The sequence below is a fragment of the Hyperolius riggenbachi genome, chromosome 9, assembly GCF_040937935.1.
Source record: "Hyperolius riggenbachi isolate aHypRig1 chromosome 9, aHypRig1.pri, whole genome shotgun sequence".
Taxonomy (NCBI): Eukaryota; Metazoa; Chordata; class Amphibia; order Anura; family Hyperoliidae; genus Hyperolius; species Hyperolius riggenbachi.
The window spans coordinates 41,382,070-41,958,785 of NC_090654.1; the positions used below are offsets into that span (position 1 = coordinate 41,382,070).

Below are 576,716 nucleotides of genomic sequence, written 5' to 3' on the forward strand. Positions count from 1 at the left end.
CTGTGTGTGTCTCCTATATGATATATTTGACTGACATTTTTTATAGTAAAAACCAGCGATTTATACAGGAAAATAATGACTATTAACAAGGATAGCCAAACTTTTGCATCCCACTGTATAACTGAAAGGACACCTGATTTTCAACGTAATGTCCATGTTTTCCTATGGCTCAGCTCACGCTACACACATTTTAACTGAAAGCTTTTTTCACAATGCACTGCTATGGAAAGGTAAAACGCATCAGTTTTTCAGCTTATAGTGTGAAAAAGGCCTTAGGCTAAAGAGCTTTTAGTTACTCCGCCTATTTGAGAATCTGTCTGTACCTACTCCATACATCAAAGAGCCTAAACACCTGGAGAGCGACCACCAAGGGTGGACACCCAAACCCGAGCGGAAGCTAAATTCTTCCATATGCATTGAATGTAGTTGCCATCTATTAGCAACCCCAAAAAACGTGAGTACAACACTGAACCCCCATCCTGTAAGGTGTTTTTTTTTTTTTCAGTTTGCACTACTGGCTCCTGGTTTCTCCCTTTATCTTTTTCTGGTATTCTGAGAGCTCTAGGACAACCCACCAAGCCTGAAATGATATACGGTGTACCTTGTGAGGAGGGTAAAAGAGCAGATGCTCAGATCATTGAAGCTGTCCATATGCTTTAAAACTGTACCTGAGACGGGGTTGTTGAAAAAATTCATCCAGCCCCCTTGAGACCTTTGGCTCCCTCGCTGTCTTCCTGGGCCATTTCGTTCCGCCGCTAGGGTCCTCTGAAGTCTCTCTGGTCAGGGCCAGTCAGCACATGCAGAGTTTGACATCAGGTTCACCGCAATCGCGCTCCCGTCACCAGGAGTGTTCTGTGCCTGTGTAGTAGTACGCAGCACGCCCCCAGCGACAGCCACGCGATGGGCGAAGTGTGTATGCACTAGTACGCCCGGACACACTTCAGTGGAGTTGTTCTGAAGTTCCCTAGCTGCGGAACGAGATGGTCCAGGAGGATGGCAAGGGAGCCAAAGTCTCGAGGGGGCTGGTAGAAGCCCCAGGTATATATATGAAGGTTTCACCCACCGCCGTATCAGGTTCCCTTTAAGTAGTACTGACCATATAGACTAAGGTCCTGTTTCCACTACACGCAGATTTGATGCAGAAAAACTGACTCTAATGAATTCCTATGGGCCTGTTTCCACTAAACGCGATTATTCTGATGCAGATTTTCCCATAGGCATTCATTGGAGTCAGTTTTTCTGCATCCAATCTGCATCAAATCTGCGTGTAGTGGAAACAGGCCCTTATAGACTCCAATGAATACCTATGGGAAAATCTGCATGAGAAAAATCGCGTTTAGTGGAAACAGGCCCATAGGCATTCATTGGAGTCAGTTTTTCTGCATGCAGAAGAATGCAAAAAAAAAAAACCACCAACTGCCATTATTTATAAACACACCCACAATGTGGAAACAGCTGTTATTTCCCACAATGTTCACAGACAGGAAACTGTCAGGGCCATGGCAATGACATCACACTGTGGGAGGGGTTTTACCACGATATCAGCCATAAAGACAACCCTGATGCACTAATAGAGAAAAGGTACAGATTTCTCATGGGAAAAGGGGTATCGGCTACTGATTGGTATGAAGATCAATCTTCAGTCTCTCAGGTACTCCAGTGGTGAGATCTCTGCACTGTTATCTCTTCGCACCTGCTGCTCCCTACAAAAGAATATCCCTCTCCCTGCTGAAGTCTTTGTTTTATATTTTGAGGAGGAAGACCTCTCTAGTTGGGTGGTTGCAGAATCAGGAATTATGGTGCAGAGATCTTGCTGTCCGGGACAGAAGATCTATGGGGGCACCTGGCGCTTGCATATCATTGAACGGTTAGGACGAGGGCATCTCTAAGGGTGATATACTCAGTACAGCTGCCAACAGGAAGACTCACAAACACAGTCACATCAAAGTAGTAGCAAACGCCAATCCCAGTAAAGTGCAATCGGATATCTGCTTTCCATACACTGGATAACAGTAACTGCTTCTGACCCCTCTGTAGCCTCCCAGCCTGTACTGCACTCAAAGGTTTGGGGGAAATAAAGCTAGATGGGGAACTTACTCAGTGGAAATATCCAATCACTTTTATTCCCAAAATAAAAACAGCTTCCAATATTAAGTAGGTGTTACATCCACAGTTCCCAATCACCTTACGACCCACAATGCAATAAATGCTTCCCACTGAAGTCGTACTAGAATGGTGATATCCTTAGAGGTAGTTTCTTGGTCTCAACCCAACAGTTTCGGACTCTTGCCGTCATCAAGGGGTGCACCCTGATGAGGGCAAGAGGACGAAACCAGTCGGGTCAAGAAAGGGCAACTACCTCTAGGATAACTCACTATTCCAGTCTGTGCATGTCATTGCCCACGTCTATTAATAATTAACTGAAGACAGAAACTTCACCTTTCAATACAATTTGTCTGCGATCACAGAATCCGCTTATGGTCGTTTTCTGAGGCACCTTTTTATTAGTGTTCACATTTCCCATACGTGATACATACAATACAGATATCACATGGTAAGAACAGCTCCTGGCGGACATACATCACTTTATAATAAATTACCCTTATATTCATATACTGTATAGTCCATTATTCCACATCTCTTATAATAATAATCTGTTGTGAGTCTCAGAATGGCCCTGGTAGCTCTGCAGAAATCTGGAGGGGGGAGTCCACACCCCGACATCACCCCGGGGTGTAATATTTGCCTTCCCTGAATACATCACTTTAGGGAGCATCCCACCGTAGCATTACCACAGGAAGTGGCTACAGCTTTGGCTGAAGAGCTTGCACTTCTATATCTTTACTATAGCTTTTTAAGGATATTGATGCATTGGCTGGGGGAGGGAACAGGAAGTGCAGAATACTGTAGGGGAGAAGGGTCAGATATGGAAATAACGGAGGGGTTATCGTGTACCCCCAGAGAAAGGTCATGTCAGAGGATAAGTGACGTGTACCCCACAGGTACCAGGCCTGTATCATCTCCATGTCTGCAGCGGATCCAGTCTTCATCCACTGTGCCCAGCAGCTGCAAGATGTCACCTTTCCTAAAGCTCAGCTGAGTCTCACCAGAAGCAGCATGGTCACATAAAGCTCGAAGGGCCCTGTAGGCAGAAACAACTGTCACATGACTGCAGTCAAATCAGCTACATCCCATATGTGTACATGTCACATGACTGACCTCAAATCGGCTATGCCCCATACACGTCACATGACAAACCAAAAATGCTACGCCCCCATATCTCTACATGTCACATGACTGCCCTCAAATCAGATACACCCCTATATCTGTACTTGTCACATGACTGCACTCAAATAAGCTACACCCTCTATCTGTACATGTCACATGACTGCACTCAAATCAGCTACACCCCATATAGGTACATGTCACATGACTGCACTCAAATCTGCTACACCCCATATCTGTACATGTCACATGACTGCACTCAAATCCGCTACATCCTATATCTGCGCAGGTCACATGACTGCACTCATATCAGCTACGCCCCATATCTGCACATGGCTGCACTCATATCCGCTATGCCCCATATCTGTACATGTCACATGACTGCACTCAAATCTGTTACACCCCATATCTGTACATGTCACATGACTGCACTCAAATCAGCTACACCCCATATAGGTACATGTCACATAACTGTGCTCAAATCAGCCACGTACCCAAATCTGTGCATGTCACATGACTGCACTCAAATCTGCTACACCCCATATCTGTGCATGTCACATGACTGCACTCATATCAGCTACGCCCCATATCTGTGCATGTCACATGACTGCATTCATATCAGCTACGCCCCATATCTGTGCATGTCACATGACTGCATTCATATCAGCTACGCCCCATATCTGTGCATGTCACATGACTGCACCCAAATCTGCTACACCCCATATCTGTACATGTCACATGACTGTACTCAAATCAGCTAAACCCCCATATCTGTACATGTTACATGACTGCACTTAAAGTGCACCTGAGATCAGTAAAAAGCAAAAGATTATACATATACCTGGGGCTTCCTCTAGCCCCCTTGAGGCTAATCGGTCCCTCGCTATCCTCCTCCAACACCTAGATGCCCCGTTATCTTCGCCAGTTGGTGCAGGCAAAGTCTGGCCGTGCGCACCAGTAGTACTGCACAGAATGCTCCCAGCAACGGGGTGGGGGGGGCACGCAGCCAGACTGCCCATCTACCAGAGGATTTGAGGATGATGACAAAGACTGATTAAGCTGGAGGAAGCCCCAGGTATGTATACTTTTTTTTGCTTTTAACTGATCTTAGGGGCTCTTTAAAGGGGAAATGAAGAGAGAGGTATATGGAGGCTGCCATGTTTATTTCCTTTTAAGCAATACCAGTTGCCTGGCAGGCCTGCTGATCCTCTGCTTCTAATATTATTAGCCATAGCCCCTGAACAAGCATGCAGCAGATCAGGTGTTTCAGACTTTAAAGTCAGATCTGACAAGACTAGCTGCATACTTGTTTCTGGTGTTATTCAGATACTACTGCAGAGAAATAGACCAGCAAGGTTGCCAGGCAACTGGTATTGATTAAAAGGAAATAAATATGGCAGCCTCCGTATACCTCTTACTTCAGTTCCCCTTTAAATATGCTACACCGCACCCCATATCTGTACATGCCGCTTGACTGCACTCAAATCAGCTACCCCCCCATATCTGTGCATGTCACATGACTGCCCTCAAATCACCCTAAACCCCTCATCTGTGCATGTCAAGAAATGAGCTATGAGATGTTAATCGATTTAAGCTGATGAAAATATGTTAATTTGTGCCAATTGTATGCAGCTTGGAAGTGGACCAATCAAACTACTGCATGTGACCGGTCTGATTCCATTTGCATATTTTTTTGCATAAAATTAACACATTTTGCATTAGCTTGAAATGACTGACCATCTTTATGCATGTTTCAACTGGAGCCAACAAATCCACTCCGTTCCTCATCTATGTGTTTCATCAGGAGAACCCTCAATGTTCTATCACCAGGAGTTATAATTCACCCTGTGGTGCTGACAGAACAGATGTCTCCACATGACTGAACCCGGCAGCTCTTCTTACCTCTCAGGCTTGCCCTCGCTCCGCGGCTTCTCCACTTCCTCCGCAGCCGACGCTTCCCTCTCGGGGGTCGACGTTTTCCGCATGAGGTTCATAACATTGACGTTGGGAGGCAGCCAGCTGGACGGACGTCTGCAAAAAACATTACAGGAGTGAGGAGGAGCGAGAGACATGCTGGAGAGACGGATGTGGTGAAAGCTGCTGTGGCTGCAGAAAGTTCAATGTGTGTTGTAAGAAATGAAGGTCCACATGAGGCCTAATAAATGGAGGTCATTAACCCTATAATCATCTACATGGCTGAATTCTCAAAAAACAAACATACTGATCCCCACTCCTCCACCTTCTGCAGAGTGGAGCAGTCGAATATTTACCTGCTCCATTGCTGCTTCAGGTCTCCTCTGATCTTCCTGACAGCCAAACACTTTATGCTGCATACCCCTGGCTCCTGATGTATGTCATGTGATCGGGAGCTGGAGGTATGGAAGCACAGAGCATGCAGCTGCTGGGAAGAACAGAAGAGACTCGCTACATCGCTGGAGCAGATAAATATTACACTACCCACTACTCTGCTGTGCTATGCTGGAGGGAAAGGTGTGTGTGTGTTTTTACCAGCCACACGGGGGAGGATTTGGATCCAAGGAGGGGGCTGCACTCAAAGTGACAATGTTTTAACCAGAAAACCATATAAAGTGCATGGTAACCAATGCTCGGAGCCTTGCAAATAAAATAGACGAACTAGAGTTTATTCTGAATGACAAAGGCTATGACATTGTGGGAATAACCGAGACATGGATGGATGAAAGCCATGACTGGATAGCTAATTTAAAAGGATACAATGTGTTTAGGAGAGATAGAACAGGGAAAAAAGGTGGAGGGGTTTGTCTCTTTGTTAAGAATTCTCTTACAGCTGTCCTCAACGATGAGATGGAGGAAGATTGCGAAGATGTGGAGTCCGTTTGGGTAAATATTCATGGTGAAAATAAAAGTTGCCAATTGCTTATTGGGGTATGCTACAGACCACCTCATATTAATGAAGCTGCAGAACTGCGATTACTACAGCAGATTGAAAAAGCTGCAAGTAAAAATGAGGTCATAATTATGGGCGACTTCAACTTTCCAGACATTGACTGGAGTATTGAGGCTACCGATTCTGGTAAAAGCAGCAGATTTCTGGCAGCACTACAGGACAATTACTTGACTCAAATGGTAACTGAACCAACTAGGGGGAATGCGTTACTGGATCTGATCATTTCTAATAGACCAGATAATGTATCAAATGTGCAGGTTCAAGAACATTTGGGAAATAGAGATCACAACATGATAACGTTTGATCTGGTAATTAATAGGCCACGGGGCAGCGGGACCACTAAAACTATGAATTTTAGAAAAGCAAAGTTCAATCAAATTAGGCAGGCACTAAGTTTGGTGAACTGGGATAATGTACTACAAGGGGAGGGCACTGAAGGGAAATGGCAAGCTTTTAAACTTACACTCAATCAATATTGTAGTATGTATATCCCATATGGAAATAAAATATCTAGGAATAAAAAAAGGCCTATGGATGAATAGAAAGGTTAAAGATAAAATGAAGAGGAAAAAGAATGCCTATAAGGTCTTAAAACAGGAGGGGACCGAGGCTGCACTAAGCAATTATAAGGAGTGCAATAAAAATTGTAAAAAAGAAATTAGGCAGGCAAAGATTGAAGCTGAAAAACAAATCGCTAAGGATATCAAATCTAACCCAAAAAAGTTTCACAAGTACATTAACTCTAAAAAAAAAGAAAGGTTGACTGTATAGGACTCCTAAAGGATGAGGGTGGGAACGCAATGGTGGATGACCAAGGTAAGGCAGAGTTATTAAATGCTTTCTTTGCTTCTGTCTTCACAAAAGAAACAGCTCTGTTGCAAACTACAGAGGCGGAAGATTCTCAATCTTCTAACTGTATTATTAAATACTTAACGCAGGAAGAAGTGAAGGCAAGGCTAAATAAATTAAAAATAGACAAGGCACCTGGCCCGGATGGCATGCATCCTCGGGTCCTAAGGGAATTAAGTTCAGTTATAGATAAACCCCTTTATCTTATCTTTTGTGACTCTCTTGCAACTGGCAGAGTCCCAGTGGATTGGCTTACAGCCTACGTTTTCCCATTATTTAAGAAGGGCAAAAAATCAGATCCGGGAAATTATAGACCTGTAAGTTTAACATCAGTTGTATGCAAACTATTTGAGGAGTTACTAAGAGATACTATACATGACTTCATAGTAGAAAATAATCTTATTTCTCAGCATCAACATGGGTTTACTAAAGACAGGTCCTGTTTGACTAACATGCTCAGCTTTTATGAGGTAGTGAATGCTAATATGGATATTGGGAATGCTGTAGATGTGATATACTTGGACTTTGCAAAGGCCTTCGACACTGTTCCCCACAGAAGTCTGGTGCAAAAGTTGAGGATGCAAGGACTGGGGAAGAGTTTGTGTGCATGGATAGGGAACTGGCTAATGGACAGAAAACAAAGAGTTGTGGTCAATGGATCGTACTCAAAATGGGAGACTGTTAGCAGTGGGGTCCCACAGGGGTCTGTACTGGGTCCAGTGCTCTTCAATTTATTTATTAATGACCTAGTAGATGCAGTAGTGAGCAATGTTGCTATTTTTTGCAGATGATACAAAATTGTGCAGAATCATCAACTCTCAGGAAGATAGTGTCATATTGCAACAGGATCTGGATAGGATGGCTATATGGGCACATACATGGCAGATGAAATTCAATGTTGACAAATGTAAAGTCATGCATTTGGGAAGTACTAATGGTCTAGCACCATACAAAATAAATGGGAAACAGTTGGGGACATCAAACTTGGAGAAGGACTTAGGAGTACTCATTGACAACAAGTTAAATAATCGTACTCAATGCCAAGCCGCTGTAGCTAAAGCTAACAAAATTTTGGGATGCATTAAAAGGGAAATAAAAACTCGAGATGCTAGCATAATATTGCCCCTGTTTAACTCTCTAGTAAGGCCACATCTGGAATATGGAATTCAGTTCTGGGCACCACATTACAAAAAAGATATTGCAGTTTTAGAGCAGGTGCAGAGACGAGCAACAAAATTGATACGTGGGATGGAAGGTCTCACTTATCAAGAAAGGTTAGATAAACTGGGTTTATTTAGTGTAGAGAAAAGACGCCTTAGATGGGATCTAATTAACATGTATAAATACATCAGAGGGCAATATAATAGCTTGGCGGATGAGCTTTTTGTCCCTAGGTCTTCTCTAAGGACTAGAGGACATGATCTGCGCATGGAGGAAAAACGTTTTAGCCATTTATTTAGGAAAGGGTTCTTTACAGTAAGAGTGATTAAGATGTGGAATGCATTGCCACAGGAAGTCGTTATGGCAAACTCTATACCTGCATTTAAAGGGGGCTTAGATGCTTTCCTTGCGTTGAAAGACATCCATGGCTACAATTACTAGGTAATGACTAATGATGTTGATCCAGGGATTTTATCTGATTGCCATCTGGAGTCGGGAAGGAATTTTTCCCTTTAGGGGCTAATTGGACCATGCCTTGTAAGGGTTTTTTCGCCTTCCTCTGGATCAACAGGGATATGTGAGGGAGCAGGCTGGAGTTGTAGTTTGTACTGGTTGAACTTGATGGACGTATGTCTTTTTTCAACCAAAATAACTATGTAACGGTGTCATACTCTGGATGGGAAGGCAGTGTGCTGTCAGAGGTCTACCAATGACCCTCTCCGCTGCCCTGATGACTCTCTGAAGTGTGAGCCTGTCGCTGGTGGTGGCGCCAGTGTACCAGACCAGGATGGAGGAGCAGAGAATCGATTCAATGGTGGCGGAGTAGAAGCTGGTCAAGATCTCTGGGGCCATGCCGACAGACCCATCAGTTGTCACTAAAGTGACTAATTATCTGCTTACTGCAAAATACAAATGCCATTTCCCACACTGCTTTTCAAACTGTTAACATTCAGCACCACTGATCACACTTAACTATCTCACATTCTGTTTAACTGAGGCATTGCACAATGTTTTCTGTTTTCCTCCCATCTCTTGTAGGATATTTAAGATTTCTCCTCCCCATTCCCAGATGGAGTACCCCAAGGCTCTGTCCTTGGTCACCTCCTCTTATTTTTCTTCAGAGTTTTCATTAACTTAGGGAACATTGGTCCTGATTCACAAAGCTACAGTAAGATTGCCGTGGCAGGAAGGCCACAGCAATTTTACATTTACTACCGATGACAGCGTATTGCACGTTACCCGATTAGTGTGACCCACGGTAGGGTTTCTAGGGAAATGTGCATTGTACTATCCATTACTCTAGCAACGGAGCTTCGTGAATCAGAGCCTTGATCACCTACATGCTAATAACACGCAAATCTGCCCTTATTCTTGATCTCCCTTCCTAATATTCCTGTATCCCCTGCTTCCATAATGCCATCTCCACCTTCAGCACATCACCAAATCATCACCAAACCACATCCTTAAAGGGGCACTATGGCGAAAAATTGTAAAATTTTAAATATGTACAAACATAGACAAATATGAAATACGTTTTTTCCAGAGTAAAATGAGCCATAAATTACTTTTCTCCTATGTTGCTGTCACTTACAGTAGATAGTAGAAGTCTGACAGAAGTGACAGGTTTTGGACTAGTCCATTTCTTCATAGGGCATTCTCAGCAAGGCTTTTATTCTTTATAAAGATATTCCCTAAAAAGGATTTAAACAATGATGCTGACCAGCCTCCCTGCTCGCTGCACAGTTTTTTGGCAGTTGGACGGAGCAACTGCCATTCACTAAGTGTTTTTGAAAATAAACCTGTCGCTTCTGTCAGATTGCTACTACCTACTGTAAGTGACAGCAGCATGGGAAAAAAGATATTTATGGCTCATTTTACTCTGGAAAAAAACGTAGTTCTTATTTGTATATGTTTGCACATATATTACATTTTAAAATTTTTCGCCATAGTGCCCATTTAACCTCCTTGGCGGTAACCCCGTGTGTGACACGGGGTAAGCCGCCGGAGGGTGCCGCTCAGGCCCTGCTGGGCCGATTTTCATAATTTTTGCTTTGCTGGACGCAGCTAGCACTTTGCTAGCTGCGCCAGCACTCTGATCGCCGCCGGCCCCTGCCCGATCGCCGCTATCTGCTGCGGCGCGGGCCCCCCCCCCCCTCCAGACCCCAGCGCTGCCTGGCCAATCAGTGCCAGGCAGCGCCGAGGGGTGGCCCGGGACTCCCAATGACGTCCCGACGTCAGTGACGTCGGTGACGTCATCCCGCCCCGTCGCCATGGCGACGGGGGAAGCCCTCCAGGAAATCCCGTTCTATGAACGGGATTTCCTGATCGGAGATCGCCGAAGGCGATCGAAGCGGGCGGGGGGATGCCGCTCAGCAGCGGCTATCATGTAGCGAGCCCTCGGCTCGCTACATGATAAAAAAAAAAAAAATTTAAAAAAAAACTGCTGCGCTCCCTCCTGGCGGTATTTTTCATACCGCCAAGGAGGTTAAACTTAAAGGACCACTATCGCGAAAAAAGTAGGCAGTTAAAATCTGACAGAACCGACAGGTTTTGGGCCAGTCCATCTCTTCATGGGGAATTCTCTGGGGTTTCTTTGTTTTCAACAGCATTTCCTGAACAGCAGTTTCAAAGTCTAACTGACAAAAGAGTGTGCAAGTGATTAGGGAGGCCGGCTGGTATCTTGCTATTTTGGCAGTTAAACTGTTGTTCAGGAAATGCTGTTGAAAAACAAAGAAAACCCTGAGAATCGCCCGTGAATTAATGGACTGGCCCAAAACCTGTCAGTTCTGTCAGATTTTAACTGCCTATTTTTTTTTTTTGCGATAGTGGTCCTTTAACTCCTTCCCGACCGCCTAAAGCCGATAGGTGTCGGAAAGGTGGCAGCCCCAGGACCGCTTAAAGAGAAACTCAGACCAAGAATTGAACTTTATCCCAATCAGTAGCTGATACCCCCTTTTACATGAGAAATCTATTCCTTTTCACAAACAGACCATCAGGGGGCGCTGTATGACTGATATTGTGGTGAAACCCCTCCCACAAGAAACTCTAAGGACCGTGGTACTCCTGGCAGTTTCCTGTCTGTGAACCCTGTTGCATTGTGGGAAATAGCTGTTTCCAACTGCTAAAAAACATGCAGCAGCTACATCACCTGCCAACAGTAAAAATATCACCATGTAATAAATGGCAGTATGTAAATCAGGGAGAGGAAAGATTTTACAATGAGCAAACACTGACTAAATCATTTATACATAATAATTGTAAAAATGAAGCACTTTTTTATGACATTATTTTCACTGGAGTTCCTCTTTAACGCCGAATGGTGTCAAGAGCGGTGGGCGGAGATTAGCGGGGACCGCATCCCAGCTTGAATGACGGAGCTCATCAGTCTACCAGCGGCGATCACCACTAGCAGACTGTTAGACGGTGAAACGTCTATTACATTGTACAGTGTAGCGATCTACTGAAGCGCTGTACTAGGAGCAGCCGTGTCACTCGGCTGTCCTCTGGAGAGGCTCAGAGAGCGATCCCATCTCATAGGCTGGTGCCAATGAGAAAGGATTGCCCTGATTGACAAATCCATATCCTTCTCAGTTTAGGTTCCCTTTAAAGAGAACCCGAGGTGGGATTTACTTATGCTAGTGGGGCACAGAGGCTGGTTGTGCACACTAACACCAGCCTCTGTTGCCCCATGGTGTGCCTCCAAGACCCCCCTGCGCGCCGCTATACCCCCCGCAGTGCTGGCGACACGCAGCGTGTTGCCAGCACAATGTTTACCTCTCGCCTGTCTGTTAGCGCCGCTCCCCCGCCTCCTCCGTATCGGCGCTACTCGCCCGCGTCCCTTCCCTCCCGCTGATTGGGCGCGCAGGGGGGTCTTGGAGGCACACCATGGGGCAACAGAGGCTGGTGTTAGTGTGCACAACCAACCTCTGTGCCCCACTAACATAAGTAAATCCCACCTCGGGTTCTCTTTAAAGAGGAGCTGTTAGGTATAAGGTCTCAGAGAAAATAAACACATATATCAGTAGCTAAAGATTGGCTGTACTTACATTACATATGCATTTCACTGTCCATGTTTGTACTTCACATAATTTTTATATAGTATTTGCAGAGAATGATGCTCCTGACAGCTCATGGCAGGTTCCATGTTTGTCTGTCTCCTATGAAGCCAAATGTGTCGTCATGTCCTGCCTGCTTCCTGATGATTCCACTCTCACAAACGCTGGTAATGAATAACACTACTGTGCAGTGAATATTAATTAGCCATGTGGCTAGGAACAATAGCGGACTCCTGCAGTGTACTCTGCCCGAGATTTATTAGTGCTGTGAGCTAGACTGTTACATGCTGTTGAAACTTGAGCCTCACTAGCAGCCAAGGGAGGGCCCCAGAATGCTTTGCAGTATCTGTTATTCGGCTTGCGTCCTCCTTAGGAGCCTGGGAATACGGAGCCTTGCTGTCAGCAAACATCTAAAGTAAGAGAGATTTGTAACTGCAGTATTGCCTTTTTGGCTTCCTTCTAAACTGTTTAACACAGGAGAATAGAGGTTTAAATTAGCTTTTGCAGCCTGACAGTTACTCTTTAAAGAGGAACTGCAGTGCAAATAATGTAATAAAAAAGTGCTTCATTTTTACAATAATTATGTATAAATTATTTAGTCAGTGTTTGCCCATTGTAATAGCTTTTAAATCCCTGATTTATATTCTGACATTTATCACATGGGGACATTTTTACTGCTGGCAAGTGATGTAGCTGCTGCTTGCTGTTTTGGCAGTTGAAAACAGCTGTAAACAGCTATTTCCCACAATGCAACAGGGTTCACAGACAGGAAACTGCCAAGAGTACGTACTCATAATTTCTTTGTGGGAGGGGTTTCACCACAATATCAGCCATACAGAGCCCCCTGATGACCCGTTTGTGAAAAGGAATAGATTTCTCATGTAAAAGGGGGTATCAGCTACTGATTGGGATAAAGTGCAATTCTTGGTCGGAGTTTCTCTTTAAAGGAGCACAATCGTGTAAATATCCATCAACAAGTAAAGGGTTGTATAATAGTAAATACAGTAGGTAGAAAGTATATTTGTGATTGTTTAAATGTTTTGAGACATTCTATAAAGCAAGTCTGAAGGGGGGAAAAAGCCCTGATACTCACCTATGGATAGGGAAGGCTCTGGGTCCGATAGAGCCTTCTTGTTCCTCTTACGGTCCCCTCGTTCCACCCCCGATAGCAGTATTCCTCCGATGGGTCGAATACTGCTCTGTACCATCACGGAGGCCTCAGAAGACTTTGGGAGCCCAAATGCTCCTGAATACAGGTGGCTCTGTAATGAGCAAGCACAAGTACGCACTCACGCCTGCGCAGTACGGAGCCGCCCGTCTTCGGGAGCACACAGGCTACCAAAGCCTCCTGTGGTGGCGGATTCAAACAGGGTGACAGCAATGGAGCGAGGGGACCGTGAGAGGAACAGGAAGGCTCCACAGGACCCAGAGCCTTCTTCTATCACCCAAGCAGAATATGTTGGTTTTTTTTTCACTTCAGACTTGTAAATTTCACAGGCACCTGTAGCCTGCTGCTAAAACCAGCACTAGTGATGGAAGAAACTATCTGGTCTACAGGGGAGCATTGTCAGCTTTTCTTGTAGCGATTATATAGCTCCAGGACTGGCCAGCTAAAGGAAGACACAAGAACAATCCTGACAGGGACCCCATAGCAGTACATTCTCATTGCCTGGAGGTGGGACCTCTGTGTCCAATCACAGTGCAGAGTGCAGCCACGCGGTCTGTGAGCAGCGGATAGCACAGGGCAGGAGAATGAAGTGTTCCAGCAGAGCTGAGTGCCTCGCAATGCCCTCTGTACTGCACATCTGAGAGGAGGCACAGAGGTCCCATGAGCAGGCAATGAGAACGTGCTGCAGTACAAGCTACCGCCTCGTTTCTCTGTGCTCCTTCATCTGGCTGGCTGTACAGAAGGCACTTAAAGGACACCTGAACAGAGATATGGTGCCATGTGAATTTCCTTTTAAACAACACTGGTTGCCTGGCTGTCCTGCTGATCTCTCTGGCTTCAGTAATGTTTGCATTAAACACCTGAAACAAGCATGCGGCTAGTCCAGCCAGACTTCAGTCAGAGCACCTGATCTGCATGCTTGTTCAGGGTCTATGACTAAAGATGGCTATGCATCACTTCATGCTTCAGGTCGTTCGACCTTTCAACATGGCCACCGATCACCACTAAGGAAAGGAGTCATGCCGATGGAGAAGTGAGCTTGTAACACTGGGCACTGTGCGACACATACACTTTTGTGCATCGGTAGGCAGTTTCCGTCGGGATCCCGTGTTAAGTGATTGGGGAAGAGGACCGAGTGGTCCTCTACCCAATCGTAATGCCTGGAGTGAATGGACATGACCGCAAACAGTGGCCACGTCCATTCACAAAAACAGGAAACTGTCACAGTTTAACAAAATGTAAAAAAAAAAAAGTGATCACTTCCTATAACGGGAGAGTGTTCACTAGCGCCATCTTGTGGCCAAAAAGTATATTACACATACAGGCACATACATACTATGTACATACGCAATATTAATAAAATTAATAAATTACACTTCAAACCGCACTCCCCCCCCCCCCCCCAAAAAAAAAAACACTTGTAAAAAAAAAAAAAAAATCAGCTTAAAATAAATAAATAAATAGTTGCCTTAGGGACTCAGCTTTTTTAATCTATATTTTATGAGGGAAAATTAATTTTACATAGGGGCTTGTAATTATGGTCAGAGCAAAAAAAAACAACAGAAAAATAACACCTATATTTCAAAATAATATATTGTCGCCATACATTGTGATAGGGACATAATTTAAACGGTTTAATAATCGGGACAACTGGGCAAATAAAATGTGTTGGTTTTTTCCACATGAGAATGTTTAATTTTAAAACTACAATGGCTGAAAACTGAGAAATAATGATTTTTTTCCATTATTTTGGTATTTTTCGCATTAAAACGCATTTAGAATAAAAAAATTCTTAGCAAAAGGTACTACCCGCAGAAAGCCTAATTGGTGGCGAAAAAAACGAGGTATAGATCATTTTCTTGTGATAAGTAGTAATAAAGTTATTAGGGAATAAAAGGGAGGAGCACTGACAGGTGAAATTGCTCTGGTCTGTTAGGGTAAAAACTCTTGGGGGTGAACTGGTTAAGTTCCGCTAAGCCGAAACCTTTTATGTGCAGTGTCAACCCAGGCTAAGTGAAATTCACATCACTGAAAGCATGTTTTAAAGCAAACCTGAAACGAAAATAAACTTATAAAATAATAAATTGTAAAAATAAGACTCTACTAATGTTGTATTCATTATCCGTAATACATATACAATTCATTGTATCATAAGTTGTTGTTTTTGCTTCAGATTTGCTTTAAAAAGGTAAAAAGTACACAAATATACTTACTGTACATCCTTTGTACTATCATACAACCCAATAGCTGTGAATCATTTTTTCGTATTTTCAGAACATCTCACTCCTACCTGGATTTTACTGGTTTTCCTTCGGTCTCACACCCTTGAGTAGAATTTGCACCAAACAATTGACCAAACCAGTGGACCTTCTCCTTGAGAGTTTGTGTGGGAGTCGTAGTGTTTCCATTCTTTGTCTTTTTGCACAAGGCAGAGTCTTCTTCAACCGGTGTTGGATTTTCATCTCTTGAGATATTGGCTGCAGCAGGATCTCTGGAAGCTTCGATGTTGAAATTTAGAAGCTCATTGCCGTTATCAACCTTCTGAGAATCCAAAGGTAATTTATCAGGAACCCTTTGCTCTGTGAATTCTCTTTGTTTGGAATAAAATTGCTGGTCAGGGGGGCTCTGGTCTTGGGGATCAGAACTGCCCCAGCTTGGCAGCTTTTTGAAGGATGGGAACGCAAAAGACTCTTTTTTTGCAGGAATATACATACGAGAGGCCTGACTTAGATGTCCCCACCAGGTGGTGCTTGAGTCTTTGGTCTTGGAGATTGTGACCTGTGTTGGGGTCTGTGTTACACTAGTAATGGGGGAAGATACATCTTGGGAGGTGTTAGGGACAAATGAGTCCTTCGGGCTGTGGTTGGAGCAGGAGGCCTCGTCAAGCTGGGAATCACCACTGACACGGTGAACATTCTGAACACAGCTCTGCGATGGGCTCTGGTTTGACTTCTGAGTCTCTTTACCAACACTTCCTGAGAGATTATGTGCCAGCCAGTTACCTAGGTGAACTATATCCTGGAAGCTTGGAACACCCCAGTTATCAGACGCCTGTGGTGGTGGATGCTGAGGGACTAGTGGTTCTTGCAGTGGAAGGTGGTAATGCTCAAACAAAAGATCAGTGTGGAAAGTCAGCGCAGACAAAGGCTGTAAGATGAGCATCAGCTCCTCACACAGGTCAGGGCGGGAAGTAGCAGCCAATGGAAGGAACCCCGTGGGAGAGTAAAAGAGGGACAACTCCTCTGCTGTGAATAAATACATGGAATGAGTCTTGAAGAACAGGAATATGAGAACATTAGCGGAAAAGGTGCCGGATGGAACTTACCATAAATCTGATGCAGATGGTAGACCCAAATGTCCAGCTGTTTGGTGCTAGAAGACATAAAGGATATATCAAATCATGAAGACCCATGTCTTCACACCCACATATAGTAAACTATGCAAAAGCTACACCAGAGCCAAGCCAAAAGCAGAATATCTGGTGGGCCTACCATTATTTGTAATACTGTATTCTGCCGAGCAAGAATGGCATCTCTAACTGTGTAATCATGACCCAAGGAGTGGAGAATCACTAAAGACTGAGCACTGCACTGCTGCACAAGAATCTTGGCACCGGGTACAGATATGTTTGAACTATGGCTATCTGAGGCTTACTGAGGGGGATGACAATTGTTGATAGCAGTTGGTGGAACTGATAATGATTGTTGGTAGTATTAGGATGATGTCTAGTGGTACTAGGATGATGGATGGTGTTAATGAGATCTTCGCTGACAGCACTTGAAGAATGTTTGGTGGTAGTAAAATAACTGAAAGACTTGCATAAGGTATCTTCCTAGGATGTGGTCTTCTACTATCCCCTTCCCCCCACATACACCCACCCAGAGTCTGTACTCACTTCAACAGTCCAAAGATAAAAGCGTTGAACCTCCTCTGTGGGTCCCGGAGCTGCTGTAGATGACTGACCTTGTAGAAGAGGACATGAAGTGACTCAAGGCCTGTAAGAGAAAGGACCCTATAGTATCTGCCACAGTTGCCTCTTCTAGGTCACAGAGAAATGGCATGGTTATATACTCACCTGATTTTGTTGAGACCTCCACCAGGTTCCATGGACTCAGCCTCCTTCTGCCAATGATGACATCCTTCTGAAAGGACTTTAATCCATCTCCAATCAGGGAGTACAGCGAGGGGCAGAGATTGTTCAAGATGAGGTACCCCAACTTTGGACTCAGGCGACTGTCTCCTAACTGAGCCTGAGAAAGAAGAGGATTTATTTGTTCTGATATGTGACTTTGAGCCAACATTTTACACGCTGATGTGTCCCCACCCTGTGATGTTCTTCAATAGCCTCCTCTTTTTGGGACTGCACCTTCTACATGTCCATCCAGGCAAATCTCTAGTGATATGTGCACATTACTTCATGCCTGTTTTTGCTGTGTTAATAAATGCAGGAGTATCCAATCCATTTCCACTATAATTTTTACGTAGTCACCATTTTACCTATTTCTATGCAATCACTAAATGATTACATCTTTTAGATTAAGACAAAGACAAGACAAAGACAAACACTTATATTGCGTTTTTCTCCTGGCGGACTCAAAGCGCCAGAGCTGCAGCCACTAGGACGCGCTCTATAGGCAGTAGCAGTGTTAGGGAGACTTGCCTAAGATCTCCTACTGAATAGGTGCTGGCTTACTGAACAGGCAGAGCCAAGATTCGAACCCTGGTCTCCGGTGTCAGAGGCAGAGCCCTTAACCATTACACCATCCAGCCACTGCAGATCCCAGATTCAAATGAACTTCCTCACTTTTCCCGTAAAGATCACCTTAAATCATTTTCCTGCTAGCTTTATCTGTCATCATCAGATTTCTGCTGGCCTCTCCTATCATCTGACTCCTGTGTTCTTTTCACCAATGTCCTGCTGGCCTCACAAGCCAACCCCGCCATTGCCACATAACACCAATCCCTTTCTCACTACACTGGCTACCCATAAAATGGAGAATCCTTTTCAAAATTAGCATGCTAACATTCAAAACCCTACACAACCAAGGCTCCAGATACATGAAGGATTTATTGCAACTGCGTCACACTACCCACAACCTCAGATTAAAGCGGAATATAACCCTGCATTTCAACTTTGCTCTAAAACATTATTTACAGTATATTATATGCAACCAGCCTTTTTTTTTTTTACTAGACCAGCATTGGAAGGGTTACACAGGGCTTTAAAGTCCCTAGAGATTTCTGCAGACGAATCCGAACTTGAGTTAGATACTTTTTGTTTACAAATATGTGTTTATTGTGACTCATCTCTCTCACTGAGAAGGAGCTTGGAGGACAGCCAAAGAGATGTATCTATTAATAAACAGTTACACACTAACTAAATAGAATGTAACTATCTGAATGTCTGCACGGAACTTAAAGGGAACCTTAACTGAACGGGGGGTAAAGAGTTTTACTTACCTGGGGCTATTACCAGCCCCCTGCAGCAGTCCTGTGCCCTCGGCGCTGCTCTGGAATCCTCTGGTCCCCCGATGTCACTTAGTTTCGTTTTTGACGACTCACCAGTCGCCGGCCGCCATGCGTATTATTGGACGCATTCACCAATGCAATTAGCACTATTGCGGACCGCAACGCATACAAAAAGACGCGTTGCCGTATTCCGCACGCGTAGATATGCGGCAACGCGTATTTTTGTACGCGTTGCGGTCCGCAATAGCGCTAATTGCATTGGTGAATGCGTCCAATAATACGCATGGCGGCCGGCGACTGGTGAGTCGTCAAAAACGAAACTAAGTGACAGCGGGGGACCAGAGGATTCCAGAGCAGCGCCGAGGGCACAGGACTGCTGCAGGGGGCTGGTAATAGCCCCAGGTAAGTAAAACTCTTTACCCCCCGTTCAGTTAAGGTTCCCTTTAAAACCTCTGTGTTTAACCCTTCCAATGCTGGTCTAGTAAAAAAAAAATGCTTTTTGCATATAATATGCTGTAAATAATGTTTTAGAGCAAAGTTGAAATGCAGGGTTATATTCCGCTTTAAGAGGATCCAGTAACTTGACCAACCCCAGATTCCGATTAAAAACCTTTGGAGACAGATCTTTCTGTCATGCTGCCCTTACCCAGTGGAATGCCTTGCCAAACTTAATCAAGACGGCTCCAACCCCAGACATGTCAAAACTGAAAAGCCTCCTGTTTATTCTGGCATTTATGATCACATAACTATTTCCCAATACACATCACTATGTATTGATCTGAGACAAGCTTATGTGCTTTGGGTCCTACAGGAGAAAAATGCTTTACAAATGTTTAGTTGTTATCTTTTTTTTCTGTATTCTTATCACCAGCTTCCCGCTAGCCTCACCAGTTATTGCCCTCCTATTATCAGCTTCCTGTTGACCTCACTTCCTCCTAATGCATTCTGACCACCTGCTTTCTGCTGATCTCACCTGTCATCAGCTACCATCCCTATCCAATATTGTCCTCTTTTTTTTTACCACCTTTCCCCTCACCTTTTGCACTTGGTTTCGGCTGGCATTGAAATGGCTTATGATCTTGTCCACTGCGGAGCCAATGCTGACGAGGAGGCCTGGCAAAAGGGAAAAGACTTGATATGAAGTGAAGGTAAGCGGTAAACCATTATAAAATAATAGGGCAATAGGGCAACCCCCTTTGGTTATACTCTGGGGTGGTCTCCTTAAAGGTCCACAATCATGAAAAATTTGTGAACTGTAAAAATACACACACACACATACACCCACGTGTACACACACACGTACACACACACACACACACACGTACACACACACACGTACACACGTACACACACGTACACACACACACACACGTACACACACACACACACACACACACACACACACACGTACACACACGTACACACACACACACACACGTACACACACACACGTACACACACACACACACACACATAAATAAAACGTACATTTATCTTACGTTACTGTCACTTACAGTAGGTAGTAGAAATCTCACTGATTTTGGACTAGTCCATCTCCTCATAGGAGATTTTCAGTATTACTTTTATTCTTTACAAAAGCTTTCCCTGGGAAGGTTATTTTCTTTACAAAAGCTTTCCCTGGGAAGGATATATACAAATATCTCAGTCAACGTCCCTACTTTTTTGCACACTCTTTTGGCAGCTGGACTGAGCAAACTGAAGTTGAATGGAGTGGTTTTGTAAATAAAGAAATAACTGAGAATCCCCATGAGGAGATGAACTAGTCCAAAACCTGACAGATTTTTACTACCTACAGTAAGTGGCAGCAACATAGGAAAAATGTAATATATAGTGCATTTTACTCTAGGAGATATGTACATTTAAATGTATACATTTAATTTTACAATTTTTTGAAACAGTTGTCCTTTAACCACTTTTGGACCTGACGGCCCCTTTAAGACCAGAGCTGTCCTTTCCCTATTCTGTTATTGGATTCATTATGTAAATTCAGGAATAATCCAATTTACTTTTCTTTTCACGCGGTGCGCTCTCCTCATCCCCATCCGCCATCAACAGCTCAATGTCACCACCTGCAAGAGAGAAATGACAGCATGCAATTATTCCAACTCTCAGTGAGAGACCCTAGCCCCCTCTCTAATGTTAGAAGTAAAGGGCAGTGTTACGCTGTGTTGACTGAAAACACCCAATGATGTGACAAGACAGTAAAAAAACAATATCAGTTTCTTAGCAGCCTGTGATTGGATGTGTAAAGAAAGTGCAGTTTCTCCCATTCATTTCATTCTGGTGCACTGTCCCCATAATCCACCTCCACATTCAGCTCTGAATATACCATGCAGACTCTCCAGGGAGAGCAGAGAAGAGCTGTGGGGTAGGTGACACTGTCAAATGACACAAAGGAAGCCTCAACCGGGCAACAGAGCTGAAATATCAGATGCTCCTGTCGGTTATACACTAATCAGCCAAAACACTAAAACCACCCCTTGTGCCACTAAAGAAGCTTTGACCCATCAGGGCATGGACGCCACATGGCCTATGAAGGTATCGGACAACAGTTGTAAGCAGCAGATTCTTGAAGGCATGTAAGGTGGGACCTCCATGGATCAGACTTCCAGCACATCCCAGATGATCGGATTGAGATCTAGGGATTAAGAAGCCGAAAAACATGATTCTCCAGACCACCACCTTCCAATGGTCTATGATCGACTACCAAACATGCCCATGGCAGGTGCTTTCATCGGTGGGCAGGGTTCAGCATGGGAACTATGAATGGTTCCATAACCGGCAAGCTGCTATGCACTGTGTATCTTCACACCTTCCTATTATGGTTGCCAATACTGCCTTTCAGCAACTCTTCTGCGGGACAGGACCACTTGAGGTTGCCCTCACACAAGCTTTGGGCATCCATGACTCTATTAATGGCTCACCAATGGTCCTTCTTTGGACCAGTCTATGTAGGTACTAATCACTGCATACCAGAAGAGCTGCTGTTTTGGAGATGCTCTGACCCAGTTGTCTAGCCATTACACCAGGGCTTTTGCTGGCTTGCAATGTAAGTCCTGCTATAAAGGATGATGGTGGTAGGAGGACCATGCGTAAAGGTGCCCATACATTACTATATTAATGCTGGGAATACACTATGAGATTTTTCAGTCGATTTACTGTCAGATCCTATTTCCGATCGTTTTTCTTATCTTTTCTTATCAATTTCCATTCACTTCTATGAGAAATCGATCAGAAAAAAATAAGATCGGACATGTCAGAAATTATCTATCGAACCATCTATCTGCTGAAAAAACTTATAGTGTATTCCCAGCATAAGCATCTTTATTGGGTAATCAACTACAGTGTGGTTGAAGAAAAGTCAATCAACTAGTGGCCCACACACCACAAGGGAAATCCTATGCAATTCCCATTTCACTAATCGATCTGACAATGTTGTGCTTCCAAGCTCTGAAACTAAAAATTGATGCTGTGTCGATCAGAATCGAGGGAACAGTAGCCGTTTCCTTTACGATCCACCAATTTTTTGCATTCTGTCTGATCGAGTAAATTGGTCAGTTTGACCAGATATTGGCCAATTTCCATTGATCAAGCAGGATGGAACATAATCGATTCTCCCGATAAAGTGATTGAATCGAATGGTCGATCGTACAGGAAAATCAACTAATGTATGCACACCTTAAAGTGAACCTCCAGGCTAAATATCTACTCAGCAGCACTGAAACAGCTTGGTGCTTCTTTAACTGTTTCACAGCATCAGAACTTTGTTTTTTCTTACCCAAGCCTCATTTTTAGCTGCACAGAAGAAAACTGCCCGGGCATTTTTCCCCATGATGCTGTGCAAAGCATGATGGGATTTCTCATGTTGTTTTCCTTCTGCTGTTTGAAATGGGCATGTCCAACCTGAAGTCAGGTATGACCAGTTGGAATGAGGTGTGGCAATAGGTCAGCCATGCAGTGACGTATAAATAGGTCAACATATACAGGTCTCTCACAAAATCAGGTATCATCATATCCCGCAAATAACAAATAGGCACAATGTCCACAAAATTAGGCAGGCATTTCTTCCAAACAATATAATTAGGGAGCATGTCTCAGTAAACAGACAGCATCATTCCAGAAAATGATTAGTCCCCCTGCATTGTACACTCCTGCTGGTCGTCACCATGGCTGGGGTTGGATGACAGCACTTGTGACCCAGAACTCAGCCAGTGTTTATCACAGCTGCATGGCATGTCCCAGCCTCCAATCTCATGCCCTTGGCCATTGGGGCAATGGGGGAGATGCTATACAGTAGAGATGAAAGCTGACTGGAGATAAGAGTATCAGAACACAAGAGTGCAGTCATCTTACCTCAGTCGTAGTGACAGCAAGGAGAACATTAAAAAAAAACCAATGCATTTTAAAATGGGAGCAAGATACTGCCAATAGTAGAATATCGGTAATGGTACTGATATTCTACTATCACCTTGCATAATACGATACTCACACTAACCTCCCCCGTAACTTAGCCTAAAGCTGGGCATAGACGGTGCGTTTGCCTCTCATCAATCGAGCCGCTGATGGCTCGATTGATAATGTCTGACAGGTCCGATCACCGCGCGGATCGATTCCCCGCTCGATAACCGCGGGCGGACAATAGCGGAAATCGAGTGGAAGATAAGGAAGTGAGTGGGAATCAATCCAGGCGGCTGCAGGGACGCGGCGGGAGTCGATCCGGAGGCTAATCGAGCCGCCAGATCTAACCGTCTATGCCCAGCATTAGGCTCAACACACCATACAATCTTGGTTGTACATATTTACCAAATCTATGTAATAAAAGGACCAACAGATTGAAAAAACTTTGAAAGGATTGTTTTGATAGGCTCTTATACTATATGAAAGTGGTAAGACTGAACAACCAAGATTGTATGGTGTGTGGTGAGCTTACATTAATGAAGCTAAAGGCTGAATCTGCCTATATGATAGCTGAACATCAGTCCTCTCTCGCCATGTTTGCAGATATCCGGGTGTGCCAAACTCTGGGATCCAGCTACATAACGGCCAAACCCCCATTACTGCTGCTACCTTTGCGAGTCCCCATCGCTAGCTAGAGTTTGGCGATACTATAGTATACTCCAAATTACCCAGTTGAGTTGGCGCCGCCATAGCCACAAACTACATTGTAGCCTATGGTGGGGCCAAATTTACCACACGCACCTTGCGCCTAGTTTAACACCTCTCAGGGCTAGTTCACACTTGGCGCTCGAAGCGCCGCTAGCCTGCGATTTTAACAAAAAGTCTTGCAATTCTTGCACGCTTTGCGCTTGTGATTCCTGTTCACTAGAACGAGAATCACAGCACAATCGCCCCCAAAACGCTGCATACAGTGCATTTGCGATTAACCAAAATCGCAACCGCTGCAGTGTGAATGTATCTATAGGGATACATTGTAGCAGCGCTTTGCTGATCGCTGGCGATCAGCAAAGCGCAGAAGAATCGCCCCAATGTGAACCAGCCCCGACAGCATGCCCCAGGGGAACCAGAGCTATGGGGAGGAGGGGCATGTTACAACTTCCAGTTGCAACAGCTAATTTGCGCCCCCAATAATCCAGTGCCCTGGGTACACACCAAGCTGTGCTATACCTGAGATACACCTCACTGTGAGAGTATATAAGGTAGGGAATGGAGGAAGGAGGGAGATGTTTTGGGTGTGTGGGGAGCATATGTGACATGGGGGGGGGGAGTCTTATTTTGAGGCTCCAAATGAAACTTGTGACGCAGGAGCCACCCTATTGGCAGAAGAGAGGATGAAGGGACATGGCTGACACGTGATATAATAATCAGTGAGGCGGGCGCAGGAAGTCACACATATCGAGCCGGGGGATTTAGCGGAAGCAGCTATGCGACAGCCAGGTGGTGTCACGTGACGGGGGCGGAGCTGGCCGGGGGCCCTCCGTCACTTACCCGCCTTGCGCCCCTCTCGTCGCCACCAGATCTGGTCAGTCACGTGATCCGCGGCGTCTGCCACGTCACTTCCGGATAGTTTCTCAATCCTGGAGGGGGTAGGGCGCAAGTGACTGTGACTGTTGCCAAATACTGAGGTGGCGTCACCCAAATGCGGCGATAGGTGGAGGCGGGGACAGTGTGTTATGGTGGCAGTGGAGAACCAGTGACTGGGGAGGTTACAGTAAGGTAGCAGTGAGTGGGGAGGTGACAGGAGTGAGGCAGCAGTTAGTGGTGAGGCAGCAGTAAGAAGAGAGGTGACAGTTGGGAGGCACTTGTGGGTGAGGAGGTGAGGTACCTGTGAATGCATAAGTACTAATGAGGCAGCAGTGAGTGGGAGGTGACAGGTGTGAGGCAGCAGTGAGTGGGGAGGTGACAGGTGTGAGGCAGCAGTGAGTGGAGAGGTGGCAGTAAGTGGGAGGTGACGGGTGTGAGGCAGCAATGAGTGGGGAGGAGTCAGTGAGGTGTGAGGCAGCAGTGAGCGGGAGGTAGCAGTAAGGCTGCAGTGAGTGGGAGGTGACAGGTGCGAGGCAGCAGTGAGTGGAGAGGTGGCAGTGAGTGGGAGGTGACAGGTGTGAGGCAGCAATGAGTGGGAGGTGACAGTAAGGCTGCAGTGAGTGGGACGTGACAGGTGTGAGGCAGCAGTGAGTGGGAAGGAGTCCGTGAGGTGTGAGGCAGCAGTGAGTGGAGAGGTGGCAGTAAGTGGGAGGGGACAGGTGTGAGGCAGCAGTGAGTGGGAGGTGTCAGTAAGGCTGAAGTGAGTGGGAGGTGACAGGTGTGAGGCAGCAGTGAGTGGGAGGTGTCAGTAAGGCTGCAGTGAGTGGGAGGTGACAGGTGTGAGGCAGCAGTGAGTGGGACGTGACAGGTGTGAGGCAGCATTGAGTGGGGAGGAGTCAGTGAGTGGAGAGGTGACAGGCAGCAGTGAGTGGGAGGTGACAGGTGTGAGGCAGCAGTTAGTGGGGAGGTGACAGTAAGGCAGCAGTGAGTGGGAGGTGACAGGTGTGAGGCAGCAATGAGTGGGGAGGAGTCAGTGAGGTGTGAGGCACTGGTGGTAGAGTTAATGGGTGTGAAGCAGCAGGGGAGGCAACAGTGAAATGTGAGGCATGGATGCCAAAAGGTGTGAGACACTGAGGGAGTGGACAGTGCAGTGCAAAGCACCAGGAACCTGACAGTAATATCTGAGGCATCAATTGAGTGGACAGTGGGGTTTGAGGCAAAAGGATAGAGAAGAGTTATGCCTGAGACACCAAGGATGGGGTAGCCGGGTGTGAAAGGATAGTGTGAGGCATTCATGGAAGAGACTGAGGTGTCTGGCACCTGGGGAGGGCACAGTGAAGCATGAACATTAAGGGAGAGAGAGGCATGGTGTGAGGCTTTGAGAGAAGGACAAAGATATTTCTGAGATACCAGGAGAGGGGAAAGTGTGGTGAGAGGCACCAGGCATAGGGGACAGTGAGATATTAAGGGGAGGCTGCAATGACATGTGAGGTGGTAGAGAATGGAGAAGTATACAATACCAAGAGGAGGGTACTTAAATCTCTGAGGCGTAAGGGGGAGGGGAGACAGTGAGGTAACAGACAGAGTGAAGCATCAAGAAGATACAGTTGTAATGTACCAGGTAGAGCAGAGGTCCCCAACCCTGTCCTCAAGGCCCACCAACAGTACATGTTTTGCAGAAAACCACAAACATGCACAGGTTGGTTAATCAGTGCCTCAGCAGAGCTCTGTGGATTCTACAAAACCTGCACTGTTGGTGGGCCTTGAGGACAGGGTTGGAGAACACAGGTAGAGAGTAAAGGGAGGTGTGTTGTATCAAGGGGAGAAGATAGTGTAACATGAGTCATCATAGCCTCGGTGGTAATGAGCGGAGCAATTGACATGGTCTTGTCAGTATGGATACTCTACAGTTAGCTCTCTCTTATCAGCTATATATATTTTGGAGATCATGTCTGGTAGAAGATTTACAACCTGTGTTCGCCGTGTTGGCTGGTCCCATCTTTCGGCTCTGGATCCTTGGGAAGAGAGGAGACAGCAGGATAGCCACATCCGGAGTGTCCAACAGGGGGAGCAGTGCTCGCTGTGGGGGAGAATATGCCCCTACAGGGGACATGCGAACAGGAAGTTTTGGGTACCAGGTCTGCGGGGGCAGGGCAAAGCAACGGGGAACCTCTAGGGTGGAGCTACTCGGTGACAGAGCAGGGGGCGAGGTCAGATTAGTAGCGAGGCGGAAGAGAAGTGTGGGAGGTTGAGCACCAAATACTGGGGAAAAATTTGTTGTGCCAGGCAAGCAGGGCAGGAAGCACATGCATGTAGAAAAAAGCGAGGTGAGGAACATAGTTGTGGTAGAATCAAAACAAGAGAAGACACTATGAAGAGGGTATTCAGAAACAGTATATTCCCCACCCCAGCTCATTGTGAACACCTCTTTCCAACCCTTAGGGGTATGGAGTCTGTTCAGTGTTCACAATTTTATCAACTGGATACTCAGAAAAGATAACTTGTCCCCCCCACCAATATACACCGCCATCAGTGCTCAACCACAGCTGCTGTAGTCACCTCCACTATACACCCGATAGTAGCCCACTAAGGTGGCTGATTTTGCACTGAAATGTCAACAACCTTCCCACATTGCTCCACAATGAGTAATTCACTCACCACAATATTATATCCCCTATAGCTGATAATGCCTTTAGGCCTCTTTTCCACGTACAGTTGAACTGTGTGCTCAGCAAGCAGTTACCAGGCAGCAGCAAGGAGTTGAGAGAGTTTTAGGGCATTTCACTGCTTATCAACTGTCCGCGGAAAAGAGCCCTTAAAGGGAACCTAAACTGAGAAGGATGTGGATTTCTCCTTTTAAAATAATACCAGTTGCCTGACTCTCCTGCTGAACCTGTGTCTCTAATACTTTTAGCCACAGCCCCTCAACAAGCATGCAGATCAGGTGCACTGACTGAAGTCAGACTGGATTAGCTGCATGCTTGTTTCAGGCAGGGCTGTGGAGTCGGAGTCGGGGCAATTTTGGGCACTCGGAGTTGGAGTCGGAGTCGTTAATTTCATAAACTGAGGAGTAGGATGATTTTTGTACAAAATCCACAGCCCTGGTAAGTATTAGACTAAGGAGTCGAGGAGTCGGAGTCTGAGCCATTTTGGGTACCCGGAGTCGGAGTTGGAGTCTGAGTCGTGGTTTCAGAAACTGAGGAGTCGGAGTTGGAGTCGGAAGATTTTTCTACCGACTCCACAGCCCTGGTTTCAGGTGTGCGATTCAGCCACTACTGCAGCCAGAGATCATCAGGACTGACAAGCAACTGGTATTGTTTAAAAGGAAACATCCATATCCCTCTCAGTTTAGGTTCCCTTTAATACTACAGTTTGCTTATCATCTCATGCCACTATCTCCTGGCAATTAAAGAGGAATATGGAGGCTGCCATATTTATATCCTTTTAAAGTGGACCTGAACTCTTGCACAGGACAGAAGGAAAACAGAGAAATACACCCCGTATGTATTTAGAGAGTTTAGCCTGTCTAATTCTCCCTCATCTGTGACTAATCACCACTGTAATTTGATTTCTTACATGTATCAGCTCAGGAATCCCATCTGCCATGGCAGAGCAGCTAATTTGTAAACACAGGATGTTAACAAAATGTCTGCTTCCATGAATGCATGAAATAGGCACACTGCAGATTTATTTCAGAATTTGTATCAGCTGCAACAAATATATATTTTTTTCTTTAAAGGTTATTATGTGTTGCTTATCTTAGTAGGTTAATAATAGGTTATTATCTGTTGCTTATCTTTTAGAGCAAAGAGGGAGTTTTGAGTTCAGGTCCACTTTTAAACAATGCATATTGCCTGACTGTCCTGCTGATCCTCTGCCTCCTAATTACTTTTAGCCATAGACCCTGAACAAGCATGCAGATCAGATGTTTCTGACTGAAGTTTGGCTGGATTCGCTGCATGCTGGTTTCAGGCGTGTGATTCAGACACTACTGTTGCGAGAATGATCGTCAGGACTGCCAGGTAACTGGTATTGTTTAAAAAGAAATACATATGGCAGCCTCCATATACCTCTCACTGTGGGTGTCCTTTAAACTCACTCCATTTCACCACCTCTCACCCTGCTCTGCACAGTATGCTTCCTATATGAGTATTGGCCCGTGCACACCAAAAACCTCTAGCAGATCTGCAAAACGCTAGAGGTTTTTGAAGCAGATTGCAGAGCGATTCTAGGCATGTTTAGAGAGGTTTTCTACACATGCCTAGCCTTTTTTGGAGCGTTTTTGTGTAGCAGATTACATACATTGTTACAGTAAAGCTGTTACTGAACAGCTTCTGTAACAAAAACGCCTGGAAAACCGCTCTGATCTAGCGTTTTTCAGAGCGGTATTCCACTTTCCTATACTTTTACATTGAGGCAGAAACACCTCAGAAATCTAAAAAATGCTACAGCCCCCGAGTTTGCGTTTGTGGAAAAAACGAGCCGCTCTGGTGTGCACCAGCCGATTCACTTTCATTAGCCAAGCGGTTTTCCCCCTGCAGGCGTTTTCAAAAACGCTCCAGAACCGCTTTGGTGTGCACCAGCCTTAAGAGTAATATCTTAGGTGGTGGAAACACTCAGCCATGACTCCATCCCTACATATAATCATAATGGCAGTCACTGGAAATATCCTGTTATCTGGACCTCACCTTGTTCATGGGATGGATAATATGAAGCCTGTGCCTATTGTCCATCTAACCTTTCGATCTTCATGTTGATGTGTCCTCCATGTTGTCTCCTTACTCCTTTGCTTTGTCTAAAGGTCAGGAGAGCCTTCAGCATGTAATGAGCCACTTCCATTATATGACATAGTATTCAGGTATTTTGCAGGGCTGTGGAGTCGGAGCAATATTACCTGGAGTCGGAGTCGGTGGTTTCATAAACTAAGGAGTCAGAGTATTTTTGTAGCCATCCCATATCCCTGCAAGGACTGTGTAGTCCGAGTGGAGTAGTCGGAGCAATTTTGGGTACCTGGAGTCTGTGGTTTCATAAACTGAGGAGTCCAGAGTATTTTTGTACTCACTCCATAGGCATGTGATGCAAGGTCTGTGGAGGACGAGTCGGAGCAGTTTCAGGTACCTGGAGTCGGTGGTTTCATAAACAGTAATTGGAGTCAGATGATTTTTGATCCGACCCCACTGCCCTGGTATTTTGAACAATTCACATCACTAGTTATTCCTTGGTGAAACTTACAATCTAATAACCCTTTTACAGTCGGGGCCAATTATTTTTTAGCTGGGAATCCAAGTAACTATGTTTTTGGGATGTGGTAGCATGCAGAGGAAACCCAAGAAAACACGGGCAGATAAGGGGCTCAATTCACAAAGCACTGCCACATTCGGTAAAGCAGAGAACAACTGATTTTAGCTAACAATTTGTCAAATGTCAATTCACAGAGGTTGTTGCCGCATGGAAAACTCAGGGCTGGGACCCAGTACAGGGAGTGCAGAATTATTAGGCAAATGAGTATTTTGACCACAACATCCTCTTTATGCATGTTGTCTTACTCCAAGCTGTATAGGCTCGAAAGCCTACTACCAATTAAGCATATTAGGTGATGTGCATCTCTGTAATGAGAAGGGGTGTGGTCTAATGACATCAACACCCTATATCAGGTGTGCATAATTATTAGGCAACTTCCTTTCCTTTGGCAAAATGGGTCAAAAGAAGGACTTGACAGGCTCAGAATAGTCAAAAATAGTGAGATATCTTGCAGAGGGATGCAGCACTCTTAAAATTGCAAAGCTTCTGAAGCGTGATTATCGAACAATCAAGCATTTCATTCAAAATAGTCAACAGGGTCGCAAGAAGTGTGTGGAAAAACCAAGGCGCAAAATAACTGCCTATGAACTGAGAAAAGTCAACCGAGCAGCTGCCAAGATGCCACTTGCCACCAGTTTGGCCATATTTCAGAGCTTGCCAGATCACTGGAGTGCCCAAAAGCACAAGGTGTGCAATACTCGGGAAACCCTGTAGGAACGCCCCTGGCGGGCATTTTAACCCTCCTGGCGGTCTATTAAATTCCGCCAGGAGGCAGCGCAGCAGTCTTTTTAATTTTTTTAAATCATGTAGCGAGCCCAGGGCTCGCTACATGATAGCCGCTGTGCAGCGGCATCCCCCCGCCCGCTTCGATCGCCTACGGCGATCTCGGATCAGGAAATCCCATTCAAAGAACGGGATTTCCTGGAGGGCGGGATGACGTTGTAACGTCATTGGGAGTCCCGATCCACCCCTCAGTGCTACCTGGCACTGATTGGCCAGGTAGTGCATGGGGTCTGGGGGGCGGCGCGGCGGATAGCGGCGATCGAGTGCGGGGCGGTGGCGATCGGTGTGCTCACGCAGCTAGCGGGGTTACCGCCAGGAAGGTTAAAAAAGGAATTCCTCTTCCCTCTGTTTACCTCCGAGTTAACAACAAATCTTGTTGCTAAACTCGGGGGGGGCTATAGTGGGGGGGGGGGGGGCAGAGAGCGGCGGTGGGGGGACACAGAGCCATGTCATTAGCAGAGAACATGTCTCGGTGTCCTATCTGCCCCCCGAAGATCCACCTCGGGTTCTCCTTAAACTTTTCAGGAAAGTAACAAATTACTGTAAGTTTTTTTTTTTTTTTCTTCCATGTTCACATGTAAAACATAAATCCTCAATATTATTTTGTAGCAATAAAAAATGGTTGATATGATGCTAATAGTTTTGAGCTGGTACAAATTTTATATTAATGTTATGCAGATTTTACTTGTTCTTTACTTATCAGTATAATAAAGAGTCCGTATCCGTTCTGGCTTCTATTTGCCATGCACTGCAATAATCCAGCAAATACCAAATGAAAAAAACATACAATTCTTTAAAATACCAAATGAAATATCACATGAGGTAAAAATCTTTGTGAATTGTCATGAAGTTGTTTGATAATTTACTCAACCATTACTGCATACTCTGCAATGCAAAGTATTTTTTTACCGCATGAGGTAATTTACCTCATGAAGTTTTTTACCAAACAGGTCTTCGTGAATTGAGCCCGAGGTCCAGTCTGGAGTTTGTATATGGCACTGCAGCGCTACAAGAAAGACCGCTTAGCCACCTTAATGTCTAATATATGATACTAGGCCTAAGACCCGTTTAAAAACGGGAGCTTGGCTCTTGCTGCGTAAGCTGCACGGGCACGCTGCCCGCCCGGACACAGGAACAGGAGGATGACGCAGGGACACATGGGGTTTTATTATATAGGATAAGATCCTTAACCCTTCCAATACACCATCTTCAGAGAGCATCTTGTAAGGTATCTCCAAAGAGTCTCCTTCCCCTAATTTTGTCATCTCCAGAGAGAATCCTTCTTGTAATAAGCCATCTATACACAGCCTCCATCTTGAAGTTTAACATCTACAGAACTCTTGCTCTTTGTAATGTGCCTTCTCCAGACAGCTTCTATTTTGTAATGTGCCATTCCCAAAAAGTGATCTTTTTGTAATGCTCCATTGCCAGTGAGGCTCCATCTTGTAGAACATCTTCATTGAGCCTACATTCGTTAATGGTTTATCACTATGGAGCCTCAAACTTGTATTGCACCATCCCTGTAAGAGCATCCATTTTTGTAAAGAGTCGATCTGCAGAGAGCCCCCATCTTGTAAAGCGATGTCTCCAGAGGGTCTCAGTCCTGAATAGCACCATTTCTAGAGGGACCCTAATCTTGTAACTCACCATCTCAAGAGGACATCAGTCCCGTAATGCTTCATCTTCTGTGCCAGGTTTGTTGCCTGAGATTTCATCTCATGCTTCCATCTTTCACAACTTGTTAGCGATCTCCAAATCCGACAACCAGCACTGGTAAGTAGTGTGAAAATGCTATTTAATACCAGTTCATTGTCTATTGTTTTCCCACTGATAATCATAGGGGAGCCCAGTATTACCACAGAATGCAGATACAGAAAATGAACAATTTTGTATGCTTTATAGTTGGCAGAAAGATCTAGAACTGCCTGGTGTGATATACATTGTCACTGGTGGTCACTATATGTGTTCTAGATCTAGGGATTGTATACTACTTTGGCGACGGTCGCCAATGGAAGAGTTCTAGACTAGAATCGTCAAAGGAAATATTTGTATCCCTACAAACATATCAAGTGTCATTGGGGTGACACTGAGAACAAGATGGAGTTGTATGCTATAACCGAGTGTTTTCACCAGATAAGATATTGCAAATCGTACTTGTACTACAATTCCCCTCCCCCGTCAATTGTTAAAATAGGTATGCCTTACTCCCCATGGCCTTACCTTCTAGGCCTCTGCGGTCACCGCCATCTGCCATTCCTCGCCGCCGCACTCTTGTCTGGTTTTCTTTTTGTCCACTGCACACACCGTTCTTTAACACAAATGAATTGTGTTGTCCCATCCATCCGGTCACGGCTGACGATGTGTCTGTCAGACCAGAGGGACGGTAATCTTTTTGTGACCACAGTCTTTGAGGGGCTTCTTGTATTTCTGTGTCTGGTTTCTGGAGCCTCCTTGCCTGATCAGGTTCCTTATTGCTATTAAGAAATAGTCCGCTCAGATTGTCACTATCTTTCGTGGTCAAGTCTTGGAAATTTGTTTTGTCTTTAATAAAAGGACACGAGATGTTTGATTCCTCTGTTAGGTGATGGGCCTCTGTGGTGGCTGAAGCTTCTTCTTCATTTGAGCCCTGGTGCCCCTTAGCCAGGACGTAGTGGGCTTTTGTCTGCTGGTCACTTTGCTTATTGTTGGTGCTGCGGTATCTCAGTTCCTTAAATGTGGTCACCTCTTTTCCTTCATGCAGCGGCTGAGATTGTGGCATCAGTAGTCCCTGATAGAAAGCAGAGGTGGTCAGTTCATTCAGAGGCGGCTGCTCTGTGTCAGGAGAAAAAACAATAAGCCAATCACTTTTATCTTTCTTCAACGGCTGAGGCAACTGCACTCCACTCCTCCGCCTCTTCTGGGCCAGTTCATGGAAGGAGGTGATGGTCTTTTTTGGTGTTTGTGTTGCAGAAGCTTCTGGCATAGAGAGGCCTGGAAGAATATCTTCATCCACAGGCCACAGGGGAAAGTCTATTTGATTTACACTTGCAATGTTTTGACTTGTTTGGGGCTCTGGATCTGCAGCCTTATCTGCCTCTGTAGGAGGAAAGGACAATGATGGAAGATCAGGTTGTTGGGTGTTTTCAACAGCATTGCAGTTACTGTCTAAAATGGTGTCAGAACTCCAGTCAATGAACGGGACATCATCGGGCTCCACATTATTGTTGTTGACTGTAAGCTCTGAGCTGTTGGACTGTGATGACTCAGAATCCGTTATGGTGTTAGATGTTGAGGGATTCAAGGAGTCCAGAATAGAAGAATCTGGTTCATTGAAGTCTATGTCAAGGGGAATTATGTTAGGTTGTTGGTCAGGTGTATCCAGGTTGTCTTCTGCATATTCCCTGTAGTACATTGAGACAGGAGAATCATCCAAAGTAAAGTCTGAGGAGCTGCTGCTATCAGTGGAGGGAGACGATGGTGATAGGGGACTTAAAGGAAGGTCATCAGGTGAAAGATAGTCATCACACATAATTGCTTCCAAGTTCTCATTCGAACCATACTGTAATGACTTTTCGTGGCCAAAATGCTGATCGCAGCACTGGCAAGGTACAGATGGGTCATTGGAATTGGCATCTACTAGAATCGTATCAGAAGTGTCTTTCCATTGATGGAGACATCCACTTACATCTTTCAGGCCTGTGTCTTGACCTGTGGTACCTTCCTTCATCTCAGGCCGCTTGGACAAGTGTACCCCAAGAGACACATGCTGTAGGTGGACATAGTTGAGGTTGCTGATGAGGGCTTTTCTAGAGCTTAGCATCTTGCAATCTGTACTGAAGAATGACACTATTTAAATGTGGACTGGTCTCTAGGCTACTCAGAAAGGGGTCTTTGTCATGATGAAGGACCTGGCAAAAGCCTCTTCAAACAGACCAAAATCAGGACATCGGAGATAAAATGACCGATCTGTCCAGATAGTTTTGTCTTGTCCAGTAGCTTTGGTTTTCTGTAGATGGACCACCTGCAGAAAAGAAGACAAGGCAGGTCCAAGAGGAAATTATTTAGCCTATCTCACCAGCAGGAATTGCACACATAGTGTATATCACCCTAAACAACCATGGACAAGACACAAACTATGAACTTCTGACGAGAGACAAGATACAGTTAGATGCAAACACCAAGAACACATGACATCATGGTCTTCAAACATTTTGACACACAAATACGAATGGTGCTTTAAATTCTGTCATGGGGATGAAAACCAACAAAGCAACATAGTGAATCAGACATTAAATAACTGATATTACTGAGAAAACCGTACTTCCTCTGAGTTTGTCTTTTCTGTCTGTAGGTGGTTTAAAATAATTTTGCCACTAGCTGTAATTCTAACATTGCACAACACCTATTCCTGTTAAAGAAGAACTTATCGGCCTATAAACTGTTTATCCTGTCTCTGATATTCCCATCCACGCTATCCTGTAAGAGACTAGGCCAGGGGTGTAAAATAACAAAGTAGACCAAAATTAAACACTGAGAACAAGTTGTGGGCCAACCTCAATGTCTAATGGCCCCCTCCCTCCCCTATACAGTTCCCTGGTGTCTAGTGGCCCTCCTCCTTGTCCTATACAGTTCCCTGGTGTCTAATGCCTCCTCCTCCCTCCCCTATACAGTTCCCTGGTGTCTAGTGGTCCCCCCTCCCTCCCTCCCCTATACATTTGCCTGGTGTCTACTGACCCCCTCTCTCCTATACAATTTCATGGTGTCAAGTGACCCTACCTCACCTATACAGTTCCCTGGTGTCTGTGACCCCCAGCCTTCCCCATACAGTTATTTGGTGTCTAGTGCTTCCCTTCACTCTACCATATGGTTTACCTTGTGATGCAGGGCTTCACCTCAAATAGACCACTTGTGGGCTAAATTCGATGGCTCTGCGGGCCAGTTATGGCCCGTGGGCCGGCGCTTGACATGTGTAGACTATGCCAAGTTTTTCAGGTCCTTGACATCTCTGAAATTTTGGAGGTAAATTTTGTAATGGTTTATTCAGGCCGCCTCAGATGCTGTAATTACATCTGCTGTTTTGGTACTATTTTTGAAGATTCTGCATAATTGGCTGTACTTTAATTAATAATTTATGGGTTTTAGCTATTTCAAAATCTAAAGACTGTCTAATGCAAGAGCTGTTAGTTCTACTTTACCCATCCCCCAATTTTTCATGCTCTGTCTTCTCCTTCACCTTCTGAAAGCCTGGAACATACCATAAACAGGATGAATCTCTTTACTACAGTTGATGTGTCCCTCGAAGACCCAAAATAGGGTAGATCTCCCTCCCCAACACACAAATGATTGGCGGTTCTGTATTGTTTCATCACTTATGTCACCTTCTGCTTCCCATCCCAGTGAGATACAACCCCCCCCCCCGCCCTACAGCTAATGTAGGGTGCATACACACATCCAATTTTGATTGGCCAATCCCTGGCCATTACCAATTTTACCACCTCTATGTAGTATGAGGACCAACAGGTTTTGCATAGAATGAGGAGGTTGTGTAGTTAAAGGGAATCTGAAGTGAAAATAAACTTATAAGATAACGATTTGTATGTGTAGTACAGCTAAGAAATAGGACATTAGTAGCAAAGATATGAGTCTCATATTGTTTCCAGTACAGGAAGAGTTAAGAAACGTCAGTTGTTAAGTATGCAAAAGTGCCTCTCAGAGCTTTCCGACCCAACTTGGGTCCCTGTTTTCTGGAGCACTTATATATCAGAAACAGAGACAGATTTAGATAAGATTTTTCCTACAGGGAAGTTGAAAGTGTCATTAGCTCTGCTTGTTGTTGTAATGTTCTATTATCAGTTCTAAACATACAAATCATTATATAATACTTTTTTTTTCCACTTCAGTTTCACTTTCAAGGACAACTGAAGTGAGCGTTATATGTAAACTGCCATATTTAATTCTTTTTAAGAAATACTAGTTACTTGGCTACCCTGCTGATGCTCTGCCTCTAATACTTTTAGCCACAGACCCTGAACAAGCATGCAGCAGATTAGGTGTTTCTGACATGATTGTCAGATCTGACAAGATAAGCTGCATGCTTGTTTCTGGTGTGATTCAGACACTACTGCAGTCAAATAGTTCAGCAGAGCTGCCAGGTAACTAGTATTGTTTAATCCCTCTAAATTTAGTTCATCCCACTAAGTTTAGTTGTCATACTAAATGGAATTGGTAAAATTGGCCAATCAAAATTGGATGTGTGTGCCAGGCTTTGATTTCCATCTACCATGGAACGATGAGTGCTGTGCTCTGAACTGTAACCAGGCATCATTCCTATCACCTGCACATCCTGGTGCCTAGACCTACATACATGCTGTGCAGAGATCTGTTACACATCCTGGTGCCTAGAACAGCGAGCTGCCTTCCCCTGTTTACAGATCTGTGACCAACCTCATCTTTGTGCCCAGAACTGTGGAACCATCTAATCTGCATGCCCAGAAATGTGGTACACCTCATCCTTGTGCCCATAACAGTGATGAACCTGACCTCTGTGACCCGAGCAATGACCTGAACAATAACCGCCTCACTGTTAGCTCCAGAGAGTGACCCTGCTCACCACCGTCCATGGCATCCCTGATTACACCCATCATTTATTTCTGACATGAATGGGGTCATGAGGGGCCTCATTCAGCAGTACAGGCAAGAGAGCGGCCTTGTCAAGACCAGGGCTGGGGAGCAATTTTTGGGTACCTGGAGTCGGAGTCTGAGGTTTCATAAACTGAGGAGTTGGATGCTTTTTGTACCAACTTTACAGTGGAGTCGGAGCAAATTTGGGTACCTGGAGTCAGAGTTGGAGTCGGTGGTTTCATAAACTGAGGAATCGGAGTTGAATGATTTTTAAACCGACTCCACAGCCCTGGTCAAGACAGAGGACTATTCTGAAAAGTCCTCAGTAAGATGTGTTCTGTTCACCAATCTGACAGGTTTATATCTGGTACTGATCTGCATGTATCTCAGAAAATGATTAAAAGGAAGTGGGCCCAAGACAAAGTACTAGCCTTCGCTTCTCCGTACAGTCTTTTTGGTAAGTTGAAGTAGGAGAGCGGTCAGAGAAGGCGGCAGCTGGGCCCCTATGCCATCCACTAGTCCCCAGGCAGTTGCCTAGTTTGCCTTGTTAATGATCCTGTCCTGATATATCTCATTCTTCATGTAACACCCCTTCACATCTGACAGTCAGTATACAGTCAGTCACTGTCCTATAAACACTATAACCCTCATCACCTATAAAATGTCCCCTACACAGTTTAAAACACGGCGTAAAAACAAGGCACATACAACATCCAATGCAAGCATGACGGAAAACATATACCTCAGAGAACGTCACATGACATGCAACACGCCGTATGCCAACATACCACCGGACAGAATCACTAATGTCATATGACATAACATAGGATGTATACATGTTGCTTACAGGCTGGCATGTAAAATGCAATGTGAGGTGGATGTTTACATGTCACCTATAGAATTTCCCATGGAATGCTACACACAGGGTAGAAAATACATCGGATATAGAATTTCTTATAGCATATGAGATGTAAATAATACAATTAGGGAATAGTATGTAACATGCAAAGTGTAAACACATCACCTGTCTAATGTTATCAGGGACATTTTTCAAGGGATTGGGGGGTGCTTGGGGGTTAAATGAATGTCTCAGCCAATCAAGATGTTACATTTTTCTTTTAGTACTGATTTTGGCCATAGGTAGTATTCTTGCTGGGTTTGGAGGAGGCAGGGGGCAAACAACCCACCATTCCCTCCTTTGATGGGGGTGGGAGGCTAGTACCTCCTCCCCATATCCCACACCCAGGGATGTTACATGACATTAACACATAGGATGTATAAATATCATCTTTAGGCTGTCACATGATCTATGACACACAATGTGTCACCCATAGACTATCCTGACCCAGTGGCTTATAAGATGATGGCATCTATGCTGTACACACCCAGAATGCCAGTATGTGACCTGTAAACCTACACACATCACCGGCCAAGCAAGGATTATCAGTCCTATAGGATAGATGTGTGACTGCTGGGGTATAATGATGTCACCTATAGAACATCCTGACACTCATCATAACATGACATAAACAATACAGGATGCAGCAGTGCAGTGCTCATTAGGAAGCTGGCCGGTGAAGGGTTAATATTCCATCTCTGCAGAATGCTGAGGTGCCCGCTGTACAATTTGTAAAACCTCAAAATTGGGATGCAAACCTCCCCCCCCTTTTCCCCACACATCACCTTCACATCCAGGAGGGACTACAGCATCCAGAGAACCAGGAGGGTGGAGGCTGCTCTCTGCATCCAGGAGGGAGGAAAAGCAGAGAGGACCAGAGACTGACAACAGCATCCAAAAGGGAGGAGGCAGCAGAGACTGACAGCAACATCCAGGAGGAGGAGGAGGCGGCAGAGACACTGACACTGTATCTAGGAGGAGGAGGAGGCAGAGACTGACAGCTAGTGTTGTCCGGATCATGAACGATTCGGATCTTTGATCCGAATCTATTTTATGAGTCGATCATCCGAATCATCAAAATGAACGATTCGGATCGCAAAAGGGGCGGGGCCAGAAGCGACACGCCCCATCTCAGCGGGCAGCGGGCTCCTGGAAGCAGAGCTGAGATGGATCGCTCTGTTGGATGCGAGGCAGCCTTGCAGGGACAGCAGGTAGATGAGAGAGGGGACATCGGTGCCACTGCCAGATATGTGTAGAGCACACATACTGGCTATAATGTGCTGCCCAATACAGGCTGTCTGTTCCGTAGTTGTGCCCAGTGATCACATTGGAAGCTTTTGGCTCAGCACAGCTCAGTAACTTTGCAGGCACTGTGATTGCACTGCACTCGGCACTAAACAGCTGCACTTATCTTCTGGGAATGCTTTCCTTCACTGTGCGAAGTTTGCAGTCAAAGTATACAGATGAGCATATAGGTGAAATACATGTAAAGCATATGATTGCTGCATGTGGGTATTGTGTGCAAACATTTCTGCTCTCTGCTCGTCCCTCCTCCCTTCTCTGTCCACTCCCTGCCCTCTTTCCATCTTCTCCCCTTCTCTGTGTGTCCACCCCCCTCCCCTTCTCCTGTCCACAGCAGGGAAAGACCTGTCCTGCTAGTCATTTCACCCCAAATGCTTCGGTAGTAAAATGATCCGAGATTCGGATCAAAGATCCGGATCTTTTCAATGATCCGATTCGAATCATCCGGATCATTGAAAAGATCCGAACTTCCCATCTCTACTGACAGCAACATCCAGGAGGAGGAGGTGGCAGAGACACTGTCACTGTATCTAGGAGGAGGAGGCTGCAGAGACTGACAGCAACATCCAGGAGGAGGAGGAGGCGGCAGAGACACTGACACTGTATCTAGGAGGAGGAGGAGGCAGTGGAGACTGGCAGCAGCATCAAATAGGAGGAGGGTGATGAAGATCAGCAAAGAGGGGGCTGTGCATCCAGGAAGCAGGGATGAGATGGGGCATAGGCAAGGGTGGGGGTCTCTCCGCCATTACCATCCAGGGATTAGGTGACAGATGTGACTTTCTCAGATTTGCAAATTACTGTATGTATTTGCATTAAGCCACTCCCCAGCATGCACTGCAGAGCAATGAAATCTATACAGTCCTATGAAATAGTATCCCCCTTGCCCAACTATTATTATTATTAGTTCCAACATCTTCCATAGCGCTGCACAGAGTATAAAGTGTCTTGTCACTTAACTGTCCCTCAGAGGGGCTCACAATCTAAGGGCTGGTTCAGACGGACACTTGCGGAGCGTTTACCGCAATCGTTCGGAACGTCGCGGTAAACGCTCCCATTCAAGTGAATTGGAGCGTTTACACCGAGCTTTTGTGCGCGTTTGCACGAACGCGGCGTTCGTGTCCCGACTTTTGCGAGCGTTCGAGCTGCGCCTGGAAGCGACATGTAGCTTCCAGGGGGCGGCCAACCGCGACGGCTAATGTCCCCCTAGGGGAACAAAAAACGCGACCACATCAGAACGCGACGCGAAGGCTACTGAAAGCCTGACCGCGCAGCCGCCGCAACGCCCCCAGACGCGACGCCACGCAGACGTCCATCTGAACCAGCCCTAATCCCTACCATAGTCATATGTGTATGTATGTATCATGTAGTGTATGTATTGTAGGCTAGGGCCAATTTAGGGGGAAGCCAATTAACTTATCTGTATGTTTCTGGGATGTGGGAGAAACCGGAGTGCCCGGAGGAAACCCACGCAGACACGGGGGGGAGACCATACAAACTCTGGGTAGATAGTGTCCTGGCTGGGATTCGAACCGGGACCCAGCGCTGCAAGGCGAGAGTGCTAACCACTGCACCCCTGTGCTGCCCATGCTGGGGCCAACTATGCACTTGGCCCCAGAACTTTGGATGAGGTGTACATGCGAGTGTCACTTGGGAAGAGGAGTAGATGTCAGTGTCACTTGGGAAGAGGGGTACATGTGGGGGTCACTTTGGATGAGGGTTCATGTCAGTGTCACTTGGGAAGAGGGGTACATGCACTCTCCTACTCTATTCCCTGTCCTTTGGTCTGTCTCGCTCTTGATTTTCATCTCTTTTGATATGTATTATTCAGAGCAGGATCATCCACCAGGCAACCTAGGCAGGTGCCTGGGGCCTAGTGGGTGTCAAGGGGCTCGCCTGCCACCTTCTCTGACCTCTCTCCACTTCTGCTTACCAAAAGGACCCCAAATCTACTACCTAGCCTAGGGCCCCATTACATCTTAATCCATCTCTGGTCTTATTCCCTTAAAATGCGCTTTATTTTGATTTTGTTTAATTGCCTTTATGTGTGACACACATTGGTATGAAATCAAGGCAGACAGAAAATCTTTTACAAAACATGACAAAACAGAGCACACTATCAAAATTCAGTACAGTAGAAAAAATGCTGAATGACACGGCTGTGAAGGCATCCGGAGTCTAGTGAAAATCAAACTAAAACCATGTAAAATATATTAAACCATTGCATTTCTTCACCCCACAATTTTATTTCATGGCTCACCTTGTCTCGGATGGCTGTGGGCTTCAGTCCCCGGGTTTACCGCTCAGGATCCACCATGTCGTGATTGCGTCATCATTCAAATGAATGGATGAATTTATCTCTCGTCATTTAGTCAAGTGCTGCAGTCCATTGAGTTTTCCCGGACGCGACATGAAGCTTCTTGCGTCGGCGGCGTTCACGGTAACGGTCCATCCCCCTGGATTATATATATAACGAATTGACAGCAAACAATGTCAAATGCTTTTCACAGTAACCAGGGCCGGTTCTAGATGTTTTCCTGCCTGAGACCACGGTGCGACCCCCCCAAAAAAGCCCTCACTAGTGGTAGGTAGCCAGGTATAGGTGCCCCCTTGTATAGGAAGCCAGGTAAAAGTGCCTCCAGTATAGGTAGGATGTATAGGTTCCCCCTGTAAAGGAATAGGAAGCCAGGTATAGGTGCCCCCAGTATGGTAGCCAGGTATAGGTGCCCTCAATATAGGTAACCATGTATAGGTTCCCACAATATAGGAAGCCAGGTATAGGTGGCCAAGTATACAGTAGGTGCCCGCAGTATAGGAAGCTAGGTATAGGTGGCCCCAGTATAGGTAGCCAAGTATACAGTAGGTGCCCGCAGTATAGGAAGCTAGGTATAGGTGGCCCCAGTATAGGTAGCCAAGTATACAGTAGGTGCCCCCAGTATAGGAAGCTAGGTATAGGTGGCCCCAGTATAGGTAGCCAAGTATACAGTAGGTGCCCCCAGTATAGGAAGCTAGGTATAGGTGGCCCCAGTATAGGTAGCCAAGTATACAGTAGGTGCCCCCAGTATAGGAAGCTAGGTATAGGTGGCCCCAGTATAGGTAGCCAAGTATACAGTAGGTGCCCCCAGTATAGGAAGCTAGGTATAGGTGCCCCCAGTATCACGCGGCGCATATATATTCTTGTCTACTAGTGCACCTCTCTGCTTTCTGCACTGCTGGACGCCGCTGATCTGAGGTCTCACTGCTGCGCTGGGCATGCAGCGAGGGGGAATCCCGGGGCCGGGACAATGTGGTGGAGGAGGGCGCCGCCAGCTCGATTAGGTAAACGAGTGGTGGCCAGGGAGGTAGGGGGCCGGGCAGGATGCTGCCCCTTGGAAGACACGCTTGTCGTCGTTCAGGTGGCGCCATGGAAGGTCCTATACTGATGGTAACGAAAAAGCATGTGTAAACTGGCCTCAAAAGATGCCGACATAGAGGTGATAGGACTGTTTGCCCTCACTTTCCAACATTTTCACAGGCTGACAGGAGAAGCTCCACTTTGGGGTCATTTTTCTAGCTAAATATAGTTTTCTATACATGGTATACAGATGATTTTCTACTCATTTGAAGGGAACGATGAGATTTTGAACTTTGTTGTTGTTGTTGCTATATTTGAGTTCAAATTTGGATATCACATCAAGGTAATAATACTGAACATTTTATTTCTACTTCTCTTCTTCCAGCCTCTAGAAGTCTATCAGATCCCACGCCAAAGTTCCGTTCTGCTCCAGGCTACCGCTATCCGCTTTGTAATGATCGCGACTCGCGGCTTGGTCGTGGTCTTCTGCGCATGCGCGCCTCTCGTGATCACGCTCCCGTGGCTGGGAGCGCTGTACACTGGTGCAGTTCATAGAGATTTGAACTGCACAAACGCAGAGCACTCCTGGCCAAGGAGCCACGAGAGGTGCATGGTGCACCTGTACAGAAGACCACAACCCGACCTCAGGTCAGGATCATTACAGGGGGGACCGCGGCAGCCTGGAGCAGAGCGGAACTTCAGCGTGGGACCTGATAGACTTCTAGGGACTGGAAGAAGCCCCAGGTGGGTAAAATTTTTCTTTTTTTAGGTTGCATCATGTATCCTTTAACCACTTCCCCTCCACAGGTTATTTCTCCTTAAAGGATACCACAACTGACATGTGGCATAATGAGATAGACATGTGTATGTACAGTGCCTAGCACACAAATAACTATGCTGTGTTCCTTTTTTTCTTTCTCTGCCTGAAAGAGGTAAATATCAGGTATGTAAGTGGCTGACTCAGTCCTGACTCAGACAGGAAGTGACTACAGTGTGACCCTCACTGATAAGAAATTCCCCCTTTTTTATCTCTTTCTTGCTCTCAGAAGCCATTTTCTGCTAGGAAAGTGTTTTATAGTTGAAATTTCTTATCAGTGAAGGTCACACTGTAGTCACTTCCTGTCTGAGTCAGGACTGAGTCAGCCACTTACATACCTGATATTTACCTCTTTCAGGAAGAGAAAGAAAAAAAGGAACACAGCATAGTTATTTGTGTGCTAGGCACTGTACATACACATGTCTATCTCATTATGCCACATGTCAGTTGTGGTATCCTTTAAAAACCACAGCAATTTCCACACTTCACACTCCTCCCATTTATTCGCCAATTACTTTATCGCTACTTATCACACCTATATGATCAATACATTGTTTTCTCGCCACAAATTAGGTCTATTTCCTCATGTAATGGGCAGACTGAGGTTGGGGCGAGTGGACGTTCAGAGCTGTTCCTAGCCAACCAGGTGGCCATCACTCTGGGTAGAGCCTGTAAAAACTCTGGTCAGTATTATTCTGCTGTGAAATGTGAGTGTGCAATTTTAATATGATTAAATGTTACCTTATAGTTTTACGATATGTTGGCTCAATCGATTTAAAGTGATTGGGGTTAGGAGACCCCTACGAGTTGGGATGGTGATATCTGGATAAGGCAGAGGGGGCAGTCTTGATGACCCCAAAGACCTGTTGACCCTATCTGGAGGGTCAAGGGAAAGTGTGTTACCCCCTCCCCCCCCTTTTTTTCTTATTGGGTGATGTGGTGATTTTAATACGAGGGAGACATAGAATCTTCCACCACAAAGATCCGTTAGATTGACTCCTATGTTTGAAGCAAACCAATTTCAGTAGACTGTTTATTGGAACTCTTAGATCCCTTGGCCCATATGCAATTTACTTTTTCCTATGTGATATTTTCACACATAGTCATAAATGGCCTTTGAACCACCAGCTAGCAAGAAAATGCTCAAAATGATTTTGATAGCACTTTTTCACCAACTTTTGGGTACTTATTCAGTTGTAAATGCTTAAAGGGACCCTGAGCAGTACTTTAAATCAAACATTTAACTTACATGGGGCTTCCTGCAGCCCACCATAGGCCGCGAGGTTCACATAGACCCTTAGGTAAATATTTTTTTTTTAATTGTAATGGTTTTTTTTTTTTATTATTAAACATTTTATTTGGGTATTTTTGGGAGGGTGGGATGTAAATAGTAATTTTTGTAATGTAAATATATATATATATATATATATATATATATATATTTTTTTTTTATGTAGTTTTACTTTTTGGCCACAATATATCACCAGGCGTTATACGCTATACCAGGCGTTGCTCCCAATGCGCATAATAGTAAAGGTTTGCGCGCATTAACTTTCCCGTTCACGCGCTAACATATGGGTTAGCGCGAGAACGGGGAAAGTTAATGTGCACAAACCTTTACTTTTACGCGCATAAACCTGTTCACACGCTAACCTGCACGCTAGGCTTATCACGGCCGTGATAGCATTTATCACGGCTTTATGAGTCAAGCCCTAAGGGCGCTTTTGGTTTTTTTAACCATTTCAGCCCTCAGTCGTTTTCACTTTATGCATCCGAGCAATGTTCACCTCCCATTCATTAGCCTATAACTTTATCACTGCTTATCACAATGAACTGATCTATATCTTGTTTTTTTCCGCCACTAATTAGGCTTTCTTTGGGTGGTCCTTTGTCTGTAGACACTATCCGTGTCCTGCTGACGGGTTGCGTGTGTGGGCGGCCGTGCCCGGATTGGCCGCTGATCAGCTCTAATAGACAGTGTGTGCGTGATTGCGTGTATCCTGCTGGTTGACACGCCCCCTTGAGAAAGCCGGAAGTGAACCGGCGAAACATGTCGGGTCCACACGGCGTGCTGGTGTAACCCTCGTGGAGTGTGCCCGCCCTCTGCCATACTCCATTCCGCCTTGCCGCACTATCCGGACATCCTTGCTGGAACAGCATGCAGCTCGTCTCTGGACTTAGACGATTCCAGCCACAGCATCCAAGTTGACCAGCTTACAGCTGGACTTTAAGTGAGCTGCACAGCGAACTGGGAGCCATCATGTTATCACTCTAGATACCCTGAAACTGCATGGAACGGGTAGAGTATATTTGATTTACGTGGGCTCTATGTACTGCTCCGCTGCTGGCTGTTTGCTTGTGCTTTGCTGGCTTACTACTTGCTGTTTGAGGTCTGCAGACTGTGCTTTTCATATGTGGCTTTAAGCGGATGGACTACTCTCTCCTTGTTCATACATTATGGAACTTTCATTGCTTGTCCGAATGCCATTATTGAAGGAATCAATACCATCACCCGCATAGTTTTGTGGGCATCTCTGTATTGGCTTTGCACGCAATTTGAACACTATCCCTGTATGTATGGTGGTTTGGATGATTGAGTGGCAGATAGGATAGGGCCGGCTACCCTCCCCCCGGGTGTACACCCTTTTAGACTGGAATGTAGAAAAAAAAATTTATGTTGCAATATTTGAATAAAATTTATATATTTTTTATATGAAATTGTGTTTCAATTGGAGTGTACTCCTCCTCCTATTTACCCTCATATTTTTGTATTTGTTCCTACATTGGACGAGGCACTCCAGAGTATATTTCAATTTTTGAGTGGCCGGCATTTTAGTCCCACCAGGGTATATACCCAGTTTACAAGGGTTAATTGGGATCTTAGATCCTTGGGACTATTGCTGTGCCATTGTGTGGAGAGCTGTGTTGGTGGTGATTGCAATGCTTCGCTGGGATGCCCTGGTCTCGAGGGTCGAGAGGGACTGCCTAAGCACACAGGACGCCAGGGACGGCGAGCAGTTGATTAATAGCGGTTTCCGTAAGCTCACCAGACTCTATGAGAAAAAATCTAGAGTCTGGTGGAATATCCGTTATAACAAAATCTATCTCAAGGATCATTTTGCACCCCTGTGGCTTAGGTTTCAAGTGTTCCCCCATAGAAAAAACATCAGTGACGATTTCAAAAAAAGATGGGAAGGGAACTTTGAGAACTGCGCTGAAACCTGCCTTACACTTTTGAATGAACTTGATAGTGTTGATCTTGAATCCACTGAAAGTGAGATTGTACGCATCACTGAGACCCTCAAAGATCTCAGTTCCGATCCACTATACAAAAAACGTAATTCAGAATTGGAAACATATATAAGCAAATTCAATAAGGACCTTGTGGTCGCTCGTGATCAGAAGGTCCTTAGAGATAGAACTGCGTACAAGATTGGAGCGGCATATAGGTGGGGAATCAAACGCCCGACACCGGGCAGACCTAGGCCACAGGGGAATAAGGATCCTACCCGCCCTCCGGCAACCGAGGAGTCTGACTCCTCCGTCGGTGGGACTAGCGGAGCCGACTCACAAAGTTCAGGTTCTGCCAGAAATAGGGGGGGCCGCTACAATACGAGGTCTAAATCCAAGGAGAGAAAAGAAAAAAAGACGAGAAAAAAACGACAGTTAGACAAGAAGGGAGATAGCCAGTCATGCTCCTCTCCAGACGAGGAGGAGCTGAGTGGCTTGGGAGGCAGCCGAGGGGCAAGTGGTGGTTATGGGGCGTCCACGTCGTCCTCTGCTGCACCTTTTTTAGGCCAGGGCCACCTGGGGATTTGAACACGAATAGGCCAGTCGGGGGAGCTTCCTCCGAGGATCAGAACTGTCTTCAGGTAATTAATTTGACGGGTACACCGGTGCCTGGACCTGTGATGTCACTTCTGTCCAGGGGTTTGGGTTTTTGCCCGACCCATAACATGGACAGATTTGAAGTCATCACCGATCTTCAGATCTTCGGTAGAAGAATTCTTCTGCAATCATTGTTTAGCGATAAACCAAAAAGGCAGGAGTGGCTATCCCCGGGTGAGTTCTGGACAGAGGACGACTTGAGGGCCCTTAGAATATTAGAAGATTTGGAGGCCAATCCGGATAATCTTGATATACCCGATATGGTTGAATCGGAGGGCCCAGTTTGTGCCCCCCCAATTTTTCAGCCACAACTTGGTGACGTGGGACTTAGGAACAGATCCACTAAATTCCCCCCTTTTTCATTGAATTCAAGCTTGAAGACATTCATGAAGGTAGTGGAGGATGACTTATCACGCATAAGGATAGAGAATCCTTTAGATTTCAATCTGAATGAGCTGGAACAACAGGCATTGAGCGCACTAAAAGAACAGAAAGACTGGGTGATTAAACCCTCTGATAAAGGGGGAAATGTAGTCATTATGACTAACATGGACTACAAATGTATGTGTATGGAGATATTAGACAACCAACAGTGCTACAGTAGGGTCTCCATGTCGAGGGCTGCCAGATGTCAGGCAGACCTGTCCATCATTATCGATAATGCTGTTCGTCGAAATGTGATTAGTGATGATACGAGTCAATTTTTGAAAGTAATTAACCCTATTACACCCACATTTTATGCCCTACCCAAGGTGCACAAACGCATGGTCAACCCCCCAGGCCGCCCGATTGTATCTGGCAGGGGTTCCCTGACGGAAAGGGCGAGCATCTACTTGGACAAATTTCTTCAACCCCATGTGCAGTCTCTGCCGTCGTATGTTAGAGATACCCTGCACTTGTTACAGATTCTTAATGGATTACAGGTCCCAGCCAGTACATCTTTGGTGGCTCTCGATGTGGAGGCCCTCTATTCCAGCATCCCTCATGATTTAGGTATCCAGGCAGTGGGCACCTTTCTGAGTGAACTAAGCATTATGCATGCAGCACATAATGGGTTTTTGCTATCCTTGCTTGAATTCCTTTTAAATAACAATATCTTTGTATTTGAGGGGGTCCACTACCTCCAGGTGCAGGGCGCGGCGATGGGGACTACTTGTGCCCCGTCCTACGCAAACCTGTACCAGGGGGAGTGGGAGAGAGAAATGTTCTCGGATGAGTCCCTGTCGATGTACCTGTGCCACATTTTGGCATTGCACAGGTACATCGACGATATCTTACTATTTTGGACAGGTGGGCAGGAGTTGCTCACAAAATTCGTGCATCAGCTAAATGATAACGGACGCAACTTGCGTTTCACGTTCCAGGTGGACGACAGGGTTATCCCCTTTCTGGACTTAAAGATATCCCTGGATGGTGAGGGCCATGTGACCACCACCCTATATAGGAAAGAAACTTCCACTAACTCTCTGTTGAGAGCGGATAGCTTCCACCCTTCACATACTGTCAGAGGTGTTCCTACCGGGCAGTATCTGAGGGTGCGAAGGAACTGCTCTGAGGCAGCTTCCTTCGAGAAGGAGGCTAATGACTTACGTAAGAGGTTCCGGGATAGGGGGTACCGTGATGCCCACCTGAGACGCGCTTATCAACGCGCAGCTCATGCTGATCGCGAGGCTCTAATAGGAGTACAACAGAACTCCACGCGTGCACAGAACGAGATACGCTTTTGCACAAGATACTGTGTCCAAAGTGGTTTGATCATGGACGTCCTGAAACGTCACTGGTACATTTTACGCAATGACCAAAAATTAAGTTCTTTGGTTCCAGAGTTCCCTAAAGTTTCTTTTAGGAGGGCACCCTCCCTAAGGGACCTTCTAGTTAACAGCTACTTCACTGGATCAGGAGACACCACCAGACACTGTAGGGTTACGGGGACCTACAGGTGTGGTGGCTGTACAACTTGTTGTTTTATGCAGGTAGGGAGAGTTGTCGACCTGCCGGATGGTAGAACCTGGACGCTTCCTCATTTTGTTAACTGTGATACTACTTTGGTGGTGTACCTCTTGGTCTGTCCCTGCGGAGCTTTTTACGTGGGGAAGACCAAGAGGGAACTCAGGAGACGAATTAATGAACATATATCCAAAATAAAAAGCAAGGATCCAGTAGTTCTATCTCCGGTAGCTCGACACTTTAAGACGGTGCATGGGGGAAAGTATCATGACCTGAGGGTCATAGGCTTGGATCGTATACATACCAACATTCGGGGGGGTAACTTTGATAGATTGGTCCTCCAGCGTGAAGCACGTTGGTTCTTTGAACTAAATGCCACCACCCCCCCAGGGTTAAATGACTCTCAGAGCTATTCCTCCTTTTTGCCGCTGTGATTGACGGTTCCTCCCTTTCCCTGGCGTCCTGTGTGTGTACTGATGCGCCATCTACTTTTTGGCGGTGCGTCAGCAGTGCGTTGCCCCTGGCCTGGTAGATGTGGGCATGATCCGGCCTTGTGTTGTGGTTGCACCACACACTTTGTGGCTATTGACATTTTAATTTTTGCGTAATCTATATGGATAGTTTCCTATATGGGGCCCAGTTTTCAGATCTGTGGCTGCCATTTATGTATATTTTTCTTTATTTTCTCTTTTTTGGCCACTGTTCCACCTAAATAGTTTAAATACAGTTGGTTTTGGTCTTCGGTGTAATGGCCGCCGGACACCTCCGCCCCATGCCCCTCCTTTGTCTGTAGACACTATCCGTGTCCTGCTGACGGGTTGCGTGTGTGGGCGGCCGTGCCCGGATTGGCCGCTGATCAGCTCTAATAGACAGTGTGTGCGTGATTGCGTGTATCCTGCTGGTTGACACGCCCCCTTGAGAAAGCCGGAAGTGAACCGGCGAAACATGTCGGGTCCACACGGCGTGCTGGTGTAACCCTCGTAGAGTGTGCCCGCCCTCTGCCATACTCCATTCCGCCTTGCCGCACTATCCGGACATCCTTGCTGGAACAGCATGCAGCTCGTCTCTGGACTTAGACGATTCCAGCCACAGCATCCAAGTTGACCAGCTTACAGCAAATTATTGGACTGGACTTTAAGTGAGCTGCACAGCGAACTGGGAGCCATCATGTTATCACTCTAGATACCCTGAAACTGCATGGAACGGGTAGAGTATATTTGATTTACGTGGGCTCTATGTACTGCTCCGCTGCTGGCTGTTTGCTTGTGCTTTGCTGGCTTACTACTTGCTGTTTGAGGTCTGCAGACTGTGCTTTTCATATGTGGCTTTAAGCGGATGGACTACTCTCTCCTTGTTCATACATTATGGAACTTTCATTGCTTGTCCGAATGCCATTATTAAAGGAATCAATACCATCACCCGCATAGTTTTGTGGGCATCTCTGTATTGGCTTTGCACGCAATTTGAACACTATCCCTGTATGTATGGTGGTTTGGATGATTGAGTGGCAGATAGGATAGGGCCGGCTACCCTCCCCCCGGGTGTACACCCTTTTAGACTGGAATGTAGAAAAAAATTTTATGTTGCAATATTTGAATAAAATTTATATATTTTTTATATGAAATTGTGTTTCAATTGGAGTGTACTCCTCCTCCTATTTACCCTCATATTTTTGTATTTCTTTGGGTGGTACATTTTGCTAAGAGCTACCTTACTGTAAATGCATTTTAACAGTAAGAATAAGAAAGAAACGGAAAAAAATCATTATCTCAGTTTTCGGCCATTATAGTTTTAAAATAATACATACCTCCGTAATTAAAACCCACGTATTGTATTTGCCCATTTGTCCCGGTTATTACACCATTTAATATATGTCCCTATTACAATGTATGGCGACAATATTTTATTTGGAAATAAATAATATACCAGCTTCCCTGTCCCTGCTGAAGAGAAGCTACCCCCGAGCATGATGCTGCCACCACCATATTTGACAGTCGGGATGGTGTGTTCTGAGTGATGTGCAGTGTTAGTTTTCTGCCACACATAGCGTTTTGCATTTTGCAAAAAGTTCAATTTTGGTCTCATCCGACCAGAGCACCTTCTTCCACATGGTTGCTGTGTCCCCCACATGGCTTGTGGCAAACTGCAAACAGGACTTCTTATGCTTCTCTGTTAACAATGGCTTTCTTCGTGTCACTCTTCCATAAGAGCCAACTTTGTGCAGTGCACGACTAATAGTTGTCCTATGGACAGATTCCCCCAGCTGACCTGTAGATCTCTGCAGCTCGTCCAGAGTCACCATGGGCCTCTTGACTGCATTTCTGATCAGCGCTCTCCTTGTTCGGCCTGTGAGTTTAGGTGGATGGCCTTGTCTTGGTAGGTTTACAGTTGTGCCATACTCCTTCCATTTCTGAATGATCGCTTTAACAGTGCTCCGTGGGATGTTCAAGGCTTTGGAAATCTTTTTGTAGCCTAAGCCTGCTTTAAATTTCTCAATAACTTTATCCCTGATCTGTCTGGTGTGTTCTTTGGACTTCATGGTGTTGTTGCTCCCAATATTCTCTTAGACAACCTCTGAGGCTGTCACAGAGCAGCTGTATTTGTACTGACATAAGATTACACAGGTGCACTCTATTTAGTCCTTAGCACTCATCAGGCAATGTCTATGGGCAACTGAGTGCACTCAGACTAAAGGGGGCTGAATAATAACGCACACCCCACTTTGCAGTTATTGATTTGTAAAAAATGATTGGAATCATGTATGATTTTTGTTCCACTTCTCACGTGTACACCACTTTGTATTGGTCTTTCACGTGGAATTCCAATAAAATTGATTCATGTTTGTGGCAGTAATATGACAAAATGTGGAAAACTTCAAGGGGGCCGAATACTTTTGCAAGCCACTGTACATAGATATATGACTATGGTAGGGATTAGATTGTGAGCCCCTCTGTGGGATTATTAAGTGTCAAGACAATATATTATGTACGACTCTACGGAAGATGTCAGTGCTATATAAATCATAAATAATAATAATTGATTGCCTCTAAAACTAGCCACACACTCTCCATACAATTTTTTTTTATGAAAATATTTTTCTCAATTTTAGAATTACTAGGAGTTTTTCAGATTTCAGAATGAAAAACACTTTTGAGATTTCTGTACAACTAATTGTTTTTCTTGAATTGCCATAAAACGGAATCTTTATTCAATGTGTGTGGCCACCTTAGCTCTTATGAGGCACAGCAGGCGGGTAACACTGCAGGGGATCAGAAGTTGGATATTTCCACACTGAAGGACAGGCTAGAAAGGAAAGAACAACAGAAATGTGTATTTCAAAATGTTTGAAACCCACTTACCTTTCTGCTCACACTAGAGTGTTGCATTGCATCCCCAGTAAAAACAGGATAGCAACTGAGGGGAAAAGTCACTTTGGGGTTTATTCATTAAGCTGCACTGTTGCTGCAACGTAAAAATAAGCAGCGCGAGTTAAAAATCCCCCAGCACACACCACGTGCGGTAGTGCTTTGTAGCGTGCGCTCCTAAGTTACATGCCGTCACACAGGACCATTGCCCAATCCAGAACCGCCAGTATGCTAGTACCGCACTGCTATTGGCGCCGAAGGTGGTACAGAAAGGCCCTATGTTGTTGTGCTGCGTGATGAGCAGCAATTTGGCCCAATCAGTGTATTACATCTTAATACCTTACTACCTGCGCAGTAGCGTCCAGATGACGTTGGCCGGACCACGTGACCCCCGAGGTGGAGCGCAGAGGAGGACGCCCCGGAACCCAACCTAGCGAGGTTGGCTCCGCCAGGCGAAGGGGGCTGGGAGACGTAGGAGCTGTGGCGGGGGCACAGGACGGCTGACCCGGGCTGGAGGAAGCCCCGGGTAAGTGGTACTTTTTTTTTTTTTTTTTTGTGCGGATCATTCGTTTAAAGAGACTCTGAAGTCTCATAAAAGGTTTTTATTTTAAAAATCTCTTTAAGATCAATGCCCTAACTAAAACACTGCATCCCCGCAGCTGAACCCTAACTAAATCTCCCCAAACTCCCCAGCAAAAATCTACAACTTTCTTGGTCGTGGATTTTGCTGCCCAGGGAAGCAGAGCTTGGAGCTGCAGCTCTGCTTCCATGCGCGTCAATCCACATGCATCTCCGCCTCTTCCCGCCCCTCTCAGTGAAAGACAGAGGGGCGGGAAGAGGCGGCGATCCACGCTGGTGGACGCGTGTAGAGGCAGAGCTGTGACGCACACAGTTCCCGAGAAAACCGCGCGTGCGGCATTCAAGTCACAAGCGCACTTGCAAGTTTCATTGCAAGCAACCAGAGTGACTTTTTTTTGGTTTAAATACACTTTTTTTTCTCTTCCCCGTCTCTCATGTAGCTTCTAATTACAGCTCTTCTCACCTATGTGTGAAAGCAGTTCCCAAGCATCCCTGGAAAGGTTAAAGCTCATCCATCAGAGATTAGGTGGACAGAAGCTAATAAAAAGCCTCCTTCTCCAGACTGGTAGAAACCGATCACAGCAGGAGGTTCTCTCAGGATTACCTCAGCTGAAGGATCAAAGAGAATCCATATCCCAGCTGACCCCCATGTGGCCCTGAGTTACCCAATATTCATATGTTCTCCATATTTCCTTCATAATTCATGGCATAGCAAATCTCTATGCCCATCAAATCTGCACAGGTTGTGGGATTCCACAGGACGCTGCTTCTGAGAGGTTTACGGACCAATCGGACTCCCAGATCCTGCATAAGACTGTTTTAAAATAACCCTCTAATACCCCAGGGGTCTGATCCCCCAAGTTTGGTATCAACGTTCTTGATAAATTCTGACAAACCTAAAAATGTTACTAGATTTAACATAACCTGTATGGTTTGCAGATTAGCACACCTATCATGATTCAGGTATATTCCTGTGTCCATGAGAGGGGCGGCCTATATCTCCTGTTCCAAAGAGGTGTGTGATCCACGCCCCCTAACCCCTCCTTGCTGGAGTGGGGGCTATAACTACAGAGAGCCCAGAAAGCTCTGGGTCCTTTACCTTTAATCTGAAGTCGAATTAACATCAAATCGACCAGCCCGCAGGACACGGGCCAAAACCGCCATCTTGGACTTTACGCCAAAAACTTGCGATTGCCGCATGGACTACCAATAACGATATTTGTACTGTATATTAAGACATTCTATTTCTTTTCATCTCTACTCTCTATCAAACCAAACTGTTCTAAAGTAAGGTGAGTGTATGTAGTTTGCGAATAAAACTAACGATTTTTATCGTCCAGTCTTGTGCCTGTTCTGGTCATCTGATTGCTGCTATTACGAATCTGCCCTCTGAAGAGTCAGTCATACTACCGCATTGTTTTATTATGTGCTTATAAATTGTTGATTGGCTAGCTAGGTTGTAAATAACCGTTTCTTCCTTCTAGGATTAGCTAGTACCTGATTTCCTGTGTGAAATCAATAACTTTAGTTTCTCGATTGTATCCAATCGAGATTGCATCATATATGGACCCGGTAACCTTTCTTTAAAGAGACTCCGTAACAAAAATTGCATCCTGTTTTTTATCATCCTACAAGTTCCAAAAGTTATTCTAATGTGTTCTGGCTTACTGCAGCACTTTCTGCTATCACAGTCTCTGTAATAAATCAATGTATCTTTCCCCTGTCAGACTTGTCAGCCTGTGTCTGGAAGGCTGCCAAGTTCGTCAGTGTTGTGGTTCTGCTATGAACTCCCCCTTCCAAGCCCCTCTATGCACACTGCCTGTGTATTATTTAGATTAGGGCAGCTTCTCTCTTCTCTCTTATCTTTTACAAGCTGGATAAATCGTCCTCTGAGCTGGCTGGGCTTTCACATACTGAGGAATTACAGACAAGGGCAAAGATGTTTGCAGGAAGAAACAAGCAGCCTGAAACTTCAGTGTATGAGAACTGCAGGGGGAAAGAAACACACAAATGATCTCTTGAGATTCAAAAGGAAGGCTGTATACAGCCTGCTTGTGTATGGATGTATTTTCTATGTGTGGACATACTGTACATCAACCTACTTCCTGTTTTGGTGGCCATTTTGTTTGTTTATAAACAAACTTTTAAAAACTGTTTTTAACCACTTTTAATGCGGCGAGGAGCGGCGAAATGGTGACAGAGGGTAATAGGAGATGTCCCCTAACACACTGGTATGTTTACTTTTGTGCGATTTTAACAATACAGATTCTCTTTAACGTCACATTGCTCACAGTTTTTAAGTCGGAAGTGACCATTCCCCGAACGGTGACTGGAGCATGTCGAACGTGATTGGGCTGGCTACCGTATTATGATAGCGTTGGAGACTGTCTGCTCCATACAACTAGACAGTGCTGGCAGTGTATTTACCCGATTTCCAGCGCAAAATCGATATTTTTAGTTTACCGATTGTACATGTATGGGCACCTCCAACCAATCTTAACCGTTTCCTACGCACACAGTGAATTTGCCTCTAGCAGTCTCTAGTGCATGAGACCTGCATGGCAACAGTGGCCTAGTCATCCGGGATTGGTGGATAATTGTCCCATTACATATTATTGGCAGCTGCGCGCTCAATCCTTATTGTCAGTCTGTTCACCGTACTTCCTGCGTATGCTAACGGGAGCAGATTAGACGGGATTGGCACGCTCTGTCGCATTAACCTTTCTATCCCTCTGACAATCCAGCACCTGGCCTTCGTTGTCCGTCTGCACCCGTACTTCCTGCGTACGCTAACGGGAGCAGATCTCGACGGGATCGCAGGGCTGGATTGTCACAAGCTACAGCCCAAAGCTCTGCCTCTTCACAGAAGCGCTCCCCGCAATGTGCTCCGGGGGCTTTGGGGTGATTTAGTTAGTGTGCAGCCTCGGGGATGCAGTGTTTTAGTTAGGGAATTGATATTAAAGAGATTTTTAAAATAAAAACCTGAATTTTGAGAGACTTCAGTCTCTTTAAAGTGGATCAGAGATAAACTTTTACTCATAATTGTGTTCCTTTCATATAGTTTATAGGGCATTCCTCAAGCCAAATACTTTTGTTTTGTTTTAATATTCTAATTCCCTATAAACTAAACAAGCATCACCCACAGCTTTTCACAGTGCCTTGGCATCGTAGCAAGGGCTTATGGGAGCTCAGTCTGAGCATCTAAACTTTAGATAAGATATATAGACAAGTTACTTGTTATAGTTAGTTTTTCATCTTGGATCTGCTTTAAAGAGCCTCTGAAGTCTCTTAAAAATCCTTTTGTTAATCACAAAATATTGTTTAACATATTAGCCCTAAATAAACCGCAGCATTCCCGCCGCTGTACACCATCTCAATCCCCCCCCCCCCCCCCTAACTTGCCGGAAGGGCAATCCGGGCAGCGCTTGCGTGAGCTCTGCCTCTCAGCACGTCTGTCAGCCCGGATAGTCGCCTCTCCTCCGCCCCTCTCAGTCTTCCTTCACTGAGAGGGGCGGAGATCCGCCGCTGACAGACGCGTGAGGCAGGGCTGCAGCTCATAGCTCCGCCTCACATGGAAGAGTAAAGGGCAGCAAATTCCACGACCAAGAAACTTAAGGATATTGCAGGGGAGAGCGAATTTGGGGGGGGGGGGGGGGGGGGGGATTTAGATAGCTTACAGCTGCGGTGGTTTAGTTAGGGCTAATATGTTAAACAATATTTTGTGATAAAAAAAGGATTTTTAAGAGACTTCAGTGTCTCTTTAAAGTGAACCTTAAGCCAGGAAAAAAAAAATGAGTTTTACTCACCTGGGGCTTCTACCAGCCCTCTGCCCTCGCAGTCACTCATTAATCCTCTGGTCCCCCGCTGCCAGCTAGTTTCGTTTTTGGCGACAGGCCCGTCAGGACTGGCCACGCGTAGCTTTTTCCACATTCCCGACTGTAATTAGCGCTATTGCGGGCCGCAACGCGTACAAAAATACACATTGCCGCATTACGCACGCATAGATATGCGGCAACGCGTATTTTTGGAAAAAGCTACGCGTGGCCAGTCCTGACGGGCCTGTCGGCAAAAATGAAACTAGCTGGCAGCGGGAGACCAGAGGATTAGTTAGTGGCTGCGAGGGCACAGGACTGCTGCAGGGGGCTGGTAGAAGCCCCAGGTGAGTAAAACTCATCTTTTTTTTCTGGCTTAAGTGTCTCTTTAACCACTTGAGGACCCACCCTTTACCCCCCCCCTTAAGGACCAGCGCTGTTTGATGGGATCTGTGCTGGGTGGGCTCTGCAGCCCCCAGCACAGATCAGCGGGCACTCAGAGCGATCAGATCGCCCCCCTTTTTTTCCCCCTATGGGGATGATGTGCAGGGGGGGTCTGATCGCTCCTACGTGCAGGCTAGTTGCGGGGGGGGGGGCACCTCAAAGCCCCCCTCCGCGGCGACATTCCCTCCCCCTCCCTCTCCTACCTGTCCCCCCAGTGATCCGGGCTGCACAGGACGCTATCCGTCCTGTGCAGCCAGTGACAGGACGTCCTCTGTCACATGGCGGCGATCCCCGGCCGCTGATTGGCCGGGGATCGCCGATCTGCCTTACGGCGCTGCTGCGCAGCAGCGCCGTACAATGTAAACAAAGCGGATTATTTCCGCTTGTGTTTACATTTAGCCTGCGAGCCGCCATCGGCGGCCCGCAGGCTATTCACGGAGCCCCCCGCCGTGAATTGACAGGAAGCAGCCGCTCGCGCGAGCGGCTGCTTCCTGATTAATCAGCCTGCAGCTGGCGACGCAGTACTGCGTCGCTGGTCCTGCAGCTGCCACTTTGGCGACGCACGGTATAAGCGTGCGGTCGGCAAGTGGTTAAAGGGTCACTTAAGCCAACGTTAAAAAAGGAGTTTTACTCACCTGGGGCTTCTACCAGCCCCCTGCAGCTATCCGGTGTCCACGTAGATTCGCTCCAATGCTCCTGGCCCCACCGGCAACCGACAGGTTTCGGCGACAGGAGCCAACAGGCTTGGAACACTAGTGATTCTTCGCGTTCCTGGACGCAATCGCACCCTCTATACTGCTATTCAGTCCAGGAACGCGAAGAATCAATCAAGTTCTCGGCCTGTCGGCTCCTGTCCCAGAAACCAGAAGTGGCTGCTGGCGGGGCCAGGAGCATCGGAGAGAGTCTACGTGGGCACCGGACAGCTGCAGGGGGCTGGTAGAAGCCCCAGGTGAACTAATTTTTTTACATTGGCTTAAGTGTTCCTTTAAGTCATTTAAGGAGAGATAAATTGTGAGTTGTTAAATAAGGTGAGATAATTTAACAGAAAAGCTTTGCGAATTAGGCCCATGGACTGTTATGGCTGCGGTGTGATGCATACAGCACATACAAAGTACACTTCAACTGTTTGTGCAGGCGTTGTGGTACCGCACTACACGCCTCGCGTTATGTCAATGGATTCCAGCACGCTGCTAACCCCCCCATACAGAACATACCATTATAAGCAATGCCATTATCACCCCAGAGTGAATGTAGCCATATATTCAATATTCAATTCAGTGAACATTTAGGAAGTTTGACAAGTCCAGATGTTGGCAAATGAGTGCGGATGGGGCAGGGATGATTTGTCAGTAACAGTTAGGCTCCCTGCACACTGCAAATCCGTTTTCCGATTCCGATTCCGTTTCCGATTCCGATTCCGTTTCCGATTTTCCTTGAATACATTCAACAGAAAAACGGATCAAAAAACGCAGCATGCAGTTAAGATTAAAAATCTGAATCGGAATCGGATGTAAAAACAGATTAAAAAGCGGAATCGGAATCTGAAATGCATGCAGTGTGCAAGAGGCCTTAGTCTGCTTTTATAAAACAATGATTTATTGACAGAGTGTACAGCCAATCACTATTTACTTCCTTTATAACCCCACCCCACACCAATGGCCACATTCATTATTTGAGTCTATTAGTGATGGTTAATGAGATGAAAATTACAAGTTGATGCAGGATTACGCAATGGACCATGTTCCGCTTTGTCAGGATTTAATGGGTTCATTTTCAAACTGCATAAATAAATTTAAATCTCATGGATCATCCCTACTGACCACTGAATGGAAAAAGATGTCCCCACAATGAGAGTCCAGTTACACAGGGATGATTCAATGTTCCCCAACATGGTCCTCAAGGCCCACCAACAGTACGTCTTGTAGAAAACCACAAACATTCACTGGTGAGGTGTCTCAGCAGAGCTGATTAACTACCCAATTACCTCACCTGTGTATGCTTGTGGTTTTCTACAAAACATGTACTGTTGGTGGGCCTTGAGGACAGGGTTGGGGAACTCTGATTTAAAGGGGAACTGAAGTGAAAAAAAATATGATGTCCAGTTACCATATATGGTAGAGTATGAACAGATTTTATTTCTTTACGGTTTCTTGACTCCCAGAGCAAAATCTCGGTTTATAGTCAGGTCACAATGCCTGGTGTCTAGTGTTCTCCCACAGTGTGTTTCCCTGGTGTCTAGTGGCCGCTCAGCCTCCCTCCCTGCATCCCCTTGCAGCGTGTCCCTGGTGTCTAGTGGCCGCTCAGCCTCCCTCCCTGCATCATGTCCCTGGTGTCTGGTGCCCGCTCAGCCTCCCTCCCTGCATCCCCTTGCAGTGTTTCCCTGGTGTCTAGTGGCTGCTCACCCTCCCTCCCTGCATCCCCTTGCAGCGTGTCCCTGGTGTCTAGTGACCGCTTTGCCTCCCTCCCTGCATCCCCTTGCAGTGTTTCCATGGTGTGTAGCAGAGTGTACTGGCAGCGGAGGCAGTGGAAAAGTAACTTGCCTGATACGGGCTGGCCACAACTCCTCCTGGTCTTTCTTCTCGTAGGATTCGGCCTCCAGCATTTGCTTGGTAAACATTACTGTAGTGTTTAGTGACCAAACACTACAGGCCAAATCCTACCACATAGACAAGGATGAGTCACATGCAGCATGACTGGCCCAGGTTAGGTAAGATGTTTCCTGCGTTTGCACTGCCAATACACTCTGCAAGGGGACAGGAGTAGGAGGATTGTGCAGCCACTAGATAATCAAGATATGAAGGAGACATGAGGTAGAGGCCTGCATCGAGTCAGGTACCTACAGGTTACCTCAGGTCAGGTACCTACAGGTTACCTGAAATGCAGATCAGGTTCATGTACCAGTTTTGATTTTAATCAGGTTGCAGGTCGGGGTGTCTGGTGAAGGTACCCGATTCACCAGAAAGCGGGTTGGGTGCGGGTAGTGGGGGTCTGAAAAATTATACCTGCACAGGGCGTCAGGTACCCGCAGGTTACCCAAAATGCAAGTCGGGTTAGAGTACCCGTTTGATTCAATCGGGTTGCGGGTAGCGGTGCGGCTACCAGATTCACCAGAAAGCAGGTTGCAGGTCAGGTGCTGGTAGCGGGGCTAAAAAAAAAAAATCAGACCCGCACAGGCCTTTAACATGAGGTACACTGCAGGGGAGGACCATTAGAAAGCAGGTGCAGTGTATGGGGAAGAAGGATCACTAGACACCATCTGACGCTGTATGAGAAAGGGGAGTAAAAAGAGCAACCTGGGTCACCACCACAGGTTTATACTTGAGTCAAACTATTTATCTGCAGGGACTGAAATAAAAAAAAACCCAAGTACCTCACATTGGTTTATATTTGTGTATATAAGATAGTGGAGTTTGATTAGCTTTAGAAGCTTTCATTATCTCTCAGGGACGGTTAACTATTTCTGCTAAACTGGTCTGGTTGTCCTGGTAATTTTTTTTACCACATCACATCTGAGCTGGAAATAGCCACGTGGAAGAGGCTATATTCATCCTAACAACATAATGAATATGTTCTCATATTACCAAAATAAATTATATGTACAGTGGGTAGGTGCATAACATATGTCCTTATCATAGACCAGCAGGAGGCATTGCAGTAACTCAGTTCACAGGATATCGGCTTCTGGTATACCCCTGCTGTATCTAGTAATAAGCAAACACTTCCAGCTCTGGCGTTGTCCTCCTAGGTTCCTGACTGGGGCTGAGAAGTGTCAGTATCCTCTACAATAATTTTACAAACTAGTATCTTCCCTGCAGAAAGACAGCCACCATTGTGCGTAAAGCATCAGAAAATACGGCAGCTGAAGTCCTATGTCTGACAGTCAGTCTGATGCTCATTTTTGCCTCTTGTAAATTTTGCGAGCAAGACCCGAAAAAATCTCTTTGGGCAGCCCATTGGCATGCTGGGAGATGAGAGTCTGCAGCCTCTGGTAACTCTCTTCCTCGTATTGTCTGAAGACAGATTGAAGATCCAACTCCTCGTACAACTGCTTCACCCGCTGCACCTTCTCCACCTCGTCCTGCCCATAGTTCTCCTGTGTGTGTCACAGAACAGCAACAGTTAATTCTGCACTCAACTCCCGCCAACAATGCACACCTCACTTTACCACTCAGGAATGATGTGGTTATGAACCCACATTTAATATTGTAACTGAAGAATGATTTTATTACATGTGTAAAAAATTTATACTGTATTAATTTGCCAGCTTACCACAAGATGGCACTGGTTATTAACAAGTTTTACTGTTTATTTTCCTCACAACAGGTCGGTAGTCATGTCAACACTATGTAACATTTCTTTGGTGGCAGAGACAAACCTATAAATTCTTTGGTTTTAAGGTAAAAAAAAAAAAACATTTTTACTGTATATATATAACCATTCCTGTTTTGTGTGAGTAGGGATGTAAATCATGATGGCAAGCTGCCTCTTCATCAGAATACCCAGCATAACCTCCATAACCGGCCTTTGACAGGAGCGGTCACTCAGGGCGCCAGCTTCCAAGGGGGCGCCTATAGCTAGTTACCTATACTGAGGGCACCTAGGCCTGGCTACGTATGGGGGCGATGGAGACCTTCAACTGACTTCCTGTACTGGGGGCATCTATGCTTGCCAACCTATATTAAGGGCACCTATGCTTGCAACCTATATTGAGGGCACCTACACATGAGATCCTATACTGGGAGCACCTATACTTGGCTACCTACCTATACTGAGTGTGAGGGTGTTTTTTTTTGTTTTGGAGGGGGCGCACACTGCAGCTATAACGCGTGGTGCAAATTGTCGGTGCTGTGCTATCATTCTAAATGTTTGTTTTTGGGGAGGGGCAGCTAACTGTCCCACTGATTTTTCTTAATATTCTTGAAAGGTTCTAGCCTTCATTTTTAAGTACATTCAGGGTAATGCACTCTTTCCATCCATTCATGGTTATTAATAGTGTTTTTTCTATTATAAAATTATGTGATGTGTCACAGAGATCTGAGCATTTGGTGTGATGTGTCAAAAAGATTGGGAACCCCTGTCCTAGGAGATATCTAAAGAGAAAAAGTGAATTGCCTATAAACCTGTGTGTGCGCAAAGAGGATGAAGGGGGGCACAAAAATCAGGTTTCGCTCAGGGCGCTGTGAAACATAAGGCCGGCCCTGATAAACTCGAATCTGAAGTCAGCTGGCCATTAGCATCTGCTAACCAGCATGTGAACTACATCCCAATTGGCCAGCTAACTTCAATGAAGACTGAGGCGAAAAGAGACCATGCATAGGTCTGGAGAAATCACTTACTGGGGTGGTGGTTGTTTCCTGGTGATCAGCTTCATCAGCTGCGAACTCAGTCCAGTAAAATGTCATGACCAGAAGAAAGGTGGCGATCTTTGAACTGGATCTAGCTGGTCACAGTAGCTCAGTGCCCACGATCACAATATGATGCTGGGAGCACAGAGAGCGGTGGCAATGAGCTACTGCATATACATGGCCAACTAGATCCGGGCCAAAGGTCAGTGGCATTGCTCTCTTACCGGACCAGATTACCAGCTGACGGAGCAAATTGGAAGACAGCCACCACCATGGTAAGTGATTGCTCGGATATTAGGACCTATGGATGGCCTCTGCTTCAAACACTGCCATTCCAGCGCAAGAGACTTGGGCACAGCAGTGAGTAACTTCAGCACTGTCAGAAAACAGAGCTGAAGTTACTTATAACACACTAGAATTCAACCTCCTGCAATTGCTGAAAGCCGAATTATTTAATTCCCCACCATCTATGGCAGCCTGGAGGGGGAATAGTATTTAACATTGATGGGAATTTGTGCAGGAGCAGGATAAGCCATAGAGGCTGTATCCTGCACCCAATTCTCCTGAGCTGATTCTTCTCGTACGCCTCTGCTTCGCTAAGGCTTTTCACCCCGGTATTCCTCCGTTAGAGGTCATGCCGGGCATTATGGGATGGACGTTTGTGTGGTGTGTTCTGGTTACTTCCAGAAGACCTCTATTTTTTTGACCCCCTACAACTCACCTTGTATGCAAATTTGATGTAAACTAAAGTCACAACAGATTCTGATCAGTCCTGTGCAAAGCTGCATGGTGCCTGCAAGCAAGTTGGAAACCACAGCATCTCTCTCCCATATTTTGCATATCTAAAGGTGTCCTCTGCTGCAGAGTGACCTCTCTTCCACCTGCAAGTCCTGATTTTCCTCCAGAAATCATCTCCAGGCTCCCTATGCTCAATAGATTTATCCATTTGGCACTGCTATTGGCCTGAGGAAGCAGGCATAGACCCGCAAAATGCTTTGCCTGTGCTTGATAAAAATATTTTGTAAAATTACAAAGATTTCGTCAATGAGGTAAGAAACCTCGTCTCCTTTCCGATTTTAAGCTGTTTGTAGATGCTTTTATCACACCAGGACGCCTCTTTACCCATTGTGATCTCCAGGCCAAAAGGAGACGGCACACACACAACACACAACCCACAACCACACACACAACCCACAACCACACACACACACACACACACGTCATTTACTTCTAGGACCTTTCACAGATCCAGCTACACCCTACCTACTAATTTTGTTCTATGAATCTATGGAACCGCCCCATGCACTTACCTCCAGAAGCTTCTTCTGCTTAGGTGTGACCCTTTTTAGTGCCTCTACCACCAGCCAGCCACACTTGTTGTCTTGGATATCAGTCCCAATCTTACCCATCACAGCGGGATCTCCAAAACAATCCAAATAATCATCCTGCAGAAAAAAAAAAAACAGTTCAGCAGGTATACAGGCGGGGCATCTGCTTTCTCTCATTAGTCTGAGGACCTAACAGCAAGATTCATGATGCCGGACAACTACTTTTCAGCCAATTTTTTGCAATGCATCGATGGGTTAAATATTGGCATGTGCCTTTTGGCACAATGGATATTTATTAAACATCCTATTTATACTACTTAGTACACAAATCGGACATTTATAAAAATCTCACTTAAAGAGAATCTGAAGTCTCATTAAAATCAAGTTATTATATTAAAAATGTCTTTAACATGATTGCCCTAAGTAAACGTTGCATCCCCGTGGCTGAAATCTAACTAGACCCCCTCTAACTAGACCCCCTCTAACTAGACCCCCTCTAACTAGACCCCCCCCCTATCCCCCCCGCAAAATCCACGACTTTGCTAAAGTAGGGATTACTGTTAGATAAAGAGCTTCTCTTCTTAGCTAACCAAGCTGAAAAGCTCATGCACGCCATATTCCAGGTCTTCTCATCCTGTGTTCCCAGAATCCCTGATAATGAGCAGGTGACAACTCCCAACCAATGACACTTCCTTCCTGTGCCAAATCAGAAGCATCACCCAATACACCCCTTTCCCAGACACTCCATGAACCTCCTCCAAGAGTCACCTGAATCTGGAAGAACTCGCCCATTTCCAGAAGGATGGTCTTGGCATTCCGATGCTCTTCCTCACCATCTATGCCAGCCTGGAAGAAACACACATGGGACCAATCAGAAGTACGGAACACCCTCTTATTGCTCTACTTTCCCGAGCTCAGTGATGCACCACGAAGCCTCCCCAGCACATAGTAAGAGCATACACCACAGGAGTCATGCCACCAACTTTCTGGGACCATCACATAAGGACAGTAGGGTGGAAGTCTTATCACACATTGAGGCCATTTCCATACACACATCAGACATGACCACCATCTTCACCACACAACTTACCATGTACATGGCGGCAGCAACAGGCAGATAGAAGGAATAGAAAGCAGTCTTGTATTTCACAATAGCCTTATACCTGAAAGGAAAGTGGAAATTGTAAGATAAAACAGTCCAAGTCACCGAATCCCCTAACAATGCTATTCACTCTTTCCCCCTCTGAAGGTCACAAATGATCACAAGAACATCCTTCACCTTATCTCTGTGTATCTTTCCAAATCCACCTTTCCTGGCTCAGCAGTGATGAGGTCCAGAGCCTGACCCAACTCTGTCTGGTAGGACGTCTGCAAATGTAAAACAAAGATAGATAGAGAGCACATAAGAATGACACGTCTCCCCTCCCAGTTTCGTCTTATTAAGATTCTGCAAAGTGCCTCCCTAGTCAGTTGTCGGAGTACCTCCACAAAATACAGTAAGTCTTTCAGAAACGCCTGGGGCCGGGCTTTCCTCACCAGGCTGCAGAGAAGCAGCAGGCTAAAGAGAGCAGCAAAAGCTAGGCTGCAGAGAAGCAGCAGGCTAAAGAGAGCAGCGAAAGCTAGGCTGCAGAGAAGCAGCAGGCTAAAGAGAGCAGAGAAAGCTAGGCTGCAGAGAAGCAGCAGGCTAAAGGGAGCAGAGAAAGCTAGGCTGCAGAGAAGCAGCAGGCTAAAGAGAGCAGAGAAAGCTAGGCTGCAGAGAAGCAGCAGGCTAAAGGGAGCAGCGAAAGCTAGGCTGCAGAGAAGCAGCAGGCTAAAGAGAGCAGCGAAAGCTAGGCTGCAGAGAAGCAGCAGGCTAAAGAGAGCAGAGAAAGCTAGGCTGCAGAGAAGCAGCAGGCTAAAGAGAGCAGAGAAAGCTAGGCTGCAGAGAAGCAGCAGGCTAAAGAGAGCAGAGAAAGCTAGGCTGCAGAGAAGCAGCAGGCTAAAGAGAGCAGAGAAAGCTAGGCTGCAGAGAAGCAGCAGGCTAAAGAGAGCAGAGAAAGCTAGGCTGCAGAGAAGCAGCAGGCTAAAGAGAGCAGAGAAAGCTAGGCTGCAGAGAAGCAGCAGGCTAAAGAGAGCAGAGAAAGCTAGGCTGCAGAGAAGCAGCAGGCTAAAGAGAGCAGAGAAAGCTAGGCTGCAGAGAAGCAGCAGGCTAAAGAGAGCAGAGAAAGCTAGGCTGCAGAGAAGCAGCAAGCTAAAGAGAGCAGAGAAAGCTAGGCTGCAGAGAAGCAGCAGGCTAAAGAGAGCAGAGAAAGCTAGGCTGCAGAGAAGCAGCAGGCTAAAGAGAGCAGAGAAAGCTAGGCTGCAGAGAAGCAGCAGGCTAAAGAGAGCAGAGAAAGCTAGGCTGCAGAGAAGCAGCAGGCTAAAGAGAGCAGCGAAAGCTAGGCTGCAGAGAAGCAGCAGGCTAAAGAGAGCAGCGAAAGCTAGGCTGCAGAGAAGCAGCAGGCTAAAGAGAGCAGCGAAAGCTAGGCTGCAGAGAAGCAGCAGGCTAAAGAGAGCAGCGAAAGCTAGGCTGCAGAGAAGCAGCAGGCTAAAGAGAGCAGCGAAAGCTAGGCTGCAGAGAAGCAGCAGGCTAAAGAGAGCAGCGAAAGCTAGGCTGCAGAGAAGCAGCAGGCTAAAGAGAGCAGCGAAAGCTAGGCTGCAGAGAAGCAGCAGGCTAAAGAGAGCAGCGAAAGCTAGGCTGCAGAGAAGCAGCAGGCTAAAGAGAGCAGCGAAAGCTAGGCTGCAGAAGAGCAGCAGGCTAAAAAGAGCAGCAAAAGCTAGGCTGCAGAAGAGCAGCAGGCTAAAGAGAGCAGAGAAAGCTAGGCTGCAGAGGAGAAGCAGGCTAAAGCGAGCAGAGAAAGCTAGGCTGCAGAGGAGAAGCAGGCTAAAGCGAGCAGAGAAAGCTAGGCTGCAGAGGAGCAGCAGGCTAAAGAGCAGAGAAAGCTAGGCTGCAGAGGAGCAGCAGGCTAAAGCGAGCAGAGAAAGCTAGGCTGCAGAGAAGCAACAGGCTAAATGGAGCAGAGAAAGCTAGGCTGCAGAGAAGCAACAGACTAAAGAGAGCAGAGAAAGTTAGGCTGCAGAGGAGCAGCATGTGGAGACCCAGTCATACAGCAGGCTTTCAGTCCACTTTAAAAATACTAAAGAAAAAGCTTTTGTATGCAAAAAATGAAAAATGTAAAAATTCAATGGCTGATACAGGAACATTTCCTGGGGTTCCCCTTTACGCAACTTTGAATCAGGTCTACAGAAACAAACAAAAAAACAAACAAAAAAAAAACACAACAACCCCACAACGAGGTAGAAACACAGACGCACCTCCAGGAAGAGCTCCAACAGGTTCAGGTAGTATGGCTGCCCACGGCAGTATTTCTTCAGGACTCGGTATATGGAGGCTTCAAGCAGAAAGGAGTCATTGATAGCAGCAAGTCCAATGTTATCCTATGACAGAATACATGAATCAGAACCACTCAAATGCCAGTCATCTGTGCAGATCCTGAACTATCCCCCCCCCCCGTCCATAATATAGCTAAAGAAAGGAGGAGGTCACCTTTTTGTACCAGCAAGGCTGGCCCCGCCGGGTCACAGAGTGATCCATGATGTCATCAGCCACCAAGAAGAAGGCCTGAAGCTGTGAAGAGGGTTAAAGCAGTCAGCTGCATGCAGTCACTATAGATCAGTGATGGCTAACCTTGGCACTCCAGCTGTGGTACAACTACAAGTCCCATGAGGCATTGCAATACTCTGACAGCTGTAAGCATACCTCAGGGAGGCAGAGGCATGATGGGATTTGTAGTTTTGTCACAGCTGGAGTGCCAAGGTTAGCCATCACTGCTATAGATCATATACTGTATAAAGTAGTAACATGAGACTTACCAGCTCTATACACCAGCCTACTGCCAGCACCCTTTGGATATTGCCATCCTTCTGCAACTCTGGTCCTGCCAGCTCCCGGAACGATGCCAGAACAGTCATCCCCCGATTACACTTCCCCCCTGAAACATTATACTGCAGAACCTGTGGACAAGAAAAGGGGCAGAATTATCACAGAGAAACACTGTATGGAAGGGGGGGGGGGGGGGGGGGGGGCACTGTACAGTCCTGAGGACAGAGGAGGGCCATGGTGATCGGAGTGTAATATTGTGCACGCTTGTAGACAGAAGATATGTGGGGTGATCAGAGATTAACAGTACACCTCTGGGGGATACAGCAACTATTATGTAATAAAGAGGTGTTGTAGAACTCTGATGACTGGAACTGAGGAAGAATTGAAGAGCCTACAGTAGTAATGAATGCCAAACAAGAAAGTGCCAAAGCCGGTCTACTTAACATCAAGAAAACTTAAGTCATGTCATCAGCTCCAATGAACCATCTGCAAATTGATGGGGGAAAAATAAAAGCTATAACAAAGTTCATCTCCCTGGGATGGGAAATCTCTGCAGATAGTGACTGTAGCCTTGAGATTAAGAGACGCATGTTACTTGGAAAAAAAGCTACGGCAAGTTTAGAAAAGATGGAGGATAGGGATGTCAATTTACCAGCAGAGATCAGAACAGTTAAAGCTATGGTCTTACCATAGTAACATATGGCTGTGAAAATTGGACTATAAATAAGGCCATGTTTTTCAGCCGTGGGCGCGGAGAACATATGGTCACGGTGTCAGAGTCGACTAAATGAATGAGGAGGAAGAGAATAGAACGTACAGGCAGCAAAATAGGAGGGTGATCAGAACATAATCAGAGGCTAACGGAACACTACAGGAGGCATCATTACCGCTTTTAGGCGTGAGATGGCATCCCCAATCTCAGGGTGACCCCAATACTCTGCTGTCAGATCCTTTACAAGTGTCTCAAAGAAGGTGTTGAATTCTTGGCGCTCTGCGGAGACCTGTATGCTGCTCATTCTGACAACCTGCCCGAAAAAAAAAAATGTATTATTTACATTAGGAAAGACCACATACGGGCAAAGAATATAAAACAATGCAGGGTGTATGTCTGAACATTCCTAACATGTCTTAGGCTTTCACAATTATCTTCATAGCTAGAAAAATGATGCATACATCACAAATGTCATCAGCGCAGCACAGTGGCATAGTGGTTAACGCTCTCGCCTTGCAGCGCTGGGTCCCTGGTTCGAATCCCAGCCAGGTGAGCATCTGCAAGGAGTTTGTATGTTCTCCTAGTGTCTGCGTGGGTTTCTTTCAGGCACTCCGGTTTCCTCCCACACCCCAAAAACATACAGATAAAGTTAATTGGCTTCCCCCTAAATTGGCCCTAGACTACCATACATACACAATACATACATAGACATAGGACTATGGTATGGCCTAGATTGTAAGCCACTGAGGGACAGTTAGTGACAATATACTCTGTACAGCGCTGCGTAATATGTTGGCGCTATATAAATACATAAATGAGCGTTAATTTGATTTAGCATTTTAGAACTGAGAAGTAGCAAAAGCCAAACACTTATCACAACACCTTCAGAATTGTATCCTCTTTACAAGCAGTTATAGATTTCATACTCAAAACTTTTAATACAAGTCAAACTACCGTATATACTCGAGTATAAGCCGACCTCCTCATCTTTTACCACCCAAAACAGGAAAACAACATTGACCCGAGTATAAGCCGAGAATAGAATGCGACACTTACTGAGGACCTTTTAGGGCTCTCTGATCACTAACTGTCAGTCTCCATCCCCACAGCCCTGAGTGTCCCCAGCATGAGCTTACATACAGTAATTGGCCAGCAATACTTGCAGGCAGCTGTTACCCGCAGCTGTGTGTCCAGCACTACTTGCAGATGCATAGTTACGGTACTGTGCAGCTGTTTTCCCCCACTGTCCCCCTCCAAAGTAGTATGCAACGTTACTATATGTCCCCGGCATCTCCAGAGTCGTGCACAGCGGCGCAATCACTCACCGGTTCTCTCCGCCAGGATACATCTTCAGCTTCTCTGTCGTCTCTTCTCTAGAATGTCCTTCAGTGGCACTCGCAATGTGAGGCGCCACTAGAGGGTGACATAGAAAAGAGGATAGAGAAGCTGAAGATATATCCTTGTGGCGAGAACGAGTGAGTGATTGTGGCGCTGTGTACGACTCTGGAGATGCCGGGGACCCTCGGGGACATATAGTAACGTTGCATACTACTTTGGAGGGGGACATTGCGGGAAAACAGTACCAGAACTATGCATCCGCGCTGACTGCGGGACACAGCCGCGAGTATTGCTGGCCAATTACTGTATGTAAGCTCATGCCGGGGACACTCGGGGCAGTGAGGACGGAGATGGACAATGTACAGTATTGGTGTATACTACTTAGGCGGGGACAGTGTGGGAAAACAGCCGCGAGTACCGCTTTCACATGCCACTGCACATTAAGCAATAACCAGCACATGTCGAGGACAAATAAAGACTTGTTTATCGCTCCAGTGGTGGAGGCACATGCTGAGGACCTTCAGTGGAACCACTGATTAACCACCTAAGGACCAGGGGGTTTTCTAATGATCGGTGCTGCGCGGGCTCTACAGCCCGCAGCACCGATCAGGAATGTGGCCGGGCGATCAGACTTCCCCCCTTTTTTCCCCACTAGGGGGATGTCCTGCTGGGGGAAGGGGGTCTGATCGCCGCCGGCTCTGTTCGTTCGGCGGGGGGGCTCCTCAAAGCCCCCCTCCGCAGCCATTTCCGCCCTCCCTCCGCTTACCTCCCTCTCCCTCTTCACCCGTAATGCGCAGGACGGAAGTCCGTCCTGCACATCCTAGGATAGGCTTTAGCCTATCATATGCCGGCGATCCCCGGCCAATCAGAGGCCGGGGATCGCCGATCTACGTCACGGCGCTGCTGCGCAGCAGCACCGTGTGATGTCAACAGCGGGGATTTCTTCCCCGCCTGTTTACATTTCGCCGGCGAGCCGCGATCGGCGGCTCTCCGGCTGTTCACGGAGACAGCCTCCGTGAACTGGCATGGAAAGGCCTCCATGCTATACCACTAACGACCCGCCGACGCCTATCGGCGTTAGGCGGTCGTTAAGTGGTTAAAGCATGACTCATGTATAGGCCGAGACCCCCACTTTTGGGACACTTTTTTGGGACCAAAAACTCGGCTTATACACGAGTATATACGGTAACCAGAAACGAAGATCAACGTTCACAGGAGTCCGAGGAAAAAGTGACAGTTTAGAATATGGGGGGGGGAGGAGAATCGGGGAGAGAGGATGGAAAGCAGCATAAATGACAGAGCGATACATGGCACAGCTAAAGGATTTAAATGTGATCTCGCATTGCAGCAAGTGCCAGTGTGATGTCACATATTGCATCCCTACTGCTTCCTATGTTGCTACTGCTTCATCACAGCAAGCTCTCCCAGTTACACATACCTGAATCCATCTGCAAATGGATAACCAATTTCTTAACCGACAGGAGACAGCAGGTCAGACTTGGGAAGCACACATCAAGCTTTCTGACAGTCAGTACTGGTGCACCCCAGGGCTGTGTGCTTTCCCCACTGCTCTACTCACTTGTACACCAATGACTGCATCTCCACAGATCCATCTGTTAAGGTTCTGAAGTTTGCAGATGACAACAGTAGTTGGTCTCATACAAAAACAGGGACGAGCCTGCATACAGGCATGCGGTGGGACAGCTTTCCTCCTGGTGCAGCAGCAACAACTTGGAACTACCGTATTTTGCGCCGTATAAGACGCTCCGGCATATAAGACGCACCCAGGTTTAGAGGGCAAAAACCAGGGAAAAAAAATATAAACTAAACCTGGTGCGTCCATATTTCAGGAGCGTCTTGTACATGACCTCCCCCAAATGGTGCCCTCCTGTGTCCCCATGTCTCCCCCAGGTGTCCTCCTGTCACCCCCAGTTGTCCTCCTGTACCCCCATGTGTCAGTGCTGTACCCCCATGTGTCAGTGCTGTACCCCCAAGTGTCCTCCTGTCCCTCCCAAGTGTCCTCCTGTCCCCCCCAAGTGTCCTCCCAAGTGTCCTCCTGTCCCCCCAAGTATCCTGTCCCCCCAAGTGTCCTCCTGTCCCCCCCCAAGTGTCCTCCTGTACCCCCCAAGTGTCCTCCTGTACCCCCCAAGTGTCCCCCAGTGTCCTCCCAAATGTGCTCCTGTCCCCCCCCCCCCCCCCCCCCCCCCAAGTGTCCTCCTGTCCCCCCCAAGTGTCTTCCCAAAGTGCTCCTGGCCCCCCGAGTGTCCTCCCGAGTGCCCTCCTCACTGTGTATCCCACCGTGACTCCCCCCCCTGTTGCCGGGTCCCCCCCCTCTGTCGCCGGGTCCCCCCCTCTGTCGCCGGGTCCCCCCCTCTGTCGAAGCGGCAGCGTCAGAAGCTTACCTCCTCCATCTTGCCCGCGGCGACTGAAGGCCTCCGACACCTGTGGGCGGCTTCCTCTAGTGCCGGCTTGTAATGACGCGTCATTGATGACGCGTCATTACAAGCCGGCACTAGAGGAAGCCGCCCACAGGAGCCGGAGGTCTTCAATCGCCGCGGGCAAGATGGAGGAGGTAAGCTTCTGACGCTGCCGCTTCTCACAGAGGGGGACCCGGCGACACAGGGGGGGTGACCCGGCGACACAGGGGGAGGTGGAGACAAGCGGGGAGGACTCACAGAGGCAAGGCAGGGAATACCCGATGGCGTCGGGTCGGCGGTTTGTATCGGCGGGCGTCCGTAAGTCGGGGATTCCCTGCCTTTGCCGTATAAGACGCAGGGACTTTTTCTCCCCATTTTTTGGGGAGAAAAAGTGCGTATTATATGGCAGAAAATACAGTAAATGCTCTCAAAACCATGGAGATGATAGACTTTAGGAGATCTCCCCCCCAGAACCTCCCGTTAACCATTATTGGATCCACAATAACCCAGGTAGAGTCATTCAAGTTTCTTGGGTCCACAATCTCACACAACCTAAAATGGGACAACAACACTGCCACTATTGTCAAGAAAGCGCAGAAGATGTAACATCTACGGCAACTGAAAAAGTTTGGCCTACCTCAAAATTGAATGGTGCAGTTCTACACTGCAATCATAGAATCCACCATAACATCTATGACTGTATGGTTCAGCTCCTGCTCAACATTAGAAAAGGTGAGGCTGCAGCTCATCATCCGAACAGTGGAAAGGATAATTGGCTGTAGCTTACCTTCCCTGCAGGATCTTTACGCTAGCAGGTGCAGAAAGAGCAACCAAAATTGCCTCTGACCCCTCTCACCCTGCTCACGCCATCTTCCAGCGCTTGCCTTCAGGAGTAGGATTCCGGTCAATCGCTACCAAAACCTCCAGACACAGGAACAGCTTTTTTTCCTCAAGCGGTAGCCATACTTAATGCTGAACCACGTTAGAGCTGCTAGGACTGAAAGTAATCAGCACAGAACTGTAAATGAACACTTCTCACATTGCTTACCGCCACTATACTCACATACTGTCCTTGACTTGTAATATACACACACTGTCTGTCCTTGAATTGTTTTTGTTTGTGTTTGTTAAGCAACTGCCAAGACAAATTCCTTGTAGGTGCAAACTTACTTGGCGAAATAAAATGGATTCTGATTACATGCAATGTATTCTAAAATACAATCAACCCCAAATTATTTAAATTGCCAGCTTCCTACATGCCCTACATTTTGAGGTGAGAGGGGACCCTACGAGCTACCCATGTGCCAGTTTGCAGCCCCCGAGCTCTGCTGGTTCAAGACAGGCTCATATGCTATGGGAGCTGAGGGGCTGCAATCAAGAAACCTTGGCGTGCACACATGGGTGTCTCCAACAGCAATTGCTGCAGTCATCCATGTGTGCACATCAAGCTTTCTCTCCAGAAGTGCCCATTTGCCGTGGCATTATTCTCCTTGAGAAAGACACACTGTTGTCTCGTGTGGAATAGTTACATATGCAGCAATACACAGTGAACTCTTGATTGGAGTGCTGATCCTTTACTCTTCTGAAACAGTCAGGTGTTCATAAATGCCAGACTAAACGGGAGGCTTTTCAGTTTGGAATGGAGGCATGGAGGTGTCCCGATTGAGTGTGGCAGGGAGTTCTAAACTGTAGGGGCAGTTCAGGTCTGTTTTAACCACTTAAGTACCAATGGTCTCTGCCCCTTTAAGGACAAGAGACCGCTGGTACAGAAGTGGCAGAATCCTGATGAAGTTCCTGTGAGCCAGCCAGGAACCGCTTTCATTGGCTCCTGGCCGTTTCAATGTAAGCCAATAGGAGTTGCTTACATTGAAAGACAGGGCCAGGAGCCAATGAAATCGGCTTTTGATCCGGTAACAGGGCTCTGCCGTCAGAGACAGGCAGAGCAAGTGAGCTGCAACAGGAGAGATTCAGCTGCGAAGATCAGCGTGAGCGTCGAAAACTGCTGACGTGCGCAGCGGCAGGTAATTGAAATTTACGCCCTGGCATCCAGGTAACCATCAAAACAGGGCATAGATTTCAATTATCAAGGTCCGGAAGTCATTAAAGGATAACTGAAGTGAGAAGACTATGGAGGCTGTCATGTTTATTTCCTTTTGAACAATACCAGTTGCCTGGCAGCCCTGCTGGTTTGTTTAGCTTCAGAATTGTCTGAATACCAGAAACAAGCATGCAGCTAATCTGTCAATAATGTCAGAAACGCCTGATCTGCTGCATACTTGTTCGGGGTCTATGGCTGAAAGTATTAGAGGCAGAGGGTCAGCAGGGCTGCCAGGTAACTGGTATTGCTTAAAAGGAAATAAACATGGCAGCCTCCACATACCTCTCTCTTCTGTTGTCCTTTAAACAGAATTCTCCATTTTATCAGTTGCCAGTGGAGTGAGAGAAGGGTTAGTGTTATGTGGCAATGGCAAGGCCTACCCGTTCTCCTCGTTCCCCCACAGGCACCTCTGTTCGAATCTCCCACTGCAGGGGACCTCGGTAGTCTTTGAAATATATCAGGCGTCCAAAGACCAGCGGGAGCAGCCTGTCTTTGGAAGCCTGAATGCTTCTGAAATGTCCCCAACCTGGAAGAGAGCAGTCCACGACTAATTGGTCATGGATTGCAAACTGGGAAGCCTGTGGGATGGGGGGGGGGGGGGGGGGGGGGGACGCGGACACCGGGAGGAGAACGGGAAGGATCTATAGGACCCAGAGCCTTTTCTCTCCTTAGGCATGTATCTGTTTATTTTAAAAACCGCTCCAGACTAATGCTAATTGCAGGCGGGGAAGGTCCATTTGGAAGGCCTATATAGAGGTAAACTGAGAGTCCCCAATAAAAAATACACACATCTGTGGCAGGGGAAAAAAACAAAACTAGATTCCATGTGTGTGTTGAGGAATGATGGGGTCAGTCTCTGCATACAGAGTAACAGTTAGGGCCCTTTTCTACTTGCAATCGCTAGTGTTCACGCTGAACGCTAGCGATTGCTGAATCTCAATTACCGGCGATTCCCCGACGTTCGCCGCCGCGATTTTGCTATGCTATGCACTGCATAGCAAAATCGTGGCAAATATCGCTCCGCCGCGCGTTCCTGACAAAAACGAATCGCGGTAGTGGAAATGACCTACCGCGATTCCTATGTTAAAAAGCAAACCGTAGCGATTGTAAAATCGCTAGCGGTTTGCGTTTTTGCGATTCAGCCAGCGCTAACACGCTGGTGGAAAAGGGCCCTAAGGAGCGTTTAGCCAGCAGCACCAAGCTGCCTCTCAGTAGTTATAGAGGATGGGCTACTCTGTGTGACAGTGGCTGATGGGAGATGGATGGAGGAGTCCTAGAGACATAATGCACACATCTGTATGACTGGGAAGAACTGACAGAACGCACCGGAAGTCCCGCCTCCTCTGTCAAGAAGTGACGTCGGTCTCCCGTCACCGCAAGCCACGGGCTCCTCTGCGTGCCGTGCAGTGACGCTCCCCATGGTCGGCTGCGCGCTCTGTGCCGAGCAAACGCTCCCAGCGCAGGGCGGAGCCTCACCCCGCCGAGAAGCCACATCCGACGATGTCCCTGTCCCGAAGCACCGGGAGCTCCGCCCACAAAGCTCAGTACGTCGTGTTTTTACGTGCGCTCGATGCGCCTATTACCCGCTGAGACCACGCCCATCTTCATTTTCCGCTCATCTCAGCGTTGTGTAGGCGGTGCTAAAAGCTAGCAAAACCTCGTCCCGCTCTGAAACAAGAGACACGCCCCCTGCAGTGATAAATCCAGTGCTGGTGCTGCTGCTCTCCTGATGAGGAGGGTCCGCCCTAAGCTCCAGCTGTACCTATAGGAAAAAATACTTCAGCAGAAAATCCTTTCCCCTTTATTCTTTGTTACACCTGATACAAATCCTGTAATAAATCTGAGGGTGTGTCTACTTCCTACTTTCATGTAACATTAACATCCTGCGCTTTGCTGTTGAAAACAAAAGAAAACCCTAAGAATCCCCCATGAGGAGATGGACCTGTCTGTTTTGCCTACTTTTTTTTCCCCCAATAGTGCTCCTGTCTGTGAGAGTGCAGGAGTTGTAGCGTACTACATTCACAACATGCATATGTAATTAAAGGATGCCTGGATATTTGGGCACCCAGGAAAGCTGATCGTAAAATATTGGTGAATTCACTACTATTCTATTAAAGTGTAGAGGAGGACCGTGAAATATCAGTATTAAAGGGACCCTGAACAGACTTATTAAAATCTGAACTTACCTGGGGCTTCCTTCAGCCCCCCCCCCCCCCCCCATAGGCCGCGAAAGGTCCATTAGCGTCCTCTGGGTTTCCTTGTGCAGTCCAGCTGGCAGCCCCGTGAGTGCGGCGACTTCCAGCAAAGTTGTGCGCAACTGTGCATGGGCGACCCATCCGATCACGTGCCATCACCGTAAGCATCCTGTGCTGTTCAGTCTTTAAAGAACCGCGCAGGACGCGTACAGCAAGCGGGGCGTGATCGAGTCGTGTGCGCGGACGGGCCACACATGGAAGCCCCATGTAAGTTCAGATTTACTTTTAATATGTCTGCTCAGGATCCCTTTAAACACCAATACCTAAACCTACCCACCCTACACCTAACCAACACCCCTTAGTGTACAAACACCCCACCTGAAGCCTAACCAAATCCACGCCCCCCACCCCCCAACCTTAGACCCTCCTCCCCACCACCAATCACTGCAAAAATAAAACAAAATTTTTGGGGGCGCCAACAAATGCACACATTGAAATTGCTGCATTAAGTGATTTGTATGACCTTACCTACTCTCACACAGAACCCACCCCTGGTGGGCAACCAATAACACCTCCATGGGCAACTAATAACCCTGTATGCTGAGTTGATGCAAGGCGCTGCTGCGCATGCGCTATACAGTAAATGAAGGACATATGCAAGCACAAAAGAAAAATGTACGCTCCCTTGACGGGTATGCTAGAACGTCAGAACACCGAAGAGTACATTTGAAATCGGCGCCGGTAGACTTGGGCGCAGGATACAGCGGTATATGCCTGATCCTGCTTCTGCACAAGTCCGGGCCGGTTTAATTACCATTCCCCCTCCAGGCCGACATGGATAGTGGGGGAATGAAATAATTCGGCTTCCAGCGATTTCTGGAGGCCGAATTATTGTGTTTTTTAAGCAACCTCGGCTCTGTCTTCTGACGGACCCGACGTTGCTCACTGAGCGCTGCAATAGGAGTGATTCCTATTGTAGTCTATGGAGGCGCCGGCTGCGCCCAAATCTAGCAGCGCTGAAAAGCACTGCTCCGCGATGCAAGACACTCCTGCTTTCACTGTTGTACGGAGCTGTTAGTGCACAGCTGTTCCTCTGTTACTGTGCAGGCGCGCTGATGGCTTGTGCAGTGCAGTCACGCTTCTACACATACGGGAGCGCAGCCGCCAAGAGAAAGAGGGCCCCGGCAACCATTGGTACTGTATTACCTAGGCCTCTTTTTAACATTGAGTCTCAAGCAACTAGAAAACACTTATCCAGCATCAGCTGATCCCCATCGGAGCCCGATAACTGAGACGCTACTGTAATAAAATATTGGTGAGAATGTGAGAGGTGTAGAAATTTGAGTTTAGGTACCCACGTTTTTCTCATCATGTCACTTCAGGTACTCGCTAATCAGATGCAATCTCTCCCGAATGTGCTTTGAAGCCAACCACCCACTACTCCTATGTCTTAAATTAGCTCTCAAGATAGGTTAGGAAAACTAAAGTTTGCTTTCTTATAACAGAAAGAATTTGCGATCATTCAAATTGGAGTGAGCTCTGAGAGGTCTCCCAGTGCATCACTGCGGAATATATGCAAATTAACCATTGTTGCCCTTAGAAGCTAAACACACCTCCAGAACCGCTGGAATGCAGCTTGTTAATTTGTACAGAGCCATAATAATCCAACATGCATACAGGCTGTTTCAGATTGTTTGATCCTCAGTGTATGGCATGGATTAATTTGGCTCTATGGAGTAGGGTAGGTTAGCATAGTTGTACTTTTAACATGCTGAGGTTATTTACAAACTCCAAATACAGGTGTACAACCTGTACACCTGACTCATGCTACAAGCTTTTTCCATTTAGAAAAAAAAAAAAAGAAAAAAAATAATTTCCACGTACATTGCATTAACAACATTAGCCTATTTTTCAAGTTTTATACAGTTTTGCTTAAAGGAAATCTTAAGTCGAAGAAAAAAAAAGGAAATGAATTTTAACTTACCTGGGGCTTCTTGCATCTCCCTGGGGTTCTCCTGTGCCTACAACGCCAGTCCGAGTCCCTCCAGCCAGCTGTGGCAATCCCCGCTAATCTGGCCTGCCATGTGCCTCCTCACCACGCTCCCACAGCTGGTTTTGCACATGCTCAGTATGCAGAAATCACTACTGTGCATGCCAAGAGCGCTCATCAGGGTGCGCGCGGCTCAGGGATCACCGCTGCTGGCCGGAGGAACTTGGACTGGCGTTGTGGGCACAGGAGGACTCAAGGGGGCTGCAAGAAGCCCCAGGTAAATTGAAATAATTTTTTTTTCTCAGGAGTCATCAGGCAGAAAATGCTGCCGTCTGATATACTTACCCAGGGCTTCCTCCAGCCAACATGTCCCACGCCGCAGCTCCACTCTTAGCCTCTGGTCCAGGGTTCCCAGCGGTGCAGAGGCCGACTTTCTCTAGTGCACCTGCGCTAGCGCCGATGTCAACCAAGCTCACGTTGTCTGTAGTGTACTGCGCAGGCGCAGTAGTTTCTGCGTCTGTGCAGTACACCACGGGCTTGACTGACAGCGGTGCTCATGCAGGCACAGTAAGGACGACCTTGAGGTCGGCCTCTGCGAGCGGAGATGCTGCGTGGGACATGTCGACTGTAAGGGGCTGGAGGAAGCCCCAAGTATGTATATCAGACGGCAGCATTTTCTGCCTGATGACTCCTTTAGGCACTTGAGGTTAAATGGACTGAGAGGCTCTGTCTGAATGATAGAGAGGATGAGCTGAGTTGCGGGGTTAAATACTCACCTGTCCTGACATCTTCTCTCCAGGCAGGTGATCGCGCCCCCTCCCTTTCAGGATGGGCCCTAGCAATTTATTTTTTTTCCCAAATCACTGCCAGAGCTCTTGCCATGCCCACCCGCGTGGCCATGGCCCACTTCCAGCTCAGTAGCAGCGGCCTGATTGGTGGCTGCCAAGCTGGGATTGGGATGTAGCCACAGAGGCGGAGTTTTCCCAAGACGTTTGTCTTCGGAAACATTGCCACCACACTGCCGAGGAGGAGGGTGGAGTGTCTCCTGTGCCCAGAAGACATCAGAACCCCCCCCCCCCCCACCCCATTTGAGCTCATTCAGGCAGAGAGCCTGTAGATTCTGCTGGCATCATCTTCATCAGCGATCCGTATCTGGAAAAATCGTGGGAGCTAATATGGTTTAGGTTACCCAGCGACAAAGTCCATAGGGAACAGTTCTCCAATTACAGCACACTATAGCTTGAAGCTTTGAGTAAGAGCGTAGTTATTGTTACAACCTATCAGAAACCTAAAAGTTGGAGGATGCAGTCTTTAGACAACGAATCCCATGAGTGGAATCTCCCTATGAGGTTTCCTACTGGATCACCTGAACCATATTAGCGCCAAATTACACAAGTCAGAATTTTGCATTTCAGTTTAAGTGGATCGGAACAAATGGAATCAAATGTTAACTGATCCAATACTTGATACAATAAATGTTTGTGTATTTGTTCCTCCACTGATGTCTGGGTGCTAGTCTACTTTAGTGGACCCAGCAGGAAACCTCAAAGGAAACAGTTTTCCAATCACAGGGCCCTCTACAGCACAAAGCATTGTGACTGGTCAAATGATGTAGGCGTAGTTTACTACAACCTCTTAGGCCCAGTGCACATCAAAAACCTCTAGCAGATCCTCAAAACGCTAGAGGTTTTTGAAGCAGATTTCCCCCCTTCCTATAGTGCTCTCCTACATTCCACTGCCAACCCCACCATACGCCAACATTTATCCAGAGTGGCCTCTAATACCACTGGCACCTCCCTAAATACTAGGGTACCTTAAATCAGACCTCCGAAGTAAAATGCACATCTACAGGTCCTCTTCTAATAGGAAGTTATAATTACCTGCTGTGTCTCAACTTCCTTCTCTACCTTGAGAAAAGAAAACACGGTGCATACATGGCCTGGGGAGAGATTTTTTGGGGGTGGGAAGACTTAACAGGTAATTATACCTTCCGATCAGAAGAGGACCCATGGAATGGGCAATTTACACTAGAGGTCTGCTTTAAGTGAGAAAAAAAAAAAAAAAAAAAAAGGAAGAAGAAGAGTTGTGATATACTTACCTGGGGCTTCTTCCAGCCCCCTCAGTCTATCAAGTACCTTGCCATCCTCCTGATTCACTGTATATACTGCTGTGCCGCCAGATAAAGTCCCTGGCTGCGCACCTCCTGAATCATGTTCCCATCAAGGGGAGCATTCTTTGCATGCGCAGTTTCAAGTTTTACAAACAGCACAGGCTCAGAACGCTCCCTGCTATAGGAGCACGATCGAAGAGGCACACCAGCGACACATCAACGAGGACAGCAAGAGACCTGACAGATTGGGGGGCTGAAAGAAGCCCTAGGTAAGCAATATCAACTGTTCTTCTCTCACTTAAAGTTAACCTGAGATGAGGGGGGTAACAGAATTCATACTTACCTGGGGGTTCCTCCAGCCCCATGACCAACACTGCCTCCCTCGCCGTCCACCTGCTATCGGCCTTCAGTCGTACTCTTCTGTGCATGCACAGCCCGGCCGCGCACTGCACTCATATTGCCAGGAGCGTTCTACGCCTGTACAGGTAGTACTGCACAGGCACAAAACGCTCTGAGGAACATGAACGCGGCGGGCACATAAGAGCGGCTGGGCATGCACAGAGAGCCTGACTGACAGCAGATTACTGGAGCCTGATAGCAGGTGAACAGAGGCACCCAGGAGCATGGCAAGGGAGGCATTGGTGGTCAGGTCATGGGGCTGAAGGAAGACCCAGGTAAGTATTCTTTTACCACCCCATGTCTCAGATTAGCTTTAAGATTTACTTCAAATGCCACTACAGACCCCCATACACTCAATACATGAACATTATAACAGCAGCATCCCTAAATATCAATCAATACTAGCCCTCTGCATTGCCCCTTGTAATACTGGTACACAGTACAGCTGGACCCCTCATATGTGTCACTCCTGTATCTTATACCAGCCCTGTACCTTCTTCCCTCCCCAGCACACAATGATGCTGTATTTATACCACCGCTCTCACCTGCCGGTATCTCTGCCTCCACTATAACAGTAGTGTTGTCCGGATCATGAACGATTCGGATCTTTGATCCGAATCTATTTTATGAGTCGATCATCCGAATCATCAAAATGAACGATTCGGATCGCAAAAGGGGCGGGGCCAGAAGCGACACGCCCCATCTCAGCGGGCAGCGGGCTCCTGGAAGCAGAGCTGAGATGGATCGCTCTGTTGGATGCGAGGCAGCCTTGCAGGGACAGCAGGTAGATGAGAGAGGGGACATCGGTGCCACTGCCAGATATGTGTAGAGCACACATACTGGCTATAATGTGCTGCCCAATACAGGCTGTCTGTTCCGTAGTTGTGCCCAGTGATCACATTGGAAGCTTTTGGCTCAGCACAGCTCAGTAACTTTGCAGGCACTGTGATTGCACTGCACTCGGCACTAAACAGCTGCACTTATCTTCTGGGAATGCTTTCCTTCACTGTGCGAAGTTTGCAGTCAAAGTATACAGATGAGCATATAGGTGAAATACATGTAAAGCATATGATTGCTGCATGTGGGTATTGTGTGCAAACATTTCTGCTCTCTGCTCGTCCCTCCTCCCTTCTCTGTCCACTCCCTGCCCTCTTTCCATCTTCTCCCCTTCTCTGTGTGTCCACCCCCCTCCCCTTCTCCTGTCCACAGCAGGGAAAGACCTGTCCTGCTAGTCATTTCACCCCAAATGCTTCGGTAGTAAAATGATCCGAGATTCGGATCAAAGATCCGGATCTTTTCAATGATCCGATTCGAATCATCCGGATCATTGAAAAGATCCGAACTTCCCATCTCTATATAACAGCTGTAATTACCCGGCATCAATTATATACCCCGAGTACCTCTGCCCCTCCCCTTCCCCGCACTGCCTGTCGGGACATGAGTGCCTACAGCGCCCCCGCCCCGTCTGCTCTCTCACGGTGCGGACTACACTTCCCACCTGTCAGCACCGCCGCGTGTCGCCTCGACTCACCCGCGCTGATTGGCCAGCACCATCGTATGAGGATGGGCCAAGGCAGCCACGTCCAATCCTCTTCATCACCAGGTACGAAGACACGCCACCGACTCTTCCCACTGACTCACCCCTTCAGTGCTGGGCAGTATTGTACACAGTTGAAGCAGGCGTTCTGGGAAATTAAATGTTCATAACGAAAGCTTTAGTAATTTTGCAATTCAGCATTAGTAACAATGATATAACCTTTTAAATGTGCATCCATTAAATCATTTCCAAAACTGCTTCTAGCCTGGAAAAACTCTTCTTTTTATATCTTAGCAACAGTATTCTGTACATTCTGTATGCAGTACTGTTGATTTTTTGCAAACTCTTTATTCAATTACTATCTGCACAGGACAGGAGCCCTTGTTTTTCATTTTCATCACTTGTAAGTTGGACTAATTTTGACTGGCAGCAAAAACCTTGCCATCTGAAGGTGGCAGTTTCAGTTTAAAATAAATTACCGTATTTTCCGACTGGGCGTATAAGACGACCCCCCAACTTTTCCAGTTAACATATAGAGTTTGGGATATACTTGCCGTATAAGACTACCCCTCTTCCAATACACTACAAATTGAAATAAAAAATAAATCATATACTGGTGCTATGTATAAACAGATACTGATGCTGTACTGTATGTGGTACCCAGTATATAACAGTATATAGGAATTGACTGGTTGGATTGGTCAACTCTTCCTAAGGGGATTGGTCAGCTCTCCTTGTCTAGTTGTTTATCAAAGCGGTATGGAAGAATAGATCGCGCTGTGCCCATAAAACACGCCTCTTTCACCCGTCTGGCCCGGCCTTGTATCCTAATTACCTCCTTCTCTGCCTCTCAGATCTCACACATGTGCTCCTGCGCCGCTTCACTACAGTCCTCAGCAGCGAGATATGAGGGAGTATCACTCGGCATCAATGGCACCCGGCGTATAAGACAACCACTGACTTCTCAGAAAATTTTCAAGGGTTAAAAAGTAGTCTTATACGCCAGAATATACAGTAATTGAATAGAATTACTTAATTTTTTAAAATATGAATTATATATTATTTAGTCAGTGTTTGCCCATTGCCCATCCTCTCCCTGATCAACATTCTGAAATTTAACACTAGTGGTGACATGTTTAGTTCTGCCGGGCAATCTGTACGGAATGTTCATCACTAAGAGTTCTATGCACAGAGGGAGATACTGCTTGCTTTGCAGATGGAAAAAAAAAAACCCGTTATTTCCCACAGTGCAATGATGTTCCCAGACAGCAAGCTGTCAGGACCATGATCATGAAGTCACACCGTGGGAGGGATTTCACCGCAATATCAGCCACACAGACCCACCTGATGATCTGTTCGAGAAAAGGTAACAATTTCTCATTGGAAGTGGGGTGTTAGCTACTGATTGGGATGAAGTTCAATCCTGGGTTAAAATACAGTGACCAGATTTTTCTTGGCTCAACTTGGGACGGGACGGAGGGGGAGGGGGGGGGGGGGGTTGGGGGATGCTAGTGCGACATGCCCAAAAAATGGGCCTGTCTATGACCACGGTAGGAAAATGGGCATGTCCATGACATGGTGTGGGGCGGAGCGAACTGTAATGTGAAACTCTGAAGCAGTGGGCCAGAGTTTCCTCCCAAAACACAGATAGGCAAAGTGACCCTAAAGGTAACTAGGCAATGTTCCCCAAACACATAAGAAAGCAGTGTTCCCACAATGATGTGGTGAAATGGGAGATTTGCATCATGGATGTCAGTCCATGACATGACTATGTACTCTGTAAAGTGCTGTAGAAGATGCAAGTGCTACATAAATACATAATAATGATATGGCGGGACATTAGACTTTGACTATGGCCAGGATTAGATTGTGAGCTCTGCCAAGGACATGACTACCTTCTCTGTAAAGTGCTGCCTTAGATGCCAGGGCTATATAAATACATAATAATATCGTAGGCAGGGTCGGACTAGGCCACAGTAGTACAGTTTTTTCCCTCGGTGGGCCCCGATTCCAGGTCTCTGGTGCCCCCTCCCCTCCTTGTCTGACAGAGCTCCAATTGCTGCTTGCAGCACAAAAATTCTCTTCTCAGTGCTGTAATCACTCATGCTGAGAGCAGTGGCGTAGCTAAGGAGCTGTAGGCCTCGATGCAAATTTTACAATGGGGTCCCCCAAGCACTCTATACATAACAATTGATACGGCGCACCAAACCTGCCAATGGCAACTACAGTGTCAGAGGTGCAAGAAGGGGATGGGAAACAGCTTGTTAATGATCACCACTGTTCATAGTATCTATAGAAGTGATTATTATGAGCACAGGACCAATAGAGAGGTAATACTGTAGTTGAGGGAGGGCCCCGATGCGGTCGCAACCTCTGCGGTCGCAACCTCTGCAAAGTAGGACATTACTTTATATTGATGGAGGGGACTCTATGCAAAGTTTTGTTGGGCAGCAGTGTCTCTGAATTACAATGCTGCTAAGATCATGTACATTTGGCCCTGTCCATAATACATCATGACCACGCCCACCTTCCGGTGCATGGTCACGCAGTTTTTTCACCGAAATCATGGGATGTGTGGGCCCCAGGTTGAAATTTCTTTGGTGGGCCCCTAGTGTCCCAGTCCGACCCTGATCGTAGGACATTAGACTATGATGGGATTAGATTGTGTGTAAAACGCTGATGCTACAGTATTAGCATACCATTTAATAATCATGAGCCCCCAAAATGCCAAATGCAGAAACAATAACCCCAAAGTAGCAAATGCAGTTTCATCAAATAATAACTGCAGCAACCGTTACCTCTGACACATAAATTGCAATAACAGTTACCTCCAACAAATGATATGCAACTACCATTACCTCTGACACATGAAATGCAGCAGAAAACGATTACTTTGACTCCGCAAACAGTAAAGGAGGCAAACATTACCTCATACGACCACAGAGTCCCACGGCTGGGACACCCAGCAGCCAAAAGTGGGACATAACCTGGGACACATTGCAGCCTGGGACAGGGGACCCTGAAAGGGATCAGATACTTACCTAAGGAGAGGGGATGCTCTGGGTACTATAGAGCCTCTGGCACATGAAGCAAAAAGCAGGAGAGACCGGCACTGCAAGCAAGCTGTGTTTTAATCTTGATCCATGCAAACAATAGATATGCACATTGGCAACAGCAGCAAAAAATCTCTTGCACAATAAAAGCATGTGGTTGAATACAGGGTACCTGGAGGTGCGGTGGGTGCTGGGTGATCAAGCCTGACGGCCGTTTTCGAGCACGTCTGCACATCTATGGAGGCACCCATGTTGGCACCCTCCTCTCCCCCCAGAGTGGCACCCTTACCACCCACCCATGTTGGAACTGCGTTCTCGAACTTTCACGAACCGCAATAGACTTCAATGGGAAGGCGAACTTAAAAATTTTGAAAAATTTCTGCTGACTAGAAAAATGAAAGAAAACATGTTTTAAGGCGTCTAATACCTGGAGGAAGACATGGTTGAGTGAAATACACATCAAAAGTCCCAGAAAAAAATCTGGATTTAACACAAAGCAGTGTTTTAAGGTCAGAAATCTCATTGAATGTTCAATTGCAGGCCTACACTGCTTTACAACATCAGGAAGAGTAATCCCTCTCTCCCTCCTCCCTCCCTTCAGCATGTAGTGTTGGTGGTGGTATAGTGGTGAAGTGAGCTACCTACCACGCACTCAGACCTGGGTTCAATTCCCGGCAAAGGTATGTAAGCTGGCTTTTGACACACTACAAATCTTTAAGCAAGCTCATTTTTCTCTTGGATATGTCATAATGGTACATGCTAGGCTGGCTTCAACATGTAGTGTTGGTGGTGGTATAGTGGTGAAGTGAGCTACCTACCACGCACTCAGACATGGGTTTGATTCCCAGCCAAGGTATGTAAGCTGGCTTTTGACATACTACAAATCTTTAAGCAAGCTCATTTTTCTCTTGGATATATCATAATGGTACATGCTAGGCTGGCTTCAGCATGTAGTGTTGGTGGTGGTATAGTGGTGAAGTGAGCTCCCTACCACGCACTCAGACCTGGGTTCAATTCCCGGCCAAGGTATGTAAGCTGGCTTTTGACATACTACAATTCCCTGGAAGACAAGGGAGGAGGGAGGGAGAGAGGGATATAAGGAATAACAAGCTTACAAGAGCCTAACTAAACTCTCCCTAGCAGAGTCTGTCAGCAGCTGTCCCTTAACTAATTACTGTAGGCAGATGAGTGAGTAAAACGACAGAAGAACATTGCCTTTTATAAGGGGGGGGCTCCAGGAGTGAGTGTAGTTAGATTGGCGACAATGTGCCTGCTGACTGTGATGTAGAGGGTCAAAGTTCTGCTCAATGGAGCATTATGGGGGCGAATCGAACTTCCGGGAAAGTTCGCCGGCGAAGGCGAACCACCCGAAGTTCGCCGGCGAACCGTTCGGGACATCTCTAGCCCCCTCCCCATTATAGATAGCCAGATGTGCCCCAAGTAACTCAAGAGGGATCCGCGGTGGCGCCGACAGGAGAGAGATACAAACAGTCTCCACTCTGCATATGGCCGGGTGAGGAAGGGCACTTGGGGAGGGGGAAGGTACAGGCACCCTCAGGGCTCTTTGCCTAGAGGCTAGAGCCTCCGCTGTGGCCCGATCCTGATCCGAGGCTTTCCTCTTTTTTGGTAAAAGCAAGAAGTTTTAAATCAGGATGATACCATTTATTGGCTAACTAAAAATGAATAAAAATAGGCAAGCTTTTGGCCTTGCAGGCTTCGTCGGGCTTATATCCTGAATAAGCCCGACGAAGGCTGCAAGGCCGAAAGCTTGCTTATTTTTATTCATTTTTAGTTAGCCAATAAATGGTATCATCCTGATTTAAAACTTCTTGCTTTTACTGATGGCTAACACGGTACAATACCCTACTGCTACTTTTTTGGTAAGTATCTCTTCTTTGTTTTCAAGTTTTCTTGAACAAGTAATTGATTTGGTTTATTAGTCTCTAGCTGGACCAATATATATATTTTAAAATTCATTTACTTTGGTCTTGGGCTTATTTTCTCTTATGCTTCATAGCAGATCTTCTGGACCCTTTCACCAATAAAGTCTATTCATTTGAGGTTCTCAAGGAATGCTTACAGATGGACAATTCATGGTACTGATGGACCAATTATGTGGTTTAGAGGCACCAAAGTAAAATACAACTGTTAAAAGCAGTTTAATAATAGAGGAGGTAAAGGTAAACTTACTGTACTTCCTTTTAAGGATAAAACTCAATGTTAAGCATAAGAGCTTTTATTTTATTGGTCCAGATGAATTATACTCTCATAGATTGCAACGTGGTTTATGGGACTAGGTTCTGTAGTAGAGCTTACCGCACCGCAGTGCTAGAGGAATTGCGGCCAATTAGGCACAGCACACCGTATTTCTGGACCTGCCCTCTAATACAGCCTTATTGGGATGAAGTTCTTTTGCTGAATAAAAACCGTACCAATATTTCAGTGCCCAAGGATTGGGCTTGGATTTGCCGTTTGGCTCTCCCATTTCCTAAAACGAAGGCCCACACTCATTGTTTTATCAATCATTAGTTGACAGAGCCAAAAGGCCTTATCTTCAAACATTGGAAGGAAGTGTTACCTCTATTATATAGAACTTCTCCAGTTCTGTATAATGCTTGAAGAAGAATCTTACGTTTCGGAAGCTTGCAATAAATCATGTACAGCAGGTCAATAAAGGTATTACCTGAATCAATGTTTGATGGTTTGATGTTAGCATATCTGCTGCATGACTAACACTGGACCACACCTCTTAGTGGATTTCAGTATATCCATAAGATGAAATTTATTACAGCAAGACTACAGGATAATCCTGCCATTTTAATATAATGTAGGGAGGGTCTACTCTGGAGACCTCTGCATAGTTCATCAAGCTTCTGATTTTTGATTCCATAGGTGGGTTCATAGGGTACTATGGCCTCAATTCACTAAGATCATGCTGGAGATAATAAGGCAAGAGAAAACTTACCTCCACCAGTGAGAGAGTTATCTTAACTCTTCATTCCTTAAGTTACCTCCTCTGTAGTTAATTTACCTCCTCTGTAGTTAATTTACCTCCTCTGTAGTTAATTTACCTCCTCTGTAGTTAATTTACCTCCTCTGTAGTTATTTTCACATGCAGCTAATTAACAGCCTGTCTTTAACTCTGGAGTTATTTTAAGGATTGGAGAGTTAATTTAAAGACAGAAGAGTTAACTTTAGGCTTGCCTGAGGTAAAATGTTTCCTGAATACTACATGCCTTATCACCATGGTAACAACTCTAGAAGATTTATTAAAGACAGGAGATAATCTTAGTGAATTGAGGCCAAGATTTATGCTTTCGTATCTATGAGCGGACCAGAGATATCCTAACTTCTTTCTCTCCTCTATTCTCTTTCTATATACAGTAGTTATCCACAACTCAACTAACCAGCCGTCTCAACCAACTAGCACAAATCGCCAGCAGTACTCCCAGTGGTAAAGGCCAACTTCCTAGGCTGTTTGTGGGCTCTGCTGAGCTTAACCACTTCACCACTGAGGGGTTTTACCCCTTGAGCACCAGAGCAGTTTTCACCTTTCAGCGCTCCTTCCATTAATTTGTCTATAACTTTAACATTACTTATTATCGCAATCGACTATATCTTGTTTTTTTCGCCACCAATTTAGGTGGGACATTATGCCAAGAATTATTTTATTCTAAATGTGTTTTAATGGGAAAATAGGAAAACATGTGGGAAAAAATCATTATTTTTAAGTTTTCGGCCATTATAGTTTTTATGCTACTGTAATTAAAATCCATGAAATTTATTTGCCCATTTGTATGGGCTGTATTACAGCATTTAAATTATGTCCCTATATAAGGTTATCATTGGCACCAATATTTTATTTGGAAATAAATGTGCATTTTTTTCAGTTTTGCGTCCATCCCTAATTACAAGCCCATAGTTTATAAAGTAACAGTGTTATACCCTCTTGATATAAATATTTTGAGAGTTCAGTCCCTAAGGTAACTATTTATGTTTCTTTTTATTATTATTGTAATTTTTTTTTTATTACAAAAAAAAATGGTAACAATTGGGGAGTGTGGGAGTTAATGAGTTAATTTATAATGTAAAATAATGTATTTGTACATGAAAAATGCTTTTGGTTGTAGCTTTACTATTTGGCCACAAGATGGCTACAGTAATTTATTTTAAATGTGTCCTGCAAGCGTAGAAAGTACGCTTGCAGGAAGTTCAGGGAGGCTGGGAAACTTTTTTTTTTCCACAATGATCGCGCTGCTCTTCATCGAAGCAGCGGATCATTGCTGGGGGGCTGAGATCAACGAACGGGAATGGTTTTTCCCATTCATTGATTTCCGGGCGAGCAGGCGGCGGCGTGCACGAGCGCGGAAGCGCGCGCATGAGCGAGCGGGAGCGGGGACAGCGGCAGTAGTGGCCGGGGGTGTGTGTATCTACGCCCCTGGTGGTCAAAGGGTGTTTAAAGGGGCATAGATACACGCACCCATGGTGGTAAAGTTGTTAAACACCTGGTTCCACAGCTTCCCCAAGGTTATTATTCTTTCAATTACTGAATTTTAACATTTCATGGTATGTTTATATAGTGGGTTACCGAACTGTATTAGCTGGGCCTTTTTTTAACATTCAGTCTCAAGCAACCAGAGACCACACTTATCCGACATCAGCCGATCCCTGTCGGTGCTGGATAACAGAGACTCAGCTGTATATATACTGGTGTAATGATCTGCTCAGCTGCCTGTGCAGGCAAGCAGCTTTTTGACCATTGTTTAGGTTTGCATGCTGCAGGACTCTGGAAAGAAGAGCTTCTGTCAGTTTTGCAGCTTGTGCTTGCTGAGGAATTTGCATACGTTGTCATGCAAATTGCCTGGCCACATTCATTGGAGGCGTGTACTATAAGTACTATGTGTTTCCCACAATGCTTCGCTGGTCATAAAGATTTAGTCCTGTGTAACACTCCTGGAGGGGTGTCAGCCTTACTCTCTGTTTGAAGATCAGCTTAGAGTAATTCCTGGAAAACTGCACTAGGCAGGTGTCCTTAGTGCAGTTAGGATTGCTTATCTGTTTGTTTGTTCTGTTGCTATTGTCCTGTCCCAGTGGTGGTTGACAGGAAATGGTTCTGATCTCTGTTCTTGGAGTATAGCTGGTGCAGCGGTTGCTACCAGCTATCTCTTCTGATCTGTCTCACTTGGATCGCACTAGCATCTTGCGCTAGCACTGTGGATCCTTCTGTTCTGTCTCCTTGGATCGCGCTAGCCACTTTCACTAGTGCTGTGGATCCTTCTGTTCTGCTACTCTGTCTGCCTGGATCGCACTTGCCTAGCGCTAGTGCTGTGGATCCTTCTGTTCTGTCTTCCTGGATCGCGCTAGCCACTTTCGCTAGTGCTGTGGATCCTATCTCTCGCTTGTCCCTGTTTTCGTGTGTCTGTCTTGTCTGCTACGAACGCTTGCTGGAGGCTCGGTGAGGTAACCGTTAAGCAAGCGCTCGCGTCCTCTGTTACATGTTTGTCTGTCGATGGTTAGTTAGGCATGCTTGCCTCTATTGTGCTTATCACGTGGAGACCGCACATGAACGCGTGCACTGTTGCGAATGAGTGCGGTGTTCGCGTTCAGTTAGCGTTTGTTATTTTCCGTATCTCCTCATTGTATGATTTGCTGTGCCTTTGCTATCCTCGAATTCTGTTCTGATCTGCCTTGTGTCACTTTTGGCAATCGCCTTTCTTGCGGTTGCGTTTCTGTTTCGTATCTGTTGTTGTGTGTGCGCTGTCGCGGGGTGGCGACTAGATTGGCGCACACACATACAACCTGTCCCTTTGCTCGTTCTCATTCGCAATCTCTTCCCTTGCGATTGCGTTCTGCGCTTCGTACAATTCCTGTCTGGCATTTGTGGAGGTACAGAGGATTGGTTCCTCTGCACTCCTCAGCGCCATCTGCCGACAGGAATTTCCCTCTACTGGTGCGTAGCACCTTTTGCTGGGTTCCTGCAATTACACGCTTGTGGAGGATTTCCGCCGTGTCAGCGCACGCGTTGTGCGCTGATCACGGAGAAAGTTCCACAACCGTTACAACTGGTATATATATATACAGCATCTTCTCAAAAAAATTAGCATATTGTGATAAAGTTCATTATTTTCTGTAATGTAGAAACATTAGACTTTCATATATTTTAGATTCATTATACACAACTGAAGTAGTTCAAGCCTTTTATTGTTTTAATATTGATGATTTTGGCATACAGCTCATGAAAACCCAAATTTCCTATCTCAAAAAATTAGCATATTTCATCCGACCAATAAAAGAAAAGTGTTTTTAAAACAAAAAAAGTCAACCTTCAAATAATTATGTTCAGTTATGCACTCAATACTTGGTCAGGAATCCTTTTGCAGAAATGACTACTTCAATGCGGCGTGGCATGGAGGCAATCAGCCTGTGGCACTGCTCAGGTGTTATGGAGGCCCAGGATGCTTCGATAGCGGCCTTAAGCTCATCCAGAGTGTTGGGTCTTGCGTCTCTCAACTTTCTCTTCACAATATCCCACAGATTCTCTATGGGGTTCAGGTCAGGAGAGTTAGCAGGCCAATTGAGCACAGTAATACCATGGTCAGTAAACTATTTACCAGTGGTTTTGGCACTGTGAGCAGGTGCCAGGTCGTGCTGAAAAATGAAATCTTCATCTCCATAAAGCTTTTCAGCAGATGGAAGCATGAAGCCACTTTTGAACCAGAAACAGCGGCAGAAGCGCCTGACCTGGGCTACAGAGAAGCAGCACTGGACTGTCGCTCAGTGGTCCAAAGTACTTTTTTCGGATGAAAGCAACTTTTACATGTCATTCGGAAATCAAGGTGCCAGAGTCTGCAGGAAGACTGGGGAGAGGGAAATGCCAAAATGCCTGAAGTCCAGTGTCAAGTACCCACAGTCAGTGATGGTCTGGGGTGCCATGTCAGCTGCTGGTGTTGGTCCACTGTGTTTTATCAAGGACAGGGTCAATGTAGCTAGCTATCAGGAGATTTTAGAGCACTTCATGCTTCCATCTGCTGAAAAGCTTTATGGAGATGAAGATTTCATTTTTCAGCACGACCTGGCACCTGCTCACAGTGCCAAAACCACTGGTAAATAGTTTACTGACCATGGTATTACTGTGCTTAATTGGCCTGCCAACTCCCCTGACCTGAACCCCATAGAGAATCTGTGGGATATTGTGAAGAGAGAGTTGAGAGACACAAGACCCAACACTCTGGATGAGCGTAAGGCCGCTATCGAAGCATCCTGGGCCTCCATAACACCTGAGCAGTGCCACAGGCTGATTGCCTCCATGCCACGCCGCATTGAAGTAGTCATTTCTGCAAAAGGATTCCCGACCAAGTATTGAGTGCATAACTGAACATAATTATTTGAAGGTTGACTTTTTTTGTTTTAAAAACACTTTTCTTTTATTGGTCGGATGAAATATGCTAATTTTTTGAGATAGGAAATTTGGGGTTTCATGAGCTGTATGCCAAAATCATCAATATTAAAACAATAAAAGGCTTGAACTACTTCAGTTGTGTGTATTTGAATCTAAAATATATGAAAGTCTAATGTTTATCAGTACATTACAGAAAATAATGAACTTTATCACAATATGCAAATTTTTTGAGAAGATCCTGTATATAAGACGACCCCTGTAAAGTCAGGGGTCGTCTTATACGCCGGTTGTCATTGATGCTGGGTGATACGCCTTATCCTGTTACCGACTCTCAGGAGTAAGATTCCGGTCAATCGCTACAAAAACCTCCAGACACAGGAACAGCTTTTTTCCTCAAGCGGTAGCCATGCTTAATGCAGAACCCCGCTAGAGCTGCTAGGACTGGAAAGTAATCAGCCCAGAACAGTAAATGAACAATTCTCACATTGCTTACTGCCACTATACTCACATACTGTCCTTGACTTGTAATATACACACACTGTCTGTCCTTGCATTGTTTTTGTTTGTGTTTGTTAAGCAACTGCCAAGACAAATTCCTTGTAGGTGCAAACTTACTTGGCGAAAATAAATTGATTCTGATTCTGATTCTGATCTCGCTGCTGAGAACTGTAGTGCGGGCGCACATGTGCGAGATCTGAGAGACGGAGAGGGCCCTATTCCACTGTGAGCGTTTGCGATGCTGAATTGCAAAATCACAAATCGCTAGCAATTTTTAAATAATAATAATAATTTGTTAACAAGAACATAGGAATCGCGGTAGTTATTTTCCACTACCGCGATTAGATTTATACCAAAACACGATCGCACCTTGGAGCGATTTTTACAGCGATTTTGCTATGCAGTGCATTACATAGCAAAATCGCAATCGCAAACATGGAAAAAAAATGTGGGACTTGTTGAATCACAATCGTTAGCGTTTAGCGCAAGCACTAGCGATTTCTAGTGGAAAAGTGCCCAGAAGGAGGTAGTGTTTTATGGGCACAGTGCGATCCATCCATACCATCCTTCCATATCGCTCTGATAAACATGTAGACAAGGAGAGCTGACCAATGCGCTTAGGGAGAGTTGACCAATTTAACCACCTATATACTGCTATGTACTGGGTACCACATAAAGTACAGCACCAGTATCTGTTCATACATAGCACCAGTAAATGATGTTTTTCTAATTTTTATTTGATGTGCAGAAGAGGGGTAGTCTTATACTGCGAGTATATCCCAAACTCTATATTTTAACTGGAAAAGTTGGGGGGTCATCTCATACGCCCAGTCGTCTTATACGCCAGAATATACGGTATATATATATATATATATACTGTGTGTATATACAGTGGTGTGAAAAACTATTTGCCCCCTTCCTAATTTCTTATTCTTTTGCATGTTTGTCACACTTAAATGTTTCTGCTCATCAAAAACCGTTAACTATTAGTCAAAGATAACATAATTGAACACAAAATGCAGTTTTAAATGATGGCTTTTATTATTTAGTGAGAAAAAAACCTCAAAACCTACATGGCCCTGTGTGAAAAAGAAATTGCCCCCTGAACCTAATAACTGGTTGGGCCACCCTTAGCAGCAATAACTGCAATCAAGCGTTTGCGATAACTTGCAACGAGTCTTTTATAGCGCTCTGGAGGAATTTTGGCCCACTCATCTTTGCAGAATTGTTGTAATTCAGCGTTATTTGAGGGTTTTCTAGCATGAACCGCCTTTTTAAGGTCATGCCACAACAGCTCAATAGGATTCAGGTCAGGACTTTGACTAGGCCACTCCAAAGTCTTCATTTTGTTTTTCTTCAGCCATTCAGAGGTGGATTTGCTGGTGTGTTTTGGGTCATTGTCCTGCTGCAGCACCCAAGACCGCTTCAACTTGAGTTGACGAACAGATGGCCAGACATTCTCCTTTAGGATTTTTTGGTAGACAGTAGAATTCATGGTTCCATCTATCACAGCAAGCCTTGCAGGTCCTGGAGCAGCAAAACAACCCCAGACCATCACACTACCACCACCATATTTTACTGTTGGTATGATGTTCTTTTGCTGAATTGCTGTGTTACTTCTACGCCAGATGTAACGGGACACACACCTTCCAAAAAGTTCAACTTTTGTCTCGTCGGTCCACAAGGTATTTTCCCAAAAGTCTTGGCAATCATTGAGATGTTTTTTAGCAAAATTGAGACGAGTCTTAAAGGGACTCCGAGCAGTGCAGAAACTATGGAAAGATGCATATCATTTTAAAGCTCTCTTTCTCCTCTTCCCAATGATATATAAACCACTGCCCTACGCCTTTTAGTTTTCGCTATTTTCGCGATTGAAATTGCCGCGGCCGCAATTCAATCGCGAAAATAAAGAAAACTAAAAGGCGTAGAGCGACGATTTAGGTGTCGCCAGAAAGAGGAGAAAGAGAGCTTTAAAATGATATCCATCTTTCCATAGTTACTTGTATTACACAGGATGACACTTTCCCCAGTGTCAGCAGCTCCATTGAGCAGAAAAAGTCGGCCTATGTAATGTGTAGCCCAGTCTCTTTCTTATGGTGGAGTCGCGAACACTGACCTTAATTGAGGCAAGTGAGGCCTGCAGTTCTTTAGCTGTTGTCCTTGGGTCTTTTGTGACCTCTCGGATGAGTTTTCTCTGCGCTCTTGGGGTAATTTTGGTCGGCCGGCCACTCCTGGGAAGGTTCATCACTGTTCCATGTTTTTGCCATTTGTGGATAATGGCTCTCACTGTGGTTCGCTGGAGTCCCAAAGCTTTAGAAATGGCTTTATAACCTTTACCAGACTGATAGATCTCAGTTACAGTACTTTTGTTCTCATTTGTTCCTGAATTTCTTTGGATCTTGGCATGATGTCTAGCTTTTGAGGTGCTTTTGGTCTACTTCTCGGTGTCAGATAGCTCCTATTTAAGTGATTTCTTGATTGAAACAGGTGTGTCAGTAATCAGGCCTGGGGGTGACTACAGAAATTGAACTCAGGTGTGATAAACCACAGTTAAAGTGTACCTTAAGTGTCCCAAAAAAATTGAGTTTTACTCACCTGGGGCTTACCTCAGCCCCCTGCAGCTGATCGGTGCCCACGACGAGTCGCTCTGATGCTCCGGGTCCCGCTGGCGGCCACTTCCGGTTTCGCCGTCAGGACCCATCAGGCTGGGGAACGCGGCTGATACTACGCGTTCCCAGCCAAAATAGCACCCCTATGTGGCCATATGTCCGCATAGGCACCCGTATGCGGACATATGGCCGCATAGGGGTGCTATTTTGGCTGGGAACGCGTAGTATCAGCCGCGTTCCCCAGCCTGACGGGTCCTGACGGCGAAACCGGAAGTGGCCGCCAGCGGGACCCGGAGCATCAGAGCGACTCGTCGTGGGCACCGATCAGCTGCAGGGGGCTGAGGTAAGCCCCAGGTGAGTAAAACTCAATTTTTTTGGGACACTTAAGGTACACTTTAAGTTATTTTTTAACAAGGGGGGGCAATCACTTTTTCACACAGGGCCATGTAGATTTGGAGGTTTTTTTCTCACTAAATAATAAAAACCATCATTTAAAACTATATTTTGTGTTCAATTATGTTATCTTAGACTAATAGTTAACGGTTTTTGATGAGCAGAAACATTTAAGTGTGACAAACATGCAAAAGAATAAGAAATCAGGAAGGGGGCAAATAGTTTTTCACACCACTGTATATATATGTATATATATATATATATATATATATATATATATATATATATATATATATATATATATACTGTGTGTGTATGTATATATATATATATATATATATATATATATATATATATATATATATATTTTGCATTTGCTTTTTTTGAAGTTGCATTTGCGTTTCTAAGATGGTTGTAGCCTGAATTTGATACAAGAACAAACTTATCAGAAATTTTGTGGGTGAGGTTTAGCTAGGTAGTACTTGTTCTACTTTCTATTTATAATGCTGCGGATGCAATATAGTCAAAGAGTTTTTTTGAGCTCTGCTCCTGTTTGGTGGCTTGTATACATTCTGAACTAATGAATTGTGCAGAACCACATATTGATAGGCCTACTCTACACCATAAAAGGCCTTCATTGTATATCTAATGTGAGAACTGCTCTATTGCTAGTGTTGTCAGGTGGAGTTTGTAAATCAACGTGTATATTGATGGCAGTAGACCATAATGGAATAACTGTTGCCTGCTACGCCACAGGAAGTGACGTCAGTGGAGCGCAGGCTGGAACGAGGAAGAGGTGAGTGATCCCCGCCCGTTGCCCCTTACAATAGCTGCAGCCAGCGACGTAACTTTTTAAAGCTAGAGGGGAGCGGAGGATGGGGGACCCAGGCGAGGGAGGGGGGGGGGGTCCGACCCCCCTCCACGCCGCTAGGCCCAGTACCCCCTTCATGCCCGCTATCCCCTCCAGCTCGGGCGGCCCCCCACACCCACGGAAGGGCGGGTGCCGACCCCCCAGAGTGCCGCCTGAGGCAAAAGTTTCACCACGCCTCATGGGCGGGCCGGCCCTGGGAAATAGGAGCGTAACTACAGGGGAGCAGCTCCAGCAATTGCACTACACTAATAAATACAAAAAGATGTCGCCTTCAACCGCCTATTCTAAAATGGACCTAGTTATAAGTAGGCAAACAATGTACTATGTATAGAAAACAGCAACTTCTGCCTAAAAATGCCATGGCCACCAGCTTGAATGTGATATCGGATCCTGGTATAAACCTAATTAAATAAAATATACCCAGAGGCATTAAATAAAATAAGAATCTTCCTGTATTATTATAAATAATAAAGCTAGTTATTAAATTCAATAAAAGTGTCATGAAAACTAGCTGTGTCTGGCTTTCATTTACCACTCATACAGCACATAATGATTAAAATACTGCCATCTACTAGTCACAACAAATCAAATCGATGCTCTCAACATTTTATCCTGTACTGCCACCTTGTGTCTAAAACAAATATTATCCTTACAAATGATATTTTAATTACCGGATATAAAGCAGTTCAAATCATTAGGGGTTATGGTGTTTGTTTAATTCAAACATCCATTTGGTTTTTACTTTAGCAGTCTCTCTCACTTTGGTACATCCCCAATTGCCTGATTAACTGTGTTGCCATGTTTGGCTTTTCTGAATTTGGAAACCTAATTCTGAATTCTTTCAATCAGAACCTGCATGCAGACTCACCCTTGTTGCCGCCTCTTGCCGCTATGCTCCTCAATGCATTCCAGCTCTACAATACTTCCTCCATCAAAGCCAGATGGAGGAAGTATTGGAGTGATGTGAGAGCAGCGGGCAGAGACGGCAAGAAGGGTGAGTTAGCACCCCCTGCTTCTATCTGCATTCAGGGATTTTGATTAGATGAATTTTAATAAGGTTCCGAATTTGAAGATGCTGTACATGAAACCGCTACTGCCAAAAAACCTTTGAATCCCACAAAACACCATCTTGCTGTTGATGTACTTGAAAGTGTTCTGAAAAAGAATGCCCTCTATAGCCATTTTTAAAGGACTACTGTAGGGGGGTCGGGGGAAAATGAGTTGAACTTACCCGGGGCTTCTATTGGTCCCCCACAGACATCCTGTGCCCGCGCAGCCACTCACCGATGCTCCAGGCCTCGCCTCCGGTTCACTTCTGGAATTTCAGACTTTAAAGTCTGAAAACCACTGCGCCTGCATTGCCGTGTCCTTACTCCCGCTGATGACACCAGGGGCGTACTGCACAGGCACAGGCCATACCGGGCTTGTGCTATACACTCCTGGTGACGTCAGTGGGAGCGAGAACACGGCAACGCAGGCGCAGTGGTTTTCAGACTTTAAAGGGAACCAGAGCTAACCTAAAGAAAAGATTCTATACATACCTGAGGCTTCCTCCAGCCCCATACGTGGTGATCGATCCCACGCTGCCATCCACCGCTGCCCGCATCTAGGAGAACCGGCTCCTGTCAGTGACATCATCGGAGCCGCGCTACGCAGGAGAAGTGTGCCCTCTTCGTATCTCTCCATACACTGCTGCAGAGATACGCAAAGAGCGCACCTCTGCTACGCTAGACTGGTTCCGACTGGCGGCAGAGCGGGTCCCGGTTTCCTAGATGCGGGCAGCGGTGGATGGCGGCGTGGGAGCGATCGGTGCGTATGGGGCTGGAGGAAGCCCCAGGTATGTATAGAATCTTTTCTTTAGGTTAGCTCTGGTTCTCTTTAAAGTCGATTCCAGAAGTGAACCGAAGGCGGGGCCGGAGCATCGGTGAGTGGCTGCGAAGGCACAAGATGTCTGCGGGGGACCATTAGAAGCCCCGGGTAAGTTCAACTTATTTTCCCCCGACCCCCCTAGAGTATTCCTTTAATATTTGTGAGATGCTCAGCTAGCTTAAAGGGGCACTACAGCGAAAAACTGTAAAATTTAAAATATGTGCAAACATATACAAATAAGAAGTACATTTTTTCCAGAGTAAAATGAGCCATAAATTACTTTTCTCCTATAATGCTGTCACTTACAGTAGGCAGTAGAAATCTGTCAGAAGTGACAGGTTTTGGACTAGTCCAGCAAGGCTTTTATTCTTTATAAAGATATTCCCTAAAAAGGATTTAAACAATGATGCTGGCCAGCTTCCCTGCTCCCTACACAGTTTTCTGGCAGTTGGACAGAGCAACTGCCATTTACTAAGTGCTTTTGAAAATAAATAAATCCCTGAGAATCCCCTATGAAGAGATGGACTAGTCAAAAACCTGTCACTTCTGTCAGATTTCTACTACCTACTGTAAGTGACAGCAACATAGGAGAAAAGTCATTTATGCCTCATTTTACTCTGGAAAAAATGTACTTATTTGTTTATGTTTGCACATATTTTAACTTTTTCGGCATAGTGCCCCTTTAAATAGAAAAGTAAAACATTTGTTACATGTGTGGCCCCTGTTTGCTTTGTCCTCCTTCACAGCATCTGTGTAACACAAGAATAGGTTTTATTGATCAAATACTGCTCCCGTACACTTCCTATTAGGATGCATGGGCAGGAGTGAACAGGACTGAAAAGGGGGAAGCAGGCAGGGAAGGGTGCACAGTGGCGTACCTACAGTGCATGGGGCCCCCCAGCAAAACTTCTTTGATTGGCCCCCCAATGGTCACATCCCTTCCCTCCCCTTGGTGCCCTTCACAGCACTGGGGCTCATCTCACTAGTGTCATAAAACAAGTGTAGTCATCATGATCTTCACACCCATAACAAAGATAGTCACAAAAACACCTGATCTATTTAGTCCCCTCCCCTGTATCAGAGAAAGGGAAGGTTAGTTGTTGGGGGCCCCACACAGCTCTGGCCCCCCTGCGATTGACATACATATTAAAAAAGTTCAGCCCCTACGTTAACTATTCATGGGCTCGATTCACAAAAGGCTCAGTTAGCACGCCTAAAAGCTTTTATTGATTGCGCGTAAAGTTTAAGTGATGCGTGCGAAACGTCGCACCGGGTGCAATCAAAACGTTGCACCAGGTGCGCCGAAACTTCGCACTTTGCGATGTTTCGGGCGCACCCGGTGCAACGTTTTAAGCGCACCCAGTGCAACGTTTTAAGTGACCCGGTGCGACATTTTGATCGCACCTGGTGCGATGTTTCACCTACACTGCGCAGTGCTAAACTTTGTGCGCGAAACTTTGCGTGTCCTAAAGGGCTTTAGGCGTGCTAACTAAGTTAGCACCCTTTTGGGAATCAAGCCCCATGTATATTTTTTAAAGGGAAGGTTCAGGGAGTGGGAAAAAAAATAAAAACCCATATCCACTTACCTGGGGCTTCCTCCAGCCCATGGCAGGCAGGAGGTGCCCTCGCCACCGCTCCCCAGGCTCCCGGTGGTCTCCGGTGGCCGACCCGACCTGGCCAGGCCGGCTGCCAGGTCGGGCTCTTCTGCTCTCCAACGACGGGCTCTTCTGCGTTCCACGCGGGCGCGCTGACGTCATCGGACGTCCTCCGGGCTGTACTGCGCAGGCGCAGATTGGAGCGCAGAAGAGCCCGACCTGGCAGCTGGGCCTGGCCAGGTCGGGTCGGCCACCGGAGACGACCGGGAGCCTCCGGAGCGGCGGCGAGGGCACCTCCTGCCTGCCACGGGCTGGAGGAAGCCCCAGGTAAGTGGATATGGATTTTTATTTTTTTTCCCACTCCCTGAACCTTCCCTTTAAATGTCACTTTTATTTGTAAAAGTTTTATTTGATTTTATTTGGGTAACTATGGTAGGGGAGGTAGGTGCTTAATTACTGCTATATTATAAATATATTTTTCTTGATTGGGATGTTTTAAGGTGTAATTTTACTTTGTGGCCACTAGATGTCCGCCTCACTTTATTTTTATTTTTAACTTTTGACAGCATGCACGCGCGTTACAGGGTCATAAAACAAGTGTGGTCATCAAGATCGTCTTACACATAACACGTAAAGGGCTTGATTCACAGCAGGTATCACGTGATCTGCCACGCGCGGCGGTTTGAGCGCGTAAAACATTAGTCCGTGTGATGAACAAACGTTTGATCGCGAGCAAACATTCGTTTATCACGTGGAGTAATGCGTTACGCGCTCAAAACAGATCGCGTGATAACTGCTGTGATAGCAGTTATCACGCTTTTGTGAATCAAGCTCATAGTAACAGAAAACCTGGGGAAGGTTAGTAGTAGAGGGCCCCTCATAGCTCTGGGACCCCCCTGCGATCGCTGGGGCTGCTCCCCTCTAGTTATACCCCTGGGGGTAAGAATAGGAGGAGCCACGTTCAGCTGCTGGGGCACAACCCAACAACCTCCCTGCGTTTCGGTTGGATGCCTATTTCTTGCCGGGAATATTTAATTTAGCCTCTTCCAGATGCAGGTAATTGAAATCCACACCTTGCTCGGAGCCTCTTATTCCTGCCAGGATGTAGATTTCAGTCTCCTGTCGCTGCGTGTTCTTATAACAGCTGAGCTCCGTGCACTGTGGTCATTGGCTCCTGGCCCTGTGGTCACTGTGAGCCACCAATCACTTTGATCGCAGCTCTAAAATAAAATAAAAAAAAGGATCTGATCCTTAAAGCTGCAGGGACGGCCATACTATCCCAGAAAAAAAACACACATATATACTGTATAAGTAGATATATACTTGTTCTACTTACATTACATATGTATTGCACTATTCAGGTTTTGATTTCAGTGAATTTTATATAGTAAAAAAAGAGAAAACTGTTCCAGGCATTTTCCATCTTTACTGCCTCTGACTGAAGCCAATCTTGATGTAATTTCCGCCTTTACTCTTTTTTACTCTGTACTAAAAACTACACTGTAATATTTAGCTTGCTGTAACGATTGGTGTCAGCTCACAGAGAGAATCTGATTGTTGGCGATCTGCAGAATTGCCAAGAATACAGATATACCCGATTATGGATGATCTGCAGAATCATCAATAATGCGAGTATGAACTAACCTCTGGATACCTAAAGAGTGAGTGATTGGTGCAACAGTAACAATTAGGAATTCCTGAGGAGCAGGAGTTCCAGGAACACAAATGAGTCACAGACACTACTGCAGGCAAGGATCAATAGACAATAAGATCCTAATCTGCAAAGTAATGAGATCACCAGGTGGAATGAGATGATCAACTATGCTGCTACCGAGAGCCCCCAAGGCTAGGTGACCTCGGTTTAAGGCTGAACACACCAAGATGGGAATGGGTGATTCAGACCTTAATGCAGCGTAGTATTTCAGAGGAGCGGAAATACTGGAACCCCTCAGGCTAGATACTTAGACTGAGGGTAGAGTAGTCAGACAGGCAGGTTCAGCAACTCACGGACAGAGACAGTACAGAATCGAGAGACAGGATCAGTGTATAGTGCAATCGGCAATAGTTCGGCAATGAGATCAGAAAGGCAAGGTACAGAATCAGAAGACTAGAGCGTAGTCAGGCAAGCAAGAGGTCATAACAGATAAACAATGCAATTAGTACTTTAACCTATTTTGGTTCCTGGACAAAGTTTCTACGTCCAGGAACCATGTGCGCTACCGCGCACTCCCGCGGCCGATCGTGCGCGTGCACGCGCACTCCCGGCCGCGGATTCGGTAGCCAAGGAATCAATGTATCGGGCTATGGTGCCCGATCACTGATTCCTCTCCTCCGCTGAAAAAGCGACAGCTTCTCTCGGAAGCTGTGCTTTTTCTGGCTGTCTCCTTCCCGATGCGTCACTCTAAGCGCGTGCTACGCTTAGAGTGACGTCATGTAAACAAACTCATGGCCGCCATCTTGTGGCCAAAAAGTAATACTACACCTGAAAAATTTTTTTTAAAAAAATTAACACACAGTTACATTATAAATCTATTGTTTACCTCTCACCCTCCCAAAACTACCCAAATAAAATGTTTACTATAAAAAAAAAAACCATTACAATAAAAAAAAAACAAAAAACATGTAAATATTTACCTAAGGGTCTAAACTTTTTAAATATCAATGTAAAGATGAAATATTTCTATATTTTTTTTATTTTAAACTTGTAAATAGTGATAGATGCAAAATGGAAAAAATGCACCTTTATTTCCAAATAAAATATTGTCGCCATACATTGTGATAGGGACATAATTTTAACGGTGTAACAACCGGGACATATGGGCAAATACAATACGTGAGTTTTAATTATGGAGGCATGTATTATTTTAAAACTATAATAGCTGAAAACTGAGAAATAATGCATTTTTCCATTTTTTTCTTATTCTTCCTGTTAAAATGCATTTACAGTAAAGTGGCTCTTAGCAAAATGTACTCCCCAAAGAAAGCCTAATTGGTGGCGGAAAAAACAAGATATAGATCAGTGCATTGTGATAAGTAGTGATAAAGTTATAGGCTAATGAATGGGAGGTGAACATTTCTCACGTGAAAACGACGAAACGCGAATGGGTTAAGCTATCAAGAAACTGACTCAGTGTGGATTCCCAGCTCCTGCCGGTTCTGGCACACTGTTGGATCTAACTAAGGTCTGAGAGCTAGCACATATAGTATTCGCAACAGCAGACAGGGAATGACTGGCATACAGGTCCTATATGTACTGGAAGAGCTCCTCAGCTCCGCCCCAGTCATTCATCCAATCAGAAGAGCGGAAGGAGTCAGCTGACAGCCCTTCTACTAGCATAAAGGTCCTGTCGCTTGGCCTGCATGCGCGTAAGCCTCAACCTCTGAGTGACAGAGAGACTGTATGCAGTATCCGTGTTGGCAAGAAGATTAGTAGATGCCGGCTGAGTGGTGGGAACCGCTGCCATGTGGCGGCGGTGTCCCTGCTGCCCTGAGGCAAGATGTCACAAACTGACTGTGCGGTGGAAACCGCCGGCTGAGCCGCAGAAACCGCCGCCCTGCTACCGCTTGCGGCGGCGGTGTTATGATCGCTTCTGCAGCGTTTACTGCTGACTGCAGTGGTATTGCAAACCAAACAGTTCTAATGTCATTACATGCATTTGCTTGCATAGTTTGGTTTGCACTTAAACTAGTTGCTGATTCCATCTGCAGTCGCTCTGAAGTTAATGACAGTTTAATATGCTTTTGTGTAAACAAACATTGTCTGCTGCAGTGGAGGGGCAGTCCCTTTCCTGCAGGCTGCATATCATTGTCTGCCTTTTCCTGCTATCAGCCTGTGATTAATTACCATTCACTTGTGTGGGAGTCTGCAGGTCTGCTCCCATTGGATGACCTCAGTATAAAGAACTGCTTCCTGCAATGCCTCATGGGCTACCATAGTTTCAGACTCTATCTGTTACTCTGCTCGTGCCCCACCTCGTTCCTGGTCCGTGTGGACTGCGCTGACTCCTGCGAAGGGGTCAGCGAGTCCTCCTAGTTCTGCTCTTGTTCTAGAAGTTGCTACTTGCTTGTCTTGTGTCATATATTGGTTCATCGCCAATATATACGCATACTTGCGCATTTTGTTATTTTCCTTGTATTCGGGTTACGTTAATATATCAGTGTCGCTGATATATACGTACACGAACTGTTTATTTCCTGTGTTCAGTTAGTCAGTTTTCCAGCACGTTTTGGTAGTTTGCGCGTATCGTGAACACCCGTGCTGAGCTAGTTATCCTGTTCCTGGTCCTGTTTGTGGATTGCGTTCATCTCTGCGAAGAGATAACGAATCCTTCTGAATCCTGTTCCTGGTCCTGTTTGTGGATTGCGTTCATCTCTGCGAAGAGATAGCGAATCCTTCTGAGTCCTGTTCCCTGTATTACTTCAGTCTTAGTCAGAGTTCCTGCTTATGTCATATATCGGTTCATTGCCAATATATACATATGTTAGTCAGACGTTACGAATAGTTTCATTGATAGCTGTAATTGTAATACGCTAGGAAAACATACTTATTGTATATTTATCTGTGTTACGTTCATCTATCTCGATCCTGCTGTTTCCTGTCTCTCCTGTCCTGTCTTTGTGAGGCACGCCATCGCCGCAACGCATTGGCTGCCTCATTCCAGTCTGTCTGGTTTTGGACGCTTGCTGTCGCTAAGTAATCGCTAGCTAGCAAGCGTTCATTCTGTCTACCTGTCCTGATCTCCTCAGTCCTGGTTTATGCGCTCAGCGCTACTTTGCGCTGAGACGTTATTACGAAAGTGTTTGTGGCTGTTCAGATCTGCACCGGCTCTGTGCACCACAATCTCCTATTGGAGTCAGTCCTCTCCTCCACTAAACTGGGGATATCCTGATCCCTTGTGCTGGTGTGTGTACCTCCTTCACGTCAGCTTATGTGTTGTATGCTGACTGTGGAGATTACACCCCCAAGCTTAACATTATGGTAGCCCCATTACCAATCCCCATTGTGGGGGGGGTTCCCAGCAAAAATGACACTGTTTGTTATGGTTCCTGTTCCTTTAAGAAATTTGAGAAGCTCAATTCTGAAACAGAAAATGAGTTTTTTTCTGAATGTACCAGGTTCCTGGCCAATCCCGAGCTCCAGGCTACTCCTGTTTCAACGTGGGCCTCCCAGCTAGTTTATGTTTTATTTAAGGGAAGATTGTTTCAGTGGGCCTACGATGTCTTGGATCATACCAATTTAAAAGAAAGACCACTGGAATTTCTAGCGTTTGTGATTCATAACTGGCTGCGCAAAACCGATTTGCCTAGCCCTTTTGATAAGCTCCTGGCAGCTTGTCAATCAGCTGCTCCTTCTACTGCCTACAAAAATAATCAGCAAGCAGATAATTGTTCTGATAACTTTTCTTCTGCTAAGGCAGCAGGGTCTAAAGCCAAACGTAAACGCTCCAAAAGAAAAGCGTTACAATCAGCGGAGTCGTTGCCCTTGGCGACTGCGCATCAGATCTGTAATGAGACTCCGCCAGTAGTAGATAATGAAATTCAGTCACCATTCAGGGGAGTCAAATGGACCTATGAAACTACTAATGAACTTTCATTGCTAGCCAGGGAAAATAAAAGTTCTTGTTTAAATGAATTATCTGAATATGATTATGAAGATATATTACAGAGTATTGAACAGATCAATTTATTCGTGCAGCAAGGGAAATTTGCATACACTACAGTTCAATACTTGCTACAGGTATTGGAGATCCTTAGGAATAAGAAATCGGCCAATCACCTGCTAAATAACCCAATGTATGTTTCTGCCACTAACACATTTGCAAACTATGATCAGCCGGAATGCTCAGCTGTTAAATATGCATGGGATCCTCCATTTGAGAAAGGAGAGATGGAAGCTCTGGTCTATGAATGGAAGAAAGATGCAAGTTCATTTTGTCAGTTTTACAGTGCAAAAAGTGAATTAGTATTGAATGCATGCATTAAGTCTGCCTATAACCTAATAAAAACTGGTGTGTGTGGGTATGACTTTGTGGCTCCATTGATCGATGTGTGGAGAATGATTCTGGACGATTTTTATGCAATTCAATCAGTTGATACCAGGGAAGACACACTGTCAAGTGGAGATTGTTCCACTTCCTCAGTTCCTGAGGACTCGCCTGCTTCAGCACTTTTGGCTGATTCAGCGAGTGATTCAGAGCTCCTTTTGTGTGAAATTGAAGTTCCTGTAATTCCACCCTGTACCATGGATAACTCAGTGTTACTTCCCAGTAAGACAGAAATTACTAATACTTCCTTAATCTTGCCCTGCACAAATTTCTCAGCAGAGGACCCAGAGGTCCTGCTGACTTTCGAGTCCAGCCTAGCCAGTACTCATGACTCTTTGTTTAGTGAAACAGACACCAGAAAAATCTTGCCTGTCTCTGCAAACACTTCTGCAGAAATTACCTGTGTTAATAAAGTTCAACTCCTGTCTGATCCAGCAGATGCCAATAGATGCACTATATCAGTTTCCGAGTCCCAGCAATCCTGTCTAGTAAACTCAGAACCCCAGCATCTGAATTTTCCAATTTTACAAATGAATGGTGATTCAGATGCGCAAACATTGTGTCTTGATCTTCCTGTTTCTACACCTCGCTCTAGTTTCGTGAATAGCTCAGAGCATCTGCTATGTGAACCTGAAATCGCAGAATTATTACCTTGTTCAGAAAATTTTCCAATAAATTTGCCCTGTACCATGAATTGTGCAGTAGATCTCTCCAATGAAACTCAGGTCACAGAATCATTATGCTGTCCAGCAGGTGCTTCCATGGTTTTGCCCTGCAATATGGACTGTTCAGTGATCCTGTCCAGTGAAGCTGTGGTCGCAGAGTCTTATGCTTCACCCAGTACTTTGGATACTTTAAACCCTCTAGCAGAGGAGGCTGAAGCACTGCTTACCTCAGTTGGTGTTGCAGTAATATTCACTTGTCTAGCAGCTGTTTTGGAATTACAGTCTGCTCTAATAAAACTTGATGAATTTCTGCCCAGCGAAGCAGAAGCCATTGAAATATTGTCCTCGTCAGCAAGTGTGTTAGATACCTTGCCCTGTACACAGTCTGATTTAACCAATGTTGTTGAGTCCCTCTCCAGTGTTGTAACAGCCGAGGAACTCCAGCCCTGTCCTCTGAATGTTTCAAAAGTCTTGCCCTGTAACATGGATAATTCTGACTCGCTGGAAAAAATAATAGAAATCTCAGAATTTCAGTCCGGGTTAATGAGTGTTTCTGAAACCCAGCCCTGTATCCTGGAAAATTCTGGTTCTCTGGCCGGTGTGGCAGAAGTTCCTGAGTCCCCTTCCTGTCCAGTGAGTTACTCAGTTTTGCCTAGTTCAGTGGGGATTGCTGCACTACTGACTTGTTTTGCAGCCCTTCATGAGCTCCAATCCAGTATATTTGATGAGTCTCTGTCTAGTCCAGAAGAAGTTATGGGAACCCTGTCTAGTTCGGTGCATACATCAGAAGATTTGTCCTGTCTTGTAAATGCCCCTGAACATGATTTGTTAATAACTTTGCTGGAATCAGAGACATCTAAGTCTGATCCTGCATTTTTTAGTGAGAATCCAGTAACTGTGAAGTCTAGTCATGATGATTTTTTTTTGCCCAGTCCTGGTTTCGGTCTTACCTTGACTGACTTTGAGGTTTGCAGTTCCTTGACATGCCCAGAAGTCTCTCTTGTGCCGGTGTGCCCAGATGTGCTTCGTATGCCAGAGTGCCCAAGTGTGTCTGTGTTGGCGTGCTCACACGCTTCCCTAGTGGAGACATGTTCTGATGTTGCCGGTTGGCCTGCATGCCCAGAGATGGTTCTGGTCCCTAAAAACCCTGATCTTGATGTTTGTCCTTGTGACCCTGACTCTAGAGTTGCCCTGGGTTCCATAGGGGTTCTTGATAGTTCTCCATGTGAGCCTAAGGGGCGTTCTGACCTGTGGGGATCTCTTTGGAGCTTCCAAGTGTTCTGGGAGATCTCTAAGGAAACTTGTCCTGGTACTTTGGACTGGTTCAACGGTGGGTTTTGTGTTGGTGGGGACAGTTCCGGTGGGCATTGCAAAGGCTTTGGCGTTTTTGGACAGTCCCGAGAAGGCGGTGGGTATCGCTCAGAGAGTTTCTGGGGGCTTTTCTCTGGAAGTCGTGGTTCTGATGGGTATCACACTGAGGCTTGTAGCGCTGACGGGCATGGTTCGGTAGGTTCTGGTTCCAATTGGTCTAGTTTTGGTGAGACTGATTCGGGAATTTGGTTTTGTCGGACGGATCCGACCTTCATGAATTTTCAGTCAGATCAGTTTGCTGGATTTCCCACTTCTGATTTTTTGGTTTGGGTGGTTCAGGAGAAATATGTCAGTTTTCATAGGCGTCCAGAGGCCGCGTTTAAGGGAGGGGGTACTGTTATGATCGCTTCTGCAGCGTTTACTGCTGACTGCAGTGGTATTGCAAACCAAACAGTTCTAATGTCATTACATGCATTTGCTTGCATAGTTTGGTTTGCACTTAAACTAGTTGCTGATTCCATCTGCAGTCGCTCTGAAGTTAATGACAGTTTAATATGCTTTTGTGTAAACAAACATTGTCTGCTGCAGTGGAGGGGCAGTCCCTTTCCTGCAGGCTGCATATCATTGTCTGCCTTTTCCTGCTATCAGCCTGTGATTAATTACCATTCACTTGTGTGGGAGTCTGCAGGTCTGCTCCCATTGGATGACCTCAGTATAAAGAACTGCTTCCTGCAATGCCTCATGGGCTACCATAGTTTCAGACTCTATCTGTTACTCTGCTCGTGCCCCACCTCGTTCCTGGTCCGTGTGGACTGCGCTGACTCCTGCGAAGGGGTCAGCGAGTCCTCCTAGTTCTGCTCTTGTTCTAGAAGTTGCTACTTGCTTGTCTTGTGTCATATATTGGTTCATCGCCAATATATACGCATACTTGCGCATTTTGTTATTTTCCTTGTATTCGGGTTACGTTAATATATCAGTGTCGCTGATATATACGTACACGAACTGTTTATTTCCTGTGTTCAGTTAGTCAGTTTTCCAGCACGTTTTGGTAGTTTGCGCGTATCGTGAACACCCGTGCTGAGCTAGTTATCCTGTTCCTGGTCCTGTTTGTGGATTGCGTTCATCTCTGCGAAGAGATAACGAATCCTTCTGAATCCTGTTCCTGGTCCTGTTTGTGGATTGCGTTCATCTCTGCGAAGAGATAGCGAATCCTTCTGAGTCCTGTTCCCTGTATTACTTCAGTCTTAGTCAGAGTTCCTGCTTATGTCATATATCGGTTCATTGCCAATATATACATATGTTAGTCAGACGTTACGAATAGTTTCATTGATAGCTGTAATTGTAATACGCTAGGAAAACATACTTATTGTATATTTATCTGTGTTACGTTCATCTATCTCGATCCTGCTGTTTCCTGTCTCTCCTGTCCTGTCTTTGTGAGGCACGCCATCGCCGCAACGCATTGGCTGCCTCATTCCAGTCTGTCTGGTTTTGGACGCTTGCTGTCGCTAAGTAATCGCTAGCTAGCAAGCGTTCATTCTGTCTACCTGTCCTGATCTCCTCAGTCCTGGTTTATGCGCTCAGCGCTACTTTGCGCTGAGACGTTATTACGAAAGTGTTTGTGGCTGTTCAGATCTGCACCGGCTCTGTGCACCACAATCTCCTATTGGAGTCAGTCCTCTCCTCCACTAAACTGGGGATATCCTGATCCCTTGTGCTGGTGTGTGTACCTCCTTCACGTCAGCTTATGTGTTGTATGCTGACTGTGGAGATTACACCCCCAAGCTTAACAGGCGGTAACTCTGCTAACCTTCACAGTACCCCCCCCCCCCCCCTTGAGGAGTGGCCTCCGGACACTTCTTACCCGGCTTCTCAGGGTGTAACTGATGAAATCTCTTTCTCAATTTCTCAGCATGCATGCGGTCCTTTGAGACCCAAGACCTATCCTCCACACCATACCCCTTCCAATGGACCAGATACTGTACAGAATTCTGTACGAGGCGAGAATCCAAAATTTTCTCCACCTCGTATTCTGTTTGGCCCTCCACTATCACAGGTGGAGGAGGAGAGGAATCCACATACACTGCTGGCTTCAGCAATGAGACGTGAAAAGACCTACCACATCTCATACTGGCCCGGAGACAGGGTCGGACTGGGACACTAAGGGCCCACCAAGGAAGTTTCAGCCTGGGGCCCCCCCCCCCCGATCCCCTCCTCCTCGCCACCCCCCCCTCCCCCATTTTGGGCTCACATACACATGTACTCTAGAAATTTTGCATGAGTTTATGGTAGGGAAAAGATTGTGAGCACTTCTGAGGACAGTCTCCAATAGGGATATGTCCACATGCGGCGCGCGCAGCGCGCCGCAGCGAAAGTAAATGGGTGTCACCACGCACTGGAACATCGGCGTGGTCACGATGAGTCATGGGCAGACTTAAAAAAAAAAAAAAACACAACATAAGTAGCGGTGTTATTCACAGAGATTAGGTCCGACCAGATACATTTTAGATAAAATATTCAAGTAGTTACATGCCTCATGATAATTCATCAAGTAGTCAAATCGCAGCAGATTTTCCGACAAAATGCAATCAGGTTGGCGGCTGATACCCCCACAAAATGCAATCAGATTGGCGGCAGATACCCCCCAAAATGCAATCAGGTTGGTGCCAGATACCCCCCCCAAAAGTGGGCAGCAGTGACCAGAAAATCGTAATGTGGGCAGCAGACACCTGAAAATCGCAATGTGGGCAGCAGTGACCAGAAAATCGTACTGTGGGCAGCAGACACCAGAAAATCGTAATGTGGGCAGCAGACACCTGAAAATCGCAATGTGGGCAGCAGTCACCAGAAAAGTGTAATGTGGGCAGCAGACACCTGAAAATCGTAATGTGGGCAGCAGACACCAGAAAATCGCAATGTAGGCAGCAGTGACCAGAAAATCGTAATGTGGGCAGCAGTCACCAGAAAATCATAATGTGGGCAGCAGACACCTGAAAATCGTAATGTGGGCAGCAGACACCTGAAAATCACAATGTGGGCAGCAGTGACCAGAAAATCGCAATGTGGGCAGCAGTGACCAGAAAATCGCAATATAGGCAGCAGTCACCAGAAAATCGTAATGTGGGCAGAAGACACCTGAAAATCGTAATGTGGGCAGCAGACACCAGAAAATCGTAATGTGGGCAGCAGACACCTGAAAATCGCAATGTGGGCAGCAGTGACCAGAAACCCCCCTCCCTCACCTAGGGGCCCCCGCTCCAGAATTGCAGCCAGCGGCAAATAATCACTTACCAGCATGACGGAGATGAGATCCGTAGCTCTGCGTGCCGCCGGCTGGTCTGCTCTCTGCTTCCTGAACTGACTGTCCAATCACGCTCTCGCAGTACTTCCTGCGAGAGCGTGATTGGACAGTCAGTTCAGGAACCAGAGCAGACCAGCCAGCGGCACGCAGAGCTACGGATCTCATCTCCGTAACTCATGCCGTTAAGTGATTCTTCCCCGCTGGCTGCAATTCTGGAGAGGGGGGGGGGGGAGCGCGGAAGGGGGGCCCCTAGGTGAGGGAGGGGGGGGAGGCTTCCGCCCCCTCCCCGCCGATCTGTGCACAATGTCCCCCCTTCCTGCGCTTAGCCCCCCTCCTTTTTAGCACTGGGGCCCCCAGGAGGCGGGACGGCCGGGGCCCACCGATGGGACCATCGGTGGTTCGGTGGGCCTGTCCGAGGCTGCCCGGAGTTCAATCACATAGGAGACGTCATTGATCTTTTTGGCTACTGAGTAAGGCCCTATGAACCTAGGACCCAATTTGGCCGATGGTTGTCTGAGTGCTAAGTGTTTGGTAGACACCCAAACCTTGTCACCTGGAGCTAAATGCCACTCAGCAGAACGTCTCTTATCGGCCTGTCTTTTCTGAGTCTGGAAGGCTGTTCCCAAACTCTTCCTTACTTGTCCCCAAAGATCTTTCAGTGTTCTTTGACAGTCCTCTAGGGCAGGGAAAGGGAGAAGGACAAACTGGCAATGGGGAAAATTTGGGAGACCTTCCAGAGACCACCTGAAACGGAGAGAGTCCAGTGGAAGAATTCCTCAAATTATTGTGCGCAAACTCCGCAAAGGGTAGAAACTTAACCCAATCAGTCTGAGCATCGGCTACATAGCACCTGAGAAACTATTCCAGAGCCTGATTAACCCTTTCTGTCTGCCCGTTGGTCTGTGGGTGGTACCCAGATGAAAATGACAGCTTCATACCCATACCATGACAAAAGGCCCTCCAGAATTTCGACACAAATTGGACCCCTCTATCTGAAACCACATCATCTGAGATTTCATGCAGCCGGAAGATATGTTGCACGAAAAGATCAGCCAACTCCTGAGCAGAGGGGAACCCTTTAAGAGGGACAAAGTGGGCCATCTTGCTGAATCTGTCCACCACCACCCATATGACAGACATGCCCTCGGACTTGGGAAGCTCCCCAATAAAGTCCATGGACAAATGAGTCCAGGGTTCACCCGGAACTGGGAGAGGCTGCAAAGTACCCGCAGGGGCCTGACGAGACGGTTTGCTCTTGGCACATACAACACACTCCCTGACAAACTCCTTGCAATCAGATGCCAAGGAAGGACACCAAACACATAGGGTGAGCAGATCCAGAGTGCGAGTGACCCCAGGATGACCTGCGTTCTCATGGGTGTGGAAAAGTTCCAGGATCTGTAACCGAAAGGGCATGGGCACAAAGAGAACTCCTTCCGGCTTCCCTTCCGGGGTATCAAGCTGATAGGCCGTCAATGTGGCAGCCCAATCTTCCCAAGTTTCCGTGGCCGCAAGCACAACCTTGCGCGGCAAGCAGGGCCGGCCCGCTCATGAGGCGGGGTGAAACATTTGCCTCAGGCGGCAAATCTGGGGGGCGGCACCCGCCTCTCCATGTATGCTGGGGGCTGCCCGCCGAGCTGGAGGGGTAGCTGGCAGAAAGGGGGTATTGGGCCTAGCAGCGGGGAGGGGGTAGTCGGACCCCCCCCCTCCCTCGCATGGGTTCCCCGATCTGCGCTCCTCCTCCAGCGTAAAGTACCAGCCAGCGCGCATATGACGAAGAGGCAACGGGCGGGGGAATCACTCACCTCTTCCGCGTTCCATCACGTGCTCCGCTGACGTCACTTCCGGCAACGCCGCCCACTGTATTGTAAGTGGACGGCCTTGCAGGAAGTGACGTCAGTGGAGCGCACGATGGAACGCGTAGGCCCAATACCCCCTTTCTGCCAGCTACCCCTCCAGCTCGGCACCCCCCCCCCAGCCGTGTGTGTGTGGAGGGGCGATTTTTTTTTTCTAATTTTGCCTCAGGCGGCAAAAAGTCTAGGGCCGGCCCTGGTGGCAAGATGTTCTCGGGAAGAGTAGGTTGAGCTGTCTCCGGTTCAAAGCATCTGGAGAGAGCGTCAGCCTTAACATTCTTACTACCAGGGGTGTAAGTGATGACAAACCTAAACCTCGAAAAAAATAAGGACCAACGGGCTTGTCGCGGACTAAGCCTCTTGGCTTCTTCAATGTACTCCAAATTTTTGTGATCAGTGTACACAGTAATAGTATGCTCTGCACCCTCTAACCAATGTCGCCACTCCTCGAAGGCAAGTTTGATGGCCAGCAATTCCCTATTGCCCACATCGTAGTTTCTCTCAGCAGGGGAAAACCTGCGTGAAAAATAGGCACAAGGGTGGACCTTGCCTAAAGACCCCGAGCGTTGAGACAAGACAGCCCCTACCCCAATTTCTGAAGCATCTACTTCGACTATGAAGGGGAGGGAAACGTCCACATGTCTCAAGAGGGGTGCTGAGCAAAACAACTTTTTTAACTGAATGAAGGCTTCCTGGGCCTCGGAAGACCAGTGGTAAGAATCTGCACCCTTCTTGGTCATGCGGGTAAGTGGTGATATCACTGCAGAAAAGCCCTTTATAAATCTTCTATAATAATTGGCGAAGCCAATGAATCTCTGGAGCGCCTTCAACCCGACTGATTGAGGCCAATCCAGCACAGCAGTCACTTTCTGAGGATCCATAGAGAGCCCAGTGGTCGAGATCACGTAACCTAAAAACGAGACCTCCGTAACCTCAAACAGGCACTTCTCGAGTTTAGCATACAGAGAATTCTGTCTCAGTTTTTCCAACACATAACACACATGCTTCCTGTGCTCAGAAAGGTTAGGAGAAAAGATCAGTATATCATCAAGATAAACTAATACGAATTTTCCCAAGACCTCTCTAAAAACCTCGTTAAAGAGAACCCGAGGTGGCATTGCATTATGTTACTGGGGCACAGAGGCTGGTTGGGCACACTAACACCAGCCTCTGTTGCCCCATCGTGTGCCTCAAAGACCCCCCTGCTCACCGCTATACTCCCCGCAGTGCTGGCGACACGCAGCGCGTCGCCAGCACAATGTTTACCCTAGCGCTGTCTGTCAGCGCCGCTCCCCCGCCTCCTCCGCATCGCCGCTACCCGCCCTCGTCCCTTCCCTCCAATCAGCGGGAGGGAAGGGACATGGGCAGGTAGCGGCGATGCGGAGGAGGCGGCGGAGCGGCGCTGACAGACAGCGCTAGGGTAAACATTGTGCTGGCGACATGCTGCGTGTCGCCAGCACTGCGGGGGTATAGCGGCGAGCAGGGGGGTCTTTGAGGCACACGATGGGGCAACAGAGGCTGGTGTTAGTGTGCCCAACCAGCCTCTGTGCCCCACTAGCATAATGCAATGCCGCCTCGGGTTCTCTTTAATCAAGTCTTGGAAAACGGCTGGAGCGTTACACAACCCAAAGGGCATGACCAAATACTCGCCTAACTCCCCTCCATTGCAAAATGCCCTGGTCCTTAAGGGGGGGTTAGGCGGCCGGTCCCGAAGTGGTTAAGGACTTTCCTCCAAGCAAAAATATTATCAATGCAATGACTCCTTGTCACTAAATTAGCCAGATATTTACTTAGGGCTTGTTCCCATGGGGCACATTTGCATGAGTTTACACACCCTCCTCCAGTTCTAAAGTCTTGTGTACCAGGATATAAATCATCTGATCTTTAGAAAGCGTTAGTTTCAGGTAAATACAGCCTCAGATGAAGACACATGATATTTATAACTATTTATTTATAAGTTATTATTTATCTAACAACGCTAAGCCAAGATGCATATGCAGTATGTGAAAAATTAAAGGGGTTCTTTCGCGAAAAAAAGTAGGCAGTTAAAAAATGTGACAGATGACAGGTTTTGGGCCAGTCCATCTTTTTAAGGGGGATTCTCAGGGCTTTCTTTGTTTTCAACAGCATTTCCTGAACAACAGTTTAACTGCCAAAATAGCAAGATACCAGCCGGCCTCCCTAATCACTTGCACACTATTATGTCAGTTACATTTTGCAACTGTTGTTCAGGAAATGCTGTTGAAAACAAAGAAAGCCCTGAGAATCCCCTTTAAAAAGATGGACTGGCTCAAAACCTGTCATCTGTCACATTTTTTAACTGCCTACTTTTTTCGCGAAATAACTCCTTTAAGTATACTCTTATGCTGGGCATACACGGGTCGATCCGGCGGCCAATTAGCCGCTGGATCGACTCCCGCCGCGCCCCCGCTCGTCCGCGCGTGCGCGCGGATCGATTCCTGCTCATCGGACCTGTCAGATATTATCAATCGAGCCATCAGCAGCTCGATTGATAAGGGGAGAAACTGCCGTGTATGCCCAGCATTTAAGTAACCATACACTAAACAATGGCCAGCTAAAGGGGCCAAAATCTGATACATACTACATGATCTTCCACATGCTACACATAAAGACGAGAGGAAAGTGTGTCCCGGTGTTCCAAATGATTCACTGGGAAACGAGTAGAGGAAAGGAGCCTACATAGGAGTATATAGGCTCCTACTGCCATCGAGGAACTCACTGCCGATTCCAAATTCCAAGTCTTACGTACCTCCAGTCTACCCCGTTGAAGGCCTTCTCTGCATCCAAAGAAAGGAGCAGAGAAGGCCCCCAGGAAGAGCGCAGGACCTCCACCAACTCAACTTATCTTCTGATGTTGTCAGTGGTTTCCCATGATGAAACCCGTCTGGTCAGGATGCACTTACCCATAATAATTGGGAGAGAAGATCATTAAGATGTACCATGGAAACACTGGGTTCAGTATATTTTTTTTCCTGGTTTTTGTCCTCTAAACTTAGGTCCATCTTATGGTCAGGAGCGTCTTGTGGTCAGAAAAATGATAGTTACCAACATCAGAAAGGTACGCAGAAGGGTGACAAATAAAACAGCGCACAGAGTGTCATTCTCAGGATTGTAAGCCGATGTTACAATCTTCAGATTCAGAAGCAGGAAAGTGAACATTCCTAGCATGGGTGTTGCGGCCCGAAGCAACCTTGGGACCAGACCTGGCGCAGTGGGAAGAGACGGTGCGTGGCAGAGGGAAAGGGTGGCCCATCAGTAGTCCTACATCAGAGAGACTGAACTTAGAGTGTCTTTTATAATATGAGGGCCATACACATTAAGCTGCTTGTCATTGAAGAGTACTGTACAACCAGTTTCTCCTGGACTTCCTGGGCATCTTTTGAAGCTGAAATGTCTGTTCTAATGCTAGCAAAGTCATGATCAGACTGTGTTCAAAAGGCACTAACCTCCTCTAGGGCCTCCTCAATTTCCTGCAACCGGTCTCCCAAAGATGAAATCTCTGACCTGATCTCTTTAACAGTGTCGCTGTATTGTAATCAGTCCCCCGAAGCTCATGCTTCGGCTATTTTCGCTTCTCCAGGTTCTGATATAGTAGCCTGAAGTCATCCCTTGCTGCAAGACTAGTCAGCCAGTGTGGACTTGCTCGGCGTATGTGTATCAGAGCATCTGGCCTTTGACATGTGGGTGAATAGCTCGGGTATGCCGGGATCGGCATCCACGTTGTTTTTCGCTTTGGCCCCAAAGTTTTGGAGCACTTTAAGAGGGTACCAGCAGCAGTGGAGCAAGGTCTAGCAGGAAGCATGTCTAGGTTCCGCCCCCTGCTACAGATATTTTTTTTTAAATATATAAAACAAACATCTCCCTAAGTGAAGTTCATAAATAATGTAGTTTAATGGGAGGGGCATTAATTACCTGCAGGGGGCTGCTCCCGGCCAGGAGATGTACTCACATTGAAGGACTATGTCTCCCCTTCAAACAGCAGCAGCTTCAGTGGGGAAGCTAAAACAAATACAGGGGACTAGGGAGCAGCTCCCCAAAGGTAAATAATGCCACTTAATGGACCTCTCTTAGGGAAAGGTTCATTTTGTACATGTTAAAAAATATCTGCTCAGATTCCTTTAAAAGCATTTGTTTTGTACAGGGCTGCACTGCTGCTAGTTTGTGGGAGGAGTCATTAGTCAGCTGGGCCTATATATTATGCTGTACAACTCTGTATTTTGCTCTGTGAATTAAGTGGAAGAAAGGCGTTAGAGGCAGGCAGCTGACACAACTATAAAAGGTGAGTGGCTTTTGAGCCTGACTGCTTATTCTACTGCAAAATTGGACTCATGCATTTTTCCTTTAATTAACCTCTTCATGTCTAGACCTAGTTTCCCCCTTATGGACCAGAACAGTTTTGATGTTTTAGCTATTTTATTATTATTATCATTATTTTATTTTTTATTTATATAGCGCCAACATCTTCCGTAGCGATGTACATAGTACAAAGCAAATAATGGGGAACAAATATACATAAGAAATACAAGACACTGTACAGTAATGACATCGAATAGTAGAAATAAAAATACATACATAGTTGATGTGTAGTTGGTACATGTGCATATGTTAAGATTACAGCAGTATGAGAAACACTAGGAGGTGGTCCCTGCCCTTGCGAGCTTACAATCTAGAGGGTAGTGGGGAGGAAACAATAGGGAAGGAAACACAGGGGTTAGTGGGTGAGGGAGGCAGTGCTTCCTATAGCAAATTATAGGCTTGTCTGAACAGGTGTGTTTTCAGCTATGTCCCTATTTATTCAGCAATTACTTTATCCCTACTTATGACACCTAAATCATATCACATATATATTCATGTACAATAATACATTTCTTTTACTCACAGGGTAACAGAATGAGCACCATACAGGTCTCCGAAGAGCATCCAAAGTTCCGCAGCTTCTTTGAGACAATAGTGAAGGATTTGACAGCAGAAAATTGGGGTCACCCTGAGATTGGGGATGTCATGTCACGGCTAAAAGAGGTATTGGTTCCTCCTGTATTATGCTCTGATCAGTCTGCCCCTTTTCCCATCTGCAGGTTCTAGTGTATAACAGCTGTTATTGTCCACTCATTGCTGTGCCACCTAGGGTTGTATTGTTACCCACTGATCTCCCTGCCCCTTTTTTTCTCCACAGAAGTGCACCTCTAACCACCCTGCCCTTCTTCTGTTTGCAGGATGCACAGTGCTGCCCCCCGATTACCCCGCCCCTGTTTTGTCTGCAGCTTTTTACAGTGTTGGCCTCTGATCACCCTGCCCATCTCTTCTCTGCAGCTTTGTAGAGGGTTGCCTTCTGATCACCCTCTTTTCTGCAGCTTTGTACAGTGTTACCCTCTGATCACCCTGCTCCTCCTTCTCTGCAGGTCCTGGAGTATAGCGCTGCCCCGGGACATTTTCATCGGGGGATGACTGTTTTGGCATCGTTTCAGGAGCTGGCAGGAACAGAGTTACAGAAGGATGACATTCTCCAAAGGGTGCTGGCGGTGAGCTGGTGTGTAGAGCTGGTGAGTCTCATGGGGGATCTTTATTTATAATTTGTAGTGACTTAATGTATCTGACCCTTTTAATCGTCCTCCACAGAATGAGGCCTTCATCTTAGTAGCTGATGACATAGTGGACCAAACTCTGACCAGACTTGGCCAGCCTTGCTGGTATAGAAAGGTAACCTCTTGTTTTCTGTAGACAGGTGAGGGACATTGTCATTATTAACCATAGATGGAAGGCATTCTGGTGGTTCTGACTCACATGTCTTGTCACAGGATGGCATTGGACTGGGTGCTGTCAATGATGCCTGTCTGCTGGAATCCTGTACATACCAGATTCTGAGGAAGTACTGTCGTGGTCAACCATACTACCTGAACCTTCTGGAGCTCTTCCTGGAGGTGTGTATTCTTAGCTGTGTATTTACTAATAGAGATGGCCCGAATGGTTAGACCGAAAACCAATTGGCGTGAACATCGCGAACTATATGCGAGTTCGACCCGCCCCCTATACTACATCATTAGGCTCAACTTTGACCCTCTATATCACAGTCACCAGACCCATGTTAGCCAATCAGGCTACACTCCCTCCTGGAGCCCCCCTTATATAAGGCAGCTGCGTCGGCCATTTCCCTCACTCGGTGTGGCTGCAGTAATTAGAGAAGAGAGAGGTTGCTGAAGAGACATAGGGAAAGCTTAGTTAGGCTCTTGTTAGGCTTGTTAGCTTGCTCCTTGCTGATTCTTATTGGCTAAAAAGCACTCCACAACAGCTCTTTTGAGAGCTAATGTTGTTCTTGTGATCTGTTTTTTTTTTGTGTGGCCCACTGACACTTGCATATACAGCCCTGTCAGTCAGTCGCAGCTGGCCCTTGGTAATTCCTACTGTGCCACTGGCAGGCCCAGAACATTCAGTGCCTACCTTTTCACTGCACGTGTCTGACAGCTGCACATTTGTAAGACCAGTCACTGCATACCAGTTCAGGGTACCTGTGTGTGTGACAGGCAGCTGCACATTGTATTGATACCAGTCACTGCATACTTGTTCAGTGACCGCACTCAGTGTTATATTATATACCAGTCACTGCATACCTGTTTATGGTACCTGTTAGTGTTGGGCGAACAGTGTTCGCCACTGTTCGGGTTCTGCAGAACATCACCCTGTTCGGGTGATGTTCGAGTTCGGCCGAACACCTGACGGTGCTCGGCCAAACCGTTCGGCCTTCGGCCGAACACCTGACGGTGCTCGGCCAAACCGTTCGGCCATATGGCCGAACTAAGAGCGCATGGCCGAACGTTCCCCGAACGTTCGGCTAGCGCTGTGATTGGCCGAACGGGTCACGTGGTTCGGGTAAATAAATACCCGAACCACGTCATATCTCCGCCATTTGTCTGTGGGTTTAGCTTTGGGTAGGCAGGCAGGGTAGTTCGCGCTCCAGCCACGCTAGCCAGGGTCCCCCCCAGTCATTGTGTGTCACTGCTGGGAACAGTAGTACACCGCTCGTTCAGCCACACTATATAGCATTCTGTGTACTGTTCTGTGTCTGCTGGGAACAGTGGTACACCGCTCGTTCAGCCACACTATATAGCATTCTGTGTACTGTTCTGTGTCTGCTGGGAACAGTGGTACACCGCTCGTTCAGCCACACTATATAGCATTCTGTGTACTGTTCTGTGTCTGCTGGGAACAGTAGTACACCGCTCGTTCAGCCACACTATATAGCATTCTGTGTACTGTTCTGTGTCTGCTGGGAACAGTAGTACACCGCTCGTTCAGCCACACTATATAGCATTCTGTGTACTGTTCTGTGTCTGCTGGGAACAGTAGTACACCGCTCGTTCAGCCACACTATATAGCATTCTGTGTACTGTTCTGTGTCTGCTGGGAATAGTAGTACACCGCTCGTTCAGCCACACTATATAGCATTCTGTGTACTGTTCTGTGTCTGCTGGGAACAGTAGTACACCGCTCGTTCAGCCACACTATATAGCATTCTGTGTACTGTTCTGTGTCTGCTGGGAACAGTAGTACACCGCTCGTTCAGCCACACTATATAGCATTCTGTGTACTGTTCTGTGTCTGCTGGGAACAGTAGTACACCGCTCGTTCAGCCACACTATATAGCATTCTGTGTACTGTTCTGTGTCTGCTGGGAACAGTAGTACACCGCTCGTTCAGCCACACTATATAGCATTCTGTGTACTGTTCTGTGTCTGCTGGGAATAGTGGTACACCGCTCGTTCAGCCACACTATATAGCATTCTGTGTACTGTTCTGTGTCTGCTGGGAACAGTAGTACACCGCTCGTTCAGCCACACTATATAGCATTCTGTGTACTGTTCTGTGTCTGCTGGGAACAGTAGTACACCGCTCGTTCAGCCACACTATATAGCATTCTGTGTACTGTTCTGTGTCTGCTGGGAATAGTGGTACACCGCTCGTTCAGCCACACTATATAGCATTCTGTGTACTGTTCTGTGTCTGCTGGGAACAGTGGTACACCGCTCGTTCAGCCACACTATATAGCATTCTGTGTACTGTTCTGTGTCTGCTGGGAACAGTGGTACACCGCTCGTTCAGCCACACTATATAGCATTCTGTGTACTGTTCTGTGTCTGCTGGGAACAGTAGTACACCGCTCGTTCAGCCACACTATATAGCATTCTGTGTACTGTTCTGTGTCTGCTGGGAACAGTAGTACACCGCTCGTTCAGCCACACTATATAGCATTCTGTGTACTGTTCTGTGTCTGCTGGGAACAGTAGTACACCGCTCGTTCAGCCACACTATATAGCATTCTGTGTACTGTTCTGTGTCTGCTGGGAATAGTGGTACACCGCTCGTTCAGCCACACTATATAGCATTCTGTGTACTGTTCTGTGTCTGCTGGGAATAGTGGTACACCGCTCGTTCGCCACTGTATAGCATTGTGCTCTGTGTCGCTGCTGGGAATAGTGGTACACCGCTCACCCGTCACTGTATAGCATTGTGCTCTGTGTCGCTGCTGGGAATAGTGGTACACCGCTCACCCGTCACTGTATAGCATTGTGCTCTGTGTCGCTGCTGGGAATAGTGGTACTGTATAGCATTTCTGTACTGCCACTGTACTGCTGCCAGTCAGCGTGTACTGTAAGGATAAGTGAAATGAGGAAGAAATCCGGTGAAAGAGGGAGGGGCAAGGGAAGAGGTGTTTCCCCTGACGGTTCACGTACAGGCCACAGGGGAGCACCCAAGAAAACCCACTCAATACCGCCCATGTTGTCCAGGACAACAACCCTCACAAATCCAAAAGAACAGGACCAGATAATTACTTGGATGACCTCTCAAGCGTCCAGCAGTGGGTTAAGCAGCACCAGCACATCACGCACGAGGTCCGAGTCCTCAGCCAGTTACAAGGAGCCAGTGGGCACAAAGCTGACACAACCGGCAGCGACACCACGCACACAACTGCCAGATAACCAGTCCGATGAATTACCTCAGGACACAATGGGGTATTCGCAGGAGCTATTCCCAGCCCAACAAACTTCCACCTTTCAAAGGTCAATGGAGGAACAGCCAGAAATGTTGTGCCTGGATTCACAACCGTTAACTGTGGGAAATGCACCGCGCACTGAAATACAAGGCGAGTCCGAAGAGGACTCGGAAACCCAAATCCCAGAGCAATTTGGGCAGGAGGGGTTGCAATTGCAGGAGGTCGGCCGACAAGATCTGGAAGACGACGTTGGAGTGTGCTGCGCAGAGGTTGTTGTGGGGAGCTCTACTCCACGGCGGTGGCCCACAATGACATATGACGAGTTTGAGGAGATGGAAGAGGAGGGTATGGACAATGTGGACAGAGACCCAGATTTTGTTTGTGAACGAGAACATCGCCGTCGTAGCAGCAGCACAGATGAGTCTGTTGAAGAACACACTGCTGCACGAGTTCGCCTTGTGCCACAAGGTAGGCGGCGCGCAATTTCAGGCACCACAAGCGTGGAAGTTCAAGTGAGAGGCAAAAGAGGAGCAAACAGAAATCGCCAGCAAGGAGGCAGGTGCTCCAAAGTCTGGGCTTTCTTTGAAGACTGCACTGAGGATGTTACCATGGCGATTTGCAAGGTGTGCAAGACCCGCCTGAGCAGGGGGAAAAATATTAACAACCTCTCCACCACCAGCATGAGCCGTCACATGCTATCCAAACATCCCACTCTTTGGGCAAACGCGTCAGGACAGGGTACCAGAAACAACACTGCCTCCCTTGGGTTCACCAGACTCACCACCAGACCCGCCTCAGCAGCAGCAGTAGCCCAGCCATTGCGTGGTTCACAACATTCACAAACATCAGACGACGCTGACACTGTCACTTTCCGGAGTAGTGCTCTTGAGGTCTCCCAGTGTTCATCAAACACAACAACCAACAGCCCTTCCGTGTGCAGCGCTACGGTTCAGTTGTCTGTGTCGGAGATGTTTGAGCGCAAGAGGAAATTGCCAGCAAATGACCCCCGGGCCGTGGCAGTAACAGCCAGCATAGCCAAGCTTCTGGCCTGCGAAATGCTGCCATATCGATTGGTGGAGACAAACAGCTTCAAGGGCATGATGTCAGTGGCCATCCCACGTTACGTGGTTCCCAGCCGCTACCACTTTGCACGCTCTGCAGTGCCTGAGTTGCATGAGCACGTGGTCAGCAAAATAACCCGAAGCTTGAAGAATGCCGTTGCCTGCAAGGTTCACCTCACCACTGACACCTGGACGAGTGCGTTCGGCCAGGGTCGATACATCTCCCTTACCGCGCACTGGGTGAACCTTGTGGAGCCTGGCAGCGATTCCTCACCTGCTACGGCACGGGTGTTGCCCACGCCACAAACAGCTGCACCGCCGTCCCTCCCACTGGATAACAGCAGCACCTACCTCTCTGACTCCTTCTCCTCCAACGCATCTCAAAGCTGTACCTCATCCGGAAACGCTAACCCAGCAGCAGTAGGATCGTGGAAGCAGTGCAGCACAGCTGTTGGCATGCGTCAGCAAGCGTTGCTGAAGCTAATCTGCCTTGGGGATAAGCAGCACACAGGGGAGGAAATTTGGAGGGGAATAAAGGAACAGACGGATTTGTGGCTGGCACCACTGGACCTGAAACCGGGCATGGTTGTGTGTGATAATGGGAGTAATCTCATTCGCGCTTTAAGGTTGGCTAAGCTGACACACATCCCTTGCCTGGCGCACGTGATGAACCTAGTAGTTCAGCGGTTCCTGAGGACATACCCAGGCGTGCCCGATCTGCTGTTGAAGGTGCGTCGAGTGTCCAAACATTGTAGAAATTCCAGTACTGCTTCGGGGGCACTCGCCAAGATGCAGGAGCGCTTCAATCTCCCCCACCATCGCTTGCTGTGTGATGTCCCTACGCGCTGGAATTCTACGCTGCACATGCTAGCCCGCTTTTGCGAGCAGAAGAGTGCAGTGGTCCAGTACATGACGGCGCAGTACCGAGGCGCATCCGGCCAGCTGCCAAGCTTCTGTGGATCCGATTGGGCCAACATGTTGGACCTCTGCCAAGTCCTCCAAAATTTTGAGCAATCCACGTTGCTTGTGAGCAGTGACAACTCTTCAGTCAGCATTACCATACCACTGCTGTGTTTACTGAAGAGGTCGATGTTAAAAATCAAGGAAACAGCTGTCATGATGCAACTGGGGGAATCTGAAGGAGAAAACGATCAGCGTGATGGTACCAACATCAGGCCATCCGCCTCAGGGAACGCTGGCCCCAGCAGCTATGACGAAGAAGAGGAGGAGGAACAGCTGGAGTTGGAGCAGGAATTTCATGCCACCACTGACGAGGGCCAGAGCGGTGCACGTTGGACTTCCACAATTCAACGCGAATGGTCAGCAGAAGCAGACCAGGAGGAAGGTGACGACTATGATGCATCACAACAACTATCACAACGCTCACAAGAGGATGATGAGGATTCTGGTAGGACTCTGGCAGACTGGCACACATGGCTCAATTCATGCTAGACTGCATTGAACGTGACCCACGCATTGTGCGCATTCTGGACAACACCAATTACTGGGTTTATACCCTTCTGGATCCACGGTACAAACACAATGTTCCAAAACTGCTTGAAGAAAGAGTCAGACAGGTCAAAATGGAAGAATACCAGCAGGCCCTTGTGGAGACTTTAGAGAGGAGATTGACATCCTCCCCCTCCTCTAGCCAGTTGTACGCAGACAGACTGACTTCCGCAAACCCAGGACGACCAGGAGGGCAGCAAACAACGCAAGCCGCAGCTAGTACCCAAAAGGGAATGGTATCGGCAGTGTCCTTGGAGTGGGAAAATTTTCTGACACCCATGCAGCCGCAGCCCACTGAACAGCAAGCGTGCAGATCCACCTCCAACACCGATCGCCTGGAGAAGATGGTCAAGGACTACATGTCAGATGGCGTAGCTGTGTCGAACCATCCATCTGCACCCTTCAACTATTGGGTATCGAAGCTAGACACCTGGCACGAACTGGCAATGTACGCAATAGAGGTGCTGGCTTGCCCGGCAGCCAGCGTTATGTCGGAACGCTGTTTCAGTGCTGCCGGAGGCATCGTCACAGATCGGCGTATCCGCCTCTCTACAGAAAATGCAGACCGTCTGACTCAAATTAAAATGAATCAATCCTGGATTGGAAATGACTACGCAACACTCCAGGACCCCAACCAAGTAACATGACCAATGAACATCTGGGATGGTGTTGCGTTTCCGGGCCCTGTTTATTGAACCTCTCATCTGTATTACATTTATGACTGCATGGCGGCAAAAAGCATTGCTGCTATATCCGCACGCTTTTTGTCCACATGCAAGGCCTGGGTTGTTGTGTCTCACAAAGCGTGGCCTTCTCCTCCTGCGCCTGCTCCTGTTCCATCACGTCTGCTGCTGCTGGGTTAGCGTTGCCGCGTGGTCCCTGTTTATTGAACCACTTATCTTTATTACATTTATGACTGCATGGCGGTACAAAGCATGCTATCCGCACGCTTCTTGCCCTCATGCAAGGCCTGGGTTGTTGTGTCTCACAAAGCGTGGCCTTCTCCTCCTGCGCCTCCTCCTGTTCCATCACGTCTGCTGCTGCTGGGTTAGCGTTGCCGCGTGGTCCCTGTTTATTGAACCACTTATCTTTATTACATTTATGACTGCATGGCGGTACAAAGCATGCTATCCGCACGCTTCTTGCCCTCATGCAAGGCCTGGGTTGTTGTGTCTCACAAAGCGTGGCCTTCTCCTCCTGCGCCTGCTCCTGTTCCATCACGTCTGCTGCTGCTGGGTTAGCGTTGCCGCGTGGTCCCTGTTTATTGAACCACTTATCTTTATTACATTTATGACTGCATGGCGGTACAAAGCATGCTATCCGCACGCTTCTTGCCCTCATGCAAGGCCTGGGTTGTTGTGTCTCACAAAGCGTGGCCTTCTCCTCCTGCGCCTCCTCCTGTTCCATCACGTCTGCTGCTGCTGGGTTAGCGTTGCCGCGTGGTCCCTGTTTATTGAACCACTTATCTTTATTACATTTATGACTGCATGGCGGTACAAAGCATGCTATCCGCACGCTTCTTGCCCTCATGCAAGGCCTGGGTTGTTGTGTCTCACAAAGCGTGGCCTTCTCCTCCTGCGCCTGCTCCTGTTCCATCACGTCTGCTGCTGCTGGGTTAGCGTTGCCGCGTGGTCCCTGTTTATTGAACCACTTATCTTTATTACATTTATGACTGCATGGCGGTACAAAGCCTGCTATCCGCACGCTTCTTGCCCTCATGCAAGGCCGGGGTTGTTGTGTCTCACAAAGCGTGGCCTTCTTCTCCTCCTGCGCCACCCTCCTCCTGTTCCATCACGTGTGCTGCTGCTGGGTTAGCGTTACCGGTCCCTTTTCCTGGAACCTCTTATATGTATTACATTTATGACTGCATGCCGACAAAAAACATGTTACCTGTGCAAAGAAAACAGACATTTCCCGCATTTAAAAGACAGTTTTCCCTTTGAAACTTTAAAATCGATTTTCTCAAAAACTATAAGCTCTTTTTGCTAATTTTTTTTTCCTCTTGTACCCACTCCCAAGGTGCACATACCCTGTAAATTTGGGGTATGTAGCATGCAAGGAGGCTTTACAAACCACAAAAGTTCGGGTCCCCATTGACTTCCATTATGTTCGGAGTTCGGGTCGAACACCCGAACATCGCGGCCATGTTCGGCCTGTTCGGCCCGAACCCGAACATCTAGATGTTCGCCCAACACTAGTACCTGTGTGTGTGACAGCTGCACATTGTATTGATACCAGTCACTGCATACCTGTTTAGTGCACTTACGTGACTGCACATTGTATTAGTCAAGTCAGTGTATACCTTTCACTTCATCCCCCCCCCCCCCCCCATATAGGCAAAATAGGCAGAGGCAGTGGCAGACCCAGAGGCAGGCCACCCGGCAGGTCTGTTCGAGGTCATGCTGTCGTGATTTTGTGCGGCCCTCAACCAAAGTACAGTGTTCAGAAGGCACGTTCCATCAACCACCAAGATTGTCAGGACATAATTGACTATTTAACACAGAACACCTCATCTTCCTCAGCTTCCACACGGAACCGTGACATCTCTTCCTCCTCCTGCTCTGATTCTGGCACCCCACTTAACACTCAGTCGGCCCCCACCACCAAAGTGCCATCACCCTAGGGCTCAGCGGTGTGGACATCTGTACTCTCTGCCATCAAAAATTGAGCCGTGGAAAGACCAAGACCTGCGTAGGGACAAGTTTCTTACGAAGGCACATGATGACAAAGCACAAACTGTAATGGGATGACCGCCTAAGGAAAAGCAGCACACAAAAGCAAAGCCACACACCGCAGTGGAAGATACCAGGCCGCAATTATTTCTCAAAAAAGGTGATACCCAAACTGTACCGTGATGTTGAAAGGCAAGTGGTGTCATCTCTGGCACACAGCGTTGGGTCAAGGGTCCATCTGACCACGTGGTCTGTAAAGCACGGTCAGGCCTGCCCGAAGACTAAGTCAGTCCCCACACACAGCATCTCTGCATGCATGCCATGTGACTGCCTGCCCCAGGACTAAGTCGGTCCCCGCCTGCAGGCCGCTTGACTGCCTTCTCCGGCACCACCAACAGGGTCCAGGACTCCAGGCGGATTCCTGAATTTTTGCGGCCGCTAACAAAACCAGTAACAATTTTTTCTGGTGTGTGTACATGCCTGCCTAATTTTTTGTGGCTGCACTGCAGCTGCAACAACAAAACAAAAGGCATGTACATGTGTCAATTCCCCTTCGTGATCGTTACCTTGCCGTGGTAAAGGGGCTTGCGTATCACAATGAAGCAATGACCGCTGGCTATATGAGTGTGTCGGTGGAGGGGCACACCTAAGATAATAAGGTCGTTTCTTCATTGTGGACAGACCAAATTCGATCAGCTGGACACAGGGCCGGCCCGCTCATGAGGCGGGGTGAAACTTTTGCCTCAGGCGGCAAATTTCTAGGGGCGGCATCCGCCCGTCAGTGGGTGCGGGGGGCCGCCCACCGAGCTGGAGGGGTAGCGGGCAGGACGGGGGTATTGGGCCTAGCGGTGGGAAGGGGGGTCAGACCCCCCCTCCCTCGCCTGGGTCCCCCGATCTGCGCTCCCCTCCAGCTTTAAATAGTGAGTAAGCAGCCGACAGTAAGAGGCACGGGCGGGGGATCACTCACCTCTTCCTCGTTCCAACGTGCGCTCCACTGACGTCACTTCCTGCAACGCCGCCCACTGTATTGTACGTGGCCGGCGTTTCAAAATTTGCCTCAGGCGACAAAAAGTCTAGGCCCGGCCCTGGCTGGACAGTCACTGTTGTTCTGTCATTGAGCTACCTCAGCCCGGCGACCATATGGGCTTGAAAACCGTTATTGCCTGCACTCACGCCATGGTGCGCACTAGTCCAGCACGGCCATAACTACTCAAACAGCTGTTTGCGGTGCGTTACACAGTGAGTTTGGTCTGTCAGTGTGAAGCAGTACGCTAATTACACTACCTGATTGATGTATACACATGCAAGATGTTTTAAAGCACTTTAGGCCTCCAATTTAGCATGCAATGTGATTTCTGCCCTTAAAGAGACACTGAAGCGAAAAAAAAAATATGGTAAAGTGAATTAGTTGTGTACTATGAATAATTACTAGAAGATTAGCAGCAAAGAAAATATTCTCATACTTTTATTTTCAGGTATATAGTGTTTTTTCTAACATTGCATCATTCTATAATATGTGCAGATTACACAACACTCAGCATTCAAAATGAGTCTTTCAGAGCAGTCTGTGAAGTAATGACCTCTCCTCTAGCAGAGGAAAAGTAAATAGTCCAGGAACAGTTGAGATAATAAAAGTCAGATAACAGCCCTCTCCACGACTAAAGGTGGCCATACACTGGCCCAATTCGCGGCCGTTTCGACAGCAGATTCGATCCTGGGATCGAATCCGCTGCCAATCATTCGCGCTAAACGCACCCGCCGATCCGATTTCCTTCCGAAATCGGATCGGTCCGTCGATCGCGCAGTGCGGGACATTACCCTCGATCACCCGCGGGTAGGGAGCGCGTCGCTAGCGGCGGCCGATCCGATCAGGTATAGATTACCTGATGCTGGCTCCCGGGCGTCTTCTCCGCATCTTCTCCACGCTGCACCCGCTCCATCCCGGCGCTTCAAGTTCAAATAGAGGGCGCTCTGTTTGAACTTCCTGATCACGGAGTGACACATGAAGCGCCGGGATGGAGCGGGTGCAGCGTGGAGAAGATGCGGAGAAGATGCCCGGGAGCCAGCGTCAGGTAATGTATGCGCGGGGGGAGGCGGCAGCGGCGGCTCCACAGATTGTGATCGGTTTCAGGCTGAAATCGATTCACAATCTGTTTGCAGTAAAGGCAGCCATACGATCCCTCTCTGATCAGATTCGATCAGATAGGGATCTGTCAGCTGGTCGATCTAATGGCAAATCGACCAGTGTATGGCTACCTTAACTTAGTCGGAGAGCTTAATGGCTTGTTTGCATAGAGATAACAACTGGAGTTTCTCAACTCTTCCTGTACTGGAAACAATTACACTGATGTATCTGATCTTAATGTTTTATTTCTTAGCTGTGCTACACATACAAATCATAATATCATCATTTTTTTTCCGCTTCAGTGTCTCTTTAAAACGCTGCTGTGCGTCAAATCCTGATTTTTCCCTGGGACTTTTGCCATGTATCCCACTCCGCCATGCCCCCTCCAGATGTTAGACCCCTTGAAACATCTTTTCCATCACTTTTGTGGCCAGCATAAATGTTTCTAGTTTTCAAAGTTCGCCTCCCCATTGAAATCTATTGTGGTTCGCGAAGTTCGCGCAAATCCAAACTTTTTCGTGAGTTCGCGTTTGAGGTTCGCAAACCTAAAATCGGAGGTTTGAGCCATCTCTATTTACTAATTTATCATTTTTTTTGTAGCAAGATTAGGAGTTGTGTAAAGGACATATGGAGATAGGGACTGTAGGCTCGTTCTTAACCTGAATCTGTCCTTAAGTCGGGACACTGTACTATCTCTGTCCCCTGTGCTTCCAGTGTCCCCCTCAGTGTCTCTCGTGCCCCCCTCTGTGTCTCTCGTGCCCCCTAATGCAGAGTATGCGCAGCGGAAGGCGCAACGAGTCTCACCTGCTTCCAGGGCGGCTCCGGGCCAATCAGCAGCGTCCTCTCACCCCTCATTGTTCCTCCCGGCGGCTTCACTAGCGTCGCGTAATGACGCAATCAGAAGGATACCCCGCGGCTCCTTCTGATTGCGTCGTTACGCGACGCTAGTGAAGCCGCCGGGAGGAACATTGAGGGGTGAGAGGACGCCGCTGATTGGCCCGGAGCCTCCCTGGAAGCAGGTGAGAGTTGTTGCGCCTTCCGCTGCGCATACTCTGCATTAGGAAAGTTGGCAGGCGTTCGTATCGGCGGGTCGTTCGTAAGTCGGGCGTTCATAACCCGAGGACTACCTGTATTAGCCACTGAATAAAGGGAATTTTGGTCTAAAAGTTTTATAGGTTCCTTGGTAGAGGGAAGCTTCTGGTCCGCCAGAGGCTTCCCACATCCTCCTCTCGACCACCAATACAGCGCTGGGAACCTCATAACTTTTGGCCACGCTCCTATATGAGTGCAGCCGCAGGCTGGCTCACATCTGTGCAGTAGCAAGGAGCTGGCGCTCTGGCTGGGCCGGAAAAAAACGGTGCCTATTCGACTCCATCCAAATGGTCAAGCGTGAGCTGTGTGCGCCTGAGCATGTGGCCAAGCTCTGACAAAAAGCCTGGGCTTCAGAGTCCCAGCACTGGAACATTGAGGAGGAGGAGGACAGAGGTCCCCCCATTTGGGGCACTTTTTTCACTACAGGAACTATAGAGGAACTGTAGTAAAAATAACCTAATTAATAAAACTACTTATTTTTACAATATTTACTTCTAGATTATTTAGTGTTTGCACACTGTAAATTATTTCTTCTCCTCGATTTACATTATGAAATTTATCACTGGCAGTGACATCTTTAATTCTGGAGATCTGCACAGAATGTTCGTTTCTGAGAGTTCTGTGCACAGAGGGAGATATTGCTTGCTTGGCAGTTAGAAAAAGCCGTTATTTTCCACAATGCAAAGAGGTTCACAGACAGCAAACAGTCAAAACCATGGTCACAGCATCACACTATGGGAGGGGCTTCACCTCAATAACAGCCACACAGACTCCCCCTGATGACCTATTTGAGAAAAGGTAAAACTTTCTCATGGGAAAGGGGGTATCAGCTACTGATTCAGATGAAGTTGAATCTTGGGTTTAAGTTAATGTAGCTTTTTATGCATTTTTGTTCTTCAGGCGTTTCTGCCTGCGAAAGTGTTTTAGTAAGACTAAACTGCAACCAAAACTAATTAGATAGAACCAGCTCTAAACTAGCAATAAAAAGTTTACAGTTTAAGTCACCATTTTTTTCCATTTCGAGTGAATTTTTTATAACTCCCTTGATAACTCACTTGATAAATTTGATTTTTTTAACCCCCTTGGCATTATGATTCTTTCTGGATTTTAGGGTCTAAAGCCTGGAAAAAAATCATGCCGCCAGGGAGATCTGCAGCAGTTCCACAATCACTCACCTCCCTGGCTTCAGCACTGCAGTTTTCCCTCCATCCTCCGGGTGGCGCTGCAGCTCTCAAGTGAGATTGCCGGCTGTCGTCATGAAGATAGCCTGCAATCTCACCAGGCAGAATCAAAGCCTCGGAGGAGCAGAAGAAGAATGGCGGCTGACGTCGGGATCCCCCAGGAGGTGTGTAGAAACGCATTGCTCTGCACACAGTGTCTGGCGGCTACCCCGAGCACAGGTCGGGATTACCGCTCGGAGCTGTGGATTTCCACCTCAACCCTAGCTTGGGATTACCGCCAAGGAGGTTAAAGGACGATAGTCACAAAAATGTGTAAAATGCAAAATACATATAGACATAAAATGTAGCTTTCACCCAGAGTAATATGCACTAAAAATTACTTATTTCCTAGGTCGCTGTCACCTAAAGTAGGTAGTGGAAATCAGGTTTTGGATTAGTCCATATATAAATTTGGATTAGTCCATATTTGGACACAGAGCAGGGACAAGGTCCTCCAGCACCCAAGGCTGAGACACCAAAGTGCGCCCCTCCATCCCTCCTACCTCAGCTGTCACACACTGACTGCTATTAGACTAAGAGGGCCACAGGGCCCACAACCTCCCCAACACCTTAATCTCTAGTTATCTGGCTTGCAGTCACTGCTATGTATCCCCTTTTCTTATTTCTTTCTGCTTCATACACAATTAGGAATGACAGCCAGGGCCGGATTTGTGGGAAGGCCTCCGAGGCAGAGGCCTAGGGCGGAAGGAGCAGCTGGGGCGCCTGCTATGCAACCTAGCTATGTACCGTTACTGCCCGCTTGCTCCCCACTTTCACCCCCGCTTGTCTGTCTATGTGTGAGACGCAACTTCCCCTTACTCCGCTGCCGATATCAATCAGACCTGCAGCAATCAGCGTGGCCCCCAGTGATGAGTCAGGCGAGTGGTGACCAATCACAGCACTGTATACTTCACACTTCCTTTATGTGAAGTATGCAGCGCCCTCATTGGTCACCACTCGCCTGACTCATCACTGGGGGCCACGCTGATTGCTGCAGGTCTGATAGAGGAAAGCCCGGGCCGGGCAGCGAGCAAGGGGAAGTTTGGGTCTCAATTAAAGGCGGACAAGTGGAGGTGAAAGCAGGGAGTAAGCGGGTAGTAACAGCAGCAGCTAATACACCAAGATGCGGGAGAGAAGGAAGTGGACAGCCACCAGCGAGTGGGGCAGCAGACCAGGGAAGCTGCTATCATACAGGGGTCAGGTGAGTTACGGCTCAGCCCTCCAGATGGCAAATGTGCCTGTATATATTCAGCATTTTCAGTGTGCTTGTACACAATTAGGGAATACTGGTGCTGTCTCCGTAAGTGGCCGCCCCCTTTTCCCCGGCGCCAGATTCAGACAGTAGCTAGCTGCATGACAGACAGTCTATTATGTAGTGGGCTGTGCAGAAGCTCCAACCACCCTTTCACTCCCAGGCTCGCATCTCTGGTTGTCGGCAACAGCTGCAGTTTGCCTTTCCCTCTCTGAAGCACACTAATACAGGGACAAGTGACATAATGCAGACACCAGCGGTATGCCAGGTAAACGGCCCCCTCTTCCTCCCCCCTTGTCATTTTCTCACTGACCAGCTTTGATCTCTGCTGCTCTTATCTCTGCTCCCACCAGCTGCATCCCTCCTTGTCTTGTAACCCTTCCACTGCTAAACTTAAGCTGAATACTCCCCTAACTATGTAGGAAGATGGCTCACAAAGACGTCCACGAGCATTCTCCAATCCATCTTCCTGCTGGCTGGTACATGCGACGATGGCACACGAACGCGAACAAGAGTTCAATAGATCTTTGTACTTTGAGCAGGAGTTGTTGACGCTTAAAGATCTGATCCTCCGTGACAGACATTGTCGCAGCGCATCTCAAACGTTTATGTAATCGTGCAACTGCACCAATGTTGTGATACCGAAACAATCACTTGTCGCTCAAAAAAATTGCCAGTTGTCGAAAAAATAGTGTAGTGGATACGGGCCTTTAGCTTTTTACTCTTACACAGGTCAGGGCATCCTAATCATCCTGTAGCCATGGCTACTTAAAGGGACTCAGAGCTCAGTAAAGGGCAAAAATGTATACATACCTGGGGCTTCCTCCAGGCCCCATACGCTCCAATTGATCCCACGCCGCTGTCCTCGACCTTCTGCAGCGCCGGCACTGGTTCCCCGCTCTGCCGTCAGTCGGCTCCAGTCTATGCAGGAGATGTGCGCTCTTCGCATATCTCTCCAGCAGTTGCCGGAGAGATACGTAGAGGGCGAACTTCTCTTACGTGAGACTAGCTCAGACTCACGGAATGCAGGGACCCGGTACCGGCGCTGCAGAAGACTGAGGACAGCGGCGTGGGACCGATTGGAGCGTATGGAGCTGGAGGAAGCCCCAGGTATATATACATTTTTGCCTTTTACTGAGCTCTGCTACACTTCTTAATAACTACTTATTTATTTTATCTAGGGGCATAGTGGTTATTAAATTATGTAATCTGATGAAAAGGTGCATATAAATTATGTGCGTGTGTGAGGGGTGGTGTTGGTCGGTGGGGAGGGGGAGGGAGGGAGGGGGGGGGGCGGCTGGTGATGATCGGCCTAGGGCGGCAAAAAGCACAAATCCGGCCCTGATGACAGCTGAATGAATTGTGCGCCCCCTCCTACACTGCGCCCTGAGGCTGGAGCCTCTCCAGCCTATGCCTCGGCCCGGCCCTGTTTGGACAGGTTTTAATTAGTCCATATCCCCATGGGGAATTCTTAGGTATTTCTTTACTCATTGAGTGGCAGTTGTTTAGTGTAACTGTCAAAATAGTGTGCAAGCAAGTAAGGAAGCGTTTTCTTACAGATTAAAGGAGATACTGAGAATCCCCCCATAAGGAAATGGACTAGTCCAAAATCAGATCTGTGAAATTTTTACTGCCCTCTATAAGTGACAAGAACATTGGGAAACAGTAATTTATGGTGCATTTTACTTTGGAAGAAATCAACATTATAGAGATTGGCAACATTATTTGTCACCATCTCGGAGGTAAACACAGGAAAAGGGATTCCCTGTTCAAAATGCCCACCAGTGGCATTCTTACAGCTTTTCCAGAGCTGCCATTGGGCAGTTTTCTCTCCCTGGCCACACCCCCTGCTGCTCCCCGGCCTCCCTGCACGCTGAATGTCGTGGCCTATAGGCCATGAAAGTGGAAGTGGTACATTGTGCCCACAGGAGCAGCATGAAGCGGTTTTTGCGGCTACCTGATCCACTCAGCCCCACGGATCAGGTAGCCTAGTTTTTTATTTTTTGAGCCCACCTTTCTAGGCATGGAAGTGACAGCTTCTGTCTTGTCCGTCAGGAATATAGTAAACCTCACTGATAAGCAAATTACAGCCATATGAGTTTTCCTGGCAGAATACAACTTCTGAGGGTAGGGAGAGATGAAATACATGAACTATTGACCTTTATCTAACTCTGACCTTTATCTAACTCTGACCTTTATCTAACTCTGGAATACTTAATAGGCTGCCACTGATTAGAGACAGTAAAACATTCAACATACTTTGTAAATGTTTAAACTTAAAAGAAAAACCTGGGATACTTAAAAAAGTCATTTTTAGGAGTAAAGGTGGCCATACACTTGTCAATTTGCCATCAGGTTCGACCAACAGATATATCCCTCTCTGAACGAATCTGATCAGAGGGAGATCGTATGGCTGCCTTTACTGCAAACAGATTGTGAATCGATTTCAGCCTGAAACTGATTCACCATCTGCTGAGCTGCCGCTGTCGCCTGTCCCCCCCCCGGCATACATTACCTGAAGCCTGGTCCCGGGCATCTTCACCGCATCACTTCCCGGCTCCCGGCTGGCATCTTCTCCGCATCACGACATCCGGCATCCGTGTATAACTTTCTGTCACTCCAGTGACAGCGGAAGTACAAATAGAGCGCCCTCTATTTGTACTTCCGCCGTCACTGCAGTGACACAGGAAGTTATACACGGATGCCGCCGGATGCCGGGATGCGGAAGGTGATGCGGAGAAGATGCCAGCCGGGAGGTGATGCGGAGAAGATGCCAGCCTGGAGCCGGTAGGTGATGCGGAGAAGATGCCGGGAGCCAGCTTCAGGTAATGTATACCTGCGTCGATCGTACTCCGCTAGCGATGCGCTCCTTACCCGCAGGCGATCGACGGTAATTTCCCGCACGGAGCGATCGACGGGATCGATCTATTTCGGGACGAAATAGATCAAAATTTAGCATTTAGCGTGAACGAAGTGACAGTAGATTCGATCCCAGTGATCGAATCTGCTGTCAATCGGCGGGCAATCGGCCTAGTGTATGGCCAGCTTAAGGGTTTTTGGTCCTTGAAGGTTATTTGTAACCTCCTAGTACCTGTGGGATGAGAGAGACCAGGAGCCCGATGGTGCAGTGTTGTTGGACAATGGGGTGAAGATTAATGTGTATAGACAGGGCCGGATTTACCATAAGGCACTGTAGGCACGTGCCTACTGACGCCAGGTGGTGGAAAGGCAGCTCACTCCTCCCCTCCCCAAGTGTAGAGATGGCCCAAACCTCCGATTTTTGGTTTCGCGAACCGGGTTCGCAAACTTCCGCACAAAGTTCGGTTCGCGTGAACTTCTGCGAACTGCAATAGACTTCAATGGGGAGGCGAACTTGGAAAACTAGAAACATTTATGCTGGCCACAAAAGTGATGGAAAAGATGTTTCAAGGGTCTAACACCTGGAGGGGGGCAGGGCGGAGTGGGATAGACGCCAAAAGTCCCGGGAAAAAAAATCTGGATTTGATGCAAAGCAGCGTTTTAAGGGCAGAAATCACATTGAATGCTAAATTGCAGGCCTAAAGTGCTTTAAAATATCTTGCATGTGTATACATCAATCAGGGAGTATAATTAGAGTACTGCTTCACACTGACACACCAAACTCACTGTGTAACGCACCGCAAACAGCTGTTTGTGTAGTTATGGCCGTGCTGGACTGGTGCGCACCATGGCGAGAGTGCAGGCTGTGGCGGTTTTCAAGCCCATATGGTCGCCAGGCTGAGGTAGCTCAATGACATAACAAAAGTGATTGTCCAGCTGATCGAATTTGGTCTGCCCACGATGAAGCAATGACCTTATTATCTTTGGTGTGCCCCCCAACACACTCGTATAGCCAGTCATTGCTTCATTGTGATACGCAAGCCCCTTCACCGCGGCAAGGCAATGATCACGAAGGGGAATTGGCACATGTAAATGCCTTTTGTTTTGTTGTTGCAGCTGCAGTGCACCAGATAAATTAGTATAGCGGCCGCTGCTAGCAGTGGCCTTAAAAATTCAGGAATCCACCTAGAGTCCTGGACCCTGTTGGTGGTGGCGGAGAAGGCAGTCAACCAGCCTGCGGGCAGATATGCTGTGTGGGGAGCAACTTAGTCTTGGGGCAGGCAGTCACATGGCGTGCAGGCAGAGATGCTGTGTGTGGGGACTGACTTAGTCTTCGGGCAGGCCTGAGTGTGCTTTGCAGACCAGGCATCTGTGGTCAGATGGACCCTTGACCCAATGCTGTGTGCTAGAGATGCCACCAATTGCCTTTCAACATCACCGTACAGTTTAGGTATCGCTTTTTTTGAGAAAAAATTGCAGCCTGGCATCTTCCACTGTGGTGTGTGGCTTTGCTTTTGTGTGCTGCTTTTCCTCAGGTGGTCATCCCATTGCAGTTTGTGCTTTGTAATCATGTGCCTTCGTAAGGTAGTTGTCCCTAAGCTGGTCTTGGTCTTTCCACGGCTCAATTTTCGGTGGCAGAGAGTACAGATGGCATCGCTCTCATCTAAGGCAGACACACTAAAAAATTTCCACACTGCTGAGCCCTGGAGTGATGGCACTTCGGTGGTGGCGGCCGACTGAGTGTTAAGTGGGGTGCCAGAATCAGAGCAGGAGGAGGAAAATATGTCACGTTTCCGTGTGGAAGCTGAGAAAGAGGAGGTGTTCTGTGTTAAATAGTCAACTATGTCCTAACTCCCGACAATGTTGGGGGTTGATGGCACGTGCCTTCTTCTGAACACTGTACTTTGGTCGAGGGCCACACAAAATCACAACAGTGCGACCTCGAACAGATCTGCCAGGTGGCCTGCCTCTGCCTTTTGTTTTGTCCATATTGGGGGGGATGAAGTAAAAGGGTATGCACTGACTTAACCTCCTGGGGGATACAATTATATCGCCCAGGAGGTGGCGCAGCACTATTTTTAATTTATTTTTATTTTTTAAATCATGTAGCGAGCCCAGGGCTCGCTACATGATAGCCGCTGTGCAGCGGCATCCCCCCACCCCCTCCGATCGCCTCTGGCAATCAAAGCAAACAGGAAATCCCGTTCAGAACGGGATTTCCTGTTTGGCTTCCCCAGTCGCCATGGCGACGATCGGGATGACGTCATTGACGTCAACGATGTCGTGACGTCAGAGGGAGTCCCAATCCACCCCTCAGCGCTGCCTGGCACTGATTGGCCAGGCTGCGCACGGGGTCTTTGGGGGGGGGGAGCGGCGCGGCATGGCGGGTAGCGGCGAATCAGCACGGATTGGCGGCGATCGGTATATACACGCAGCTAGCAAAGTGCTAGCTGCGTGCAACAAAAAAAAATTATGCAAATCGGCCCACCAGGGCCTGAGAAATCCTCTGTGGCGGCTTACCCCGAGCTCAGCTCGGGATTATCCCCCAGAGGGTTAACTAATACAATGTGCAGCCACACAGGTGCAGTTAACAGGTATGCACGGAGTGGTATATCACCCTGCGTGCACTCACGTAGGTAGGTGGGTGCACTGAACACAACAGGTAGGTATATGCAGTGATGGGTATTAAAATGTGCACCTGTCATGCACAGACAGGTAGCGGACAGGCACAGTGTCACAGCGTGCACTCAACTCACGTAGGTAGGTGGGTGCACTGTGAACAACAGGTAGGTAGATAGGTATATGCAGTAATGGGTATTACAATGTGCACCTGTCACACAAAGACAGGTAGCGGACAGGCACAGTGTCACAGCGTGCGCTCAACTCACGTAGGTGGGTGGGTGCACTGTGAGCAACAGGTAGGTATGTATATGCAGTAATGGGTATTACAATGTGCACCTGTCACACACACAGGTAGTCACTGAATGTGCTGGGCCTGGCAGTGGCACACACACAGTATGGATTATCAAGACTGTCTATGCAACACAAGTGTCAGTGGGACATACAGAAAAAAAAATAGATCACAAGAACAAGATTAGCTCTCAAAAGAGCTGTTGTGGGGTGCTATTTCAGCAATAAGAATCAGCAAGGAGCAAGCTAACAAGCCTACAAGAGCCTAACTAATCTTTCCCTATGAGAGAGTCTGCACTGCACCAGCTGTCCCATCTCTATTTACTGCAGGCACACGAGTGAGAATAATGGCCGGCGGGGCCTGCCTTTTATAAGGGGGGAGTGGCTCTAGGAGGGAGTGTAGCCTGATTGGCTACAATGTGCCTGCTGACTGTCAAAGTTGACCCTAATGGAGCACTATGGGGGCAAACCGAACTTCCGGAAAAGTTTGCGGTTCTCCGCGTTCACAAAGTTTGCCAAGAACCGTTCGCCGGCGAACCATTCGGGCCATCTCTACCCAATTGCCTCCCTCCTTCCATATGTAGAGTCCTGATGAGAGGTTACTCAACCTGCTCTCTGCATTCCACTGACCAGATCTCCTTTCAGTTGGGGGTCTAGCTACTTAATACTGAGGTTACGTCTAGCTACCCAATACTAAGAGGCACCTGTAGCTACCGATGAAGGGCAAGGGATGACAAGTGACAGTTGGGCCAGCCAGCCAAACTAATGTGCAGTTCAGCAGGTGTTTGTAGGTTCATGGAGGATGAGGTCTAGGTTGCCAGAACATCAGTGCCTATAGGCTCCTGTGATGTAAATACGGGCCTGTGTATAGGTTTTATACTCACAAGGGTGGGTTGCAAGACTTGCAACCACCGTCTGAGCCTGCAGGAAATAAACATCCCCACTCGGTGTCACTGACTTGTCGCTTTCCTGAATTAGCGGTCAGGGCCGGTGCTTCCATAGAGGCAAAGGGGGCAATTGCTCCAGGGACCCAGAGCCCATAGTCCCCCCCAAGTTTCCTCCCCCTTCCTCTTCAGCTATGGTGACTCTAGTCATGCCTGAAGGAGATGAGGAATAGAAGAAATCCAAAGCATAGAGCATGGTACTGCCTCCTGTGTCCTGCCTGGATTAGATAAGACTCTGCTATGTATACAATCTGCATTTGTAGGGTAAAAAGGGAGGGGCATAATGGGGACCCCAGCAATGCTTTTGGGGACATACGGAGGACACCTAATGATATTGTGTGACTGGGGGAAGGGCTGGCCCCAGGGTGGTGAATTTGCTGTATTTTTTTATGGCAGAGACCTCAAACCTGCTACAGTCAGTCATTGGGTGACTGGGGTTTAAATTCAGAAATGGGGGTTGAGCCATAAACAGCCAATCAGATTGGTTTCATTTCAATGGGAAAATGAAAATGATTTATGCCAAGGACACCAAGCCTCACAAACTTGGTCACTGAGTGACTGAGTTTCAAGGTTAGAGAAAGTGGGTAGAGTCAACAACAATAAATTTCATACCAGGGCAACGCCGTGGTTATCAGCTAGTCTATATGTATAAAATTGGATGTTTGTGTAATGATTTGCTCAGCTGCCTGTGCAGGCAGGCAGCTTTTTGACCATTGTTTAGGTTTGCATGTTGCAGGACTCTGGAAAGGAGAGCTTCTGTCAGTTTTGCAGCTTGTGCTTGCTGAGGAATTTGCATACGTTGTCATGAAAATTGCCTGGCCACATTCATTGGAGGCGTGTACTATAAGTACTATGTGTTTCCCACAATGCTTGGGTGGTCATAAGGATTTAGTCCTGTGTAACACTCCTGGAGGAGTGTCAGCCTTGCTCTTTGTTTGAAGATCAGCTTAGAGTAATTTCTGAAACTGCTCTAGGCAGGTTCCCCTAGTGCAGTTAGGATTGCTTATCTGTTTTGTTTGTTCTGTTGCGATTGTCCTGTCCCAGCGGTGGTCGACAGGAAATCGTTCTGATCTCTGTTCTTGGAGTATAGCTGGTGAAGCGGTTGCTACCAGCTATCTCTTCTGATCTGTCTCACTTGGATCGCACTAGCATCTTGCGCTAGCGCTGTGGATGCTTCTGTTCTGTCTCCTTGGATTGCGCTAGCCACTTTCCGCTAGTGCTGTGCATCCTTCTGTTCTGCCTTCCTGGATCGCACTAGCATCCTGCGCTAGTGCTGTGGATCCTTCTGTTCTGCTATTCTGTCTGCCTGGATCGCACTCGCCTAGCGCTAGTGCTGTGGATCCTTCTGTTCTGCTACTCTGTACCTGGATCGCACTAGCATCCTGCGCTAGTACTGTGGATCCTTCTGTTCTGTCTTCCTGGATCGCGCTAGCCACTTTCGCTAGTGCTGTGGATCCTATCTCTCGCTTGTCCCTGTTTTCGTGTGTCTGTCTTGTCTGCTACGAACGCTTGCTGGAGGCTCGGTGAGGTAACCGTTAAGCAAGCGCTCGTGTCCCCTGTTACATGTTTGTCTGTCGATGGTTAGTTAGGCGTGCTTGTCTCTATTGTGCTTATCACGTGGAGACCGCGCATGAACGCGTGCACTGTTGCGAATAAGTGCGGTGTTCGCGTTCAGTTAGCATTTGTTATTTTCCGTATCTCCTCATTGTATGATTTGCTGTGCCTTTGCTACTCTCGTGCTCTGCCTTGCTATAACCTTGTGTCACGTCTGGCGATCGCACCTCTCGCGATCGCGTTCCTGCTTCATATCTGCTGTGGTGTGTGCACCGTCGCGGGTTGGCGACTAGGTTGGCGCACACACATACAACCTGTCCCTTTGCTCGTTCTCATTCGCAATCGCTTCTCTTGCGATTGCGTTCTGTGCTTCGTACAATTCCTGTCTGGCATTTGCGTAGCACCTTTTGCTGGGTTCCTGCAATTATACGCTTGTGGAGGATTTCCGCCGTGTCAGCGCACGCGTTGTGCGCTGATCACGGAAGAGGTTCCACAAGCGTTACAGTATGACCAGCCCAACCCAAAACCCCAGTGTAGACGGAATTTCCGATTTGTACGATTTTGTTGAGTATGCATCTGCTGATCAGTTTCCAGGTTTTTTGCCCCAATCCAAAGCTTATGTGGATCCTACTATAGGTAGGATCGCACACTATATTAAAGCAGTTAAAAATCTGTTCTTGTTCCTGAACTCCACCCATATGGAGATTATCTGGATACTGGCCTGTTTGAACCCCCATTTGCTTCCTGGGATGTTGGGGCCTTGCTGGAGGAATTCGATTTTGATTGGAAAGCCTTTTGCGATTTTTACATCGCAAAAAGCGAGAATGTCTTGAATGATTGTCTCGATTCTATGTACCTTTTGATTGAGTCCGATGAATGTGACGAGGGTGATGTGGATCTGGTGATTTATGTGTGGCAGACGATTTTGGATGAGTTGCACACACACCAACCAATTGATTCCAATAAAGAGACATCGTTGTCGGATGATTGTTCCTGCCTTTCTGGGGTAAAGCATGAGATTCTTGACTTTGTGCAATCTGAAATGAATGAGTGTGCCGCTGTGGTTGATTTCTGTGCGAATCCTGAAGGATTCTCTCCTGACAGTGTGCAGTTTGAATCTGTGCGATCTGATGCCTGTTTCTCGGATGTTCCTGCAGATTGTGATCGGCATGAGTCTGCCGGTTTCCTCAAGGATGTGTGGGATCCTTTTTCATTTAGAAACAGATCTTTGAGATCTTCCGTCTGTGATCCTGCTATGGGGAAAATTTCTCGACTATGCAGCGTCAAAAGTAAAATTAATATGCCTAATAAAGTTTATCCTGTTGATGTCGCTATTTCTTCTGCAAATGAGTCTCTGTCTCACCCTGTTCACACCTGTAGGGGCCAGTTGCCTAATGACAGTTTCTCCAGTGTTTCGGTCCTAGATGCCTTGCAGTCTGCTCCGCAGATCGCGGAGGTTTGCGCTATGGAAGCGTCAGTTTCACAACCTAAAGTGATTTTTGATTCGCAGGTTTTGCGTTCTGATTCCTCGGATTCGACATTGTTAGCCGAATCTAAGAGTGAGACAGCACTTCGGTTTTGCGAATCTGATGCTGAACCTTCTTTGCCTTATTCAGAGACGCTTTCTCTGAACCTGCCCTGTACCATGAATGAAAACATGTTTTCCTTTCACACTGACGTTTGTGAGCCCCTCTCTTGCTCTGAGGGAAGTGCTGATTTTGCACCCTGTTCTCTGGATGAGTCAATGTGGCCTTGCTTAGAATCCCCTGCAGTGTCCCTAGAGGCTCGTCTAGGTATTGCCACTATACTCACCTGTTTTTCTGCAGTTTTGGAGTTACAAGCTAGTTTGACTGCCACACAGAATTCTGGGTACAGTGAGAATGAAGTTAGGGAGTCAGTGTGTGTTCCAGTAAATATTCCTGTACATCCCGCTAATTATGATGAAGTTCAGTCTCAGGTTATGGTGGAACCATTCCTGGGACATCTGCCCTGCCTGCAGGAGGTATTTAATGTTCAGCCCTGTAACATGGATAGTTCAGAATCCTTCTTAGAAAACCTGGAAAATGATGTTCCTGAGGTCTTGTTTGATGTTCTGGAGGTCTCCGAGTTCCTCCCAAAGGGTGCAGAACTTGTAGGAGATGTCTCCTGCCCCCCAAGTCCTGCTGAGGTGTTGCCCTCTTCCGTAGGCATTGCTGCCTTGCTGGCTACCTTTTCAGCTCTGGTGGAGCTTCAGTCATGGGTAGTCAATGATAAATTTCTGTCAGATACCATTACAGTCATTGAGATCTCTAAGCCTGAGACCGAGTCTTCTTTTGAAATACCAGTACCTGTGACCCAGAAAGCCCAAGTGTGCCTCGGTTACCAGCGTACTCAGATGCTTCCTCGGTGGAGACATGTTCTGATTTAGCCTGCTTGCTTGCATGCCCAGAAGTGGTCCCTGAAAGTCCTGATCTTGATGGGTGTCCTGCTAATTCTGAATCTGGAACTGTCATAGGTTCCATGGGGGTGCTTGGTAGCTCTCCATGTGAGCCTGGTGAGCGTTCTGGCTTCTTGGAATCTCTGCGGTGCTTCAAGGCATTCTGGGAGATTCCGAGAGAAGTTTTGCTTGGTACCCTGAATACGATCAACAGCGGCTTTTGTTTTGAAAGAGACACTTCGAACATGTTTTGTGGCAGATTTGGTATTTTCGGACGCTCCTTGGAAGGTGGTGGGTATTGTCTGGAGGGTGTCGATGGCTTCTTCTCTGGTATCCACAGTCCTGATGGGTGCTACGCTGAGACTTGTAGTGCTGATGGGCATGTTTCGGTGGCTTCTGTTTCCGATGAGGTCGGTTTCGGGTGGACTGACTCTGGAATTGGACCTTGTCGGGCTGTCCCGACCTTCATGAGTCTTCGGGTTGGAGTCTTTTGCTAATAGTAGTTTTGAGGGTCGTCTGGAATTCGACCCTGGAGGGGGGGGGGGGGGTACTGTAATGATCTGCTCAGCTGCCTGTGCAGGCAGGCAGCTTTTTGACCATTGTTTAGGTTTGCATGCTGCAGGACTCTGGAAAGGAGAGCTTCTGTCAGTTTTGCAGCTTGTGCTTGCTGAGGAATTTGCATATGTTGTCATGCAAATTGCCTGGCCACATTCATTGGAGGCGTGTACTATAAGTACTATGTGTTTCCCACAATGCTTGGGTGGTCATAAGGATTTAGTCCTGTGTAACACTCCTGGAGGAGTGTCAGCCTTGCTCTTTGTTTGAAGATCAGCTTAGAGTAATTTCTGAAACTGCGCTAGGCAGGTTCCCCTAGTGCAGTTAGGATTGCTAATCTGTTTTGTTTGTTCTGTTGCGATTGTCCTGTCCCAGCGGTGGTCGACAGGAAATCGTTCTGATCTCTGTTCTTGGAGTATAGCTGGTGCAGCGGTTGCTACCAGCTATCTCTTCTGATCTGTCTCACTTGGATCGCACTAGCATCTTGCGCTAGCGCTGTGGATCCTTCTGTTCTGTCTCCTTGCATCGCGCTAGCCACTTTCCGCTAGTGCTGTGGATCCTTCTGTTCTGCCTTCCTGGATCGCACTAGCATCCTGCGCTACTGCTGTGGATCCTTCTGTTCTGCTACTCTGTACCTGGATCGCACTAGCATGCTACGCTAGTACTGTGGATCCTTCTGTTCTGTCTTCCTGGATCGCGCTAGCCACTTTCGCTAATGCTGTGGATCCTATCTCTCGCTTGTCCCTGTTTTCATGTGTCTGTCTTGTCTGCTACGAACGCTTGCTGGAGGCTCGGTGAGGTAACCGTTAAGCAAGCGCTCGCGTCCCCTGTTACATGTTTGTCTGTCGATGGTTAGTTAGGCGTGCTTGTCTCTATTGTGCTTATCACATGGAGACCGCGCATGAACACGTGCACTGTTGCGAATGAGTGCGGTGTTCGCGTTCAGTTAGCGTTTGTTATTTTCCGTATCTCCTCATTGTATGATTTGCTGTGCCTTTGCTACTCTCGTGCCCTGCCTTGCTATAACCTTGTGTCACGTCTGGCGATCGCACCTCTCGCGATCGCGTTCCTGCTTCATATCTGCTGTGGTGTGTGCACCGTCGCGGGTTGGCGACTAGGTTGGTGCACACACATACAACCTGTCCCTTTGCTCGTTCTCATTCGCAATCGCTTCTCTTGCGACTGCGTTCTGCGCTTCGTATAATTCCTGTCTGGCATTTGTGGAGGTACAGAGGATTGGTTCCTCTGCACTGAGTCCCCAATGCCATCTGCCGACAGGAATTTCCCTCTGGGTTCCTGCAATTATACGCTTGTGGAGGATTTCCGCCGTATCAGCGCACGTGTTGTGCGCTGATCACGGAGGAAGTTCCACAAATGTTACAGTTTGTATGTGTGTATGTACGTGCCGCAATCACTCAAAAACACCTTGACAGATCCTTTACTACCGGTGAAGATATGTTTGGGGGTCTCACGTCTCCCTTGCACACCTGGGCGGAACCAAAAATAGCCAATCAGATTTCATGCATACATGTCAATGGAAATATGTAAAAGGCTGCCATTCTCATAGTAATAAAGCTACAGTCCCCAAACTTGGCACAGTTGGTCACTTGGTGACCAAGATAATTACATTTCAGCCATTCAATTTAAATGGGAAAATGTAAACTGCAGCCATTCTTAGACTGTTAATCGTGGAGTTAACAATCCACGATTAACAGTCTAAAATTGACTTATTTAAAATAGCATAGCATCAGCAAATGCTATGCCTTTTTAAATTAGTCAATAGACATTTAGGCAGGCAGTATATATTCAGGTGAACTTGGTCAGAGCACGCACTTCTTTTTCTTCAGTATGCATAAGATAAGAGCTAACCAGCTCCCGACCGCCTAACGCCGATCGGTGGCGGGAGCGTGGCAGGCACAGGACCACTGGACGCCAATAGGCGTCATCTCGAGAGAGGCGAGATTAGCAGAGAACGAGCACAATTCCTTGCTATCAACACAGCTGGGCACAGAGAACATCCTGCCAGTCGGGATAAAAGCTGGCAGGCTGTAACATACTAAAAATATTAAGCACTTCACCTCGAAAGGGTTTTTCCCCTTAAAAAAAAAAACAGAGAAATTTTCACCTGTCAGTGCTCCTTCCATTCATTCACCTATAACTTTAATACTACTTATCACAACAAAACAATCTATATCTTGTTTTTTCGCCACTGATTTGGGGGGTACTTTTTGCAAAGAATTATTTTATTCTAACTCAGTTTTAATGGGAATAATAAGAAATTTTTTTTAAAAAAAATCATTATTTCTCAGTTTTCGGCCATTATAGATTCAAAATAAAACATGCCACTGTAATTAAAACCCACACATTTTATTTGCCCATTTGTCTCGGTTATTGCAACGTTTAAAATTTTTCCCCAGTACAATGTATGGCGCCAATATTTTATTTGGAAATAAAGGTGCATTTTTTCAGTTTTGCGTCTATCTCTAATTACAAGCCCACAATTTATAAAGTAATTGTAGTATACAGTTTTTATATAAATATTAAAAAAAATTCAGTACCTAAGGTAACTATTTATGTATTTTATTTTTATTTGTAATTTTTTTTTAATTAAAAAAAAATAAAAAAATAAAAAATGGTAACTGTGGGAGGTCAGGAGTTAATTTAAAAAGAAAAAAAAGGTAACTAGGGATCATTAACTGAAAAAAAGGGGATGTAGTAGCTATGCCCGTGCATAGAGTTGTGGCATTTTGCAGGGGCATAGTTACTCGTCCCAGTAGAGGGGAAGTGGTTAAATTATTTATTTGTACAGCGCTGCGCTTAACTGTCCCTTCAAATGGCTGACAATCTTATCCCATAAATAGGCTAATGCCTATGTATGGGGAGTGAAGTGTATACAGTATATCCCAAACTAGGGCTAATTTTTTATTTGGGGGGGGGGGGGGGGGGGGGGGGAGGATAAAGGAAACAGGGTATGTTTAAAAAAAAAAAAAAAAAAAAAAAAAAGGATTGTAACGATTGGTGTCAGCAACACAGATTTTTCTGATTATTGGTGATCTGCAGTATCACCAATAATACAGATGCTATACCTGATTATGTGGTGATCTGCAGAATCACCAATAATACTAGTATAGCTAGACACAGGACACCCAGTGTGGTATTGTGTTTGGTGCAACAGTAATCAGAGACGTTATCTCCCGAGAAGCGGGAGACACAGACACTACTGCAGCCAAGGATTCCCTGAGGAGCAGGGAATCAGACTGCACTGCAGCCAGTGGACCCCTGAGGGGCCGGGACCACTGACTGGGCTGCAAATGAGATAACAGATGGAATGAGTGATTATGATTGAACTGCAGCCCAGGATTCCCTGAGGAGCAGGGAATCAGATTGTACTGCAGCCAGTGGACGCCTGAGGAGCAGGGACCACTGACTGGGCTGCAAATGAGATAACAGATGGATGAGAGATAATGATTGGACTGCAACCAAGGATTCCCTGAGGAGCAGGGAATCAGATTGTACTGCAGCCAAAGATTCCCTGAGGGGCAGGGAATCAGACTGTACTGCAGCCAGTGGACCCCTGAGGGGCAGGGACCACTGACTGTGCTGCAAGATGGTCTCCTGAGGAGCAGGGGACCATAAGCCTGTGCTTGCAGCTAATGAACACCTGAAGAGCTAGTGTCACAGACAGTACAGTAAGGCTGATCACCTAAAAGTTAGGTGTGAAGTCCTTGGTTTCAACACCTGGGAACTAGTCTACAGAATGGTACAGAAGTCTCACAATACAATAAGGCTATCAACGGAATCTGACTAAGTGTGAATTCCCAGCTCCGGCTGGTTCTAACACACTGTAAGATCTGACTGGGGTCTGAGCGCTCACACATAAGCTTTGCAACAGCAGACAACTTGCAACTGACAGGCAAGTCCTATATATACCCAGAGCGCTCCACAGCGTCGCCCCAGTCACTCAGCCAATCCGGAGCATAGCTGGAGTCAGCTGATCGGCTTGATCAGCTGACTCCCCTTCTACTAGCATAAAGGTCCTGTCGCCTGGCGCGCGTAGCTCTTAATCTGTGTGCACTAGAAGAACCAGGCGAACCAGCAGCATGTTGGTGCGCGGCAGAAGCCGCCGGCTGGAACGTGGAGATAGCCGCCATGCCGCTTGCCCGTGCGGCGGCATCTCCGCTATTCATTACAAGGATCATGTTTTATTAATTAAACAGAAATCCAAAGATCTCAGCAGCGATCAGAGACCACCGAAAGAAAGCCCTTTTAGGGGGGAGAAAATGAGGTAAAATTAATTTGGGTGCTAAGTTGTATGGCCGTGCAATAAATCGTTAAAGCTGTGCAGTGCTGAATTATTAAAAATTGCCTGGTCACTAGGGGGTGTAAACCTCTGGTCCTTAAGAGGTTAAAATGGCTACCGTGTACTGTATACCATCACCCGGAGCATATCATTAGAGTAGTAATTTCAAATGAAAGTCAGAATTACGATGCAAATATGTAATTCGAAATTTCAGACTATTGCAAAATTAATTTTGCATGAAATCATAATTATTACCCTTACTTTTACAGTGATGTGTAATTTTGTGAAAATATACGTTTCTTATGCCCATAGACTTTTTGCAGAAATGTTATTTCTCACATGCAAAAATGTGTTTTCTTATGCCCCATGGACTTCAATGTATTTGTGTAAAATTGTGAATCCTCATATGCTAAAATGTGTTTTGTTATGGCTCATAGACTTCAATACATTTGTGCAAAAATCACGCAAAATCAAGATTACTCATAAATTCTTAATTATGATCAGAATAGTAATTACGAACATAAAAATTACTCATTAAGATCAACTCTGCTCTACTCTTCATTAAGTTGCCAGATTTCTTCAAAGCATTGATTGTCTGGCTCCAGTGGCAATAGAATAAGATTAAAGAGGAACTCCAGTGAAAATAATGTAATAAAAAAAGTGCTTCATTTTACAATAATTATGTATAAATGATTTAGTCAGTGTTTTCTCATTTTAAAATCTTTAAAATCCCTGATTTACATTCTGACATGTATTACATGGTGACATTTTTACTGTTGGCAGGTGATGTAGCTGCTGCATGCTTTTTTGGCAGTTGGAAACAGCTGTAAACAGCTATTTCCCACAATGCAACAAGGTTCACAGACAGGAAACTGCCAAGAGTACCAGAGTCCTCAGAGTTTCTTGTAGGAGGGGTTTCACCACAATATCAGTCATACAGCGCCCCCTGATGGTAGATTTCTCATGTAAAAGGGGGTATCAGCTACTGATTGGAATAAAGTTCAATTCTTGGTCGAAGTTTCTTTTTAAAGAACAACTGTTAGCCATCATATGCCCCCCTCAAAAAATACATATGTAAGTAGATAAATGCTTGCTCTACTTACATATCAGATGTAATGCACTGTCCACATTTTGGTTTCTTTTAATTTTCAATTTATATTATTTTCCTGGCAGGAGCCATCTTGTGCCCTCCAAGTTAAAGAATCCCCCCCTCTGCATCCCCCTCCTCCTCGCACTGATTCAGAGCACAGCGGGGAGGATAAAGGCAACAGGCACAGACTCACCTAATAATGTATCTAAGTGCTGACGTTCCCATCTGTTCTCTGCACTACCACTGGAGGCAGTGCAGAGAGTATAGAAGGGAACTGCAGCACCTGGAACCATTATTCAGGGAGTCTGTGTGCAGCTCCTTTATCCTTCCCCAATATTCAGAACAGTGACAGGAGACAGCCTCTTGCTCCCTTCCCTGCGCACTAACACGGCTTAAACATAGAGAGTGAAGGGGAGAGCAGGCGGCCAATCATAGCGCAGAGAGGTGAGTGACAGAGGCTTCAGCCAATCAGGCTGATACAGCATAGCATGTCACTTCTCTTTTGCGTCTTTGTTAGTCTGCATACCATCTTAGAGCCTGGGGGCATGTGGATAGAAGGAGCACAGTAAGATTGATTTTAAAGTTTGAATTTGCCTGGTTAGCATCCTCTTGACTATTGTAACAGCCGGCACTAGAAAATTAATTTTGTATTTAATGCCTAACAGTTAATCTTTAAGGTCCACACTACCACATGGTGAGCAAAGGTCAAGCCCCCAGTATTTCAGAGAACCTTATTTTCTACTAAAGAGGTAGTCAGATATCTGACTGAAGAGAAACTTTTGGGAATTGTAAAAAAAGGCAACAGATTCTTCAAGGCAGAGGACAAATTTTGTCATTCTTATAGGCTTACTGAAACCCAATTATTAATCCATCTCTGTTTCCTATTTGACATCTGCAGGCCTCGTACCAGGTGCAATTGGGTGTGTCTCTGGACTTCATCACTTCTGAATTAGGAAAGGTGAATTTGGAGGGATTTACAGAGACAAGGTAAGAGACTTTCTTCTGATCAGTTGTGACCTCTGTGTAGAACATCTGCTGTGTCCTCCAGAGGTAGCCGACCATGGTTGAATACCATTTGTCTTGGGGATACTGTGACCTGGACTGTGTTTTAATGATGTTATCCCCACCTTTCTTGCAGGTATAGGGCCATTGCAAAATACAAGAATGGCTTCTATTCCTATTACTTGCCAGTTGCTGCAGCAATGTACATGGTAAGTTGGGTGGTGAAGATGGTGGTCTGCTATACTCTTCACTGTCCCACCTGAGAGGCTTCATTGTAGTTCTATACTAAATAATCCCATATCTTTCACTTTCAGGCAAGAATAGATGATGAGGAAGCACATCAAAATGCTCTTACAATCTTTGATGAATTGGGAGTGCTCTTCCAGATTCAGGTAACTCTCTCAGGAGGATTCATGCAGTGTTAGGGAATATTGGGAGGTGCTTCCAGGGGCATAACAATAGACCCTGCAAGGGATGCAGCTGCAGGAGAGCCCAGAACCTGCAGGGGGCCCCATGTGTGGGGGAAGAAGTTTATATTTCCCAAGAGACTGACAACTAAGGGCACGGAGAAAAAAAGCGTTCTGCTCTCTGCGCAATTGTTCTAGTGACTGCATCTGCTCAGCCACTGATAACGAATCATACAAAGTTTTGTAGACAGAGATTTGTAGATAGTCCCTATTCAGTGTGCAGCAGGCTCTTGTGCACAGAACCCATCCCGCAACCTTTCTACCCCTCCTCAAGTGCTCTCTACTGTAGTGTTGCTGGAGGAGTCTGCAGAGCCAGTTCTGCTCCATTAGAGATGGACAGAGTGAGTGTAAGAACCTGAGGCTGGGAGCACACTCGTCTGTTGGTTTTCTGTATGCATTTTCTGCACACCGTGCGTGTCTTTATGTGTGAAAGCATGCACTTTTATCACAGAAGCTAATGTAATGTACAGAAAATACATGCAGGGCTTCACTGCTGTCTGTTTTTAGCTGCATGGGGAAAACACGTTTAAGTGTGCACTAGCCAATTGAAGAACATTGGTTCTCAGTTTACCTGTGCAGAAAGGAAGAGGGGGGGGGGGGGCATCCAAAGTTTCGCAGCGGGGCCCAGTGATTTCTAGTTATGCCCCTGCTGTTCTGGCACAGGAAGGAATTGGCAGTGGTTGAGAGCTGTCACTTGTTGGCGATTGTCAGGGATTCTGGGAACAGAGGATGAGAGGACTTGGATTATAGTATGTATCATAGTTCCTTGGCTTGGTTAGCCGCTGCCAGTATGCTGCTGTATAGTGGTCCTCTAAGCAAAAATGGTTTTTCAGCAATTCATTTCGAATCTAGTCTCTTCCCCTGTGCCATGCCTGGAAACTGCTGGCCACCAGGAAATAAATAAGTTGTGTCATAACACAGGAGCAGCAATGGCTGTTTTACCTGAAACTTGGGACAGTGGAAATGATTCATGAGAAGCTATTTTATTTTTTAGCTGATGCAAATTTGGTTGCAGTTTGTATACAAATTGAAATGATAGCAGTTAAAATTGGCTACAACTACATTCAGTTGGTCCATTTTCAATCTCTGTATTATTTCGAACCAAATTTCCGTCAACTGAGAAACTTGTGCAATTCATAGGTCATCTCCATAGGACCTGCGGTAACCGATTTCTTAATTTTGGCTTCCTCTGTCTGGACTCCTGACTTGGCCCCTTACCAGCACAATGCACAAAGGTTCGGTAAAGTTGCCGTGTGGCTAGAGCACACCACTATTACGTACACTGACAAGGTAGGAAGTAATAGTACAATTAGCTTAACCTGAGATTCCAAGTGATCACAAGCGTTGCTAGATTAATGTACGTTATGCTACTTGTGTAGATCATGGACCTCTAAGGCCCAGTTCACACTTGCGTTGAAGTGGCAACTGGCAAACGGATCCATGAAAACAGATCTGATCACCAGTCGATTGGGTCAGTTTCTACCTTGTTGCCACTCCATTTCCATTCCGCTGCTTCCGTTCCACAAAACAAACCTCTTCCACTATCCTTCCCCTCTGCTTTCCCTGGTCAAGTTATATTTTTGTTTTTTAATTGCATTGTACTGTACAAATTATAGGTCAAAGTTGGGAAAAGATTTGACATTTTTTATTGTAAATTTTCACAGGGGTGCTTACACTTTTTATATCCACTGTACCTGCTGAGAATTCTTCTATTTTTATTCCTATAGGATGATTATGAGGATTGTTATGGGGATCCTTCAGCGATGGGTGAGATGGGGACTGATATTCAGGAGAACAAGTGTTCCTGGCTGGTGGTCGAGGCACTAAAGAGGGCCACGCCTGAGCAAAGGAGGATTCTGGAGGTATGCAGAGCACTGGAGATGCAGTGGGCTATACCACCAGGGGAAGGGAGAGTCCTGGACGTAAACAGAGGACACCAGTGGGGGAGGAGTCATGCTGGAGCTTCTGGAGGTATACAGAAACAGGAAAATGGTATGGGCCTGATCCCATTTTTACTTCTTCTCCTATGTTTTCTCCTAGGTGATATTCTCACATTATAATAAATAAAATGTCTTTTAAAGAGACACTGAAGCGGAAAAAAATTATGATACAATGAATTGGTTTGGAGTATGGATAATTACTAGAAGATTAGTAGCAAAGAAAATATTCTTATATTTTATTTTCCGCTATATAGTTGTTGTTTTTTATAACATTGCATCATTCTGTAATATTTGCAGTTTACACACTGCTCAGCATTCTAAATGATTTTACAGAGCAGGCTAGTGAACTTTTGAACTGTCCTCTGCAGAAAAACAAACAATACAGTGCCAGACACTTGAGATAATAAGCTTCAGAAGACAGAGCTCTCTGCAACTTTTGAAAGTCGTGGAGCTCAATGGCTCTTTTGCATAGATAACAACTGGAGATTGTTCAACTCTTCCTGTACTGGAAACAATATTAGACTTATGTCTCTGCTCCTATTGTTTTAGTTCTTAGTTGTACTAAACATACAAATCATTATATCATACTTTTTTTTCACTTCAGTGTCTCTTTAAGCCACCAGCTAGCAAGAAAACAGTCAAAATACTTTTGATAGTACTTTTTCAGCTTCTTTTTGAAACTTTTTTCAATTGTAGAGTGCAAAAGTTATTTTAGCCACTTAAAGTGGACCTAAATTAAAAATACAAGATTTCAGAAATAAAATCTATTTTCTAAATTATAATAATAAATAGCAGCCTTTTTTCAGCTGCATGATGACAAATATAAAATAGTTTACATTTATTGAAGGAACCCCTCCCTTCCTTCCTTTCAAATTGCCAGGATTTTTCCGGCAAACTGGTGGAGTAGATGGTGTCTGGCAATGGAGGAATTGCTAATGGCTGCCCCCAGTATAACCTTTGCTATGAAAAGAGGTGAAAAGCATGCACTTAAATGATCATAGGTTTGAAGGAGTGTTTATTTATCTTTGTATGTGTCAGAGTGGTGCAACTAAATCTTTTAATAAAAAAAAAATGTTTGGTTTGGGTCCGCTTTAAGTACCCCCTTAAGGACCAGAGACTGCTGGTACAAGAAACGGCAGAATAGCAACAAATTCCGACGAATCGCCGCACATAACTACCACGGCACGTTGGGAAACTGGGCCACCCACTCTGCCTTCTCTATGATGGCAGAGTTCCTGTGAGCCGGTCAGGAGCCACTTTCATTGGCCCATTGACCCTGCCTATCAATGTAAGCCGATTACGTTGATAGACAGGGTCAGGAGCCAATGAAATCAGGTCCTGACCCACTCACAGGGCACTGCTGTTATAGAGACAGCAGAGCGAGTGAGCTGCGGTGTGGAGACAGCGGCGAGATCGTCGGGAGTGGCGAAAGCGAACGAGAACGCACAGTGTCGGTGGATTGAAATCTACGCCCTGGCAGCCAGGTAGCCATCAAAACAGGGCGTAGATTTTAATCACTAAGGTCCTTAAGTAGTTAAACAGAAGTTGAAAAATTATCTCCTAGGCGAAAACGTTGGAGAAAAAGTAAATTGGATCGGGCCCCACAGACCTCCACTGTTTATTCCACTGTTTGAGAAGATCATGCTAAAAGGATGTTGTCCTGCATTGCAAACCAATAATGTTATCAAGTAGCTTAAGTAAAGTGCAAATATGCCATTCAGTGTCATAGTATCAGTCTTTTCATGTTTTCTGTTGGTTTTTGATTTTTTAATGTTTGGAGCAAAAATAGTATTTTCGGGTTTCATACTACTTTAAATTTACGTGAGGAGGAAATACTAAAGACAACAAAATCTTGGAGAAGGTTTTAAGAGAGGTAGATACTAGATCAAACAAAAGAGATTTTCACTGATAAGGATGGTTCTGGAAGGGAAAGCAAAGGTACTTTGGTTCTACTGAAAAAGCCTGAGGCCCAGCAAAACTAACTAAGGCTGCTTTCACAGTGGCACGTTACAGCAGCCTGTAACAGAGCCCAACTCACAGTAATGTAAAATCAACGGGCTGTTCACAGTGCCCACGTTGCGGAGTAGAACGCTGCATGTTAAATGAAAGTGCAGCGTGCAGTGCGTTATACTCGTATTCGGCTGCGTTAGACTGTTTGCACATGCTCAGTAATGTTTTTCTTTTTTTAATGTGCCGCATGCACCGTTTTCGTTCAATCAGTATGCGTCAAAAAGTAAGCATCACGTACGCATCACGAGACGCATAACGCAGTGCAATGTAACGTCCAACTTCAAAGCTAACATGCGTTGCGTTAGGGGCACGTTATGTGACCTTAACGTTGCATCTAACGCAATATCTTGGTGTGAAAGAGCCCTAATCCTCCAGATGTACTAATAAAATGACTCAATTTTGAGCTTAACCACTTGCCGACCGCCCACAGCCGATGGGCGGCGGCAAGGACTGGGCCTAAATGACCGCAATACGCCCATCGGCGGCGGCGGGCGTGGTTATGCGCTGATTGCGGACGCGATCAGGTGATGGCAACAGGCTCCGCCCCCTTGCGCAGTAACCTGCCGGCTGTTCGGAAGCGCCGGCGGGTTACTATCACTCAGAACGCCCCATGCAAAGCGTATAATACGCTTTGTAATGTATACAAAGCGTATTATACAGGCTGCCTCCTGCCCTGGTGGTCCCAGTGATCGAGGGACCACCAGGGCAGGCTGCAGCCACCCTAGTCTGCACCCAAGCACACTGATCCTGCCCCTCCTTCCCTCTGATCACCCACAGCACCCCTCAGACCCCTCCCTGCCCACCCCTCAGACCCCTGTTTACACCCAATCACTCCCCTAATCACCCATCAATCACTCCCTGTCACTATCTGTCAACGCTATTTTTTTAGTTTAGGTCCTAACTGCCCCCTGGGGGCTCCTGATCACCCCCCCACACTCTCAGATCCTCCCCAGACCCCCCCCCCCCCCGTGTACTGTATACATCTATTCTCCCCACTAATCACCTGTCAAACATCTGTCAATTACCCATCAATCACCCATCAATCACCTGTCAATCACCCATCAATCACCTGTCAATCACCCATCAATCACCCCCTGTCACTAACACTGCCCCCTGGGGGCTCCTGATCACCCCCCCCCCCCACACACACTCTCAGATCCCCCCCTGTGTACTGTATACTAAAGTTGGGCCGAACGGTTCGCCTGCGAACGGTTCCATGCGAACTTCAGTGGTTCGCGTTCGCGTCCCGCAGGCGAAGTTTTGCGGAAGTTCGGTTCGCCCCATAATGCACCATGAGGGTCAACTTTGACCCTCTACATCACAGTCAGCAGGCCCAGTGTAGCCAATTAGGCTACACTAGCCCCTGAAGCCACTCCCCCCCTAATAAAAGGCAGGCAGCGGCGGCCATTAAGCTCACTTGTGTACCTGCGTTAGTGAGAGTAGGGCGAGCTGCTGCAGACTGTCTCTCATAGGGAAAGATTAGTTAGGCTTAGCTTGTTCCTGGCTGCATACCTGTTCTGTTCAGTGAGCCCACCATACCTGTTCTGTTCAGTGAGCCCACTGGATACCTGCATACCTGTTCAGTGAACCTGCCACTGCATACCTGTTCTGTGAACCCACCACTGCATACCTGTACTGTGAACCCACCACTGCATACCTGTTCAGTGAACCCACCACTGCATACCTGTTCAGTGAACCCACCACTGCATACCTGTTCAGTGAACCTGCCACTGCATACCTGTTCTGTGAACCCACCACTGCATACCTGTTCAGTGAACCCACCACTGCATACCTGTTCAGTGAACCCACCACTGCATGCCTGTTCAGTGAACCTGCCACTGCATACCTGTACTGTTCAGTGAACCCGCCACTGCATACCTGTTCTGTTCAGTGAACCCGCCACTGTATACCTGTTCTGTTCAGTAAACCTGCCACTGTATACCTGTTCTGTTCAGTGAACCCGCCACTGCATACATGTTCTGTTCAGTGAACCCGCCACTGCATACCTGTTCTGTTCAGTGAACCCGCCACTGTATTCCTGTTCAGTGAACCCACCACTGCATACCTGTTCTGTTCAGTGAACCCGCCACTGCATACCTGTTGTGTTCAGTGAACCCGCCACTGTATACCTGTTCTGTTCAGTGAACCTGCCACTGTATACCTGTTCTGTTCAGTGAACCCGCCACTGTATACCTGTTCTGTGAACCTGCCACTGCATACCTGTTCTGTGAACCCACCACTGCATACCTGTTCTGTTCAGTGAACCCGCCACTGCATACCAAAACCTGCACTCTCGCCATGGTGCGCACCAGTCCAGCACGGCCGTCACTACACAAACAGCTGTTTGCGGTGAGTTACACGGTGAGTTTGGTGTGTCAGTGTGAAGCAGTACCTTAATTACACTACCTGATTGATGTATACACATGCAAGATGTTTTAAAGCACTTTAGGCCTGTCATTTAGCATTCAATGTGATTTCTGCCCTTAAAACGCTGCTTTGCGCCAAATCCAGATTTTTCCCGGGGACTTTTGGCATGTATCCCACTCCTCCACCTGGGGGTCCAGGTGTTAGACCCCTTGAAACATCTTTTCCATCACTTTTGTGGCCAGCATAATTTTTTTTTTCAAAGTTCGCATCCCCATTGAAGTCTATTGCGGATCGCGAACTTTTACGCGAACCGAACCTTACGCGGAAGTTCGCGAACCTGGTTCGCGAACCTAAAATCGGAGGTTCGGCCCCACTCTACTGTATACATCTATTCTCCCCACTAATCACCTGTCAATCACCCGTCAATCACCCATCAATCACCCCCTGTCACTAACACTGTCCCCTTGGGACTCCTGATCACCCCCCACACTCTCAGATCCCCCCAGCCCCCCCCCCCTGTGTACTGTATACAGCTATTCTCCCCACTAATCACCTGTCAATCACCCATCAATCACCTGTCAATCACCCATCAATCACCCCCTGTCACTAACACTGCCCCCTGGGGGCTCCTGATCACCCCCCCCCACACTTTCAGATCCTCCCCAGACTCCCCCCCCCCTGTGTACTGTATATATCTATTCTCCCCACTAATCACCTGTCAATCACCTGTCAATCACCCATCAATCACCCATCAATCACCTGTCAATAACCCATCAATCACCCCCTGTCACTAACACTGTCCCCTGGGGGCTCCTGATCACCCCCCCACACACTCTCAGATCCCCCCCAGACCCCATCCTGTGTACTGTATACATCTATCCTCCCCTGTAATCACCTGTCAATCACCCGTCAATCACCCCCTGTCACTGCCACCCATCAGATCAGATAGACCCTAACCTGCCTCTTACGGGCATCTGATCACCCGCCCGCACCCTCAGATTGCCCACAGACCCACCCTCAGATCACCTCCAAAGTGCATTGTTTACATCTGTTCTGCCATCTAATTACCCACTGATCACCCATCAATCACCCATCAATCACCCCCTGTCACCACCTGTCACTGCTACCCTTCAGATCAGACCCCTATCTGCCCCTAGGGCACCCAATCACCCGCCCACACCCTCAGAACGCCCTCAGACCCCAGCCCTGATCACCTCGCCAGTGCATTGCTTGCATCTATTCCCCCTTCTAATCACACCTTGAGACACACATCAATCACCTCCTGTCACCACCTGTCACCCCCTAGCACACCAACCCATCAGATCAGGCCCTAATTTGCCCCGTGTGGGCTCCTGATCACTCGGCCAAACCCTCAGATCCCCCTCAGAACCCCTTTCCGATCACATCCCCAGTGCATTGATTGTATCTATTTTCCCCTCTAATCACCCCCTGAGACACCCATCAATCACCTCCTGTCACCCCCCTAGCACTCCTATCCATCAGATCAGGCCCAATACAACCTGTCATCTAAGAGGCCACCCTGCTTATGACCGGTTCCACAAACATTGCCCCCTCATAGACCACCTGTCATCAAAATTTGCAGATGCTTATACCCCTGAACAGTCGTTTTGAGGCATTTGGTTTACAGACTACTCCTCACGGTTTTGGGCCCCTAAAATGCCAGGGCAGTATAGGAACCCCACAAGTGACCCCATTTTAGAAAAAAAGATACCCCAAGGTATTCCGTTAGGTGTATGACGAGTTCATAGAAGATTTTATTTTTTGTCACAAGTTAGCGGAAATTGATTTTTATTGTTTTTTTTTTCACAAAGTGTCATTTTCCACTAACTTGTGACAAAAAAATAAAAAATAAAAACTTTTATGAACTCACCATACTACTAACGGAATACCTTGGGGTGTCTTCTTTCTAAAATGGGGTCACTTGTGGGGTTCCTATACTGCCCTGGCATTTTAGGGGCCCTAAACCGTGAGGAGTAGTAGTGGGAGAAATATCTCTGTAAATGACAATTTTTTGATTTTTTTTTTACACACAATTGTCCATTTACAGAGATATTTCTCCCACCCAACATGGGTATGTGTAAAAATACACCCCAAAACACATTATACTACTTCTCCTGAGTATGGCGATACCACGTGTGACACTTTTTTTGCAGCCTAGGTGCGCTAAGGGGCCCAACTCCTATTCACAGGTCATTTTGAGGCATTTGGTTTCTAGACTAATTCTCACGGTTTAGGGCCCCTAAAATGCCTGGGCAGTATAGGAACCCCACAAGTGACCCCATTTTAGAAAGAAGACACCCCAAGGTTTTCCGTTAGTAGTATGGTGAGTTCATAGACATTTTTATTTTTTTGTCACAAGTTAGTGGAAAATGACACTTTGTGAAAAAAACAATAAAAATCAATTTCCGCTAACTTGTTAAAAAAAAAAAATCTTCTATGAACTCACCATACTCCTAATGGAATACCTTGAAGTGTCTTATTTCTAAAATGGAGTCACTTGTGGGGTTCCTATACTGCCCTGGCATTTTAGGGGCCCCAAACCGTGAGGAGTAGTCTAGAAACCAAATGCCTCAAAATGACCAGTGAAATCCTTAGGCTTCTTGCACACCAAGACGTTGCGTTAGGTGCCACGTTAAGGTCGCATAACGTGCACCTAACACAACGTATGGTGCTGCAAGAGCCGACAATAGAGAGAGCCGCGTTAGGCGGCTCGATTCCTATAATGTCTCCCAGAGTGGCGCTGATTGGCCAGCGGGACCACGTGATGTGGAGCGAGACACTCTGCATCACGTGGTCCCGCCGGCCAATCAGCGCCCGCCAGTGCAGTGAATATTAAGTAGCCATGTGCGCGGCTACTGTAGCTGGCTCTCCCCGCCGCCTCTCCGCCCCCCACTGTGCATGTGCAAACAGTCTAACGCGGCTATAGCCGCTCCAACGCCGTAGCATGCTGCACTTTGCAGAGAACGTGCAGCATTACATGTAACGCAACGTGGGCTGTGTGAACAGCCCACTTGTGTTACATTGCTGTGCGTTGGGGGAGCGTTACAGGCGCACTAACGTGCACCTGTAACGTCTTGGTGTGTAAGCAGCCTAAAGGTACTCATAGGAAGTTGGGCCCCTTAGCGCAGTTAGGGTGCAAAAAAGTACCACACATGTGGTATTGCCGTACTCAGGAGAAGTATTATAATGTGTTTTGGGGCGTATTTTTACACATACCCATGCTGGGTGGGAGAAATATCTCTGTAAATGGACAATTGTGTGTAAAAAATTAAAAAAAATTGTCATTTACAGAGATATTTCTCCCACCCAGCATGGGTATATGTAAAAATATACCACAAAACACATTATACTACTTCTCCTGAGTACGGCGGTACCACATGTGTGGCACTTTTTTGCACTCTAACTGCGCTAAGGGGCCCAAAGTTCAATGAGTACCTTTAGGATTTTTGTGGTGTATTCTTACATATACCCATGCTGGGTGGGAGAAATATCTCTGTAAATGACAATTTTTTTTATTTTTTTACACACAATTGTCCATTTACAGAGAGATTTCTCCCACCCAGCATGGGTATGTGTAAAAATACACCCCAAAACACATTATAATACTTCTCCTGAGTACGGCGATACCACATGTGTGGCACTTTTTTGCACCCTAACTGCGCTAAGGGGCCCAAAGTTCAATGAGTACCTTTAGGATTTCACAGGTCATTTTGAGACATTTGGTTTCAAGACTAATCCTCACGGTTTAGGGCCCCTAAAATGCCAGGGCAGTATAGGAACCCCGCAAGTGACCCCATTTTAGAAAGAAGACACCCCAAGGTATTCCGTTAGGAGTATGGTGAGTTCATAGAAGATTTTATTTTTTGTCACAAGTTAGCGGAAATTGATTTTTATTGGTTTTTTTTTCACAAAGTGTCAATTTCCGCTAACTTGTGACAAAAAAAAAATCTTCTATGAACTCACCATACTCCTAACGGAATACCTTGGGGTGTCTTCTTTCTAAAATGGGGTCACTTGTGGGGTTCCTAAACTGCCCTGGCATTTTAGGGGCCCTAAACCGTGAGGTGTAGTCTTGAAATCAAATGTCTCAAAATGACATGTGAAATCCTAAAGGTACTCATTGAACTTTGGGCCCCTTAGCGCAGTTAGGGTGCAAAAAAGTGCCACACATGTGGTATCGCCGTACTCAGGAGAAGTATTATAATGTGTTTTGGGGTGTATTTTTACACATACCCATGCTGGGTGCGAGAAATCTCTCTGTAAATGGACAATTGTGTGTAAAAAAATAAAAAAAAATTGTCATTTACAGAGATATTTCTCCCACCCAGCATGGGTATATGTAAGAATACACCACAAAACACATTATACTACTTCTCCTGAGTACGGCAATACCACATGTGTGGCACTTTTTTGCAGCCTAACTGTGCTAAGGGGCCCAAAGTCCAATGAGCACCTTTAGGCTTTACAGGGTGCTTACAATTTAGCACCCCCCAAAATGCCAGGACAGTAAACACACCCCACAAATGACCCCATTTTGGAAAGTAGACACTTCAAGGTATTCAGAGAGGGGCATGGTGAGTCCGTGGCAGATTTTATTTTTTTTGTCACAAGTTAGCAGAAATGGAAACTTTTTTTTTTGTGTCGCAAAGTGTCATTTTCCGCTAACTTGTGACAAAAAATAAAATCTTCTATGAACTCACCATGCCTCTCAGTGAATACTTTGGGATGTCTTCTTTCCAAAATGGAGTCACTTGGGGGGTATTTATACTATCCTGGAATTTTAGCACCTCATGAATCCTGACAGGTGCTCAGAAAAGTCAGAGATGCTTCAAAATGGGAAAATTCACTTTTTGCACCATAGTTTGTAAACGCTATAACTTTTACCTAAACCAATAAATATACACTAAATTGTTTTTTTTTTAAATCAAAGACATGTAGCACAATAAATTTGGACAAAAATGTATACAGAAATTTTACTTTATTTGACAAATTTTATCACAGAAAGTAAAAAAAAAAATCATTTTTTGACAAAATTCATGTCTTTTTTGATGAATATAATAAAAACTAAAAATCGCAGCAGCAATCAAATAGCACCAAAAGAAAGCTGTATTAGTGACAAGAAAAGGAGGTAAAATTCATTTAGATAGTAGGTTGTATGACCGAGCAATAAACCGTGAAAGCTGCAGTGATCTGAATGGAAAAAAAGGCTCTGGTCCTTAAGGGGCGAAAAAACGGTGGTCCTCAAGTGGTTAAGACATGGGTTTAGGATGGTGATCTTGAAATTTAAACCAGCCTCCGCTCTCCTGTTTTCTTCTCAGCTAGAACTACAGACAGTCTCAAGGTGGACTTCTGATGTTTTATGAATGCCTGACTGTATCTGAATATGTTGACAACCTATTCTTCTTTTACAGCCACCATCTACATTTTGGCATACTTTATGAACCTGCTACCCTCTGCCAAACCCTGAGCGAATGTACCTTTAAAGAGAAACTCCGAGCAAGAATTGAACTTAATCCCAATCAGTAGCTGATACCCCCTTTTACATGAGAAATCTATTCATTTTCACAAACAAACCATCAGGGGGCGCTGTATGACTAATATTGTGGTGAAACCCCTCCCACAAGAAGCTCTGAGTACCGTGGTACTTCTGGCAGTTTCCTGTCTGTGAACCTTGTTGCCTTGTGGGAAATAGCTGTTTCCAACTGCCAAAACAGCAAACAGCAGCTACATCACCTGCCAACAGTAAAATAGTCACCATGTGATAAATGTCAGAATATAAATCAGGGATTTAAAAGATTTTACAATGAACAAACACTGACTAAATCATTTATACATAATTATTGTAAAAATGAAGCACTTTTTTAATTACATTATTTCCACTGGAGCTCCTCTTTAAAGGACTTCTCGTTAACCAAAGCTACTGAAAGTGAACCTGAAGTGAGACAAAAAAAAGTTTAACACTTACCTAAGAAGAAGGAAGGCTCTGGATACTATAGAGCCTTCATGTTCTTCCACCATGCCCAGTTTAGCTTCACCATCTTCTAGGATGATTGGTGCTTCTAGTAGTTATTAAGGCTGAGGAAGTGCTCTTATCCTCGAGGACTTCCGAAGATTAGTACATCCTTACTGCACATGAGTGAGCCCAGGACTCGGTGGTGTGTGGTACGGATGCGCTCATCTTCAAAAGTATTCAGGGAAGCGAGTACTTCAAATGTCTTCTTGAAGACTAACGAAGCAAGAGCAGTTTAACTGGACAGCAGGAATGATGGGCAGCACAGAGAAACATGAAGGCTGTATAGTATCCAGAGCTATTCCTTTTCTTAGGTAAGTATAACAGTAAAGTAAGCTCACTTCAGGTTTGCTTGAAGAGTCCTTAGCTCTGGCTGACTTCAAAAAGCTTCCCTGAGTTCCTTTTCAATCTTTTCTGAATGATCTTCATATCATGACCTGTAGACATCTGTCTTGCAAAATAAGACCTAACCCCCCTCCAGTCACCCAATAAGAATTAGTAGAAAGTGTATCTTATTTGCCCAATTCCAAACTGCATAAAATTTAACTTATTCCCAACTTCTTATCTACGCATATCTATGCCCCTGAAAACTTCACTTAACAACCAGGGGCGTAGATATGTGTACCTGTTTACTCAACTTCCCAATCGCTCTCCCGGGCGCGCTCCTATTTGCCTTTGTTGCAATCCCACTGTTCTGTGATCGGTGAATGGGAACAGCTGTTTCCAAAGCCGATCAAAGTGCCTGTAATTAATGAAATCAGCGAGATGCCGGTGTTCATTGTCAAAGTGAAAGCAAAACATTAAAACATTTTCCATTAGATTGTAAACCTTTGACAGGGTCCTCCCTTAACTAGTGCAGTCTACATGATCTTGCGTAGAGTTGGGCCGAACCTCCGATTTTAGGTTCGCGAACCGGGTTCACGAACTTTCGCGGAAGGTTCGGTTCGCGTTAAAGTTCGCGAACCGCAATAGACTTCAATGGGGATGCGAACTTTGAAAAAAAAAATGTATGCTGGCCACAAAAGTGATGGAAAAGATGTTTCAAGGGGTCTAACACCTGGAGGGGGGCATGGCGGAGTGGGATACACGCCAAAAGTCCCCGGGAAAAATCTGGATTTGACGCAAAGCAGCGTTTTAAGGGCAGAAATCATATTGAATGCTAAATGACAGGCCTAAAGTGCTTTAAAACATCTTGCATGTGTTTACATCAATCAGGTAGTGTAATTAAGGTACTGCTTTACACTGACACACCAAACTGTTCACTGAACAGAACAGGTATACAGTGGCGGGTTCACTGAACAGAACAGGTATGCAGTGGCGGGTTCACTGAACAGAACAGGTATACAGTGGCGGGTTCACTGAACAGAACAGGTATGCAGTGGCGGGTTCACTGAACAGAACAGGTATACAGTGGCGGGTTCACTGAACAGAACAGGTATGCAGTGGCGGGTTCACTGAACAGAACAGGTATACAGTGGCGGGTTCACTGAACAGAACAGGTATGCAGTGGCGGGTTCACTGAACAGAACAGGTATGCAGTGGCGGGTTCACTGAACAGTACAGGTATGCAGTGGCAGGTTCACTGAACAGGTATGCAGTGGTGGGTTCACAGTACAGGTATGCAGTGGTGGGTTCACAGAACAGGTATGCAGTGGTGGGTTCACAGTACAGGTATGCAGTGGTGGGTTCACAGAACAGGTATGCAGTGGTGGGTTCACAGTACAGGTATGCAGTGGTGGGTTCACAGAACAGGTATGCAGTGGTGGGTTCACTGAACAGGTATGCAGTGGTGGGTTCACAGAACAGGTATGCAGTGGTGGGTTCACAGAACAGGTATGCAGTGGTGGGTTCACAGAACAGGTATGCAGTGGTGGGTTCACAGAACAGGTATGCAGTGGTGGGTTCACAGAACAGGTATGCAGTGGTGGGTTCACAGAACAGGTATGCAGTGGTGGGTTCACAGTACAGGTATGCAGTGGTGGGTTCACAGAACAGGTATGCAGCCAGGGACAAGCTAAGCCTAACTAATCTTTCCCTATGAGAGAGAGTGTGCAGCAGCTCGCCCTACTCTCACTAATGCAGGCAGGTAGTGGCACACGAGTGACCGTAATGGCCGCCGCTGCCTGCCTTATATAAGGGGGGGAGTGGCTCCAGGGGCTAGTGTAGCCTAATTGGCTACACTGGGCCTGCTGACTGTGATGTAGAGGGTCAAAGTTGACCCTCATGGTGCATTATGGGGCGAACCGAACTTCCGCAAAAGTTCGCCTGTGGGACGCAAACGCGAACCACGGAAGTTCGCATGGAACCGTTCGCAGGCGAACCGTTCGGCCCAACTCTAATCTTGTGCTTCTTTCCTATGACAGCCTCATACTTGTATTACTGGGCCTACCTAACCAGCCCAAAATTGCATGATCGTGTATCTTGTACCATTTGCCTTATACAACTTTGTTCTATGTGGTATAACTTTGTTACGTCTGTCATCCTTTTTTCATTGTATATATTTATTGTCCAGTGCTGCATAATATGTTGGTGCTTTATAAATCCAATAACTTATAATAACACTTTATGTATTATGTTCACAGTACACAGGAATAAAGTGTGGTGACATCTTGTGGCCAAAAAGTAAAAATACAACCATACACTATAATATATAAAAATAATACATTTTTATTAGTGATTAACCCTTTCCACCCCCTGACCCCCTGTTACCAAAATAAAACACTTGTAAAAATAAAAAAGGGGCATCATTTAAATAAACATACATAAATAGTTAGCTTAGGGACTCTTTTAATATGCATGTCATAAGGGTATACAACTGTTATTTTTTGCAAATAAGGGCTTCTAATTATTGATATAGTATAAAGAAATGCAAAATGAAAATAATACCTTTATTTCCAAATAAAATATTGTCGCCATACATTGTACTAGGGACTTAATTAAATGTTTTAATAACTGGGACAAATGGGCAAATAAAATGTGTTGGTTTTATCTACAATAGCACATTTTATTTTTAAAATTATAATGGCTGAAAACTGAGAAATAATGATTTTTTTTTTCATTTTTCCTTATTATTTCCTTTAAACTGCATATGAAATAAAATAATTCTTCTGGCAAAAAGTACCAGCCTAATTTGTCCTACAAAAAAAAAAAACAATGTATAGATCATTTTGGTGTAATTTATTTATTTATTGTATTTATAGTGCGCCAACATATTACGCAGTGGGGGTAATAAGTAGCGATAAAGTTGTTGATGAATGAATAGGAGGAGTGTGATGTGAAAATTGTACTGGTTTTTAAGGGAAAAAAAACCTGTGGTTGGGAAATTATTAAATTAAAGAGACGCTGTAAAAATTTTTACAGCCTTATTTCTCCTATCCTATATGTTGCCATACCTAGTCTCGTGTGCTGTGGCTTACTGCAGCCTCTTCTAGTTCCCCCTTTTCTGTAGTGTTCCCACTTTTTTCCCCCTTTGTCAAGGCTTATCGAGTGAAGGGGCTGCCTCTGCTGTAATGTGAACAACATGGTATGCACGCCCCCTTCTGTTGAATATGCAGCCCCTTCCATTATTTCTCTAATCCTGTGTAATGCAAGCTCTCCTCTGCTGTGTATATGACTCAGCGTGTCTGTGAGGCTGAGGGAGCTGTTAGATGCTGAATAGCTGCCTGTGAGGAGTGCAGACCTTAGACAGAATAACAGCTGTGAGGATGAGTCAGATTTCAGTCACGTTTCAGTGGCATAGAGCTCCTCTCCTGCAGGGCTCATGACTACAATCAGCTCTGCCTCTGACAGCATTTCTGGATTTGTGGCCATGTTTTTTATGTATCAACAATTTATAAAACTGTTGAATTATAGCCAGGATCTCAGTGGGGAGCTGTGGAAAAGGCGTGGAGGGCCAAGGAAATGACAAGGAGCATAATGGTATGTTTATTAATACAAGAATTTGACATTACAGATTCTCTTTAAGACAGTATGCAAATGGAAAAAAAAGCACCTCTTTGATCATCAAAACCATTCAAATCATTTTGGAGTAACCAGAACATGTAGGGAGCAGCAATTGGTCACTTTTGAGCAGAGGTGGCTTCCGAAGATAAGCAGTACACACAGGTCGGTGTGGGGCCACTTAGAGTAGTGGAGCCTTCAGGAAGTACATAAAACATATCTTGGAGAATCCCCTTGGAGTGTTAGTGACTCCTGCATGCAAGAGAAATACATGTGCTTGTAGTCTTGGACATATGATTCAGATGTCTGAGTGGTGGTGTTAGATGTTCAGGTTTTAGTGGAATGGAGTGTAGAATTAACTCTCGTTGTTCTGTGACACACAGGAGAACTATGGGAAGAACGACATGGAGAAGGTGCAGAGGGTGAAGCAGTTGTACACAGAGCTGGATCTTCCAACCATCTACAGAAAATTTGCGGAAGAGAGTTACCAGAAGCTGCAGACACTGATCTCCCAGCAAGCCAATGGACTGCCCAAAGCGATGTTTCTGGATGTGGCCCGCATGGTTTTCAAAAGGCAGGAATAAGGGGCACAGACTGTGTGACTGTCAGACACACGAGTTAGGTGGCTGGATAATTTGATGTCTTGAGCAGTGCCCACCATGATTACTGTGTAGGGAAGATGCCAGTTTGTACAATATACTGTAGACAAAACTCAACCGAGTATAGTACAGGTGAATAAAATCACAAACTTATGTCCAATCGGACCTGACCTATAAAGTACTAAAAGGTGACAAAAGTCTAGTCACCCTCAATCACCTGTCGTTGTTTATACAACCTTAGGTGAGTGAGTAATATAGGAGAGTAAAAAGAATACTGATACCATGAGAGGCCAGATGGCAATGGTGTGGATATGGTCAGCAGTAACAAACCACACTTAAAAATCTGCCAGTCAATGGTCAGTATATGTATGCTCAGTTTATGGGAGGTCTTTGCTGATCCCCCTGTTGCCTGGTTCGCACTGCCAGATATGTGAAACCTGGTACAGGGTGTAGCTATTCCCACAAGGCTAGGGCACACAGTAAAAAACCTTGTTGGCAAAAATGTGGCAACAATATATAACGCTGCAATGATCCACAGCCGTGTTAGTGGTCTGCAACTATATAGGCCTACATAGTAGTAATACCAACACCCTTCACAGAAGGTAATAGGTATGCTGGGGAAAGACCAAAGGAGTGCTGAAATTATATACAGTGATAGTGCAAATCAACTAGTGCTAGTTTCACTCCATAAGCGGAGCTTCATCAGGAAAAGTGCACATAATATATATGAAAAATAATAAACAGCCCCCCACCACATACACCCGCAACAATAATAGCCCAAATCAGAGCTGGAGCACTTGCCAAACAGAGTTCATTAAATACTCATGCGGAAATCACCAAATGGTCTCACCTGTATGTTACACGCCCCCTTTAGGTATTGCTCATGCTTGTTCCCTGGACAGGTATGCATCATAACCAAATCCCCATTCGTGTACATGTAGCGTACTGCGTGCTGTATGCACGCAGTGTGAACATTAGCTTCATATTGGACACCAGAGCGGCTATTGGCTAGGGGAAGTGACGTCACTCCCAGACCCGTCTCATCTGTTTGGTATAGTGCCACCTGATTCGCCGCACCTCCCAGCTGGTCGCCATGGTAACCTGTATACACAACACGGCGCCAGCGTAATCAAAGAGAGGCGGCGAGAGTAATACGCCGCACTTCCCAGCTGGTTGTCCTGGTAACCTGTATACAAACCACGGCGCCAGCGTAATCAAAGGGAGGCGGCGAGAGTAGTACGCCTGCTAGTATGCGTCAAAGCTGCGGACATGCTGGAGTTACCATGGTGATCAGTAAACAACCATTGGTACCAGCTACAACGGCCACGCTAGGATCAATTGGAGCCATTAGCGCGATGGGGATAGGAAATAGAAATATAACAGTATTGAAGGAGGTGTCGATCCAGATCCCTATCAGCGTATATATGAAATATAACATATAATATATAAAACAAAACAGCTGTGTGTGGGGCTGTAATCATTGGAGTGTATGCGTGTTGGCGTTGCAAACCTGAGTGTACATACCCACTCATTATACAACCATATAACACCACATACTAGGCTGATAGAAGCATCATAGGGATAGCATGAGACTCAGGAGGTGGGAGGGAGAAGGAGGGAGACCAAGAGATATAGGGGGGCGATGCGTAGCTACACACAGATTAGTGTAGGATACCCCAGACCACTAACACGGCTGTGGATCATTGCAGCATTATATATTGTTGCCACATTTTTGCCAACAAGGTTTTTTACTCTGTGCCCTAGCCTTGTGGGAATAGCTACACCCTGTACCAGGTTTCACATATCTGACAGTGCGAACCAGGCAACAGGGGGGATCAGCAAAGACCTCCCATAAACGGAGCATACATATGCTGACCATTGACTGGCAGATTTTTGAGTGTGGTTTGTTACTGCTGACCATATCCACACCATTGCCATCTGGCCTCTCATGGTATAAGTATTCTTTTTACTCTCCTATATTACTCACTCACCTAAGGTTGTATAAACAACGACAGGTGATTGAGGGTGACTAGACTTTTGTCACCTTTTAGTACTTTATAGGTCAATATACTGTAGAGCCAGGATTCTCAACATGTGATATGCACGCCCCTTGCGGTACTTAGGATGGGTTAATGGGTACTTGCCATAATCAATCTTTTTCGGTGAGCTTTAAAGTTCAAGATCACATATTGTATGTAAATAAGCCTGAATTAATATTTTTATTTTTTAGTTAATGAAAAAGCTTACTGGAAAATCCAAAGACCATTTATAAATAAACACACCATACCATGTAACATTTCAAAAATCTGACCAATGTACCACGCACACGTGTGTTAAATTTTTCCCCAATTATGAAAAAATGATTGAAAGCTCTGAGAAAATTGCATGGGTATAAAAATTAATAAAGTGACAATCTACCACACACCATTTAATTTTCATAAAAATTGATCAGAAAAATCCACCACTACCAATAGACTTTTATCAAATAAAAACAGGAAATCCGATCAGATTTCTTGCTTGAAAAAAAAAAGCTTTAGATTTTTCGGGAAATCCAATTGTTTTTATCGAAAAACACACGCGCACGCACGCACACACACACACACACAAAAAGTACCCAACAGAAGGTGAAAAAATACTATAAAAATTATTGTCAGTATTTTCTTGCTTGATGGTGGTTTAAAAGGCTTTTTATGGACAACTTCAGAAATATAATCTAGGGGAAAGCTAATGGAGAAAAAGTCCAAATAGTCCAAATAGCATATGGGCCCATATTTCTATTGCAGTTCCCAGATATTTAAACTTCTATCTTTGCCATGAGAAGTCAAATGTAGCTTCTAATAACTTACAGATTTAGGGCCTTATTCTATTGCTGAACTCGCCAGCGCTAAGCACTGGCGAGTTCCTAACTTAGGCGATGGGGGCATCGCCTAATCTTATTAAACTTTAGACCTCCCAGGCGGAAAAGAACTCGCTTGGGCGATATAAACGCCCAGCGAGTTCTTTACACGGTATCTAGTCACCGTTTGCATGCCCGGCAGACATGAGAGTTAGCTTGCCTTAGGACCTGCAAAAAGTAGGTCTAAACCAGCTAACGCACGTCGCCGCTGCAGCATCTGGGAGTCAATGAATAATCCACCTTGGTGCTCAGATCCAGCTGACCTGATGTAGGTAGCAAATGCCGGTGCTCTTTCTCTGCAGGTCCACCACTCCTGCCAAACGAATGCTCCACCAATGTAGAAAAAGGCACTCCACAGGCTTCAAACTTGCGTTTGTGTTTATTGAGCAAGACACACTACATGTTACGAGTCAACTGACTTGAGGAAGGGTCAGTTGACTCGTAACATGTAGTGTGTCTTGCTCAATAAACACAAACGCAAGTTTGAAGCCTGTGGAGTGCCTTGTTCTACATTGGTGGAGCATCTGGGAGTCTCCTTTAATAAAGAGACCCCCAGAGCTCCCCGTCAGGTCGCCGCACACCTTAGAAGCCCTTCACGTAGCTGCGCCGGGCACCCCTGTCATTATACAAACCGCCGCTGATCACCTGACACCTCTCGCCGCAAAATCCGTCACGTAATTACAGTGTATCTAACACTGTAATTACTGTCCGCATAGGAGCCCGGGCAAAGCATCTTTGAATCTGCAGCTGGGGCTCCCCATTGATCCGATGTCTGAGCCATTTTATTGGTTCAGACAGCGGTTCAGACCCAACGGGGAGCTCTGGGGGTCTCCTTACTAAAGCGGCGGAAGATGGCGGCGATGTGCGCATGTATGGGGAGTGAGGCCGTGGTGCTGAAGGACAGCACCACAGCATTAACCTCACTCCTCATTGCCCGGTAATAGGGAGCATCGCTCATGCTTTCGCCTGAGTAATGCTCCCTAACAATCGGCCATCGCGCGAAGGATATAGGCAATAGGTTTTGCCGGTAATCCTCGTGCAATGGCAAGGTGATAAGTAGCTTGCAAAACATTGTGCACACCATAGATAATTAGGTCGTTGCTTCATTGTGAACAGACCAAATTCGATTAGCTGGAAATTCACTGTTGTTCTGTCATTGAGCTACAGTTGTGTTCAAAATTATTCAATCCCCAGTGAAATTGAGTGTTTTGGCCAGTTTGACATTGATTTTGATCATTTCAGTCATCTTGTTTACAATTAAATCAAAGAGACACTTGTATGTAAGACAAATATAACATAACATTTATTATGAAATAACCACAAATATCTTTTCTGTGCTCACATCATTATCAGTTTTATTCAACCCCCAAGTGACATTCACTCTTAGTACTTAGTAAAACATAGCTTGACACAAGTGTCTTGCAGCGATCTACGGGTATCTTAGCCCATTCTTCATGGGCAAAAGCCTCCAGTTCAGTCACATTCTTAGGCTTGTGCGCTGCAACTGCTTTCTTTAAGTCCCACCAGAGGTTCTCAATCGGATTTAAGTCTGGTGACTGCGATGGCCACTCCAAAATGTTCCAGCCTTTAATCTGCAACCATGCTCTAGTGGACTTGGAGGTATGCTTGGGATCATTGTCCTGTTGAAAGGTCCAACATCTCCCAAGCCTCAGGTTTGTGATGGACTGCATCACATTTTCATCCAATATCTCCTGGTACTGAAGAGAATTCATGGTACCTTGCACACGGTGAAGCTTCCCTGTACCGGCTGAAGCAAAACAGCCCCAAAGCATGATTGACCCCCTTGCCATGCTTCACAGTAGGCAAGGTGTTCTTTTCTTCATAGGCCTTGTTCTTCCTTCTCCAACCATAGTGTTGATCCATGGGCCCAAACAGTTCTAATTTTGTTTCATTAGTCCACAGAACACTACCACAAAACTTGCTTTTGCAGTAGTTTACCGGTTAGATAACCCAATAGCCCTTGTAAGGGCTGATTATTTTTTCTTGCTATTGTTATACTGCCGTTCTGTGTGTCCAGTGCACATTGTAGCTATTAAAGACAGGTGTTCTGGTCCTAGTAGTGCACTGACTAGATAACCCAATAAAACATACAAAAGAGGCGGCACACCAATGGCTGAAAAATGTTGCTTGTATTGCGAAACATTGACACTACATGTTACAGACACGCCGGTCCTTCATCAGGTGTTTAACCCTACAATGTAGTGTCACTGTTCCGCAATACAAGCAGCATTTTGCAGCCATTGGTGTGTCACCTCTTTTGTACATTTGATAATACTAGAACCGTTTGAGCAATCCGGTTGAGACAAGGCATAGGCACAACCCAGGCATCTATACCGGGGTGTTGTCCCCGTGGGTTACTACGTGGTGAAGTCAGGTAACCCAATAACTCTTCACCACTACTGTCATCTAGTATCCACTACTGTCCTGTATAAGGCCTCACTGGCAGGGCCTCTATTTTGGTGTGATTATTGCACAAAGCATAAACCTATCTGTCACCTGACTTGGGTGAAGTGACATTCAGTAAAAAAAAACACCTATATCCAGACCATCTAGTATCCACTACTGTTAGACAGGTGTGCTGGTCCTAGTAGTGCACCGACTAGATGACTCAATAATCCTTCACCACTACTACTGGCTTCTAGTATCGACTACTGCCCTGTACAATGCCTGGTAGGGCTTATATTTTGAGCTGATTGTTGAACATAACATAAACCCTTAATGAAGTGACATTCGGTTAAAAAAAAACCTGAGAGACTAGAACCACTACTGTCCTCTAGTATTCACTACTGCCCTGTGTAAGGCCTCACTGGAAGGGCCTATATTTTGGGGTGATTGTAGCACAAAGCATAAATCTGTCACCTGACCTGAGTAAAGTGACATTAAGTTCCTCACTGTCAGGGACTTTATTTTGCTACATTAATACTGTGTAATAAAAAAATGACAGGCAGGGGCAGGTCACACCACAATGGTCGTGGTGCTGTGATTTCCTGTGGCCCTAGCATATTGCCCAGTGTTTAGAGGGCACGTATCTTGAACTCAGAAAATGCCACAGACTTGACTGGCTTACACATCACACTCCACAACACACCACTTCCTCCACCACTACCACCACAGCCCCTCCACTTGGTGGGTCAAAGGAGTTATTTACACATCAGTTTGTGGAAATTAGTGATGTACAAGCATTATTGCAAGCAGATGAAGGAGATACGGATGTTACATCTAATATGTATCAGTCATTCAGGTGACAAATTGACATAAGGATGATGTCCCCGCTGCTGCTGCCTTTTGTGAGTTGTCAGATACAAGCGAAGCAGCTGATGCTGACGATGTGTCCATGGATGTGACGTGGGTGCCCACAAGAAGAGAGCAAGAGGAGGACAGTTCAGATGGGGAGACAAAAGAGTCAGAGAGGGAGGAGAACATAAGTACGAAGCAGGGAGAACTTGCAAGGAGCTGGGGGAAACCAGCATGTATCGGCACGTAGGGTCAGCCTGCCAATGCAAATTTTTCTTCTAAAAAAAATGGAAATACCAAATCCACTGGCGTAGGGGCCACGGTCGCAGCAGTCGCCTGTGCGACCGGGCCTAGGGCCCTCAGGGGCCCACTCATCCTCCCTGCGTGCCTCCCTCCCGCTTTGCTTCTGGCTTCTAAAAACGTGGTTACGCATGACAGCGCAGCCACCCGCTCTGCTGATGCTATAGTCGGGCCTCTGCATCTCTCACTCATCCCAACTCACATTCATGCTGCCCGGCCCGCTCTGCACTGTATCAGATCTCTGTGGCTTTAGAGCCCCTGCGCGTGAGGGAGGGGCGCTTTGCACAGCACAGACTTCAGTCGGGACTCGGGAGATGGCCGTTCAGGCAGAGCAGCAGCTGTTGTGCTGCTTTCTATATGGACTGGACAGGCATGATGGGATCAGCGACAGCCAGGATTCATGCAGCTGCAGCTCCAGCCGCGGAGAGAGTGTGGGATGCTCCCCCCTCAAGTAAAGTTCAAAGGCTGCCTGCTGGGGTGAAGTATTCACTTATTCTTTGCTGCTGGGGGGAGGGAAGAGGGTGACAAAGTGTGTGTATGTGTGTGCCAGAGTGTGTATGTGTGTGTGTTCCAGAGTGTGTATGTGTGTGGTGCAGAGTGTGTGTATGTGTGTGCCAGTGTGTGTGTATGTGTGTGCCAGAGTGTGTGTATGTGTGTGCCAGTGTGTGTGTATGTGTGTGCCAGAGTGTGTGTATGTGTGTGCAGAGTGTGTGTATGTGTGTTCCAGAGTGTGTATGTGTGTGCCAGAGTGTGTGTGTGTGTGTGTGTATGTGTGTTCCAGAGTGTGTATGTGTGTGGTGCAGAGTGTGTGTATGTGTGTGGTGCAGAGTGTGTGTATGTGTGTGCCAGAGTGTGTGTATGTGTGTGCCAGAGTGTGTGTGTGTGTGTGTGTGTGTGTGTGTGTGTGTGTGTGTGTGTGTTCCAGAGTGTGTATGTGTGTGGTGCAGAGTGTGTGTATGTGTGTGGTGCAGAGTGTGTGTATGTGTGTGTCAGAGTGTGTGTATGTGTGTGTCAGAGTGTGTATGTGTGTGTGTATGTGTGTTCCAGAGTGTGTATGTGTATGGTGCAGAGTGTGTGTGTGCCAGAGTGTGTGTGTGCCAGAGTGTGTGTGTGCCAGAGTGTGTGTGTGTGGTGCAGAGTGTGTGTATGTGTGTGCCAGAGTGTGTGTATGTGTGTGTGTGTCCACTGTGTGTGTGTTTTTTAAGGCATGCTTTCTGGGGAAGGGGGGGAATGTTGTTGGGGGAGAGGGTATTACCCAGGCTAAGGGCTCCTTGGGAGAAGCGCCCTTAATGCTGGGTACACACCATGCGTTTTCCTGCTCGATCTGCGGGTCGATCGCGATCAATTCGATTATTTCCAACGTGCTCGATTTGGGTTTTGATCGTTCCTGCGGTCGATTTGCATGTTAAGTATGCAAAATCGATAGCAGGAATGATTGAAACCCGAATCAAGCACGTTGGAAATAATCAAATCGATCCCGATCGACCTGCGGATCGAGCGGGAAAACGTATGGTGTGTACCCAGCATTAGGGGAAGGGTGGTAGGCCATAAGAGCTACACTTTATGGGGGGGTAGGGATTGACCTAGGGGTGTGGCCTATGCTGAGGGGCGGGGTTTAGGGCTCCAGAAATTCTGCGCCTACAGGCTCCTAAACGGCAACTCCGGTCCTTCTCCTGGCTATTTAATGTGGGGGTGGGGGTGGGGGGCCTGGTCCAAAGTTTGCATCGGGGCCCCGAGGTTTGTAGCTACGCCACTGACCAAATCTGTACCGGTGAAGGAAAAACACCCTAAAAGAAAACTGGATTACTGTAACATGCGGCGGAGACGCCGGCACGGTGGAGAGCGGCATGTCAGCCGTATCCGCATGTCAGCCGCCGGCGGTCCCCGCCTCGCTCGCACGGACAGGTCCTTCGGCCGCACATAGGGCACGGACTACGCGTGCGCGCGCCCGGCGGCAGGACCTTTATGCAGCTAGACGGAGAGTCAGCTGACTCGTTGGGCAGCTGACTCCAGCTAGCTGCCGGATTGGCTGGGTGGCGCTGCAGAAGCGCTTCCAGCATAAAAGGAGCTGGTTATCAGTTGCTCCTCATCTGCTGTCGTGTATACCTCGTGTGCTAGCGCTCAGACCTTAGAATAGATCCCTGGTGTTGATGCTAAGGATTTCACACCAAGATTAGGATATTGCTGATATTGTATTTGATTTCCTGTGTATGATTCTTGGCTACTCTGACTCCGATCCTGCTTTCTGACTCTGTACGTCTGCCTATCTGCCTTACCTGTTGCTGAACCTCTTGCCTGATTACCGACTACTCTATTGCCTTACGGTTTTGTACCGATACTTATCTCTCTGTTGCTGAACCTTCTGCCTGATTACCGACTACTCTCTTGCCTTACGATTTTGTACCGATACTTACCTCTCGGTTGCCGACTCGATTAGCCTGACTCCTCTACTCTCACCAGAGGGCCCTTGTCTCTGGTGAGGGGCTCTGTACTGTAAGGGCCCTCCAGCTCCTCTGGAGAGGTACAGTCAAGCCTATCAGTACTACTGTTGCACCAAGCACCAAACACATTGGTAGTCCTGTGCCTGGCTATACTAATATTATTGGTGATTCTGCAGATCACACATAATCAGGTATAGCATCTGTATTATTGGTGATACTGCAGATCACCAATAATCAGAATATCTGTAAGCTGACACCAATCATTACAATTACACTATGTTTTGTTGTATTTTCTGTGCCTGAGCTGAATATAGGAAGAAGGGAGATCAGTAGACCAAGGTTCTGAGAACACGTATCTTGCTGATCTGTAATTAAATCAGCCACGGAAGTCGGTGAGAGTATATTGTACTACTTATAATTGCATCAAGAAATACAAAGAAGTTTGGACTTCTGATATATGGGTTGTGATAACAATTTGAGACTATTGGTATAAGGGATTGAGCGCTGTACGGACATTGTTTGTATTTAACTATTAAGGGAGGTGATATTCTCCTATTCTGTATAGAGATCCATCCAATTAATATACATATACATAAGATTTTGAGCTAATTTAGGAGGAGCACTCATACTACTTTGTAAACAGTTTTTTCAAAAATAGATAATCCAATTTTTTTTTACTGTATATGCCAAAATTGTTCTGACCTCAGCTACAGCGGCAGCAGCCAAAAGTTTTTTTGTTTTTTTTTTAAATAGATATCCCATACACTTCTGGCCTCTGCTGCAGCGGCTGTAAAAAAACAACAAAAAAACCCTCAATTTTTCAACCGTATATGCTAAGGGCTGGAAAAGATATGTGTACTGTTTTTGTTCGATCCGACGTCGCAGCCCCTCCATCTGTGATCGGGATATGAGAATCTTCTATTCTCAATCCTGATCACCGTTCCTGTGTCTTCTGAGATCTTGATGTGGTGACGCAAACTCTCAGACCCAATGCTTCCATGTTCTGTTAATAGAAACACGGGTTCAGTAGCACCATCTTGTGGTCAAAAAGTAAAAATACACCTAACTATACCACTATACTTTTTTACATAGAACATTTATGTAACATCCGCAGTGATGGCGGCTGCGGACACGCAGGGTGTGTCCGCAGCCACTTTGCTGGCCTGTTCAGGGACTTCGCCCGTGCCTCTGGCGCCTAGTACGCCGAGGACGGGTTTGTCTTTTGCACATAGGGTCGCCGTATCGCGTGGGCGCACGCGGAGACAGGACCTTTATGCGGGGAGGAGGCGTGTCAGCTGACCAGCCGGTCGGCTGTTGTCAGAGGAGATCACAGCGCTCCAGATTGGCTGATTGTTGTGGGCACGGCCGTGGGGTCTCCTCTGCTTCATAAGCCTTCACTGTTTACTCGCAACTTGTCTGCTGTTGCGAATATTTATGTGCTAGCGCTCAGACCTTAGATAGTATTCGGTGTGCTTTGATCTGGGAGGAAACCAGGGATTTCACACAAGACTAGGATTATTTGTATTACTGTATAGTCATATTCTGTGTATGACTCTGGCTACCCTCTGACTTTGCTCCTGCTTATCGTTTCTGTACTTCTGCCCATCTGACTCTGTTGCTGAACCCTGCCTGATATCTTACTACTCTTTTGCCTGCCGATTCTGTACTGTACCTGCCCGCCTGTTACTGATCCTAGCCTGTCTGACCTTTCTACTCACTAGTGAGCCCTTGTCACTGGTGAGGTGCTCTTCTAATATACCCACCAGCTCCTCTGGTGAGGTTTTGTAAAACTATTCAGTTACTGTGTTCTAATAATACCCACCAGCTCCTCTGGTGAGGTTTTGTCAAGCTATTCAGTTACTGTGTTCTAATAGTACCCACAAGCTCCTCTGGTGAGGTTAAGCCAAACTAATCAGTGACTGTGTACCGATAGTGCCCACCAGCTCCTCTGGTGAGGTCTAGCTAAACTATTCTGTTACTGTTGCACCAAGCACTACATACTTTGTATTCTGCCAGCTATACGTGTATTATTGGTGATACTGCAGATCACCACATAATCAGGTATAGCGTCTGTATTATTGGTGATTCTGCAGATCACACATAATCAGATGTCTGTGTTGCTACACCAATTGTTACAATTTATTATTTGTTTTATTTTATATAATTATTTTTAACCCCTTCCAACCCTGCCCCACAGTTACAGAATTAAAACTCTTGTTAAAAAATAAGGAAAAAAATTACATCATTTTTTTTTTGCATAAACAGTTACCTTAGGGACTTTTCTAATATGTATGTCATGAACCTATATTACTGTTAATTTTGCACAAAAAAAAAGTCTTGTAATAAGAGAAATAGTATTGAAAATCTTTAATCGGAAAAAATGCTCCTTTATTTTCAGATAAAATATTGTCATCATACATTGTACTAGGGACACAACGCAAACGTAGTAATAACCGGGACAAATGGGTAAATAAAACTTGTGGGTTTTATGTATCGAAGCATGTTTTATTTTAAAACTATAATGGCTGAAAACTGAGATCAATGATTTTTTTCTTTTTTTTTCTTATTATTCCCTTTACAATGCATATAAAATAAAAGAATTCATATTCAAATAGTTCCACCCAAAGAAAGCCTAATTTGTGGCGAAAAAACAATATATAGATCGTTTCAGTGTGATAAGTAACAATAAAGTTATCGCTGAATGAATGGGAGGAGTGCTGTTTTGGTTTTTAAAGGACCTCTGTTGTAAAAATCTTAAAATTTAAAATACATGTTGACAGTACTCCAGATGTTTCACACACTGACCAGATGTGTGAAGTTATTAGATATGTTTGTTTTGATAATGGCAAAGTTGAAATTAAAGAGTTCTTTATTGGATCTTTTCCAATTGCTGGTAAGACTGCAGTGGAACTCACTGATCAGATCCAGGGCCGGTTTAAGCAACAATGGGGCCCCAGGGCAAAATAAACCTGGGGGGCCCCCCCAACATATACCCCGGAAAAAAAAATCGGCATTAAGAGACCTTTTTTGCAGCTGGTATAGTAAGGGTGTGAAGCCCCAATCGGTCGGAGCTCCACATTCTGGCTATTCCAGCCTGCATGGGGGACAAGGGGTTAAAAAGTTTCAGGAGGGAGGACCCCACAATTTTTTTTTAATTCCCACACTCTAAACATAAAAAAAAAAAAAATTGGGAAAATAGGAAAACATGCCAGGGATCTTCATACAGCCATATTGCGGCTGTATAGCGATCCCTGGCCAAAGCGCTGCGGCTGCGTATAGACCCCCTGGAAACCCCGTCAGGAAATTTATTGCGCTTTCGTTTGATGCATGTAAAATTACACTACCGTTAGGTTTGCTACTAAAAGTGACATTTACCGCATTTAAAAGTATACTTTTTTTCCTTCGAAACTTTAAAATCGATTTTCTCAAAAACTATAAGGTCTTTTTGAAAAATTGTTTTTTCCTCTTATTCCTAATGATCTCCTTAACATACCCTGCAAATTTAGGGTTTCTAGCATTTAAGGTGGATTTGCTATTAACCATTAAAGTCGGCAGGTTTTTAAATGTGTTTTTTTTCCCTTTGAAACTTTAAAATCGATTTTCTCAAAAACTATAAGGCCGATTTTGAAAAAAAAATGTTCCTCTTGTAGCTACTGGGGGTCCCTACAAGCTCTGGGGCCCTGGGGCAGCTGCCTCCTTTGCCTTAATGGTAGCGCCGGCCCTGATCAGATCCGAAATGAACTTGAACACCAGATGTGTGAAGTTATTAGATATGTTTGTTTTGATAATGGCAAAGTTGAAATTAAAGAGTTCTTTATTGGATCTTTTCCAATTGCTGGTAAGACTGCAGTGGAACTCACTGATCAGATGATCCTAAATGAACTTGATAGAGATAGGTTAGACAAAAATCTTTGTCATGCACAGGAATATGACAATGCTGCAACAATGGCTGGTATACATGGTGGTGTTCAGGCCAGAATTAAAGAAAAAAAATCCAAAGGCGTTGTTTGTACCTTGTGCAAATCACTCACTGAACCTCTGTGGAGTTCACTCTTTTGGAACTGTAGCCTCTTGTGTGACATTTTTTGGCACATTAGAAAAAGTATATTCTTTCTTTTCAACCTCTCCACATCGATGGAAAGTTATGCATACCACTGGGGTAACTCTAAAAAGACTTTAACTGTAAAAAGATTTGTTCAAACAAGATGGAGTGCTCATTACGAATCTGTGCATGCAGTGAAAGATACATTTTCTGAATTAATTTTAGCATTTGACAGGCTATGTGATCCAAAAGAGAATGTGGACACCCGAGGCTCAGCTTAGATTTTGCGCAACGCAGTTTGCGATTTTTCAGCTATCTCTCATTCATGGGCGTCCGCAGAAAATTTTCCAGGGGGGGGCAAAAAGCGGGAGTTGGCGCGACACCAAGCAAATTTGGCTTGGTGTCGCGCCAAAAATGGAGCTACGTCATGCGGCGCCGAAAAATGGGTGTGGTCACGAACCAGAATGTGGGTGTGGTCGTGGGTGGAGACAAGTTTACATGAACTAAGCAATGGTGGGACATTAGATTAGGACAGTGGTGGCGAACCTTTTGGAGGTCGAGTGTCCAAACTGCAAAGTCACTTTACTATCACAAAGTGCCAACAGCAATTTAAACTAAATACAAACGTTTTAACTCATACATGAACATTATGGAAAATTAAGTTGAAAATAAACTGTGAAGATAAACAATTTCATCCATCGTACTCCTGAAAAAAATTATTCATTTTTTTTTAGAACCTCCCAGTTTCATTTTCTGTTTTAAAAAGCGGAAAAAGTAGGTTTAATGCTATTGTCTCATATGATGATGATTCAGCTTTTTCCATAGTCTCGCAGTTAGCAATCATGTGACCCCCAACAAGACAAATTCAGCAATCATGAGGCCCCCCCCCCCCCATCAAGACAAATTCAGCAATCATGAGGCCCCCAACATGACCAACTCAGCAATCATGAGGCCCCCAACAAGACAAATTCAGCAATCATGAGGCCCCCAACAAGACAAATTCAGCAATCATGAGGCCCCCAACAAGACAAATTCAGCAATCTTGAGGCCCCCAACAAGACAAAGTCAGTAACCATGAGGCCCGCAACAAGACAAATTCAGCAGTCATGAGGCACATAAATAGACAGCTTTTCACATAAATAGGCAGAATGCCCCCTTAATATGTAGACACCTCTCACCTGGCAGCAGTTCCCCAAAATACACTCAATCTGACAGCAGTGGTTCCCCCAAAAAAGGTACAACACCAATTAGGAAGGGACAATGAATAGTGGATGGTATGGATCACAAAAAACCCAAAACAAACGATTAATGAAAAACTGTATACATTTTATTATTAATAGAAAAACCCATAAAATAGTTATTCATAAAAAACCACCGAGACCTGATCACTAAACCCGCAGTCACTGCCTCAACTAGCCCCTCAAATCACTAGACCGGTCATCCACTCAGTCAAGCACACCAACCATATACACACATAGGTTTAGAAAAGGCCTTGTCCGTATCACCCTCCTGAATCAACTCGTGGGAGCTGTTATATATAGCACTTTTGCCCAAGAGCCTGTGTGGTTACAAATCCAAGCAATGGGTTGATATAGTTCCACACTGTCCAGTAAGATCAAGCAGAAGATGCGTGAGCTAAATACGGTATAGAGCCATGCAAAGCAGTAATGCAGACTTCCCTCAGAGTTCCAGTATACTCATATTCCAAGCAGCAGTGTGGCAGAAGCAGCATCAGCCAAGTAAGCAAGCATGCACGCAGAACATAAGGGCAAGTCCTGGCTTGCACAGATATGCACCACCTGTATGTGCAATTGCAATCACAATGTTCCGACTAGGATACTGTGAGCCGGCCATGGGAACACATTGTTGACAGCGTCAATGCTGTAATCTTATACTGGATTTGCTTACCCGCAAGCCCTCGCACTGTTGGCGATGTTCAGCCAGGCGTTAATGAAAAGCAGGTCAGGAGGTCCCCAAGTCCGTTTGAGAGACCCGGGGGTCATGCAGTGGGGCTGGAGGCACAGGAGCTCTGGTGCTGCGGGGGTGATCATGCGGCTCGGCAGACAAGCGGTAACGCCACTGGTAGCCTCTACATGTTTCACGAGCGTCTACTCGTTTCCTCAGGAGGCGTGGCTCACCGCGTAACATCCGCATGACGTTTTTATACATTTGTCCAATCAGGGCACATCGAGCTGGCCCCACCCACACTCAACCCCGCCGGCCAACGGCAGCGCGCGTCACCCCCCTCACACACTCCAACCCCGCCCACGGCAATCCGGTAGGCCGGGGAGGGGAGGGGAGGCGCGCACAGCCGTCAGCAGCGTCCATCCACCACCAGGTCTCCCAGGCAACCCGCCAGGAAGTACAATGGGGGAGAACGGACAACAACATGCGGGGAATTGCGCATGCGGGGGACAGCATCACAAAACATTCATCCATGCATTATATAATTACATTTAATCTAAACTCTACACTTCTCCAGATTACTGCAAAGCTAGAACATCTAGTCAGTCGGAATACCCACGTGCATAAATATATGCAGTATCCCGTTAATGGCAGGCATTGCCTGCACATACACCTATACAAAAAGAGGGGAAAAAACATGGTTCTGGAAATCAATGCGGGCATACAGCAGCAGGACGCAACGGCCCCAGGCGGAAGCAGGGCACGTGCATCAAGCATACATGGAAAGCAGCAGGTCACATCGGCAGGAATGCAGCGAAACCCTCCATCTCGTTTAAACCCGGGGGTGAAGTGGCTTTGAAGTTGAAAATCCACCGGCATTCCCTTTGCATCAATAGTCTATCCGGGTTTCCACCCCTTATAGACCCATGGATGCGATCAATGCCAATGAACTTAAGACCCCTCGGGTCTCCATCATGGTACCGTCTGAAGTGCACCCCAACTGGGGCAGTGGAGCTCACACTCTTTATGCTTTTAACGTGCTCAGAGATACGCTCCCTAAGTTCACGTGTTGTTTTACCAACATAAAAAGCACCACAAGGGCATTTCAGTAAATAAACAACAAACTTCGTTGCACAATTGACATAGTGTGAAAGACTCCACTGCTTCCCGTCAGGGAGCAAGACAGAGGCACCAACATGCATAAACCTGCAGAAGGTGCACCCACCACACGTGTATGTCCCTAGGACACGACAATGTGGTCTTGGGGCACCCAGCCCCTCAAAATGGCCCCTAACAAGGGTGTCCCTCAAGGAGGGGGCTCTCCTGAAAGTAATGTTGGGTCTTGGTGGAACCAACGAGGACAACCGCGAATCGTTGACCAGGATGTACCAGTATTTATCTAATATGCGTGTAATTTCATTATGTTCCGCACAGTAACGAGTGCAGAATCTCGTCTGTCGTTTGGAGGAAACGGCCACTTTATTTGGATTCAGCAATTTGTCACGGTCACTGTTAAGCGCTCTTTTAAACGCCTTTTTTAGAGTCGTATCCCTATATCCCCGTGCCCGAAAGCGTGCACGTAATATGTTCGCCTCCTGTGCAAACATCTCTTGGTCACTACAATTACGGCGAACCCGCAGGTACTGGCCTACAGGGATACCCTGTATTGTGTGCTGCGGATGGCAACTGTCTGCCTGTAATAGCGCATTAGTGGCAGTCTCCTTCCTGTATAGTCGAGTACTGATTTTGCCTGAAGCATCACACACCACCTGCAAATCCAAAAAAGGAATTTCCCGATGGTGATAATTCATGGTGAACTTTAAGTTGCGACAGTTTACATTTATACGTCCAACAAATTCGATCAATTCCGTAAGCTCACCAGTCCACAGTGACGCAAATTCTCAGACCCAATGCTTCCATGTTCTGTTAATAGAAACACGGGTTCAGTAGCACCATCTTGTGCTCATCTTGTGGTCAAAAAGTAAAAATACACCTAACTATACCACTATACTTTTTTACATAGAATATTTATGTAACATCCGCAGTGATGGCGGCTGCGGACACGCAGGGTGTGTCCGCAGCCGCTTTGCCGGCCTGTTCAGGGACTTCGCCCGTGCCTCTGGCGTCTAGTACGCCGAGGACGGGTTTGTCTTTTGCACATAGGGTCGCCGTATCGCGCAGGCGCGCGCGGAGACAGGACCTTTATGCGGGGAGGAGGCGCGTCAGCTGACCAGCCGGTCGGCTGTTGTCAGAGGAGATCACAGCGCTCCGGATTGGCTGATTGTTGTGGGCACGGCCGTGGGGTCTCCTCTGCTTCATAAGCCTTCACTGTTTACTCGCAACTTGTCTGCTGTTGCGAATATTTATGTGCTAGCGCTCAGACCTTAGATAGTATTCGGTGTGCTTTGATCTGGGAGGAAACCAGGGATTTCACACAAGACTAGGATTATTTGTATTACTGTATAGTCATATTCTGTGTATGACTCTGGCTACCCTCTGACTTTGCTCCTGCTTATCGTTTCTGTACTTCTGCCCATCTGACTCTGTTGCTGAACCCTGCCTGATATCTTACTACTCTTTTGCCTGCCGATTCTGTACTGTACCTGCCCGCCTGTTACTGATCCTAGCCTGTCTGACCTTTCTACTCACCAGTGAGCCCTTGTCACTGGTGAGGTGCTCTTCTAATATACCCACCAGCTCCTCTGGTGAGGTTTTGTCAAACTATTCAGTTACTGTGTTCTAATAGTACCCACAAGCTCCTCTGGTGAGGTTAAGCCAAACTAATCAGTGACTGTGTACCGATAGTGCCCACCAGCTCCTCTGGTGAGGTCTAGCTAAACTATTCTGTTACTGTTGCACCAAGCACTACATACTTTGTATTCTGCCAGCTATACGTGTATTATTGGTGACTAGCCGACCCGCGACGTAGCATACGCCGCATAAGAGGGTAGAGGGCACGAAGGGGGTATTGGGCACAGCGGCGGTGAGGGGGGTTGGACCCCCCCTCACCTGGGTCCCCCCTGTGCGCTCCGCCTCCTAGCAGCCTCCACTATTAGTAAGAGGCAGCGGGTGGGGATGACTCACCTCTTCCGTGTTCCATCGTGCGTTCCACTGTCGTCACTTCCTGCAATGCCGCACACTGTATTGGTGTAATTTGCCTTTTTAAAACAGAAGGAAATCTGCAATAATTCAGCTATAAGTGAACATTTGTGGTTACCCACAATGCACTGCTACTATATAAAAAATTACCCCTTTTCCCCCTTGGTAAGCCAAGCAAGCATTCAGAGCCGCTGGTGTATAGCAAGCATATAGCTTTAAATTTTACACAGTCATATCAAACCCACATGTAGACAGCCTGTTTCAGACTTTTGGTCCTCATCAGTACATGGCAGGTATTGATACAGCTGTATGAGATAGGGCTTGGACCAGTACAACAGAGTAACCAAGCAGCTCAGGGTGATTCAAACCACTCGGAATGTGTAGGGGGATAAAAGGGACCAAAAAGACCTTCTACTAAAAAAAGCAAAGCTTGGTGTAATTTGCCTTCCTAAAACAGAAGGAAATATGCAATAATTCAGCTATAAGTGAACATTTGTGGTTACCCACAATGCACTGCTACTAAATATGCAAATAATTCCTTTTCACCCTTAGTAAGCCAAGCAAGCATCCAGAACCACTGGTGTATAGCAAGCCTATGGGCCCGTTCAGATCATAAATTCAGCTGGCCACGCGTGCGGAAAGCGTGCGGACTGCAATGCGTACGAACGCACGCCATCCGCGTTTGTGTGCGTTGCGTGGCTGATTCCATCACTGAAAAGGGAATGGGACAGCCGCGCGTTTTGACAAAATCTGCGTGCAGCATGCGTTCCCGGACCGCACAGGTCCGGAACGCATGCAGTGTGAACATCAGACAGTGCACTCTATGCACTGTCTGATGTCGTGCGTGTCGGCCTCCTGCACGCGTTTCCAAAATGCGTCTGGAAACGCGTGCAGTCTGAACGAGCCCTATAGCTTTAAATTTTACACAGCCATATCAAACCCACATGTGACATCCTTTTTCAGACTCTTGGTCCTCAACAGTACATGGCAAGGATTGATACGGCTGTATGAGATAGTAGTGTTGTCCGGATCATGAACGATTCGGATCTTTGATCCGAATCTATTTTGTGAGTCGAATCATCCGAATCATCAAAATGAGTGATTCGGATCGCAAAAGGTGCTGGGCCAGGAGTGACTCGCCCCCTCTCCGTGGGCAGCGGGGTCCTGGAAGCAGAGCTGAATCGCTCTGTTGGATGGGAGGCAGCCTTGCAGGGAGACAGGTAGATGAGAGAGAGGGGACATGGGTGCCACTGCCAGATATGTGTAGAGCACACATACTGGCTATAACGTGCTGCTCATTACAGGCTGTCTGTTCTGTAGTTGTGCACAGTGAACACATTGGAAGCTTTTGGCTCAGCACAGCTCAGTAACTTTGCAGGCACTGTGATTGCTGTGCAATATGATCCTCCTGCACTGCTCTAAACAGCTGCACTTATCTTCTGGGAATGCTTTGGGGAATGCTTTCTTTCACTGTGCGACGTTTGCATTCAAAGTATACAGATGAACATATAGGTGAAATACATGTAAAGCATATGATTGCAGCATGTGGGTATTGTGTGCAAACATTTCTGCTCTCTGCTCGTCCCTCCTCCCTTCTCTGTCCACTCCCTGCCCTCTGTCCATCTTCTCCCCTTCTCTGTGTGTCCACCCCCCTCCCCTTCTCCTGTCCACAGCAGGGAAAGACCTGTCCTGCTATTCATTTCACCCCCGAATGCTTCGGTAGTAAAATGATCCGAGATTCGGATCAAAGATCCGGATCTTTTCAATGATCCAATTCAAATCATCCAGATCATTGAAAAGATCCAAACTTCCCATCTCTATGAGATAGGGCTTGGACCGTACAACAGAGTAACCAAGAAGCTCAGGGTGACCCAAAGCACTCGAAATGTATAGGTGGATAAAAGGGACCAAAAAGACCTTCTACTAAAAAAATAAAAGCTTGGTGTAGTTTGCCTTCTTAAAACAGAAGAAAATCTGCAATAATTCAGCTATAAGTGAACATTTGTGATTACCCACAATGCACTGCTACTAAATATGCAAATTATTCCTTTTCACCCTTGATAAGTCAAGCAAGCCTATAGCTTTAAGTTTTACACAGTCGTATCAAACCCACATGTGACAGCCTAGTTGAGACGTTTGGTTCTCATCAGTACATAGCAGGGATTGATATGGCTGTATGAGATAGGGCTTGGACCAGTACAACAGAGTAACCAAGCAGCTCAGGGTGACCCAAACTACTAAGAATGTATAGGAGGATAAAAAAGACCAAAAAGCCCTCCTACTAAAAAAAGCAAAGCTTGGTGTAATTTTCCTTCTTAAAACAGAAGCAAATCTGCAATAATTCAGCTATAAGTGAACATTTGTGGTTACCCACAATGCACTGCTACTGAATATGCAAATTATCCCTCTTTGCCCTTGGTTTGATATGACACTACTTCTTCTTCTTGCTTGGACCAGCCCCTTCTTCTTGCTTGGACCGGCCCTGGGGGCAGGGCGCTACTTCTTCTTCTTGCTTGAAGGTTGAGGCACTTACTCTATTATATATATAGATACTGCAGATCACCACATAATCAGGTATAGCGTCTGTATTATTGGTGATTCTGCAGATCACACATAATCAGACGTCTGTGTTGCTACACCAATTGTTACAATTTATTATTTGTTTTATTTTATATAATTATTTTTAACCCCTTCCAACCCTGCCCCACAGTTACAGAATTAAAACTCTTGTTAAAAAATAAGGAAAAAAATTACATCATTTTTTTTTTTGCATAAACAGTTACCTTAGGGACTTTTCTAATATGTATGTCATGAACCTATATTACTGTTAATTTTGCACAAAAAAAAAGTCTTGTAATAAGAGAAATAGTATTGAAAATCTTTAATCGGAAAAAATGCTCCTTTATTTTCAGATAAAATATTATCATCATACATTGTACTAGGGACACAACGCAAACGTAGTAATAACCGGGACAAATGGGTAAATAAAACTTGTGGGTTTTATGTATCGAAGCATGTTTTATTTTAAAACTATAATGGCTGAAAACTGAGATCAATGATTTTTTTCTTTTTTTTTCTTATTATTCCATTTACAATGCATATAAAATAAAAGAATTCATATTCAAATAGTTCCACCCAAAGAAAGCCTAATTTGTGGCGAAAAAACAATATATAGATCGTTTCAGTGTGATAAGTAACAATAAAGTTATCGCTGAATGAATGGGAGGAGTGCTGTTTTGGTTTTTAAAGGACCTCTGTTGTAAAAATCTTAAAATTTAAAATACATGTTGACAGTACTCCAGATGTTTCACACACTGACCAGATGTGTGAAGTTATTAGATATGTTTGTTTTGATAATGGCAAAGTTGAAATTAAAGAGTTCTTTATTGGATCTTTTCCAATTGCTGGTAAGACTGCAGTGGAACTCACTGATCAGATCCTAAATGAACTTGATAGAGATAGGTTAGACAAAAATCTTTGTCGTGCACAGGAATATGACAATGCTGCAACAATGGCTGGTATTCATGGTGGTGTTCAGGCCAGAATTAAAGAAAAAAAATCCAAAGGCGTTGTTTGTACCTTGTGCAAATCACTCACTGAACCTCTGTGGAGTTCACTCTTTTGGAACTGTAGCCTCTTGTGTGACATTTTTTGGCACATTAGAAAAAGTATATTCTTTCTTTTCAACCTCTCCACATCGATGGAAAGTTATGCATACCACTGGGGTAACTCTAAAAAGACTTTAACTGTAAAAAGATTTGTTCAAACAAGATGGAGTGCTCATTACGAATCTGTGCATGCAGTGAAAGATACATTTTCTGAATTAATTTTAGCATTTGACAGGCTATGTGATCCAAAAGAGAATGTGGACACCCGAGGCTCAGCTTAGATTTTGCGCAACGCAGTTTGCGATTTTTCAGCTATCTCTCATTCATGGGCGTCCGCAGAAAATTTTCCAGGGGGGGGCAAAAAGCGGGAGTTGGCGCGACACCAAGCAAATTTGGCTTGGTGTCGCGCCAAAAATGGAGCTACGTCATGCGGCGCCGAAAAATGGGTGTGGTCACGAACCAGAATGTGGGTGTGGTCGTGGGTGGAGACAAGTTTACATGAACTAAGCAATGGTGGGACATTAGATTAGGACAGTGGTGGCGAACCTTTTGGAGGTCGAGTGTCCAAACTGCAAAGTCACTTTACTATCACAAAGTGCCAACAGCAATTTAAACTAAATACAAACGTTTTAACTCATACATGAACATTATGGAAAATTAAGTTGAAAATAAACTGTGAAGATAAACAATTTCATCCATCGTACTCCTGAAAAAAATTATTCATTTTTTTTAGAACGTCCCAGTTTCATTTTCTGTTTTAAAAAGCGGAAAAAGTAGGTTTAATGCTATTGTCTCATATGATGATGATTCAGCTTTTTCCATAGTCTCGCAGTTAGCAATCATGTGACCCCCAACAAGACAAATTCAGCAATCATGAGGCCCCCCCCATCAAGACAAATTCAGCAATCATGAGGCCCCCAACATGACCAACTCAGCAATCATGAGGCCCCCAACAAGACAAATTCAGCAATCATGAGGCCCCCAACAAGACAAATTCAGCAATCATGAGGCCCCCAACAAGACAAATTCAGCAATCTTGAGGCCCCCAACAAGACAAAGTCAGTAACCATGAGGCCCGCAACAAGACAAATTCAGCAGTCATGAGGCACATAAATAGACAGCTTTTCACATAAATAGGCAGAATGCCCCCTTAATATGTAGACACCTCTCACCTGGCAGCAGTTCCCCAAAATACACTCAATCTGACAGCAGGGGTTCCCCAAAAATAGGTAGCCCCAGGTCTATAGGTGTCCCCAGAATAGGTGGCCAGCGGTATAGATGTCCCCAGAACTGGTAGCCAGGGGTAGAGATGTCCCCAGAACAGGTAGGCAGGGGTATATGTGCCCAGTATATGTAGGCAGGGGTATATGTCTCCAGTATATGTAGGCAGGGGTATATGTCCCCAGTATATGTAGGCAGGGTATATGTCCCAGTATATGTAGGCAGGGGTATATGTCCCAGTATATGTAGGCAGGGGTATATGTCCCAGTATATGTAGCCAGGGGGATATGTCCCAGTATATGTAGGCAGGGGTATATGTCCCAGTATATGTAGGCAGGGGTATATGTCCCAGTATATGTAGGCAGGGGGTATATGTCCCAGTATATGTAGCCAGGGGGATATGTCCCAGTATATGTAGCCAGGGGGATATTTCCCAGTATATGTAGGCAGGGGTATATGTCCCAGTATATGTAGGCAGGGGGTATATGTCCCAGTATATGTAGCCAGGGGGATATGTCCCAGTATATGTAGGCAGGGGTATATGTCCCAGTATATGTAGGCAGGGGTATATGTCCCAGTATATGTAGCCAGGGGGATATGTCCCAGTATATGTAGGCAGGGGTATATGTCCCAGTATATGTAGGCAAGGGGTATATGTCCCAGTATATGTAGCCAGGGGGATATGTCCCAGTATATGTAGGCAGGGGGTATATGTCCCAGTATATGTAGGCAGGGGGTATATGTAGCCAGGGGGATATGTCCCAGTATATGTAGGCAGGGGTATATGTCCCAGTATATGTAGGCAGGGGTATATGTCCCAGTATATGTAGGCAGGGGTATATGTCCCAGTATATGTAGGCAGGGGTATATGTCCCATTATATGTAGGCAGGGGTATATGTCCCAGTATATGTAGGCAGGGGTATATGTCCCAGTATATGTAGGCAGGGGGTATATGTCCCAGTATATGTAGGCAGGGGTATATGTCCCAGTATATGTAGGCAGGTGTATATGTCCCAGTATATGTAGGCAGGGGTATATGTCCCAGTATATGTAGCCAGGGGGATATGTCCCAGTATATGTAGGCAGGGGTATATGTCCCAGTATATGTAGGCAGGTGTATATGTCCCAGTATATGTAGGCAGGGGTATATGTCCCAGTATATGTAGACAGGTGTATATGTCCCAGTATATGTAGGCAGGGGTATATGTCCCAGTATATGTAGGCAGGGGTATATGTCCCAGTTTATGTAGCCAGGGGGATATGTCCCCAGAAAAAGTGGCCATGTGTGCAGGAGGAGGGGAGCAGCGCAGAGAAGAGGGAGAGCTATGGGCACTCACCTTAGGGGGCTCTCCCTCCCTCTCTCGCTCTCCCCTCCGGAGTCCGGAATGAAGTGTGCAGCGGCTGGCAGCGGGCGGAACTTACCTCCTCTCGTCGCACGCGCCGGATGGATTAGCCGCTACTCTGGTCTGATCCAGACCAGAGTGCGGCACCAGAACTTCCGGCGCAGGAGAGAGACGAGGTAAGTTCCGCCCGATACCAGCCGCTGCACACTTCATTCCGGAGGGGACAGCGAAGGAGAGAGAGCCCCCTAAGGTGAGGGAAGGGGGGGAGACGTCCGCCCCTCCCCACTGTGCCCATAGCTCTCTCTCTTCTCTGCGCTGTTCCCCCTCCTGCTGGCTGCACGGGCACGCGGCCAGGGGGGTCAGCGGGCGGCCAGGCTCGGGCAGATGCCCGGTTTTGCCGTATGTGCGGACGCCCATGCTCTCATTCTGGTGTGAGGTTTTAAAGGAGGTCAATGAGACACAAAAATATTTGCAGACCGCTGGAATAGCTCTTGAGCAATTTACCGTAAAATTACAAGCTTTAAAACTGTTCTTAGAAGATGAGAGAACTGAAGTGGTTAAAGCGGAATATAACCCTGCATTTCAACTTTGCTCTAAAACATTATTTACAGCATATTATATGCAACCAGCATTTTTTTTTTACTAGACCAGCATTGGAAGGGTTACACACAGAGCTTTAAAGTTCCGTGGAGAGAACTGCTCCCCGCAGCCGAAGTTTAGATAGATACAATTAAGTAGACAAAATGTAACAAGTGAGGAATGTTACACACTCTTTGGCTGACCTCCAGCTCCTGCACAGTCAGAGAGTGAGTCATATTCCACAGTTGTTAAATTTTTTTTTTTTGCTTAAATGTATCTATCTAAACTTTGGCTGCAGGGAGCAGTTCTCTCCAGGAACTTTAAAGCTCTGTGTGTAACCCTTCCAATGCTGGTCTAGCAAAAAAAAAATGCTGGTTGCATATAATATGCTGTAAATAATGTTTTAGAGCAACGTTGAAATGCAGGGTTATATTCCGCTTTAACCACTTAAGCTCTGAGTCGTTTTCCGAGCAATGTACACCTCCCATTCATTAGCCTATAACTTTATCACTACTTATAACAATTAACTGATCTATATCTTGTTTTTTCCGCCACCAATTAGGCTTTTTTTAGGGGGTACATTTTGCTAAGGGCCACTTTACTGTAAATGCATTTTAACAGGAAGAATAAGAAAAAAATGGAAAAAATTCATTATTTCTCAGTTTTCGATCATTATAGTTTTAAAATAATACATGCCTCCATAATTAAAACCCAGGTATTGTATTTGCCCATTTGTCTCGGGTATTTCACCGTTCAAATTATGTCCCTATCACAATGCATGGCGACAATATTTTATTTGGAAATAAAAGTGCATTTTTTCCGTTTTGCATCCATCACTATTTACAAGCTTATAAAAATAAAAAAAATAGAAATATTTCATCTTTACATAGATATTTAAAAAGTTTAGACCCTTAGGTAAATATTTATGTGTTTTTTATTTTTTTTTATTGTAATTTTTTTTTTTTATTAAACCTTTTATGTGGGCATTTTTGGGAGGGTGGGATGTAAATAGGGTTTGATTTAGGGCAGCGTTTTCAACCACTGTTCCGCGGCACACTAGTGTGCCGCGGAACGTTGCCTGGTGTGCCGTGCTCTTATCCCCCCTCCCGCCTGTCCCCGCGGCCGCCGCTGTTATTACCTTAGCAGCGGCCGCTCTCCCCTCTCCAGCGCATGTATATTCTAGCAGCGTATCTCCGGCTGCTCTGTGTGATGCACTGATGCGCAGGAGGCAGGGCTCGGTTACCATAGTAACGGCGATACATATCGCCGTTACAGGAAGCCGCTCCCCTCCTTCCTTCCGCATCAGTGCATCACACAGAGCAGCCGGAGATACGCTGCTTGAATATACACGCACCGGAGAGGGGAGAGCGGCCGCTGTTAAGGTAATAACAGCGGCGGCCGCGGGGAGGGGCGGGAGGGTACTAAACTGGCTATACTGGGGCACTATTCTGGGGTACTATACTGGCTATCCTGGGCCTGGGGCACTAAACTGGCTATACTGGGGCACTATACTGGGGCACTATTCTAGCTATACTGGGGCACTATTCTGGCTATACTGGGGCACTATACTGGCTATACTGGGGCACTATACTAGCTATACTGGGGCACTATACTGGCTATACTGGGGCACTATACTGGCTATACTGGGGCACTATCCTGGGGCACTAAACTGGCTATACTGGGGCACTATTCTGGGGCACTATACTAGCTATACTGGGGCACAATACTGGCTATACTGGGGCACTATACTGGCTTTACTGGGGCACTATACTGGCTATACTGGGGCACTATACTGGCTATGCTGAGGCACTATACTGGATATGCTGAGGCACTATACTGGGGCACTATACTGCCAATACTAGGGCACTATACTAGCTATACTGGGGCACTATTCTGGCTATACTGGGGCACTATTCTGGCTATACTGGGGCACTATACTGGCTATACTGGGGCACTATACTGGCTATACTGGGGCACTATATTGGCTATACTGGGGCACTATACTAGCTATACTGGGGCACTATTCTGGCTATACTGGGGCACTATTCTGGCTATACTGGGGCACTATTCTGGCTATACTGGGGCACTATACTGGGGCACTATACTAGCTATACTGGGCACTATTCTGGCTATACTGGGGCACTATACTGGCTATACTGGGGCACTATACTAGCTATACTGAGGCAACTAAACTCCCTACACTGGGGCAACTATGCCAGTTTTGCAGCCGTACCCCAGCCCCCCCCCCCATAGCCTGCTGCGCACGGCACTGTCCACTAGGTCGCGCAAACAACCGGGGGCTGCATCCCCCCCCCCGTGCAACAGTGTTCCCCAGGCCGGAAAAGGTTGGGAAACACTGATTTAGGGAAATATATGAGTGTGTTCATTTTTTTGTACTTTTAGATGTAGTTTTACTTTTTGGCCACAAGATGGCAACCTTGAGATTGTTTACATTGCGTCACCCTAAGCGTACAATGTACGCTTAGAGGGACATGGGAGTTAGAAAAAGTGAAGCTTCCGAGAGAAGCTGTCGCTTTTTCTGCGGGGGAGAGGAATCAGTGATCGGGCACCATAGCCCGATTCACTGATTCCTGGACTACCAAATCCGCGGGCAGGAGGGGGAGCTTGCGGGAGCGCGCCCGTCCTCCTTGACGTAAAAATACGTCAAGGAGGACAAAGTGGTTAAGAGGGCTCTGGAATTTGCCACAGAAAAATGTAAAGAGCTGAACATTATCATAGAAAAAATAATTACATTTGCAAAAAGAATGCCTGGAGAAATGTCAAGAGATGCTGGTCATACATTGCAAGAAGCCATCAAAAGGGATATGTTTAAATGTCTTGATCGTTTTTACCGAGAACTAACAACTCGTTCTAAAGGTATGGAGCACGTTATATCTGTATTTTCAATTATACAGCCATCTAATCTGATTCATGCAAATGAGGAAGAACTTCAGAAGCTTATTCCAAAGTTAACACAAACGTATAATGATCTGTGTGGCGAAGACATTGTACATGACATTTTTCGACTAAGAAGACATTTGAAATCTGCCAACAAAGATGTTGAACAAGCCAAAACCTGGACAGTCTTGACATTTCTGCAGTTCATTTTTCAATGGGATTTTCAAGAATCATTGCCAAATTTATCTGTATGTTTGCGAATTTTCCTAACCGTGTGCATTTTAGTTGCGTCGTGTGAACGAGACTTTTCAAAATTAAAATTGATAAAAAGTGTTCTTCGCTCAACAATGAGTGAGGATAGATTGACAAATCTGGCTATGCTGTCCATTGAGCATGATTATGCCAGCAAGATCAGCTTTGACGAAGTGATTGAAAAATGTTCAGAAATGAAAGCCCGAAAAACATTTTTTTTAACACTGGGGGTATCTACTCAAATTTTTCCAAATGCCCTGTCACATCTGTGTGTGTGTCTATATATAACATTAACATTTTTCTTAGTGTCAGCTGTGTAAAACCAAAAAAATGGTTGTAGTGTGCTGTCTATTTTCCAGTTGTACTTGTACAAGTTTCCACTCATTTGGCATTCTTGGGAAATCCATAGTTTTGATGTTGTGGAGGTGAGGAAATTGATTACTGCAAGAAATCCCTGATAGCAAACCTAATTGACAAGTTCAGTAGTCCTTTTCAATTTACTGAACCAGAGGTGAAAGTGATATGGAGGCTGCCAAATGTATTTCCTATTAAACAATGGCCTCCTGATGCAGTACCTGGTCTTGTTAGTAATGTCTACCTTATTATCCAATAAGAGATTCCATGAAATTGTCGCGCATCTACCCAAGATGCACCTGAAAAGCACTCACTGCATAGGGCTAATAAGCCTTACAAAGGCACAACTGTGCTCATTGTAGTAGAACAGGTGCATTAAGAACTAATGCATCTCACAATACAAATAATGGAAGCAAACTTATGCATTACACATTATTCAACTGATTAGGGGACCTTACCCTTTTCTTATTGAGAGAGACATCGGTTCCACGCTGCGAAGCATGTTTGCAGCCTTCTCTCGGTGTCCCCACCCTAACTGAAGTTTAAAATCACCCAACGATTTGGGAACATGCTACCATCATTGACTTGGGAGCAGCAGTATTAGCCCTATACAGTGAGTGTTTATCAAGTGCATCTTGGTTAGATGCACGACCATTTCATTGAATCTCTTGTTGCATAGTAATGTCTACCTTGCTCTGGCTATGCCCTCAATTTGCCACTGTTCCCGCCGTAATGCTGGTAACACACCATACAATTTCCCATCTGATAAAATGGGTTGAAATCATTATTTGGTGGGCGGAACTACTCCACGTCTGGCCAGACCTGCCTACCACCACGCACCACGTTGGACCGTTACTAGCCGGAGACACGAGAGACGCGTGAGCGCGAGGTAATAGCGGAGACCCATGGCTTAAACTACACTGGGACACCAGCTTGCCGAGGGTCCGCCAAACCGCCGCTCAGCCGCAACACTCCACGCGTATGTTGAAGCATCGACCAAGTAACCGGTATAAGAGAGGTGCCACGACAATAGATGAGGTGGTGAGATACCTGCACAACTCTGCAATATATTAATGTATAAGATGTGGACTGCTTCTAACTACTAACTACATTATCTATCAATGTGCTAGCACGAGAAGACACTACTTGCATATGTATAAATTGACCAGATGCTAACATGCTTGGCTTCTTTGGACTGCTTTTGACTGCATGTTTATATGCCATTGATACCCTATAGAGCGCCACAATAAGGAAGAGTGCCTCACTAAGGAGGAGTTAAAGGCGCATACATTAACTGTAACAGTTCTACATCTCTGGACAGTGTTATGCATGAGTATGTGTGAAATGTATGTCTGCTGGTGATATTGTAAGCTGGCCAGCAATGAGGTATTTGTAGTTCCGCCAAATCTTTATTTGATTTTATCTACCCTTTATCCTTCCCTTGTTCCTGAAATCCTAATTTTAATTGTCTAAATCACTATTGAATTAAATAAATTTGATACATTTACATACATATACACTGGATACCTAAATATTTTTACTTTAAAGTGTAAACGACTGGTTGTGTATTGCAGTGCAGTGCTAACTTGAAAAAGCGTATAATGTGCTAATAGGGGTATTTCCCATAAATCAATAGCGCTGTAGCCTGCACAGACATACAGATCCTAGAGGTTTAGTCACCTCAAATATTAGTATTGAAATCATTATTTCACAATCTCTTTCAGAGCGTGCTACACCTCTAACAAGATCCTTGCATCATACACATTTATCCAATTGTCTTGAGATCAGCATCAATCTAGTTAATGTATTTGTCTTCAAGCTTCAGAGGGCAGCTTCAGTGCATATACACCACCACGCCTGCAAGACTGGGAACTCGCCCTTATCCAATGACCCCCTGCCAGATGGGTCAAATGCGCGAATGGGATGCTCTCTAGCGATCCCCAGTCTCTAACGATACTCTGCTCACTTGAGCTGCAATTTCTTCATTCAGCATTCACCTGATAATAAAAGCACATAGCCCTCCATAGCGTCCAAACTGTTAAAATTGCACACTCGCATGTTCCCAAACATGTATTCAAGCATAGTTTTACTGGGCTCTCCCCCATACGGTGGCCACCGGGCTGGGCTTATCGGCAAACCAACATCTCGGGTCCCCAATCTCCTCCGTGTCCACCCACTCCACGGTGGATCACTTCCTCATCAGTAACCCCCTGGCCACCGCATGGGGAGAGCCTAGTAAAACTCCTATACTTGAATTCTAGTTTGCGAACAGGTGAGTGCAATTTTAACTTATTAAACAGTTAACTGTTTTGCGCTTTGGAGGGCTATGTGCTTCTATTTTGAGGTGAATTCTTTATGAAGGTATAGCAGCTGAAGTGAGCAGTGTATCGTTAGAGGCTGAGGATCGCCTGAGTATCCCACAAGCACATTTGACCTGGCAGGGGGTCATCATTGGATAAGGGTGAGTGCCCAGTCTTGTGGGTATGGTGGTGTAGACTACAGTACTTACACTACATAATATAGACATATGGCAATGGTAGGGATTAGATTGTGAGCTCCTTTGAGGGACAGTTAGTAACAAGATATATATATACACTGTACAGCGCTGCGTAATATGTCGCCGCTATATAAATACTAAATAATAATAATAATAAAATAATATGCACTGATGCAGATACAATTAAAGTTGCATACTTTGAAGCTTGAAGACACATATGAACTATATTTATTAATGCTGATATCAGGACATTTGGTTATGTGTATGATGCAAGGATCTTGTTGTTAGAGGTGTAGTGTGCTCTGGATTTTTTTTTGTTTTCTTTGGATTTGGCAGAACATGCACCACCATTGCTCATAACCTGAATATTATTAGCATACCAGCGCATGCTTTTTTTGTATGACTAATCTATTTGACCAGTCCAATCTGAATTCAATCTTTTCATGATTATTCAATCTTTTCATGATTGATTTTCTGAACCCCTATTAAAATCAATCATAACAATCAAATCGGACCTGTCTGAAATAGTCTATCGACCCATCTATCTGATGGAAAATTGTATGGTGTATTCCCAGCACTACAATGCAATGTCTGTTTCCAGACCTTGATTATTATGCTAAGTACAGACTATGAGATTTTCTATCAGATTTACTATCAGATCGATTATTTCCAATATGTACGGGCTGACTTCAGATCCATTCCTTACTTTCCCATTCACTTATATTGGAAATCAGATTGGACATGTTGGAAATCGATCTCACAGTAAATCCGGCAGAAAATCTTAGTGGTGGGTACCTAGCATTAGTTGTCGTCACCTTTGTTTAACAGAGGACTAATCACTCAGCTGGCACTGTCCACTGCTTAGAGTGCTATGAGCAAAACCAGGCAGGAGAATAGCTGCTGGGAGTGAGGAAATTGCTGTCTGAGTGGTTATAGTTCCTGATCAAGGTTATGATGACTAATATTGGTCAAGGCCTGAAAACAGACAGCAATGCAGCCTGACAGCAGCAAATCTAGCACACAGTGTGTGAGGAAAATAAAAAGTGGGTACTGCATTTCACTTAATAGCCTTTAACCTCTTGACGACCAGCTAACGCCGACTGGCGTAAACTGGTTGTCTGCGGGTTTCCATGGCCGGTCGGGCGGCTGTTCCATGTCGGTTCACGGAGGGTGTCTCCGTGAACTGCCTGCGAGCCTCCGATCGCGGCTCGCAGGTGAAATGTAAACACGCGGGGAAGAAATCCCCGGTGTTTACTCTGTACGGCGCTGCAGCAGCGCCGTAAAGGAGATCGGCAATCCCCGGCCTCTGATAGGCCGGGGACCGCCGCCGTCTGATAGGCTGAAGCTTATCAGAGGCGGTACAGGACGTATCACCGTCCTGTACCGCCCACAGAGCCAGTGAGAGGGAGGGAAGGAGAGGGCGGGGGGAATAGCGCTGTGGAGGGGGGCTTTGAGGACCCCCCCGCAAGGCACAGCAGAGCGGCGGCGATCAGACCCCCCCAGCAGGACCCCTAGTGGGGAAAAAAGGGGGGAAGTCTGATCGCCCTGCCTGCAACACGATCTGTGCTGGGGGCTGAAGAGCCTACCCAGCACAAATCAATGGGAAATCACTTGGTCGGCAAGTGGTTAAAATTGAAGATGGGAAGGTGACATATAAGAATGTGAATTCTAGTTGAAATTAAACTCTAAGTAGTCCCCACACCCCAATTTCTTAATTTATATCTTTTGGAGGGACTTTTGGTACAAAAATGTAGGGAACATCTTGTACTTGAGACCACAAATGGTTTTACACATTTGACACTTTAATTTATGGGAAATGTTTGAGGGTAACTCCAGGAAAACGGACCCCATTGCTCTCATCTGTATACGAAAAGCAGTTTTTGAAAAGTGAATTAAAATTTAATGCAATTACCAGTTCACCTGTTGCCTCTTTATCAGCAAATAATCTGCAGCCACTTCATCAGGAACTCAACAGCAAAAGCTGAACAGCGCTCTTGCCTGACCTAGATTCCAACTTCCATGTCCTGTTAAAGGGAACCTAAACTGAGAAGGATATGGATTTTGCCTTTTAAAATACCAGTTGCCTGACTCTTCTCCTGAACCTGTGTCTCTAACACATTTAGCCCCTCAGTCCGAGCACCTGATCTGCATGTTTGTTGAAGTCAGACTGGATTAGCTGCATGCTTATTTCAGGTATGTTATTCAACCACTACTGCAGCCAAAGAGATGAGCAGGACTGCTAAGGAAACATCCGTATCCCTCTCAGTTAAGGCTTCCTTGTAGTGTTAATTGTTTTTAAATTTGCCTTATCTAAGTAAGTAGCTTCAAGGGGAAACTCTGCCCTGAAGCAGAAGCACTACCCTAGCAAAGGGGGTAACTTTCCCCTGCCTAAAGGTGGCCACACACCATACAATTTTTAAATATCTGTTCAATTTAAGAATTGCAATCAGTTTTTCTGACTGATTGTAACATTTCAAAAATATGACCAATGTACCACACACCTATGTTCAATTTTTTCCCCAGTTATGATAAAAATGATTGGAAACTCCGAGAAAATTGCTAGGGTGTGTATATTAATAAATTGGCAATCTAACACACACCATACAATGTTTAGAAAGATTGAAGAAAAATATCTGGCATTCCGGATCTATAAAAATCGAAGAAAACGGGAAATCCGATCGGATTTTTCAGGCGAATGAAAAAAAAAGCTTTCGATTTTTTCGGAAGATCAGATCGTTTTTATCAAATTGCCGTAAAATCGGATAATTTTATTGTATCATGTGTGGCCACCTTAAGGGGGAACTTTGCACTGCCTGGGGGGGGACGGGGACTTTGCACTGCCTTGGGGGGAAACTGTCCTGCCTTGGGGGAATTTGGGGACATTAAGTTTACCATAGGCTGGGAAGTATTCCCCTTAGGCAGGGCAGAGTTTCCCTTTGGTTAGGGTAGTACGTCTGCTTCATTAGGGCAGTTTTCCATAAGTTACAGGAAACTGTAACTAATGGAAGTTCAAGCACTACCCTAACCAAAGGGAAACTCTGGCCTGCCTAAGGGGAATACTTCCCTGTCTAAGGCCTAATGCACACCGAGCGGTTTTGGTAGTTTTTTAGAACCGCTTGCGAATGTGGAAACATTAGGGTAATGTGTTTCAATGGGCTGGTGCACACCAGAGCGGGAGGCATTTTGCAGAAACGCATACTCCCGGGCTGCAGCATTTTTTGGATTTCGGAGGCGTTTCTGCCTCCAATGTTAAGTATAGGAAAAACGCAAAACGCATGATAAAAACGCCAGATCAGAGCGGTTTTCCAGGCGTTTTTGTTACAGTAGCTGTTCAGTAATCTGCTACACAAAAAGATGCTACACAAAACCGCAAAACGCTTCATAATAATAATGGCGCTTTCACACTAGAGGCTGCGGTAGAAAAGGCTGAAAGTCAGCCTTTTGCTTAACGCCAATACATAGCGTTTTCAAAGCATTTTCAAAGCGTTTTACAGCTCATATGAAAACGTCCTTTTTTTTTTCTATAAAAATAAGTGAACAAGTCAGCTGTAAAACGCTTTGAAAACGCTGAAGTTGGCGTTTTCCATTGACTATCATTGAAACGCCAACAGCCAACTTCGGCTGTACTCAGCCCTGAAAAAGCTCCTGGGAGCGTTGAAACGCTCCAAAACGCCGAATTAGATGTGAAAGGTAAAATGAAAGTCTATGGACTTTCATTTTACCTTAGAAAACGCCAACTTCGGCTGTGGCGTTAAAACGCCGAAAAAGTCCTCTGGTGTGAAAGGGCCCTAAGAAAAAAACACTTCAAAAACCGCTAGCGTTTTGCGGATCTGCTAGCAGTTTTTGGTGTGCACTATGCCTCAGTGGGAAACATTGGCCAGCATTGATTTTATGAAGCGGTTACTGTGATCTCTGAAATGTGTTTTTTTGTTGTTGTTGGTTGTTTGTGTAGAAGATACACCTAAGTGCAATCTCGTGTTATATTTATATTGGTTTTCTGTTAATGTTTAAGTGAATTAAAATTCAATGTTGTATTGGTTGCCAGATCTCTGGAATGTGCCATCCTTGTCATTTGATCTGGTGTAATAAAATCTTAGTTAACTGAAATCTATGACTACTTTGCATTATTTTAAAAACAAGCACTGATGGAATAACATGATAGCAGGCTGTAATAACATTTTGACATAATGCATTAAGGTAATGGCCACACCCAACTTCAGCTTATCCATTCCAAGTTTGAGTGTCCAACAGTTTGCCTGCATGTGTAACCCTCTCAATTACCTCCCTTTTTTGGGGGGGTGGGGTGTCTACATATGATCAGCACCGGGTGCAAAATACCTTAGGTACGCCACTGATACATGTGCTTACATTAACATGTGAGTTAATGTAATACGGCGTGCGCAAAGTTTAACACGCGTCGCTTTGTGTACTGTATACAGTAATAATTCATGATCTACATCCTGTTTCTGTGTGATCTGCAGTGACTTCACGTGATAATACCTAGCCATGTGATAATAATACTTAGCTGCATGATACTTATGTTGCACGTGCAAAGCCTTTACACGTGATAACTGAGTTATCACGCTTTGGTGATTCAACCCCATTATCTCAATATACACAATATATTTGTTAGCAGTACTCATTGTTTATTTATACAGTTCAATGCTCTTTAGACATTCCTCAACACTTTTCACTAACAAATAAATACATTCATTAAAGCTAATGTAACCCCATCTAAAGAAAAAAAAGTCAGATACTCACCTAAGGCGAGGGATGGCTCTGAGTCCTAATGAGCCTCCCTTCTCCTCTCCTCTCCTGGTGCCCGATGGATGCTCCGTTCAAATCCGCCGCTGTGGGGACTTCGGAAGTCTTCGGGAGCACTCGGCCTCCCGAAGACCGGCGGCTCCATACTGCGCATGTGCGAGTGCGTCATAGACACATGCGAGCGCGTCATAGAGGGCACTCGCGCATGCCCGAGTGCTCCCGAAGACTTCCAAAACCTCCCTTCGGCGGCAGAAGTGACAGTATTTGACCGAAACGGTCGAATACTGCTACGCGGGATCCTGAGCAGGAACGGGCACCGGGAGAGGATAGGGAAGTCTCATTAGGACAGAGCTTTCCCTCTCCTTAGGTGAGTATCTGACTTTTTTATTTTTTTAGGTGGGTTCCCATTGGCTTTAAGGCTTATTTATATATGATTCATCATTTTTTTTAAGTTCAAAGCTCACTGAAAAGGATTTATTATAGCAAGTATCCCAAAACCCATCCCAAGTACCGCAAGGGGCTTGCTTATCACATGTTGAGAATCCTGGCTGTACAGATTATTTTAAAAGCTGGCAACATCCCTCGTGTGCACTGCTCAAGACATCAGATTATCCAGCCACTGCACTCCTGCGTCTGACAGTCATACAGTCTGTGACCCTCATTTCTGCCTCTTGAATAACATACGGATCAGATTCAGAAAAATCTCTTTGGGCAGCCCATTGGCATGCTGGGAGATGAGCGTCTGCAGCCTCTGGTAACTCTCTTTCTCGTATTTTCTGTAGACGGTTGGAAGATCCAGCTCTGCGTACAACTGCTTCACCCGCTGCACCTTCTCCATGTCGTTCTTCCCATAGTTCTCCTGTGTGTTACAGAACAGCAAGGGTTAATTCTACACTCAGCTCAACCCAAAACTGCACACCTCACTCCAACACTCAGACATCACAATGAAATGACCAAGAAGACTCCAAGCACAAGTATCTCTCTTGCATTTAGGAGTCACCAACACTTCTAAGGAGGAATTAACCAAACTATGTTCTGTGTACTTCCTGAAGCCTCCTCTACTCCAAAGTGACCCCGCCACCACCTGTGTGAACTGTTTATCTTCAACAGCTGAATGGTGTTGATGATAAATGAGATGCTATTTTTTCTAACTTGCATGCAAATTTAAAGGACACCTGAACTTAGAGTGATATGGAGAAGAACAGAGGCGCCAGAAGGATAAAAGGAAGCTAAATGAGCTTAAAAACCAAATTCTTGGTAAATAGAGGAGGTAGTGGTGGACTTACCCCCTCCAAGTAGACACACAATGACTGTAGTAAAGACAGTCAATATATTTTATTTATGAACTCCAAATATGCCTTCACAGAGGTGCCTTGCTGTTCTACTGACCACATATGCTATTGCTCCATTGTTATTGCCTGATGAAGCGGGATCTAACCTGCGAAACGCGCTGCATATTTGGAGTTCATAAATAAAATATATTGACTGTCTTTACTACCGTCGTTGTGTGTCTACTTGGAGTGGGTAAATCCACCACTACCTCCTCTATTTACCAAGAATTTGGTTTTTAAGCTCATTTAGCTTCCTTTTATCCTTTTGGCGCCTCTGTTCTCCTGCATAATATTGAGTCCACTCTGGGTGGAGGGTTGAACCCCCTTTTTCTCATCTACAGAGAGCGACTTCTTATTCCTGAGTGGGGTCAGGGAAATCTCCCCAGCTGCCTTTACAGTGGTTGCCTAATGGTAACCCTGGTTTGTGAGTAATAATATTTACTATTGGGGCTCTTGGTGTTCCCTGTTTTTAGAGTGATATGGAGGCTGCTATATTTATTTACTTTTAGGGCCCATTTCCACAGGCAGTTGAACTGTGTGCTGAGAAAGCAGTTACCAGGCAGAAACAAGCAGTTACCACCAGGCAGCAGTAAGCAGTTGTGAGAGTTTGAGAGGCTTTTCACTGCCTTTTAACTGCTTGTGGAAAGGGACCCTTAAATGATACCAATTCCCTGGTTGTCCAGCTAACCTTCTGCCTTTTGTCAAGGATAATAATGGTGGCACTGGGGAAAATACTTTCCACTATTCCACTTGTGGTTTAAGCACATTGTCATTGCTAGCACGCTATGCGCGCTATTGGCTACGTAGCGCACGTAATCAACCCCGGTAACAGGGGCGCGTGCTATGCTGCTGTATTGCAGCACAGCGAGTGCTACCGTGTTTCCCCTAAAGTAAGACATCCCCTGAGAATAAGCCCTAGCAGGGATTCCTAGCATGCTTGAAATATAAGACATCCCCAGAATGTAAGCCCTAGCAGCAGCCCACATGACACCAGCAAGTTATGCTCAATACAAAGCCTGGATACAGGAGAGCAGCAGTATAATGAGCCATTAAAGACTTAGAACCCAACAAAGACATCGTCATTAACCTCCTTGCCGGTTCAATTCCTCCGGCAAGGAGGCAGCGCAGGAGGTTTTTTTTTTCTTTAAATCATGTAGCGAGCCGAGGGCTCGCTACATGATAGCAGCTGAGCGGCGGCATCCCCCTGCCCACTCCGATCGCCTTCGGCGATCAGAGTATGCAGAAAATCCCGTTGAGAATGGGATTTCCTGCAGGGCTTCCCCGGTCGCCATGGCGACGGGGCGGGATGACGTCACCAACGTCATGGACGTTGGGACGTCATAGGGAATCCCGATCCGCCCCTCAACGCTGCCTGGCACTGATTGGCCAGGCAGCGCAGGGGTCTGGGGCGGGGGGGAGCGGCTCGGCGCAGCGGATTGCGGCGGATTGGCGGCGAGCGGCGGCGATCGGAAGTTACAAGCAGCTAGCAAAGTGCTAGCTGCTTGTAACAAAAAAAATTTATGCAAATCGGCCCAGCGGGGCCTGAGCAATCCTCCTGCGCAGGTTACCCCGAACTGAGTACGGGATAACCGGCAAGGAGGTTAAGGCTGCGGATAAGGGTGGTGGGATAGTAATTATGAATAGGGACGACTATGTTAAGGAAGCAAGAAGAATATTGGACGATAGTGACTACTATGAGATACTTCAGGGGGACCAAACTAAGGATCATGCAGAGGCTCTGAAAACCCTACTCAAATGGGCCCTAGAAGAAAGAATAATTACCAAAACCGAAAGAGATTACGTATGGATATCAGATCCGGTACAAGCATACTTCTATCATCTTCCGAAAATACACAAATCTGTCACCAACCCACCAGGCCGACCCATTATATCAGGAATAGATTCCATTACATCCCATCTCTCCGAATTGATAGATCTTCACCTACAGCCATATGTGTTAAATCTTCCATCTTATCTCAAAGATTCCACACATCTGCTCAATGAACTAAAGAATATCAAGTGGAAAGAAGGCTACCACTGGCTAACTCTAGACGTTTCAGCCTTATACTCTAACATCCATCATCACATAGGATTGAGAGCAATATGGCATTACTTAAATCAAGATTCTAACCTACCCATAAAACAGAAATATTTTCTAATCCAGGCAATCACTTTCATACTTACCCACAACAGTTTCAGATTTCAAGAGACCACTTACCTCCAGAAACGCGGAAAAGCCATGGGGGCAAGTTTTGCGCCCAGTTACGCCAATCTTACGATGGGACTTTTGGAAGAATTACTATTAACTCAAGGCAACCTGTTTGAATCTAATATCGTCTTATACAAAAGGTATATTGACGATTTGTTTCTCATTTGGGATGGAGACTGCAAATCTATAGAAGAGTTCCACAAATACCTGAATGACAATGACTGGGGGATTGCATTCACCTCCAAACACAGCAGGGAAGAAATAGAATATCTAGATCTCACCATTTACCATGAAGGATCTACAATCAAATCAAAGAACTACTTCAAAACTGTAGATGCAAACTCATATATAGATTATAAAAGCTCTCACCATAAACCATGGAGAAAGAATATATCATATGGGCAATTCCTCAGGATTAGGAAGAACTGCAGTGATCTGAAATGTTTCGATGCCCAATCAAAAATCCTGATGAGGAAATTTCACGAGAAGAGTTTCCCCAAGAAACTGACCAACGAGGCAAGAAAGAGAGCAAGATCCACCCAAAGAAACATGCTACTGGAGACCAAAACACCTGGGGAGAGACACAAAAATGAAGATAGGAAAGATATCAATTTCATCACCCGATACTCGAATCAACACAACTCCATAACCGAAATCCTGAAGAAACATTGGCCCCTGCTACAAGGAGATCCAATGCTGAAAATGGACCTATCTAATAAACCCAGATGCGTCTTCCGAAGGGCAAGAACGTTGAAGAATAGGCTAGCACCTAGTCTACTAAGAGAGATAGACCAGGAGCGGGTAGGAGAAAGAGCCAAAAGTCATCAAGGCCATATAACAAGCTGTCTCAAATCAAAATGCTTGTGCTGCAAAGTAATTGATGCGAATGCTACGAGATTTGAATCCAAGGTGTCAGGAGAAACACATACCATCAAGCACAATATGGATTGCTCAACTAACTTCGTGATTTATCTGGTGACTTGCCCCTGCGGCCTACAATATGTAGGCCGGACCACACAACAAGTCCGTACAAGAGTGGGCCAACACAGACGGAACATTGCCAATGGCTACCTCAAACATGGACTATCCCGACACTTTAAATTGTACCACAACCAACAGTTTGAAGGGACTAAAGTTTGCCCAATCGAACATATCCCAGAATCCACACGAAATCGAACGAGCAAACTAAAGAACAGAGAAATGTTCTGGATCTTTAAACTGGGCACCTTACAACCAGACGGATTAAATATATGCCTGGAACACAACCTATAGCGAGAAGATTCGGGAAAAAGGGCACCCTCCGGGAGAACAACAAATCTCTGGGACCAACTGCTACTCATTCGGCGAAGCACCCCCTACTCTGCTGATATGAGGTACACCATCCCATGAAGATATTATGAAAGCACCACCTCAACTGCAGGTCTACGAGAATGAAATGTCTATCCAGGACCCCTATATCCCCCTTTAAATACAACCCAGAAGTCCATCCAAGAGGTGTGGATAACCCCAGCCCCTCCAATCAAAATTGGAAAGAGGGCATAGTAGGCCCCACTCATTCCCATTTGGGAAAGAGGACATAGTAGGCCTCACTCATTCCCATTTGGGACCAACCGCTACATAAACAGAATTGAATACTATTACAATATGACACAAAACTCTAGTATGACAGGCGAGGGTCAACCCTAAAAACCAAGGGTCCTATCCAGCATACTATAATATAAGTTCTAACTCAGGAGCTGCCTTAATAATCACTGAGGCACACAACCCGTTTTGTATGAGTACTTTGAGGTCTACTCTCTCCCCCCCCCCCTACATCAGACCATCCTTACCCTTCGAGAATACCAATAACACTCCACAGGACAAACCGGCAAAATACCACCCAGCGGGAACCCCCACAGATGCTCAGCCCACACGTCGCTCTCGACCAAGGCTTTCCCGATTGTCCCAGCCCTCCAAATAGTACAAATATGCCATGCATATGGGAAGTTGAAGGCACGGCACAAATAGGACGGATTCCCCTAGTAAGAAATGAGGGTACCATAGTGTTACCACGAATGTTTAGGATAGACGTTTATTGCCATCATATGTTATGCCATAACTATTTATGACATATTGTTATTGTTATGGCATTTTAATTCTAATTTGATTTCAATTTTGCTTTCTCCTTGCTACTTGGGATTGTCCATATAGGTCCACCACAGGTTAGAAAAAATTCTCCTTGGGCTAGCTTAGACACCAGCAGGCCCTTTACCAGCCTCTTTTTTTCCTCACACATTCCCCACCCTTCCCCATTCTCCCCTACGCCCCCCTCCCTCCCCCCTCCACACACTATCCCTCCCCCCCCCCACTGTCCTCCCCCCCCCTCTTTCATTTTTTCTTCCCCAATGCATCCCCCCTCCTTCTCCACCCACCCTTTCCCCACACTTCTCCCTTCCCAGTCCATCCATTACAGCACCATCCCCCCCCCCCCCCCGCTTCCCCCCTGTCCCTTCCTACATACAAAGATGTATGTTGACTGCTGATACTCATATTCACATTTATACCTATATAGGTATTCATTTCCCAAATACAAGTATGTGTATATATGTGTAATATATGTCTAAGATGTCCTCACTATATGCCTTATAATCGTTTTCTGTTACATCCAACTGCTATATAACATTCACAGTTACATTTGGTTTCGTTCTCCTGCATCCCTGTATAACAAGGATGTGCAGCTCTAACCCTCATGGAAACGCCTTTACCACGACATCGTTTGCCATTGGTCCCAGCTGTTTCAGCCTTTTCCAGCAGACCATGGCAAAATGGCTGCCACACAGGACCAGGGAGGATACGGCAAAATGGCCGCTATACAGGTCTCTAGCGGAGACTCAGGTGCCCGTCTCCTAGGAGACAAGATCACCGACGGGCTTCCCTAACGTCGGCCCGCGTCATTACGTGGGAGGCGAGATGACGTAGCTAGCCACTCCCCCGCCCTACGAGTGCGGACTCCCAGTTTCAACTTAATCAGGATCCGGCCACAGCGGCGTCACAGGCGCCTTGCACGGAGGGTACCTTTACTTTAGGTAAGCGGCTTCCCTTCTTGACCCCATCCATACCAAACCCCCCAAACGATAGGGGCTGATGCCCTATACAAATTCTCGTGCCATTTTGGCACGCTATTGCTATTTCCAGCACCTCTCTGGCACAATATACTCACTAGGTTTTCTCAAGGTTTTAAATTTAGGTTAGGTCACTTGCCCGGAGGTTTGCCTCACCGTGGCGCAAGTGTCTAGTATAATATACTTTGCATGCAAACCATATTGGAAGCTAAAGTTCCTCCTAGTTTAATAAATGTTTGCACTTGTCTTGGATGCAGGGCATGCATTTTTCAGTCTAGCAGAGGCGGTGTATGCCTGTGCGATTAACCATTCAATTGCAGCATGTGTTTAGGGACGCGCAGCCTTACCCCCCACCTTTTCTTAACTTTGTAACTATGTAACTGTCAGCTTAGCTGTTCCCAGCCCCTCCTCCTGAGTTTCCTGTTTGCATAATAAGTAGTAACAGATTTGCATATGATTTGCATCTGAATTGAATGCAAAGTGTGCAGAAAATCTATTTAGGTGCTGCACACTGAGCTGGTGGTCATTTCGGATGCAGCCTTAGTGGTATGCGCTGGCGTTCTCCTCACAATATACTCACTACCTGTAATCCAACTATCCTAATCTGCATATACTCCAGTACACCTCTCATAAACCCATTGTGTACAACACCAGTACCCGCACCCACTCCGCATATTTTGCGGATGCAGATAGACTACATCTGTGCTGTGTTCTGTTTTCTTTGTATTAGCCACCATTCCACCTCTCCGTAAATACACATACAGTATATGTATATGCAGGTATTTGTATACTCACTGACCTACATCAACTATATATGGTACATAGGGACTTATAACTTCCTGTTATTTTCCGTATTCAGATATTTCCTTCCAATACACCCTATCCAGGAGATCACTGTTTTTTCCTAATTACTACATAAACTTATATTAGGTACTATAACCCATCCTTTGCCAATTGAACATACTTATACGCACACCACATAATTCCCACTTACTATATGTTTTTATGAAACAATGCACTTATAATTGTGTGTTTTATATGATTATTGTCTGTAATTGTAGATTTTATAATTATTTTATTGTTAATTGTAAAGGAGATGTTTCTCTGTGTCTCAGTGCCCTGTCTGTTCTATCTTTTAAAGGCACAATACACGACCTGATGAAGCGGTTCTAACCGCGAAACGCGTTGACAATTTTTCTGTGCCCCATTAAAGCTTTTATACCGTACATATTGGGATCGACTACTTATTAAAGGTAGGATCTGTCCATATACCTATTAATAGTTGGACTAGACTGTCGGATTCACCATAGGTGTATACACCGACTGTCTAATTGCTGGCGTATTGCTTTTATTTATTTTATACTCTTATACAAAATTATACTTTCAATACAAATCCTTTACGTCACAAACCATTTTACAAGTACCCTCCAGGGCGCCTCCTACCCTCCAGCAGTATAATGTGAGTTCTACTGTCCTGTATATGTGTCAGACAATTTGTGTTTTTGTTGGAGCCATCCCTCCTGATCTGTCATAATAAGCATCAACAGCACTTCACCTCTTCACCTCTTCCCAGGACACACAGCTTATCCTATCATGGCTCTGGGGAGCCTGACAGAGTTCTCTGCCTGCAAGAAATAGACTCTTACCCACGTGAACCGCAGAATCAATTTCTTGTAAGTGAGAGCCAATATCTGCAAACGACAAACTCTGTGCATGCTGCTTGTGTTTCAGCATATTAGTACCGTAATTGTCACTGCACTGATGGTAAGTCGATGTGCTGCAATCGCCTTTGGAGTCACAAGTTATCTGTCAATTACTCCATCAGATTCGCACCATCTAAACATTCTTTATTAGCAAACTTCTTAAAAATTACAACATGTTAAAATCCACTTGTGGGTGTGCACCAGATGATGATGCACAGGCGTTTCGGGCCGTCCTCTGTCCTTTCTCAAATCATGACAGACCCACACTAGCATCAGACTGCTAACCACACATATATAAAGTCCAAAAGAGGACCACATTGAGAACTACTACTTATGATATATGCATATTCATGAGGTGTAAACACACCAATCAGAATACAGATAACAAAAAATGGTAGTAAAACCCCCAAAAACAATGTCAATCATCTCCCAGAAATTCATAGATATAAAAGGTGTATAGGCAGGACACTCACCAATGACCTTCCTCTTGTATAAAATACCGAGGAAAGATAGTTGACATACGGATCACCGTGTCCACATGTTAATATCTAGGTATAACCTTTCTACACCAATAAAAATTGAGCTTACAACGTCTGCTGAGGGACTGCTCTCAACTACAACCAATCAGAAGAGGCCATCCGCATTCCATGCACCAACATTGAAAAGGAGAAAATTAAGAAACCGGCCAATCCACATAACAGTGTGCCCACCCCATCCTGTGTCCTCTGCTTACCTGCAGAATCCTCCTCTGTTCCGGCGTGACCCTCTTTAGTGCCTCTACCACCAGCCAGGAACACTTGTTTGCCTGAATATCAGTCCCGATCTCAACAGGATTCCCAAAACAATCCTCATAATCATCCTGTAGGGGAAAAAGCAGCACAATGTTCAGCAGGATATACAGTAAAAAGTGTACGGACCCCTTTTAAAGGGACTCCGAGCTCAGAGAAAAATTAAAATTTGAACTTACCCTGGGCTTTCTCCATCCCAGCCCTGGTCGGGACGTCCCACGCCGGCCTCCTGGCTCTTCTCCCGGCGGCTGTCCGCATAGCGCGTACAGGTCGGTCCCCCGGGCGACACTGCCGAGTGTCGGGCCTTCTCCTTCCGTATACGTCACGAATGACGTCACACGCCGGCCGCCGCGCGTCATGACGGCGGCCGGCGTGACAGCACGGCGCATGCGCGGTTTAATCGCACATGCGCCGTACTGTCACGCCGGCCGCCGTCATGACGCGCGGCGGCCGGCGTGTGACGTCATTCGTGACGTATACGGAAGGAGAAGGCCCGACACTCGGCAGTGTCGCCCGGGGGACCGGCCTGTACGCGCTATGCGGACAGCCGCCGGGAGAAGAGCCAGGAGGCCGGCGTGGGACGTCCCGACCAGGGCTGAGATGGAGAAAGCCCAGGGTAAGTTCAAATTTTAATTTTTCTCTGAGCTCGGAGTCCCTTTAAACTTTTAGGTTTTTTTGGTGGGGAAAAAAATGAGCACAATACAAATGAAAAACAAGAAAACAAACTGATCAGGGTAGTAAGAAAGGTGCAGCCAAGGCTATTGTTTTTGGAAAGAGTGGGTGGGGAAGGACCAGAGCAGGATTATCCACTAGGCAAGGTAGGCAGGTGCCTGGGGCCCAGTAGGCGTCAGGGGGCTCAACTACCACTTCTTCTGACCCTTCTCCCATCTTATATTACCAAAAGGACCATAAGCAGGAGCCAAGCTACTACCGTGCCTATGGACCCATTTGATCTTAATCCATCTGTGGGGAAGGACTGTTTTGTTTTGCTTTCTGAGTACCCATTGCAGAGATTTCCTTCATAAACATCTCTCTCTCCAGTGACGGCACAGAAAGTTAACACATTTTATAGTGAGGTTAAAGAGGGACTGTAGTGAAAGTAATGTAATGAATAAAATTGATTATGTTTCATAATAGAAGAATGGGAGAGGTGGAGCGCTCCATAGTCTGCCCTTGAAAGCAAAGTTGTACATCCATCCATACCATGCACTGATGAGAACCAACAAGTCTGAAAAAGGCTGTAGGCATGCATGTTGGGTTGGTGTGGCGAGCGAGTACGCGGCCGCACAGGTGCAGTGGTCTTCTGACTTGAACCACTTGCCAACCGCGCACTCATAACGCGCGTCGGCAAAGTGGTAGCTGCAGGACCAGCGACGCACATCTGCGTCGCCGGCTGCAGGCTAATTAATCAGGAAACAGCCGCTCGCGCGAGCGGCTGCTTCCTGTCAATTCACGGCGGGGGGCTCCGTGAATAGCCTGCGGGCCGCCGATTGCGGCTCGCAGGCTAAATGTAAACACAAGCGGAAATAATCTGCTTTGTTTACATTTTTACAACGCTGCTAACAGTAGCAGCGTTGTACTAGATCAGCGATCCCCGGCCAATCAGCGCCGGGGATCGCTGTCACATGACAGGCAGGAGCCTGTTAGAGGCTGCACAGGACAGGTCCGTTCCTGTGCAGCCTCTGATCTCCAGGGCAGGGAGGGAGAAGAGGGAGAGGGGGAATCCTGCCGTGGAGGGGGCTTTGAGGTGCCCCCCCCCGCAACCCCACACGCATGCAGGAGCGATCAGACCCCCCCAGCACATCATCCCCCTAGTGGGGAAAAAAGGGGGGTGATCTGGTCGCTCTGCCTGTTATTTGATCTGTGCTGGGGGCTGTAGAGCCCACCCAGCACAGATCTTCTAAATCAGCGCTGGTCCTTAAGGGGGGGTAAAGGCTGAGTCCTGAAGTGGTTAAAGTCGCAAATTCTGGAAGTGAACCGAAGGTGGGGACTAGTGTTGGGCGAACAGTGTTCGCCACTGTTCGGGTTCTGCAGAACATCACCCTGTTCGGGTGATGTTCGAGTTCGGCCGAACACCTGACGGTGCTCGGCCAAACCGTTCGGCCACATGGCCGAACTAAGAGCGCATGGCCGAACGTTCCCCGAACGTTCGGCTAGCGCTGTGATTGGCCGAACGGGTCACGTGGTTCGGGCCCGAACGCGCTCTGATTGGCCGAACGGTCACGTGGTTCGGGTAAATAAATACCCGAACCACGTCATATCTCCGCCATTTGTCTGTGGGTTTAGCTTTGGGTAGGCAGGCAGGGTAGTTCGCTCTCCAGCCACGCTAGCCAGAGTCCCCCCCAGTCATTGTGTGTCGCTGCTGGGAACAGTAGTACACCGCTCGCTCAGCCACACTATATATAGCATTGTTTACTGCCACTGTGTACCTCGCTCAGCCACGCTATATATATAGCATTGTGTTTTCTGACACTCTGTGTACACGGCTTAGCCTGGCTATATATAGCATTGTGTGTACTGCCACTGTGCACCTCGCTCAGCCACGCTATATATAGCATTGTGTGTACTGCCACTGTGCACCTCGCTCAGCCACGCTATATATAGCATTGTGTGTACTGCCACTGTGCACCTCGCTCAGCCACGCTATATATATAGCATTGTGTTTTCTGACACTCTGTGTACACGGCTTAGCCTGACTAATATAGCATTGTGTGTACTGCCACTGTGCACCTCGCTCAGCCACGCTATATATAGCATTGTGTGTACTGCCACTGTGCACCTCGCTCAGCCACGCTATATATAGCATTGTGTGTACTGCCACTGTGCACCTCGCTTAGCCACGCTATATATATAGCATTGTGTTTTCTGACACTCTGTGTACACGGCTTAGCCTGACTAATATAGCATTGTGTGTACTGCCACTGTGCACCTCGCTCAGCCACGCTATATATAGCATTGTGTGTACTGCCACTGTGCACCTCGCTCAGCCACGCTATATATATAGCATTGTGTTTTCTGACACTCTGTGTACACGGCTTAGCCTGACTAATATAGCATTGTGTGTACTGCCACTGTGCACCTCGCTCAGCCACGCTATATATAGCATTGTGTGTACTGCCACTGTGCACCTCGCTCAGCCACGCTATATATAGCATTGTGTGTACTGCCACTGTGCACCTCGCTCAGCCACGCTATATATAGCATTGTGTGTACTGCCACTGTGCACCTCGCTCAGCCACGCTATATATATAGCATTGTGTTTTCTGACACTCTGTGTACACGGCTTAGCCTGACTAATATAGCATTGTGTGTACTGCCACTGTGCACCTCGCTCAGCCACGCTATATATAGCATTGTGTGTACTGCCACTGTGCACCTCGCTCAGCCACGCTATATATAGCATTGTGTGTACTGCCACTGTGCACCTCGCTCAGCCACGCTATATATAGCATTGTGTGTACTGCCACTGTGCACCTCGCTCAGCCACGCTATATATATAGCATTGTGTTTTCTGACACTCTGTGTACACGGCTTAGCCTGACTAATATAGCATTGTGTGTACTGCCACTGTGCACCTCGCTCAGCCACGCTATATATAGCATTGTGTGTACTGCCACTGTGCACCTCGCTCAGCCACGCTATATATAGCATTGTGTGTACTGCCACTGTGCACCTCGCTCAGCCACGCTATATATAGCATTGTGTTTACTGCCACTCTGTGTACACCGCTCAGCCAGACTATATACCGTTGTTTACTGACACTCTGTGTACACCGCTCAGCCAGACTATATACCATTGTTTACTGACACTCTGTGTACACCGCTCAGCCAGACTATATACCATTGTTTACTGACACTCTGTGTACACGGCTCAGCCTGACTATAAAGCATTGTGTGTACTGCCACTGTGCACCTCGCTCAGCCACGCTATATATAGCATTGTGTTTTCTGACACTCTGTGTACACGGCTTAGCCTGACTATAAAGCATTGTGTGTACTGCCACTGTGCACCTCGCTCAGCCACGCTATATATAGCATTGTGTTTTCTGACACTCTGTGTACACGGCTTAGCCAGACTATATAGCATTGTGTGTACTGCCACTCTGTGTACACCGCTCAGCCAGACTATATAGCATTGTGTTTACTTCCACTCTTTGTCTGCTGGGCCTGGGAACAGTAGTACACCGCTCACCCGCCTCTGTATAGCATTGTGCTCTGTGTCGCTGCTGGGAATAGTGGTACTGTATAGCATCTCTGTGCTGCCACTGTACTGCTGCCAGTCAGCGTGTACTGTAAGGATAAGTGAAATGAGGAAGAAATCCGGTGAAAGAGGAAGGGGCAAGGGAAGAGGTGTTTCCCCTGACGGTTCACGTATAGGCCACAGGGGAGCACCCAAGAAAACCCACTCAATACCGCCCATGTTGTCCAGGACAACAACCCTCACAAATCCAAAAGAACAGGACCAGATAATTACTTGGATGACCTCTCAAGCGTCCAGCAGTGGGTTAAGCAGCACCAGCACATCACGCACGAGGTCCGAGTCCTCAGCCAGTTACAAGGAGCCAGTGGGCACAAAGCTGACACAACCGGCAGCGACACCACGCACACAACTGCCAGATAACCAGTCCTATGAATTACCTCAGGACACAATGGGGTATTCGCAGGAGCTATTCCCAGCCCAACAAACTTCCACCTATGAAAGGTCAATGGAGGAACAGCCAGAAATGTTGTGCCCGGATTCACAACCATTAACTGTGGGAAATACACCGCGCACTGAAATACAAGGCGAGTCCGAGGAGGACTCGGAAACCCAAATCCCAGAGCAAGTTGGGCAGGAGGGGTTGCAATTGCAGGAGGTCGGCCGACAAGATCTGGAAGACGACGTTGGAGTGAGCTGCGCAGAGGTTGTTCTGGGAAGCTCTACTCCACGGCGGCGGCCCCCCACAATGACATATGACGAGTTTGAGGAGATGGAAGAGGAGGGTATGGACAATGTGGACAGAGACCCAGATTTTATTTGTGAACGAGAACATCGCCGTCGTAGCAGCAGCACAGATGAGTCTGTTGAAGAACCCACTGCTGCACGAGTTCGCCTTGTGCCACAAGGTAGGCGGCGCGCAATTTCAGGCACCACAAGCGTGGAAGTTAGAGTGAGAGGCAAAAGAGGAGGAAACAGAAATCGCCAGCAAGGAGGCAGGTGCTCCAAAGTCTGGGCTTTCTTTGAAGACTGCACTGAGGATGTTACCATGGCGATTTGCAAGGTGTGCAAGACTCGCCTGAGCAGGGGGAAAAGTATTAACAACCTCTCCACCACCAGCATGAGCCGCCACATGCTATCCAAACATCCCACTCTGTGGGCAAACGCGGCAGGACAGGGTACCAGCAACACTGCCTCCCTTGGGTTCACCAGACTCACCACCAGACCCGCCTCAGCAGCAGCAGTAGCCCAGCCATTGCGTGGTTCACAACATTCACAAACATCAGACGACGCTGACACTGTCACTTTCCGGAGTAGTGCTCTTGAGGTCTCCCAGTGTTCATCAAACACAACAACCAACAGCCCTTCCGTGTGCAGCGCTACGGTTCAGTTGTCTGTGTCGGAGATGTTTGAGCGCAAGAGAAAATTGCCAGCAAATGACCCCCGGGCCGTGGCAGTAACAGCCAGCATAGCCAAGCTTCTGGCCTGCGAAATGCTGCCATATCGAGTGGTGGAGACAAACAGCTTCAAGGGCATGATGTCAGTGGCCATCCCACGTTACGTGGTTCCCAGCCGCTACCACTTTGCGCGCTCTGCAGTGCCTGAGTTGCATGAGCACGTGGTCAGCAAAATAACCCGAAGCTTGAAGAATGCCGTTGCCTGCAAGGTTCACCTCACCACTGACACCTGGACGAGTGCGTTCGGCCAGGGTCGATACATCTCCCTTACCGCGCACTGGGTGAACCTTGTGGAGCCTGGCAGCGATTCCTCACCTGCTACGGCGCGGGTGTTGCCCACGCCGCAAACAGCTGCACCGCCGTCCCTCCCACTGGATAACAACAGCAGCACCTACCTCTCTGACTCCTTCTCCTCCAACGCATCTCAAAGCTGTACCTCTTTCGGAAACGCTAACCCAGCAGCAGTAGGATCGTGGAAGCAGTGCAGCACAGCTGTTGGCATGCGTCAGCAAGCGTTGCTGAAGCTGATCTGCCTTGGGGATAAGCAGCACACAGGGGAGGAAATTTGGAGGGGAATAAAGGAACAGACGGATTTGTGGCTGGCACCGCTGGACCTGAAACCGGGCATGGTTGTGTGTGATAATGGGAGTAATCTCATTCGCGCTTTAAGGTTGGCTAAGCTGACACACATCCCTTGCCTGGCGCACGTGATGTACCTAGTAGTTCAGCGGTTCCTGAGGACATACCCAGGCGTGGCCGATCTTCTGTTGAAGGTGCGTCGAGTGGCCAAACATTGTAGAAATTCCAGTACTGCTTCGGGGGCACTCGCCAAGATGCAGGAGCGCTTCAATCTCCCCCACCATCGTTTGCTGTGTGATGTCCCTACGCGCTGGAATTCTACGCTGCACATGCTAGCACGCTTTTGTGAGCAGAAGAGTGCAGTGGTCCAGTACATGACGGCGCAGTACCGAGGCGCATCCGGACAGCTGCCAAGCTTCTGTGGATCCGATTGGGCCAACATGTTGGACCTCTGCCAAGTCCTCCAAAATTTTGAGCAATCCACGTTGCTTGTGAGCAGTGACAACTCTTCAGTCAGCATTGCCATACCACTGCTGTGTTTACTGAAGAGGTCGATGTTAAAAATCAAGGAAACAGCTGTCATGATGCAACTGGGGGAATCTGAAGGAGAAAACGATCAGCGTGATGGTACCAACATCAGGCCATCCGCCTCAGGGAACGCTGGCCCCAGCAGCTATGACGAAGAAGAGGAGGAGGAACAGCTGGAGTTGGAGCAGGAATTTCATGCCACCACTGACGAGGGCCAGAGCGGTGCACGTTGGACTTCCACAATTCAACACGAATGGTCAGCAGAAGCAGACCAGGAGGAAGGTGACGACTATGATGCATCACAACAACTATCACAACGCTCACAAGAGGATGATGAGGATTCTGGTAGGACTCTGGCACACATGGCTCAATTCATGCTAGACTGCATTGAACGTGACCCACGCATTGTGCGCATTCTGGACAACACCAATTACTGGGTTTATACCCTTCTGGATCCACGGTACAAACACAATGTTCCAAAACTGCTTGAAGAAAGAGTCAGACAGGTCAAAATGGAAGAATACCAGCAGGCCCTTGTGGAGACTTTAGAGAGGAGATTGACATCCTCCCCCTCCTCTAGCCAGTTGTACGCAGACAGACTGACTTCCGCAAACCCAGGACGACCAGGAGGGCAGCAAACAACGCAAGCCGCAGCTAGTACCCAAAAGGGAACGGTATCGGCAGTGTCCTTGGAGTGGAAAAATTTTCTGACACCCATGCAGCAGCAGCCCACTGAACAGCAAGCGTGCAGATCCACCTCCAACACCGATCGCCTGGAGAAGATGGTCAAGGACTACATGTCAGATGACGTAGCTGTGTCGAACAATCCATCTGCACCCTTCAACTATTGGGTATCGAAGCTAGACACCTGGCACGAACTGGCAATGTACGCAATAGAGGTGCTGGCTTGCCCGGCAGCCAGCGTTATGTCGGAACGCTGTTTCAGTGCTGCCGGAGGCATCGTCACAGATCGGCGTATCCGCCTCTCTACAGAAAATGCAGACCGTCTGACTCAAATTAAAATGAATCAATCCTGGATTGGAAATGACTACGCAACACTCCAGGACCCCAACCAAGTAACATGACCAATGAACATCTGGGATGGTGTAGCGTTTCCGGTCCCTGTTTATTGAACCTCTCATCTGTATTACATTTATGACTGCATGGCGGCAAAAAGCATTGCTGCTATATCCGCACGCTTTTTGTCCTCATGCAAGGCCTGGGTTGTTGTGTCTCAAAAACCGTGGCCTTCTCCTCCTGCGCCTGCTCCTGTTCCATCACGTCTGCTGCTGCTGGGTTAGCGTTGCCGCGTGGTCCCTGTTTATTGAACCACTTATCTTTATTACATTTATGACTGCATGGCGGTACAAAGCATGCTATCCGCACGCTTCTTGCCCTCATGCAAGGCCTGGGTTGTTGTGTCTCACAAAGCGTGGCCTTCTCCTCCTGCGCCTCCTCCTGTTCCATCACGTCTGCTGCTGCTGGGTTAGCGTTGCCGCGTGGTCCCTGTTTATTGAACCACTTATCTTTATTACATTTATGACTGCATGGCGGTACAAAGCATGCTATCCGCACGCTTCTTGCCCTCATGCAAGGCCTGGGTTGTTGTGTCTCACAAAGCGTGGCCTTCTCCTCCTGCGCCTCCTCCTGTTCCATCACGTCTGCTGCTGCTGGGTTAGCGTTGCCGCGTGGTCCCTGTTTATTGAACCACTTATCTTTATTACATTTATGACTGCATGGCGGTACAAAGCATGCTATCCGCACGCTTTTTGTCCTCATGCAAGGCCTGGGTTGTTGTGTCTCACAAAGCGTGGCCTTCTCCTCCTGCGCCTCCTCCTGTTCCATCACGTCTGCTGCTGCTGGGTTAGCGTTGCCGGTCCTTGTTTATGGAACCTCTTATCTTTATTACATTTATGACTGCATGGCGGTACAAAGCATGCTATCCGCACGCTTCTTGCCCTCATGCAAGGCCGGGGTTGTTGTGTCTCACAAAGCGTGGCCTTCTCCTCCTGCGCCTCCTCTTGTTCCATCACGTGTGCTGCTGCTGGGTTAGCGTTACCGGTCCCTTTTCCTGGAACCTCTTATATGTATTACATTTATGACTGCATGCCGACAAAAAGCATGTTACCTGTGCAAAGAAAACAGACATTTCCCGCATTTAAAAGACAGTTTTCCCTTTGAAACTTTAAAATCGATTTTCTCAAAAACTATAAGCTCTTTTTGCTAATTTTTTTTCCTCTTGTACCCACTCCCAAGGTGCACATACCCTGTAAATTTGGGGTATGTAGCATGTAAGGAGGCTTTACAAACCACAAAAGTTCGGGTCCCCATTGACTTCCATTATGTTCGGAGTTCGGGTCGAACACCCGAACATCGCGGCCATGTTCGGCCTGTTCGGCCCGAACCCGAACATCTAGATGTTCGCCCAACACTAGTGGGGACCGGAGCATCAGTGAGTGGCTGCACAGGCACAGGACGTCTGCGGGGGACCAATAGAGCCCCAGGTAAGTTCAACTCTTTTTCCCCCTTCCCCCTACAGTCCTCCTTTAAAGGGACACTTAAGTAAAAAAAAATGAGTTTTACTCACCTGGGGCTTCCAATAGCCCCCTGCAGCTGTCCGGTGCCCTCGCCATCTCCCTCCGATCCTCCTGGCCCCGCCGGCAGCAACTTCCTGTTTCGGTGACAGGAGCTGACAGGCTGGGGACGCGAGTGATTCTTTGTGTTCCTGGCCACAATAGCGCCATCTATGCTGCCATAGCATATATCATATACCATATAGCAGCATAGAGGGTGCTAATGTGTCTGGGAACGCGAAGAATCACTCGCATCCCCAGCCTGTCAGCTCCTGTCACCGAAACAGGAAGTGGCTGCCGGCGGGGCTAGGAGGATCGTAGGGAGACGGCAAGGGCACCGGAGAGCTGCAGGGGGCTATTGGAAGCCCTAGGTGAGTAAAACTCATTTTGTTTGTTTGACTTAAGTGTCCCTTTAAGTATACCAGGTATACTATGTCTGAATTTTTGTATTAATAAAGCCTATTTGTATATTAAGGTGGCCAGATAAAGCCTTTCTTTAAAAGTTCTGGATGGGCAGTCTTGCTTTCCAGGGCATAAAGAGATGATTTGCATATTCAGGAGTGATGCATCATGGGAAACGACCAGGGCCGTAACTAGAAATCACTGGGCCCACCTGCAAAACTTTGGATGGGACCCCCTCCTGCCAACCTGGGGGCAGGACGCTGTACAGAAGAGTCTGCTGGACACTGAATAGGGACGGTCTACAAATCTTTGTCTACAAAACTTTGTATGATTTCTTATTAGTGGCTGAGCAGATGCAGTAATTAGAACAATTGTGCAGAGAGCAGAACGTTTTTTCTCCATGCCCTTAGTTGTCTGTCTCTCAGGATGGGCCCCCTGTGGCTTATGGGGCCCCCATGCAGCTGCATCCCTTGCAGGGTCTATTGTTACGCTCCTGGAAACGACAGTTGTTCACTTACAGCTAAATTATTGCAAATATCTTCTGTTCCAAGAAGGCAAAATAAACTGTATTTATTATCAGTTGCTAAAATATTTGCTTAGAGGACTGCTATGCATTACTTAAATGTCATCTTTCTATAGTCCAAGTCATCTCATCCTCTGTTCCCAGAATCCCTGACAATCCCCAAGAAGTGACAGCTCTCAGCCACTGCTACTTCCTTCTTCTACCAGAACAGCAGCATCTTCCAATAACCCTCTAACAGGGTGGCTGGATAGTGGCTGGATGCTGTACTAGTTAAGGGCTCTGCTTCTGACACATGAGACCTGACTGCAAACCTTGGCTCTTCCTGTAAGCTGCCATCTAATTAGTATGGAGTCCTTGGGCTAGATGCTGCTACTGCCCACTGAGTGTGTGCTAGTGGCTGCAGCTCAAGTGCTTCGAGTCCACCAGGAGAAAAATGGAATATAAATGTCATTTGTGTTGTTTGCCCCCCCCTTAGTCACCTGATTCTGGAGAAACACAGCCATTTCTGCAAGAATTGTCTTAGCATTTTGATGTGCCTCCTCACCATCTATCCCAGCCTGAAAGTAAGAGATATGGGAATCAATTAAAAGTGCAGCATCACTATGAAGCCTCCCAACACATAACAGGACCATACACCACAGGACGGACACCACTACCCTTCTGGGACCATCCATTACATGTGAAGATTATAGCTAGAGATGGCTCGAACGGTTTGCCGGCGAACGGTTCCAGGCAAACTTCCGGGGTTTGCGTTCGCGGAGAACAGCGAACTTTACCGGAAGTTCGATTCGCCCCCATAGTGCATCATGAGGGTCAACTTTGACCCTCTACATCGCAGTCAGCAGGCACATTGTAGCCAATCAGGCTACACTCCCTCCTGGAGCCACCCCCCCTTATAAAAGGCAGGCAACGTCAGCCATTTTACTCACTCGTGTGCCTGCAGTAATTAGAGAAGGGAAAGCTGCTGCAGACTCTCATAGGGAAAGATTAGTTAGGCTCTTGTAGGCTTGTTAGCTTGCTCCTTGCTGATTCTTATTGCTAAAAAAGCACCCCATAACCGCTCTTTTGAGAGCTAATCTTGTTCTTGTGATCTATTTTTTTTTTTGTGTGTGTGTGTCCCACTGACACTTGTGTTGCATAGACAGCCTTGGTAATTCCTACTGTGTGTGCCACTGCCAGGCCCAGCACATTCAGAGAAGGTTCGCCAGCGAACGATTCCAGGCGAACGTCCGGTGGTTCGTGTTCACCATCTAAGGCGAACTTTTCCGGAAGTTCGGTTCGCACCCATAGTGCACCATTAGGGTCAACTTTGACCCTCTACATCACAGTCAGCAGGCACATTGTAGCCAATCAGGCTACACTCTCTCCTGGAGCCACTCCCCCTATTATATAAGGCAGGCTCCGCCGGCCATTACACTCACTTGTGTGCCTGCAATAGTGAGAGAAGGGACAGTTGCTGGCAGACTCTCATAGGGAAAGATTAGTTAGGCTGTTATAGGCTTGTTAGCTTGCTCCTGGCTGATTCTTACTGCTAAAATAGCACCCCACAACAGCTCTTTTGAGAGCTAATCTTGTTTTTGTGATCTATTTTTTTCTGTGTGTCCCACTGACACTTGTGTTGCATAGACAGCCTTGCTAATTCATACTGTGTGTGTGCCACCTCCAGGCCCAGCACATTCTGTGTCTAACTGTGTGTGTGTGACAGCAGGTGCACATTGTAATACCCATCACTGCATATACCTACCTGTTGTGTTGAGTGAACCCATCTCATCACTGCATATACCTACCTGTTGTGTTCAGTGAACCCACCTCATCACTGCATATACCTACCTGTTGTGTTGCGTGAACCCACCTCATCACTCCATATACCTACCTGTTGTGTTGAGTGGACGCACCTCATCACTGCATATACCTACCTGTTGTGTTGAGTGAACCCACTTTATCACTGCATATACCTACCTGTTGTGTTGAGTGAACCCACCTCATCACTGCATATACCTACCTGTTGTGTTCAGTGAGCCCACCTCATCACTGCATATACCTACCTGTTGTGTTGCGTGAACCCACCTCATCACTCCATATACCTACCTGTTGTGTTGAGTGAACGCACCTCATCACTGCATATACCTACCTGTTGTGTTGAGTGAACCCACCTCATCACTGCATATACCTACCTGTTGTGTTCAGTGAGCCCACCTCATCACTGCATATACCTACCTGTTGTGTTGAGTGCACCCACCTCATCACTGCATATACCTACCTGTTGTGTTCAGTGAACCTACCTCATCACTGCATATACCTACCTGTTGTGTTCAGTGAACCCACCTCATCACTGCATATACCTACCTGTTGTGTTGAGTGCACCCAACTCATCACTGCATATACCTACCTATTGTGTTCAGTGAACGCACCTCATTACTGCATATACCTAACTGTTGTGTTGAGTGCACCCACCTCATCACTGTTGTGTTTAGTGAACCCACCTCATCACTGCATATACCTACCTGTTGTGTTCAGTGCACCCACCTACTTACATGAGTGCACGCAGTGTGATATACACCTACCTACGAGAGTGCACGCAATGTGATATACACCAACCTACGTGAGTGCACGCAGTGTGATATACCACTCTGTGCATACTTGTTAACTGCACCTGTGTGACTGCACATTGTATTAGTCAAGTCAGTGCATACCTTTCACTTCACCCCCCCCCCATATATGGAAAAAACAGGTAAAGGAAGAGGTAGAGGCAGACCCAGAGGAAGGCCATCCGGCAGGTCTGTGCGAGGTCGTGTTGATGTGATTTCGTGTGGCCCTGGCCCAAAGTACAGTGCTCAGAAGAAGGCACGTGCTATCAACTCCCAAGATTGTCAGGACGTGGTTGACTATTTAACACAGAACACCTAATCTCTCGCAGCCACCAGTGCTACTACACGCACCACATCCGCTGCACTTGACACTTCGCAGGAGTTAATTGGTAGGGAATTAACAGATTCACAGCCATTATTGTTACAACCAGATGAAGGCGCTAAGCAAGTTACACCACCTCATATGTCTGAGTTAGGCGGCGACACTATGGACATAACGTGTGAGGATGAGGATGATGAAGTACCTGCTGTTGGTGCAGTTCTGGAGGTGTCTGAGGAAAGCGAAGCTGGGCAGGATTATTATAAAGATGATGATACGGATACCACATGGGATCCTAAGAGACAAGATGACCAAGGGGACAGTTCAGAGGGGGAGGCAGAGAGGAGGAGGAGGAGACGAGTTGCTGAAAGAAGCAGGGGGAGCTCGTCATCAGAAACAGCTGGTGGCAGTGTCCGGCACCAGCCAACATGCCCTTCAACATCAGCTGATGATGCCAACATAGTGCCATCACCCCATGGGAGCTCAGTGGTTTGGAAATGTTTTAGTGTGTCATTCGTAGATGAAAGCAATGCCATCTGTTCTCTCTGCCTCCAAAAATTGAGCCATGGAAAGGCCAACACCCACGTAGGGACAACTGCCTTGCGAAGGCACCTGCAGAAAAGGCACAGACTGCAATGGGAAGAGCACCTGAGCAAAAGCAGCACACAAAAGCAAAGCTACCCTCCTTCTCCTCTTCCTCCTTCAGGTGCAGCATCTTCATCCGCTTTCTCACTTGCACCTTCACAGCCAGCCTCCTCCACTCCGCCTCTGCCCTTGAGCCGTTCTTGCTCCTCTGCTCTGCCCACAGCAGCCATGTGTCCGTGAAGGAATTCTTTGAGCGGAAGAAGCTAATTTCTACCAGTCACCCCTTGCCCGGCGTCTGACACCTGGCTTGGCGGAACTGTTAGCTCACCAGCTGTTACCATACCAGCTGGTGGACTCTGAGGCCTTCCTTAAATTTGTGGCCATTGGGACACCGCAGTGGAAGATACCAGGCCGCAATTTCTCTAAAAAGGTGATACCCAAACTGTACCGTGTAGTTGAGAGGCAAATGGTGTCATCTCTGGCACGCAGCGTTGGGTCAAGGGTCCACCTGACCACGGATGCCTGGTCTGCCAAGCACGGTTAGTGCAGGTACATTACTTACACAGTTCATTGGGTCAACCTGGTGACTGCTGGCAAGCAGGGAGTACGTGGCTGTTCAGCGGACCAACTTGTGACACCTCCACGGCTTGCAAGCAGGCCTGCTGCCACCTCCTCTCCTCCTGCTACATCCTCTTCGCTGTCGTCCTCCTCCTCCTCCTCCTTGGCTGAGTGGCAGTCCAACTCTACTGGTGCTGCGATCTCCTCGCTAGCTACACAACCCCGTCTCCCCAGGGCCTATGCTGCATGCCAGGTACAATGGTGTCACGCCATCTTAGACATGTCTTGCCTCAAAGCAGAGAGTCACACTGGATCAGCTCTTCTAGCTGCTCTTAAACAGGTGGATCAGTGGCTGACCCCGCACCAGCTGGAGATCGGCAACGTGGTGTGTGACAACGGCAGCAATCTCCTTTCCGCTTTGAATTTGAGAAAGCTGACACATGTACCCTGCATGGCACATGTGCTGAATCTAGTCATTCAAAGATTTGTGGCAAAGTACCCAGGCTTAGAGGACGTCCTGAAACAGGCCAGGAAGTTGTGTGAGCATTTCAGGCGGTCTTACACGGCAATGGCATGCTTTGCGGACATTCAGCGGAGAAACAACTTGCCGGTGAGACGCTTGATATGTGATAGCCCGACTCACTGGAATTCGACCCTGGTCATGTTCTCTCGTCTGCTAGAACAGGGGAAAGCAGTTACCCAGTACCTGTACAATTACAGTAAAAGGACACAATCTGTGGAGATGGGGATGTGTACTGGCCCAACAACTGGACACTGATGCGAAATGCATGCAGGCTCATGCGGCCGTTTGAGGAGGTGACCAACCTGGTGAGTCGCAGTGAAGGCACCATCAGCGACTTGATCCTGTACGCTTAGTTCCTGGAGCGTGCCGTACGTAGAGTGGTGGATCAAGCTGTGGAGGAGCGTGAACAGGAACAGTTACGGGAGGAACAGTTGTAGGAGCAATTTTCATCAGAACCAGATGTTTCCTCAACACCTGTGGCAGCACAGAGGGGGGAGGAGGAGGAAAAGTCTTGTGGGGAAGAGGAGTCAGACTCGGATGATGAGGAAGGTGTTTCTTTGGAGGAGGCGGCGGCGGCAGAAGAACAACCGCAGCAGGCGTCGCAGGGGGCTTATGCTGCTCGACTTTCCCATGGTATTGTTCATGGCTGGGGGGAGGAGGAGGACTTACCTGATGTCACTGAGGAAGAGTAAGAGGAGATGGATAGTACGTCTGCATCCAACTTTGTGCAGATGGCGTCTTTCATGTTGTCCAGCCTGTTGAGGGACCCCCGTATAAAAAAAACTCAAGGGGAATGAGCTGTACTGGGTGGCCATGCTACTAGACCCTCGGTATAGGCACAAAGTGGCGGACATGTTACCAACTCACCAGAAGGCAGAAAGGATGCAGCACTTGCAGAACAAGCTGGCAACTATGCTTTACAATGCGTTTAACCACTTAAGGACCACAGTCTTTTCGCCCCTTAAGGACCAGAGCCTTTTTCTCCATTCAGACCACTGCAGCTTTCACGGTTTATTGCTCGCTCATACAACCTACCACCTAAATGAATTTTACCTCCTTTTCTTGTCACTAATACAGCTTTCTTTTGGTGCTATTTGATTGCTGCTGCAAGTTTTACTTTTTATTATATTCATCAAAAAAGACATGAATTTAGTCAAAAAAATGACTTTTTTAACTTTCTGTGCTGACATTTTTCAAATAAAGTAAAATTTCCTATACATTTGAAAGTTATTCTGCTACGTCTTTGATTAAAAAAAACATTCAGTGTATATTTATTGGATTGGGTAAAAGTTATAGCGTTTACAAACTATGGTGCCAAAAGTGAATTTTCCCATTTTCAAGCATCTCTGACTTTTCTGCGCACCTGTCAGGTTTCATGAGGGGCTAAAATTCCAGGATAGTACAAATACCCCCCAAATGACCCCATTTTGGAAAGAAGACATCCCAAAGTATTCAGTGAGAGGCATGGTGAGTTCATAGAAGATTTTATTTTTTGTCACAAGTTAGCGGAAAATGACACTTTGTGACAAAAAAAAAAAAAAAAAAAAAGTTTCCATTTCTTCTAACTTGCGACAAAAAAAAAATGAAATCTGCCACGGACTCACTATGCTCCTCTCTGAATACCTTGAAGTGTCTACTTTCCAAAATGGGGTAATTTGTGGGGTGTGTTCACTGTCCTGGCATTTTGGGGGGTGCCTAATTGTAAGCACCCCTGTAAAGCCTAAAGATGCTCATTGGACTTTGGGCCCCTTAGCGTAGTTAGGCTGCAAAAAAGTGCCACACATGTGGTATTGCCGTACTCAGGAGAAGTAGTATAATGTGTTTTGGGGTGTATTTTTACACATACCCATGCTGGGTGGGAGAAATATCTCCGTAAATGACAATTTTTTAATTTTTTTTACACACAATTGATATTTTGATATTTCTCCCACTCAGCATGGGTATGTGGAAAAATACACCCCAAAACACATTATACTACTTCTCCTGAGTACGGTGATACCACATGTGTGGCACTTTTTTGCACCCTAACTGCGCTAAGGGGCCCAAAGTCCAATGAGTACCTTTAGGATTTCACAGGTCATTTTGAGAAATTTGGTTTCAAGACTACTCCTCACGGTTTAGGGCCCCTAAAATGCCAGGACATGCCAGGACAGTATAGGAACCCCACAAATTACCCCATTTTAGAAAGAAGACACTCCAAGGTATTCCGTTAGGAGTATGGCGAGTTCATAGAAGATTTTTTTTTTGTCACAAGTTAGCGGAAATTGATTTTAATTGTTTTTTTTTTCACAAAGTGTCATTTTCCGCTAACTTGTGACAAAAAATAAAATCTTCTATGAACTCACCATACTCCTAACGGAATACCTTGGGGTGTCTTCTTTCTAAAATGGAGTCATTTGTGGGGTTCCTATACTGCCCTGGCATTTTAGGGGCCCTAAACCGTGAGGAGTAGTCTTGAAACCAAATGTCGCAAAATGACCTGTGAAATCCTAAAGGTACTCATTGGACTTTGGGCCCCTTAGCGCAGTTAGGGTGCAAAAAAGTGCCACACATGTGGTATCGCCGTACTCAGGAGAAGTAGTATAATGTGTTTTGTGGTGTATTTTTACACATACAGATGCTGGGTGGGAGAAATATCTCTGTAAATGACAATTATTTGATTTTTTTTTACACACAATTGTCCATTTACAGAGAGATTTCTCCCACCCAGCATGGGTATGTGTAAAAATACACCACAAAACACATTATACTACTTCTCCTGAGTATGGCGATACCACATGTGTGACACTTTTTTGCAGCCTAGGTGTGCTAAGGGGCCCAACGTCCTATTCACAGGTCATTTTGAGGCTTTTGTTTTCTAGACTACTCCTCACGGTTTAGGGCCCCTAAAATGCCAGTGCAGTATAGGAACCCCACAAGTGACCCCATTTTAGAAAGAAGACACCCCAAGGTATTCCGTTAGGAGTATGGTGAGTTCATAGAAGATTTTATTTTTTGTCACAAGTTAGCGGAAAATGACACTTTGTGAAAAAAAAAACTATTAAAATCAATTTCCGCTAACTTGTGACAAAAAAAAAATCTTCTATGAACTCATCATACACCTAACAGAATACCTTGGGGTGTCTTCTTTCTAAAATGGGGTCACTTGTGGGGTTCCTATACTGACCTGGCATTTTACGGGCCCAAAACTGTGAGTAGTCTGGAAATTCTCAAAATGACTGTTCAGGGGTATAAGTATCTGCAAATTTTGATGACAGGTGGTCTATGAGGGGGCAAATTTTGTGGAACCGGTCATAAGCAGGGTGGCCTCTTAGATGACAGGATGTATTGGGCCTGATCTGATGGATAGGAGTGCTAGGGGGGTGACAGGAGGTGATTGATGGGTGTCTCAGGGGGCGGTTAGAGGGGAAAATAGATGCAATCAATGCACTGGGGAGGTGATCGGAAAGGGGTCTGAGGGGGATCTGAGGGTTTGGCCGAGTGATCAGGAGCCCACATGGGGCAAATTAGGGCCTGATCTGATGGGTAGGTGTGCTAGGGGGTGACAGGAGGTGATTGATGGGTGTCTCAAGGTGTGATTAGAGGGGGGAAATAGATGCAAGCAATGCACTGGCGAGGTGATCAGGGCTGGGGTCTGAGGGCGTTCTGAGGTGTGGGCAGGTGATTGGGTGCCCTAGGGGCAGATTAGGGTCTAATCTGATGGGTAACAGTGACAGATGGGGATAGGGGGTGATTGATGGGTGATTGATGGGTAATTAGTGGGTGTTTAGAGAAGAGAAGAGATGTAAACACTGCACTTGGGAGGTGATCTGATGTCGGACCTGCGGGCAGGCCCGGCCCTAGACTTTTTGCCGCCTGAGGCAATTTTCAAAGAAATCGCCGCCGCCGCCGCCCCCCCCCCCCCAAGCCGTGGGTGTGGGGGGCCGCCCGAGCTGGAGGGGATAGCGGGCAGGGAGGGGGTATTGGGCCTAGCGGCGGGGTCCCCGGTCCTCCGCTTCCCTCCAGCTTTTAAAAGTTCCTTGCTGGCTGCAGCTATTTGTAAGAGGTAATGGGCGGGGATTACTCACCTCTTCCTCGTTCCAGGCCAGCGTACGCTCCACTGACGTCACTTCCTGCTACGCCGCTAGGCCCAATACCCCCTTCCTGCCCGCTATCTCCTCCCGCTCGGGCGGCCCCCCACACACATGGACGGGCGGGTGCCGCCCCCCCAGAAGTGCCGCCTGAGGCAAAAGTTTCACCCCGCCTCATGGGCGGGCCGGCCCTGCCTGCGGGCGATCTACTGGTGTGGGTGGGTGATCAGATTGCCCGCAAGGGGCAGGTTAGGGGCTGATTGATGGGTGGCAGTGACAGGGGGTGATTGATGGGTGGCAGTGACAGGGGGTGATTGATGAGTGATTGACAGGTGATCAGTGGGTTATTACAGGGAATAACAGATGTAAATATTGCACTGGCGAATTGATAAGGGGGGGGGGGTCTGAGGGCAATCTGAGCGTGTGGGCGGGTGATTGGATGCCCGCAAGGGGCAGATTAGGGTCTAATCTGATGGGTAACAGTGACAGGTGGTGATAGGGGGTGATTGATGGGTGATTGATGGGTAATTAGTGGGTGTTTAGAGGAGAGAAGAGATGTAAACACTGCACTTGGGAGGTGATCTGATGTCGGATCTGCGGGCGATCTATTGGTGTGGGTGGGTGATCAGATTGCCCGCAAGGGGCAGGTTAGGGGCTGATTGATGGGTGGCAGTGACAGGGGGCGATTGACAGGTGATTGACGGGTGATTGACGGGTGATTGACAGGAGATTGACAGGTGATTGACAGGTGATCAGGGGGGACAGATGCATACAGTACACGGGGGGGGGGGGGGGGTCTGGGGAGAATCGGAGGGGTGGGGGGGGGTGATCAGGAGGGAGTAGGGGGCAGATTAGGGACTAAAAAAAAAATAGCGTTGACAGATAGTGACAGGGAGTGATTGATGGGTGATAAGGGGGGTGACTGGGTGCAAACAGTGGTCTGGGGGGTGGGCAGGGGGGGGGTCTGAGGGGTGCTGTGGGCAATCAGGGGGCAGGGGGGAGGAAATCAGTGTGCTTGGGTGCAGACTAGGGTGGCTGCAGCCTGCCCTGGTGGTCCCTCGGACACTGGGACCACCAGGGCAGGAGGCAGCCAGTATAATAGGCTTTGTATACATTACAAAGCCTATTATACATTGTTTCAGCGGCGATCCGGGTGCTAGTAACCCGCCGGCGCTTCCGAACGGCCGGCGGGTTACAGCGAGCGGGGGGCGGAGCCAGTCCCCGGCGGCTGATCGCGTCACGAATGACGCGATCGCCGCATAGCCACTCCCACAGCAGCCCCCGCCGGCTGGGGGCGGTCCTTAAGTGGTTAAGGGTGATGTCACAGCACAATGCAATAAAGGTACCACTGCCAGTAATCCTCCTCCCATGTCCACACAGGCAAGGACAGGACGCTCCAGCGATCTCATGGTGATGTCAGACATGCGGACATTCTTTAGTCCAACGCCTCGCCTTAGCGCTTCCAGATCCACCCTCCACCAACGCCTGGACCGGCAGGTAGCCGACTACCTGGCTTTAAGTGTGGATGTAGGCACTGTGAGCACCGATGAACTCTTGGACTACTGGGTGCACAGGCTTGACCTGTGGCCAAAGCTGTCCCTATTTGCCATCCAACTTCTGTCTTGCCCTGCCTCAAGCGTCCTGTCAGAAAGGACCTTCAGCGCAGCTGGAGGCATTGTCACTGAGAAGAGAAGTCACCTAAGTCACAAAAGTGTTCAGTACCTCACCTTTATCAAAATGAATGAGGCATGGATCCCGGAGGGCTTCTGCCCGCCCGAAGACTAAGTCAGTCCCCACACACAGCATCTCTGCCTGCACGCCGTGTGACTGGCTGCCTGCCCCAAGACTAAGTCGCTCCCCACACAGAACCTCTGCCCGCAGGCCGCTTGACTGCCTTCTCAGCCACCACCAACAGGGTCCAGGACTCCAGGCGGCTGCTATAATAATTTTTCTTGTGCATGTACATGCCTGCCTAATTTTTCTGGCTGCACTGCAGCTGCAACAACAAAACAAAAGGCATGCACATGTGCCAATTTCCCTTCGTGATCATTACCTTGCCGCGGTGAAGGGGCTTGCGTATCACAATGAAGCATTGACTGCCGGCTATATGAGTGTCTCGAGGGGTGGCACAACAAAGATAATAAGGTCGTTGCTTCATTGTGGACAGACCAAATTTGATCAGCTGGACAGTCACTGTTCTGTCATTCAGCTACCTCAGCCCTACTATATGGGCTGGAAAGCAGCCATCACCTGCACTCTCGCCATGGTGTGCACCAGTCCAGCACGGCCTTCACTACACAAACAGCTGTTTGCGGTGCGTTACACAGTGAGTTTGGTGTGTCCGTGTGAAGCAGTACTCTAATTACACTCCCTGATTGATGTATACACACACAAGATGTTTTACAGAACTTTAGGCCTGCAATTTAGCATTCAACGTGATTTCGGCCCTTAAAATGCTGCTTTGCGTCAAATCCATATTTTTCCCCGGGACTTTTGGCATCTATCCCACTCTGCCATGCCCCCCTCCAGGTGGTAGACCCCTTGAAATATCTTTTCCATCACTTTTGTGGCCAGCATAAGTGTTTCTAGTTTTCAAAGTTCGTCTCCCCATTGAAGTCTATTGCGGTTCGCAAAAGTTCTCGCGAATCAAACGTTTGGCGAGGGTTTGCGAACCGAAAATCGGAGGTTCGTGCCATCTCTAATTATAGCAGAGCTCTAATCAGACACTGTGGCACTTGAGACATTGCAGACATGGCCATCATCTTCAACACCGAACTTACCATATACATGGCTGCAGCAACAGGCATATAATAGACATAGAAGCTATTCTTTTGTTTTGCAATGGCATTATGCCTGCAAGAAATGTGGGAATAAGAACATTAAAACACAGTCCAGGTCAAAGTATTCTGACTAACAATGATGTTCTCAGTCAAGGTTTGCTACCTCTGGATGACACAGCAGATGTTCTACACAGAGGTCACAGCTGACCAGAGGAATGTCTCTTACCTTGCCTCTGAAAATCCCTCCAAATTCACCTTTCCTGTCTCCGCCACGATGACGTCCAGAGACTGACCCAACTCTACCTGGTACAAGCCCTGCAGATGTCAAACAGGAAACAAGGATGGATTGATTGGGTTTCAGCAAGCCTATAATAACAAAGACACAATTTGTCCTCTGGCTTGGGGAATCTGTTGCCTTTTTTAAGATTTTCCACAGAGTTTCTCTAGTTGGTTGTCTGAGTACCTCTGCAGTAGGACATAAGGTCTTCTGAAATGCCAGGTGCTGGAATTTTCCTCTCCTTGCGGCAGTGTGAACCATAACAAGTTTCTTTGAGGAAGAATGTACTCATTTTATTGGCTGTGGAATTCCCAGCCAAGCTTTAAAGTGAACCAGAGACGAAGCACCCTCATGTATTTTACCATATATATATCAGTGTGAACATTAGAGAAAACACCTACCCTGCTCTCTGTTTCATTCTCCACTGCTCAGCCTGCTTGTTATCAGCCCTGATAAAATCCCCGACTGAGCATTCAGTCTGGCTTTGCTCAGGAATCATTATAGCTGAGTCTGTCTTCTCTGATGTCTTTTCAAGCCCAAGCCTGCCCCCTTCTGGCTCTGCTATAATGACTCAGCTATAATAATTCCTGAGCAAAGCCAGACTGAATGCTCAGTCAGGGATTTTATCAGGGCTGATAACAAGCAGGCTGAGCAGTGAAGGATGAAGCAGAGAGCAGGGTAGGTGTTTTCTCTAATGTTCCCACTGATATGTTTGGTAAAATACATAAGGGTGTTTCGTCTCTGATTCACTTTAACCACTTTTGTAATCTGAGACAGAATATCTATGCCCTGCAGTTCCTGATCTTGCCCAGGGATGTAGACAATCGTTTATGGAATCCGACAACCGCTGCTCGCTTCCGCACCTGCTCCCTCGCTTGCTCTTACTGCCAATTGTTAGAGGGGAGATAAATGAATGGGAACACTGCTCCCAATCGTTAATCTAAGTCCCCGTGTCAATGATCCCCAGCATCAATGAGATGCCGCGGTCAATGTAACCAAACGAAGTAACATGTTCACACATGATTTCCTGTTACCATTTTTTTGAAAAACAAAAATGTATTTTATTCGAGCACCCCTGTTTTCAGTGTCTTGTCATGCCTCTTTAGAGGTGAAGAACTTAAAGAACTTCCGGAGTGCGACCACCCAGTTCCTGTCACAGACCTGGAAAACTGAGTGGGATGGTTAATTCCTCGCCTGCTCTGACAGTGGTTGTAAGGACTTGCAACCCACCTTTGTGAGTATATACTGTACATCATTAGAAATTTGATTTTCTGAATCTTACACGATTCTGCACCATTGGGCTCCTGGTCTCCTTTTGTCTTTTAGATGAGCCTGGGATTGTTACAATCACAGGAACCATCGACACAAGCTATCCTCTGGTCTTCCTGCTTTGCAGGAAAGCTGCAGCTTATTGCTGTTCATGTATGACTGAGGAAAGCATGCTGTGTAATATTGCCATGATTCAAGTTTGCTTCAGGCAACAAAAAGTCTAGAACCTGCCTTGTGGCTGACGGGATACTATCTACAGCCTATCCACTGGCGTAACAATCGGCCCTGCAGCCCCTGCCCCGCCCGCTCGGGGCCGTTTTGAGGGGCTGGAGGGGACACAGCATGAGGGGAAAGCTATGCTGCAGTTTGGCGGGGAGGGGGGACAGTCCCCCCCCCCTCACCTCGGGCTTTCCCCTTTGTGCTCCCCTCCAGCTTCAATAAATGTCCGTGAGCAGCGGCCGCAGATGCATACCTTCTGTGCGCTTCAGCGTGGAAGTTTCTCCCTCTAGTTTCTGATGCGACTTCCTGTATACAGGAAGTCGCGTCAGAGACTAGAGAGAGGAGCGTCCACGCTGGAGCGCACGGAAGGTATGTATCTGCCGCTGCTGCCCGTCGCTGCTCACGGACACTTATTGAAGCTGGAGGGGAGCGCAGAGGGGAAAGCCCGATGTGAGGGGGGGGGCTGTCCCCCCTCCCCGCCAAACTGCAGCATAGCTTTCCCCTCATGCTGTGTCCCTGGAGGTGTGTCCCTGGAGCTGGAGGGGAGCGCAGAGGGGAAAGCCAGAGGTGAGGTATCTGCCTCTTCTTACTCTAGCTTGCAATTTCTGCTCACAGAAACCATTCTCCATCATCTAAAACACACAGAGGCAGATGGAGGTATAGGTGTTAAGTTACGTCAGTGCGGTGCACGTGGTCATGACGTCATGTGGGCATGGTCATGACGTTGTGTGGGCGAGGCTAACTGTAATGTAACGCATAACAATAAGGTGATTTTCCCTGAATGCTATCAGCAGAAAAACGCAGAAAAAATACAGCATGCAGTAACGATTAAAAATCGGAATCACATGTAAAAAAAACGATTAAAAATCGGAATCGCATGCAGTGTGCAAGGAGCCTAAGGGTAATTAGACATCATTCCACAAACACATAAGGAAGCAGTGTTTCTGCCATGATGTGGTGAGACAGAAGATTTTCATCATGGATGTGCAGATGATAAATCAGCAGAAACTGATGCTATTTATTAGCATACCCTTTAGTAATCATGAGATGACAACGGAATGTCAAATGCTGCAACAATAATCCCAAAGCAGCAAATGTAGCCAACTATGACCATCAAGTAATAAATGCAGCAACCGTTACCTCTGACACATAAACTGCAACAAACGTTACCTCCGACACATCAAGTGCAAGAACCATTACCTCTGACACATGATATGCAGCAACCCCTACTTCTCACACATGATATGCAAAAACCCCTTCCGACACATGATATGCAACAACCCCTACTTCCAACACATTATATGCAACAACCCCTACTTCCGACACATGATATTCAAGAACTATTATCTCCAATACATGAAATGAAAGAACCATTACCCCAGAAACATGATATGCAACCACCCCTACTTCCGACAAATGAAATGCAGAAAATGATTTCCCTAACACATGGAATGCAGCAAACGTTACTTTTGACATATGAAATGCAGCAAATCGGAAATTAGGCAAATATTACCTCCCACACATGTTAAAATTCAGTAAGCATTATCCCCCACACATGAAAAATACACATATAAAACGTTTCCACTGTAGCGTTACGTTTTCGCCTGCAAAAAATCGTATAAGATTTTTCTGATTGGTGAAAATTCGCATGTAAATTTGTACGCGTTTTATGCGAATTTTCGTACGCGAAAATTCGCATTAGTTACATATGCATAATCTGCCTAGTAACAGCTTAGTCATGACTGCTGACAACTTCCTGTAACCATGGATCTAATGCGAATTTTCGGGCAAGTAACGCGAAAATTCGCATTGCCTATACAAAGCATTGTACGTGAATCGTACGCGATGTCCGAAAAAATGATACAGGACCTCAGATTTTTTCACGCGTACGAACGCTAACGAAAATTCGCATAGAGTGGAAACAGCTGCATTGACTAACATTAGTTTTAAAATCTATGCGAATTTTCTGAGCAGAAAAACTGACACAAAACGCACAAGTGGAAACCTAGCCTTAGACATAATTTAATTAAATGTTCCAGCCCACTGGGTGCTGGTGGGATGGAGCTGCTAAGTAGGGTGGGAGAGTGACACTGGATGCGGCTACAAGGGTGACACTGGGCAGAAGGAGGGTGACATTGACTTGAAGGGGAGGAGGATGACACTGGGTGGGTAGAGGGTGATATTGACTGGGTCGGGAGGTGGGTGATACTAATGGGGTGTGGAGGAGGGTGACAGACACTAAGTGGGGAGGAGGGTAATAGGTAGGTGTCCCAGTAAAGGTAGCTAGGCATAGCATAGGTAGGTGCCCCAGTAGGTAGATAGGTATAGGTAGGTGTCCCAGTATAGGTAGCTAGGCATAGGTAGGTGCCCCAGTATAGGTAGCCAAGCATAGGTAGATGCCCCAATAGAAAGCTAGGCATAGGTAGGTGTCCGAGTATAGGTAGCTACTAGCTATGCATAGCATAGGTAGGTGCCCCAGTAGGTAGCTAGTCATAGTTAGGTGCTCCAGTATAGGTAGCTAGGTATAGCATAGGTAGGTGCCCCAGTAGGTAGCTAGGCTTAGGTAGGTGCCCCCGTAGGTAGCTAGGCATAAGTAGGTGTCCCAGGCCAGTATAGCCATAGTAGATATATAGGTAGCCATCCGTGGAGTGGAGTAAAAATAGCCGGGCAGGGAGGGGGGTAAAAGTAGCCAGGTGGACAGGGAGGGTGGGGTAAAAGTGGCCAGGCAGGCAGGAAGGGGGGTAAAAGTAGCCAGACGGGCGGGAGGGGGGGGGGGGGTAAAAGCCAGGCGGGCAGGGAGCAGGGGTAAAAGTAGCCAGGTGGCAGGGAGTGTGTGGGGGGTAAAAGTAGCCAGGTGGGGAAGGAGAGTGATCGCTCTGCCGGGAACTTACTTCCGGTTCCTGCAGTCCATGTGAAACGCAGAACCGGAAGTATGCGGCGCATATACCCAGCTTCAGGAAGGGTGGGCAGAGCAGGGGGGCAGAACTAAAGCAGCCGCTCTATTGGTGAGTGGGCAGGAACAGGAGGCAAGCTTTGGCTGAAGCTGATGCGGCCGAGTGGCAGCGCCCTCCCGCACGGTGGTCAGAGTCCTGCGGCCGGGACGTTCCGCAGGTAAAAGCAGGACGTTTCCTGGGACTTTTGGCAACCTGGGACCGGGAACCCTGAACCCGGGATGTGTCCCAGCTAAAGCGGGACGTCTGGTCACCGTATTGAAGGGAACCTGATGATTTCTAAAAAAAAAATAAAAAAAAAATGGGGGCATGGTTACAGGGGCATAGCTAGCAGTGGCAGAGTCCCAAAGTAATTTTTCATACCTCCCCACACACACAAAGTCAATTATACACCGCACATACACACTCATACACATTAAAGAAAATATTACGTTAATATTAGTGTGGCCAGTTACTTATCTGGGGCTTCTTCCTCCCCCCGAAGTCCTCCTGGTCGCTCACTGACATTCTGCGCTGCTCTGTTCCCCTGCCATCCCCCTTCGACTGCTGCATGGGCGGCTCAATGCCACATGCCTACTCTTTAGTGCTTCCTTGGCCAGGAGCATTTTGCTCTTGTGAAACAAAAAAATTGCTACAGCACATGTGCAGAATGCACCTGGCAACAGGAGCACAATCAAAGAGGTGGGTGACTGCACGGACGACGACTTTATGATTCACCCAGCTTTCAGAGGGGAACAGCGGAAGAACCGAGCCAAATGTATACAATTAGTTCGTTAGCATGAAATATTTGGAGTTATCAAGTGAGTTCTGAAAAATTTGCCCTAAGGGCCGGTTCACATTGAGCTTACGTTCTGCTCCGATGAGCGGAACGCAGCAGCGGAAGCAATGCTTTCCCGATAGGAAAGTTCACATTGCTGCATTGTGCTCCCTTCCGCTTCCTGCGTTCCGCTCACTGGAGCGGACGTTCCCGACATGCACGATCCTTCCGCTTGACGGAGCGGAACTGTCAGAATCAGCTTTGCTGGCCGTGTTTCCCTGGACATTTGGTTGGTTTCTTATGCAGGTTGCATAATGCAGTCCAGGGAAAAGAGGCCTTTTTTGTCAGCTTGCTGCTGTGGACTGATTTGCATCCACTTGTCATGCAAATTGCTTGTCTGCTTCCTTGGAAGGTTTTCAGTATATATGTCACTTCCTCCCAGAGTTCCTTGCTCATCATAGGTTTTTGTTTGATAGACTCACCTTGAGCCTCAGCCTGTTTGGATCATATTGTCTTCTTGGGGAGTGCATTCGACATTCCTATTAGTGCAGTTAGCATTGTGTATATTTGTACTGCCTAATCTTGTCTTGTCCTGAACTTGTGATTGCGCTGCCTCCAGCGGTGGTTGGTAGCGAGTTGTTCCGTCTATCTTGTCTTGTCCCGAACTTGCGATTGCGCTGCCTCCAGCAGTGGCTGGTAGTGAATCGTTCTGTCTAGTTTTGTCTTGTCCTGTTGTTGTGATTGCACTACCTCCAGCGGTGGTTGGTAGTGAATCGTTCAGTCCTGTTCCTTGGTCGCACTTACCCTAGCGTTAGAGGTGGTGGACCTCCCTTGTTTGTGTTGTGGAGTATACCTTGGCAGCGGTTGCTACTGGTTACTCCATCTGTCTGTCTTGCAGGGAAGGAACGCTTGCTGTTGTCTGGTGTTAGACAACCGATTGGCAAGCGTTCTCACTGTCTGTTTGTCTTTGCTTTCTGTCTTCATTCGTTAGTCAGGGTTGGTACGTTTTGTTACTGTTGCGGTGTCCGTGCCATTAACGTGTTTTGTCGCTGTTGCGCATAACGTGCGGTGGCCGTGTTCAGTTAGTGCTTTGTTATTTTCCTTGGCCTTTACATTGTACCTACTGCTGTATCTTCCTTCATGCTCTGTCTTTACTCAGTCTTGTATCTCTGATAGCAATCGCCTCTTGTGTGATTGGTTTTCACGCTCTGGTCTGTTTCATATGTCTATCGTCGCCGGGGGGGGGGGGGGACTAGATTGGTAGACATTCTTTGTCTGCATCTGTTCCTGTTCTCTACTATCTTGTTATCTTGTTTCTGTTTGCTCTGTTTTGTTTCAAGTCGTTCAATTCCTATCTGACATCTGTGGTTGTAAAGAGAACCTGCTTCTCTACTCCACAGCTCCACCTGTTGGTTGGAATTTCCCTCTGCATATGTGTTTGCACATACTGGGTACACTTCTTCCGTGATTGTGGGAATTTCCATCTGCTTCAGCGTACCTGAAGTGCGCTGTCGGTGGAAATCGACCGCAGATCATTACAGGAACGCAGCGGAACACAGCGCAGGAGAGGATGCGCTGGGTTCATAAGCTCAATGTGAACCGGCCCTAAATGTCTGTAAACTGGTGACTTCAACTGTAATCCTTTTTTATCACTAAATGCTTGTTCTAGCTAATTAGTTTTGGCTACAGAGTTTAGTCTTCTTCAGACTCAATTCCTGACTGCATGATGACAAAATAATAGTAATATCTTGTCAGAAAACAGTAAATGATTCTGAAAGAGGCTTAGCAGAAAGATTACTCTTTTTCAATTTTCTCTTAAAGGGACACTATAGTGAAAAATTGTAAAATAAATTTAAAATATGTGCAAACATAAACAAATAAGAAGTATGTTTTTTCCAGAGTCATAAATTACTTTTCTCCTATGTTGCTGTCACTTGCAGTAGGTAGTAGAAATCTGACAGAAGCGACAGGTTATGGACTAGTCCATCTCTTCATGGGGGATTCTGAGGGATTTATTTATTTTCAAAAGCACTTACTGAATGGCAGTTGCTCTGTCCAACTGCAAAAAACTGTAGCAAGCAGAGAAGCTGGCCAGCATCATTGTTTAAATCCTTTTTAGCAAATATCTTTATAAAGAATAAAAGCCTTGCTGAGAATCCCCTATGAAGAGATGGACTAGTCCAAAACCTGTCAATTTTATCAAATTTCTACTACCTACTGTAAGAGACAGCAACATAGGAGAAAAATAATGTATGGCTCTTTTTACTCTGAAAAAAAACATACTTCTTATTTGTATATGTTTGCACATATTTTAAAATTTTTCGCCATAGTGCCCCTTTAAGTTAGCCAATAAATGGTATCATCATGATTCAAATCTTCTTGCTTTTACTGATGGCTAACATGGTACTATACTCTACTGCTACTAAAACACTACAGGTGAAACTCTCACAAAAGTCCAATTATTTCAGTAATTCAACTTAAAAAGTGAAGCTAATGAAATAAACTTATTATATGCAAATTATTATTTAAATTATTTCTTATAAGTTTGATGATTATGGCTTACAGCTTATGAAAACGCCAAAATTGAAATCTCACAAAATTAGAATATTGTGAAATAGAGATGTAGCGAACATCACATTTTTGGTTTATGAACATCGAATGCGAATTTCCATAAAAGTTCATGAACAGACTGTTCGCAGCAGGCTCCATAGACTTTAGTGGCAGGTGAACGGCCACCGAATTTAGCGGTTAATAGCAAAGCCCTCTTATGTGCTAGAAACACCAAATTTGCAGGGTATGTGGAGGGGACAGTGACTACAAAAGGAAAACATTTTTTTTCCAAAAAGACCTTGTGGTTTTTGAGAAAATTGATTTAAAGTTCTCCTTCTGACCAGGGGAAAATTAAACGCCCAGGGGCGTAGGAATAGGCCCTGCAGCCCCTGCGCCCGCGGGGGGGCCCGGCCCCCCCCTGGGGCCCGCTTGGGGCCGTTTTGTGGGTGCTGGAGGGGTGGCAGCATGAGGGGAAAGCCTTGCCCACAGTCGGCGGGGAGAGGGGTAGTTCCCCCCTCTCCCTCACCTCGGGGCTCTCCCCTCTGTGCTCCCCTCCAGCTCGTAAGTGTCTGTGGGGCTGTGGTGGGCAGCGAGCGGCGGGCAGATACATACCTGCTTCCGTGCGTTCCATCGGAGACTTCTCCCTCTAGCGGCTGACGTCACTTCCGGAAGTGACGTCAGCCGCTAGAGGGAGAAGTCTCCAATGGAACGCACGGAAGCAGGTATGTATCTGCCCGCCGCTCGCTGCCCACCACAGCCCCACAGACACTTACGAGCTGGAGGGGAGCACAGAGGGGAGAGCCCCGAGGTGAGGGAGAGGGGGGAGCTACCCCTCTCCCCGCCGACTGTGGGCAAGGCTTTCCCCTCATGCTGCCACCCCTCCAGCACCCACAAAACTCCGAGCGGGCCCCAGGGGGGGGGGGGGGGGGGCATATTACGATTTTCTGGTGTCTGCTGCCCACATTACGATTTTCTGGTGTCTGCTGCCCTCATTACGATTTTCTGGTGTCTGCTGCCCACATTACGATTTTCAGGTGTCTGCTGCCCACATTACGATTTTCAGGTGTCTGCTGCCCTCATTACGATTTTCAGGTGTCTGCTGCCCTCATTACGATTTTCAGGTGTCTGCTGCCCACATTACGATTTTCAGGTGTCTGCTGCCCACATTACGATTTTCAGGTGTCTGCTGCCCTCATTACGATTTTCAGGTGTCTGCTGCCCACATTGTGATTTTCAGGTGTCTGCTGCCCACATTACGATTTTCTGGTGTCTGCTGCCCTCATTACGATTTTCTGGTGTCTGCTGCCCACATTACGATTTTCAGGTGTCTGCTGCCCACATTACGATTTTCAGGTGTCTGCTGCCCTCATTACGATTTTCAGGTGTCTGCTGCCCTCATTACGATTTTCAGGTGTCTGCTGCCCACATTACGATTTTCAGGTGTCTGCTGCCCACATTACGATTCTTAGGTGTCTGCTGCCCTCATTACGATTTTCAGGTGTCTGCTGCCCACATTGTGATTTTCAGGTGTCTGCTGCCCACATTACGATTTTCTGGTGTCTGCTGCCCTCATTACGATTTTCTGGTGTCTGCTGCCCACATTACGATTTTCAGGTGTCTGCTGCCCTCATTACGATTTTCAGGTGTCTGCTGCCCTCATTACGATTTTCAGGTGTCTGCTGCCCACATTACGATTTTCAGGTGTCTGCTGCCCACATTGCGATTTTCAGGTGTCTGCTGCCCACATTGCGATTTTCTGGTGTCTGCTGCCCACATTACGATTTTCTGGTGTATGCTGCCCACATTAGGATTTTCTGGTGACTGCTGCCCACATTGCGATTTTCTGGTGACTGCTGCCCACATTGCGATTTTCTGGTGACTGCTGCCCACATTAGGATTTTCTGGTGTCTGCTGCCCACATTACGACATTCTGGTGACTGACTGCTGCCCACATTAGGATTTTCTGGTGACTGCTGCCCACATTACGATATTCTGGTGACTGCTGCCCACATTAGGATTTTCTGGTGACTGATGCCCACATTGCAATTTTCTGGTGACTGCTGCCCACATGGCGATTTTCTGGTGACTGCTGCCCACATTGCGATTTTCTGGCCCACATTACGATTTTCTGGTGAACACTGCCCACGTTACGATTGTCTGGTGAATGCTGTCCACGTTACGATTTTCTGGTGAACGCTGCCCACATTACGATTTTCTGGCCCACATTACGATTTTCTGGTGAACACTGCCCAAGTTACGATTGTCTGGTGAATGCTGTCCATGTTACAATTTTCTGGTGAACTCTGCCCACATTACGATTTTCTGTCCCACATTACGATATTCTGGTGAACGCTGCCCACATTACGATTGTCTGGTAAATGCTGCCCACGTTACAATTTTCTGGTGACTGCTGCTCACGTTACTATTTTCTGGTGACTGGTGCCCACATTACGATTTTCTGGTGAACTCTGCCCACATTATGATTTTCTAAAGGCCCACATTACGATTTTCTGGTGAACTCTGCCCACATTACGATTTTCTGGCCCACATTACGATTGTCTGGTAAAATGCTGCCCACTTTACAATTAATTTACAGTGAAACGCTGCCCCATTACAATTATTTGGCACCTATGGGGGGGGCTCCATCCAAATATTCGCAGGGGGGCCCAGTGATTTCTAGTTACGCCCCTGTAAACGCCCTCCGACTTTAGCGGTTAATAGCAAAGCCCCCTTGAATGTTCAATATTTTAGGCTCAAAGTGTCAGACTGTCTAATCAGCTAATTAGCAGAAGACTCCTATTTCATATATTATTTTTACCTTTTAAGTTGAATTACTGAAATAAATGGACTTTTCCAAGATATTTTCTTATTTTTCAAGTTTCACCTGTATAGGAAAAACTGTTGCAGGCAAGAACATCTGAAGGATAAATATGCATAAAAAGCTTAAAAACAAAATTACTGACATCTTTACAGTAGGCATGTGGATTTTTGTTATTAATCTAACATGGAACTCTCGGCTTTGCAACCCCTTGCCATGTTCACTGGGGTTGCTTGCTGCAGTTTGGATTTGTCCCTCTGTGGGAATCTCTCTGTTTTTTAATTTTATCCCCGCTCTGCCTGCCTGCACCCCGTCCCTGATGTCTGATTGACCCGCTGTAACGATCAGTGATGCATAAATTGATCAGTAGTAGCTCTATCAGCACAATAGTCAGTACTTTATTCAATTGTAAAACACTCGCGATTGAGTGCACAGTAATATTCAAGAACACACGATAGTGATGGCCCTAGGGCCTCACTAATAGGAGAATGGTCGTACAAGCAAGGTCGCAACAGATCAGATTAACAGAAGTACAGAATCGTTAGGCAGAATCAGAGTGAGTATTCAGGCAGAAGTCGGCAACAGATCAGATTGGCAGAAGTACAGAATCGTTAGGAAAAATCAGATTGAGTATTCAGGCAGAAGTCGGCAACGGATCAGATTGGCAGAAGTACATAATCGACAGACAAACGGAGGGTCAGAGACAAAAGAGTCAGAACAAATAATTAATACAATATAATATAATTCTAATCTAGTGTGAAATCCCCGGGGTCCTGCCGGATCAAAGCACACACGGATCTGACTAAGGTCTGAGAGCTTTCACTGCGAAGTTTCAGCAACAACAGACAACGAGCCACTGACATCCCCATCCTTAAATACAGACAGGCAATTCCAAAGCTCCCGCCAAGAACCGCTTGACCAATCGGCAGTGAGAACAGCGGTCCGATGTCAGCTGACCAACCGATCAACTGACCCGTCTCCAAAGCCCTTAAAGGTCCTGCCGCTCCACGCGCGAGCGTGCAGACCTAACCTGATGTGCCACTGAGAGACCTGTCCTGCCGGGAACTACACAAGATGCCTGAGGAGACGCGACAGCCGCTGCCATGACGTCAGGCGTAGAAGCGGCGGCCGCGCTGCTTTCCGCCGCTGAGGTGATTGCGCTATACCTGACATTACCCCCCCCCCCCCTGAGGCGTGACCTCCGAACACGCCCCTGAAAATTTTTCATGATGTAATGAATGAAACTGTTGCCTTAATACCTCAGCATGAAGACGATGAGCTGATACCCACAATCTCTCCTCAGGACCATAACCTCTCCAGTGAACCAGATACTGCACTGAATTCCGCTCTCTGCATGAATCCAAAATCCCCTCAATTTCATATTCAGGCTCCCCAACAATCACAACCGAGGGAGGGGGGGGAGAGGAAATCACATGTACAGCTGGTTTTAACAAAGAAACGTGAAAGGATTTTACACCCCTCATGGTAGCTGGAAGAGCCACTCTATACGCTACCTCATTAATCTTTTCAGAAATAGGATATGGACCAATATATTTAGGTCTCAACTTCGCTGAGGGTTGTCTTAAAGCAATATGACGGGTGGAGACCCATACCATATCTCCTGGTGAAAAGTCCCACTCAGGAGAACGCTTTTTATCAGCTTGTCTTTTTTGAACCTCAAAAGCTTTCTCCAGATTGACTTTCTTTTTAAAGACTGCTGCCATTCTTCCAATGCAGGGAAGGGAGAATTACCCACAGGTAAAGGAGAAAACTTAGGTGACCTCCCTGTGACAACCTGAAAAGGTGATAAGCCCGAGGAAGTGTTTTTCAGATTATTATGGGCAAACTCCGCGAAGGGAAGGAATTTTACCCTTTCATGTTGTGAATCGGCCACGTAACAGCGGAGAAATTGTTAAAGAGACTGGTTCATCCTTTCTGTTTGACCATTAGTCTGAGGAGAAAGACAAGGTCAAACCCAAATGCTTACAGAAAGCTCTCCAAAATTTTTGAAACAAATTGAACTACCCTGTCTGACACTATATTCACTGGTATTCCAAGTAAGCAAAGAATGTGACAAAGAGATCTGAAAATTCCTGGGCAGATGGGAGTTTTTCCAAGGGTACAAAATGAACCATCTTACTAAAACGGTCCACTACCACCCATATCACCATCTTCCCTTCGGAACTAGGGAGTTTCCCCACAAAGTCCATGGAAATATGAGTCCATGGCTCAGTAGGCACCAGCAATGATTGCAGAGTCCCTGCTGGGGCCTGCCGGGAAGGTTTGCTCCTGGCACACACTGTACAAGACATTATAAACTCCTTTCAATCATTCCTAAGTGAAGGCCACCACACACAACGAGACAACAATTCATAGGTTCTGGTCATACCAGGATGCCCTATGTTCTTGTGACTTTGAAATAACTGCAACACCTGGAGGCGTAAATGCAGTGGGACAAAGAGAAGATCATCTGGTTTCCCTTTTGGGGTATCTTGTTGAAAAGGGCCCAGAATGGTTGCCAGATCCTCCCTGGGTTCCGTGGCTGCCACCACTATATGTTCAGGCAAAATACTGACAGGGGATGAGGGCTGAACTGTCTCTGGTTCAAAGCAACGGGACAGTGCATCTGCTTTGATATTTTTATTACCAGGTTTGTAGGTGTGAGAAAACGCGGAAAAGCCGGCGCGTGTGCTCAGAACAAGGCGGCTGATTCTGCATTTAACGCTGCGGTTTGCACGCGTAGGCCTACATCTGCTAGTATGGCCTAACGCGGAGAAACCGCCGCATGCCCTGATAGCGGTGCGGCTGGTTCCGCGTCCAGCGCGGGCGGGTGGTACACAACACATGTCTGGTGTGGCTGGGACTGATAGTTCACACAGGTTCAGAAGGACGCGCGTGCGTGCTGAGAGGCTGAACTTTTATGACAGCCAGAAGGGAGTCAGCTGACCAAGCCGGTCAGCTGACGATTCTACCAGTTCCCATTGGTCCAGCACTTAGGGGAGGCGCTGGTGAGCGCTGTGCTATTTATACTGGGTGCTGGTCATTCTCTGGTTGTCTGCCGTTGCGATCACTACGTGGAAGCACTCAGACCTTTTTGTCAGAATCTGTGTTACCATTCTGTTATACTTCAGACTAGTTCCAGGGTGTTGATGATCACGGACCTCACAACCAAGATTAGGGACTTGTGTTACCATTCTGTTATACTTCAGACTAGTTCCTGGGTGTTGATGATCACGGACCTCACATCCAAGATTTGGGACTTGTGTTACCATTCTGTTATACTTCAGACTAGTTCCAGGGTGTTGATGATCACGGACCTCACACCCAAGATTAGTGACTTGTGTTACCATTCTGTTATATGTCAGACTAGTTCCAGGGTGTTGATGATCACGGAGCTCACACCCAAGACTAGGCATTGTTATTATCTGTTATGACTTTCTGCTTTCCTGACCTCTCTTCTGATCACTGATTCGGTACTTCGCTATATCTGATACTCTGTTGCCAAACCCTGCGTACCTTACTGAATCAGCCTCCTGTCTTTGTACTTTATCTGTCCGTGTGTTGCCGACCTGGCTTGCCCGACCTCGAGAGCTATCTCCCCTGTTTAGAGATAGTTCACAGACCAGTCAGTGACATCCTCCTATTGGTGTCACTCACGCTCTGGTCCTTCCTACTCCTAGCCTGACTCCTCCCTTCGGGAGATTCTCAGGCTACTGTTAGGTTCTTGTTCTCTAGTGCAGTATTCCTTACTGCCTTTGTACCTGTTCTCCAGGTATTGTCCTCAAAGTATTACTGTTGCACCAAACACTCATATCACTCAGGTGTCCAGAGGTTAGCAATATATCTGATTATTGGTGATTCTGCAGATCATCAATAATCAGGTGTATATCTGTATTTTTGGTGATACTGCAGATCACCAATAATCAGATCCTCTCTGTGTTACACCGATCGTTACAGTAGGTTATTATAAACTTTAATCTGGAGAAAAAGAGTGCCCAACGAGATTGTCGTGGATTGAGGCTTTTAACCCCTTCTATATACTCCAAATTCTTATGATCTGTGTACATCGTGATCACATGTTCAGCCCCCTCCAACCAATGACGCCACTCCTCGAAAGCCATCTTGATGGCCAAGAGCTCCCTGTTGCCCATGTCATAATTCTTTTCTGCTGAGGAGAATTTGTGAGAAAAGAATGCGCATGGATGCAACCGTCCCTGAAGCCCAGAGTGTTGAGACAGAACAGCCCCCACCCCTATCTCTGAGGCATCCACCTCCACGATAAAAGGCAATGTCACATCCACATGTCGGAGGATGGGAGCAGAACAAAAAAGTGTTTTCAGTTGAGACAACGCAGCCCGGGCCTCTTCAGACCAATTGCAGGTATCTGCCCCTTTTTTGGTCAGATTAGTGAGGTGGGCAACCACTGAGGAGAAACCTTTATTAAATTTGGTATAATAGTTTGCAAACCCAAGGAATCTTTGGAGTGCCTTCAAACCAGAGGGTTGAGGCCACTCCAATACCGCTAAGACTTTTTTAGGGTCCATAGATAGACCAGTGGTGGAGATGGTGTACCCTAAGAAGGACACTACAGACACTTCAAATAAACATTTTTCAAGTTTAGCATACAAGCAATTCTGTCGTAATTTATTCAACACAAACTTGACATGCTCCCTGTGTTCCAATAGGTTCTTGGAGAAAATCAAAATATCATCCAAATATACGACCACGAATCGACCCAGAACCTCTCTAAAAATCTCATTGATCAATTCCTGGAACACAGCAGGGGCATTGCATAACCCGAAAGGCATGACCAAATATTCATAATGGCCATCAGGTGTATTGAATGCTGTCTTCCACTCGTCCCCTTGTCTAATACGTATCAAATTGTATGCACCTCTGAGGTCTAGTTTAGAGAAAATTCAGGCTCCAGACACTTGGGAAAACAATTCATCAATTAATGGTAGTGGGTAACGATTCTGAATGGTAATTTTGTTCAGAGCTCTGTAGTCAATACAGGGACGGAGTCCACCATCTTTTTTCTAAACAAAAAAGAATCCTGCCCCTGCCGGGGATTTTGAGGGACGTATAAAGCCTTTCTCTAGGTTTTCTTTAATATAATCTTTCATGGCAGTCTGTTCGGGACCCAAAAGATTATACAAATGACCCCTGGGAGGCATGGTACTAGGCCTTAAATCAATAGGACAATCGAACTCCCTATGAGGTGGAAGCTTATTAGCAGAGCGTGGACAAAAAGAGTAGGCACTATACTGAGGAGGAACGCCCTCTACCAGAACTTCAGCTGAACACAATGTAATTCTCTCCAAACAGTGTTTTTGACAGACAGGAGACCAGGCCAGCAATTGTCCTGTGCTCCAGTCTATTTGAGGAGAAAGTTTACGTAACCAAGATAGACCAAGAACTACAGTAGAGGACATTTTTAACACATAAAATTGAATTTCTTCCCTATGCAAAACTCCCACGTGACAAATGAGGGGTGGTGTTTGCGAGAGAGGCTGTTTGTTCTGTAGGGAAGAAATATCGATGGCAGTAACATAGATTTGCCTTTCAATGGAATGAACTGGAATTTTCCATTTCAAGGCCAAATCTAAATCGATGAAGTTAGCTGTCGAGCCTGAATCTATAAAAGCCTGAGTACACAAAACTTGATTTTCCCAAGTAATAGAGCAAGGTAATAACATTTTTCCATTCTCTTGAGGTAAAACAGGTTCGCCTAGGGTAGTACCTCCCACTACACTAGAGATGTCGCGAACCTACGATTTTCGGTTCGCAAACCCTGTTCGCGAACTGCCGTGGAAGGTTCGGTTCGCATGAACTTCCGCGAACCGCAATAGACTTCAATGGGGAGGTGAACTTTGAAAACTAGAAACATTTATGCTGGCCAGAAAAGTGATGGAAAAGATGTTTCAAGGTGTCTAACACCTGAGATCTTTCAGTGACTACAAGAGGGGAAATTTTGTTTTCAAAAATACCTTATAGTTTTTGAGAAAATCAATTATAAAGTAACTCCATCTGACCATTGGAAAATTAAGCGCCCGCCGAATTTAGCAGTTAATAGCAAAGCCGCGTTAAAAGCTAGAAACCCCAAACTTGCAGAAATGTTAAGAAGACCAGGGGTAATAAGAGGAAAAATTTTTTTTACAAAAAGACCTTATAGTTTTTTTGAAAATCAATTTTAAAGTTTCAATGTAAATTCTCCTTCTGACCGTGGGAAAATATACCCCCGCCGACTTTAATGGTTAATTGCAAAGCCCCTTTAAAAGCTAGCAACACCAAAATTACTGGGAATGTTAAGAAGAACAGTGGGAACAAGAGGAAAACATTTTTTTTCAAAAAGACCTTATAGTTTTTGAGAAAATCGATTTTAAAGTAAAAAAAAAAGTCGATTCATAAAAAAAGAACCGATTCATTAAAAAGATCCGGCTCATTCATGAGCCGTTAGTATAGCAGAGAATGCATCCTCCGAAGGACGTGAAGCTGCTGGCTTCCGCTGCTGTCTCTCCCCACCTGCCTGCACCTGTCAACCCCCACCTAGGCTGGCACCCAGTGCACCCATGGGTGCACTGGGTGCCAGCCTAGGTGGGGGTTGACAGGTGCAGGCAGGCAGGTGGGGAGAGACAGCGGGAGCTAGCAGCTATGCGTCCGAAAGGACGCATTCTCTGCTATGTGGGTGGGGGACTTCGGAGATCTTCAATCAACTTAATAGAAGATCGCAACATAAGAGGATACAGTTCGTTGGATCATTTACCGAGGATATTGGCGTGGGAATTTTTTTTTTAAAGGTACAGGTAAGTATTTCTGGTTAATTAAGAAAATTAAAGGACTTTTTTCGTGGTTGTGTTTTTATTTCATTTAACCCTTTGTGGAAATGGATAAGTGGTACTTTGTACCTCTATACTCATTTCTCCTGGGAGGGGGTGGGCATCTGGGGTCCCCTTCTTAAAGGGGACTCCCAGATGCCACCATGTACCCCCCCAGGGAGTCGTCGCCCCCACCTCCTCCTGGGGCACCGGAGGTGGGGAAGAGCCCCTTGTCCATGGACTGGACAAGGGCTCCGGGGGGGGGGGAGGGGAAGGCTTGGCTGCCCCTCCCCCCCGGAGCCCCCCATACCATGGACCATGCGGGCTGGTATAGCTCAGGGTGCGAAGCCCCAGTCGGCCGGGGATCCGCATTCTGGTTATCCCAGCCTGCATGGGGGACAAGGGGTTACAGAGGCTCAGGAGGGGGGACCCCCACGTCATTTTTTTTTCAGATTTCCCACACTCAGCACATACAAATAATAAAAAAAATATATATATATATATATATATATATATATATACATATATATATATATATATATATATACATATGTATATACATATATATATATATTTATTTTTTTAAAGGACTTACGAGGCCACAAGTATGAAAAAAGTTAAATACCATTTCATAATCCAGATCCATGGAGGACGCCATCTGTGCCCCCCCATTCATTCCACCATGGCACCCGCAGTAATACCGGCCCCGGTCGGGTCCCGACCCCTCCAAACGGGTCGGGTTCTCATTCCCCCCTCAATATGGCCGCCACAGATTGCCGCAGCTGCGCAGTCCGCATAGATGCGATTGCGGCTGCGCAGCTCTAGGTCCTCCTCCCGATGCGTCCGATGTATGCACGCATATTGATGACGCGGCAGGAGGAGGCCCTAGAGCTGCGCAGGTGCAATCGCGTCTGTGCGGACTGCGCAGCCGCGGCAATCTGTGGCAGCCATATTGAGTGGGTAATGAGAACTCGACCTGTTTGGAGGGGTCGGGAGTCGGGACCCGACCGGGGCCGGTATTACTGCGAGAGCCATGGGGGAATGAACGGGAGGGCATGGATGGCGTCCTCCATGGGCTGGATTATGAAACGGTATTTAACTTTTTTCACATTTGTGGCCTCGGAAGTCCTTTAACCCTCCTGGCGGTTTAATAAAATCCGCCAGGGGGCAGCAAAGCCGTTTTAAAAAAATAATAATTTTTTTTTCATGTAGCGAGACAAGGTCTCGCTACATGATAGCCGGAGGCGATCGGAGATCAGGAGATCCCGTTTAAGGAATGGGATCTCCTGGAGGGCTTCCCCCATCACCATGGCGACGGGCGGGATGACGTCATCGACGTCGTGACGTCAAAGGGGACTCCGATCCACCCCACAGCGCTGCCTGGCACTGATTGGCCAGGCAGCGCATGGGGTCTGCGAGGGGGGGGGGGGGGCGGCTGCGGCGCAACAGATAGCGGGTAGCGGCGGCGATCGGATTGCACATGCAGCTAGCAAAGTGCTAGCTGTGTGTAGCAAAAGAAAAAATATGCAAATCGGCCCAGGGGGGCCTGAGCGGTGCCTTCCGGCGGCATAGCCCGTGCTTACCGCCAGGGAGGTTAAATATTGTTTCCTGCTATCTTTTTAACATATCCTGCAAATTTGGTGTTGCTAGGATGTAAGGGGCCTTTGCTATTAAGTGCTAAAGTCGGCGGGTGATGATAACCAACCAGAATTATAGGGGTGCAAAAGTGCTGAATTCTGCCATAGGCTTCCATTAGGCTCCCTATTTTACTTTCAAAAATCTCAAATCTTTTCAAAGGGCAATTGCTCAGCAGTGGCAAATTTTCTACCATTGTAGGAACTGTTAGTGGGATCATAACTGGTAAGTTTCGGGCCCCTAGGCCGAGGGGTCATAGCCTAGGGGCACAAAAACCTGTTTATTTGGGCAATTTCAATGGTGGCGAGTCTGACGTACATAAATCGCAGCGATGGCCGTTAGCAACTTCTGAATCTCACGAAATGTCTCATGTAGGTAGAAGACATATTGTTAGACTTGGACTCCAAAGATGGGTTCCATACATCTCTGCAAACCAGAGTTACAGGGGTGCAAAAGTAGTAAAATCTCCCATAGGCTTTCATTGGGCCTCCTATTTACAGCTCCAAAATCTCACATCTTTTCAAAGGGCAATTGCTCAGCAGTGGCAAATTCTCTAGCATTGTAGGAACTGTTAGGGGGATCATAACTGGTGAGTTTTGGGCCCCTAGGCCGAAGAGGTCATAGCCTAAGGTCACAAAAACCTGTTTAATCGGGCAATTTTAATGGTGGCGATTCTGACGTACATAAATCGCAGCCATGGCCGTTAGCAATGTCTGAATCTCACGAAATGTCTCATGCAGGTAGAAGACATATTGTTACACTTGGACTCCAAAGATGGGTTCCCTACATCTCTGCAAACCAGAGTTACAGGGGTCCAAAATTGGTAAATCCCCCATAGACTTTCATTGTGCCTCCTATTTATAGTTCCAAAATCTCACACCATTTCAAAGGGCAATGGCTCAGCAGTGGCAAATTTTCTACCATTGTAGGGACCCTTAGGGGGATCATGACTGGTGAGTTTCGGACCCCTAGGCCAAAGAGGTCATAGCCTAGGGTCAAAAAACCTGTTTATTTGGGCAATTTCAATGGTGGCGATTCTGACGTACATAAATCGCAGCCATGGCCGTTAGCAACGTCTGAATCTCACGAAATGTCTCATGCAGGTAGAAGACATATTGTTAGACTTGGACTCCAAAGATGGGTTCCATACATCTCTGCAAACCAGAGTTACAGGGGTGCAAAAGTAGTAAAATCCCCCATAGGCTTTCAGTGGCTCCCTATTTCACTTTCCAAAATCTCACATCTTTTCAAAGGACAATTGCTCAGCAGTGGCAAATTTTCTAGCATTGTAGGGACCCATAGGGGGATCATGACTGGTGAGTTTCGGGCCCCTAGGCCGAAGAGGTCATAGCCTAGGGTCACAAAAACCTGTTTATTTGGGCAATTTCAATGGTAGCGAGTCTGACGTACATAAATCGCAGCCATGGCCGTTAGCAATGTCTGAATCTCATGAAATGTCTCATGCAGGTAGAAGGCATATTGTTAGACTTGGACTCCAAAGATGGGTTCCATACATCTCTGCAAACCAGAGTTACAGGGGTGCAAAAGTAGTAAAATCTCCCATAGGCTTTCATTGGGCCTCCTATTTACAGCTCCAAAATCTCACATCTTTTCAAAGGGCAATTGCTCAGCAGTGGCAAATTCTCTAGCATTGTAGGAACTGTTAGGGGGATCATAACTGGTGAGTTTTGGGCCCCTAGGCCGAAGAGGTCATAGCCTAGGGTCACAAAAACCTGTTTAATCGGGCAATTTTAATGGTGGCGATTCTGACGTACATAAATCGCAGCCATGGCCGTTAGCAATGTCTGAATCTCACGAAATGTCTCATGCAGGTAGAAGACATATTGTTACACTTGGACTCCAAAGATGGGTTCCCTACATCTCTGCAAACCAGAGTTACAGGGGTCCAAAATTGGTAAATCCCCCATAGACTTTCATTGTGCCTCCTATTTATAGTTCCAAAATCTCACACCATTTCAAAGGGCAATGGCTCAGCAGTGGCAAATTTTCTACCATTGTAGGGACCCTTAGGGGGATCATGACTGGTGAGTTTCGGGCCCCTAGGCCAAAGAGGTCATAGCCTAGGGTCACAAAAACCTGTTTATTTGGGCAATTTCAATGGTGGCGATTCTGACGTACATAAATCGCAGCCATGGCCGTTAGCAACGTCTGAATCTCACGAAATGTCTCATGCAGGTAGAAGACATATTGTTAGACTTGGACTCCAAAGATGGGTTCCATACATCTCTGTAGAGGTGTAGCGAACGGTTCGCTGGCGAACGGTTCCCGGCGAACATTGGGGGTTCGCGTTCGCCTGCGCCAGGCGAACTTTTACGGAAGTTCGATTCGCCCCATAATGCACTATGAGGGTCAACTTTGACCCTCTGCATCACAGATTAGCAGGCACATTGTAGCTATTCAGGCTACAGAAAGCCCTGGAGCCCCACCCCCCTTATATAAGGCAGGGTCCGGCAGCCATTACACTCACTCGTGTCCCTGCTAGTGAGAGGAAAGGGACAGCTGCTGCAGACTTGTTCTTCTAGGGACAGATTAGTTAGGTTCTTGGCTGCTTACTTTGCTCCTGGCTGATTGTTATTGCTTTTATAGCACCCTAGCTCTTGTCAGAGCTCATCCTGTACTTTTTTTTTTTTTTACTGTGTGTCAAACTGACACTTTTGTTGCATGCACAGCCTTGCTAATTGATAGTGTGTGTGTGCCACTGCCAGCAGCCCAGCACATTCAGTGACTGACTACCTGTGTGTGTGACAGGGAGCTGCACATTGTACTACCCAGTACTGCATATACCCAGTACCTGTTGTGTTTACTTAACCCACCTCATCACTGCACATAACTACCTGTAGTGTTGAGTGAACCCAGCTCACTGCATATACCTACTACCTGTTGTGTTGAGTGAACCCAGCTCACTGCATATACCTACTACCTGTTGTGTTTACTTAACCCACCTAATCACTGCACATAACTACCTGTTGTGTTGAGTGAACCCAGCTCACTGCATCCTACTACTACCTGTTGTGTTTACTTAACCCACCTCATCACTGCACATAACTACCTGTAGTGTTGAGTGAACCCACCTCATCACTGCATATACCTACTACCTGTTGTGTTGAGTGAACCCAGCTCATCACTGCACATAACTACCTGTAGTGTTGAGTGAACCCAGCTCACTGCATATACCTACTACCTGTAGTGTTGAGTGAACCCAGCTCACTGCATATACCTACTACCTGTTGTGTTTACTTAACCCACCTCATCACTGCATATAACTACCTGTAGTGTTGAGTGAACCCAGCTCACTGCATATACCTACTACCTGTTGTGTTGAGTGAACCCAGCTCATCACTGCACATAACTACCTGTAGTGTTGAGTGAACCCAGCTCACTGCATATACCTACTACCTGTAGTGTTGAGTGAACCCAGCTCACTGCATATACCTACTACCTGTTGTGTTTACTTAACCCACCTCATCACTGCACATAACTACCTGTAGCGTTGAGTGAACCCAGCTCACTGCATATACTTACTACCTGTTGTGTTGAGTGAACCCAGCTCACTGCATATACCTGCTACCTGTTGTGTTTACTTAACCCACCTCATCACTGCACATAACTACATGTTGTGTTGAGTGAACCCAGCTCACTGCATCCTACTACTACCTGTTGTGTTCACTTAACCCACCTCATCACTGCACATAACTACCTGTTGTGTTGAGTGAACCCAGCTCACTGCATATACCTACTACCCGTTGTGTTTACTTAACCCACCTCATCACTGCATATAACTACCTGTAGTGTTGAGTGAACCCAGCTCACTGCATATACCTACTACCTGTTGTGTTGAGTGAACCCAGCTCATCACTGCACATAACTACCTGTAGTGTTGAGTGAACCCAGCTCACTGCATATACCTACTACCTGTTGTGTTTACTTAACCCACCTCATCACTGCACATAACTACCTGTAGTGTTGAGTGAACCCAGCTCACTGCATATACCTACTACCTGTTGTGTTTACTTAACCCACCTCATCACTGCACATAACTACCTGTTGTGTTTACTTAACCCACCTCATCACTGCACATAACTACCTGTAGTGTTGAGTGAACCCAGCTCATTGCATATACCTACTACCTGTTGTGTTGAGTGAACCCAGCTCACTGCATATACCTACTACCTGTTGTGTTTACTTAACCCACCTCATCACTGCACATAACTACCTGTAGTGTTGAGTAAACCCAGCTCACTGCATATACCTACTACCTGTTGTGTTTACTTAACCCACCTCATCACTGCACATAACTACCTGTTGTGTTGAGTCAACCCACCTCATCACTGCACATAACTACCTGTAGTGTTGAGTGAACCCAGCTCACTGCATATACCTACTACCTGTTGTGTTGAGTGAACCCAGCTCACTGCATATACCTACTACCTGTTGTGTTTACTTAACCCACCTCATCACTGCACATAACTACCTGTTGTGTTGAGTGAACCCAACTCACTGCATATACCTAGCATCCCCGCGAGATGGACAGAATGGACAAACCAGGTAGAGGAAGAGGTAGAGGAAGACCCAGAGGAAGGCCACCAGGCACCAGCAGGTCTGTGCGAGGTGGTGTTGCTGTGATTTCGTGCGGACCTGCCTCAAAATACAGTGCTCAGAAGAAGGCACGTGCCATCACTTCCCAAAATCGTGAGGAGGTGATTGAGTTTTTAACACAGAACACCTCATCTCCCGCAGCCACCAGCGCTACAACAAGCACCACATCCGCTGCATTTGACACTTCCCAGGAGTTATTTGGTGGTGGTGGTGGTGGTGGTGAAATCACCGATTCACAGCCACTACTGCAACAACAAGAAGAAGGCGCAGGTACACTACCTCCTACGTCTGAGTTAGGTGGCGATAGTATGGACGTAACGTGTGTGGATGTGGATGATGTACCACCTGAAGTTGGTGCAGTTGAGGAGGTTTCTGAGGAAAGCGCAGCTGGCCAGGAGGATTATGATGACGATTATACGGATACCACATATGTTCCCGGTAGAGGATATGACCAGGGGGACAGCTCAGAGGAGGAGTCAGAGAGGACTAGGAGGAGACGACTCCATGATAGAAGCAGAGGGAGCTCGTCCTCAGAAACAGCTGGGGGCAGTGTCCGGCGCCATGTATCGCCAGCTATGGCCAGACAGCCAACATGCCTTTCAACGTCAGCTGCTGATGACACCGTAGCGCCATCAGCCCAGGGGGGCTCAGCGGTTTGGAAATTTTTTAACGTGTGTGTCTCAGATCGGAGCAAAGCCATCTGTTGTCTCTGCCAGCAAAAATTGAGCCGTGGAAAGGCCAACTGTCACGGAGGGACAAGTGCCTTACGAAGGCACCTGGAGAGAAGGCACAAACAGCTATGGCAAGAACAGCAGAGGAAAACCAGCACCCCTCAAAAGACAAGCCACCCTCCTTCTCCTCTTCCTCCTTCAGGTGCATCATCTTCATCCACTTTCTCCCTTGCACCTTCACAGCCACCCTCCTCCACACCGCCTCTTCCCTTCAGTGGTTTCTTCTCCTCTGCCCACAGCAGTACCCAGCTGTCCGTGAAGGAAGTATTTGAGCGGAAGAAGCAAATGTCTGCCAGTCACCCTCTTGCCCGGCGTCTGACAGCTGGCGTGGCGGAACTATTAGCTCGCCAGCTATTACCATACAAGCTAGTGGAGTCGGATGCTTTCCATAAGTTTGTGGCCATTGGTACACCGCAGTGGAAGATACCAGGCCGCAATTATTTTTCACAAAAGGCCATACCCAAACTGTACCGTGCAGTTGAGAGGCAAGTGGTGTCATCTCTGGCACACAGCGTTGGGTCAAGGGTCCACTTGACCACGGATGCCTGGTCTGCCAAGCACGGGCAGGGCCACTACATTACATACACAGCCCATTGGGTCAACCTGGTGACCGATGGCAGCAAGCAGGGAGTACGTGGCTGCGCAGAGGACCGACTTGTCACACCTCCACGGCTTGCAGGCAGGCCTCCAGCCACCTCCTCTCCACCTGCTATCACCGCTTCGCTGTCGTCATCCTCCTCCTCCTCCTTGGCTGGTGCCGCCATCTCCTCTCCAGCTACACAGCCCCAGCACCCCAGGGCCTATGCTGCATGCCAGGTGCGACGGTGTCACGCAGTGTTAGACATGTCTTGCCTGAAAGCGGAGAGTCACACTGGAGCAGCTCTCCTGGCTGCTCTTAACAAACAGGTGGAGCAATGGCTGACCCAGCACAAGCTTGAGATTGGCAACGTGGTGTGTGGCAATGGCAGCAATCTCATTGCTGCGTTGAATTTTGGAAAGCTGACACGCATACCCTGCATGGCACATGTGCTTAATCTGGTCGTGAAAAGATTTGTGTCCAAGTACCCAGGCTTAGAGGACGTCCTGAAGCAGGCCAGGAAGTTGTGTGGGCATTTCAGGCGCTCTTACAAGGCCATGGCACGCTTTGCGGAGATTCAGCGTAGAATCAACTTGCCGGTGAGACGCCTGATTTGCGATAGCCCGACTCGCTGGAATTCCACCCTGCTGATGTTCTCTCGCCTGCTAGACCAGGAAAAAGCCGTCACCCAGTACCTGTATCATTACAGTACAAGGACACAATCTGGGAGGATGGGGATGTTCTGGCCCAAAAACTGGACACTGATGCGAAATGCATGCAGGGTCATGGAGCCCTTTGAGGAGGTGACCAAACTGGTGAGTCGCGATGAGGGCACCATCAGCGACTTGATCCCCTACGCCTACTTCCTAGAGCGTGCCGTGTGTAGAGTGGTGGATACAGCTGTGGAGGAGTGTGAACAAGAAGAGTTACGGCAGCAGGAGTCATGGGAGACATTTACACCCGAACCCGATGTTTCCACAACACCGGCGGCAGCACAGAGGCGGGAGGAGGAGGAAGAAGAGGAGTCGTGTGGGGAAGGAGAGGAGTCAGACTCAGATGATGGTGATGATGAGGAAGGTCTTTCTGTGGAGGAGGAAGAGGCAGCGGAAGGAGAACAACGGCGGCAGCCATCACAGGGGGCTTCTGCTGCTCCACGTTACCGTGGTATTGTTCGTGGCTGGGGGGAGGAAGAGGAGTTGCGTCCCGTCACTGAGGAAGAGCAAGAGGAGATGGAGAGTACGTCTGCATCCAGCTTTGTGCAGATGTCCTCTTTCATGTTGTCCAGCCTGTTGAGGGACCCCCGTATCAAAAAACTCAAGACGAATGACCTGTACTGGGTGGCCACGCTACTAGACCCTCGGTACAGGCAAAAAGTGGCGGACCTGTTATCAACTCAACAGAAGGCGGAAAGGATGCAGCACTTGCAAAACAAGCTGTCGATGATGCTTTACAATGCATTTAACCACTTGCCGACCGCACGCTTATACCGTGCGTCGGCAAAGTGGCAGCTGCAGGAAGAGCGACGCAGTACTGCGTCGCCAGCTGCAGGCTGATTAATCAGGAAGCAGCCGCTCGCGCGAGCGGCTGCTTCCTGTCAATTCACGGCGGGGGGCTCCGTGAATAGCCTGCGGGCCGCCGATGGCGGCTCGCAGGCTAAATGTAAACACAAGCGGAAATAATCCGCTTTGTTTACATTGTATGGCGCTGCTGCGCAGCAGCGCCGTAAGGCAAATCGGCGATCCCCGGCCAATCAGCGGCCGGGGATCGCCGCCATGTGACAGGGGACGTCCTGTGTTAATGTCATAGCTGTATGTTAATCCAAGTTTCATATATATATGCACTTAATAGATATAAGGTGACACCAATGTTTAATAAGGTCAATGTAACACAGATGATTCAGATGACTAGAGTTACCCTTTAACGTTAGACTCAGATTCTTTCATTGCAGACATGCTTTAGCTAAGACATGGTACTGTGTGAGTTTTTTTGTCTCCTCAGGAATTTCTAATCTGATATGGCGTGCATGGTACTACAAACTCCCATCGGGGGAAGGTACAAAAACACACTAGTGAAGGCCTTGGAAATAACGATGAGAACAGGATGCTGGAGAGATTGTGAGCTGCCGTCCAGACCAGGTGCAAGGCTGTGAGAATTCTCCACCCACTTGAAGTGAAAGAAGAAGACACTCGGACACTCACATTATTATTGGACAAGTAAATTACATCATGACCACGCAATTTGGAGTATAAGAACTGGTGCACAGCGGAAGTTGAACCAGAAACCTTAAACTGCCTTGACCCTTTTGCTAGGCTTAACTGGGTTTCCCTCATGTATACATGTGCCATTTTTGAATAAAGCCTTAAGTTGTTTTTCTTTTCATCTCCTGACTTATTTTTGAAATCTTGGTGTATTGGTAAGTAAGTGACTTCCACACCTGTCACTGGCTGCACAGGACGGATAGCGTCCTGTGCAGCCCGGATCACTGGGCATGACAGGTAGGAGAGGGAGGGGGGGAATTTCACCGCGGAGGGGGGCTTTGAGGTGCCCCCCCGCAACATGCCTGCAGGCAGGAGCGATCAGACCCCCCCTGCACATCATCCCCATAGGGGGGAAAAAAGGGGGGCGATCTGATCGCTCTGCGTGCCCGCTGATCTGTGCTGGGCCCACCCAGCACAGATCCCAACAAACAGCGCTGGTCCTTAAGGGGGGGTAAAGGGTGGGTCCTCAAGTGGTTAAGGGTGATGTGGTTGCAAAACGCAATCAAGGTACCACTGGCAGTAACCCTCCTCCTCCCAAGTCCACGCAGACAAGGACAGGACGCTCCAGCGATCTCAGGGTGATGTCGGACATGCGGACATTCTTTAGTCCAACTCCTCGCCATAATCCTTCCGGATCCACCCTCCACCAACGCCTGGAGCGGCAGGTAGCCGACTACCTGGCCTTGAGTGTGGATGTAGACTCTGCGAAAAGCGACGATGAACCCTTGGACTACTGCGTGCGCAGGCTTGACCTGTGGCCAGAGCTGTCCCAATTTGCCATACAACTTCTCTCTTGCCCTGCCGTAAGCGTCCTGTCAGAAAGGACCTTCAGTGCAGCTGGAGGCATAGTTACTGAGAAGAGAAGTCGCCTAAGTCACGACAGTGTTCAGTAGCTGACCTTTATCAAAATGAATGAGGAATGGATCACAGAGGGCTACTGCACGACTGAAGACTAAGTCAGTCCCCACACACAGCATCTCTGCCTGCAGGCCGCTTGACTGCCTTCTCCGCCACCACCAACAGGGTCCAGGACTCTAGGCGGATTCCTGAATTTTCAAGGCCGCTGCTAGCAGCGGCCGCTACACTAATTTTTCTGGTGCGTGTACATGTGCCCATCCCCCTTCGTGATCATTACCTTGCCGCGGTGAAGGGGCTTGCGCATCACAATGAAGCAATGACCACCGGCTATTTGAGTGTCTCGGGTGGGGGTGGCACACAAAAGATAATAAGGTCGTTGCTTCATTGTGGTCAGACCAAATTTGATCAGCTGGACAGTCACTGTTCTGTCATTCAGCTACATCAGTCGGGCGAGCATATGGGCTGAAAAGCCACCATCACCTGCACTCTCGTCATGGTGCACACCAGTCCAGCACGGCCGTCACTACACAAACGGCTGTTTGCAGTCACTGCATACCTTTCACTGCATCTGTGACTGCACATTATACCTGGCAGTCAGTGCATAACTTGCACTTGAATGGATACACTTTTAAACCATTTAAAAATACAACCATCTAAACTTTCAAACCATTTAAAAATACAACCATCTAAACTTTCAAACAATTTAAAAATACAACCATCTAAACTTTCAAACAATTTAAAAATACAACCATCTATCATTTTCAAACAATTTAAAAAAAGGGCAAAAAAAACTTGCCCTCCGTAAAACATTCTTGGCAAATGCTTTCGACTTGGTTGGTCTTCCGCTGGCTCATGGGTCCATCTGACCACAGATGCCTGGTCTGCAAAGCACGGTCAGGGCAGCTACAGCATGGGTCTCAGCAGGCTCCCACTTCAGGCCGGAATCCAACCTTCATTCCCCGCGGTGACAATGGCAGACTTGCCCTCCATAACGGATTCCCGTTAAAGGATTTAAAGTTGATTCATTACATTTAGGGCCGCAAAAGGTCCTCCTGAGTCCTGTATTGTTATTTTTGGTCACTACCTCGGGGCGGGCGTGCATGCCTGCCTGCCTCCCTCCCTCCTTGCCTGGATGTGTGGTGGTAGCCGTTGATCAGGCTCCAACTCCGGAACGCAATACAAGAGGGAGCTCGTCCTCAGAAACAGCTGGGGGCAGTGTCCGGCGCCATGTATCGCCCGCTATGGCCAGACAGCCAACATGCCCTTCAACGTCAGCTGCTGATGCCACCGTAGCGCCATCAGCCCAGGGGGGCTCAGCGGTTTGGAAATTTTTTAACGTGTGTGTCTCAGATCGGAGCAAAGCCATCTGTTGTCTCTGCCAGCAAAAATTGAGCCGTGGAAAGGCCAACTGTCACGGAGGGACAAGTGCTTTACGAAGGCACCTGGAGAGAAGGCACAAACAGCTATGGCAAGAACACCTGAGGAAAACCAGCACGCCTCAAAAGACAAGCTGCGGTGAACAACCGCGGCAGCCGTCACAGGGGGCTTCTGCTGCTCCACGTTCCCATGGTATTGTTCGTGGCTGGGGGGAGGAAGAATGGATACACTTTTAAACCATTTAAAAATACAACCATCTAAACTTTCAAACAATTTAAAAATACAACCATCTATCATTTTCAAAAAATTTAAAAAAAGGGCAAAAAAACCTTGCCCTCTGTAAAACATTCTTGGCAAATGCTTTCGACTTGGTTTGTCTTCCGCTGGCTCATGGGTCCATCTGACCACAGATGCCTGGTCTGCAAAGCACGGTCAGGGCAGCTACAGCATGGGTCTCAGCAGGCTCCCACTTCGGGCCGGAATCCAACCTTCATTCCAGACGGTGACTGACAATGGCAGACTTGCCCTCCATAACGGATTCCCGTTAAAGGATTTAAAGTTGATTCATTTCAAATACACAGCAGGGCCTCGAAAGTCCGCCTTCTGTATTGTTATTTTTGGTCACTACCTCGGGGCGGGCGTGCATGCCTGCCTGCTGCCCTCCTTGGATGTGTAGTGGTAGCCGTTTCTCAGGCTCCACACCGGATTCCATCCCTCATTCCCCGGCCATTACCCGGGGTCACAAATGGCAGACTTGCCCGCCTCCATATGATTCTCGTGAAAGGAATGTGGTGTCATCTTTAACTGGTTCTTGTTAAAGGATTTAAAGTACATTCATTTCAAATACACAGCAGGGCCTCGAAAGTCCTCCTCCTGTATTGTTATTTTTGGTCACTACCTCGGGGTGGGCGGGCGTGCATGCCTGCCCGCTGCCCTCCTTGGATGTGTAGTGGTAGCCGTTGCTCAGGCTCCACACCGGATTCAAACCCCTCATTCCCCGGCCATTACCCGGGGTCACAATGGCAGACTTGCCCGCCTCCACAGGATTCTCATTGTAGCGGTACTGAACAAGTACACAGCAAGTAGAAAATGTAATTTAAAAACAAAACGTAAGCTTTTTAACAATGCCATGGAAAGTTGAGAAGAAAGTCACACATTACCTGACATTAGTGTTGTCCAGAATGTGCACAATGCGTGGGTCGCGTTCAATGCAGTCCTAGGCCGAAGAGGTCATAGCCTAGGGTCACAAAAACCTGTTTATTTGGGCAATTTCAATGGTAGTGATGCTGACGTACATAAATCTCAGCCATGGCCGTTAGCAACGTCTGAATTTCATGAAATGTCTCATGCAGGTAGAAGACATATTGTTAGACTTGGATTCCAAAGATGGGGTCCCTACATCTCTGCAAACCAGAGTTACAGGGGTCCAAAATTGGTAAAATCCCCTATAGGCTTTCATTGCCTCCCTATTTCACTTTCCAAAATCTCACATCTTTTCAAAAGGCAATTGCTCAGCAGTGGCAAATTTTCTAGCATTGTAGGGACCCTTAGGGGGAACATGACTGGTAAGTTTTCGGGCCCCTAGGCCGAAGGGGTCATAGCCTAGGGTCACAAAAACCTGTTTATTTGGGCAATTTCAATGGTGGCGAGTCTGACGTACATAAATCGCAGCAATGGCCGTTAGCAACGTCTGAATCTCACGAAATGTCTCATGCAGGTAGAAGACATATTGTTAGACTTGGGCTCCAAAGATGGGTTCCCTACATCTCTGCAAACCAGAGTTACAGGGCTCCAAATTTGGTAAAATCCCCCATAGGCTTTCATTGGGCCTCCTATTTACAGTTCCAAAATCTAACATCTTTTCAAAGGGCAATTGCTCAGCAGTGGCAAATTTTCTAGCATTGTAGGAACTGTTAGGGGGATCATAACTGGTGAGTTTCGGGCCCCTAGGCCGAAGAGGTCATAGCCTAGGGTCACAAAAACCTGTTTATTTGGGCAATTTCAATGGTAGTGATGCTGACGTACATAAATCTCAGCCATGGCCGTTAGCAACGTCTGAATTTCACGAAATGTCTCATGCAGGTAGAAGACATATTGTTAGACTTGGATTCCAAAGATGGGGTCCCTACATCTCTGCAAACCAGAGTTACAGGGGTCCAAAATTGGTAAAATCCCCCATAGGCTTTCATTGCCTCCCTATTTCACTTTCCAAAATCTCACATCTTTTCAAAGGGCAATGGCTCAGCAGTGGCAAATTTTCTAGCATTGTAGGGACCCTTAGGGGGAACATGACTGGTGAGTTTCGGGCCCCTAGGCCGAAGAGGTCATAGCCTAGGGTCACAAAAACCTGTTTATTTGGGCAATTTCAATGGTGGCGAGTCTGACGTACATAAATCACAGCAATGGCCGTTAGCAACGTCTGAATCTCACGAAATGTCCCATGCTGGTAGAAGACATATTGTTAGACTTGGGCTCCAAAGATGGGGTCTCTACATCTCTGCAAACCAGAGTTACAGGGCTCCAAAATTGGTAAAATCCCCCTTAGGCTTTCATTGGGCCTACTATTTACCGTTCCAAAATCTCACACCATTTCAAAGGGCAATGGCTCAGCAGTGGCAAAACTCACCAGTCATGATCCCCCTAAGAGTCCCTACAATGCTAGAAAATTTGGTACTGCTGAGCCATTGCCCTTTGAAAAGATGTGAGATTTTGGAAAGTGAAATAGGGAGGCAATGAAAGCCTATGGGGGATTTTACCAATTTTGGACCCCTGTAACTCTGGTTTGCAGAGATGTAGGGACCCCATCTTTGGAATCCAAGTCTAACAATATGTCTTCTATCTGCATGAGACATTTCGTGAAATTCAGACGTTGCTAACGCCATGGCTGAGATTTATGTACGTCACCATCACTACCATTGAAATAGCCCAAATAAACAGGTTTTTGTGACCCTAGGCTATGACCTCTTCGGCCTAGGGGCCCGAAACTCACCAGTCATGTTCCCCCTAAGGGTCCCTACAATGCTAGAAAATTTGCCACTGCTGAGCAATTGCCCTTTGAAAAGATGTGAGATTTTGGAAAGTGAAATAGGGAGGCAATGAAAGCCTATGGGGGATTTTACCAATTTTGGACCCCTGTAACTCTGGTTTTCAGAGATGTAGGGACCCCATCTTTGGAATCCAAGTCTAACAATATGTCTTCTACCTGCATGAGACATTTCGTGAAATTCAGACGTTGCTAACGGCCATGGCTGAGATTTATGTACGTCAGCATCACTACCATTGAAATTGCCCAAATAAACAGGTTTTTGTGACCCTAGGCTATGACCTCTTCGGCCTAGGGGCCCGAAACTCACCAGTCATGTTCCCCCTAAGGGTCCCTACAATGCTAGAAAATTTGCCACTGCTGAGCAATTGCCCTTTGAAAATATGTGAGATTTTGGAAAGTGAAATAGGGAGGCAATGAAAGCCTATGGGGGATTTTACCAATTTTGGACCCCTGTAACTCTGGTTTGCAGATATGTAGGGACCCCATCTTTGGAATCCAAGTCTAACAATATGTCTTCTACCTGCATGAGACATTTCGTGAAATTCAGACGTTGCTAACGGCCATGGCTGAGATTTATGTACGTCAGCATCACTACCATTGAAATTGCCCAAATAAACATGTTTTTGTGACCCTAGGCTATGACCTCTTCGGCCTAGGGGCCCGAAACTCACCAGTCATGTTCCCCCTAAGGGTCCCTACAATGCTAGAAAATTTGCCACTGCTGAGCAATTGCCCTTTGAAAATATGTGAGATTTTGGAAAGTGAAATAGGGAGGCAATGAAAGCCTATGGGGGATTTTACCAATTTTGGACCCCTGTAACTCTGGTTTGCAGATATGTAGGGACCCCATCTTTGGAATCCAAGTCTAACAATATGTCTTCTACCTGCATGAGACATTTCGTGAAATTCAGACGTTGCTAACGGCCATGGCTGAGATTTATGTACGTCAGCATCACTACCATTGAAATTGCCCAAATAAACAGGTTTTTGTGACCCTAGGCTATGACCTCTTCGGCCTAGGGGCCCGAAACTTACCAGTCATGTTCCCCCTAAGGGTCCCTACAATGCTAGAAAATTTGCCACTGCTGAGCAATTGCCCTTTGAAAAGATCTGAGATTTTGGAAAGTGAAATAGGGAGGCAATGAAAGCCTATAGGGGATTTTACCAATTTTGGACCCCTGTAACTCTGGTTTGCAGAGATGTAGGGACCCCATCTTTGGAATCCAAGTCTAACAATATGTCTTCTACCTGCATGAGACATTTCGTGAAATTCAGACGTTGCTAACGGCCATGGCTGAGATTTATGTACGTCAGCATCACTACCATTGAAATTGCCCAAATAAACAGGTTTTTGTGACCCTAGGCTATGACCTCTTCGGCCTAGGACTGCATTGAACGCGACCCACGCATTGTGCGCATTCTGGACAACACCAATTACTGGGTTTATACCCTTCTGGATCCACGGTACAAACACAATGTTCCAAAACTGCTTGAAGAAAGAGTCAGACAGGTCAAAATGGAAGAATACCAGCAGGCCCTTGTGGAGACTTTAGAGAGGAGATTGACATCCTCCCCCTCCTCTAGCCAGTTGTACGCCGACAGACTGACTTCCGCAAACCCAGGACGACCAGGAGGGCAGCAAACAACACAAGCCGCAGCTAGTGCCCAAAAGGGAATGGTATCGGCAGTGTCCTTGGAGTGGAAAAATTTTCTGACACCCATGCAGCAGCACACAGAACAGCAAGCGTGCAGATCCACCTCCAACACCGATCGCCTGGAGAAGATGGTCAAGGACTACATGTCAGATGGCATAGCTGTGTTGAACAATCCATCTGCACCCTTCAACTATTGGGTATCGAAGCTAGACACCTGGCACAAACTGGCAATGTACGCAATAGAGGTGCTGGCTTGCCCGGCAGCAAGCGTTATGTCGGAACGCTGTTTCAGTGCTGCCGGAGGCATCGTCACAGATCGGCGTATCCGCCTCTCCACAGAAAATGCAGACCGTCTGACTCAAATTAAAATGAATCAATCCTGGAATGGAAACGACTACGCAACACTCCCGGACCCCAACCAAGTAACATGAACAATGAACATCTGTGATGGGTTAGCGTTTCCGGTCCCTGTTTATTGAACCTCTCATCTGTATTACATTTATGACTGCATGGCGACAAAATGCAAATTGCTATCCGCACGCTTCTTGTCCTCATGCAAGGCCTGGGTTGTTGTGTCTCAAAGCGTGGCCTTCTCCTCCTGCGCCACCCTCCTCCTGTTCCATCACGTGTGCTGCTGCTGGGTTAGCGTTACCGGTCCCTTTTCCTGGAACCTCTTATATGTATTACATTTATGACTGCATGCCGACAAAAAGCATGTTACCTGTGCAAAGAAAACAGACATTTCCCGCATTTAAAAGACAGTTTTCCCTTTGAAACTTTAAAACCGATTTTCTCAAAAACTATAACCTCTTTTTGCTAAAAAAAATTTCCTCTTGTACCCACTCCCAATGTGCACATACCCTGTAAATTTGGGGTATGTAGCATGTAAGGAGGCTTTACAAAGCACGAAAGTTCGGGTCCCCATTGACTTCCATTATGTTCGGAGTTCGGCGCGAACACCCGAACATCGCGGCGATGTTCAGCGAACGTTCGCGAACCCGAACATCTAGGTGTTTGCCCAACACTACCTGACATCACTGAGTGAGGAAGAGCAATCTCGACATGTTGCGCAGTAGTCCAGCATGGCCGTCACTACACAAACAGCTGTTTGCGGTGCGTTACACAGTGAGTTTGGTGTGTCAGTGTGAAGCAGTACTCTAATTACACTTCCTGATTGATGTATACACATGCAAGATGTTTTAAAGCACGTTAGGCCTGCAATTTAGCATTCAATGTGATTTCTGCCCTTAAAACGCTGCTTTGCGTCACATCCAGATTTTTCCCCAGGACTTTTGGCATGTATCCCACTCCGCCATGCCCCCCTCCAGGTGTTAGACCCCTTGAAACATCTTTTCCTTCACTTTTGTGGCCAGCATATTTTTTTCTATTTTTCAAAGTTCGCCTCCCCATTGAAGTCTATTGTGGTTCGTGAACTTTTCCGCAAACCGAACTTTCCGCGGAAGTTCGCAAACCCGGTTCGCGAACCGAAAATCGGAGTTTCGCGACATCTCTACATCTCTGCAAACCAGAGTTACAGGGGTGCAAAAGTAGTAAAATCCCCCATAGGCTTTCATTGGCTCCCTATTTCACTTTCCAAAATCTCACATCTTTTCAAAGGGCAATTGCTCAGCAGTGGCAAATTTTCTGGCATTGTAGGAACCATTAGGGGGATCATAACTGGTGAGTTTCGGGCCCCTAGGCCAAAGAGGTCATAGCCTAAGGTCAGAAAAACCTGTTTATTTGGGCAATTTCAAAGGTGGGGATTCTGACGTACATAAATCGCAGCCATGGCCGTTAGCAACGTCTGAATCTCACGAAATGGCTCATGCAGGTAGAAGACATATTGTTAGACTTGGACTCCAAAGATGGGTTCCATACATCTCTGCAAATCAGAGTTACAGGGGTGCAAATGTAGTACAATCCCCCATAGGCTTTCATTGGCTCTCTATTTTACTTTCCAAAATCTCACATCTTTTCAAAGGGCAATTGCTTGGCAGTGGAAAATTTTCTAGCATTGTAGGAACCCCATAGGGGGATCATAACTGGTGAGTTTCGGGCCCCTAGGTCGAAGAGGTCATAGCCTAGGGTCACAAAAACCTGTTTATTTGGGCAATTTCAAAGGTGGCGATTCTGACGTACATAAATCGCAGCCATGGCCGTTAGCAACGTCTGAATCTCACGAAATGTCTCATGCAGGTAGAAGACATATTGTTAGACTTGGACTCCAAAGATGGGTTCCATACATCTCTGCAAACCAGAGGATTCCATACATCTCTGCAAACTAGAGTTACAGGGGTGCAAAAGTAGTAAAATCCCCCATAGGCTTTCATTGGCTCCCTATTTTACTTTCCAAAATCTCACATCTTTTCAAAGGGCAATTGCTCGGCAGTGGCAAATTTTCTAGCATTGTAGGAACCCTTAGGGGGATCATAACTGGTGAGTTTCGGGCCCCTAGGCCGAAGAGGTCATAGCCTAGGGTCACAAAAACCTGTTTATTTGGGCAATTTCAATGGTGGCGATTCTGACGTACATAAATCGCAGCCATGGCCGTTAGCAACGTCTGAATCTCACGAAATGTCTCATGCAGGTAGAAGACATATTGTTAGACTTGGACTCCAAAGATGGGTTCCATACATCTCTGCAAACCAGCGTTACAGGGGTGCAAAAGTAGTAAAATCCCCCATAGGCTTTCATTGGCTCCCTATTTCACTTTCCAAAATCTCAGATCTTTTCAAAGGGCAATGGCTCAGCAGTGGCAAATTTTCTAGCATTGTAGGAACTGTTAGGGGGATCATAACTGGTAAGTTTCGGGCCCCTAGGCCGAAGAGGTCATAGCCTAGGGTCACAAAAACCTGTTTATTTGGGCAATTTCAATGGTGGCGATTCTGACGTACATAAATCGCAGCCATGGCCGTTAGCAACATCTGAATCTCGCGAAATGGCTCATGCAGGTAGAAGACATATTGTTAGACTTGGACTCCAAAGATGGGTTCCATACATCGCTGCAAACCAGAGTTACAGGGGTGCAAATGTAGTAAAATCCCCCATAGGCTTTCATTGGGCCTCCTATTTACAGTTCCAAAATCTCACATCTTTTCAAAGGGCAATGGCTCAGCAGTGGCAAATTCTCTAGCATTGTAGGAACTGTTAGGGGGATCATAACTGGTGAGTTTTGGGCCCCTAGGCCGAAGAGGTCATTGCCTAGGGTCACAAAAACCTGTTTATTTGGGCAATTTCAATGGTGGCGATTCTGACGTACATAAATCGCAGCCATGGCCGTTAGCAACATCTGAATCTCACGAAATATCTCATGCAGGTAGAAGACATATTGTTACACTTGGACTCCAAAGATGGGTTCCCTACATCTCTGCAAACCAGAGTTACAGGGGTCCAAAATTGGTAAAATCCCCCATAGGCTTTCATTGGGCCTCCTATTTACAGTTCCAAAATCTCACACCATTTCAAAGGGCAATGGCTCAGCAGTGGCAAATTTTCTAGCATTGTAGGAACCCTTAGGGGGATCATAACTGGTGAGTTTCGGGACCCTAGGCCGAAGAGGTCATAGCCTAGGGTCACAAAAACCTGTTTATTTGGGCAATTTCAATGGTGGCGATTCTGACGTACATAAATCGCAGCCATGGCCGTTAGCAACGTCTGAATCTCACGAAATGTCTCATGCAGGTAATAGACATATTGTTAGACTTGGACTCCAAAGATGGGTTCCATACATCTCTGCAAACCAGAGTTACAGGGGTGCAAATGTAGTAAAATCCCTCATAGGCTTTCATTGGCTCCCTATTTCACTTTCCAAAATCTCACATCTTTTCAAAGGGCAATTGCTCAGCAGTGGCAAATTTTCTAGCATTGTAGGAACCCTTAGGTGGATCATAACTGGTGAGTTTCGGGCCCCTAGGCCAAAGAGGTCATAGCCTAGGGTCACAAAAACCTGTTTATTTGGGCAATTTCAATGGTGGCGATTCTGACGTACATAAATCGCAGCCATGGCCGTTAGCAACGTCTGAATCTCACGAAATGGCTCATGCAGGTAGAAGACATATTGTTAGACTTGGACTCCAAAGATGCGTTCCATACATCTCTGCAAACCAGAGTTACAGGGGTGCAAAAGTAGTAAAATCCCCATAGGCTTTCATTGGCTCCCTATTTCACTTTCCAAAATCTCACATCTTTTCTTTTTTTTTTTAAAGATTCTTTATTTAAAGATTTTTAAAGAACAATACATTAGACAGACAAGCATAGGATACAACATACATCCAAAACATAGCTAAACGTTGGTACCTTAGGGAGTTATACCCAATGGCTAGCCTGTGCCACTGGGGGTCCATAGAAACTCTTAGATATATAGTACCATATAACCTATTGATGAGCCCGAGAGGCCTATAGCCGTTTTACAGCATAGGGCGTGGTGCTACTTCATAAGAAGAGTGCTGTAGGAGACCTGGGGCCCAAAGGGATCATACACCCAGGAATCCATAGGTTGTCCAACCTCACCTCGTCCTAATGTCTTATATGTCTCACCCCTCTGACTACTCGCCCGTTGTATCATGTATCAGAACTCTAGTGATTACTTCAAGGAAAAAACTTCTGAGATCAACCAACCAGAGACCAGGTCTAGACCCTGGAAAGAAAGAAGAGAAGGAGAAGCAAGGTAAAGAGGAAAGAAGTCACCATAAAGGAAATGTGCATCTGCCACCGGACACCCAACCGCAAGTAGTGTCAACGCCAAGGGGGAAAGAGGGTTCATTTGTCGGGATTAGAGTGGTTCCCTTCAATTATGGTTTCATTATATTTATATTTAGGCCCTGACTCTAGCTGATGTGAGAGAGCCATACCTAGCCGATTCCTTGAATTCGAACCAGCCCAGCCAAGTTTTCATGTATTGCTCCCGTTTATCGTGTAAGCTAGCGGTTAGATCCTCCATTTTCTCAATCCAGTCTATTTCCCTGAACCAATCCTGTATGGATGGCGGGTCTAATTGTTTCCATTTTCTAGCAATTAGGATTTTAGCAGCATTAATTAAGTGTCTGGTAAGTGTTCTTTTATATCTCCTTATTGACCAATGATTGTGGTGCAAGAGGAAAAAGGCAGGAGAGTCAGGAGGAAGATAGTCTGTCAACACCTGCATGATCTCCCTCACATCCGCCCAAAACTGCGCAAGTTTGTTGCAGGACCAAAAGATATGTACTAATGTGCCCACTGCCATTCCGCATCTCCAGCACGTTGGGGGAGACGACGGGTACATTTTGTGGAGCTTAGAGGGGGTGTAATACCATCTGGTAAAGATTTTGTATCCTGCTTCCTGGCTCCTAGAAGATATAGAAGATTTATGTGAGAAGACCAGAATCTTGTGCCATTGCTTATCAGAGAAGGTCTGGTTCAGGTCCCTTTCCCACTTAGCCTTAAGAGTTACACAGGGTTCCTCACTGTCATTCAGTAGGGAGTATACCAAAGAGAGGGAACCTCTTATTAGGCCCTTACCTAGGCATGTTTTTTCAAATGTGGAGAGGGGCCTAGAGAACTCCCCCCTCGACCCCTGGGATAAGAGGAAATGTTTAAATTGGAGCAGACTCCAGAAGTCAAGGTTGGGAGTACCGAGGGAAGTCTGGAGGTCTCCAAGACCCATCCATTCTCCACCCGAGATCAAGTGCATCGCCCGTAAGGGGGGGTCTGTCCTCCACCTGGGGTAGCTATTACTATCCTGTCCCAGAGAGAAGCCCGGGTTGCCTAATAGAGGCATTAAGGGGGAGGGCCAAGGGGAGATGGATGATTTTTCCCTTATCCTGTAGAAGACCCTAAGTGTTTGGGTTACCAATGCTGCGGCCTGCGGTGAGGAAGGTAAGGAACGTGTGGACCAAGCTAGAAGAGATAGCTTCCCTCCCATTAGCTCCTCCTCGATGCCCACCCATCTTTTATGTGCTGCATGTCTATGCCAGTCTATGACCCTGATAAGGGTAGCTGCCAGGTAATATAGTCTGGGGTTCGGGACTGCCATGCCCCCCAGATCTTTGGGGGCGGTCTGAATAGAATATTTCAACCTAGGTTTACGGCCGTTCCAGATAAATCGAGAAAAAACCTGGGTAACTTGTTTAAAATAAGAGGAGGGGATAAAAATAGGCATTGTCTGAAATAGATAGAGGAGCCTCGGCATAATTGTCATCTTAATAATACAATTTCTGCCAAACCAGGAAAATTGAGGTTTATCCCAGTTCTGCAGGTCTTGTTTGATACGTTCTAATGCCGGGGGGAAGTTACAGGAGAACACATCTTTAGGGTTCGGAGTAATGTGGATGCCAAGGTACTTCAGGGACCTGCCAGGCCATTTAAAAGGAAAGTTGCTCTGCAAAGATGATCTAAGTGGGCCTGGGAGGAGGACTCCGAGAGCCTCACTCTTGTCATAATTGATTGACATATTCGAGATTGCGCCATATACTTTGAACTCTGCTAGGAGGTTAGGTAGTGATATATGCGGGTTGGTTAGGTAGAACAAAAGATCATCCGCATATGCGGCAACTTTAGTGGATGACTTAGGGAGGGGTACCCCTTGTACATCCGGGTTCGCTCTAACCATACATAGGAAGGGTTCCAGTGACAATGCGAAGATCAGGGGGGACAAGGGGCAGCCCTGGCGCGTTCCATTTTGGATAGGAAAAGGGTTTGATAGAACCCCATTCGCCTTAACCCTTGCTGAGGGGCATGAGTAAAGTGCCAGGATGCGCTGCATCATCTCCTCCTCCAGGCCAATATACCTAAGGGTACCCTCAATGAGGTCCCAGTCCACCCTATCAAAAGCCTTTTCGGCGTCAGTAGATAGTAGCAAGGTTGGTGTGGACTGAGACCTCACCCAGTGCAAGATATTCAGGGTTTTTAAGGTATTATCCCTGGCCTCTCGGCCATGTACAAATCCTACCTGATCCAAGTGGATCAGTTTTGGCAGGAGGGGGGCCAACCTATTCGCTAGCATTTTTGAGAAGAGCTTCAAATCTACATTAATTAAAGATATCGGTCTGAAGCTCTTACAAAGGGCGGGATCCTTTCCTTCCTTCAGTAATACCGAGATATGTGATTCAAGCATATAGGGGGAGAACAGGCCCCTTCCCGAGGATTCCTCCGGAGGAGAATTAAAGGCCCTAAGCATATGGGATGAGACAATAGAGCTATATTTTTTATAGTACTCCGGGGTAAACCCGTCCGGCCCAGGGGCTTTTCCAGATGGAGTCTGAGAGAGGGCAAGACACAGCTCGTCCTCCGAGAGGGGCTCCTCAAGTATCTTGATGTCTTCTGGGTTGAGTCTGGGCATCTTAGAGCGGGACAGGTACTCAGTGATTTTAGTTTTCTTTTCCTCCTTAGATATAGGAGATGAGTTTGAGTTTAGGTTGTATAATTCAGCATAGAAGTCCCTGAAGACCTTGGCAATTTCCTCATATTTATGGTGTAATCTAGCATGCTTGTCCTTGATTTGCGGGATGTAATTAATAGTCTGTTGGGTCTTTAGGGCCTTTGCTAGGATGGAGCTACACTTATTACCAAACTCATAGAAGGTGCGACGACAGCGTAGAGCTGCATATTTAGCCTTAAAGAATAACAAGGATTTGAGTCATTCCCTTTCCCTGGTTAATGAAGCCAGGGCTGAGGGAGAACCACTACCCTTGTGGCTATGTTCCAATTCCCCAATGTTAGCCAGGACTTCCCCAATCTCCTTATCCCGTTCTCTTTTACGCCTAGCCCCTTCTCTGATAAGCAAACCCCTGACAAAGCATTTATGAGTTTCCCACACAATCATGGGAGAAGAGTCCTGGGTTGCATTTATCTGAAAGAATTCTTCCATCTCAGATTTAATTTTGGCAAAAATCTTTTTATCCTCAATAAGGGAATTGTTTAGTCGCCAGGAGGCAGGGCCTCGCCTATTCTCCCCTAAGCTAAAGCAGACCGAGACCGGGGCGTGATCGGAGAGATGTATATTGCCAATGGTGGATGCACTAGAGACCGAGAGCAGATTGTGTGACACAAATATATAATCGATTCTTGTGTAGGAGTTATGAGGAAAGGAGTAAAAGGTGTAATCTATAACCGAGGGGTTAATCAGCCTCCAAGCATCGACCAATTGCATGGATCGAAGTAGTGATTTACACTTTCGTAACAACTTGTAGGAAATAGGGGACTTCTTGGATGAGGAGTCAATCTCCGGGTCTAAAGTGAGGTTAAGGTCCCCACCTAGCATGATACTGCCCTCTGCAAATGAGCTTACTTTCGCTAAGAAGGACTGCAGAAACTGCACCTGCTGCACGTTAGGTGCGTAAAAGGAGCCAATAGTGACCTTCTGGGTACCAATTGTGCCTTTAACAATGTTAAACCGACCTTGCGGGTCTTGATATTGAGCTATCAAAGAGAAGGGGGTATCCCTTGAAAAGAGGATCGCGGTCCCTTTTGTTTTAGAATCTTGAGGAGAGCTAAAGTAGGAAGTATTATAATATCTGTTGAACAATTTCGGAATTGATGGACCCTTGAAATGTGTCTCCTGCAAGCACACTATATTGGCACGTTCTTTATGGCACAGGTGCAGCAGGGCAGATCTCTTCTCTGGGACATTTAACCCCTTGGCGTTGAGAGAAAACAGTTTAAGTGATTGTTGGAATGTGCACAAAAAGGGGCGGGCGCCCAGAAGGCAGACACTCATTCCTCATGGAAAAGGTAGAAAGTAGAGCTTGAGAGTAAAGGAGGAAAAAGAAAACATACAGAAAGCGTGTAAGAATCCACGCACAAGCAGACAGGAGTATGTAAACCAAAAACATATTACCTAGGCAGACCAGTCAGACTCCAGTCTGTAAATGGAATGCAACACTTGACCGAGGGGTTTACAGGTAAACCCTCGTCTCTATTTGGCGAATCGCCCAGGGGTAAGGAAGCCCGCAACCGAACAGCAAGAAGGCTCCCCCGCCCCCGGGTGACCACATGTCATCCATATCAAAACCTAAATAAAAACATCAACCTATATTGCACATTGTGACATTTTAAGCATATGAAAAGCTTTGTAACTTTTTAACTGTTGCCTTTTTGAGTTATAGCAGTCTCCTTTTATCCCCCCCCATATATCCGTTAGTGTCTCACTGAATCTACATTCCCGGCTGTCCCCGTGCCCCCCTCCCGATCCCATCGCCCGAGGCAGAGGCGCATGACCAGGGCAAATGTAGAAGTACAGGCGGATTATTATTAACGGTCTGCGCCCCTACCCTGCGACGAAACCAGAGCGAGAGAACCAAGGGAGAACCAGTTCCACAAGCCCAACCCACCATATCCATAGCGTCCCCCTCATATCTACCGACCACCCCACCGTGGCCCCGATCGTGAGATAAATGAAAACATAAAACCTTATAGATGCTATCCCCCGCCTCCCCCGCCCCCTAAGTCCTCCCCCCGCACCTCCCAGGCCAAGAGATTAACCCCCACAGGGGATATCACATTAATGTATAACAATAAGAATTACATGCATCAATCTTAATTAAGAAGTGTCTCATAAAGATAACGATCCCTCGCATCAGATGCGACAATGGCGATGGCCTATATATAATATTTCGATCTTGAGACATGTGTACTCGATGGGAGGGAGATGCGGCAAACTATCCTCGGATGTAGGTAGGGGAGGCGAGGGGTAGGAGAAAAACAGCAAGGCGAAAACGGGGCACAGTCAGGGGCAGTGAGCAACGGGGTAGTCTGTATACCTGCGGGCCCACAGTTCCTCCACACGACATCTGTGTCTGGGGACCAAGCCTTTAAACAGTGGGAACCTCCAGATCGAGTGAATAACGGGTGAAGCGTCACTGGGGACAGCGTAAGGGGATTTTAGAGGACCATATTAAGCAGTACTCACGAGGCTATCCAGTTTAGGCCGCTCTCTTCTGTTTCTGCGGGCGGCCTGAGTATGCTGCGTCTGGGTCCCAATCCGGTAACTCCACTGTGGGCAACGAGAGCTCCCGCGTGAAAGAAGTAAGGTCTCCGGGCTGGCGTAGAACGCTGATGGTGGAGCCCTTCTGGCCCACTAGCTGAAACGGAAAACCCCATCGGTATTTCACTCCGGAATCTTGCAAGGCCTGTAGAAGGGGCCGGAGGGCCCTGCGTTGGATAAGCGTGGATGCAGCCAAGTCTTGGTATAGCGTGACTGTGGAACCTTCCCAGGTCGGCGACCCCTTATCCCTAGCCGCCCGCATGATGTCCTCCTTGTCAGTGTAATTGTGTAGGCGGCATATTACGTCCCGCGGTTGGTCCTGAGACGAAGGCGCAGCCCTGAGGGCTCTGTGCGCACGATCAAATTTAAGTTTCTGGTCAGCGGGGCGGTTAAGTAGGCCGTTGAAGATAGTGCGTAGGGTGGGCAAGATGGCGTCTGTCCCGATGGATTCGGGTAGGCCGCGGATCCGGATGTTATTCCGGCGGCCTCTGTTCTGCATATCTTCCATCTGTGCCCGTATCATTTGCGAGGAAATGCGGTGCTTTTCCCTGTCAGCTTTGAGGGTCGTTATCTCCGCGCGGAGTTGTGCGATGTCCGCCTCTGCTGTGGACACGCGGTCAGAGAGGCCTGTGATGTCGGAGCGAATCACCGCGATCTCCGTCCTCGTGGAAGAAACGATCCGCTCCGTCTGCTCGTCCAGATCTTGTTTGGTGGGGAGGCTTCTAAGGTACCTCCATATATCTTCTAGCCCATTTACTGGTGTGGAGCAGACACTGCCATCAGGAGAGGCTTGCGAGGTAGGAGAAAGCTGCTCCGCCATCTTGGAGACCTCCTTGTCGGGGGCTAGTTTCTGGAAGTAGCGGGTTACCGGTCGCTGAGAGGGGGTCTGAAGTTTACGATCCTTGAGTTTACCCTTCCTCTCCTTTTCCATGCCACTTAATCTCAGAGATAGCAGGGGTTGATGTCTAAAAGCCAGTTAACGAGACATGCGGGCCCGGGAGCTCAGCAAGCACACGTCCTCACTCCTCCATTGCTGGCTCCGCCCCCCAAAATCTCACATCTTTTCAAAGGGCAATTGCTCAGCAGTGGCAAATTTTCTAGCATTGTAGGAACCCTTAGGGGGATCATAACTGGTGAGTTTCGGGCCCCTAGGCCGAAGAGGTCATAGCCTAGGGTCACAAAAACCTGTTTATTTGGGCAATTTCAATGGTGGCGATTCTGACGTACATAAATCGCAGCCATGGCCGTTAGCAACGTCTGAATCTCGCGAAATGGCTCATGCAGGTAGAAGACATATTGTTAGACTTGGACTCCAAAGATGGGTTCCATACATCTCTGCAAACCAGAGTTACAGGGGTGCAAAAGTAGTAAAATCCCCCATAGGCTTTCATTGGACCTCCTATTTACAGTTCCAAAATCTTACATCTTTTCAAAGGGCAATTGCTTAGCAGTGGCAAATTTTCTAGCATTGTAGGAACCCTTAGGGGGATCATAACTGGTGAGTTTCGGGCCCCTAGGCCGAAGCGGTCATAGCCTAGGGTCACAAAAACCTGTTTATTTGGGCAATTTCAAAGGTGGAGATTCTGACGTACATAAATCGCAGCCATGGCCGTTAGCAACGTCTGAATCTCACGAAATGTCTCATGCAGGTAGAAGACATATTGTTAGACTTGGACTCCAAAGATGGGTTCCATACATCTCTGCAAACCAGAGTTACAGGGGTGCAAAAGTAGTAAAATCCCCCATAGGCTTTCATTGGCTCCCTATTTTACTTTCCAAAATCTCACATCTTTTCAAAGGGCAATTGCTCGGCAGTGGAAAATTTTCTAGCATTGTAGGAACCCTTAGGGGGATCATAACTGGTGAGTTTCGGGCCCCTAGGCCGAAGAGGTCATAGCCTAGGGTCACAAAAACCTGTTTATTTGGGCAATTTCAATGGTGGCGATTCTGACGTACATAAATCGCAGCCATGGCCGTTAGCAACGTCTGAATCTCACGAAATGTCTCATGCAGGTAGAAGACATATTGTTAGACTTGGACTCCAAAGATGGGTTTCATACATCTCTGCAAACCAGAGTCACAGGGGTGCAAAAGTAGTAAAATCCCCCATAGGCTTTCATTGGCTCCCTATTTCACTTTCCAAAATCTCACATCTTTTCAAAGGGCAATTGCTCAGCAGTGGCAAATTTTCTAGCATTGTAGGAACTGTTAGGGGGATCATAACTGGTGAGTTTTGGGCCCCTAGGCCGAAGAGGTCATAGCCTAGGGTCACAAAAACCTGTTTATTTGGGCAATTTCAATGGTGGCGATTCTGACGTACATAAATCGCAGCCATGGCCGTTAGCAACGTCTGAATCTCACGAAATGTCTCATGCAGGTAGAAGACATATTGTTAGACTTGGACTCCAAAGATGGGTTCCATACATCTCTGCAAACCAGAGTTACAGGGGTGCAAATGTAGTAAAATCCCCCATAGGCTTTCATTGGCTCCCTATTTCACTTTCCAAAATCTCACATCTTTTCAAAGGGCAATTGCTCAGCAGTGGCAAATTTTCTAGCATTGTAGGAACTGTTAGGGGGATCATGACTGGTGAGTTTTGCCACCGCTGAGTTATTGCCCTTTGAAATGTTGTGAGATTTTGGAACGTGAAATAGGAGACCCAATGAAAGACTATTGGGGATTTTACCACTTTTGCACCCCTGTCCGCCGCTAGCCAATCGGAAGAGGCAGAGAGGAGAGGGGCGGCGCAGCGGGAGTGGAAGACTCCGCAACGTCATAGCTGGGGGCGGTGCTGGGCACAATGTGTGAGCACACGCTGCCTGCCGCCCCTTCGCTCGCCGGAGTCTTCTTCTATTCCACGCATCTGCACTGACTCTAGCCAGCGCGGCCGACGGAGGGGAGACCAGGAGGAGCCCCAGACACCGCCGCTGGAACTGGAGGGAGGTGAGTGGCACCTACACCTAACTACTCTATACTTGGCTAACTATACTGAAGGTCCCTACACCTAACTACACTATACCTGGCTAACTATACTGAAGCCACCTACACCTAACTACTCTATACCTGGCTAACTATACTGAAGGCACCCACACCTAACTACACTATACCTGGCTAACTATACTGAAGGCACCCACACCTAACTACACTATACCTGGCTAACTATACTGAAGGCACCTATACCTATCTACCTATACTGAAGGCACGTATACCTAGCTACCTAAATGTTGGTAGATCTCCTGGGCGTGGCAAATTTTAAAGTAGCTCGCAAGCCGAAAAAGTGTGGGACCCCCTGCCCTAGGCTATGACCTCTTTGGCCTAGGGGCCTGAAACTCACCAGTCATGATCCCCCTAAGAATCCCTACAATGCTAGAAAATTTGCCACTGCTGAGCCATAGCCCTTTGAAAAGATTTGAGATTTTTGAAAGTGAAATAGGGAGCCTAATGGAAGCCTATGGCAGAATTCAGCACTTTTGCACCCCTATAATTCTGGTTAGTTATCATCATCACCCGCCGACTTTAGCAGTTAATAGCAAAGGCCCCTTACATCCTAGCAACACCAAATTTGCAGGGTATGTTAAAAAGATAGCAGGAAACAATATTTAACAGACTTCCTAGGCCACAAATGTGAAAAAAGTTTAATACCTTTTCATAATCCAGATCCATGGAGGACGCCATCCGCGCCCTCCCGTTCATTCCCCCATGGCTCCCGCAGTAATACCGGCCCCGGTCGGGCCCCGACCCCTCCAAACGGGTCGGGTTCTCATTCCCTCCTCAATATGGCCGCCACAGATTGCCGCTGCTGTGCAGTCTGCATAGGCGCAATTGCGGCTGCGCAGCTCCAGGCCCTCCTCCCACCGCGTCATCAATATGCGTGCATACATCGGACGCATCGGGAGGAAGTGCTAGAGCTGCGCAGCCGCAATCGCGTCTATGCGGACTGCGCAGCCGCAGCAATCTGTGGCGGCCATATTGAGGGAGGAATGAGTTGAGAACCCGACCCGTTCAGAGGGGTCGGGACTCGATCAGGGCCATTATTAGTGCTGGAGCCATGGCGGAATTAACTGGAGGGTGCGGATGGTGTCCTCAATGGATATGGATTATGAAAAGGTATTTAACTTTTTTTCACATTTGTGGCCTCGGAGGTCCTTTAAAAAATGTTTTAATTTTTTTATTTGCTGAGTGTGGGAAATCTGAAAAAAAATGGCGTGGGGTCCCCCCTCCCGAGCCTCTGTAACCCCTTGTCCCCCATGCAGGCTGGGAAAGCCAGAATGCGGAGCCCCGGCCGACTGGGGCTTCGCACCCTGAGCTATACCAGCCCGCATGGTCCATGGTATGGGGGACTCCGGGGGGGGGGGGGGAGGGGCGGCCAAGCCTTACTCTCCCCCCCGGAGCCCTCGTCCAATCCATGGACAAGGGGCTCTTCCCCACCTCCGGTGCCCCAGGAGGAGGTGAAGGCGACGACTCCCTGGGGGGGGGGGGGGTTCATGGTGGCATCTGGGAGTCCCCTTTAAGAAGGGGACCCCAGATGCCCACCCCCCTCCCAGGAGAAATGAGTATAGGGGTACAAAGTACCCCTTTCCCATTTCCACAAAGGGTTAAATGAAATAAAAACACAACCACGAGAAAAGTATTTTATTATTCTAAATTAACCATAAATACTTACCTGTACCTTTAAAAAAGTTTTCCCACGCCAATATCCACGGTAAATGATCCAACGAACTGTATCCTCTTATGTTGCGATCTTCAATTAAGTTGATTGAAGATCTCCGATGCCTCCCACATAACAGAGAATGTGTCCTTTTGGACGCATAGCTGCCGGCTCCTGCTTTCTCTCCCCACCTCCTCTCCTGTCACTCTCACCTAGCCTGGCACCCATGGGTGCACTGGGTGCCAGGCTAGGTGAGGGTGACAGGTGCAGGCAGGTGGGGAGAGACAGCAGCGGAGCCGGCAGCTTCACGTCCTGCTCAGGACGCATTCTCTGCTATACTAACGGTTCTTAAATCATCCGGTTCTTTTTAATGGATCGGTTCTTTTTTTTGTATGAATCGGCTCATTTTACTCTGAAACTTTAAAATTGATTTTCTCAAAAAGTATAAGGTTTTTTTGAAAAAAATTTTTTTCCTCTTGTTCCCACTATTCCACTTAACATTCCCAACAATTTTGGTGTTTCTACTATGTAAGAAGACTTTGCTATTAACCGTTAAAGTCGGCGGCCATTTAAGTCTATGGGCGAACCGAACTTTGAAAAAAAGTTCCCGGTTCTCTGCGAACGCGAACCACCAAAGTTTGCCTGGAACCGTTCGCCGGTGAACTGTTCGCTACATCTCTACACTACACCTAGGCGAAGAAGTTTTCCGACTTCTTACTACAGTTTTGAATCAGATGACCCACAGTACAAGCAGAGGCCCTCTCTCCTTCTCCTAGTTTTCTCAGTCTCTGACAGTTTGGAATGGCCTATTTGCATAGGCTCGTCAGAACTAGTCGTGACCGAGGGGGTGGCAAAGGCAACTTTAGGAGAAGCACGAGATCTGCCCTGCTTGTGGTACCGAATTCTTCGGTCAATCTTAATGGCCAATGTTATAGACTCATCCAGTGTTTTCGGCTCGGGGTGACTGATCATGACGTCTGATACTGATTCTGATAACTCCATAACAAAAAGATCTAACAGAGCAAAATATTCCCACCTGGAAGAGACAGCCCACTTTCTACATTCTGAAGCATAATCTTCAACAGAATTATGACCCTGACGAAGATTTTTTAACTTTCTTTCCACTGTGGCTGCTATATCTGGATCATCATATCTAACGGCCATGGCCTTAAAAAATGCCTGTACGGACATTAAAGCTTCATGTCCATCAGGCAGATTATAGGCCCAAGTCTGCGAATCACCGTGTAGTAACAATTTTACTAACGTTACTCTCTGCGATTCCGTGCCTGATGACAAGGGTCTCATTTCAAAATACGACATGCACCTGTTCCTGAAATTTCTAAAATCTGACCTAAGACCAGAGAATTTCTCTGGAAGCACCATCTTAGGTTCTATAACGCGAACGGGAGGCACTGAAGATGTAGAACTTTGAAGGTTGTGCACGGCATCAGTCAAAAGATTTATTTGTGACTGTTGCGAATTGACTGTACGATTTAACTGATCTACAGCCGTGGTTAGGGCCTGAACCTGCTGACACAGTGCCTCCATAATTTAAATGGTCTGTTGTTATGTAACGATCAGTGATGCATAAATTGATCAGTAGTAGCTCTATCAGCACAATAGTCAGTACTTTATTCAATTGTAAAACACTCATGATTGGGTGCACAGTAATATTCAAGAACACACGATAGTGATGGCCCTAGGGCCTCACTAATAGGAGAATGGTCGTACAAGCAAGGTCGCAACAGATCAGATTAACAGAAGTACAGAATCGTTAGGCAGAATCAGAGTGAGTATTCAGGCAGAAGTCGGCAACAGATCAGATTGGCAGAAGTACAGAATCGTTAGGCAAAATCAGATTGAGTATTCAGGCAGAAGTCGGCAATGGATCAGATTGGCAGAAGTACAGAATCGACAGACAAACAGAGGGTCAGAGACAGGCAAAGAGTCACAACAAATAACCAATACAATATAATATAATTCTAATCTAGTGTGAAATCCCCGGGGTCCTGCCGGATCAAAGCACACACGGATCTAACTAAGGTCTGAGAGCTTTCACTGCAAAGTTTCAGCAACAACAGACAACGAGCCACTGACATCCCCATCCTTAAATACAGACAGGCAATTCCAAAGCTCCCGCCCAGAACTGCTTGACCAATCGGCAGTGAGAACAGCGGTCCGATGTCAGCTGACCGGCCGATCAGCTGACCCGTCTCCTAAGCCCATAAAGGTCCTGCCACTCCACGCGCTAGCGTGCAGACCTAACCTGATGTGCCACTGAGAGACCTGTCCTGCCGGGAACTACACAAGACGCCTGAGGAGACGCGACAGCCGCCGCCATGACGTCAGCCGTAGAAGCGGTGGCCGTGCTGCTTTCCGCCGCTGAGGTAATTGCGCTATACCTGACACCCGCAATGTGTTCTTGTATGAGTGACTGGATGACTGGAGGACACGCCTTCCGAGGAAGCCAAAAGTCCAGCGAAACATGTCAAGGCAGAGTGCTTGCATGAGAAGCCGATTTCCTGCTTAGCTTTATGTGAACTCTTAGTCATATGCTATTGAGATGGGCTGGCTAGCTGCGTGGATGTTTGGTGGGTGTATGTGTGGTGGGATGGCCATCTCATGCTGGTTTTAGTTTATATTTTAGGATGTTGACTAATTAATAAATTATTTTTGTGATTTTCTCAACTTGCTTTTCTTTTGGTATTTATTGGGATTACCTGTAGTCTTATTGCCTCTCCTATTTTGTGTAGTTATAATGCATAAAAAGCTTAAAAACGAAATTATTTTTATTGAGTGGCTGATCCAGAAACATCTAAAGGGGGTTTCCTTTACTCAACTCTCAAACTCTCTACCAAAGTCTATGATAAATTTAGTAAATACATAGCAAAAAATACAAACCTCCAGGAAGAGCTCCAACAGGTTCAGATAGTACGGCTGTCTGCGGCAGTACTTCCTCAGAATGCGGTATGCACAGGATTCAAGGAGACAGGCATCATTGACAGCACCTGCTCCAACGCCATCCTGTGAGAGAACATAGGAATCAGAAACAAAAGAATGCCTTCCATTGAAGGTTAACCATGACATGTCCCTCACCTGTCTTTAACTACAGAGAAAAGGAGGTCACCTTTTTATACCAGCAAGGCCTGCCAAGACGCATCTCAGACTGGTCCAGGATGTCATCAGTCACTAAGGTGAAGGCCTCAAGCTGTGGAGGAGGGTTGAATAGGTCAAATACATGCAGTCACTACAAATCATAAATGAAGATGCAATGTGAGACTACCAGCTCTACACTCCAGCTCACTGCAAGCACCCTTTGGATAACGTCATCCTTCTGTAACTCCGGTCCTGCCAGCTCCTGAAATGAAGCCAAAACTGTCATCCCTCGATGAAACTGCCCCCGGGGTGTGCTATACTCCAGAACCTGCAGAGAAAAGAGGAGAAGGGTGATCAGAAGGCAACACTATACAACCCTGCAAACAGAAGAAGGGCAGGGTGGTCAGAGGGTAACATGGAGCACCTCTGTGGAGAGAAAAGGGGTCGAGTGATCAGGAGGCAACAAAACAACATTAGGTGGCAGAGCAGTGAGTGGAAGATAACACACTAGAACCTGCACACGAGAAAAGGGGCAGACTGATCAGAGCATAATATTACGGTAACATAGAACACTACAGGAGGAACCATTACCTCTTTTAGCCGTGATATGGCATCTCCGATCTCAGGGTGACCCAAATATTCTGCTGTCAGATCCTTCACTATTGTCTCAAAGAAGCTGCAGAACTTTGGATGCTGTACAGAGATTGGTATGCTGCTCATTCTGTCACCCTGTCAGTAAAGGAAATGTATTATTTTCATTCACTAAGGAGAAACCACAGCAATGCTACAGGCCACATACCCTGCCTAAATACCATTGATCAGAATGCGGAAAGTGGTAAGTCTAGTGCGGTAAGTGGATTTTCGCGAAAAACACAAAGTTCTGTGGAAAATTCACTTACTGCCATGTTAACTTTGACATCAATTTTGACATAAACTACAAGGTCTTTTTGATTTTTTTGTTCTTATTGTTCCCACTCCCCTACTTAACAAAGCCTGCAAATTTTGTGTTTCTAGCACCTACGGGGGCTTTGCTATTAACCACTAAAGTTGGCAGCCATTGGGCTTGATTCACAAAAGGGTGCTAACATAGTTAGCACGCCTAAAAGCTTTGCACGTGCTAACTAGGGTGCTAAGTAGTTAGCACATGCAAACTACTTAGCACCGTAGTTAGAACATGCAAACTACTTAGCACCGTAGTTATTACATGCAAACTACTTAGCACCGTAGTTAGTACATGCAAACTACTCAGCACTGTAGTTAGTACATGCAAACTACTTAGCACCGTAGTTATTACATGCAAACTACTTAGCACCGTAATTAGTACATGCAAACTACTTAGCACTGTAGTTAGTACATGCAAACTACTTAGCACTGTAGTTAGTACATGCAAACTGCTTAGCACCGTAGTTTGTACATGTAAACTACTTAGCACCATAGTTAGTACATGCAGATTACTTAGCACCGTAGTTAGTACATGCAAACTACTTAGCACCGTAGTTAGTACATGCAAACTACTTAGCACCGTAGTTAGTACATGCAAACTACTTAGCACCGTAGTTAGTACATGCAAACTACTTAGCACTAGTGATGGGCGAACACCTGGATGTTCGGGTTCGGGAAAGTTCGCCGAACATGACCGAGATGTTCGGCATGTTCGGGCCGAACCCCGAACTTTCCGAACATCCAGCTTTTGGGGGCCATATGGGGTCGCAGGCATAAGGGGGGAGCATGCCCCGATCGCGGGGGGGGGGTCGGAAATTCCCCCCACCCCCTCCGCTAGCGCTCCCCCCCTCTGCCTGCTTCCCCATTCAAAAGTTTAAGCAAAGTACCTGTAGTGGATGGCCTGGCAGTGGGTGGCACTGTGGAGTGAGGAGGAGGAGTCCGGAGAGTGACGAGTTGAGGGAGGCCGGGCAGCGGGCGGTTCAGCGGAAGTACCCTTGTGGTACTTCCGCCCTTTCTCTGACCTCACGCCCGCTGCCCGGCCTCCCTCAACTCGTCACTCTCCGGACTCCTCCTCCTCACTCCACAGTGCCGCCCACTGCCAGGCCATCCACTACAGGTACTTTGCTTAAACTTTTGAATGGGGAAGCGGGCAGAGGGGGGAGCGCTAGCGGAGGGGGTGGGGGGAATTTCCGACCCCCCCCCGCGATCGGGGCATGCTCCCCCCTTATGCCTGCGACCCCATAGGGGGGCAGTATTCGGCCGAACAGGGCCCTGTTCGGCCGAACAGGGGCCCTGTTCGGCCCTGTTCGGCGGCCATTAGAAGTTCGGGGCGAACCCGAACTTAAAAGGCCGAACACCATCAGGTGTTCGGCCGAACGCGAACATCACCCGAACAGGGTGATGTCCTGCAGAACCCGAACAGTGGCGAACACTGTTCGCCCAACACTACTTAGCACCGTAGTTAGTACATGCAAACTACTTAGCACCGCAGTTAGTACATGTAAACTACATAGCACCGTAGTTATTACATGCAACCTACTTAGCACCGTAGTTAGTACATGCAAACTACTTAGCACTGTAGTTAGTACATGCAAACTACTTAGCACCGTAGTTTGTACATGTAAACTACTTAGCACCATAGTTAGTACATGCAGATTACTTAGCACTGTAGTTAGTACATGCAAACTACTTAGCACCGTAGTTAGTACATGCAAACTACTTAGCACCGTAGTTAGTACATGCAAACTACTTAGCACCGTAGTTAGTACATGCAAACTACTTAGCACCGCAGTTAGTACATGTAAACTACATAGCACCGTAGTTAGCACATGCAAACTAGTTAGCACCGTGCTAACTAGGGTGCTAAGTAGTTTGCATGTGCTAACTACGGTGCTAACTACTTAGCACCCTAGTTAGCACGTGCAAAGCATGTTAGCACATGCAAAGTGCCTTTTCACTGGTGTGCTAACACTAGAGATGGCCCGAACGGTTCGACCTTGAACTTATTCATGTGAACTTCAGTGGTTTGCGGTGAACCGCGAACTATATGCGAATTCGACCCGCCCCCTATACTACATCATTAGGGTCAACTTTGACCATCTACATCACAGTCAACAGACACAGGGTAGCCAATCAGGCTACACTCCCTCCTGGAGCCCCCCTTATAAAATGCAGGCAGTGTCAGCCTTTTCACTTTTACTGGCTGCAGTAATTAGAGAAGGGAGAAAACCTGTTGACATAGGGAAAGCTTAGTTAGGCTCTTGTGTTAGGCTTGTTAGCTTGCTCCTTGCTGATACTTATTGCTAAAAAGCACTCCTCATCCTCAACAGCTCTTTTGAGAGCTAATGTTGTTCTTGTGATCTATTTTTTTTGTGTGTGTGTCCCACAGACACTTGTGTTGCATATACAGCCCTGTCATTCAGTCAGTCGCAGCTGCTGGACCTTGGCCCCTTGGTAATTCCTACTGTGCCACTGCCAAGCCCAGCACATTCAATGACTACCTGTGTGTGTGACAGCTGCACATTTGTAATGCCAATCCCTGCATATCGGTTCGGTAGTGCACCTACCTACGTGACCGCAAGCAGTGTTATATTATATACCAGTCAGTCGCTGCACCTGTTTACGGTACCTGTGTGTGTGACAGCTGCACATTTGTAATACCAATCACTGCATACCTACCTGTTCAGTGCACCTACCTACGCACGCAGTGCTATATACCACCAGGCACTGCACCTGTTCATGGTACCTGTGTGTGTGACAGCTGCACATTGTATTGATACCAGTCACTGCATACCTGTTCACTGCACCTTCGTGACTGCACATTGTATTAGTCAAGTCAGTGCATACCTTTCACTTCATCTCCCCCCAATATGGGCAAAACAGGCGGAGGCAGGCCACCCAGCAGGTCTGTTCGAGGTCGTGCTTTCGTGCGGCCCTGGACCAAAGTACAGTGTTCAGAGGACGCTTGCCATCAACCCCCAAGATTGTCAGGATGTAGTTGACTATTTAACACAGAACACCTTATCTTCCTCAGCTTCCGCACGGAACTGTGACATATCTTCCTCCTCCTACTGTGATTCTGGCACCCCACCTAACACTCAGTCAGCCGCCACCACCAAAGTGCCATCACCCCAGGGCTCAGTGGTGTGGAAATTTTTGTGTGTGTCTACCTCAGATGAGAGCAATGCCATCTGTACTCTCTGCCACCAAAAATTGAGCCGTGGAAAGACCAAGACCCTCATAGGGACAACTTCCTTACGAAGGCAAATGATGACAAAGCACAAACTGCAATGGGATGACCACCTGAGGAAAAGCAGCACACAAAAGCAAAGCCACACACCGCAGTGGAAGATACCAGGCCTCAATTATTTCTCAAAAAAAGTGATACCCAAACTGTACCGTGATGTTGAAAGGCAAGTGGTGTCATCTCTGGCACACAGCGTTGGATCAAGGGTCCATCTGACCACGTGGTCTGCAAAGCACGGTTAAGCCTGCTAGCAGTGGCCGCTATAATAATTTTTCTGGTGTGTGTACATTCCTGCCTAATTTTTCTGGCTGCACTGCAGCTGCAACAAAAAAAAAAAGGCATGTACATGTGTCAATTCCCCTTCGTGTACCATGGCCCCGTTACATTGCCTGCTGCCAAACGTCACTCCTCCTCCTGCTGCTGCATTTATCCTCCTGCTGTCTGTGTTCCCACTGCCAGGGTCCACAGAATACATTGCCTGCTGCCAAACGTCACTCCTCCTCCTCCTGCTGTATTTATTCTCCTGCTGTCTGTGTTCCCACCGCCAGGGTCCACAGAATTATGCCCTGCTGCCATGCGCCGCTAGCTATTACGCCACTACAATAGCTATATAGTGTTGTAAAAAAAAGTAAAAAAATTCTGAGGTGTCTGGGTTGAAAACTGTGCTGTCCCAGTTGTGCATTCGACACAATGTGGGCTTCACGACTGCTGTCCGGAACCTCCTGCTGTTGGTGTTTTTTTTTACAGCCGTGCTACCAACGCTAGGTACCATGGCCCCGTTACATTGCCTGCTGCCAAACGTCACTCCTCCTCCTGCTGCTGCAGCTGTATTTCTTCTCCTGCTGTCTGTGTTCCCACCGCCAGGGTCCACAGAATACATTGCCTGCTGCCAAACGTCACTCCTCCTCCTTCTGTATTTATCCTCCTGCTCAGGGGCGTAGCAATAGCCATAGCAGCTGAGGAGGAGGAGGAGGAGGTGAAGAAGAAGAAGAACCAGGTGAAGAAGAAGATAAACCAGAAGAAGAAGAACCAGGTGAAGAAGAAGATGAACCAGAAGAACCACATGCAAGTGAAGAAGAAGATGATGAAGATGATAGTAATGATTGATGACGAGAAAGAAGATGGTAAAACAGAAAAAGAAGACGGTGAAGAAAAAGATGGAGAGAAGAAAAAGAAGGTGAAGACAGTCAAGAAGAATAAACAAGAAATGCAGAAAAAAAGTTTTCCATCAAATTTCATTTTTTTAATTACACCTATTTAAATGTGATTTCCCTTTAAAAAAAAAAAAGAAGGCCATCTGAATTCGCGAACACGAATTTTTCCCAAATTCAGTTACCGATCACAAATCGAATTCGATGGTCGCGATCAAATTCGAATCTGAATTTGCCCCGGACCCGAATTTGAATGTACTCGAATCGAATTTGGGTACATTCGAGCATGCCTGAGTATAAGTATTTTCTGCAAAGCCTGCTTTTTAATGTTGGAATAAAGATGTGGAAGTTTTATGGATGCTAAAGCGTGTTGCTCCTGGCATCTTTCTCTTGTTGGATTGCTATATTGTTCTGTGTTCAACCGGATGTTGCACCGCCTTATGAGTGATTAGTATCAGGCTGCAGTGGTGATCGGATAATTTCCGTGATCACGGAATAGCCATGATTCACTAGCTTTTTTCCACTATTCGACTGCTGAATCGGAATTCGTGATCGATTCTGGATCACGGAAACCGGCCATGGAAATTCCGTGATTGCAAGTATTCGGAATTCAGTTACGTTTGTGATCACGGTGGAAATCTGAGATTAGGTTGTGATTGGTGGAAATGGGCAGAATTGACATCCCTGGGCCAACCAGAGGCCCCCAGCCAGGCCCTAGCAACCAATGATAGGAGGGGAGGCTCTCCCCTCCTGTATATAAAGTGGGGGCCATTTCCAGAGCTCCGTCATTGCTAGACTCTGTGGCAATGAGAGGATCATCTCCAGGCCATATTATACATCAGCAAGAGCATTTTCAGTCCTTACATTGCCCTTATAGAGTATCTGATACTTGTATTGATCTAGCTAGCCAGTGAGTGATTACTGTATATACTCGTGTATAAACCGAATATTTGGGACCAAAAAAAGTGGTCCAAAAGTGGGGGGGGGGGGGTCGGCTTATACATGAGTCACCATGCCATTGCCCCCTACCCAGTAACCTTCTCTATAGAGTTATGGGTGATTAGGGCACATACACAGTCACAAAGGTTTCCCCCTCTCCCCCTCCAGAGCGGAGTATTATCTAAATTGCAGCTATGTCCCCAAGTGCCTCCCCCTGCTAATGCAGTGTGGTCTAGCTGGACTGACAGTGTCGGCTCTCTCTCCCTCCACCCCCGCCAGAGCGAAGCGGCATGTGAATATCAGCAGTGTGCTGATCGGATTGCCGCTCTCGCTGTGTGCAGAGCTATAAACAGCGGTACGTGCTTCCCCTACTTACTCCCTAAAGTCCGTTCGTGCTGCGGGGATTCCTCCATAGCTACTCTGATGCCGGCTCATCTCTATGACACCATCTAGTGGCGCTTCCGTCATAGAGATGAGCCGGCATCAGAGTAGCTATGGAGGAATCCCCGCAGCACAAACGGACTTTAGGGAGTAAGTAGGGGAAGCACGTACCGCTGTTTATAGCTCTGCACACAGCGAAAGCGGCAATCAGATCAGCACACAGCTGATATTCACATGCCGCTTCGCTCTGGCGGGGGTGGAGGGAGAGAGAGCCGACACTGTCAGTCCAGCTAGACCACACTGCATTTGCAGGGGGAGGCACTTGGGGACATAGCTGCAATTTAGATAATACTCCGCTCTGGAGGGGGAGAGGGGGAAACCCTTGTGACTGTGTATGTGCCCTAATCACACAGCACTATATAGAGGGGAAACTCTGGCTGAGACACACAGGATTTATTTATAAACTGATCTGCTCTGGATGGAGATGGGGAAAGTAAAGTGATGGCTGTAGATGTGCCCTAATCACACAGCACTATATAAAGGGGATACTCTGGCTGAGATACACAGGATTTATTTATAAACTGCTCTACTCTGGAGGGGGAATGGGGACACAGTCATGGCCGCATATCCTCTCAAACTACGCTGCATATGCTGGGGGCACAGTCATTTGCAGGATTGGGCACTTGTGTAGTGTATGGCTAGCAGGAAAATGACTTTAGACCTCTGCATTGCTTCCCTCCCCGGCTTATACTCGGGTCAATCATTTTTCCAAGTTTTTTTAGGTAAAAGTTGGGGGGTCAGCTTATACTCGGGTCGGCTTATTCTCAAGTATATATGGTACTTAAGTCAGACCCACACTTGCTGTGACATCCACCCACAGACATTCACCCACCAGGTGCCATTGGGACTCACCTTCACCTCTGTGATTGCTTAAAGTGTATTTCAAAAAGCATGGGAAAAAAAGTCTGGCACTATAGTGTTTAATGTACAAAGATGATTTCACAAAGGTGAAAATAAAGTGCATCAGCAGGCATGGTATGCATTGGTAAATTGTGCAATGGAAACATACCAATAGTTGTCTTCGTACGTGGCTGGGTACAGATGGGAGACGGCGGTGGTGGGTGCCACAGAGTGCACCGCATCTTTGTACATTAAACACTATAGTGCCAGACTTTTTTTCCGATGCTTTTTGTTTGCTGCAGAAACCTTTCCTTTGTCAGTCTTGAGCACATAGTGTACTGGGTACTTTTTCTGATTTTGGCCTGTTACTCCGAGTGCCTACCTGCTCTCCCACATACTTAAAGTGTATTTCCCTGTTTAAAACCACTTATTACCAGTTCATAGCCGCATTTTTTTTAAGTGTTGATTTCACTTTAAAATCCATTTTCTCAAAAACTAAAAGTTCTTTTTGGAATTTTGTTGAAATTGTAGCCCCTACTCCTGTCACTCTGTCACTCACGGTTCTCTGTCCCGTATTGACCTGGGTTTGGCCTCCAAGGATCTTCTCCCGATGGTGGTGAACTCATATTTTTTGGCCCGTGGTATATCTGACCATGCTCCTCTAGAGATAATATTGAGAACGGGGGTGAGGAGGGGCAACAGGGTGTGGAGGCTGTCCGGTCACTGGATAGTTGATCCAACCATAGATGACATCATTAAAAGGAAAAGTCGGGAATACTGGTCCATAAACACTAACACAGCCTCTCCGCAAGGGGAATGGGACGCCTTTAAAGCATATTTAAGAGGCGGCTATATGAGTGCTATAAAAACTGCCAGATCCCTATCTCAAGCGCTTATACAATGGAAGGAACAAACTGCACTAAAACTTGAATCAGAATATATCCTCTTACTAGATACTACAATATATAGAAACTGGCAATTAGCCCTACAAGAACTAGACATATACAGGGTAAACTGTACTAAGAAAAGGTTACTAGACCAAACACAGCGTATCTTTGAACAGGGGGATAGGAATGGCAGTATGTTGGCCTGGTTGGCGAAAGACACCCAGACCACCTACACTATACCACTACTACAAATTAACGATCAGACAGTGACTTCTGACCCAGATATAATTAATAATGCCTTCTTAGACTACTACCAGACCTTGTACACAAGTAGAGCTACTCTAACTGAAACTGATACACAAGAATATCTGCAAGGAGTCACACTCCCCACCTTAACTGCAGATGACGTCAAAATGATGGAAGCCCCACTGACTGTAGACGAAATCTCAGATGCAATAACAGACTTACAACCCGGAAAAACTCCAGGATCTGACGGTTTACCGGTGGAATTCTATAAACAATATAACAAAACCCTAGCATCCAGATTGAGAACTACTCTACAGTCCTCCTTTAATAGGGGGTATCTGCTGCCCTCCATGTTGGAAGCACTTATAATTGTAATTCCTAAGCCAGATAAGAATCCATTATACTGCACATCGTACCGTCCTATATCGCTCCTTAATGTAGATGCTAAAATATTGGCTAAAACTCTAGCAACCCAGCTCAGTAAACTTATCAATAAACTAGTCCATCATGATCAGTCAGGATTTATACCAGGAAAGGGAACCGACATTAACATCTGAAGGTTGCTTGCAAATATTTCTACTACACATTCAAATACAGGCCAAAGAGTAATTGCTTCGTTAGATGCTGAAAAAGCATTTGACTCTGTGGAGTGGGGATACTTGTTAGCTGTTTTAAAAAAAATTGGCTTTGGGGGAAACTTTCTGATCTGGGTTCAACTCTTATATGCTACCACTAGTGCCCGTGTTAAAACAGGAAATGTTGTTTCACATGCTTTTACACTAAAGAGAGAAACTAGACAGGGCTGCCCCTTGTCTCCATCATTATTCGACCTGGCAATGGAACCAGTTGCAGCCTATATCAGGGAATCTCGAAATATACAAGGATTAAAAATAGGAAACCTGGAGGAGAAAATCTCCTTATACGCTGATGACATACTACTATACCTCAATGACCCGACACAATCACTACAAGAGGCCCTTCGGCTCTTCACAGTATTTAGCTCCCACTCCGGTATTAGAATCAACTGGGCAGCTGCAGATAGTTTCCCAATTTAAATATTTAGGGATTCAAGTAACAAAAAACCTTAATTTATATAAAAACTTAAATATAGACCCTCTACTCCGTTGCCTTGAAGATAAATGCAAAACATGGAACAAATTGCCACTTACTCTAATAGGAAGAATCAATCTCCTAAAGATGATATTTCTACCTAAGTTCACATACTTCTTTAGACAATGCCCAATCTGGCTTCCTAAGACTTTCTTTCATAAACTTGACTCCATCATGCTCAAATTTATATGGGCAGGAAAACAACCCAGAATATCATTAGAGACTCTTCAACTCCCCAAAAATAGAGGTGGTCTAGCGATTACTAACCTACAAAAATATTATTGGGCTTCGGTCCTTGTTACTACGCGTTGGTGGTTTTTGCAGGATCACCATAATCCAGCGGTAAATGTGGAAGCGGCAATACTGGGTTCCTATGAGCAACTCACCAATTTCCCCTACAGAGGACCTAAATCTAACCCAGACGCCACTATAGCAATGGCAACAACGTGGAAAACATGGAGGGCGGCCAGAGCTCCGTTACAAATAGAACACACAATGTCACCTTACACTCCACTGTGGGGTAACCCTCACTTACCTCACTTTCTTACCATTCCTGATACAATAAAATGGGCAAAATATGGTATTAAAAACTTGTCATATATACAAGGCAATCATACTATATTGCACTTTGATGAACTCAAACGACAATATGACCTCCCCAACAAACATTTTTTCCGATACTTACAATTCAGACATGCCTATAACACACAATTTACCACCACAAATCTAACATTGGAAACAGATGCTCTTGAGCAGCTATTACTAACTAAAGACATGACAAAAATGTTATCAACAATATATTCTAAACTCTTAATTATGAATAATAGTAAGCTGGACTCCTCATTACAAAAAATGGAAGGAGGATGTTCCTGATCTTGACAGAGATGACTGGGACATGATACTAGAGGAATATCCGAACACAGTGGTATCAGCTAGAGACCACCTACAACAAATTAAATTCTTACACAGAATTTATTTCACTCCAAAGCGTATGCACAAAATAAGTAACGTAAACTCAGACAGGTGTTGGAGATGCAAAACACAACTTGGCAATTTTATACACATCTTCTGGACATGTCTCCTTGTCATCCCGTTCTGGACTGATGTACTACACGTAATTAATACCATACTTCAAATAATCCTTGCTTTAGATCCTGCTCTGATGTTACTGGGGCATCTTCTGGAAACATCTTTAAATAAACATAAACAATTGTTAGTCCGGATCCTATGCTTCCAGGCTAGAAAACAAATACTCTTAAATTGGAAAAAAGCCTCTGTGCCCACACTGGGTAACTGGGCCAAATCGGTAAACAAGCTTCTACCCTTATATAAAACTACTTATTTAAGCAGGAAATGCCCCAAAAAATACCATAAAATCTGGGGCCTCTGGGAGGACAAAATCTTAGACTCCACAAGCCCAGATTTCATCCCAATTCGGGACTGATCCCTGGATGATCCGAGGGAAATTGATGATGGCGTTGGGGGGGGGGGGGGGGGGGGGGGGACGGACGGACCATTTCTTATCTTTCTCTTTCTCTCTGTAAGGCTTGGTGGTGTATTCTCCACAGTCAGCATGCAACGCATGAGCTGACGTGGAGGAGGTACACTCACTAGCACACGGAAACAGGCTATCCCTAGTATAGTGGAGGGGAGGACTGACTCCAATAGGAGATTGTGGCACACAGAGCCGGTGCAGATCCGACAGCCACAAACAATACTTTCACTATAACGTCTCAGCGCAAAGTAGCGCTGAGCGCATAAACCAGAACTGAGGAGATCAGGACAGGTAGACAGAATGAACGCTTGCTAGCTAGCCACTACTTAGTGCCAGCAAGCGTCCACAACAAGACAGACTGGAATGAGGCAGCCAATGCGTTGCAGCGATGGCGTGCCTCACAAAGACAGGACAGGATAGTCAGGAAATAGCAGGATCAAGATAGATGAACGTAACACAGACAAATATACAATAAGTATGTTTTCCTAGCGTATTACAATTACAGCTATCAATGAAACTATTTGTAACGTCTGACTAACATATGTATATATCGGCAATGAACCGATATATGACATAAGCAGGAACACTGACTAGGACTGGAGTAATACAGGGAACAGGACTCAGAAGGATTCGCTATCTCTTCGCAGAGATGAACGCAATCCACAAACGGTAACAGAACAGGATTCAGAAGGATTCGTTATCTCTTCGCAGAGATGAACGCAATCCACAAACAGTAACAGAACAGGATTCAGAAGGATTTGTTATCTCTTCGCAGAGATGAACGCAATCCACAAAGAGAACCAGGAGCAGGGTAACTAACTCAGCACGGGTGATCACGATACGCGCAACCTACCAAAACGTGCTGGAAAGCTGACTAACTGCATACAGGATATAAACAGTTCGTGTACGTATACATCAGCGACACTGATGTATCAACGTAACACGAATACAAGGAAAATAATAAACGTGCTGGTATGCATATATATTGGCAATGAACCAATATATGATGCAAAGACCAGCAAAGTATCTTTAGAACAAGAAACACGATCGGGGGCTGAAGCAACAGCAAGACAGGCTTAAACTGAAGCTATGAAAACCCGAGCAGTCCTGCAGGAAGCAGATCTTTATACTGAGGTCATCCAATGGGAGCAGACATGCAGATTCCCACACAGGTGAATGATAATCAGTCACAAGCTGACAGCAGGGAAAGGCAGACAAAGCTATGCAGCTTGCATGGAAAGAGATCAGAACTGCCTGAGCTGCAGCACTACTACTTCCAGCAATACCTGCTGCAGCAGCGATCATGACAGTACCTCCCCCTTTAAAGGCGGATACCAGACGCCTCTCAAAACTGACCTTCCCAAGGAGACAACCTAACTGATAATTCATGATGACCGGGACAGCCCGGCAAGACCAAATTCCAGAATCAGTCATCACAAGACTGGACCCATCAGAACCAGAACCTACAGAACCATGCCCATCAGTACTACAAATCTCAGTGTGACACCCATCAGAACCATGATTTCCAGAAGAAAGCCCCCCGAAGCTCTCTGAGCGATACCCACTGCCTTCCAGGGACCGTCCAAAAATGCCAAAGCCTTTGCAATGCCCACCGGAACTGTCTTTACCAACACAAAACCCACTGTTGAACCAGTCCAAGGTACCAGGACAAGCTTCCTCAGAGATCTCCCAGAACACTTTAAAGCTCCAAAGAGATCCCAAAAGGTCAGAACGCCCTTTAGGCTCACATGGAGAACTATCAAGAATCCCCATGGAACCTATGGCAATTCCCGAGTCAGGGTTACAAGGACAAACATCAAGATCAGGGCTTTCAGGGACCAGAACCATCTCTGGGCATGCAGGCAGACTGGCAACATCAGAACATGTCTCCCCTAAGGAAGCATCTGAGTACGCTAACACCTTAGACACACTTGGGCATTCTGACACACAAAGCACATCTGGGCACACTGGTACAAGAGAAACTTCTGGGCATGTCAAGGAACTGTGAACCTCAGGGTCAGCCAAGATAGGACCGAAACCAGGACTGGACAAAAATTCATCATGACTAGACTTTACAAGCACTGGACTCTCACTAAAGAATGCAGGAACAGACTTGGATGTCTCTGATTCTAGCAAGGTTATTAACAAATCAGGTTCAGGGGCATAAACAAGACAGGACAAGTCTTCTGATGTATGAACTGAGCTAGATAGGAATTCCACAACTTCCTCTGGACTGGACAGAGACTCATCTAGTACCTGGGATTGGGGCTCCAAAGTAGCTGCAAAACAAGTCAATATTACAGCATCCCCCACTGAACTGGGCAAATCTGAGGAATTCCCTGGACAGGAAGGGAACTCCGGAATCTCTGCCACACCGGCCAGAGAATCAGAATTTTCCAAAATACAAGGCAGGGTTTCAGGAATGCTTACTAAATCAGACTGAAATTCTGAGACTTCTGTTATTTTGACCAGAGAATCAGAAAGAATTATTCATGTTACAGGGCAAGACTTCTGACACATTCAGAGGACAGGGCTGGAGTTCCTCGGCTGTTACAACACTGGAGAGGGACTCAACAACATTGGTTAAATCAGACTGTGTACAGGGCAAGGTATCTAAGACACTTGCTGACGAGGACAATATTTCAATGACTTCTGCTTCATCAGACAAAGATTCATCAAGTTTATTTAGAGTGGACTTTAATTCTAAGACAGCTGCTAAACAAGTGAATATTGCTGCAACACCCACTGAGGTAAACAGTGCCTCAGAGTCTTCTGCTAGAGGGTTTGAAGTATCCAAAGTACTGGGTGAAGCATAGGACTCTGCGACTCCAGCTTCACTGGACAGGATCACTGAACAGTCCATATTGCAGGGCAAAACCATGGAAGCACCTGCTGGACAGCATAAGGATTCTGTGACCTGAGCTTCATAGGAGAGATCTACTGCACAATTCATGGTACAGGGCAAATTTACTGGAACATTTTCTGAACAAGGTACTAATTCTGCGATTTCAGGTTCACATAGCAGATGCTCTGAGCTATTCACGATACAGGGCAAATTTACTGGAACATTTTCTGAACAAGGTAATAATTCTGCGATTTCAGGTTCACATAGCAGATGCTCTGAGCTATTCACGAAACTAGAGCGAGGTGTAGAAACAGGAAGATCAAGACACAATGTTTGCGCATCTGAATCACCATTCATTTGTAAAATTGAGAAATTCAGATGCTGGGGTTCTGAGGTTTCTAGGCAGGATTGCTGGGACTCAGAAGATAATGGAATGCATCTATTGACATCTGCTGGAACCAGAGCCGGATTAAGGCTAAATGGGGCCCTAAGCAAAGTAACTGATTTGGGCCCCCCATCATGTTGTAATAGAATCAGAAGATGCAGCTGCACAGCAACATGCCGCACACACCGGGGCAGCCGAGCTACTGGTTGCTATGGGCAACAGCCCGCTTTCCTCTGTGGGTGCACAATGCAAGGAATAGCAGCGGCAAAATGCAGAGTGAGAGATGAATGGCTGGGACATTTGCACACAGGGGCTGGGGCACCCCTGTGAAGAGGGCACCAGATATCACAGCAGCAGCACTTTCCCCCTGCATCTCCAGCCTGGCAATAACAGAAAGCTCTGGACACCGCCAAACCGGAAGCCGTTCCCCAGACAGAATTACATAACCACCCCCACCACCAAACAACCGATTTCCTCCCAAACTAGACAGCCACCATGCAGCCTCCATCCCAGTGAATACGATAGTCCAGCAGAGAAGGCAGCCGCAGCGGGGGAGAATGACAGCACCAGATGACTCACATTCACCTATTGCGATCCAAGCAATCGAGGTCCCATCATCCGGAGCCCATCTGTCTCCTCTAGAGTGCTGCCGCTCTGTTACTACTACTATTACTACTTACTACTTCCTGTCTGATCTGAGAATCAGGAAGTTCAGAGCGAGCGGCTGCACTGTAGAAGAGACAGATGGGTTTCAGATGACGGGATCTCTATCGCTTGGATCATGGATAGGTGAGTGAGCGTTTGCCATCTGCTGCTATCATTCTTGCTGCAGCTGTGGTTCTCTGTGGGAAGGGAGGGCGGAGTGGGCAGCGGCAGAGCGCACAGTAGCAGGAGGGGGACCTAGGAGGAGAGCCTGGCTCTGAAGACAATCAGCAACGCACGGCATCATTTGACAAGACAAGACAAATAACATTTATATCGCGCTTTTCTCCTGCACCAGAGCTGCAGCCACTAGGACACGCCCTATAGGCAGTAGCAGTGTTAGAGAGACTTGACTAAGGTCTCCTACTGAATAGGTGCTGGCTTACTGAACAGGCAGTGCCGAGATTCGAACCCTGGTCTCCTGTGTCAGAAGCAGGGCCCTTGAAGGGACTCTGAGCAGTGCCTGTGGGTATGCCTTTAAGCATACACCCAACTAATTAATTACATCCTCACACCTACCAGCATGAGGGTTGTAATTATATCCCCCTGGGTTCTTTATATTTCATTGCATTGTGCTGAATCGAGCTGCCGACTTTGGAGAAAAGTCATCCTGTGGCTGCGATTTCGATCGCGAAAATAGCGAAAACTAAAAGGCATAGGGTGGCCGTTTATATATCATTGGAAAGAGGAGAAAGAGAGCTTTAAAATGATATGCATCTTTCCATAGTTACTGCACTGCTCAGAGTCCCTTTAACCATTATACCATCCAACCACCGCTGACAGGATGGCGAAGGCTGGTTTATGTGCTGATGGGGCCCCTTTAACTCTGAATGGGGCCCCAAGCGACTGCTTTTGTTGCCTGGTTGGTAATCCGGCCCTGGCTGGAACAGACAGGAGTTGAACTTTATTAACACAGGTAATTTCTGCAGAAGTGTTTGCAGAGGCAGGCAAGATTTTTCAGATGTCTGTTTCACTGAACAAAGAGTCATGAGTACTGGCTAGGCTGGACTCGGAAGTCAGCAGGACCTCTGGATTCTCTGCTGAGAAATTTGCGCAAGGCAAGGTTAAGAATGTATCAGTGGCTTCTGTTTTACTGGTAAGTAACACTGAGTTATCCATGGTACAGGGTGGAATTGCAGGAACTTCAATTTCACACAAAAAGAGCTCCGAATCACCTGCTGAATCAGCCAAAGGTGCTGAAGCAGGCGGGTCAGAACGCCAAATTTGCGAATTCGGGGTCACATAAAAATCATCCAAAATCAGTTCCCACACATCAATCAAAGGAGCCACACAGTCATACCTACACACAACAGTCTCTATTAGGTTATAGGCCGACTTAATGCATGCATTCAATACCATTTCACTTTTTGCACTGTAAAATTGACAAAATGAACTTGAATCATTCTTCCATTCACAGACCAGGGCTTCCATCTCTCCCTTCTCGAATGGGGATTCCCATGCATACCTAGCTGAACATTTAGGCTGATCACAGTTTGCAGATATGATTGTGGCAGAGACATGTATTGGGTTAATTAGCAGGTGATTGGCAGATTCCTTATTCCTAAGAATCTCCAATACCTGTAGCAAGTGTTGAACTGTACTGTATGCAAACTTCCCTTGGTTCACAAATACGTTGATTTGTTCAATACTCTGTAATATCTCCTCATAATCATACTCAGATAATTATTTTAAACAAAAATCTTTATTTTCCCTAGCCAGTGATGAAAGTTCATTAGTAGTTTCATAAGTCCATTTAACTCCCCTGAAAGACAATTGCATTTCATTATCTGTTAATGGCAGAATCTCATTATAGGTCTCAGTCGCTAAGGATAACGACTCTGCAGATCGGACACGTTTCTTAGAACGTTTGCGTTTGGCCTTAGACCCTGCTGCCTTTGGTGATTTATTCAAAGCTGCAGGGAAATTATCAGGAACACTCTCTGCTTGCTGATCATTTTTGCAAGCAATTGAAGGAGCAGCTGATTGGCCTGCTGCCAGGAGTTCATTAAAAGGGTAAGGCAAATTAGTTTTGCGCAGCCAGTTATGGATCACAAACGCTAGAAATTCCAGCGGTCTCTCTTTCAAATTGGTATGATTGAGGACATCAAATGCCCACTGAAACAATTCCCCTTTAAACAAAAGATAACTTAGCTGGAGTGCCCAGGTTGAAACAGGAGTCGCTTGGAGATCGGGATTGGCCAGGAACCTGGCACATTCAGAGAAAAACTCATTTTCTGTTTCAGAGTTAAGTTCTTCAAATTTCTTAAAGGAACAGGAACCATAATTAACAGTGTCATACTTTCTGGGAATCCCCCCCACAATGGGGATTGGTAATGGGGTTTTCATAATGTAAGGCTTGGTGGTGTATTCTCCACAGTCAGCATGCAACGCATGAGCTGACGTGGAGGAGGTACACACACTAGCACAAGGAAACAGGCTATCCCTAGTATAGTGGAGGGGAGGACTGACTCCAATAGGAGATTGTGGAGCACAGAGCCGGTGCAGATCCGACAGCCACAAACAATACTTTCACTATAACGTCTCAGCGCAAAGTAGCGCTGAGCGCATAAACCAGAACTGAGGAGATCAGGACAGGTAGACAGAATGAACGCTTGCTAGCTAGCCGCTACTTAGTGCCAGCAAGCGTCCACAACAAGACAGACTGGAATGAGGCAGCCAATGCGTTGCAGCGATGGCGTGCCTCACAAAGACAGGACAGGATAGTCAGGAAATAGCAGGATCAAGATAGATGAACGTAACACAGACAAATATACAATAAGTATGTTTTCCTAGCGTATTACAATTACAGCTATCAATGAAACTATTTGTAACGTCTGACTAACATATGTATATATCGGCAATGAACCGATATATGACATAAGCAGGAACACTGACTAGGACTGGAGTAATACAGGGAACAGGACTCAGAAGGATTCGCTATCTCTTCGCAGAGATGAACGCAATCCACAAACGGTAACAGAACAGGATTCAGAAGGATTCGTTATCTCTTCGCAGAGATGAACGCAATCCACAAACAGTAACAGAACAGGATTCAGAAGGATTTGTTATCTCTTCGCAGAGATGAACGCAATCCACAAAGAGAACCAGGAGCAGGGTAACTAACTCAACACGGGTGATCACGATACGCGCAACCTACCAAAACGTGCTGGAAAGCTGACTAACTGCACACAGGATATAAACAGTTCGTGTACGTATACATCAGCGACACTGATGTATCAACGTAACACGAATACAAGGAAAATAATAAACGTGCTGGTATGCATATATATTGGCAATGAACCAATATATGATGCAAAGACCAGCAAAGTATCTTTAGAACAAGAAACAGGATCGGGGGCTGACGCAACAGCAAGACAGGCTTAAACTGAAGCTATGAAAACCCGAGCAGTCCTGCAGGAAGCAGATCTTTATACTGAGGTCATCCAATCAGAGGCGTAGCTAGGATTTTCAGCGCCCGGGGACAAAGACTATTAATGCGCCCCCCCAAAGTCAAGGTTGCGCCACATAATAAATGTGGGCGTGGTTATGGGTGGAGCCAAATGTATATGGAGGTTAGCAGGCTCACGCTCACCCACCCTCCCTCAGTATGTACCTTCCAGCATGTTCCAAGACAAATTCAGCAATCATGAGCCCCCCCATCAAGACAAATTCAGCAATCATGAGGCCCCCCAACATAACCAACTCAGCAATCATGAGGCCCCCAACAAGACAAATTTAGCAATCATGAGGCCCCCAACAAGACAAATTCAGCAATCATGAGGCCCCCAACAAGACAAATTCAGCGATCTTAAGGCCCCCAACAAATCATGAGGCCCCTAACAAGACAAATTCAGTAACCATGAGGCCCCCAAAAAGACAAATTCAGCAGTCATGAGTCACATAAATAGACAGCATTTCACATAAATAGGTAGAATGCCCCCTTAATATGGTAGACACCTCTCACCTGGCAGCAGTTCTCCAAAATACACTCAATCTGACGTGGTTCCCCAAAAATAGGTAGCCCCAGGTCTATAGTTATCCCCAGAATAGGTGGCCAGCAGTATAGATGTCCCCAGAATAGGTGGCCAGCGGTATAGATGTCCCCAGAACAGGTAGCCAGGGGTAGAGATGTCCACAGAACAGGTAGCCAGGGGTATATGTGCCCAGTATATGTAGGCAGGGCTATGTGTGCCCAGTATATGTAGCCAGAGGTATATGTGCCCAGTATATGTAGCCAGTGGTATATATGCCCAGTATATGTAGCCAGGAGAATAATATGTGCCCAGTATATATAGTCAGGCGTATATGTGCCCAGTATATATAGCCAGGGGTATATATGCCCAGTATATGTAGCCAGGGGGTATATATGCCCAGTCCACGTAGCCAGGGGGTATATATGCCCAGTATATGTAGCCAGGGGTATATATGCCCAGTATATGTAGCCAGGGGTATATATGCCCAGTATATGTAGCCAGGGGGTATATATGCCCAGTCCACATAGCCAGGGGGTATATATGCCCAGTATATGTAGCCAGGGGTATATATGCCCAGTATATGTAGGCAGGGGTATATGTGCCCAGAGTAGGTAGCCAGGGGTATATGTGCCCAGAGTAGGTAGCCAGGGGTATATGTGCCCAGAGTAGGTAGCCATGGGTATAGGTGCCCAGAGTAGGTAGCCAGGGGTATAGGTGCCCAGGGTAGGTAGCCAGGGGTATATGCCCAGTATATGTAGTTAGGGGTATATGTGCCCAATATATGTAGGCAGGGGTATATGTGCCCAGAGTAGGTAGCCAGGGGTATATGTGCCCAGAGTAGGTAGCCAGGGGTATATGCCCAGTATATGTAGTTAGGGGTATATGTGCCCATTATATGTAGGCAGGGGTATATGTGCCCAGAGTAGGTAGCCAGGGTTATATGTGGCCAGAGTAGGTAGCCAGGGGTATATGCCCAGTATATGTAGCCAGGGGGTATATATGCCCAGTCCACATAGCCAGGGGGTATATATGCCCAGTATATGTAGCCAGGGGTATATATGCCCAGTATATGTAGGCAGGGGTATATGTGCCCAGAGTAGGTAGCCAGGGGTATATGTGCCCAGAGTAGGTAGCCAGGGGTATATGTGCCCAGAGTAGGTAGCCAGGGGTATATGTGCCCAGAGTAGGTAGCCAGGGGTATATGCCCAGTATATGTAGTTAGGGGTATATGTGCCCATTATATGTAGGCAGGGGTATATGTGCCCAGAGTAGGTAGCCAGGGGTATATGTGCCCAGAGTAGGTAGCCAGGGGTATATGTGCCCAGAGTAGGTAGCCAGGGGTATAGGTGCCCAGAGTAGGTAGCCAGGGGTATATGTGCCCAGAGTAGGTAGCCAGGGGTATATGTGCCCAGAGTAGGTAGCCAGGGGTATATGCCCAGTATATGTAGTTAGGGGTATATGTGCCCATTATATGTAGGCAGGGGTATATGTGCCCAGAGTAGGTAGCCAGGGGTATATGTGCCCAGAGTAGGTAGCCAGGGGTATATGTGCCCAGAGTAGGTAGCCAGGGGTATAGGTGCCCAGAGTAGGTAGCCAGGGGTATATGTGCCCAGAGTAGGTAGCCAGGGGTATATGTGCCCAGAGTAGGTAGCCAGGGGTATATGTGCCCAGAGTAGGTAGCCAGTAGCCAGGGGTATATGTGCCCAGAGTAGGTAGCCAGAGGTATAGGTGCCCAGAGTAGGTAGCCAGGTGTCCCCCTCCCCAGCAGGAGGGGAGCAGCGCAGAGAAGAGGAAGAGCTGCTCTCTCTCCCTCGCTGTCCCCTCCAATGTCTGTCCGGTGGCTGGCAGCGGCGGGCGGAACTTACCTCCGTCTCGTCGCAGCGCCGGATGGATCTGCCGCTACTCTGGTCTGAGCAGCGGCTGCGCACCCGAACTTCCGGCCGGCGCTGGAGCGAGACGGAGGTGAGTTCCGCCCGCCCGCCGCCCCAGCCACCGGACAGACATTGGAGGGGACAGCGAGGGAGAGAGAGAGCACCTAAGGTGAGGGAAGGAGGGGGGAGATGGCCCTCCTTCCCCACCGTCCGCACAGCTCTCTCTCTTCTCTGCGCTGCTCCCCTCAGCCCCGCAAAAAAAAAAAAAAAAAACGAAGCTCAGCTGGGCGCCCTTGGGGACCCGGCGCCCCGGGGCACTTGTCCTACCCCGACCCCCCCTAGCTCCGCGCCTGCATCCAATGGGAGCAGACATGCAGATTCCCACACAGGTGAATGATAATCAGTCACAAGCTGACAGCAGGGAAAGGCAGACAAAGCTATGCAGCTTGCATGGAAAGAGATCAGAACTGCCTGAGCTGCAGCACTACTACTTCCAGCAATACCTGCTGCAGCAGCGATCATGACACTCTCTCTTTCTAATGTTTTTTTTCCTCATTGGAGATGGGCCTCATGTGGTAAGCTAAACAAAAAGTGTATTACTAAGCTTGTTGCTATTATGGAAATGTCAATTAATGTATTGAAGCAGTTGTGGCCCTTCTCCACACTGTCGTGGTTTATCTTCTGTACATGTTAAAAAATTCTAATAAATCTTAACTGTAAAAAAAAAAAATGTAGCCCCTCATCACCTTTATAATAATAGCTGAAACGCTTTTCGGTGATCACGAGTGTGAATTTCCGTGATTGCCTCATTCACGGAAAAAAAATCGGAGTCAAATTTGTAAGTCCGTTTCAAATTCGGAAATTAATCACGGGATTTCCGGATTTTTTCTCAATCACGATTGAATAGTCGAATCCATGATTGGGGGTATCTGAGCAGCACTGTCAGGCTGGCTTGTTAATGTGCACTCACTCTTTCTTCTATAGCTAAATGTACCAATGTTTACCCCACACTACTCACTTAATACCTACTCTTGTGTCCTACTTTAAATTCAAAAGATAATTGGTATCCAGTGTATATATAAATGTATCAAATTTATTTATTCAATAGTGATTAGGCAATTAAAAATGGGATAACAAACAGGGAAAGGATAGAGGGTAAGTAAAATCACTTGGGGATATAGCGGAACTACAAAAACCTCATTGCTGGCCAGCTTACAATATCATCCAACAGACATACACTCCACACATACTCATGCATAGCATTATTAAGAGATGTAGGTCTACTACAACTGGTATATTTGCCTTTAGCTCCTCTTTGGTGAGGCACTCTTCCTTGTTATGGCACTCTATGGGATGTCGATAGCGTATTTACATGCAGTCAGACAGTCCAAGGAAGCTGAGCATATTAGCGTATAGTCAGTTAGTGCGTTTAGCTCATGCAGATAATATCTTCTCGTGCTAGCACATTAATGGACAGTGTAGTTAGTAGTTAGAAGCAATTCACATCTCATACATTACTGTATTGCAGAGTTGCGCAGGTATCTCACCACCTCGTCTATTGTCGTGGCACCTCTCTCATATCGGTCGCTTGATCCATGCTTCAGCGTAAGCGTGAAGTGTTGCGGCTGAGCGGCGGTTTAGCGGACCCTTGGCAGGCTGGCGTCCCAGTGTGTTTGGGCCATGGGTCTCCGCTCTTGCCTCGTGCTCACGCCTCTCTCGCGTCTCCGGCATGCAACGGTCCAGCGTGGTGCGTGGTGGTAGGCAGGTCTGGCCAGACGTGGAGTAGTTCCGCCCACCGACGCGTTTCACGCCCCTTTGGGCGTTTCTTCAGGGTGTGACCTCACACCTTACTTTGCTCCACTTAAGTTTAATTTCGTCTCCTCCCATCTTACTTCTGATTGGCTCTTTTTTGGATCTCACTTGCTCCAAGCCAGGGTGCATTTTTTAAGGCGTCCACAAGATGCCAGTAGATTGTTTAGACCTTCCTGAACTAAGTCCATGCAGTTTTTCCTGGAATGGTAGTTTCCATTGTGTTCCAAATATCGTACTGTGATACATTTTTCAGGTTTCCCACAGGGTACAGGTAGATTCTTTGTATTCTTCTTGACATTAAGGGAAAGAGATATATGCTAGGGGAGTAATCCCCATTATTTTAAAAATATGCTAGTCCTGGTATATTCAAGCTCTATTTTGGCAGTCAAATATCCCTCTTTATTCTTTTTATCTCTTTCTTTCATTCATATCAGATCACACATACCTTTCATTCAAGGGATATTTTTCTTTTTAGCTTTCAACAAGGACATTATTAGTCCATATCTATCTATATGCTTCTAGACGTAGGAAGGATTTTAGGTCAAGCTCTCTGTTAAGGCCATGTGGATGCAGCGTATTCAGCTTGTATATCCACATCAGTGCAGTTTCTAGGCTAAAATGCACCCAGGGCGAGGGTGTAAAAATTGCGCCCCCCCCTAGGTTAGATAGGTAGGTGCCTCTCAGTATAGGTTAGATTAGGTAGGTGCCCCCTAGTATAGGCTAGATTAGACAGGTACCCCCAGAATAGGTTAGATTAGGTAGCTGCCCCCCAGTATAGGTTAGATAAGGTAGCTGCCCCCCCCAGTATAGGTTAGGTAGGTGCCCCCCAGTATAGGTTAGGTAGGTGCCCCCCAGTATAGGTTAGATAGGTAGCTGCCCCCCAGTATAGGTTAGATTAGGTAGCTGCCCCCCAGTGTAGGTTAGATAGGCAGCTGCCCCCCCAGTGTTGGTTATATTAGGTAGCTGCCCCCCAGTGTAGGTTAGATAGGTAGCTGCCCCCCAGTGTAGGTTAGATAGGTAGCTGCCCCCCAGCGTAGGTTAGATTAGGTAGGTGCCCCCCAGTGTAGGTTAGATAGGTAGCTGCCCCCCAGCGTAGGTTAGATTAGGTAGCTGCCCCCAGTATAGGTTAGATAGGTAGCTGCCCCCCAGCGTAGGTTAGATTAGGTAGCTGCCCCCAGTATAGGTTAGATAGGTAGCTGCCCCCCAGTGTAGGTTAGATTAGGTAGGTGCCCCCCAGTGTAGGTTAGATAGGTAGGTGCCCCCCAGCGTAGGTTAGATTAGCAGCTGCCCCCCAGAATAGGTTAGATAGGTAGATGCCCCCAATAATGGAGGGGGGAGCCGCAGGGAGGGCAGCCCGACCTCTCCCTCCCTCTCCTCTCCCGGGCGCCCTCCGTGCTCCCCCCTCAGATGCAGAGTCCGTGAGCAGCAGGGAAGCGCTGTTTACAACTCACCGGCTGCCTGGCTCCAAGCGCTGCTCTCTCGCCGCTGGTCTCCTCTCTCTGTATACATACTGATACACGCTGCTTCCGGCTACAGGAAGCAGCGTGTATCAGTACGTATACAGAGAGAGACAGGAGACCAGCGGCGAGAGAGCAGCGCTTGGAGCCAGGCAGCCGGTGAGTTGTAAACAGCGCTTCCCTGCTGCTCACGAACTCTGCATCTGAGGGGGGGGAGCACGGAGGGCGCCCGGGAGAGGAGAGGGAGGGAGAGGTCGGGCTGCCCTCCCCGCGGCTCCGGCTCCCCCCTCCATTATAGCGCCCCCCTCCCAACAGCGCCCCGGGTGGCGGCACGCTCCGCACGGGGCAAGAAACGGGGCTGATCCACATGGCCTCTTTACAATAGAGTAGATCGTCATAGTCGCCCCTCCTAGCTGAAACATTCAGCTTGTACAACCCTTTAACTTGAGTGCCCTCAAGGCTACTCTGATGGAATTCTGCATAGTGTGTTGCCAGATAGCTTTTTTCTTCATCTTTCTCCTCTATTAAACGCAGATGTTCCAGGACTCTCTCTTTGAGCATTCTTTTCGTTTTGCCTATATATTTGAGTTTGCAAGGGCATTCTATCATGTATATTACTCTCTTTGTTTGACAGTTTATATGGGATCTTATTTCAAATGTTCTGGTTCCAGTACTATTTGTAAACGTTTTATTGTCTTGTCTATTTATAAATGGGCACATTTTGCACCTGCCACATCAAAAAAAAAAAAACAGCAATTAAAAGAAATTACCTTAGAAGTACAAGAAAGTGTTAAAGTATTGAACCTTTTTCAAGGTAATGAACACTTTGCTTCCTTTAATGAACAATTAAAAAATCAAATTCAAAAAATACAAAGTGAAATTAAAAAAGACAAACAGGCTAAATTCGCTAAAGATTTGGCAAACTGGGATAGTGATGAATCCTTGGATACCTCCATAAGACTCTCCAAGAAAAGACAGAGAAATCAAAGATATAGAAATAGAAGATCATCAGGAGAGGGCTCAGGGGAGAAACAGATACCTCCATAGGATCAGGAGCTAGTTCTAAAAGAAGTGTAACTTTTTTAGGAGAAGACCACCCAGAAAGGCGACGAAGGGGAAGGGGGAGAGGTACCAACCGCAGAGGGAGAGGTGGCAGACACAGGAGGGGGAGAGGGATGAGAGAAGATTTCAGATACGAAGACGAGGAGAACTATCAGGAAAGAGAAAACAGACGAGAAGAGGGTGGCATGACCACACGGAGCAGAGACAGTCAGAAAACAAATTAATAACCAATACAAATATGGTCATTAACCTCTCAAGTTTTGAACTAAATGATAGTCATTTGTCAGTTCTAAATAAAGGACTATCGTTTTCCCCCCAAATAGGAGGTGATTCCTTTGAAATTTATAAAGATATAAATTTGTTCCTGCGAAAGGTGCTGCTGAGGCTATGGCACCAAGAAAAGGGAAATATGGAAGAAGAGCCGGGTACTGAGGGTAGGTCAGGTTCTCAATTAGATGCAGATGATCAGACCTGTACCTTTGATCTCACTGAACTATGCGAGGAAAACGAAACATCCCCTGAAAATAATAGAAGCCATCATGATTTTGCTGACAATGACAGTTCTATCCTCGATCCCGACTCTGACTCCCCTCTCCTCCCAACAAAATTACGTAAAAAATCAGTAAAAATGCCACCCATGTCCAGTAATAAACATATCTCTGTATTTTTGGAGACGATAAAACAAGATCTAGACAGATATGACTGGACAAAAAAAGCGAGCAAACAAAATTTGACTAAAAATGAAAGACAGGCTCTGGCAGAATTGCAACAGGCGAAAAACCTAGTAATTAAGCCAGGAGACAAGGGGGGAAACATAGTCCTCCTCAACGAGGAGGACTATGTGGCCGAAGTCAAAAGACAGCTAAATGACAGAATGACCTATGTCAAATTAGACGGAAACCCATTTGAATGTATCGTTCAGAAAATTAATGACCTGGTGGATGATGCATGGCACAACCAGGTTATTACAGAAGCTGAGCGAGAGTACATAAAGGTTGAATCCTATAACATCCCAACTTTCTACACTATTCCCAAAATTCATAAAAATCCCCTAAAGCCGCCAGGGAGACCTATAGTGGCGGGAATAGGAAGTCCAACTGAAAGACTGGGAAAATATGTAGATGAAAGATTAAAACCACTTGTGACTAAACTTCCCTCATTTGTCCTGGACACAAAAAGCTTGCTGGGTGAACTAAATAGCTTTGTCCCCCCCCCCCCCCCGGGTCCTTCTTGGTGGGGATCGACGTGGAATCTCTATATACGTCGATCCCCCACAGAGATGGACTCAGAGCAGTTGCCTTCTTTCTGGAAGCCTTCTATTCTGAGGCACCCTTAACTAACCAGTTCATAATGGATGCCCTGGAACTGATATTAGGCTATAACTGCTTCTCCTTTGATGGTGCATACTACAGGCAGACCAGGGGCACGTCTATGGGGGCGGCGTGTGCTCCGGCCTATGCCTGCCTCCACTTGGGGCTATGGGAGCACCAGGAGGTCTACAGAGATGAGGGGTACCAGTCTGGACAGGCACCAGAGAAGAACTGGATAGGTTCCTAGAGAGACTCAAACAAAACAATAGAAACATCAAATTGACCTATACTGTTAATGACCAATGCTTGACTTTTTTAGACTTGAAATTGGAAGTGCAGGAAGACAGATTAATAACTTCAACTTATCGAAAACCAACGGCCGGAAATAGCCTGCTACACGCTTCTAGCCACCATCCATCGTCCTTAATTAGAGGCATACCCTATGGGCAGTTTGTGCGTCTTAGACGCAACTGCTCTACAGATGAACTTTTTCGAGGTGAGGCACGAGAAATGTACATAAGATTCCGAGAGAGAGGCTATTCACATTGCATACTCAGACGAGCACTAAAAAGAGCTTGGAGTATGAATAGAACCTCACTAATCCAGCTCTCCTCAAAGAAAAAAGAAGAGCAAAATGTTGATCAATTCGTGAGGATGGTGTCTAGATATGGGTCCCATTGGGAAGACTTTAGACAAATTTTGACAAAAAACTGGGGGATCCTGACCTCATCCCCTGAAATAGCTCAAATTATAGGTCCTAGACCTTTACTAACAGCACGACGTGCTCAAAATTTGAGAGATAAACTTGTACATAGTGAGTACACAAGAGACAACTCTACTTGGCTAAATAGGATGGTTCCCAATGGGACCTATAGATGTGGCAGGTGCAAAATGTGCCCATTTATAAATAGACAAGACAATAAAACGTTTACAAATAGTACTGGAACCAGAACATTTGAAATAAGATCCCATATAAACTGTCAAACAAAGAGAGTAATATACATGATAGAATGCCCTTGCAAACGCAAATATATAGGCAAAACGAAAAGAATGCTCAAAGAGAGGGTCCTGGAACATCTGCGTTTAATAGAGGAGAAAGATGAAGAAAAAAGCTATCTGGCAACTAGTGTTGGGCGAACAGTGTTCGCCACTGTTCGGGTTCGCCCGGATTTCGGGCTGTTCGAGTTCGATTCGGGCTTCGCCGGACACCTCGTGGTGTTCGGCCATGTGTTCGGCCAAGCGGTCGAACGTATGTTCGGCCTGACAGCGCATGGCCGAACGTTCCCCGAACGTTTGGTTCGCGCTGTGATTGGCCGAGTGGGTCACGTAGTTCGGGCACGAACACGCGGCTCGCGCTGCGATTGGCCGAGTGGGTCACATGGTTCGGGTAAATAAATACTCGAACCGCGTCATTTCTCCGCCACTTGCGTTTGGGTTTAGCTTTGGGTAGGCAGGCAGGTTAGACTCTCTCTCACCAGCTAGGCTAGCCAGGGCCCCCCAGCCTCCTATACTATATTTGCCACTGCACTGTAGTGCCAGTCAGCTCAGCGTGCGTTTACTGCTGGGATCAGTAGTACTTCCGTCCATCACCAGTATATAGCATAGTTTATAGCATTGTCTTCTATTGCCACTGTACTGCCGGTCAGCGTGTACTGCTGGGATCAGTAGTACATCCGTCCATCACCGGGTGTATAATATAGTATATAGCACTGTCTTCTATTGCCACTGTACTGCTGGGATCAGTAGTACTTCCGTCCATCACCAGTGTATAACATAGTATATAGCATTGTCTTCTATTGCCACTGTACTGCCAGTCAGCTTGTACTGCTGGGATCAGTAGTACTTCCGTCCATCACCAGTGTATAAAATAGTATATAGCATTGTCTTCTATTGCCACTGTACTGCTGGGATCAGTAGTACTTCCGTCCATCACTAGTGTATAACATAGTATATAGCACTGTCTTCTATTGCCACTGTACTGCTGGAATCAGTAGTACTTCCGTCCATCACCAGTGTATAACATAGTATATAGCACTGTCTTCTATTGCCACTGTACTGCTGGGATCAGTAGTACTTCCGTCCATCACCAGTGTATAACATAGTATATAGCATTGTCTTCTATTGCCACTGTACTGCCAGTCAGCTTGTACTGCTGGGATCAGTAGTACTTTCGTCCATCACCAGTGTATAACATAGTATATAGCATTGTCTTCTATTGCCACTGTACTGCTGGGATCAGTAGTACTTCCGTCCATCACCAGTGTATAATATAGTATATAGCACTGTCTTCTATTGCCACTGTACTGCTGGAATCAGTAGTACTTCCGTCCATCACCAGTGTATAACATAGTATATAGCACTGTCTTCTATTGCCACTGTACTGCTGGGATCAGTAGTACTTCCGTCCATCACCAGTGTATAACATAGTATATAGCATTGTCTTCTATTGCCACTGTACTGCCAGTCAGCTTGTACTGCTGGGATCAGTATTACTTCCGTCCATCACCAGTGTATAACATAGTATATAGCATTGTCTTCTATTGCCACTGTACTGCTGGAATCAGTAGTACTTCCGTCCATCACCAGTGTATAACATAGTATATAGCACTGTCTTCTATTGCCACTGTACTGCCAGTCAGCTTGTACTGCTGGCATCAGTAGTACTTCCGTCCATCACCAGTGTATAATATAGTATATAGCATTGTCTTCTATTGCCACTGTACTGCTGGGATCAGTAGTACTTCCGTCCATCACTAGTGTATAACATAGTATATAGCATTGTCTTCTATTGCCACTGTACTGCTGGGATCAGTAGTACTTCCGTCCATCACCAGTTTATAACATACTATATAGCATTGTCTATTGCCACTGTACTGCCAGTCAGTGTGAGTGTACTGCTGGGATCAGTACAACCATAATGAAGAAATCCAGTGAAAGAGGGAGGGGCAAGGGAAGAGGTGTTTCCCCTGACGGTTCACATAGAGGCCGCAGTGGAGCACCTAAGAAAACCCACTCAATACCACCCATGTGTGCCAGGCAAACAACCCTCACTGATCCACAAGAGCAGGAACGGTTAATGAATTGGATGACCTCTCAAGCGTCCAGCAGCGGGTTAAGCAGCAGCAGCACCAGCACATCCTTTTTGTCACGCACGAGGTCCTCTGCCAGTTACAAGGAGCCAGTGGGCACAACGGTGACACAACCAGCAGCTACACCATGCACACAATGGCCGAATAACCAGTCCGAACAATTATTTCCGGACACAATGGCCTCTTCGGAGGAGCTATTCCCACTCCTACCCCCACAAACAATGGAACAGCCAGAAATGTTGTGCCTGGATTCACAACCATTGTGCGAGGTAAATGCACCACGCACTGAAATGCAAGGCGAGGACGAAGACACCCAAATCCCTGAGCAATGTGCGCAGGAATTTGAATTGCAGGAGGTCCACCAAGAACATCTTGAAGACATGGGAGTGAGGTGCGCAGAGGGTGTTCTGGGGAGCTCTAGTCCACTGCACACACACACAGTCACAGATGAGGAGATGGAAGAGGAGGTTTTGGACGATGTGGACACAGACCCGGATTATCGAGTACAACCTCGCTGTCGGGATAGCAGCAGTACAGATGAGTCTGCTGCAGAACCCACTGCTGCAAGAGTTCGCCGTGTGCCACAAAGTAGGCGGGGGCGGGGTATTTCGGACACAACAGGCATAGCCGTAGAAGTGAGACGCCAAAGAGGCACGAAAGAAACTCGCCAGCAAAGCAGGAGCTCAAAAGTATGGGCTTTCTTCGACGATTGCAGGGAGGATGTTACCATGGTGATTTGCAAGGTGTGGAGGACCCGACTGAGCAGGGGGAAAAATATCAACAACCTCTCCACCACCAGCATGCGCCGCCACATGGTAGCCAAACATAGCACTCTGTGGTCAAACACGCAAGGCCAGGGTAGCGTCTCGCTTCCAGTCCCCCAGCAACACTGCCTCCGTTGTCACCAGACCCTCCTCAGCAGCAGCCCAGCCATTACGTGGTACACAAACATCCGTAGTAGACGACGATGTCAGTTTCCGCAACAGTCCTCTTGACGTTTCCCAGTCTTCAACGACCACGACAACAACAACCAACTGTCCTTCGGTGTGCGATCCTACGGTTCAGTTGTCTGTCCTGGAGATGTTAGAGCGCAAGAGAAAATTGCCAGCAAATGACCCCCGGGCCGTGGCACTAACAGCCAGCATAGCCAAGTTTGTGGCCTGCGAAATACTGCCATATCGCGTGGTGGAGACAAACAGCTTCAAGCACATGATGGCGCTGGCCATCCCACGTTACGTGGTTCCCAGCCGATACTATTTTGCGCGGTCTGCAGTGCCAGCGTTACATGAGCACGTGGTTAGCAAAATAACCAGAAGCTTGAAAAATGCCATTGCCTGCAAGGTTTACCTCACCACATACACCTGGACGAGTGCCTTTGGCCAGGGTCGATACATCTCCCTGACGGCGCACTGGGTGAACCTTGTGGAGCCTGGCAGCGACTCCTCACCGGCTACGGCGCGGGTGTTGCACACGCCGCAAACTGCTGGACCGGCGTCCCTCAGAGATAACAGCAGCACCTACCTCGACTCTGACTCCTTCTCCTCCAACGCCTCTCAAAGCAGTACCTCATCCGGCATCGGTAACCCAGCAATAGGGTCGTGGAAGCAGTGCAGCACAGCTGTTGCCATGCGTCAGCAAGCCTTACTGAAGCTGATCTGCCTTGGAGATAAGCAGCACACAGGTGAAGAAATTTGGAAGGGAATCAAGGGACAGACCGATTTGTGGCTGGCACCGCTGGACCTGAAACCAGGCATGGTTGTGTGTGACAATGGGAGCAATCTCATTCGCGCTTTAAAGTTGGCTAAGCTGAGACACATCCCTTGCCTGGCACACGTTATGAACCTAGTTGTTCAGCGGTTCCTGAGGACATACCCAGGCATGGCAGATCTTCTGCTGAAGGTGCGACAAGTGGCCAAATATTTCCGAAAGTCCAGTACCACTTCGGAGGGACTCACCAAGATGCAGGAGCGGTTCAATCTACCGAACCATCGCTTGGTGTGTGACGTACCCACGTGCTGGAATTCGACGCTGCACATGCTAGCACGCTTTTGCGAGCAGAAGAGTGCAGTGGTCCAGTACATGATGGCGCAGTACCGAGGCGCATCCGGACAGCTACCAAGCTTCTGTGGATCTGATTGGGCCACCATGTTGGACATCTGCCAAGTCCTCCAAAATTTTGAGCAATCCACGTTGCTTGTGAGCGGTGACAACTCTTCACTAAGCATTACGATACCACTGCTGTGTTTGCTGAAAAAATTAATGCTGCAGATCAAGGAAGCCGCAGTCAGGATGCAAGTGGGGGAATCTCAAGAGGACAACGATCAGCGTGATGATGATACCAACATCAGGCAATCTGCCTCAGGAAACGCTGGTCCTCCCGGCAGCTATGCTGAAGAAGAGGACGAGGAGCAGCTGGAGTTGGAGCAGGACTTGGACGCCCCCACTGCCGAGGGACAGAGCGATGCACGTTGGACTTCCATGATTCAGCGGGAATGGACAGCAGAAGAAGACGAGGAAGAAGGTGGGCGACGGCGTGATGCTGGTGATGATGATGAGGGTGCGTCAAGCTCAGAAGAACATGATGAGGATTCTGTTAGGACTGTGGCAGGCATGGCTCAATTCATGCTAGACTGCATCGAACGCGACCCGCGCATTGTTCGAATTCTGGACGACGTGGATTACTGGGTTTATACCCTTCTGGATCCACGGTACAAAGACAATGTTCCCAAACTCATTGGAGAAACTGTCAGACAGGTCAAAATGGAAGAATACCAGCAGGCCCTTGTGGAGACATTAGAGAGGAGATTGACATCCTCCTCCTCTAGCCAGTTCCACGCCGACAGACTGACTTCCGCAAACCCAGGACGGGGAGGGGAACAAAGAATGCAAGCTGCAGCTAGTGCCCACAAGGGAATGGTATCGGCAGTGTCCTTGGAGTGGCAAAATTTTCTGACACCCATGCAGCAGCCCACAGAACAGCAATCGCCCAGTTCCACCTACAACACCGCTCGCCTGCAGAAGATGGCCAAGGACTACATGTCAGATGGCGTAGCCGTGTTGAACAATCCATCTGCACCCTTCAACTATTGGGTCTCTAAGCTACACACCTGGCACGAACTGGCAATGTACGCAATAGAGGTGCTGGCTTGCCCGGCAGCCAGCGTTATGTCGGAACACTGTTTCAGTGCTGCCGGAGGCATCGTCACAGATCGGCGTATCCGCCTCTCCACAGAAAATGCAGACTGTCTGACTCAGATTAAAATGAATCAATCCTGGATTGGAAACGACTACGCAACACTCCCGGACCCCAACCAAGTAACATGAACAGTGAACATCTGTGATGGGTTAGCGTTTCCGGTCCCTGTTTATTGAACCTCTCATCTGTATTACATTTATGACTGCATGGCGACAAAATGCATTGCTATCCGCACGCTTCTTGTCCTCATGCAAGGCCTGGGTTGTTGTGTCTCAAAGCGTGGCCTTCTCCTCCTGCGCCTCCTCCTGTTCCATCACGTGTGCTGCTGCTGGGTTAGCGTTGCCGGTCCCTTTTTACGGAACCTCTTATCTGTATTACATTTATAACTGCATGGCGGCAAAATGCATTGCTATCCGCACGCTTCTTGTCCTCATGCAAGGCCTGGGTTGTTGTGTCTCAAAGCGTGGCCTTCTCCTCCTGCGCCTCCTCCTGTTCCATCACGTGTGCTGCTGCTGGGTTAGCGTTGCCGGTCCCTTTTTAGGGAACTTCTTATCTGTATTACATTTATGACTGCATGGCGGCAAAATGCATTGCTATCCGCACGCTTCTTGTCCTCATGCAAGGCCTGGGTTGTTGTGTCTCAAAGCGTGGCCTTCTCCTCCTGCGCCTCCTCCTGTTCCATCACGTGTGCTGCTGCTGGGTTAGCGTTTCCGGTCCCTTTTTACGGAACCTCTTATCTGTATTACATTTATGACTGCATGGCGGCAAAATGCATTGCTATCCGCACGCTTCTTGTCCTCATGCAAGGCCTGGGTTGTTGTGTCTCAAAGTGTGGCCTTCTCCTCCTGCGCCTCCTCCTGTTCCATCACGTGTGCTGCTGCTGGGTTAGCGTTTCCGGTCCCTTTTTACGGAACCTCTTATCTGTATTACATTTATGACTGCATGGCGGCAAAATGCATTGCTATCCGCACGCTTCTTGTCCTCATGCAAGGCCTGGGTTGTTGTGTCTCAAAGCGTGGCCTTCTCCTCCTGCGCCTCCTCCTGTTCCATCACGTGTGCTGCTGCTGGGTTAGCGTTGCCGATCCCTTTTTACGGAACCTCTTATCTGTATTACATTTATGACTGCATGGCGGCAAAATGCATTGCTATCCGCACGCTTCTTGTCCTCATGCAAGGCCTGGGTTGTTGTGTCTCAAAGCGTGGCCTTCTCCTCCTGCGCCGCCCTCCTCCTGTTCCATCACGTGTGCTGCTGCTGGGTTAGCGTTACCGGTCCCTTTTCCTGGAACCTCTTATCTGTATTACATTTATGACTGCATGCCGACAAAAAGCATGTTACCTGTGCAAAGAAAAATGACATTTTCCGCATTTAAAAGACAGTTTTTCATTTGAAACTTTACAATCAATTTTCTCAAAAACTATAAGCTCTTTTTCAAATATTTTTTTTCCTCTTGTACCCACTCCCAAGGTGCACATACCCTGCAAATTTGGGGTATGTAGCATGTAAGGAAGCTTTACAAAGCACGAAAGTTCGGGTCCCCATTGACTTCCATTATGTTCGGAGTTCGGCGCGAACACCCGAACATCGCGGCCATGTTCGGCGAACGTTCGCGAACCCGAACATCCAGGTGTTCGCCCAACACTACTGGCAACACACTATGCAGAATTCCATCAGAGTAGCCTTGAGGGCACTCAAGTTAAAGGGTTGTACAAGCTGAATGTTTCAGCTAGGAGGGGCGACTATGACGATCTACTCTATTGTAAAGAGGCCATGTGGATATACAAGCTGAATACGCTGCATCCACATGGCCTTAACAGAGAGCTTGACCTAAAATCCTTCCTACGTCTAGAAGCATATAGATAGATATGGACTAATAATGTCCTTGTTGAAATCTAAAAAGAAAAATATCCCTTGAATGAAAGCTATGTGTGATCTGATATGAATGAAAGAAAGAGATAAAAAGAATAAAGAGGGATATTTGACTGCCAAAATAGAGCTTGAATATACCAGGACTAGCATATTTTTAAAATAATGGGGATTACTCCCCTAGCATATATCTCTTTCCCTTAATGTCAAGAAGAATACAAAGAGTCTACCTGTACCCTGTGGGAAACCTGAAAAATGTATCACAGTACGATATTTGGAACACAATGGAAACTACCATTCCAGGAAAAACTGCATGGACTTAGTTCAGGAAGGTCTAAACAATCTACTGGCATCTTGTGGACGCCTTAAAAAATGCACCCTGGCTTGGAGCAATTGAGATCCAAAAAAGAGCCAATCAGAAGTAAGATGGGAGGAGACGAAATGAAAATTAAGTGGAGCAAAGTAAGGTGTGAGGTCACACCCTGAAGAAACGCCCAAAGGGGCGTGAAACGCGTCGGTGGATGGAACTACTCCACGTCTGGCCAGACCTGCCTACCACCACGCACCACGTTGGACCGTTGCATGCCGGAGACGCGAGAGATGCGTGAGCGCGAGGCAACAGACACACTAGGACGCCAGCCTGCCGAGGGTCCGCTAAACCGCCGCTCAGCCGCAACACTTCACGCTTACGCTGAAGCATGGATCAAGCGACTGATATGAGAGAGGTGCCATGACAATAGACGAGGTGGTGAGATACCTGCGCAACTCTGCAATACAGTAATGTATGAGATGTGAATTACTTCTAACTACTAACTACACTGTCCATTAATGTGCTAGCACGAGAAGATATTATCTGCATGAGCTAAACGCACTAACTGACTATACGCTAATATGCTCAGCTTCCTTGGACTGTCTGACTGCATGTAAATACGCTATCGACATCCCATAGAGTGCCGTAACAAGGAAGAGTGCCTCACCAAAGAGGAGCTAAAGGCAAATATACCAGTTGTAGTAGACCTACATCTCTTAATAATGCTATGCATGAGTATGTGTGGAGTGTATGTCTGTTGGATGATATTGTAAGCTGGCCAGCAATGAGGTTTTTGTAGTTCCGCTATATCCCCAAGTGATTTTACTTACCCTCTATCCTTTCCCTGTTTGTTATCCCATTTTTAATTGCCTAATCACTATTGAATAAATAAATTTGATACATTGATATATATACACTGGATACCAATTATCTTTTGAATTTAAAGTACAAATGACTGGTTGTGTATTTCAATGCAGCGCTAACCGGAAAAAGCGTATAATGTGTTAATACAGTTATTTCTCATAAACTAATAACGCTGTAGCCTGCATAGCCATACAGATCCTAGAGGTCTAGTCACCTCCAATATTAATATTACTCTTGTGTCCTACCCTGCTTTCTGGAGGACATATGCTGCTGCAGCCTCGCTACCCCAGAATCAGCATCCTCAAAATCATGCAAACATGTTTATTTAAAGCATGTGCTAACTCAGGACTAGCCTCCCTATTCCCTACGCCATTTTTACTACTTTTTAATACTCTGGTTTTGGGAGTTCTATTCAAGTATTATGAAGCTGCTAGAGTAGTTCAATTAATTTTGATGGTTTTTCAATCCAATAAACCTAAATGGGTAGAGATAGAAAATATCCACCCACTACATTAGCAAGAAATTATTTGGCTACAACAAATTCCTACCTAAGTACTTAGATCCCAACATTTTATCACTAAGGACTCCTTCTGATACCTCCATTTTACCCCCTATATTGGGGAACTCTGACTTTAATTAAAGAGAACCCGAGGTGTGTTTAAAAAATGTTATCTGCATACAGAGGCTGGGTCCGTCTATACAGCCCAGCCTCTGTTGCTATCCCAAACCCCCCTAAGGTCCCCCTGCACTCTGCAATCCCTCATAAATCACAGCCGTGCTGTGCGGGCTGTGTTTACATCTGTAGTGTCAATCTCAGCTGCTCTCCCCGCCTCCTGCATAGCTCCGGTCCCTGCCCCGTCCCTTCCCTCCAATCAGCGGGGAGGGAAGGGACCCAGGCGGGGACCGGAGTTCTGCAGGAGGCGGGGAGAGCAGCAGACTGTCACTATAGAGATAAACACAGCCCGCTCTGACAAGCTGTGTGTCAGCAGCGTGGCTGTGATTTATGAGGGATTGCAGAGTGCACGGGGACCTTAGGGGGGTTTGGGATAGCAACAGAGGCTGTGCTGTATAGACAGATCCAGCCTCTGTATGCAGATAACATTCTTCAAACCCACCTCAGGTTTAAACCTGGATTCTCATGCAACAAATTCTCATTGTGGAGCTCTTTCCCCATTTTGCATTGGGTGGACTTGTTTATAAATGGGCCAATTGAAATCATTTATATATATTAAAGGGAACCTGAAGTTAGGAAAATTATTTAAAATAAACACCTGACGTAGCTGCAAATGAATATTACATACTAACCTCACTGTCAGTTCCTCTCAGAGGCTCACCATTTTCTTCTTACAGTGATTCCTTCCAGTTCTGACAATATTTTGTCAGAACTGAAATATACCAGTTGCTGTCAGTTATATATCAGCAGCTGTCAGTTACAACTGAATGTGCCAGGTAATTTCCATGTTTCCCTATGGCTCAAGTGGGCGATAAAACAGTTTAACAGTTTGCTGACCAGGAAGCTGTTAGGGGGTAATGGTTTTTAAAATGGAGGACGGAGAAATCCATTGATCACAGTGGACACATGGGACACAGGAGAGGAGAAAGAGATTGAATAGTAGACTACATAGGAGGCAAGTATTACCTGTGTATGGTTATATTGACTTTTTATTTTCAGTTCAGGTTCTCTTTAACGATACCATGAATATTCCAAATAGTGAATTTCCTAGTTATACACAAATCTTTAGCTTTATTAGATCTCATGAGCTTTCACCCCTTCCTTCTAAACTTAGCATTGTTGAAGAATGATCTTTCTCTGCATCTCCATTAACCACTTGCCGACCGCGCACTCATACCGCGCGTCGGCAAAGTGGCAGCTGCAGGACCAGCGACGCAGTACTGCGTCGCCAGCTGCAGGCTGATTAATTAGGAAGCAGCCGCTCGCGCGAGCGGCTGCTTCCTGTCAAATCACGGCGGGGGGCTCCGTGAATAGCCTGCGGCTCGCAGGCTAAATGTAAACACAAGCGGAAATAATCCGCTTTGTTTACATTGTACGGCGCTGCTGCGCAGCAGCGCCGTAAGGCAGATCGGCGATCTCCGGCCAATCAGCGGCCGGGGATCGCCTCCATGTGACAGGGGACGTCCTGTCACTGGCTGCACAGGACGGATAGCGTCCTGTGCAGCCCGGATCACCGGGAGGGAGAGGTAGGAGAGGGAGGGGGAGAATGTCGCCGCGGAGGGGGGCTTTGAGGTGCCCCTCCCGCAACTAGCCTGCACGCAGGAGCGATCAGACCCCCCCTGCACATCATCCCCATAGGGGGGGAAAAAGGGGGGCGATCTGATCGCTCTGCGTGCCCTCTGATCTGTGCTGGGGGCTGCAGAGCCCACCCAGCACAGATCATAAAAAACCACGCTGGTCCGTAAGGGGGGGTAAAGGGTGGGTCCTCAAGTGGTTAACTAAAACCCCATCCACACTGCACGCGTTGCCGTCTGTATTTCGGCAACGCGTGCGGGAGGCAGACACGCACGACATCAGAAAGTGCATAGACTACACTGTCTGATGCTCACACTGCATGCGTTCTGAACCAGTGTGGTCCGCAAACGCATGCTGCACGCATTGTTTTACAAAACGCGCGGCTGACCTATTCACTTTCAGTGAATGGGGTCAGCCACGCAATGCATACAAACGCAGATGGCGTGCGTTTGTACGCGTTGCATTCTGATTGCACGGCGTTTAATAATGTGAATGTGGCCTAAGGCTATCTAAACAAAATGCAACTTAGTGATTTCTTCTGATCTCTTGACAAAATTACAATCCCATTAAGAAGTTGATTTTGGATTTCCCATTTCCAAGGATCAATGGAAAGAAGCATGGTTAAATATGATGAAGTAATGTAAACCTTATTGAGACCTCGTTTAAGGTACTGCATCACACTTATTTGACTCCTGTCATAAGGCTGAAATGTAATCTCTGTATTGATCTGAACTGTTTCAAAGGATGACAGGTTTTAGGCTCTATTTCGGCATATATGGTGGGATTGCCCAATAGTGATGAGTACAAATTTTGCATAGTCGTAATTTCACATCGCAATTCCCAATTCCGATGCAAAATTAAAAAAAAAAAAAAAAAAAGGGAAATTCTTAATAAATTTCGTTTGTAAACGTAATCTATCCATAATTTAGTGTAATTTAGTAAAATTTTGCATAGTTTTATGCCGACTTTGGCGTTTATGAGCAAAACCCCCATACATGCTATCATCAAAATTGCTATGTATGTTAAGGGGAATACTAGGAACAAGTAAAAAAAAATAATTCAAAAACACCTTGTACTTTTTAAGAAAATCGATTCTAGAAATGCAAAGGAAACTGAAGGTTTTTAAACCTTCATTTTTCTGAGTTTAAAAACCATTTTATCTTGCATTTTTAAAATACTATTCCCGTATTTTCCTTAACATACATAGCAATTTTGGGGTCAATAGCATGTATGGGGGTTTTGCTATTCACTGCTAAAGTAAGCACAAAATTACACTAAATTTATGCGAAATTACGAATGTGAATATAAAATCACTTGAATTTAAAATCGTAATTATGTATAGGTGTAATTGCGCAAGGACCGGGCTAATTCTGTGTGATCTGTGCTGGGGGGGCTCTTCAGCCCACAGCACAGATCAGGATTCAGGCAGGGCGATCAAACTTCCCCCCCTTTTTCCCCACTAGGGGGATGTCCTGCTGGGGGGGTCTGATAGCCGCTGCTCACTTGTGTTTAGCGGGGGGCGCTCATCAAAGCCCCCCTCTGCAGCGCTATACCTCCCTCCCTCTCCTTCCCTCCCTCCCCTCCTTCCCATGGGAGGTACAGGACAGCGATCCGTCCTGTACCGCCTCTGATAGGCTTCAGCCTATCAGATGCCGGCAATCTCCGGCCAATCAGAGGCTGGGGATCGTCAATCTCCTTTACGGCGCTGCTGCGACAGCAGCACCGTACACTGTAAACACCGGGGATTTCTTACCCGCGTGTTTACATTTCACCTGCGAGCCGCGATCGGAGGCTCGCAGGCTGTTCATGGAGACACCCTCCGTGAACTGACATGGAACTGCCGCTCGAACGAGCGGCCATTTCCATGTAAATCCACTTACGACCAGCCGCCGCCTATCGGTGTTAGGTGGTCGTTAAGTGATTAAGCGAACTTTCACGTAATTGTAATTAGCTGAATACGATCAACACTATTACCCAAAAGGTAAGACTGGTTAAGAGTTTACAGAATGGCTAGTACAGTACAGTCCCGGTTAACCAGAACTCAGGCATCCGGCATTCTCAACTAACCGGCTTGCCTGGTGGGACACAATGGGGGCATTACTAACTAAGATTACGCAGCAGTGTGCAGCAAAAAATGCTTATATACACTCCAGCGCTATCCTTTTCACGTCCTGCAGCTCACAGCTGCTTTGCGGAGTCCTCGTATGACTCCCAAGCATGTCACCTGACTGGCATTGGGTCATGTGACACATCGGGGCCGTGCAAGGAGATCATCCCAAAGCAGCTGGGAGCCACAAGAAGTGAAAAGGATGGTGCAGGAGGATTGGTAAGCAGGGCCGGCCCCGCTCATGAGGCGGGGCGAAACATTTGCCTCAGGCGGCAGATCTGGGGGGACAGCACCTGCTGCTGGGGGCCGCCCGCCGAGCTGGAGGGGTAGCTGACAGAAAGGGGGTATTGGGCCTAGCGGTGGGGAGGGGGGTCAGACCCCCCCCTCCCTCGCCTGGGTCCCCCGATCTGTGCTCCTCCTCCAGCGTTAACTACCAGCCTGCATATGATGAAGAGGCAACGGGCGGGGGAATCACTCACCTCTTCCGCGTTCCATCATGTGCTCCACTGAAGTCACTTCCCACAACGCCGCCCACTGTAATGTAAGTGGACGGTCTTGCAGGAAGTGACGTCAGTGGAGCGCACGATGGAACGCGGAAGAGGTGAGTGATTCCCCCGCCCGTTGCCTCTTCATCATATGCAGGCTGGTAGTTAACGCTGGAGCAGGAGCGCAGATCGGGGGACCCAGGCGAGGGAGGGGGGGGGGTCCGACTCCCCTCCCCACCGCTAGGCCCAATACCTCCTTTCTGCCTGCTACCCCTCCAGCTCAGCGGCCCCCCCCCCCCCCCCACGGCTGGGGGGGGGGGGGCGGCGATTTTTTCTAATTTTGCCTCAGGCGGCAAAAAGTCTAGGGCCGGGCCTGTTGGTAAGCATCATGTACTGCACAACGCTGTGCAGTGAATCCATTGGGGGATGTTAGTTTTATTTTTTAACACTAGTTGACTTCTCAAGCAACCAGCAAACACACATATCTGGCATCAGGCAATACCCGACAGATAAATGAGACTTTACTGTATATTATTCCAAAAGTATATACAACCAGAGTTGAATGCTTTGAAATAATGCTTTGTTAAATATGAACATCCATTCCATAAATTGCTTAGAGAACAAACTACTCTAGAAACTCTTAGCTGCTTATTATTAATATGATTATTGCCAAATTAAACTATATTTGTCTTAAAGCATATTTGACCACTCCTGCAAGATAATATGCTTTCATGAAGATCTGGTATGTTTGGTTGAATTCCACTTTAGGATCACACTTACTAATACAATTTCCTTTTAACCTCCTTGGCGGTAATGACGAGCTCAGCTCGTCCATGACCGCCGGAGGGCGCCTCTCAGGCCCCGCTGGGCCAATTTTGATCATTTTTAAAAAAAAACTTTGCTTGCTGCGTGTTGGGGACGGTCGCCGCCGCTCCACCGCTACCCGACGCGTAATGGGCCGCCCTCCTCAGGCCCCTGCACAGCCTGGCCAATCAGTGACAGGCAGCGCTGAGGGGTGGATCGGGATTCTCTCTGACGTCACAACGTAGATGACGTCAATGACGTCATTCCGTTCGTCGTTCAGAACGGGATTTCCTTATGGGCAAGTGTGCCGGCGGCGATCGAAGGGGTGGGAGGGATGTGGCAGGGAGGGAGGAATCATGTAGCTAGCGCTAGGCTAGCTACATGATTTCAAAAAAATCCAAAAAATACTGCTGCGCAGCCACCCTGGTGAAATCAATAAAACGCCAGGGTGGTTAAAGGGGAACTGAAGTGAGAGTGATATGGTGGCTGCCATATTTATCTCCTATTAAACAATACCAGTTGCCTGGCAGCCCTGCTGGTGTATTTGTCTACAATAATGTCTGAATCACACCAGAAACAAGCATGCAGCTAATCTTGTCAGATTTGACAATAATGTCAGGAACACCTGATCTGCTGCATGCTTGTTCAGGGGTTATGGCTAAAAGTATTAGAGGCAGATGATCAGCAAGATAGCCAGGCAAGGCAACTAGTATTGCTTTTTAAAAACCCACATTGCAGTACGCAAGTATATGCATTTTTTCATGCGGCCTATTGACTTGCATTATGTGTGTTTTTGCTGTGTTTTCTACAACGCTAGCGTTTCTGTCTAGTGTGTTCTCTGCCTGAATCTTAACATTTCTGGTCCGGTTCAGTCCAGTCCTGCCAGTTTTGTATCCGTTTTCTATGTGTGTGTTACCACATAAAAGGTGTACCAATCCTGTCAGGTAAAACTGATAGAAAACTGATGCAAAACTGACAAGACAGGACTGGACTAGACTGGAAATCTACAGATTTATGTGTAAACCAGGCCTTAGTACTAGGTTTTTCTTTGTTACCTTTGTTCTTCAGTTTAATTCCTTTATGTTTGTTCAGAATATTGAGAATTACTGTATTACCGATTGATGCTTTTTGGATATACTGTATTCACCTGACTCAATATATTGTCTTTTAATTAACTGTAACTGTTTAATCTACCTTCAGTTGTAGTTCTGAGACTTTTTTGGTTTTGCGACTTGCCTTTTTTTTCTTAATAAACTTAACAGAAAAATACAATAATATTAATATATAATAATAACTTCCCTTTTTTTCTTAATAACAAACATAAAAAAAGCAAAAAAACAAGAAGAGTCAAAAGGCACTCACCTTTTGTTGTATCACTGCCTGTGTCTAATGCCTTCCACTCAATTTGCACCACTTAGAGAGAAAGATACTGAGTTTTACAGCATAATATATATGCCCAGCTAACTAATGACTCCTCCCACTTATTATCAAACTAGGAAAAGCACAGCCCTGCAAAGAAAACAAATGTTTTTAAAGGGATCTGATCAGATTTCTTTAAAAATATACAAAATGAACCTCCCCTGAGGAGGGTTTGTAAGTGGTGTGGAGCTTTGAGGAGGCGACGGGGCATGTATTACCTTCAGGGTGCTGTAATCCACATTCTGAAAGTAATGAGAGGCTCCAGGCAGGGCATGGAAGAGGTTAGACTGTCAGTTTTTTTTTCACCACAAAAGCAACACGTCTGTGCCAGCTATGTCTGTATTGTGTTTTTTTTAAATGTCTTCACGTACCAAAATCCAAATTAGTCAGTAGGATTGTTGTTGAGGTGCCAATACATTTGAGAGGATTGAGAATTATGCTATTTATTATGAAAATCTATCGGGTATTTACCTATTAAGCCATCTAGCAGTACAGCTTCTCTGCTGGACAGGCAGAAAAAGAGTGCATTGCACTGAATAGCAGCTGATTTGTCATGAATCATATGCTCCCTTCTGTACTTGGATGGCAGCGCTGCTGACTATTTACACAGTACAATACCCTACTGACTTATTCAAAGTGAACACAGAGTACCCAGCCAGCTCGTGGTGAACCAGAACTCCTTGGAGTGTGTAAGGGGCTACAATGGACCTAAAAGTCCTCTTAATAAAATGCTATGGAAAACAAAAGTTTAGTTTTCTTAAAACAGAAAGTATTTGCAATAATTCAGGTTGAAGTGAGGTCCGAGATGTCTCTCAGTGCATTACTGCTGATGCACTGGGAAACGTATGCAAATTATCCATTGTTGTCCCTGGAAGCTAGCCACACCTAGATCCGCTGGAATGCAATGATGTGTTAGCTTGTTAATATTACAGAGCCACAATTATCCAACAGGCATACAGATTGGGTGTTCCAAGTCCTACCCCACAGAGCCACATTAATCCATACCGTGCTGATCAGGATCAACCAATCTGAAACAGTCTGTATGCATGTTGGATTATTGTTGCTCTGTAATATTAACCAGCTGACACATCATTGCATTCCAGAACGGTTCTGGGGGTGTGGCTAGCCTCCAGGGACAACAATGGATAATTTGCATATTTCTGCAGTGATGCACTGGGAGACATCTCGGAGCTCACGCCAACCTCAATTATTGTAAATACTTTCTGTTTTAACCACTTCTGTACCATGCTATTTTGTGCTGATCTGTGCTGCGTGGGCTCTCCAGCCCACAGCACAGATCAGGTTGCAGCCAGGCCGATCAGACTTCCCCCCTTTTTTCCCCACTAGGGGGATGTCCTGCTGGGGGGTCTGATCGCCGCCGGCTGCTTGCGCTTGCGGGGGGGGGGGGCTCTTCAAAGCCCCCCTCCGCAGCGCTACCTGGCCTCCTTCCCCTTCCCTCCCTCTCCCTCCCCCTGTGAGCGGCGCAGGACGGATTTCCATCCTGCGCCTGATGGGATAGGCTTTAGCCTATCAGATGCCGGCGATCCCCGGCCAATCAGAGGCCGGGGATCGCCGATCTCCTCTACGGCGCTGCTGCGCAGCAGCGCCGTATACATGTAAACACCGGGGAAGACCTTCCCTGTGTGTTTACATTTACCCTGCGAGCCGCCGATCGGCTCGCAGGGTGTTCACGGAGACACCCTCCGTGAACTGACATGGAACGGTTTCCATGGAATACACTTCAGGATTCAGGGGCGTACATATACGGTGGTTAAGAAAGCAAACTTTTGTATTCATAGTGAATGAAACCATGCCCCAGGGTAGCATTCATAGCCCTCTGTCTTCTTTAAGTTAACTCGGCTCCCTGCGCTATGATGTTCTTATCTAGCCGGGTCAGATCGCAGCCTTAACCACCGCATTCCGTTAGTAGTACGGTGAGTTCATAGAAGATTTTATTTTTTGTCACAAGTTAGCGGAAAATGACACTTTGTGAAAAAAACCAATAAAAATCAATTTCCGCTAACTTGTGACAAAAAAAAAATCTTCTATGAACTCACCGTACTACTAACAGAATACCTTGGGGTGTCTTCTTTCTAAAATGGAGTCATTTGTGGGGTTCCTATACTGTCCTGGCATTTTAGGGGTCCTAAACCGTGAGGAGTAGTCTTGAAACAAAATTTCTCAAAATGGCCTGTGAAATCCTAAAGGTACTCATTGGACTTTGGGCCCCTTAGCGCAGTTAGGGTGCAAAAAAGTGCCACACATGTGGTATCGCCGTACTCGGGAGAAGTAGTACAATGTGTTTTGGGGTGTATTTTTACACATACCCATGCTGGGTGGGAGAAATAACTCTGTAAATGGACAATTGTGTGTAAAAAAATCAAAAGATTGTCATTTACAGAGGTATTTCTCCCACCCAGCATGGGTATGTGTACAAATACACCCCAAAACCCATTATACTACTTCTCCCGTGTACGGCGATACCACATGATTGGCACTTTTTTGCAGCCTAACTGCGCTAAGGGGCCCAAAGTCCAATGAGTACCTTTAGGATTTCACAGGTCATTTTTGTTTCAAGACTACTCCTCACGGTTTAGGGCCCCTAAAATGCCAGGGCAGCATAGGAACCCCACTAATGACCCCATTTTAGAAAGAAGACACCCCAAGGTATTCCGTTAGGAGTATGGTGAGTTCATAGAAGTTTTTATTTTTTTGTCACAAGTTAGCGGAAATAGATTTTAATTGTTTTTTTTCACAAAGTGTCATTTTCCGCTAACTTGTGACAAAAAATAAAATCTTCTATGAACTCATCATACTCATAATGGAATACGTTTGGGTGTCTTCTTTCTAGAATGGGGTCATTTGTGGGGTTCCTATACTGCCCTGGCATTTTAGGGGCCCTAAACCGTGAGGAGTAGTCTTGAAACCAAATGTCGCAAAATGACCTGTGAAATCCTAAAGGTACTCATTGGACTTTGGGCCACTTAGCGTACTTAGGGTGTAAAAAAAGTGCCACATATGTGGTACCGCCGTACTCAGGAGAAGTAGTATAATGTGTTTTGGGGTGTATTTTTACACATACCCATGCTGGGTGGGAGAAATATCTCTGTAAATGACAATTGTTTGATTTTTTTTACACACAATTGTCCATTTACAGAGAGATTTCTCCCACCCAGCATGGGTATGTGTAAAAATACACCCCAAAACACATTATACTACTTCTCCTGAGTATGGCGATACCACATGTGTGACACTTTTTTGCAGCCTAGGTGCGCTAAGGGGCCCAACGTCCTAATCACAGGTCATTTTGAGGCATTTGTTTTCTAGACTACTCCTCACGGTTTAGAGCCCCTAAAATGCCAGGGCAGTATAGGAACCCCACAAGTGACCGTTAGGTGTATGGCGAGTTCATAGAAGATTTTATTTTTTGTCACAAGTTAGTGAAAAATGACACTTTGTGAAAAAAAAACAAAAATCAATTTCCGCTAACTTTTGACAAAAAAATAAATCTTCTATGAACTCGTCATACACCTAACAGAATACATTGGGGTGTCTTTTTTTCTAAAATGGGGTCAGTTTGTGAGGTTCCTATACCGCCCTGGCATTTTACGGGCCCAAAACCGTGAGTAGTCTGGAAACCAAATGTCTAAAAATGACTGTTCAGGGGTATAAGCATCTGCAAATTTTGATGACAGGTGGTCTATGAGGGGGCGAATTTTGTGGAACCGGTCATATGCAGGGTGGCCTTTTAGATGACAGGTTGTATTGGGCCTGATCTGATGGATAGGAGTGCTAGGGGGGGTGACAGGAGGTGATTGATGGGTGTCTCAGGGGGTGGTTAGAGGGGAAAATAGATGCAATCAATGCACTGGGGAGGTGATCAGAAGGGGGTCTGAGGGGGATCTGAGGGTTTGGCCGAGTGATCAGGAGCCCACACGGGGCAAATTAGGGCCTGATCTGATGGGTAGGTGTGCTAGGGGGTGACAGGAGGTGATTGATGGGTGTCTCAAGGTGTGATTAGAGGGGGGAATAGATGCAAGCAATGCACTGGCGAGGTGATCAGGGCTGGGGCCTGAGGGCATTCTGAGGGTGTGGGCGGATGATTGAGTGCCCTAGGGGCAGATAGGGGTCTAATCTGATAGGTAGCAGTGACAGGGGGTGATTGATGGGTAATTAGTGGGTGTTTAGGGTAGATAACAGATATAAACACTGCACTTGGGAGGTGATCTGACGTCGGATCTGCGAGCGAACTATTGGTGTGGGTGGGTGATCAAATTGCCCGCAAGGGGCAGGTTAGGGGCAGATTGATGGGTGGCAGTGCTAGGGGGTGATTGATGGGTGGCAGTGACAGGGGGTGATTGATGGGTGATTGACAGGTGATTGACAGGTGATCAGTGGGTTATTACAGGGAAGCACAGATGTAAATATTGCACTGGCGAATTGATAAGGGGGGTCTGAGGGCAATCTGAGCGTGTAGGCGGGTGATTGGGTGCCCGCAAGGGGCAGATTAGGGTCTGATCTGATGGGTAACAGTGACAGGTGGTGATAGGGGGTGATTGATGTGTAATTAGTGGGTGTTTAGGGTAGATAACAGATGTAAACACTGCACTTGGGAGGTGATCTGACGTCGGATCTGCGGGCGATCTATTGGTGTGGGTGGGTGATCAGATTGCCCGCAAGGGGCAGGTTAGGGGCAGATTGATGGGTGGCAGTGCCAGGGGGTGATTGATGGGTGGCAGTGACAGGGGGTGATTGATGGGTGATTGACAGGTGATTGACAGGTGATCAGTGGGTTATTACAGGGAAGCACAGATGTAAATATTGCACTGGCAAATTGATAAGGGGGGTCTGAGGGCAATCTAAGCGTGTAGGCGGGTGATTGGGTGCCCTCAAGGGGCAGATTAGGGTCTGATCTGATGGGTAACAGTGACAGGTAGTGATAGGGGGTGATTGATGGGTGATTGATGGGTAATTAGTGGGTGTTTAGGGTAGATAACAGATGTAAACACTGCACTTGGGAGGTGATCTGACGTCGGATCTGCGGGCGATCTATTGGTGTGGGTGGGTGATCAGATTGCCCGCAAGGGGCAGGTTAGGGGCTGATTGATGGGTGGCAGTGACAGGGGGTGATTGATGGGTGATTGACGGGTGATTGACAGGTGATTGACAGGTGATTGACAGGTAATCAGGGGGATAGATGCATACATACAGTACACAGGGAGGGGGGTCTGGGGGGGGGTCTGGGGAGAATCTGAGGGGTGGGGGGGTGATCAGGAGGGGGCAGGGGGCAGGGGGGGATAAAAAAAATAGCGTTTACAGATAGTGACAGGGAGTGATTGATGGGTGATTAGGGGGGTGATTGGGTGCAAACAGGGGTCTGGGGGGTGGGCAGGGGGGGGGTCTGAGGGGTGCTGTGGGCGATCTGGGGCAGGGGGGGGGAGAAATCAGTGTGCTTGGGTGCGACATAGGGTGGCTGCAGCCTGCCCTGGTGGTCCCTCAGACATTGGGACCACCAGGGCAGGAGGCAGCCTGTATAATACACTTTGTAAACATTACAAAGTGTATTATACACTTTGTGTGCGGCGATCGCGGGGTTAACATCCCGCCGGCGCTTCCGTATGGCCGGCGGGATGTTGCGGCGGGTGAGCGGTGACAGGCGCCGCCGGAGGATCGCGTCACGGATGACGCGATCGCTCCGCCCATGCCCTTTCAAGGACAGCCGCCTCTGGGTGAGCTGGTCCTTGCGGGCTCCACTTCCCGGCCGCCCCTGTGCGTTAGGCGGTCGGGAAGTGGTTAAATCTTGTCCTGCAGCAACTTGGAAGAGAGGTTGAAGCATCACCCTCCTTCTCCTCTTCTGTTTCACTTGAGAATTGTAACGATCGGTGTAACACAGAGAGGATCTGATTACTGGTGATCTGCAGTATCACCGAGAATACAGATATATACCCGATTATTGATGATCTGCACCTCTGGACACCAGGTAATATGAGTGTTATGTGCAACAGCAATACTTTGAGGAGAGCACCCGTGTAAAGGGTGCAAGGCAGTAAAGGGTACTGCCCAGAGAACAAGCTCCTTCCAAAGGCCTGAGGCTCCCCAAGGGGCGGAGTCAGGCTGAGAGTGGGAAGGACCAGAGTGTGAGTGACACCAATGGAGGGATGTCACAAACAGACTGTGAACTATCTCTAGCTGGGGAGATAGTTATCGAGGTCCAGCAGGCCAGATCGTCAACACACAGACAGATAAGGTACAGAGACAGGAGACAGATGCGGAATCCTAAGACTAACAGAGTATCAGATATAGCGAAGTACCTAATCAGAGATCAGAAGAGTAGTCAGGAAAGCAGAAGGTCATAACAGATAAACAATGCAATTAGTACTTTAAGCTATCAAGAATCTGACTCAGTGTGGATTCCCAGCTCCAGCCGGTTCTGGCACACTGTCGGATCTAGCTAAGGTCTGAGAGCTAGCACATAAAGTTTTCCCTAGACTGAGGTGTGAGGTCCTTGATCATAAACACCTAGGAACTGGTCTAGATAATAACACAGATAATATCACAGATAATAACAGGATTCCTAGACTAAGGTGTGAGCTCCTTGGTCATCAACACCTTGGAAACTGGTCTAGATAATAACACAGATACTGACAGAAGGTCTGAGTGCTACCACGTAGTGATCGCAACGCCAGACACCAGAGAAATGACCAGCACCCAGTATATATACCCCAGCGCTCTCCAGCGCCACCCCTAAGTGCTGGACCAATGAAAACTGCTGGAATTGTCAGCTGACCGGCTTGGTCAGCTGACTCCCTTCTGACTGTCATAAAGGCTCTGCCTCTCCGCGCGCGCGTCCTCCTGAACCTGTGTGGACTATCAGTCCCAGCCACACCAGACATGTGTTGTATATTTCTGACAGCAGTACTGTCAGAAATATGCCTATGCGTGCAAACATCCGCCGCCTTGTTCATAAGGCATGCGGTGGTTTCATCGCGCTCCGACATGCCAGTGGATGCAGACCCACGAGCACAACCTGCCGCGTTGGACGCGGAATCAGCCGCCTTGCTCTGAGTACCCGCGGCGGCTTTTCCGCGTTTTCTCACAAGAATGGGTGCTGTTTAGACCACTTGCAGCAGAGGTACCAGGCAAAGATGGGTCTGTACAGATCAGACAGGAGTTTCCCCTGTCTCCTCCTTCATTCCAATATCAAATTTGGCAGATGAACAGAATGGAGGCTGATGAAGGGACGGTTGTATTTACACACTATGGGCCTGATTCACAAAGCGGTGCAAACACTTTGCACGCCTGTGAAAAGCCCTTTATCACGCCTAAACTTGGTTTAGGCGTGATCTGAAGGAATTCGCGCGAACTCCCGCGCGCAAAGTTTTGTGCGCGTAGCGCAGTGCGCTACACGCGCAGCGCACCGTGCTTCGCACGAAGTGCCCATTAAGCCCTATGGGACTTTGCGCGCGCGCGGGAACTTCGCGCGAGTTAGAGCACAAAGCGGTGATAACTTTGCTGGTGCAAAGGTTATCACGCCTAAAGTCTTTTAGGCGTGATAACTGAGTTATCACCGCTTTGTGAATCAGGCCCTATATATATATATATATATATATATATATATATATATATATACACAGTATATTATATATATTTTTTTTTATTTGGTAGACAATGACAAATGATTGTCTATGGCAATGAACATTTAACATGTGTGTAAGTGTGTGTGTACTACTTAACTGGTTAAAATGACCTATACCAGATTATGCAATTGCCTAAAGAGGAGAGTTCTTAGGCGTCATATGAAGATTCACAGTAAAAGGTTGGTGATTTTTTTCCCTTCTTTTTACAGATTTAGGGCGTGGCATCCAGAGGAGGGTGAGAAGCATGTTAGAAGGGATGAGGAGAAATCTTCATAAGAGTGCAGGTTGCATTTAGTATATCTGATTGTATTCATATGAACACAAGAACAAAAAAAAATGATGTCAAAAAGTTTTGGCTGAGGCCTTGTTTCTATATCTGCACTGCGTACAACGCAGGTGGCGGTCACAATGGAAGGCACTGCACTGCTACGCAGTTCTCCCTCATGCGGTTTCAATCTCATTCAATTCTAATTAATGGAATCTTACCTTAAATGCACAAAAATACATGCAACAATATATCGAGATTCCACACAGAAATTCCTCTGACTTTCCCAAGAAACCCTCATAGCCTCGGACGAACTTTGAAAATGCTGGCCAGAAAAGTGATGGAAAAGATGTTTCAAAGGGTCTAACATCTGAGTTTTTGCATGGATGAGTGGGATAGATGCCAAAAGTCCCGGGGAAAAATCTGGATTTGACGCAAAGCAGCGTTTTAAGGGCAGAAATCCCATTGTATGCTAAATTGCAGGCATAAAGTGCTTTAAAACATCTTTCATTTGTATACATCAATCAGGGAGTGTAATTAGAGTACTACTTCACACTGACACACCAAACTTACTGTGTAACGCACTGCAAACAGCTGTTTGTGTAGTGACGGCCGTGCTGGACTGGTGCGCACCATGGCGAGAGTGCAGGCCGTGGCGGTTTTCAAGCCCATATGGTCGCCGGGATGTGGTAGCTCAATGATAGAACAACACTGTCCATCTGATCAAATTTGGTCTGTCCACAATGAAGCAACGACCTTATTATCTTGGGTGTGCACCCCCACCACGAGACACTCACCATATCGGCGTCGGTCATTGCTTCATTGTGATACGGAAGCCCGTTCACCGCGGCAAGGTAATGATTGTGACGGATGGTTGCGTAGCCGCAGCCGCGTCCTTGAACCGCCCGTGCAGAACATGCGATCATAATCGATTCTCTGCATCGATGCGGTTAAGATCGATAGAATCTAGATTGATTGTGTAGGAGCATCTGCAGTCAATCTGGGCTCTCTCGTTTCTCAACAGAAAGCTAGCAGTACTTGGGTGCAGGAGCCTGCTGCAGCTGTCCCCAGCATCAAGCTGTGCTGATGGCCCATCCAGTAGTTGGAGCTGATAAGCAGCATGACAGATCCAATTTAGTTGGGAGAAGTCAGACACTCTGGCTACAGTCCCAGCAGGGGAGCTGACACGTAGCTTGCTGCCCCCAAGCTTCAAAAGAGCCTTCACTTAGGAATGACCTGCTGTAAATCCCAGATGTATATCATATTCCATAAACTGCTATATGTGTCATATTTTCTGTATTGCCAGGCTGGCTGACCCTCCAAACTAACAGAGCATGATGGGCCCTGTCTGGCGCTGGTTCTGAGGAAGATTCAGAACATTCTGAGGTAAAGATTGCCAGTTAGGCAGTTTGAAAGTGCCCTGATGATACCACAGGGGTCCCACCCCTAATGTTTGGTATCAGGCTGTTGGGTAAATCGAGACAGACCTGAAAATGTTAGTAAATCTGCCCTGACCTGTACAGTTCTGTGAGATAGAGCCCATATCTGGTTAGATATGATTTCTGGTCCCCAGGACAAGGGGAGGACTCATCTCATATTCTAAGGGGGTGTGTGGCTCCCCGCCCTCACTCCCTCGAAGTTTTTCCCAGAACGGACATATTTCCACAAACCCTAAGTATTTTCTCCCTTTTTATTTCATACTGGCTATTAATGTTTCAATAATTGTTAATTTGAATGATTTTCTGTATAAATTAATTATTTATATTGCACGTAAATAAAGACTTTATCAAAGTCGTTTACTGTTCCGCCATACAGCCATACACAGAAACTGAACTCAGGTCTCCAAGGAGTCGCTACTATTGTTGATCTAGACAGAATACAGCGAGTTTTAACCGTTTTATTTGCAGGATCAGTCAGTCAGTCGGTAGGGACCACTGTCCCATACCAGTGGTGGTGGCAGATATACCCTGAAATAGTGTGTAAATTGTATTTCCGTAACCCACAGGCTCCCTTCTGGTTTGTCTGCGGCCAATTCCCAATGGGTTCTGCGCATTGACTGCGACCACAGTTTGCATGGTCTGTGTGCTAAAACCGTTTGGAAGGCATTTTGCGTTTCAGCCACCAGGGCTCCTGTGACAGTGTTTGGCAGTGCTTGGGATCTGTGTTGTGCTGAAAGTATCTAAGATAGTGCTAGCGCTATCAATAAACGAACTAATTCGTTGGTGTAGCTGGAATGCAATATATTTTTTATATATACAGAGAGACTGTGTAGCCAGTACCCCTCCCCAAAAATTTTATTTTATTTGGCATGGAAATGTCCAGGAACTACAAGAACATGTGTGTGGCAGACCTGCAAAATCTTTGCCAATTGAGAGGCATTGGCATCTGCCACAAGAAACAACAGGACATGGTAAATTACTTGTTTCAATAGGATAGCCAGCAACTGCGGGAGCTGGATGTGTCCGCTGAAGTGGACGCCGACCCATCTGACCCAAGTCAAGGGGAACCAGAGACTGAAGAACCTGAGCGTACAGAGGTTGAGCAACCTGCGGGCAATGCGGCAACAGTTACGCAGGAGACTGTCTGTGTGGACCCCAATCTCAGAGCTCCTGAAAGTACTTGCCCGGAACCGGCCAGTACCGGACTGTCCATTTGTACTGATCCGCTAATGCAGCAGGCATTACGAAAGCTGATGAACTCTGACCTGGAAAAGTACCTGCAGTACATGGCGGAGCAGAAGCGAGAGGAACGCTAGACTGCAGAAGCGCGTGAGGAGCGGGAACGCCAATCTGCAGAACGCCACGCGGAGAGGAATGCCGCTGAGCGAAAACGGGAGCGCCAACGACAGCATGAGCTAACCATGGCAAGAGTGCAACAGGCCAGCCGCAGTTCCTCGCTCAGTCTCCCTGCTGAAGGAGCTGCATCCCCCGTAAGTGCAAAATTTAAATGTGCTAATATTGAAAAAGACACTGACATTGACTTGTTTTTGCGATCTTTTGAAAAAGCATGCCGTCAGTATCGTCTGTCCCAAGACCAGTGGGCCAGACATCTGACACCTTTGCTGCGCTACAAAGCACTTTATGCTTTCGCAGAGTTACCTGAGAAGAAAGATAATGATTATGCTGCTATAAAAGACGCTATCATTACCAAATACCAGCTGACACCAGAAGCCTATCGCAAAAAGTTCAGGTCCTGGCAGAAAAAGTCTTCTGATTCTTACCGAGATGTGGTCAGCAGCTTGCTCACCACACTCTGCCAGTGGACTCTAGGCCTCACCAAAGGGGCTTATAATGTCCTGGAGGACTTGATAGTCCTAGAACAGTTTCTGAACATTTGCCCTGCTGATGTACGACAGTTTGTGCTGGAGCGCAAGCCGGCGTCAGCAACTGTTGCTGCAGACCTTGCTGAAACTTTTGCAACTAATCGGGTGCCTGACACACGCAGAACTGCACCACCCAGCTGGAGAGGAGGTCAGCCCAATACTCTGGCAGACTCTCCTGCCCCTGTGAGCCGTCAGCCACAGAGGCCACCCAGGGCAGCTGCTGCGCCCAGGCCTGCAGCACCTGAGGGAGTCACCTATCACTACTGCCCCCAGCCCGGACACATGAAATTCGACTGTACGGAGCGGAGGCAGACACCACCAGCACCTGGATTAGTGTTGGGCGAACACCTGGATGTTCGGGTTTGAGCCGAACAGGCTGAACATGGACCAGATGTTCGGCATGTTCGGTCCGAACCCCAAACTCAATGGAGGTCAATGGGGACCTGAACATGCCGCAATACGGCCCCCCTATGGGGTTGCAGGCATAAGGGGGGAGCATGCCCCGATCGCGGGGGGGGGGGGGGGGTCGGAAATTCCCCCCACCCCCTCCGCTAGCGCTCCCCCCTCTGCCCGCTTCCCCATAACAAAAGTTTGTTGAAAGTTAATACTAGTACCGGTGGCTGGCTGCTGGCAGTGAAGTGGTTGAGGAGGAGGAGTGTGACGCGTACCCTCGTATGCGTCATAACGTAGAGGACGTGAGGTCAGAGAAAGGGCGGAAGTACCACAAGGGTACTACCGCTGAACCGCCCGCTGCCCGGCCTCAACGCGTCACTCTCCTAGGCGGACTCCTCCTCCTCACTCACTTCACTGCCAGGCCAGGCAGCCAGCCACCGGTACTAGTATTAACTTTCAACAAACTTTTGTTATGGGGAAGCGGGCAGAGGGGGGAGCGCTAGCGGAGGGGGTGGGGGGAATTTCCGACCCCCCCCCCCCCCCCCGCGATCGGGGCATGCTCCCCCCTTATGCCTGCGACCCCATAGGGGGGCCGTATTGCGGCATGTTCGGGCGAACAGGACCCTGTTCGGCCGAACAGGGGCCCTGTTCGGCCCTGTTCGGCGGGCATTGAATAGTTCGGGCGAACCCGAACTAAAAAGGCCGAGCACCATCAGGTGTTCGGCCGAACTCGAACATCACCCGAACAGGGTGATGTTCTGCAGTACCCGAACAGTGGCGAACACTGTTCGCCCAACACTAACCTGGATCATCTGTATCCCCTGTACCACCTGTACCTCACCCACAGCAGAGGCAACCAGCCAGCGAACCACAGCCTGGATCATCAGATTTTGTTCTGTTTGCCCGCGGAAAGGAAATCCGCTACCGAACCGACCAGCAGCAGCCTGTTAGAGTGAACTACAAAGTTGTCACCGCATTCCGAATCACCAGAGCTGACATTACGTTAGTTCACTTACACCTTGTGCCAAAGGAGACCATCAGCTCCAGCCGATCCCTTGCCCTTACTGGAGTAGAGGGCACTCTTTCTCACATTCCCCAAGCTCGGGTGTCCATCGACTAGGGGGTGGGGGTTCAAGAAAGGGTTTTTGGGGTTGTGAAGGATCTCCCAGTCCCTGTGTGGCTGGGGACTGATTTGGGCAAGCTTGTGTCCTATTACGAACCTGCCACAATCGCCTTGTCGCTCACGGAAGGAGACGGACTCTCCGCCCACCAACAGGTACTTTATACACTTGGGGGGGCACCAGGGGGAGGTGGGTTGAATGTGCCCAGTTCAAGGGTACCAGGTTCAATAGTGCCTGCTTCAAAGGCACCCGAGTTTGATGCACGAACTGTCTGTCGTAATTATGTAACTGTACCTGCGTTTAATGTACAACCTGTCTGTAATGAAAATGTGTCTATACCTGTCAATGTCATTAATGCATGTGTCAATGATGTGAAGAATGTTGATTATTGTAATGACAATGATGTGCCTGTACTAGCAGTCACCCAGGGTGCTGCCAGAATTGTGGGCTCAGCACTGAACGCCTCGTTCAGTACTGACCCCAGCGAAGAGACCTTTCAGCCACTGACTTCATGTGTCATGGGCCCGCTGGTTGAAACTAACAGCGCTGCACTCACAACAGCACTACAAAGTGACCCAAGCCTGGAGGCACTCAGGCAGCAAGCCTCTGAGTCCCTCGCAGACGGGGCCACTTTCAAGGTGTACTGGGAAGGTGGGAGACTGTACAGTGAGTCTGTACAGCCCCCTACAGGTAAACCACATGCGAATACCAAATGGCTTGTGGTCCCGGGTGCGTTCAGAGGACATGTGCTGGAATCCGCACATGCTAATCCTCTGACAGGGCACTCAGGTGTCCGCAAGACACTTGCCTGTATTCGGAAACAGTTTTATTGGCCCAGGATGAACAGGGATGTAGCCAAATACTGCAAAGCATGTGCTGTCTGTCAGGAGCTGGGAAGGTCCAGGGATTCCCGCGGGGTTCCCTTAGGTCCACAGCCACTTTGCAGGGAAACCCTACGTGGGCTGGCTGTTGACCTACCCAACCTACTGCCCGTTGTCAGCAGTCCTGGCAGACGCCGCATCCGAACGCAGTGGCGCAAACGCCCTGTCCAGAACGGTCCATGTCGGGTCCAACCTGAGGGTAGCGGACAGCAACCTGTCCAAGTGAATGGGTTTCCCCGCCATACCGGCAGCTCGAGACCCGTCAGCCAGGTTAGTGGTGATGCCACACATCTTGCGGATGTGTGTGTGTTAAGCCTCCGTCAAAGGGGAGGGCTGTGACGGACGATTGCGTAGCCACAGCCGCATCCTTGAACCGCCCGTGCAGAACATGTGATCCCAATCGATTCTCTGCATCAATGCGGTTAAGGGTGGCAGACCCTCCAAACTAACAGAGCATGATGGGCCCTGTCTGGCGCTGGTTCTGAGGAAGATTCAGAACATTCTGAGGTAAAGATTGCCCGTTAGGCAGTTCGAAAGTGCCCTGATGATACCACAGGGGTCCCACCCCTAATGTTTGGTATCAGGCTGCTGGGTAAATCGAGACAGACCTGAAAATGTTAGTAAATCTGCCCTGACCTGTACGGTTCTGTGAGATAGAGCCCATATCTGGTTAGATATGATTTCTGGTCCCCAGGACAAGGGGAGGACTCATCTCATATTCTAAGGGGGTGTGTGGCTCCCCGCCCTCACTCCCTCCTACTGGATCAGGGGCATAAGAATGGCAGAGGAGCCAAACTCAGTGTCCTCCACCTTGAAACACCATTTTGATCACATCTGTGCCAGCTTGAGGATATGCTGGCATCCACCTGGTCTGAACTCTGAACTGAAACAAAAGGAACTCTACAAGTTTTTCCCAGAACGGACATATTTCCACAAACCCTAAGTATTTCCTCCCTTTTTATTTCATACTGGCTATTAATGTTTCAATAATTGTTGATTTTAATGATTTTCTGTATATATTAATTATTTATATTGCACGTAAATAAAGACTTTATCAAAGTCGTTTTACTGTTCCGCTGTACAGCCATACACAGAAACTGAACTCAGGTCTCTAAGGAGTCGCTACTATTGTTGATCTAGACAGAATACAGCGTGTTTTAATCATTTTATTTGCAGGATCAGTCAGGTTGTCGGTAAGGACCACTGTCCAGTGGTGGTAGATATACCCTGAAATAGTGTGTAAAGTGTATTTTCGTAACCCACAGGCTCCCTTCTGGTTTGTCTACGGCCAATTCCCAACGGGTTCTGCGCATCGACTGCGAAGACAGTTTGCATGGTCTGTGTGCTGAAACCGTTTGGAAGGCATTTCGCGTTCCAGCCACCAGGGCTCCTGTGACAATGATCACGAAGGGGAATTGGCACATGTACATGCCTTTTGTTTTGTTGTTGCAGATGCAGTGCAGCCAGAAAAATTAGGCAGGCATGTACACGCACCAGAAAAATTGTTATAGTGGCTGCTGCTAGCAGCGGCCTTAAAAATTCAGGAATCCGCCTGGTTTCCTGGACCCTGTAGGTGGTGGCTGAGAAGGCAGTCAAGTGGCCTGCAGGCATAGATGCTGTGTGAGGAGCGACTTAGCCTTGGGGCAGGCAGTCACACAGCGTGCAGGCAGAGATGCTGTGTGTGGGGACTGACTTAGTCTTCGGGCGGGCAGTAGCCCTCCGGGATCCATGCCTCATTCATTTTGATAAAAGTCAGGTACTGAACACTTTTGTGACTTAGGCGACTTCTATTCTCAGTGACAATACCCCCAGCTGCGCTGAAGGTCCTTTCTGATAGGACACTTGAGGCAGGGCAAGACAGAAGTTGGATGGCAAATTGATGGTGGCTGGTGACAGCTCAGGCCACAGGTCAAGCCTGTGCACCCAGTAGTCCAAGGGTTCATTGCTGCTCACAGTGTCTACATCCACACTTAAGGCCAGGTAGTCGGCTACCTGCCGGTCCAGGCGTTGGTGGAGGGTGGATCCGGAAGGGCTAAGGCGAGGTGTTGGACTAAAGAATGTCCGCATGTCCGACATCACCATGAGATCACTGGAGCATCCTGTCCTTGCCTGCGTGGACATGGGAGAAGGATTACTGGCAGTGGTACCTTTATTGCGTTGTGCTGTGACATCACCCTTAAACGTATTGTAAAGCATAGTTGCCAGCTTGTTTTGCAAGTGCTGCATCCTTTCTGCCTTCTGGTGATTTGGAAACATCTCCGCCACTTTGTGCCTGTACCGAGGGTCTAGTAGCGTGGCCACCCAGTACAGCTCATTCCCCTTGAGTTTTTTATACGGGGTCCCTCAACAGGCTGGACAGCATGAAAGATGCCATCTACACAAAGTTGGATGCAGACATACTATCCATCTCCTCTTGCTCTTACTCAGTGACGTCAGGTAAGTCCTCCTCCTCCCCCCAGCCACGAACAATACCACGGGAACATTGAGCAGCACAAGCCCCCTGCGACGCCTTCTGCAGTTGTTCTTCTGCCGCCACCTCCTCCTCCTCCTCCAAAGAAACACCTTCCTCATCATCCGAGTCTTACTCCTCCTCTACACACGGCTCTTCCTCCTCCTCCTCTGTGCTGCCGCAGGTGTTGAGGAAACATCTGGTTCTGATGAGAATTGTTCCCACAACGATTCCTCCTATAACTGTTCCTGTTCATGCTCCTCCACAGCTTGATCCACCACTCTACGCACGGCACGCTCCAGGAAGTAAGCGTATGGGATCAAGTCACTGATGGTGCCTTCACTGCGACTCACCAGGTTGGTCACCTCCTCAAATGGCCGCATGAGCCTGCATGCATTTCGCATGAGTGTCCAGTTGTTGGGCCAGAACATCCCCATCTCCTCAGACTGTGTCTTTCTACTGTAATTGTAGAGGTACTGGGTGACGGCTTTCTCCTGTTCTAGCAGGCAAGAGAACATAAGGAGGGTAGAATTCCAGCGAGTCGGGCTATCGCAAATCAGGCGTCTCACCGGCAACTTGTTTCTCCACTGAATATCGGCAAAGTGTGCCATGGCCGTGTAAGACCGCCTGAAGTGCCCAGACACCTTCCTGGCCTGCTTCAGGACGTACTCTAAGCCTGGGTACTTTGACACAAATCTTTGAATGACTAGATTCAGCACATGTGCCATGCAGGGTACATGTGTCAGCTTTCCCAAATTCAAAGCGGAAACGAGATTGCTGCCGTTGTCACACACCATTATTGCAATGTGCACTTGTCACACACAGACAGGCACAGTGACACTGCGTGCGCTCACGTAGGTGGGTGGGTGCACTGAAGTGAACAACAGGTAGGTATATTCAGTGATGGGTATTACAATGTGCACCTGTCACACACAGACAGGTACCGGACAGGCACAGTGGCACTGCGTGCGCTCACGTAGGTAGGTGGGTGTACTGAAGTGAACAACAGGTAGGTATATGCAGTGATGGGTATTACAACGTGCACCTGTCACACACACACAGGTAGTCACTGAATGTGCTGGGCCTGGCAGTGGCACACAGTAGGAATGACCAAGGCTGTCTATGCAACACAAGTGTCTGTGGGACACACACACACACACGCACACACACACAAAAAATCACAAGAACAAGATTAGCTCTCAAAAGAGCTGTTGAGGGGTGCTTTTTTAGCAATAAGAATCAGCAAGGAGCAAGCTAAGAAGCCTACAAGAGCCTAACTAAGCTTTCCCTATAGGTCTCTGCACAGCAGCTCTCCCTTCTCTAATTACTGCAGGCACACGAGTGAGTGAAAAGCCTGACGCTGCCTGCCTTTTATAAGGGGGGTGGGGCTCTAGGAGGGAGTGTGGCCTGATTGGCTACAATATGCTTGCTGACTGTGATGTATAGGGTCAAAGTTTACCCTAACGATGCACTATGGGGGCGAATCAAACTCCTGGAAAAGTTCACGTTTGCTGGCGAACGTGAACCACAGAAGTACACCTGGAACCGTTCGCCGGCGAACCGTTCGGGCCATCTCTAATCTGAGCACAATGGAGCATAGTCAGCATCCAAGCAAGTCGCAGTATGTCATACCTAGAGGGTCCTGGATAAATTATCACAATCTAAGTACCTTACAAATCTCAAACACTGATTCTTAGGGGATACAACAGAAATGCCAAAAGACTAAGGTTTCAGATAAACAAAGCAGGACCTAAAACAGAAACTAGGAACACTTAATAGAACTGCTGTCAGAGGTGAAGTTAGACACAACTATATTTATTTAAGGTTGGAAAGTTAAAAGAAAAATACAGTTTTGGGGTTTTCATACGCAAATATAGTATGATCTAGTACTAGCTCAGTACACAATGGCACTGACACAGTGTATGTACCTGGTGGCTGGTGGTACAGTACACACTGGTACTAGCACTGTGTCTATTCATACTAGCTTAGTACGTACTGGAATGAGCTCTTTACAGACTGGCTCTGGCTCAGACGTGGCGCACACAAACTTGGTACAGACTGGCTTTGGCACAAATTTGGTAAACACGGATGCATGTTCAGAAACACACTCTAATAGCAGGAACAAGACAAGAGTTCAGGAAGACTATTATTTTGAAGAAGATATTAATGTAGCCTTGAGAACACTTTATTACAGACATAGTGGGTATTCATGGACCAATATGCCTACTCTACATGATGTAATCTGGATGAATAATACAATAAATAAGCCAGACTGACTGTAGGACCAGCTCCTCCATATTATACCCAGAGTTACAGATTGCCCAGCAAGCTTATGGTAAACAAAAACTCATATTATTATTATTATTATTATTTATATAGCGCCGACATATTACGCAGCGCTGTACAATGTATATATATATATCTTGTCACTAACTGTCCCTCAACGGAGCTCACAATCTAATCCCTACCATTGCCATATGTCTATATTATGTAGTGTAAGTACTGTAGTCTAGGGACAATTTTTAGGGGGAGCCAATGAACTTATCTGTATGTTTTTGGAATGTGGGAGGAAACCGGAGTGCCCGGAGGAAACCCACGCAGACACGGAGAGAACATACAAACTCTTTGCAGATAGTGCCCTGGCTGGGATTCGAACCAGGGACCCAGCGCTGCAAGGCGAGAGCGCTAACCACTACGCCACCATGCTGCCCAAATATAGGAGCATACAAGGGGCTGAAAGAGACCAAAAAGATTTCTCACTAAGACGATATGAAAAACAGAAGTTTGCCTTCTTAAAACAGAAGGTATGTGTGATTATTCAGGTTGGAGTGAGCCTATGATGTCTCCCACAATGCATCAGTGCTGAATATGCAAATCATGATTACAAAGATGTTTTGCATATTCAGCAGTGATGCATTGTGGGACACTTCAGAGCGCAATACAACCTGAATAATTGCAAATACCTTCTGTTGTAAGAAGGCAAAATTCTGTGTTTTATATTATCCCCAGAGAGACTGTTTTCTAAGTAATGGGATATGTAGAGAAATCAAAGGGGGGACGCAATACAAATGTTACAGTGAAATCCCTGTGTCAAAAAAAGGCATGGTTCTTATCTTTATACGTGATCACTAACTCAGTAAAGGAACCTGCTTGAGGCCAGAAACCCACTAGGAGCCATTTCCAATCTCTAGTGATTTGAAAAAGCTATTGCTAATGCAATGCTAGGGGGGATTTTTATAAATTCACATCGCTCAAGTGGGATCACACCCATAGCATTACATTAGCAAGAGGTTTCAAAGGCGCTAAGAAAATCGCGCCTAGTGGGTTTCTAGCCTTAAGCACGTTGCCATTATAACGCTGGGCGTAGTGAGATCTTAATCCTCACCACAGGAGAAAGGGCACCAAAGCAGCAGGCTAAACTGGTGCAGCATTTGCTAGCTTGCAAATGCTGCAGTGCAGGGAGATCAGGCTAGCGCTTGACCACTGTACTCTGCTGCCAGCTAGTGTTGGGCGAACATCTAGATGTTCGGGTTCGGGCCGAACAGGCCGAACATGGCCGCGATGTTCGGGTGTTCGACCCGAACTCCGAACATAATGGAAGTCAATGGGGACCCGAACTTTTGTGCTTTGTAAAGCCTCCTTATATGCTACATACCCCAAATTTACAGGGTATGTGCACCTTGGGAGTGGGTACAAGAGGAAAAAAAAATTTAGCAAAAAGAGCTTATAGTTTTTGAGAAAATCGATTTTAAAGTTTCAAAGGGAAAACTGTCTTTTAAATGCGGGAAATGTCTGTTTTCTTTGCACAGGTAACATGCTTTTTGTCGGCATGCAGTCATAAATGTAATACATATAAGAGGTTCCAGGAAAAGGGACCGGTAATGCTAACCCAGCAGCAGCACACGTGATGGAACAGGAGGAGGGTGGCGCAGGAGGAGAAGGCCACGCTTTGAGACACAACAACCCAGGCCTTGCATGAGGACAAGAAGCGTGCGGATAGCATGCTTTGTACCACCATGCAGTCATAAATGTAATAAAGATAAGTGGTTCAATAAACAGGGACCACGCGGCAACGCTAACCCAGCAGCAGCACACGTGATGGAACAGGAGGAGGCGCAGGAGGAGAAGGCCACGCTTTGTGAGACACAACAACCCAGGCCTTGCATGAGGACAAAAAGCGTGCGGATAGCATGCTTTGTACCGCCATGTAGTCATAAATGTAATAAAGATAAGAGGTTCAATAAACAGGGACCACGCGGCAACGCTAACCCAGCAGCAGCAGCAGCAGCAGCACACGTGATGGAACAGGAGGAGGCGCAGGAGGAGAAGGCCACGCTTTGTGAGACACAACAACCCAGGCCTTGCATGAGGACAAAAAGCGTGCGGATAGCATGCTTTGTACCGCCATGTAGTCATAAATGTAATAAAGATAAGAGGTTCAATAAACAGGGACCACGCGGCAACGGTAACCCAGCAGCAGCAGCAGCACACGTGATGGAACAGGAGGAGGCGCAGGAGGAGAAGGCCACGCTTTGTGAGACACAACAACCCAGGCCTTGCATGAGGACAAAAAGCGTGCGGATATAGCAGCAATGCTTTTTGCCGCCATGCAGTCATAAATGTAATACAGATGAGAGGTTCAATAAACAGGGACCGGAAACGCTAAACCATCCCAGATGTTCATCGGTCATGTTACTTGGTTGGGGTCCAGGAGTGTTGCGTAGTCGTTTCCAATCCAGGATTGATTCATTTTAATTTGAGTCAGACGGTCTGCATTTTCTGTGGAGAGGCGGATACGCCGATCTGTGATGATGCCTCCGGCAGCACTGAAACAGCGTTCCGACATAACGCTGGCTGCCGGGCAAGCCAGCACCTCTATTGCGTACATTGCCAGTTCGTGCCAGGTGTCTAGCTTCATGCCCGGTTTCAGGTCCAGCGGTGCCAGCCACAAATCCGTCTGTTCCTTTATTCCCCTCCAAATTTCCTCCCCTGTGTGCTGCTTATCCCCAAGGCAGATCAGCTTCAGCAACGCTTGCTGACGCATGCCAACAGCTGTGCTGCACTGCTTCCACGATCCTACTGCTGCTGGTGCTGGGTTAGCATTTCCGGATGAGGTACAGCTTTGAGATGCGTTGGAGGAGAAGGAGTCAGAGAGGTAGGTGCTGCTGTTGTTATCCAGCTGTTTGCGGCGTGGGCAACACCCGCGCCGTAGCAGGTGAGGAATCGCTGCCAGGCTCCACAAGGTTCACCCAGTGCGCGGTAAGGGAGATGTATCGACCCTGGCCGAACGCACTCGTCCAGGTGTCAGTGGTGAGGTGAACCTTGCAGGCAACGGCATTCTTCAAGCTTCGGGTTATTTAGCTGACCACGTGCTCATGCAACTCAGGCACTGCAGAGCGCGCAAAGTGGTAGCGGCTGGGAACCACGTAACGTGGGATGGCCACTGACATCATGCCCTTGAAGCTGTTTGTCTCCACCACTCGATATGGCAGCATTTCGCAGGCCAGAAGCTTGGCTATGCTGGCTGGCTGTTACTGCCACGGCCCGGGGGTCATTTGCTGGCAATTTCCTCTTGTGCTCAAACATCTCAGAAACAGACAACTCAACCGTAGCGCTGCACACCGAAGGGCTGTTGGTTGTTGTGTTTGATGAACACTGGGAGACCTCAAGAGCACTAGTCCGGAAAGTGACAGTGTCAGCATCGTCTGATGTTTGTGAATGTTGTGAACCACGCAATGGCTGGGCTACTGCTGCTGCTGAGGCGGGTCTGGTGGTGAGTCTGGTGAACCCAAGGGAGGCAGTGTTGCTGGTGGTACCCTGTCCTGCCGCGTTTGCCCACAGAGTGGGATGTTTGGATAGAATGTGGCGGCTCATGCTGGTGGTGGAGAGGTTGTTAATACTTTTCCCCCTGCTCAGGCGGGTCTTGCACACCTTGCAAATCGCCATGGTAACATCCTCAGTGCAGTCTTCAAAGAAAGCCCAGACTTTAACTGGCTGAGGACTCGGACCTCGTGCGTGATGTGCTGGTGCTGCTTAACCCACTGCTGGACGCTTGAGAGGTCATCCAAGTAATTATCTGGTCCTGTTCTTTTGGATCTGTGAGGGTTGTTGTCCTGGACAACATGGGCAGTATTGAGTGGGTTTTCTTGGGTGCTCCCCTGTGGCCTGTACGTGAACCGTCAGGGGAAACACCTCTTCCCTTGCCCCTCCCTCTTTCACCGGATTTCTTCCTCATTTCACTTATCCTTAAAGTACACGCTGACTGGCAGCAGTACAGTGGCAGTACAGAAATGCTATACAGTGGTGGGTGAGCGGTGTACCACTATTGTCAGCAGTGACACAGAGCACAATGCTATACAGTGGCGGGTGAGCGGTGTACTACTGTTCCCAGCAGACACAGAGTGGAAGTAAACACAATGCTATATAGTGTGGCTGAGCCGTGTACACAGAGTGGCATTAAACACAATGCTATATAGTCTGCTATATAGTCACCCCGAACAGGGTGATGTTCTGCAGAACCCAAACAGTGGCAAACACTGTTCGCCCAACACTACTGGGAGGGAACGCAGATTTTAGTACCTAAACACACGATACAACATGTTTTCCGGGGTCGGACTCTGAGGCACATACAGATGGTCCCGATCATCATCCTCATCATACAACTCTTCTCCTGAGTCTGACCCACCCACCACCTCTGCCACCCCAACATCCCCAGACACAGACCCCTCATCGTCCTCAACATTAACTTGGGATGCTGGCCTGAGCCAGACCTCCTCCTCCACATCAGGCCCCATCATCTCCTCAATGGCAGCCCTCATTAATCGCTCTGGCGACGGACTGATGGACACAACGTTCTCCTCCGGGGAGGGCTGCTGCTGACCACTGGCTGCTGGGGTGGATGTTATAGCTTGCGTGGGGCGTTGGCTGTTGCTGTTGTTGGGAGTGCTGCTCACAGCGGAGGTCTCTGGGGAACTCATGTTGAGCTCATATAGTGGTTGACGGTGAGTGGAGTATTACTGATCCCAGCAATATACACACTGACTGGCAGAGTACGCAATGCTATATAGTGTGGCTGAGCGGTGTACACAGAGTGGCAGTAAACACAATGCTATATAGTCTGGCTGAGCGAGCGGTGTACTACTGTTCCCAGCAGAATCAGAGTGGCAGTAAACAATGGTATATAGTCTGGCTGAGCGGTGTACACAGAGTGTCAGTAAACAATGGTATATAGTCTGGCTGAGCGGTGTACACACAATGCTATATAGTCTGCTATATAGTGTCAGTAAACAATGGTATATAGTCTGGCTGAGCGAGCGGTGTACTACTGTTCCCAGCAGAATCAGAGTGGCAGTAAACAATGGTATATAGTCTGGCTGAGCGGTGTACACAGAGTGTCAGTAAACAATGGTATATAGTCTGGCTGAGCGAGCGGTGTACTACTGTTCCCAGCAGAATCAGAGTGGCAGTAAACAATGGTATATAGTCTGGCTGAGCGGTGTACACAGAGTGTCAGTAAACAATGGTATATAGTCTGGCTGAGCGGTGTACACAGAGTGTCAGTAAACAATGGCATATAGTCTGGCTGAGCGGTGTACACACAATGCTATATAGTCTGCTATATAGTGTCAGTAAACAATGGTATATAGTCTGGCTGAGCGAGCGGTGTACTACTGTTCCCAGCAGAATCAGAGTGGCAGTAAACAATGGTATATAGTCTGGCTGAGCGGTGTACACAGAGTGTCAGTAAACAATGGTATATAGTGTGGCTGAGTGGTGTACACAGAGTGTCAGTAAACAATGGTATATAGTCTGGCTGAGCGGTGTACACAGAGTGTCAGTAAACAATGGTATATAGTCTGGCTGAGCGAGCGGTGTACTACTGTTCCCAGCAGAATCAGAGTGGCAGTAAACAATGGTATATAGTCTGGCTGAGCGGTGTACACAGAGTGTCAGTAAACAATGGTATATAGTGTGGCTGAGTGGTGTACACAGAGTGTCAGTAAACAATGGTATATAGTCTGGCTGAGCGGTGTACACAGAGTGGCAGTAAACACAATGCTATATACTCTGGCTGAGCGAGCGGTGTACTACTGTTCCCAGCAGACACAGAACAGTAAACAGAATGCTATATAGTGTGGCTGAGCGAGCGGTGTACCACTATTCCCAGCAGACACAGAACAGTGAACAGAATGCTATATAGTGTGGCTGAGCGAGCGGTGTACCACTATTCCCAGCAGACACAGAACAGTGAACAGAATGCTATATAGTGTGGCTGAGCGAGCGGTGTACTACTGTTCCCAGCAGACACAGAACAGTACACAGAATGCTATATAGTGTGGCTGAACGAGCGGTGTACTACTGTTCCCAGCAGACACAGAACAGTACACAGAATGCTATATAGTGTGGCTGAACGAGCGGTGTACCACTATTCCAAGCAGACACAGAACAGTGAACAGAATGCTATATAGTGTGGCTGAGCGAGCGGTGTACCACTATTCCCAGCAGACACAGAGTGGCAGTAAACAGAATGCTATATAGTGTGGCTGAGCGAGGTACACAGAGTGGCAGTAAACAGAATGCTATATAGTGTGGCTGAGCAAGCGGTGTACTACTATTCCCAGCAGACACAGAGTGGCAGTAAACAGAATGCTATATAGTGTGGCTGAGCGAGGTACACAGAGTGGCAGTAAACAGAATGCTGAGCGAGCGGTGTACTACTATTCCCAGCAGCGACACACAATGACTGGGGGGGACCCTGGCTAGCGTGGCTGGAGCGCGAACTACCCTGCCTGCCTACCCAAAGCTAAACCCACAGACAAATGGCGGAGATATGACGTGGTTCGGGTATTTATTTACCCGAACCACGTGACAGTTCGGCCAATCAGAGCGCGTTCGGGTCCGAACCACGTGACCCGTTCGGCCAATCACAGCGCTAGCCGAACGTTCGGGGAACGTTCGGCCATGCGCTCTTAGTTCGGCCATATGGCCGAACGGTTTGGCCGAGCACCGTCAGGTGTTCGGCCGAACTCGAACATCACCCGAACAGGGTGATGTTCTGCAGAACCCGAACAGTGGCGAACACTGTTCGCCCAACACTACTGCCAGCCCCCCATGCAGCAGCCGCCCTGCCCTCTGTGCACGTTGGCATTGTGGTGAGCAGATACAGTCTAGGGAAGCATTGCAAAGTAGCAGGTGGAGAAAGTAAAATAGCAGCTGCCAGTCACTCCCATTTCCAGTCATCTCCAACGTAGAAGCTTCCTCTTCCCCTCTGACTCGCTTGTAACATGCCAATGAATCAAATGTGAGAGACGCCAATTGGAGGGACAGATGCACAGCGGCGGCTGATGGAAACGGAAGGGAAGAGGAAGCGTCTGTGCTGAAGATGAACGAAGATATGAGTGACACTGATGCCTGCTGCAGTGTGAAGGTGAGCTGGCTACCTATACTGAAAGGGGGGAGTGGAAAAGGGAGAGAATAAGGGAGTCATCTGGCTACCTATACTGGAGGGAGAGGAAGGTGGTTATTTGACTACCTATACTGGAGGGAAAGTGGGGAAGGGTCATCTTGCTTCCTATACTCAAGGGGGGCGGCTGGTGACAGTGGCCTTGGGCGGTAAAGAGTACAAATCCAGCCCTGGACCTGACTATGTACTCTGTAAAGTGCTGCAGAAGATGTCAGTGCTCCATAAATACATAATTATAATATGGCAGGTCATTAGACTATGACAATAGTAGTATTAGATTGTAAGCTTCTCTGAGGACAGTCAGTGACGTGACTATGTACTCTGTAAAGTGCTGCAGAACATGTCAGTGTTCTATAAATACATAATAATAATAATAATAATAATAATAATAATAATAATAATAATAATAATAATAATAATGTAGCACATTAGACTATGACTATGGTAGTTTTGATTGCAAGCTCCAATAAAGACGGTCAGTGACATGAGTATGTACTCTGTAATGTGCTGCAGAAGATGTCAGTGCAATATAAATACATAATAATGTGGTAGGATAATAGGCTATGATTATGGTAGACATGTACAAACAATGAGTGAGAGAGGGAAAAAGCAGAGAGAGAAGGTTGTTACTGAAAAAGTGCAAGTATGCAGAAACAGAGAAAGTGAAACAGAGAGAGTGAGTAGGCCTCGTTCACATTTGCAAGTGCAGATGGCTGTGCGATTGGAACGCAATGCCCGTGATCACACGCCATCTGCGCTGCTGGGCTCTGCAGTGATGATCCCATTCAGCATTGCACTTTTGTGAAAAATGTGTGTAACAGAGAGATAGCGCATCTCTCTGCTGCACAGGGCATGTAGTTTGAACAGCAGACAGCGTACTCTATGTACTTCTGACGTTCTTGCGATGCGCGTTGTTGAAATGCACATGGCAACACAAATAATGTGACCAAGGCAGTATAGAAATAGTAATAGAATGTATAAAAGTGGGCATAAAGTGAGAATGGACAGGCAGAGAGTGAACAGAAAAAGCAAATCAGAGGTGGTGCACAGAAAGACGAGAGAGGACGGACAGTAAAGGTGGTCAATGGCCATACATCAGGCTGTGATGGGCAGATTCGACCAAGAGACAGATCTCCCTCTGATCGAATCTGATCAGATCTGTCAGCTGCCAGTACATTGCATGCCAATTCCCTTCTCCTTGCGTTGCCTCGCTGCTGTTCCCTAATGTATAAATGTGCAGGTGTGCTGTGTGCATGTGTGCATTTATACATTACCTCTCCTTCCAAAGTAAGTACCCTCCCGGGCCACTTTTTTTCCCTACAGGTACACTTCAAAGGTGCCCATTAATAATACAATTCCACGGCCGGTTGATTGTTTCCAATCACTACGGTAATTGATTGGAGATAATCGGTAGTGCTCATTAACGACCAAATTACCGGTAGCCAAGTCGATCAGATTCATGTATTGACCCTTTTTTCGGATCTATCCCATCAAATTGGCTAGCAGGAATTTGGCCATCAATTAGCATGACTGATTGTTTCTGACTGATTACCTTGGAAATGATCGGCCACAGAACTGTATCATGAATGGGCACCCTAAAGTGTACCACCTGAGACGGGGGGATTTAAAAAATGTATACATACCTGGAGCTTCCTTCAGCCCCCTCTGGCCTGATCGCTCCCACGCCAATGTCCTCCGCTGCCTGCAGCCTCTGCAACTGGCCCCGATAAGTTGTCCAGTCAGTGCAGGCGGGCTGTGTGCGCTAAGCAACCAGGGAGTTCAGTAAGTATCAGAATAAAATTATTTTCCACCCTACATACATAAAGTCAGGGGCGTAGGGCCCGAGGTCACAGCGGTCGCCATGGCAACTGGGCCCGCCTCCTGATGGGGCCCTGGGGCGTGTGCAGGAGCGGCCTCCCTGCCTGTGCACATGTGCTTGCAGTGGCCGTCAGGCACTTACTACATTGCAGCACCGCAGACACGTGATTGCTGCCTGGTCTCCTCCTCCCCAATCTCCTCTGTCCCCTCTTGCTTTCTTCCCCTCCTCTCCAACTTGTCTCCTGTGGCTGGGCGGCTGCTTTAGTGACGACAGTCACTCCTGTCATTCTGCACCGCCCCCTCTAGTTTGCTCCTCAGTGATGTCATCTCTGGCCATCAGTAAATTCAAGGAGTTCTGATTCAAAACTCCTAGTTAAATACAGGTGAAAGGGAAAACTTTGAGTGCAGCTGGCCAGAAATCATTAACCCTCCTGGCGGTTTGCTAAAAAATCGCCAGGGGGCAGCAAATCTTTTTTTTTTTATTTTTTTTTTTTCATGTAGCGAGACAAAGTCTCGCTACATGATAGCCGCTGCTCAGCGGCATCCCCCCAGCCCCTCCGATCGCCTCCGGCGATCGGCGATCAGGAGATCCCGTTTAAAGAACGGGATCTCCTGGAGGGCTTCCCCTGTCGCCATGGCGACGGGCCGGGATGACGTCACCGACGTCATCGACGTCGTGACGTCAAAGGGGATTCCGATCCACCCCATAGAGCTGCCTGGCACTGATTGGCCAGGCAGCGCACGGGGTTTGGGGGGGGGGGGGGCGGCTGCGGCGCGGCGGATAGCGGCGGATCGGCGGGTAGCAGCGGCGATTGGGCACTGCACGCAGCTAGCAAAGTGCTAGCTGCATGCAGCAAAAAAAAATTATGCAAATCGGCCCAGCGGGGCCTGAGCGGTGCCTTCCGGCGGCATGGCCCGAGCTCAGCTCGGGCTTACCGCCAGGAAGGTTAAGTAAAACGTGTGTGTGTGTGTGGTGTGTGTGTGTGTGTGTGTGTGTGTGTGTGTGTGTGTGTGTGTGTGGTGTGTGTGTGGGTGTGTGGTGTGTGTGGTGTGTGGTGTGTGTGGTGTGTGGTGTGTGGTAGTGTTGTCCGGATCATGAACGATTCGGATCTTTGATCCGAATCTATTTTGTGAGTCGAATCATCCGAATCATCAAAATGAGTTATTCAGATCGCAAAGGGGGCGGGGCCAGGAGCGACACGCCCCCCTCTCAGCGGGCAGCGGAGTGGAAGCAGAGCAGAGATGGATCGCTGAGTTGGATGGGAGCCAGCCTTGCACAGCCACAGGTAGATGAGAGAGAGGGGACATCGGTGCCACTGCCAGATATGTGTAGAGCACACATACTGGCTGAAATGTGCTGCGCATTATAGGCTGTCTGTTCCGTAGTTGCAGACTAACCAGCAAGCTCATGGTGACCCAGAACTCATTGGAGTGTTCCGTAGTTGTGCACAGTGAACACATTGGAAACTTTTGTCTCAGCTCAGCACAGCTCAGTAACTTTGCAGGCACTGTGATTGCAGCGCAATATGATCCTCCTGCACTCTGCTCTACAGCTGCACTTATGTGCAAACAAACATTTCTGCTCTCTGCTCGTCCCTCCTCCCTTCTCTGTCCACTCCCTGCCCTCTGTCCATCTTCTCCCCTTCTCTGTGTGTCCACCCCCCTCCCCTTCTCCTGTCCACAGCAGGGAAAGACCTGTCCTGCTATTCATTTCACCCCTGAATGCTTCCGTATTAAAATGATCCGAGATTCGGATCAAAGATCCGGATCTTTTCAATGATCCAATTTGAATCATCCGGATCATAGAAAAGATCCGTACTTCCCATCTCTAGTGTGTGGTGTGTGTGGTGTGTGGTGTGTGTGTGTGTGTGTGTGTGTGTTGTAGTCCTCATGCCCACTGTTCTCCTCTGCCCCCCCCCCCCTCCTTTACTGTGAAAATGCCCCCTGCAGCCACTTCCTGGTCGGCCCAGTCAGTCATTGTTTAGTGCTGCACAGGTGCTGGCCCAGCTGCTCACATTCTTGATCATGTGCCTTTGAGCGCTCTGCACATGCACACTAATGCCCGACTCGGCCAACCACTAAGTGGCTGCGGGGGGCATTTGCACAATAAAGGAGGGGAATGGAGAATAATGGGGGGAGCGGTGGTGGGCATGAGGAATACATCATATTTATGCGTGCTTACCCCGTTTTTACTTTTTAATTCAGCTCTGGTATCCATTAAATAAAATAAAATGTGACTCTGGGCAAATGTTATCAGAGCATCTCCCCTCACCCCAAATTGCGGTGTTGTGTGCTGCTGCCCATATCCCCACCCTTTAAATTAGTGGTAACAGAGGCCACCAGCACTGACCCCCTCCTTTAGAGTGCACACAGCTTAGCATTCTCTCCTGTCCAGCAGGCGCACTACCTCCTCCTTCCTTCAGCGTCCCTCTGTCTCAAACTATGTGGTGTCCCTATCCCTGTGACTGATCAAGAAGTAACATACATGCCACCTGGTCACAGAAACACTGCAGGGATGAAGACGGAAGGACACTAAAGAAAGAAAGTGGAAACGCGCTCGCTTGACAGGTGAGTGAGAATGCTACTCTGTGTGTACCCAGAAACAAAACGGTGGTGGGTTTGCCAAACTAGGTGGCAAGGGAATTTTCACCGGGGTGAGAGGGGGTGCCCATGTCTAAGTTCTGCATCGGGGCCCACTGATCTGAAGCTACGCCACTGCATAAAGTAAAGCAATTGTATACAATGTAAAGCAACAGAAGCTTAAAGGGGTTCTTTCATGAATGAGGAAAAAAATAAAAAGTGGTTTATGCATAAACTATTAACCACTTGAGGACCACAGTCTTTTCGCCCCTTAAGGACCAGAGCTTTTTTTTCTGTTCAGACCACTGCAGCTTTCACGGTTTATTGCTCGGTCATACAACCTACCACCTAAATGAATTTTACCTCCTTTTCTTGTCACTAATACAGCTTTCTTTTAGTGCTATTTGATTGCTGCTGCGAGTTTTACTTTTTATTATATTCATCAAAAAAGACATGAATTTTGTCAAAAAAATGACTTTTTTAACTTTCTGTGCTGACATTTTTCAAATAAAGTAAAATTTCCTATACATTTGAGCGCGAAAGTTATTCTGCTACATGTCTTTGATAAAAAAAAAAACATTCAGTGTATATTTATTGGATTAGGTAAAAGTGATAGCGTTTTGGTGCCAAAAGTGAATTTTCCCATTTTCAAGCATCTCTGACTATTCTGACCCCCTGTCATGTTTCATGAGGTGCTAAAATTCCAGGATAGTATAAATACCCCCCAAATGACCCCATTTTGGAAAGAAGACATCCCAAAGTATTCAGTGAGAGGCATGGTGAGTTCATAGAAGATTTTATTTTTTGTCACAAGTTAGCGGAAAATGACACTTTGTGAAAAAAAAAAAAGTTTCCATTTCTTCTAACTTGCGACAAAAAAAAAAAATGAAATCTGCCACGGACTCACTATGCTCCTCTCTGAATACCTTAAAGTGTCTACTTTCCAAAATGGGGTCATTTGTGGGGTATGTTCACTGTCCTGGCATTTTGGGGGGTGCCTAATTGTAAGCACCCCTGTAAAGCCTAAAGATGCTCATTGGACTTTGGGCCCCTTAGCGCAGTTAGGCTGCAAAAAAGTGCCACACATGTAGTATTGCCGTACTCAGGAGAAGTAGTATAATGTGTTTTGGGGTGTATTTTTACACATACCCATGCTGGGTGGGAGAAATATCTCCGTAAATGACAATTTTTTGATTTTTTTTTACACACAATTGTCTATTTACAGAGATATTTCTCCCACTCAGCATGGGTATGTGTAAAAATACACCCCAAAACACATTATACTACTTCTCCTGAGTACGGCAATACCACATGTGTGGCACTTTTTTGCACCCTAACTGCGCTAAGGGGCCCAAAGTCCAATGAGTACCTTTAGGATTTCACAGGTCATTTTGCGACATTTGGTTTCAAGACTACTCCTCACGGTTTAGGGCCCCTAAAATGCCAGGGCAGTATAGCAACCCCACAAATGACCCCATTTTAGAAAGAAGACACCCCAAGGTATTCCGTTAGAAGTATGGTGAGTTCATAGAAGATTTTTTTTTTGTCACAAGTTAGCGGAAATTGATTTTAATTGTGTTTTTTCACAAAGTGTCATTTTCCGCTAACTTATGACAAAAAATAAAATCTTCTATGAACTCACCATACTCCTAACGGAACACCTTGGGGTGTCTTCTTTCTAAAATGGGGTCATTTGTGGGGTTCCTATACTGCCCTGGCATTTTAATGGCCCTAAACCGTGAGGAGTAGTCTTGAAACCAAATGTCGCAAAATGACCTGTGAAATCCTAAAGGTACTCATTGGACTTTGGGCCCCTTAGCACACTTAGGGTGCAAAAAAATGCCACACATGTGGTACTGCCGTACTCAGGAGAAGTAGTATAATGTGTTTTGTGGTGTATTTTTACACATACCCATGCTGAGTGGGAGAAATATCTCTGTAAATGACAATTGTTTGATTTTTTTTACACACAATTGTCCATTTACAGAGAGATTTCTCCCACCCAGCATGGGTATGTATAAAAATACACCCCAAAACACATTATACTACTTCTTCTGAGTACGGCGATACCACATGTGTGACACTTTTTTGCAACCTAGGTGCGCTAAGGGGCCTAACGTCCTATTCACAGGTCATTTTGAGGCATTTGGATTCTAGACTACTCCTCACGGTTTAGGGCCCCTAAAATGCCAGGGCAGTATAGGAACCTTACAAGTGACCCCATTTTAGAAAGAAGACACCCCAAGGTATTCTGTTAGGAGTATAGTGAGTTCATAGAAGATTTTTTTGTCACAAGTTAGCGGAAAATGACACTTTGTGGAAAAAAAATACAAATCAATTTCCGCTAACTTGTGACAAAAAATAAAATCTTCTATGAACTCATCATACACCTAACAGAATACCTTGGGGTGTCTTCATTCTAAAATGGGGTCACTTGTGGGGTTCATATACTGCCCTGGCATTTTAGGGGCCCTAAACCGTGAGGAGTAGTCTGGAAACCAAATGCCGCAAAATGAACCTTGAAATCCTAAAGGTACTCATTGGACTTTGGGCCCCTTAGCGCAGTTAGGGTGCAAAAAAGTGTCACACATGTGGTATTGCCGTACTCAGGAGAAGTAGTATAATGTGTTTTGTGGCGTATTTTTACATATAACCATGCTGGGTGGGAGAAATATCTCTGTAAATGACACATTTTTGTTTTTTTTTAAACACAATTGTCCATTTACAGAGAGATTTCTCCCACCCAGCATGGGTATGTGTAAAAATACAACACAAAACACATTATACTACTTCTCCTGAGTACGGCGATACCACATGTGTGACACTTTTTTGCAGCCTAGGTGCGCTAAGGGGCCCAACGTCCTATTCACAGGTCATTTTGAGGCATTTGTTTTCTAGACTACTCCTCACGGTTTAGGGCCCCTAAAATGCCAGGGCAGTATAGGAACCCCACAAGTGACCCCATTTTAGAAAGAAGACACCCCAAGGTAATCCTTTAGGTGTATGGTGAGTTCATAGAAGATTTTATTTTTTGTCACAAGTTAGTGAAAAATGACACTTTGTGAAAAAAAAACAATAAAAATCAATTTCCGCTAACTGTTGCCAAAAAATAAAATCTTCTATGATCTCGTCATACACCTAACAGAATACCTTGGGGTGTCTTTTTTCTAAAATGGGGTCACTTGTGGGGTTCCTATACTGCTCTGGCATTTTACGGGCCCAAAACCGTGAGTAATCGGGAAACCAAATTTCTCAAAATGACTGTTCAGGGGTATAAGCATCTGCAAATTTTGATGACAGGTGGTGTATGAGGGGGCAAATTTTGTGGAACCGGTCATAAGCAGGTTGGCCTCTTAGATGATAGGTTGTATTGGGCCTGATCTGATGGATAGGAGTGCTAGGGGGGTGACAGGAGGTGACTGATGGGTGTCTCAGGGGGTGGTTAGAGGGGAAAATAGATACAATCAATGCACTGGGGAGGTGATCGGAAGGGGGTCTGAGGGTTTGGCCGAGTGATCAAGAGCCCACACGGGGCAAATTAGGGCCTGATCTGATGGGTAGGTGTGCTAGGGGGTGACAGGTGGTGACATGAGGTGATTGATGGGTGTCTCAAGGTGTGATTAGAGGGGGGAAATAGATGCAAGCAATGCCCTGGCGAGGTGATCAGGGCTGGGGTCTAAGGGCATTTTGAGGGTGTGGGCGGGTGATTGGGTGCCCTAGGGGCAGATTAGGGTCTAATCTGATGGGTATCAGTGACAGGGGGTGATTGATGGGTAATTAGTGGGTGTTTAGGGTAGAGAACAGATGTAAACACTGCACTTGGGAGGTGATCTGACATCGGATCTGCGGGCGATCTATTGGTGTGGGTGGGTGATCAGATTGCCCGCAAGGGGCAGGTTAGGGGCTGATTGATGGATGGCAGTGACAGGGGTAATTGATGGGTGGCAGTGACAGGGGGTGATTGATGGGTGATTGATAGTTGATTGACAGGTGATCAGTGGGTTATTACAGGGAAGAACAGATGTAAATATTGCACTGGCAAATTGATAAGGGGGGTCTGAGGGCAATCTGAGCAGGTGGGCGAGTGATTGGGTGCCCGCAAGGGGCAGATTATGGTCTATTCTGATGGGTAACAGTGACAGGTGGTGATAGGGGGTGATTGATGGGTAATTAGTGGGTGTTTAGGGTAGAGAACAGATGTAAACACTGCACTTGGGAGGTGATCTGACATCGGATCTGCGGGCGATCTATTGGTGTGGGTGGGTGATCAGATTGCCCGCAAGGGGCAGGTTAGGGGCTGATTGATGGATGGCAGTGACAGGGGTAATTGATGGGTGGCAGTGACAGGGGGTGATTGATGGGTGATTGATAGTTGATTGACAGGTGATCAGTGGGTTATTACAGGGAAGAACAGATGTAAATATTGCACTGGCAAATTGATAAGGGGGGTCTGAGGGCAATCTGAGCAGGTGGGCGAGTGATTGGGTGCCCGCAAGGGGCAGATTATGGTCTATTCTGATGGGTAACAGTGACAGGTGGTGATAGGGGGTGATTGATGGGTAATTAGTGGGTGTTTAGAGGAGAGAACAGATGTAAACACTGCACTTGGGAGGTGATCTGACATCGGATCTGCGGGCGATCTATTGGTGTGGGTGTATGATCAGATTGCCCGCAAGGGGCAGGTTAGGGGCTGATTGATGGGTGGCAGTGACAGGGGGTGATTGATGGGTGGCAGTGACAGGGGGTGATTGATGGGTGATTGATAGGTGATTGACAGGTGATTGACAGGTGATCAGTGGGTTATTACAGGGAAGAACAGATGTAAATATTGCACTGGCGAATTGATAAGGGGGGGGTCTGAGGGCAATCTGAGCGTGTGTGGGAGTGATTGGGTGCCCGCAAGGGGCAGATTATGGTCTATTCTAATGGGTAACAGTGACAGGTGGTGATAGGGGGTGATTGATGGGTAATTAGTGGGTGTTTAGAGGAGAGAACAGATGTAAACACTGCACTTGGGAGGTGATCTGACATCAGATCTGCGGGCGATCTATTGGTGTGGGTGTATGATCAGATTGCCCGCAAGGGGCAGGTTAGGGGCTGATTGATGGGTGGCAGTGACAGGGGGTGATTGATGGGTGGCAGTGACAGGGGGTGATTGATGGGTGATTGATAGGTGATTGACAGGTGATTGACAGGTGATCAGTGGGTTATTACAGGGAAGAACAGATGTAAATATTGCACTGGCGAATTGATAAGGGGGGGTCTGAGGGCAATCTGAGCGTGTAGGCGGGAGATTGGGTGCCTGCAAGGGGCAGATTAGGATCTGATCTGATGGGTAACAGTGACAGGTGGTGATAGGGGTGATTGATGGGTGATTGATGGGTAATTAGTGGGTGTTTAGAGGAGAGAATAGATGTAAACACTGCGTTTGGGTGGTGATCTGATGTCGGATCTGCGGGCGATCTATTAGTGTGGGTGGGTGATCAGATTGCCCGCAAGGGGCAGGTTAGGGGCTGATTGATGGGTGGCAGTGACAGGGGGTGATTGATGGGTGATTGACAGGTGATTAGCAGGTGATCAGGGGGGATAGATGCATACAGTACACAGGGGGGGGGGGGGAGTCTGGGGGGGGGGGGGTCTGGGGAGAATCTAAGGGGTGGGGGGTGATCAGGAGGGAGCAGGGGGCAGTTTAGGGTTAAAAAAAATAGCGTTTTTAGATAGTGACAGGGAGTGATTGATGGGTGATTAGGGGGGTGATTGGGTGCAAACAGGGGTCTGGGGGATGGGCAGGGGGGGGGGGTCTGAGGGGTGCTGTGGGCGATCAGAGGGAAGGGGGGGGCAGGATCAGTGTGCTTGGTGCAGACTAGGGTGGCTGCAGCCTGCCCTGGTGGTGCCACCAGGGCAGGAGGCAGTCAGTATAATAGGTTGAGGTGTAGCGAACGGTTCGCCGGCGAACGGTTCCAGGCGAACTTAGGGGGTTCGCGTTCGCCTGCACCAGGCGAACTTTTGCGGAAGTTCGATTCGCCCCATAATGCACTATGAGGGTCATCTTTGACCCTCTGCATCACAGTCAGCAGGCACATTGTAGCCATTCAGGCTACACTAAGCCCTGGAGCCCCACCTCCCTTATATAAGGCAGGGTCCGGCGGCCATTAGCCTCACTCGTGTGCCTGCTAGAGAGGGGAAAGGGACAGCTGCTGCAGACTTTTTCTCCTAGGGACAGATTAGTTAGGTTCTAGGCTGCTTTGCTTGCTCCTGACTGATTATTATTGCTTTTAAAGCACCCAGCAACAGCTCTTTTCAGAGCTAAACCTGTACATTTTTTTTTTCTGTGTGTCAAACTGACACTTTTGTTGCATGCACAACCTTGCTAATTGATATTGTGTGTGCCACTGCCAGCAGCCCAGCACATTCAGTGACTACCTGTGTGTGTGACAGGGAGCTGCACATTGCACTACCCAGTACTGCATATACCTTAGTACCTGTTGTGTTTACTTAACCCACCTCATCACTGCATATACCTAGCTTTGTGTTGAGTGAACCCAGCTCACTGCATCTAACTACCCAGTACCTGTTGTGTTTACTTAACCCACCTCATCACTGCATATACCTAGCGTTGTGTTGAGTGAACCCAGCTCACTGCATCTAACTACCTGTTGTGTTGAGTGTGAAACCACCTGGCCACCTCGCTGCATCTAACTACCTGTTGTGTTGAGTGAGAACCCACCTCACTGCATGTTAAGTACCTTTACTGTTGAGTGAACCCAGCTCACTGCATCTAACTACCCAGTACCTGTTGTGTTTACTTAACCCACCTCATCACTGCATATACCTAGCTTTGTGTTGAGTGAAACCAGCTCACTGCATCTAACTACCTTTTGTGTTGAGTGTGAACCCACCTGGCCACCGCGCTGCATCTAACTACCTGTTGTGTTGAGTGAGAACCCACCTCACTGCATCTTAAGTACCTTTACTGTTGAGTGAACCCAGCTCACTGCATCTAACTACCTGTTGTGTTGAGTGTGAACCCACCTGGCCACCTCGCTGCATCTAACTACCTGTTGTGTTGAGTGAGAACCCACCTCAGTCACTGCATCTTAAGTACCTTTACTGTTGAGTGAACCCTGCTCACTGCATCTAACTACCCAGTACCTGTTGTGTTTACTTAACCCACCTCATCACTGCATATACCTAGCGTTGTGTTAAGTGAAACCAGCTCACTGCATCTAACTACCTGTTGTGTTGAGTGAGAACCCACCTCACTGCATCTTAAGTACCTTTACAGTTCAGTGAACCCAGCTCACTGCTTTTAACTACCTGTTGTGTTGAGTGAGAACCCACCTCACTGCATATAGCTAGCATACCCCCGAGATGGACAAAATGGACAAACCAGGTAGAGGAAGAGGTAGAGGCAGACCCAGAGGAAGGCCACCAGGCACCGGCAGGTCTGTGGCTGTGCGAGGTGGTGTTGCTGTGATTTCGTGCGGACCTGCCCCAAAATACAGTGCTCAGAAGAAGGCACGTGCCATCACTTCCCAAAATCGTGAGGAGGTGCTTGAGTATTTAACACAGAACACCTCATCTCCCGCAGCCACCAGCGCTACAACAAGCACCACATCCGCTGCATTTGACACTTCGCAGGAGTTATTTGGTGGTGGTGGTGAAATCACTGATTCCCAGCCACTACTGCAACAACAACAAGAAGGCGCAGGTACACCACCTCCTACATCTGAGTTAGGTGGCGATAGTATGGACGTAACGTGTGTGGATGGGGATGATGGTGGACCACCTGAAGTTGGTGCACTTGAGGAGGTGTCTGAGGAAAGTGCAGCTGGCCAGGAGGATTATGATGACGATTATACGGATACCACATATGTTCCCGGTAGAGGAGATGACCAGGTGGACAGTTCAGAGGAGGAGTCAGAGAGGAGTAGGAGGAGACGACTCCATGATAGAAGCAGAGGGAGCTCGTCCTCAGAAACAGCTGGGGGCAGTGTCCGGCGCCATGTATCACCAGCGATGGCCAGCCAGCCAACATGCCCTTCAACGTCAGCTGCTGATGCCACCCTAGCGCCATCACCCCAGGGGGGTTCAGCGGTTTGGAAATTTTTTCACGTGTGTGTCTCAGATCGGAGCAAAGCCATCTGTTGTCTCTGCCAGCAAAAATTGAGCCGTGGAAAGGCCAACTCTCACGTAGGGACAAGTGCCTTACGAAGGCACCTGGAGAGAAGGCACAAACAGCTATGGCAAGAACACCTGAGGAAAAGCAGCACCCCTCAAAAGACAAGCCACCCTCCTTCTCCTCTTCCTCCTTCAGGTGCATCGTCTTCATCCACTTTCTCCCTTGCACCTTCACAGCCACCCTCCTCCACACCGCCTCTTCCCTTGAGCGGTTCCTTCTCCTCTGCCCACAGCAGTACCCAGCTGTCCGTGAAGGAAGTATTTGAGTGGAAGAAGCAAATGTCTGCCAGTCACCCTCTTTCCCAGCGTCTGACAGCTGGCGTGGCGGAACTATTAGCTCGCCAGCTATTACCATACAAGCTGGTGGAGTCGGAGGCTTTCCGTAAGTTTGTGGCCATTGGTACCCTGCAGTGGAAGATACCAGGCCGCAATTATTTTTCACAAAAGGCCATACCCAAACTGTACCGTGCAGTAGAGAGGCAAGTGGTGTCATCTCTGGCACACAGCGTTGGGTCAAGGGTCCACCTGACCACGGATGCCTGGTCTGCCAAGCACGGGCAGGGCCACTACATTACATACACAGCCCATTGGGTCAACCTGGTGACCGATGGCAGCAAGCAGGGAGTACGTGGCTGCACAGAGGACCGACTTGTCACACCTCCACGGCTTGCAGGCAGGCCTCTAGCCACCTCCTCTCCACCTGCTATCACCGCTTCGCTGTCGTCATCCTCCTCCTCCTCCTTGGCTAGTGCCGCCATCTCCTCTCCAGCTACACAGCCCCAGCACCCCAGGGCATATGCTGCATGCCAGGTGCGACGGTGTCATGCAGTGTTAGACATGTCTTGCCTGAAAGCGGAGAGTCACACTGGAGCAGCTCTCCTGGCTGCTCTTAACAAACAGGTGGAGCAATAGCTGACCCCGCACAAGCTTGAGATCGGCAACGTGGTGTGTGACAATGGCAGCAATCTCATTGCTGCGTTGAATTTGGGAAAGCTGACACACATACCCTGCATGGCACATGTGCTTAATCTGGTCGTGCAAAAATTTGTGTCCAAGTACCCAGGCTTAGAGGACGTCCTGAAGCAGGCCAGGAAGTTGTGTGGGCATTTCAGGCGCTCTTACAAGGCCATGGCACGCTTTGCGGACATTCAGCGTAGAAACAACTTGCCGGTGAGACGCCTGATTTGCGATAGCCCGACTCGCTGGAATTCCACCCTGCTGATGTTCTCTCGCCTGCTAGACCAGGAGAAAGCCGTCACCCAGTACCTGTATCATTACAGTACAAGGACACAATCTGGGAGGATGGGGATGTTGTGGCCCAACAACTGGACACTGATGCGAAATGCATGCAGGGTCATGGAGCCATTTGATGAGGTGACCAAACTGGTGAGTCGCGATGAGGGCACCATCAGCGACTTGATCCCCTACGCCTACTTCCTGGAGCGTGCCGTGCGTAGAGTGGTGGATACAGCTGTGGAGGAGCGTGAACAAGAAGAGTTAGGGCAGCAGGAGTCGTGGGAGCCATTTACACACGAACCCGATGTTTCCACAACACCGGCGGCAGCACAGAGGGGGGAGGAAGAGGAAGAAGAGGAGTCGTGTGGGGAAGGAGAGGAGTCAGACTCTGATGATGGTGATGATGAGGAAGGTGTTTCTGTGGAGGAGGAAAAGGCGGCGGAAGGAGAACAACCGCGGCAGCCATCACAGGGGGCTTCTGCTGCTCCACGTTCCCGTGGTATTGTTTGTGGCTGGGGGGAGGAAGAGGAGTTGCGTCCTGTCACTGAGGAAGAGCAAGAGCAGATGGAGAGTACGTCTGCATCCAGATTTGTGCAGATGTCCTCTTTCATGTTGTCCAGCCTGTTGAGGGACCCCCGTATCAAAAAACTAATGACCTGTACTGGGTGGCCACGCTACTAGACCCTCGGTACAGGCACAAAGTGGCGGACCTCTTACCAACTCAACAAAAGGCAGAAAGGATGCAGCACTTGCAGAACAAGCTGTCGATGATGCTTTACAATGCATTTAAGGGTGATGTGGCTGCACAACGCACAACGCAATCAAGGTACCACTGGCAGTAACCCTCCTCTTCCCAAGTCCACGCAGGCAAGAACAGGACGCTCCAGCGATCTCAGGGTGATGTCGGACATGCGGACGTTCTTTAGTCCAACTCCTCGCCATAGTCCTTCCGGATCCACCCTCCACCAACGCCTGGACCGGCAGGTAGCCGACTACCTGGCCTTGAGTGTGGATGTAGACTCTGCGAAAAGCGACGATGAACCCTTGGACTACTGGTTGTGCAGGCTTGACCTGTGGCCAGAGCTGTCCCAATTTGCCATACAACTTCTCTCTTGCCCTGCCGCAAGCGTCCTGTCAGAAAAGACCTTCAGTGCAGCTGGAGGCATAGTTACTGAGAAGAGAAGTCGCCTAAGTCACGACAGTGTTCAGTACCTGACCTTTATCAAAATGAATGAGGAATGGATCACGGAGGGCTACTGCATGACCGAAGACTAAGTCAGTCCCCACACACAGCATCTCTGCCTGCAGGCCGCTTGACTGCCTTCTCCGCCACTACCAACAGGGTCCAGGACTCTAGGCGGATTCCTGAATTTTTAAGGCCGCTGCTAGCAGCGGCCGCTACACTAATTTTTCTGGTGCGTGTACATGTGCCCATCCCCCTTCGTGATCATTACCTTGCCGCGGTGAAGGGGCTTGCGCATCACAATGAAGCAATGACCGCCGGCTATTTGAGTGTCTCGGGTGGGGGTGGCACACAAAAGATAATAAGGTCGTTGCTTCATTGTGGTCAGACCAAATTTGATCAGCTGGACAGTCACTGTTCTGTCATTCAGCTACATCAGCCGGGCGAGCATATGGGCTGAAAAGCCACCATCACCTGCACTCTCGTCATGGTGCGCACCAGTCCAGCACGGCCGTCACTACACAAATGGCTGTTTGCAGTCACTGCATACCTTTCACTGCATCTGTGACTGCACATTATACCTGGCAGTCAGTGCATAACTTGCACTTGAATGGATACACTTTCAAACAATTTAAAAATACAACCATCTACATTTTCAAACAATTTAAAAATACAACCATCTACATTTTCAAACAATTTAAAAATACAACCATCTACATTTTCAAACAATTTAAAAATACAACCATCTATCATTTTCAAAAAATGTAGAAAAAGGGCAAAAAAACTTGCCCTCCGTAAAGCATTCTTGGCAAATGCTTTCGACTTGGTTTGTCTTCCGCTGGCTCAAGGGTCCATCTGACCACAGATGCCTGGTCTGCAAAGCACGGTCAGGGCAGCTACAGCATGGGTCTCAGCAGGCTCCCACTTCGGGCCGGAATCCAACCTTCATTCCCCACGGTGACAATGGCAGACTTGCCCTCCATAACGGATTCCCGTTAAAGGATTTAAAGAGAACCAGAGATGAAGCACCCTCATGAATTTTATCATAAAAATCAATGAGAACATGACAGTAAACACCTACCATGCTTTTAGTTTTGTTCTTCTCTGCCTAATTACTCTGCTATCAGCTGTGATAAGAAGCCACCGACTGAGTAGTCTAAGATTGACCGTCCGTCTGTGTCCGTCTTCTGTGTGAAGTCATTTCAAGCCCTCCCCCTCCTGACTCAGCCTTCCTGCTTTGCATACACAGCTGGATAGGAGTTCGGCTGTGTATAATTACCTCCTCCGCACGTCTGCCTCTTCTGCCGCTCGATCCAAGCCCTGGTCGGGAGAAATCCAGGTCGGGCTTCTGCGCTGCGGGAGGATGACGTCACCGGCGCTCCTCAGCGTGGACGGGGGCATGCGCATTTGGCCTCTCTATACTGCGCATGCGTCCCCCAAGCTAGGCTTGTACGCTGAGCAGCGCGGAAGCGCTGCTAGCGTACATAGTAACAACTTGAGCTGCTCATGACCCGGAACTAGAAGGGCATGAGCCGGCGGCCATCTTGGAAATCTCCCGGGGGAAAAATATAAAAATATGACAAATAAGGCACACAACAGCGGCGAAAATAGAGGTAAAGTGATTTCCTCTGTAAGAGCTATTGAAATATATATATTTTGTGTGCTAGCATTCATCTCTGGTTCCCTTTAAAGTTAATTCATTTCAATTAGGGCCGCAAAAGGTCCTCCTGAGTCCTGTATTGTTATTTTTGGTCACTACCTCGGGGTGGGCGTGCATGCCTGCCTGCCTTCCTCCTTGCCTGGATGTGTGGTGGTAGACGTTGATCAGTCTCCAACTCCGGAACGCAATACAAGAGGGAGCGCGTCCTCAGAAACAGCTGGGGGCAGTGTCCGGCGCCATGTATCGCTCGCTATGGCCAGACAGCCAACATGCCCTTCAACCTCAGCTGCTGATGCCACCGTAGCGCCATCAGCCCAGGGGGGCTCAGCGGTTTGGAAATTTTTTAACGTGTGTGTCTCAGATCGGAGCAAAGCCATCTGTTGTCTCTGCCAGCAAAAATTGAGCTGTGGAAAGGCCAACTGTCACGTAGGGACAATTGCTTTACGAAGGCACCTGGAGAGAAGGCCCAAACAGCTATGATTGGCAAGAACACCTGAGGAAAAGCAGCACCCCTCAAAAGACAAGCCGCGGAGAACAACCGCGGCAGCCGTCACAGGGGGCTTCTGCTGCTCCACGTTCCCATGGTATTGTTCGTGGCTGGGGGGAGGAAGAATGGATACACTTTTAAACAATTTAAAAATACAATTATCTAACCTTTCAAACAATTTAAAAATACAACCATCTAAACTTTCAAACAATTTAAAAATACAACCATCTATCATTTTCAAAAAATGTAAAACAAAGGGCAAAAAAACTTGCCCTCCGTAAAACATTCTTGGCAAATGCTTTCGACTTGGTTTGTCTTCCTCTGGCTCAAGGGTCCATCTGACCACAGATGCCTGGTCTGCAAAGCACGGTCAGGGCAGCTACAGCATGGGTCTCAGCAGGCTCCCACTTCGGGCCGGAATCCAACCTTCATTCCCCGCGGTGACAATGGCAGACTTGCCCTCCATAACGGATTCCCGTTAAAGGATTTAAAGTTAATTCATTTCAAATACACAGCAGGGCCTCGAAAGTCCGCCTCCTGTATTGTTATTTTTGGTCACTACCTCAGGGCGGGCGTGCATGCCTGCCTGCTGCCCTCCTTGGATGTGTAGTGGTAGCCGTTTCTCAGGCTCCACACCGGATTCCATCCCTCATTCCCCGGCCATTACCCGGGGTCACAAATGGCAGACTTGCCCGCCTCCATATGATTCTTGTGAAAGGAATGTGGTGTCATCTTTGCCCGCCATAACTGGTTCTCGTTAAAGGATTTAAAGTACATTTATTTCAAATACACAGCCGGGCCTCCTCCTGTATTGTTATTTTTGGTAACTACCTCGGGGTGGGCGGGCGTGCATGCCTGCCCGCTGCCCTCCTTGGATGTTTAGTGGTAGCCGTTGCTCAAGCTCCACACCGGATTCAAACCCCTCATTCCCCGGCCATTACCCGGGGTCACAATGTCAGACTTGCCCGCCTCCACAGGATTCTCATTGTAGCGGTACTGAACAAGTACACAGCAAGTAGAAAATGTAATTTAAAAACAAAACGTAAGCTTTTTAACAATGCCATGGAAAGTTGAGAAGGAAGTCACACATTACCTGACATCACTGAGTGAGGAAGAGCAATCTCGCCATGTTGCGCAGTAGTCCAGCATGGCCGTCACTACACAAACAGCTGTTTGCGGTGCGTTACACAGTGAGTTTGGTGTGTCAGTGTGAAGCAGTACTCTAATTACACTCCCTGATTGATGTATACACATGCAAGATGTTTTAAAGCACGTTAGGCCTGCAATTTAGCATTCAATGTGATTTCTGCCCTTAAAACGCTGCTTTGCGTCACATCCAGATTTTTCCCCGGGACTTTTGGCATGTATCCCACTCCGCCATGCCCCCGTCCAGGTGTTAGACCCCTTTAAACATCTTTTCCATCACTTTTGTGGCCAGCATAATTTTTTCTATTTTTCAAAGTTCGCCTCCCCATTTAAGTCTATTGCGGTTCGCGAACTTTTCCGCGAACCGAACCTTCCGCGGAAGTTCGTGATCCCGGTTCGCGAACCGAAAATCGGAGGTTCGCGACATCTCTACTTATGTGCTATCTTCACTAAAATTGTGATGTGTGTTAGAGGAATAGTGGGAACAAGGCGAAACGTAATTTTTCAAAAAGTCCTTGTAGTTTTCAAGAAAATCGGTTTTAAAAATGCAAAAGAAAAATGGATTTTAAACTGTCGTTTATGTCTTTTTCCCATCCTCCTTAACATACATAGTAATTTTGGATATGATAGCATGTATGGGGTTTATCTATTAACTTCTAAAGTCGGCACAAAAGTACACAAAAATTATGCGGGCTAGGTCTGTCACGTTCATCCGGTGTGGGCATGCGCGTGCACATGCTCGCTGCTCGCACGCACACGCGCCTGCCTCTCCTGGCCCCATCCTCATCTTCAATGAATGTGTCATTAAACAAAAAAACCAATAAAACAGTTACAACTTAAGAAGTAGATTTAAACATAAAATAAAACTGTGGAATATCTTAAAAAGTCATTTCTAGGAGAAGGAAGATAGATACAATTGTTTATTTCATTTGTTTATTTTCGTCTCGGGTGTCCTTTAAAAAACAAACAAACATAAAAAAGAATGACTTATAACTACAATTTTGATTCTTTATTACCTCTCCTCTCTAAAATCCTAGTGACCCTAATATTATAAATGCATATATTTACATGCAGAATATGCAGAATTCTATCTGAGCTTGGAAAGATTTGCATTCCATTGACCATCTCTCTATACGTGGCCACTAATGATCCAATCTTTTTCATCCAATCTTGCCATTTCTATATCATATAAGGCACTGCCTAAATTATCTATTCAAGATATTCACTCAATGTACCCATATCCTAGATAGATTTGGTAAAATTAGATGAAAGAGATTAGATCATTAGTGGCAGAGCCGGGACAAGGTCCTCCAGCACCCAAGGCTGAGACACCAAAGTGCGCCCCTCCATCCCTCCCACCCCAGCCGTCACACACTGATTGCTATTAGACTAAGAGGGCCACAGGGCCCACAACCTCCCCAACACCTTAATATCTAGTTATCTGGCTTGCAGTCACTGCCATGTATCCCCTTTTCTTATTTCTTTCTGCTTCAAACACAATTAGGAATGAAAGCTGAATGAATTCTGTGCCCCCTCCTACACGGCGCCCTGAGGCTGGAGCCTCTCCAGCCTATGCCTCGGCCCGGCCCTGATTAGTGGCCACATATCTCCATCTGTCTATCTCTCTGTGGGCCTTGCTCAATAGATCTTTTCTGCTACGTTTTGTCCTAGGAAATGTTCTTACCTTCTGTTTAAAATAACTTTTTAGAAATCTGCAAGTGAAAATGTACCAAAAATGAGGTGACAATGTACTGTTTTTTTTGTTTTGTTTTTTGCTTGCTGGTGGCTTAAAAGGCATTCTATTGATAAGATGTTAAATATCACCTAGGAAAAACAAAATAAGGTTCTCTCTTTATCTCTCGATCTAAATTGTACATTTCAGAATGGGGGGAGGGGGGTGTAAGAAAAATGCCCTTATCATGGACCAGCTGGGAGTGTTATAGCAACAACTGCACCCCCACATAGTTATTACCCAGGGAGGGCAATTCCAGCCTTGGCTTTGTCCTTACTGAGTGGTGACAATGATGGAGAAGTGTATGCTCTACAGCAGTGTTCCTCCCCATTATTACAGATTCCAGCGGTTCTGGAGGTGTGTTTAGCTTCTAGCGGTACAATGGTTAATTTGCATAAATTCAGCAGTGGTGCCTGGGAGACATCTCGAGCTCACTCCAACCTGAATTATCGCAAATTCTTTCTGTTTTAGGAAAGCAAACTTTTGTTTTTAATTATTACACATAATATCCTTTTATGAAATATATTGTTTGTCACAACTGATGTGTGTGATCAGCACAGGGTTCCCCTTTAACATACACAGACCATGGTGTAGCATCTTCCCTTAACTTAAACGCTAAAGAACAGGTATCTCTTCTTTACAGCAAACAGCAGTGTCCTCTACACACAAGACCAGCTAATGGCGTCATAAACCAAAAAATATAGTTTGAATAAACCAAGCATGAGCTGTCATACCAGATACCAGACTTCACAAATCAACATCTGCTGGGGGTTAGAATACTTTGGAATTTTTAGCCACCATTGGATAGAAAGGACATATTCATTCATACTATCAGGGTAGTGTGGTATAATCAAAAAATACCAGTATTTAATTCATCTTGACAACTGGAACAAGGAGAATTTATTTTACAAACTCAAAAAGTGATTATATTCATGCTTAATATATATATGAACGAGAACATGAGTAGAGAATGATTCCATAAACATACAGTTCATATTTGGAATTTAGCAGAGCAGTCTGTGACGATCATATCTGTCTCTTGAAAAGTATGCGGACCAAATTCTGAAAGATTTCTTTGGGCAGCCCATTGGCATGCTGGGAGATGAGCGCCTGCAGCTTCTGGTAAATCTCTTCCTCATATTTTCTGTAGACGGTTGGAAGATCCAGCTCCTCATACAACTGCTTCACCCACTGCACCTTCTCCGGGTCCTTCTTCCCATAATTCTCCTGTGTGTCACAGAACAACGCGGGTTAAAGAGACACTGAAGCGAAAAAAAACCTATGATATGATTTGTATGTGTAGTTAGTAGTACAGCTAAGAAATAAAACATTAAGATCAGATACATCAGTCTAATTGTTTCCAGTACAGGAAGAGTTAAGAAACTCCAGTTGTTACAAATATATATACTCTATACAAAAAAGCCATTATCTCTATGACTATCAAAGTCCTGGAGAGAGCTGTTATCTGACTTTTATTATCTCAACTGTTAGTTAACTATTTACTTTTCCTCTGGCAGAGGAGAGGTCATTAGTTCACAGACTGCTCTGAGGGCTCTTTCACATCAGACAACGCGAACAGGAGCCGTTCTCCTGCACGCGTTGTCTGCCTGCGGCGTGTTGTCGGGTATCTGCGGTGCGACGCAATCAGCGGCGGTAGCTGGTAATTAAACCCGACGGAAAACGCCGGCTCGCGGGTGCGTTGGAGGGAAAACTGCGCTCGGGTGCGTCGGAACCGCAACACATTGAAACGCAGCGTCGAGTGTGAAAGGTAAAATGAAAGTCTATGGACTTTCATCTTACCTTGGTTAACGCAAACGGCTGCCGTTTGCGTTAACGCACAAAGTCTGCCCTAATGTGAAAGAGCCCTGAAAGAATCATTTTGAACGCTGAGTGTTGTGTAATCTGCACATATTAGAGAATGATGCAATGTTAGAAAAAACACTATATACCTGAAAATAAAAATATGAGAATATTTTCTTTGCTGCTAATCTTCTAGTAATTATTCATAGTACACAACCAATTCATTATATCATATATTTTTTTCGCTTCAGTGTCTCTTTAATTCTACACACCGCTCCACCAGGGCCAGGATCTGCACATCTCACACCAGCACTCAGACATCAGAATGAAATGACCATTGCTCGAAGTTCAAGTATCTCTCTTGCATGCAAGAGTCACCGCGTACGACCGACGCAGGTATACATTACCTGAAGCTGGCTCCCGGCATCTTCTCCGCATCACCTACCGGCTCCCGGCGGGCATCTTCTCCGCATCAGCTTCCGCATCCCGGCATCCGGCATAACTTCCTGTGTCACTGCAGTGACAGCGGAAGTACAAATAGAGGGCGCTCTATTTGAACTTCCGCTGTCACTAAAGTGACAGAAAGTTATGCCGGATGCCGGGATGCGGAAGCTGATGCGGAGAAGATGCCCGCCGGGAGCCGATGCGGAGAAGATGCCCGGGACCAGGCTTCAGGTAATGTATGCGGGGGCCCGCGGGGCGACAGCGGCAACTCAGCAGATTGTGATCGGTTTCAGGCTGAAATCGATTCACAATCTGTTTGCAGTAAAGGTGGCCATACGATCCCTCTCTGATCAGATTCGATCAGAGAGGGATCTATCTGTTGGTCGAATCTGATGGCAAATCGACCAGTGTATGGCTACCTTAATCACTTCATATGCCCATTCTCAGGGTGGGGATGCACAATAGGAGTACGTCAAAAAAGGGCGTCGGGAAAAAAGGACGCGGGGTGTAAACGATAAGCACTAATAGCGTTTAAAAAAAAAATATTGTGCTGTATTTCGTTTAAAAATAATGTTTTACAAATTTATAATAAAATTAAAAACAATGGTGCATGAGCCAGCCTGGGGCCCCGGGAACTCTCACTGCCCGGGGCCCCAGAACCAGCATCTAACACCATATGTGAGCGCAGCCAAACCCTTGGAGCTGCCACCCCCAAGGCCTGTCTCCAACTGCTCTAAAACTTACCAAACACACAAATGGAGAAACTCACTCCCAAACAGTTCTCTGCTGCTTTATAAAGCCTGCAGGCTGCTTATAAGCCAATGAGAAGTGCACACATATGTTACACCTAGCTTGCAGTGATTAATCAAACAGAAGCTGAGCAAGTCAGCCGGTCGTTGGAGAGGGCTTCAGTTGCATATAGACAATGGCTATATGACCAGCAGGGGGCACCAGCGTGCAGGATATTCCCTCTCATCTGCCCCCCTCCTAACTATTGATGGGTGATTAGAGGGGAGAACAGATGTAAATAATGCACTAGGGAGGTGATCAGAGGGGTCTGGGGGGCTATCTCAGGGTGTGGGCGGGTGATTGGGTGCCCGCAAGGGGCAGATTAGGGTCTAATCTGATGGGTAGCAGTGACAGGTGGTGACAGGGGGTGACGGGGTTATAATAGGTGATCGGTTGGTGATTACAAGGGAGAATATATGCAAGCAATGCACTGGCGAGTTGATCAGAGCGGGTCTGGGGGGGCTATCTGAGGGTGTGGGCGGGTGATTGGTTGCCCGCAAGGGGCAGATTAGGGTCTGATATGATGGGTAGCAGTGACAGGGGGTGACGGGGTGATTGATAGGTGATCAGTAGGTGATTACAAGCGAGAATATATGCAAGCAGTGCACTGGCGAGTTGATCAGAGCGGGTCTGGGGGGCTATCTGAGGGTGTGGGCAGGTGATTGGGTGCCCGCAAGGGGCAGATTAGGGTCTAATCTGATGGGTAGCAGTGACAGGTGGTGACAAGGGGTTATGGGGTGATTGATAGGTGATCAGCAGGTGATTACAAGTGAGAATATATGCAAGCAGTGCACTGGCAAGTTGATCAGAGGGGGTCTGGGGGGCTATTTGAGGCTGTGGTGGGTGATTGGGTGCCCGCAAGGGGCAGATTAGGGTCTAATCTGATGGGTAGCAGTGACAGGTGGTGACAGGGGGTGACAGGGTGATTGATAGGTGATCAGTAGGTGATTACAAGCGATAATATATATGCAAGCAGTGCACTAGCAAGTTGATCAGAAGGGGTCTGGAGGGCTATTTGAGGGTGTGGCGGGTGATTGGGTGCCCGCAAAGGGCAGATTAGGGTCTGATCTGATGGGTAGCAGTGACAGGTGGTGATTGATGGGTGATTAGTGGGTGTTTAGAGGAGAGAACAAATGTAAACAATGCACTTGGGAGGTGATCTGACGGCGGGTCTGCGGGTGATCTGAGGGTGTGGGTGGGTGATCAGACGCCCGCAAGGGGCAGGTTAGGGTCTGCTCTGATGGGTAGTGGTGACAGGGGGTGATTGATTTGTGATTGACAGGTGATTATAGGGTACACGGGGGGGGGGGGGGTCTGGGGAGGATCTGAGGGTGTGGGGGTGTGATCAGGAGCAGTTAAGGGCCTAATCTAAAAAATAGCGTTGACAGATAGTGACAGGGAGTGATTGATGGGTGATTAGGGGGGTGATTGGGTGCAAACAGGGGTCTGAGAGGGGTGGGTGGGGGCGTCTGAGGGGTGCTGTGGGCGATCAGAGGGCGGGGGGGGGGAAGATCAGTGTGTATGGGTGCAGACTAGGGTGGTTGCAGCCTGCCCTGGTGGTCCCTTGATCACTGGGACCACCAGGGCAGGAGGCAGCCTGTATAATACGCTTTGTATACATTACAAAGCGTATTATACGCTTTAGATGCGGCGCTTAACAACCCGCCGGCGCTTCCGATCAGCCGTTGGGTTGACGTCGCGGGTGGGCGGAGCCTATTGCCGGCAGATGCATGCGCATCACTGCGTGCGATCCCCCGCACGGAAGAGTCATAGGACCCGACGCCAATTGCCGTTACGTGGTCCTGGGGCTGCCGCTTTGCCGCCGCCAATCTACAGTGGGTGGTCGGCAAGTGGTTAAAGATGTCCCACCCCCCTGATTCAAATTCAATGATAAAGCTGCAGATAAATCATTAAAAAAAATAGAAAGAACTCAAAAAATGTGTCGCTGTCTGGCAGCCGCCCAAAGCGGCCAGACAGCGAACACCAAAAAATATATATTAATAATTACTCACTCTCCCAGACTGGTGTCCGCATCAAATGGCAGCCAGTCTGGGCTGGCAGGAGTACCAGAACATGATCCCTTCCTGACTGGCCGCCACAAACATGGCAGTGCGTCAGGAAAGAAAAGGTGAGAAATCCCCTAAAATATAATTAACTAGCTGATTGCCCGGCGTTGCCCGGGTATGTATTTGGCAGTTAGCTCTGCATACTTTTTCTAACCCTAATACACAATTACTCAATGACCAAGTTTGTGAACTTTGCGGTCTTTGGTATCAATAATTTGCATTGAAATGAAAAAATCTGAGTGGCTGTTTGTTGCTCCCTTTTCTGAATTTGAACCCCAGTCACCCAATAACCAACTGTACCAGGTTTGAGGCCTGTGCCATTAACAGTGCAAGAATGGTAGCAATTAAATATTCCCCTTGAAAAGCAATAGGTGAAGTTTGATTCACTTTTGTAGGGTCCACCCACTTTTCTGAATATTAATCCCAGTCACCCAGTGACCAACTGTGCAAAGTTTAAAAACCCTGCCATTAACAGTGTAAGTATGGCTGCAGTTTACAGAAATTTGTATTTGTCTCCACCCACTGATGACCCGTCGTTGCCCGGGTATGTATTTCACTAGTGTTGGCTCCACCCACTTTCTAACCCTAACGCACAAACACGCAATGACCAAGTTTGTGAGCTTTGGGGTCCTTGGCATCAATAATTTGTATATTCCCATAGAAATTAAACAAATCAGATAGGCTGTTTGTGGCTTTGCCCCTCTCCAGCACTTGAACCCCAGTCACCCAATGACCAACTGTAGCAGGTTTGAGGCATCTGCTATTAACAGTGTAAAAATGGCAGGAATTTAAATATTCCACTTGAAAATCAAGAGGTGAATTTTGATTGGCTATTATAGGCTCCACCCACTTTCGCTTTACATATAATTAATACTGAAAATGATAAGTTAATAAAATGATAGAAAACGCTAAATTTAACACTAAATTTAAATGTTAAATTTAGTGTTAAATTTAGCGTTTTCTATCATTTTATTAACTTATCATTTTCAGTATTAATTATATGTAAAGCGAAATTCATTCTGAGGGTCAGAGGTATGGGTTTGAGTAGGTCGCAACTCTGGGCCACCATAAACATGAGGAAAGATGGGTAATGTAGTTTAAGATGGATGGAAGCTGCCTAATGTGTATTGCTTTCCGTGTGGAACACGGAAGATTACACGGCGTGTATGTAGAGGAATTACCCAATCATGGTCAAGGTAGGGGAGGGAGATTAGCATCATGGGAGATGTAGTTTAGTGGGAGAGAAGCCCTAGCCTATCATGAGCCTGTTTTCTGTGAGGGGGGTGGAGCGTAAGTATTCTCAGCCTATTGCGGAGGCTGAGGCGGAGATGAGTGAACCACGCTGAGCTCCGTTGATGATCATGTGACCTGGGAGAAAGTATTTAGCGTCCTCTCGCTCCTATTGGCCCTAGCCCCTGATGAGTCATAGGACGAAACTAGTTGGGCGTGGCCTGAGGAGCGAGGGACGCTGAAAGAGCTCATAAGGATTTTATATGCGCATTGATTCTACTACATTGTAAGTGCACTACGTTTTTAATCATTTTAATAAAAGAAGATTTTACACTATGTATGGCCCTGTTTGAGTTCCAGGAAGGCTGTCAACGAGAATATAAGCTTGATGCAAGCGGCAAAAGTGATTGATGCTGGTCTGTGCTGGGTCAGCCAGTTCATGTGGTGAGAGGCTTTATTGATCATCTGGTGGTGGAGCACAGTGAAGCACAGGGTGCTGATATTATATATTTTTTGGGGAGCACGTGTGCATTGGAGTAGATCTAAAGCATACAGAATTACACTATTGGAGCTTTTTATCTCTTATATCTGCATGGCTTACTGAGGAGGAAAAGGCTGCTACATCGAGAGAATACTGGCTTGACCAGAAGCGTGTTTTGCTGATCCTGAGAAGGGCAGCTGTGGAATCTGGTGAGCGTATACCGTTACTATAATACTCAGGAACTGTTGGAAATCACCTATGTACTAAACAAGTCTGGAGGAAGTAACCTGTGGACTGTTATTTGACTTCAACATCAGGGACATTATCATATGGTCATTTAGATATGGTCACCCTTATGTCCACTCCTATGTTTTATTATGTTTTATCATGTTTGACTATGTTCACTTGATGGTTGAGGATAGTCCTAATTGCCTACTGTAGAGCGCCCTGTTTAACTTTTATATTACTTGCAGAGTGACACACACACTTTTTTCAGGTGCGATCCAGGAAAAGTCTTAATACTTTGTAGTTACATTTACCGTGAGGAGCGCACAAATAGGTTTTGTCCATTAAGTCACTACTCAATGACCAAGTTTGTGAGCTTTTGGGTTCCAGGCATCAAAATTGTGCTGATGGAAGCAGTTTATCCAGCAAAGAAATCTGGCTCTTTTTGCCTCTGCCCCTTTACTGAATTTGAACCCCAGACACTTAACGACCGACTGTAGCAGGTTTGAGGCCTCTGCTATTAACAGTGTGAGAATGGCTGCAGTTTCAATATTCCCCATGAAAATCAATAGGTGAATTTTGATTGGCTCTTGTAGGCTCCACCTACTTTTCCGAATATTAATCCTAGTCACCCAGTGACCAACTGTGTGAAGTTTGAGAACCCTGCCATTAACAGTGTAAGAAAAGCTGCAGTTTTACATTTTCCCATGTAAAAAGTTAGTTGTTTTTGGCTCCGCCCACTATTTGTAATCTTGACATACAGTCACTTAATGACCAAGCTTATGAGCTTTGGGGTCCTTGGCATCAATAAGTTGCATTTTACCATTGAAATAAAACAAATCTGATTGGCTGTTTTTGGCCCGCTCCCTTCAGAATGTAAACCCCAGTCCCCCAGTGACTGACTGTAGCAGATTTTAGGCCTCTGCCATGTATGGCTATATGGGCACATACATGGCAGATGAAGTTCAATGTTGACAAATGTAAAGTCATGCATTTTGGTTGTACCAATGGTCTAGCACCATACAAAATAAATGGGATACAGTTGGGGACATAAAACTTGGAGAAGGACTTAGTACTCATCGACAACAAGTTAACCACTTGCCGACCGCCTACTTCATATTGGCGGCGGCAAAGTGGCAGCCCCAGGACCACGTAACGCAGATTGGCGTCAGGTCCTGGGGCACTCTCTGGCCGGGGATCGCGCGCTGGGATGCGCGCGCATCCACCGGCAATAGGCTCCGCCCACCCGCGACGTCAACCCGCCGGCCAATCGGAAGCGCCGGCGGGTTGTTAACCCCGCGATCGCCGCTACAAAGTGTATAATACACTTTGTAATGTATACAAAGTGTATTATACAGGCTGCCTCCTGCCCTGGTGGTCCCAGTGTCCGAGGGACCACCAGGGCAGGCTGCAGCCACCCTAGTCTGCACCCAAACACACTGATCTGCCCCCCCCTGCCCCCTGATCACCCACAGTACCCCTCAGACCCCCCCCTGCCCACCCCCCAGACCACCATTTGCACACAATCACCCCCCTAATCACCCATCAATCACTCCCTGTCACTATCTGTCAACGCTATTTTTTTTTTTAGTCCCTAAACTGCCCCCTGCTCCCTCCTGATCACCCCCCCACCCCTCAGATTCTCCCCAGACCCCCCCAGACCCTCCCCCCCTGCGTACTGTATGCATCTATCCCCCCTGATCAACTGTCAATCACCTGTCAATCACCTGTCAATCACCCGTCAATCACCCGTCAATCACCCCCTGTCACTGCCACCCATCAATCAGCCCCTAACCTGCCCCTTGCGGGCAATCTGATCACCCACCCACACCAATAGATCGCCCGCAGATCCGACATCAGATCACCTCCCAAATCCATCATTTACATCTATTCTCTCCTCTAAACACCCACTAATTACCCATCAATCACCCATCAATCACCCCCTATCACCACCTGTCACTGTTACCCATCAGATTAGACCCTTGCGGGCACCCAATCGCCCGCCCACACACTCAGATTGCCCTCAACCCCCCCCCCTTATCGATTCGCCAGTGCATTATTTACATCCGTTCTTCCCTGTAATAACCCACTGATCACCTGTCAATCACCCCCTGTCACTGCCACCCATCAATCACCCCCTGTCACCGCCACCCATCAATCAGCCCCTAACCTGCCCCTTGCGGGCAATCTGATCACCCACCCACACCAATAGATCGCCCGCAGATCCGACATCAGATCACCTCCCAAATCCATCGTTTACATCTATTCTCTCCTCTAAACACCCACTAATTACCCATCAATCACCCCCTATCACCACCTGTCACTGTTACCCATCAGATTAGACCCTTGCGGGCACCCAATCGCCCGCCCACACACTCAGATTGCCCTCAACCCCCCCCCCCCCTTATCGATTCGCCAGTGCATTATTTACATCCGTTCTTCCCTGTAATAACCCACTGATCACCTGTCAATCACCCCCTGTCACTGCCACCCATCAATCACCCCCTGTCACTGCCACCCATCAATCAGCCCCTAACCTGCCCCTTGCGGGCAATCTGATCACCCACCCACACCAATAGATCGCCCGCAGATCCAACATCAGATCACCTCCCAAATCCATCGTTTACATCTATTCTCTCCTCTAAACACCCACTAATTACCCATCAATCACCCCCTATCACCACCTGTCACTGTTACCCATCAGATTAGACCCTAATCTGCCCCTTGCGGGCACCCAATCACCCGCCCACATGCTCAGATTGCCCTCAGACCCCCCCCTTATCAATTCGCCAGTGCAATATTTACATCTGTTATTCCCTGTAATAACCCACTGATCACCTGTCAATCGCCCATCAATCACCCCCTGTCACTGCCACCCATCAATCACCCCCTGTCACTGCCACCCATCAATCAGCCCCTAACCTGCCCCTTGCGGGCAATCTGATCACCCACCCACACCAATAGATCGCCCGCAGATCCGACATCAGATCACCTCCCAAGTGCAGTGTTTACATCTCTTCTCTCCTCTAAACACCCACTAATTACCCATCAATCACCCCCTATCACCACCTGTCACTGTTACCCATCAGATTAGACCCTAATCTGCCCCTTGCGGGCACCCAATCACCCGCCCACACCTCAGAACGCCCTCAGACCCCAGCCCTGATCACCTCGCTAGTGCATTGCTTGCATCTATTTCCCCCCTCTAATCACACCTTGAGACACCCATAAATCACCTCCTGTCACCCCCTAGCACACCTACCCATCAGATCAGGCCCTAATTTGCCCCGTGTGGGCTCCTGATCACTCGGCCAAACCCTCAGATCCCCCTCAGACCCCCTTCCGATCACCTCCCCAGTGCATTGATTGCACCTATTTTCCCCTCTAACCGCCCCCTGAGACACCCATCAATCACCTCCTGTCACCCCCCTAGCACTCCTATCCATCAGATCAGGCCCAATACATCCTGTCATCTAAGAGGCCACCCTGCTTATGACCGTTTCCACAAAATTTGCCCTCTCATAGACCACCTGTCATCAAAATTTGCAGATGCTTATACCCCTGAACAGTCATTTTGAGAAATTTGGTTTCCAGACTACTCACAGTTTTGGGCCCGTAAAATGCCAGGGCAGTATATGAACCCCACAAGTGACCCCATTTTAGAAAGAAGACACCCCAAGGTATTCTGTTAGGTGTATGATGAGTTCATAGAAGATTTTATTTTTTGTCACAAGTTAGCGGAAATTGGATTTTTATTGTTTTTTTTCACAAAGTGTCATTTTTCACTAACTTGTGACAAAAAATAAAATCTTCTATGAACTCACCATACCCCTAACGGAATACCTTGGGGTGTCGTCTTTCTAAAATGGGGTCACTTGTGGGGTTCCTATACTGCCCTGGCATTTTAGGGGCCCTAAACCGTGAGGAGTAGTCTAGAAAACAAATGCCTCAAAATGACCTGTGAATAGGACGTTGGGCCCCTTAGCGCACCTAGGCTGCAAAAAAGTGTCACACATGTAGTATCGCCATACTCAGGAGAAGTAGTATAATGTGTTTTGTGGTGTATTTTTACACATACCCATGCTGGGTGGGAGAAATCTCTCTGTAAATGGACAATTGTGTGTAAAAAAAATCAAAAATGTGTCATTTACAGAGATATTTCTCCCACCCAGCATGGTTATATGTAAAAATACACCACAAAACACATTATACTACTTCTTCTGAGTACGGCGATACCACATGTGTGACACTTTTTTGCAGCCTAACTGTGCTAAGGGGCCCAAAGTCCAATGAGTACCTTTAGGATTTCACAGGTCATTTTGAGACATTTGGGTTCAAGACGACTACTCACGGTTTAGGGCCCCTAAAATGCCAGGGCAGTATTGGAACCCCACAAATGACCCCATTCTAGAAAGAAGACACCCCAAGGTATTCCGTTAGGAGTATGGTGAGTTCATAGAAGATTTTATTTTTTGTCACAAGTTAGCGGAAATTGATATGTATTGTTTTTTTTTTCACAAAGTGTCATTTTCCGCTAACTTGTGACAAAAAAAAAAATCTTCTATGAACTCACCATACCCCTAACGGAATACCTTGGGGTGTCTTCATTCTAAAATGGGGTCACTTGTGGGGTTCCTATACTGCCCTGGCATTTTAGGGGCCCTAAACCGTGAGGAGTAGTCTAGAATCCAAATGCCTCAAAATGACCTGTGAATAGGACGTTAGGCCCCTTAGCGCACCTAGGTTGCAAAAAAGTGTCACACATGTGGTATCGCCGTACTCAGAAGAAGTAGTATAATGTGTTTTGAGGTGTATTTTTATACATACCCATGCTGGGTGGGAGAAATCTCTCTGTAAATGGACAATTGTGTGTAAAAAAAATCAAATAATTGTCATTTACAGAGATATTTCTCCCACCTAGCATCTGTATGTGTAAAAATACACCCCAAAACACATTATACTACTTCTCCTGAGTACGGCGGTACCACATGTGTGGCACTTTCTTGCACCCTAAGTGCGCTAAGGGGCCCAAAGTCCAATGAGTACCTTTAGGATTTCACAGGTCATTTTGCGACATTTGGTTTCAAGACTACTCCTCACGGTTTAGGGCCCCTAAAATGCCAGGGCAGTATAGGAACCCCACAAATGACCCCATTTTAGAAAGAAGACACCCCAAGGTATTCCGTTAGGAGTATGGTGAGTTCATAGAAGATTTTATTTTTGTCACAAGTTAGCAGAAAATGACACTTTGTGAAAAAAAACAATTAAAATCAATTTCCGCTAACTTGTGACAAAAAAAAAAAAATCTTCTATGAACTCACCATCCTCCTAATGGAATACCTTGGGGTGTCTTCCTTCTAAAATGGGGTAATTTGTGGGATTCCTATACTGTCCTGGCATTTTAGGGGCCCTAAACCGTGAGGAGCAGTCTTGAAACGAAATTTCTCAAAATGACCTGTGAAATCCTAAAGGTACTCATTGGACTTTGGGCCCCTTAGCGCAGTTAGGGTGCAAAAAAGTGCCACACATGTGGTATCGCCGTACTCAGGAGAAGTAGTATAATGTGTTTTGGGGTGTATTTTTCCACATACCCATGCTGAGTGGGAGAAATATCTCTATAAATTGACAATTGTGTGTTAAAAAAAGAAAACAATTGTCATTTACGGAGATATTTCTCCCACCCAGCATGGGTATGTGTAAAAATACACCCCAAAACACATTATACTACTTCTCCTGAGTACGGCAATACCACATGTGTGGCACTTTTTTGCAGCCTAACTGTGCTAAGGGGCCCAAAGTCCAATGAGCATCTTTAGGCTTTACAGGGGTGCTTACAATTAGGCACCCCCCAAAATGCCAGGACAGTGAACACACCCCACAAATGACCCCATTTTGGAAAGTAGACACTTCAAGGTATTCAGAGAGGAGCATAGTGAGTCCGTGGCAGATTTCATTTTTTTTGACGCAAGTTAGAAGAAATGGAAACTTTTTTTTTTTTTTTTTTGTTACAAAGTGTCATTTTCCGCTAACTTGTGACAAAAAATAAAATCTTCTATGAACTCACCATGCCTCTCACTGAATACTTTGGGATGTCTTCTTTCCAAAATGGGGTCATTTGGGGGGTATTTGTACTATCCTGGAATTTTAGCCCCTCATGAAACCTGACAGGTGCGCAGAAAAGTCAGAGATGCTTGAAAATGGGAAAATTCACTTTTTGCACCATAGTTTGTAAACGCTATAACTTTTACCCAATCCAATAAATATACACTGAATGGGTTTTTTTTTATCAAAGACATGTAGCAGAATAACTTTCGCGCTCAAATGTATAGGAAATTTTACTTTATTTGAAAACTGTCAGCACAGAAAGTTAAAAAAGTCATTTTTTTGACAAAATTCATGTCTTTTTTGATGAATATAATAAAAACTAAAACTCGCAGCAGCAATCAAATAGCACCGAAAGAAAGCTGTATTAGTGACAAGAAAAGGAGGTAGAATTCATTTAGGTGGTAGGTTGTATGACTGAGCAATAAACCGTGAAAGCTGCAGTGGTCCGAATGGAAAAAAAGGCTCTGGTCCTTAAGGGGTTTTATGACTGCAGTCCTTAAGTGGTTAAATAATCATACTCAATGCCAAGCCGCTGCAGCTAAAGCGAACAAAATTTTGGGATGCATTAAAACGGAAATAAAAACTCGAGATGCTAGCATAATATTGCCCCTGTTTAACTCTCTAGTAAGGCCACATCTGGAATATGGAATTCAGTTCTGGGCACCACATTACAGGAAAGATATTGCAGTTTTAGAGCAGGTGCAGAGACGAGCTACAAAATTGATACGTGGGATGGAAGGTCTCGCTTACCAAGAAAGGTTAGATAAACTGGGTTTATTTAGTCTAGAGAAAAGACGCCTTAGAGGAGATCTAATTGACATGTATAAATACATCAGAGGGCAATATAATAGCTTGGTGGATGAGCTTTTTGTCCCTAGGCCTTCTCAAAGGACTAGAGGACATGATCTGCGCATGGAGGAAAAACGTTTTAGCCATTTATTTAGGAAAGGGTTCTTTACAGTAAGAGTGATTAAGATGTGGAATGCATTGCCACAGGAAGTCGTTATGGCAAACTCTATACCTGCATTTAAAGGGGGCTTAGATGCTTTCCTTGCGTTGAAAGACATCCATGGCTACAATTACTAGGTTATGCCTAATGATGTTGATCCAGGGATTTTATCTGATTGCCATCTGGAGTCAGGAAGGAATTTTTCCCTTTTGGGGCTAATTGGACCATGCCTTGTAAGGGTTTTTCCCCTTCCTCTGGATCAACAGGGGTATGTGGGGGGCGGGCTGGAGTTGTACTTTGTACTGGTTGAACTCGATGGACGTATGTCTTTTTTCAACCAAAATAACTATGTAACTATGTAAGAGTGCATGAATGGCAGAAATGTAAATATTTCCCTTGAAAATCAAAAGGTGAATGTTGATTGGCTGCTGTAGGCTCCACCCACTGTTTTGAATATTAGTCCCAGTCACCCAGGGGCGTAGCTTGGGGGGGGGGGGGGGGGGCGGGGTAGGACAAGCGCCCCCGGGCAGTGACCCCCTAGGGCGCCCAGCCGATCATTGTTTTTTTTTTTTAATCTCCTCTCTCTCCCAGTCAGCGTACATTCTGCAGCAGGACTTGTGCTGTGGTTGCCTGGCAACGAACACAGCACTTCCTGTGACAAGTGTGGCCCAATCACTGCTGAGTGGGTGGGAGTCAGCTCAGCTCAGCACATATCATTATGGGGGGTGGGACCGGCGACCGCAGCCTGCACTTTTCAAACAGATGTGCAGGGAGAGGAGGATGATCATCGCTGCTGCCACCTGTGAGTTGTTGAGCTGAAGACAGGCATTCACAACATGACCCTGCCCTGAGTACAGCTAGGGTTGCCAGGTGTCCGGTTTTACACCGGACAGTCCGGTTTTTGGCCCCTGTGTCCGGTGTAAAAAAACATGCTAAACCGGACAATTAAGTTGTCCGGTTTTAGCGACCCCCGCAGCGCAGGAGGAGAACAGCGCAGCAGATAGAGAGCTGGGAGCAGCGGTGGAGAAGGGGGGCAATCTCCCCCCCCCTTCCCTCACCTTAGGGTGCTCTCTCTCCCCCGCTGTCTCCTCCAATATGAAGTGCAAGCTGGCGGGTGGCTGCGGGCGGAACTTACCTCTGTGTCGCTCCAGCGCCGGAAGTTCGGGTCCCGCAGCCGCTGAGAGAGATTTGACTCAAAAAAGATCCGGATCAAAGATCCGAATCATTCATGAGCCAGACAACACTATCAGTCTGAATAGTGTTGTCCGGCTCATGAATGATACGGATCTTTGATCCGGATCTTTTTTGAGTCAAATCTCTCTCAGCGGCTGCGGGACCCGAACTTCCGGTGCCTGCGACAGAGGTAAGTTCCGCCCGCCACCCGCCAGCCTGCTGCACATGATGGAGGAGACAGCAGGGGAGAGAGACAGCACCCTAAGGTGAGGGAAGGCAAGGGGGGGATTGCCCCCCTTCTCCACCGCTGCTCCCAGCTCTCTCTCTCTGCACTGTTCTCCTCCTGCGGGGGGGGGGGGGGGGGCACCTGGCTACCTATTATGGGCACATATAGCCCCTGGCTACCTATTCTCTGGGCACATATAGCCCCTGGCTACCTATTCTGGGCACATATAGCCCCTGGCTACCTATTCTCTTGGCACATATAGCCCCTGGCTACCTATTCTGGGCACATATAGCCCCTGGCTACCTATTCCGGGCACATATAGCCCCTGGCTACCTATTCCGGGCACATATACCCCCTGGCTACCTATTCTGGGCACATATACCCCCTGGCTACCTATTCTGGGCACATATAACCCCTGGCTACCTATTCTGGGCACATATACCCCCTGGCTACCTATTCTGGGCACATATAGCCCCTGGCTACCTATTCTGGGCACATATACCCCCTGGCTACCTATTCCGGGCACATATAGCCCCTGGCTACCTATTCCGGGCACATATAGCCCCTGGCTACCTATTCTGGGCACATATACCCCCTGGCTACCTATTCTGGGCACATATAACCCCTGGCTACCTATTCTGGGCACATATACCCCCTGGCTACCTATCCTGGGCACATATAGCCCCTGGCTACCTATTCTGGGCACATATACCCCCTGGCTACCTATTCCGGGCACATATAGCCCCTGGCTACCTATTCCGGGCACATATAGCCCCTGGCTACCTATTCCGGGCACATATAGCCCCTGGCTACCTATTCTGGGCACATATAGCCCCTGGCTACCTATTCTGGGCACATATAGCCCCTGGCTACCTATTCTGGGCACATATAGCTCCTGGCTACCTATTCTGGGCACATATAGCTCCTGGCTACCTATTCTGGGCACATATAGCTCCTGGCTACCTATTCTGGGCACATATACCCCCTGGCTACATATACTGGGACATTTACACCCCTGCCTACATATACTGGGACATATATACTCCCTGGCTACATATACTGGGCACATATATCCCTGGCTACATATACTGGGAACACTGGCTGTTTGTCATTATGTGCATTTAGTGGTGAAAAGCTGTCTCTTTTGTGCATTTACTGGTGAAAAGCTGTCTCTTATTATGTGCATTTACTGGCGAAAAGGTGTCTCTTATAATGTGCATTTACTGGTGAAAAGCTGTCTCTTATGTGCAGTTACTGGTGAAAAACTGTCTCTTATGTGCACTGGACCAGTACTACTGGTGAGGACAGTTAGTGACATGGCTATGTACTCTGTAATGTGCTGCAGAAGATGTCAGTGCGATATAAATACTATAAATTTTTTAAAAAAAAAGCCCATTGCTTAGCCCCACTCTACATAAAAGTGCGCTTCTGACTCCGCCCCTAACTCCACCCCTAACTCCACCCCCTGTCCGGTTTTCTCCATCAGCCGACCTGGCAACCCTAAGTACAGCTTCTGCCGAGGATGCACAGCTGATCTCACCTCAGACGGACCCTACCTGTGGTGAGGCCAAACCAGGCTAATCAGAGGGACATCATTTGCAGGGTCGGAGTACGGAGGAGGTGAGAGAGGCAAAACCTGGAGCTGTGGCAGAATTGTTATCATCCCTGCTGGCTTTGATCCTTATCTTGTGAAGGCAGCATTGCTCATTTGCTCAAATCATCCTGCAGCTGCTTTTCACATTTTGTGTTTGACTCACAGCACAGCCTGCTTGTGTGACTTTCATGTGACTCTGTGTAAATACTGCATGGCTAACATTGCTTTCACTGGGAGGTCATTAACCCTGTATTTGCTGCTCTGAATTGCTGAACTTCAAGCAGATTAACTTTTCAGCAGTTTGCAATTGAAAAAGCACTTTCTTGTTTACTGGTGGCTTATAGTAAAGCCTGAGGCAGGGGATTGAAAAAAAAAAAGAAGATATATATATATATATATATATATATATATATATATATATATATATATATATATATATATATGCTTGGGGCTTCCTCCAGCCCCCTCCAGGCGTATCGCTCCCTTGCTGTCCTCCGCCACCCTGGATTGTCCGCAAATTGCCCCAGGAGAGCCCCTGGTCTGGGGTGTTCTGCGCATGTACGGGTAGCCAGACTGCACCTATGCTGACTGCAAGACAGGGAGAGAGTCTAGGGGCCAGGTGTAAGGCTGGATGCAAGCAAGCCCCCACCAAATCTAGCTAATTAAGCCAGGTGGCCATCAGTGAAGGGCAAAACATGTTATCTTACCTAGGACCCCATTTCATAGTAATCCTTTTCTGATAGCTTATGGTAGCACTGCCACTGACCTGTTCTGCAGCACATTACAGAGTACATAGTCATGTCACTGATTGTCCTCAGAGGAGTTCACACTGTAATCCTACCATAGTCATAGTGTAATGTCCTACCATATTATTATTATGTATTTATATAGCACTGACATCTTCTGCAGCACTTTACAGAGTACATAGTCATGTCACTGACTGTCCTCAGAGGAGCTCACACTCTAATCCTACCATAGTCATAGTGTAATGTCCTACCATATTATTATTATTATGTATTTATATAGCACTGACATCTTCTGCAGCACATTACAGAGTACATAGTCATGTCACTGACTGTCCTCAGAGGAGCTCACACTCTAATCCTACCACAGTCCTAGCCTAATGTCCTACCATATTATTATTATGTATTTATATAACACGGACATCTCCTGCAGCACATTACAGAGTACATAGTCATGTCACTGACTATCCTCAGAGGAGCTCACAATCTAATCCTACCATAGCCATAGTCTAATGTCCTACCATATTATTATGTATTTATATAGCACTGACATCCTCTGCAGCTCATTACAGAGTACATAGTCATGTCACTGACTGTCCTCAGAGGAGCTCACAATCTAATCCTACCATAGTCATAGTTTAATGTCCTACCATATTATTATTATTATTATTATTATGTATTTATATAGCAGCGACATCTTCTGCAGCACTTTACAGAGTACATAGTCATGTCACTGACTGTCCTCAGAGGAGCTCACACTCTAATCCTACCATAGTCATAGTGTAATGTCCTACCATATTATTATTATTATGTATTTATATAGCACTGACATCTTCTGCAGCACATTACAGAGTACATAGTCATGTCACTGACTGTCCTCAGAGGAGCTCACACTCTAATCCTACCACAGTCCTAGCCTAATGTCCTACCATATTATTATTATGTATTTATATAACACGGACATCTCCTGCAGCACATTACAGAGTACATAGTCATGTCACTGACTATCCTCAGAGGAGCTCACAATCTAATCCTACCATAGCCATAGTCTAATGTCCTACCATATTATTATGTATTTATATAGCACTGACATCCTCTGCAGCTCATTACAGAGTACATAGCCATGTCACTGACTGTCCTCAGCGGAGCTCACACTCTAATCCTACTATAGTCATAGTCTAATGTCCTACCATATTATTATTATTACTAGCCGACCCGCGTCGTAGCATACGCCGCATCTTCTATCTATCTATCTAATAGAGTACGTGCCTCAACCTTGAAGCAAGAAGAATAAAGGTGGGTACACACATCAGATAAAAGTCTTTGGAAAATGAAAGATCACAGACCAATCTTACCCCCTTCCATGTAGTATGAGAGCCATACCTACACAGTCTATTCTATGGAGCTGAACTCCCCATCAGACAGAAATCTTTGCAAAATGCTGCACACACAGATGCTGTACACATGCAACAGATCAGTATCTGCAAAAGATCTGTTCCTGCAAAAGATGAGTACCTACAAAATACATTCATAGTCTATATCTGCAGATCTCATACACACCTTGTTTAACGGACAATCATCTGCAGATCAGATCAACCAGGATGGATCTTTGGATCTGCAGATGATTGTGTGATCTGCAGATGAATGTCCGTCAAACAAGGTGTGTATTATGCTGGGCATACATGGTACGTTTTCTACCGTGTAATCGAGCCGCTGGCTCGATTCCCGCTCATCCCCGCGGGCGGTCGGATCAATTCCCGCTCGTCCCCGCGAGCACTTTTTTATTTTCCACTCGTTTCTTCTTTTGTCCTACCCGCCGGTATCGAGCGCATAATCGATCCGGCGCGGTATCGGGCACATCGGAAATTATCAATCGAGCCATCAGCGGCTCGATTACATGGTAGAAAACATACCGTGTATGCCCAGCATGAGATCTGCAGATATCATAGACTACGAATGCATTTTGCAGAAACTGATTTTTTGCAGGAACAGATTTTTTTGCAGATACTGATCTGTTGCATGTGTACAGCATCTTTGTGTGCAGCATCTTGCAAAAAATGTTATCTGATGGGGAGTTCAGCTCAATAGAATAGACTGTGTAGGTATGGCTCTCATACTACATGGAAGGGGGTAACATTGGTCTGTGATCTTTCATTTTCCAAAGACTTTTATCTGATGTGTGTACCCACCTTTAGGCTTTCCATTAGAAAATGTATGCGTGCTCAAACACCAAGTTTAACCCTAGCAAGTCTGGCTTTCCAAATCTGGCCTAATTGGCTATTCATGAGGCAATGCTCATGCAAATATGCATTTGCTTTCGCATGCCAAACTATGCAGGGTCAAAAAAACCAATACTGCAAAGCGGTCGCCCTGCGGGAATAAGTTCATGCTACATTAGCACTATCCAGGAGTGCTACGGGGAGGATTCCCAATGCGCCCCTTTTTATACAACCAGGGGGCTCTCTCACTGCCTGGGAACCACAGCGGCACCCCGGAGGGGGAGGCTGGGTGGCGCAGTTTCCCCCCCCCCCCCCAAGTGTGGCCAGCGCCAGGGAGAGCCGTCCGCACCCACCTCCCAATATTAAAAACAGGCACTTACCTTAACGTCCATTGCGTTCTGCTACATGCGCATTAATTTTCTCATGGAAAGCATTTTGTGCAGTTCGTATCCTTTGGAGGCAGGTGGTGGATGGCTTGCTCCGGTGGTGTGAACCCTGGAGTGAGTTGTCTGCGCCTGTCCTCCCCCCCCCCCCCCCCTCTGGAGTGCTGTATGTGAGCCAGCCCTGAGCTCTAAAGCTCGGGGTGACCCATGCTTCTCTCCTTTCTCATGTGGTGCCCCCAAGTTAATGCGCATGTAGCAGAACGCAATGGACGTTAAGGTAAGTGCCTGTTTCTAATATTGGGAGGTGGGTGCATACGGCTCTCCCGGCGCTGGCCACGCTTGGGGGGGGAGGGGGGGGGTCGCCTGCACCACCTAGCCTCCCCCCCCCCCGGGTGCCGCTGTGGTTCCCAGGCAGTGAGAGAGCCTGGGACCTGCGGTCCCCCCGGTTGTATAAAAAGGGGGCATTGGGAATCCTCCCTGTGGCGCTCCTGGATAGTGCTAATGTAGCATGTAGCAGTTTCGCATCGAAAATCCCATTTTCATTTTTGGCGAATTTTCACGAAAATCTTCAGAAATATTTGCGTTTTCGACCAGCATCGAAAATTCATTGTATGCGGATGCTTATGCCCTTATGCGGAAAAATGTACACAATAATCTGCATGGAAATTCAGTCTATGCAGACGTTCATACGGAAAAATGTCCGCAATAATGCGCAAGAAACTTCTCTGAATGCAGACGCTAATGCCCTTATGCGGAAAATGTCAGCAATAATACGCAAGTAACGTGAAAATGACTGGCATTAGGCGAAAATTAACGCGAAAAAATTAGATGGAAAATTTGCCTGTCAAAACGAAATTAGACGAAAATTCGGTAAAAATTTGTCGAAACAAATTTTTGCATTTTCGCTCATCACTGGCATGTAGCAGGGCGACCGCTTTGCGGTATTGGTTTTTTGACCCTGCATAGTTTGGCACGCAAAAGCAAATTTGCATGAGTATTGCCTCATGAATAGCCAATTAGGCCAGATTTGCAAAGCCAGACTTGCTAGAGTAGGCCTCTTTACCACGGACAGTTGATAGGCAGTAAAATGCCTCTCAAACTCTTACAACTGCTCACTACTGCCCAGTAACTGCTTGCTGCTGCCTGGTAACTGCTTGCTGCTGCCTGGTAACTGCTTGCTGCTGCCTGGTAACTGCTTGCTGCTGCCTGGTAACTGCTTGCTGCTGCCTGGTAACTGCTTGCTGCTGCCTGGTAACTGCTTGCTGCTGCCTGGTAACTGCTTGCTGAGCACACAGCTCAACAGTCCGTGGAAAAGAGGCCTTAAACTTGGTGATTGAGCACGCATAAATTTTCTCATGCAAAGTACTTCTTCTTCTTGCTCGAAGGTTGAGGCACTTAGTCTATTATATATATATAGATTATTATGTATTTATATAGCACTGGCCTCTTCTGCAGCACTTTACAGAGTACATAGTCCTGTCACTGACTGTCCTCAGAGGAGCTCACAATCTAATCCTACCATAGCCTTAGTCTAATGTCCTACCATATTATTATTATGTACTTATATAGCACTGACATCTTCTGCAGCACATTACAGAATACATAGTCATGTCACTGACTGTCCTCAGAGGAGCTCACAATCTAATCCTACCATAGTCATAGTTTAATGTCCTACCATATTATTATTATTATTATTATTATTATTATTATTATTATTATTATTATTATTATGTATTTATATAGCAGCGACATCTTCTGCAGCACTTTACAGAGTATATAGTCATGTCACTGACTGTCCTCAGAGGAGCTCACACTCTAATTGTAACGATCGGTGTAACACAGAGAGGATCTGATTATCGGTGATCTGCAGTATCACAGAGAATACAGATATATACCCGATTATTGATGATCTGCAGTATCACCGATAATCAGATATATCTCTAACCTCTGGACACCTGAGTAATATGAGTGTTTGGTGCAACAGTAATACTTTGAGGAGAGCACCCGTATAGAGGGTGCAAGGCAGTAAGAGATTCTGCCCAAAGAACAGGCTCCCTTCAATGGCCTGAGGTTCCCCAAGGGGAGGAGTCAGGCTGAGGGTGGGAAGGACCAGAGTGTGAGTGACACCAATGGAAGAGTGTCACTGACAGATCTGTGAACTATCTCTAAACAGAGGGGATAGTTCTCGAGGTCGGACAAGCCAGGTCGGCAACAGACAGACAGGTCAGATACTGAGACAAGAGACTGATTCGGAATCCTAAGGCAAGCAAGGTTTGGCAACGGAGAATCAGATATAGCGAAGTACCAAATCAGAGAGCAGAAGAGTGGTCAGGAAAGCAGAAGGTCATAACAAATAATCAAACAATGCCTAGTCTTAGGTGTGAGCTCCTTGATCATCAACACCCCGGAACTAGTCTGAATATGACAAGATGGTAACGCTAATTCCTAGTCTTGGGTGTGAGTTCCGTAGTCATCAACACCCTGGAACTAGTCTGAAGGATAACACAGATAATATACAATATTCCTAGTCTAAAGTGTGAGGTCCGTGATCATCAACACCCTGGAACTGGTCTAGAGAATAACACAGATTCTGACAAAAGGTCTGAGTGCTTCCACGTAGTGATCGCAACGACAGACACCAGAGCCTCCCCTAAGTGCTGGACCAATGAGAACTGATAGAATTGTCAGCTGACCGGCTTGGTCAGCTGACTCCCTTCTGGCTGTCATAAAAGCTCTGCCTCTCCGCGTGCGCGCGTACTTCTGAACCTGTGTGGACTATCAGTCCCAGCCACACCAGACATGTGCTCTAACCCATCCGCTGTGCTCGACGCGGAACCAGCCGCACCGCTATCAGAGCATGCAGCGGTTTCTCCGCGTTCAGCCATACCGACAGATGTAGGCCTATGCGTGCAAACCGCTGCGTCTTACGCGGAATCCGCCGCCTTGTTCTCAGGACATGCGGCAGTTTCTCCGCGTTCAGTCATGCTAGCAGATGCAGGCCCACGCGTGCAACCTGCCGCGTTGGACGTGGAATCAGCGGCCTTGCTCTGAGCACCCGCGGCGGCTTTTCCGCGTTTTCTTACAGTACCCCCCCCCCCTGAGGAGTGGACTCCGGACAGCTCCTACCCGGCTTCTCAGGATGTAGGGCGTGGAACTCCTTCTTTAATTTATCTGCATGCATGCGACAATCAGGTACCCATGTTCTTTCCTCAATGCCATAACCCTTCCAGTGAACTAAATACTGCACTGAGTTCTGTACAATACGTGAATCTAAAATCTTTTCCACTTCATACTCAGGTTGGTCATTCACCATCACAGGGGGAGGTGGAGTGGAATCTACATGCACTGCTGGCTTAAAGGGACACTTAAGTAAAAAAAAAAAGAGTTTTACTCACCTGGGGCTTCCAATAGCCACCTGCAGCTGTCCGGTGCCCTCGCCGTCTCCCTCCGATCCTCCTGGCCCCGCCGGCAGCCACTTCCTGTTTCGGTGACAGGAGCTGACAGGCTGGGGACGCGAGTGATTCTTCGCGTTCCTGCGTTCCTGGCCACAATAGCGCCATCTATGCTGCTATAGCATATATCATATACCATATAGCATAGAGGGTGCTAATGTGTATGGGAACGCGAAGAATCACTCGCGTCCCCAGCCTGGCAGCTCCTGTCACCGAAACAGGAAGTGGCTGCGGGCGGGGCCAGGAGGATCGGAGGGAGACGGCGAGGGCACCGGACAGCTGCAGGGGGCTATTGGAAGCCCCAGGTGAGTAAAACTCATTTTTTTTTTTACTTAAGTGTCCCTTTAAGCCAGCAGTGCATGTAGATTCCACTCCACCTCCCCCTGTGATGGTGAATGACCAAATGTCCCTTTAAGCAGGGATACATGGAACGATCTTACACCACGCATGCTGGCTGGAAGATCAATGGCATAAGTAACATTGTTGATTTTCCTGGTTACTGGAAAAGGACCCACAAATCTGGGTCCTAACTTGAGCGAAGGCTGTTTTAAAGTCAAATGACGAATGGACACCCAGACCAAGTCTCCTGGCCGGAACTTCCACTCTATGGAACGTTTCTTGTCAGCTTGACCTTTCTGACTCTGAAAGGCCTTCTCTAGATTCTTTCTCACGATCCCCCAGACGTTCTTAAATGACTTTTGCCAAGCCTCCAAAGCTGGAAACGGAGTGGAAGTTACTGGCAGTGGGGAGAATTTAGGCAACTTTCCAGTTACCACCTGAAATGGAGAGAATCCAGAGGAAGAGCTTCTGTGCAAATTCTGCGAACGGCAAGAACTTGACCCAATCATTTTGCGCATCCGCAACATAACACCTCAGAAACTGTTCTAGTGACTGATTAATTCTCTCGGTCTGACCATTGGTCTGTGGGTGGTAGCCCGATGAAAACGACAGTTCCATGCCTAATTGATGACAAAATGCCCTCCAAAATTTAGAAACAAATTGGACTCCCCAATCTGACACTATATTTTCCAGAATGCCATGTAGGCGGAAAATGTGCATGATGAAAAGATCGGCCAACTCCTGGGCCGAGGGGAGTCCTTTCAGGGGCACGAAATGGGCCATTTTACTGAATCTGTCGACTACCACCCAAATGACCGACATGCCTTCAGACCTCGGGAGCTCATCCACAAAATCCATGGACAAGTGGGTCCATGGTTCACTCGGGGTGGGCAAAGGCTGCAATGTTCCCACAGGTGCCAGACGGGAGGGTTTGCTTTTTGCACACACTGCACATTCTCTCACATACTCCTTTCAGTCAGTTGCTAATGAAGGCCACCAAGCACACCTAGCAACAAGGTCCTGTGTTCTGGTGGCACCAGGATGTCCAGCATTTTTGTGGGAGTGGAACATCTGCAATATCTGGAGACAAAATGGCAATGGTACAAACATGACCCCTTCAAGCTTTCCCTCAGGGACATCCTGCTGGAAGGGACTTAAAGTCTCCATCCAGTTCTTCCAAGTCTCTGTGGCTGCCAATACCACTCTCTGTGGGATAATAGTCTCTGGGTCTGAGGGCTGTGCTGTCTCTGGCTCAAAGCATCTGGATAAAGCATTTGCTTTAATGTTTTTACTACCCGGGGTATACGTAATTACAAATCTGAATCTCGAGAAAAACAGTGACCACCGAGCCTGACGGGGACTCAATCTCTTAGCCCGCTCAATGTATTCCAAATTTTTGTGATCAGTGTAAACTGTAATCGTATGTTCTGCTCCCTCTAGCCAATGACGCCATTCTTCAAAGGCCAATTTAATGGCTAGGAGTTCCCTGTTGCCTATATCGTAGTTTTTCTCTGCTGGTGAAAACTTACGAGAAAAATAGGCACACGGGTGTAATCTTCCCTGCAACCCAGAACGCTGAGACAGCACAGCCCCCACCCCGACCTCTGAGGCATCCACCTCTATGATAAAGGGATAGGAGGTGTCGACGTGTCTCAAAATGGGTGCAGAACAAAACAATTCTTTCAGAGTGGAGAAAGCAGCCAGAGCTTCGGGGACCCAGTGGTTGGTATCTGCCCCTTTCTTTGTGAGACTGGTGAGAGGTGCTATGACTGTGGAGTACCCCTTTATGAACCTTCTATAGTAATTTGCGAACCCCAAGAATCTTTGGAGAGCCTTCAGTCCTACTGGCTGAGGCCACTCCAGGACAGCCGAGACTTTGGCAGGGTCCATAGAAAGGCCCGAGGTAGAAATTATGTACCCCAGAAAGGTGACAGATGTTACCTCAAAAATGCATTTCTCCAACTTAGCATAAAGCATGTACTGTCTTAGCATGTGCAGCACAAATCTGACATGAGCCCTGTGCTCTGAGAGGTTAGCTGAGAAGATTAGTATATCATCTAGATATACCAGGACAAATTTACCCAAAACCTCCCTGAACACCTCATTAATGAGTTCCTGAAAGACGGCCGGAGCGTTACACAACCCGAAGGGCATCACCAGGTACTCGTAATGCCCATCGGGTGTGTTAAAGGCCGTCTTCCACTCATCGCCCTCTCTGATCCGCACCAGGTTGTATGCACCCCGCAAATCCAATTTTGAGAAAATCTTAGCGTCGGTGACCTGAGTAAATAAATCGTCTATCAGAGGTAATGGATAGCGATTTTTTTTTTTACTGTGATTTTATTCAGACCCCGATAATCAATGCATGGCCGAAGGCCTCTGTCTTTTTTATTGACAAAAAAGAAACCTGCTCCAGCCGGTGACCGGGAAGGGGAACCCTTTAGCTAAGTTTTCGCAGATGTATTCCTGCATGGCCAACTTTTCCGGCGCAGACAAATTGTAGAGGTAACCTCTAGGGGGCATACAACCAGACCGGAGATCAATGGGACAATCGAAAGGGCGATGTGGAGGAAGTTTATCGGCTGATTTAGGACAAAACACGTCTGAAAATTCAGCATACTGATCTGGTACTCCCTCCATGTGAATCTTGGTCTGGCCCAAAGTTACCTTCCCTAAACAATGACAAAAGCAATGGGACGACCAGCTCGTTAGCTGACCAGTGGCCCAATCAATCAGAGGGGAGTGAAGTTGTAACCAAGGCATGCCAAGAATGATCGTGGAGGTAGTCATGTGTAACACAAAAAAATGCAAATTCTCCCTATGCAGCACCCCTATAGTGACTCCCACCTCTGGAGTCTGCGACAGAGGGCTGTTACCCGGCAGAGGGGAATCATCCAGTGCCGTAACCTGAATAGGTGGTTTTACCGGGGTGAGCGGAATACCCAATTTTTTTGCAAATTCGTAATCCATAAAATTAGCCGTTGAGCCTGAGTCAATGAAGGCCTCAGTGACTTCAAACTTATCTTGCCATAAAATAGTACAAGGAAGAAGCAACCGTTTATCATCTAGGGGTAAAAATTGAGCGCCTAGGGTATTACCCCCAACTACTCCTAGGCAGTAGCGTTTCCCGATTTCTTAGGGCAATTCTGTACTCTATGACCCCCCTCTTCACAATAAAGACAAAGCTGCTCTGCTATCCTGCGTTTCTGCTCCACTTGAGACAATTTTGACCGACCAATTTGCATTGGTTCAGGTGGAGGCGAAACGGGAGGAGGTGGAGTCACAGGGGGCGCAGCGTGGCATACCATTCTCACATAGTTTCAATCCCGGGTCTGTCTCTGATAGCGCAGCCGGCGATCTATTCTGATGGCCGATGAAATGGCCTCATCGATGGACTTAGGTTCAGGCTGACTTAACATAAGATCAGAGACCTCATCTGACAACCCTGATAAGAAACAATCTAAAAGGGCAAAGGTATCCCACCTGGCTGATACTGACCACCTCCTAAATTCAGCAGCATACTCTTCCACCAGACTCTTGCCTTGACGTAACAGTTTGAGCTTCCGTTCAGAAGTCGAGGCAATGTCCGGATCATCGTAAATTATAGCCATGGCTTTAAAAAATTCCTCTACAGAGGTTAGGGCCAAGTCTCCATCGGGCAGACTGTACGCCCAGGTCTGAGAATCACCTGATAACAAAGTTTTAATAAATGTAACCCTTTGGGCCATAGTTCCTAAAGAATTAGGTCTCAACTCAAAGTATGATAACACTCTACTCCTAAAATTTCGGAAGTCAGATCTGTGACCGGAAAATTTTTCAGGTACAGGCATACGTATGTCTGTGCTAGGGGGGATCGCACTTCATCCACAGCCGTCTGGAGGGTTTGTATAGACCCGGACAAAGCGTCAATTAATGCCCGGTGACTACCCAGCACTTGGTTGATGTTATCCATCGAAGTGGTAAGTGTGCCCAGACGGCCGGTGAGTGCGTCCATTTGCATTTGGTCTGTCGTTCTGTAATGATCGGTGTAACACAGAGAGGATCTGATTATCGGTGATCTGCAGTATCACAGAGAATACAGATATATACCCGATTATTGATGATCTGCAGTATCACCGATAATCAGATATATCTCTAACCTCTGGACACCTGAGTAATATGAGTGTTTGGTGCAACAGTAATACTTTGAGGAGAGCACCCGTATAGAGGGTGCAAGGCAGTAAGAGATTCTGCCCAAAGAACAGGCTCCCTTCAATGGCCTGAGGTTCCCCAAGGGGAGGAGTCAGGCTGAGAGTGGGAAGGACCAGAGTGTGAGTGACACCAATGGAGGAGTGTCACTGACAGATCTGTGAATCATCTCTAAACAGAGGGGATAGTTCTCGAGGTCGGACAAGCCAGGTCGGCAACAGACAGACAGGTCAGATACTGAGACAAGAGACTGATTCGGAATCCTAAGGCAAGCAAGGTTTGGCAACGGAGAATCAGATATAGCGAAGTACCAAATCAGAGAGCAGAAGAGTGGTCAGGAAAGCAGAAGGTCATAACAAATAATCAAACAATGCCTAGTCTTAGGTGTGAGCTCCTTGATCATCAACACCCCGGAACTAGTCTGAATATGACAAGATGGTAACGCTAATTCCTAGTCTTGGGTGTGAGTTCTATAGTCATCAACACCCTGGAACTAGTCTAGAGCATAACACAGATGAAACACAGTATTCCTAGTCTTGGGTGTGAGTTCCGTAGTCATCAACACCCTTGAACTAGTCTGAAGGATAACACAGATAATATACAATATTCCTAGTCTGAGGTGTGAGGTCCATGATCATCAACACCCTGGAACTGGTCTAGAGAATAACACAGATTCTGACAAAATAGTGATCGCAATGACAGACACCAGAGAAATGACCAGCACCCAGTATATATACTATAGCGCTCTCCAGGGCCTCCCCTAAGTGCTGGAGCAATGAGAACTGATAGAATTGTCAGCTGACCGGCTTGGTCAGCTGACACCCTTCTGGCTGTCATAAAGGCTCTCGTCCTTCTGAACCTGTGTGGACTATCAGTCCCAGCCACACCAGACATGTGTTGTAACCCATCCGCTGTGCTGGACGCGGAACCAGCCACACCGCTATCAGAGCATGCGGCGGTTTCTCCGCGTTCAGCCATACCGACAGATGTAGGCCTATGCGTGCAAACCGCCGCGTCGGACGTGGAATCCGCCGCCTTGTTCTCAGGACATGCTGCGGTTTCTCCGCGTTCAGTCATGCTAGCAGATGCAGGCCCACACGCGCAACCTGCCGCGTTGGACGCGGAATCCGCCGCCTTGCTCTGAGCACCCGCGGCGGCTTTTCCGCGTTTTCTCACACTAATCCTACCATAGTCATAGTCTAATGTCCTACCATATTATTATTATGTATTTATATAGCCCTGACATCTACACTTTACACTCTACATGTACACTTTACAGAGTACCCACACCCCCTTTTTTGGCGCAGCGCTACGTGTCGCAAGTTTCTCCTTAAAGGGCACATTAATAGTCTTTTGTCCCCGGGCGCTGAAAGCCCTAGCTACGCCTCTGCAGTCACCTAGTGGCCAACTGTGTCACGTTTGAGAACCCTGCCAATAACAGAATGGCTGAAATCAATCTAACAAATCTGATTGGCTGTTTGTGGCTCCACCCGTATAGTGAATTTGGACCCCAGTCACCCAATGACTGACTGTATCAGGTTTGAGGCCTCTGCCACTAACAGTGTAAGAATGGTAGCAATGTGAATATTCCCCTTGAAAATCAATAGGTACATTTTGATTGGCTGTTGTAGGCTCCACCCACATTTCTGAATATTCATCCCAGTCAACCCGTGGCCAATTGTTTAAAGTTTGGGAACCCTGCCATGTTAAAAATGTAGTTGTTGGCACCGCCCACTTTTTCTAACCTTGACATACAGTCACTCAATTCTCAAGTTTATCAGCTTTGGGGTCCTTGGTATCAATACTTTGTATATTCCCATTGAAAAATAAACAAATCTGGGTGTTTTTGGCTCCGCCCCCTTTCTGAATGACCAAGTGAACCAGGTTTGAGGCATCTGCTTTTAACAGTATAATAGAATGGTAGCAGATGAAATATTCCCTTTGAAAATCAAAAGGTGAATTTTTATTGGCTGTTGTAGGCTCCACCCACCTTCCAAAATCTTAATCTCAGTCACCCAATGACCAACTGTGCAACGTTTGAGAACCCTGCCATTAACGGTGTAAGAATGGCTGCAGTTTATATTTTCCCAGTAAAAGTTTTTTGGCTCCACCCACTTTTTGTAACCTTGATACACAGTCACTCAATGACCAAGTTTGTGAGCTTTCAGGTTCCTGGCATACAAAATGTGTGAATGGAAGCAGTTTATCCACCAAGGAAATCTGATTGACTGTATGTGGTCCCGCCCCTTTAGTGAATTTGGACCCCAGTCACCCAATGACCAACTGTAGCAAGTTTGAAGCCTCTGCCATTAAAAGTGTAAGAATAGCAGCAGTTTAAATATTCCCCTAGAAAATCAATAGGTGAATTTTGATTGGCTGTTGTAGGCTCCACCCATTTCCTTGAATCTTAATCGCATTCACCCAGTGACCAACTGTGTCAAGTTTGAGAACCCTGCGATGAACAGTGTAAGAATGGCTGCAGTTTACATTTTCCCATTTAAAATGAACAGCTGAAATTTGATTGGCTGTTTTATGCTCCGCCCACTTTTCCTGGTTTTGTAACCTCGGTCACCAAGTGACCAACTGTGCCAAGTGTGGGGACTCTGGCTTGATTACTGTGAGAATGGCAGCCTTTTACATTTTTTTTCCATTGACTTGAATGGGTGAAATCTGATTTGCTGTTTGTAGCTCCGCCCAGGTTTGCAGGGGGGATGCGAGACCCCAAGAACATATCATCCCAGGTAGGAAGGGATCTGTGTACCAAGTTTTGTTCAAATTGGTCAAGCCGTTTCCGATCACGACACACGCACGCACACACACACACACACACACGATTTTATATAGATAGCTGACCTTCCCAGACCAGTGGTCCCATTAGTCAATAAAGAGAAGAAAAAATAATAAATTATAATCTCAAACAGAACCAAACTGAACAAGTAGGCCCCAGGCGTCCAGACCAAAAACTTACAGCAATATATCTATCTTTAAATACATGGATCCAATGCGCACTTGCGATTGAGACCCCTAGGACCAAGTGCATCTAGTTTCCTAATCCAGGACAGCTCACTTCTCAACAGTAATTTGACTCTGCCCCCCCCCCCCCCCCATGGGGGAGGGACAGAGTCAATGACTTGGACCCTCAACTGGTTGACATCATGGCGACAGACAGAAAAATGGCCAGCAATGGCTTTTTCACTCGTGCCCGAGCGGATAGCTGACTTATGCGCAGAGACACGAACAACTTTGAGCATCTGTGTTGTCATTCCCACATAAATCAGTCTGTACGGGCAACGAAGAAGATAGACAAAGTATGTAGAGTCACGTGTAATAATCATTAATAGAAAAAACGTTTTCCTGTAGTGGGATGTGTAAAAGTATCTCCTTTCACAATAGAATTAATGTGGCACGACAGACAGGGAAAAGTCCCTTTACTATGTGTAGTCAAATTAGTAATAGGTGATTCAATGCCTGCCCTCACCAGACTATCCCCAATCGTTGGGGCCCGTCTATACGACATGAATGGGTACTCCTGAAACTCTCTAATGCAAGAAAAACCTTGTTTCTACAAGGACCAACGTTTCCTAACAATTGTCTCAAATTGTCTTTTTGCCCTCCTTCAAATCAGGTGATCGATACATTCCTGGAAAATGTTCAAAGGGACATTCAAAATCTTCAAGGGACTGATGCCACTGTCCAGGTGTTAGGGCCCTTCAAAAATGTGATGTTCACGCAATCACTTTTTATTTTGAATATATTTTTGCACTAACCATAAGGTGGTAAGATTCATTATGGTTTCTGCAAATTTACATAAAACATTTTCACAATAAGCAATTACCCTTACAATTGTAACTCTTTGCTTACAATTTCATATTTAGGTCATGCCCAGTAGACATTTTTTTTGTTTGCTATTTATGCAGAAAAAACAATTTCTCATAACTTTTGAATTCAGCGCATTGGAATTCTATGAATCCCAAATTCTGGCTTTCGATTTGAAATTGTAAAATTTCATTGTGGTGGTTGAAATTCCATGAAAGCCATGCGCTCATCCCAAGTTAAAGTTAAAAATAGCACCACTTCATGATTAGGAAAAAGTACATAAACAATTTGATTCAGTACCTCATGATCAAGAGCTCACAATTGTTACTCCTGAAGAAGTGGATACATTAGCTGTGAAACATGTTGCATTGCATTGTGGGGTATTCAATTCAAGTTTTTGCCTGAATCAGACAATTTCAGTAATCAATGGGAAGGTAAGTCCACCACTACGTCCCACTTTTAAATTATTTTATTCTTCCTGGTTCTACGATTTGCAAACTTTTCCACTCTTGCTGGAAGCGTGATACCCACTATCTTTTTATCTACATAGAGCATCTTCTTATCCTGAGTGGGGTCTGGTTTGATCTGGTAACCCATCCTTGTATCATTTTACATCATTTTGGTTTCACCTATTCTGGTCTTAACATACAACACTTTTATGGGTTTTTCGAGTATCCATCTAAGAAGGTTCCCTACTACAAGCTCCACTTGCTCTATGTCCATACTCAACAGAGTTTCTATGGAAAATATTTGCTGAGCAGGTAGCTTGTCCTCTTGTCAAACCTTCTAGTCTTGTAAGCTTCTTACCTTAACCACTTGAGGACCAGGGGATTCTTCCCTGCCCTGTGCTGGGTGGGCTCTTCAGCCCCCAGCACAGATCGTGTTGCAGGCAGGGCGATCAGACTTCCCCCCTTTTTTCCCCACTAGGGGGATGACTTCTGGGGGGTCTGATCGTCTCTGCCTGTTTGTGCCTTGCGGGGGGACTCCTCGAAGCCCCCCTCCGCAGTGATATTCTGCCTCCCCCCCTTTCCCTCCCTCCCCTTCTCTGTACGGGTGGTACAGGACGGCGATCCGTCCTGTACCGCCTCTGATAGGCTTCAGCCTATGAGATGCCGGCAATCCCCGGCCAATCAGGGGCCGGAGATCGCCGATCTCCTTTATGGCGCTGCTGTGTTTACAATTAGCCTGCTGGTGTTTACAATTAGCCTGCGAGCCGCGATCGGAGGCTCGCAGGCTGTTTACAGAGACACCCTCCGTGAACTGACATGGAACAACCATGGAAACCCACTTACGACCAGCCGCCTATCGGCATTAGGTGGTCGTTAGGGGGTTAAAGGATACCTTAATGGGGGTAAAAATTAAAAATGGGGGAGCAGGCATGTGTAGCGCACTGTCCTCATGCCCACCACTCCCCATTCACCTCTGTCCCCCACCATTATGTTTTAATAGCCCCCAAAGCTACTTAAAGGTCGCGAGAGTCAGTGATCAGTGCGCAGACGCTGCCCAGTGACGCATGCCCTTGATTGTGCGGCCACGGTTGAGAACACTCAGTGCATGCGCACAACAAATTTGTTGTGATGTTGTGTGCATGTGCAGACTGCTCCCAGCCGTGGGCGCACGATCAAGGACACGCATCACCGGGCAGCGTCTGCACTCTTATCGGTAACCCACACTTATATTACTTCTTTACTGGATCTCATTTTCCCAAATAGACAAGCATACTACACTGTAGTGGGTTCTCTGTTTTTCCCTTTGAACACCCACAAATTGATTTAAACTTTTTTTTCCTAGATAGCTTCCATGGTGGCATTTGAGCCACAATTGATTCGGGAAAGGGAAATTACAGTGAGTCTGACGCATTTTTTTTTTGGTATACTGCGAAAAGCCTCCTCTGCTCTAACATGACTCCTCCCCCTACAGATACCATCCTACAAACAATATCTTCTCCACTTACAATATTTCTTCTGTCTTCCACTCTTGCCATTTTCTTGTATTGTTAACTATAGTATTGTTTGTTTTGCATTCGTATACTTTGTATTCTGTTGAACAGCGCCATGAAAGATGCTGGCACTAGATACCGTATATACTCGAATACAAGTCGACCTCATGTATAAGTCGACCCCAATATTTGACCCTCTTAAAGCGGATCCGAGGTGAAAAACTAACTATAAAAAGTAATTTGTCTTTATTTAGTTTAGTTAAGTTTAGATGGTTTACAGAGTAAACTATCAGCAAACACCTTCATCAGTATATAAATATATTTTCCTGTTATACAATGAGAGCTGCCATGTTCTACTTGTAATCATTACACAGGCAATCTTATCTTTATCTCCACACCTCAGACTGTGCAAACTCCACTCCCCTACACTCCCCCTTCCCTCCCCTACACTCCCCTCTCCCACCCCTTGCCTCCGAAATCCCGTGCATGCTCAGTGTGTGCTGGGGCTCTCCTGTGTGATAAGGAAGCAGGGTATTGGAACACAAACTGTGGAAGAAGACAGGCATACAGCTGTTCCTGAATTTACACAGATATATATATATATATATATATATATATATATATATATATATATATATATATATATAGCACCAAAGTGTAGCAGACCTCAGTTCAGATATATATAAATATATATTTTATGTATAAAGCGCCAAAATATTATGCAGCACTGGACATTAGTTTACTGAAAATGTTTAGGGGTGACATACAGCAATATGACAATACAGGAATACAAGAAAACCAGATCACACACCATAGTATGAGTACCAGGTAATGCTTAGTCAGTCACTGGATGGAGCATGGAGATTAGGCAAGTCGAGTTCACTCAAATGCATAGCATGGGTAGGACACAAGCAGGGAGGACCCTGCCCAAACGCTTGCAATCTAGAGGGAGAGGTAGGGACATGAAAGGTAGGGGACCAGAGTTCAGCTGCGGGTTTACAGCACTTGTGAGTGGTGATAGGCCATATCATTCAGGTCTAATACACACACCCACACACACACACAAGTATTCGGCACCCTTGAGGTTTTCCACGTTTTTGGGGGGCTCTCCCGCAATCCTGATGTGGCCCCCTTATGTCCCGGCCACCGGCAATGGGCAGAGAGCAGGGAGAAAAGATCAAGGCGCCAGCCGGCAATATAAGATGCAGAATGCCAGTAATCACAATGTATATTCATTCGTACCTCCCTCCCTCCGAATGTGCCCCCGTGTCCCCCTGTTTGCAGAGTATAAAGTGCGCAGCGGAGCGGCGTTCATCTTACCATTCATTCTCGCCGGCATCGGCTTCATTCTGCTTCCTGTGACGTCACAGGAAGCAGGAATCAATAGAGCCAGATGCCGGCGAGGATGAACGATAAGATGAATGCCGCTCCGCACTTTATACTCTGCAAACAGGGGGACACGGGGGCACATTCGGAGGGAGGGAGGTACGAATGAATATACATTGTGATTACCGGCATTCTGCATCTTATATTGCCGTCTCGATCATTTTTTTTTTCTTTCTTTAAACCTTCTTTATGGAATGCGGGACTATTATTATTATTATTATTTAGTATATATATATATATATATATTGTGCCAACATATTACACAGCGCTGTAGAGTGTATATATATATCTTGTCACTAACTGTCCCTCAAAGGAGCTCACAATTTAATCCCTACCATTGCCATATGTCTATATTATGTAGTGTAAGTACTGTAGTCTAGGGCAATTTTTTTTAGGGGGAGCCAATTAACTTATCCGTTTGTTTTTGGGATGTGGGAGGAAACCGGAGTGCCCGGAGGAAACCCACGCAGACACGGAGAGAACATACAAACTCTTTGCAGATAGTGCCCTGGCTGGGATTCGAACCAGGGACCCAGCGCTGCAAGGCGAGAGAGCTAACCACTACGCCACCATGCTGCACATTGGGGGCGTGGTTAGGGGTGTGGCCTTAATGTCCCACTTTCCCTTTCCTAAATGTTGGGCGGTATGATGCAGAGTACTCAAGGAACCCTGGGGTTCCAGAGAACCCTGGTTGAGAAAGCCTGCACTAAAGAGTAAGCAGACCTTTTTCCACTAAAGAGGGAGCCAGTGGCTTGGAAGAAGGGTGCCAGTAGGTGGGGAGAAAGGTGCCTGTGGATGGGGAGGAGGGTGCCAGTGGGTTGGGAGAAGGGTGCCACTGGGTGGGAAGGAGGGTGCCAGTGGGTGGAGAACTGGGTCTCACCGGGTGGGGAGGAGGGTGCCACTTTGGGTGGAGAGTAGGGTGCCCAGGGGTGGAGAGTAGGGTGCCCAGGGGTGGGGAGGAGGGTGCGTGTGGGTGGAGAGGAGCATGCCATTTTGGGTGGGGAGAAGGGTGCCCAGGGGTGGAGAGTAGGGTGCCCAAGGGCAGGGAGGAGGGTGCCCAGGGGTGGAGTAGGGTGCCCAGGGGTGGAGAGTAGGGTGCATGTGGGTGGGGAGGAGGGTGCCACTGGGCGTGGGGGAAGGTACCCATGGGTGGAGAGTAGGGTGTCCATGGGTGGGGAGGAGGGTGCCACTTTGGGTGGGGAGGAGGTTGCGTGTGGATGGGGAGGAGGGTGCCCAGGGGTGGGGAGAAGGGTGCCCAGGGGTGGAGAGTAGGGTGCCCATGGGTGGAGAGTAGGGTGCCCAGGGGTGGGGAGGAGGGTGCCATTTTGGGTGGGGAGAAGGGTGCCCAGGGTTGGAGAGTAGTGTGCCCATGGGTGGGGAGGAGGGTGCCCAGGGGTGGAGAGTAGGGTGCATGTGGGTGGGGAGGAGGGTGCCCAGGGGTGGAGAGTAGAGTGCCCATGGGTGGGGAGGAGGGTGCCCAGGGGTGGAGAGTGGGGTGCATGTGGGTGGGGAGGAGGGTGCCCAGGGGTGGAGAGTAGAGTGCCCATGGGTGGGGAAGAGGGTGCATGTGGGTAGGAAGGAGGGAAAAAAATGATCGAGGCACCAGTCGCGCAAATGCGGGGAGGGGGGCTGCATCATTCCTCCCTCCTTCCGGCTCTCTGCCTACTGTGTGTGTCCCCGGGATGCAGTTTGTGTTTGTGCAGCGGAGCGCGGTGTCACCTTACCCGTCCAAGCACTCGTACCGGTATCCGACTTCACTCTGCTGGTTCCTGTTTACTATGACGTCATAGTAAACAGGAACCAGTAGAGAAGAGCCGGCTGCCGGTACGAGTGCTTGGACGGGTAAGGTGACACCGCGTTCCGCTGCACAAACACAAACTGCATCCCGGGGACATACACAGTAGGCAGAGAGCCGGAGGGAGGGAGGAATGATGCAGCCCCCCTCCCCGCATTGCGCGGCTGGTGCCTCGATCATTTTTTTTCGCCTCTGCCTAGCCCAGGACATTGTGGGGGGGGGGGGGGTGGCAGCAGGATAGCGGGAGGGGCCCCCAACCCGGCACAGTTGGGGGCTTGCCAACCGCTCCGTCCTGATCCTAATCCTCTGCTCTGATCGCCGGACAAGATGACAGGTGACGCTGCTCACGCTAGTATCGCGTGACTTCAGCAGCCCCTGTCCGGAACGCCCATGCTGCCTCCTAAGCTTGCCCCTTCGCAGAAAGCCTCCTCCTCTCCACAATCAGGTCCCATGATTCAAAGCTGCATGGGACCTGACGCCGCGGCGTTAGGAGATCTAAGGGGGCGTGGCTTATTTAGTAAAATCATAATTAGTTATTATTAGCAATAAAAAAAAATTTCAGAAAGTTCCCCATACAAATAATTTTATGTAAGGGGCTCATTAGTGATGAATGCAAAAGTTCGTCTCGGATCCACTTTAACCACTTCAGGACCACAGTCTTTTCGCCCCTTAAGGACCAGAGCCTTTTTCTCCATTCAGACCACTGCAGCTTTCACGGTTTATTGCTCGCTCATACAACCTACCACCTAAAGGAATTTTACCTCCTTTTCTTGTCACTAATACAGCTTTCTTTTGCTGCTATTTGATTGCTGCTGCGAGTTTTAGTTTTTATTATATTCATCAAAAAAGACATGAATTTTGGCAAAAAAATGACTTTTTTAACTTGCTGTGCTGACATTTTTCAAATAAAGTAAAATTTCCTATACATTTGAGCGCAAAAGTTATTCTGCTACATGTCTTTGATAAAAAAAAAAACCATTCAGTGTATATTTATTGGATTGGGTAAAAGTTATAGCGTTTACAAACTATGGTGCCAAAAGTGAATTTTCCCATTTTCAAGCATCTCTGACTTTTCTGCGCACCTGTCAGGTTTCATGAGGGGCTAAAATTCCAGGATAGTACAAATACCCCCCAAATGACCCCATTTTGGAAAGAAGACATCCCAAAGTATTCAGTGAGAGGCATGGTGAGTTCATAGAAGATTTTATTTTTTGTCACAAGTTAGCGGAAAATGACACTTTCTGACAAAAAAAAAGAAAAAAAAAAAAGTTTCCATTTCTTCTAACTTACGACAAAAAAAAAAATGAAATCTGCCACAGACTCACTATGCTCCTCTCTGAATACCTTGAAGTGTCTACTTTCCAAAATGGGGTCATTTGTGGGGTGTGTTCACTGTCCTGGCATTTTGGGGGTGCCTAATTGTAAGCACCCCTGTAAAGCCTAAAGATGCTCATTGGACTTTTGGCCCCTTAGCGCAGTTAGGCTGCAAAAAAGTGCCACACATGTGGTATTGCCGTACTCAGGAGAAGTAGTATAATGTGTTTTGGGGTGTATTTTTACACATACCCATGCTGGGTGGGAGAAATATCTCCGTAAATGACAATTGTTTAATTTTTTTTACACACAATTGTCTATTTATAGAGATATTTCTCCCACTCAGCATGGGTATGTGGAAAAATACACCCCAAAACACATTATACTACTTCTCCTGAGTACGGCGATACCACATGTGTGGCACTTTTTTGCACCCTAACTGCGCTAAGGGGCCCAAAGTTCAATGAGTACCTTTAGGATTTCACAGGTCATTTTGAGAAATTTCGTTTCAAGACTACTCCTCACGGTTTAGGGCCCCTAAAATGCCAGGACAGTATAGGAACCCCACAAATTACCCCATTTTAGAAAGAAGACACCCCAAGGTATTCCGTTAGGAGGATGGTGAGTTCATAGAAGATTTTTTTTTTGTCACAAGTTAGCGGAAATTGATTTTAATTGTTTTTTTCCACAAAGTGTCATTTTCCGCTAACTTGTGACAAAAAATAAAATCTTCTATGAACTCACCATCCTCCTAACGGAATACCTTGGGGTGTCTTCTTTCTAAAATGGGGTAATTTGTGGGGTTCCTATACTGTCCTGGCATTTTAGGGGCCCTAAACCGTGAGGAGTAGTCTTGAAACCAAATGTCGCAAAATGACCTGTGAAATCCTAAAGGTACTCATTGGACTTTGGGCCTCTTAGCGCACTTAGGGTGCAAAAAAGTGCCACACATGTGGTACCGCCGTACTCAGGAGAAGTAGTATAATGTGTTTTGGGGTGTATTTTTACACATACCCATGCTGGGTGGGAGAAATATCTCTGTAAATGACAATTGTTTGATTTTTTTTACACACAATTGTCCATTTACAGAGAGATTTCTCCCACCCAGCATGGGTATGTGTAAAAATACACCCCAAAACACAATATACTACTTCTTCTGAGTATGGCGATACCACATGTGTGACACTTTTTTGCAACCTAGGTGCGCTAAGGGGCCTAACGTCCTATTCACAGGTCATTTTGAGGCATTTGGATTCTAGACTACTGCTCACGGTTTAGGGCCCCTAAAATGCCAGGGCAGTATAGGAACCCCACAAGTGACCCCATTTTAGAAAGAAGACACCCCAAGGTATTCTGTTAGGAGTATGCTGAGTTCATAGAAGATTTTTTTTTTGTCACAAGTTAGCGGAAAATGACACTTTGTGAAAAAAAAACAATACATATCAATTTCCGCTAACTTGTGACAAAAAATAAAATCTTCTATAAACTCATTATACACCTAACAGAATACCTTGGGTGTCTTCTTTCTAAAATGGGGTCACTTGTGGGGTTCCTATACTGCCCTGGCATTTTAGGGGCCCTAAACCGTGAGGAGTAGTCTTGAACCCAAATGTCTCAAAATGACCTGTGAAATCCTAAAGGTACTCATTGGACTTTGGGCCCCTTAGCACAGTTAGGCTGCAAAAAAAAGTGTCACACATGTGGTATCGCCGTACTCAGAAGAAGTAGTATAATGTGTTTTGTGGTGTATTTTTACATATAACCATGCTGGGTGGGAGAAATATCTCTGTAAATGACACATTTTTGATTTTTTTTACACACAATTGTCCATTTACAGAGAGATTTCTCCCACCCAGCATGGGTATGTGTAAAAATACACCACAAAACACATTATACTACTTCTCCTGAGTATGGCGATACCACATGTGTGACACTTTTTTGCAGCCTAGGTGCGCTAAGGGGCCCAACATCCTATTCACAGGTCATTTTGAGGCATTTGTTTTCTAGACTACTCCTCACGGTTTAGGGCCCCTAAAATGCCAGGGCAGTATAGGAACCCCACAAGTGACCCCATTTCAGAAAGAAGACACCCCAAGGTATTCCGTTAGGGGTATGGTGAGTTCATAGAAGATTTTATTTTTTGTCACAAGTTAGTGAAAAATGACACTTTGTGAAAAAAACAATAAAAATCCAATTTCCGCTAACTTTTGACAAAAAATAAAATCTTCTATGAACTCATCATACACTTAACAGAATACCTTGGGGTGTCTTCTTTCTAAAATGGGGTCACTTGTGGGGTTCCTATACTGCCCTGGCATTTTACGGGCCCAAAACTGTGAGTAGTCTGGAAACCAAATTTCTCAAAATGACTGTTCAGGGGTATAAGCATCTGCAAATTTTGATGACAGGTGGTCTATGAGGGGGCAAATTTTGTGGAACCGGTCATAAGCAGGGTGGCCTCTTAGATGACAGGATGTTTTGGGCCTGATCTGATGGATAGGAGTGCTAGGGGGGTGACAGGAGGGGGCAGTGGGCAGGGGGGGGGATAAAAAAAAAATAGCGTTGACAGATAGTGACAGGGAGTGACTGATGGGTGATTAGGGGGGGTGACTGGGTGCAAACAGTGGTCTGGGGGGTGGGCAGGGGGGGTCTGAGGGGTGCTGTGGGCGATCAGGGGGCAGGGGGGGGGGGAAATCAGTGTGCTTGGGTGCAGACTACGGTGGCTGCAGCCTGCCCTGGTGGTCCCTCGGACACTGGGACCACCAGGGCAGGAGGCAGCCAGTATAATAGGCTTTGTATACATTACAAAGCCTATTATACTATTTCCATGCGGCGATCCGGGTGCTAGTAACCCGCCGGCGCTTCCGAACGGCCGGCGGGTTACTACGAGCGGTGGGCGGAGCCAGTCCCCGGCGGCTGATCGCGTCACGAATGACGCGATCGCCGCATAGCCACCCACGCAGCCGCCCCCGCCGATGGGCGTATTGCGGTCGTTTGGGCCCGGACTTTGCCGCCGCCCATCGGCTGGGGGCGGTCCTCAAGTGGTTAAGCTGGATTTTTTTATTTACTCAAGTATAAGTCTACCCAGGAAAATTAAAGACTGCACTTGGGCACCCGGATGTCTCAGTGTGGTCACTGTGACTCCTCTGTGTGGCCCCTGTGTCTGCCAGGCTGTGTGGCCCCTCTAGCTTTGTGGCCCCAATGTCCCCTTGGCTGTGTGGCCCCTCTAGCTATGTGGCCGATGTTCCCCTGGCTGTGTGGCCCCTGTGTCCCCTAGCTGTGTGTACCCTGTTTTACACTGTTTTACAGGAGCTGCAGCAGCCAGCATCTGTCTCCCCTTCCCCAAAGTGCTACAGCACACAGCTTGCTTAAATGCCCCCCTCCCTCCCACCACCATGGAAAGCCCCCCCCCCCCTCTCACTCACTCCCTCTCCAGCAGCTTTTCACAAAGCCCCCTCCATCCGATCACAACGCAAAGGATGGCCGCTTCTCCCTCTCGCTCAGCCCTCTGTGTCATCTAATGCAGCATCAGCGCTGAAGCGGAAACGTAACTCACTGATTACACAGCCCGGCATCCTCTCTTGTTCCTCTGCTCGTTCTGGTCTGTTAGTTTACAATACCACAGCTACGGCTCCGATGTCATGTGACTTCATGTGTCATGTGACATCGAAGCCGTAGCTGTGGTGTTGTAAACAGACCAACATGAGCCAGGGCAGCCATCAGGGGGGGGGACAACTGACACTGCAGTGAGGAGCCCAGGGCTTCTGGGGGCCCTGCGCCCCTCCAAGGCACTGGAAGGACCGTATGTGCTGGCTGCGGGCCTGAGGCTCACTAAGCAGCACACCACGTTCCAGCACTGAGAGAAGAGTGACATCAGCGCTTGAACGTGGGGAGTAGATGAGTGAGCCTGCTACAGGGAACTTTCTATACTGGTGCACCACCTATATCTGGCTACAGGCTACCTATACTGGAACACCACCTAATGCCTGGCTACCTATGCTGGGGTTGGAACCACCTATACCTAGCTACCTATACTGGGGCACCACCTATATCTGGCTACCTATACTGGGGCACCACCTATACTTGTGTACTTTTTCTGAGGGCACCACCTGTACCTGGCTACTAGTGTTGGGCGAACAGTGTTCGTCACTGTTCAGGTTCTGCAGAATATCACCCAGTTCGGGTGATGTTCGAGTTCAACCGAACACCTGATGGCCATATGGCCGAACTAAGAGCGCATGGCCGAACGTTTCCCGAACGTTCGGCTAGCGCTGTGATTGGCCGAACGGGTCACGTGGTGTGGACCCGAACGCGCTCTGATTGGCCGAACGGGTCACGTGGTTCGGGTAAATAAATACCCGATCCACGTCATTTCTCCGCCATTTGTCTGTGGGTTTAGCTTTGGGTAGGCAGGCAGGGTAGTTCTCTCTCCAGCCAGGCTAGCCAGGGTCCCCCCAGTCATTGTGTCGCTGCTGGGAACAGTAGTACACCGCTCACCCACACTATATAGCATTGTGTTTACTGCCACTCTGTGTACACCGCTCACCCACCACTGTATAGCATTGTGCTCTGTGTCGCTGCTGGGAATAGTAGTACACTGCTCACCCACCACTGTATAGCATTGTGCTCTGTGTCGCTGCTGGGAATAGTAGTACACCGCTCACCCACCACTGTATAGCATTGTGCTCTGTGTTGCTGCTGGGAATAGTAGTACACCGCTCACCCATCACTGTATAGCATTGTGCTCTGTGTCGCTGCTGTGAACAGTAGTACACCGCTCACCGACCACTGTATAGCATTGTGCTCTGTGTCGCTGCTGGGAACAGTAGTACACCGCTCACCCACCACTGAATTGTGCTCTGTGTTGCTGCTGGGAATAGTAGTACACCGCTCACCCACCACTGTATAGCATTGTGCTCTGTGTCGCTGCTGGGAATAGTAGTACACCGCTCACCCACCACTGTATAGCATTGTGCTCTGTGTCACTGCTGGGAATAGTAGTACACCGCTCACTCACCACTGTATAGCATTGTGCTCTGTGTCGCTGCTGAGAATAGTAGTACACCGCTCACCCACCACTGTATAGCATTGTGCTCTGTGTCGCTGCTGGGAATAGTAGTACACCGCTCACCCACCACTGTATAGCATTGTGCTCTGTGTCGCTGCTGGGAATAGTAGTACAACGCTCACCCACCACTGTATAGCATTGTGCTCTGTGTCGCTGCTGGGAACAGTAGTACACCGCTCACTCACCACTGTATAGCATTGTGCTCTGTGTCGCTGCTGGGAATAGTAGTACACCGCTCACCCACCACTGTATAGCATTGTGCTCTGTGTCGCTGCTGGGAATAGTAGTACAACGCTCACCCACCACTGTATAGCATTGTGCTCTGTGTCGCTGCTGGGAATAGTAGTACACCGCTCACCCACCACTGTATAGCATTGTCAGGGCCGGCCTTAGGTTTCACAGCGCCCTGAGCATAACCAGATTTTGGCGCCCCCCCCCCCCAATTCATCCTCTTTGCGTGTGAGCGCACCACACACATACACTAATGGGGCTGCCCCAGTATAGATTAGATAGGTAGCTGCCCCCAGTATAGATTAGATAGGTAGCTGCCCCCAGTATAGATTAGATAGGTAGCTGCCACCAGTATAGATTAGATAGGTAGCTGCCCCCAGTATAGGTTAGATAGGTAGCTGCCCCCAGTATAGATTAGATAGGTAGCTGCCCCCAGTATAGATTAGATAGGTAGCTGCCCCCAGTATAGATTAGATAGGTTGCTGCCCCCAGTATAGATTAGATAGGTTGCTGCCCCCAGTATAGATTAGATAGGTAGCTGCCCCCAGTATAGATTAGATAGGTAGCTGCCCCCAGTATAGGTTAGATAGGTAGCTGCCCCCAGTAAAGGTTAGATAGGTAGCTGCCCCCAGTATAGATTAGATAGGTAGGTAGGTTCCCCCAGTATAGGTTATATAGGTAGCTTCCCCCAGTATAGGTTATATAGGTAGCTTCCCCCAGTATAGATTAGATAGGTAGGTTCCCCCAGTATAGATTAGATAGGTAGCTGCCCCCAGTATAGATTAGATAGGTAGCTGCCCCCAGTATAGATTAGATAGGTAGGTGCCCCTCCCCCTCATAGTGGAGGGGGAGCCGCGGGGAGGGCAGCCCGACCTCTCCCTCCCTTCCTCTCCGGGCTGCCCTCCGTGCTCAGCCCTCCAATGCAGACTGCAGTGCAAAGAGAACAACTCACCTCCCTCCCTGGTTCCGATCGCCGGCGCCTCTCACTTGCCGCTGGTCTCCTCTTCTACATTGTCACTGATGCACACTAAGCTTCCTGTTAAGCAGGAAGTTTAGTGTGCATCAGTTCAGTGACAATGTAGAAGAGGAGAACAGCGGCAAGTGAGAGGCGCCGGCGATCGGAAACAGGGAGGTGAGTTGTTCACTTTGCACTGCAGTCTGCATCGGAGGGCTGAGCACGGAGGGCGGCCCGGAGAGGAAGGGAGGGAGAGGTCGGGCTGCCCTCCCCACGGCTCCCCCTCTATCACGGGCACGTTTGCCCCCCAGCCATCACCCCCAGCAGCGGCACCAGGGGGCGGAGCAAGACGGACCCAGCCGGGGCCGCAGCTTCGCAACGTAGTTCACATTAATAAAGGCAGCAGGAGCGCCCCCTGGAAGCCGGCGCCCTGAGCGATCGCACAGGTCGCTCAGGTCAAAGGCCGGCCCTGAGCATTGTGCTCTGTGTCGCTGCTGGGAACAGTAGTACACTGCTCACCCACCACTGTATAGCATTGTGCTCTGTGTCGCTGCTGGGAATAGTAGTACACCGCTCACCCACCACTGTATAGCATTGTGCTCTGTGTCGCTGCTGAGAATAGTAGTACACCGCTCACCCACCACTGTATAGCATTGTGCTCTGTGTCGCTGCTGGGAACAGTAGTACACCGCTCACCCACTACTGTATAGCATTGTGCTCTGTGTCGCTGCTGGGAATAGTAGTACACCGCTCACCCACCACTGTATAGCATTGTGCTCTGTGTCGCTGCTGGGAATAGTAGTACACCGCTCACCCACCACTGTATAGCATTGTGCTCTGTGTCGCTGCTGGGAATAGTAGTACACCGCTCACCCATCACTATATAGCATTTCTGTACTGCCACTGTACTGCTGCCAGTCAGCGTGTACTTTAAGGATAAGTGAAATGAAGAAGAAATCCTGTAAAAGAGGGAGGGGCAAGGGAAGAGGTGTTTCCCCTGACGGTTCACGTACAGGCCACAGGGGAGCACCCAAGAAAACCCACTCAATACCGCCCATGTTGTCCAGGAAATCAACCCTCACAAATCCAAAAGAACAGGACCAGATAATTAATTGGATGACCTCTCAAGCATCCAGCAGTGGGTTAAGCAGCACCAGCACATCACGCACGAGGTCCGAGTCTTCAGCCAGTTACAAGGAGCCAGTGGGCACAAAGCTGACACAACCGGCAGCGACACCACGCACACAACTGCCAAATAACCAGTCCGAAGAATTTCCTCAGGACACAATGGGGTATTCGCAGGAGCTATTCCCAGCCCAACAAACTTCCACCTTTCAAAGGTCAATGGAACAGCCAGAAATGTTGTGCCCGGATTCACAACCATTTACTGTGGGAAATGCACCGTGCACTGAAATGCAAGGCGAGTCCGAGGACTTTGAAACCCAAATCCCAGAGCAAGTTGGGCAGGAGGGGTTTCAATTGCAGGAGGTCGGGCGAGAAGATCTGGAAGACGACGTTGGAGTGAGCTGCGCAGAGGTTGTTCTGGGGAGCTCTACTCCACGGCGGCGGCCCACAATCACATATGACGAGTTTAAGGAGATGGAAGAGGAGGGTTTGGACAATGTGGACACAGACCCAGATTTTGTATGTGAAGGAGAACATCGCCGTCGTAGCAGCACAGATGAGTCTGTTGAAGAACCCACTGCTGCATGAGTTCGCCTTGTGCCACAAGGTAGGCGGCGCGAAATTTCAGGCACCACAAGCGTGGAAGTTCAAGTGAGATGCAAAAGAGGCGCAAACAGAAATCGCCTTCAAGGCAGGTGCTCCAAAGTCTGGCCTTTCTTTGAAGACTGCAGTGAGGATGGTACCATGGTGATTTGCAAGGTGTGCAAGACCCGCCTGAGCAGGGGGAAAAATATTAACAACCTCTCCACCACCAGCATGACCCGCCACATGGTATCCAAACATCCCACTCTGTGGGCAAACGCGGCAGGACAGGGTACAAGCAACACTGCCTCCCTTGGGGTCACCAGACTCACCACCAGACCCTCCTCAGCAGCAGCAGTAGCCCAGCCATTGCGTGGTTCACAACAACATTCACAAACATCAGACGACGCTGACACTGTCACTTTCCGGAATAGTGCTCTTAAGGTCTCCCAGTCTTCATCAAACAACCAACAGCCCTTCAGTGTGCAGCCCTACGGTTCAGTTGTCTGTCTCGGAGATGTTTGAGCGCAAGAGGAAATTGCCAGCAAATGACCCCCGGGCCGTGGCACTAACAGCCAGCATAGCCAAGCTTCTGGCCTGCAAAATGCTACCATATCGAGTGGTGGAGACAAACAGCTTCCAGGGCATGATGTCAGTGGCCATCCCACGTTACGTGGTTCCCAGCCGCTACCACTTTGTGTGCTCTGCAGTGCCTGAGTTGCATGAGCACGTGGTCAGCAAAATAACCCGAAGCTTGAAGAATGCCGTTGCCTGCAAGGTTCACCTCACCACTGACACCTGGACGAGTGCGTTCGGCCAGGGTCGATACATCTCCCTTACCGCGCACTGGGTGAACCTTGTGGAGCCTGGCAGCGATTCCTCACCTGCTACGGCGCGGGTGTTGCCCACGCCGCAAACAGCTGCACCGCCGTCCCTCCCACTGGATAACAACAGCAGCACCTACCTCTCTGACTCCTTCTCCTCCAACGCATCTCAAAGCTGTACCTCATCCGGAAACGCTAACCCAGCAGCAGTAGGATCGTGGAAGCAGTGCAGCACAGCTGTTGCCATGCGTCATCAGCAAGCGTTGCTGAAGCTGATCTGCCTTGGGGATAAGCAGCACACAGGGGAGGAAATTTGGAGGGGAATAAAGGAACAGACGGATTTGTGGCTGGCACCGCTGGACCTGAAACCGGGCATGGTTGTGTGTGATAATGGGAGTAATCTCATTCGCGCTTTAAGGTTGGCTAAGCTGACACACATCCCTTGCCTGGCGCACGTGATGAACCTAGTAGTTCAGCGGTTCCTGAGGACATACCCAGGCGTGGCCGATCTTCTGTTGAAGGTGCGACGAGTGGCCAAACATTGTAGAAATTCCAGTACTGCTTCGGGGGCACTCGCCAAGATGCAGGAGCGCTTCAATCTCCCCCACCATCGCTTGCTGTGTGATGTCCCTACGCGCTGGAATTCTACGCTGCACATGCTAGCCTGCTTTTGCGAGCAGAAGAGTGCAGTGGTCCAGTACATGACGGCGCAGTACCGAGGCGCATCCGGACAGCTGCCAAGCTTCTGTGGATCCGATTGGGCCAACATGTTGGACCTCTGCCAAGTCCTCCAAAATTTTGAGCAATCCACGTTGCTTGTTGTGAGCAGTGACAACTCTTCAGTCAGCATTACCATACCACTGCTGTGTTTACTGAAGAAGTCAATGTTGAAAATCAAGGAAACAGCTTTCATGATGCAACTGGGGGAATCTGAAGGAGAAAACGATCAGCGTGATGATACCAACATCAGGCCATCTGCCTCAGGAAACGCTGGCCCCAGCAGCTATGACGAAGAAGAGGAGGAGGAACAGCTGGAGTTGGAGCAGGAATTTCATGCCACCACTGACGAGGGCCAGAGTGGTGCACGTTGGACTTCCACAATTCAGCGCGAATGGTCAGCAGAAGCAGACCAGGAAGAAGGTGACGACTATGATGCATCACAACTATCACAACGCTCACAAGAGGATGATGAGGATTCTGGCAGGACTCTGGCACACATGGCTCAATTCATGCTAGACTGCATTGAACGCAACCCCTTAATTGTGCGCATTCTGGACAACACCAATTACTGGGTTTATACCCTTCTGGATCCACGGTACAAACACAATGTTCCAAAACTGCTTGAAGAAAGAGTCAGACAGGTCAAAATGGAAGAATACCAGCAGGCCCTTGTGGAGACTTTAGAGAGGAGATTGACATCCTCCCCCTCCTCTAGCCAGTTGTACGCCGACAGACTGACTTCCGCAAACCCAGGACGACCAGGAGGGCAGCAAACAACACAAGCCGCAGCTAGTGCCCAAAAGGGAATGGTATCGGCAGTGTCCTTGGAGTGGGAAAATTTTCTGACACCCATGCAGCAGCCCACAGAACAGCAAGCGTGCAGATCCACCTCCAACACCGATCGCCTGGAGAAGATGGTCAAGGACTACATGTCAGATGGCGTAGCTGTGTTGAGCAATCCATCTGCACCCTTCAACTATTGGGTATCGAAGCTAGACACCTGGCACGAACTGGCAATGTACACAATAGAGGTGCTGGCTTGCCCGGCAGCCAGCGTTATGTCGGAACGCTGTTTCAGTGCTGCCGGAGGCATCGTCACAGATCGGCGTATCCGCCTCTCCACAGAAAATGCAGACCGTCTGACTCAAATTAAAATGAATCAATCCTGTATTGGAAACGACTACGCAACACTCCCGGACCCCAACCAAGTAACATGAACAATGAACATCTGTGATGGGTTAGCGTTTCCGGTCCCTGTTTATTGAACCTCTCATCTGTATTACATTTACGACTGCATGGCGACAAAATGCATTGCTATCCGCACGCTTCTTGTCCTCATGCAAGGCTTGGGTTGCGCCTCAAAGCGTGGCCTTCTCCTCCTGCGCCTCCTCCTGTTCCATCACGTGTGCTGCTGCTGGGTTAGCGTTGCCGGTCCCTTTTTACGGAACCTCTTATCTGTATTACATTTATGACTGCATGGCGACAAAATGCATTGCTATCCGCACGCTTCTTGTCCTCATGCAAGGCCTGGGTTGTTGTGTCTCAAAGTGTGGCCTTCTCCTCCTGCGCCGCCCTCCTCCTGTTCCATCACGTGTGCTGCTGCTGGGTTAGCGTTACCGGTCCCTTTTCCTGGAACCTCTTATCTGTATTACATTTATGACTGCATGGCGACAAAAAGCATGTTACCTGTGCAAAAAAAATGTCCGCATTTAAAAGACATTTTTTCCTTTGAAACTTTACAATAAATTTTCTCAAAAACTATAAGCTCTTTTTCAAATATTTTTTTTCCTCTTGTACCCACTCCCAAGGTGCACATACCCTGCAAATTTGGGGTATGTAGCATGTAAGGAAGCTTTACAAAGCACGAAAGTTTGGGTCCCCATTGACTTCCATTATGTTCGGAGTTCGGCGCGAACACCCGAACATCGCGGCCATGTTCGGCGAACGTTCGCGAACCCGAACATCCAGGTGTTCGCCCAACACTACTGGCTACCTATACTGGGGCACCACCTATACTTGGCTACTTATACAGGGGCACCTATAGCTTGCTACCTATACTGGGGGCACCTGTACCTGGCCAACCTATACTGGTGCACCACCCATACCAGGCTACCTATACTGGCGCAACTATACCAGGCTACCTATACCGGGGCACCACCTGTGTCGGAGCCATGCACATTTTTTGCCGCACCGCACCTTGCGCACGGACACAGGGGTGGGGTGGGGTGGCTAGTGGGTGGGCATAGCAACCAGTGGGTGGGCCCAGGGTGGTGGGGCCCAGGCCTGATGATGTGTGAGGGGCCCAAAAATTTCTGATGGCGGCCCTGGCATGAGCAGAGGGACAAGAGAGGATGCCGCTCTGTGTAATCAGTGAGTTTCCGCTTCAGCGCTGACCATTAGATGAGGCAGAGGGGGGAAAGAGAGGGAGTAGGCCATCCTTTGCATGGTGATGGGAGGGAGGGACGCTTTGTGGAAAGCTGTTTGCGTTAGGACTGGGTAAGGGGAGAGAAAGTGGCTCTCCTACAATTCTCAGCTATAAGTTGTGAAATTTAGGACTACTCAAGTATAAGGCGACCCCCCCACTTTTATACTTTGAGTCAGTCCTAAATTTCCCGACTTACAGACGAGTATATACGGTAAATCAAAAATGATAATAACTTGTGCCTTGTTTACCTCCAGGACTCTCCCTTACCCTGAGGTAGCCCACCACATCCTGTGTCCTCTGCTTACCTGCAGAATCCTCCTCTGTTCTGGCGTGACCCTCTTTAGTGCCTCTACCACCAGCCAGGAACACTTGTTCACCTCAATATCATTGCCCGTCTCTCCCATCGCAGTAGTATCTCCAAAACAATCCTCATAATCATCCTGTAGGGAAAAAGCAGCACAATATTCAGCAGGATCTTCAGAATGTACAGTGGATATGTTACGGCCAGAACTCGAAGTCTGGCCACTTCGGGTTCTGGTCGGTCAAAACTAGTGATGGGCCGAACCTCCGATTTTAGGTTCGTGAACCGGGTTCGCTAACTTCCGCGGAAGGTTCGGTTCGCGGAAAAGTTCACGAACCGCAATAGACTTCAATGGGGAGGCGAACTTTGAAAAATAGAAAAAATTATGCTGGCCCCAAAAGTGATGGAAAAGATGTTTCAAGGGGTCTAACATCTGGAGGGGGGCATGGCACGGCAAAAGTCCCGGGGAAAAATCTGGATGTGACGCAAAACAGCGTTTTAAGGGCAGAAATCACATTGAATGCTAAATTGCAGGCCTAACGTGCTTTAAAACATCTTGCATGTGTATACATCAATCAGGTAGTGTAATTAGAGTACTGCTTCACACTGACGCACCAAACTAACTGTGTAACACACCGCAAGTTACCAGCTGTTTGTGTAGTGACGGCCATGCTGGACTACTGCGCAACATGGCGTGATTGCTCTTCCTCACTCAGTGATGTCAGGTAATGTGTGACTGCCTTCTCAACTTTCCATGGCATTGTTAAAAAGCTTACGTTTTGTTTTTAAATTACATTTTCTACTTGCTGTGTACTTGTTCAGTACCGCTACAATGAGAATCCTATGGAGTCTGGCATTGTGACCCCGGGTAATGGCCGGGGAATGAGGGATGGAATCCGGTGTGGAGCCTGAGCAACGGCTACCACTACACATCCAAGGAGGGCAGCGGGCAGGCATGCACGCCCGCCCGCCCCGAGGTAGTGACCAAAAATAACAATACAGGAGGACTATCGAGGGCTTGCTGTATTTGAAATGAATGTACTTTAAATCCTTTAACGAGAACCAGTTATAGCGGGCAAAGATGACACCACATTCCTTTCACGAGAATCATATGGAGGCGGGCAAGTCTGCCATTTGTGACCCCAGGTAATGGCCGGGGAATGAGGGATGGAATCCGGTGTGGAGCCTGAGCAACGGCTACCACTACACAGGCAAGGAGGGCAGCAGGCAGGCAAGACAAACCAAGTCGAAAACATTTGCCAAGAATGTTTTACTAAGGGCAAGTTTTTTGCCTTTTTTTCAATTGTTTGAAACTGTAGATGGTTGTATTTTTAAATTGTTTGAAAATGTAGATGGTTGTATTTTTAAATTGTTTGAAAATGTAGATGGTTGTATTTTTAAATTGTTTGAAAATGTAGATGGTTGTATTTTTAAATTGTTTAAAACTGTATCCATTCAAGTGCAAGTTATGCACTGACTGCCAGGTATAATGTGCAGTCACAGATGCAGTGAAAGGTATGCAGTGACTGCAAACAGCCGTTTGTGTAGTGACGGGCGTGCTAGACTGGTGCGCACCATGACGAGAGTGCAGGTGATGGTGGCTTTTCAGCCCATATGCTCGCCCGGCTGATGTAGCTGAATGACAGAACAGTGACTGTCCAGCTCATCAAATTTGGTCTGACCACAATGAAACAATGACCTTATTATCTTTGGTGTTCCACCCTCACCTGAGACACTCATATAGCCGGCAGTCATTGCTTCATTGTGATACGCAAGCCCCTTCACCGCGGAAAGGTAATGATCACGAAGGGGGATGGGCACATGTACATGCCTTTTGTTTTTTTGTTGCAACCGCCTGCAGTTCAGCCAGAAAAATTAGGCAGGCATGTGCACGCCCCAGAAAAATTAGTATAGCGGCCGCTGCTAGCAGTGGCCTTAAAAATTTTGGAATCCGCCTAGAGTCCTGGACCCTGGTGGTGGTGGCGGAGAAGGCAGTCAAGCGGCCTGCAGGCAGAGATGCTGTGTGTGGGGACTGACTTAGTCTTCGGTCGTGCAATAGCCCTCAGGCATCCATGCCTCGTTCATTTTGATAAAGGTCAGGTACTGAACACTGTCATGACTTAGGCGACTTCTCTTCTCAGTGACAATGCCTCCATCTGCACTCAAAATCTTTTCTGACAGGACGCTTGCGGCAGGGCAAGAGAGAAGTTGTATGGCAAATTGGGACAGCTCTGGCCACAGGTCAAGCATGCGCAACCAGTAGAGCAAGGGTTCATCGTCGCTGCTCGCAGTCGCAGTGTGTACATCCACACTTAAGGCCAGGTAGTCGGCTACCTGCTGGTCCAGGCGTTGGTGGAGGGTGGATCCCGAAGGGCTACTGCAAGGCGTTAGACTAAAGAATGTCCGCATGTCCGACATCACCCCGAGATCGCTGGAGCGTCCTGTCCTTGCCTGCGTGGACTGGTGAGGAGGAGGAGGAATACTGCCAGTGGTACCTTTATTGCGTTGTACTGTCACATCACCCTTAAATGCATTGTAAAGCATCATTGACAGCTTGCTCTGCAAGTGCTGCATCCTTTCCGCCTTGTGTTGAGTTGGTAACAGGTCTGCCACTTTGTGCCTGTACCGAGGGTCTAGTAGCGTGGCCACCCAGTGCAGGTCATTCCCCTTGAGTTTTTTGATACGGGGGTCCCTCAACAGGCTGGACAACATGAAAGGGGCCATCTGCACAAAGTCGGATCCAGACGTACTCTCCATCTACTCTTGCTCTTCCACAGTGACGTCACGCAACTCCTCTTCCTCCCCCCAGCCACGAACAATACCACGGGAACGTGGAGCAGCAGAAGCCCCCTGTGACGGCTGCTGTGGTTGTTCTTCTGCCGCTGCCGCCTCTTCCTCCTCCACAGAAACACCTTCCTAATAATCATCCGAGTCTGACTCCTCTCCTTCCCCACACGACTCCTCTTCTTCCTCCTCCTCCCCCCTCTGTGGTGCCGCAGGTGTTGAGGAAACCTGTGGTTCAGCTGAAAATTGGTCCCACGACTCCTCCTGCCGTAGCTGTTCCTGTTCCCGCTCCTCCACAGCTTCATCCACCACTCTACGCATGGCACGCTCCAGGAAGTAAGCGTAGGGGATCAAGTCGCTGATGGTGCCTTCAGCGCACCTCACCAGGTTGGTCACCTCCTCAAACAGCCGCATGGTCCTGCATGCATTTCGCATCAGTGTCCAGTTGTTGGGCCACAACATCCCCATCTTCCCAGATTGTGTCCTTCTACTGTAGTTGTACAGGTACTGGGTGACGGCTTTCTCCTGGTCTAGCAGGCGAGAGAACATGAGCAGGGTGGAATTCCAGCGAGTCGGGCTATCGCATATCAAGCGTCTCACCGGCAAGTTGCTTTTCCGCTGAATGTCTGCAAAGCGCGCCATGGCCGTATAAGACCGCCTGAAATGCCCACACAACTTCCTGGTCTGCTTCAGGACGTCCTCTAAGCCTGGGTACTTTGAGACAAATCTTTGCACAACCAGATTCAGCACATGTGCCATGCAGGGTACATGTGTCAGCTTTCCCAAATTCAAAGCGGAAAGGAGATTGCTGCCGTTGTCACACACCACGTTGCCGATCTCCAGCTGGTGCGGGGTCAGCCATTGCTCCACCTGTTTGTTAAGAGCAGCCAGGAGAGCTGCTCCAGTGTGACTCTCCGATTTGAGGCAAGACATGTCTAAAATTGCGTGACACCATCGTACCTGGCATGCAGCGTAGACTCTGGGGAGATGGGGCTGTGTAGCTGGAGAGGAAGAGGAGATGGCAGCACCGCTAGAGTTCAACTGACACTCAGCTGAGGAGGAGGAGGTTGACAGCGAAGAGGATGTAGCTGGAGGAGAAGGAGAGGAGGTGGCAGGAGGCCTGCCTGCAAGCCGTGGAGGTGTGACAAGTCGGTCCGCTGAACAGCCACGTACTCCCTGCTTGCTGCCATCGGTCACCAGGTTGACCCAATGGGCTGTGTACGTAATGTAGCGGCTCTGCCCGTGCTTGGCAGACCAGGCATCCGTGGTCAGGTGGACCCTTGAACCAACGCTCTTCGCAATAGATGACACCACTTGCCTCTGAACTGCACGGTACAGTTTGGGTATGGCCTTTCGTGAAAAATAAGTGCGGCCTGGTATCTTCCACTGCGGTGTCCCAGTGGCCACAAATTTATGGAAAGCCTCTGACTCCACCAGGTTGTATGGTAATAGCTGGCGAGCTAATAGTTCCGCCACACCAGTTGTCAGACGCCGGGCAAGAGGGTGACTGGCCAAAATTGGCTTCTTCCGCTCAAAGACTTCCTTCACGGTCACCTGGCTACTGCTGTGGGAAGAGGAGCAGGAATCGCTCAAGGGCAGAGGCGGTGTGAAGGAGGGTGGCTGTGAAGGTTTAAGGGAGAAAGCGGATGAAGACGATGCACCTGAAGGAGGAAGAGGAGAAGGAGGGTGGCTTGTCTTTTGAGGGGTGCTGCTTTTCCTCAGGTGTTCTTCCCATAGCTGTTTGTGCCTTCTCTCCAGGTGCCTTCATAAGGCACTTGTCCCTACGTGAGAGTTGGCCTTTCCACGGCTCAATTTTTGCTGGCAGAGACAACAGATGGCTTTGCTCCGATCTGAGACACACACATTAAAAAATTTCCAAACCGCTGAGCCCCCCTGGGGTGATGCCGCTACGGTGGCATCAGCAGCTGACGTTGAAGGGCATGTTGGCTGGCTGGCCATAGCTGGCGATACATGGCGCCGGACACTGCCCCCAGCTGTTTCTGAGGACGAGCTCCCTCTGCTTCTATCATGAAGTCGTCTCCTCCTACTCCTCTCTGGCTCCCCTCTGAACTGTCCCCCTGGTCATCTCCTCTATTGGGAACATACATGACATCCGTATAATCGTCATCATAATCCTCCTGCCCAGCTTCGCTTTCCTCAGACAACTCCACAACTGCACCAACTTCAGGTGGTTCATCATGCCCCTCCTCACTCATTACGTCCAAACTATCGCCACCTAACGTATGAGGTGGTGTACTTGCGCCTTCTTGTTGTTGTTGCAGTAGTGGCTGTGAATCAGTGATTTCACCACCACCAAATAACTCCTGCGAAGTGTCTAATGCAGCGGATGTGGTGCTTGTACTAGCGCTGGTAGCACTGGCTGCGGGAGATGAGGTCTTCTGTGTTAAATACTCAAGCACGTCCTCACAATTTTGGGAAGTGATGGCACGTGCCTTCTTCTGAGCACTTTACTTTGGTCCAGGTCCGCACAAAATCACAGCAACACCACCTCGCACAGAACTGCCAGTGCCAGGTGGCCTTCCTCTGGGTCTTCCTCTACCTCTTCCTCTACCTGGTTTTTCCATTTTGTCCATCTCGGGGGGAAGCTAGGTATATGCAGTGAGGTGAGTTCACTCAACAGAAAAGGTAGATATGCAGTGAGGTGAGTTCACTGAACACAAAAGGTAGCTATGTGCAGTGAGGTGAGTTCACTCAACCCAAAGGTAGTTTTATATGCAGTGAGGTGAGTTCACTCAACACAAACGTAGTTATATGCAGTGGGGTGAGTTCACTCAACAGAAAAGGTAGATATGCAGTGAGGTGAGTTCACTCAACCCAAAGGTAGTTATATATGCAGTGAGGTCAGTTCACTGAACACAACAGGTAGTTAGATGCAGTCAGCTGAGTTCACTCAACCCAAAGGTAGTTATATATGCAGTGAGGTGAGTTCACTCAACAGAAAAGGTAGATATGCAGTGAGGTGAGTTCACTCAACCCAAAGGTAGTTATATATGCAGTGAGGTGAGTTCACTCTACAGAAAAGGTAGATATGCAGTGAGGTGAGTTCACTCAACAGAAAAGGTAGATATGCAGTGAGGTAAGTTCACTCAATCCAAAGGTAGTTATATATGCAGTGAGGTGAGTTCACTCAACCAAAAGGTAGTTATATATGCAGTGAGGTGAGTTCACTAAACACAAAAGGTAGCTATGTGCAGTGAGGTGAGTTCACTCAACCCAAAGGTAGTTATATATGCAGTGAGGTGAGTTCACTGAACACAACAGGTAGTTAGATGCAGTCAGCTGAGTTCACTCAACACAAACGTAGTTCTATGCAGTGAGGTGAGTTCACTCAACAGAAAAGGTAGATATGCAGTGAGGTGAGTTCACTCAACCCAAAGGTAGTTATACATGCAGTGAGGTGAGTTCACTCAACCAAAAGGTAGTTATATATGCAGTGAGGTGAGTTCACTGAACACAACAGGTAGCTATGTGCAGTGAGGTGAGTTCACTCAACCCAAAGGTAGTTATATATGCAGTGAGGTAAGTTCACTGAACACAAAAGGTAGCTATGTGCAGTGAGGTGAGTTCACTCAACCCAAAGGTAGTTATATATGCAGTGAGGTGAGTTCACTGAACACAACAGGTAGTTAGATGCAGTCAGCTGAGTTCACTCAACACAAAGGTAGTTATATATGCAGTGAGGTGAGTTCACTGAACACAACAGGTAGTTAGATGCAGTCAGCTGAGTTCACTCAACCCAAAGGTAGTTATATATGCAGTGAGGTGAGTTCACTGAACACAACAGGTAGTTAGATGCAGTCAGCTGAGTTCACTCAACACAAAGGTAGTTATATATGCAGTGAGGTGAGTTCACTGAACACAACAGGTAGCTATCTGCAGTGAGGTGAGTTCACTCAACCCAAAGGTAGTTATATATGCAGTGAGGTGAGTTCACTCAACAGAAAAGGTAGATATGCAGTGAGGTGAGTTCACTCAACCCAAAGGTAGATATATATGCAGTGAGGTGAGTTCACTCAACCCAAAGGTAGTTATATATGCAGTGAGGTGAGTTCACTGAACACAAAAGGTAGCTATGTGCAGTGAGGTGAGTTCACTCAACCCAAAGGTAATTATATATGCTGTGAGGTGAGTTCACTTAACACAACAGCTAGCTAGATGCAGTCAGCTGAGTTCACTCAACACAAACGTAGGTAGTTCTATGCAGTGAGGTGAGTTCACTCAACAGATAAGGTAGATATTAGGGATGGGACGAATCCACAATTTCTTCGAATCCGAATCCGGATCCGAATCTAAAAAGGTTCTCGAATATCTCGAACCTTTCGAATCCCGAATCTAACGAATCCTGCACATAAAAATTGTGCGATCCGTGGTATAGTTGCCCGCAGTATAGGTACCCAGGCATAGGTAGCGAGGTAAAGGTGCCTTCAGTATAGCTAGCTAGGTATGTGTGCCTTCAATATTGGTAGCTTTCAGTATAGGTAGCAAGGTATAGGGGCCTTCAGTATAGGTAGCAAGGTATAGGGGCCTTCAGTATAGGTAGCAGGGTATATGGGCCTTCAGTATAGGTAGCAGGGTTTATGGGCCTTCAGTATAGGTAAATATGACAACCCTATTAGTACTGAGTCAGGTTCTATTTACCTGCTAATATATTAGTTAGTTAATCTAAAAATAGCAGTACACTATAAGTATTGCTCACGCAGTGAGATCCATAAATATGTCTGCACAGTCATATACTGCAGGGGTCCTTGCTGATCCCCCTCCACTCTTTCACAATATGTATGAGTGGGGTGTAGCTATCCCACAGAGCGACTGGAGTAATCACTGCAAAGGGTGGTAAGGACCGGAGTGTGGTCGCTTACTGTGAGACTATAATTCACCCCAGCTAACCCCTCATTAGTACTGGTCCTAGATACATACCACCCTTTTAAAGGAGGGGGGCTATTTACAAAGTGCTAGAAAATGTGCATCGTGCTGTACATAAAGACCCTAGTGAAAGAGTGGAGGGGGATCAGCAAGGACCCCTGCAGTATCTGACTGTGCAGACATATTTATGGATCTCACTGCGTGAGCAATACTTATAGTGTACTGCTATTTTTAGATTAACTAACTAATATATTAGCAGGTAAATAGAACCTGACTCAGTACTAATAGGGTTGTCATATTGACAGTGGTGTTTGAAATATTTTCCCTGGTACATTTTCTATTCGGTTTGTGTCTGCCTTCAGTATAGGTAGCAGGGTATATGGGCCTTCAGTATAGGTAGCAGGGTATATGGGCCTTCAGTATAGGTAGCAGGGTATATGGGCCTTCAGTATAGGCAGCAGGGTATATGGGCCTTCAGTATAGGTAGCAGGGTATATGGGCCTTCAGTATAGGTAGCAGGGTATATGGGCCTTCAGTATAGGTAGCAGGGTATATGGGCCTTCAGTATAGGTAGCAGGGTATATGGGCCTTCAGTATAGGTAGCAGGGTATATGGGCCTTCAGTATAGGTAGCAGGGTATATGGGCCTTCAGAATAGGTAGCAGGGTATATGGGCCTTCAGTATAGGTAGCAGGGTATATGGGCCTTCAGTATAGGTAGCAGGGTATATGGGCCTTCAGTGTCGGTAGCAGGGTATATGGGCCTTCAGTATCGGTAGCAAGGTACATGTGCCTTCAGTATCAGTAGCAAGGTATAGGGGCCTTCAGTATAGGTAGCACAGTACATGTGCTTTCAGTATTGGTAGGTAACTAGGTATAGGGGCCTTCAGTATAGGTAGCAGGGTATATGTGCCTTCAGTATAGGTAGCAGGGTATATGTGCCTTCAGTATAGGTAGGTAGCTAGGTATAGGGGCCTTCAGTATAGGTAGTAAGGTACATGTGCCTTCAGTGTAGGTAGGTAGGTAGGTAAAGGGACCTTCAGTATAGGTAGCAGGGTATAGGGCCTTAAGTATAGGTAAGTATGTAGGTAGGCAGGTATAGGTGCCTTTAGGTAGGTAGGTACGTACAGGGGGCCTGTAGGTAGGTAGGTAGGTATTGAGGCCTGTAGGTAGGTATAGTGGCCTGTAGGTAGGTAGGTATAGGGGCCTTTAGGTAGGTAGGTAGGTAGGTATAGGGGCCTTTAGGTAGGTAGGTAGGTACGTATAGGGGGCCTTTAGGTAGGTATAGGGGGCCTTTAGGTAGGTGGGTATAGCGGCCTGTAGGTAGGTAGGTAGGTAGGTATAGCAGCCTGTAGGTAGGTAAGGATAGTGGTCGGTAGGTAGGTAGGTATAGTGGCCTTAGTAAAGAGGGGTTTTGGGGAGGGGAAATTGTTTGACCATAATTCACCCATTACACCACCTTCACTAGGTAATTTTTACCCAACCGCCACAATTGTATCAAACAATTCCAAACGTGACAGAGTTGACGTGAAAAATGTAAGGATTATTTTATTGATTGCTCAGTGACTATACCAAAATGTAAAAAGCGTGTCAAAGCACAGCATATAAAAAACAGCGCTGTTGTACAAAAACTGCGTCACACCTCCAACCAAACACTCCACGGAGACACACCACACGCATACGGGCCCACAGAGACTGTAGCAGGTCTCAAAACCTCAAGGCACAGGTCCATTAATGAAGAGCAAAGTTTCTCCTGTTTGCGTAGCGAAGCAAGCAAAGCACTGCAAAGCAGTCCGCAGTTTGGAAGCACAGTCACTAAGGACTTGTTGATACTCACACCTCTGGCAGCTTAAGTGAGATCCGAGGCTTCAGGACTTTTGATACCTCTCTACAGGGGCCCCTGCATCTGTGTTGTATTGTTCCCCATCCACCGACAGGCTTCCCATCCGCGCCGACATCTCAAATAAGACTGTGGCAATGAGATTTCCACTCAGGCTTTCGGCGTTCAGTCGTGCTCTGCGGTCGTCCTCTGCCTCTGCACTACTAGGAAAGAAAAGATTTCCTCTTCCGCTCGGTATAGCCTAGCAGGGCCAGCCGGTTTGGTTCCCACACGGGGTGGTCAGCATCAGGACATAGTAGGTAGGTATAGTTGCCTGTAGGTAGGTAGGTATAGTGTCCGGTAGGTAGGTAGGTATAGGTGCCTTTAGGTAGGTAGGTATGTATAGGGGGCCTGTAGGTAGGTGGGTAGGTAGGTAGGTATTGAGGCCTGTAGGTAGGTATAGTGGCCTGTAGGTAGGTATAGGGGCCATTAGGTAGGTAGGTAGGTATAGGGGCCTTTAGGTAGGTAGGTATAGGGGCCTTTAGGTAGGTATGGGGGCCTTTAGGTAGGCAGGTAGGTGTGTATAGGGGGCCTTTAGGTAGGTATAGGGGCCTGTAGGTAAGTAGGTATAGCGGCCTGTAGGTAGGTAGGTATAGCGGCCTGTAGGTAGGTAGGGATAGTGTTAGGTAGGTAGGTAGGTAGGTAGGTAGATAGAACCCTCCTCCCCCGCCAACCCCCCCACGGCCCCCTCCGTCCCCGTGCCTCCTCCGCTCACCCCTGCATAATAATCTACTCACCTTTCCCGTGGAGCGCAGAGTGGCAGACCTCTTCGTTACTTCCCTGTTTCCTCTAGTGGCCGGACCAGCTCTTACTGATGACGTCATTGTAAGAGCCGGTCACTAGGGGGAACCAGGAAGTCGGCGAGAGGTCTTCCGCTCTGTGCTCCGCTATGAATAGGTGAGTGGATGCGGGCAGGGGGGGCGAGCGGAGGAGGCGCGGGGGGGTCGGATGAGGTCGGAGGAGGACGAGTGCGAGCGGCGGATGCGCGGCGATGCGGCGTCGGGATTCGGCGGATTCGTATAGTGGAAAATGGCGTCGGGATTCGAATCCACGAATCTCGAATATTTCCTAATATTCGAGGGATTCGTGGATTCGCCGGATTCGTCGTCCCACCCCTAGTAGATATGCAGTGAGGTGAGTTCACTCAACCCAAAGGTAGTTATATATGCAGTGAGGTGAGTTCACTGAACACAAAAGGTAGCTATGTGCAGTGAGGTGAGTTCACTCAACCCAAATGTAGTTATATATGCAGTGAGGTAAGTTCACTGAACACAAAAGGTAGCTATGTGCAGTGAGGTGAGTTCACTCAACCCAAAGGTAGTTATATATGCAGTGAGGTGAGTTCACTGAACACAACAGGTAGTTAGATGCAGTCAGCTGAGTTCACTGAACACAAACGTAGTTATATGCAGTGAGGTGAGTTCACTCAACAGAAAAGGTAGATATGCAGTGAGGTGAGTTCACCCAACCCAAAGGTAGTTATATATGCAGTGAGGTGAGTTCACTGAACACAACAGGTAGCTATTGCAGTGAGGTGAGTTCACTGAACACAAAAGGTAGCTATGTGCAGTGAGGTGAGTTCACTCAACCCAAAAGTAGTTATATATGCAGTGAGGTGAGTTCACTGAACACAACAGGTAGTTAGATGCAGTCAGCTGAGTTCACTCAACACAACCGTAGTTATATGCAGTGAGGTGAGTTCACTCAACAGAAAAGGTAGATATGCAGTGAGGTGAGTTCACTCAACCCAAAGGTAGTTATATATGCAGTGAGGTGAGTTCACTGAACACAACAGGTAGTTAGATGCAGTCAGCTGAGTTCACTCAACACAAAGGTAGTTATATGCAGTGAGGTGAGTTCACTCTGCAGAAAAGGTAGATATGCAGTGAGGTGAGTTCACTCAACAGAAAAGGTAGATATGCAGTGAGGTGAGTTCACTCAACCCAAAGGTAGTTATATATGCAGTGAGGTGAGTTCACTCAACCCAAAGGTAGTTATATATGCAGTGAGGTGAGTTCACAGAACACAACAGGTAGCTATGTGCAGTGAGGTGAGTTCACTCAACCCAAAGGTAGTTATATATGCAGTGAGGTGAGTTCACTGAACACAACAGGTAGTTAGATGCAGTCAGCTGAGTTCACTTAACACAAACGTAGTTATATGCAGTGAGGTGAGTTCACTCAACAGAAAAGGTAGATATGAAGTGAGGTGAGTTCACTCAACCCAAAGGTAGTTATATATGCAGTGAGGTGAGTTCACTGAACACAACAGGTACCTATGTGCAGTGAGGTGAGTTCACTCAACCCAAAGGTAGTTATATATGCAGTGAGGTGAGTTCACTGAACACAACAGGTAGTTAGATGCATGTAACGATTGTGGAACTTTCTCCGTGATCAGCGCACAATGCGTGCGCTGACACGGCGGAAATCCTCCACAAGCGTATATTTGCAGGCACCCAGCAAAAGGTGCTACGCACCTGTAGAGGGAAATTCCTGTCGGCAGATGGCGCTGGGGAGTGCAGAGGAACCAATCCTCTGTACCTCCACAAATGCCAGACAGGAATTGTATGAAGCGCAGAACGCAATCGCAAGAGAAGCGATTGCGAATGAGAACGAGCAAAGGGACAGGTTGTATGTGTGTGCGCCAATCTAGTCGCCACCCCGCGACCGCGCACACACAACAGCAGGTGTGAAACAGAAACGCAACCGCCAAGAACGGCGATTGCCAGAAGTGACACAAGGCAGATCAGAACAGAATACGAGGATAGCAAAGGCACAGCAAATCATACAATGAGAAGATACGGAAAATAATAAACGCTAGCTAACCGCGAACACCGCACTCATTCGCAACAGTGCACGCGGTTATGCGCGGTCTCCACGTGATAAGCACAATAGAGACAAGCACGCCTAACTAACCATCAACAGACAAACACGAAACAAAGAACGTGAACGCTTGCTTAACGGTTACCTCACCGAGCCTACAGCAAGCGCCCGTATCAGACAAGACAGACAAACGAGAAACAGGAACTAGGCAGAAAGGATCCACCGCTCTTCCGCCAGAGCAAGTGTGATCCAAGCAGGAACACAGATCAGAAAGATCCACAGCCGCTAACGCTAGCGGCTAGTGCGATCTAAAACAAGACAGATCAGATGAGGTAGCTGGTAGCAACCGCTGCTCCAGCTTACACTCCAGGAACTAGATCAGAAGGATCCACAGCCGCTACCGCTAGAGGCTAGTGCGATCCAAACAAGACAGAGCGATTCGCTATCAACCGCCGCTGGTGACAGCGCAATCGCGACAGACAAGACAGGACAGAATAGGCAGTACAAATTATACACAAACTGACTGCACTAACTAGGAATGCAAGGAGCACTCCCCAAGAATTAACTATACTAAGATAGCAGTGGCTGACACTCCAGGTGAGTCCAGCAGGAACAAACCTCTATGAGCAGCGAAGCATTGTGGGACACACATAGTACTTATAGTACACGCCTCCAATGAATGACAACGTATGCAAATTCCTCAGCAAGCACAAGCTGCAAAACTGACAGAAGGTCTTCTTTCCAGAGTCCTGCAGCATGCAGACCTGAATAATGATCAAAAGGCTGCCTGCCTGCGCAGGCAGCTGAGCGGATCGTTACAGTACCCCCCCCTCCCCCCCCTCTAGGGACGAATTCCAGACGTCTTTCAAAACTGGCGTTACCAAAAAATTCTAACTGAAGACTCATGAAGGTCGGGGCAGCCCAATTCCAGAGTCAGTCCACCCGAAACCGACCTCATCGGAAACAGAAGCCACTGAAACATGCCCATCAGTACTACCAGTCTTAGCGTAACACCCATCAGGACTGTGGATACCAGAGAAAAAGCCTTCGACACCCTCCAGACAATACCCACCACCTTCCAAGGAGCGTCCGAAAATACCAAACCTGCCACAATACCTGTTCGAAGTGTCCCTTACAACACAAAAGCCACCGTTGATCTTATCCAGGGGACCAAGCAAAATTTCTCCCGGAATCTCCCAGAACCTTTTGAAACTCCACAGAGATCCCAAGAGGGCAGAACAATCACCAGGCTCACATGAAGAATTACCAAGAACCCCCATGGAACCAATGACAATTCCGGATTCAGAATTACGAGGACACCTATCAAGATCAAGACTTTCAGGGACCACTTCTGGGCATGCAAGCAGGCAGGCTAAATCAGAGCATGTCTCCACCGAGGAAGCATCTGAGTACGCTGGTAACCGAGGCACACTTGGGCTTTCTGGGTCACAGAGCACACTGGGGTACACCAGTACAGGAGAAACCTCAGTACATGTCGGGGAACTGCCAACCTCAGAGTCCGGCACGACAAGACCAAAACCAGTACCGGACAGAGAATCATCATGAGTGGAGGTCACAGGCACTGGACTTTCACAAGAAGACTCGGATACAAATTCAGCAATTTCTGTGACAATAATATCATCATTGACTACATATGAGTGAAGCTCCATCAGAGCTGAAAAGGTAGCCAGCAAGGCAGCAATGCCTACGGAAGAGGGTAACACCTCAGAAGGACTTGGGGGGCAGGAGACATCTCCTACAAGTTCTGCACCCTTTGGGAGGAACTCGGAGACCTCCAGAACATCAAACAAGACCTCAGGAACATCATTTTTCAAGTTTTCTCGGAAGGATTCTGAACTATCCATGTTACAGGGCAAAACTGGAACTTTATTTTGTGGACAGGGCAGATGTCCCAGGAATGGTTCCACCATAACCTGGGACTGGATCTCTTCATCATGAGGGGAATGTACAGGTATATTTACTGGAACACACACTGACTCCCTAACTTCATTCTCACTGTACCCAGAATTCTGTGTGGCAGTCAAACTAGCTTGTAACTCCAAAACTGCAGAAAAACAGGTGAGTATAGTGGCAATACCTAGACGAGCCTTTAGGGACACTGCAGGAGACTCTAAACAAGGCCATCTTAACTCATTCAGAGTACAGGGTGCAGAATCAGCACTTTCCTCAGAACAAGAAAGGGACTAAAAATAAATTAAAAATAGACAAGGCACCTGGCCCGGATGGCATGCATCCTCGGGTCCTAAGGGAATTAAGTTCAGTTATAGATAAACCCCTTTATCTTATCTTTTGTGACTCTCTTGCAACTGGCAGAGTCCCAGTGGATTGGCGTACAGCCCACGTTTTCCCATTATTTAAGAAGGGCAAAAAATCTGATCCAGGAAATTATAGACCTGTAAGTTTAACATCAGTTGTATGCAAACTATTTGAGGGGTTACTAAGAGATACTATACATGACTTCATAGTAGAAAATAATCTTATTTCTCAGCATCAACACGGGTTTACTAAAGACAGGTCCTGTTTGACTAACATGCTCAGCTTTTATGAGGTAGTGAATGCTAATATGGATATTGGGAATGCTGTAGATGTGATATACTTGGACTTTGCAAAGGCCTTCGACACTGTTCCCCACAAAAGTCTGGTGCAAAAGTTGAGGATGCAAGGACTGGGGAAGAGTCTGTGTTCATGGATAGGGAACTGGCTAATGGACAGAAAACAAAGAGTTGTGGTCAATGGATCGTACTCAAAATGGGAGACTGTTAGCAGTGGGGTCCCACAGGGGTCTGTTCTGGGTCCAGTGCTCTTCAATTTATTTATTAATGACCTAGTAGATGCAGTAGTGAGCAATGTTGCTATTTTTGCAGATGATACAAAATTGTGCAGAATCATCAACTCTCAGGAAGATAGTGTCATATTGCAACAGGATCTGGATAGGATGGCTATATGGGCACATACATGGCAGATGAAATTCAATGTTGACAAATGTAAGGTCATGCATTTTGGACGTACTAATGGTCTAGCACCATACACAATAAATGGGATACAGTTGGGGACATCAAACTTGGAGAAGGACTTAGGAGTACTCATTGACAACAAGTTAAATAATCGTACTCAATGCCAAGCAGCTGCAGCTAAAGCTAACAAAATTTTGGGATGCATTAAAAGGGAAATAAAAACTCGAGATGCTAGCATAATATTGCCCCTGTTTAACTCTCTAGTAAGGCCACATCTGGAATATGGAATTCAGTTCTGGGCACCACATTACAAAAAAGATATTGCAGTTTTAGAGCAGGTGCAGAGACGAGCAACAAAATTGATGCGTGGGATGGAAGGTCTCACTTATCGAGAAAGGTTAGATAAACTGGGTTTATTTAGTCTAGAGAAAAGACGCCTTAGAGGGGATCTAATTAACATGTATAAATACATCAGAGGGCAATATAATACCTTGGCGGATGAGCTTTTTGTCCCTAGGCCTTCTCAAAGGACTAGAGGACATGATCTGCGCATGGAGGAAAAACGTTTTAACCATTTATTTAGGAAAGGGTTCTTTACAGTAAGAGTGATTAAGATGTGGAATGCATTGCCACAGGAAGTCGTTATGGCAAACTCTATACCTGCATTTAAAGGGGGCTTAGATGCTTTCCTTGCGTTGAAAGACATCCATGGCTACAATTACTTGCCTAATGATGTTGATCCAGGGATTTTATCTGATTGCCATCTGGAGTCGGGAAGGAATTTTTCCCTTTAGGGGCTAATTGGACCATGCCTTGTAAGGGTTTTTTCGCCTTCCTCTGGATCAACAGGGATATGTGAGGGAGCAGGCTGGTGTTGTACTTTATACTGGTTGAACTCGATGGACGTATGTCTTTTTTCAACCAAAATAACTATGTAACTATGTAACTCACAAATGTCAGTGTGATTGGACATCATATTGTTATTCATGGTACAGGGCAGGCTCAGAGAAACTTTCTCTGGACCCAGCAAAGATGTTTCAGAGTCAGATTCGCAAAACCGAAGCGCTGTCTCACTCTTAGATTCGGCTAACAATGTCAAATCCGAGGAGCCAGAACGCAAAACCTGCGAATCCAAGATCGCTTTAGTTTGTGAAACTGACGCTTCCATAGCGCAAATCTCCGCGATCTGCGGAGCAGACTGCAAGGCATCTAGGGTCGAAACACTGGAGCAATTGTCCCCAGGCAACGGGCCCTTACAGGTGTGAACAGGGTGAGACAGAGACTCATCTGCAGAAGAAATAGCGACATCAACAGAATAAACTTTATTAGGCATATTAATTTCACTTTTGATGCTGCATAGTTTAGGAATTTTTCCCATAGCAGGATCATAGATGGAAGATCTTAAAGATCTGTTCTTAGATGACAAGGGATACCACATCTCTTTGAGAAAACTGGCACATTCATGTTGATCACAATCTGCAGGAACATCTGAGAAACAGGCATTACATCGCATAGATTCAAACTTCACGCAATCAGGAGAGAATCTTTCAAGATTCGCACAGGAATCAACCACAGTAGTGCACCCATTCATGTCAGGTCGCACAATATCTAGACTCACATGCTTTACCCCAGAAAGGCAGGAACAATCATCCGATAACGATGTCTCTTTATTGAAGTCAATTGATTGGTGTGTGTGCAATTCATCCAAAATCGTCTGCCACACATAAGTCACCGGATTCACAAAACATTCGTCACACTCATCAGAGTCAATCAAAGCGTACACCGAATCAAGACAAGCATAAAGAATCTCTGCGCTTTTTGCGATGTAAAAATCGCAAAACGCCTTCCAATCAATCTCGAACTCCTCAATTAATGCTCCAATATCCCATGGAGCAAATGGGGGTTCAAACAACTCGGTTTCCAAGAAACCCTCATAAGGGTTAGGGTCAGGAACATGCAAAGACTTTCTTACTCCTTTAATATAGAAAATAATTCTGCCTATCAAAGGATCCACAAATGCCCTTTCTTGGGGTAATGAAACCGGAGACTGAGAAATTTCAGACTTTACAGAAACAATTTTTTTATTTGTAGTTGCTATGGGCAATGGATTTTTCAGCGAGAAGTCTTCCTTTTTTTCCTGCTTTTAGTCCTTGCTGCTTTAGGTGGCTGCTGTTTAGACACAGGGGAATAGTTACTGCATTCATTTTCAAACTGAATGGTTTTGCATGAAGTAGGTAGAGCAGCTGACTCATTAGCAACTACACACTCATACAGGGCAGGTGGCAAGCAAGCAGTGGCATAGCTAAGGAGCTGTGGGCCCCGATGCAAGTTTTACAATGGGGCCCCCCAAGCACTCTATACATAACAATTGGTACGGTGCACCAAAACCTGCCAATGGCAACTACAGTGTCAGAGGTGCAAGAAGGGGATGGGGAACAGTTTGTTAATGATTACCACTATTCAAAGTATCTATAGAAGTGATTATTGTGAACACAGGACCAATAGAGAGCTAATACTGTAGTTGAGGAAGGGCCTTTCGGGGCCCCTTTGGCCCAAGGGCCCCGATGCGGTCGCTACCTCTGCACCCCCTATTGCTACGCCCCTGCAAGCAAGGCAACTCAAACCAGTAGGAGAATGTAAATGTAAGAAACTGATACAGATTAACATTCCAAGAATTGTCTTGCAATATTTCATGAGCCCATACAAACAGATCGTCTTTCAAAAGCACATAAGCTAATTGGAGAGCAGACGTGGACGGATCAGTAATTTGAAAAGTAGGATTCAGACAAAATTTTACGCATTCAGAGAGAAAATCCTCTTTCGTCTCTGAATTTAATATTTTGAAACTCTTAAAGACACAGGAACCATACTCAGCAAAATCGTACAAATCAGAAATTCCTTCTACACTGGGGTTTTGGGTTGGGCTGCTCATAATGTAACGATTGTGGAACTTTCTCCGTGATCAGCGCACAACGCGTGCGCTGACACGGCGGAAATCCTCCACAAGCGTATATTTGCAGGCACCCAGCAAAAGGTGCTACGCACCTGTAGAGGGAAATTCCTGTCGGCAGATGGCGCTGGGGAGTGCAGAGGAACCAATCCTCTGTACCTCCACAAATGCCAGACAGGAATTGTACGAAGCGCAGAACGCAATCGCAAGAGAAGCGATTGCGAATGAGAACGAGCAAAGGGACAGGTTGTATGTGTGTGCGCCAATCTAGTCGCCACCCCGCGACCGCGCACACACAACAGCAGGTGCGAAACAGAAACGCAACCGCCAAGAACGGCGATTGCCAGAAGTGACACAAGGCAGATCAGAACAGAATACGAGGATAGCAAAGGCACAGCAAATCATACAATGAGAAGATACGGAAAATAATAAATGCTAGCTAACCGCGAACACCGCACTCATTCGCAACAGTGCACGCGGTTATGCACGGTCTCCACGTGATAAGCACAATAGAGACAAGCACGCCTAACTAACCATCAACAGACACACACGAAACAAAGAACGTGAACGCTTGCTTAACGGTTACCTCACCGAGCCTACAGCAAGCGCCCGTATCAGACAAGACAGACAAACGAGAAACAGGAACTAGGCAGAAAGGATCCACCGCTCTTCCGCCAGAGCAAGTGTGATCCAAGCAGGAACACAGATCAGAAAGATCCACAGCCGCTAACGCTAGCGGCTAGTGCGATCTAAAACAAGACAGATCAGATGAGGTAGCTGGTAGCAACCGCTGCTCCAGCTTACACTCCAGGAACTAGATCAGAAGGATCCACAGCCGCTACCGCTAGAGGCTAGTGCGATCCAAACAAGACAGAGCGATTCGCTATCAACCGCCGCTGGTGACAGCGCAATCGCGACAGACAAGACAGGACAGAATAGGCAGTACAAATTATACACAAACTGTCTGCACTAACTAGGAATGCAAGGAGCACTCCCCAAGAATTAACTATACTAAGATAGCAGTGGCTGACACTCCAGGTGAGTCCAGCAGGAACAAACCTCTATGAGCAGCGAAGCATTGTGGGACACACATAGTACTTATAGTACACGCCTCCAATGAATGTGGCCAGGCAATTTGCATGACAACGTATGCAAATTCCTCAGCAAGCACAAGCTGCAAAACTGACAGAAGGTCTTCTTTCCAGAGTCCTGCAGCATGCAGACCTGAATAATGATCAAAAGGCTGCCTGCCTGCCTGCGCAGGCAGCTGAGCGGATCGTTACAATGCAGTCAGCTGAGTTTACTCAACACAAACGTAGTTATATGCAGTGAGGTGAGTTCACTCAACAGAAACAGGTAGTTAGATGCAGTCAGCTGAGTTCACTCAACACAAAGGTAGTTATATGCAGTGAGGTGAGTTCACTCTACAGAAAGGTAGATATGCAGTGAGGTGAGTTCACTCAACTTAAAAGGTAGTTACAGTATATGCAGTGACGCAAGTTCACTCAACACAAAAGGTAGTTATGTGCAGCGAGGTGGGTTCACTCAACACAAACGTAGGTGTATGCAGTGATGAGGTGGGTTAACTAAACACAACAGGTACTAGTAGTAGGTAGTGTTGGGCGAACACCTGGATGTTCGGGTTCGGGAACGTTCGCCGAACATGGCCGCGATGTTCGGCATGTTCGGGCCGAACCCTGAACTCCCCGAACATCCCGCTTTTGGGGGCCCTATGGGGTTGCAGGCATAAGGAGGGAGCATGCCCCGATCGCGGGGGGGGGGGGGGTCGGAAATTCCCCCCACCCCCTCCGCTAGCGCTCCCCCCCTCTGCCCGCTTCCCCATACAAAAGTTTAAGGAAAGTAAAATAGTACCAGTGGTAGTGGCTGGCAGTGGCACTGTGAAGTGAGTGAGGAGGAGGAGTCCGGAGAGTGACGCGTTGAGGGAGGCCGGGCAGCGGGCGGTTCAGCGGTAGTACCCTTGTGGTACTTCCGCCCTTTCTCTGACCTCACGTCCTCTGCATACGAGGGTACACGTCACGCGTACCCTCATATGCGTCATCACGCAGAGGACGTGAGGTCAGAGAAAGGGCGGAAGTACCACAAGGGTACTACCGCTGAACCGCCCGCTGCCCGGCCTCCCTCAACGCGTCACTCTCCCGACTCCTCCTCCTCACTCACTTCACAGTGCCACTGCCAGCCACTACCACCGGCACTATTTAACTTTCCTTAAACTTTTGTATGGGGAAGCGGGCAGAGGGGGGAGCGCTAGCGGAGGGGGTGGGGGGAATTTCCGACCCCCCCCGCGATCGGGGCATGCTCCCCCCTTATGCCTGCGACCCCATAGGGGGGCCGTATTCGGCCGAACAGGGCCTTGTTCGGCCGAACAGGGGCCCTGTTCGGCCAGGCATTGAGCCGTTCGGGCGAACCCGAACAGTTTGGCCGAACACCACCAAGTGTTCGGCCGAACTCGAACATCACCCGAACAGGGTGATGTTCTGCAGAACCCGAACAGTGGCGAACACTGTTCGCCCAACACTAGTAGTAGGTAAATGCAGTACTGGGTAGGTAGTACAATGTGCAGCTCCCTGTCACACACACAGGTGTCACTGAATGTGCTGCTGAATGCTGGTGGGCTGCTGGCAGTGGGGCACACACATTATGAATTAGCAATGCTGTCTAAGCAACACAAGTGTCTCACACACACAGGTAGTCACTGAATGTGCTGCTGCTGCTGGCAGTGGGACACACAGTATGAATTAGCAATGCTGTCTAAGCAACACAAGTGTCTCACACACACAGGTAGTCACTGAATGTGCTGCTGCTGCTGGCAGTGGGACACACAGTATGAATTAGCAATGCTGTCTAAAAAACATAAGTGTCAGTTTCAAACACAGAAAAAAAAAATTGATCACACGACACGAGCAGGATGAGCTCTGAAAAGAGCTTTTCTGGGGCGCTATTATAGCAATAAGATTCAGCTAAGCAAGCTAAGAAGGCAAGAGCCTGACTAATCTGTCCCTAGGAGAACAAGTCTGCAGCAGCTGTCCCTATTCTGTCTCTAGCAGGCACACGAGTGAGGCTAATGGCCGCCGGAGCCGCGTACGTTAAAAAGGGGCGCTGGGAAAAAAGGGCGCCGGGTTTTTAACGATAAGCATGGATAACGTTTAAAAATGTATTGTACTGTATTTCGTTTAAAATTAATGTTTTTTAAAGTTATAAATCATTAAATAATGTGCATTAAATCGGCAAATGTAAAAACGTTAATCTTTCGTTTAAATACTGAAACGTATAATAACGTTAAAAAAAAAATTACTAAGTAACCCTCCCTGTACCTACCCCTAACCCCTAGACCCCCGTATTGGTGCCTCCCCCCTGGTGGTGCCTAAACCTAAGACCCCCCTGGTGGTGCCTAAACCTAAGACCCCCCTGGTGGTGCCTAAACCTAAGACCCCCTGTTGGTGCCTAAACCTAAGACCCCCCCTGTTGGTGCCTAAACCTAAGACCCCCCTGTTGGTGCCTAAACCTAAGACCCCCCTGTTGGTTTTTTCGTTTAAAAATAATGTAAAAAAAAAAATGTACTGTTTTTCGTTTAAAAATAATGTTTGAAAAAATATTGTACTGTTTTTCGTTTAAAAATAATATTTAAAAATGTATAAATCATTAAATAATGTGTAATCATGAGAAGCAGTAATAAAACATTAAGTCTCCGGGCGCCGCTTTTAAAACGTTATTTTTCACCGGCGCCCTTTTTTCCTATCGGGCGCCCATTAAACGATATTTATTATAGGAGTGAATGGCGGCGCCCGATTTGTCCACTAGCCTCAGGCGCCCGAATTTACTGTTTCCGCCGGAGCCTGCCTTATATAAGGCGGGGTGGGGCTCCAGGGCTTAGTATAGCCGGATTGGCTACAATGCGCCTGCTGACTGTGATGCAGAGGGTCAAAGTTGACCCTCATAGAGCATTATGGGGCGAATCGAACTTCCGGGAAAGTTCGCCTTCGCTGGCGAAGGCGAACCACCCGATGTTCGCCTGGAACCGTTCGCCGGCGAACCGTTCGGCCCATCTCTACACGTGACAGCATTACTCTGAAAAGTAGTGAAACAGGAGAAGAGGAAGCGTCTGCATAGAGGCGGGGAGGGAGAGGAGAGAGAGACACTCGGGGAGGGGAGGGACCCGCCTCTCCTCCAATCAGGCGCCTGTAGGCTCTGTGCCTCGTACTTTAAAGCATCAGCTCTTCCGGCTTGCTTGGCTGCCCAGCTCCCAAAGAGTCGGCTCGTGTTCGGCTCTCTGTCTCTTCAAGCGGCTCTTCTGCCGCTCGGCTCGCTGGTGTCTCTTCACCGGACATTTCAAAAACCCGGGAGGACGGCCCGGACAGGTCTGAAAAAGTGGACCTGTCCGGGCAAAAGAGGATGCCTGGCAGGGCCGGATTACCAACCAGGCAACAAAAGCAGTCGCTTGGGGCCCCATTCAGAGTCAAAGGGGCCCCATCAGCACATAAACCTGCCCTCGCCATCCTGTCAGCGGTGGCTGGTTAGTATAATGGTTAAAGGGACTCTGAGCAGTGCAGTAACTATGGAAAGATGCATATCATTTTAAAGCTCTCTTTCTCCTCTTTCCAATGATATATAAACGGCTGCCCTATGCCTTTTAGTTTTTGCTATTTTCACGATTGAAATTGCAGCCACAGGACGACTTTTCTCCAAAGTCGGCAGCTTGATTCAGCACAATGCAATGAAATATAAGGAACCCAGGGGGATATAATTACAAACATCATGCTGGTAGGTGTGAGGATGTAATTAATTAGTTGTGGGTATGCTTAAAGACATACCCACAGGCACTGCTCGGAGTCCCTTTAAGGGCTCTGCCTCGGACACAGGAGACCAGGGTTCGAATCTCGGCTCTGCCTGTTCAGTAAGTCAGCACCTATTCAGTAGGAGACCTTAGGCAAGTCTCTCTAACACTGCTACTGCCTATAGGGCACGCCCTAGTGGCTGCAGCTCTGGCGCTTTGAGTCCGCAAGGAGAAAAACGCGATATAAATGTTATGTGTCTTGTCTTGTCAAATGATGCCGTGTGCTGCTGATTGTCTTCAGAGCCAGGCTCTCCTCCTAGGTCCTCCTCCTGCTACTGTGCGCTCTACTGCTGCCCACTCCGCCTTCCCTTCCCACAGGGAACCACAGCTGCAGCAAGAATGATAGCAGCAGATGGCAAACGCTCACTCACCTATCCATGATCCAAGCGATAGAGATCCCGTCATCTGAAACCCATCTGTCTCTTCTACAGGGCAGCCGCTCGCTCTGAACTTCCTGATTCTCAGATCAGACAGGAAGTAGGAAGTAGTAATAGTAGTAGTAACAGAGCGGCAGCACTCTAGAGGAGACAGATGGGCTCCGGATGACGGGACCTCTATTGCTTGGATCGCAATAGGTGAATGTGAGTCATCTGGTGCTGTCATTATCCCCCGCTGCGGCTGCCTTCTCTGCTGGACTATCATATTCACTGGGATGGAGGCTGCATGGTGGCTGTCTAGTTTGGGAGGAAATCGGTTGTTTGGTGGCGGGGGTGGTTATGTAATTCTGTCTGGGGAACGGCTTCCGGTTTGGTGGTGTCCAGAGCTTTCTGCTATTGCCAGGCTGGAGATGCAGGGGGAAAGTGCTGCTGCTGTGATATCTGGCGCCCTCTTCACAGGGGTGCCCCAGCCCCTGAGTGCAAATGTCCCAGCCATTCATCTCTCACTCTGCATTTTGCCGGTGCTATTCCCTGCATTGTGCACCCACAGAGGAAAGCGGGCTGTTGCCCATAGCAACCAATAGCTCGGCTGCCCCGGTGTGTGCAGCATGTTGCTGTGCAGCTGCATCTTCTGATTCTATTACGACATGATGGGGGGCCCAAATCAGTTACTTTGCTTAGGGCCCCATTTAGCCTTAATCCGGCTCTGATGCCTGGTCAGCGTAGTCATGGGTCCCCGCGCATCATCTTCATGCTGAGGAATTAAAAAAACAGTTTCACTCTTCTCACCCTGAAAGTGCATCGGGGGCGTGTCCGGAGACCACACCTAGAGGGGGGTAGTGTCAGGATTGATGTAGTTACCTCTGCAGCGGGGAGCGGCGCGGCAGCCGCTCCCGCGTCTGATGTCACCGCGGATCTCACCGCATCATCTCAGGAATTCCCTTTCGGTAGAACAGGTCTCTCCAGGGTGCATCAAAGCAGGGCAGAGCACGTGCGCACCAAGAGACAGGACCTTTATGCTTTGAGGAGGCGGGTCAGCTGACCGGCCGGTCAGCTGACAGCGATGGGCTGGGTCTCGCCACCGATTGCCTGAAGTACGCAGGGCGGAACTTTTGGAATGTGCTGTTGTATTTAAGGCCTGAGCGATCAGTGCCTCATTGTCTGCTGTTGCTGAAACTTTGCGGTTAAGCTCTCAGACCTTAGTCAGTACCCAGTGTGTTTGAACCGGCAGGACCCCGGGGATTCACAAATAGCTAGGAATACTTTTGATTGCTGTAATAATAACTCACATTATTGTATTGATTATCTGTGTATGACTATTTGCCTGAATCTCTCAACTCCGCTCTCTGCCTCTTTATTCTGTACTCTGCCTATCTGATTGTTGCCGACCTCGACTCCGATATTGCCTCCTGATTTTGTACCTTCGCTCATCTGATCTGTTACCGACTTATTGCCTGTTTCTCACTACGCCTTGCCTGACGACTCTGTACTGCTTTCTGACCGACCCGTTACCGACATTGCCTGTACGACCACTCTACCTAGTGATAGTCTCTATAGCCAAAGGCTATCACATAGGTATACACTTGTGTTATAGTGATAGTCCCTACAGCCAAGGGTTATCACGTAGGAGTACTCCTGTGTAATTGTGCACTAAAAAACACATGTGATCACACTCTGAATAAAGTACTGACTATCGTGCTGTTAAGAGCTGTTACAGATCATTACAGCAAGTTTTGTATGCAAATGTATGCAGCTTGAAAGTAAACCAATCAAATCCTACTGAGGTAAAAACTGATTGGTCGATTTTCAAGCTGCATATTTTGCATTCAATCTGCATACAAAAATACAAAAATTGCATACAAAAATCCCAAAATTTGTATAATCCTTCATCAGGGTAGGAACACACAAGGCAGAATTGCATATGTGTTTTTCATAGCACCGAGTGGAAAACACGTATGCAATTCTGCTTAGCGTGTTCCTACCTTCAACTTGAAATTATTTGCATTTAATTGACCATCCTCTGTTCCCAGAATCTCTGACAATCATCAACAAGTGACAGCTCTCAGCCACTGCCACTTCCTTCCGGTGCCAGAAGAACTCCCAGTACCTGCTGACATTCCATGAACCCCCCTGAGAGTCACCTGATTCTGGACGAACTCGGCCATTTGATCAAGGATTGTCTTAGCATTTCGATGTGCTTCCTCATCATCTATCCCAGCCTGAAAGTAAGAGATATAGGGTCAATTAAAAGTGCAGAAACACTATGAAGCCCCCAACATGTAACAGGAGCATACACCACAGGATGGAAACCATCACCCTTCTGGGACCATCACATGTGAAGAGTATAACAGAGCTCTAAACAGACACTGTGACAAATGAGGCCTTTTTATACACACTGCAGACATGAACCTCATCTTCACCACCCAACTTACCATATACATGGCTGCAGCAACAGGCATATAATATGCATAGGAGTCATTCTTTTGTTTTACAAGGGCCTTATACCTGCAAGAAAGTTGGGAATAACAACATAAAATCACAGTCCAGTTGCACAGTATCATAATGATATAGTCAGCCATGGGACCTTTGGAGGACACAGCAGATGTTCTACACAGAGGTCACAACTGAACAGATGAACGTCTCTTACCTTGCCTCTGTAAATCCCTCCAAATTCACCTTTCCTAACTCAGAAGTGATGATGTCCAGAGATTGACCCAACTGCGCCTGGTACGAGGACTGCAGATGTCAAAGAGGAAAAAAAGATGGATTGATTGGGTTTCAGTGAGCCTATTATAAGAATGACACAATTTGTCCTCTGCCCTGGAAAATCTGTTGTCTTTTTTAAGATTCCCCAAACAGCTATGAAGTTATGAAGTGCGCCCACTAATGTGGCAAATAAATCCCAAGCTCCGCAGATACTTATCGATGGCTCGTTCTTGTTCAAATATCATGAGCATGGTCTGGCTGTCGCAAATTAAAGAGACTCTGAAGTGAGAATAAATCTCGCTTCAGAGCTCATAGTTAGCAGGGGCCCCTGCTAAACCGCCGCTATAGCACCGCTAAACGGGGGTCCCTTCACCCCCAAACCCCCCACTGCGACACTTGGTCGCAGACTTGGTCGTTCCTGGAGGCAGGGCTAACGGCTGCAGCCCTGCCTCCAGTCGCGTCTGTCAGCGGCGCATCGCCGCCTCTTCCCCGCCCCTCTCAGTGAAGGAAGACTGAGAGGGGCGGGGGAGAGGCGGAGATACGTGCTGACAGACGCGCGTGGGGCAGGGCTGCGGCGGTCAGCCCTGCCCCAACCAGGAAGCGCTCCCCCACATTACGGAGGGGATTTGGGGGATCAGGGACCCCCGTTAAGCCGCGAGATAGCGGCGGTTTAGCAGGGGCACACATGCCCCTGCTATCTATGAGGTCTGAAGCGAGATTTATTCTCGCTTCAGACTCTCTTTAAGCTCCTTTATTGGCATGCAGTTTCACCACTGAATCTCACCAAGGCACCCCGTGGCCATGTATGAACGTCTTCAGCAGAGGTCAGAATGATGCTGTTATGTCGTATACATTTTACCTAAAAAAAGTATTGTTTTTCGAAATGAAAAATAATTATTGCAGCTGAGGTGACACTGTCGAGTTGCGGCCACTTGGCTCTGCACATGATGGTGCAGGTTTACATACAAATGTAATCTGAGAAAAAAATAATATTTTTGCAGCCACTGTAGCTGAGGCCAGACAATGTGATGATGGCCTATGCATTTTACCCCCCAAAATATATTTTTTTAAGGAACCACTATTATGAAAAATGGTAACATTTAAAATATAAGTAAACACATACAAATAAGAAGTTTGTTTCTTCCAGAGTAAAATGAGCCATAAATTACCTTTCTCCTATGTTGCTGTCACTTACAGGAGGTAACAGAAATCTGACAGAACCGACAGGTTTTGGACTAGTACATCTCTTCATGGGGGATTCTCAGTATGGTCTTTATTGTTTATACAGACAGTCCCTGAAAAGGATTTATACAAAGATGCTGGCCAGCCTCCCTGCTGGGTTCACGCTTTTTTGGCAGTTGGAGAGAGCAACTGCCATTCACTAAGTGCTTTTGAAGATAAAGAAAACCCTAAGAACCCCCCATTAGGAGATGGGCTAGGCCAAAACCTGTCGGTTTTGTGGGATTTATACTCTGTACTGTAAGTGAAAGCAACTTGGTTGATAAGTAATTTGTGGCTCATTTTACTTTGGAAAAAACATACTTCTTATTTGTATGTGATTAAATGTATGAGGACCCACCCTTTACCCCCCCTTAAGGACCAGCGCTGTTTTAGGTGATCTGTGCTGGGTGGGCTCTGCAGCCCCCAGCACAGATCAAAGGGCACTCAGAGCGATCAGATCGCCCCCCTTTTTTCCCCACTAGGGGGATGATGTGCAGGGGGGGTCTGATCGCTCCTCCTGGCTGGCATTTTGCGGGGGGGGGGGCACCTCAAAGCCCCCCTCCGCGGCGAAATCCTCCCCCTCCCTCTCCTACCTGCCACCCCCGGGAGATCTGGGCTGCACAGGACGCTATCCGTCCTGTGCAGCCAGTGACAGGACGTCCCCTGTCACATGGCGGCGATCCCCGGCCGCTGATTGGCCGGGGATCGCCGATCTGCCTTACGGCGCTGCTGCGCAGCAGCGCCGTACAAATGTAAACAAAGCGGATTATTTCCGCTTGTGTTTACATTTAGCCTGCGAGCCGCCATCGGCGGCCCGCAGGCTATTCACGGAGCCCCCCGCCGTGAATTGACAGGAAGCAGCCGCTCGTACGAGCGGCTGCTTCCTGATTAATTAGGCTGCAGCTGGCGACGCAATACTGCGTCGCTGGTCCTGCAGCTGCCACTTTTCCGACGCACGGTATAAGCGTGCAGCCGGCAAGTGGTTAAATTATATGATTTTCGCGATAGTGGTCCTTTAAGAAAATCAATGTTTGATGCATTCCTGATGAGTGACACTGACAAGAGATGCAGTGACAGATTGGTGACAGATATCCCCACAAAATGGAATTAGATTGGCGGCAGATATCCCCACAAAATGCAATTAGATTGGCGGCAGATTTCCCAACAAAATACAATCAGATTGGCGGCAGATATCCCCACAAAATGCAATTAGATTGGCGGCAGATTTCCCCACAAAATACAATCAGATTGGTGGCAGATATCCCCACAAATTGCAATTAGATTGGCAGCAGATATCCCCACAAAATGCAGTGAGATTTGCGGCAGATTTCCCAACAACATATAATCAGATTGGCGGCAGGTTTCCCCACAAAATGCAATTATATTGGCAGCAGATATCCCCACAAAATACAATCAGATTGTCGGCAGATATCCCCACAAAGGCCGGTCCCCAGTTAGTGGAGGCCCCAGAGCTGAGAAGGAGGGGGGCACAGTGCAGGAGGAGGGGGGGGGGGGAAATTGTGCACAGAGCAGCGGGGGAAGTGTGGAAGGGGGTTCCACACTCCCCCCCTCCAAAATTGCAGCTAGTCAGCCAGCGGCAACAGCGGGGAATCACTTACCGGGATGATCAGATCCATAGCTCTGAGCGCCGCTGCCTGGTTTGGTCTCCTGCACGCAGAGCTATGAATCTCATCCCGGTAAGTGATTCCCCGCTGCTGCCGTTGACTGGCTAGTTGCAATTTTGGAGGGGGGGGGATCATGAAAGGATCAGATGCACAGAGTATGGAATCGCACACCACAGTCGGGGTGCTGAACCGTGTAAAGTCCACAACAAATTTCCATAAGGTTCGCACACTCTTGGATACCAAATCCTGTTTATTCAAAATGCGTGACACACCATTCCAGAAAACCAACGAATCGTTTCGGGGCCCCTCGGGGTCCCCTTTGTCAAGGTAACAGCACAGAATGGTTAACAATGTGTTGCAGAGCATGAGTGATATAAAACAGATTCCCTTTGCCTAAGCCACTCCTCCGGCCTTCAAACTTGCCGCCTTGTTAGCATAATTAGCATAATAATCACTGACATCATTAGCATATGTACACATTCCCAACAATAACATGTTGTAAACCAACTCTTGCATCGATCATGTTATCATAGACCATATAACAATGAGACATATACCTCAGTTGTGCACAGATCAGGGGGTTCTAACAATATGTCCATTAATGATGCAAGGTAATCCATGACAGCAATCCTCACCGCCGTTAGGACGGAAATCCCGCCTCACTCAAGCTGTGGTAAGCTCCGGGACCTTGCAGGAGAATTCCTGCTGGTCACCATGGCTGTCACTCTCGCTCCGCTGTCCCCGCCCCTTCAGGAAGAGAACCTCCAATCCGAGCGAGGTGGCCGGCATCTCCATGACATCACGGATTGCCAGCCTATCCACGCTGCGCATCGTGTCTCCCAACACAGCCAGTCACGCAGCGGCAAGCGTCAGGCTGGTTGCTAAGCAACCCAAATCCTCCACCGACACACCACCGCTCCTAGGGGGGGGGGGCCCTAGGTGAGGGAGGGGGGAGGCTTCCACCCCCCTGCTGCTCTGTACACAACCCCCTCCTTCTCGCTCTGGGGCCCCCAGGAGGCGGAGTGGCCAGGGGCCCACCGATGGAACAGTCAGTGGTTCGGTGGGTCAGTCCGAGCCTGAATGAGTATCTGTATGAACTGGGTGCTAAGACAGGCTCTGCGGAGCTGGTCATTTTTTGCCATGTTACTGGACGCTCATGCCAAATGCCTGCAGGCTCATGTGTCCTTTTGAGGAGGTGACAAATCTGGTCAATCACACCAAAGGTGAGGGTTCAGTACAATAGTAGTGCTTATGCTCTAAATGAGTGAAACTTCACTTCCCACAGTGCTGGCAGCGCTGTGCCCACCTCTTACACCAGCTGAAGTGCTCTGCACAATGGACACACGCAGCACACCAATGTACCAGCCCTTATAAGAGCTCTTGGGTGATCAGGATGCTGTAGTAGCAGCAAGAAATTCCACTCAAGAAGACAAAGAACATAGGCCTAACTATCCCTATCCCTATCAGCAGCACAGCTCTACCTAATCTGACTAGCACAGCAGTCAAATGCAGACTGTAAATTAGCTGGGATTTTTAAAGGGGGTGTGGTCCAGGAGGGAGGGATAGTTGATTGGCTGCCATGTGTCTGCTGACTCTGTGGTGAGAGGTCAAATTGTGGCTCCATGATGATGCATGGGGTGCAGGTCGAACATGGCAAACAGTTCGGGCCATCTCCAAAGCTGTGTTCCCGCCACCAAGGTCTACGGCCTACTATGCTGTCACCAACTACTGTTCCTGCTGCTGCTGTTTTTTTTTATTTTACTCCTGCTGTGTTACCACTGCCAGGGTCCACGGCCTACTATGCTGCCACTAACTATTGCTGTTGTTATTGTCTTACAATAGGTTTTGTTAAAAAAAGTTTTAGGCGGTGTCTGGGTTGAAAACTCTGCATTCCCTAAAGTGTATTGGATGCAACTGGGCCTTCACGACTGCTGATTAGAACTTCCTGCTGTTCTTGACCTACTCTGACCCATGACCTACTCTACTGCCACCAATTACTGCTCCTGCTGCAGCTGCTATTGTTTTAACTCCTGCTGTGGTATCACTGCTAGGGTCCATGGCCTACTCTACTGCCACCAACTATTGCTGCTGTGATTAGAATTTATATACATTATTATTATATATATATATACAGTGGCTTGCAAAAGTATTCGGCCCCCTTGAAGTTTTCCACATTCTGTCATAGTATTGCCACAAACATGAATCAATTTTGTTGGAATGAATTCCACGTGAAAGACCAATACAAAGTGGTGTACACGTGAGAAGTGGAATGAAAATCATACATGATTCCATACATTTTTTACAAATAAATAACTGTAAAGTGGGGTGTGCGTAATTATTCAGCCCCCTTTGTTCTGAGTGCAGTCAGTTGCCCATAGACATTGCCTGATGAGTGCTAATGACTAAATAGAGTGCACCTGTGTGTATTCTAATGTCAATACAAATGCAGCTGCTCTGTGACTGCCTCAGAGGTTGTCTAAGAGAATATTGGGAGCAACAACCCCATGAAGTCCAAAGAACACACCAGACAGGTCAGGGATAAAGTTATTGAGAAATTTAAAGCAGGCTTAGGCTACAAAAAGATTTCCAAAGCCTTGAACATCCCACAGAGCACTGTTCAAGTGATCATTCAGAAATGGAAGGAATATGGCACAACTGTAAACCTACCAAGACAAGGCCGTCCACTTAAACTCACAGGCCAAAGAAGGAGAGCGCTGATCAGAAATGCAATCAGGAGGCCAATGGTGACTCTGGACAAGCTGCAGAGATCTACAGCTCAGGTGGGGGAATCTGTCCATAGGATAACTATTAGTCGTGCACTGCACAAACTTGGCCTTTATGGAAGAGTGGCAAGAAGAAAGCCATTGTTAACAGAAAAGCATAAAAAGTCCCGTTTGCAGTTTGCCACAAGCCATGTGGGGGACACAGCAAACATGTGGAAGAAGGCGCTCTGGTCAGATGAGACCAAAATTGAACTTTTTGGCCAAAATGCTAATCGCTATGTGTGGCGGAAAACTAACACTGCACATCACTCTGAACACACCATCCCCACTGTCAAATATGGTGGTGGCTAGAAGCATCATGCTCTGGGGGTGCTTCTCTTCAGCAGAGGCAGGGAAGCTGGTCAGAGTTGATGGGAAGATGGATGGAGCCAAATACAGGGCAAACTTGGAAGAAAACCTCTTGGAGTCTGCAAAAGACTTGAGACTGGGGCGGAGGTTCACCTTCCAGCAGGACAATGACCCTAAACATAAAGCCAGGGCAACAATGGAATGGTTTAAAACAAAACATATCTATGTGTTAGAATGGCCCAGCCAAAGTCCATATCTAAATCCAATCGAGAATCTGTGGCAAGATCTGAAAACTGCTGTTCACAAACGTTGTCCATCTAATCTGACTGAGCTGGAGCTGTTTTGCAAAGAAGAATGGGCAAGGATTTCAGTCTCTTGATGTGCAAAGCTGGTAGAGACATACCCTCAAAGACTGGCAGCTGTAATTGCAGCAAAAGGTGGTTCTACAAAGTATTGACTCAGGGGGCCGCATAATTACGCACACACCACTTTGCAGTTATTTATTTGTAAAAAATGTTTGGAATCATGTATGAGTTTCGTTCCACTTCTCACATGTACACCACTTTGTATTGGTCTTTCACGTGGAATTCCAATAAAATTGATTCATGTTTGTGGCAGTAATGTGAAAAAATGTGGAAAACTTCAAGGGGGCCGAATACTTTTGCAAGCCACTGTATATACAGTATATCTATATCTATATATCTATCTATGTATCTATATACTGTATATATATATAGATATACAGTATATATACATGCATATAGTTTTTAAAACATATATTTATGTTGTTATGGATGTATGTACAGTATGTATGATTTTTGAGTGTACAATGCAGGTATAATTGAAGTCAAAATTTCGACTGTGATTTTGCGTAGTCTGCATGATTTCAAAATACAATTCGAATCAAGAAGTCGATTCCACTTGAAATTAAATTTGCACTTGACTTGAAATTACGGGAACCCAAAATCAAAAGCACTCAAATTCGAAATCTCTTACGAGCATCACTAGTTGCCATGTTCCAAATATATAGTTTGCATGGAATCTTTGGAGTTATCAAGTGAGTTATAAAGAATGCACCCTAAATGTCTGTAAACTGGTGACTTCAACTGTAAACTTTTTATTGCTAAATGCTTGATGTTTCTAATTGGTTTTGGCTGCAGGGTTTAGTCTCAGTAAAATTTCTGATTGAATGCTGCCAAGATGTAACATCTTGTAAGTAAACAGGAATTGAGTCTGAAAAAGGCTTATTAGCAGAAAGTTTACTCTTTTACTCTTAAAGTGAACCTTAAGTCAGAAAAAAAGGAGTTTTACTGCCTGCGACCCCATAGGGCCCCCAAAATGGGCATGTTCGGGGGTTACATTGACTTCCATTGAGTTCGGCGTTCGGGCCGAACATGCCGAACATCTGGCCCATGTTCGGCCTGTTCGGCCCGAACCCGAACATCCAGGTGTTCGCCCAACACTAATAGATATGTGGCAACGAGTATTTTTGTACGTGTTGCAGCCCGCAATAGCGCTAATTGCAGTCGGGAATGCGGAGAAAGCTACGCGTAGCCAGTCCTGTCGGGCCTGTCGGCAAAAATGAAACTAGCTGGCAGCGGGGGACCAGAGGATTAGTGAGTGGCTGCGAGGGCACAGGACTGCTGCAGGGGGCTGGTAGAAGCCCCAGGTGAGTAAAACTCATTTTTTTTCCTGACTTAAGGTTCACTTTAAAGGAAACATCAGGCTTTTTATTTATTTTTTTAAAAAACTACTACTACTTACCAGAGGCTTCCTTTTGCCCCTGGCAGCTTATGTGTCCCTTTCCACAACTTCACTCCCAGCAGGTCGCCTGTGGTCCCCTCCATAGCAACCTGTGCATGCACAAGCGGGCAGATCACATTTACGTTCTTGTTGGCAGCAGTGATTAGTGCAAGGGAGGGACACATAAGCTGCCAGGGGCTGGAGCTTTTAAAAAAAAAAGCCTGATGTTTCCTTTAAGTAAGATGGGATGGGAGTGCCATCTTTGCAGCAGGCCATATTCGATTCATGTTATGTCAGCCATTGGGATTGTGTATTCTACATCTGGTCGGTTCAGATGTCTCCATGCACTGTCCACAGGATTAGCAGATAGCACTTTCTGCAACTTGGCCTGATGAAGGGTCTTTTGTGCCCGAAACGAGCGTGTCATTGCCTCTTTCTAAATTGCATTAAGTCTACGATAAAGTTCATGTCTGTGCTATAAATTCTGTATTGGAAGCATCCGCAAGGAACCTCTAACAGAGATATTTTTAATAGAACCCTTTGTCGATTTTGTGTCAATAAAGTTTTTGATATTTTTGCGTTCAAAGATCCTGTATGAACTTTTCTTTTTATGGTCCTTTCTAAATATATATAGTTAGTGAATCTACTTCCACAGAAAAAAAAAAGCCTTTGCAGGCAGGAACGTCTGAAGGACAAATATGCATATAAAGCTTCAAAACTAAATTAAAATTAAATACATAACACAACTCTCGATCTCTCCACAAAAGGTAATGATGAATTTAGTAAATACACAGCCAAGAATACACACCTCCAGGAAGAGCTCCAACAGGTTCAGGTAGTATGGCTGCCTGCGGCAGTACTTCTTCAGGATTTGATATGTACAGGATTCAAGCAGAGAGATGTCATTGAGAGCCCCCATTCCAATGCCATCCTGTGAGACAACATGTGAATCAGAACCACCAGAATGCCTTCCATCTATAGTTAACCATTTATTATTATTGATTTATAAAGCGCCAACATACTCCGTGGCGCTGTGCCTCACCTGTCAGACATAGACATGTCCCTCACCTGTCTATAACTACAGAGAAGAGAGGTTACCTTTTTATACCAGCAAGGCTTGCCAAGTCGGGTCTCAGAATGGTCCAGGATGTCATCAGTCATGAAGGCCTGATGCTGTGGAGGAGGGTTGACGGGATGAGATACGTGCAGTCACTTCAAATGACTACGTGCAGTCACTTCAAATGACTGACTTCAAAGATACAAAATGAGACTCACCAGCTCTACACACCAGCTCACCGCCAGAACCCTTTGGATAATGTCCTCCTTCTGTAACGCTGGTCCTGCCAGCTCCTGAAATGATGCTAAAACACTCATCCCTCGATGATGATACCCCGTGGTAGCGATATACTCCAAAACCTGCAGAGAAGAGAGGAGAGGGGTAATCAGAGGGCAACATTGTACAATCCTGCAAACAGAAGAAGGGCAGGGAGGTCAGAGGGCAACACTGTGCACGTCTGCGGAGACACAAGGGGACTGGTGATCAGGGTAACAGTACAATACTAGGTGGCACAGCAATGAGTGGACAATAAAAAGCTGTTGTATGCTAGAACCTGCAGGAAAAGGGCACATTGATCAGAGCATAATAATGGGGTAACATAGAACACCACAGAAGGAAGCAATACCTCTTTTAGCCGTGACATAGAATCTCCAATCTCAGGGTGACCCCAATATTCTGATGTCAGATCCTTCACTATTGTCTCAAAGAAGCTGCGGAACTTTGGATGATCTACAAAGGCTTTTATATTGCTCATTCTGTCACCCTGTCAGTAAAGGAAATTGATTATTTACATTCTGAAAGGAGAAGCCACAGATCACAGACCCTGCCAAAATACCATGGATGTTCCCATTAACCAATATTACCTTATAGGGGTCCACTAAACATAAGTCCTGCCCCTAAGCATCAATATTACCTCATATACCAAACACTGCCCCCTTCTAAATTCCACTCCCTGTCTGGCCTCACCTTAATAAAGATGTAGCCAACATCAAATTTTGAACTTTTTGGAAAAGTTTAAGTTTGCGCCAACCGGGCAAACTTCCATAGACTTCAATGGGCAGGCAACTTTAGAACTTACAGGGACTCTTTCTGGCCACAATAGTGATGGAAAACTTGTTTCAAAGGGTCTAACACATGGATAGGGGCATGCCGGAGCGGAATCCATGCCAAAAGTCCCACCAAAAATTATGGAGTTGACGCAGAGTCAGGTATTAATCCCTAAGGGCTCTTTCACACTACAGGCAGCAGTAAAAGGCTAAAACGCTGCGTTTTGGCTGCTGGCGTTTTTAAGGCGTTTTCAAAGCATTTTTAAGGTGTTTTAACGCCAATACATTAGTATCAATTGTATTGAGAAACGCAGTGGTCAGCCCTAAAAAAGCTCCTGGGAGCTTCAAAACGCAACGCTCCAAAACGCAGTGTTAAGTGTGAAAGGTAAAATGAAAGTCCATAGACCTAGGAAAACGCCAACTTCGGCTGTGGCGTTAAAACGCCGAAAAAGCCCTCTGGGGTGAAAGGGCCCTAAAGGGCAGAAATCACAGTACCTTCCTACCTTGGAGGAATAAAGGGCTGCTTTTAAATGTCCAGAGTGGTAATGAAATGCAAGTGCCAGGGTTGATCGAATACCCCCTTTTACTATTTGAGTTGGCGCAAATTCAGTTTTGTGAAAATCCCAATTCGGTCATAATCACGACCATGTGGACAAATTCAAATTCGCATTCATGTCATGATTACAGCGGAATCTAGAATCATGATCCGTAATCACGAATTTGGCCTTTAAATTGCTTCCAATACTTCTTTTAGGGTAAATGATGCATAAAGCTTCATGTATTTTTCTAAAAGATAAACCGGAATTAATTGTGTGTGGTGGTATAATAAAAATAATGTTTTCTGTATTTGTTTGTTTATTCTTCTTCACCATCTTCTTCTTCTCCATCTTCTTCTTCTTGGTGTGCTGAAGAGATTCCCAGCCGCCCAGTCGCCAACAACAGGGGCCAGGAACGTGCCTTCAATCAAGGCCTGGTTGATCTTCAGGAATGTTAGCCTGTCCACAGACTCTGGAGACAGACGAGAGCGCTTCTCGGTGACCACGCCACTGGCCGCACTGAAGCACCTCTCAGACAGCATGCTGGAAGGGGGGCAATATAGGACTTCCAGGGCGTACTGCGCCAGCTCACTCCAGATCCCCAAGCACTTGAACCAGTACTCCAAGGGGCCCACAGGGTCATCTCCGCTGTCGAGCCCACTGAAGGACCCCATGTATTTTGCCACCATCCGGGTCAGGCACTGATTCTTACTTTAAGAGGAGGATGCTGCTGCAGGCACCTCCTCTCTCTGCAGTTCTACCATCTTGTAGAGTGCCTTAGTATGAGACAGCAGGTCTCCTAGCCGCTTGCTGCTGCTGGCCGCAGGCACTGGCTGCTGTGCTGGCTGGACATAAGGGGTGGAAGGCTGGGGGAAGGCTTCCTCCAATCGCCAAACAATTACCCACTGCAACTCCCTTGTTTGCTGGTCAGGTTCTCCAGCAGGCAGGAACTGACCCAGCTTCCCCTTCAGCCGTGGGTCCAGGATCATGCTGATGAAGATGTCCTCCCGAGCATGCATCTGCTTCACCCTGGGGTCCCTGCGCAGGCACCGCAGCATGTGCACTGCCATGGGGAGCAGTTTTGATGCAGCAGAGACGTAATCATCAGGGTCATCGGCACCCCCAGAGCCGACATCGCTGTCCTCCTCCTCTGGCCCCTGAGGCTCACCCTGCTCTCTCCACCCTTGCACAACTGCAGCTGCGCTCAGCTGTTCCCCCTCAACAGCAAGGTCAGGGACCTCCAACTTCTCCTCCAACAACTCAAACTCCTTCAGAGGTGGACTGTGCAGCCGGCTGCTGATCCAGCTGGGTCAGGGCCTCCTCTCCCGCTTCCATCAGATCGCACAGGGCCTTGTCCAGCAGAAAAACCATTTGCACCCACTCGCAGAGGGAAGCCCATTCCTGGTTCACCAGGTTGGTTCCCTGCAGGAAGGGAGTCAACACCAAGCACAACTGCTGCATCTGCCCCCACTGTGTGTTTGAGAGGACCTGGAGGTTGGTGGTGGTGCTGGAAACAGTCACATCAACAATGGCTAACAGCCCTCCTCTGCTCAAGCAGTCACTCCAACATTGCCAGGGTGGAATACCAGCGAGTTAGCATATCGATGACAAGCCAGTGTCGTGGCAGGCCCTTGCACTGCTGCAGGTCGGCCAGGTTTGCTGAGGCACCAGCAGAGCGGCGGAAATGGCGCACAATCTTCCTTGCCGCTTCCAACCGACGTGGGTCAAGTGTCCCCTGGCGATGGCAGACAGCAGGTTGGCCACATTGTCGGACACCACCAATCCGACTCTGAGGCCTTTGGGGTTCAGCCACCTCTTCTCTTGCTCCCTGAGGTAGTGAAGCACATTGTCTGCGGTCAGTTTGTTCTTACCCAGGCTGACCATCTCAAGCAGCACTTGTCAGTGGCGGGTTTTCATGCTGCTGCTAAGGCGGGGATGCTTGGTGGCAGTGGCTGGTGTGCCGGAGGAGGAGGGACTTGAATCAGAGGAGCCTACTGCAGCTCCCCTGAACCTGTGGGGTGGCACCACCTACTGGGATGCTGCTGCTGTGCCCGAGGATGGACCTGCTGCTTCCTCAACCTTTTCCACTAGGCTGACCCAGTGAGCTGTGAAGGACAGGTAGTGGTCTGTCCCGAAACGGCTGCTCCAGGAGTCCATGGTGACGTGGACCCGCTTGCTCACAGCGTGATCGAGCGAGTGGGCCACATTTGCTAACACAAACCGGTGCAGTGCTGGGATCACGGTGTTGGAGAAGTAGTGGCGGCTGGGGATTTGCCACTCCGGGATCCAATACTGCAGGAGTGCTCTCATGTCACTCCCCATACGACAAGAGCTAGGAGCACATGGCCCGGGCAAGCAACCCATTCAGCATCCAGACGCACCTGTGTTTGGGAGACAGAGCCTTGGTCACACCGGGAAAGGACTCGCTAAGCAGGGTCTGGCAGCGTTTGCCTGCATGGGAGGATAAGGAGGCAACTGTGGAGGGAGCAGAGGAGGCCACTGAGGACTGGCTGCATGAACCAGCCTCAATCGCGCACGGGGAGAGGGGGGGGAGGAGGGCAGTGAGTTTCCCTGCTCCTGCTGCTGATGGTACAGGCCCAGCACCACTGTCCTGCAGCCTCTTAAACTCCTTGTACTCCTGCGGGTGCTTGGTCTGCAAGTGGGTCTGCAGGCATGAGGTACCCAACTTGGACAGATCACAACCTCTGCTCAGGCTGACCCTGCAGTTGTTGCAAAGTGCATGGCTCTTATCCATCTTGGACACAACAAAATCGCCAGATTGGGGATGTGAACTGCCCCTTCAGGCTTGAAGGCTTAGGCTGGCCTTTTCCCCTTTTGGTTGGGAATTTTTTCCATTTGGTTGGGGGGTTGATTGGTGCGGGTACCAGTGGTGGTAGCGGCTGAAGCAGCAGGCTGTGGCTCCTGCCTTCCACACCCTCTTCTGGCCCTTCCCCTGGTTTCCATGCTGCTGCGCCTTTGTGCCAGAGCCGCCTCCTCCTCCTCCTCCGAGCTGCCTTCACCCAACTGTGGCACATGGGACGGTCCCGCACCTCATCATCATCATCACCATCAAAAGCATCATCCCCCTCCCCAAACAGCTCCTCTGAGCCCCCAACCACCTCTTCTGCCCCAACATCAGGCCCCTCATCCTCTGAGTCCTCATAAAAATTAGGTTGTTGTTCATCGACAACAAACTATTCCATCTCAAACTCCTCCTTGCCTGTCCTCATCATCTCCTCCTCAAACTCTGCCACAACAGCCCTCAAATTGGGGTTAACAGCAAGCTCAGTGAGGGTGGGGTGGCAGTGGCCGCTGGGGTGGAAGTGACCTCAAGCAGTGGTGGCGGGCGGCTGCTGCTACGGACCTGAGTGATGGTGGTGACGGCACTGGTCTCGCTGGAGGTCTGGCTGGAACCGGTGGCCTGCTGCTCCGCCATCAGTTCCATGACAGCCTTTGCCTGACTGTGCTCAATGGGCCAGCGACATTGACCCGCGGCAAAGATGGGCGCAACACGCTGCTGCTGTGCCTCTGCTCCCTCCTCCGCAACTCTGCGGTCAGTGGCTGGCAGCGGACCAGTCACAGACCTGCCGGCAGTTGTGGCAGCAATGGCGCTGCCTCTCCTGGCGGTGGTGCCTCTCCCTCTACCCCTGCCAGTCATTGTACAGTACAAATACAATAAGGAAAACAAAATATATATACACATATATATAAAGGGTGGAAAAGGGTGTAAACTTTAAAAAAGAGGGGTGAATTGATGACAAAAAAATTGAAAGTTTTTTGTTTTTTAAACTAATAGACAGACAGTAGTAGACTAGAAGACAGGTCACTCAGTCAGTACAAGTCACGAACGATGACAGGTAAAGGTATTTCACTTCACTGCACGTAAATGGTCAGTGTGTGACAGACGTCAGTGTCACACTACACTATAGAGGATGAAGTAATGTACCACTAAGTAACAAGAGTGATAGACAGTGACACTAAAACACTGTCTTACTGTCACACTAGCTGCAATCAATACAGTCAAGGCAGATGCAGCAGTCAGAAAATAACCAAACAGAGCCTGGCCTGCCTGCTGCTAAGTGCGCTAACTTACTGCGGCTGCTAGTCTAACACTAAATGAAGCAATAAACAGTACAAATTATGAACTACACTACACAGCAGCTAACTAGGCTAAGGCTATCCTAGGCTAGCAGGCCTAGCCTAACACTAGCCTAGCAGCACAGTCAGGGGAGGACTGGCCCAGGGGGACGGGGGGCAATTGCCCCCCGGGCTGCCCGAATCTTAAGTAATTAGGGCCAGCCGCTGCTATACGCAGCAGCCGCAGACATACCACAGGTGACAGGTTCGCAGTGGGGATCGCAACCTCGCGCGATATTTCCCGGCAAGTTGAAGTATCCAATCAGAGAAGGGGCTGAGGCGGCCGGCCGTGGTGTGCCCTTGTGCGTGGCTGCGCCTGCGGTGTATGTGAGCGGCACAAGGACACAAATAGCTTAGGTCCTCTCCGGCCCGGTGGGTTGACCCTGCTTGACTCCGCCCCCCGCCTGGAGCCATTGCCGCCCGCAACGTGCTGCTGTGCCTGCGGTGTCATCGGAGTGAGCTGTCTCACTCTTCAGCTTTCTGTGCTGGGGGGGGGCTGGGGGCCTGGAGCTGCGGCTACGTGTGGCTGGCCTGGCTGGAGGAGTCGGACACAGTCCTCCCCTGTGCTGCTGTGCCTGAGGTGTCGTCGGAGTGAGCTGTATGTATCACTCTTCAGCTTTCTGTGCTGGGGGGGCTGGGGGCCTGGAGCTGCGGCTACGAGTGGCTGGCTGTCCTGGCTGGAGGAGTCGGACACTCGGGGGGGCTGGGAGTCGGAGATGCCACCTATAGCTGCTTGCTGCTGTGGAGGAGGAGGAGGTGTAGGACTGAGGAGACAGGAGGATAGAGGAGGTCGGGTCCAGGTCGCCAGAGGAGAAGGTGGTTTTTATAAATTTTGTTTCTGTACTTCTTCTCCCTTCTTGTCACTGAGTTACTCACACTTTTCTGCCTGCCTGCCTGCTACTGCTGTCAAATTCAATTCTATGCCCAGGCCAGTGCCCTCTGAGGTTTTTTTTTGTGTGATAATCATCCCCATTCTGACCCTGGCCTGAGGGGGAACGTTTTTTTCTTCTTGTGGTGTGATTGGCGGCAGGGGAGGGGGGAGGCAGGCAGTTAGGCACTGTCAAACAGGTAGTTGGAGGGGGGGGGGGGGGGTAGGTGTCAGACAAGTAGTTTGTATGGTGGGTGGGCAGGAGTGGGGTTAGGCATCACCAGGTAGGTAGGTTTGCGTGTGTGTGTGTGTGTGGGGGGGGGGGGGGGTTGTTTAAAGGAGTTATCAGGCATTTTTAATGAAATAAGTGCTACTTACCCAGGGCTTCCTCCAGCCCCACGCTCCCAGCATATCCCTCGCCGCAGCTCTGCAGTCAGCCATTCGCTGCCGTTGCGCCTCCCAGTCCCCGGCGATGGCACCAGTCCGACCTGGATGTCGGCCTATACTGCGCCTGTGCGAGCAGCACTGTCAATCACCGCCACGTGGACCGGAGTGTACTGCGCAGGTGCAGTAGTTCTGCGTCTGCACAGTACGCTCTGGTCCATGTGGCGGTGATTGACAGCGCCGCTCGCACAGGCGCAGTCGGCCTGACGTCATTGCCGGGGACTGGGAGGCAGCGGCAGCGAACAGCTGACTGCAGAGCTGCGGCAAGGGACATGCTGGGAGCGTGGGGCTAGACAAGCCCTGGGTAAGTAGCACTTATTTTCCTTTAAGGTTAGGCATCAGACACAGACAGGTAGATTGTGCGGAGAAATGGGGTTAGGCATCAGGTACATAGTGTGTGTGTGTGTGTGTGTGTGTGTGTGTGTGTCTGTGTTTGTGTGTGTGTGTGTGTGTGTGTCTGTGTGTGTGTGTCTGTGTGTGTGTCTGTGTGTGTGTGTGTGTGTGTGTCTGTGTGTGTGTCTGTGTGTGTGTGTGTGTGTGTGTGTGTGTCTGTGTGTGTCTGTGGCTGGGGCTGTTAGTCATCACAATTTGAAGATTTGCACACAAGAAAGATATGGCTTTGGGCTGGGGATGCCGTGAAACGGGCCTCTAGTTTATGTTGTCCCCCCAGGCCAAAAGGTCCCAGTCCTCCCCTGAGCACAGTATACAGTATTTACACTAGCACACTGAAAACAAATCACTAGCTCTCTATACAGCAATACAATATAAAGGATCTTCTCAAAATATTAGCATATTGTGATAAAGTTCAATTTTTTTCTGTAATGTACTGATAAACATTAGACTTTCATATATTTTAGATTCAAAAACACACAACTGAAGTACTTCAAGCCTTTTATTGTTTTAATATTGATGATTTTGGCATACAACTCATGAAAACCCAAAATTCCTATCTCAAAAAATTAGCATATTTCATTCGACCAATAAAAGAAAAGTGTTTTTAAAACAAAAAAAAGTCAACCTTCAAATAATTATGTTCAGTTATGCACTCAATACTTGGTCGGAAATCCTTTTGCAGAAATGACTGCTTCAATGCGGCGTGGCATGGAGGTAATCAGCCTGTGGCACTGCTAAGGTGTTATGGAGGCCCAGGATGCTTCGATAGCGGCCTTAAGCTCATCCAGAGTGTTGGGTCTTGCGTCTCTCAACTTTCTCTTCATAATATCCCACAGATTTTCTATAGGGTTCAGGTCAGGAGAGTTGGCAGGCCAATTGAGCACAGTAATACCATGGTCAGTAAACCATTTACAAGTGGTTTAGCACTGTGAGCAGGTGCCAGGTCATGCTGAAAAATGAAATCTTCATCTCCATAAAGCTTTTCAGCAGATGGCATGAAGTGCTCCAAAATCTCCTGATAGCTAGCTGCATTGACCCTGCCCTTGATAAAACACAGTGGACCAACACCAGCAGCTGACATGGCACCCTAGACCATCACTGACTGTGGGTACTTGACACTGGACTTCAGGCATTTTGGCATTTCCCTCTCCCCAGTCTTCCTCCAGACTCTGGCACCTTGATTTCCGAATGACATGTAAAAGTTGCTTTCATCCGAAAAAAGTACTTTGGACCACTGAGCAACAGTCCAGTGCTGCTTCTCTGTAGCCCAGGTCAGGCACTTCTGCCGCTGTTTCTGGTTCAAAAGTGGGTTTATGCTTCCATCTGCTGAAAAGCTTTATGGAGATGAAGATTTCATTTTTCAGCACGACCTGGCACCTGCTCACAGTGCCAAAACCAGGGGCGCTCCTAGCGTAAGGCAATCCAGGCAACGGCTTGGAGCGGCAAGATGGGGGGGAAGATTCGCCGCTACTACACACTGTGTGTGACAACTTGGAGCCCGTGGTTTGTTTACATGATGAACCACGAGCTCCGCCGCTGCTGCCGCCTCTATGCTCTCCCCCAGCCAATAAGCATGACGCTGGCCAGCTCTGGTCCCACCCTTTTCCGCCTCCTCTAGCCTGTCCAGCCCCCCTCTTCATAGCAGCAGCCGCACGGCCCGGGTTCTCTTATTCCCTTGTGTCCGGCGGCGGCACCGCCTCTAACTCCGCCCCCCGCAAGCGTGACTCGCCGCCGGATCCTAATTGCCCTCCTGCTGAGCCCCCATGGCCAGTGGCGGCACCACGCTGGGGCTTACCCAGGCTTCAGCCCCAGCTGTCAACCTGTCAGCCCCCCCTAAAGCCCCACCGCCGGCCGCGGCCGCTGCAAGTCTGTATGTGGCTGTGGTTTAGATTCAGAAAGAAGGAGGAGGAGGAGGGGGGCTGGCCCTGGGTAAATATACACACTGTCAGTGTGTATACGCATGACACTCAACCAGGTTACCAGGCACAGCAGCCCGCAAGGGAAAGTTTGTGATGGTAAAATTTGTGTCACGTGACGACGTCCGTCACGTGACAGGTAGCAGTGTGCAGCGCGCCGCTCAATCTTGCCTTGCCTGGCTCACCCGCCCGTCCAGCTTCAGAGGCAGAAAGTGAGCTCAGAGAGGCTTGCCGCTTTTTGCTCCGACGCCCGTTACCAGCAGCAGCACCGGGGTCCGGGGACTCATTGGCATTGCAGCCAGCCAGCCACACCATTGACTGACAGCTCAGCAGGAGAAAGATTCAAGTCTCAAGGTGGGTTACTGTGGGGTGGGCACTGGGCAGGCAACTGCCAACTTGAATGATTTTCTTTTTAAATGTGAGGCTGATGTGAGCCTGGGGCCCCCAGCTGACCACCACCAGTTAGGCTGAGCCTGGGGCCTCCACTTCCAGCCTACCACTGCCCTGGGGTCCCCAGCCCACCACCACCACCAGCCAGGCCTGAGCCTGGGGCCTCCAGCCCACCAACAGACAGGCCTGAGTTGCCCTGGGGCCCCCAGCCCACCACCATCAGACAGGCCTGAGCCTGGGGCCTCCAGCCCAGCCCACCCCACCACCAGGTAGGCCTGAGCTGCCCTGGGGCCCCCAGCCCACCACCACCAGACAGGCCTGAGTTGCCCTGGGGCCCCAGCCCACCACCACCAGCCAGGCTTGAGCCTGGGGCCTCCAGCCCACCACCAGGCAGGCCTGAGCTGCCCTGGGGCCTCCAGCCCACCACCAGATAGGCCTGAGTTGCCCTGGGGTCCTCAGCCCACCACCACCAGCCAGGCCTGAGCCTGGGGCCTCCAGCCCACCACCACCAGACAGGCCTGAGCTGCTCTGGGGCCCCCATCCCACCAGCCAGGCCTGAGCTTCTCTGGGGCCCCCAGCCCACCACCACCATCCGTGCCTGAGTCCTTCCACCCAGCCCACCACTGTCTCTTATGTGCATTTACTGGTGAAAGGCTGTCTCTCGTTATGTGCATTTACTGGTGAAAGGCTGTCTCTCATTACATGCATTTACTGGGGAAACGCTGTCTGTCATTACGTGCATTTACTGGGGAAACGCTGTCTGTCATTACGTGCATTTACTGGGGAAATGCTGTCTGTCATTGGCGCATTACGTTTATTTTCTGGTGAAAGATTCCTGCATTACGATTATTTGCTGGTGATAGATTGCTGCATTACGATTATTTTCTGGTGAAAGATTGCTGTATTACGATTACTTTCTGGTGAAAGATTGCTGTATTACGATTATTTTCTGGTGAAAGATTGCTGTACTACGATTATTTTCTGGTGATAGATTGCTGCATTACGATTATTTTCTGGTGATAGATTGCTGCATTACGATTATTTTCTGGGGATAGATTGCTGCATTACAATTATTTTCTGGTGAAAGATTGCTGTATTACCATTATTTTCTGGTGAAAGATTGCTGTACTACGATTATTTTCTGGTAATAGATTGCTGTATTAGGATTATTTTCTGGTAATAGATTGCCGCATTACGATTCTTTTCTGGTGATAGATTGCTGCATTACGATTATTTTCTGGTGAAAGATTGCTGTATTACGATTATTTTCTGGTAAAAGATTGCTGCATTACGATTATTTTCTGGTGAAAGATTGCTGCATTACGATTATTTGCTGCATTACGATTATTTTATGGTGAAACATTGCTGCCTTACGATTATTTTCATTGGGGGGGGGGCACAGGTTTTCTCGCCTGGAGTGACAAGATGGCTAGGGGCGCCCCTGGCCAAAACCACTGGTAAATGGTTTACTGACCATGGTATTACTGTGCTCAATTGGCCTGCCAACTCGCCTGACCTGAACCCCATAGAGAATCTGTGGGATATTGTGAAGAGAAAGTTGAGAGACGCAAGACCCAACACTCTGGATGAGCTTAAGGCCGCTATCGAAGCATCCTGGGCCTCCATAATACTTGAGCTGTGCCACAGGCTGATTGCCTCCATGCCACGCCGCATTGAAGCAGTCATTTCTGCAAAAGGATTCCCGACCAAGTATTGAGTGCATAACTGAACATAATTATTTGAAGGTTGACTTTTTTTGTTTTAAAAACACTTTTCTTTTATTGGTCGGATGAAATATGCTATTTTTTTTAGATAGGAATTTTGGGTTTTCATGAGTTGTATGCCAAAATCATCAATATTAAAACAATAAAAGGCTTGAACTACTTCAGTTGTGTGTATTTGAATCTAAAATATATGAAAGTCTAATGTTTATCAGTACATTACAGAAAATAATGAACTTTATCATAATATGCTAATTTTTTGAGAAGATCCTGTATGTGTTAATAATGTGTTTAGGATGCAAAACACTCTGTTTGCACAGTAAAAAGCACTTGCTAAGACACACAGCAGCACTGGAGATGCTCTCAGTACAAGTCACACAGCAAGGACGAAATCCTAAAATGGCCCCCACCTTATATAGAAGAGGGGAGGGCCAGGCTCCCCCCTCTCCTGATTGTTATCTAGTGCCTCGGCTGGGGGCGCTATGATTGGCTCAACAATGTCAGCCAATGATTACCGCGCATGCACAATGCAAATTCGTGATCGTGAATTTAAGCCGTGATCACGGCTGAATTCGCGTTAATCACGAATGAACGCAAATTTGATTTTCCCCGAATTCTAAGCCAAAATTGCTTCCCGTGATCACGAGAGTCCTGATGAGCAACCCTGGTAAGTGCTATGCCCGCTTCACAGTGACAGACCAAAAGCCGCATTTACCGACATTGAGTGCTAACAGGTCTGTAAGGCCCTTAGGTGTGCATGTGTGGTGCTGCATGCGCACTCATCTGAACCGACCAATGTGGCGTAAAGCAGAGGCCAGGATGGGAAGATAATAAATGAGCTATATGATGAAGACAAACTTACAGGCTCAGTATACAGCCTAAGTATTTTTAAGCCTATTTGTAAACTCCTCCATGCCAACTAGTTATGCGACCAAGCAGCAGGGTCGGTTCAAGTAACAATTGGGCCATAGGGCAAAATAAGCCTGGGGGCCCCCCAACAGACACCCGCCGACCAAAAAGCGTCATTAGGGGCCCTTTGTTGTAGCCAAATTTCCCTTCTGGGCTCCTGAGCTGGCTGCTGACCCTCCCCCAATCACCTCCCAACTTTTATGTCAGTGTAGTGTCTCACCTGCCCGCCAGCACAGATGAGACGCTACTCTGCCAAAGATTCTGCAGAGTCCCTGAGGAGCAACAGTTAAGATGGGAGAGAGACACCTTGGGGGCCCCTACAGGCTCTGGGGCCCTGGGGCAATTGCCCATTTTTTCCTATGGTAGCTCCGGCCCTGCCAAGCAGCCACGTGAGATTGGGCGGTAACATGTCACTGGGTGAATGAGATTAATATTCAGGAAAGTGGGTAGAGCCTACAACAGCCAATCAAAAGTTACCTATTGATTTTCAAGCGGAATATTAAAACTGCTGCCATTCTTGCACTGCTAATGGCAGAGGCTTCAAACTTGCTACCGTCGGCCATGGGGTGACTGGGGTCCAAATTCTCTAAAGGGGCCACAAACAGCCAATCAGACTTTCTTGGTGGATAAACTGCTTCCATTCACACATTTTTGATGCCAGGAACCTGAAAGCTCACAAACTTGGTCAAAAGGAAAATATAAACTGCAGCCATTCTTACACTGTTAATGGCAGGGTTCTCAAACTTTGCACAGTTGGTCACTGGGTGAATGGGATGAATATTCAAGAGATTGGGTGGAGCCTACAACAGCCAATTAAAATTCACCTGTTGATTTTCAAAGGGAATATTTACATTGCTGCCATTCTTACTCTGTTAATAGCAGATGCTTCAAACCTGGTACTGTTAGTCACTGGGTGACGGGGGTTCAAATTCAGAAAGGGGGCGGAGCCACAAACAGCCAATCAGATTTTTTTACAATTTCAATAGGAATATACAAATTATTGATACCAAAAGCCCAAAGCTCATAAACTTGGTCATTGAGTGACTGTATGTCAAGGTTAGAATAAGTGGGCAGAGCCAACAAGTACATTTTTTCCAGGGGAAAATATAAACTGCAGCCATTCTTACACTGTTAATGGCAGGGTTCCCAAACTTGACACAGTGGGCCACTGGGTAACTGGGATTAATATTCAGAAATGTGGGTGGAGCCAACAACAGCCAATCAAATTTCACCTATTGATATTCAAGGGGAATATTTACATTGCTATTATTCTTACACTGTTAATGGCAGAGGCCTCTTACCTGATAGGTGACTAGGGTCCAATTTCACTAAAGGAGGTGGAGCCACAAACAGCCAATCCGATTTGTTAGATTGATTTCGTTAGATTGATTTCTCAAACGTGACACAGTTGGTCACTGGATGACTGGGATTAGTACTCAGGAAGGTGGGTGAAACCTACAACAGCCAATCAAAATTCACCTATTGATTTTCAAGTGAAACATTGAAACTGCTGCCACTCTTACACTAATAATGGCAGAAGCCTCACACCGGCTACAGTCAGTCATTGGGTGACTGGGGTTCAAATCCACTAAAGGGGTGAAGCCACAAACAGCCAATCAGATTACTTTGCTGGATAAACTGTTTCCATTCACACAATTTTGATGGCAGAAGCCCAAAAGCTTAAAACTTGGTCACTGGGTGACTGGGATTAATATTCAGAAAAGTGGGTGGAGCCTAAAAAGAAAATCAAAATTCACCTGTTGATTTTCAAGGGGAATATTAAAATTGCTGCCATTCTTGCACTGTTAATGGCACAAGCCTCAAACCTGGTACAGTTTGTCATTGGGTCACTGGGGTTCAAATTCAGAAAAGGGGTGGAGCTACAAACAGCCAATCAGATTTGTTTCATCTCACTGGTAAATTACAAATTATTGATGCCATGGACACCAGAGCTCACTAACTTGGTCATTGAGTGACTGTGTGTCAAGGTTACAAAAAGTGGGTGGAGCAAAAAACAAATTTCACTAGGAAAATATAAACTACAGCCATTCTTACACTGTTAATGGCAAGAGTTCTCAAACTTTGCCCAGATGGTCACTGGGTTACTGAGATTAATATTATGGGAAGTGGATGGAGCCTATAATAGCCAATCAAAATTCACCTGTTGATTTTCAAGGGGAATATTTAAATTGCTTCCATTTTTGCTCTGTTAATAACAGATGGCTCAAACCTGCTACTGTTGGTCATTGGGTGACTGGGGTTCAAATGCCGGAGAGGGGCAGAGGCACAAACAGCCAATCTGATTTGTTTAATTTCTATGGGAATATACAAATTATTGATGACAAAGACCCCAAAGCTCACAAACTTGGTCATTGAGTATTTGTGTGTTAGGGTTAGAAAAAGTGTCCGGAGCTAACACCAGCCAAATACATACCTGGGCAACGCCAATTCATCAGCTATTATTCATAAAAGTGGATAGAGCCTACAAAAGCCAATCAAAATTCATCTATTGATTTTCAAGGGGAATATTTCATTAATGCCCTTCTTGCACTGTTAATGGCACAAGCCCCAAACTGGGTACAGTTCTATATTGGGTGACTGGGGTTAAATTCAGAAAAGGGGTGGAGACACAAACAGCCCATCATATTTGTTTCACTTTCAATGCGAGTTATTGATGCCAAAGACTACAAAGCTCACAAATTTGGACATTGAGTAATTAAGTAATTGTCTGTTACTGTTAGAAAAAGTGGGCATAGCCAACACCAGCAATGCTGGGTCATCAGTGGGCGGAGACAAATACAAATTTTACTGGGAAAATGTAAACTGCAGACATTCTTACACTGTTAATGGCAGGGTTCTCAAACTTTGCACAGTTAGTCACTGGGTGACTTGGATTAATATTCATAAAAGAAGGTGGAGCCTACAAAAGCCAATCCAAATTCATTTATTGCTTTTCAAGGGGAATATTCAATTGCTGCCATTCTTGCACTGTTAAGGACACAAGCTTAACCACTTAACGACCGCCCCCAGCCGATGGGCCGCGGCAAAGTCCGGGCCCAAACGACCGCAATACGCCCATCGGCGGGGGCGGCATCAGCGGTGGCTGTGCGGCGAACGCGTCATCAATGACGCGATCGCCGCCGGCAATAGGCTCCGCCCACCCTACTCGGAAACCCGCCGGCCAATCAGCAGCGCCGGCGGGTTTCAAACTTGCGCGATCTGGCCAATCAGAGTGTATAATACACTTTGTTATTGTAACAAAGTGTATTATACTGGCTGCCTCCTCCGCTGATGGTCACTCGTCGTGCGACCATCAGAGAGGACGGCAGCCCTGACAGTAAGCACAGCAACACACACTTTAGCCCACCCAGACCCCCCGATCGCCCACCCCAGCCCTCAGAACCCCCCCTGACCACCCCAGCACACCACTGCTAGCACCCCACCACCCACCTAAAAACCCATCAATCACTCCCTGTCACTATCTAGGGATGCTATCCCCTAGAGTAGGTCCCTAACTGCCCCCTAGGGTACCCTGATCACCCTCCCTACCCTCAGATCCCCCCCAGACCACCCCCCAGACCACCCCCCTGTATACTGTATAGGTTTGTATACAGCTGCCTTACCCACTGATCACCTGTCTATCACCTGCTTATCACCCCTTGTCACCACCACCCATCAGAGCAGACCCTAAACTGTCCCTTGGGGGCACCTGATCACCCACCCAGACCCTCAGATTGCCCTCAGCCCCCCCCCCCCTGCTGATAACCTCCCCAGTGCATTGTTTACATCTATTCTCCCCTGTAATCCCTCACTGATCTATCGTCACCCCCAGATCAGGACCCAGTCTGCCCCGTGCGGACACCTAGTCAACCCCCCACACCCTCTGATCGCCCTCAGCCTCCCCCCCCCAATCACCTTCCCAGTGCATTGTAATTGATTGTGCTGTAATTGCATTTGATTGTGCTGACATTCAATTTCATTGTGCTGACATTCAATTTGATTGTGCTGTAATTGTATTTGATTGTCCCGTGATTGGCTTTGATTGGCCTGTGATTGGCTTTGATTGGCCTGTGATTGGCTTTGATTGTCCCGTGATTGGCTTTGATTGTCCCGTGATCGGCTTTGTCCCGCGATTGGCTTTGATTGTGCCGTGATTGGTTTGATTGGCCTGTGATTGGCTTTGATTGTCCCGTGATTGGCTTTGATTGGCTTTGATTGTCCCGTGAATTGAGTGCCCTGTGATTGGCCTGCGATTGCCTTTGATTGTCCTGTGATTGTTTTCTGATTGCCTCTGATTCCCCACTCACCACCACACCCCTGTCACTATCCTAGTGATCTAAAAACAGTGATCAGTGAAAACTGTCACTTTTTTAGTATCACTAGTGTTAGCAGTTAGGCCAGTTAGCTAGGCCCCTTTGTAAGTGTCAGTTAGTGCTCAGCCCACTGCACCACAGTCACTAATTAGCGTCATCACTGTCGCTAATCAACATTGGTACTATATAGTATCTGTAAGTGATCATTACTGATCGCAGTCAGATCTATTAGGGTCACTAGGATCCACAAAAAAAACGCAGTGTTTGCCCGATCAGGCCTGATCGCTCGCCTGCACTTGCGTTCAGCCCGCCCCACCGCAGTGACAGAATTTTTTTTCTGATCACTGCAAAAAACACTGTACAATAGCTGTGGCACTGTAAACCTCAGTTTTGATTTATTTTTTTTATCAAAACTCAGTGACCACAGCTTTCTACCTCTCAAATACTCCCTAAATTTAGCAGCCCACCATGGCAAGAAAGGGGTATTCCGATGATGAGGTTCTCAGGTACATGGCCCAGTCGGATGAGGACGATTGGGACGCCTCATTCGACGAATCTTCCGGGTCAGAGTTTGAACCTGAATTGAGCAGTGGCTCACTGACCGATAGTGATGACGAGGTTGAGGTCCCGGCTAAAGCCAGGCGTACCACACCCCATGTTGTTGGACCGCAGGTGGCGCAGGATCAGCCTCAAGGGCAGCAGAGTGGTGTTCGTGCTGGTCTGAGATTTCATGGTGGGGCAGGCACCAGCAGCACAACATCTCCTGGACCTAGCACCAGTACTTCCGTAAACCCTGGTGAAGTGGCGAGCACCAGCATGGAAGTTGAAACTGGTTCGGTGGCACGTGCAGTAAGATCCCAGTCGCAGCCACCAAGAAGACGGGCCCGTACTACCCCTAATTTACCAGAGGTGCTGGTAAACCCAAATTGGCAATCCCCTGATTCCGCCGCACCCGTACTTCCCCCTTTCACCGCCCAGTCTGGAGTCCAGGTGGAGACAGATAATCTAGGATCGGCCCTAGACTTTTTCTATCTGTTCTTCACCCAGGATCTCTTGGACTTAATTGTGGCAGAGACCAACCGTAAGGCCACACAATATATAACCGCCAATCCGGAAAAGTTCCTTGCCCAGCCTTTTCGGTGGAAACCAGTCCAAGTTTCCGAAATGAAAATTTTTTTGGGCCTTCTCCTTCACACGGGACTAGTAAAGCAGAATGTGTTGCGGTCTTATTGGTCTACGGACCCAGCACATCATGTTCCCCTGTACTCTGCTGCCATGTCCAGGACACGATTTGAGAACATCCTGCGCTTCCTGCACTTCACTGACAACGAAACCTGTCATCGAAGTGACCACCCTGCTTTTGACCGGCTCCACAAAATTCGACCCCTCATAGACCACCTGTCATCCAGATTTGCAGATGCTTATACCCCTGACCAGGACATCTGCGTAGACGAGTCCCTCATACGCTTTACCGGGCGCCTTCGCATCAAACAGTACATCCCAAACAAGCGCGCCCGGTATGGGGTGAAACTGTATAAGCTCTGTGAAAGGGCCACAGGCTATACATCTTATTTTAGGGTCTATGAGGGAAAAGACTCAAAATTGGAGCCGGTCGGATGCCCTGACTACCTGGGGAGCAGTGGAAAGGTTGTGTGGGACTTGGTGTCACCCTTGTTCCAGAAGGGGTACCATCTTTTTGTGGACAATTATTACACAAGTGTGGCCCTCTTTCAGCACTTAAAAATAGAAAAAAATCCAATGCTGTGGCACCGTGCGGCCTAGTCGCCGGGGCTTCCCCCAACGGCTCATTACCACCAGACTTCAACGGGGGCAGAGGGCCGCCTTGTGTGCTGACGACCTGCTCGCGGTGAAATGGAAGGACAAGAGGGAGGTTTACTTCCTGTCCACCATTCACGCAGACACGACAGTTGAAATTCAACGGCGAACTAAGGTCATTGAAAAACCCCTTGTCGTCCACGAGTATAATACTAACATGGGAGGGGTGGACTTCAATGACCAGAGGTTAGCGCCCTATTTAGTTGCCCGAAAAACAAGACGCTGGTATAAAAAAGTGTCTTTTTACCTCATTCAATTGGCAATTTACAACAGCTTTGTTCTTTACAGTAAGGCTGGGAGAACTGGCTCGTTTATTCAATTTAATAAACAGATCGTGATGGAACTCCTGTATCCAGGAGGTGCCGTGGCCCAACCCCAAGATGCAACTAGCCGGCTGCATGGAAGGCATTACGCCTATCCAATTCCGACTACCCCAGGTCAACGAATCCGAAGAAAACGCTGTCGTGTCTGCAGCAGGGCTGGAATAAGGCGTGACACCACTGTTTATTGTCCCACCTGTCCTGACCAGCCTGGCCTATGCCTAGGGGAGTGTTTTGAGAGGTACCACGAGCAGGTACACTATTAGAGAGTAGGGAACTCCACACACAGCGGTAGGCACACAAGGGTCTCTCAGTGCTATTTCACACTGCTGCGATGCGTTAGGGCAAAATGCCTAGCAAAAGTCACACTTTGCGGTCCCCCCCTACGCCGGAAGTGCTTGACTTAACGCTAGTGCATGCCTACGTTACTGCGTGGCTTCTGTGGCAATATCGATCGGCGCGGAAGTCATGTTAGTCTATGGCGACGCAGTTCATTACTAGGCCGAATGCTACTCTTGTGGTATTGCCTGAAGGTCTGTTTTGGACGATACGGTGCGGCGGGCTCGACCCACCGGATATGTCAATATGCAGTGTGAAACCAAACATCGGGTTTCCAGAGACCCTAATACACAGGGCTGCCAGAAACCTCTCCTTTCACTTGTGACAAATTGCGTAATGTATTTCGCCACAACTCTGTGCGATTTGCACTTCGCACATTGTTCCATGGGGGAGGAGAGGTTTGTCCTCGGGAGGTAAGTTAAAAAAAAACAAAAAACAGGTAAGCAAAGAAGTTAATGTTTGGTTTGCAATGTTAAGTTTTTTATTAAAAAAGTTCAAAGGTTATTAATGTTAATGAAGTAATTGCTTTGCTGCTTGCTTGTTTTTTGGGGTTTTTTTTCTCTTTTTCCATCCAATAACCTTCCAGGTGGACCGAGCGAACGACTAACCAGCTGCAGTACTGATGGTGCATCCTGACAGAATGTTGCGCGTCTGTCAGCTTACACACAAGTCGGTGCATGCAGCGCTGCAGGACGAGATTTCTCCTCCGCAGTCAAAAAGATACGTTTGCCGAGGCATATGGGCCGAGGAGTGGTGTTGGGGATTCATATGCTTTGGCAAACACTTTGTATCAAAAAAGAACTCTGGCAATGATTTGTTCATCCACATCGATCGGTGTGAATGGATAAATCAGGTTTGCCAGGGCATACGAGCTGGTGGGTTTGGATTTTTGGGGCGGCAGCTCCTATGTCCTGGCAGACGCCTTCCCCTCCTTTTTGTATTGTTTTGTCTTTTTTTCTATCCAGACCGACCAATCAGCTGCAGCACTGATGGTGCATCCTGACAGAACATTGCGCGTCTGTCAGCTTACACACAAGTCGGTGCATGTAGCGCTGCAGGACGAGATTTCTCCTCCGCAGTCAAAAAGATACGTTTGCCGAGGCATATGGGCCGAGGAGTGGTGTTGGGGATTCATATGCTTTGGCAAACACTTTGTATCAAAAAAGAACTCTGGCAATGATTTGTTCATCCACATCGATCGGTGTGAATGGATAAATCAGGTTTGCCAGGGCATACGAGCTGGTGGGTTTGGATTTTTGGGGCGGCAGCTCCTATGTCCTGGCAGACGCCTTCCCCTCCTTTTTGTATTGTTTTGTCTTTTTTTCTATCCAGACCGACCAATCAGCTGCAGTACTGATGGTGCATCCTGACAGAACATTGCGCGTCTGTCAGCTTACACACAAGTCGGTGCATGTAGCGCTGCAGGACGAGATTTCTCCTCCGCAGTCAAAAAGATACGTTTGCCGAGGCATATGGGCCGAGGAGTGGTGTTGGGGATTCATATGCTTTGGCAAACACTTTGTATCAAAAAAGAACTCTGGCAATGATTTGTTCATCCACATCGATCAGTGTGAATGGATAAATCAGGTTTGCCAGGGCATACGAGCTGGTGGGTTTGGATTTTTGGGGCGGCAGCTCCTATGTCCTGGCAGACGCCTTCCTCCTCTTTTTTTTTTTTCAAAATTTTTTGGCATCCACATTGATTGATTGTTTGACGTTCATTTTTCCTTTCAGCCCACAGTGCATTACCCTTATGCCCAATATAAGGAGTATAGCAGAAACTCCTAATACTGGCCATACATGTAATGATTGCAGAGACCCTAAAATGCCAGGACAGACCCCACGAATGATGCCATTTTGGAAAGAGGACACCCCAAAGTATTCCGTGAGGTGCATGGTGAGTTCATAGAATGTTTTATTTTTTGTCACAAGTTAGCAGAAATTGTGGTCTTGTGTTTTTGTTTTTTTTCACAAAATGTCATTTTCCGCTAACTTGTGACAAAAAATAAAATTTTCTATGAACTCACCATGGCCCTCATGGAATACCTTAGCGTGTATTCTTTCCAAAATGGGGTCATTTGTGGGGTTTGTTAACTGTCCTGGCAAGTGGGCGGGGTGCTAAATTTTGAGCACCCCTGTAAAGCCTAAAGGTACTCATTGGACTCTGGGCCCCTTAGCGCAGTTAGGGTACAAAAAAGTGCCACACATGTGGTATCGCCGTACTCGGGAGAAGTAGTATAATGTGTTTTGGGGTGTATTTTTACACATACCTATGCTGGGTGGGAGAAATACCTCTGTAAATGACAATCTTTTGATTTTTTTACACACAATTGTCCATTTACAGAGTTATTTCTCCCACCCAGCATGGGTATGTGTAAAAATACACCCCAAAACACATTGTACTACTTCTCCCGAGTACGGCGATACCACGTGTGGCACTTTTTTGCACCCTAACTGCGCTAAAGGGCCCAAAGTCCAATGAGTACCTTTAGGATTTCACAGGTCATTTTGCGGAATTTGATTTCCAGACTACTCCTCACGGTTTAGGGCCCCTAAAATGCCAGGGCAGTATAGGAACCCCACAAATGACCCCATTTTAGAAAGAAGACACCCCAAGGTATTCCGTTAGGAGTATGGTGAGTTCATAGAAGATTTTATTTATTTGTCACAAGTTAGCGGAAATTGATTTTAATTGTTTTTTTCCACAAAGTGTCATGTTCCGCTAACTTGTGACAAAAAATAAAATCTTCTATGAACTCACCATACTCCTAACGGAATACATTGGGGTGTCTTCTTTCTAAAATGGGGTCATTTGTGGGGTTCCTATACTGCCCTGGCATTTTAGGGGCCCTAAACCATGAGGAGTAGTCTGGAAATCAAATTCCGCAAAATGACCTGTGAAATCCTAAAGGTACTCATTGGACTTTGGGCCCTTTAGCGCAGTTAGGGTGCAAAAAAGTGCCACACATGTGGTATCGCCGTACTCGGGAGAAGTAGTACAATGTGTTTTGGGGTGTATTTTTACACATACCCATGCTGGGTGGGAGAAATAACTCTGTAAATGGACAATCGTGTGTAAAAAAATCAAAAGATTGTCATTTACAGAGATATTTCTCCCACCCAGCATGGGTATGTGTAAAAATACACCCCAAAACACATTATACTACTTCTCCCGAGTACGGCAATACCACATGTGTGGCACTTTTTTGCACCCTAACTGCGCTAAAGGGCCCAAAGTCCAACGAGTACCTTTAGGATTTCACAGGTCATTTTGCGGAATTTGATTTCCAGACTACTCCTCACGGTTTAGGGCCCCTAAAATGCCAGGGCAGTATAGGAACCCCACAAATGACCCCATTTTAGAAAGAAGACACCCCAAGGTATTCAGTTAGGAGTATGGGGAATTCATAGAAGATTTTATTTTTTTGTCACAAGTTAGCGGAAATTGATTTTAATTGTTTTTTTCCACAAAGTGTCATGTTCCGCTAACTTGTGACAAAAAATAAAATCTTCTATGAACTCACCATACTCCTAACGGAATACCTTGGGGTGTCTTCTTTCTAAAATGGGGTCATTTGTGGGGTTCCTATACTGCCCTGGCATTTTAGGGGCCCTAAACCGTGAGGAGTAGTAATGAAACCAAATGTCGCAAAATGACCTGTGAAATCCTAAAGGTACTCATTGGACTTTGGGCCTTTTAGCGCAGTTAGGGTGCAAAAAAGTGCCACACATGTGGTATCGCCGTACTCGGGAGAAGTAGTATAATGTGTTTTGTGGTGTATTTTTACACATACCCATGCTGGGTGGGAGAAATAACTCTGTAAATGGACAATTGTGTGTAAAAAAAAATTGTCATTTACAGAGATATTTCTCCCACCCAGCATGGGTATGTGTAAAAATACACCCCAAAACACATTATACTACTTCTCCTGAGTACGGCAATACCACGTGTGGCACTTTTTTGCAGCCTAACTGCGCTAAGGGGTCCAAAGTCCAATGAGCACCTTTAGGCTTTACAGGGGTGCTTACAATTTAGCACCCCCAAAATGTCAGGACAGTTAACACACCCCACAAATGACCCCATTTTGAAAAGTAGACACTTCAAGGTATTCAGAGAGGGGCATGGTGAGTCCGTGGCAGATTTCATTTTTTTTGTCGCAAGTTAGAAGAAATGGAAACTTTTTATTTTTATTTTTTTGTCACAAAATGTCATTTTCCGCTTACTTGTGACAAAAAATAATATCTTCTATGAACTCACTATGCCTCTCAGTGAATACTTTGGGATGTCTTCTTTCCAAAATGGGGGGTATTTATACTATCCTGGAATTCTAGCCCCTCATGAAACATGACAGGGGGTCAGAAAAGTCATAGATGCTTGAAAATGGGAAAATTCACTTTTTGCACCATAGTTTGTAAACGCTATAACTTTTACCCAAACCAATAAATATACACTGAATGGGTTTTTTTTTATCCAAAACATGTTTGTCCACATTTTTCGCGCTGCATGTATACTGAAATTTTACTTTATTTGAAAAATGTCAGCACAGAAAGTGAAAAAAATCATTTTTTTTGCCAAAATTCATGTCTTTTTTGATGAATATAATAAAAAGTAAAAATCGCAGGAGCAATCAAATAGCACCAAAAGAAAGCTTTATTAGTGACAAGAAAAGGAGGTAAAATTCATTTAGGTGGTAGGTTGTATGAGCGAGCAATAAACCGTGAAAGCTGCAGTGGTCTGAATGGAGAAAAAGGCTCTGGTCCTTAAGGGGCGAAAAGACTGTGGTCCTGAAGTGGTTAAAACCTGGTACAGTTGGTTATTGGGTGACTGGGGTTCAAATTCAGAAAAGATGGTGGAGCCACAGCCAATCAGATTTGTTTCATTTCAATGCAAATTATTGATGCCAAGCAATGCAAAGCTCACTGTAAGGCTTGGTGGTGTATTCTCCACAGTCAGCATGCAACGCATGAGCTGACGTGGAGGAGGTACACACACTAGCACCAGGAAACAGGCTATCCCTTGTATAGTGGAGGGGAGGACTGACTCCAAAAGGAGATTGTGGCGCACAGAGCCGGTGCAGATCCGACAGCCACAAACAATGCTTTCGCTATAACGTCTCAGCGCAAAGTAGCGCTGAGCGCATAAACCAGAACTGAGGAGATCAGGACAGGTAGACAGAATGAACGCTTGCTAGCTAGCCGCTACTTAGTGACAGCAAGCATCCACAACAAGACAGACTGGAATGAGGCAGCCAATGCGTTGCAGCGATGGCGTGCCTCACAAAGACAGGACAGGATAGTCAGGAAATAGCAGGATCAAGATAGATTAACGTAACACAGACAAATATACAATAAGTATGTTTTCCTAGCGTATTACAATTACAGCTATCAATGAAACTATTTGTAACGTCTGACTAACATATGTATATATCGGCAATGAACCGATATATGACATAAGCAGGAACGCTGACTAGGACTGGAGTAATACAGGGAACAGGACTCAGAAGGATTCGCTATCTCTTCGCAGAGATGAACGCAATCCACAAACGGTAACAGAACAGGATTCAGAAGGATTCGTTATCTCTTCACAGAGATGAACGCAATCCACAAACAGTAACAGAACAGGATTCAGAAGGATTCGTTATCTCTTCGCAGAGATGAACGCAATCCACAAACAGATTCAGGAGCAGGGTAACTAACTCCACACAGGATATAAACAGTTCGTGTACGTATACATCAGCGACACTGATGTATCCACGTAACATGAATACAAGGAAAATAATAAACGTGCTGGTATGCATATATATTGGCAATGAACCAATATATGATGCAAAGACCAGCAAAGTATATTTAGAACAAGAAACACGATCGGGGGCTGAAGCAACAGCAAGACAGGCTTAAACTGAAGCTATGAAAACCCGAGGAGTCCTGCAGGAAGCAGATCTTTATACTGAGGTCATCCAATGGGAGCAGACATGCAGATTCCCACACAGGTGAATGATAATCGGTCACAAGCTGACAGCAGGGAAAGGCAGACAAAGCTATGCAGCTTGCATGGAAAGAGATCAGAACTGCCTGAGCTGCAGCACTACTACTTCCAGCAATACCTGCTGCAGCAGCGATCATGACAGTACCCCCCCCCCTTAAAAGCGGATTCCAGACGCTTTTCAAAACTGAAATTCCCAACAAAACAGTCTGACTGATAATTCATGATGACCGGGACAGCCCGGCAAGACCGAATTCCAGAATCAGTCCCCACAAGACTGGACCCATCAGAACCAGAACCTACAGAACCATGCCCATCAGTACTACAAGCCCCAGTGTGACACCCATCAGAACCATGATTTCCAGAAGAAAGCCCTCCGAAACTCCCTGAGCGATACCCACCGCCTTCCAGGAACCGTTCAAAAACGCCAAAGCCTTTGCAATGCCCACCGGGACTGTCTTTACCAACACAAAACCCACTGTTGAACCAGTCCAACGCACCAGGACAAGTTTTCTCAGAGACCTCCCAGAACACCTTGAAGCTCCAAAGAGATCCCCATAGGTCAGAACGCCCCTTAGGCTCACATGGAGAACTATCAAGAACCCCTATGGAACCTAGGGCAATTCCCGAGTCAGGGCCACAAGGACAAACATCAAGATCAGGGCTTTCAGGGACCAGAACCATCTCTGGGCATGCAGGCAGACTGGCAACATCAGAACATGTTCCCACTAAGGAAGCATCAGAGCACGCTAACACCTTAGACAGACTTGGGCATTCTGGCACACAAAGAACATCTGGGCACACTGGCACAAGAGAAACCTCTGGGCATGTCAAGGAACTGTGAGCCTCAGGGTCAGCCAAGACAGGACCAAAACCAGGACTGGCCAAAAAAAAATCATCATGACTAGACTTCGCAACTACTGGACTTTTACACGAGAATGCAGGATCAGACTTAGATGTCGCTGATTCCAGCAAAGTCAGTAACAAATCAGATTCAGGGGCACTAACAAGACAGGACAAATCTTCTGATGTATGCACTGAACCAGATAGGGACTCCACAACTACCTCTGGACTGGACAGAGACTCATCTAATACACTGGATTGGAGCTCATGAGGTGCTGCAGAACAAGTCAGTATTGCAGCAGCCCCCACTGGACTAGGCAAAACTGAGGAATTCCCTGGACAGGAAGGGGACTCTGGAACCTCTGCCACAGCGGCCAGAGAACCAGAATCTTTCAGGATACAGGGCTGGGTTTCAGGAACACTCATCAGACCGGACTGAAATTCTGAGATTTCTATTATTTTGACCAGAGAATCAGAATTATCCATGTTACAGGGCAAGACTTCTGAAACATTCAGAGGACAGGGCTGGAGTTCCTCGGCTGTTACAACACTGGAGAGGGACTCAACAACATTGGTTAAATCAGACTGTGTACAGGGCAAGGTATCTAACACACTTGCTGACGAGGACAATATTTCAATGGCTTCTGCTTTGCTGGGCAGAAATTCATAAAGTTTTATTAGAGCAGACTGTAATTCCAAAACAGCTGCTAGACAAGTGAATATTACTGCAACACCAACTGAGGTAAGCAGTGCCTCAGACTCCTCTGCTAGAGGGTTTGAAGTATCCAAAGTACTGGGTGAAGCATAAGACTCTGCGACCACAGCTTCACTGGACAGGATCACTGAACAGTCCATATTGCAGGGCAAAACCATGGAAGCACCTGCTGGACAGCATAATGATTCTGTGACCTGAGTTTCATTGGAGAGATCTACTGCACAATTCATGGTACAGGGCAAATTTCCTGGAACATTTTCTGAACAAGGTAATAATTCTGCGATTTCAGGTTCACATAGCAGATGCTCTGAGCTATTCACGATACAGGGCAAATTTACTGGAACATTTTCTGAACAAGGTAATAATTCTGCGATTTCAGGTTCACATAGCAGATGCTCTGAGCTATTCACGATACAGGGCAAATTTACTGGAACATTTTCTGAACAAGGTAATAATTCTGCGATTTCAGGTTCACATAGCAGATGCTCTGAGCTATTCACGAAACTAGAGCGAGGTGTAGAAACAGGAAGATCAAGACACAATGTTTGCGCATCTGAATCACCATTCATTTGTAAAATTGGAAAATTCAGATGCTGGGGTTCTGAGGTTTCTAGACAGGATTGCTGGGACTCGGAAACTGATGTAGTGCATCTATTGGCATCTGCTGGATCAGACGGGAGTTGAACTTTATTAACACAGGTAATTTCTGCAGAAGTGTTTGCAGAGGCAGGCAAGATTTTTCTGGTGTCTGTTTCACTGAACAAAGACTCATGAGTACTGGCTAGACTGGACTCGGAAGTCAGCAGGACCTCTGGATTCTCTGCTGAGAAATTTGTGCAGGGCAAGGTTAAGAAAGTATCAGTGGCTTCTGTTTTACTGGGAAGTAACACTGAGTTATCCATGGTACAGGGTGGAATTGCAGGAACTTCAATTTCACACAAAAAGAGCTCCGAATCACCTGCTGAATCAGCGAAAGGTGCTGAAGCAGGCGGGTCAGAACGCCATATTTGCGAATTCGGAGTCACATAAAAATCATCCAAAATCAGTTCCCACACATCAATCAATGGAGCCACAAAGTCATACCCACACACACCAGTTTTTATTAGGTTATAGGCAGACTTAATGCATGCATTCAATACTAATTCACTTTTTGCACTGTAAAATTGACAAAATGAACTTGAATCATTCTTCCATTCATTGACCAGAGCTTCCATCTCTCCTTTCTCAAATGGAGGATTCCAAGCATACTTAACAGGCAGATCATAGTTTGCAGATATGATTGTGGCAGGGACATATATTGGGTTAATTAGCAGGTGATTGGCAGATTCCTTATTCTTAAGAATCTCCAATACCTGTAGCAAGTGTTGAACTGTAGTGTATGCAAACTTCCCTTGCTTCACAAATAAGTTGATTTGTTCAATACTCTGTAATATCTCATCATAATCATACTCAGATAATTCTTTTAAACAAAAATCTTTATTTTCCCTAGCCAGTGATGAAAGTTCATTAGTAGTTTCATAAGTCCATTTAACTCCCCTGAAAGACAATTGCATTTCATTATCTGTTAATGGCAGAATCTCATTATAGGTCTCAGTCGCTAAGGATAACGACTCTGCAGATCGGACACGTTTCTTATAACGTTTGCGTTTGGCCTTAGACCCTGCTGCCTTTGGTGATTTATTCAAAGCTGCAGGAAAATTATCAGGAACACTCTCTGCTTGCTGATCATTTTTGCAAGCAATTGAAGGAGCAGCTGATTGGCCTGCTGCCAGGAGTTCATTTAGAGGAAAAGGAAAAGGATCTATGCGCAACCAGTTATGGATCACAAACGCTAGAAATTCCAGCGGTCTCTCTTTCAAATCGGAATGATTGAGAACATCAAATGCCCACTGAAATAATTCCCCTTTAAACAGAATATAACTTAATTGGAGTGCCCAGGTTGAAACAGGAGTCGCTTGGAGATCGGGATTGGCCAGGAACCTGGCACATTCAGAGAAAAACTCATTTTCTGTTTCAGAGTTAAGTTCTTCAATTTTCTTAAAGGAACAGGAACCATAATTAACAGTGTCATACTTTCTGGGAATCCCCCCCACAATGGGGATTGGTAATGGGGTTTTCATAATGTAAGGCTTGGTGGTGTATTCTCCACAGTCAGCATGCAACGCATGAGCTGACGTGGAGGAGGTACACACACTAGCACCAGGAAACAGGCTATCCCTAGTATAGTGGAGGGGAGGACTGACTCCAAAAGGAGATTGTGGCGCACAGAGCCGGTGCAGATCCGACAGCCACAAACAATGCTTTCGCTATAACGTCTCAGCGCAAAGTAGCGCTGAGCGCATAAACCAGAACTGAGGAGATCAGGACAGGTAGACAGAATGAACGCTTGCTAGCTAGCCGCTACTCAGTGACAGCAAGCATCCACAACAAGACAGACTGGAATGAGGCAGCCAATGCGTTGCAGCGATGGCGTGCCTCACAAAGACAGGACAGGATAGTCAGGAAATAGCAGGATCAAGATAGATGAACGTAACACAGACAAATATACAATAAGTATGTTTTCCTAGCGTATTACAATTACAGCTATCAATGAAACTATTTGTAACGTCTGACTAACATATGTATATATCGGCAATGAACCGATATATGACATAAGCAGGAACGCTGACTAGGACTGGAGTAATACAGGGAACAGGACTCAGAAGGATTCGCTATCTCTTTGCAGAGATGAACGCAATCCACAAACGTGAAGAAGAGAGAACCGAGAGCCCGATATGGTGTAGTATGTCAAGGTAATTGGATAATTAGAAAGAGTATGAATTGTATACTCACAAACCAGGGTTACCTCCAGGCAACCACTGTGTAGGCAGGTGAGGAGATTAGCCTGTCCTCACTCAGGAATAAGAAGTCGCTCTCTGTAGGCTTGAAAAACAAGAAGGGGTATCCCCCTCCACCAAAGGTGGATACAATCAGTATTATGGTAGAGAACAGAGGCGCCAAAAGGATAAAAACAATATTTAAAAGTTTTAAAATTATTGCTTAGGAGGCAGTGGTGGACTCACCTCCCACAAGCAGACACAACAACTGTGTATTCACAAAAGGGACATTTATTGGTATACTCCAAATAAGGTTGCAACGCGTTTCGCAGGTCAAACCCGCTTCATCAGGCAATTACAGGAAGGAGCACACAACAGCAGTATGTCCAGATAGCACCTGGCGCCTCAGTCTAGCAATCCACAAACGGTAACAGAACAGGATTCAGAAGGATTCGTTATCTCTTCGCAGAGATGAACGCAATCCACAAACAGTAACAGAACAGGATTCAGAAGGATTCGTTATCTCTTCGCAGAGATGAACGCAATCCACAAACAGATTCAGGAGCAGGGTAACTAACTCCACACAGGATATAAACAGTTCGTGTACGTATACATCAGCGACACTGATGTATCCCCGTAACACGAATACAAGGAAAATAATAAACGTGCTGGTATGCATATATATTGGCAATGAACCATTATATGATGCAAAGACCAGCAAAGTATCTTTAGAACAAGAAACACGATCGGGGGCTGAAGCAACAGCAAGACAGGCTTAAACTGAAGCTATGAAAACCCGAGGAGTCCTGCAGGAAGCAGATCTTTATACTGAGGTCATCCAATGGGAGCAGACATGCAGATTCCCACACAGGTGAATGATAATCAACACAAGCTGACAGCAGGGAAAGGCAGACAAAGCTATGCAGCTTGCATGGAAAGAGATCAGAACTGCCTGAGCTGCAGCACTACTACTTCCAGCAATACCTGCTGCAGCAGCGATCATGACACTCACAAACTAGGTCATTGAGTCATTGGGCTTGATTCACAAAGCCGTGCAAACTGTTTAGCATGGGCGTGCTAAACAGCACGTGAAGTGCCGTTTGCAGACTTTTGCGTGCGCAAAGTGCCACAATTCGCACTTCACGTGCTAACTGTTTAGCACACCCGTGCTAAACAGTTTGCACGGCTTTGTGAATCAAGCCCATTGTGTGTTAGGGTTAGAAAAGTGGACAGAGCAAGCACTAGCCAAATACATACCTGGGGAACGCCGGGCAATCAGCTAGTACAGTATATAGATATCATTATTTGTAGAATGTCTCCCATACGTAGGCATATACATTACGTTTATATAGTTCAATGCATAATAAATGTAATATATATACTAAATGTCACATTTAAAAGAAGAATTATAAAGCTGTCTACAGAACAAGGTCTGTATGTGTTATTAGACTATAATGTTTAACTTCTATTGCTGTTCACCAGCCAGGCAAACACAAGTGGGCTTTCTATAGACAGAGTTGCCTGTTTGTTCTCAAACTCCAGCTAAAGTTGTTGAGGATTATGAGTTGACCAGGTCAGGATAACCTTGTAGAAAAAATTGTTTTATCTGTTTGTATTGTCAAAAGGCCTACTCTGTGTATTCACAAGTATGGGGAGGAAATAAAATCTATTTTCTAAATTATAATAATAAATAGCAGCCTTTTTTCAGCTGCATGATGACAAATATAAATTATTTTACATTTATTCGGGGAACTCCTCCCTTCCTTTCATAATGCCGGGACAGAATCCGGGAGACTGATGGAGTAGGATGTGTTCGGCAAAGGAGGAATTGCTAATGGCTGCCACCTGTATAACTCTAGTTATGAAAAGAGAAGGGCGAAAAGCATGCACTGAAATGCTCATAGGTTTGAAGGAGTGTTTATTTATCTTTGTATGTGTCAGAGTGGTGCAACTAAATATTTTGGATGAAAAAATGCTTGGTTTGGGTCCCCTTTTAAGGGATTATGACCATTGTTCCATCTATTGAAATTTCAACATTTAATATATGGGTCAAAGTTAATCAAGATGTTTTTATCACTCTCAGGTCAAGATTCGTTAATAATACGAGAGAGCCCCCTGCTGGAGAAAACTACACATCCAGATATCAAATTATCCTAGTTAATATTAGGCTGATAGTTAAATGAGCTAGTTAATTTTAACATAAAGACACACCTTTCAATTCTTGATTGGGTCAAGTTAACCTGGGGGCTGAGTTATAGGGTAGTTAGAGGAGGATAAATTAAGAGTGCACTGGACACTCTACAGGCACTCTCATCCTCTGAACGAAAAGAAGGACTCCCAGACTCTCACGCCCTACAAGCCTTTTAGGCCACTCCCACCTAAGAAGTCTCCAAAGAGAGGGAGATCGAGTTAGCAGTGCAGGCCTGGCAAGATACCATATTCCATATCATTGGTAATTATGAATCTTAATTAAATTAAAGCCAATTAATGTACACGCTTGATAATCGTTGATTCCATATCTATACACAGTGGCTTGCAAAAGTATTCAGCCCCCTTGAAGTTTTTCACATTTTTCACATTACTGTCACAAACTTGAATCAATTTTATTGGAATTCCACATGAAAGACCAATACAAAGTGGTGTACACGTGAGAAGTGGAAGGAAAATCATACATGATTCCAAACAGTTTCTACAAATAAATAACTGCAAAGTGGGGTGTGCGTAATTATTCAGCCCCCTTTGGTCTGAGTGCAGTCAGTTGCCCATAGACATTGCCTGATGAGTGCTAATTACTAAATAGAGTGCACCTGTGTTCTAATGTCTGTACAAATACAGCTGCTCTTTGATGGCCTCAGAGGTTGTCTAAGAGAATATTGGGAGCAACAACACCATGAAGTCCGAAGAACCCACCAGAGAGGTCTGGGATAAAGTAATTGAGAAATTTAAAGCAGGCTTAGGCTACAAAAAGATTGCCAAAGCCTTGAACATCTCACGGAGCACTGTTCAAGTGATCATTCAGAAATGAAAGGAGTATTGCACAACTGTAAACCTACCAAGACAAGGCCGTCCACCTAAACTCACAGGCCGAACAAGGAGAGCGCTGAGCAGAAATGCAGTTAAGAGGCCCATGGTGACTCTGGACGAGCTGCAGAGATCTACAGCTCAGGTGGGGGAATCTGTCCATAGGACAACTATTAGTCGTGCACTGCACAAAGTTGGCCTTTATGGAAGAGTGGCAAGAACAAAGCCATTGTTAACAGAAAAGCATAAGAAGTCCTGTTTGCAGTTTGCCACAAGCCATGTGGGGGACACAGCAAATGTGGAAGAAGGTGCTCTGGTCAGATGGGACCAAAATGGAACTTTTTGGCCAAAATGCAAAACGCTATGTGTGGCGGAAAACTAACAATGCACATCACTCAGAACACACCATCCCCACTGTCAAATATGGTGGTGGCAGCATCATGCTCTGGGGGTGCTTCTCTTCAGCAGGGACAGAGAAGCTGGTCCGAGTTGATGGGAAGATGGATGGAGCCAAATACAGGGCAATCTTGGAAGAAAACCTCTTGGAGACTGCAAAAGACTTGAGACTGGGATGGAGTTTCACCTTCCAGCAGGACAACGACCCTAAACATAAAGCCAGGGCAACAATGGAATGGTTTGAAACAAAACATATCCATGTGTTAGAACGGCCCCATCTAAGTCCAGATCTAAATCCAATCGAGAATCTGTGGCAAGATCTGAGAACTGCTGTTCACAAACGCTGTCCATCTAATCTGACTGAGCTGGAGCTGTTTTGCAAAGAAGAATGGGCAAAGATTTCAGTCTCTAGATGTGCAAAGCTGGTAGAGACATACCCTAAAACAGTGTTGTGACGCCATGCTGGACGCGGAAACAGCCGCCTCACCTTGAGAGACGGCGGCTTTTCCGCGTTTCTTCACAGCCGGGAACCTGAAAGCTCACAAACTCAAAAACAGACAATTAGATTTGTTTAATTTCAATGGTAAAATGCTACGTATTGATGCCAAAGACCCCACAGCTCATAAACTTGGTCTTTGAGTGACTGTGTGTTCAGTTTACAAAAAGTGGGCAGAGCCAAAAACAGATTTTACTGGGAAAATATAAACTGCAACCATTCTTATACCGTTAATGGCAGAGATCTCAAACTTTGCACAACTGGTCACTAGGTGAATGAGATTAAGATTTTGGAAGGTGGGTGGAGTCTACAACAGCCAATCAAAATTCACCTTTTGATTTTCAAAGGGAATATTTAAGCTGCTACCATTCTTATACTGTTAATAGCAGATGCCTCAAACCTGATACAGTTGGTCGCTGGGTGACTTTAGTTCAAATTCAGAAAGGGTCGAAGCCACAAACAGCCAACCATATTTGTTTATTTTTCAACAGGAATATACAAAGTATTTATACCAAGGACCCCAAAGCTGATAAACTTGATAACTGAGTGACTGTATGTCAAGGTTAGAAAAAGTGGGTGTTGCCAACAACTTAATTTTTTACATGGCAGGGTTCCCAAACTTGACACAATTGGCCACTGGGTGACTGGGATTAATATTCAGAAATGTAGGTGGAGCCACTCATAATTCCCCAATTGATTTTCAAGGGGAATATTTACATTGCTACCATTCTTACACTGTTAATGGCAGAGGCCTCAAACCTGATACAGTCAGTCATTGGGTGACTGGGGTCCAAATTCAGTAAAGGGGGTGGAGCCACAAACAGCCAATCAGATTTGTTAGATTGATTTCAGCCATTCTGTTATTGGCAGGGTTCTCAAACTTGACACAGTTGGCCACTGGGTGACTGTGACTAATATTCAGGAAAGTGGGTGAAGCCTACAGCAGCCAATCAAAATTCACATTTTTGTTTTTCAAGGGGAATATTTACATTGCTGCCATTCATACATTCTAAATGGCAGAGGCCTTAAATCTGGTACAGTCAGTCACTGGGAGACTGAGGTTTAAATTCTGAAAAGGGAGAGGGCCAAAAACAGACAATCAGATTTGTTTAATTTCAATGGTAAAATGCTACTTATTGATGCCAAAGACCCCACAGCTCATAAACTTGGTCAATGAGTGACTGTGTGTTCAGTTTACAAAAAGTGGGCAGAGCCAAAAACAGATTTTACTGGGAAAATATAAACTGCAACCATTCTTATACCGTTAACCTCCTTGCCGGTTATCCCGAGCTCAGCTCGGGGTAACCTGCGCAGGAGGATATCTCAGGCCCCGCTGGGCCGATTTGCATAATTTTTTTTTGTTACAAGCAGCTAGCACTTTGCTAGCTGCTTGTAACTTCCGATCGCCGCCGCTCGCCGCCGATCCGCCGCAATCCGCCGCGCCGAGTCGCTCCCCCCCGGCCTCAGAGCCCTGCGCTGCCTGGCCAATCAGTGCCAGGCAGCGTTGATAGGCGGATCGGGATTCCCTATGACGTCCCGACATCCATGACGTCGGTGACGTCATCCCGCCCCGTCGCCATGGCGACCGGGGAAGCCCTGCAGGAAATCCCGTTCTCAACGGGATTCCCTGCATACTCTGATCGCCGAAGGCGATCGGAGTGGGTGGGGGGATGCCGCCGCTTAGCGGCTATCATGTAGCGAGCCCTTGGCTCGCTACATGATTTAAAAAAAAAAAAAATTTAAAAAATGTGCGGCGCTGCCTCCTTGCCGGATTTTTTAGACCGGCAAGGAGGTTAATGGCAGGGATCTCAAACTTTGCACAGTTGGTCACTGGGTGAATGAGATTAAGATTTTGGAAGGTGGGTGGAGTCTACAACAGCCAATCAAAATTCACCTTTTGATTTTCAAAGGGAATATTTAAGCTGCTACCATTCTTATACTGTTAATAGCAGATGCCTCAAACGCAAATGTCAAGGTTAGAAAAAGTGGGTGGAGCCAAAAACAACTAACTTTTTACATGGGAAAATATAAACTGTAGCTATTCTTACACTGTTAATGTAGGGGTTCTCAAACTTGACACAGTTGATCACTGGGTGGCTGGGATTAATATTCTGAAAAGTAGGTGGAGCCTACAAGAGCCAATCAAAAATTCACTTATTGATTTTCAATGGGAATATTGAAACTGCTGCCATTCTTACACGGTTAATGGCAGAGGCCTCAAACCTGCTACAGTCGGTCGTTAAGTGACTGGGGTTCAAATTCACTAAAGGGGCAGAGCCACAAACAGCCAGATTTCTTAACTGGATAAACTGCTTCCATTAGCACAATTTTGATGCCAGGAACCCGAAAGCTCACAAACTTGGCCATTAAGTAGTGTCTCTAGGTTAAAAAAAGTGGGTGGAGTCAAAAACATTTTTTGGGGGGTGGGGGGGGGGATTGTAAACTGCAGCCCTTCTTCACTGTTAATGGCAGGATTCTCAAACTTTGCACAGCTGGTTACTGGGTGACTGGGATTAATATTCAGAAAAGTGGGTGGAGCCTAAAAAGCCAATCAAAATTCACCTGTTGATTTTCAAGGGGCATATTAAAATAGATGCCATTCTTGCACTGGGAACATACAAATTATTGATGCCAAGGACCCCAAAACTCACAAACTTGGTCTTTAAGTAATTGTGTGTTAGGGTTAGAAAAAGTGGGTGGAGCCAACACCAGTCAAATACATACACAGACCACGCCGGGTCATCAGTGGGTGGAGACAAATACAAATTTCACTGGGAAAATGTAAACTGCAGCCTTTCGTACACTGTTAATGACAGGGTTCTTAAACTTTGCACAGTTAGTCACTGGGTGACTGGGGTTATTATTAAGAAAAGTGGGAGAAGCCTACAAATGTTAATCAAACTTCACCTATTGCTTATCAAGTGGAATATTTAATTGCTACCATTCTTGCACTGTTAATGGCAAAAGCCTCAAACCTGCTATAGTTGGTCATTGGGTGACTGGTGTTCAAATTCAGAAAAGGGGTTGGAGCCACAAACAGCCAATCATATTTTTTCATTTAAATGCAAATTATTGATGCTAAAGATGGCAAAGCTCACAAACTTGGGCAATGCCGGGCAATCAGCTAGTATTATATATAAGGTAAAGGGGGAAGAGGCGTCCAGAGCAGATAAAATACGTTAAAAACAAATAAAATGAAAAAAGTGAGGTGGCTTACCTCAATGAAGACAAATTCACGTATCAATAGAATTCTATTGCACTGGCAACGCGCCTCGTGGGTGCATACCCACTTCCCCAGGCCAAACAGCAGTGCCCAACAGTGCCCGTAGCCACAAATAAGGTGCCTTATTTGTGGCTACGGGCACTGTTGGGCACTGCTGTTTGGCCTGGGGAAGTGGGTATGCACCCACGAGGCGCGTTGCCAGTGCAATAGAATTCTATTGATACGTGAATTTGTCTTCATTGAGGTAAGCCACCTCACTTTTTTCATTTTATTTGTTTTTAACGTATTTTATCTGCTCTGGGCGCCTCTTCCCCCTTTACCTTGTGCCTTCACCCTCCTTTTGGAGGGGGATCAACCCTCTTTGACCAGTTTAGGTCATTTGAGGTTTGCTTTTTATGAAGAGTGCGACCACCACCAGCTCTGTCTGGTCACCCGAGTGGAGTCGGGGTTATACATCTCCACCTGCTTCAAGTGGTCGGTTGCCCTTCTGCAACCCACCTTTGTGAGTATAATACATTCACATATTTTACAGGCTTCTGGTACTGTGACATACTGCACCATTTGGGCTCCTGTTGTCTCTGTGTTTTCTTCCTGCAGGGTGCAATTTTTATTATCCCTACTTTTTGTCAGTATTATATATAGTCAGACCCCAATATGTGCTAACTTCTCTGGAATTTGTAAACTGGAGACACATACATTTATCGTGGGTTCATTTCATTTTTGTATATAAAAATGTCATTAGTATATGTGTTCCAATGTCCAAGCATGAAGGCAAAAAGATTGGTTGATATACAAGTTTCATTGGCAGATCAGGTCATAATTTCATAATTCCATATCTTTCCTTTGTCCTCAAACTAGATTCTACTTTATAAAATAGATGCTATTCTTGTATATATATATATATATATATATATATATATATATATATATATATATATATATATATATATATATATATGAGTTTTTAAACAAGCTAGGTTGCTCCCTTATCTTCCCTTCTGGCTGGATGGTGTACTGGTTAAGGGCTCTGCCTCTGACATGGGAGACCTGGGTTCGAATCTCGGCTCTGCCTGTTCAGTAAGCCAGTAATTCAGTAAGGAGTTCATTGGGCAAGACTCCCTAACACTGCTACTGCCTACTGAGTGCGCTCTAGTGGCTGCCTCGCAAGCGCTTTGAGTCCGACAGGAGAAAGGCGCTATACAAATACTGCCATTATTATTATTATTATTATTATTTTCCAAATAGATTGTGCATTATTTTCATTAAGCCTTACAAATAAGATAAAAGGTCTGCCATCTTGTGGTTGCATAGCCTACTATGATTTATGATGTTTTGGTTAATATCTGTGGTCAAATTTGCTTAAAGTAGTTAAATCAGCTGACACTGAGTAGTACCTTGTGGTTATTAGTATCTGGTGGTTATTGTATGATTCCTATAAATTGATTTGTAATTATTCTGACAACTGCTGTGTATTTAATAAATTAATTATTTAAAGTAAATAGTTGTCCTGTCTTTTCACTCTTTGTACCAATATCTTGAGAAAACTCGCTATAAGAACTTAAGGTTGGGCATTTGATATAGTTAGACTCCTCCCATTATATATCTATATATCTATCTATCTATCTATCTATCTATCTATCTATCTATCTATCTATCTATCTATCTATCTATCTATCTATCTATCTATATATAAAGTCCAGACTAAAAGTTTGGACACACCTTCTCATTCAAAGAGTTTTCTTTATTTTCATGACTATGAACATTGTAGATTCACACTGAAGGCATCCTAACTAGGAATTAACACATGTGGAAGTATAGTACATAACCAAAAAGTGTGAAACAACTGAAAATATGTCATATTTTAGGTTCTTCAAATAGCCACCTTTTGCTTTTATTACTGCTTTGCACACTCTTGGTATTCTCTTGATGAGCTTCAAGAGGTAGTCACCTGAAATGGTTTTCCAACAGTCTTGAAGGAGTTCCCAGAGATGCTTAGCACTTGTAGGCCCTTTTGCCTTCACTCTGCGGTCCAGCTCACCCCAAACCATCTCGATTGGGTTCAGGTCTGGTGACCGTGGAGGCCAGGTCATCTGACAAAGCACCCCATCACTCTCTTTCCTGGTCAAATAGACCTTACACAGCCTGGGGGTGTGTTTGGGAGTCATTGTCCTATTGAAAAATAAATGATGATAAACGCAAACCGGATGGAATAGCATGCCGCTGCAAGATGCTGTGGTGGCCATGCTGGTTCAGTATGCCTTCAATTTTGTATAAATCCCCAACAGTGTCACCAGCAAAGCACCCCCACACCATCACACCTCCTCCTCCTCCATGCTCCACGGTGGGAACCAGGCATGTAGAGACCATCCATTCACCGTTTCCGCGTCACACAAAGACATGGTGGTTGGAACCACAAATCTCAAATTTGGACTCATCAGACCAAAGCACAGATTTCCACTGGTCTAATGTCCATTCCTTATGTTTTTTTAGCCCAAACAGGTCTCTTCTGCTTGTTGCCTGTCCTTAGCAGTGGTTTCCTAGCAGATATTCTACCATGAAGGCCTGATTCAAACAGTCTCCTCTTAACAGTTGTTCTAGTAGAGATGTGCCTGCTGCTAGAACTCTGTGTGGCATTAACCTGGTCTCTAACCTGAGCTGCTGTTAACCTGTGATTTCTGAGGCTGGTAACTCAGATTAACTTATCCTCCGCAGAAGAGGTGACTCTTCGTCTTCCTTTCCTGGGGCGGTCCGCAACTCCGCATGTGAGCCAGTTTCTTTGTAGCATTTGATGGTTTTTGAGACTGCACTTGGGGACACTTTCAACATTTTCCCAATTTTTCAGACTGACTGACCTTCATTTCTTAAAGTAATGATGGCCACTTGTTTTTCTTTACTTAGCTGCATTTTTCTTGCCATAATACAAATTCTAACAGTCTATTCAGTAGGACTATCAGCTGTGTATCCACCTGACTTCTCCACAACACAACTGATGGTCCCAACTCCATTCATAAGGCAAGAAATCACACTTATTAAACTTGACAGGGCACACCTGTGAAGTGAAAAACATTTCAGGTGACTTTTGAAGCTCATCAAGAGAATGCCAAGAGTGTGGAAAGCAGTAATAAAAGCAAAAGGTGGCTACTTTGAAGAACCTGGAAAAATATGACATTTTCAGTTGTTTCACACCTGTTTGCGCTATCTTGGTGGAGGGCTGTTTCACTTCATTGCTGGGAATTGTGAGCACTGATTATAATACATTGCTGTTGTTTGTAAATTGTGTTTTGCTGCTGTGATATCTGGTGGCTTGTGCATTGCGGTTCATCTGATATCTAGCAGCAAGTGTCAGTTTTTAAAAGTACATTTTTTTTCTCTTTTTCCCTCTCGTTTGCTTAGCAGCAGGCAGGCAATTAGCTAGGGGGAGGGATTAGCTGTAACAGGAGGTATTTGGACAGCTTCAGGACTCAGTACCTGAGCTTGCTCAGTCTGTGGCTTGCTCACTAAGTGGCTTCGACACAAGTGGCATAGGCGTTACTGGTTGAACTCGATGGACGTATGTCTTTTTTCAACCAAAATAACTATGTAACTATGTTATAAACAGGCGTTAGAACACAGGCACAAAGAGAGAGGCAAGAGGAAGCAGGTAAGAACTAAAAAAACAAAAACAAAAAAACAAAACCCTTCAACCAATATTGCGGTTTTTTGCATTGGTTATGTGCTAGGCACGTTGTGGTGTAGTCTTTAAGTTTTGAGGACTTCACCCCAGCTTCACACACTCCCCAGCTTCACTCTCTCCCCAGCTTCACTCACTCTCCCTTTCCCCTCCCCAGCTTCACTCACTCCCCAGCTTCACTCACTCCCTAGCTTCACTCAATCTCCCTCTCCTTCTCCCTAGCTTCACTCACTCCCCAGCTTCACTCACTTCCCTGCCTCACTCACTCCCCTGCTTCACGCACTCTCCCGTTTCATCTTTTGCCACCACACAATAGTCATCATGTTGGTCTATGCAGTACAGTGTACATCCTGCAACATGTATGCATGCCTTGATCAGCAGATTGAGGGTGTTTACTGTTGCCCTGGGTGTGTGCGTGTTGCTCAATTAGAAGCGGAATTTGCAGAGCTAAATAAGCATCTCGCAACACTGAGATGCATACACAACATGGAGAAGAGCTTGGATCTCATGATCCAGACGCTAGATGGAACCGTTGAAGATGAGGTCAGGTGGGTGGAGTACAATCAGAGCAAGAAGCAGAGGTAGCCGCTAGTTGGGTCACAGTTAGAAGGGGTAGGGGAAAAAGTGGCAGGGAGGCTAGTCCCGAGTTTTCCCTTCCTAATAAGTATGCGTGTTTGCGTAATATTGGGGAGGATGATTCTGGAGTAGCAATGCTGCAGCAGGATGTGCCCCTTAGCAACCAAGGGGCAGACTGCTGCAACGAGAAAGGGAATAGGAGTGCAGCAGCTAAGGCTAGACAGGTACTGGTGGTAGGAGATTCAATTATTAGGCACACAGATAGGGTAATCTGTCGAAGAAATCGTGAATGCCGTACAGTCTGTTGTCTCCCGGGTGCTCGGGTTCGGCATGTAGTGGAAAGAATTGACAGATTATTGGGTGGGGCTGGGGAAGACCCGGCTGTCATGGTACACATTGGCACCAATGACAAAGTTAGTGGGAGATGGAAGGTCCTCAAAAATGATTTTCAGGTACTTGGAGATAAACTTAAAGCAAGGACCTCCAAGTTGGTGTTCTCTGAAATACTGCCAGCGCCACGTGCTACATCTGAGAGACAGAGGGAGCTTAGGGAGTTAAATAAGTGGCTGAGAAATTGGTGTAGGAAAGAGGGGTTTGGGTTCCTGGAGAACTGGGCAGACTTTGCAGTCAGCTACAGGTTCTACAGCAGGGCTGGGCTGCACCTTAATGGGGAGGGTGCAGCTGCATTGGGGGAGAAGATGGCTAAACAGTTGAAGGAGATTTTAAACTAGAATTCGTGGGGAGGCAGGAGGAAAAAGTCTCAATACGTAGACAAGATAAGGTAAAAATACAGTGGGAGCCTAACATTATGGGTGGTGAAGAGGGGGGTGGGGGCAGTGTAAAGATTAAGGAGGTTGGTAAAACTTCAAGTAGCCCATTTCATGTAAACAAAATTGGTAAATGTGGTGGTAAAAATGTAAAGTACATGGTAACCAATGCTAGGAGCCTTGCAAATAAAATAGACGAACTAGCGTTCATTCTGAATGACAAAGGCTATGACATTGTGGGAATAATCGAGACATGGATGGATGAAAGCCATGACTGGATAGCTAATTTAGAGGGATACAATGTGTTTAGGAAGGATAGGACAGGGAAAAAGGTGGAGTGGTTTGTCTCTTTGTTAAGAATTCTTTTACAGCTGTCCTCAATAGAGATGTAGTGAACGGTTCGCCGGTGAACGGTTCCAGGCAAACTTTGGAGGTTCGCGTTCGCCTGGACCAAGCAAACTTTTGCGGAAGTTGGATTCACCCCATAATGCACTATGAGGGTCAACTTTGACCCTCTGCATCACAGTAAGCAGGCACATTCTAGCCATTCAGGCTACACTACGCCCTGGAGCCCCACCCCCCCTTATATAAGGCAGGTTTGCCGGCCATTACACTCACTCGTGTGCCTGCTAGAGACAGACCAGGGACAGCTGCTGCAGACTTGTTCTCCTAGGGAAAGATTAGTTAGGCTCTTGGTCTTGGCCTGCTCCTGGCTGATTGTTATTGCTAAAATAGCAACCCTCAACAGCTCTTTTGAGAGATAATGTTTTCCAGATGTGTTTTTTTTGTGTGTGTTGCTCACTGACATTATACAGCCCTATCTGTTGCAGCTGAACCTTGGTAATTGTTATTACTGTGCCAGCCTGGCCCTGCCTAACTATCTATACTGGGACACCTACCTATGCCTACCTAACTACTGGGGCACCTACTTACCTATACGGGGACACCTACCTACCTACCTATACTAGGGGACCTACCTATGCCTACCTACCTATACTGGGACTCCTACCTATGCCTACCTACCTATACTGGGACTCCTACCTATGCCTAGCTAACTACTGGGACACCTACCTATGCCTACCTACCTATACTGGGACTCCTACCTATGCCTACCTAACTACTGGGACACCTACCTATGCCTACCTACCTATACTGGGACTCCTACCTATGCCTACCTACCTATACTGGGACCAGGCGCGGAGCTAGGGGGGGTCGGGGTAGGACAAGTGCCCCGGGGCGCCTGGTCCCCAAGGGCGCCCTCCGCCTGGCTGAGCTGCGGGGTTTTTTTTTTTTTTTCAGCGGGTGAGGGGAGCAGCGCAGAGAAGAGGGAGAGCTGTGCGGACGGTGGGGAAGGGGGGCCATATCCCCCCTCCTTCCCTCACCTTAGGTGCTCTCTCCCTCCCTCGCTGTCCCCTCCAATGTCCGGGTGGCTGGCAGCAGCGGGCGGAACTCACCTCCGTCTCGCTCCAGCGCCGGCCGGAAGTTCGGGTGCGCAGCCGCTGCTCTAATCTGGACCAGACCAGAGTAGTGGCAGATCCATCCGGCGCTGCGACGAGACGGAGGTAAGTTCCGCCCGCCGCTGCCAGCCACCCGGACATTGGAGGGGACAGCGAGGAAGGGAGAGCAGCTCTTCTCTGCGCTGCTCCCCTCCTGCTGGGGAGGGGGACACCTGACCTGGCTACCTACTCTGGGCACATATACCCCTGGCTACCTACTCTGGGCACATATACCCCTGCCTACATATACTGGACATATACCCCTGGCTACCTACTCTGGGCACATATACCCCTGGCTACCTACTCTGGGCACATATACCCCTGGCTACCTACTCAGGGCACATATACCCCTGGCTACCTACTCTGGGCACATATACCCCTGCCTACATATACTGGGCACATATACTCCTAACTACATATACTGGGCATATACCCCTGGCTACCTACTCTGGGCACATATACCCCTGGCTACCTACTCTGGGCACATATACCCCTGCCTACATATACTGGGCACATATACCCCTAACTACATATACTGGGTACATATACCCCTGGCTACATATACTGGGCATATATACCCCCGGCTACATATACTGGGCACATATACCTCTGGCTACATATACTGGGGACACATACCGCTGCCTACATATACTGGGCACATATACGCCTGGCTACCTGTTCTGTGGACATCTCTACCCCTGGCTACCTGTTCTGGGGACATCTATACTGCTGGCCACCTATTCTGGGGACACCTATAGACCTGGGGCTACCTATTTTTGGGGAAGCACTGCTGTCAGATTGAGTGTATTTTGGGGAACTGCTGCCAGGTGAGAGGTGTCTACCATATTAAGGGGGCATTCTGCCTATTTATGTGAAATGCTGTCTATTTATGTGCCTCATGACTGCTGAATTTGTCTTGTTGGGGGCCTCATGGTTACTGAATTTGTCTTGTTGGGGGCCTCATGATTTGTTGGGGGCCTCAAGATCGCTGAATTTGTCTTGTTAGGGGCCTCATGATTGCTGAATTTGTCTAGTTAGGGGCCTCATGATTGCTGAATTTGTCTTGTTGGGGGCCTCAGGATTGCTAAATTTGTCTTGTTGGGGGCCTCATGATTGCTGAGTTGGTCATGTTGGGGGCCTCATGTTTGCTCATGATTGCGGAATTTGTCTTGATGGGGGGGGGGGGGGGCTCATGATTGCTGAATTTGTCTTGGAACATGCTTGAAGGTACATACTGAGGGAGGGATGGTGAGCGTGAGCCTGCTAACCTCCATGTACATTTGAAGGGGCGTGACCAAATGTGGAGCACCCATAACCACGCCCACATTTGGTCACGACCCTTCACCTTAGGGGGCGCATTAATAGTCTTTGTCCCCGGGCGCTGAAAACCCTAGCTACGCCTCTGACTGGGACTCCTACCTATGCCTAGCTAACTACTGGGACACCTACCTATGCCTATCTACCTATACCGGGACTCCTACCTATGCCTACCTACCTATACTGGGACTCCTACCTATGCCTAGCTAACTACTGGGACACCTACCTATGCCTACCTACATACAAGAAGATAATAAGGTCGTTGCTTCATTGTGGACAGACCAAATTTGATCAGCTGGACAGTCACTGTTGTTCTATCATTGAGCTACCACAGCCCGGCGACCATATGGGCTTGAAAACCGCCAAGGCCTACACTCTCGCCATGGTGCGCACCAGTCCAGCACGGCCGTCACTACGCAAACAGCTGTGTGCGGTGCGTTACACAGTGAGTTTGGTGTGTCAGTGTGAAGCAGAAATCTAATTACACTCCCTGATTGATGTATACACATGCAAGATGTTTGAAAGCACTTTAGGCCTGCAATTTAGCATTCAATGTCATTTCTGCCCTTAAAACGCTGCTTTGCGTCACATCCAGATTTTTCCCCGGGACTTTGGGCATGTATCCCACTCCGCCATGCCCCCCTCCAGGCGTTAGACCCCTTGAAACATGTTTTCCATCACTTTTGTGGCCAGCATAAATTTTTCTATTTTGCAAAGTTCGCATCCCTATGGAAGTCTGTTGCGGTTCGCGAACCGAACGAAGGTTCGCAAACAGGGTTCGCGAACCAAAAATCGGAGGTTCGCGACATCTCTAGTCCTCAACGATGAGATGGAGGAAGATTGCGAAGATGTGGAGTCCGTTTGGGTAAATATTTATGGTGGAAATAAAAGTTGCCAATTGCTTATTGGGGTATGCTACAGGCCACCTCAAATTAAGGAAGCTGCAGAACTGCGATTACTACAGCAGATTGAAAAAGCTGCAAGTAAAAATGAGGTCATAGTTATGGGCAACTTCAACTTACCAGACATTGACTGGAGTATTGAGGCTACCCATTCTGGTAAAAGCAGCAGATTTCTGGCAGCCCTACAGGACAATTACTAGACTCAAATGGTAACGGAACCAACTAGGGGGAATGCGTTACTGGATCTGATCATTTCTAATAGACCAGATAATGTATCAAATGTGCAGGTTCAAGAACATTTGGGAAACAGTGATCACAATATGATAACGTTTGATCTGGTGACGGATAGGCCACGGGGCAGCGGGACTAGTGTTGGGCAAACAGTGTTCGCCACTGTTCGGGTTCTGCAGAACATCACCCTGTTCGGGTAACGTTGGAGTTCGGCCGAACACCTGATTGTGTTCGGCCAAACTGTTCGGCCATATGGCCGAACTAAGAGCACATGGCTGAACGTTCCCCGAACGTTCGGCTAGCGCTGTGATTGGCCGAACGGGTCACGTGGTTCGGACCCGAACGCGCTCTGATTGGCCGAACGGGTCACGTGGTTCGGGTAAATAAATACCCGATCCACGTCATTTCTCCGCCATTTGTCTGTGGGTTTAGCTTTGGGTAGGCAGGCAGGGTAGTTCTCTCTCCAGCCAGGCTAGCCAGGGTCCCCCCCAGTCATTGTGTCGCTGCTGGGAACAGTAGTACACCGCTCACCCACACTATATAGCATTGTGTTTACTGCCACTCTGTGTCTCTGCTGGGAACAGTAGTACAACGCTCACCCTGTATAGCATTGTGCTCTGTGTCGCTGCTGGCAATAGTAGTACACCGCTCACCCACCCACCACTGTATAGCATTGTGCTCTGTGTCGCTGCTGGGAACAGCAGTACACCGCTCACCCACCCACCACTGTATAGCATTGTGCTCTGTGTCGCTGCTGGGAACAGTAGTACACCGCTCACCCACACTATATAGCATTGTGTTTACTGCCACTCTGTGTCTCTGCTGGGAACAGTAGTACACCGCTCACGCACACTATATAGCATTGTGTTTACTGCCACTCTGTGTCTCTGCTGGGAACAGTAATACACCGCTCACCCTGTATAGCATTGTGCTCTGTGTCGCTGCTGGGAACAGTAGTACACCGCTCACCCACCCACCACTGTATAGCATTGTGCTCTGTGTTGCTGCTGGGAACAGTAGTACACCGCTCACCCACACTATATAGCATTGTGTTTACTGCCACTCTGTGTTTCTGCTGGGAACAGTAGCACACCGCTCACCCACACTATATAGCATTGTGTTTACTACCACTCTGTGTCTCTGCGGGGAAAAGTAGTACACCGCTCACCCACCCACCACTGTATAGCATTGTGCTCTGTGTCGCTGCTGGGAACAGTAGTACACCGCTCACCCACCCACCACTGTATAGCATTGTGCTCTGTGTCGCTGCTGGGAACAGTAGTACACCGCTCACCCACACTATATAGCATTGTGTTTACTGCCACTCTGTGTCGCTGCTGGGAACAGTAGTACACCGCTCACCCACCACTGTATAGCATTGTGTTTACTGCCACTCTGTGTCTCTGCTGGGAACAGTAGTACACCGCTCACCCACCACTGTATAGCATTGTGCTCTGTGTCGCTGCTGGGAATAGTAGTACACCACTCACCCACCACTGTATAGCATTGTGCTCTGTGTCGCTGCTGGGAACAGTAGTACACCGCTCACCCACCACTGTATAGCATTGTGCTCTGTGTCGCTGCTGGGAATAGTAGTACACCGCTCACCCACCACTGTATAGCATTGTGCTCTGTGTCGCTACTGGGAACAGTAGTACACTGCTCACCCACCACTGTATAGCATTGTGCTCTGTGTCGCTGCTGGGAACAGTAGTACACCGCTCACCCACCACTGTATAGCATTGTGCTCTGTGTCGCTGCTGGGAACAGTAGTACACCGCTCACCCACCACTGTATAGCATTGTGCTCTGTGTCGCTGCTGGGAACAGTAGTACACCGCTCACCCACACTATATAGCATTGTGTTTACTGCCACTCTGTGTCTCTGCTGGGAACAGTAGTACACCGCTCACCCAGCACTGTATAGCATTGCGCTCTGTGTCGCTGCTGGGAATAGTAGTACACCGCTCACCCACCACTGTATAGCATTGTGCTCTGTGTCGCTGCTGGGAACAGTAGTTCACCGCTCACCCACCACTGTATAGCATTGTGCTCTGTGTCGCTGCTGGGAACAGTAGTACACCGCTCACCCACCACTGTATAGCATTGTGCTCTGTGTCGCTGCTGGGAACAGTAGTACACCGCTCACCCACACTATATAGCATTGTGTTTACTGCCACTCTGTGTCTCTGCTGGGAACAGTAGTACACCGCTCACCCACCACTGTATAGCATTGTGCTCTGTGTCGCTGCTGGGAACAGTAGTACACCGCTCACCCACCACTGTATAGCATTGTGCTCTGTGTCGCTGCTGGGAATAGTAGTACACCGCTCACCCGCCACTGTATAGCATTTCTGTACTGCCACTGTACTGCTGCCAGTCAGCGTGTACTTTAAGGATAAGTGAAATGAAGAAGAAATCCTGTGAAAGAGGGAGGGGCAAGGGAAGAGATGTTTCCCCTGACGGTTCACGTACAGGCCACAGTGGAGCACCGAAGAAAACCCACTCAATACCGCCCATGTTGTCCAGGAAATCAAGCCTCACAAATCCAAAAGAACAGGACCAGATAATTAATTGGATGACCTCTCAAGCGTCCAGCAGTGGGTTAAGCAGCACCAGCACATCACGCACGAGGTCCGAGTCCTCAGCCAGTTACAAGGAGCCAGTGGGCACAAAGCTGACACAACCGGCAGCGACACCACGCACACAACTGCCAAATAACCAGTCCGAAGAATTTCCTCAGGACACAATGGGGTATTCGCAGGAGCTATTCCCTGCCCAACAAACTTCCACCTTTCAAAGGTCAATGGAACAGCCAGAAATTTTGTGCCCGGATTCACAACCATTTACTGTGGGAAATGCACCGCACACTGAAATGCAAGGCGAGTCCGAGGACTTTGAAACCCAAATCCCAGAGCAAGTTGGGCAGGAGGGGTTTCAATTGCAGGAGGTCGGCCGAGAAGATCTGGAAGACGACGTTGGAGTGAGCTGCGCAGAGGTTGTTCTGGGGAGCTCTACTCCACGGCGGCGCCCACAATCACATATGACGAGTTTGAGGAGATGGAAGAGGAGGAGGGTATGGACAATGTTGACAGAGACCCAGATTTTGTATGTGAAGGAGAACATCGCCGTCGTAGCAGCACAGATGAGTCTGCTGAAGAAACCACTGCTGCACGAGTTCGCCTTGTGCCACAAGGTAGGCGGCGTGAAATTTCAGGCACCACAACGTGGAAGTTCAAGTGAGACGCAAAAGAGGCGCAAACAGAAATCGCCAGTAAGGCAGGTGCTCCAAAGTCTGGCCTTTCTTTCAAGACTGCAGTGAGGATGGTACCATGGTGATTTGCAAGGTGTGCAAGACCCGCCTGAGCAGGGGGAAACATATTAACAACCTCTCCACCACCAGCATGACCCGCCACATGGTATCCAAACATCCCACTCTGTGGGCGCCAGGACAGGGTACCAGCAACACTGCCTCACTTGGGGTCACCAGACTCACCACCAGACCCTCCTCAGCAGCAGCAGTAGCCCAGCCATTGCGTGGTTCACAACAACATTCACAAACATCAGACGACGCTGACACTGTCACTTTCCGGAATAGTGCTCTTGAGGTCTCCCAGTCTTCATCAAACACAACAACCAACAGCCCTTCAGTGTGCAGCCCTACGGTTCAGTTGTCTGTCTCGGAGATGTTTGAGCGCAAGAGGAAATTGCCAGCAAATGACCCCTGGGCCGTGGCACTAACAGCCAGCATAGCCAAGCTTCTGGCCTGCGAAATGCTGCCATATCGAGTGGTGGAGACAAACAGCTTCAAGGGCATGATGTCAGTGGCCATCCCACGTTACGTGGTTCCCAGCCGCTACCACTTTGCGCGCTCTGCAGTGCCTGAGTTGCATGAGCACGTGGTCAGCAAAATAACCCGAAGCTTGAGGAATGCCGTTGCCTGCAAGGTTCACCTCACCACTGACACCTGGACGAGTGCGTTCGGCCAGGGTCGATACATCTCCCTTACCGCGCACTGGGTGAACCTTGTGGAGCCTGGCAGCGATTCCTCACCTGCTACGGTGCGGGTGTTGCCCACGCCGCAAACAGCTGCACCGCCGTCCCTCCCACTGGATAACAACAGCAGCACCTACCTCTCTGACTCCTTCTCCTCCAACGCATCTCAAAGCTGTACCTCATCCGGAAACGCTAACCCAGCAGCAGTAGGATCGTGGAAGCAGTGCAGAACAGCTGTTGGCATGCGTCAGCAAGCGTTGCTGAAGCTGATCTGCCTTGGGGATAAGCAGCACACAGGGGAGGAAAATTGGAGGGGAATAAAGGAAGAGACGGATTTGTGGCTGGCAGCGCTGGACCTGAAACCGGGCATGGTTGTGTGTGATAATGGGAGTAATCTCATTCGCGCTTTAAGGTTGGCTAAGCTGACACACATCCCTTGCCTGGCGCACGTGATGAACCTAGTAGTTCAGCGGTTCCTGAGGACATACCCAGGCGTGGCCGATCTTCTGTTAAAGGTGCGACGAGTGGCCAAACATTGTAGAAATTCCAGTACTGCTTCGGGGGCACTCGCCAAGATGCAGGAGCGCTTCAATCTCCCCCACCATCGCTTGCTGTGTGATGTCCCTACGCGCTGGAATTCTACGCTGCACATGCTAGCCCGCTTTTGCGAGCAGAAGAGTGCAGTGGTCCAGTACATGACGGCGCAGTACCGAGGCGCATCCGGACAGCTGCCAAGCTTCTGTGGATCCGATTGGGCCAAAATGTTGGACCTCTGCCAAGTCCTCCAAAATTTTGAGCAATCCACGTTGCTTGTTGTGAGCAGTGACAACTCTTCAGTCAGCATTACCATACCACTGCTGTGTTTACTGAAGAAGTCAATGTTGAAAATCAAGGAAACAGCTGTCATGATGCAACTGGGGGAATCTGAAGGAGAAAACGATCAGCGTGATGATACCAACATCAGGCCATCTGCTTTAGGAAACGCTGGCCCCAGCAGCTATGACGAAGAGGAGGAGGAGGAACAGCTGGAGTTGGAGCAGGAATTTCATGCCACCACTGACGAGGGCCAGAGCGGTGCACGTTGGACTTCCACAATTCAGCGCGAATGGTCAGCAGAAGCAGACCAGGAAAAAGGTGACGACTATGATGCATCACAACAACTATCACAACGCTCACAAGAGGATGATGAGGATTCTGGCAGGACTCTGGCACACATGGCTCAATTCATGCTAGACTGCATTGAACGCGACACACGCATTGTGCGCATTCTGGACAACACCAATTACTGGGTTTATACCCTTCTGGATCCACGGTACAAACACAATGTTCCAAAACTGCTTGAAGAAAGAGTCAGACAGGTCAAAATGGAAGAATACCAGCAGGCCCTTGTGGAGACTTTAGAGAGGAGATTGACATCCTCCCCCTCCTCTAGCCAGTTGTACGCCAACAGACTGACTTCCGCAAACCCAGGACGACCAGGAGGGCAGCAAACAACACAAGCCGCAGCTAGTGCCCAAAAGGGAATGGTATCGGCAGTGTCCTTGGAGTGGGAAAATGTTCTGACACCCATGCAGCAGCCCACAGAACAGCAAGCGTGCAGATCCACCTCCAACACCGATCGCCTGGAGAAGATGGTCAAGGACTACATGTCAGATGGCGTAGCTGTGTTGAGCAATCCATCTGCACCCTTCAACTATTGGGTATCGAAGCTAGACACCTGGCACGAACTGGCAATGTATGCAATAGAGGTGCTGGCTTGCCCGGCAGCCAGCGTTATGTCGGAACGCTGTTTCAGTGCTGCCGGAGGCATCGTCACAGATCGGCGTATCCGCCTCTCCACAGAAAATGCAGACCGTCTGACTCAAATTAAAATGAATCAATCCTGGATTGGAAACGACTATGCAACACTCCCGGACCCCAACCAAGTAACATGAACAATGAACATCTGTGATGGGTTAGCGTTAACCGGTCCCTTTTCCTGGAACCTCTCATCTGTATTACATTTATGACTGCATGCCGACAAAAAGCAAATTGCTATCCGCACGCTTCTTGTCCGCATGCAAGGCCTGGGTTGTTGTGTCTCAAAGCGTGGCCTTCTCCTCCTGCGCCGCCCTCCTCCTGTTCCATCACATGTGCTGCTGCTGGGTTAGCGTTACTGGTCCCTTTTCCTGGAACCTCTCATCTGTATTACATTTATGACTGCATGCCGACAAAAAGCAAATTGCTATCCGCACGCTTCTTGTCCGCATGCAAGGCCTGGGTTGTTGTGTCTCAAAGCGTGGCCTTCTCCTCCTGCGCCGCCCTCCTCCTGTTCCATCACGTGTGCTGCTGCTGGGTTAGCGTTACCGGTCCCTTTTCCTGGAACCTCTCATCTGTATTACATTTATGACTGCATGCTGACAAAAAGCAAATTGCTATCCGCATGCTTCTTGTCCGCATGCAAGGCCTGGGTTGTTGTGTCTCAAAGCGTGGCCTTCTCCTCCTGCACCGCCCTCCTCCTGTTCCATCACGTGTGCTGCTGCTGTGCTGGGTTAGCGTTACCGGTCCCTTTTCCTGGAACCTCTCATCTGTATTACATTTATGACTGCATGCCGACAAAAAGCATGTTACCTGTGCAAAGAAAACAGACATTTCCCGCATTTAAAAGACAGTTTTCCCTTTGAAAATTTAAAATCGATTTTCTCAAAAACTATAAGCTCTTTTTGCTAAATTTTTTTCCCTCTTGTACCCACTCCCAAGGTGCACATACCCTGTAAATTTCGAGTATGTAGCATGTAAGGAGGCTTTAAAAAACACGAAAGTTCGGGTCCCCATTGACTTCCATTATGTTCGGAGTTCGGCTCGAACACCCGAACATCGCGGCCATGTTCGGCCTGTTCGGCCCGAACCCGAACATTTAGATGTTCGCCCAACTCTAAGCGGGACCACTAAAACTATGAATTATAGAAAAGCAAAGTTCAATCAGCTTAGGCAGGCACTAAGTTTGGTGAACTGGGATAATGTACTACAAGGGGAGGACACTGATGGGAAATGGCAAGCTTTTAAACTTATTCTCAATCAATATTGTAGTATGTATATCCCATATGGAAACAAAATGTCTAGGAATAAAAAAGGCCTCTATGGATGAATAGAAAGGTTAGAGATAAAATGAAGAGGAAAAAGAATGCCTATAAGGTCTTAAAACAGGAGGGGACCGAGGCTGCACTAAGCAATTATAAGGAGTGCAATAAAAATTGTAAAAAATAAATTAAAAAGAAGAAAACCGAGGGCCCTATATATATATATATATATATATATATATATATATATATATATATATATATATATATATATATATATATATATATTAGTATGATTTGGAAAAGGGGCAATATGAAAAGTAAGTATTATACCTACAAACGTGCGTTACCCTTAGGCAACCACTGTATAAGCAGGTGGGGGGATTAGGCCTGTCCCCACTCAGGACTAAGATGTCGCTCTCTGTAGTAGGAAGAAAAGAGGGTTTGTCACCCTTCCACCAGGGTGGATAACTTGATGCACGGAGGTACAGAGGCGCCACAAGAATAAAATTTGCTAAAAAGTTAAAAAATATTCAGGTGGCGGCGGTGGACCAGCAACACCCAAAAACGGACACACTGCTGTTGATTGAAGATACAATAATTTATTCACATACTCCTAAAACAACTGCAACGCGTTTCGCGGGCAATATCCCGCTTCATCAGGCAACGAACAACCGGAGTTGTTCATTGCCTCTGTGAGAGGTGCCAAGCGCAGATTGGACCCCACGCTGTGTGATACTCCGGTTGGTCATTGCCTGATGAAGTGGGATATTGCCCGTGAAACACATTGCAGTTGTTTTAGGAGTATGTGAATAAATTATTGTATCTTCAATCAACAGCAGTGTGTCTGTTTTTGGGTGTTGCTGGTCCACCGCCGCCACCTGAATATTTTTAAACTTTTTAGCAAATTTTATTCTTGTGGCGCCTCTGTCTGTACCTCCGTAAAAAAGAAATTAGGCTGGCAAAGATGGAAGCTGAAAATCAAATTGCTAGGGTATCAAATCTAACCGAAAAAAGTTTTACAAGTACATCAACTCTAAAAAAAGAAAGGTTGACTGCATAGGACTCCTAAAGGATGAGGGTGGGAACTCAATGGTGGATGACCAAGGTAAGGCAGAGTTATTAAATGCTTTCTTTGCTTCTCTCTTCACAAAGGAAACAGCACTGTTGCAAATTACAGATGCAGAAGAGTCTCAACCTTCCAACTGTAATATTAAATACTTAACGCAGGAAGAAGTGAAGGCAAGACTAAATAAATTAAAAATAGACAAGGCACCTGGCCCGGATGGCATGCATCCTCGGGTCCTAAGGGAATTAAGTTCAGTTATAGATAAACCCCTTTATCTTATCTTTTGTGACTCTCTTACAACTGGCAGAGTCCCAGTGGATTGGCGTACAGCCCACGTTTTCCCATTATTTAAGAAGTGCAAAAAATCAGATCCAGGAAATTATAGACCTGTAAGCTTAACATCAGTTGTATGCAAACTATTTGAGGGGTTACTAAGAGATACTATACATGACTTCATAGTAGAAAATAATCTTATTTCTCAGCATCAACATGGGTTTACTAAAGACAGGTCCTGTTTGACTAACATTCTCAGCTTTTATGAGGTAGTGAACGCTAATGCGGATATTGGAAATACTGTAGATGTGATATACTTGGACTTTGCAAAGGCCTTCGACACTGTTCCCCACAAAAGTCTGGTGCAAAAGTTGAGGATGCAAGGATTGGGGAAGAGTCTGTGTGCATGGATAGGGAACTGGCTAATGGACCAATGGTGTAGCACCATACAAACTAAATGGGATACAGTTGGGGACATCAAACTTGGAGAAGGACTTAGGAGTACTCATCGACAACAAGTTAAATAATCGTACTCAATGCTAAGCCGCTGCAGCTAAAGCTAACAAAATTTTGGGATGCATTAAAAGGGAAATAAAAACTTGAGATGCTAGCATAATATTGCCCCTGTATAACTCTCTAGTAAGGCCACATCTGGAATATGGAATTCAGTTCTGGGCACCACATTACAAAAAAGATATTGCAGTTTTAGAGCAGGTGCAGAGAGGAGCAACAAAATTGATACGTGGGATGGAAGGTCTCACATACCAAGAAAGGTTAGATAAATTGGGTTTATTTTGTCTAGAGAAAAGAAGCCTTAGAGGGGATCTAATTAACATGTATAAATACATCAGAGGGCAATATAATAGCTTGGCGGATGAGCTTTTTGTCCCTAGGCCTTCTCAAAGGACTAGAGGACATGATCTGTTCATGGAGGAAAAACGGTTTAGCCATTTATTTAGGAAAGGGTTCTTTACAGTAAGAGTGATTAAGATGTGGAATGCATTGCCACAGGAAGTCGTTATGGCAAACTCTATACCTGCATTTAAAGGGGGCTTAGATGCTTTCCTTGTGTTGAAAGACATCCATGGCTACAATTACTAGGTAATGCCTAATGATGTTGATCCAGGGCTTTTATCTGATAGTCATCTGGAGTCAGGAAGGATTTTTTTTCCCTTTTGGGGCTAATTGGACCATGCCTTGTTTTTTCGCCTTCCTCTGGATCAACAGGAATATGTGAGGGAGCAGGCTGGTGTTGTACTTTGTTCTCTGGTTGAACTCGATGGACGTATGTCTTTTTTCAACCAAAATAACTATGTAACTATGTTCCCATTCATTGATCTCCGGGCTAACGGGCAGCGAAACAGGAGCGTGCAGGTGCGCGCACAATCGTGGATGGGAGCGCGCAGCAGCAGACTTTCCGACGTGACAGTCACATCCAAAAGGTTAAACCTGGATGCTTACGTAAAAAATCCTCATGGTGGAGCTCTTCCCACAATTTTAAATGTTGGACTTGTTTATAAATGAGGAATTTAAATCATTTATATACTGTTTACTGTATTAAACATACCATGAATATAGTACATTTCCCAGTTATACACTAATCTTTAGCTTTATTAGATGTAATGAACTTTCACCCCTTCCTTCTAAACTTAGCATTCTTGAAAAATAATCTTTCTCTAAATCTCCATTAACTGAGGCTATTTCCACAATATATAACTTAATGATTTCTTCTGATCTCTCAACTAAATCACAATCCCAGTGAGAAATGTATTGGAATTGGGTTTCCTATTTCAAGGAGCAATGGAAATGCAATGAAGTAATGTAAACTTTATTGCACAGTTTCCCAACCTGTGTGCCGCAACACATTCATGTGTCGTGGTGGCCTCAGGTATGTGTCGCTGTTTGTCACCCCGCTCTGTCTCCGTCCCCACTTCTTTGCCTCTGCTCTATGTATAGTTAGAGCAGGGCTACAAGAAACTGGGCGCTGATGTCCATAAATGCAGATGTCTGCGGCCATTTTTTTGCTGTTCTTCTAACTATACGTGGAGCAGAAGCAGAGAAGCAGTGACAGCGCTGATGATTAAGCCATCACCAGCCAATGCTACTGGGGGCACTTATAACTAGCTACCTATACTGGGGGCACCTATACCAGGCTACCTATACTGGGGCACCTATACCAGGCTTCCTATACTGGAGGCACCTATAACTGACTACCTATACAGGGTCTTTTTTTCCTGGCTAATTATGCTGGGGCACCTATTCTTCGCTACCTATACTGGGGCACCTATGCCTGGCTACCTATACTGGGGCACCTGTTCCTGGCTACCTATACTGGGGCACCTACACCTGACTTCCTATACTTGAAGCCCCTATGCTTGGCTACCTATACTGGGGCACCTACACCTGAATTCCTATACTGGGGACACCAATGCCTGCCAACCTATATTGGGGGCACCTATAACTGGCTACCTATACTGGGGCACCTATTCATGGATACCTATACTGGGGCACCTACAACTGACTTCCTATACTGGGGGATCCTATAACTGGCTACCTATATGAAGGGCACCTAAATCCAACTTCCTATACTGAGGAAACCTACACCTGACTTCTATACTGGATGCACCTACGCCTGGTTACCTATACTGGGGGCACCTATGCACCTATGGTTTGCTACCTATACTAAGGGCACCCAGACCTGACTTCCTATACTGGGGGCACCTATGCTTGGCTACCTGTACTGAGGGCACCTACACCTGACTTCCTATACTGGTGGCACCAATGCCTGGCTACCTATGCTAAGGGCACCTAAACCTCACTTCCTATACTGAGGGCATCTTTTCCTGGTTACCTATCTACCGATAGTGAGTCTGAGGGTATTTTTTTTTTGGGGGGGGGGGGGGTGCGCACTGGGGCTATAACGCACAGTGAAAATTGTTGGTGATATGTGATCATTCAAAATTCTGGGGTTGCCATATCTGTCCCACTGATAGATCTGAACTGTTTCAGAGGAAGTCAGGTTTTAGGCTCTTTATGGCATACATGGTGGGATTGCCCAAAAGTTAAGGCTGTTTGGTTAAGAGTTTACAGTAAGAGAAGTATATGCAATCAGATCCAACAAATGCTTTGTGAAATATGAACATCCATTCCATCAATCATCTAGAGAACAAACTACACCAGAAATTCTTAGCTGCTTACTATTAACCTCCCTGGCATTCAGTTTCTGTTGGATTCTGTACAAAAGTGATCAAATTAATTTTCATAACCTTTTTTTCCTGTAACTCCTCCCATAACCCTAGCAACCTGTGGGGGCTAGGGTTATGGGAGGGTTCTGTGTTAGAGTGGGGAGAAGTTAGATCATAGTGATCACTTTCTCAGCTATAACAAGAGCCCCTTTATAGCTCAAAAAATGTTGCCTATAACAACATCCTTTTTATAAACTAAAACTAGCTTTTTCAGCTACAAATTTGGCATATATGGGCTACACCAGGTGCCCTTTGTAGCTGAATTTGGCATATGGGCTATAACAGGTGCCCTTTGTAGCCGAATTTGGCATATGGGATATAACAGGCGCCCTTTGTAGCCGAATTTGGCATATGGGCTATAACAGGTGCCCTTTGTAGCCGAATTTGGCATATGGGATATAACAGGCGCCCTTTGTAGCTGAATTTGGCATATGGGCTATAACAGTCGCCCTTTGTAGCAGAATTTGGCATATATGGAATACCCCAGGCACCCTTTTTTCTAGGCGCCCTTTTCAAATGGACACCCGCGTGGTGCCCATCTGTATTCACAATGACCCACAGATTATTGCAGGTCAGTAGCCAGGTCTAGGTACCCCCATTATAGGTTAGCTAAGTACAGGTGTCCCCCAGTCTAGGCTAGCTAGGTACAGGTATCCCCCAGTATAGGCTAGGTAGGTACAGGTGTCCCCCAGTATAGGGTAGCAAGCTACAGGTGTTGCAAAGTATAGGCTAGCAAGGTACACGTGTCACCCAGTATAGGCTAGCTAGGTACAGGAGTCCCCCAGTATAGATAGTAAGGCACAGGTGTCCCCCAGTAAAAATTTGGTAGATGTAGGGGCTCCATGAAATGTTAGCCAGCAAAAAGCTAGCTAGTATAGGTGCCCCCCGATCCCCCGATCCTCCAATCCAGACGCTCTTACTCATCAAGTCTCTATCCAGTGATTGCTGCAGCCTCCTTGTACAGCTCAGGTGTTCTCTATAGGGAGGATCGGGACTGTGCATGATGTCATGATGCTCCGTCTTGATCCTCCCCATACAGAATACCGGAGCTGTGCAGGGAGGCTGCAGCGATCACTGGATAGAGACTTGGTGAGTAAGAACGGCTGGATCCGAAGGGGGGGGGGGAGAGGGATCAGAGGGCACCTATACTAGCTAGCCTATTGCTGACTAACATTTCATTGAGCCCCTACACCTACTAAATTTATACCGGGGGCCACCTGCACGTTGTAAAATCTCCTGAGCAGCATGCCTGACATTGTGTCGGGCATACCGCATTGAGCAACATTTTCTTGCCTGACACAGTGTCGGGCATACCGCTCAGAAAATTGCCCAAAAAAAACCCTATATTTGTCTTTACAAATAATTGAACAGTGATATGCAAGATAATACGCTTTCACGAAGATCTGGTACTTTTGGCTGAATTCCCCTACCTTTAGGATCACACTTGCTGCCAAAATTTCCGTTTAAAGAGGAACTCCAGTGAAAATAATGTAATAAAAAAAGTGCTTCATTTTTACAATAATTATGTATAAATGATTTAGTCAGTGTTTGCCCATTGTAAAATCTTTTAAATCCCTGATTTACATTCTGACATTTATCACATGGTAACATTTTTACTGCTAGCAGGTGATGTAGCTGCTGCATGTTTTTGGCAGTTGGAAACAGATGTAAACAGCTATTGCCCAGAATGCAACAAGGTTCACAGACAGGAAACTGCCAGGAGTACCACGGTCCTCAGAGTTACTTGTGAGCGGGGTTTCACCACAATATCAGTCATACAGCGCTCCCTGATGGTCTGTTTTTGAAAAGGAATCGATTTCTCATGTAAAAGGGGGTATCAGCTACTGATTGGGATAAAGTTAAATTCTTGGTCGGCATTTCTCTTTAAAGCCAGGCGCAATACACCCAACTCCCCCACTGAAGATCATTGATTATCTGACCACCCTTTACTCGCCTATTTTCTTTGTCAAAATCCAATCAAAAGCTGAGGCTGGGTTCACACATAAAATGTGTCCAGTCCTGTACTGTCAGTTGGCATCAGTTTTGTATGAGTTTTCTATGGTTCGGTTCACACAGAAATCTGTACATTTTCGGTCTTGTCCTGTCAGTTTTGCATCAGGTTTGTATGAGTTTTCTATAGTTGTTTTCTATGGTTGTATTCACACATATAAGGTGTACAGTTCCAAGCTCACATTTATTATTTGTCATATATGATGCAATTACAGTGCTTTTCTCTTTCTAATGCACTTAGCACCCTAGCACTGAGAACTTTTTCTGACGATGGCTCCAATTAAGGAGTCAAAACATGTTGGATTGGTGGGGGAATATTTTTTATATGTAAGAAAGTAAAAACTACTTAGTCAAGGGACAGGATATTGGATTATCATTAGATCTGCCTGGATGGCATAATCATATGATCTACAATATTGAAATCCTACCTTGATATTTATATAATACCTCTTATGGGAATGTTATAATATTACAAATAAAAGTTACGTTTAATACCGGTATATATTGTATATACTTCCACAAGGATCAATACCGTGTTTTCTATATAAATCAGAATCTGTGAATGTGCAGTTCCAATCCTGTCAGATAAAAAGGATAGAAAACTGGCAGGAAAGGACTGGACTGGAAATGTACAGATTTATGTGTGAACCAAGACATAGTCCTAAATTTTTCTTTGTTACCTCTTTTGGTTGGTTTAATTCCTTTATTGTTGCTCAGAAAATTGAGAATTAGGATTGGGGTTTTTTGGATGTATTCACCTGACTCAATCGATTAACTTTTGATTATAATTGTTTAATGTTTTGTAGAATGTACCTTCAGTTGTAATTATGAGATTCTTTTTTTTAATTCAATCTTAATTTAATCTTTTAAAAAAAAAAATAAAAAGAAAAAAAAGAAAGAAAGCAAAGTAAAGAAGAGTCAAAAGGCACTCACCTTTTATAGTTGTGGCAATTGCCTGTGTCTAACGCCTTTGTTCCACTTAATTCACACAACTTAGAGTGCAAGATACAGACTGTGTTCTAAAGCATAATATATAGGCCCAGCTAACTAATGACTCCTCCCACTTATTACCAAACTAGCAACAGGGCAGCACTGCAAAGACAACAAATGCTTTTAAAGGGATCTGAGCAGAATTATTTTAAAACATACAAAATGAACCTTCCCCTAAGGGAAGTTCATAAGTGGTGTGAGCCACTGAGCCATTGTGAGGGGGCACTAATTACCTCCAGGGGGCTGCAATACACATTTTGGAGGGGCTTTGCAATGAAAAGACAGAAGAGGCTGGCACTCAAAGATGAATGGTAAGGCTCAATAGACTGATACACACTGTGCTCACAGCCAAAGACCAAGTATGCATAGCAATAGTAGAGAGCAGAGTTGGGGCACCAGTGTAAATTACTCCTAGAATTTAATCCATCCGGTACAGTACAGTTACAGCAAAAATAAATTAAAGGAAAACCATTAGTTATGGCCTGAACTGTTCACCGGTGGACAGTTTCCGGTGATCATCAACCGTTCACCCGCTGGCAAGCAGTTGGCAGTAGTTCTGCACCTGCTCAGTGTGCCGCAGACAACGTGGCCATGACAACTACCAGTTTCATGTAGTATGAGAACTTACCCATACAATCTGGTCAAAGTAATTACATTATGTTGGTCACACTAAATGGAAGTGGTTAAACTGGTCAGTCAAGATGGGGAAGCCAAGAGGGCTACAAAACTGTCAGGTGACAGTGAGTCAACATGCCAGATCCCTAGAGAGAAGACCAGTGACACTGAGGGACAATTGTATCCACACTATATTTTTGGGGGTCAGCAATGACAAATGATTGTCTCTGGCAATGGACGTTTACTGTGTGTATGTGTGTATGTTTGTGTGTGTATGTGTGTGTGTGTGTTCTAGTGTTGCTCGGACACCTGCAATCACGGATTGCAGGTTCCATCTTGACTGACCAGTGGTTAAAGAGAATCTGTATTGTTAAAATCACACAAAAGTAAACATACCATTGTGTTAGGGGACATTTCCTATTACCCTCTGTCACAATTTCGCCGCTCCCTGCCGCATTAAAAGTAGTCAAAAACAGTTTTAAAAAGTTTGTTTGTAAACAAACAAAATGGCCACCAAAACAGGAAGTAGGTTGATGTACAGTATGTCCACACATAGACAATACATCCATACACAAGCAGGCTGTATACAGCCTTCCTTTTGAATCTCAAAAGATCATTTGTGTGTTTATTTCCCCCTGCAGCTCACTGACGAGTTACAAGCTGATAGTTTCTTCTTGCAGACAGCTCTGCCCGGTTGTCTGTAATTCTGCAGTATGTGACTCATCAGTATGTGAACAGAAGATTTATCCAGCTTGTAAAAGATAAGAGAGCAGAGAAAATCTGGCTAATGTAAATAACACACACACACAGGGGAGTGTGCATAGAGGGGGCATGCATAGCAGATCACACTGAAGAGTTGGCAGCCTTCCAGACACAGGACGACAAGTCCGACAGGGGAGAGATAAGCTGATTTATTACAGAGATGGTGATAGTAGAAAGTGCTGCAGTAAGCCAGAGCACATTATAATAGGTTTAGGAACCTGTAGGATGGTAAAAAACACAATGACATTTTTGTTACAGAGTCCCTTTAAACTGGTCAGTCAAGATGGGGAAGCCAAGAGGGCTACAAAACTGTCAGGTGACAGTAAGTCAACATGCCAGATCCCTAGAGAGAAGACCAGTGACATTGAGGGACAATTGTATCCACACTATATTTTTGGGGGTCAGCAATGACAAATGATTGTCTCTGGCAATGGACGTTTACTGTGTGTGTGTGTGTGTATGTGGATGTGTGTATGTTTGTGTGTGTGTGTATGTGTGTGTGTGTGTTCTAGTGTTGCTCTGATACCTGCAATCACGGATTCTAATAAATCCGGCCACGGCAGTCTTAAAATCCAGATAAGCCGTGATTGTTATCCGGATGAATTCGACTTGGATTTTATCTGTAATTGCCTGTAAAATCCGTGATCACGGGTTCGTGATCCGGATTGTACTTTAATGTTAATAGCAAATCCCCTATAGATGCCCCAATCCCCAGAATTGCATGGATTATAAAAGTGATCAGTGGCTACAACTTAAACATTTTTTTCAAGAAGATCTTATAGTTTTTGAGAAAATCTAATTTAAAGTTTCCAATGAAAAAGTATTCGTGATTAAATCTTGCCAAAACCCGCCGACTTTAGCGGTTAAGGCGTTCTGATAAGATCGCCAGGGAGGCTGCGGGAGGGTTTTTTTTTAATAAAAAAAAAACTATTTCATGCAGCCAACTGAAAGTTGGCTGCATGAAAGCCCACTAGAGGGCGCTCCGGATGCGCACTTTCGATCGCCTCCGGCGATCAAAAGTAACAAGGAAGGCCGCAATGAGCGGCCTTCCTTGTTTCGCTTACCTCGTCGCCATGGCGACGAGCGGAGAGAAGTCATGGGCGTCAGCCGATGTCCTGACGTCAGCCGCCTCCGATCCAGCCCTTAGCGCTGGCCGGAACTTTTTGTTCCGGCTACGCTGGGCTCAGGCGGATGGGGGGACCCTCTTTCGCCGCTGCTTGCGGTGGATCGCCGCAGAGCGGCGGCGATCAGGCAGCACACGCGGCTGGCAAAGTGCCGGCTGCATGTGCTGCTTTTTATTTGAGCCAAATCGGCCCAGCAGGGCCTGAGCGGCAGGCTCCGGCGGTACTGGACGAGCTGAGCTCGTCCAGACCGCTCAGCAGGTTAATAGCAAAGCCCCCTTACACCAAATTTTCAGGATATGTTAAGTAGAACTGTGGGAACAGAACGTTTTCCAAAAAGACCTTACAGTTTTTGAGATAATCGATTTTAAAGGTTCAAACTAAATTTCAAAGGAGAAAAGTATACATGTCAAATGCAGTAAATACATTAACTGTCATTTACCGCATTTAAATGTATACTATTTTCCTTTGAACCTTTAAAATCGATTATCTCAAAAACTATAAGGTCTTTTTGAAAAAAAAAATGCTCTTGTTCCCAAGAAACCAAATGTCTCAAAATGGCCTGTGAAATCCTACAGGTACTCATTGGACTTTGGGCCCCTTAGCACAGTTAGGGTGCAAAAAAGGGCAACACATGTGGTACCACCGTACTCAGGAGAAGTAGTATAATGTGTTTTGGGGTGTATTTTTACATATACCCATGCTGGGTGGAAGAAATATCTCTGTAAATGACATTTTTTTTATTTTTTTACACACAGTTGTCCATTTACAGATATATTTCTCTCACCCAGCATGGGTATGTGTAAAAATACACCCCAAAACACATTATACTACTTCTCCTGAGTATGGCGATACCACATGTGTGGCAGCTTTTTGCACTCTAACTGCGCTAAGGGGCCCAACGTCCAATGATTACCTTTAGGATTTCACAGGTCATTTTGAGACATTTGGTTTCAAGACTACTCCTCACTAGAGATGGCTCGAACGGTTCCAGGCAAACTTTAGATGGTTTGCATTCGCAGGATAAGGCGAACTTTTGCGGAAGTTCGATTCACCCCCATAATGCTCCATTAAGCAGAACTTTGACCCTCTACATCACAGTCAGCAGGCACATTGTCACCAATTAGACTGCACTCACTCCTGGAGCCCCACCCCCCCTTATAAAAGGCAAGGTTCTCCTGTTTACTCACTCGTCTGCCTACAGTAATTAGTTAAGGGACAGCTGCTGACAGACTCTGCTAGGCAGAGTTTAGTTAGGCTCGTGCAGGTTTGTTCCTAGCTGATTGTTGTTCCTTATATTCCTCCCTTCCTCCCGGAGGGTCTTGTCTTCCAGGGAATTGTAGTATTTCAAAAGCGAGCTTACATACCTTGGCTGGGAATTGAACCCAGGTCTGAGTGCATGGTAGGTAGCTCACTTCACCACTATACCACCACCAACACTACATGCTGAAGCCAGCCTAGCATGTACCACTATGATATATCCAAGATAAAATTGCTTAAGGATTTGTAGTATGTCAAAAACTCACATTGGCCAGGAATAGAACCCAGGCCTACCGCTCTGTAGGCTGCTATCCTAACCATTATACCACCAACACAACACACTACAATGTTACATGCTGAAGCCAGCCTAGCATGTACCATTGTGATATATCTAAGAGAAAATTGCTTAAGGATTTGTAGTATGTCAAAAGCTATTTCCGGGAGGAGGGAAAGAGAGGGATTACACTTCCTGATGTTGTAAAGCAATTGAACATTCAATGAGATTTCTGACCTTAAAACACTGCTTTGTATTAAATCCAGATTTTTTTCTGGGACTTTTGATGTGTATTTCACTCAACCATGTCTTCCTGCAGGTATTAGACCCCTTGAAACATCATTTCTATCATTTTTCTAGTCAGCAGAAATTTTTTAAAATTTTTAAGTTCGCCTCCCCATTGAAGTCTATAGCGGTTCGCGAAAGTTCGCGGAACCCGAACCTTCCGCGAAAGTTCGCGAACTGGGTTCGCAAACCAAAAGTCGGAGGTTCGCGACATCTCTACTCCACATGGTTTAGGGCCCCTAAAATGCCAGGGCAGTATAGGAACCCCACAAATTACCCCATTTTAGAAAGAAGACACCCCAAGGTATTCCGTTAGGAGTATGGTGAGTTCATAGAAGATTTTATTTTTTGTTAACAGTTAGCAGAAATTGATTTTTATTGTTTTTTTCACAAAGTGTCATTTTCCGCTAACTCGTGACAAAAAATAAAAACTTCTATGAACTCACCATACTCTTCACTGAATACCTTGGGGTGTCTTCTTTCTAAAATGTGGTCATTTGAGGGCTTCCTATACTGTCCTGGCATTTTAGGAGCCCTAAACTGTGAGGAGTAATCTTGAAACCAAATGTCTCAAAATGACCTGTGAAATCCTAAAGGTACTCATTGCACGTTGCGCCCCTTAGCCCACCTAGGCTGCAAAAAAGTGTTACACATGTGGTATCGCTGTAGTCAGGAGAAGTAGTATAATGTGTTTTGGGGTGTATTTTTACACATACCCATGCTAAGTGGGGGAAATATCTCTTTAAATGGACAGTTGTGTGTAAAAAAAATCTAAAAAATCTAATTTACAGAGATATTTCTCCCACCCAGCATGGATATGTGTAAAAATACACCCCAAAACACATTATACTACTTCTCCTGAGTACGGCAATTTCACATGTGTGGCACTTTTTTTGCGACCTAACTGCGCTAAGGGGCCCAAAGTCCCCAGCACTTGCCAGGACAGTTAACAAACCCCAAAAATTACCTCATTTTGGAAAGAATACACACCAAGGTTTTCCATGGGGAGCATGGTGAGTTCATAGAAAATGTTATTTTTTGTCACAAGTTAGCAGAAAATGACACTTTGTGAAAAAAAAAAACAATTTCTGCTAACTTGTGACAAAAAATAAAATCTTCTATGAACTCACCATGCACCTCACAGAATACTTTTGGGTGTCCTCTTTTCAAAATGGCATCTTTCGTGGGGTCTGTCCTGGTATTTTAGGGTCACTGCAATCATTACATGTATGGCCAGTATTAGGAGTTTCTTCTATACTCCTTATATTGGGCATACGGGTAATGCACTCTGGGCTGAAAGGAAAAATGAACGTCAAACAATCAATCAATCAATGTGGATGAAAAAATATCTGCCAAAAAATGTTAAAAAACGAGGGGAAGGCGTCTGCCAGGACATAGGAGCTGCCACCCAAAAACGTCCAAACCCACTCAGCTCGTATGCCCTGGCAAACCCGATTTCTCCATTCCCACCGATCGATGTGGATGAACAAATCATTGCCAGAGTTCTTTTTTGATACAAAATGCTTGCCAAAGCATAGGATCTCCAACACCGCCTCTCAGCTCATATGCCTCGGCAAACGTATCTTTTTTACTGTGGACTGTGGAGGAGAAATCTCATCCTGCAGCGCTGCATGCACCGACTTGTGTGTAATCTGACAGATGCACAATGCCTCTGTCAGGATGCACCATCAATGCTGCAGCTGGTTGGTTGGTCACTCGGTCCACCTGGAAGGGTTATGGATGGAAAAAAAGAGAAAACAAAAAAACAAGCAAGCAGCAAAGCAATAACTTCATTAACATTTATAAACTTTTTCAAACAAAACCTTAACATTGTGAACCAAACATTCACTTTTTTTCTCACCTGTTTTTGTTTTTTGTTTTTTTAACTTACCTTCCGAGGACAAACCTCTCCTCCCCCATGGGACAATGCGCGAAGTGCAAATCACACAGAGTTGTGGCGAAGTACATTACGCATTCTCTCCCAAGTGAAAGGAGAGGTTTCTGGCAGCCCTGTGTATTAGGGTCTCTCGAAACCAGATGTTTGGTTTCACACTGCATATTGGCATATATATCCGGTGTGTAGAGCACGCCACACCGTATCGCCCAAAACAGACCTTTCAGGGAATACCACAAGAGTAGCATTCGGCCTAGTAATGAAGTGCGTCGCCATAGACTAACATGACTTCCGGGCCGACCTAAATTGCCGCAGAAGCCACACAGTAACGTAGGCATGCACTAGCGTTAAGTCAAGCACTTCTGGGGTAGGAGGGGACCGCAAAGTGTGACTTTTGCTAGGCAATTTGCCCTAATGCATCGCACCAATGTGAAATAGCACTGAGAGACCCTTGTGTGCCTACTGCTGTGTCTAGAGTTCCCTACTCTCTAATAGTGTACCTGCTCATGGTACCACTCAAAACACTCCCCTAGGCATAGGCCAGGCTGGTCAGGATAGGTGGGACAGTAAACAGTGGTGTAACGCTTTATTCTAGCCCTGCTGCAGACACGACAACGTTTTCTTCGGGTGCGTTGACCTGTGGTACTCGGAATCGGATAGGCGTAATGCCTTCCGTGCAGCCAGCTAGTTGCATCTGGGGGTTGGGCCACGGCACCTCCTGGATACAGGAGTGGCATAATGATCTCTTTCTGAAATTGAAAAAAAGATTCAGTTCTCCCAGCCTTACTGTAGAGAACAACGCTGTTGTAAACTGCCAATTGAATGAGATAAAATACACTTTTTGTTATGATCACTTCTGCAGCATGTACTGCTGGCTGCAGTTTTACTGAAGACAAGCAGTTTTTTATTTCTTTGCGTGCATTTGCTCGCATAGTTTTGCGTGCTCTTACACTGAGCGTTGATTCCATCTGCAGTCGCTCTGAAGTTAATGACAGATTAATATGCTTTTGTGAAAACAAACATTGTCTGCAATGGAGCTGCAATCCCTTTCTTGCATGCTGCATATCATTGTCTGCCGTTTCCTGCTGTCAGCCTGTGATTGATTACCATTCACCTGTGTGGGAATCTGCATGTCTGCTCCCATTGGATGACCTCAGTATAAAGGACTGCTTCCTGCAGTGTTCCATGGGCTATCATGGTCTCAGATTCTGTCTGTTACTCTGTCCGGCCCCCACCTCGTTCCTAGTCCGTGTGGACTGCGCTGACTCCTGCGAAAGGGTCAGCGAGTCCTCCTAGTTTTGCTCTTGTTATCAGAAGTTGTTACTTTGCTTGTCTTGCGTCATATATCGGTTCATCGCCAATATATATACGCATACTAGCACGTTTGTTATTTTCTTTGTATTCGTGTTACGTTAATACATCAGTGTCGCTGATATATACATACTCGAACTGTTTATATCCTGTGTTCAGTCAATTAGTTCCAGCATGTTTTGGTAGGTTGCGCGTATCGTGATCACCCGTGCTTAGCTAGTTCAGTCCTGTTCCTAGTCCTGCTCCAGTTCTTAGTTAGTGTTCCTTGCTTATGTCATATATCCGTTTATTGCCGATATATACATATGTTAGTTAGTCGTTTGTAGTGCATAGATAGCTGTAACCGTAATACGCTAGGAAATCATACCTATTGTATATTTGTGTGGATTACGTCTGCCTTCTTTGAACTCTATTTTCCGACTATTCTGTCCTTTCCTTGTGAGGCACGCCACCGCTGCAATCGCATTGGCTTCCTCATTCCAGTCTGTCTTGTCTTGGACGTTTGCTGTCACTTAAGCAGTGACTAGTTAAGCAAACGTTCATTCTATTACCTGTCCTGATCTTCTGAGTTCTGGTTTATGCGCTCAGCGCTACCTTGCGCTGAGCCACTATAGTGGAAGGATTGTTTGTGGCTGTTTGGATCTACGCCTGCTCTATGCGCCATATCTCCTGTTGGAGTCAGTCATCTCCTCCACTAAACTGGGGATATCCTGGTTCCTTGTGCTAGCGTGTGTACCTACTTCACGGCAGAATCCGCATTGTGTGCTGACCGTGGAGGATATATCACCAAGCGTAACATTATGATAGCCCCATTACTAATCCCCATTGTGGGGGGGGGGGATTTCCAGCAAAAATTACACTGTTTGTTATGGTTCCTGTTCCTTTAAGAAATTTGAGAAACTTAACTCTGAAACAGAAAATGAGTTTTTTTCTGAATGTACCAGGTTTCTGGCCAATCCCGAGCTCCAAGCTACTCCTGTTTCAACGTGGGCACCCCAGCTAGCTTATATCTTGTTTAAGGGGAAATTGTTTCAGTGGGCTTATGATGTCTTGGATCATACCAATTTAAAAGAGAGACCACTGGAATTTTTTGCGTTTGTGATTCATAACTGGCTGCGCAAAACTAATTTGCCGTACCCTTTAAATGAGCTCCTGGCAGCTTGTCAATCAGCTGTTCCTTTAACTGCTTGCAAAAATAATCAGCAAGCAGATAGTTGTACTGATAACTTTCCTTCATCTGTGAATAAATCGCCGAAGGCAGCAAAGTCGAAAGTTTCACATAGAAATAAGCGTAAGCGTTCCAGGAAACATTCACAATCAGCAGAGTCATTGCCCTTAGCGACTGCGCATCAGATCTGTGATGAGACTCCGCCATTAGCAGATAATGAAATTCAGTTACCATTCAGGGGAGTTAAATGGACCTATGAAACTACTAATGAACTTTCGTTGCTAGCCAGGGAGAATAAAAATTCTTGTTTAAATAAATTGTCTGAATATGATTATGAAGACCTATTACAGAGTATTGAGCAAATCAACTTATTTGTGCAGCAAGGGAAAATTGCATATACTACAGTTCAACACTTGTTACAGGTTTTGGAGATTCTTAGGAATAAGAAATCTGTCAAACGCCTGCTAAATGACCCAATACATGTTCCTGCCACAACCACACCTGTGAACTGTGATCAGCCTGAATGTTCAGCTGTCGTTAAGTGTGCATGGGATCCTCCATTTGAGAAATGGGATATTGAAACTCTAATCTATGAATTGAACAGTGATTCAAGTTCATTCTGTCAGTTCTTCAGTGCTAAAAGTGAATTAGTATTGAATGCATGCATTAAGTCTGCCTATAACCTAATAAAAACTGGTGTGTGTGGGTATGACTTTGTGGCTCCATTGATCGATGTGTGGGAAATGATTTTGGATGATTTTTATGCGATTCAATCAGTTGATACCAGGGAAAACACACTGTCAGTTGGAGATTGTTCCACTTCCTCAGTTCCTGAGGCTCTGCAAGCCAGTCAGGTGACCTCAGAACCTCTGTCTCTGAGTTCTTTAGTCTCACAATTGAACTTGACTCTGGATTCGCAAATTTGGCATTCTGATCTGCCTGCTTCAGCACCTTTGGATGATTAAGCGAGTGATTCAGAGCTCCTTTTGTGTGAAATTGAAGTTCCTAAATCCCTGCTTTGTCCAGTAAATGTTCCTGTAAATCCACCCTGTACCATGGATAAATCAGTGTTACTTCCCAGTAAGACAGAAACTACTGATACTTCCTTAACCTTGCCCTGCACAAATTTCTCAGCAGAAGATCCAGAGGTTCTGCTGACTTCTGAGTCCAGTCTAGCCAGTACTCATGAGTCTTTGTTCAGTGAAACAGAAATCAAAGAATTATTGCATGCCTCAGCAAACACTTCTGTAGAATTTACCTGTGTTGATAAAGTTCAATTCCTGTCTGATCCAGCAGATACCAATAGATGCACTATATCAGTTCCTGAGTCTCAGCAATCATGTTTGGTAGCCTTAGAACCCCAGCATCTGAAGTTTCCAATCTCACAGTTGAGAAACTATGGTTCAGATTCACAAGCCCTGTGTCCTGATCCTCCTGTTTCTGTACCTTGCTCTAGCTCCACAAATGGTTCTGAGCTTTTATCATGTGAACCTAAAAACACAGAATGATTGCCTTGTTCAGAAAATATTCCTGTGAATTTGCCCTGTACCATGAATTGTTCAATTATTTCCAATGAAACTCAGCTCACAGAATTATTATGCTGTCCAGCAGGTGCTTCCATGGTTCTGCCCTGCAATAGGGATTGTGCAGTGATTCTGTCCAGTGAAGCTGAAATTACAGAGTTTTATGCTTCACTCAGTATTGCAGATGCTTCAAGATCTAGAGCAGAAAACTCAGAGGCTCTTCTTACTTCAGTGGGTGTTACAGTAATATTCACTTGTTTAACAGCTGTTTTGGAATTACAGTCTGCGCTAGTAAAACTTGATGAATCCCTGCTTAGTGAAGCGGAAGCCATTGAAGCATTGCCTTGTCAGCAAGCGTTTTAGATACCTTACCCTGTACACAGTCTGATTTTGCTAATGACGTTGAATCCCTCTCTGATATCACAGTAGCCAGGGAACTTCAGCCCTGTCCTCTGAATGTTTTAGAAGTATTGCCCTGTAACATGGATAATTCTGGCTCTCTGGAAAAAATAATAAATATTTCAGAATTTCAGTCTGGTTTAGTGAGTGTTCCTGAGATCCAGCCAGAGGCGGGACAAGGTCCTTCAGCACCCAAGGCTGAGACACCAAAGTGCGCCCCTCCATCCCTCCCACCCCAGCCGTCACACACTGATTGCTATTAGACTAAGAGGTGCCACAGGGCCCACAACCTCCCCAACACCTTAATATCTAGTTATCTGGCTTGCAGTCACTGCTATGTATCCCCTTTTCTTATTTCTCTCTGCTTCATACACAATTAGGAATGACAGCTGAATGAATTGTGCGCCCCCTCCTACACTGCGCCCTGAGGCTGGAGCCTCTCCAGCCTATGCCTCGGCCCGGCCCTGGATCCAGCCCTGTATCCTGGAAATTTTGGTTCTCTGGCCAGTGTGGCAGAAGTTCCAGAGTCCCCTTCCTGTCCAGTGAGTTCCTCAGTTTTACCTAGTTCAGTGGGGGTTGCTGCAGCCCTCCATGAGCTCCAATCCAGTGTATTAGATGAGTCTCTGTCTAGTCCAGAAGAAGCTATGGAAACCCTGTCTAGTTCGGTGCATACATCAGAAGATTTGTCCTGTCTTGTAAATGCCCCTGAACATGATTTGTTAATAACCTTGCTAGAATCAGCGACATCTAAGTCTGATCCTTCATTTTTTAGTGAGAATCCAGTAACTGTGAAGTCTGGTCATGATGTTTTTTTTGCCCAGTCCTGGTTTTGGTCCTATCTTGACTGACTCTGAGGTTCGCAGTTCCTTGACATGCCCAGAAGTTTCTCTTGTGCCAGTGTGCCCAGATGTGCTTTGTGTGCCAGAATGCCCAAGGGTGTCTAATGTGTTAGCGTGCTCAGATGCTTGGTGCTAGTAAAAAAGAGCGCACAGGGATAGTGGACAAAAAGGGCGCCGCAATAGACTGCAATGCAAAATATCGGCTATTCGGCGCCCGACAGGAAAAAAAGGGCGCCCGAGAAATAGCGGTTACAGGGATCGTGTTAACAAAGTTTTCGTCTACAGAATAAGGTTTATAACAAATATCGTTTACAAGTTCGTTTTGACTTTGTGTTATACTTATTTTTTCGTTTTAAAATTTCGCTTACAAAAGTATAACAACAAAATTTTCGTTTATACTTCTTTGATCATTTAAAAATTCGTTTTCATATGTATAATGCTTAAATACCGTTTTCAACCTTATTGTATTAGAAATACATCACTTTTGTTTTTACACTTATAAATCGTTGATTATAGTTACTAAAATATCGCTTTTAATATTACTGTTATTTTAAGATTTCTAATGCGTACGTGATTGTAAGGCTATCTATTGTATTGTATTGTATATATTTATATATACTTTTCTCTATTTATAATATTAATGTATACATGATTTTAAGGCTATTTTAAGGCTATTTATTCTATTACAAATATATAAATTATTTTATTCATGTTATTTGCAGTGAAGTATTTTAAGGATTAAATATATTATTGTTTATATGTGTTTAGGGTGTTTGTGCGCTAGGGATGGTTAGGTTTAGGCATTACCAGGGGGGTCTAGGGGTTAGGGATAGGTACAGGGAGGGTTAGGTATAGTTACAGTATAAAATACGCAACCAGGGGGTGGTTAGGGTTAGGCACCACCAGGGGGGTGGTTAGGGTTAGGCACCACCAGGGGGGTCTAGGGGTTAGGTACAGGGAGGGTTAGGTATAGTTACAGTGCAATATACACCACCAGGTGTATATGGTTAGGGTTAGGCATCACCAGGGAAGATTTAGGGTTAGGCACCACTAGGGGGGTGCTTAGGTTTAGGCACCACCAGAGGGTGGTTAGGTTTAGGCACCACCAGGGGGGTCTTAGGGTTAGGCACCACCAGAGGGTGGTTAGGTTTAGGCACCACTAGGGGGTCTTAAGGTGGCCATACACTGGCCCGATTCGCGGCCGTTTAGACAGCAGATTCGATCCTGGGATTGAATCTGCTGCCAATCGTTCGCGCTAAACGCACCCGCCGATCCGATTTCCTCCCGAAATCAGATCGGTCTGTCGATCGCGCCGTGCGGGAAATTACCCTCGATCGCCCGCGGGTAGGGTGCGCGTCGCTAGCGGCGGCCGATCCGATCAGGTATACATTACCTGACGCTGGCTCCCAGGCGTCTTCTCCGTGCTGCACCGCTCTGTTCCGGCTCCATCCCGGCGCTTCCTGTGTCACTGCAGTGACCAGGAAGTTCAAATAGAGGGCGCTCTATTTGAACTTCCTGGTCATGGAGTGACACAGGAAGCGCCGGGATGGAGCAAGAACAGAGCGGTGCGGTGCAGCGTGGAGAAGACGCCCGGGAGCCAGCTTCAGGTAATGTATACGGGGGGGCACAGGCGTCAGGAGCAGCTCAACAGATTGTGATCGGTTTCAGGCTGAAATCGATTCACAATCTGTTTGCAGTAAAGGCAGCCATACGATCCCTCTCTGATCAGATTCGATCAGATAGGGATCTGTCAGCTGGTCGATCTAATGGCAAATCGACCAGTGTATGGCTACCTTTAGGGTTAGGCACCACCAGGGGGGGGGTCTTAGGGTTAGGCACCACCAGAGGGGTCTTAGGGTTAGGCACCACCAGGGGGGTCTTAGGGTAGTGATGCTCAAATACCCCTTTTTAAAATTCGAGTTTGGTCGAATTCGAATAGTAAATTATTCGAGGTCAGTCGAATATTCGAGTCGAATAATTTTTACTATTCGATTCGACCTCGGACTTCGAGCTCACTATTCGAGTCGGTATTCGAGCTCACTATTCGAGCTGACTATTCGAATTGGCCTTAAATAGCTTCCAACACTTGTTTTGAGGGTGAATGATGCAAGAAACATCTTTTTTTCCAAGTAACAACAGCAAGTGATTATGTGGGGATGTTCCTTTAAAAAAAAATGTGGAAAGAGAAGTTGTGTCCTTAATTTTGTTCAGTAGTGTTACTGTATATACTTGTTCTTCTTCTTCTTTATCTTTCTTCTTCTTCTTCTAGATCTTCTTCTTCTATATCTTTTTCTTCTTCTTCTATATTGTCTTCTTCTTCTTCTTCTTCTTCTTCATCTTCTTCTTCTTCTTCTTCATCATCTTCTTCTTCTTCTTCTTCATCATCTTCTTCTTCTTCTTCATCATCTTCTTCTTCTTCTTCTTCTTCATCATCTTCTTCTTCTTCTTCATCATCTTCTTCTTCATCTTCTTCATCTTCTTCTTCTTCTTCATCTTCATCTTCTTCTTCTTCTTCATCTTCATCTTCTTCATCTTCTTCTTCTTCATCTTCTTCTTCTTCTTCATCTTCTTCTTCTTCTTCTTCTTCATCTTCTTCTTCTTCTTCTTCATCTTCTTCTTCTTCTTCTTCTTCTTCATCTTCTTCTTCTTCTTCTTCTTCTTCATCTTCTTCTTCTTCATCTTCTTCTTCTTCATCTTCTTCATCTTCTTCATCTTCTTCTTCTTTTTCATCTTCTTCTTCATCATCTTCTTCATCTTCTTCTTCATCTTCTTCTTCATCTTCATCTTCTCCTTCTCCTTCTTTTTCAATATCGTCTTCTTCTTCTTCACGTATTTCTCTTTTCATTTTTTTTTTTAAAGAAATGCAGCTATTTTTGAGCGTAACAAATAGCTGGTGGGCGCACGCATGTTGGAAGCGCCATTGTATGTGCTCCCTGGCAGTGGAAACACAAAGACAGCAGGAGGTAAATTCAGCAGCAGGAGGAGGAGGATGAGTGTGTGGCAGCAGGCAGTCAATGAGGCAGGCAGCTCGCCGTGACATAATAGCCCTGGTACCTAGCGGTGATACCAGGGCTGTAAATAAACACAACAGGAGGTCCCAGACAGCGGTCGTGCAGCCCACATTGTGTCCAATACACAACTGGGACAACACAGTTTTCAACCCGGGCACCTCAGAAAAATTAAACCTTTTTTTTTTTTAATGGTTTGTTTGGTTTTGGTTTTGCAACCAATATAGCTATTGTTTGACGTAATAGCTGGTGGCAGAGTGGCAGCAGAAGGTAATTCTGTGTACCCTGGCAGTGGGAAACACAGACAGACAGCAACAGCAGCAGGAGGAATGGAGGAGTAATGTGAGCAGCTATTGTTTGACGTAATAGCTGGTGGCAGAGTGGCAGCAGAAGGTAAATCATCTGTGTAGTGTACCCTGGCAGTGGGAAACACAGACAGACAGCAGCAGCAGCAGCAGGAGGAGGTGTGGAGGAGTAGTGTGAGTGTGGCAGCAGGTAGGCAGCGTGACATAATAGCCCTGGTACCTAGCGGTGATACCAGGGCTGTAAATAAACACAACAGGAGGTCCCAGACAGCGGTCGTGCAGCCCACATTGTGTCCAATACACAACTGGGACAACACAGTTTTCAACCCGGGCACCTCAGAAAAATTAAACCTTTTTTTTGTAATCGTTTTGTAGTTTTGGTTTTACAACCAATTACACAGATATATAGCTATTGTTTGACGTAATAGCTGGTGGCAGAGTGGCAGCAGAAGGTAAATCTGTGTACCCTGGCGGTGGGAAACACAGACAGACAGCAGCAGCAGCAGGAGGAGGAATGGAGGAGTAATTATGTGAGCAGCTATTGTTTGACGTAATAGCTGGTGGCAGTGTGGCAGCAGAAGGTAATTCTGTGTACCCTGGCAGTGGGAAACACAGACAGACAGCAGCAGCAGGAGGAGGAATGGAGGAGTAGGCGAGCAGCTATTGTTTGACGTAATAGCTGGTGGCAGAGTGGCAGCAGAAGGTAAATCATCTGTGTACCCTGGCAGTGGGAAACACAGACAGACAGCAGCAGCAGGAGGAGGTATGGAGGAGCAGTGTGAGTGTGGCAGCAGGTAGGCAGCGTGACATAATAGCCCTGGTACCTAGCGGTGATACCAGGGCTGTAAATAAACACAACAGGAGGTCCCAGACAGCGGTCGTGCAGCCCACATTGTGTCCAATACACAACTGGGACAACACAGTTTTCAACCCGGGCACCTCAGAAAAATTAAACCTTTTTTTTTTTAATGGTTTGTTTGGTTTTGGTTTTGCAACCAATATAGCTATTGTTTGACGTAATAGCTGGTGGCAGAGTGGCAGCAGAAGAAGGTAATTCTGTGTACCCTGGCAGTGGGAAACACAGACAGACAGCAGAAGGGCAGTACACAGAAGCCCACTGTAGGTGTAAAATGTGTGGCTGCAGGCGACATAATAGTCAAAGTGAACCAGGCTGGCTTAGTGAGCAGGAGCCAGGAGGTGGTAAAGGGTAGTAAGGCACATTAACGATGGTTCCGGCAGCCAGTTCATGTCCCCCTCTCGCCGACAACAGGGGCCAGGAACTCGCCTTCCACCCACGCCTGGTTCATCTTCAGAAACGTCAGTCTGTCCACAGACTTGTGAGACAGACGTGAGCGTTTCTCGGTGACCACGCCACCAGCTGCACTGAAGCAGCGCTCGGACAGCACGCTGGAAGGGGGGCAGGACAGCACTTCCAGGGCGTACTGTGCCAGCTCGCTCCAGATCTCCATGCGCTTGACCCAATACTCCATGGGATCAACAGGGGCATCGCTGTCAAGCCCGCTGTACGACCCCATGTAGTCAGCCACCATGCGGGTCAGGCGCTGGCTGTGACCGGAGGAGGATGCTGCTGCATGCATCTCCTCTCTAGTCACTGCTGCCGGAGCCTCTACAGTCCTGTAGAGCTCGTGGCTGAGAGACAGCAGGTCTGTGGGGCGCTTGCTGCTGCTGGATGCAGGCACCTGCTGCTGCCTCTGTGCTGGCTGCTGGACAGTGGGGGTGGAAGGCTGGGGGAAGGCTTCCTCCAAGCGCTCAACAAGGGCCTGCTGCAAGCTCCTTATTTGTTGCGCTGGGTCTCCTCCTGCAGGCGGCAGGAACTGGCTCAACTTCCCCTTGAGGCGTGGGTCCAACATCATGCTGATCCAGATGTCCTCCCTCTGCTTCATCTGGATCACCCTGGGGTCCCTGCGCAGGCACGTCAGCATGTGCGCTGCCATTGGGAAGAGGCGGGCCACGTCTGCTGGCACATCGACGTCAGTGCTGTCCTCATCCTCCTCCTCTGCCGCCTCATCCTCTCTCCACCCCCGCACCAACTCAGCTGCGCTGTGCTGATCCCCCTCATCAGCAGCCAGGTCAGGGACCTCCACCAAGTCCTCCTCCTCCTCCCCCTCAGAGGTGGACTGCGCAGCTGGTTGCCGCTCCTGCTGGTCCAAGGCTGCCGCTCCCTGTTCCAGCAAACCATCGAGGGCCCTGTTCAGCAGAGAAACCAGGGGCACCCACTCGCAGACCATAGCATGGTCCCTGCTCACCATGTTTGTGGCCTGCAGGAAGGGAGCCAGCACAAAGCACACCTGCTGCATGTGCCTCCAGTCATCATCGGGGACGATGGACGGGATGTTGCTGGTCTTGTCCCTTCTCTGAGCTGCGGAAACAGTGGCCAGGGCAAGGTACTGTTTGACAGCGTGCCTCTGTTCAACCAGACGCTCCAACATCGCCAGGGTGGAGTTCCAGCGAGTCGGAACGTCAAGGATCAGCCGATGGCGTGGCAGATCCAGCTCCTTTTGCACGTCTTCCAGGCTCGCACAGGCTGCAGCCGAGCGCCGGAAGTGACGCACAACATTCCTTGCCGTTTCCAGCAGTTCGCCCATCCCCTGGTAGGTGCGCAGGAACTTCTGCACCACCAGGTTCAGCACGTGGGCAAGACAGGGGATGTGGGTCAGGTTTCCCCTGTCTATGGCAGCAACCAGATTGGCCCCATTGTCGGACACCACCTCTCCGACTCTGAGGCCTCTGGGGGTCAGCCAAATCCTCTCCTGCTCCTGGAGTTTGGCCAACACGTGGGCTGCCGTCAGCTTGGTCTTGCCAAGGCTGACCAAGTGCAGCAGCGCTTGGCAGTGGCGGGCCTTCACGCTGCTGCTGAGGCGGGGGGTTTGGCCAGGTGTGGCGGAGGATGGCAGAGGATCGGAGGAACCCGCTGCAGTTCCCCTGACCCTGCGGGGTGGCACCACCCACTGTGTTGCTGCTGCTGCTGCTGTGCCCGCTGCTGCTCTCCCATCCTCACCCCCTTCCACCAAGCTGACCCAGTGGACAGTGAAGGACAGGTAGCGGCCTGTCCCGAAGCGGCTGCTCCAGGAGTCCATGGTGACGTGGACCCTTTCACCAACCGCGTGCTCCAGCCCTCGCTGCACATTGGCCATCACAAAGCGGTGCAGTGCAGGAATGGCCTTGCGGGCGAAGAAGTGTCTGCTGGGGAGCTGCCAGTCTGGGGCTGCACAAGCAAGCAGCGCCCGCATGTCGCTCCCCTCCTGCACGAGCGTGTACGGCAGGAGTTGGGAGCACATGGCCCGTGCCAGCAAGCCGTTCAGCTGCCGCACGCGACGGCTGCTGGGAGGCAGAGCCCTAACCACCCCCTGGAAGGACTCGCTCAAAAGGCTCTGGCGTGGCCTTTTGCTGACACGGGAATCAGCAGACACAGCGGAGGAGGCCACTGAGGACTGGCTGCCAGAACAGGCCTCAGTGTCGGCGGCAGGAGTTGCAGAGGGGGGAGGAGCAGTGCGTTTCCGCACTCCTGCTGGTGCTGCTGGAGGAGCAGGAGGGCGGGTGGCTGCTGTTGCTGCTGCTGCTGCTGAAGGCTGTGCAGTGATGGGTGTGGTGCCACTGCCAGCACCAGATGCCTTCAGCCTCTGGAACTCCTCATGCTGGTGGAAATGTTTAGCCGCAAGGTGGTTGATGAGCGAGCTGGTGCTGAACTTTAAGGGGTCTGCACCTCTGCTCAACTTCCGCTGACAGTGGTTGCAAGTGGCGTACTTGCTGTACACAGTGGGCATGGTGAAAAAGCGCCAGATTGGTGACAGAAACATCCCCCTACGGCATGGAAGCGCTGCTGCCTGTCTCCCTGTGGTGGTTGGGGGGGGGGCTTGGGTGCGGCTGGTGGTGGTACTGGCTGATGCTGCTGCTGCTGCTGAGCCTGAGACACCAGCAGGCTGTGGGACGCTGCCAATGCTTGCAATGATGCGCCTCCTTGCAAGGCCCACAAGCGCATCCTCCTCCTCCTCCGAGCTGCTGAGGACGACATCCCCTGGAGGTGGTGGCACCCAGTCTCTGTCTGTCACCGGGTCATCACCATCATCCTCCCCCTCCTGAAACATGTCCTGCTGGGATGATGACCCCCCAAACTCCTCTCCTGATGCATGGATGGGCTGCTTGACTGTCGCCACAGTCTTGCTGTCCAATCCCTCATCCCCCAAAGTGCCCATCAGCATCTCCTCCTCAAAATCGCCAACAACAGCAGACAATTGACTCATCATGCCTGGGGTCAAAAGAGTGCTGAATGACAGGTCGGCGACTGACGGTGAACTGGCCTCCTCCCCAGACCCTGCTGGGCGGCTGCTGCGAACAGGGGTGGTGGTGGTGGTGGTGGTGGTGAGGGTGGAGGCCTCGGATGCAGAGCTGATGGCGGGCTGCTCATCCTCCGTCATGAGTTGCACCACAGTGTCTGCATCCTTTTCCTCAATGGGACGTTTCCGACCCGGCTGGAGGAAAATCGGAGCAGGTGCTACACGCTGCTGCTGCTGTGTCTCTGCAGCGTGAGTTGCAGATGCTCCTGCTGGGCGGCGCCCAAGGCGTCCACGGCCAGTGGCTATGGGAGGAATGTTAGCCACTGACGCTGCTGCTGCTGCTGCGGAACTGTGCATGGTGGCGCGCCCGCGGCCGCGGCTTGCCACAATGCTGCTCCCTCTCCTCCTGATTCCCTTGCTGCCCTTCCCCTTGCCCAAACCGCGCTGGCTGCCACTTCCAGACATCTTCAATGTTTTGGGCGTATAGACAAAAGTTTTTTAAAAGGGCGGGTGAAAAGTGGGGTACTTTAATGGAGTGGGTTGGTTGGTGAGGTGACTGAGTGAGTGTCCCCTAGTACAGTAAGTAAGTAGTAACAGTCAGGAAGTACAACTAGCAGTTACAATAATCAGTAGTAATCACAAGTAAATTTAGTGTGTGTACACTCAGACAGTGAGTGCACGCACGCAGGAGCTAGTAGCCTATGAACACAGTGACTGAGTGTCCTAGACTCCTAGTACAGTAAGAGTAAGTAGTAACAGTAAGTAGAACTAACTAATTACAATAATCAATCAGCGATCAGAAGGAAATGGAGTGTGGGTGTGTGTACACTCAGACAGTGAGTGCACGCACGCAGGAGCTAGTAGCCTATGAACACAGTGACTGAGTGTCCTAGACTCCTAGTACAGTAAGAGTAAGTAGTAACAGTAAGTAGAACTAACTAATTACAATAATCAATCAGCGATCAGAAGGAAATGGAGTGTGGGTGTGTGTACACTCAGACAGTGAGTGCACGCACGCAGGAGCTAGAAGCCTATGAACACAGTGACTGAGTGTCCTAGACTCCTAGTACAGTAAGAGTAAGTAGTAACAGTAAGTAGAACTAACTAATTACAATAATCAATCAGCGATCAGAAGGAAATAGAGTGTGGGTGGTGTGTGTACACTCAGACAGTGAGTGACCGCACGCAGGAGCTAGTAGCCTATGGACAGTGACTGAGTGTCCTAGACTCCTAGTACAGTAAGAGTAAGTAGTAACAGTAAGTACAACTAACTAATTACGATAATCAATCAGCGATCAGAAGGAAATGGAGTGTGGGTGGTGTGTGTACACTCAGACAGTGAGTGACCGCACGCAGGAGCTAGTAGCCTATGAACACAGTGACTGAGTGTCCTAGACTCCTAGTACAGTAAGAGTAAGTAGTAACAGTAAGTAGAACTAACTAATTACAATAATCAATCAGCGATCAGAAGGAAATAGAGTGTGGGTGGTGTGTGTACACTCAGACAGTGAGTGACCGCACGCAGGAGCTAGTAGCCTATGGACAGTGACTGAGTGTCCTAGACTCCTAGTACAGTAAGAGTAAGTAGTAACAGTAAGTACAACTAACTAATTACGATAATCAATCAGCGATCAGAAGGAAATGGAGTGTGGGTGTGTGTACACTCAGACAGTGAGTGCACGCACGCAGGAGCTAGTAGCCTATGAACACAGTGACTGAGTGTCCTAGACTCCTAGTACAGTAAGAGTAAGTAGTAACAGTAAGTAGAACTAACTAATTACAATAATCAATCAGCGATCAGAAGGAAATGGAGTGTGGGTGTGTGTACACTCAGACAGTGAGTGCACGCACGCAGGAGCTAGTAGCCTATGAACACAGTGACTGAGTGTCCTAGACTCCTAGTACAGTAAGAGTAAGTAGTAACAGTAAGTAGAACTAACTAATTACAATAATCAATCAGCGATCAGAAGGAAATGGAGTGTGGGTGTGTGTACACTCAGACAGTGAGTGCACGCACGCAGGAGCTAGAAGCCTATGAACACAGTGACTGAGTGTCCTAGACTCCTAGTACAGTAAGAGTAAGTAGTAACAGTAAGTAGAACTAACTAATTACAATAATCAATCAGCGATCAGAAGGAAATAGAGTGTGGGTGGTGTGTGTACACTCAGACAGTGAGTGACCGCACGCAGGAGCTAGTAGCCTATGGACAGTGACTGAGTGTCCTAGACTCCTAGTACAGTAAGAGTAAGTAGTAACAGTAAGTACAACTAACTAATTTTGATAATCAATCAGCGATCAGAAGGAAATAGAGTGTGTGTTGTGTGTGTACACTCAGACAGTGAGTGCAGTGCGCACACGCAGGAGCTAGCCTATATGAACAGTGACAGTGAGTGTCCCTACGGGTACAGTAAGAGTAAGTAGTACAACTAACTAACAATAATCTATCAGTAATCAGAAGGAAATAGAGTGTGTGTACACACAGACAGTGAGTGAGTGCACACACGCAGGAGCTAGCTAGTAGCCTATAAACAGTGACAGTCAGTGAGTGTCCTACTCCTAGTACAGTATAACTACAATACTATTAGTAAAGGACAGCAGAAATACTGGTATAGATGAGAGAAATAAACAGAGGACAGCTGCCCACAGAGGCAAGGCCCCCCTGAGGCCTAAACCTGTAAGCTTGCAGCAGCTGCCTGTCTCTAATGTAACACACAAGCTACTAACTAAAATACAATGTCTATCTAACTAACAACAATATAGGTGTATATGGCAGGTGTAGGTGAGCAAAAACGCTAGGTAAATGATCACAATAGAGCACTTGCTAAGCCAAAGCACAAAGGAGCAACTCTCTCTCTGTACAAGTCTCAGGCAAGCATGGAGAAACGGAACATGGCGGCCGCTATTTATAGGGTAGGGGCTGGCCAGGGTCCCCCTCTGTGATTGGCTGCCGTCAGAGGGCCTGGGAGCCCTCTGATTGGCTCTAAGGACATCAATCTGGGCTATGACGCTATTCGAGCTCGGTACCGTACTACCGAGCTCGAATAGCGCCGGGCTGCTCGAATAGCTCGAATAGTGAATGGGCTATTCGAGTGTACTCGGATAGCCCATTCGAATAGCTCCAGCTATTCGGAGCTCGAATACCGAGCTCGAATAGCGGAAAAAGAGCTCGAATATTCGAGCTAATCGAATATTCGAGCTCTGCTGAGCACCACTATCTTAGGGTTAGGCACCACCAGGGGGGTATTAGGGTTAGGCACCACCAGGGGGGTCTTAGGGTTAGGCACACCCAGGGGGGTCTAAGGGTTAGGGATAGGTACAGGGAGGACTCTGTGTGAGAGTAAGGATAGTTATATTTACAGTACAATATATATAATATGTACAATTTATTAAATTATGTATATTTAAACAAAGAGGGGGTCTAGGGGTTAGGGATAGGCATAGGGAGAGATCTGTGTGAGCCTACAGTTCGGTATAATTGCGGTAAAATACCTGTAAAATCTACCATTGCATTGCTATGCTTAATACAAGTGTAAATATCGTTTTTGTTATAGACGCTATTTGACGTTTCTTTCATAATTTGTTTGTTGTTATAGACGGTATTTTGCCATTTCATTTCCGTTTATTTAACCTATTTAGCACTAAATTTTCGTTTACAACCTCTTAAACGAAAAATATGGTTTTGCATTAAAACTTAAAATTTCGGCTATACCCCGCGCCCTTTTTTCCAGGCGCCCTTTTTTGATACACGCGTGGCTAGCTTCCAGGGACAACAATGGATAGTTTGCATATTTCTGCAGTGATGCACTGGGAGACATCCCGGAGCTCACGCCAACCTGAATTATTGTAGATACTTTCTGTTTTAAGAAAGCAAACTTTTATATTCAAAGTGAATGAATCCATGCCCCAGGGTAGCATTTTTGTCTTTGTCTTCTGTAAGTTAACTCGGCTCCCTGCGCTATGATGTTCTTATCTAGCCGGGTCAGGTCGCAGCCTTAAATCTTGTCCTGCAGCAACTTGGAAGAGAGGTTGAAGCATCACCCTCCTATCCCTCTGCTGTTTCACTTGAGAATGGGTGCTGTTTAGACCACTTGCAGCAGAGGTACCAGGCAAAGATGGGTCTGTACAGATCAGATTGGAGTTTCCCCGTCTCCTCTTCCATTCCGATATCAAATTTGGCAGATGAACAGAATGGAGGCTGATGAAGGGACAGTTGTACACACTATATATATATATATATATATATATATATATATTATTTTTTTTTGGTAGACAATGACAAATGATTGTCTATGGCAATGAACGTTTAACATGTGTGTAAGTGTGTGTGTGTACTACTTAACTGGTTAAAATGACCTATTCCAGATTATGCAATGGCCTAAAGAGGTGAGTTCTTAGGCGTCATATGAAGATTTACAGTAAAAGGTTGGTGATTTTTCTTTTCTTCTTTTTACAGATTTAGGGCGTGAGATCCAGTGGAGGGGAGAAGCATGTTAGAATGCAGGGGTGCAGCTAAGGTTTTTGTGGCCCCAAGTGGACTGTAGGAAGTGGCCCTGTCCTGCGCCGCGGCAAAAAATGGGTGTGGCTATCCCGCATAAGTGGGCGTGGCCATTACATGTGGGTGGAGCTGAAGGGCAGATTGGGGCGGGGCTGTTTGCGGGGAAAATGGATGTGGGGGTGATTGAGGCGCGCGCAGATGGATTTGGCCATGACATTGTATGGGCGGAGCTTAACCGTAGCACAGGAAATATAGCCAACTATGACCATTAAATAATAAATGCAGCAACAGTTACCCCAGACACCAGAAAATAAAAACGCAATTTGTGCAACATTTCAGCAGAAAACAAACGCAATTTGTGCAACATTTCAGCAGAAAACAAACGCAATTTGGGCCACATTTCAGCAGAAATCAAACGCAATTAGGGCCACATTTCAGCAAAAATCAAACGCAATTTGGGCACATTTCAGCAGAAATCAAACGCAATTTGGGCACATTTTCAGCAGAAATCAAACGCAATTAGGGCACATTTCAGCAGAAATCAAATGCAATTTGGGCACATTTTCAGCAGAAATCAAACGCAATTAGGGCACATTTTCAGCAGAAATCAAACGCAATTTGGGCACATTTCAGCAGAAATCAAACGCAATTTGGGCACATTTTCAGCAGAAATCAAACGCAGTTAGGACACATTTTCAGCAGAAATCAAACGCAATTAGGGCACATTTTCAGCAGAAATCAAACACAATTAGGGAACAGTTCAGCAGAAATCGAACGCAATTAGGGCACATTTTCAGCAGATATCAAACGCAATTAGGGCCACATTTTCAGCAGAAATCAAACACAATTAGGGAACAGTTCAGCAGAAATCAAACACAATTAGGGCACATTTTCAGCAGAAATCAAACACAATTAGGGCACAGTTCAGCAGAAATCGAACGCAATTTGGGCACATTTCAGCAGAAATCAAACGCAATTTGGGCACATTTTCAGCAGAAATCAAACGCAGTTAGGACACATTTTCAGCAGAAATCAAACGCAATTAGGGCACATTTTCAGCAGAAATCAAACACAATTAGGGAACAGTTCAGCAGAAATCGAACGCAATTAGGGCACATTTTCAGCAGATATCAAACGCAATTAGGGCCACATTTTCAGCAGAAATCAAACACAATTAGGGAACAGTTCAGCAGAAATCAAACACAATTAGGGCACATTTTCAGCAGAAATCAAACACAATTAGGGCACAGTTCAGCAGAAATCGAACGCAATTAGGGCACAGTTCAGCAGAAATCAAACACAATTAGGGAACAGTTCAGCAGATATCAAACACAATTAGGGCACATTCTCAGCAGAAATCAAACACAATTAGGGAACAGTTCAGCAGAAATCAAACACAATTAGGGCACATTTTCAGAGCTGCAAAAAGAAAAGGATTTACTCACCTGGCACTGGCAGAAGTCTTCTCTCCCCGTCTCCTCTCCTGGCCGGCTCCTCAGGCGCGCAGTTCCCACGGAGCTCCCTCCCTCCTCCAATCTCCCGCACTGATTGAATCAGGGCTACGGGAAGATGGCCACCCGAAGCCCTGTACTGGAGGCATATAAATAGTCTCCACAGCAGGGCTTCGGCGGTGGCCATCTTCCCGTAGCCCTGCCCTGCTCTGCTCTGCCAGCCCCGTGGGGCTGCTGGGAAACAGTGACGTCACGCCGACGTCACTGAGCCGCCGAGGCCCCTACGATCTTGAGGCCCCAAGCGACCGCTTGGTTCGCTTTATGCCTCGCGGCGCCCCTGTTAGAATGGATGAGGAGAAATCTTCATAAGACTGCAGGTTGCATTTAGTATATCTGATTGTATTCATATAAACACAATAATAAAAAAATGATGTCAAAAAGTGTTGGCTGAGGCCTTGTTTCCATGTCTGCTCTGCGTACAACGCAGGTGGCGGTCACAGACTGGAAGGCACTGCACTGCTACGCAATTCTCCCTCACGCGGTTTCAATCCCATTCATTTCTAGTTAATGGAATCTTACCTTAAATGTGCAAAAATACATGCAACAATACATTGAGATTCCACAGTGAATTAACTGCTGGTGAACAGCAATGTGTATACCAATTTAATTTTGCCCATACTGTGGAACTGTGCAGCATTTCTTTGGAAGCTGTCCAAGAAGACCTTCAGAGTCTCATCCATATTGCCTCCCATCTTCATCAACCTATACCCTACAGGACATCGGATGAGCATCACTTTGGTGTTTCTAAGACACTAGATATGGTCAAACAGACCTTTTAGTTGCCCAGTATGGCCAAGAACTGTAAAAGTTATGTGAAACCTTGTCCTGCTTTTGGACTAGAACTAAGGCATAGGAATTACACAGACCAATACTCACCCAGTCCTCCTCGGAATATCAGTATGATGGATTTCAAAGACAAAAGCTATTTCAGACAGATAGGCTTCAAAGTCAGTGCAACCAACTTTACCAAAATGTACTGGAACCAAGCAATGCTCAACTAGACCGGAACCTGGAAAGGGACCTTTAACCAGACATTAACATACAAAGTAATGCCAATAAGACAGCAACCTATGGGGCAACGCCCAACCAAACCAGATCCTTCAGAGCAATGCCCAACTAAACTGAAACTTTGAGTAAAGTTCCCAACAGAATGAAGGCTTTCAAAGCAATGCCCTCTGGTGCATATGTATATATACGCTGACAGTGAGCTGGGTGCAGGGTGAGCTGAATGACAGCTCACCCTGCTGTCTCTTAAATCCCTGGTGACGTAATAAACTATTCCAACAAATGAAGCAAAAAGAAGTTCAGGGCGAGCACCAGGCACAGTGACACTGCGTGCGCTCACGTCGGTAGGTGGGTGCACTGAAGTGAACAACAGGTAGGTATATGCAGTGATGGATATTACAATGTGCACCTTTCACACACACAGGTAGTCACTGAATGTGCTGGGCCTGGCAGTGGCACACACAGGCCTCAATTCACAGAGCATTATCAAACGTTTATCAAACACTTTATCAAACGTTTGATAATTTACCTCATGGGTAAAATCTCATTTTAAATTCACTAAGGTGTTATATATTTATCGAATGTTTTACCGATAAAACGTTCAACAAATATATAACACCTTAGTGAGATTTTACCCATGAGGTAAATTATCAAACGTTTGATAAAGTGTTTGATAAACGTTTGATAATGCTCCGTGAATTGAGGCCACAGTAGGAATTACCAAGGCTGTCTATGCAACACAAGTGTCTGTGGGACAGACACACACACACACACATAAAAAGATCACAAGAACAAGATTAGCTCTCAAAAGAGCTGTTGAGGGGTGCTTTTTTAGCAATAAGAATCAGCAAGGAGCAAGCTAAGAAGCCTACAAGAGCCTAACTAAGCTTTCCCTTAAGGTCTCTGCACAGCAGCTCTCCCTCCTCTAACTACTGCAGACACACGAGTGAGTGAAAAGCCTGACGCTGCCTGCCTTTTATAAGGGAGGTGGGGCTCTAGGAGGGAGTGTAGCCTGATTGGCTACAATGTGCCTGCTGACTGTGATGTAGAGGGTCAAAGTTGACCCCAATGATGCACTATGGGGGCGAATCAAACTTCCGGAAAAGTTTGCGTTTGCCGGTGAACCGTTCGGGCCATCTCTAATCTGAGCACAATGGAGTCAGCATCCAAGCAAGCTGCAGTATGTCATACCTAGAGTCCTGTATAAATTATCACAATCTAAGTACTTTACAAATCTCAAACACTGATTCTTAGGGGATAGAACAGAAATACCACAAAGACTAAGGTTTCAGATAAACAAAGCAGGACCTAAAACAGAAACTAGGAACATTTAATAGAACTGCTGTCAGATGTGAAGTTAGACACAACTATATTTAAGGTTGGAAAGTAAAAAAAAAATACAGTTTTGGGGTTTTCATACGCAAACATAGTATGATCTAGTACTACCTCAGTACACAATGGCACTGACACAGTGTACGTACCTGGTGGTACAGTACACACTGCTACTAGCACTGTGTCTATACATATTAGCTTAGTACGTACTGGAAAGAGCTCTTTACAGACTGGCTCCAGCTCAGACGTGATACACACAAACTTGGTACAGACTGGCTTTGGCACAAATTTGGTAAACACGGATGCATGTTCAGAAACACACTCTCAGCAGGAAAAAGACAAGAGTTCAGGAAGACTATTATTTTGAAGAAGATATTAATGTAGCCTTGAGAACACTTTATTACAGACATAGGCTATCATTCATAAAGCATTTCCGCATGCGGAAATGCTTAAAACAGCTGACTTTACCGAACACTCGGCAAAGTCAGCATTCATAAAGGCTCTTTCCGCATGAAAAAATGACACTACCGAGCAGAGTGATAAATCACCGCTTTGTGCGGTGATTATCAGAACGAATGTAGCAAAATGTTAATTCATAAAGATCACCGCAAGCGGTGTGAGGTCGGGAAGTACCGCTCCCTCTGATGTGGCGATACCAATGTAAGTGAATGGAGACACACAGACCTCCCAGGCAGTTGCAGCAGAGCGGAACACGGAGAAATGTATCAACTCAGCAGCTTCCGTGTCTCCGCAAGCCTACCGCCTGCCTACCGCCAGCCTAGTTCGGGGAATCTCCGCACTGCTACCACAACTGGATACATTTTTATGAATGCCCACTGAGAAGTCTAAAATACCGGCAGCGGTGTTTTCCCGCATTGATTCCCCTTACCGACAGTTCCTTTATGAATTATAGCCAATGTGGGTATTCATGGACCAATATGCCTACTCTACATGATGTAATCTGGATGGATAATACAATAAATGAGACAGACTGACTGTAGGACCAGCTCCTCCATATTTTACCCAGTTTTACAGATTGCCCAGCAAGCTTATGGTAAACAAAAACTCATAGGAGCACACAAGGGGCTGAAAGAGACCAAAAAGATTTCTCACTACGACGATATGAAAAACAGAAGTTTGCCTTCTTAAAACAGAAGGTATGTGTGATTATTCAGGTTGGAGTGAGCATATGATGTCTCCCACAATGCACCACTGCTGGATATGCAAATCATGATTATAAATATGTTTTGCATATTCAGCAGTGATGCATTGTGGGACACTTCAGAGCGCAATACAACCTGAATAATTGCTAAGAAGGCAAAATTCTGTGTTTTATATTATCCCCAGAGAGACTGTTATCTAAGTAATGGGATATGTAGAGAAATCACAGGGGGGACACAATACAAATGTTACAGTGAAATCCCGTGTCAAAAAAAAGGCATGGTTCTTATCTTTATACGTGATCACTAACTCAGTAAAGGAACCAGCCTAAGGCCAGAAACCCACTAGGAGCCATTTCCAATCTCTAGTGATTTGAAAAGCTATTGCTAATGCAATGCTATGGGGGATTTTTTTTTTTAAAATCACATCGCTCAAGGGGGATCACACCCATAGCATTACATTAGCAAGAGTTTTAGTGATGGGAATTCCGGCTCTTTTAAGAGAATCGGCTCTTTTGGCTCGGCTCCCATTAAAGAGCCGGCTCCTATGGCTCTCAAACGGCTCTTCATTTAATATCATTAGAAGCCACTCAGATACGTAAGAAAAGCCCCACCCCGTCTCCATGACAACTCCAGGCTGCTTCTCTGAGTGGGGCAATCCCTCCCGCTGCTGCTGCTCTGCTCCGCCCCATACACCCCTGCAAGCTACAGGAGGAGGACTACATTTCCCGGCATGCCTCAGCGCCCTTTCTTGCAGAGCAGAGCGCACTGGTGAGTGACTGACAGGCATCAGCTCTTTTTAAACTGAGCACCGCCTCATGTCGTTCTCAGCAAAGAGCCGCCTCTTAGAGCTGGCTCGTTCGCGAACGACCCATCACTAAAGAGTTTTCAAAGGCGCTCAGAAAATCGCTCCTATTGGGTTTCTGGCCTTAAGCACGTTGCCATTATAACGCTGGGCGTAGTGAGATCTTAATCCTCACCACAGGAGAAAGGGCACCAAAGCAGCAGGCTAAACTGGTGCAGCATTTGCTAGCTTGCAAATGCTGCAATGCAGGGAGATCAGGCTAGCGCTTGACCACTGTACTCTGCTGCCAGCCCCCTGTGCAGCAGCCGCCCTGCTCTCTGTGCACGTTGGCATTGTGGCGAGCAGATACAGTCTAGAGAAGCATTGCAAAGTAGCAGGTGGAGAAAGTAAAATAGCAGCTGCCAGTCACTCCCATTTCCAGTCATCTCCAATGTAGAAGCTTCCTCTTCCCCTCTGACTCGCTTGTTGTAACATGCCAATGAATCAAATGTAAGAGACGCCAATTGGAGGGACAGATGCACAGCGGCGGCTGATGGAAACGGAAGGGAAGAGGAAGCGTCTGTGCTGAAGATGAACGAAGATGTGAGTGACACTGATGCCTGCTGCAGTGTGAAGGTGAGCTGGCTACCTATACTGAAAGGGGGGAGTGGAAAAGGGAGAGATTAAGGGAGTCATCTGGCTACCTATACTGGAGGGGGAGGAAGGTGGTTATTTGACTACCTATACTGGAGGGAAAGTGGGGAAGGGTCATCTTGCTTCCTATACTCAAGGGGGGCGGCTGGTGACAGTGGCCTTGGGCGGTAAAGAGTACAAATCCAGCCCTGGACCTGACTATGTACTCTGTAAAGTGCTGCAGAAGATGTCAGTGCTCCATAAATACATAATTATAATATGGCAGGTCATTAGACTATGACAATAGTAGTATTAGATTGTAAGCTTCTCTGAGGACAGTCAGTGACATGACTATGTACTCTGTAAAGTGCTGCAGAACATGTCAGTGTTCTATAAATACATAATAATAATAATAATAATAATAATGTAGCACATTAGACTATGACTATGGTAGTTTTGATTGCAAGCTCCAATAAAGACGGTCAGTGACATGACTATGTACTCTGTAATGTGCTGCAGAAGATGTCAGTGCAATATAAATACATAATAATGTGGTAGGATAATAGGCTATGATTATGGTAGACATGTACAAACAATGAGTGAGAGAGGGAGAAAGCAGAGAGAGAAGGTTGTTACTGAAAAAGTGCAAGTATGCAGAAACAGAGAAAGTGAAACAGAGAGAGTGAGTAGGCCTCGTTCACATTTGCAAGTGCAGATGGCTGTGCGATTGGAACGCAATGCCCGTGATCACACGCCATCTGCGCTGCTGGGCTCTGCAGTGATGATTCCATTCAGCATTGCACTTTTGTGAAAAATGTGTGCAACAGAGCGATAGCGCATCTCTCTGCTGCACAGGGCATGTAGTTTGAACAGCAGACAGCGCACTCTATGCTCTTCCGACGTTCTTGCGATGCGCGTTGTTGAAATGCACATGGCAACACAAATAATGTGACCAAGGCAGTATAGAAATAGTAATAGAATGTATAAAAGTGGGCATAAAGTGAGAATGGACAGGCAGAGAGTGAACAGAAAAAGCAAATCAGAGGTGGTGCACAGAAAGACGAGAGAGGACGGACAGTAAAGGTGGTCAATGGCCATACATCAGGCTGTGATGGGCAGATTCGACCAAGAGACAGATCTCCCTCTGATCGAATCTGATCAGATCTGTCAGCTGGCAGTACATTGCATGCCAATTCCCTTCTCCTTGCGCTGCCTCGCTGCTGTTCCCTAATGTATAAATGTGCAGGTGTGCTGTGTGCATGTGTGCATTTATACATTACCTCTCCTTCCAAAGTACCGGTAAGTACCCTCCCGGGCCACTTTTTTTCCCTACAGGTACACTTCAAAGGTGCCCATTAATAATACAATTCCACGGCCGGTTGATTGTTTCCAATCACTACAGTAATTGATTGGAGATAATCGGTAGTGCCCATTAACGACCAAATTACCGGCAGCCAAGTCGATCAGATTCATGTATTGACCCCTTTTTCGGACCTATCCCATCAAATTGGCTAGCAGGAATTTGGCCATCAATTAGCATGACTGATTGTTTCTGACTGATTACCTTGGAAATGATCGGCCACAGAACTGTATCATGAATGGGCACCCTAAAGTGTACCACCTGAGACAGGGGGATTTAAAAAATGTATACATACCTGGAGCTTCCTTCAGCCCCCTCTGGCCTGATCGCTCCCACGCCAATGTCCTCCGCTGCCTGCAGCCACTGCAACTGGCCCCGATAAGTTGTCCAGTCAGTGCAGGCGGGCTGTGTGCGCTAAGTGTTTCTCAACATTTTATTGGGATGTACCCCTATTAAAACCCTGAACTCACCAAGTACCCCCTAGAATAGTAAACATTATCACAAGTACCCCCTGACAAATATATATTTAATCATAGTACATAATAATTAGTTCTAAACCATTTCCAAGCATTTACTATTGCTATTAAATTAGCTATAATATTACTTTGGTGGTGTTTAGATAAGATTTATAATTTTCTAAAACTCTAAATTTGTTATTCATGGTTAATATATGAAGCCCGAGTACCCCCTGGAACCATCAGAAGTACCCCCTGGGGTACGCGTACCACACGTTGAGAAACTAGGCGCTAAGCAACCAGAGAGTTCAGTAAGTATCAGAATAAAATTATTTTCCACCCTACATACATAAAGTAAAGCAATTGTATACAATGTAAAGCAGCAGAAGCTTAAAGGGGTTCTTTCATAAATGAGGAAAAAAATAAAAAGTGGTTTATGCATAAACTATTAAACATCCTTGTAAAATAGTGTAAAAAGTTTTTTTTCAAAAATGAATGGTTTCATCAATATAACATGTATTGTAAATAGTGACGGATGACGGCTGGGAGGCTAATCCATTTGTTGGGGTGTTTTTTTTTTACTTTCTTTTCACAACCATAACTGCTGCCTGCATAGTTTTCATTGGTATAACCCACTTCTAGCAGGAATCGGCGTTATAACCCTAATAGCTGAGCTCCGCTGAGCTGCTGAATATGTGTTTACATTGTTGCTAGGCAACCAGACCCCGGGTGCAGAGACTTGTTTGTGAAGAGTCATAAGCTGCAGGGAGAATCAGTCCCATCTACACCATATGATTCTTTGTCAGATTCGATTCAATTTGATTCGATTCATTGATATGATTTGATTAAATCTGACATGTCCGATTCATGATTTGATTCCATTTGATTCAAATTGAATCGAATCTTGAATCGGACATGTCAGGTTGAATCAAATCAATGAATCGAATCTGACAAAGAATCATATGATATGGTGTAGATGGGACTGATTCTCCCAGCAGCCTATGACTCTTTTCACAAAACTAGTCTCTACAGGGGGTCTGGTTGCCTAGCACCAATGTAAACACATATTCAGCAGCTCAGCGGAGCTCAGCTATTAGGGTCCTTTTCCACTAGCAATCGCTAGCGTTCACGCTGAACGCTAGCGATTGCTGAATCACAATTACCGGCGATTCCCCGACGTTCGCGGCCGCGATTTTGCTATGCTATGCACTGCATAGCAAAATCGCGGCAATAATCGCTCCGCCACGCGATCGCGATCCAGTCAAAAACGAATCGCGGTAGTGGAAATGACCTACCGCGATTCCTATGTTAAAAGCAAACTGTAGCGATTTGACAAATCACTAGCGGTTTGCGGTTTTGCGATTAAGCAATCGCAAACGCTGTAGTGGAAAAGGGCCCTTAGGGTTATAACGCCGATTCCTGCTAGAAGTGGGTTATACCACTGAAAACTATGTAGGCAGCAGTTATGGTTGTGAAAAGAAAGTAAAAAAAAAAACACCCCAACAAATGGATTAGCCTCCCAGTCCTTCATAAGTCACTATTTACAATACATGTTATATTGATGAAACCATTCATTTAAAAAAAAAAACTTTTTACACTATTTTAGAAGGATGTTTAATAGTTTATGCATAAACCACTTTTTATTTTTTTCCTCATTCGTGAAAGAACCCCTTTAACCAAGTAAAAGTCTGTAATGCATAAAATAGGAATTACTTCACAAGATGCTAGCATGCTACCCCCTCTGTAGAAAATCACTTGTGTGAGGCCACTTCTAGTATGGAATATAGTTTTGGGAACCACCCTATAGAAAGGACTAGTGATGATCAGAACCTGCTAATTACAATTACGCAAAATTTAGTATACATTTTTGCAATTATGGCCATATGTAATTACAATTTGGAAATTCAAACGATTTCATGTAATCCATTCATAATTTCAAGTAATTTTCACATCCACATCATATTGTGCTGAATTTAGCAGTTTTATAGCAAAGCGGATAGTAGCAAAATTGCTATGAATATTAAGAGGAAAAAAAGGGAGCAAGTCAAAATGAATTTTTCAAAAATACCTTGTAGTTTTGGAAAAAAATTGATTTTAAAAAATGCAAAGGAAAAATGTTTTTTATACTGTAAATTTTCGAAAAAAAAGTTTTTCTTTGCATTTTTAAAGGATACCCGAAGTGACATGTGACATGATGAGATAGACATGGGTATGAACAGTGCCTAGCTCACAAATAACTTTGCTGTGTTCCTTTTTTTCTTTCTCTGCCTGAAAGAGTTAAATATCTGGTATGTAAGTGGCTGACTCAGTCCGGACTCAGTGTGACTCTCATTGATAAGAAACTCCAAGTATAAAACACTTTCCTATTCCTAGCAGAAAATGGCTTCTGAGAGCAGGAAAGAGGAAAAAAAGGGGGATTTCTTATCAGTGAGGGTCACACTGTAGTCACTTCCTGTCTGAGTCAGGACTGAGTCTGCCACTTACATACCTGATATTTAACTCTTTCAGGCAGAGAAAGAAAAAAAGTAACACAGTATAGTTATTTGTGTGCTAGGCACTGTACATACACGTCTATCTCATCATGTCACATGTCACCTCGGGTATCTTTTAAAATCGATTTTCTCAAAAACGACATGTTCTTTTTGAATTTTTTGGACTTGTTTAGGCACTGAAGCAAAAAAAAAGAAAAAAATTACAGGTATGATATAATGAATTGTATGTGTAGAACAGATAATTACTAGAACAGTAGTAGCAAAGAAAATATTCTCATATTTTTATTTTAAGTTATATAGTGTTTTTAGAACATCGCATCATTCTCTAATATTTGCAGTTTACACACTACTCAGCATTATAAATGATTTTACAGAGCAGGCTTGTAAACTTTTGTACTGTCCTCTGCAGAGAAAAAGAAAATATAGTTACAGACAGTTGAGATAACAAGCTTCAGAAGACAGAGCTCTCTGTGACTTTAAAAGTCGTGGAGATCAATGGCTCTTTTGCATAGATTCACATAGGCTTCAACCTATGACAGCTGATCACTCCTGAGCCAATGTAGGGGACAGCCGTGTCACACCGCTGTCCCCAGTACAGCACTGCTGCAGATCGCAGTGCTGTACAAGGTTTACAGATGATGGTTACGCCGTCTAACAATCTCAGAGCGGCGATCGCTGCTGGGAGACTGAAGGCGAGATGGAGCTCCGCCTTCCAAGCGGAGATGCGCGCATCCGCGTGATCTCCTGCAGTAGCCGGCCCCAGGACTTGATGCCAGATGGCGTTAGGCAGTCCTGGAGCTGCTGCCGCGGTCACGCCCATTGGCGTGACACGGTCTTTAGGTAGTTAAAGGGGTTAACCACTCAGTAAGAGTGGTAAAAATGTGGAATATCAGGAAGAAGTTATGGCAAATTCTATATCTGCTTTTAATGGGGGCTTGGATGCTTTCATTGCATACATATTTGTAAGGATGAGCAATAAAATTCCATGGAATTATGAATTTCACATCAGAATTCAGCATTCTGAATTTCTGAATCAGAATTTGTAATGGCGGAATGTGGAATTTCACAGAAATCTGTCATTTACATTAAAGTCAACATCACCGATGTTGGTGGTTAATTGCAAAGCCCCCCCATACGTTCTAACCTCACCATTTCTAAGTATGAGAATAGTGGGAACAAGAATTTTTTTACCAAAAAGTCATTGTCGGTTTTGAGAAAATCAATTTTAAAAGTTCAAAAACATTTTTTTTAAATGGGTACAATGACATTTTGCTGCAGTGCACTTTAATATACTCTGAGTTCTGTATAATGATTTTACAAATTTTAAGAAAAGGTACAAGATGGCATCATCCCTACCAGGGGCGTTTCTAGGGTCCTTGGAGATCGGGGGCACCTGTGGGCACCAGGCAGGGAGGTGCGCGCCGCGGCAAAAAAATGGGCATGGCCATGCGGTGAGTGGGCGTGGCCATGGGTGGGGCCAAATGTACATGAACTTAGCAGCGGTGTAAGCTACAGATAACAGGCCTGCCCATCGAAATATTGGATGGAGCCCCCTGTCCTTTATTTGGATAATTTACAATCAGTATAGGCATAGATCAAAGATGTATACGCACATACAATTTTGATTGGTCAATCACTGACCCCCAATTTTACCCCCCCCCCCCCCCGTGCAGTAAGTGGGCCAACAGACAATGAATTTTATGAACAGAGCTAAAATTGGCTAATCAAAATTGTATGTGTGTACCAGGCTTTACAGCTAATACTGTACATACTGAAAGTAGCAGGGATCAGCACACAATACAGCTGGTTTACAATCAGTAAAGGCACAGAGTAACACCTTACACTGTACACACTGGAGGTAAATCAGCACACAGTGCAGGCACTAGAGAACAGCGTATACTGTACATACTGTAGGCAGCAGAATTCAGCACACTGCAGCTAGCGTGCCAAAAATATGAGGATCACGTTGTGCGGCGTGCTTATCGTGCCGCACCGAAAAATGGGTGGACCAGAATATAGGTGTGGTAACGGCCGGGTGGAGACAAATTTACATGAACCTAGCAATGGTGGGACATTAGATTATGACAGTGGTGGCGAACCTTTTGGAAGCCGAGTGCCCAAACTGCAATCCAAAACTCACTTATCTATCGCAAAGTGGCAACCGCAATTTAAACTAAATACTGTACAAACGTTTTAACTCATACATGAACATTATGGAAAATCCAAGTTGAAAATAAACTGTGAAGATAAACAATTTCATCCATCCTACTCCTGAAAAAATGTATTCAATTTTTTAGAACCTCCCAGTTTTATTTTCTGTTTTAAAAAGCTAAAAAAGTAGGTTTAATGCTAGTGTCTAATATGATAAGGATTCAGCTTTTCCCATAGTCTCGCAGTTAGCAATCATGTGACCCCCAACAAGACAAATTCAGCAATCATGAGGCCCCCAACAAATCATAAGGCCCCCAACAAGACAAATTCAGCAATCATGAGGCCTCCAACAAATCATGAGGCCCCCAACAAGACAAATTCAGCAATCATGAGGCCCCCAACAAATCATGAGGCCCCCAACAAGACAAATTCAGCAATCTTGAGGCCCCCAACAAATCATAAGGCTCCCAACAAGACAAATTCAGCAGTCATGAGGCACATAAATAGACAGCATTTCACATAAATAGGCAGAATGCCCCCTTAATATGGTAGCCCCCCAAGTTAGGTAGTGAGTGACAGGGACCACCAGGTTAGCTAGTGAGTGACAGGGGCCTCCAGTTAGGTAGTGAGTGACAGGGAGCTCCTTTAGGTAGTGAGTGAGTGCCAGGGAGCCCCTTTAGGTAGTGAGTGAGTGCCAGGGAGCCCCTTTAGGTAGTGAGTAAGTGCCAGGGAGCCCCTTCAGGCAGTAAGTGAGTGCCAGGGAGCCCCTTCAGGCAGTGAGTGAGTGCCAGGGAGCCCCTTCAGGCAGTGAGTGAGTGCCAGGGAGCCCCTTTAGGCAGTGAGTGAGTGCCAGGGAGCCCCTTGAGGCAGTGAGTGAGTGCCAGGGAGCCCCTTTAGGGAGTGAGTGAGTGCCAGGGAGCCCCTTTAGGGAGTGAGTGAGTGAGTGCCAGGGAGCCCCTTTAGGGAGTGAATGAGTGCCAGGGAGCCCCTTTAGGGAGTGAGTGACAAACAAGACAAATTCAGCAGTCATGAGGCACATAAATAGACAGCATTTCACATAAATAGGCAGAATGCCCCCTTAATATGGTAGCCCCCCAAGTTAGGTAGTGAGTGACAGGGAGCCCCTTCAGGCAGTGAGTGAGTGCCAGGGAGCCCCTTCAGGCAGTGAGTGAGTGCCAGAGAGCCCCTTCAGGCAGTGAGTGAGTGCCAGGGAGCCCCTTCAGGCAGTGAGTGAGTGCCAGGGAGCCCCTTCAGGCAGTGAGTGAGTGCCAGAGAGCCCCTTCAGGCAGTGAGTGAGTGCCAGGGAGCCCCTTCAGGCAGTGAGTGAGTGCCAGAGAGCCCCTTCAGGCAGTGAGTGAGTGCCAGGGAGCCCCTTCAGGCAGTGAGTGAGTGCCAGGGAGCCCCTTCAGGCAGTGAGTGAGTGCCAGGGAGCCCCTTCAGGCAGTGAGTGAGTGCCAAGGAGCCCCTTCAGGCAGTGAGTGAGTGACAGGGAGGCCCTTTAGGTAGTGAGTGAGTGCCAGGGAGCCCCTTCAGGCAGTGAGTGAGTGACAGGGAGCCCTTTAAGTAGTGAGTGAGTGCCAGGGAGCCCCTTCAGGCAGTGAGTGAGTGCCAGAGAGCCCCTTCAGGCAGTGAGTGAGTGCCAGGGAGCCCCTTCAGGCAGTGAGTGAGTGACAGGGAGGCCCTTTAGGTAGTGAGTGAGTGCCAGGGAGCCCCTTCAGGCAGTGAGTGAGTGACAGGGAGCCCTTTAGGTAGTGAGTGAGTGCCAGGGAGCCCCTTCAGGCAGTGAGTGAGTGACAGGGAGCCCCTTTAGGCAGTGAGTGAGTGCCAGGGAGCCCCTTTAGGGAGTGAGTGAGTGCCAGGGAGGCCCTTTAGGGAGTGAGTGAGTGCCAGGGAGCCCCTTTAGGGAGTGAGTGAGTGACAGGGAGGCCCTTTAGGGAGTGAGTGAGTGACAGGGAGGCCCTTTAGGGAGTGAGTGCCAGGGAGCCCCTTTAGGGAGTGAGTGAGTGAGTGCCAGGGAGCCCCTTTAGGCAGTGAGTGAGTGCCAGGGAGCCCCTTTAGGGAGTGAGTGAGTGCCATGGAGCCCCTTTAGGGAGTGATTGAGTGCCAGGGAGCCCCTTTAGGGAGTGAGTGAGTGACAGGGAGCCCCTTTTGGGAGTGAGTGAGTGCCAGGGAGCCCCTTTAGGGAGTGAGTGAGTGCCAGGGAGCCCCTTTAGGGAGTGAGTGAGTGAGTGCCAGGGAGCCCCTTTAGGGAGTGAGTGAGTGAGTGCCAGGGAGCCCCTTTAGGAAGTGAGTGAGTGCCAGGGAGCCCCTTTAGGGAGTGAGTGAGTGACAGGGAGCCCCTTTAGGGAGTGACTGAGTGACATGGAGGCCCCCCCTTCAGCCGCCGCCACTCCCCCCACCCCCCTTACCTCATAGCAGACCTCAGGATCAGCGGCGACCCGACCAGTAAGAGCGGGCGCCGGACGCAACCGCTCGATATGCGGAAGTGATGTCACTTCCGCATATCAGTGCGGGCGCTGGGTCCTAGCGCCCCCACGATTCGTTGCCGGCTCGCCGCCTCATCCTGAGGTCTGAGTGACGCGGCGGCGGCGGCTGGAGGGAGCCGCTGCCAGAGGGGGCGGCCGGGCGGAGATCCGTGGCACCCCAGGACAGATTGGGGGCACGTGCCACCCCAAAATAGGGCTAGCGACGCCCCTGATCCCTACCAAAGCCTCTTTAACCTAATGCCTAATGATGTTGATCCAGGGATTTTATCTGATTGCCATCTGGAGTCGGGAAGGATTATTTTTCCCTTTTGGGGCTAATTGGACCATGCCTTGTAAGGGTTTTTCGCCTTCCTCTAGATCAACAGGGATATGTGAGGGAGCAGGCTGGAGTTGGTGTTGTTCTCTGGTTGAACTCGATGGACGTACGTCTTTTTTCAACCGAAATAACTATGTAACTATGTAACCCATTGTCACCTACAGGCACGGAGCTAGGGGGGCTCGGGGTAGGACGGGTGCCCCCGGGCGCTAGGTTCCCAAGGGCGCCCTCAGCTCAGCTGCAGTGTTTTTTTTTAATATACATTTTAACCTCCCTGCCGTTATAAAAAATTGCTGCGCACGGCAGGGAGGGTGTTCTTTGGCATTATTTTTTTTTTTAGCATGTAGCTAGCCTAGCGCTAGCTACATGCTTCCCCCCTCCCTGCGGCGTCCCCCCGAATGCGCCGATCGCCGCCGGCGCATATACCCATCCGGAAATCCCGTTCTGAACGGGATTTCCAGGAGGGCTTCCCCCGTCGCCATGGCGACGGGCGCGATGACGTCACCGACGTCATCGACGTCGTGACGTCAGAGGGAGTCCCAAACCACCCCTCGACGCTGCCTGGCACTGATTGGCCAGGCAGCGCACGGGTCTCGGGGGGGGGGGGGGCACCCTCTGATGCGGCGGGTTGCGGCAAATCGGCGCGGAGCGTCGGCGATCGTAAGTTACACGCAGCTAGCAAAGTGCTAGCTGCGTGTAACAAAAAAAAAATATGCAAATCGGCCCAGCAGGGCCTGAGGAATCCTCCGCGGCAGGTTACCCCGAGCTGAGCTCAGGATAACCGGCAGGGAGGTTAATCGATACGCACTGCTATGCAGCGCTCACCACCAGCCGGCCCGGGCCGGAATTCGGATCTCCCCATCCGCAGTCAGCGGGTGACATCACACGTCATGGTCGCCCGCCGCACCGCCGCGCAGCGTCCATATAGAAGTGGAACGCTGCGCAGAGCGGCAAGTCAGCAGAAGAGGCGCCGCCAGCCAGCGAGCCAGCCCAGCCCGGCCCCTGCCCTGAGCCCCAGCCCAGCCAGCACCATCCCTCTAGAGGCTAAACAGGGCCAGGCAGGCCGCAGACAGCGTGGACGTGCCATGCGTGCGTGGAGCACCAGGTGAATCTGGTCCCAGGACCAAAGTGCGCAGGGGGAGGGGGGGTGGGGGCCAGCCAGCCACCCGGACATTACTTCTGGAGGGTAGAGCGAGCGAGGGAGAGCCCCCTAAGGTGCTCACAGCTCTCCCTCCACTGCGCTGCTCTCCTCCTGCTGGGGGGCACACCTGACTATCTATTCTGGGCACATATACCCCCTGGCTACCTATATACTGGGCACATATACCCCCTGGCTACCTATATACTGGGCACATATACCCCCTGGCTACCTATATACTGGGCACATATACCCCCTGGCTACCTATATGCTGGGTACATATACCCCCTGGCTACCTATATGCTGGGCACATATACCCCCTGGCTACCTATATGCTGGGCACATATACCCCCTGGCTACCTATATACTGGGCACATATACCCCCTGCCTACCTATATACTAGGCACATATACCCCCTGGCTACCTATATACTGGGCACATATACCCCCTGGCTACCTATATACTGGGCACATATACCCCCTGGCTACCTATATACTGGGCACATATACCCCCCGGCTACTAGAGATGTCGCGAACCTCCGATTTTCGGTTCGCGAACTTCCGCAGAAGGTTCGGTTCGTGGAAAAATTCGCGAACCGCAATAGACTTCAATGGGGAGGCGAACTTTGAAAAATAGAAAAAATTATGCTGGCCACAAAAGTGATGGAAAAGATGTTTCAAGGGGTCTAACACCTGGAGGGGGGCATGGCGGAGTGGGATACATGCCAAAAGTCCCGGTGAAAAATCTGGATATTACGCAAAGCAGCGTTTTAAGGGCAGAAATCACATTGAATGCTAAATTGCAGGCCTAACGTGCTTTCAAACATCTTGCATGTGTATACATCAAACAGGGAGTGTAATTAGAGTACTGCTTCACACTGACACACCAAACTCACTGTGTAACGCACCGCAAACAGCTGTTTGTGTAGTGACGGCCATGCTGGACTACTGCGCAACATGGCGTGATTGCTCTTCCTCACTCAGTGATGTCAGGTAATGTGTGACTTCCTTCTCAACTTTCCATGGCATTGTTAAAAAGCTTACGTTTTGTTTTTAATTTACATTTTCTACTTGCTGTGTACTTGTTCAGTACCGCTACAATGAGAATCCTGTGGAGGCGGGCAAGTCTGCCATTGTGACCCCGGGTAATGGCCGGGGAATAAGAGGTTTGAATCCGGTGTGGAGCCTGAGCAACGGCTACCACTACACATCCAAGGAGGGCAGCGGGCAGGCATGCACGCCCGCCCGCCCCGAGGTAGTCACCAAAAATAACAATACAGGAGGAGGACTTTCGAGGCCCTGCTGTGTATTTGAAATGAATGTACTTTAAATCCTTTAACGAGAACCAGTTATGGCGGGCAAAGATGACACCACATTCCTTTCACGAGAATCATATGGAGGCGGGCAAGTCTGTCATTTGTGACCCCGGGTAATGGCCGGGGAATGAGGGATGGAATCCGGTGTGGAGCCTGAGAAACGGCTACCACTACACATCCAAGGAGGGCAGCAGGTAGGCATGCACGCCCGCCCCGAGGTAGTGACCAAAAATAACAATACAGGAGGCGGACTTTCGAGGCCCTGCTGTGTATTTGAAATGAATGTACTTTAAATCCTTTAACGAGAACCAGTTATGGCGGGCAGAGGCGTCCGAGCCATTAGGCAGCTATAAATTTTCGCCTAAGGCGACAGGAAGAGGCAAGGGCGCTTCTGCACTGAGTAGTGAGAGAAGAAATGCCTCTCAGCTGACTCAGGTGTCAGTTTACACAGCAGCAGCGGGGCTGACTGGACTTCAGCTCAATGATTCAAAGAACCACAGTAATGAATGAGTCAGTGAGAGAAGGCACTCATCCTAGTCAGGGATCCGAGGAGTACAGCATCATCAGCTCCTGAGTCCAACTCCTGAGAATTCAGTCCCTCTCTCTCTGCTACTGCTAACTGCGTGGATGTAGAGACTGTGTAGCAGCCAGGCATTGACTTCCCCCCAGGCCGTCTTTCATTCAATGATTTAGGGTTGGTCCTGTGTCTGCTGTATTCAGGTTTGTTGATGTAAGGCAATGTAAAATACTAGGCTAGCTGATAAAAGTGCAATTAGAGGGCAGGCTAGCTGGTAAATATACACAGCATGATGTAGAACTCGTCTGGAGGGTCAGTGGGAAAAAATCTGTCTGGTCTCTCTCCATTGTTATAATGACTGCATGTGCAGATAAGGTCTTAAACAGGTTGAAAAGTTTTGACAGTCCCTAGACTCCAGGAGGGCTGCTTGCTGACTTGTGTAAGAGATTGGCAGGGACAGCAGTCCTATTACCAGCAACTAGTCTCTGTGTAATGTGGGACTGCAATACAGATAAACTGCTCCATCTCAGGCTATTCTCAGTCTCACTCCACTCCTCCTATCTCTGTATGTGTATAGTGTATGTCTACTGTGTGCTGTGTATAGTGTGCTCTGTGTGTGTGTGTGTGTGTGTGTGTGTGTGTGTGTGTGTGTGTGTGTGTGTGTGTGTTGTGTGCAGTGTGTGTGTGTGTGTGTGTGTGTGTGCTCTCTGTGTGTGTGTGTGTGTGTGTGTGTGTGTTGTGTGCAGTGTGTGTACTGTGTGTGTGTGTATGTTGTGTGCAGTGTGTGTACTGTGTGTGTGTGTGTGTGTGTGTGTGTGTGTGTGTGTACTGTGCTGTGCGTGTCTAAAGTGTGTGTGTGTACTGTGTATAGTGTGTATGTTGTGTGCAGTGTGTGTACTGTGTGTGTGTGTATGTGTGTGTATGTTGTGTGCAGTGTGTGTACTGTGTGTGTGTGTGTGTGTGTGTGTGTGTAGTGTGTGTACTGTGCTGTGCATGTCTAGTGTGTGTGTGTGTGTGTGTGTGTGTGTACTGTGTATAGTGTGTATGTTGTGTGCAGTGTGTGTACTGTGTGTGTGTGTGTGTGTGTGTGTGTGTGTGTGTGTACACTGTGTGTGTGTGTGTACTGTGTGTGGTGTGTGTGAGTGCATGCCGCAATAAGTATATTTTATGGTGAAACGCTCTGCTGCATAACAACTATTTTCTGGTGAACCCATGCCGCAATAAGTACATTTTCTGGTGAAACGCTGCTGCATTATGATTTTTGGGGGTCTTGGGGGTGGGGTTCACCACAGGAGTGGTGTTCACCATGAGGGGTGTGGGGTATGGGACTGGGGGCAATCACGGGGGGGGGGGGGGGTGCCACAGGATTTCTCGCCTGGAGTGACAAAATGGCTAGAGACGCCCCTGATGGCGGGCAAAGATGACACCACATTTCTTTCACGAGAATCATATGGAGGCGGGCAAGTCTGTCATTTGTGACCCCGGGTAATGGCCGGGGAATGAGGGATAGAATCCGGTGTGGAGCCTGAGAAACGGCTACCACTACACATCCAAGGAGGGCAGCAGGTAGGCATGCACGCCCGCCCCGAGGTAGTGACCAAAAATAACAATACAGGACTCAGGAGGACCTTTTGCGGCCCTAATTGAAATGAACTAACTTTAAATCCTTTAACGGGAATCCGTTATGGAGGGCAAGTCTGCCATTGTCACCGCGGGGAATGAAGGTTGGATTCCGGCCCGAAGTGGGAGCCTGCTGAGACCCATGCTGTAGCTGCCCTGACCGTGCTTTGCCGACCAGGCATCTGTGGTCAGATGGACCCTTGAGCCAGCGGAAGACAAACCAAGTCGAAAGCATTTGCCAAGAATGTTTTACGGAGGGCAAGTTTTTTTGCCCTTTTTTTAAATTTTTTGAAAATGATAGATGGTTGTATTTTTAAATTGTTTGAAAGTTTAGATGGTTGTATTTTTAAATTGTTTGAAAGTTTAGATGGTTGTATTTTTAAATTGTTTGAAAGTGTATCCATTCAAGTGCAAGTTATGCACTGACTGCCAGGTATAATGTGCAGTCACAGATGCAGTGAAAGGTATGCAGTGACTGCAAACAGCCGTTTGTGTAGTGACGGCCGTGCTGGACTGGTGCGCACCGTGACGAGAGTGCAGGTGATGGTGGCTTTTCAGCCCATATGCTTGCCCGGCTGATGTAGCTGAATGACAAAACAGTGACTTTCCAGCTGATCAAATTTGGTCTGACCACAATGAAGCAACGACCTTAATATCTTTTGTGTGCCACCCCCACCCGAGACACTCAAATAGCCGGCGGTCATTGCTTCATTGCGATGCGCAAGCCCCTTCACCGCGGAAAGGTAATGATCACGAAGGGGGATGGGCACATGTACACGCACCAGAAAAATTAGTGTAGCGGCCGCTGCTAGCAGCGGCCTTAAAAATTCAGGAATCCGCCTAGAGTCCTGGACCCTGTTGGTAGTGGCGGAGAAGGCAGTCAAGCGGTCTGCAGGCAGAGATGCTGTGTGTGGGGAGTGGACTGACTTAGTCTTCGGTCGTGCAGTAGCCCTCCGTGATCCATTCCTCATTCATTTTGATAAAGGTCAGGTACTGAACACTGTCGTGACTTAGGCGACTTCTCTTCTCAGTAACTATGCCTCCAGCTGCACTGAAGGTCCTTTCTGACAGGACGCTTGCGGCAGGGCAAGAGAGAAGTTGTATGGCAAATTGGGACAGCTCTGGCCACAGGTCAAGCCTGCGCAACCAGTAGTCCAAGGGTTCATCGTCGCTTTTCGCAGAGTCTACATCCACACTCAAGGCCAGGTAGTCGGCTACCTGCCAGTCCAGGCGTTGGTGGAGGGTGGATCCGGAAGGACTATGGCGAGGAGTTGGACTAAAGAACGTCCGCATGTCCGACATCACCCTGAGATCGCTGGAGCGTCCTGTTCTTGCCTGCGTGGACTTGGGAGGAGGAGGGTTACTGCCAGTGGTACCTTGATTGCGTTGTGCAGCCACATCACCCTTAAACGCATTGTAAAGCATCATCGACAGCTTGTTCTGCAAGTGCTGCATCCTTTCCGCCTTTTGTTGAGTTGGTAAGAGGTCCGCCACTTTGTGCCTGTACCGAGGGTCTAGTAGCGTGGCCACCCAGTACAGGTCATTCGTCTTGAGTTTTTTGATACGGGGGTCCCTCAACAGGCTGGACAACATGAAAGAGGACATCTGCACAAAGCTGGATGCAGAGGTACTCTCCATCTCCTCTTGCTCTTCCTCAGTGACGGGACGCAACTCCTCTTCCTCCCCCCAGCCACGAACAATACCACGGGAACGTGGAGCAGCAGAAGCCCCCTGTGATGGCTGCCGCGGTTGTTCTCCTTCCGCCGCCTCTTCCTCCTCCACAGAAACACCTTCCTCATCATCACCATCATCAGAGTCTGACTCCTCTCCTTCCCCACACGACTCCTCTTCTTCCTCCTCCTCCCCCCTCTGTGTTGCCGCCGGTGTTGTGGAAACATTGGGTTCGTGTGTAAATGGCTCCAATGAATCCTGCTGCCCTAACTCTTCTTGTTCACGCTCCTCCACAGCTGTATCCACCACTCTACGCACGGCACGCTCTAGGAAGTAGGCGTAGGGGATCAAGTCGCTGATGGTGCCCTCATCGCGACTCACCAGTTTGGTCACCTCCTCAAAGGGCTCCATGACCCTGCATGCATTTCGCATCAGTGTCCAGTTGTTGGGCCACAACATCCCCATCCTCCCAGATTGTGTCCTTGTACTGTAATGATACAGGTAGTGGGTGACGGCTTTCTCCTGGTCTAGCAGGCGAGAGAACATCAGCAGGGTGGAATTCCAGCGAGTCTGGCTATCGCAAATCAGGCGTCTCACCGGCAAGTTGTTTCTACGCTGAATCTCTGCAAAGCGTGCCATGGCCTTGTAAGAGCGCCTGAAATGCCCACACAACTTCCTGGCCTGCTTCAGGACATCCTTTAAGCCTGGGTACTTGGACACAAATCTTTGCACGACCAGATTAAGCACATGTGCCATGCAGGGTATGTGTGTCAGCTTTCCCAAATTCAACGCAGCAATGAGATTGCTGCCGTTGTCACACACCACGTTGCCGATCTCAAGCTTGTGCGGGGTCAGCCATTGCTCCACCTGTTTGTTAAGAGCAGCCAGGAGAGCTGCTCCAGTGTGACTCTCTGCTTTCAGGCAAGACATGTCTAACACTGCATGACACCGTCGCACCTGGCATGCAGCATAGGCCCTGGGGTGCTGGGGCTGTGTAGCTGGGGAGGAGATGGCGGCACCAGCCAAGGAGGAGGTGGATGAGGATGACGACAGCGAAGCGGTGATAGCAGGTGGAGAGGAGGTGGCTGGAGGCCTGCCTGCAAGCCGTGGAGGTGTGACAAGTCGGTCCTCTGCGCAGCCACGTACTCCCTGCTTGCTGCCATCGGTCACCAGGTTGACCCAATGGGCTGTGTATGTAATGTAGTGGCCCTGCCCGTGCTTGGCAGACCAGGCATCCGTGGTCAGGTGGAACCTTGACCCAACGCTGTGTGCCAGAGATGACACCACTTGCCTCTCAACTGCACGGTACAGTTTGGGTATGGCCTTTTGAGAAAAATAATTGCGGCCTGGTATCTTCCACTGCGGTGTACCAATGGCCACAAACTTACGGAAAGCCTCCGACTCCACCAGCTTGTATGGTAATAGCTGGCGAGCTAATAGTTCCGCCACGCCAGCTGTCAGACGCCGGGCAAGAGGGTGACTGGCAGACATTTGCTTCTTCCGCTCAAATACTTCCTTCACGGACAGCTGGGTACTGCTGTGGGCAGAGGAGAAGGAACCGCTCAAGGGAAGAGGCGGTGTGGAGGAGGGTGGCTGTGAAGGTGCAAGGGAGAAAGTGGATGAAGACGATGCACCTGAAGGAGGAAGAGGAGAAGGAGTTTGGCTTGTCTTTTGAGGAGTGCTGCTTTTACTCAGGTGTTCTTGCCATAGCTGTTTGTGCCTTCTCTCCAGGTGCCTTCGTAAGGCACTTGTCCCTACGTGAGAGTTGGCCTTTCCACGGCTCAATTTTTGCTGGCAGAGACAACAGATGGCTTTGCTCCGATCTGAGACACACACGTGAAAAAATTTCCAAACCGCTGAGCCCCCCTGGGGTGATGGCGCTACGGTGGCATCAGCAGCAGCTGACGTTGAAGGGCATGTGTGCTCCCTGGCCATAGCTGGCGATACATGGCACCGGACACTGCCCCCAGCTGTTTCTGAGGACGAGCTCCCTCTGCTTCTATCATGGAGTCGTCTCCCCCTACTCCTCTCTGACTCCTCTGAACTGTCCCCCTGGTCATCTCCTCTACCGGGAACATATGTGGTGTCCGTATAATCGTCATCATAATCCTCCTGGCCAGCTGCGCTTTCCTCAGACACCTCCTCAAGTGCACCAACTTCAGGTGGTCCACCATCATCCCCATCCACACACGTTACGTCCATACTATCGCCACCTAACTCAGACGTATGAGGTGGTGTACCTGCGCCTTCTTGTTGTTGTTGCAGTAGTGGCTGGGAATCAGTGATTTCACCACCACCACCAAATAACTCCTGTGAAGTGTCAAATGCAGCGGATGTGGTGCTTGTTGTAGCGCTGGTGGCTGCGGGAGATGAGGTGTTCTGTGTTAAATACTCAATCACCTCCTCACGATTTTGGGAAGTGATGGCACGTGCCTTCTTCTGAGCACTGTATTTTGGGGCAGGTCCGCATGAAATCACAGCAACACCACCTCGCACAGCCACAGACCTGCCGGTGCCTGGTGGCCTTCCTCTGGGTCTGCCTCTACCTCCTCCTCTACCTGGTTTGTCCATTTTGTCCATCTCGGGGGTATGCTAGCTATATGCAGTGAGGTGGGTTCTCACTCAACACAACAGGTAGTTAGATGCAGTGAGGTGGCCAGGTGGGTTCACACTCAACACAACAGGTAGTTAGATGCAGTGAGCTGGGTTCACTCAACAGTAAAGGTACTTAAGATGCAGTGAGGTGGGTTCTCACTCAACACAACAGGTAGTTAGATGCAGTGAGGTGGCCAGGTGGGTTCACACTCAACACAACAGGTAATTAGATGCAGTGAGCTGGGTTCACTCAACAGTAAAGGTACTTAAGATGCAGTGAGGTGGGTTCTCACTCAACACAACAGGTAGTTAGATGCAGTGAGGTGGCCAGGTAGGTTCACACTCAACACAACAGGTAATTAGATGCAGTGAGCTGGGTTCACTCAACACAAGGCGAGGTATATGCAGTGATGAGGTGGGTTAAGTAAACACAACAGGTACTGGGTAGTTAGATGCAGTGAGCTGGGTTCACTCAACAGTAAAGGTACTTAAGATGCAGTGAGGTGGGTTCTCACTCAACACAACAGGTAGTTAGATGCAGTGAGGTGGCCAGGTGGGTTCACACTCAACACAACAGGTAATTAGATGCAGTGAGCTGGGTTCACTCAACACAAGGCTAGGTATATGCAGTGATGAGGTGGGTTAAGTAAACACAACAGGTACTGGGTAGTTAGATGCAGTGAGCTGGGTTCACTCAACAGTAAAGGTACTTAAGATGCAGTGAGGTGGGTTCAACTTCTCACTCAACACAACAGGTAGTTAGATGCAGTGAGGTGGCCAGGTGGGTTCACACTCAACACAGCAGGTAGTTAGATGCAGTGAGCTGGGTTCACTCAACAGTAAAGGTACTTAAGATGCAGTGAGGCGGGTTCTCACTCAACACAACAGGTAGTTAGATGCAGTGAGGTGGCCAGGTGGGTTCACACTCAACACAACAGGTAATTAGATGCAGTGAGCTGGGTTCACTCAACACAAGGCTAGGTATATGCAGTGATGAGGTGGGTTAAGTAAACACAACAGGTACTGGGTAGTTAGATGCAGTGAGCTGGGTTCACTCAACAGTAAAGGTACTTAAGATGCAGTGAGGTGGGTTCTCACTCAACACAACAGGTAGTTAGATGCAGTGAGGTGGCCAGGTGGGTTCACACTCAACACAACAGGTAATTAGATGCAGTGAGCTGGGTTCACTCAACACAAGGCTAGGTATATGCAGTGATGAGGTGGGTTAAGTAAACACAACAGGTACTGGGTAATTAGATGCAGTGAGCTGGGTTCACTCAACAGTAAAGGTACTTAAGATGCAGTGAGGTGGGTTCTCACTCAACACAACAGGTAGTTAGATGCAGTGAGGTGGCCAGGTGGGTTCACACTCAACACAAAAGGTAGTTAGATGCAGTGAGCTGGGTTCACTCAACAGTAAAGGTACTTAAGATGCAGTGAGGTGGGTTCTCACTCAACACAACAGGTAGTTAGATGCAGTGAGGTGGCCAGGTGGGTTCACACTCAACACAACAGGTAGTTAGATGCAGTGAGCTGGGTTCACTCAACACAACGCTAGGTATATGCAGTGATGATGTGGGTTAAGTAAACACAACAGGTACTGGGTAGTTAGATGCAGTGAGCTGGGTTCACTGAACAGTATACAGTAAAGGTACTTAAGATGCAGTGAGGTGGGTTCTCACTCAACACAACAGGTAGTTAGACTTAGATGCAGTGAGCTGGGTTCACTCAACACAACGCTAGGTATATGCAGTGATGAGGTGGGTTAAGTAAACACAACAGGTACTGGGTAGTTAGATGCAGTGAGCTGGGTTCACTCAACACAAAGCTAGGTATATGCAGTGATGAGGTGGGTTAAGTAAACACAACAGGTACTGGGGTATATGCAGTACTGGGTAGTACAATGTGCAGCTCCCTGTCACACACACAGGCAGTCAGTCACTGAATGTGCTGGGCTGCTGGCAGTGGCACACACACTATCAATTAGCAAGGCTGTGCATGCAACAAAAGTGTCAGAAAAAAAAATGTACAGGTTGAGCTCTGAAAAGAGCTGTTGCTGGGTGCTTTAAAAGCAATATTAATCAGTCAGGAACAAGCAAAGCAGCCTAGAACCTAACTAATCTGTCCCTAAGAGAAAAAGTCTGCAGCAGCTGTCCCTTTCCTCTCTCTAGCAGGCACACGAGTGACTGTAATGGCCGCCGGAGGCTGCCTTATATAAGGGGGGGTGGGGCTCCAGGGCTTACTGTAGCCTGAATGGCTACAATGTGCCTGCTGACTGTGATGCAGAGGGTCAAAGTTGACCCTCATAGTGCATTATGGGGTGAATCGAACTTCCGGAAAAGTTCGCCTGGCGCAGGCGAACGCGAACCCCCAATGTTCGCCTGGAACCGTTCGCCGGCGAACCGTTCGGTACACCTCTACCGGCTACACATATACTGGGCACATATACCCCCTGGCTACACATATACTGGGCACATATACCCCCTGGCTACCTATATACTGGGCACATATACCCCCTGGCTACACATATACTGGGCACATATACCCCCTGGCTACACATATACTGGGCACATATACCCCCTGGCTACACATATACTGGGCACATATACCCCCTGGCTACACATATACTGGGCACATATACCCCCTGACTACACATATACTGGGCACATATACCCCCTGGCTACATATATACTGGACACATATACCCCCTGGCTACATATATACTGAGCACATATACCCCCTGGCTACATATATACTGGGCACATATACCCCCTGGCTACATATATACTGGGCACATATACCTCCTGGCTACATATATACTGGGCACATATACCCCCTGGCTACATATATACTGGGCACATATACCCCCTGGCTACATATATACTGGGCACATATACCCCCTGGCTACATATATACTGGGCACATATACCCCCTGGCTACATATATACTGGGCACATATACCCCCTGGCTACATATATACTGGGCACATATACCCCCTGGCTACATATACTGGGCACATATACCCCCTGACTACATATACTGGGCACATATACCCCCTGGTTCCATATACTGGGCACATATACCCCTGGCTACCTGTTCTGTGGACATCTCTACCCCTGGCTACCTGTTCTGGGGACATCTATACCGCTGGCCACCTATTCTGGGGACATCTATACCGCTGGCCACCTATTCTGGGGACATCTATACTGCTGGCCACCTATTCTGGGGACACCTATAGACCTGGGGCTACCTATTTTTGGGGAACCACTGCTGTCAGATTGAGTGTATTTTGGGGAACTGCTGCCAGGTGAGAGGTATCTACCATATTAAGGGGGCATCTGCCTATTTATGTGAAATGCTGTCTATTTATGTGCCTCATGGTTACTGAATTTGTCTTGTTGGGGGCCTCATGATTTGTTGGGGGCCACAAGATCGCTGAATTTGTCTTGTTGGGGGCCTCATGATTGCTGAATTTGTCTTGTTGGGGGCCTCATGATTGCTAAGTTGGTCCTGTTGGGGGCTTCATGATTGCTCATGATTGCTCAATTTGTCTTGATGGGGGGGCTCATGATTGCTCAATTTGTCTTGGAACATGCTGGAAGGTACATACTGAGAGAGAGTAGGTGAGCGTGAGCCTGCTAACTTCCTGTACATTTGGCTCTACCCATAACCACACCCACATTTAATATGTGGCCATGCCCCTTTTTGGTGCGGCGCGCGCCTTCACCTTAGGGGGCGCGTTAATAGTCTTTGTCCCCGGGCGCTGAAAGCCCTAGCTACGCCTCTGGTCACCTATGCAGGCCGGTATAGCCAGAATTCGGAGCATGGACCACATGAGGCTCTGCACCAATGAGGTATAACAGCCCACATGGTCCATAATGTGGGGGGCTCTGGAATCTGGAAGAGAGGGGTGGCAAAGCCCAGGAAAATGTGGAGGTAGGTCCTAGGGGACTCATGGATAAATCTTAGAGCTCCCTTTAATAAGGGGCCCCCAGATCTTATTCCCTTATAGGGGTACTAATATACCCCTTGCCCATTTCCACAAATATTTAAAAATAAAAAACTCCAGAAAAGGATTTTAATATTCTTAATTAACAATAAATATGTACCATTACTTAATAATCCAATGCCAATATCCTCAGAAATAATCCCAAACCAATATCCTCTGGACCTTGATTGTAGATCTCTGATACATATGTCACACACTGCAGCTGACACTTGCTATAGTGAGCTAGCAAGTTCCAGCTAAGCGTCAAGTGTGATGTCTGAGCCCTTTATTGGTCCACATTCCAATGAGAATCCTTTTTCCAGAGCCCCTTCACATCATGGAACGTGTGGGCTGGTACAGCTTGGGAGAAGTGCCCCACATGGTCCAGGCTCTGAATTATGGCTATGCCAGCCTGTATGGGTGACAAGGGGGCTAAAGAGGCGTGGGTTAAAATGTATAAAATGTGTATACAGGACTAAGAACTGGGTATATATTTCAATGTACTGCAGTACGATGTAATTTTATCATGTAAATAATTTTTTTTTTCCTTTGAACTTTTTAAAATTGATTTTCTTAAAAACTATAAGGTCTTTTTGAAAACATTTTTGGGTTTTGATTCCCACTTTTCTCCTTAATATACCTAGCACATTTGGTGACAATAGCATGTATGGGGAATTTGAAATGAACAGCAGTATTGACTTTAGTGTAAATTGCAAATTTGCAGAATTCAGCAAAATGTATATTTACCCGTTTAAAAAACATTCTTTATTTCAACTTTTTAAATTCAATTTTCTCAAAAAACCACAGAGCTTTTTTAATATTTTTTTTGCCTTTTTTCCACTTTTCTCCCTAACATACCTAGCATATTTGCTGACTTAAGCATGTATCGGGGCTTTGCAATTAGCCACTAAATTTAGTGGTATTGACTTCAATGTAAATGACAGAATTCTGTGAAATTTCTGCAGAATTCAATCTGGAATTTCTAGACAAGATTCCAAATTCCTAGGCGAAATTTGGAATTCCATTGGATTTTAAATGTATTTCCTTTTAAACATTACCTGTTTCTTGGCAGTCCTGCTAACCTTTCTGGCATTAGTAGTGTCTGAACCACACACCTGAAACAAGCATGCGGCAAAACCAATCAGACTTCAGTCAGGGCACCTGATCTGCATGCTTTTTCTGGGACTATGGCTAAAAGTATTAGAAGCAAAGGATCAGCAGGACTGCTAGGCATTTTGCACTGTTTAAAAGGAAATAGATATGGCAGCCTCCACATCCCTCTCACATCACGTCCAGTGTCGGACTGGGAAGTGGAAAAGTTGAGAGAATGCACCTGCTGGTGGCAAAGCAGCAGAAACCATGTATTGTTACTCCCAATGGAAACCTGTAGCAAGTCTTCACTGTGAGCAGCAACAAATGAATCATGATTACTGCTGCTTGGCCAGCAATTGGATTTCCTCAGCTTTACCATCTCCCAGTCCAACACTGCTCACGTCCCTTTAGGACATTGAGATTCTAATCTGTGTATTGGAATGTCCATCTACTCATGGACGTATCTATTAAGAGGCACCCGTGGGCCGGTGCCATGGGCGGGTCCTCGGGGGGGGCGGCCACCTGTAGTTCATTTATTCTTTTTTTTTAAAAAATTTTAAATTTTTTTAATTTTTTTTTAATTTTAAATTTCTTATTTTTTTTTACCTTTTTTTTTGGGGGGGGGGGGGGGGGGGGTGTTGGGGGGAGCGGCGGAGAGCGCACCGACAGATCGAGGGGAACTCGCTCACCCCCGCCCTCCAGCAGAGTGGCAGCGGCCGGCCAGGACGAGAT

General features: G+C 47.0%; 5 protein-coding genes across 12 annotated transcripts; 1 reads left to right on the top strand and 4 right to left on the bottom strand.

The window, feature by feature from the left end:
- Positions 1-2,440: 2,440 nt before the first annotated feature.
- RUSC1 (RUN and SH3 domain containing 1) lies at positions 2,441-39,372 on the bottom strand. Of its 3 annotated transcripts, none has more exons than XM_068252591.1 (11): positions 39,224-39,372; positions 33,161-34,940; positions 26,828-27,118; positions 20,881-20,943; positions 19,890-19,966; positions 17,460-17,634; positions 17,280-17,379; positions 16,710-16,756; positions 15,675-16,626; positions 5,128-5,256; positions 2,441-3,142 (listed from the first exon to the last, which is right to left on the bottom strand). In XM_068252591.1, exons 2-11 carry the CDS (start codon positions 34,737-34,739, stop codon positions 2,974-2,976), a joined length of 3,582 nt encoding a protein of 1,193 aa, XP_068108692.1. In that variant the 5' UTR covers positions 34,740-34,940; positions 39,224-39,372; the 3' UTR covers positions 2,441-2,973. The 3 variants fall into 3 exon arrangements, with proteins under 3 accessions (XP_068108692.1, XP_068108691.1, XP_068108693.1); XM_068252590.1 differs by having other exon boundaries at positions 15,675-16,629; positions 39,224-39,369; XM_068252592.1 differs by lacking the exon at positions 26,828-27,118 and having other exon boundaries at positions 15,675-16,629; positions 39,224-39,367.
- A 20,129-nt stretch (positions 39,373-59,501) lies between these two features.
- On the bottom strand, positions 59,502-82,363 carry FDPS (farnesyl diphosphate synthase). Of its 2 annotated transcripts, none has more exons than XM_068252595.1 (10): positions 82,302-82,363; positions 69,385-69,522; positions 68,488-68,628; positions 68,162-68,242; positions 67,930-68,052; positions 65,876-65,964; positions 65,687-65,759; positions 65,365-65,442; positions 64,579-64,713; positions 59,502-62,016 (listed from the first exon to the last, which is right to left on the bottom strand). In XM_068252595.1, the coding sequence occupies exons 2-10, from the start codon at positions 69,511-69,513 to the stop codon at positions 61,816-61,818; spliced, it is 1,050 nt and encodes a 349-aa protein (XP_068108696.1). In that variant the 5' UTR covers positions 69,514-69,522; positions 82,302-82,363; the 3' UTR covers positions 59,502-61,815. The 2 variants fall into 2 exon arrangements, with proteins under 2 accessions (XP_068108696.1, XP_068108694.1); XM_068252593.1 differs by lacking the exon at positions 82,302-82,363 and adding an exon at positions 76,389-76,635.
- Positions 82,364-83,274: 911 nt separating this feature from the next.
- LOC137532270 (farnesyl pyrophosphate synthase-like) lies at positions 83,275-169,842 on the top strand. Of its 4 annotated transcripts, none has more exons than XM_068252597.1 (10): positions 83,275-83,359; positions 119,657-119,794; positions 120,175-120,315; positions 120,392-120,472; positions 120,571-120,693; positions 152,219-152,307; positions 152,459-152,531; positions 152,637-152,714; positions 154,517-154,781; positions 169,460-169,842. In XM_068252597.1, exons 2-10 carry the CDS (start codon positions 119,666-119,668, stop codon positions 169,696-169,698), a joined length of 1,218 nt encoding a protein of 405 aa, XP_068108698.1. In that variant the 5' UTR covers positions 83,275-83,359; positions 119,657-119,665; the 3' UTR covers positions 169,699-169,842. The 4 variants fall into 4 exon arrangements, with proteins under 4 accessions (XP_068108698.1, XP_068108697.1, XP_068108699.1 ...); XM_068252596.1 differs by lacking the exon at positions 83,275-83,359 and adding an exon at positions 118,997-119,054; XM_068252598.1 differs by lacking the exon at positions 83,275-83,359 and adding an exon at positions 118,997-119,054 and having other exon boundaries at positions 154,517-154,760.
- Positions 169,843-205,545: 35,703 nt separating this feature from the next.
- LOC137531567 (farnesyl pyrophosphate synthase-like) lies at positions 205,546-358,705 on the bottom strand. 2 transcript variants are annotated; one of them, XM_068251489.1, is made up of 10 exons: positions 358,654-358,705; positions 288,652-288,789; positions 288,248-288,388; positions 288,092-288,172; positions 287,866-287,988; positions 236,171-236,259; positions 235,945-236,017; positions 225,001-225,078; positions 214,208-214,333; positions 205,546-205,989 (listed from the first exon to the last, which is right to left on the bottom strand). In XM_068251489.1, exons 2-10 carry the CDS (start codon positions 288,778-288,780, stop codon positions 205,789-205,791), a joined length of 1,041 nt encoding a protein of 346 aa, XP_068107590.1. In that variant the 5' UTR covers positions 288,781-288,789; positions 358,654-358,705; the 3' UTR covers positions 205,546-205,788. The 2 variants fall into 2 exon arrangements, with proteins under 2 accessions (XP_068107590.1, XP_068107591.1); XM_068251490.1 differs by lacking the exon at positions 358,654-358,705 and adding an exon at positions 331,106-331,154.
- An 18,840-nt stretch (positions 358,706-377,545) lies between these two features.
- LOC137533423 (farnesyl pyrophosphate synthase-like) lies at positions 377,546-464,818 on the bottom strand. The gene is made up of 10 exons (XM_068254817.1): positions 464,531-464,818; positions 463,173-463,310; positions 462,766-462,906; positions 462,589-462,663; positions 462,299-462,421; positions 453,772-453,860; positions 453,557-453,629; positions 453,266-453,343; positions 427,608-427,742; positions 377,546-377,943 (listed from the first exon to the last, which is right to left on the bottom strand). The coding sequence occupies exons 1-10, from the start codon at positions 464,816-464,818 to the stop codon at positions 377,743-377,745; spliced, it is 1,341 nt and encodes a 446-aa protein (XP_068110918.1). The 3' UTR covers positions 377,546-377,742.
- Positions 464,819-576,716: the final 111,898 nt, after the last annotated feature.

Bases quoted from the DNA above. Each gene is read 5' to 3' on its own strand.
- RUSC1 (XM_068252590.1), bottom strand. From the start codon at position 34,739: ATGCTAAGCTCTAGAAAAGCCCTCATCAGCAACCTCAACTATGTCCAC. The intron at 19,967-20,880 runs GTAAATTGGATT...CCCTTTTGCCAG, and splicing joins CGCACCGCGTGAAAAGAAAA to GCCTCCTCGTCAGCATTGGC. The intron at 16,630-16,709 runs GTAAGTTCCATC...ATTTATTCACAG, and splicing joins CCATCTGCATCAGATTTATG to CAGAGGAGTTGTCCCTCTTT.
- FDPS (XM_068252593.1), bottom strand. From the start codon at position 76,556: ATGTGGCTTCTCGGCGGGGTGAGGCTCCGCCCTGCGCTGGGAGCGTTT. The intron at 68,243-68,487 runs GTAAGTCTCATG...CCCTCTTCACAG, and splicing joins TAGGCTGGTGTATAGAGCTG to CTTCAGGCCTTCTTCTTGGT. The intron at 65,965-67,929 runs GTGCGTCTGTGT...TTACATTTGCAG, and splicing joins TGTTGGAGCTCTTCCTGGAG to ACGTCCTACCAGACAGAGTT.
- LOC137532270 (XM_068252597.1), top strand. From the start codon at position 119,666: ATGAGCACCATACAGGTCTCCGAAGAGCATCCAAAGTTCCGCAGCTTC. The intron at 119,795-120,174 runs GTATTGGTTCCT...CCTTCTCTGCAG, and splicing joins TCATGTCACGGCTAAAAGAG to GTCCTGGAGTATAGCGCTGC. The intron at 120,473-120,570 runs GTAACCTCTTGT...GTCTTGTCACAG, and splicing joins AGCCTTGCTGGTATAGAAAG to GATGGCATTGGACTGGGTGC.
- LOC137531567 (XM_068251489.1), bottom strand. From the start codon at position 288,780: ATGAGCAGCATACCAATCTCTGTACAGCATCCAAAGTTCTGCAGCTTC. The intron at 236,260-287,865 runs GTTTGTATTTTT...TGACATCTGCAG, and splicing joins TGTTGGAGCTCTTCCTGGAG to GGCTTGTACCAGGTAGAGTT. The intron at 236,018-236,170 runs GTAAGAGACATT...CATTTCTTGCAG, and splicing joins GAGGGATTTTCAGAGGCAAG to GCATAATGCCATTGCAAAAC.
- LOC137533423 (XM_068254817.1), bottom strand. From the start codon at position 464,818: ATGGTGGCAAAATACATGGGGTCCTTCAGTGGGCTCGACAGCGGAGAT. The intron at 462,907-463,172 runs GTATTGCTTCCT...TCTTCTCTGCAG, and splicing joins CTATGTCACGGCTAAAAGAG to GTTTTGGAGTATATCGCTAC. The intron at 462,664-462,765 runs GTGAGTCTCATT...CCTCCTCCACAG, and splicing joins TGAGCTGGTGTGTAGAGCTG to CATCAGGCCTTCATGACTGA.